We start from the raw sequence: 571,197 nt of genomic DNA on the forward strand, positions 1-571,197 counted from the left end.
ATCTATCGTGGCTCTCTCTCTTCTCCCGGTGCCTGATTACATTCTATAGGTTATCTGAGAAAAGATCCAATCAAGGCTGCAAATGCCCCTGACCTCAGGCCAGTGCCGCTGACATTTCCTGTACGTCTGGAGCTCTGTCTCATGACTGTTCCTATTCTGGTGAAAAGACACAGCAACTTCTGCGGCTGTGCTCTCACACATATTAGCAGTGAATGTGGAGTGTAGTCAAAGAAACACTGCAAAGATTTCGATTCGCTTACATGAGCGACCTGCTCAACTTGGTCTGTTTTATCAGATTCAGAATTCAAAATCACTTTAACCTCTCCGACTCCGCTGTTCCTGTGGTGGGTTTGTCGTTGCTGTGTGCCCAAGCTTTGTACGATCCCAAAGAACTTTATTTCAAATTCCAGTGAAGATCCCAAGGTTTCCAAAGTTACCTAATATGTCCTGCTGAATTACAGGGAAATGTGTGTAAAAGGATGCTTGAGACATCCAGATATATATATTTTTTTAATTGATGTAATGATACAGCCATAAAACAATGGCATCTTGGGTTTAAATACTTCACTCAGTATAAGTGTGATTTAGCTTCACTTCACTTGAAAGCATTGAAACTAGCAGATGCAGAATATGTTTGTGACTTTGTAGTATAATGTGGACAAAATGTAACTTTACTTTTCAAAATGTGAGACACTGTAGTGCCATGCATACAGTTTAACCAACGTGAATAACCAAAAATAAAATAAAATAAAAATGCATACATACATACATACATACATACAATTTAACCAAGAGTTAAAGTAGTTAAATAACTGATCTATATTAATTTAGAAGACATAATGGAATTGGAGGTATTGGATTGGAGAGAAACATCATAGAAATAAATAAATATACAAATAGATGATGTAATAATAATTAAAAGAGTTTACTTTAAGGGGAGATCATACACTATATGGACAGAGCTCACTGAATTTAAGCATGGTACTGTAATAGTAATGTAATAGGATGCCACCGTCGCAACAAGTCAGTTTGTGAAATTTCTTCCCTCCTAGATACTCCATGATCAGCTGTAAGTGGTATTATTGCAGGAAGTGTTTAGGAACCACAGCAACTCAGCCACCAAGTGTTAGACCACGTGAAGTTACAGAGCGGGGTCGCCAAGTGCCGAGGCGCATAGTGCTTAAAAGCGGCCAGCGCTCTGCTGACTCAGTAACTGCAGAGCTCCAAACCTCCTCTGGCATTAACATCAGCACAAAAACTGTGCGCCAGGAGCTTCATGGCATGGATTTCCATAGCCGAGCAGCCGCATGCAAGCCTTACATTACCAAGCACAATGTCAAGCGCCAGATGGAGTGGTGTAGAGCTGAACCGTGTTCTGTGGAGAGACAAATCACTCTCCTCTATCTGGCGGTCTGATGGGCCTGTCTGGGTTTGGGGAAAGCCAGGAGAACGTTCCCTGCCTGACTGCAATGTGCCGAGTGTAAAGTTTGGTGGAGGAGGGATAATGCTGTGGGCTTGTTTTTCTGGGGTTGGCCTCGGCACCTTAGTTCCACTGAAGGGAAATATTAATGTTTCAGCTCATCAAAACATTTTGGACAATTCTCTTCTTCCAACTTTGTGGGAACAGTTTGGGGGAGGCCCTTTTCTGTCCCAGCATGACTGAGCTCCAGTGCACAAAGCAGCTGCATAAAGGCATGGCTGGCTGAGTTTGGTGTGGAAGAACTTGACTGGCCCACACCGAGCCCCGACCTCAACCCCATCCAACACCTTTGGGATGAACTAGAACGGAGATTGTGAGCAAGGCCCTCTAGTGCAACATCCGCAGCCACGTCTCACCTCACAAATGTGAATGTGCAAAAATTCCCACAGACACACTCCAAAATGTTGTAGAAAGTCTTCCCAGAAGAGTGGAAGCTGTTCCAGCTGCAAAGGGGAAACCAACTCCATCTTAATGTCTATGGATTCAGAATTGGAGGTCAGAAAAGCTCCTGTAATGTGTGGGTGGCCCATTGCTTTTATCCATATAGTGCAGTGCAAGACGGTAATCTCCTTGTACAATATACTGTATTTTTCTTGGTGACACAAGTGTGTGAACCTCTCAGTACAAACTAACACAAAGGTCAGCAGGGTCTCACACACAGGAACAATTCAATCTATAGAGAAGCAGCACATTTTTTCCATTTTTCATCCTAATGTGTAAACTACCTTTGGGCAAAGATTTGGAATTTTTTTTAAAAAGTGTGTCCCGCTCCACTTACAGTTATCAAAAGCACTGACCACAGCAGTTATGTCCTACGCTGAATTTCTTTCCTGCCTTGTGGACACACAGGTCTCTGCAGGGTGCCCACTCACTTCACTGCAGCCGTACATCATCCCCCTCCTGTTCAAACAAGTGCTTTACCAGCTCAGCTCACTGTGACCAAAGATCCAAACCATGACCGACCTGTTCCACATTCCTCACGTTCTGTCTTTATGTAGCGCTCTGCTCAGCATATGGACATCGACTGCAGGGCCACTGTAAACTTATTACCTCCTTGTCCTGGGCGACAAGCCAGCCATCTCTCCCTCTCCTTCCAGCCAGTGACCTCTGGGATGAAAAAAAGATCCACCTCACAGACTTTATGCTTCGTCTAAGCAGAACCAACAGGGATGGCACTGACCCAACGACTCAGCCAGCCTGCAGACCTCGACACTGCCATGCTGCTACCTGCCCTTCGTCCTGTCTTACACCTTGATGAGAACAGCCCTCTGGCCTGCAGCGAGATGAAGTAGCCCGCTGCATTAAACTGCTCTCCTAATGTAATAAACATTGTCTTAGTCATCATCATCATTCCAGGTTAACTAAGTCACCGAGGACACAAGATTTCCATGTGTGAAAACCTGCACTGAGCATTTGTTTAGTGAGGATGATTAAAGGTTACAGCAGTTAAACATTTTCTCTTGTAGTTTATATTAGTACTCCTTTTGTGAATATATAACAGGGACTTAAATCTGGCATACCAAGGAAGCATTGCATGTCAAATTCCTATCCGCTTTGTTTTACTATGACACCAAGTCATGAGTTGCACACACCCATTTCACACTGTAGATGAAAATCCATACTTCATTTTGACACACAGCAACAGCGTAGTGTAAAGAACATGTGAAAAATATGAATGTAATGAGGCCATGTGTTGATGTGAAAGACCAGATTCCGCTCTCCGTACAATCCTATGCACCGGGGAAACCTTTATGTGAGTAAAGGAGAGAGTATAAACCGCTGCTTGGATGCTCGCTGTTGTCATTTTAATTGCTTTACACTGGCATTTGAATGAAATGTTTTCTCCACACTGCTTTTTTTGTGTGTGGTTGTTGTTTTGTTTTACTATTCTGTTCCTGTGATTGGCATCTGATCTGCTCTAATTAGCAGCTGATGTTTAGTTAATCTCCGAGGCTCTTCATTGTTAGGGAAAGGATTAGTATCATTCTGTCTCTACACACTGTTTCAGCCGACACACACTCTTTCCATTTATCTGTCTCTGTGCGCTTTCTTGCTCACTCTTTCTGTCAGTCAGTTGCTAAGTCCTTTCTTTTACCTTATGCTAGACTAAAAACAAAGAAGTGTTGTTAAACTAAAATTTATTCTCAAGTCATATTGTTATTACAACATGATTTTAATTGGGATTTATGGTTTTAACTAACATTTAACAAACTATGATGCCAGAGTCTGCTATGTTCATTTCCGAGGCTCCTCGTGGGTGCAGATTGAATTTGTACCTTAGCACTGGCATCACATATCTGTCTCTAACACTATTCCAGCCAACATGCACTCCTTTTTTTCCTTTTTGCAAAATGTCTCTTTCTCTGTGCTCATTTCTGACTCACTCACTAATTCACTAACTCAATAGAGTGTAGGATCTCTCTCTCTCTCTCTCTCTCTCTCTCTCTTTCTCTCTCTCTCTCAGCCTCGCTTCTCTTCTCTTCCTCTGCTAGAACAGAATGATTCAATTACAACACATTTCAATAAAACTGATATCTTAATGACTATCTTATTTCAAATGTGTGCCATCTAAGAATTAATAGTGCCGAGTTCAACTCTTTCTCTCCTCGGTACATCTATTGAAGTACTTTCAATGCAACTTATTATGAGCCCAAGGCCTGCCAGAGAACATGCAGCATACAAAAGCCTGGAGATTTCTGTGCAGGGCCATAGGAGAGTGAGAGAAGAATATTCCTTAGTCTGTGCGAGGAGGAACCAGACAAACAACCTTGACTCATCCTGTCAGTCAGCAAAATGACTCAGTAGCTGACAGGACAAAAAGGTCTGCAGACAATTGCTGCAAAGACAAAGAAAAACCCACTCAATAAAGCACAGAAAATATTGGAGTACTATCATAGTTCTATAGTAACTTTTCCATTATGTGAACTTTGTTGCTGACGGGGACATGGGGGCTCAGCAGTCAGCACCTCACAGTGAAGGAAGCTGTATTCAGTTGCTGGCCCGAACCCTTAGGATGCAGAGCTGACATATGAGCCATTGATACACAATAGGCCGTGGACCCATATTTGATAAGATGTAGTCTCAGGGTCCCCATCTGATAAGATTTAGTTATTCCATAACTGTTTATACAGTTGACTGGCAGATTAACAGTGCAGAGTGTGAAACTTATAAACAAAATAGTTATTTGTATACATTCTCTCATTGGGCTAACTTCTAGTCAATTAAATAATACTGAAATTAAAATATTCCCTTGCCCTGGGGATTCCCTGGAATCCCCTCAAGGACCCCTGGGGGTCCCTAGACCCCAGGTTGAGAGGCACTGCACTGACAGTCCAAAGTCAGGTGGATTCTCTTGCTCACAGGCATAACCTGTCTGGTGTGTTTCCCTGCCTTCTCCTCACTCTGCTGGAAAAGGCTCCAGCTCCTGGTTAGGCTGAAAAGCAGTTAAAGAAAATTAATAAATGTCTCTGTTGGTCGGCAGTTCATGATACTTACAGCCTTCTTATTATGCATTTACTCATGATGATTTCCGCGTGCATGGCCGCTACAGGATCTGAGTATCTCACAATGAACGGAGGAGCCACCTCTGCATGTGTTATCATTAATAATATTGCAATGTGGCCTTTGTTCCTAGTGGGTGTGACCTGGGCGAGGGGCGTGTGCGAGAGGGGGTGGGTGCGCGCTGACGTCACTGGTCAATCCAAACTGTCAATGCCAAAATAAAAGGAGTAAAAGTTTTTTTTTTCCGCACGTTTCAGACTCATAAGTGGGAAGGCTCGGGAATGAAGAAATAAGTCAGGAAGATAAGCTGCTACTCGCCGGGTTTAATGGTTACTCGTACACGGCGTTGTTTGCATGGCAGAGTCTTTTTTTTGTCGGGTCGCACAGGGAGAGCCAGCGGGTTGTTAGCTATCAGGTTAGCCGACTTGCTAGCTAAGTTGTAAGAAAGTGAAGAAGACGGCAGCTGAACGGGAGCTAACTGTTAGATCTACCCACACAGAGACCTATGCGACGGATACCAGGTAACATACTCTCCCTTCACCTCACACCAACTATCGTGCCGACCACCGCATGCCCTATTTAGCTCATAAATTGTGAATACAGTGATACATTTCCTCTTATTTGGTGTCTTATGACTGCAACCGCTCCAACCCGCTCCTGTCGTGTCTGTTGGATACGCCGTGGCAGCAGCAGCAGCAGCAGCAGCATAGCAATGCTTACAACTAAAACGCTAGCTAGCCAACAACTTTGCTCCTGCAATTCATTGTGTTTGAGATTTGGCCGCTGGCTTGGCTGCTTGTTTCAACTCGTTCAGCATCTGCCTGCCCGAAAGTGGAAACCCGTGTTTTAAGCAATGATAACGTGGCCGATATTTAAGGTATTTGACACGTTGCTCACCATTCACAACAACTGTATGACGCACCGAAGAGGAGTCAGTCTGCAGCCAGGCTGGCAACTTATGCATTTGCCTCCATAACAAAGGATATACCACTCAGGAGGAAGAGGTAGCCACAGTTTACTCTTTGATTTGGTGCGCACCATAAACGGGACAGGCTTTTTTTTTTTTTTTTTTTATTCACAGCTAAATTAATATTATTCTGGATGCGATTTATATTCCAACAGCCTGCAGGACGCTAATTAAACTGTTTGGAGTTTTTCTAGTGACTTACTAAATTCTAAATCTGTCTATCAGCTTGCAAACTACAATAGTCGCCATGTATCTATATTCATGTCAGGACCAATCCGCTTGTAGAGACTGGTGAAATTAAGACTGCCCACTGATTTTGTCTTGAGAGCTGCTGAAGCGAGTCACCCCAGTGGACCGGTGTAGCAATGCGGTAACAGGGGCCGTTTTAGATTTCCACTGGAACAGGGGAAATTGAACCGCTATTATTTATGTTTGGTCGATATGCCACGGGGTCATAGTTTGCTGACAGCAGCAGATAGTCCAGAGGAACAAGGTCAAACCGTGGATGGTGGAGCAACTTGCCTGCCTGGCTGTCAGGCGCAGTGAGGAGGCTGTTTATGCCTTTTCCCATGGGTAGTCTAAACCAGTCTGTCAGGTGAAGAATGCCAATGAATTATTCAGGCACATGCAGCATATGATCAACGTGGCCCAGGAATGTGCATAGCTACTGGAGACAATAAGAGGCTCTCTTAGCACCAACAGGAGCAGAATGATGTAGCTCCTTGCAAGCAAAAAACAAAAAAACCTTTGGCTTCCTCAGATTCCATGTTGAGCTTGCCAGTTTCTTGGAAAGTGCTGCATAGAAAGCTGTTTGGAGTAGGAGTTGCATGCCATACAGCTCCCTTGATTTGGTGGGAATACACATTGCATTGCAGATGTACACCTGTTCCAAATGACTAGCGCTTGACTGGAAAATTATTTTGACACCTTTTTTATGATGACTCCACCTATTGCTCTGAGCAAGACCATAATCTTCATATGCATGTCAGTATTTGGTTTGATGGGTTTTGCTTATGACAGTTTGTCATGAGATGCCTTGTCTTGCTTAACAACTTGCTCTTGTGCTTTGTCGCCCTGAACACTATTCCATAGCAAGCAGGCATGACATAGGACTTTTTTAAAGAGTAAAAATAGAGCTTAATATAGGCTGCATGCCTAAAATGTCATGTGCTTGTCAGAGGCTAAACTATTTGAGTTGCTTTGGAAAGAGAATGACTTCAAACTATCTCTGTATTTGTCAAACAACAATGAGCACTGCCTTCACCAATCATAATCGTTAATTGTTTGGGGATATTTGTTGCTCTGTTATTTTGAACAATGTTGCATAATATTAAGCCAACATTTTCTGTGGTTTTATCAGAATTCCTGTGCATTTATTGGTCCAGAGTCCAGCATGGCTTCAGTACAGTACATACTGTAAAGGCACAAGTTGCAGAGGAACCAGTGGAGAGGTCATGATGGGGCACAGGGACACCCGGTGTTTCTTATGCAACATTTTGTAGGTTTAGGAGGGAATGTTGGTTCTGAGATCCAGGTGCACTCCACCATTTCAGAAATAGTTCTAGTAGGTTTTGCTGTATAGGAAGGTTTATATTTTGATATTTTTGACATATCACATTGTGAATATGGTGCTATGATGTAGAACAGTTTATTTGAGTTGGGATTAGGAGGCTGAAGACTGAATTCAGATGATGAGTTTTGTTTTACCAACTGTGGGTGCAATTGTCCAGCTTTGGGAGGCCACCACAGCTAAATTAAAGTAAACAGTGAGGACCACTCACTACTTGCTGTCTTTGTCTACTGCCTGTACAGCTCTGCCTCAGGACTAGAGGCCTGTCTGCTCCTACTCATGTCTCTCTGGGAAAGGAGGCCAGGCAAGCATCATGTTGACACCCCAGCGTGACCCCTGAGATGTCTGAGTGATTTAGAACAGTAGGCCAAGCTAAAATAGGACGAACTTGAAAATGCCACCTATTTTAAGAATTTTTATTATGGTCTAGCAGAGTCTCATTAGTGTTCCTGAACTTGAACAGTTCAAATTTGGAAACCTGAGTAGATTTGCATGTGCGAAGTAATGCCAAACTCATTGATGCTGAACAGGGGGGAAGTGCTTGGTGGACTCAAAGGTTGTTTTTCTGAACTGTTCTCCTTTATCTGTGGTGGGAAAAGACCATTTGAACAGGAGTTGGCTTTGCTGGTTTGGCAAGCGCAGTGCTATTTTAGTCCACCTCCAGTAATTGGCTGTAATGTGAAAAGACAGGCTTCTAGTTTGTTGGGCTGTGTGAGAGTAAACAGAGATCTGATCGGTTAGTGTATATGTGTTTGCATTTGTTGCACATGCAGTATCAAGTGTCTGTCTTTACTCCTCATTTGTTTAAATTTGTTTTGTTCTATCTCTCATATTCCTCTGACTACTACTACTGTGCTGCTACTAACAATAAAACGCCAAGCTTTCTAAGATGAATATAAATATGAGCAATAGACAAAACCATAAACAATAAATAAAATACCAATGCATTGAATAATTAAAACAAGAAGAAGCACAAGAAAGTGCATTGTTCAAGCATAAGTAAGCGTGTGAAAAACCCTGTCCCATTCCCAGAATCTCTTGCTCCATCTTGACAATCCTCTTTTCTCTCTTTGCGCAGCCTTTGTTTTCTTCTCAGGGATTTTTGCTGTGTCCTAAACAATTCAGTGTAATCCCCTTACAAAATATGCACACTAATAGAGACCTTTTCTTTTAATCTAAATTCTGTACTGCTTATTTACACATGAACTTACATTTCCCAATAGTTTTGTTTAATACACAATGCCTTTTTCTGTTTCTGCCACATGTTTTTTTCCTCTGTTTTTCTGCACTCCACTGCTTCTCTTGCACATTTCATCTTCTTCACCCTCTTCTATGAACTGCCCTGCTTGTCTGAAGCTCTCATGTCACTAGATAGTCTGTATCTTGGGCTTTTTTTTCCTTTGTCCCTTTCTCATTCTCTCTTTCTGTGGATTGTGTGAATGATGCAGGGTGCCACTTTACCCTCTCTCACTGCCCCCCACCTATGTTTCTCCTCTGGCGGTGCCCGGGATGACTGACAGTCATCGATTGAACCTGTCCATGTGCATCACCTCTTCTGTATCCTGCTCTCACCTCACCCCCCTTTCGCTTCCTTTCCCCTCCCCTGTTGTGTTTAGGTGAGTGATGGAGATGAGAGAGTTGACCGTGGTAGCTGGCAGCTTTGTGGGGTTCCAGCTACTTTTCTCAGTGGCCAGCCCGCTTCTCTCCTCTGCCATCACACCAGGCTATGGGCGCCTGCCTCCCACCAAGCTCACCGAGTGGAACTCCAGGTTGGTCACAGGAATGGCAATAGCACCATCACCCCCTGCTGCAGACACCCCTGTGTCTGTATTATTGACCCAGTGACTGACTGTCTACCCTCCTGTCTAACTGTCTGACTACTAACAGACCAGATGAATCCAGAACTAGTCACTTTAGTGGAGTAATCATTTGGCAAGGAGAATACCATGTTGTGCCATACAAAACCCTACCACTCCACAACTGTAGCATACCTGTAGTACCACAGGTGTCCCACGGGTCATGGGAAATTTCTGGAGAGTCATGGAATTATGAAAAGTCGACTCCAGACTGGGAAGGTCAGGGAATTCTTGTTACAAGTCATGAAATGTTAAGTCATTGATTTTTTTTTTTTTTTTTTCAGTCCCATTTTGAGAAATCAATGTATTTATTTTCCATTTTGCTCACATTATGTTCACTAACCCCACAGAGTAAAATAGAATGGGGAAAAGTAACCAAATCTTAGCATCTTGGTATTCTCAATGGCGCTGTAATCAGTAAATGTTTGGGATTTTTACTTGATAAATAACTAAAATGATTGCTTGATTTGTCAAAATTATACTAAAGTAATTTCTTGGCATTTAATTGACTGTTTATTTAAGCACAGCAGCTTAGCACTACTTTGCCTGCAGCAGTATTGTAGGGTAAAATTGTGAGGTCAAGACAACCTGACATAGGTGTATGTTGTTAACCAAACGCTAATATTTTTGTTAATGCAGCTCTGTTGAGATAAACCACAATCTGTTTTTAGGAATGTGCCACAGGTCATATAATCATTATTCTACACCATTACAGGTTTGATTTGAATTTATTGGTGGAGCATAGAACAGTTTTAAATTTTGAGCAGAAACTTTAAGGGTGAAGTTCAAAGGGCATTCATTTGTGGTTGCATAACACCTTTCACTGACTCTTAGTAGTTGGCTGATTTTTTTTTCTCCCTCTTTCTCTCTCTGTTTGGTTGTTTGTCTCTTGCTATCAGCCTCTACTCGCTGTTACCCTTTCACCTATGGCACTGCAGTTTACACTGGCCTGTCCATTCACATCTAAGCGCAGCTGGGGTGGTGAAGTGAGTGCGGGGTTGATGAAGGAATAGGCCATAACATGTTAAAGGCCAAAACACTGATGGTTCGATTCAGAGTGTCCCATCGTTGCATAACAGCCAGCTCTCAGTGTGTCAGTGTGTTCTTTATGTAACCATGACTTGAGTGAAAGGAAAGAGGAAAAGAGAAAGCATTCCCAAAGAAACACTAGGGAGCATGCCTGGAGTTGTGAGGAGCTGCAGAGGGCTGACAATTTAACCTACTATTTTCTATTTCTATTTCTGTTGTCTTTGGTTCTTTTCTATTTTGCCTGTATGGTTTTATTTAATTGCGCACCCTTTTTGCTTTTATGAATACTATAATAAAACAATAAAACCCAGCTGAAGGAATTGGCAATATAAGAACCAGGAACAGGAGACAGACATGGATTTGAATTTCATAACATAGCCTACACAGCTGAGGCTACATTTTCTCTCAGCTGACCAACTTCCCTTAGCCAAGTTCCTCCATGGCTGTTCCATTCTTAGACACTCAACTCTGTCTCATGGTGCCTGCAGTTATAATGGGCTCAACCACTCATACAGTAGCTGGTCTGTAGTGCCACTCTTGGCCTGGGCTCAGGCCAGCAGCTGTGGCCTATGGATGGGGGCTGCTGTGCCACAAGGACTGGGTGGACTGTGACAGCGTAGGAACTCTGAGTCGAGCCGAGGAGAGATAAGGGCCATCGGAGCTCTGGAGTATCTCTTCACTGGCCCAGATAACCGCTCCAAAGGTTAGAGGTGATGCTCAACCAGGCCTGATAGGATAGAAGTTACACTTGGCCTGGCCAAAGGCATGCACAGGCAGCATAGATGGAAGTGCAGACACATGTATGAACATGCACAGAAACAAGACGGAGACACATGCAACTTTGCTCCATTTTGTGCCATTGCAGGATAACACTGTACCGCCCCACCTGCTTATTATTCCCATTGTTATGTCATGTTCTGTGGTTATTTTATTCTTAGCACCAAGACTGAAAACACCTATTATTTTGCATCATCATATTTACTTGTGTGTGTGTGTGTGTGTGTGTGTGTGTGTGTGTGTGTGTGTGTGTGTGTGTGTGTGTCTCTTCTTAGGCTGGTGTCGACCGTGCATGCCCTGATTGTGGGGATCTTCTGTTTGTACATCCTGTGGTTTGATGATGCCGTCAATGCCGACCCCGTCTGGTAAGAGAAACAGAAAGAAAAGCACATTAACAAATCAAATATCCAAAAACACTCCCGTGTGAGAAATAAGCAAGCCGGGATATTGATTTGTAAATAAGTAAGAGGTAACGCTCAGCAAGACAGAAGATAAACAATGCAAATGAGCAGCACAAAGGAGAAAAAACACCCACTGCAAAGTAGAGAAAAATGTATTTGAGTAGTAGATTCAAAAAAATAAAAATGCAATGAGAAAGTCAAACATACTGACACATTGTACTGTTGTCACTGTCATTTTGGCAGGTAAAAAGATAAAAAAAAAAAAAAAATCACAGGTTTTTAGTGTGAATGCTTTGGATGTTTGAAGAGAAACCTGTCTTGTCACATCTGCCTTTTCAGACCAGCAGCCATGACTACAGTATCTCACAAGGGAGGGGAGGAAACAGATGAAGGGATGAGGAGACAGGGGAAGGGGTGGGGTGGAGACTGTTGAATTGGCGGGTGGGTGGTTAAATGCCTAGGGAACGATGACGATGCTGTTCCCTTCATCAGAAAGAAAGCAGGAGAGGGAGAGGACAGATCTCATCTGTCAGCGGAGTCTCCAGAGAGGCGTAGTTTCAGTGGATTTACCCTTTCATTATTGTCTTTTCTGTCTTCTCTTTCTGTCTCTCTCTGCTTCTGCTGACTGTGTTATTTGCATCAATGAATCCTGAAAAAGAGGAATGGTAATTTCTCTGCCTCTCTTTCTCTCTCCCTCAATATCTCAATCATCCTTTGTCACGTTTCGCTACAACTCTGTCGCTCTCTCTCTTTGTCACTGCCTCCCTTATATCCATCATCCTGTCCCTCTGTTCTCCCTCTTCTCGTTCACTCCACCTGACTCTCTCTTTTTCCCATTCCCTCTGTTTCTCTTCCTCTCTGGCTCCCTAGCAGACAGTTGAATCTAACCAACAAGGCTCCTTTTCATGGCAAACAACAGCAGCCTAGTCTTCAGCCAGCCCCCCCCTTTCCCCCCTCTCTTCACCCTCTCCATGTGACACCCCCCAGAGTCTGCTGCCTCTAGCTGTCCCTTGTAAGCAGCACCCCACGTCTCCCACTGTCAAATCAATACAGCACACCTCCCTCGCTCTTATTGTCTCTGTGTCGGCCTGGCCAGCATCACTGATGGAGTGAAAAAGGGGAGAAAAGAAAAAGGAGGGGGGCGGGGACCAACCCTCATCTGCAGTGTGTTCAAGTGTTTTGCATATTAACCCCCCTCCCCACACTGCCTGGTCTTTCCTTTTTGACTAGTGCTTACATTTTCTTGGAGCTTATTTAAAATATTTAAAATAATATTAATAATAATATTCATAATATTCATAATAAAATAAAGTTTGGATTTTTCTTTGGCTATCATGTGGATGAGACGACATGGAAAAGCTGATTGTCACTTTTCATGTTAGTGTCATATTGGTGCTATAATTTCATCTTTTCCATTTTGTTATATCTGTCTTCTTTCCTAACTCCTTCCTTTTGTTCAGTCTCTTGCCTCCACCAGCTTAGCTTATCCCCTCTACCCACCAGACATGTAACCTAGCCGTGCTGTCGCCCTAGCAGTACCCTAATGCATTAAAGCTCATCGCGTTGCAACACTAGAGTGGTGTAAGCATTAATTCTCCAGTCAATCTGATTGTATTACAGAATCATTAAGACCTGTCACACAGCAGCGTTGTTCTGCCTGGTGCTCTCAGTATTGCTAGAGTGGCCACAAACTTAAGTTGAACTTGTAGAAAGTTGTGTGTTGCAATTACAAAGGAGAATAGAGGAGCAACTCAACTGAGAACAGAAGACATTTCAGGGGGGTGTTCATTGGGGTGTTCAGTTGAGGTGAGATATTCAAAATGAAGGGTTGCACTTGTTAACTCCTACTTTTTTACTACTTACTTACTTCATCTTTACATACGTAAAACATTGGTGGCTATGCAGTGTTCAACAATGTGTTATTTTGAATAAGCCTGACAGATCACCGGATAATGCACTTGATAGGTTGAATCCAGTGGTCAGCCAACAAAAGAGCAAAGTTTAACACCTTCTAAATCTACATTATAGACCCTAATGTAGTTCCTCTGCAGCATTTTCTGTACGAAACATTGTCCTCCTGTGAAGAGGCCATCACCCACTGTTAGTTTATTGACCTGATTCCAGAGAGTTAGCCTTACATTAGAGATGGGTGCGGTTTTTACAGTTAATAATTCTGTTGCCAGATCACTCTGATATGGTTATCAAGGAGCCTTTGGACTCTTGGAGTGCAGCCGCACCCCTGTTATTTCTCTTTTACTATCACCCTATCACTCAAGCTTGTATTTGCCAGCTGCAGATCTTTGTAAGTGCATTGGTAAAGTGACGTGGCTGATCAGTAAACAGCGTGTAGAGCTGTGCCTTGTGAAACAGATGTTGGATTAGTTGTGTAACCAGGCAGAGAAAAAACAGAATACTTCCTGAATGACTTGACCAAATCAGGAAGAAATTCTGTCATTTCCTGCTATATGAAGTTACCAAGTGATGTAAGAAGAATCACTTCAATGTCACATATACATATGTTTATAAGAAATTAGACTGGGCACATAAACATGATGACATGATGACATCAGTAGATATGAAGGCTAACCAAAAACTGAGTTCAAGGAAGAGGTAGTGTGTTAATGGTACAGACAGTATCATCCAGGGGGTAAAGTGAGTCTCATAAGTGCGTGCGTGTTCGCAAGGGCAGTCAAGTGTGTCTGTTAATGTGTGTGCTTGTGGTGTTCTGTTACACACACAAGTCATCAGGCAGCCGTTTGTTATACGATACTTGTGACTGATACCAGACGTCCATTGAAGCAGAGACAACTTCATTGTTATTATGACTATAGTCGTTTAGCAGATGTTGTTGTCAAGGGCGTCTTAACAGTCAACAGAGCAAATCGAGGGTCTACATATTGAAGCCACTTGTACTATTTTTTCAGAAACTTTCAAACCAAACTAACCGTACAACTCATATACTGTTCATACAGCTCATATCAAAGGCCAGAAAAAGACTATGATACTAGTGTACTGTGTATACACTAAGATAATGCTCAGAAACAATGTTTTTCCTGTTGTGGACACATACGCAGCGGGTAAACAGAAGCTCAGCCTCTGTCAACAACCCCTGCTGCTTTGTCAACATGCATTTTCTTTTAATCAAGACCTAACCACGTCACAAGGGTACCAGTAACTATTGAAGCTCATTGACAGTAGACAATCAATCTTGATTGACTTTACTCAGTGATTCATGATTAGCGTGTTTGTGTTTATACATTAATTAGTTTGCAGCAATGCAGGGTGTGCTCGTAATCGGAGTAGGTTATTGATCAGAAGAACACTGTGTGCAGAGTGCTTTAGATTTTTGCAGAATTGTAAGTAGCTCTCTCCACTCTGTTTTTAAAGTGTCTTAACACTGTTTATTTTGCTGCTGTTCCACAGGGGCGAACCAAGTCTTGTCAAACTAAATGTAGCCATAACCTGTGGTTACCTACTTTATGGTAAGCTGTGTTTCGTGTAATTTAAACCTAAGGTGATCGTTTGTTCTAGTCTAGAATTTAACTTCTTTCACATAGATCTTTTCTTATTGTCCCTATAAAACCAAGCAGCAGCAACTGCTTTTTATGTAACTCCAGAAACTTTTTAAAAGGTAAAATCTCTGTGAGTGAGAGTATGGAGAAAAAGAGCCAAGGCACACATCAAATGAATAACAAACCTTTATTAAGGCATGTTCTTTTTCCACTTATTTTTGTGTGTTTTTGAAGGTCAAGGGTTATATGTATATAGGTTATATTTTTAATATTAAGAAATATTATAGCCCTAAATCCCATTAAATGATGTGCTCTCTAATTCTCTGCCAGCAGTCCTTGTGTACAGTCATTTTTTCTTGGTTTCACTTTTGGTGCAGTTGTATCACTTTTAGGGCACTTCTGTACATAAACATCCTCCCAGCCAAACAGATGTCTGCGGCTTCATGCTTTCTGAGCAACCTTTCACCCTGTTCTCTCCAGATCTTGTGCTGCTAGCCTGTAACTGGAGCACTATGGGGGACAGTTTTTTCGTATGTCACCACTTGGCGGCGCTCTATGCATATGGATATGTACTGGTGAGTTAGGCATTATTCCCAGAGTCCAACAGTATAAACGTGCTTAATTAATTATTTAGAACATTGGATTAAGTGTGTAATTTGAAAATATCTTCCATACAACATACATCTGTTTCATTTTACCTTCCTGTGTCTGTTGTCGCCTGTTTATTTTTAATTTGCAGACCCGTGGTGTGCTTCCCTACTTTGCCAACTTTCGTCTCATCTCAGAGTTATCCACACCTTTTGTGAACCAAAGGTAAGCCAGCTCTGCAAGTGAACACACTCCCCCCGCTCTCACTGTTTATCAACATATGGCTTGCCACTTATATCACCCTGTTTACCACCAGTTTACCATATGGCTGACACATTGTGTTTTCCTGTTGAGTATTTGTTAATCACCTTTTCCCCACAGGTGGTTCTTCGAGGCGTTGAAGTACTCTCGCTCAGACCGGATGGTGGTGTTAAATGGTGTTGCCATGGCAGTGGTGTTCTTCCTGGTGCGCATTGCTGTCATGCCATCATACTGGGCCAGCGTCTTTGCCACCTTTGGCACGCCAGCCTTTGAACGTCTCGGCCTGGGTGCCCAGGTGGCCTGGATCACCTCCTGCATTGCCCTGGATGTCTTGAACACTATTTGGATGTACAAGATCACCCGCGGCTGCTACAAGGTCCTGACCAGGGCTGGAGAACGTAAAGCTAAAGACGGGAGAGAAGCTTTGTCTCCCTCAGATAAGAAGAACCATGTGAACAACCACACAGACTAAACTGATGAAGAGCAGAGGAACACAGGGAGAAAGGATGTGTAAGCAGACACATTAGCAAGGATGGAGGCTGGACATGTAGGATATCTGTCCCCTTTCCCCCTCTTCGTCTTCCCAGCCTCTCTCTTTTGCGACAGATCACAACCTCAGCCCTCTATCCCCTTGAGGTTGGGTAGTGGACAGGAGTACAATTCCTCTATGTCTGACCCTGAGACAGGACAGCGAAACTGCTCTTTCACTCACTTACGCACCAGCCTTTGCAGTCTCAGTGTTTTCATTGACAGACTAGTAACCTGCTGGGTGATGGGCTTTGGTTGGAAATGACAAAGCAGACCCTGATAAGCACACTTTTGACTCCCTCTGTCTCTCCTCTTCTCCGCCATCAATACTCACATTCTCTTTTTCTCTCGCCTTCCCATTCCTCTCCTCATTCTCACCTTCAGCCAAAGCCCAATCATCTGAAGTGCCTGTGAAAGACAGGAAAGCAATAATATTAGAGGAATAAGATCATCAAGTCAAACAGAGTTTAGCCCCCTTCAGAAGACAACCCTCTCTCACCCTGCATTGCTCCTCAGCTGCTGGAGGCCTTTTCTGTTGCCCTTTTTCCTATACCGTCCACCCTTGAGGGATCCTGCAGTAGACAGACCTCTCACCCCAGAGCCATACATTATATGTGAATATAAATAGGGCTCTTGTCTTAAACTGACCAGTTTGCCAGACCTCAATGATGGAAAAGCAGAAAGACACCATAATGCCTCTTATACAGCACATACACGACCTGCTGTGGCCTCCTGTAATAAGTGGCACCTGCCTATATCACCAGCCATGACCCTCTGCTTTAATTCTATCTGTAATGAAACACCACCCGTCCAAACTAGCATGTTGGGATGGGATGGGATGGGATGATGAACTAATGATCCCACCAGCTCTCCAGCATCCTCAGCTTATTTTTGCCTTTCAGTATTCATTATCTGGGCATGTCTGTGCTTTACTGTGCTCTGTTCAAGACCTGCAGTTTGTCTGGGGCACGCTTTTATTTTCTTGTTTTCCCCTCTGTTACTCAGCCTCAAGCTCTTGGCAGCCACAGCAGCACGTCTTATTCACGTCACATTCACCACAACCCTCTGCCTCACTGGATAGAGGTCTGCTATCCAGCTTGATCTTTTGGTTCAGTTCTACCTCTCCCCCTGCCTTATAAAGACTTTGTCAATCCCTCTGTCATGAAAATAATCAACTGATGTTTTTTTTTTCTCATTACTGTAAGAGGGATTGTAGCCTTTGAAAAAAAAATCTGGAGTATCTCTGGTTCATAAGAGGGCCTGAGAGAACTTTCCTCTCTCCCTCTCTGCTAACAGAACAGCACTACTGTTTTCACTAAAATGTGTCTAGTGTCTTTCTAAGAAGACACCCCTGGAGGCTTTTGTATTTCCATTTATCTCTTCTGTTCTCAGTGACTATGTGAGAACCTAAGTGAGAGCAAGACAGGTTCATTGTTTCAGGAGGGGGCGGGAAAGGTTCATCCTTTAACCTTCTCTTAAGTGTGCACATACTGTATGTGCACATGCAAGTGCACCATTTACATGTGCATATGTGACTGTATGTGGTGCCCTTGTGAAACACCCACATGGTGCTTTTCCTTCTGCAGAATGTCAGCCATAAGAATGCTAGCAATACAGTTAATCATATGATCAGTGCATTCAGATGTACCATGGCCAGACATAGGGTCAATATGCTCTCACTGTTGAAAGCAAGTTGGCAACCTGCATGTTTTTTGTGTATAAATTGCTCTGATTGATTGACATCAGCACTATAAATCACAGTAAGATCAACATAAAGTATTTTTGCGATGCCTTAGTGGATAGTCAAGATAGATGAATAATACATCTAAATATTCATTGCATTAATCTAATGTTAAAAGAAGTTTGTCTTCCACAACAATTCATTTAATCCAGTATATTTTGCCTCTCAGAGTATTGTGAATGCATGTACATATTGGTATATTTTTTGATTCCTGTGCTGCCCTTTTCCCCTCCTTCTGCATGGCTGTTTACACAGAGGCCACGCAGGTACATGCGGGATATAGCTATCTCACTTGTGATGCTACCAGTTTCTCTTTGAGCCTGTTGGCATTATTAGTTATTATGAATTTAATAATTACCATTTTACAGTCTATTGATAGCAGCGGCAAGTGTAAAAAGTCAACTTGTATCAACCAATATTACAAACCACCAAAAATGCAGAGTATATGTTCAGAGTTTGCTGCAAAACTAAAAATATGTGGTTTGGATGGGAATCTGCCAGTTTGGGCCCTGCTACAGTGTTTATTCCTGTTTTCCTTTCTGCTTACATCTCTGTGTGTAACTATAGTTGGATGGATAGTTATGGGTCTGGGAGGGTAGGTGTTTTCACTGTGGAACTTTAAAGCACACTCCCTATGGAGCAATAACCCTTGGACCTCCTGTATTTCTGTCTGCCACCACAGAGGAGGGACTAACTATCTTGTTGTGCCTTCACACAAACAGCAGATGTGATTCAGTAAGCAAGACATTTAGATTAGCATGACCTTTTTAATGTAAAATCCACTGACTCTTGTGTTTCTCCTATCCCCTCTATATCCCATATGTATACTGTATATGTATATATATTTTTGTAACCTGCCTGCACAATTATTAATCCGGCCAAGTATTATTATCCAAAGCTGAACCCTGTTGGGGAGCCTGTTTTGTGTTTCTGCTCTCCTGAATACAGGGGCACGTCTCTATGAATGTCAGGATGGGATATTTAGTGGCATTAAGCTGAAAAGTGTCTAAGGTGATGAGACTGGAAAACAGTATGTTTATATTCTGACACGAGCTTGTTCAGCTATATCGATAGCTGCTGACTGTGCTCACATCTCATTTCCCAGGCCTCCTATACTCAAAGCTGTGAATCGTTGCAAAACAACACTTTTAGTCAAGAAAGTATAGTAAGTTAACTGCAGTGCAAGAGATTTTCTGAGACTGGCTGACCAGTAATGCTGAGACATGTTTTGTAATTAGAATCTTGAGTTCCGCTTTTCAATGCCTTTGAGTTAATACTGGGTCTGCAGTTTGATACAGGTCAAGTGAATAAATTAAGCAGTGTCCAGACAGGAATATGTATTGCCTAATTGTCCAAGGACTGGACAGTTGTTGAACTGAGAGTTTTGGTACTTGTCCATGTGAAGTTTTCTACGGAATACATTTCAAGACCTAATATTTGTACTGTATCTTGTACCCTTGGCTGATTTTGAAAATGGACAGGTGGATTAAATGGTGAAATGCATTGATAGTGATTTATTTGATAAGGCTGCTGCTGTAAGGCCATACCTTGTATTGTATCAGGACAGAACAGCTGTTTTACCTTTGTGTCTTTGGGGACGTCAACCTTCATGGTTTATATAGAAAAGGTACAAATCACTTAAACGCCCATCTCCAGGTCAAGCATCGAGACCAGATGTACACTGTAGTAATTAAACCCTTGGTTGGACCATTGCACTTATTCACTTTCACTCATTTCACTGATAGTACATCTCTTGTTTGGAAAGAACATAAAAACAACAAAGGCATCAAAGTCAGTCAGTTGGTACGACATGATACATACAGGTCTTCCCCTTAATGTGGCCACACATTATTTTTAGGCCTTGAAATATTGTGATTATTTGGGCCCATTTTTTAGTTTTTCTGGATGATTTCATTTCCCTGTGGACGTAATAGGAAACACATTTGATCCTAATAGAATGAATTTGAATACATCACATTACAACTTATTGCATAATGGTGAACAGTGTGATTTTGCTCATATTGAGATTGATGGAAAAAATGAACACAAACTGATGATCTAATGTCTTGCCAGTGGAGTTTATTTTTCTTTCCTTTTTTTATTTTGTCTTTTAATGCAATGCAATTTCTTGTTATGATTGTCATGTTCAGGAGATTTTAATGTGAAAACAGCTGACACTACACACAGGCCTTAGGGCCCCTGTCTTAGCATTACCTTGTGACTCAGACTGTTGTCGTCTACAATGACCACTACTAATGATGATGTAATTGTAGCGCTGAAAGCTGAGACTTACTTGAAAGTTTTGTTCTTCAATAAAATTGAAGACAGGGGGAAAAATGTTTGCCTCTTTTATTTATAATGTGTTTGTAATGTTTCTTGTTATTCTGTCAATCTTAGTTTTCCTTTTTGTACCAAGCACTTCAATACAAGACACATTTCCTATCTTTAGTGTCAAAAGAGTGTTAGCGTGAGAATGTCCAGCTGTATTCAGGCTTACGCCCTGTAGGTGTAATATAATCAGACAGTAGCACACTGTAGTTGTCTGGCCATTAGTCTGCTGTGGGGTGATCCTGAGGCATTTTTACCCAGGCAAGCCAAGACCAGCTACTGGTAGTTGGTACCTAAAAGTGGCAGTGGTCAGTTAGTGAGTAAAAGTGTTAAATGAAGACAGCACTGACTAAAGCAAGGTGATGGGAGACACTCAACAGGAAAGACGGGACATGATATACAGGCTGAGACAAATTCAAAGGGGGGATGAAAGGGTAAAATGAGAGGATTGACTGAAATAGGGATAAAAGAGAGAGATGGAGGAGAGGGGGAAGTGAAATCAGGGGAGAGGAGGAGGGCGTCTGAGCCACTGTTGGTCTCTGATTAAAACCAGCTCTGCTCTGTTTGTGTGTGTGTATGTGTGTGCATGTATGTGTGCCTGTGTGCACGGCGGCCGGTCAAGGGGCTTGGTCAGAGTCTGTGCGAGCTTTACCAAACATGGTCACATAACAGAGACTCAATGAAAATTTCCTTGGCTACTACAGTACACATTCATAGTGTAGACTTACATACGAGGCTCGGCTTCACTACGTAAGTATTCACACATGCACAGGCTGACCATCATCACCTACACAGTGCATACAGAGAAACACTTGCACATTATAAAAATATGCTCAATCAGTCACTGCTTGCAAATAGACACACTATACAACACTCATGAAAACAAAATTCATACACACACACCCAAAGAAGGATGTATACGTCAGTATTAGTGTTGCTTTCAAACTCTCGCTGAATCTGCAAATCAGTGTTTTGGCTCTGAGCCACAGCTCTTGTGGGTGTTTACCCTCTGTCAGCTGTGTTTATAAAACATTTTAACTTAATGAATTTATGTCTGGAAATGTAAAATCTCCTCTTTCCCATTTGACAAGGTACAATATCTCTGCTTTCAATTTGTTCCATGTTGGCACCTGCCAGCTATATTGAGTGAGATATTGTTATGTAAAAATAAATAGATTATATGGATATGCCTATTTCAGGAGGAATTCTTATGCAGCAGACTTTTTCCCAGACTTTGGAGAAACAAAAACACATCAAAAATCAACATTCCAGATTTTGGAGAGGCTATAAACGGAACCGATTTTACAAGGTGCTTAAAGTGTAGAGGCTCGGTGTCGATAGGAATCACTTTTAGACCGGACTGTTAACAAGCAGCACCTAGCTGTCACCAGCTGCCTCACAGAAGCATGTCACCAGCCTGTTCCTGTCTGTGGCTAAGGACCAAAAGTTATGTGAATTCCAAAAAAGGGTCACTAAATTATGTAAAGTGTGGACAATTCTAACTTTGTGTGAAGCCAGGGGCTTAACTAGGTGCAAGAGCCTCCCCAAGGTAAACCGAGGTCAAATCAATACTGGGCCACACAGCATTTTACAAATGATCCCAGCATTTGTTTTAACCTTATAAATAAACCTTGCCTGATAAATTGGTTGCCCTTGGAGCTTTTTTAAGCCATTGTTTAAGGACTTAGAGAACAATAACTTTGGCTTGCTTTGCTTCAGCAAGATCCATTTTGTATGTTGGCATATTTTTAGAATTTTGTATGTATTTTACATATTTGTTTGCTTGGATGATTCATTTTTGTCTGAAACGTGTCTTGCAGTTTATCTTGGCCCGGACTCCCTGGAAAAAAAAGCATAGATATTTAATTTCATCTGGGACTATGCTGGTAAAACAAAGATGAGTGGCTGAGTGGGATTTACCAAATCACATCAGGACACTTCAAACAGCATGATCTAGAGGATCTGAGCTGACACTGGTAGAGTTTATTGACTAAATCTGGGTTTGTTTGAAACTTTCTGTCCTATACTGTACACCGGCAGGTTGGAATTACGATGCCGTGAACTCGGGCTGCAGAATTCTTCTCAGTTGCGTTGGATATTGAGGCCTTCTACCATAAATAGCCAGACAGACTGGAGTTAGGGAAAGGGGAGGGGGAGGGAGGAGGAGACGGCTTAGGGAGCTCTGGAAATGCCCTTCTGAGTTTCTGAAACAGCACTCCCTCCCTCTCTCTGTCTCTCATACATCCTTCTTCCTAAACAGTCGCAGCCAATAATGCCCCATCTGCATTTTCTCAAATTTGCATGACTCCCAACTTGCCTTCACCTCATGCCCCCCCTCTCCCTTAAATTACCGGTCTCTATATTACACCCAGAGCTCTCCTGTTGTCCAAAGTGTCCTCCCCAAGGTGTTCTTCTGCTGATTTATCTCCTCACTCTGAAACACTTCTGCTCAAATGCACTGGGTGTATATTTTTTTGACTGCTCTCCAAAACTTAGCTCTTGAAAATATATTGCTAATCAAACCCGGTCTGATGCGATAAAACACTCTCACTGGGAATTATAAGTTCAAACTAACATCATATCATGGTAGAAGTTGCTGATGTACCTGACATTTATCCCAACGATTTACCTTGAATTCGGCCTCTTCACTAGCATCTCTTACCATCTACTGTTTTGTTGTCTTGCAACACAGCGGATGTACATACTACCGGAGTAGCCTATCAGCCTTTGAGTTTGATAGGCTCAAAGCCAGTGTAAACAGTCTGAATCCCACTGCACAGTGAATGTAAGACACCCTAGTTCATTCTTATTAGTGTAAGGGATTCCTCTTTCACAAGACATTACAGCGCAGCTCCTCTCCCAGCCAGCTAAGGCCCTTCCCTTCTCCCATCATGCCCAAATAAAGTGTCCAAATTCCTCATGTGTTGCTTCTTCGCCATGTGAAATGTTTATAAGACCCTCGCTCGGTCCCGTTCGTCACTGCATGTGTGTGTGTGTGTGTGTGCGTGCGAAAGAGTGTGTGAGCAAGAGTGTGCCGGAGTGTGTCTGTTCTTGTGCAAATGTGTGCATGCACAGCTCCTGTTTAAGGTGAAGTGTTGCATAACAGTTTCACATACTATAATTTGGGTTAGTCATCACACCTCAAAAGAACTTTTACATAGTGTGAGGTGTAAGGTTAACCAGTACAGCTATCAGATGTCCTAGTATTCGGTACAATCTCCATTTATAACAAGTCATTTAAACTCATACTTGTGTTAAAACCTGTTTTTTCTTTCCTCAAACAAAGGCATAAATCTGCCAGTTGAATGAAATAATTCCACATGCTTCCAATGATAATCAACCTGTTTCCAGAACTGTCTTGAATTGTCATTTTCTTGATGTACTAGTGCTGATCTGCCTTGTTTCAACATATTTATCCTTGTTCCTATGAAAAATTTTGGAACAGGTGAAACTTTGCGGAATTAAGTGGGATTATCTCATCCCACTGGCAGATATGGGCACTTATTAAGAGAATGACAAGATGATAACACTGAATGTAAGACTAAATGGCTTGTTAAGATGATTTTTTTTTTTTTTTTTTTGCCCTGATCACTGAGGTTATCAAGGTCAGGCTCGTGGCAGCTGCACCACCTTCACAACCACCTTGCTGAGCCATTTTCTCCCAAAATGAACTAGTCCACTTGCTTGGTTAATTATGGGTTAAAATATCAGTACCACTTTACAACAACACCATCCTAATAAAAGGTTCATGAATGGTTAATAATTAGGATATTAACTATGTTGTAAAAGCTTAAAGTAAGTCAAGCAACTAGCAAGATCTGAGATTTAACAAAATAGATGCAGTGCAACAGTAACTTGATCTAGTGAGCCTGCACCAATGTATGAAAAGTGTTATAACTTGTTTGTAATTGTTTATTAATGATTTGTAAAGTATTTACAACCTAATTAATTACCTAACTATTAGCTATTCATAGTCTTATTGTAAGGTGCTACCAGAATATCTCGGGTGGAGAGGCTTTATTGCTGCTCTTGCAGGATAAAACTTTGACATGAGCCAAAATCCTGCTATTTCACCCGCAGAGCTTGCCCTGTACCAAATTTGTCTGCTGCACTGCATTTGTGCACTCTGGCCGCTGTGGAATCAATACCAATCAGTGACTTTTGCTCAACTTCTGCTGCTGAAACCGAATCTGTTTTTCCAGATTCCCTTTCGGAAAAAGGTCATTTACCTCTGTGTATGTTTTTTTGTTTGTTTGTTTGTTTGTTTGTTTTTTAATTCAACACCAAAAATCCACCTCGCATCGTCTTTCCAAGAGCACAATGAAATATCACCAATTGTACTGTGTTATACTGTGGACATAATTACAACTGCTGTGGTCAGTGAAAGTGACTCACACACACCGCTGCTCTGCTATAATTACTTTCAGCCTCTGTGTAAACAAAGCCTCTGCTGATTGATTTAAACCCTTTGCATTGTTGCTGGGTAACAGTGTATGTCCACTAATCTTGCGCTTACACTCTCCTGCAGCTGCCACAGCCACCTATCCCATAACCCACCTCTCTCGCCTTTCCCTCACTTCCTCCATCCCTCTTTGAACCTCCCTCCCTCCCTCTCTCTCTCTCTCTCTCTCTCTCTCTCTCTCTCTCTCTCTCTCTCTCTCTCTCTCTTTCGCTCTGTCGCTCTCTCTGTCTTCCATCCTTGGCCTTTTCCAGAATGTTCTCCTCTGGCTCCATCGGCATGTCTGCCATGTGTCTGGTAGTGACACACACACAAACACAGATACTGACACACACACACACACACACACACACACACACACACACACATGCATGCACACACAGAAAAGAGAGAGGGAGACAGTGAGGGGAGGGTGAATCATGCTCTCCAGGGAGCAGCAGTGCCGCCTCCTCTGTTTCCCTCTGGCTTTCCACTCCACAGATCCCCGAATCCACTGCATTCCTTTCCTTGTCATCTGCCTGCCTATGGGAGAGAAGGGAGGGGGTGGAGGAGGGGTTGGGTGGGGAGGTGTGCGGGGGGTGAGGGGGTTTACACATAGGAGTAAAACAGGAAAACCACCTCATTGTCCTCAGGGTGACGTCAGGCCCCTCACCAGTAGCTTCCACGCAAAGCCACACGTATGTCAGATATGCTGGAATCGGTCTGGCTGCGTAGCATCATATGGGCCTATGTGAGTGTGTGAGGTCACATGTGAAAGCAATGACAAATCGAGGGCAAAGAAAGCTCACCCAGGCTGATGGGGTTATTCCTCACAGTTACTGTAAATACTTTTTTTATCGGCTGAATTTTGTTCCCTGGCAAAAAAAAAAAAAAAATGCAAGAGTTGACAGTAGCAGAAGGTTATAAAAGTTTTTATGAGAAACGGTATCTCTAGAGAAAAAACAATTAATCATTTGAGATGAAGTGTATTATGATGCAGTTCATAGGAGAGTAGGTAATCCAGGTCCTTACTGACTCACTAGCTGATACTGAGCGATGAATTTCAAGGCATTTTAGAAATGAACACTTAATAATTATCATTTTATTATTCAGATGAGGTGGACACTTGCAACACTGAGCATCCTGAAAAATGATTTCTTCTATCCCCAACCTGCCACTCATTAATCCTGACCCATTAGGAATGCTCATATGTGTGAGTGTGTGTGTGTGTGACTGTATATATGTACATATATATACGCACTCACATACATATACATATGTATATATAGACGGATAAATAGATCTATATATAGTTTGGTATGTTAGAGCTAGTGAGTTCCAGTGGATATAGGGAAAAGTTGCAGTCCTATCTGAGTGGGAGAGTGGTGTACAGAAACCACCCTGTAACCCTGTCAGCACTCTTTGAAAGCACACCAATAAAAAATATATATGTGTGTGTCTGGGTACTTTACCAACACTCCTCTGGTGTACCTGTGCTGTTCTGATCGGTGCATTAAAGGCACTGAAAAAATATATTACACCTTACTTGCCAGTTCGGTCATTTGTGTGGTGGAAAAAAACAGATAACCTCCCAAAATGTTAAAATATATTATGTAATAAATAACCAAACCAAGTTAGAGGAAGCTTTGCACTAGCTAGACGTTTGCCAGCTGTGAGTGTTTCGGAAAATGAAGTGAAATCATGAATGATATCTCCCCGCAGTGGGTGCCTTCAGCAAGGCCTAATAGTTAACCATTACATCCTATCCATTAGAAAAATGCCTCCACAAGCAAGATGGAGTGTGGAAATGGAATAAAAACAATCTTCCAATCCAAGTGCACTAAAAATAGCTTCAGATGGATGGGCACGTTTTATTCTCTCCTCTCTGGCAAGAATAAACCATGCCTCCAAAAAATTATAATGATCATGACATCATCAGTAAACATTAAAAAATTGTTAAACATATAAGCACGTCAAAAATATTCTGGAAATACTGAGATGAAGATCAGGACAATGTTCCCATAATAAACACAGGAACATAACTAACCTAACCAACGAGTTACCTTATTATATTATATGTTAGTTTATTTTATTTCCTATGGTATCACCATCACTTGTAAATCCCATATACATAGATGTTCGTCGTTTAGATTACAGCTTTACTTTATTTATTTATACAGAATACTTTTAAGATATTAAAAAAAATAATGTTTTGCTGCTGAGTGCTGACAGTGAGGTGCGTTTTGGCCGATGAGAGAAATTCACTTCAATGTGACAATGACATAACGTCACAGAAGTGCACCACAGCACAAATAAAAAGCATCCCTGAATTGCCTGAAGATGGAAAAAGTGACACCGATCAAATCTAATGCCCTAGTGGTGACATCACCCCCGATGAGGAGGCAGCGTCCGGATTGGACGGCGGCCCTGGCCAATCAGGGAGCGCACACATGGGAAGAGTTTAAAAAAGATTCAGAAAAGTGTCGGAAAGTTGTCCAAAAGCCTCACCAGGTCCGAACACAACCGCGATCTAACTTTAAAAAAAAAAAAACACACACACACACACATACACACACACACACATACACACACAGGCTGTCCGCGGATTTGTCAAGCCCAGAGAAACACGGGATCTTTTCTGTGCCTTTCTCTTGCCAGGACAGAGAGGTGTAACCTGTTGCTCCATTTTTAAAGCTCTCTTCAGCTCCACTGTAAATAGCCAAACAACACAATGTCAACACATTTCAGGAGCGGCCCAGCCTTCGGACTTTCCGCCGAGGTCAAGAGTAAGGTAAGTTTCAGAGATGTTTTTCATCTGCATGAGCAAAGACAAACGCTTTCTTTCTCTCACATCGCACAATAGGTTAGTATAAAGTGTGCGCAGGGAGCATTTGTTCCCAAAAATGCGGCCTGGGGACCTCCAGGGGTCCTGGATGGGGGCCCAGGGTGTCCCAGCAAAATGAAGACTAGTTTAATTCCACTATTCTGTGACTTACTCACATAATGGATGTTTAAACCATATTTTCATCAAATGTTTTCACTTGACACTGCTGTTATCACTCAACCTGGGCAATGGACAAATTAGCAAATGTATTCTAACAATAACAAACTATTAAAATCCTCCCAGAAGGGGTTCCTCTGCGCTTAATCTTATCAAATGTGTGGCAGTGGTTTAATAGGTGTTTATGTCAGGGGTCACTGGCCTGAAAAAGCTCCACTTGCACCTAATACACATAGGCCTCTATTTTTAATTGGATATAGTCACTTTTTGTGATTTCCAAACTCAATTAATAACTTTCATGCTCAACAAGTCAGCCTTCATGGCATTTAGGACATGTAACTAGTGTTATTTTCACTGCCATGAATAGGTTATTTTGATTTTGAGATGGCAGTCCTTGTTGACATGAAGTGACATGAGGTTATTCCCAGCAAAAGGTAAATAACAAATATATAATTTGCTACTTCATTATCCTTAATAAGGCTACTATCCAGTTCTGGTGGATGTTTTCGTGGCTTCGTACAGGATCTTCCAACCATGTAACCTTGTCACCATCATGCCAGCTCCAGCTCTAAGAAAAACAGTGTCCCATAAACTGTTTGTACGCCAGATGTTGGTAAAGCCAGTTTTGGGAAGCCTGGGATGTTTTTGGAGGCTGGTCGATGCTGCATATCCACTAAATAGTACTGTGACAGAAAGGAGTCTGTACTATGGAATGTGATGGGATGAGTCAGAGCTGCTGACGGTCTGTTTTCAGCATGAGAAAGGTCAGCGGCAGAATATTCCAGCACCATTTGTGAGACACTCACATCATCATCATCATCATCATCATCATTGTCAACGAGGGGTGTCGTCTCTCGCCTGAATAGTGCCATCTCACATCAATGCTTTAATCTCACACAGGGGTGCACTGCGCTCGATCAAACTCGCATTCCCTTCATTACTGCCATTCAGCAATCAGTTGGGTCTTACTCAGGAATGGACCACTGAGATTTTGACATTAGTCTAGCAGAGTTATTTCACCGCCATCTCCATACCACTTACATTAGGCCTCATTCACATTCCGGTAAGTCAGGGCAATTATGCACTGAAACAAGCAGAGAAGCACTAGCCACAATCCATTATTAGTGGCAAACAAAGTCAGACCATGCTAGCCTGGGGAATGACACTCTCCTTGTAACAAACAACTCAGGGCTCGGTTAATGGTCTGATGAGGCTGAGGGCCTCGGGGTCGTGCTACCACATCAGAGATGGCAAGTTCCAGTAGCATGACATCAGACAGGAGCAAGGGATGAAGCCGAGAGACTGACAGGTACATCAGTAAATCTGATCTCCTTTTAAGGAGTGACTGTGCTCTGTCTTGGAACTTGAGAAAGTGTCCTTACTCTAAACAGTTTACATCTGCGTCAGGAATGGCAAAACACTCCCCCCGACAGAACGCAGGTGGACAGGGTCTGCTCCGATAGTTGGCAGGGCCAAGGCTGTGCCAGCTGCTCGCAGAATGGATCCAATTCATATCCAATGAAGAACAGATGAGATTAGGCGAAAAGTTGCCAAGAAATTATGTCAATGAAAGCAGGGTATCATTTCAAGCCTGGTTCATTGATTGCTCACGCGGGGAAAAAACATCTACCAATTAGAAACAACTTGACCATTAAAGCATAATATGTTTACAGTGTGTGTTTTGACTCAGCGGGACTGTTTTCCGGGTTCTTGAGGCCAGCCACTTCCCAAATTCTGGATCAGGATCTGAAATGTCTCATGGTAATGTTTCTGTTGGACCCCCTCATGCTGAGACTTTTAATGTCGCCTGCTTCTGGGACATGAGACTAAATATTTTACATGGGTGATGTACTGTTGCTGTGTAGATTATCCATCAAGTAATCCGTTTTCTGAGCCTGTACCTCTCTGGTTACACTCTGTTAGTGGACTGCTGTTGTGCTGGTTGTGGATTCAAAACCTGGCATTCAAAGTTTGGAAAACAACCAGCTCTGATTTGCATTCCTGAGCTCTACAATGAAAAAGAACAACATGGCTAAATCAAACTCTGAGCTGAAATACCTTGGTTGGAATCAAGAGCTGTCGATCTTGGCTTGTCTTTATCAGACGTGGTTGGCCTGAATAGGCGGCTCACTGTAAAAGGGCAGATTCTGGAATACCCAGTGGGAAAGAGGGATGAGGAAAGCAAGAAAAAGGCAGAGAGAGAGAGAGACAAAAACAGAGAGAGAGAGAGAGAGAGATGGGGGATGGGGGGCGGGAGGCATAGTATGAGAAATATGAGCAAGGCCAATTGGAGAGAGAAAGAGAGAGGCCGAGCGTGGCAGAGCAGAGGGAGGAGTGATTGGGAAAGCTGTTTCTCCCAAGTTTGGTGTGATGGACTAGAAGCTACGCAAACCCCACTGCTTTGAAATACCTGTTTGTGTTGGCCACTGATCCCAGACTGCGAGTTATCTGCAGAACATTCAGAAAAGGGGAGAAGTGGGTGGGGGTGGGGGGTGCCTAAAAAATAAATAAATCAAATAAATAAATAAAATATAAATAAAAACCCTCAACAGAATTCAAAGTATTGGGGCAACGTGTTTGTGCCAATAAGGAAATACATGGAGAGAAGCTAGTGTGTTTCTCCATGTAGGAATGTTTCATTTTCATTTTCCATCCTGTTATTTTTATTCCCCTCATCTCAAAGTATTTTTTAATATACAATCAGGCTTTGCAGAGAGTACAGTGGCATGCCAGCCCTTAGGAGGAAAAAGGATGAAGCCAAATTTATTGCAGTTGAAAACCTGAAATTAGGCATGAAATGAACACTGTATGGAGCTGAGAGAGGAAAACGTCTGATGGAGACTTGCCATTAAAACATGTTATGTATATATTTTTTTAACATTCCAATATTGTATGCACTGTAATTTAAGTAACATATTTCTGTCCTGCACTGTTTTGATTTTTTTATGCCACAGATTCTGTGAATCCAGTTTATTTTTCCTACTGATTGGTCCAGTGGTAAATGCAAAACTTAAATAACAATGAATGGAACTTATATTACACTAGATGATATTTAACTGTGGTCCACTGAATGCTATCATGGCTGCAGTGTGAACTCATAGTGCTGGAACATTTTGGTGTGTGTCTTAACTCTGAGATTTTCCTGCCACTTGTAGTAAAGCAATTGCACATCCTTCACTTTTGTTAGCTTTTGCATCCCTCAGCTCCACAGGACAGTAAGGATATTACACCAGTCTTTTTGTGATCGCACAAGCTCTCATTCTCTTATGCACCTCTTGAAATTCACTCAAAGTAAGAGCTTCCTGCTTGAGAGTGATATTTTATCTCTTCTGGGGTTAAACCACCACCACAACACCACAGGAGTCTGTCAAATCGCAAATGTTAGTTTTGAAGAAGACAGCCTCTGCATAACCAGAGGAACAGAATAAAGCCCAAAATGTCGCCCAAATGTGTTTCATCGCACACAGCTATCCCTGCCTTACCTCTGACCTCTGCCCCCTCCTCAGCTGGCTGGGAAGTACGACCCCCAGAAGGAGGAAGAGCTGAGGCTGTGGATCCAGGATGTGACCGGCAAGAGGATCGGGGACAACTTCATGGAGAGTCTCAAGGATGGAGTCCTGCTGTGCGAGTGAGTGGAGGCGGAGGCTTTTCATCCATAGAGAACGAAAGCACGGTTGTAGCTGAACAACAGAGGGAACAGAACATCTAAGAAGTTTCGAAACCATTAATCAGACTCTGTATTACCACACATAATTGCTTGAACAGAAAATGGAAAGTTTGCATCATTACGGTCTACCATATCCGCCTAAACATTTGAAGCAATCTATCTTTTAAATGTTTTTTGTGTGTGTCTCTCCCTCTCTCTTTCTTCACAGGCTCATTAACATTCTTCAGCCAGGTTCGGTGAAAAAGATCAACAACTCCAGTCAAAACTGGCACCAGGTATTTCATCAGCCCTGAGAGACATGTGATTAAAATCTATATTCTCATCTTGCAAGCGCCATGGGAACAGGGTAACAAGAGGACACGATCCTTGAACATACATACGTATAGACTTTTATTTGTTCAGCTATTCTAAAAACTGTGGTTGTTTTGCAGAGCATGTGGAGCCAAATTAGTCTCCCCTTTTCACATGGATTTTTCATACTGCTTATTTACATTCCAGGAGGTAGCTGCCTTATCAAATAAAGTCTGTGTCCACATGTGTTTTAGTTGCTTTACACCAGACAGAAAAAGCAAAAAGCACTTTTAAGGGTTGGCTCTTGCCTCTTTCCAAGGATCCCCTCTGTGATGTTAACATTATTGCAGATGTGCATACATGTGTGACCGCTTTGATTTGCAGAATGAGTAGGATATCAAAGATGCACACTTGCAAAACATATCTATACACTCAGTATCAATATCACTGTATCAGTGTATCAGTCCAACATATTTGCTGTGCCTATTAAAGCTCTGCCCTGGTGAGCACACATGAAAATGAATAAGACTGGGTTTTATATGGAAAATATAAAGTTTACTAATTCCACTCACACTCCGTCTGTTTTATTTTCAGCTGGAAAACATAGGAAATTTCGTCCGTGCAATCACAGAGTACGGTCTCAAGCCACATGACATCTTTGAGGCCAACGATCTGTTTGAGAACGTCAACCACACTCAGGTCCAGAGCACACTCATCGCTCTGGCTGGAATGGTGAGGGCAGCTCTGCACACTTTTTTCCAACCAGCCGCTGTGGTGTTTCACGTTGACTGTATCAATAACATCTATAGTTCATATGAAGCGCAGATCAGCGCATCAGTTGGAAAATCTCAGTGATAACTGGAAACACTTGCATGCTTTCATTAGTATCTGATGAAGACAAGTTGTAAAGCTGCCTTTTTTGGTGATTTGCAGAAAAGAAAAGTTTTACTGTACAATGTAGCAAGAGTAATGCAATAAAACAATATGGGTTCGGAGAAAATAGACTTGTATTACCATTATTTTCTTTTCTGTTCTGTTCTCTTTTCTCACTTCAGGCCAAGTCCAAAGGTTTCCACTCCAAGTACGACATCGGGGTGAAGTATGCTGAGAAACAGCAGCGCCGTTTCGCCCCTGAGAAGCTCAAGGAGGGGCGCAACATAATCGGCCTGCAGGTCAGAACAGCAGAAGATGTACATCTGTAATCTACTGCTTTATGACCGTGGCTGCATGCACTGTAGGCTATAAACAGTGAACTGTGTGCAGAGGTGGTCAAGACCCCTGCCAATGGAGCCTCAGTATGCCCCCTGCTGGACTCCATTGGGTCTTGAATTGAATCTTCATGTATATTCATTTCAGCTACACTACTTTTCAAAAAGAAAAAAAAAAACTATTATGGATTTACAATATGGACAGACCGACAAGTAGATAGATGGATAGAGGATAGCCTAATTACCAAATAAAGAATTAGCTATTATTAATCTCATAATAAATCAGTATCAATACAGCTATAAAAAATGACCTTTTAAAATACATATAAGAAACAGTGTTATGCATTTTGCTGACTTCATTTTCTGTGTCTTTAGATGGGCACCAACAAGCTTGCCAGCCAAAAGGGCATGACATCATATGGCACACGACGTCACCTGTATGACGCCAAGATAGGCATGGATAACCCAATGGACCAGTCCACCATCAGCCTGCAGATGGGCACCAACAAGGGAGCCAACCAGGTGAGGAAGGCGCTCCCTGTCACACTAAATGATGCTTTAAAAGGCATTATGCTTAGTCACTTTTACAGTGTCACGCACATTAAATATGAAACTATGAGATGCATCGCACGTTTTCTGTATATTCATTTTATTTGAATACGGTAGAGCTGATAAGATTGGCAGTCGGAAAAAGTTTTGGAAGATCTAATGACATTATGTGTAGAATATTTGTCCTAAGGAATCTGATTTGAAGGTAATGTTTCTCTGTCTCTCTCAGTCTGGCATGACAGCCCCAGGAACTAGGAGGCACATCTTTGACAAGAAGCTGGACCTGGAGAACTGTGACACCACCACTGTGTCTCTGCAGATGGGCACCAACAAAGTGGCCTCCCAGCAGGGCATGACCACCTACGGCCTGCCGCGCCAGGTTTACGACAACAAGTACTGCACCAACCCCACTGAGGCCTACTATAACAACGGGGAAGGGGCGGAGTTTGACGGCTACCACCACTACTCTGACTAAGAAAGACACGGACAGACTCAGCCGCTCCTTCCCCTTTGCTTAAATTCAGACAATCACCACATCTGTCTTTGTATCGAGCAAGACCACCCAGACCGATGTCATCGTCGATTTTGTTCCCCCGTTTCTCTCTCTAACCATTTTTGCCCATTTTACTTGGAGGGATTTACTGTTTGTCTTTCCATTAGTAAAAGAAAAGAGTGTGTTTACTGTGACCTTAAGTCAAAATTTTCATTTTGTAGCCAACTTCATTCCCCCAACCACGCTGACTTTTCAAGAGATTTTTTTTATAAACTTTCCTCTGAATTTTATCAGTTGCTATCAAGCATAACCTAAGATGGAAAGAAAACCAATGCTCCATAATTTAACATCCTTTGCTATTTATAGATTTTTTTTCTACCACTTTTTATACTTAGTGTAATTAGAGATTTACAGCTCACTTCACCTCCCCATTCTTGCAATCCAGCATGAACAGTGACAAAGCAGAATTTGAAAGTTCCTTGAATGGAAACATGAGACCGATTTGGTGCTGTTGACCTTTGACCCACTTGGAACCAGAGTGCACATCCACATTGGAGTACAGGGGGCTCTAGGATTCCTCTCCTCTGGATGACCCAGAAGCCCCAGGTCACCCGACTGACTGGGGCGTTCAGCAGGACTTGTAGCTTCGTGCGGACTTTGCCTTGTTTTGTTTGCCACTGCACCGGTATGTTGTCATGTTCACACGCCTGCCAAATCGCCATTTTACAGGGCTTTTTTAGATGGCCTGTGTGCAGCATTTCTTAGTCTTTTGTTTTGCTTTCTTACAATAGGATGGATTATTGTGTTAAAGACGGGGTTTGCTGTCAGACACAGTGCAAAGCTTTAATAAAGTGAAAGGCCAAATCTAGGTGGTGTGGCATTCACTAGTGTGTGTTAATGTCCCTCTCACCCTTTCAATTACCATGGTAACTAGTGATAATCAGTATTTCTTATAGCACCATCATCGTGTTTCTTTTTTGGAGTTATGGTTCTCATCCTATGGGAGACTTATTCTACTCGCCTGAGCGAACCTCAGCTTTAATACGCTGTTGCTCCATTTGCACTTTACCTAGCATCACCTTGTCAACTGCAAATGGCTTAGAATCACAATAGGAGAACCAGTGGCTCACTGAAAATTGCTGATGTGAATCGTGGCAAATATGCAGATGAAACTGTTGTTGTGTTATTTGATGTATCATAATATGATACTGTTGACCCACCGAATGCCTTGAATGTAATGTTATTGTAAGACTGTGCTACTAGCTGTAATAGGATTCATGTTCACATTATGGGACAATATCAATTTTATTTACCTGGTAAAACCAGAAACTGAGGCAGCAGTGACCTGTTATTATAAGCCTGCATTCAGCAAATATTCTTATTAATTGGGTTTGAAATATTAAATTGTGTATATCATCATAATTTGCTGTTCACTAAGCCTTATGTTTGCAATGAGTGTTGAACCAGCCAACAGATAGGAGCTCTTTTGAGCTGTCCATGATTATTGAACAACAAAGGTATCATGTCCTCAATGACTCTATTTATGACTTGTTGTATTAGAGCACCATCTAGTGTTTCAAGACCTTTACAGTTAGGGACAGCACTTGTACATTCACTGTATCTTCAGTCCATCTAATGTCCGAAACATTACTTTGATTCAATCAAAGAGTGTAAATTTTATTAGTGTGTTCATTCCAGTCTTTAATGATACTGCCTACCCCTATGATATTCAGAATGAAAACAATGTTGGCAAATGTATAGTAACATTTCACCTTACTGTGTTGGCTTTGTCTCAACATTAACACTATACATCATGTTAACCTCTGAATATCTTTTTTTTGTCCAATATGCCTTTCACTAAACATGACATTTGTGCAATAAAAAACACTTAAAAATATGGTTCCATTTTAATTCTCATTAATAGTATTACCTCCAAGAAAGATCAACCCAACACACAGCATGATGCTAAATACACAGTTTTTTAATTCCTTGAGTTTCTCATACAAAGTGTGATTGTGATTTAAAAAAAAAAAAAAGGCTACAAAAAAAATGTAAAGGAGCAATTCCAAATACATACTATGAGGAACAATTAAGTTGAGATGTGGCCATTCAAAAGAAAACAAGGAAAAGACCCAACAAAAACATAACTGATAGGAATGAGAACTAAAAAAGGCTCCCATAAAAGAACCATTGGAAAGTTGTTAAAATAACCCATGCAACCCTGCGACATGTTGACAAGAGAATCACAGTACTTTCTCCATCCATACACTGCACACATTACCAGATACTGAAGGTTCTGTACAGGTGGTAATATCTGTTATTACAAACTGAAGGATGTCCTCATCTACTTAGATTACAAGGAAAAAACAACAAAAAAGAGAAATACATCATGATTGAATCACTAATATGACAAAATGAATGTCCTTCCATTAAGAACTGCAATGTGAAATTACAAACTGGGATAGTCCTGTCAAACAAAAACCCAAAACTCTGGCCCAGCCAGAAAAATGTGTTGTGCTCAGTGAGCCACAAATCAGCAAAATTAAACAAAGTCATGGTCTACAACAACAACAACAAAATCTACGTTCCACTGTTTCTGAAGGCTTTGCTACATTGTGTTAGCTGGATGGGGACCAAGTCACCTGACCAGTCAGTGGAGTGGAATGTAAATGAGTGAGGTTAGAGAGGAGGTGAAACGCAGGACAACTTGACTACTGATTGGCCGCTTCACAGGCATCGATCCAGTCACTGTAAACATCCACTGGCTCGGACAGATCTGGAAAGAAAAGGTTAAGGGCGTTGCAAATGTGCAGACACAAACCTTTATAAAATTACAATTGACCAAACAAGCCAAACAAGATGTCATGTACATGAAATGGGGCTGCCTTTTCTGGTTTAAAAGGATACAAGTTATGGGAGTCTGGAACTCCTCCAAGCAAACAGTGCACGATATAATTCCCGTGTTACGAGTCCGTTCCCTGGAAACCACAAAAGCAATAAAGCTAATTTATTCATAATGCATTTTACCGGTACCCATAATGCAATTGATTTCATGGAGCATTATGATTTTTCATTGACCTGAACTTACATTTTGACATCACAGGATTTCTCATGGTTACAGAACGGGCATGTGAACTGAGTGTCCAGGTTACCCGTCATTTTTTTCTTAGGGGGCGGCTTTCTCTTTGACTTCCTGCGTCCCATTTTGTGATGTTGTAGCTCTGCAGAGGTAAAACTGAATTTAGCCTTCTTTTTAATCAGCAACCATCATTCCTTCATTGCCATTACCCTTTAAACTCCATCACAAAAAAATGCTACACATCTCCTTCGTGTGTGTATGTGTGTGAATATTACAGATGCAATTGTCAGATGACAGTCACCTTACAAAAACAAAGTAATTCATCACTCTGAATCACAACTTTTCTCACACATTACTTTAGGAATTACTGGCATATTTCAAAGTTAAAATAGCAAAAAACACGAACAAATAAAAGTTGTAAGATTGCATCCCCAATTTTATTTCATACTGAAAAGATGGGCCACTTGAGCATCTCTTGAGTGGGAGGAGTTGGTGGAGGTTAGGAAAGTTGTAACCACCCACCACCAATAAATTGTAATTGTGTCAAGTAGTTTATTCCATTCTATCTGCCAATTTCACATGTACCAACTCAGTGATTAGAGATGCTTTAACCCTGTTTGACTGATTGTTAAAGTGGCTGCCTGGCTGGAAAACGCAGAAAATGTGGCCAGTGGATCAACTAAGAATTAGTTTCTTGGCAGGAGTGAATGTGAATAGTGGGCCTGGTAAAACGTTTCAGTAAATACAATGTTGGCTGGATTAATGATCATTTGAGCTCTACTCTTTTCTGCCACCTCAGAGCTACTGTAGCTAAAAAAGAATGGATGAGCTGCTTTGTTTTTGTCACCCATCCTTTGGAAATACAAGCCAGCACCACACCACTGACAAGCTGTAGGTCATGTTGGTTCACCTCAGCTACTAAAAGCGTTTAGGGGGGGAAAAAAACTGGAAACCATTGTGTCTGACATGCAGTGGGTACGATATCTGCCACTTTATTTCTACATGAGTGCTGTGCAGGAGCTAACCATGCCCTAGTTTATCCTGCCACTGCCATCATTATCTTTAACACAGTTCAGACTAACTTGGGTCGGTAATGAGACAAAGCTGAAAAAACGATGCATGAAACCGTGTTAGACACATCGTTCACCATTATGCCTATCAGTTACCACCAATACGATGAAAGCACAGTCTGTATAGCGTTTTACATCGGGCTCCAATGTTACAGGCTCATTTCCAGCATTACTATCGACCACAGCAGAAATTTCTTGCAGATAACCTTAGTTCAACAGCAATAAGCACCGCACTACGGCTAAGCGCCGGAAGATAACAAAGCTACCGCCAACCTAACTGTTAATTACATGCTAGCTAGCAAGCTAGCTCCCAAACAACTGTTAGCTTGTTAAGTGGGCTGTCTGAAATAAAAGGTTATCTCGGACAGGTTCGAGAAAATCCATAGTTGACATATATATTAATGTATTTCTGGTTGCAGATAATAGCGTCTAAGTGCGGACTAATGTGCTTGTTGTCTTACCAAAAGGACGGTTTGATGTGAAGGATGCTCTCCGAGGTTGCCAGATCTCGCGAGATAAACTAGCAAGGAAGCCCACAAGAAAAAAAAAAAACGTGTTTTGGGTCCCACAGTGTGCGACAGAGGCCACTTGCTGTATTTATGTGCGAACATAATGAATTCGTTTTGCATTTCATAATAAGGAACCGTTTCAAAAATACTGTGACTTGCAATGTTTTGTTTTTCGTTTTAACTTTAAAGTGGCTGAACAAAACCAGCTGGCCAACTAAACATTAAGAGTGAATGAATGAATGAATGAAAATGAAAGATTAAGAACTTGCATATAACTGGCCAGGTATGATCGCAAAACAGAGACATCTTGCTGGGCTTTTTGCCCATGCGCCTTCACCTGTCCTGTTCACCAGTCATGAAACTGATTGATAAAACTCAAAAGCAATTTGGACTGGAAATGTCTCCCTGACTGTTGCATGTGTGTGCAGGACAAGCTACATCAAATTTTGAAATCAAACAACAAACTTTAGTTAAAGACCCACTATTTGAATGTGTTTCCCTTGGAAATGTGCTGCTATAATAATGTATGATATTTGTTCAGCTTATTTTAGAGCATTATTTTTTGCTTCATGGCAATCAAAACGCCACTTCCCAGTTACACCGGTTGTGGGAGAGGTTGGCCTGCAGGGCTGTCTGCCAGAGAGCCTCTCTGTCTCTGCCAGAAGGGTCAGGGTCATGTTGTTGCAGAAAACACTGGAGGAAGACGTCTCTCACGTTCATGCATTTCACACTTCTTCAAGATCAGTTTCCAAATATGTTTCATGAAGGCAAAGGTGTAGAGTTACATCTAAGCTATTAAGGGATTTTTCTTATATAATGTACATTGAATATTATATGTATATATGTATATATAATATAATTTAATTTACTTGGGAAGAGGTTAGGTTTTAATAGTTTAATGTTAGGGAGCAATCCCAAATAAGCAGCACCTCCAGTGATGCTCTCTGTATTGAAGTTGCTCAAAATACAACAGCCTTTCAGACTGCTGCTGATTGGTTGATTGTTGTTTGTTCTATACCTCATGGGCTAAAAAGTAAACTACTCCAGCTTCTTACATGCAATGGTGCCTCCTCCTCCAATGAGAGAGGAGCAGATGCAAAGTCCACACAAAAATCAAATACATAGACAGTTTACAGAGGATCACATTATTATTCATGCAAACAATGCTTAGCACGTTTTTCATGGAACCATTTAGACCTCAGGCAACCTTACTTTAAGTAACTCCGTTTGAATCCAAATTATATGGCTTTACCTTTATGCCTGGTGTCCCAGCTTCAACTAAATGGAAGTAAAACCTCTCTGCTCTGCTCTCAGTTATTGTGATGACTCAGAGCTGGGATGAGATGGGAGGAATGGCTTCAAATAGCATATCTGTTTTTCTGCAGGGCCTGCCTTTGGATATTTTAACAGACTAAAGCTTGCTCTGTATGTTTTAGATCTCCAAACTGGGGAGACAATAAACAGCCCACAGTTGAGGTTTTGTAAACACTTCCACAAGCATAGCACAGAGCTGTGCACCGCCCTGTATGTGGTAATATGCTGACCAGAATAGCCCAGAGAGGCAGGATTGTCACAGCGTTAAATTCACCCCAGAGCTTTCACCACGGCCTGCTCAGATCCTGCAGCTGCTGCTGCTTGAGAGAGAGCGTCCCTGAGCTTGGTAGGTGTTGGTAGTCCTCTCCAAGCACTGGAAACAGATGAAAGATAGAAAATGACTGGAGTAAGATAAAATGATAGTCATAGTACAAAGTGATGGTTTTAAAATGCAAAATCACCCTTATTTAAGCAAACAAATTTGAGCACAGTAGTATCATATCTCTCTGGTTTTTCTGATAACTTGCACTGGATTTCATTCCTCCAATTCCACAAAGAGGGAGGACAGAACCATGTCAGGTTCTTGGCAGTCTTTAAGCTATTCACATCGTGTAAACACTGTTAGTTTGGATTTCAAATAAATAATGTCAAACTTGCCGGGCTGGCTGTGGATGTGATAGATTTCCTTTCTCGGCTCAGTTGCCTTCCCCCACAGTGCATTCTCACCAAAAAGACAAAGGAATACATGCAAAACTAGAGACGGGGCAGAAAGGGGACCAAGGAGACCAAGATTTCTTTATTTTTTTTTTTTTTTTTTTACTTTCTTTTCTTTTCCTTATTCTGGCATGTTCTGTCCTATTGTTTTCTGTCTTGTCCTTTCTTGCCTCATTTGGCCCTGTCCTATTGTGTTGCATTGTGTCCTGTTCTGTCCTATCTGGTACCATTCCTTCACATTTCTGTTTTATCTTGTCCTACCCCAAATTCGAACCTGTCCCATTTTTTCCAGTGCTATATTTTACTACATGATCCAACCCAGTGTGAACCCTCAGGTATCAGTGATACAGCTCCTGGGAGATGCGACTGATGGCTGCATTCCTCTGAATATCAGAGGCGCGAATGCTGGAGCAGGATGCTTTGTGAGCTGAGGCAGTGTGTAGGCAGCAGAGCTCAGCAGAGACCTCAAAGAGTAAAACCTCAAAGCGCTTTTCCAGGTGTTGGGCAACCAGGCCAGTGGCCAAATGTTTCTGCACAGCTCAGCTGGAGGTACAGCGTCATTATAACACACAAGTGGCATTTATTTAAAGCCTCAGCAATTATACTTCATTATATACTTAATTGTACAGCTATTCAAAGTGAACTGCCATCAAACAAACCACATTGCATATAATGGCATGGTTACTCTTTCCAATCCAGTCTCATTTCTTTCTTTTAAGATTATTTTTTGGCATTTCTGTTTTATGTGATAGTTACAGTTGAGAGAGTTAGGAAAGTCAGAGGAGAAACAGGGGCTGACATGCAGCAAATAAGCTTTAAAGGACTCAGCCTTGACAAGTGCTATGCGCTCTACCATCTCTGATCATCAACTTTGAAGAGGTTCTGAATATGAATCCTCCCATAATGTGTGTGGTCATGTGGTCATATGTGGTCAATGGCGATTTTGTATACTGATCTATATTAAGCCCTGATGAAGATGTTAAGATAGTGACCTATTGATTCATAACTTCTTATGTCAGGCTTTACACTATATCCCTGAGAATCTCCTACGATAATTCCGTAAATATTAGGTAAATTAATAAATAAATGGGTAAAAAAAAAAAAAAAAAAAAACTTTGTGAGAGATTAATGGACAGATTGGTTGCGCGCACTGTATTGTATAGCCTTTTCTCACATCTTAATACGACACTGTATAGACACACACTACCTTCACCAGCAGGGGGCAGCGGTGCACCACCTTGTGAGATGAGATCAGACACATTTACAAGTTGAAGGAAGTCAGAGAGGTCTAACTGACTTTTGTAGTTCACAAAGAATCCCAAACATACTTTAACCTAACTGAGCCTGGCCTGTGATGCTGACACATAAGACAGATAATGTAGCAGTAATGCAGACGGTAGTAGGTTAAGTTACATATGTTAAAAAGGGGCGGGGCACTGTGGAGGTAAACATTCGCACAGAGGTAGATGATTGGTTGAAAACATTCGATTTCTTAAAATATTCATTTCAGAGGAATGCCATTCGTCCCTGCGCGTGCCGGGGGGCGTGGCATGTAAACACCACGAGAGCGTGACATAGGAAGTAGCTCGACTGGCTGGACCTTGGATCATAGAGATAGCAACGCTGTTCATTTTTTTATTTTGGCATTTGAAATTGTTTAAAAGAGAGGAGCGAGGGTGAGTGTGGACTCGGGCAATGTGTAGTGTGAATTGTGCTCCCCGAGTGAACGTGAAAGTGCGCCAGCAGGCTCGTCGAGATAAGTGCAACTTGTGTAACTCTCCCTTAGCTTGGTGGCTAATGGCTGGCTAGCTTGTCATGTCGAGATCTGTAAACTGTCTCACCTCGACTATGTTCAAGTGCATCGAGGCTGCCTCGGTTATTTACCTCAAAGTCCCTGTTGTTTGCTGGTTTAGGGATGCTTATAAAAACCATGGGATATTTCAGTGAGTTTTTAAATGCATGAATTACTACAGTCTATTAGATAGAGCACTCTTATCTAATTCTGCCGACTTATCATGTCTGCTGCACATGTGAAGCGCCTGCTGAAAGGATGCAGATGTCAGAGAGACTCTATTTTAACAATGATAATACAATCATTGGCCTTTTTGAGGGAATATTACTTGAGGCCATACAGCGAATGATCCAGATGCTTCATGCTTTGTTATACAAGCCAACATGTCCACATGTCTTTCCTACCAGTTTACAGAGTGGCATCATGGTGACGGAGGGGGAGCCCACAGACCTTGTCAAAGTGTTGCATCTGCTGGTGCTGTCTTTCTCCTGGGGAATGCAGGTGTGGGTCTCCTTCATAGCAGGTATGACAGACACAATGGAAGACGTTAATGGCTGATAAATATGCATGCCTCGTGTGATACCAATTGTGGTATCTGTCCCTCTTTGTCCTTTTGCCATCAGGTTTTGCATTGGTGTGGCAGGTGACTTTGCACACGTTTGGTCTGGTGCAGAGCAAGCTCTTCCCTGTGTACTTCTACTGTCTGCTGGGGAGTAACTTTGTCAGCCTGGCAGTGTATGCAGTGTACCACCCCAGAGAGCTGCTGGACTGGCATGAAAGTGTGCAGGTGAAGCATCACTGTTGCACATAACTATGATGGAACTTTTAACAGTCTGCTGAAGATGCATATGAATTGAAAATCTCAGACATATTTATTCATTTTAATCTCAGTTAGATAAAATGGTCATTGTTGTGTTGTTTGACTATACGGTATCTCTTGTTTTGCAGATGGTTCTGTACTTTGTGGCACTGATCATGGCAGGTCTGAACGCCCAGTGGTTTGGCCCGATGGTCACGGAGGTGATGTTCCAGATGAGGGAGGTGGAAACGGAGCATGGCCTCGGGAACCAGATCGGTCTGGGCAGCCAGAAGGAGGCTTATGCCAAGCTCAAAGAGCAGGACCCCAAGTACAGAGCCTACAAGAGCACATTTGGCCGGTACCATGGAATATCCAACCTCTGCAACCTGATAGGATTCATCTGCACCACCACCAACTTAATCTACACAGCTCTAAATCTATCCACTATTTAGAGAGAATTATACACAGGTTTCAGTTTTTGAAAAATATCTCACTGTCCGTCTCTGTTATGTGAGGGCCGCATAGCAATCATTTCATGTCTTGCACCAGGAACACCCCAGCTCATGTGAAATATCTTTTCCAAAATGTCAGCCCTGATTGGCTAGCAGACATGATTTGTGACTCAGAGGGAAAAGGCCATTTTCCTAGTGTACATTGGGCCGACACAGCCTTGCATACTCAACAAAACTCCTCTGCTTTGCTTATAACTTTCCTCTCTTCGCCAAACGACCTTTCTGGGCCCCATCTAAACAAGACCATAAGTAAAATTATGTAATCACATTCTGCTCTACTGCTCTAGAAATCTGCTTTTCTTTCCCATACCCATTGCTTGACTTTGATGTGATGTGAAAGGGTTAAGAGGGTCATATTGCCAAACATTATCTAAGTGTCCTTATGAGAGAGGGTGCTCTTGGTTTCATGGAGCATCCATAAAACTTGTACCCGGCTGTGAATTTAGTACATTTCATCCCTTCATGTTAATGTGTAATTTATGCTTTGCCATCAAACTATCTTGGTAAATAGTTTTTTTTTATTTATATGTATATAAATACATCTCTACACGTTTTTTGCCTTTGATTTTATCACATGATACCAGTTCCTTCTGTAATTTCTTAAGTATTGTATTTCTTCTCATTCTAATAAGAAGTCATTTTCACTGGTCCATTAATCCTTCCTTTGAGCAGATAGGACACAGTTGAATGTACTTGAAATAACACTATGTACTCTGCATTGTTTAAACAGGCTGTCATTTCATAGTGGGGCCACAGTTTTCTAAAGCATACCACTGTTTGCATTGATATTTTTATACAATTTTTGACAGATTTGATCCTGTAGACAATGAGAATATTATATTACCAAACCCTGGCTCCTGTGTCTGCGTTGTGTTACTTGTGTTCCCACCAGGGGGTGATGTTTGAGCAGAGCTGCAATCTGGTCCATTCTGTAGATATCAACGATCACAGCCTTCATCTGTGTAATGTCATATGCCCAGATGTTATTGTGATGGCTGTAAAGCTCAGAATTGATTGGCAGTATTTTTTTTTTTTAATTAACACTGCAGTATATTAAACAACAGCTATTAATGTTCATACACGTTTTTTTTCTAAATCTGAAATTAAATCTGTCTTTCTCTTTTGATGAGTGTTTATGTCCACTGTTGATGTACACACAACTTTTTCAGTCAGTGCACTCGCTTTATTAGTTTGGAAAGAAACTGTCTGTGAATCTTCATTGATTTGCACTATTGAGCGAACCCAGACTCAATAGACAGTGCCTGGATTTAGAATAGGCAGGTTTTAACTTGATTAGTGACGCACATCAGATTTTGAGAGGACCAGCTTTGAATACAGAGCACAATGGTTTGTTGGCCAGCTACTGCATGAGAGCCACTGTCCCCATTACAGCTACAACAGCAGCACTAATGGAGCCCTGGACAGAAACCAAAACACTAACATCAGTGTAAAAAGCAAGGAATGGACACAGAAAGGGAAGGGTTTTTTCCCTAAACATAATTAATTTTTGCCTCTTTCTTGCCCTTTTCTGTGATAAAGCTGTCACTGATCTATTTTGATTTTCTATATTCTGTGGTTATTAGTTATTAATTATCAAGTATTGTCTTGTAAGAAGATTTTAAAGTGTATAAACAGAATTGCACTGGCTTGAAATCATTTGTTTTATTGATCCTGCTAACAGTGTATGAATGTGTCTTGTTCCTCTGGGGATTGTATGAGGAAGTCTCTTGAAGGAAGGAGACCAACTTCATATTTAGGGCCTCCCTGCAAGTGTAATGGCTCTTCTTTTTCTCACTGGCCTGTTAGGCAAGCAGCATTGGCATCAGGAAATACCCTTCATTTTACCAAAGAACAAGTTTATCCACTTGTCTTCTCTTGAAATTACAGAGCAAAGTAAGATTTTGAGTGAACTGTTCTGTCCATAGGCTCCATATGACTCAAACATCTGTATTAGTAGCCAAAATATACATAAAAACAAGGTGGATTATTGAGAACAGTCAGTTGAGGAGATTAAGATCGTGGAGGAAACCCACCGTGAAGTTTTTTGAATTCCTCTGCCATGGGTGTGCATAGTAAAACACGAGGAAGTAGGGAAACAAAAGGAAGTATATTGGACTTGAAGTAGACCAGTTCCACCATCCTCCTTCATTCCTGACCCACAAAGGAAATGAATTTGATCGTGTGTGTGTGTTTAATATGCCTTATACTGGTAGTGCAACAGTACAACATGCTGAATATGAACTGCTGTAAGAGCAAGACCTATTATTTGAGCTTGCGCATAAGCCCTGCATTTAGATGGTGTGTTAAATTAATTATGAGTCTGGCACACTGCAGATCACTGCTTATAAATGCAACTTCATTAACTCAACTCTGGAAATTTAGACCTAATTTGCAATTGTCTGATCTCAGCATGGATGGGCACCTAAGATTAACAAAAAATATACAGAGATCCAACTAGAATGCATAATTTATCAAAACCTTTTGGTTTGATGTTGAAACAGGGCAATTCCACTTAACTTTTTTTTTTTTTTTTTTTTTTTAATCAGCTATGATTATTCACCTTCCTCACAGTAATCTTTCCACCATCTCTAACAATAATGAAGTGTACCCAAACAACAGTATGTTCCTGTAATGGCCTTTGGGAGGACAGTATCAATAATTTACAAACATTATAGTGATGTTATAGGAGTTAATAAGTGTATAAAATCCCGTTAGAAATGTTATGTGAATACTACAGTAATTTGTCTCGTGTGTGCGCGTGTCTAGGTGCGTCGCCTCAGTGGACGCACGCACGCACAGGTGCACGCGCGTTGGAAACAGCCTCTCCAGTTGGTTGACACAGCCTCGTAGCCCGGGGAGGCTGCTTCACCTTAAAAACCAATGTCTGTCCGTGTTGCTGTACTATCACAGAGGGAGCTGCGGAGACAGTACGAGTGGCAGCAACATTAACAGCTTCTGTACACAGTCGAGATCCGGGAGCTGCTCCATTCCGTGAAAAAAAAAAAAAAAAAAAAAAAACGCCGAGAGGAAAACTGTCTAGGAAAGCAGGTCTGCGGCTGCGGTTTGCTGGCTGCCGGAGCGGAACTGGGGATTTCAGGCGCACTTTTCCTACTTTCACTAGTCGGACCTTGAACAGCCTGTTGTGTCATTGTCGGACACTAAGAAAAGGAAAGCGACTGGGACGTTTCCCAAGGTAAGTGAAGTTGGAGGAAGTCGGGAAGAGTGCAGACAGAGGTTTTCCTGCTTTCTGCCTCCCCTGCCGCCGCACTCATTTTCCCTTCCTGACCGAGTGATAATTCCACCTGACATCTTCGCTCACACAATTCACATTTAACATATGGCTAGTAAGCTTTCTTTTTTGTTTTCTTCGTCTTATCCCCCGCAAAACATGCTCGTCTATTTTTTTTTTTTTTTTAATGTTCCTCAAAAGCTCCTGCCAGGTTCTGTCTACTCAGACTCATAACCTGGAGAAATGTGCTGTATTTCACATCGAAAAGTCTGGTTTTTCAACACTAAACTAATCTCCCAAGCCATTGTAAGTGGTCTTTGTTTGTGGTCAGTCATCCCATTATGAGGGAACAGATGTGACAGCTGCCAACTAATCAATATTGGCCGTTTCCTGTGCGTCTTGTAGCCTGACTCCTGACTGACACATTTTTTTTTTCCAAGGATTGCGAAGTCATTTGATTTGTCGTATTGCCTTATTGGTTTAGGCTACTGTTCAGGTTAAAGTTAATGTTAGGGTTAGGTGTAAGTTGGTTATGGCAAAGATTAGAGAAAGGCTGTAGAGAATGAATACAAGTCAATTAGGTCATGACTTCGCCATCCTTGGAAAAAAAAATGTCTCTTGGCTCAGCAAACAGTGCCAGCTGAAGGACCTGACCGCACCACCATAATGGCCTCTATTTGTTTTACTCAAGATAATGCTGCTCTAGTGTACCATGAAACAGACTCCCATTTTCATCCCTGCTGCTGCTCAGTAAATGGATAGCTTCACTACACCGATTTTTTTTTTTTTTTGTGCATGGGGAAATGGGCATTGCCTGCCCCCTCAGAGATGTGTGTCCTGGTCTAATGGCAGATGGTGGTGTAGTGCACCTTATCAGATTCATCACCAGCTGCCTAGTGTAACCTGATTGTGTGTTTATAAAGTGCCGCTGTTGCTCTACAGTGCCTCTAAACATCACACAACATGGAGCCTATGAGGGAATAACACTTTAGAATAACAACGGCATTGCTTTAAATCACAAATCCATGTCTGAGGAAGAGCCAACACGTCAATCTGTTTGAATAATAGCCTACACACTCAGTAGGAACTTGATGCTGCACCACAGAGGCAGAGTAGCACCACAACAGTAAAACTGAATCCAGTAAATGAGACTTTGCCTTGTATCTTGATTGTATGCCTGTCTAATATGTTTGTGTGCTTATAAAAAGGTGGTAAGCCATTTGAGGAAGTATCAAACAGAAGTCTGTGTTGGGCACTCTTATTTGCCTCCAGGCACCCTGTGCTGCTCTGTAAACTTGGGAGGACATGTGATCGTGTTTATCCCAGTCTTGTTTTGTGAGGGGAGAGAGTGGGAATTTAAATAAAAAAACAACATGGTTTCTCGTGGTTGGATTCATTGTGTGGGGTGTCTAAGTGCTCACATGAATGGCTTTTTTAGACCTCCAGAGACCCTCAAAGTATAGCTGTCATGCGACATGGGATTATACAGCCAATGTTTTGAGATTACAGAGTCGGGAGGTGTGACTTAGTCTGTGTTCTGGCATTTCTTTTGGAATGGGAGTTTATGCAATCAACTTTGAGTCTGCAGGGAATGTGTTCATGAGGCATAGGATTCAGATTCAGCAGTTGAGCTTGACAAGATTATGTGTTGTGCTCTCCTTGGAAGTAAATTGTAATTATAGTGTATTATTACAAAATTAACCAGTACTGAAGGTAATAGATGTCACAGGCTGCTGGATGTTGAACATCTGGCTCATGGCTTAGTGGAAGTTGAGTGTGTTTTTCTGCAATCACATGAAAACTTTTCAACTGCAGTTAAGCTGATTTTAATGATATTGCTTGAACCCAGAGTTAAATGGTCCTTGAAAGGTTGAGAACATTAATTAACTTCATTTAATCTAAGAAGACGCTTTCAAATAATTGGTCTTGATATAGTTTTTGATAAGAAAAGTGCAGGAAAGTATGCACAAAACAACTCTTCATTTATAGCAGACTTCATTATAATCTTGATAGATTTTCAACATTGCACAGCAATCAATATGAAAAATATGGAGTTTTCAACATTACAAAGTGTTCCTCACACAGCATCAGTTTTACAGTATTACATAAAATCAGGAAAGAGAATTACAAACATGATTTATTGCAAAAAATACTTGAAAAAGAAGAAGAATTGAAAAAGAAGATTGCAGTTTGTATTACTCTGGATTTTGTATTTTTTTGTTTTGTTTTGTTTTGTTTTGTTTTTTTTAATTGTGAGCGAGTTTAATCAAAGCATTTCATATCAGTTTAGACCAAAGTCAAAGTCTTATATTATTTATTTCTTTATTACTTTTAGTTCAGTTTAGATCATGATCCTTAATCAGTACACTGATGAACTGAGTTGTTCCATTTCTGTATCTTAACACCTAAAAAATATTAAAATGGCAAATGAGTGAATATCTTTATCATATTATCTGCGCTTGCTACTTAATTTCTTGTTGGACACACACAAATTTATACAAAGTCCACCAGTATGTAATTGATGACCATTTCTGCACCTTCTCACACACTGGCACTGTAATTACTGTGCGAATAAACATGGGCACACACAGTTAAAGATTTTTGCCAGGGCTTCTGTGATTAACACGATAGTGAGACTCCTCCTCTCCTCCTCTCCTCCTCTCCTCCTCTCCTCCTCTCCTCTCTTCTCCTCCTCTCCTCTCCTCTCCTCTCCTCTCCTCTCCTCTCCTCTCCTCTCCTCTCCTCTCTCCATAGCCCTTGGTAGTGTGATAGATATGTCTGTCCTGCTGTGGAGAACTCCATCTGGCCAGTTAAAAGCTGAGTGAAGCGACTGCCTTCACCACTAATGGGTCTGGCTGGCAGCTGAGTTCTAGTCTGGTCTCCACGGAGACAAGTCTCACCAGAGAGAGGCAGGGCCGAGCCACACCGATTTATCAGCTGCAGGGAGAGAAGATGGAGAATAGAAGTGGTTAGGGCTCTGCTCTCCTTTTCACTCTCATAGATGTGCTGCTGCTTGTTCTCCTATTGCTGTTTGGATGACTGACACTAAAAGGCCTAATGGCAAGAAATCTCATACCTGCCGCTGGTAGAGACGATGCTGAGATGAATGGGTATCATTAAGCAGATGGGTTTGCTTCCCTTTATTTAAGAACATAAGAGTAAGCCGCTCTAAACTTACTCTAAGTGCTGTTTTTTTCACTTGAACAAACCATCTACACACACTGAGCAGAGATGAGACTTTCACCAGTGCAAGCTTTGACTCAGTATCAGACAAATGATAACTATATGGCATTAACGATGCCAGTCAGGGGTTTGATTTCTTAAAAACTGAATATAAACATGGCGCTGTAAGGCACCTTGGATAAATGCATCTGCTGAATGCCTTGTGTTGAGTAGGTTTCAAGATTGATTTCATGATTATTTGTACTTTCCCATTCCTCTCTAGATGGCATCAAGTGACTCGCGGCTCCAGCAGCAGCCGTCCCAGAAGGATGCTGCCGACCAGAACTTTGATTACATGTTCAAGTTGCTGATCATTGGCAACAGCAGTGTGGGCAAAACCTCCTTCCTGTTCCGGTACGCAGACGACTCCTTCACCTCTGCCTTCGTCAGCACAGTGGGCATCGACTTCAAGGTCAAGACTGTCTTCCGCAACGACAAGAGGATCAAACTGCAGATCTGGGTGAGTGAATGACAGAGTGGATATATTGTGTTAGTCTGATTGAGGGGCTTCACTATTGATTGACGGTGTCATTCAGTGAGTAATTAGCATTGTGTCTGCTGTGTGCATTACTTTAAAATACAATCTAGCTCGGTATTGAGTCATTCTTGAAGTTTCATCGTCACTGATTTTGTTAATATACCCTTCCTTTAGGTCTTAATCCTGCTGCTGAGTTTTATGTTGACTTTAATTTGTCAAAATGTACCTTCCTTATAATGAAAAGTCCAGGCCCTGTGGTGCAAATCCCACTCCTACACATTGTTTAGGCTGTTTAAACACATGATTCATTTGGACCAACATTCACTGTATTATTCAGTGATCAAGATGAATTAGCAGCAAAGCAGCCCACACCAAAACACACAGTCACGTACCTGACTAACCCAGTTTCTACCATAAGTGACATGTCGTTTTAGTTGCGTGCAGTCTTGTGCTACCAGCTGAGGATGTGGGCATCAATATTCACTATATACCACACCAATGGTTTTGCCTCTTTAGCATAACATCTACAAAATATAAATACAATACTTTCTACTAATTTTCCTGAAGCAAGATATTTTAAACTCCAATATAATTTTCCTACCATTTGTTCAGCCATTTGTTTCCATTCATTCCACTACAATATGAAAATAAACTTTCAGAGACTTTCTTCACACCAGTATTCCATCACCGTCCACATTAGTTTCCCTAAAAGCAACAGCACTGTTGTGTTTTGATGGCTTGAAATTGGACAAAGTGAACGCTCCCTCCACCAGGGAACATAGTCCCTGGGGAAACATTTGCTTCACACAGGAAACAGTTCCATGGGTTACAAATGGTGACAACTTTTTTTTTGCCGTAGAAGCAGAAGATTATTAAGTGGGTGTTTGAACCAAACATTCAAATTTGAAAATGGAGGGATTTTGATTATGTGTTATGAAATCTTTAGTATTCCTATATGACTCATCACTGTCAAAATGGTTTGTTGCAATGTAAAATGTGGATAAATTGTAGTAAAGGGGCCAAACATTCAAAATCACTGGGAGGGTCCTTTAAAAGGAGAGCATACTTTGCATGGTTTTGTATAGCCTACTGGTGATGGAAGCATGTGGCCGCAGTGTAAAGACAAAAGGACCTGGTATTTCCCAAATTCAGGAAGCAGAGGAAGTTCCCTATTTAGTGTTTGACGGAGACACAAAAAAAGATATGCTGTAGTGCTACCATAGCAGTGTATTTAAAGGGTGTGGGACCAGCAGGCATGTCTTACTATGAGCCCTCCCTTGGAAATACAAACGTAGAGGTATGTTGTGTTAATGATCAACTGTTTGATGAGCTTTCCTGGCTGTTAAACTCATGTTAGCCCTGTTGCTTCTGCTGAACACCATCTGTAAGAGATTTCACCAGGCCTTTTAGAAAAAGAATATTGTTGATATCCCACTCTTGCCAGCTGCCAGCTTCCCTTTTGTGCTACATGGAAACAGTTCAGCCTGATAACACACCACATGGTCTTGACACACAATCTAAATTGCATACAGACACAGGCCACAGGCATATGTATTGTGCACACTGACATAAATTGTTGATGTGACATGCGATCTTTTTCATACACAAACTAACACACACATATGAGCTCCCACACACAGACTGTGTGTTGTAGCTTGGGGATTAAAGCCGGTTTGTTCTACCACTTTGAGTGGGCAGCTAATGTAAAAACAGGTGACACATGCGTAAAGATCAGGGTCCCAGTGACGTCAATGTCTCAGACCCTCAGCCTGTTTTAACTCCCTCCTGTCATCATGCATCTGCTTAAAGGACCTGCCTTTGCCTATTGGCTGTAGTTGATTATTGCAACCCTGGAGACTCTCTGTTTGGATACAAGTCCCATTATCCTGACAAATATTTGATCAAGTGTGCATGAACCAGATAAGGATGGACCTGGAATATTTCATAGTTAACTGAAACAAAAACAGCCACTGGCAGGAGGTAGACTCTGAGACTATTGGGTTTGAGAGAATAAAAGAATACAGCTGGGGTAAGCAAGTAAGTCTCCTTATATCTCACTCTCTTCCTGTTGTGTCTGTAGGCAGGCACACCAGGACTCTCAGCAAACCGCTCTGTGTCTTGTCCGTTTTGAAAATTGAGAAGGATCATTTGGGCTGACAATCCAGAGCAGTCCTGGTTGTAATGGAACATTCATAAACCTAAATGGCCCCTGGTTACCTGGGCAACACCCCCTTCCTCCGCACTGTGAGGGGAGGATCAGTGAGGAAAACACACACACACTTACACACACATGCAAATTAAGGACTCACACAGGTTACCAAGTAACCATCAGAGTGGGCTTTGGCTTGGGGAGTTGCCGTGCCAACTCAATCTCTTCACCTGTTTGACCTGTTTGCTCCTTTTCTGTGTGTGTCCATGTGTTTATCAGTGTTTGCTTTTGCGCCCGCTAACCTGCTTCAGGCCGTTGACTGTGACATCACATGCACCCTCCACTTAATTAGAAGATGTTTCCGATAAACAGGCCACCGTGGCTGGGAGGCAACACAGCTCGGAGAGCCACACCTCTTGTGACTCTGCAACACTCCCTCCTCTGTATTTTATCAGCCTGCTGCATTATTGGCGCAAGCAACAAATCCTTGTTGTTTGGTGAGAAATGATGATGAGGGGGGCGCATATCTATATGCCATCTCCTGTGTGATTGTGCAGACAGGAGCCAGTGACATTTTGATGTGGTAATGAACTCAAACACTCTGGAAGGAGAGATATATAAAGGTTTCAGAGAGCACAGTCTTACCCTCACGGTCTTGTTACAGCTATGTGGCTTATCCTTGTATTTGTCAGTACACAAGATCTGAGAAAAACTCATGAGGGTATCTGGTGTAACTGTAAAGTTATAATCATTGTATGAGCATAAAGCAAAAGCAATCATCTTCTAATATCCCAATACACAAGATGTATGTAACTACCTCTTTTACTCGATTAAACTAGATATGTAGCTTGCTCAGATGCTAGAAAATATTGTATTTGAGACAAGGTATGGCTTTGCTGTTATGACCTGGCCTTTCATCATAGATGTTTATAGTTGAGTGTTAATATTTCATGGGCCATTGATGTGCCATGACACTGCAAGTTGCTGTCTTCATTGACTGTCCATCTCCCTTTTGACATCTCCTGGTTTATCTGTGGGGTAAAATGGATAAATCAGTAAAAAAGGTGTTTTAAGGAGTTAGTCCTAGCACTGATTGGAGATAAAGATGTTATGTATCCTCCGTCATGGGACATTTGGTTTTACAGTAGATTAACATGCCACAGTGCATAAAGATGATGTAATGCTCCACACGAAACACATAGACAACACACGCTATAAAAGCAAGTTTGACAGCCTACATATAAGCAGGCCTTAACAAGGGGGATGACATCACTTTGATAGCAAAACCCTCTAAATATATCCCTCTCATTATTAATTTGACAGAGTGGAATTTTGATGGGCTTACCTGCCCACCAGTCACATTGTTAAACCAGGACACTCAATAAATAGCCACTGATGTCACCACGTCAGTCTGAAATAACCACTGTTTCTCTAGTCTCACTGTGTTTTTGTATTGTTTGAGACACTCGTATTGGAGTAGTCTCTTACACAATATGTACTCCTACCGCAGTGTTACATTTGTTCTACGTTTATCAGTGGCAACACATAAGAGACTAGTACCTGATAAGCGTAGCAGTGCACACCAAGGCCATAATTTGGACAATATTGCCCTCCTGTGGTTCAAAACATAAAACATGTTGAGGTTGATCACAGAGGAACAATTAATATAGATGTTTTAAGAAATGTTTTTACAAATTATGTCAAAATTTGATATAAAATGTATTTTTGTATTTTGTGTGTGTGTGTTCTTGAATACAGGACACAGCAGGACAGGAGCGCTACCGCACCATCACCACAGCCTACTACAGAGGAGCCATGGGCTTCTTGCTTATGTATGACATCACCAACCAGGACTCCTTCAATGCAGTTCAGGACTGGTAAGTGAAACAGAGAAGCCCAAATGTAGACTACAACAGCGTATTTTAAATAAACAAAATGTCTGTTCCTTGAAAGTCCTGGAACTGCAAAAGTCCATCTTGTCTCCATCCTACAGGGCGACCCAGATCAAGACGTACTCATGGGACAACGCCCAGGTGATCCTAGTTGGTAACAAGTGTGACCTGGAGGATGACAGGCTTGTGCCCACCGAGGACAGTCAGAGACTGGCAGAGGAGCTAGGTGAGGAAGATTTACAGCTGCAGTCTGCCTTCTCCAGTATTAAAAAAATATTAAAGTATTAAAATATCTAAAATTTTGTTTTACAAATATATTTTTATTCATTGTTCTGTTTCTTTTTGTCAGCATTATTGAAGTTAGTTAGCAGCAGACTCACTGTTTCTGCTGTTATAAAACTCTGAGCCTACCACTGACCTGCTCCAATTACACAACTCACTTTATACTTAACCAGTCATACTTAGTTAAAATCCAAGAAAGTCCTTGTGCTCTGGTTGTCCAAAGTTCTGAGGAAAAAAAACTAATACTAAGATTTCATATAGTACAGCCATGTCACCACAGGAAGCTGTTATAACAGTTCATTGAATCACCAAGTTAATACGTAGCAACTTAGCATGTTCCTTTTAAAACTGACCTCCACACTGAACCACATATCAGCTATAGTACTTACCTTTAACTGCTTATTTGAATATGAAAAAAGTTGATTTGTTCAAAAACAGCAACAACGCTATTCTTGTTAATGCTCCTAAACACTTGTGTCCTCTTGTATGTGCATCTTTTATGCACTTACTCCTCATTTGTTCCTATGTACTATAATACTAGTGTCTAATATGCATTATTTGTCTCACATCAAGAAGTACTGTACATTGGAATAAGAATTTTATTACTTTCAAACATCATCTTGTGGCTAACGTGTTGATGTTTTAAAATATGTTTGGCCCAAAATAAATTAAATCAAATCAAATGTTCTTGTGATCACCATCTCATGTTCTTATGTTGACATAACCATTCCCCTTCAGGTTTCCAGTTCTTCGAGGCCAGCGCTAAGGACAACATCAACGTCAAGCAGGTGTTTGAGCGTCTGGTGGACGTCATCTGTGAGAAGATGAACGAGAGCATGGAGGGAGACATCAACCTCATATCCAACCACAGGAACCAGGGCCTTCAGGACTCGCCTCCAGAGAGCCAGGGTTCCTGCGCTTGCTAAACCATCTGCCTTCGTGCCAAGTCCCCCAACACACATGCACACACACATACACAATTACTCATACACACAAAGGCCAAGTCGTTCACTGTGCCTCAACTGTGGAAAGTGCTGCACCTCCCTCTCGCTCTCCGGCTCTCCTCTCCCACAGCCCAAAGAAAGCCTGAGATAACCCATCAGCACGTCCACACCACTCTCTCTGGCCTTCTCCTTTCCTGTCGTTTCCCCACTCTGTTTCTATCTGTCCTTCTCCCTCTCTCTCTTTCTCTTTCTCTTTCTCTCATGCACACATACACACACACCCTTCTATTCCCTCTTTCATGTTGCACTCCATGGCCTTGACATTTTAGTTCTGCGCGGAGCTGATACCCCAGTAAAGCCCACCCTGTACACCCCACACCCCTACACCAACTGCCTTGACCACATGAAGTCAATCCGGCGCCTCTCCTCTTTAGTTCCTTTGTTTTGGTGGCTTTACTTTTCAAGCAAAATGCTTGTTCTGTCAGCCAGTGATGGAAAATGCTAGTCTCAGTAATTGCAGTGTTCGCAGTTTGTTGTACTTTTGGGGTCATTTTTATGTTTGAGGTTTTTAGCTGTAACCGATGCTCTTGATTTGGGCTTTTATTTACAGTTTAGACACTCCACCTGAAATTTAATACAGTTTTATAATGATGGTAAAAGAAATTGGATTCTCTCAGTCATTGAACGCAATCAGAATTTGTCTTATCTGCACCAGTTATTGTAAAAAATAATTTATAGTCCCTTCATATACACCTGTCAGCACAGCATGGCCAAATGAAATTCAGTGGCGAGAATGAATGTAAGCCTTGTTGTTGTCTTGTTTTTAGGGTTCAGTGTTTTGTATGCTGGTGCTGCCTTTCTTCCACTAAATAATTTCCCTGTTGTATGATTATCAGGTGTTATATACTGTATGTCTCAACATAATAATATGGATTGCGCTTCTTTTCCTGGCTATGGAACAACATGAAAAAGCAAAATCTGATCATTGTGATTATCAAGAAAATCAGCTTCATATGTATTGTCGTAATGACTTATTCAGTCTTATGCTAGTCTTGCACTGGCTTTGCCTCCCTCAGTGCTTCTTCTTAATCATTTAATCCTGATCTTGTACTGTGCACTAAAGTTGAGATTCCCTTTTACCAGAAAGCCAGAGGAAAATGGTTTTAGTAAAATGTGAATTATTCTGGCCTTTTCTCAGCATCAGAGCAATATTGCACAAGACGTGTGCTCTGGGATTTTGCCAGCATAAGGAAGCCATTTAACATTTGTGACACGCGTACAGGTCACATGACCTGCAACATGTCATGTCCTCATGCACCCTTTTGGGCCACAGTTTCCTGAGGACTGTATTCTTTCTTTCACACATGCTCTCGTCATAACACACTGCATGCACACACACTGCTCCCTTACTGCAGCATGGCAAAATAGTTAACCTACTACACTGTTTAACTGAATATTTACAAAAGTGGTAACCTACTGTTTTTGTTTCTGAGTTGATACTTGTTGTGTGCAACTGCAGTGCAGTTCATCAGAAAGGGAGGATCAGGATGAGTTCATGTCCTCAACTACACAATTATCAAATGAAAATGTGCAGAATGAGAGCAATTGGAACTGCTAGCCTATAGGGCCTATGTTTAAATATATATATCACATTACTGTAATAGCTGTTATTACTTTTCATTTCCACTGAAGTAAACAAAAAGGAGGGAAATTTGGTCCACATAATCAATGAGATGAATATGTTTGTAACTGGTGCAACAGTGCACGTTATACAATTTTTTTTGTTGTTCTAGTTCTGTATTGAATGTATAAACTTGCCTTGCTTATAATAATACCCTTATGCGTGAGGTTGAATAAATTCAAAGTCTTTGGGCTGTACAACAGATGGAGAACTTGTCTAAGCCAATGGAAGATCTGTTCATGGAGATATGGATCAACAAATGCATCAGCACTGTTTCTTCTCTGTCTTGTTCTTCCACACATGTAGAGCTATTTCACTATCACAGTCCACGTGCTAACTACTGGTTGTCAGTTAGTGTCAACCACAGCCTCTGCACCATGATAGCAACTTCACCATGCCAAAACCCCTCTCTGCAGCTCAGGGGCTGGGCCATATCCACCAACAACTGGTCACCCCACTCCCTCCTATTGTCTAAGGCTGTGCTCTGTTATCTCTGCTGTCATTGTGTGCTGTTGATTACTGATATGCTGTTAGAGATAGAAGATAGCTAATATCATTTCATCTGCACCTTACATCACTCCATAATGAGCTTTATTTATGGCACACGAGTTTAACCATAAGGGGAACATATACAAGGTTGAGGTCTGAGTGCTGATTCATGACACTAAATCGGTATTACACCATCTGTATAATGCACTGAGCAGTTTTGCAATGTGTTTAAACGGAAAGAAGGGTTATCAGTCATGAAGCGCTGTACTGTTGTGTGGGTGAAGGATATTATAATGTCTGCTGCTGGAATATGAATTGAATATTGTGAAGTTGTTCTTGGCACTATTGCGCTAAACTCTCTACTGATGCTGAAGTAGTAACCACTAATTCATTTAAAAAAAAAAAAAACAACATATTCCCTCTTATACAAATTAGTTTATGGCATCTGGAGATGTGAATTTGGAAGGTTTTCTTGTGTTATTCAGATTGTTTTGTTTTATATTGTGTTGCATTCCAGATTAGTAGCTTTGTGTTTCTAAAATAAAAGAAAAAGGGAGATCCACTTGTTTTGTGTCACATGCAGGTAATCGATCCCCTTTCTTTCAGGCTCTGAACATGGTAGATGCAAACATTGTTAGAAATTGCATTTCTAAGTTTAAATTGAATATGTTGAAATGTGTGTCTGAAAATAAAGACTACATTCATTACAAAAAGGGAAATGGTGAGAATAATCCAAATTGATTGTCTCCTCATAAACTCATAAACTCATAAAACTCATAAAACCTCATGCACACACAAAGTGTTCACAACATGGCTGGTTTGTCTTTGTGGTGATGGCAACATCTATGATTTATGGCCATACATCCTATTCCTGACCTCACCACACTAAGCCAGTGCTTTTGTTATGTTTTATCTGAGGAACCAGAGAAACCACACTCTGCCATTGTCTTCCACAACAATAGGCCTACAGATTTCCTGGTCCCCAATTTCCTGTCACCTACCAGTCAGTAAACCACAGCCACCTTCTCTGTGCAGAGCATCTACTTGCAAGCTAAATTCCAACCAAGATGGCTTATATGTGTCATCATCTAGAGCTGAATGTCACCGAGCTGAAAAGTTTCGTCATCTAATGCAAAGCCGGTTCAAAAGTGTCATCATCCAGAGTTGCAACTCAACAGAGCAGACTCAGAGGCGTCTTCATCTGAAGCTGAATGTAACTCAGAGGTGTCATTATCTGAAGCCTACTTTAACTCAAGTGTCATCATTCAAATCTGAATTCAGCACAAAGGTGTCACTGTCTGAATTTGTTGAAAACATAGACTAGAGGCAGCTTTTCACCCCACCAGCTGCCCTGGTCATTAGTCCTCCTCCCTCAAATGATGTAACCCTTACACAAGAGTCACATGAAAACCTAATCAGTGAACAAATGCAATTTCCTAGTTTGTGTACAAAATGAACAATTTATAGGTTGTTTTTTTGCATATGAAATCGCTGGAGGAAACGGTTTGCGCCTGCAAACCAGCGTCCGTCCAAAACCCCCACGTGCTTTGAACTCACAATCTGGGGTTTCACTTGTGTTTTCGAAAGGGAAAGAGGCGCTGAATATTATTTAAACTGCCGGGAATGGGTCGCTAGCCCCGTGCTTATCACGGGACAAGAAGAAGAGGTGCCTGGTACAGATAACAGGTCCGGCGAAGAAAACATGGGTGTAGCATGCAGATAAGAAACCGTTTAGGTCCACTGCCTCGGTGCGTTAGTGCACTGGCTCCATGTGCGGTTTCCTTTAGCCCGCTTGCGCACACGACCCCTACCTCTGTTGTCTGTGTTTCTATCTATCTATCTATCTATCTATCTATCTATCTATCTATCTATCTATCTATCTATCTATCTATCTATCTATCTACCGACCTGTGTTTCTTTCTTTGTTTCTTTCAAGCACACTCTTGCCGAGCGTCCTTTACGCACAGGACGTCACATTTCCACCGTCTCACTCGCTCTTGTACACACAAGTCGTAAACATCAATGAGCGCCTGGTTCCCGCCCACAAAAAGTGTGTAAAAAGTTTTGTAACGCCGATCTGGCCCCACCTCCTCGCTGACTTAAAAGGCAAAAGTAAACAGTTTGGCCCTCTGCACCTTATCTCCGTGATACAGGCGCGTAACCGCGTTGCGCTCTCCATGGTATCTCCAAAAACAAGCCGACGCACGGTGAGGACCACAGAAGACGCGTTTGTACTCCAGTTATGCGGGCGGACAACAGAAGGCCAAAGTCTTTCTGTTCACAGAGAAGACAAAAGGATGACATATGATCACCTGCGCCAATTGTTGGTGCTCTCTCTGTTATTCTGCATTCAGACAGCTTCCATCGTCCAGGGCGCACAGGATTTAGAAAGGAAAGGTAGGCTGAAATGTTTCCTAGTGTGATAAAAACAAAAACAGATAAGTAGCCTATATGAAAAAAGTGGTAAAATTTGTCAGACTGTATCAACTATTTTCTTAAAAGTGGACCCTAAAACTTCTTGCATATATCACTGTGTTTTAAGCAAATTAACTCATTGAAACTTATTAACTTGTGATTTTTTTCCACATCTTTGTCCTGTAATATGTGATTGATGATGTACTATAGGACTAGATATGATGAATAACTTAAAGAAGCAAGCAAAAAAGCTATTGCCTGCCGGTCCACATGGTCATCATGTCTGCTGTTTCCACCTGCCTGATCCTCCTCTCCTCTCTCCAGCCTCCATGCTGCTGCGTGAGGAGCCAGAAAACCCAAAGTGCTTTGCTGAAGGCAGAAAGGACTTCACCTGCTTCTGGGAAGAGGATGAGGAGACGACGGGCTCTGTGGATCAGTACTCCTTCACATACACCTACCAGTGAGTCATGTAGAGGGAGGTGTACATGGCAGCAAACCATGTGGAGCCAGTGGGTTTGTGTCCACAGCATGGCCATGGTGTGTAGAGGGCTGATTTTGATATTTTTGTATTGAAGCTGTGGATAGTCAATATGTAACAGTGTCTCCCTCCACAGCTTCATTCTTGGCAGGGTAGAAAAGCCTCTGAAACAGTATTTACACCATCATGTGACACAAATACTCTCCCTTGAAAATAATGCTACTTAAATTCTGTCAGGGTTAGTAAATCAGGAATGGAGGGAAACACCGGGACAGATTCTTCAATACAATATATTATGACCAAAAAAAAAAAAAAAGCACCTAACCAACATAATTGAGAATTCCACTTGGCCTCATTCAAGCAGCTGAACACAACACTTGAATTGAACAATGCCACTGCTTAACTGCCACTGCTCCTGTTATGTTCAAATTTACAAACATCTTTTATGTTTGGGGTCAATTTGACTCCAGCAGTTTAAACCTCCACAACATTATTATAACTAAAATTATTACCAAAGTTTATGTGCCAGGTAGTTTATGTTTCTTTGTTGACTACCTAAATAGCCCTTTAAATAAAAAATAACTCTCCCCCACCCCCACTTATACATCCAGTGTTCCTATTACGTGACTTTGGAAAAAATATGCAAATCACCATAAAATCTAACTGACTGACCTAAAATCGGAAAGAAATATTAATTATTGGTGTTTTAATGGCTTTATATTATTTCCAAGTGAAGATTTTTGTTATTTACAACCGATGCGTACAAAGTGTGTACAGGACATTGAAAACATATCATCATGTGAATTTCATGTTTACCCAGTAGTACACATTACATTAGGAAAAGTCATTAAATATGAAGCAAAAAAAATGATGTTAATCATTTATTTAGAGACGTTAAACATTGACTGGGGTCAAATTGACCCCAAACATAATAGGAGGGTTAAACTCTGTCCTCTTCATCTTTGCTAGAAATGAAAACAGCAGCAAGTGTCCGCTGAGGGCCCTGCACACAGCAGACGGTAAGAGGCTGTACGTCTGCCATCTGAACCGAACACAGATGTTTGTCCAAATGGACATCCAAGTTCATCGACAAGGACTACTGATCCACAACCGCAGCCTCCTCATTGAGCTTGTCTGTAAGTGCAAAATAGAGCACTAGCCCCGCAGAGTGACGTGTTCAAAGTTAACAGTGAGGAAGATGGGTTGGGAATATGCTGTGCCCCATTATTTGAGCGAATTGGCCCTGTCACTCCTTCTTTCTGATATGCATCCTTGCCTTATACAAAATATACAGTGGACATTACTGCATGTAGCGCAGCACTATCTCGGTGCACAGCTGATTTGTGAGGAAGATGATTGGGCTCTTTTTTGCATTATTTCCTTGGAAATCCAGTCTAACTGCCCACCTCCTTTGTATCTGTATGTGACAGTTCTGCTCAACCCTCCTGCCAATGTGACAGTGAGCAACAACGGTGAGCAGGGTCAGCTGAGGGTGAGCTGGGTGCCTCCTCCTCTCAAGTACATGGATGACAGCATGATGTACGAGGTCAGCTACGCTCCAGCAGACAGCCAGACGGAGCAGGTATGGCATAGCACTTTCCTCTAATGTACTGCATGATCTCAATACTCTGTTGCAAGCAGCAAGTTTCTCCCTCAGCAAGTCCACACGTAGACACACACCAGAGAGCTGAGGGCTGTTTCTCTGCTTCCTTCAGGTGGAGGTGGTCCGAGCCAGTTCAGAGCTGATCCTGAGGGGCCTGCAGCCGGGCACGCAGTACAGTGTGCGAGTGCGTGTAAAGCTGGATGGGATTAGCTACAACGGCTACTGGAGTGCCTGGAGTGACCCAGTGCTCACCAACACACTGCCTGCAGGTGGGTGTTCATTCATATAGCAAAGTATGGCATACAATAAGAAAATGTGTTCTCTCTTTGCAGAGAAACTCACTTGACTCTATCATGCAATGCCAACAGCACATCACAACTAAACACACCTTAAAGGAGCCAAAATGGAATATGAAGTGCCACTTGTTGATGCTGTGTTTCTAAAGTGTGTGTAAATCCCTTTATATGATGTTTTCATGGTGGAAAATCATTCTCAATTTTGTTTTTTGTTTTTCATAATGATTTGCTTTATAATGCTGTTTTGTCCATCCTGTTCTTTGGTTTAACCATTTTGTGTCTCCTCCAGACCTCGACCCTCTTATTGTGTCTTTGAGCCTCATCATCTCCCTCATCCTCATTGTGCTGTCACTCACTGTGCTTCTGTCCCATCGCAGGTCAGTCAGTCATGGGTGCACACACACACACACACACACACACACACACACAAAAAAAATAAGTATATAAGTAAAAATAAGTATACATTTTTATTGCAATGTTTTATTCTCATATTCTTTGTATTGCGCTTCTTAAGTTAATGTTATTTGTTGTATTAATTTTTCAAAAGATATATATTTCAGTAAAGTATATCTACCTGTCTATCTAACTATGAATTACATTTTGTGATGTATCTTCATCTTGTTTTCAGTTTTCTTATAAAAAAGATTTGGCCTGCCATTCCAAACCCGGAGAGCAAGTTCCAAGGTCTCTTTACTGTTTATGGTGGGGACTTTCAGGTAAGAAAAAATATTTTAAAAACTACAATATGCAATGGATTAAAGTGGTTCTTAAGAAGCCTAGGCAGAATTCCAGCTCCATGGCTTAATTTGAGAGAAAAGACATTTTTATCTAGTATTAATGCCTTTATCCTGTTTGTTTCTAGGAGTGGTTGGGCCAGACCAATGGAGGCCTGTGGCTGACTCCAGTTTTCTTCTACCCTGAGGAGAGTCCTTCCCCTCTGGAGGTCCTCTCAGAGCTCAGCCTGAGCCCCTCACTGCCCTCCCCTGCTCTGCCATCCAAGGCCTCCAGGGTCTTAGCCACAGACAGAGACGAGCAGGAGGAGGAGGGAGGGCTGGACGAGGAGAAGAGGCTGGGGCAGGTCGATTCAGCGTTGATGGGACAGTGGCGAGGCATGCCTCATGACCAGTGGCTGATGGATCAATTACAGACACTCCACCGGCAGCCTGCCCCCTGCTCTCAGTCCTCGCTACTAGAGTCCCAAGATGCCTACGTCACCCTCAATGCCAACAACCACAGTGGGGATGAGCACCTGGATGATATTCTTGAGGAGACTGCACCGCTGGAGGTGCTTTTTGCCTCCATGAGGAACGTATCATCCGAATCGCACTCTGACATGGGCTCTTTACAGCAGAGCTCCGGCTCGGGTCGCCTTTCGTCCGAGTCCAGCTTTGAGTACCCAAACCACACGTGGCCACCCAAAGGCCATGGGTACACTTACATGGTGGTGGCCGACTCTGGGGTCTCTATGGATTACAGCCCCATGAGCTCCAGCCGGGTGGACGACATTGGGAAAGTGGTTATCTATGCGAACGAGTACAAAAATGAGATCCCTGCCCACAGAAGACCCTTACTGACAAGGCAGCGCCCTGTTCATGATGACTGCTGACCGGGAGCTAGGCTGAGCAATGGGCCACACACTGACTAAGGCTTGAAACGGGCTCTGAAACAATGAAGAAAGTTTGCGTCTTCAAAGCTACATAGCCTCTCATTGACGAGTGTAAAAAGGATCGAGTCTGATTGAGGCAGCCTGACACCAAAATGTAAGCTAAAAAGGCCCTGAGACACACAGGAAGGAGAGTCTGCTGGATATGGATTCACCTTTTCTCCACTGGATTACAAAAAATCCCCCATCTGTACTGGACAATATAGTTATATGTAAATGGCAGCTGTGATTTACACTGGAAACACTGATAATGTGACACCAAATGTCTCCATATGAATTCATTTGTATGTTGTTAGTCCTGTAGGTCAATACATGAGTTTTTCTATCTTTGCTGGAATGCAAGTCTTAAGTATTTGAGTAGTGACTCACTGATATCTGAGCTGTGTACTCATTATATTGACAGTGAAATGACACACTGACTGTCAGCAGTGATATGAGGATATTTTAAGTCACTGGATGAGCAGTTAACAAACTTGAGTTTTACACCCAGAAAAGCAGGGCCCTGAACAAAAAGTACTTTAGGTCTTAACTAAATCTTAACATCTGATTTGCCTTAAAATCACCCTCAAATTTAATCTCACAGCCTTTACTTGAACACAGTTGAGTCAGCCATTGTGTCATTTTCCAAATACTAATAAAACTCATTGCATTTGTAAATACTTTGTGATTTTTGTCTATTGTGTATTGCAGTAATTTCAGGGAGTGATCAAATCGCCGAGTTGTGACCATTTCCTCAACATCAACTTCCTGCATAAATGAAAAAAGAGCTACTGTAGGCTGTGCAGGGAAGCATTAAGGCAATGTTCAAATCTGGTGATTTTGGTTGCAGCTCTTTCTTGTCTTGTTTGATCCAAATGAATCCTGAATATTGATTGCAGTATTCGAAGGATTGTTTGCTGCCCTGTGTTTTTAATCATTGCAATCTTCAGAGGACTATAGGTATGTGTAAACCTAACAATGTTCATCCTTGTAAATTAATTTTATTATCAATTGTAAGATAAGTGTTTATGACTTTAAATAACTTAAAGCTGCATTCACCAAGACTGAAATGTGGACTATAAAGAATCAACCGTGATAGTTATGTCAAACATGGATATATTTTGCCAGATCTGCAGACTGAGTGATGAAATATGAACCATGTGGACTCGCCACTAAGTTATGTTGATATTAAACTTAGTTATATTGTGGCTGGTTCCACATTCCAGTCTGAATGTTGCTTTGAAGTTTCTTCCCCCCAGCTACAAGGAGTAGGTATTACTTTGTCACTCAGATGTCTCCTTTTTAAAATGCATACTTTTGATTATCTTCCCTTTAGTTTAGTTAAAAATGTTTTTTTTTTCTATTTCTTTGATTTGCAGCAATAATTGAAATAATCACAGTTCTTCATAATGAGGTCATTATGCAATCATTGTTTTCTCTCTTTTACTGTGATTTTACTGTGATACCGGCAAAAGAAGCTTGGTGTCTCACATAGATAATTGATCCAGTATTCTAAATCAAGGTTGTAAAATTTTGCAGTGTCAACTTTTATATTGTCAGTGTAAATTTTCATTGATATGTTTGTAAAACCTTGTCATATACATTTTTCACTCATTAAACATGAAAGCAGAAGAAGGACACGGTGTCTTTGGGTGAATATCAGGTGTAAGTGATGAGGCAACACTGCTTGGGAGAAGATTGGTTTTTATCACAGCACACAGTTAAACAGATGGAAAGGCACGGCTGGAAATAGTTTTTTGCTCATAACAGAGCTGTCCCTTCATCAAAAAAAAAATAATGCTGTGTTTGAAATACAGTGTAACAGTGGTTGAAGCCTTTTCTGCTCCAAGGTGAGTATAATGCCTCCTAAATTTAAAACAAGGTTATCTCTGAAAAGCAACAGAAGCGATGAATAAAAACATTCCCTGGAAATACATGTGGACTTCAGTTGTTCACATACTAGTAAAGTCACTGATCTGCACATGTTCAAACCAATGTAAACTCCATTAATCCATCAGGAAAAATGACCAACTGCCACTCATGGGCCACACCCACATTTCTGACCTCAGATCCCTTGGCTGGAGAGGCCTCTGTGAGTCCCGTCCCAGAGAGGAAAATGTGCCACAGCTCCTGTAGTCCAGCTGCTGTGGCTTTGCAGCTTCTGTCTCTGTCCAGAGTACAACGCACCTGGAAATAGCGGTCAAGGACAGCAAGGATGGGGTCTGGGGCTGGGAGTTCTCCACTGGCTGACCCGGCCTGCAGCTCAGAGTGGTACGAGGCGATGACGCGGCATGGGGCCGAGCTTGAGCCCCGCTGCTCTAGGATTTGTGTGAGAAATGCAGCCGTGTCGCACAGCAGCGCAGACACATGTGCAGCACAGGACTGCTCACCTTGGTGAAATCCCGTGTGGCTGCTGCTCCCTGCAGAGCCGTGCAGGTAGCCCTCCAGTCTGTCAACTATGACCAGTGAGGGAGGCGTGGGAGCCGTGCTGACCGTCTCATGAAGGGAAGCCACTTGCTGAAGTAGGTCCTCAACAGTCCTGGGATAGGAAAACTTGATTTTCTAGAAAGACAGACAAAACATTGAGTGACGAGATTCTTTGTTAAAGAAAATGCATTTTCTCAAAACAGCTGGGCAATAGATATCAATATTCTGATACAAGGCTAGATATCATCTGGGATTTTGGATATCATAATATTATGATGACATAAGTGTTGTCTTTTCCTGGTTTTGAAGGCTACATTATAGTAAAGGAATGTAATTTTCTGAACTTTTTAGGCTGTTCTAACTGTTCTATTGTTTGTCTCTACCTGCCTGGTCATCATATTCGCATTCACATTACTATGTGTTTATTGTTACTGTTTATCAGAAATCTCCTGTCTATAAATGCCTTATGAATGCACAGTAGTCAGCCCAAAAATGACAAATACTGTGATATTTGAATTGCCCATATCATCCAGCCACAGGACAAAATGATAATTACGCCTATCTCCTACTTATCATAACCCTTCCTATCATAATTAAGCCAGTTATCAAAAGTTTGATGACTGACTTGAAAAGTATGACAGTCAACCGCTATGAACCCATAAAAAATCTCCTTATAGTCTACATGTATGGATTGCTTACTTCCTTATCCTTGCCTTCATCAAACTTATCACCATGAGCAAAACTTTTGGTTTGACAGGCGGCAGTAGATTACAGGGCTGGGAAGATATGCTGATCTCTCAAGACAATGCTATCATGATACTTAGGTACCGATTCAATACGTATTGTGAGTCTTAAGTATTGTGATTGGGTACAAAATTTTACTGCAATTTATGTTTTTTGAATTATCCTCTAGTTTGTGGTTGTACAGATTCATGAAGCTGTGATTATCCTAAAGGTCACAATAGGTCAGCAGTGATGTCAAGTTTTTTAAAATGGTCTCACTACAATGAAATAGCTACTATGGGGACTAACATCATCTCACATGAATCAAATGTGGCTCATTGAATCCACACGAGTCTCAGCTTTCCAGTCAAACCAAATGTATGCAAATCCAACACTGTTTAGGTCCCAGTCTACACAAATTCAACATTTAATAATAGGCCAAATACCACATATATATGCATGAATGCAAAAACCTGCATAGTGTTTGTCCCAAACTGCAAATGATTAGCACCAGGTGGGCATGTCTGCAAAGGGGAGACCCGTGGGTGCCCATGGAAACCATTTGCATTCAGATACCTGGAGGTCAGAGGTCAAGGGACCCCTTAGGTCTTCTAGTTACATATAATACCAATATATTTACTTTAAATCAGTTCAGTGATTTAAAAAAATGTATATAAAAAAAAAGGAATTAAGTGAATCGATTTCTCCCACCCCTAGAGGAAAATGGTTGACTGACGGGAAGAATATGGAAAGACACTGGCTACCTTCAAAGTTTCTGGGCTCAGGTTAGGGATGCAGCTCTGAAGAGACACTGGCAGGCTCTGGATCTGAGTCTGGGTGAAGAAGAACACTTTGCTGTCCATCTCCGAGGCTGCGGTCACGGCCGCCAGCAGCAGCACAGAGCGGCTGACGCTCCGCTCCCCGACCATCAGCGTACTGCAGGCTGTGGACGACGGACTGATGAGTTTAACATCCTTCGTCAGACCCGCCTCTGGAATAAAAGTCCTGAATACATGTGTCAAGATATCGGCCATGATGACTTATGTAGCGGTATGACCCTTTGAGACTGAGACTGACATTGGAAAAGCCTCATTAGGCTCACTGCAACGTTTCCCGCTTCTGTTTACATTTTGGACGCGAGTGTGTGTGCTAATACGGTCCGTGCGGAACCGACTTCCTTTTCTGTATCGTTCCGCCACGGTGTCTGTGAGAGTTCACAGCAGAAATCTCACTCCGCGTGTCCCCCAGCTACATCCACACACGATTCAGTCATTTTAGGATTATACACTGAGGTTGTGAAGGTACGAGGTAAAAAGAAAGGCGGTGAAAGCTTTGCACGGCACACTTCCTGCTCCGTCTGACACAACTTCCGTTAGTCCTGGCTAACCACAACAACAGCTGTTGTTGCCAAGATGGCCGGCCACTTCGCAGAGTTGGAGGTTCCCCTGGACACTAACCAGGCTGGGGACCAAATGAAGGGGGTTTTGAGACGCTGCAGAGGACGGCCGAGGCTCACGGACTCCGACCGGGCACAGAGGCGGCTGGAGTCGCGGAAGAAGTACGACGTGCGGAGAGTTTACCTGGGAGAGGCGCACAGGCTGTGGAGTGAGCTCCGCCGGCGGACCAGCCTGACTGATGCCGGGCTGGCCGAGTACCTGATCCTGCTCAACTCCACCTACGGCGAGAAATACCAGCAAAAATACTGCGGGTAGGCCAGGCGGTTTTATATTCACGTCTATAAAGCCAGCTGGATGGTGGACTGTGATTGTCACATCTCAAACATCTCTCCTTTACCACAGCCACCAAAGTGCCAGTGCCTCACTTTTCCTCTGGCTCTTTCAATGACTTTCTATGACTAAAATGTTACATTTCCATGACCTGCATTGGGCTGAACGATATATCGCCATCCTATCGTTATCTAGATGTGAACATGCACGATATTAGTATCTCAAAAGGTAAAATTTCATACCTTGATATTAATGCTAAATATCTTGATCGCGATATGGTATAGGATATAACCATGGTTTGAGTGTGGCAAGGGTGAAAATTAATCATTCTTCAAAAAACAGTTTGATATCAAATTGAAGAAGAAGATGCAGTTACTTCACAAAGTGTTTTATTGATCAGAACAGACCGATCACCGTCTCAGGATCAAAATAAATTTACTAAAAATTAAAGTCAAACATTTTCCTGCAACCTCTGCTTCAACACAATGTTTCAACAGTAGTTTAAACGTGACAGCAATGAAAATTGAGCATTCTTCAAAAAACAGCATAATAACACCAACTCGATGTAGTAAATGTTTCTTCATAAAGTTTTTTATTGATCGTAACAGACCAATCACTGACTTAGGCTACACCTAAATTTGATATCCTCCATATTGTTGTCTTCTGAGATATTAATATCACACATGTTTATATCTAGGTAGAGATATAATAACAATATAACATTCAGCTCTCTCAGCCAGTGTCTAAATGCTTTCTTACTGTACATTTGATTCTGTCTTTCAGGAAGAAGACTGCCCCTGAAGTGTCAGCAAAACAGAAAAAGGGTGAGTGATGCAATAAATGCTTGTGAATAATTACCTGCAGAGAAAACCAGATCAGTCGCCTGTCATTTCTTTCTGTTTCTGTCTGCGTGTCCGTGTCTCACAGGGAGGAAGGAGCGCGTGTCCAGCCTGCACAGCCTGGTGTCTTGGTACCAGGAGCACTCGCGCTCCTGCCCCCACGAGCCCCAGCTCCGGGCGCTGGAGCCGCAGCCCGGCTTCTCCACTGCTGCTGTGTGGCAGTGTGACTCCAACCACTCGTTTGTGCAGTACCTTTTCTCACCACCGAGGGAGGCCAGCGACTCTGAGCACGACGGGGCCATGAATGATGAGGGCAACGGGGAGAGAGCATCAAAGGCGGACGCGCCGGTGTCGAAAAGCATCGTGACCAGGAAGAGAAGAAAAGAGGCTAATGTTCACAGACGCTTCAGAGGTACAGAGAGGCCTGCGTGATTTCCTTGGTGTACTCATGTTGGTGTTATTGGTTTCCTGGTTCACAAGAGAAAGTTACTTTTGTCCTCATATGCACATTACTCTTAGATTTTAAAAAATCTCTTGTTTGTAAATATCTTATGAGAGCACCTATTGTCATCCCTATAATATTGTACATCACAAAAATGATATCTTGGTATTTAGTCAAGGATATTGTGATATTTGATTTTATTTTTGATTTTCATTTCGCCCTGCCCCACTCCAAGTAATGGCTGGTTATGTGCTGAAGAGTCTTAACCAGACTCTGACAAAAATATCAGCATTTTTAGCTTTATTTCCCTGAAAATCCATTGTCTTCAAATTATTTGTCTGGTCTTCTTCAGATGAGGAGGAAAATATGGATGATGCCGGGATACATGGTACAAGTCTGAGCGCCATGGAGCAAACCACGTCTCTCAACCACCACCCCAGGGTGGAGGCTCCCTCCCGGGACGTTCCGCTGGCAGAGCAGCCTGTCTGGGAGATGGAGATGGTACTGGAGAGACAGCACGGCTCCACCGAAGTAGCATTTCACCCAGTAGGAGAGCCCGCCACCTCAGAGGAGGAGGCTGAGGATCTGAGGAGAGACAAACACGAAGAGGGAGGAGGAGGACGGAGAAGTGAAAGATCGAGAGACGAAGGGATCAGGACGGCGCCAGATGGTTACGAGTGTGTTACAGGAGCTGCATCCTTAGCCGATAAGCTGGAGAAGGCCGACGAGGACTCGGTGCTGTCACAGACTTTGAGTGATTCGGTCGGACTGGGCTCTCAGCCTGACCTGTCGGTGCCGCCGCCCATGCAGGTGCCAGAGCAGGGCGAGCTGTTCGACCCCCAGACCCTGCAGACGGTGGTGACCAGCTGTGAGATCCCAGACCAGAGGACGGCTCTGGAAGGCTCACAGGTAGCTAAATGAGAGGTATTTATTTGTTCTGTAGGGATGTTCAGCGGCGGTTTTATTTTCCTTACTCATGTATCACTCAACGGGACACAAAGGAGTTCATTTTTTTTCCTCTCAGTATTTACAATTAGGGCGTGTGAATCTTTGGATTAACAGTGATTCAGTTAGATTCATGATTCATTTGATTTAAAAAAAAAAAAAAAAATCTTTTTTAAAACAATTCAATTTGAATTGAGTTCGTAAACCACAATTCAAGTCAACAATTCGAATTCAGTACTTTTAGCCAAAACTTGCTACCCATTAAATAAATATATAAAATAATTCAAGGCGTTTTCTTCTGAAATATGGAAAAAACAAACAACAGAAAAACTGTGATGGTCTTGAAAACATTTTTGAGTAAAACGGCTGTTAAATCACAAGGTGTTTATTTATTTTTTATGTATTACGAATGATTTGATTTAAAGCTTTTCATAACATTTCAAGCTGAACTCAGACCAATTAATTCTAGGAATTTCTTTGAGCAGAGACAGAGATCAGAGTACTGTTTTATTCCGCTGAAGACTGTCCAGAGTATCCTTGTCCTGACTGCATATTGTAGCTATTCATATGACATCCTGTCATTCTCAGTTAATAATCATCACGGGCCCCAGCTATGAGGCTCTGGCGTCGGAGGGCATCCAGCTCAACATGGGAGGTGCAGACGTGGAGGAAGTCACCTGCACCGTGATCGAAGGGGTGACGTACAACCAGGTCTGCCAGTCGGACACAGACCTGAGGACAGCGGCAGAGGACTCCATCACAGGTTAGTTACTTCACAAGACAAACCTTGCTTTGCATTACGCATGAAGCCTTTCCAGTTTTACGCACATGTTGATAAAGGATATCTGCATCAGAGTCACATTGTAACAGGACTGAACACTGGTTTCTCCTCAGCTTTGAGTGAAAAACACTTGCTGCAGCCCACAGTCGAGCCTCTGGGGCTAAGCACCGAGAGAGAATTACAGAGGAGCCTGAGCAGGTTAGTGGCCCTCATACTCGGTGAACATCAGTGGAGCTGGCTTTAAAGGAATACTCCAACGTGTTGGGCAAAATACCGTTTTTCATACTAAACCCAGACTGAGACAAGATGTTTGATACCATTTTCACCTCTGTACGTTCCAGTGATTCGGTTCCGATGGATAGCATTTTGTGTTAGCTTAGCAGTAAAGACATAGGGAAGTCGGAGAAAGGGCATTTTGCCTGAAATGTTGGAGTATTCCTTGAAGACAGAAGTGGAAAAGTTTTGATGTCTAGAAGTACAGCAGAGACAATAATCAGCTGACCCTCCATTTACTGTCCTCCTGATGTGAGCGCTGACCGTGCAGTCTCTCGTTTCGTAGTGTCCGGTCAAAGAGAAGCAGGCGAGGCCCGGTCATTGAGGCAGACGGCATGCTCAAGATGTTCCACTGTCCGTATGAGGGCTGCAGTCAAGTCTATGTAGCTATCAGCAGCTTCCAGGTAAAAACACAACTGTGTCGTTCACACCTCACATGTTTAAGCTATTTTTGCTGTTATGAAGTAAGTGTTTGTATAGCTGGTGGTTTCATTGTTTTTCCTCTGCACAGAACCACGTAAACCTAGTTCACAGGAAAGGCAGGACCAAGGTCTGTCCCCATCCAGGCTGCGGGAAAAAGTTCTATCTGTCAAACCACCTGCATCGCCACATGATCATCCACTCAGGTAGGTACACAAGCTCCCACTGGTGAATCTCAGCATGTCACAATCTATGTTCACCAGCTCCGAAGATGTAATAGATTTTTGCTACAGGGGTCCGAGATTTCATCTGTGAGACGTGCGGAAAATCGTTTAAACGCAAGAATCACCTGGAGGTTCACAGACGGACCCACACAGGAGAGACGCCGCTTCAGTAAGTTAATGACGCTGAAATCAAGGCTTAGCATTAAGCATCTCTGCACTGGGAAGGTTTGGCAGACAGGATGGCACACAAAACGGCGTCCAGAATCTAGTATTGATCACTGACTGGCTGCAGGATGTGCGCAGGCTGCTGTCACCTGAAAATACAAAAAAAAAAAAAAAAACACACACATGTTTTTATACTGGAATTACTGGAATTGGTCTCAACACAGCATATTCGCACTTAAAGGTACTGCTGTACAAGAGGATCAGTGTGTATTTTACTTTTATTATAACTAGAATGTTTTAAGCATTACAGTATGATTTCACCTAAGAGTATAGCTGGTTATAGGTACTACTTTATTATATAAGTTGCTACAATTCACTTTTCCAACCACAAGAGTAATCAGTCCTTATGGGTCTGAACGCTGGACTTTGATAGATTAGATTCCAGGGGGGAGCGACATTGACTCAAAATAATGTCATATCATTTCACGGTAATTTGTGGTGGCAATATTCAAGACAAAATATGAAGAAAAATAACAACTATGGTGTTTACCACAGAATGTCACAAGTCAGAGGCCTGTTGTTGTGGAGAGAACGCTGTAGGCTTTGTGGTAGGGTATGCAAATGTCTCAACACGTTATCACGCTGCTAGGTTGTTGATTAGTATGATGTGACACTTTTTTTCATGTACAGGCACAGGTTATTTCCGGCTCATGCTGAGATGGCAGTAAATGAGGATTTTATTTGACCGTGGATACATTTCTGTAAACATAACTCATAATCATGCACATGACCCTCCATGTTCCTTCACTGTTTTCCTGTCGTGTGTTTCGTTCCTCAGATGTGAGATCTGTGGGTACCAGTGTCGCCAGCGCGCGTCCCTCAACTGGCACATGAAGAAGCACACGCCAGAGGCCCACTACAACTTCACGTGCGAGTACTGCGGCAAGAGGTTTGAGAAGTTAGACAGCGTTAAGTTCCACAAGCTAAAGAGCCACCCGGACAAGCTGGCGACCTGAGACGCCGCGGCCCAGCTGGCAGGAGCTAACACTACCAAAACAAGGGAGGACGGCCCTCGCAGGCCAGAGGAAGCTGTGAAGTGGAGTTTCCCTTGCTGTGCTTTTCACTCAAGAGTTTCTCGACTCTTGTGTTCATGGTGACAAAAAACATGTCTTTACAGAGGCTGCTGATTAAGATACGGTTTAGTTCCAAGTGGCGCAAGTCTCAGCCTTGCGGGGCACAAGCTGTTTACGATTCTATGGCCCGAGATGAGGTTTTGAACACATTTGGAAGAGAAAGTACTCCGTCAACTATGATATATTTTCTTTTAGAGTAGTTGTTTACATCATATTTTGTGGTTCTCTAATTAACAGAAATATTTTCATTGCTTATGGAGTATAGGTGATTATTCAGTCAATTGATACACTACCAAGAAAAAAAAAAAAGACTAATTACTGTGCCTGTGTGGCTGGAATATGAAGATGTTGGTACAAACCCTTGTTAAATGTTGTGTTCTCTTAATTCAGTATGTGAAATTTTTGTTAGTGTGTTGCACTATTCTGCTTGTCATGACAGAGATGTTGGGTCTTCCATTCTGAGCAAATTGGACATCTATTACGTGTGTGTGTGTGTGTGTGTGTGTGTGTGTGCACGTGCTGTTTCTGAAACTGTTGGGAGAGTAGTCTTGGTAAAAGATATCCTATTAGTGTGCTGTCTCCATCCAAGTATCCGGCTTATAGGCAGTGATGAGAAATACTGGCCAAATGAGTTTTATGTGATACTTAATTTCTCAGGAAAATTGACTCGTCCTTTTTTTTTTTTTGTCCCTTTCTTCAGTTCTGTCAGTGCGTGAAGACATTTTGTCTCGTCTGATGCAGAAACTTATTTAGTTTGTAAGCAGATGCACTTTGTGTCCCTTCTGGCGGTTACATCAGCTGATGAATCACTGTAAAATCTGTGAAATATACACATACTGTACATTTTTTTTTCTCCGAAAGACATTTGTTTGACACAAATGGCTAATAAAATGCAGTGTGTTCTTGACTCTTGCATAATGTGTTCCAGGGTGTGTATGTGCGTCTGTGTCTAAGTGTGGGTGTGCATAAATAGTAAGGCATACGTGTCATGTCACTTAGTCACAAAGTGACAGTGCTGGACCTTTTCAGTCAGCTTGGACACTTGCGGTGCTCTCAGTTGCAGAAATGGCATTGCGACATTTGACTTGAGGATGGACACGTACAAGCTAAAGAGACTTTGGTTCAGAAATAAATAATACTTAAAGCATATTTTTATTTATGGCTTATTTGATGGGGAAGTCTATAATGTCCATAGACAAACTATAAAATAGCTATCCAATGCCGTCTTTGGAAGGGTTTTTGTAAAAATTAGAGATTAAAAATAGGGGAAAAAAGAGGTTAAACCAATTACAGCAAGATACAGTAAAACACAATTAGCAGGAACATAACTATAGAAAATTAGACAAGGATATAGTTATAAACAAGAAAAAAAAAAAAACTACACGTGAGTACAGATGTGTTGCTGAATAAACTAGGATTTGGTAGCTTTCTTAAAAGTTTGCAGTACTGTACTGTACATATGATGGAGTTAATATGAATTTGGGCTTTTGAATTAAGGGAAAAGATATATTTATACAATAGGCAGTGATGACCACCATTCTAACCTTTAATTATGTAAAAAAAAAAAAAAAAAAGACTGATCTGAAATATTTCTCTATAATATAAATCTCTCAAGCCCATCCCTTCTTTGCAGCTGAATGTATTTCCACCCTTTGGTCTTTCATCTCTTTTCAAAGGCTATCAGATTGTGAAATTCAGACACAGTAAATGTCATGCTACACAATGTGAGAAAAATGGGTTCAAAGTCTGAACAAGCGATGATGCCGAGTGACATTCAACATGCTCACAGCCCAGTTTCTCACCAGTTTGGCCGAAGCTTTGCTGGGCGCCCCAGCCGACACGTCTCGCTTTAATTGTGGCAGGAAGTGAAACGTAGACGTGTTATGGTGAGGTGTTGTATTTGTGTGTATTTGACTGTTATCCACACGGCATCAACAAATTCACACCCTGCAAACAAAGGCATAGCGTGTGTGTGTGTGTGTGCATGTTAAAGATGGCTGTAGGGGCAGACAGGTGCTCCCTCTCTCTCTCTCAGGGGGAGAGGCTTTTGCTCCATGGTGATGTGACTTACTTGGCTGCTTAGTTCACGCCCATCTGCTCCCCTCCCTCTTCTCCCTTACTTAAAATCAACCGGCAGCCCTAAATAAGTCAGAAAGCTAAATGAGTAAACTACTCACTCAGAGGATCCCACACATCTAACAGAGAGAGGGAGGGAGGGAGAGAGTATTGTAGCTCATTTTCTGAGGACAAAGAAAAAAAACAAGACACTCCTCAACTCCTTCAGTTCCTCTGCTTCCACAGCAACAGCCTCCACCAGCGAAGTGAAGGTAGAGACTCGCGCCACCGTTCGTTCTCCTGACCTCAAAGCAACTTCCTGGAACAGCTTCTCTGAAAGGTAGGATTGGATCATTAAGATTTCACCCAATCCATTTGTATGTGATTCAAAGTAACACCATGCGGTGCAGCTTTTTCGTGCTTTTCTGGGTGCTCCATCTACTTATTTCCTAGTAAAACTCAGGTGCCGTGACAATGTCGGAGGGCATCCAACAATGATCCTTTGTCTGTCTCCTGAGACCTGGGCTCTAGCCTGCAATTATCCCTCTCAATGGCATCCTTTGAGATTTGTCTCATGTTTTGATGGAAGTTGTTCAGTCAGAGGTGGTTTCAGAAGCTTTGATTTGTGTCAAAGTGCTTGAAAAATACAGATGCCTCCAAGAATTACTCTGTCATAAGACCAAAAAAATACAGCTCAATCTGTGGGCCTTTACGTAGGCAAGTCCTCTGATCTCCATGCTAGGAAAGACAGGTTCTCATTTTATTAGACATCTCAAATGAGTAATATTACATAAACATTCATTGAGGTACACTTTGTCTTTTGTCAAGCCTTTAAAAATCAATTCCGTGCTGGAGTTCGTCTGACATTATTTGTATAATGCATGCTATGCAAATCACTCATGATGCATTTTAGTATACTATTTGCTACTGTACTATTTACTGTGCTATACTATTGCGTGAAATGGGCTATTGTAGCACAAAATGTAGTTTGTAATGTGGCGTTATGTTAGACCGAAGCTTTGTGAGTCCCTTCTTGCTTGTTGCTGGGACACTTTATTGGTAATTTGCATGTGACTCTTGCCTTTTAATATGTTACCAGGCTGACTACTCAGTGTCAGAGTGGATTTGCTGGAGCTGGGAGACCAGAGAGGAAGTGGGAAAGGCTCAGGGGTTAAAGACGAAGAGGTGGGAGTTGGGGGAGTCCAGGCGTCTCGTTATGTTGCTAAGGACATTTTGGCTGCTGCTCTCTGGCCCCAAATGTATGATTAACTTGATGATGGCCAGCTTTGCTCTGACATTATCTCCAGAGTCACGCTAGATCCACTGATATGCCACTTCCTCTTTTCAGAAATTCATTTGCTTATTTGATATGTATGCTTGAATAGACAGCCTGAGGAAAGTAAGTGTTCGGGAATGAAAACAAGTCCTACACCCGGCATGAGAGATGTCTCTCAACACCGCATGAATGAAATAACAGTGAAAGGCGGCCGTGAAGGACATCCCAGATAGATATTCTCAAAAAGCAGCCTGTTGCAGTACACAATAGGGTGTTTTGCTTGGTCATTGTTGTTTGGGATAACAATTTGTCTGTTTTGTCGCTCAAACACAAAGGGCACTGTTCCCCATCAGGGAGGTCCATACACACACACACACACACACACACAGGCAAGCTCGAACTGACTCGGGAGCAAAGGAAAACCAAACAGGCCGTAAAAATCAAGTGGCATGAGGAGATCCAGAGATAGGACACTGTGTGATGTGTGTGTCGTGTGTGTGTTTGTTGATGGGTGTCATGTATTTGTGTGCGCTTGTAATTGTGTGCATGTGTTATGAGTGAGAATTTGAGCATGTGCCTGTGCAATAACACATTCATATATGTGTGTATCTGTGTGTGTATCTGTGTGTGTGTGTGTGTGTGTGTGTGTGTGTGTGTGTGTGTGTGTGTGTGTGTGTGTCTACAGATATGGCTGTAGTTAATGGCCTGCTAACTGTAATGTGCCCCTGATTGGTGCTGAGTGTTGGGACCATAAAGTTTATAACCACTTCCTTGGCACTGTGTTCCCAGAATAAGATACAATGGATTGGCTGGCTGGCTGGCTGGCTAGAGAGTTTTCTATGCAAATTGAGAGTCCAGATCCCTTTAATACACTCCACCTGTATCCATAAGCAACGGCCATGCCTTCCTGTCCCGTCCCCAATTTCCCCATTTAATGAAATATTGCTCTAAATTGGAATGAAGTAAAAGAAAACCTCTTTTGAGGAATGAGAATATCACGTGGCAGAAAGAGAAATGTACATGCTGGATTTGCCCTGGAGCAACTGAATTTGTTTCCAGTCATTATTTGCATACCACAGGCCCATCCTTTTATTTGCACTGACGTATTTTAACAAGAAAACACTGGCGTGTTTAGCCGTGGCCTCTGCACTTCATTTAACTCCAACGTGAAGAAAGGCCTCGGCCAAATTCCATGTAAGCTGGTGTGCATGTAGCAAATGTCCTTAAGGGAAATGAAAAGCAAGGGCACTCCTGAGTGTTTGAGGAAGATAAGTGTTTCAGGTGAGAAAGGGTAAAAGGTTGAGAGAGGCTGGGAAAGTGGCAGGTGTTTTCCCCCTCAGCCTGCCCTTTCCCACCCCTCACGGTTTGACTAAGTGCTTCGCTTCTGCTAACAATTCTCAAATGGAGGAAACAACATCTTAACTGTATGATCTCATCCTGTTAATTTGTCACCTCAATAGCAGTGCATAGTGACGTGGTGAAACTCAGGACATTACATTAAATCAACAAGGTGACTGATATTGTATGCACAAATCACTAGCCGGCACCTATGTGTTAAAAAAAATTGCTTTTAAATAACAGTGTGAGAATCACAACCGACTGATAACCAGTGGAGTCTGGAGCAGAACCACCCATGATAAACAACGTCTGTCTCACAATTTTCCTGTTTTTTTGCTGTTGTTTTTGTTTTCTTACAGGTAGAACAATCTCCAGCCAGAATGGGTTGCTTTGGATTCCTCAAAGTCATGATGTTTGCCTTTAATGGCATTATTTTTGTAAGTGGAAATAGTTTTATATCTACTAAGAGGTCATTCAAAATACAGTAATCCAGTTTTGTTCGACACAGAAAAGCACTGCGAGTTGTTCATCTTATTGTTGAGCGCATCAGCAGTAAACAAGGAGAAAAAGGAGAATAAAAGTATTACACTATTACACACAAATAAAACTAAATTGCATACAATTTAGTTACAAATCCTTTATCCCACAAACACACAAATAGAATAACACACTCATAAAGCAGAGAACCCGATTATTACAATATTGCACTTCAAACAAGAAACACAAACTAAACTGAACTGCCATCTAAACCCAAATAGTCCTAACATTTACAACTTTATAAATATAACAAATACACACAAAAATAGGATAACTATCAACAAGACGTAACAAAGATATATAGAAACAAATTTTAGTGCATGAACAAAATAAAAGAGAATTGAATGATTACACTATTACACTATATTCTTAATGATTTTACACAAATAAAAAATGCAACAATATGTCTGTGAAACTATGTAGTCGCAAGTAAATAAATAGATAATAAATAGAGAGATAAGCAAATAAATGCCCACGTTGCCGATACTGAAATCCACCTCTGGCAGCTGCATTAGTTTATGACACAGAAATGAAGCAGTGAGGGATAAGTTTACACTTAAAGGTGCACCATAATGCATTTTTAATATTCAAAATGCAAGACAATATAGTGTTTAATAATGGCTTGCTGGATCAGATCTGTGTCCTGTGTGTTTAATTGATATAATTGTCGAGCTGCTATGGGCATATTGTTAGGAGGAGAGTGTGTTTAGTTCACAGTAAAAGAGAAATATCCTTAACATGTTCCTCTTCCTCCCGTTGCCCACTCCTCCTCCTCCAGCTGGCAGGCGCTGCCATCCTGGGTGTTGGGATCTGGGTGAAGGTGGACAGCGGCTCCGTCCTCGGCTTCCTCCAGCAGATCGACAATGCTCCGTCAGAGCTCAGTCAGCTGCTCAACGTGGGCTACCTGCTGATCGCAGTGGGAGCCGTGCTGCTCATCATCGGCTTTCTGGGCTGCTGTGGAGCCGTCAAAGAGAGCAGGTGTATGCTTCTAATGGTAGGTTGTCTGCTGCTCTGTGTTGGTGGTTCAAATTTAATCACCTCAAGTGTGTATCTTTTGGACAAGTGAGTGGAATTGTGCTCACAAGCCAGAATTTGAATGAGGGCAGAATCCACCTCTGCTCCTACAGCTTATTTCTTTCGAAAAATGCTTCAGTTTTGTTCTTTTATGGTTACCTGCAAGACAATAACAATTCTTTATTCAGATCTTTATGAAACATACAATTTCAACTAAAATGACCTTAAATAATGCAGCAAAAACCCTCTCTCCTCTAGTTCTTTGTCATAGTCCTGGTGGTCTTCATAGCAGAGGTTGCTGGAGCGGTGGTGATTTTGGTGTTCAAACCCTTGGTAAGTTATTAGTGAACTTTGTCACAGACAAGACAATGTGTAGCTGCCTTTTGAATGACAGTTCCTGCTTTCTGGTAAATGGATGCAGACTGAGCTCTGTGCTTGTGTTCCAGGCAGAGGAGTTGATCAACAAGCTGGGCACTGAGGCGTCTGCCAGCATCAGGAAGGACTACGGGAAAAATTCTGATGTCACTGGCCTCTGGAATGCCACTATGGATACGGTACATTGATTTTGGCTGAACAAAACATTCAACGTGAGATCAACAGGGTCGTTTTCACTCGGTTTCACCGGTGCTTTATGTGACAAATTCTCTCTTTTTGCCATTGTTAGCTGAAATGCTGCGGATTCAACAACTACACAGACTTCACAGGCTCTCCGTTTTACCAAGAAAACTCAAATCAATACCCGCCACAGTGCTGCCCAAGCCACGACAGCCCCTGCAATTCAACAGCAGCTGCCAGTGCAGCCGGCACGGTAGGGGAATGCAGTGTGAATGAAGAGTGAACAACCATCCATAGTAGTAATTTACTTGCTACACTGTATGCAACCATTTTATATCCAAAATATCTACATATGTTAAATGAGAGAATTAATTCTGTCTCACAAATGCTGACTTTTGGTCCCTGGATGTGGAAAAGACGTGTGGTATAAAACCCTCTCGATTAATAAACTGTCAATCTGTCGTTCTTCCTCCTTTCTCCCAGACAATCAGTGGTTGCTTCCCGAAGTTCCTGAAGCTGATTGATGACAACTCAGTTGTTATTGTGGCAGTGGCTCTGGGAATTGCAGTTCTGGAGGTACAGTAGACCTCAGTTTCCTCTATTGCTGCGCACTGATTAGAGAAATATGGAAAATTCATGAATGTAAATAAACGTTAGTGCCTGATGAGTAACATCTTGAGTCATGTGAAACAACAAAAAAGAATCAGTCAGTACAATCAGATATTATTAACACATTATCAGGTAAATCAATCTTTTAATGAACCCAAGAAGGCAACTGTGTGGATAATGAGAGTGTATCATTTTATTGCATAGCATGGCATATCTATTTTTTATTCGCTTTATGTATTTGTTTGTTTACTGATGTACTTTTTATTTTGATTAATCCCTAATGAGGATATCAATTCTACTTCAGGTATGTGCCATGGTTGTCTCCATGACCCTCTACTGCAAAATAGGATCAAAGACAGACTAACTACCAGAGGAGAGGGCCTGAGAAGGATTGCTTGTCTTTGGAGGAACCTTCCACGTACCCAAACCCACTCCCTGGGAGGAGGGAGGGACCACACCTCATCACTGACCACAGACAGTTGATGTCAGACCTTGTGCAATCAGAATTACTGAATTATGTAACAAATTTCTCAGTTATATACACTCAAGTCTATATAATTGATGGCTTTCATGAATGTACATATTTATTTCCTCAGATCAGAATGCTATGCTCTATCTTGCAGATTAGCCAACTCTCTTTCCATTTCACCATAGCGTTCATTTCAGATGCCAAGCTGCGCCGCTGCGGACTTGTAACGCGTTGCCAGTTAACGAGTTTTTACATTTCAATTGCATTCATTATGATAATGAAGCAGAGGCAGGGATCAATGTTGGACACTATTTGTATGTATGCTGTATGGTGAGTTTTTGAAATAAAGTGAAGAGTATTTCTCTATACATGGTGTGTTTTTGTGATGATTATATGCACGTGTGCTGGTAGCCAAATCAATCAGTTAAGGTGTTTTTACAGAGCATGAAGAACTGAAGGGAAAGGAAAACCAATGCACCAACACTACAGTTGACAATCTGAATTAAAAAAAAAGAAAAAAAATTATATTCTCCTCCCTGTTTTGTCAGATTTTATGCATTTTGAGCTTTGCGATCAGCCATTCAGTCAAAAAATCCAATCATCAGCTGACTCGCCCAGGATATTAGTTCTATTGAGAGCCATGTTTGTATCTGAAACCACAATCTGTGCAGCCGTGACCTGCGGTTTCTCCATCTAGAGCTCCAAGATGTTGTTTGGACAAGATAGCATACACATCCACATTAATCTAAATAAGAAGCAGGCTAATTTGCTGATAAAAAGAAAGTAATAGGTATTAATGTGTTACTTGGAACCATGCAGTATTATCTTGACTCCTTCCTTTTCAGATAAGTAGGGTTTTGCTCCTGCGTCTGGGAGCAGGAATCTGATACAGAGCAGCTCTGAAGCCACAGTGTGTACATTTTGTCAATATGAGCTACTTGTTCATCATCATGGGCTCTGTACTGACCAGCTTCACTGGCTGCTCTGGGCATGGACATAAAAAAAGCCACCTCTTCTTTATGCTGGTGGGAAAGTTGCTGTAGTTTGCTAGTTGGTATCAGAGCATTAGATAATATTTACCCAGATGCTGTCTTATTCTGGGCAGGACTGAAGGTTTGTTCTGTTTTATCACTTTATATGCCATTCATCATTCCCCCCTCTTTACAATGTTGCTAATTGTTTTGTGACATTACTGAGGCTGCCTTCATCTTTGGCACCTGGTGAGCTGGAAGTGCTTTTTACTGAATTTACTGAATTTACTAATCCTCAGGCACACTGCAACTTAGTGCCTTGCAGTGTGACTGAGCTTACTGGTGCCTCAGGCCAGTGAGAGTAACCTGTCTACTGCTCACATGGTCATCAGCACGGCTCACCGCCATGGTCACCGTCCACAATGAACAATGTCAACTTCTGTCCTCACCTCACTTACATTAAGTGCTGTCACTGTGGAGACTACAGTGTTTTCACAGGTCAAATATTTTTGAGGTGGCTGGTGTTATTCTATTTTTATCTCTCTCTTTTGTGAGAGTTAAAACGATGTGGATTTGTAAACACAGATTGCATCTGAACTGGCTGTATGAAGAACAAGAGTGAAGCCATTATTTCAGAAGTGAGAAGGATAGAATGTCCAGGAGTAAGACTTTTAAATATATATATATATATATATATATATATATATATGTATATATATATATATATATATATATATATATACATTAGCAGGTTTGTGTCACTTTTTGCGTGGGTGTGTATATAAAAAACCCTTTGAAACCTGCAAAAATTAACAAAAAAAAAAAAAAAAAAAAAATTGAAATACATATCTAGAAAACTACCCATGAAATTGCCACAAAATTACTGAAAAAAGTTTTTTTTTTTTTTTTTAAATACACACACACACACACACACACACACACACATATACATGTTCTAAAAGAATGACCATAAAATTAGCTAAATTAATTACCAGAACCCTATATTTACAATTAGTATATTTACATATTTAAAATTGGATTGCAATATAATTGCCACCAAATTACCCCCAGAACTTGTACTTCACGGTATTTCTGTATGCCTTCATTTTATTTTATTTTATTCTATTTTATTTTATTTTATTTTATTGTAATTTATTTTTAAATATATATCTATAATGACTATAAATAATTTTCTTGTAATTATTTTTTTTTTTTTTTGACAAATCTTCCAGGTATGTGTCACTAATATTCTGGTGAAAATTTTAGCAATAACTTTTTTGGTAGCTCTTTTCATTTTCTTGGAATTTTTTTTTCACTTTTTTGTTTGTTTGTTTTTTAACTTTTTGGAATAATTTTCAAGTCATTTCTTGCTTGGTTTTCGCATCACCTTTTTACCCATAATGGTGAACAAAATCAAGTGAATTTGCTCAGCTTTCAAAGGGGTAAAAGCTTGTTCACACACATTAAAACTTGAATAATTGTCAGGTGGAATAAAGTGTGTGTGTGTGTGTGTGTGTGTGTGTGTGTGTGTGTGTGTGTGTGTGTGTGTGTGTGTGTGTGTGTGTGTCTGTCTGTCTGTCTGTCTGGTTTAAACACTGTGGTTCAAAAGTCAGAGAAGTGGCTCCTGGCTGATGCTGGCTGCTACACTCACCACCTGACTAGCTGCTCTGCACTGCAGTGACATCCTGCAGGGGGACTTTGCTTCTTTCCTGCTGCCAGTAAACAGCAGATCACACATTTTTCCTTGAGTTGCTTTGGCAAGATAGTGAGAGTGACCTGTGTCACGAGGAGGAAGGCCCGCACAGCCACACAGGAGGCGGGAGCTCCAAGTCACAGCTGCACTCCCCGCTCTTAATGTTCTCAACTCATTTTATATTCATTAGGTGTCTTAGAGTGGTGGTGCATGCACACACACACACACACACACACACACACACACACACACACACACACACACACACACACACACACAATCAGTTTGTTTTGCTGAATTAAATTACATACATTTCTCTCTGTTATAAGAGGCTCTAAAGTCTATAAACACTATCTATGACAGTGATTAAAGATATTTTTCTTGGCAAACATAAGTTTGGTGTTGGCTCTGTATCTATTCTTGTTGCTGTGCCTTTTTTTTTTAAGAATGTCTTTTTAATAAATAATGTATTGATGTTGGATTTGTGCTGATGAAACTGTGGAGCCTAAGCTGGCAAGAGGCAGGCCTTACTGTTGCAGTGCAGTACTCCGTCACTCTGCAGTAACACAGCAATAAAGTTTAGCCATTTGTTTTGTCGCATCATTTCTCTCCTGCATTACAGTCCGAAGTTGTATATGGTCTAGTCAAATTTCTATTAAAAGTTTCACAGGTTCTGTGAGAGAATGGATAGCTTGTTGGGCTATGCCACTACCAGATGTTTCTCTGCCAAAGTCTCATGACTGTATAGGACTTACAGGTGTGGCAACAGCGCCCCCGTGTGGCCTCACTGAGCAGTTAAGTGTGAGCAGACCGTGATGTTGCACTGCTGGCTTCAAAGGTGCATGTGCACTATCCAAGAGTCGATTTAGGTGAGGACACTTAGGCCGAGCTGACAAAAAATAAGTGGAGTAAGAACACAGTTTGATGGCTGAGGCTGTATGATTCACATCACAGGCCCAACTCACTGAGAAATGACATGCCTATCCTGTGTTTTATGTCAGTTGTGTCAAAAGGGTTCTCACTTAAAAGTGCAGTCATGTAGTCATCTAACACAACAGTGCTGCTGCTTTTAGGAAAACTAATGCGGAAGACTTTATCATGGTGCTGAAATACTGGATTGAGGAACGTTTGAAGTGTCTGAAAGGTCGTTTTCATATGGCAGTGGGACGAATGGAAACCAGTGGCTGAATAAAAGGCAGGAAGAATGAAATCCAGTTCTAATATACGACTGCTTGCTTCAGGGAAATGATTTGCAGAAACATGAAGTTCATACATTTTGCAGATGTCATTTTAAACAGGCAACATCACTGAGTCTGGTGGTCCTTTAAAGCACAAGTCTGTTGGTGTCCAGACTGTGTGATAACACCTTCTGTCCACATGATGTCACACCACACCTCAATAACAAAGACCCTTTAGTATGGTTTGGGATCCATTTAAACAATCATCAACTTGATTATGTGACGGATACTGTTTCCCCTCATCTGACTGACATAAGGCTCCATGACATCTTCAACACTGAGGCATATAAACAGAAACAGAAACAGATGAATGAGCTCTGCTGCGCTCAACAAAACGCAACAGTTGTGCTAATTTCACAAAAATCAGCGATTACTTTGTCGGGTAAATGTGTGTGTGTGTTTTTTTTTTTTTTTTTTTTTATTCCAGTCTATGATATGATAAACATGTTTATCAGCTGGTTTCTCATGTCATGTCATCCAGTGTCTTCAAGGTGGACCACAACAGTCTACTGCATCTTTTAATTAAATGTCAGACTTCAAAGTATTACCTACTGTGTGACTGACTCTATTAGGCACCACTGCCTGATCTGTGTACACATATGCAGATATTCAGACATGGCTAATTTTTTGTTGAGCTAATTGGCCTGAAGGCTCTACAGGAAGCTTTGCATGCAGAGGTGGGAGTCATTTTGGCCGGTGTTTATTCTGTGAGTTTTCCTTATTTGCTCTTACACGTTTCACAGTCTACTAAGAGTCGACTGAGAAACCAGTGTGGCCTGTAGTCTACACACCTTATGCTGGTATGACAGCTCTCCATTTATTAGGCCACTACCTGGCATACTTACTGCTACAGTGTCCGACTGAGATTTCTTGGAGAATGTTCAAGTTAAACTGTAATTTGTGGGGGGGGTGAAAGTTAATCAAACTCCCAATCATGACATTAAAGTCCCCATTAAAGTGTCAGGGCTTGTGTGTGCGTGGCAGTGAACCTGTGTGTGCTGCAGAGGAGGAGCCAGGCTGCGCTCTCAGTGCGCACACTCCGACTGGGCACCGCAGATGAACGCGTCTCTTTACCTAGGAGCACCTCAAGTGAATTTCACACACAAGTCCTCAAAGCCCCCGTAACTTAATGCGAACTTGTGATCGGTCCTGTACCATTGGTTTGTCTCTGGAATCGAATCGATCGGTGAATTGGTTTGGCCAGCTCACCGCCGCTCCCACAGTCAGTTGTTAACAGGTGTTTGGGCACGCCGCCCGAGGAGAGAACATGTCCAATGGGAAAGACGCGACAGAAAAGTAAGTTTGGCAACTTTACTGAACCTTTAAATCATCACGACGCTCTTGCGGCTGAGAAATATCGACTTCAGCACTTGGTGATTGCACTCTGGCTTTGTAAATGGTGAAAAGTAGTCTCAATAGGAAAGAAAACAAACACCAAGGATTCACCAACTGAAGAAAACATTAATAAAACATTATTTCCTTATGTCATCTAAATCAATCTTAACTCGCTCTATTGTTGGTGTTGGTCATAATTGCTATTTCTCTTAAAGTAGTCTAATATCACATTTAATTAGGCGTAAGAAAGGAAGAAATGAAAAACACTCTTGATATGTTTATTCAGGAAATAAACACCTACAAAGACTGTGCTGTGACCTCTCATGTGCAGGTAGAGATGTGATAATTGCATCATATCAGTGCTGTATTACAGGAGCTGGGCCCTCTCTGATCTGTGATACTTTGCATAAGTTCAAAGGCAGCTGGATGTATGTAATGTCTGGCAGACTGAGAGGCATCTTGAACATTGCTGCTGACTGCCACCTGTTCCTGCCCGGACAACACATTCATCCTCTGTGTTCCCCAGTGGAATGACACCTGCACATGTTTGTGTGTGTGTGTGTGTGAGTGTGTGTGTTAACTGTGCACTGAGCAGCATTACCTCACCTCTGGGCCCCCCAGAGCACTCAGCACAGTCTTGGTTTGGATCTTAGCCCAGCAAATGGGGACATGAAAAGTTGCGTCAAAGGAGGTTGTGAATGCTCCTGATCTGTGGATGTAAATTAAAAGGCTAATCTTGTATGTTTGTGCGTGCTTTCCCACATGTATCAGCTCCTCACAGATGACCCTGAAAGAGAGTCTGGACGAGTGTATGGAGGCTCTGGACCTCTTCCTTAACAACCACTTCAACGAGAGCCTGGAGAGGCTGCGGCCACGGTAACAGAACAACAGCTATCCTCAGTCAGGTTTTCAACTGGCTGTTCATGTTGTTTAACTTCAGCTCATGTCAGGCTACAGAATTTAGCCTTTTGGGTTTTTTTCACATTAGCGGTATGTTTTAGCATGATGTCAGCAGTGTTGCTCTTCTGGTGTAAGCAAGTTTTGTCGGCGTGAAGTGTTGCACTTCCTGTCAGCCGAGGCATCGGGCCGGCCCTGGTAGGCTGTAGTCCTCCAGGATATGAAGTGTTTGCTGAAGCTGACGCCCAAGTCCTCGCTTGCTGAACACCCAACAGAAGAACAGCCCTGGAAAATAAACACTACAAACAAGGCAGAGTGGGGAGCTAGAGGAGATACAGATAGGGAGAATAAAGAGAATGAGACATTTACTGTTCTCTTATCTTTTTGCACGAGTAAAATGTGTTAGTCACACAGCAGCTATCCCACTGCCCCCCTCTCCCTCTCTCTTTCTCTTTCTCTCTGCATGCTTGCATATTTGTATGACGTTGATCCTGTGACTCCATGTTTCCTATGTAGAGCGAATGAGAGTATGTACCATGCTCTTATCTACGCTACAGTGCTGGAAATGCAGGCCATGATGACTTTCCAGCATGATGACATTAGCAACGCAGGAAACACCATGAAGAGTGCCCAGGAGGTCTGTCAGAGGTCAGCATGTCTCTCAGAGGAGACACACACTAAAGTTTGAAACAGTCTCACATCTCAATTCTAACAGCGTTTGGTAACAGCTTTCATGTAGCAGTGTAATTTTGAAAATGTTGCTATACTGCTGACTCATTTTAGCACTCAATTATGACATGACCTTAGTTCATTCATCTTGACAGCAGATAAACAGACATTTTTAGTCATTTAAAAGTCTCCAAATAATAATACAGTATTCTACAAAAGGACTAAACCACTGTACCAGCCAAAGTGTGTGGCTGGCCATTCGCTACACAATCCACCAGTCATTATAGGAAAATGACTGCATTTGCATGCTAAGTATCCCTGTCTCACCTCATGTTACAATTTGACTGAGTTTGCATAGGTTTGTGCCTAGAGACACTTTTACCGGGATGATCTTTTAAGGAAAAATAAGACCAATAAGACTCTGCCTTCTGTTGATACTGAAATGATGTTATGTGACCGTTTGTTTAATGCCTCAGGTTTCGACGGAAAAACCAAAGTTTGAGTCTCAAGTCCGCTGGGGATTCACTCACTGAAGGTAAAGATGTTATGTGTGCAACTCCTGCAGTGTGAAAGGAGAGAGCCGCACTGAAACCCTGTTATTACTTTAACAAAGTAAAGAGTTGTGATGTGCCCCTCATTTCTTGGTCCGTTGTACTGCTCGGTGCTGTTGTTTTCGTATTCCCACCGATGACTTGGCAAACATACGAGACATGACTTTGCAAGATATTTCCAGCGCAACTACAAGATAATTTGATTGCACAACATTTTTTGCCATCTAAAAAATCAGCAATAACCATCAGGTTCTGTTGTCAATCTCAATCAATCAATCAATCAATCAATGTATACACATATGTATGTATGTTTATATGTATGTATATGCAAGATTTCTGGTTCCCGATTGTAGTTAGAATAGTTTCTGTTTGTACGTTTTTTGTCCAAGAGTTGCAGTCCAAGTGGTTTTCTGCAGGTAAACAGTCAGTGAAATGTTGTGTGGACCTAAAACACCTACAAAAGTATTGATATTTGTATATTGTGTGGAGAAATGTTTGACTCGCGTAATAAAAGAAACAGAAACTGTACCAGAAATGGAAGTGAGCAGCCAGCAGATACACTGGAAACCCCAAAATACTGGCTCTTGCAACTAGAGGCCGAATCAGCGTCTGACGATAGCTGATGGGTCCTGAGGTTACAGTAGACCATAATGCAATGCGACCAGAAGATGTGCATTTTCGTAAGGGGTGCGACTTGGAGGAAGACCTGTCATTCCACTATCGTTATCAGAAGTGCTCTCTCTATAAACTCCAGCTAAAACAACAACAGGTTCAGGCCTATTCTTGAACATGCAGGAAAACTGAAATTAGAAGTAGGTGAGGTTTTAAGGGAAAGTGGGCACAACCAAAACACATAGTCATAAAAAACTTACATAACACACTGACTGAACAGCATAAATTGCTGATATCTAAAATTGTACAAATATTAGATGTTGGATTTTTCCTTTCTGTAATACTTGTTTACCTATGAGTGGTTTGCTTTATTGTTTATGATTTTTTGTGTGTGTGTCTGTGTGTGTCTGTGTCTGTGTCTGTGTGTGTGTGTGTCTGTGTGTTTGCAGAGCAGCTCCATGCTGAAGTGTGTTATGCTGAGTGCCAACTCCAGAGAGCTGCTCTCACTTTCCTACAGGTAGACAAACACACTTCCTCATGCCAGGAAGGAACTCTATATCCTCTCTTTAGCTTCCCTGTAAGCCTTCTGTGAAAATATATTAATTTATTACGTTTTTAACTGACAATGCACCAGACAGTGAGAAAAAGCCACCGCTCATCTGCAAGCTATATGCTTAGAAAAGGTGCTGGAGCTGAACTTAGGGACTAAGGAAAACAACAAAACAGAAGAAAAAAAATACAGGCAAACATTCTGTATGCCTGAAGAAGGTCTATGACCAAAAACTTGCAATAAACTTATATATGCACAGTGTTTTAGTGTGCGGTTGCTGTTTTGTTGTTTTCCAACTGACAATGCACCAAAATTTCCACTCTAGCCAAATTTTCAAGACTGAGTAGATCTGAGAAAAATGCCAAGAATTTTTTTACCTCAGTCATCTTAATCCTAAATCCCAATTTAAGTAACTTAATGTGAAAATGCCTTAAGAGATATTTTGTCCAAAGCTGAATGTGATATATTTAAGGAAAGCTTGTGCTGAAGTATATCTGATCATCAAAAGAACTCATGTGTAATTATAAATATTAAATTATCAGGGGGAGAAAGTGAAAACCCTAGATTTTGTTTGGTGCATTGATTCACACATGTGCCCTCTTTGCACCGAGTGGCCCCGATGGGATAAAATATCTGAGAGGAAGGTTCCTAAAATCTCACAAGAGAAAGGATGTATAATATAAGAGCAGAATTATGTGTACTTATATACATTTATAGACACAGTTATGTATAGTTAATTAAGGTTCTGCTCTAGTTAAGTCTAGCAGAGTCCAGTTTGCCAGCATGAGCAGCACCGGGACCCTGGCTCTGTTTGACCTAAATGGAACGTAACTTCAATTAATATTATTAATAACACCGGTGTTTACCTGCTATTTCATGTCAAAATGGCTGCTGTGAGAAACGTTTATTGCTCAAATTCATTTTGGATAACATCTGTAATGTCTTGTACATTTTTAGTCAGAGAGGTAAGGGAAAGCCAACACAAAATTAAGTTTACCCTCCTTGTAAAATGTGGAATATTTTACTTTATAAATAAAAAAGCAATTACTTTTTCATTTCCTTTTTTAGCAGGATGATAACATGGTGAGTTTTATCAAGGGAGGAATCAAAGTGCGCAACAGTTACCTGATTTACAAGTAAGTCTTCAAAGGAAAGGTAGGGAATACACTTTATGAATATCACATAATTGCCATGTAATGTGTTTATGCACTGATAGAGAGAATACAGTATCTGTCCTGCAGCTACTTGGTACAAGAGACTTTTCACACAGTTTTGAAAGTATTAATAAACATTTTATCATGTGGATGTATGCTGCTGTATGCTCGTCAATTTAGATATGCGTTTTTGCATAGTCAAATGCTGTTATGCTGTTATATAATTATGCTGTAATGTGTTAAATGATTGACGTAACTGCCTTTTATCACCCAGAGAGCTGCATTCATACATACAGTCTCATGACTCCGTCAAAGGACCAAGCCACATTCACTTAGAGGGCGGAATATTATTTGGAATAGGGGCGTTTAACTTGGTACGTCACACAAACATCCTGGAACACCACTGACCGACCAAAAATGTTGTCTGCACTCACGTTTACACCGAGCGGTTTGTCTATGAATTATTCTTTTATTTCCAGACTCTCTCCTTATTTCCTGCACGGATACTTAAAATTCTAGAGTTTGCGGGCTTCTCTGGGGACAAGGTAAGATATGAATTTGAATATCCTTCACACGTATTTAAGGACGTCATTACATCTCCGACGAGCCCAGTGGTTCACTCATGGGTGTGTTTCCTTTACTCTGCGGTCCTGTTCAGGAATACGGTCTGTCCCAGCTGCATGATGGTGCAACAGTGATGAATTTGCGCTCCATGCTGTGTGGCCTGCTGCTGCTCTGCTACTACACCTTCCTCACTTTCATACTAGGTACTCCTCTGCACCGCCTGCACACAATAAAGCTCTGTGAGCATGCAGATTATGTCAAAAACTGTTGAATGTTCCCCATTAGATCCTTTGCTTCCACCCATAATAGCCACATTCACCAACGCCATCCCACTTACACACACACACACCAAACCCTAAATAGTACTCTGAGTGAAAAATTGAAATAAAATGATAATACTAGCTAACTTCCCGACAGGCCAAGCACTCTCACAGGAAGTTAAAAGTTCAAATCTTTAAAGCGATTAAAATAATTGGGAAAACAATTGTATTTTTGAAAAAATACAGTTCAACACAGCAAATCAAATACCATTGTAACACATAAGTAAATAAAATGTATTAGTCATATATTAATATGTACTTTGTTGTCTGTGTGTGTGTAGGCCTGTAGCTATGAATTCAAACACAATCAATATACGTCTTTATATCCTAACTGACGTTTTAACAGATTGTTGCCATAGCAATAAAGCTCTCACCGCAGGCTTAGCCAGGGAGAGCGGTGGCTAACGCTCCCACCTCAAATGACTCCAGGCTTAATATTTATGCAACAGACAGGCTTAATTAGATTAGTCTAACAATCTAAGACTAGTCTCAGGCCAAGACTGGCCTTAAACTAAGTTCATGCAACTTGCCTCAGGACTAATCTGAACTAATAATCATTTGTCTGTGTTAAACTGGAGAAAATGCAGTGCCATCCCAACACTGATTTCAGCTAAACAGTTACAAACAGTTGCTAATCAAATCATTTGGATTTAGAAAAAAAAAGGTAATTGTGGATAGAATCGGCATAAAAGTGAAAAGAAATATCATGTTTACAGATTAAATCTCCCAAAGGTTGCATGTACTAAGAAAATAAAATTGACCCCGGAGTGGAGCCTTGAGGCCCTCCACCTGTTACAGTGGAAGATGGTGAAGGAAAATTTGCACTAAGCATTGAAAATTTCCTGTTATAAGCTTTAAGTAAGAGGAAAACCAGTTTAAAGCATTTCTATACCAACTCACTATCTATTTATTAAAACAACTTGTCATCTGTGTTAGAGACACAACATTAGGATTATCAGTAGTGACCTGAAGATGCAGTTTCTCTAATGAGTTGCTAATGAAGGCCTGACTGAAGCATTTGAAAAATCAGTTTCCTTCACCATGTCCAGTAGCTGTATGGTAACTCCATTATCTCAAAATTATCTTAAAATTTTGGCTTTAAAGGAGATTTAGGTAGATAGGTTGGGGATAGACCGAAGTATCGGGCTGATAGCTGGCATTTTAAGTTAACTGACAGATATCTGCACTCACAAGGCCAGTAATCAAAAAATTAAATAAAAAATCAAACAAAATTAAAAACAAGTTATTTTTCATGTGCTGCAGACACAGTGAATATCTGCTTCAGGAAACAGAGACAAAGCAGACAAAAACATTAGTGTTAAATGTTCATTTAAGTTCAGCAATTTTGAGCCTCATTGGTTACTATCATTAAATTACTGTATTTTACCAGATGCAAAAAAAAACAAAAAACAAAAAACAAACAAAAAAAAACCCAACAGCAACAACAATTAAAGAAAACATGATATCGTCATTATATATTTGCCACCAGCCACCCCGCTGTCTAAATATAGGCATTGGCCACTGAAAAAAACATATCGGTTAAGCCAGGGGTGTCAAACTGGTGCCATGGAGGGCCGAGAGGCTGCAGGTTTTCATTCCAACCAAAATCTCCACCAGGTGATTTCACTGATTTCCTCACCTCCAAGCAGAGAGAAGGAACTAATCAGTGAAATCACCTGATGGAGTTTTCGGTTGGAATGAAAACCTGCAGCCTCTCGGCCCTCCATGGCACCAGTTTGACACCCCTGGGTTAAGCTCTACAAATCAGCCTGTAATTACCCACAACTGAGGTGTCTGGAACATTTTTTTGAGAGGTTTAACTCGGGCATGTTGAAAATAATCAGGGACACAGCCAGAGGAAAGCAAGATGATTATAATAAAATAGGGGAAAGTGCCCTCTAAAATGTCCAAAGCAGGTTTATACTGGAAACGCTGTCCATGATAGAGGTGTTGTTTTATGGGTCATCTGAAGCTCTTGCTCTACTGTCTGATTTTAAGACAGCCGCAAATCTTCCAAATATATTTAATAGACATGCAGTTGTGTTTCCTTCCAATCACATTAATCGTGTGAGTGGATCTGAAAAAGAGAACAGTATCGAGTGATTGGTAAAAAACGTGACAGGGTCATGCATGTATACAGCAGAGCAGACATGTCAGCAGTGAAGTGAGACAACTGTAGACATTTTTCCTTCAAATATGTAAGTAAAGTATGTGACTCTGTTGTGTAACAGCTTGACCAACAGCATCAAAGAAAATACATCTGTGATCTGAGATTAAAAAAAAAAAAAACTCCTCCAACTTGAGAGCGTAAAAATTGGGTTCAGTGTGGCTGTGGTCATGTGTCGGGCTGTAAACATCTTGAAACATCTTGAGGTAACTGTTTGAAAAAAATCTGAAGAAGGCTTCTTAGATAGATCAACAAGAATGTTAAAGGCACCCACAGTAACAACTGTCATGGTTGAGCACACGAGTGAAAAGAAAGCAGCATTTATATGGGGGTTATCAGTTTTTCTGTGACATTCTACTGTTGTGTGTTTGTGAGAGGACATGGGTGGTTGTGTGCATGTCTTTGTGTGTATATATGAACTTTCATCACAGAATATGTGGCAAAAAAAAAAAAAACCTTCAAAGGCAGCTTTTTCACGCAAAAATAAATAAAAAGCCTTTATGTAGCTGGCTACATCATTCTAAAATATTAAAAAGAGCGTATCACAGACCTTCATCTCAGAATGTGTCTCCTCCCTCTCCTCTCAGGGACAGGTGAGGGAGACGTGGCTGACGCCGAGCAGCTGCTGAAACCTTTCCGGCTTCGCTACCCACGGGTGAGTGGCACTAAACATCATCTATTCAGAAGACAGATTACTTAAAAGGATTAAAAAAAAAAAAAAAAAGTCTAGGCAAACCTTGTTTAGCTGGAACCCCACTGCAGTGTGAACTCTGCTATGTCATGTCTCTAGCGTGCATTTTCATGTGTACAGTTGTGCCTGGCAGTTTGTGAACCCTTTAGAATTCTCTCTATTTTTTGTATAAATATGACCCTAAGCATGATCAGATTTTCACACAAGTCCTAAAAATAGATAAAGGGAATGAAATTAAACAAATGAGACAAAAACATTGAACTCATTTATTTATTCATTGGGGAAAAATATCTGATCTTGCATATTTGTGTAAGGCAAAAGTATGTGAATGTTTGTTTGACTTCTCCAAAAGCTGATGGAGTCAGCTGCTTCAGTTAAGGTGATGAGATTGGCGGGTTGTTGTCCTGCCAGCACACAAAGTCTTGTTACTGACCAAGTCTGATTGGTGTAAACAACTCTCCCTGGACCTTAGAAGAAGCATGACAGAGAAACACAAAGCTGGAAAGGGTGAAGGAAAAAATTATGAGAGGGTGAAACTAATGGAGGAAATTCAGGACTGCTGCGAAGTGAGGTTTCTGCAACGATCACACCAAGAGGACAATGTCCTTGATACTGTAACCTATAATAAGGCTGTGGTAAATGTCACAGCTGAAGAAGCTATAAATTGTCTTTCTTAACTGAATACATCCCTACACACCCTACAACTACACCAGACGACACCAAATTGTTGTAGTTCGAAATACAACTTATTATTTCTTACATGTGCACACTACATGCTACATGCATACTTCAGCATTAGGGGTGGGGTCGAGCACTCACTTACTTAGGGAGGACATTTAGTTCTCTTGGCTCTCCCTGCTCAGGCGGTCCAGCAAAAAAGAAAAAAAGGTCTAACGCTCCACTCGACAAAAAGTGTTTGCTGTTCTGCAAATTTCTCAAAAACACATGTACATTTTAGCTCTGCATGTTTTTAATACGTTACAACAGCAAGCATCTTTAATGTTAATGCAAAATTAACGCCTGGACTCTCAGACTCTCTTTTGCCCTTTTTTCTTCCCTCCTGCACCATGCAATGATGATGTTTCCGATAGACTAGACCCTGAAACGGAGTGAGAGTTATCTGCTTCACCCTCCTCTCACCTGGCAGTCTCTCACTCCAACCTGAGTTCAGCCTTATACTCAATATTTCCTTCTCTCCACCTGCCACCTATAATTCCTCACACTATTATTCTTACAGTGTTCCTCCCGTTCAGTGTTTCAACTCAGCTTTCACACCTTTGTGGTCTTATATCAGCACTTTGTCATAAGTTTCTCTGTCCATTCACATTGCTTTTCTTTTTCTCTTGCTCTCTCCACCTTTCAACCACACTTTTTTTCACTGCATTCCTGCTTTTCCTCCTCTGCCTCTTAAATTCTTCCACACCCTGTCTCTTACACGCAGATTTTTATTTTCACCTGGTACATTCTCTCACTCCACCTTCCACACACAATCCCTCCTGTACCTACAATTCTTCCTTCCTCCCATCCTTTCGTCATTTAACTTAGACTCGTGACTCCCGTACCTTCGCGCTATCAGTCCTACCGCTCACATTCTTGCACATTAGCAATCCCTGTTTCCACTCCACCTACTACCTACATGTCTGCCCAGCCCAGAGAGCAAACTCAACACTGTGTGACACAATGTGTACCAGTACAATGTGACAATGTCTTGACCAAACACCATCAAGAATAATTGGTGGACTGAGTGGACGCTGCCTGATAGAGGAATTTTACACTCAGTAAACATGTTAGAGATCACATTGTTGAGCACAGGATAGTATGTTTTTCAACTCTGTTCTGTGCAAAACACTGAGAATGAGATTTTATGAACCATCATTTCTCCCTCCTCTATCCAGGGAGCGATATTCCTGTTCTTTGCAGGCAGGACGGAGGAGATCAAGGGGAACATTGATGAGGTATGCATGGCTTTAAAGAACAACACCAAAGTTGTGTTTCCTGTACATTTAATGTTTTAACATGTGCCAGTTGTGGGATTTTTTGCCTCCATGAGCCTTATATCACAGTATCCCTTAGTGGCATAAGTGGCCCAGGGAAGGATGAGTTCATGTACTTTGGTGGTGTTAGTGCTGTGTCTTACCGCTGAGCTACACAGGACCAATGCCCAAAGTTAATCTTTAACAGACAAAAGTTCCTCAAATGCATTGCCAACTTAATCTTTATTGCCTTTGTGATCCTGTTTTAAAAAAAATGATGTAATGCTGCTACACCAACAGGCGGTGAAACTCTTTGAGGACGGCTGCAAGGCCCAGCATGCCTGGAAGCAGTTTCACCACATGTGCTACTGGGAGCTGATGTGGTGCTTCACCTACAAGCGAGTTTGGAAGATGGCCTATTTCTATGCAGACCTGCTGAGCCAGGAGAGCCGCTGGTCCAAGGTAGGCCACACGGCAGGGCCACAGCTGATCTGAATGTGTGAATCTATCTGTCTATCTGTGTGAGTGTATATTTTAAAGGTGCACTATGTAAAATTGTATTATGACAAAAATGTGAAATAAGCACACACTCTGAAGGGTGAGTCTAAATGGTTGTAAATGCTTGTTCCACATTTTGCCAGTTGAGTCCATGTGGCCTTTACTTCAACCCTCAGATTTGCATGGTCCTCCTTTAATATTGAATTAGCCAGTCGGCTGACCTGTATGTTGACCAGTAGTGGTGTAATAAGTCATTCACTGCATTGATGCTGCAAGTAGAAATTCAGCCGCATTGATCTGCTGAAAGACATGAGCAAAATGAATCACTTTGACTTCGGCTGAATCGATGAAATGCTTTAAATCAAATCATTCAGACATCAAATCAAGACAATCCAATGTTGTAGTGCAGAATAGCAACTTTTTTGTGTTATTTTTATTAGAATAAGAAATGATTAAGTAATTATTTCCTTTATTTTTTATTTTTTCACATTTCCAAAGATATAGAAAAATTTTACCTTAATGCACATTTACTAATAGATATGAAATTTTGGAAAAAAGTATTGCATCAAATCCTTGACTCCAATAGTGGATTACAAATCAAACTGAATCATTCAAAAACAAAACAAAACAAAACAAAACAAAACAAAACAAAAAACCTTCTCAAATCAAATTGACAAACAGTGAATCAAGAATTAAATTGAAGACCTGTTAAGCCAAACACACACACTCTTATTGAGAGTTCGATACGAAACTGTGGGGTTTCTGGTTTCGTCAGTCCATCTGCTCATGTCTGTCTCTTTGAGTTACCAAAGAAGGTGGATTGTGGAACTGGACAAAATGAATGAATCCTCTTTTTTTCTCCCGCAGGCCATGTATGTGTACATGAAGGCTGCTTGCCTCAGCATGCTGCCTGTGGATGAGGCCAGGCCTTTTGGGGAGAACGAGATAGAGCTTTTTAGGTATATAAATTATATATTATATGTATATTAATATTGTCTTATTTACTGCATTGTCAGTCAACTCCTTGTTCCTTTCCAATTTTGTTTTTATTCTTCCCCTGTGCCTTCAGACAGGTGCCCTCCTTCAAGCAGAAGATAGCAGGGAAGTCACCCCCAACAGAGAAGTTTGCCATCCGCAAAGCCAGGCGCTACAAAGCGCAGTGCCCGGCCAGGCTGCCAGTGCCGGTGCTGGTAAGGCTGCTCAAAGGGCCACTGGCGCTGTGTTTGACTGAAATAACTTCGTAATGCATTTTACCTTCCATTATGCTTCATTACAGGAGATGATGTACATGTGGAATGGTTTCACCATGATCCGCAAGCGACCAGAGCTGACTGAGGGCATGATGCAGACACTGGTGGAGGCAGAACGCACCCTACTGGAGAGCCCTGGTAATACAACACATCACACCCCAGGAACCGGGGCAGTCAGAATTACAACGGGCAAAGCACCTCACCTGTAAACATTAATCTGTCTCTGCTGTGTGGATACATTATGATCAGGGTTGTGATGATGGTGGCCATTTCCTCTTCCACAGAGAATGAGTATTCAGTGGATGACCGCTGTGTGATCCACCTGCTGATGGGTCTGTGTCTGAAGAACCAGGGCAAGGCCCAGGCGGCTGAGGACTGCTTCAACAAGGTGTATGCCAGGTGAGCCCTGGGGGATTCATCCCACTTGCTCACACCATAAAACAAGTAGAGAAACCTGCTGCTTGAAAGCCATTCATTTTCTGTGATTAGAGAAACAGGCAGTGCTTTCTGCAGTGATCTGATTTCCTTGGCTGCCTGCATGGAAAGTATGAACATGAATAGAGTGATGTGCCCTGAGAGGATAGTGCAGAGCATGTTCTTGTCTATCCATCACTGTTTTAATTGGAGGCTGAAGTGGGAAAGGAGGCCCAGAGATCAGGGGAGATGGAGACCTAAGACATGCTGTGATGAAATTGTTTATTATTATTTATCATTAGAAGTGGCTAGACTTGGGTTTAAAATTCAAGATTTCACACCATCCACACAAAATCCAAAAAGGTTGTCTGAAACCCTCCCAAAAAGACCTCAGCTTTGTATTGCTTGACTTTAATCGAAATCCTAACTGCAGCGTTTCCTAATGTCTGTCCTTTACTTAAAAGATGTATCAACCGTGTAACATTTGCTTAGAGTTTATAAAGCCCTCTTAACTCACCCATCAAGTTATATTGTTAATATTTACATGGCTCATGAGCATCACAGAGTACACTTTGCTGAAATCACACCTCTCATGACGTTTCCCAAGACTAAAACACATGTGTTGATGTAAACAGAAAGAGTTTGACCTCAAATCTTGTGAGAATTATGTACCTATGTATACCGGGCTGTTTCTCCTCCAATCATTTCAGCAGAAAAATTAATGTTATAGACTCAGCTGATGGCATTATATTTTTTATGCAAGCATTACTGGTGATTTGGAATGCCTTTTTAAAAGCAGATGAATTTATTTGATGTATGATTAAATTTACATTGTGCCGCATCGTCCTCTGTGTCTTCAGTGAAAAGAAGATCAGGTTTGACCACTACTTGGTGCCCAACTCTCTGCTGGAGCTCAGTCTGCTTTACATAGACCAGGGCAGGAGGGACGAGGCGGTCAGAGTACTGCGGAAAGCCAAGTGAGTTTTTCCTTTACAGCAGCTTCATTACTGCATGCAAGGACTACAGCGCAGTCACATCCTGTCACATTTTTCAAGTGAGATGATGATCGATCGTGCATTTTCAAGAGCAGGCATGACTTTTCTGCAGAGTTTGGCTACATGAGAAACTTGAATCCCCAGACACCAAACCTTAGCAAGGCATGCAAAGTCTAAGCCAACCCCCACCCCACCCCAAAAAAATCAAACAGTTTTAGAGCTACCAATGCCTATTTTGTGCCAGTATTCAATATCTTTAAATTTTTGGTTCAAAAATATAGAAGAATTCTGTGTTTTCCAGTGACAGAGTGGAAAAGCCTCTTAAATAGCACGTAAGAGGCTTTTCCGCCTTTAGTCTTTGTTTTGTCTGACTCATTTTTGACTTGTTAATTTTAGGTAGCCCCATTTTTGTTAAGTCCTTTGAGACAGGTTTGTCAAGGGCTATATAAATAAATGAACTTAAACTTGAATATCTAGAATCATGTGACACTAAAACTTGACTGAAACCCAGACAAATGATTTTTTGATTTTTTTTTTTTTTTTTTGTCGGATTAGCAGCCGTTTAAGACAGTGTGGCACCATCACACCGATTCTGGTTGCAGGGAAGTTCTGGGACAGATCAAGAAGTCATTCACAAAAAGCATTATGGAACAATTAAATGAATACATGAAATGTGGAAAGACACGGGCTGTATGTTGCCATGCTCGGGGGACCTCCATCATTTCTGCGGTGGGCAATGCTGACAGATAATTATCCGATACCTAATTAAAGGCTAAGACAGGCCTGATACGTTGCTCTAACACAAATACTTACAAGTGTACAGTATTCCTCAACCCTCTGTGCTGTTTGGCCTTTCAGAAACAACTACAAAGATTACTCCATGGAGTCTCGTACACACTTCAGGGTGCACGCCGCTCTTGCCAAACTCAAGGCCGACCAGGAGGAGATCACTCATCTATAAGTCGACACGTTTCCTCATGGCGGACGACGCTGCCCACACTGGACTCTCTCTCTCTCCACACCCCAGCGCTCAAATGGACTGGTTTTACCTTATACCCATTTTTACTAAGTGAATCATGGGTATTTTATTGCCGTGTTTACTAGGTTGCATACCTTGTCAGTGTCCGATACATCGCTCGGCAAAAGTGCAGCACGTTAGAATTTACAAGATCCTGATGCCTGATTGGTTTCCAAGGGGCTGGTGTCTGATGGAGCTTTAACTTAATTGCAAATCATTAGCTTACACACAGACTTTCATATATACTTTCACACACACACAAATATATTAATGTGTGTGTGTGTGTGTGTTAAAGTAAATATGAAAGTCTGCGTGTAAACATACATATGTGTGCGTTGTTTTTATGGACAATGTTTTAATTTAATGTTTACACTGAAAATTTAGGAACACTAAATCTTAATAACTGATTGAAAGCCACACAAAATGGCCATTATCCCTATGAATGTATATAATGCTTTACTTGAATAGCTTTACATGATTATTACATCCCTGAGTACTTTTACTATACTGTGCTGTAGAAAGGTGTTTTGGAATGAGGAACCTCATAAGGTGTTAAACATTCAGGTATTTCCTGCAGAAATGCACAAAGTACACAAAACTATTAAACTTATTAAAAACAAAAAACACAGTAGTTTCCAGGCTTGAGTAAATTCCACCTGTGGCCCCAGTCTGCAGTCAGTGTTCTTATAGTGCTAATGAGAAGCAGCAACTGTTTACTGTGGCTCTAAACTCACTTTCTGGAGAAGTGTTTGCATTGATCCATATTCAGTTGTTTGTCTAAGCATATCTGAATCGGTGCATGCACTTTCCAAAGTAGTTTTTACTGACTGTACAAAAATTACGTTTACAAAATAAAGTCAGCATTTCACCATCTGCCATAATGCATTGTCTCTCCAATCATGTCAAAAGTACTATCTTTATGATGTTTGTCATCTGATAATATTTACCTATTTAGGAGGCATTTTTGCAGACAAAATGGACCACACAACAAACCCAGTTTAAAACAATGTGGGCGAGCTTTCTGTACAGAGGGTCCTTTATTCCAGTGACAGCTCAGTGGCTGTTTGGTTTGTATAGAAAAACCTGAAGCCAACAGAAGGACGACAGTCTTTACAACCAGCAAACGTATAACAGACATGGGTAGAGCATGTGTGGCCAACTAATATGATATTTGTTTTTTCGTGCATGGTGACTGAGATGAGTAGGGTTCACTGCATCAGGACAACTCAGACAGCGTCAGATAAGTTATTCACATATGAGGATACTAAATTGACTTTCAGATACTGTGCCATAATTGTGTCATTTTTCATGAAGCAAACCCCACCCATCTGGCACCAGAGTAGGCTAAGACAAGCCACAAAAGTATTTACACGGGCTGTTTGATCCAGGTCTAATAGATTTATATCCAGTAAATCAAAATGAGTCAGTCCAAAACTATGGGGAGGCAACAGGAGGAGCAGCAGGGGTTGCTGTTTGCTCCTCTTTCAGTCTGCGTTTCATTAGTTTCCTCTTCTTCTTCTCTTCCTTTTCAATTTCAGCGACCATTTCCAAGAACTTGGGGCTGCGGGGGTCCACTGCATAGCCAAAACGCTCGCGGGCCTCAGCCAGCAGCTTTGTGCGGCGGGCCTTCTCCTCTTTCAACTTCAGCTTAGCCTCCCGCTTTTCTCTCCGCCAGTCAGCAACCATCTTGGGCATCTTGGCCATGTTAGCTGCTATTAGTTTCTCTCTGAAATGGAGATGGAAAAGATTTGGATTGAGGTTTTTAAAGCGTTTGTCATGCATAGTTTAGGTACAACTAAAGCAAAAAGAAGGCCCCAATGTCTGGCTGTGTACTTAATATTCATGTTCTCCGCAGAACATATCTTTATTGATTAGTATTGCTTGTTATTCGCTCTTATGGTTTGCTGTAGTGGTTATACAACATTGGAATTGTACATTATATCTCACCACGGCATTCTAGCATTTTCAAACATGCTGACTGGGACATTGTGGTGGCTCAGCTGGCTAGACACATAACATTTAACTGTGACTAGCGGATACACCAATATCACTTTTACAGTGTCATTACCAAGACTGAAACTGATACTACACCATAAGCTTGGGGTCACTGGACAAAATAACCAATATAAAATGCTTCTTTTTCCCAACATTGGAGAAATACAGTGTCCCGTGTGCCAGAAATGCAGAAACTCAAGCCAGTATAGTCTTATTTCTGATGTGTTACTGAAGACTTTCGGTAGCAGATAATCATACAATCTCAAAACTCAATATTTAATTTTAGCCTGGGATCAGTACACAGATTACAAAGATATTAAAGGGTTTAAATCCAACCTAGGTCCTCTGCTTTCTCCTCTGTAGCTACACAATGTGCACTATCCAATTTATTATCATGACTTTTATTATTATTTTACTGGCTCAAGCGTGATGGATAGCCACTGCTTTTCACCATTTCTAAAATGCCACTACCTGGCATCATCGACTACCACGTGGAAAATATTTTATAAATCATACTTCATGATTATATATCTGTTCCATACAGTCATATTCTATTCTACAGATATTTTGCACATATCTTTCATCATACATGTAGTGTATGCAAAGGTTCAAAAATGAATATATATTTTGTTTTGATATATTTTATGATATATTTTAGTATAACATATTTTTTTACTCTTACATGGTATGCAAAAGCTTCTCTTCTCTTACATCCTTTGTGTTGAGCTACTTTATTTTGCTATAAGATATGTATTTCTCTCTTCTAGTGTTGATGGGTATATTTTGTGTAGCCTTCTGTTTGGACAACCTGCAGCTGGGACAAGAATTTCCCACTTTGGGAGCAATAAAGTATATATGTCTAAACACAAACACACACAGCAACGACGACAGGTTAAAACGCAAGTTGAATATTCATCAAGGAAAGCTGAGTAGCAGTGAAAATGTAAAGCCAGGCGAGTCATATTTGACATCAACAACATGTAAGCAGGTCAGACCGGGGGGAGGACGCGCTCTTGACAGCTTGACGTTAGCCATGTTGAGCTAACTGACCTAGCTGTCCGATAATAGACGCATCACGTTCAGCCGCGTTAGCGCTACTTACTTGGCGAGGCGTTTCGCATTTTCCTCCTTTTCCCTCGCGGCTATGTTCTTCATCGTGACCTCTAGTGGGGGGTGCCATTCCTTTTCCTCTGCTATGAGCTCCTCCAGCTTGTCGTGGCTGGGCCACAGCGTAGCGGGGTCGACCCCCGACGCGGAGCCGTACCGCCCGTACAGCTTGCGGTCATACTCGGCCGTCTTCTGCCACTCCGGCGTTTTCTCGCTCTCCTTGTCTGGGATGTACGGCTTGTTAAGGTTCAGTTTTAATGGTTTCGGATTATAAGTTGCGATCTGTTGCAGCAGTCCACAATGCGAGCTGACGGGAACGACTGTTTTTAATGATGAAATCTCCTTCAGTGTCCAACAAAATGCAGCTACCCTTCTGCACAGCATGGATGCCGCCATCTTTCCTGGCAAGAAGGACCCAGTGCACGTCGTAAGGTGGCCACGGAAGTGCCTGTTCATTACGCTGTTATTCTTGTTGGTGCTTTTATTTTAGTATATCAAATTAAACGTCACTACACAGTGCAACTATTCCAGCTAAACTCTCATATGCCATGTGTCTTCTTATGTTCTTTTTCTTTCCTCATTTTTTTTTAACATATAAAGTACCTAAATGTGTATAATCAGGCTATAATCTTTGAATGTTGTGTAATTTTACTATAACAAGCCATGACCAGTTTCAGACAGTTTAATTTTAACGTTTTCCATAGGAAATTCATTTTTAGAGCCACATGATAAAACTATTCCTGCTATTTCATTTTGAATCGGAGCTCATGTTTGGGATATTGTGTTGGGAAACCATAGGGCCACTGACATCATAGGCCCACAGTAACTGGTAAATTAATCACTTGTAGTTTCAGAGGCAGTCTCAGTGACTTTGACTTTCAGAGGCTAAATTCAATAGGGGGTATTTGTCTCTCAACATCACGCTTGACTTGGAAGCAGTTTTGAGCAGGTGGGCAATAGCCAGAGCACCAGAGCAAGGAGGGAGGCTGAGACTCTTTTAACACCTTTGAACAGTTAGGGACCACTGGGCAGGGGAATAAACCAGAAAACCTACTTTGAAAGAAAGGGTCTTTGTTTTAACCCCTTAACCCCACCTTCTTCCTCTTTTAGCAGCCTCCACCCTCCCTCCAACTTTTATATTTGATTTCTTTTCAAGAAGGGGAGATAGAACAAATGGGGTTGTGCTGGAGTGCAGCACTTACAGAGACAGATGTCACCGCTTTTGTGTTGCGGGAGCGCGCAAAGCTCTCCATCGTCATTAAAGATGTAGGGTTCCCATGGCAGGGGTAGCAGAGGGCTGGAAGTGGAGGTGGGGGTGGGCATGACAGAGGCTTAATTTGGCTTAGGAGCGATCCGGTGCCAAGCCTGGGGCTTTAGGGATCACATCAACGTCAGTCACAGGCAAATAGGCTTGTTAGCAGTCAGACGATAAGGGGATGGTGGCAAGATGACAGGTCTATTTCTGAGTGAGTAAGTAAGAGAGACGGATGGGTGGTGTGGTAATACATATTGAACAAACTTAAGTAGGACATGCTCCCTTCTTAAAGGACAGGACCACCACTGGTCACTTAAACCGAATTCTGGCTCCGTCACCTCTTGAAATATCATTTATGCTCAACTATGCATTTGAGCTGCATTAAAGTGAGCATTTATACTGAATAAATGTGTTGGGACCAGTGGGTCAAAGAGGCTGCCTGCATGAGGAGATGCTACATGACATCTGCTGAGAAGCTTTGGCAAATAAACTGAATGGTAAGCAGCACTAAACCTTGGCCTCCCCTGTAGGCCAGAGGTGCAAGGGCACATTTACATTAGGACTGAATTCCACTGATGCACGAGCCAACCTCTACAGGAGTGCCAACAGTGGCCGTCCATATGGGGCATCCAAATTAAATATTAACATTGTCTTCACATTTTTATAAACACATGTAAAATTCATGCTTAAATTGCGGGACACACTCATTGTAGTCTCATTTCGGTGACCCCTGCCACATTGCACCCATTTAATCCTGTTATCATGGTTCATGGTTTCACAAGTGGGTGCCCCCTTGCAGCTGAGGTTTAGGCACTCAAGCAGGATGCCGTGCACAACTTTCACTTTCACCTACTTTGAACTTGGCAGAGAATTGCACAAAGGCAGAAAAAACATCTTGGGTATTTCATTCTTTTCTTTTTTTTTTTTTTTTTTTACACAAACCACACTGCAGTGTGTTAAATAATTAGTTAATTTTCCAATACTACGGAAGCAACAAATGTTATTGGATTTTTCTTTGTAATAGTGTAAATGGTTTCTACAAATACTCTCTGTGTCTGTGTCTCTCATGCACGCACACAAACAAAGCCGAGGCTTGGCTTTGCCTTTGATATAATGTTATTTGCCAAGCCAGTCTTACTATTTGTTGACACAAAGAAAAAAAATCATAATAAATTGGGTCTAAATGAACCACTCTTTTGTCAGCGTTAAACAATGAAAGGGCTTTACTCAGAATTTGGCACCATGGATTTGACTTGTCAGCATCTTTCAGAACAAGGGATGAGGACAAATTCCAAATAAAATGAGAGCTGAACCCCAAAATATCCCTTTTCCCGGTTGTGACGGCACGCTGTGGCTATACTGCACACAGTAAGAGAAAAAAAAAAAGGACAGAAAACGAAAAAAAAAAAAAAACCCACTGATGATAAATGACATGATCACTGCTGCAGGAGCATCACACTGAAATTAAGAGGCCAAAGGTAACATTTAAGAGCATTACTGTTGTCCTTGCAAACGGGGATATAAATTACCCATAGGCAACTTAAGCCCGCTCGTCAACCATGGGAAATGTGCAAGGTTTACAATGGCAGCGCCAGTTTCTCAATTTGTGGTAAAAAGAAAAAACGGCCGTGATCATCACAATAAAGAAATCTGACTATGGAATACAGAAATTATGTATGTGCAGATTTTGTCGCTGGAGCGCAAGTTGTGGCTGTGATCACTCTTACAGCTCTCCGCAGGCTGCTTTTTAAACACCCCAGCCACCCCCACCCCTCCACTAATGTTAAACTTGGACTTAGCCCAATTCAGAACTGCCGGCGTAAGCGGTCTTATGAAGGGGGCTGGGGATGATGGGACTGGGGGGTTGGGGGGGGGTTGCTGGTGCGCGTGGGAGGGGAGGGAAAGGGGAAGGGGAGGGTGAGCTTTCAGTGGGGAGCAGCAGAGTATTTTACGGTAATGGATGTACCACATGGAGATCCAGTTAGTGATGTGTTTGGAGCACGATGGGAGGTTTGGGGGGCTCCGTGCCCTGCTGCATTCTCCACTGAGTCTGTGGAAAAAGGCAGGGATGGCTGTGGCTTTCTGAAAGATTCATCCACCTGGGCAGAGGGGCAGAGTGATGGCGAGACGAGGGGGATGAGGGGTGTGGAGCGGCGTAACCTACAGGGAGCCTTTATTTCTGCTCACTTTGCAGCAAAGAGTGCTGTAAAAATGGCAGACTGGGACTCCCTGAGCCCCCCCGCTGGATTTCCTGTCTGCTGCCACATAATGGCTGTAACATTTTAACTAAATTAACCTGCATCGCAAATCTTTATATTTCACTCGTGTAAATACCTACAGAGAAAGATGCACGTCCTCATAAACATATCCACACACTGGGTTTACATAAGCATTTGGCATTAGTTCATCTATAATGGCAGTGGATTCCCATGGTAGTAAACAACTGTGCCACTGTCTGCCTCTGATACATTAAGATTTTTTTCTACAAATGATCAAATGGCCAGGGAGACTGAACAGATTGTGGTGTAGAAAAAAAATTAATGTGCCCGATTTGACAGATTTGTAAACAACCTTGATAACATCCCTGAAATGTTAGCTTTGGTGGAGCTCAAAGTCTCTCTTTACCTCACTGGGAGTCCTCAGGCCCGTATCCCTGGCCCAGGGTCCTAATGAGATGATGAATGGGAGCATACGGAGTGATGGAGGCCCTTGATCCACCAGTGACTGCTAATTTAAGGGGAGATTCATCAAATGTGGGCCTGCACTCGGGTGCACCTTCATAACACAGTGCTGGGGTCCAGTGAAGATGAATGGAGGTAATTATCAGCTCTACCTGTTCACAGCCACCCTCCTCTTCTCTGAGGCTTCCTGGGGTTCCAGTGCTAGTCGTCTGTCTGCTGCTGCACCAATGGTCGAATTCTGTTTTCAGCTCATACAGGGCAATAGTGATTCAGTGGATATTTTGCATTACACTGGTGCAACACTACTGCTGCACTCATCTCACACAAAATGACTGAATGCACTATTCCTCTTTGCGGACGCTTCAATCATAAGTGCTACTGCTATCGCTTGGTCAACAGAACTGTTACTGTTAGCACTTCCAGTTGGCATTGTTGTAATTTGTCATTGGTTCCTATGAAATCTGCTGCCAAAGGCACTGAATATGCTTGCTTGCTGCCAAGTTACTAGAATAGTCACTACTGATGGAGTAGTTAGGGATAATGTGGCAGAAACTTTCACACCACTTCAGAGCTTCAGTGTGTGTGTGTGTGTGTTTTAAATACTGGCAACACCTTCAGAGATTTCCACATCGGTTAGTGTGAGAGAGAGACACTCTGGCCACAATGAAAAACAGCATCTTCAAAGCCCCCTCAAGCAAAGAGGTCTGCATGGAAAAGAGATTGACCTCATGAGTTTTTGGTGTCCTCCTTCTGTGAGGAAGTGGTGGAGCTGCTGAAAGACTTGTTCCAGCCGAAGGTTTATCCAGGCTGGGCCACCTGATTCAACCTGGAATATGAAAACCCAGGATGACAACCCCTAGCGCCCTCTGATCTCGGGGCGCTGAGTCATGGCATGTACACACCCTAGATACAGACACACATCGAGGAACATACACACACCCTTGATTTTTGAAATTTTGGGATGGGGGACTGTGATGCAGAGAGGGAATTTGGGAGGGGGTTGCAAGTGGCACCAGGCTGGCGCAGACATCGCTCCCGTCTCTCCCTTAGCTGCGCCGGCACCATCTGTCATCTGCGTGAACATCTGCAAACCCAAGGTGCCCTTGTCACCCAATGTTACAGCAGTATGTTTGGCTTTTCCATTAAGGAAACCTGGAGTGATTTACCAGAACAAAACCTATTAGATAGGATTGTGTAGGGGTGAATCAGCTGGGTTGCTGATGCACATTAAATAGTAGGATTCCTCCTCAGGCAATGCCGCCTGCCTGTCTAGCATGTCTGGCTAGCATGACATCTCATCTACTGACTGACTGACAATTTGGCCTGAGTCTGCCGTTTCTTTATGAGCCTTGGCTCCTCCAGATTTCTTCCCATCTCTCTCCTTGTACCGTAAAACAGATGGCTTCACCCCATCCTTGTTTTTAATCTATCTTCCCTCTGTAAGAGCACTTGGGGTTATGACCAAAGCTGAAATCATGTTCATATTTACAAGATTCTAGGAGGCTTGAACGGCTATACCATGCCACGGTGCTTTTGGAACAAATTTGTATTTGCATGATGTTTTAGGGCTTCATCCCAAGCAAAGGTGAATAAATCTAGAAAAAGAATATCATGTACAAAGCACAGCCATAATTCTTAATGTTTCATGTGGGCTTCAGGCTGAATAGCTATAACCCTGGCAGTAAGTAAAGAAAATCAGAACAAATATTGAGTAATATTTTCCTAAAAAGTAGCCTTATGTAAGCTTACTGTAAAAAAAAAAAAAAAAAGAAAGAAAGAAATAACAAAGCAGCCCAGTGTAGACAGGTATCACAGAAACATACAATGAGTGCTGCTCTCCTGTTAGATGCTAGGGAAGATATTTCCAGACACTGAGAACCGATGGCAGATGGATTGCTGTGCTAAGACTGGACGGTGTATTATTCACTGCTGCAGCTCTCTGGAGAGCGTTGCTGTCTATTGCATATGGTGCTGAGCTGGATTACAGCAACAAGATCAAAACAATATGCTCATTGTCCACCATGCACGGATATAATCTCAAGGATTACTCGCCAATGAAACCGGCCGCAGCCTCTCTGGATGATACAGAGTGATATGGGGGATTTTACGCAAGCCTTGGCAGAGAGCACCCATTCTGAGATTCCCTGATCTTTCAGACTCTAGAGTTTTATTCCATTTTTCCTTCTCTTTGTTACCATCAGCACATGAAGCTGGGCGCAGAGCACATGGGCAAAGCTTTACCTCCCGCAGCTGCCTCTCAAAAGAAATGGGAAAACACACACTCACACAAACAGCGAGCTCCCTACCATCTGCTGCAGCGAGCGAGCAAGCGAGGGAGGATGCGTCTGTCCAGTTAGCTGTGAATTCGAAACAGCAGCTGAGAGGACACACTGTGCCCTGACCACACAGAGTGGCACCACTGCTGCCCGGCTGCCTGGCACAACAGACCCCATCTGACACACTGATGAATTCACACACACGTTGAAAGATTGTGGGCCAAATTCACAGCCGTGGCTTTAAATGTAGTCCTGAACTGAAAAACCTATTTTTAATGGAGATTTCCACAGACAGATGTGTCTGAGCGTAGGGGTCTAAGTTTGACTTTGAAATGTGTGTGTGTGTGTGTGTGTGTGTGTACAAAATGGGCTCACATCATGTGTATTCATGGAGACATCCACAACATTTCCCAATGATGTGGACAAAAAAAAAAGTGAATTGTCCTGGACTTCCTCCATGTGAAGCTGATCCATGTAATGGAAACAGCAACATAAAACAAGATTTATTCTTCTGAATAGTTCACAACCTAACCGTTTTATGACTGCCAATGCACTCAGTAAATGACTAGAATACCTCAAAATGAACATCATGGACAGAGGGCTTGGCTCGCAGACTGATGATTCAATTTTCTACTAGGGTCAGTTTTTCTTTGCTTTTATCTGTGGATGAAAAAAAAACGGTTTACACTCTTTGTAAGCTGGTTATACTCTTTGGATAGCTTGACAAGTATTCTCTTAAAACTGTTGAACAGCAGAAGAAAAGGGGAATAGACATCAAGCGGGCATGGAGGCATACAAAAAAGCACCCAAACAAATACCCATGGGAGCACAACATTCAGCACCGGCCAAAAAGTGGCTGGCGGAGAGGGTTACCTTTGAAAAGAGCACCTGCATGGTGAAGAGTCTCCCAACACACACACACACACACACACACACACACACACACACACACAAAACAAGTCCTCTGCAACTCTTTCTGGTTCTCGCCTGTAGCCTGGGAGAGAGAGAGAGGGAGTCTGTGCCTCTGGACGCACTCCTCATCCAGGCTACTTGATGTTCGCTCATTGCAATTTGTCACCTGGCCTTGTTTACTTTCTTTCCGCTCATTTAGGACTCACCTTTGTCCTAATGGGCTCATTAGCGGCGGCCTCATTCCGGGAAGTAACCACAGGTTAAAGTAATGAGACGCACCGCATGTCTGAACCGAGCGACACGGCTCAGGCGCCGCGCTTTAAATGAGCCTTGGCCTCTCTCTCATCGGGGTAAGAGCGAGCAGAGGAGCCAACAATATGTTTTCACTTTTATGTCAGTGTTTTTTTTTCACAAGTGATCTATAGTGGGCCGGTAAAATTGATATTTATAACAAGAAATGCATGGCCCCGTTTCCGAATAACACTGTGCTCACTCCCTATAATTAGATTAGCCGCTTCTCTTTCTCAGCTAAAGAAAGGGGTTGCGCACCAGATTTTAACCAACATACAGCGCAGGATTTTGCAGGTTTGCATCGTGGAAACATGCAGTAAAACTGATGTCCCAAAAGGTATCTGGCAGCTGCAGCCTCCCGTCGGCCTTGTTAGTGGCGTTTATTGACACCTATTCCTTAACAGAGAGAAGCTTGGCTAGAAGAGGACATGTGGAAACAAAAGCTGCCTGAAGACCACGAGGTGTCGGAGTGCAGGTATAAGGTGACAGATTTGCTTTGGCTTCCTCAAAAACGGTTTGCACCGGACTTAAATACAGTAAAGAGGGCAAGGACACTAAATGCATTATTACTTACCTTTTATGTAGTGTGCAATTGGTGTGTGTGCGTTTGTGTGTGTGTGTGTGTGTGTGTGTGCCTGTGTAAGCATCTTTAGTATCCCCATCTTTTGCAAATATGCAGTACCTGAAGTAAATTAATTTCCTTTTATTTGATTCCCCCCCTCCCACTTTTCATTTCTTCCAGATACCTACAGGGTGTGTGCCAGCCACACAGGAATGGGGAGGTGGAAGGGAAAGAGGAGAGAGAGAGAGCTGGATGAATTGGGATTGTGGGGTAAATTAGGGTGAGAGAGGAGGGATAGGAGGAGAAGAGAGAGAGAGAGAGAGAGAGAGAGGGAGGTAAAACTGAAAGCAGATGGCAATGCTGGCACCTGTCTTGCACTAAAATCTGTTTGGAGCCGTTTTCCACATGTATTAAAAAAAAAAAAAAAAAAAAAAAAGCCAATTCTGCATATTATGCCAAAAAAAGAGCCTCTCAGGTTTTAACCCTTTGTGACCAAACCCTCCCTTAGCTTCCCAGTCATAATAGGATGCCCCCTCTGCACAGGAGGAGATACAAAACCCCTCTCAAATCCCTGCGCTCTCTCACCCGGGCCTTGTAAGCAAACAGAGGGGGCATTCATGTTATGAAGAACAGGAGAGAGTCTCATTTGAAGCGTTAATCTGTGGGCCACATGCTGCACAACGGCAGAGAACCAAACGGGCACCACAGTAACAGACTTGACGACACACACACACACACACACACACACACACTCAGAGCAGCAAGGCTTGCCCAGGGTAAACATGGCATCTATGTATTTGGCAAGTGACGTAGTCTGTTCCAGGTGGTTGCATGTATTAGTTTTGATAAGATCATACCTCTTAGGCTTCTGTCAACTCTCTGTATTCTCCTGCAGTTACAAAACATTTTCTAAAATGTGCAGTAAACGTATCAGTTTTATTGAGAGTTTGTGAGAAATCCAACCAAATGTGAATAGTTTTCCAATCATCCTCCTTTTATGGGAATAATTTTTCCATGTAACGCAGAGAAGTTGAATTTCTTACAGACAGTTTTTAGAAGTAAAATTCAATAACGTCCTTAGCTTTCGCTGGAGACGTTAGAGGAATATTTCTCAGCAAATACCTCACCTAAAATGACAAGGGGGTTGCCTTGGCATCTCTTTTTGTAGTTCTCCAAACGCACCAGCAGAGTGTACCAGAGGACCCGTGTCCTGACTTGAGGTTGTCAAGTACTTATTCCATTGCTTTATCTGTAATGCGCAACACTACACACAGCACATTCAGACTCGACCTAAACTCCAGCACAAAGCCTGCACTGAGCCGGGGAACAGACACCTGTCAAAGGTTGTTGTCACCCACTCGTTTCAACCCCTACCAAACCTTTATAAACTGAAAATAGCTACTTTCCTTCCCTCCTCACTTCTTTTTTTCCAAGGGAACCACAAATTGTTTCCAGGTTTTCACACATAGTAACTTAGTGTTTGGGGCTATTTGGAACTGAAACAATTACAAACAAACCTGTATTATACCCCTTCTCAGCTAATGGATCTGAGTAGAAAAGACAAGAAAATAAAACGTTTCTGTTTTCCCCCTCAGGTTATTTTAGATTGTGGGCTCATTTTCTAATTATGGTGGCCATGCTTTAAGCATGCAGTGCATGTTTCTCAGTAATTTTCTAGCTTTAATGAAAATCTGTGAGCACCGCTGCACAGGAAAAAAAAAAAAAAAAAAAGAAAGAAAGAAAAAAAAAGCCTGATCATTCCTAATTTGCTAACCTTTGACAACCTGTTGCAATTGTGTTTGGAAATGATAAATCATGATTTGAGTAACAATTGTGTAATCTTTTAATTCCTCTCTAATGTGCTGACAGACTTACAGGCTCAGTGGAAAATGGTGTTTGGGTATGTGTGTGTGTGTGTGTGTGTGTGTCTGTGTGTGTGTGTTTGAAAGTGCGTGAGACACACTGGCAAGCAGACAGACAGGTAAAGAAGGAGTGAGAGAAAAAAAAACAGGCTGAAAAGAAAGACAGACAGAAAGAGGAAAGTTGTGTTTATGATTGCATTACAGGCTGGCATTGCCCCATTCAAGATCTGAGTTTCTTGCTAGTGGTGATGCCCAGAGGTTGTTGCCATGCAACTCAATGTGGCACACGCACATACACACACACATGCACGTACACACACCCACAAACACACACAAGCCCCAACAATGGTGTGCTTTATGAGGTGCCCACTGATGCCATGGTAACCTCCTCATTCTGGGCAAGACGGGCAGAGTGGTGTGCCAAAAAAATGCCATGGTTCCTTTTTTTCCCTTTCTCAAACCACGTTGCCCAGAAACCTTTTGAAACTTAATAAGTGAAACCAGTGGGCAGACAAATTACGGCGGGAGTGTGTGAGGGAGAGCGAGGGAGAGCGTAAACTTTGGATTTTTAGTGTATCCATGTCCCTCGGGCATAAATTTAGCCATGAGTGAAAAAAAAAAAAATGATGTTGTACGATTACAGATCAGAAACTACAGCAGGGCTGACCCGGGAAGGCCGCACACGTTCACCACAACAGAGCTTTACACACACTCTGCAGCAGATAACAATGTGTAAGTGCCGTGAATCTCTTTAGCTGCCTCTCTGGAGTGACTGTGGTGCAGTTCAGCTAGACACTTCTATCAGAAACTTCCCTGAGTGGTCCACTTCACTGGAAATTATCAGTGGCTATCCAGTGTGTGCTGTTGACCCGTGGTGTTCAGGAGGGAATCTGGTGCAGTTATATAACACTGGCCTTTCTGCAGAGGTAGAGGGAGCAGAGGACAAAAGCGCTCCAAAGAGGGTAGTGGCTCCAGTCGAGTGTTGTTCTGCTGGCAGAAATATTTCCGAGGTGAACTGGGTTTGATGGAAAATCAAGAGACGAGGGGGCTGTATATGTAATGTAAGCGACTCAACGTGCGAGCGGGTCCGCGAGGGACTTGTGAGTGTGAGTGTTGGAGAGAGGGGCTGCTCCATCCATTTCCATATTACCGGGGGTCATCTAGGCATTGCGCCCAGTCCCTGTGCTCGTAGGCCCCACTGAGGCCTGGCCAGATTAAAAACAGCGTTGAATCATGACTGGAAGCTAGGGAAGGGTGGAAGAAGAGAGGTGGGGTCACACAATAGAGTCCCTTCTAGTGCTTTTAAATTCCCTTAAATTAGGGAGCCGTGCCAAGCGCGGCCCGTCAACCAGGCGATCACGTTATAACCGGCCCTGTAATTGCCACTCATCCTGCAGCCCAGCCCCCTTTTTCCTGTGGACGGCTCCCCTCCTACCCGATCATCCACTCGCTCACACACACACACACATGTAAAACACACAGCACTTAATGCAGGATCGCCACTCGGGAATACATGTGATGTTAATGGCACGCTCCTTCACAATCTGTCAATGCCTGTTAATGAACCCATACATAAACATACAGGTCTGCGTCGCCTTGCACTAACTGCATCAGGACAGACAGAACAAAACAGAGGTGGGGGGGGGGAGCAGATAGACACGGAGGACAGGCAGACAGGTAGATAGACAGAGAGCTTGGCGGACAGGAAAAGTGGACCACGGAGGCAAATGTGGGCAGACAGGGGACTGGCAGCGAGACAAAGTAGACACGGAAGACAGAAACGTAAACAGAGAGACAGATAAATAAAGAGACCATCATAGGCTGGCAAGCAGACAGGCAAAGACAGGAGGATTGATCGCATAGATACAATGCATCAGATAAATCCGCCGTTCCATTGGATTGAGCGTGGAAGTAAAACAAAAGGGCAAACTCAATTTTATTCTCAGACGTTTCTTTTTATTTTCTATAATAGGCATGACTAAATAAAATCCACAATAATGCCGTCCTCATGTGAAATGACTAAATGTTTATACCACAGAAGAAAATGACTTTCGTTTGTTTTTATTATGTTCATCAACAACAGATTTCCCTCTGGTCTGCGTGCGCTGAACGAGGAGGAGAGGCATCATGGCTGGTGAGGTGAGTGGTACTGAAAACTATTCAGTGCAGGGCTTTTATCAAAAGACTCGTTGAGTGCAAACAGCGCATTTTCTTGCACGGGTGGCCCTGGTGGAAGACGAGGCTTCCCATTGATCTGCAGCACACCAACAAACTATTAAAGCGCACATGCTGGTCACTGCTGGCAGAGGACACCATGGAGCAGTTAAAGGCACTGCACCTAAAGATGTAGACGTTAAAATGCAGAGAGCCCCTTTAATCTGCACCTAAAGATGTGGACGTTAAAATGCAGAGAGCCCCTTTAATAAGGTGAATGACTGGAAGTGATAAAACAGATTTTGAAAGATGTCAATAAAATTAAAAGGTAGAGAGTACAACAATAGCTTTCAGTTTGTTTGTTGTTGTTTTTTTGTTTTTTTTTTACCATGTTGGGTGTACAATGGAAGCACTTCAGTAACCTGGCTCAGACATCTGAGCTTGGACCAAGGCCTCCTGGAATATGTATATCAACACAGAACACGGTGCATAGAAATTATTGCTTTCAACAGACATTTTGACTCATAAAAGTGTTACGACTATACATGCTGCAGGAGATATGGCTATATGACACGTGCAGGGCACTACAAACACATGGATCTATGCACACACACACACACACACATACGCGCGCACACACACACACAGGCAAATCTCGGTATTTGGTGCAGAGATGGTGGCTCAGTAAGTCTGCACATGGCAGCAGGAGCAGTTGGACGGGCGAAGCGGGAGGCACAGCTGCTTGGAGAGGGCTCCGTGGCATTTCTGTGTCTGTGTCCCTTCTCCCTCCACACACACACACACACACACACACACACACACTCAGACACACGCATACATACAGTATATACCCACACATACACACACTCACTCTAGCACTCACGCTGCAGAAGCATCCTGGTAACAGACAGCTCCTGATTGGTGACTCCATCCGTGTTTTTCCCTCATTGACAGTGTTTATTTATATATTTACCAGCAGTCCCAGGAAGAGGATTCTGGCGTGGGAGGCAGCGTGGCAGCGCAGGAATGGCGTGGGAGAGGCAGAGTGACCCAGGGCTCAGGTGGCAGCTGTGTTATGACTTCTCTGCCAGGTCATGGTGGATGGTAGGATGGATGCTCCCAGTCTCTCTCCCTCATTCTGTATCTATCAATCCGTCTATCTCTCTCCTTTTTTGCTCTCTTCTGCTCATCCTTTTTTTTTTTTTTTTATTACTATCCATCTTGTCAGTGGCTGTGCATTGAAGTATCCCTTTGCTGCAGAGTGTGACATACAGTGCATGGAGGTGTCCTGCACGTTGCATGTGTTTCCACACAGCACATCTGAAACAGCAGTGGTCATTGTGTTCAGTCAGTTCTGTGGTGAGTGTGCAAGGTGCTTGGTGGCTTCAGGCCAAGGGAAATGCCAACTCACAAAAAGAGGAGCAGTGGTGTGCTTATAGTGTGACATAGGCAGGTTCATAAGGCTTATATACACTTATGGTGATACATGCTGATGCCAAAATGATGGTGAATTTATTTGACATGTGAAGGAGTCATTTAAGTTATTGAAATGTATGCAAATTTGAATGAATTGTGGTGATAGGTAATGTGTTTATCATTCCACTTGGCAAATTTCTACTCCCTCTAATAGGACCAAGGCTACAGTACTTCCCCTAAGCTGCACTTGTTTTTTTTTTTTTTTTTTTTTGCCCCTAAATTCTAGCCACAAGATTATTTGGGTGAATTAATTAAAGATTGAATCCATCAAACATATCTAGGGCTTATCCCAAAGGATAACAGTTTTTAATTACACCCTAGTTTTACCCCGGGGAAAATGATTAAGATTTTTTATTAAGGCCATGCTTCACTTTCGAGGCAATGTAGATGGGCAATTTCTCCAACATCTATGGCCAACAATTTTTTTTTTTTTTTTTGTCTTGATAGTTTTGAACCTTGCAGCTTCACGGTGTTTTCCTCGTCATTTTGTCTCACTTGTCAGTCCCCATCTGTGCAGCAGGGACTATTGCCCACACTTCCCCAAAATGCTGTACCATGACCTTCAGATTCAGAGGTTTTTGGAGAGCAACATTACTTTTGACCTCACTGTACATATTTTTATTACATCATGGGCCTGCTAGATAAGATGATTAAGATGATTATCTCAAAAGGGTTTTAGCATGTCTTAGTCACACACAGATGGGTTCTCGGTTATGTACTGAGAACTTCCTAAGACTGTAGTTCAGTTTTCTACACACTGAGCACATAATTGCAGCAACCAACCGCTGTAATCCTGAGTGCTTCTGACCTTCAGCTTTTTTTTTTTTTCCACACAGACATCCACAGGTTGGATTAAATCAGAGAGCTAATTTATTCCAGATTTCACATATTGACAACATCAATCACAGCGCTCTCTCGGCAGCAGCCACTTTATTATCTCCCCTCATGTGGCGGTTGGTGTTGATCACAGAGGTGTCTTGAGGCCTGACACAGTTTGTAAACCCGAGGGTTCCTCCCAGTGCCAGCCTGCTGCGCTCGCTGCTATGTAGGGCAGGACGAGGCCCTCTGCCTGGGTGGGTGTGGAGGGGGAGGCGGAGGTGGGGGGGTGGAGGAGAGAGAGATGGGGGAGGGAGGGCGGTGGTACAGGAGGGATGCCAGCCAGCTCTGGGGCCCCATGCAGGGATGCAGGAGATGGAGACGGGGAAGGGGAGGGGGGCTGAGGGGTTGCAGGGTGTTACAGGGGGCACAGAGCGGGGCACAGGCTGGGCATCGCTCGCTTATGGCTGTCTAAGAAACATTCCCTCTGTCTGTGGACATTCATCTCTGAGAAGGGGTGTCATTTTTAGTGTGCGAGGATGTGATTTTTTTTTTTTTTTCATCATTATCATCAGGATTTTCATTTTCTAGATATTTCCAGACAATTGGTCATTTCTAATCCGACGTTACTTTTTCCCTGCTATTTTGCGCCTAATGATATCACTCCATAGGTTTTGATGCAAGGATGTAATAGAGGTACTTAAACTGAGTTTACCCAAAGCATCATCACTTAAATTCATTGTACACATCAGAAGTAGCTGATGTCAGAGTATTCAAATGTATAAAAATACAGGATCATTTAAGGGGAAAAAATTAATTAATTCTTTACTGAAAAAAGTTGATATTGGTGGATGTTTTCCTCTTGATGCTCATTGTCTGAAAGCCTTGTTTAGCCATCGTTTTATTGACATCACTGTACATAAGTAAATGCCGCCAGGAATTTTCACATCCTCTTATTCAGCAGTAAATTCAGGTGTTTGCCTTAAGTGTCTGGCAGTGCCTCTTCCTGTGATCTCTGTCCTTTTCCTAACCAAACTGTGCCCCCACATCCCCTCCCTCCTGTTGTCTGACCCTCTATCTATTTACAGGTTTTTGTCTCTTATGTACAAATGCCCCCTCCTGCCTGTCTATCTGTCTCACTCTCTCCCATGTTCTCCCAATCTGTCTCTCTCTCCGTCTCCAGACAGACCCTCCCACCGGCGCCCATTTCCCTCTGTCTGGCTCGTCCCCTTTCTTTTCACCCAGATGACCCTGCCACCGCCCCGTTCCTTCTGTCTGTCTGGCTCTCCTTTACCCAGATGCCCCGACCACTGCCCCTTGCTCACTGCCCTTATCTGTCTCCCTCTCCTTTTCTGTCTGTCTCTCTCCTTCCCTTTCTCTCCCCCTGTCCTCCCTCACCCTATCTTTGTGTCTTGTTTGCTCTCTGTCTCTCTCTCTCTCTCCCTCCCGGTTCCTCTCTTACTCTCCCACTGCACAGATGCCTGGCTTGGTTTGCAACAGCTGTCTCGCCATGTGCCACTACCAAGTGTTGCCTTCGACTGTAGGGCCGAGTGAAGGGGGGGGGGGAGGGAGGAGGAGGGAGGTTTGGGGCGGAGGGTGTGGGGTGGATTAGTCATGAATATTCATTTTCTCTTGGAACCACTCTACCAAACAGAGCCTGGCACCACAGAGGAGACTCCACCCATCGGGAAAAAAGGGTGAGTGAGGAGGAAGGGAAAGGGAGCAAGGGGAGGAAGATAAGGAGATTGCAGGGAGGAGTGAGGGGAGAGTATGGGAGATGTAGGCAGAGAGAGAGAGAGAGAGGGAGAGAGAGATAGGAAAAGAGGGGAGCGGGGAGGGAGGGGGAGACCAGACTGTATGGCAGGGATCCATAAAGCAAGGCTCTCCTCTCAGAGGTGTGAAAGAGCGAACACAGGAAACAGAGGGACGGAGCGAGGGATGGGGAGGAAGGGTGAGGGGGGGGAAAAAGGGGAGAGAGGGTAACACACAATATGTGGGAAGAAAGAAGCTGGAGATTTCAGGAGTGAGATAGGAGCATCGACGGCTTCCTTTGTGCTTTTGGGGCTCAGCTTAAATTCTGACGTTGTATTCGAAACATCTGCAAAAAAAAAAAAAAAGTTGTCTACATTGCCACTGGGAACCCAAGCGAACAATGGGTGTTGCCGATTATGATTCGCAGATATTTAGTCTGCAACTGTTTTAGCATTCAGGTTAACACATAGGCGGGGTAAAGCTCGCGGGCCTTGTTAACAGCAACCCAAAAGCTACATTTTAGGGTGCAGGTGTATTTAGTACAAATGGGATAAATACACTGAAGTGTGAGAAAAGAAGATATAATATGGACAGAAGTAAAAAGGGCAGATAATTCCTGCGAGCAGAGACACAAGGTTATAAGGAGATTCAGGATGAGCAAGCAATGGAAGGACGAAGAGCAAGATTAAGAAAGAGAGGGACAGAAGGAGGAAAGAGGGGTGCGGGGAGATAGCAGATAGAAGATAGACAGTTGGGGTGGGGGGGCAGCAGATCTGAGCGGACCGAGGCTCTAGTGGCTCTTCCTCTCTCTTTCATGGAGAGCCAGGAAAAGAGATTATACCAGCCCTGCTTTCTCCTATCGGGGAGGGTGGAGGGGAGTAGGGGGCGACCATGCTCTTGCTCTTGCAGAACCCTCTTCCTTTTACCCCATCTTCCCCCCCCCTCCCCCTTCACATGGACACCACTCCCTCTGGTACCGGCTGGACCCGAACCAGAGCAAATCACATCACTGAGATCCACTCTGCCACAGGGACGAGGGGCACATACACACATACAAGCGTGTGTGTGTGTGTGTGTGTGTGTGTGTGTGTGTATTCCAGCCGCTGCAGTGACAAATGGTGCAATTTGATATCGATTTTACACAGGAATGGGATTTTGGAAGTTATGAGCTTTTGTAATGGATCGCTATGAGAATCCCTTTGAAGGGTGCCGCTCTGTGTTTTTTAGGATGAGATCTGAGGGTGTATCCTGAGAGACACTCGACCCTGCCCAAGACAAAGCCTTCGTGTTACTTCGCGGGCACCTCTGAGACTTTGAAGGGAGAGAAACACAGAGACAGAGAGAGCGTTTTGTGGCATGGATGGCGCTGTTTGGAAATGTGTGTCATCCTCCGTTTGGTTTTTGCAATGAGCACCAGCAGCATCTCACCAAGCGGCACATGTTTGCTCATGTACACTCAGTACACTTGAATAAACACCTCTCTCACACTCACACCCACTTATCCCCCCCACCATCACACACACACACAGACAAACACACACACACACACAAAATACACGATTGGGTATATACAGTACTCTCAATTATACCCCCCTTACCACACACACACTCGCACACACACACACACATGCTAGCGAGTTAATCGGACCTATAAACCCTCCTTGCCTGTAGAAGATAAGCGGTGTGCTGGTAGCCCTGCCCTCCTGAGAGCAGCACTCCTCTAGCGGTGCCGTGTAGCTGCCTGATAAGGCAGGGGAGTGTGGGATACCCTGAGAGATCCAGGCAGGCACGCACACACACACACACACACACACACACAGACACACACACCACTTCTACATCAGCTAGCCAGATCCTCCGCAGAGCCAATCAGCAGTCACCAGGGCCTGAGGCTCCTCCAATCACCCCTCTCCATCAGGTGTTGTTAATCTCATCGCTCTGCCTGCAGGTGGATGAGTTCTCCACCTGTATTGGCTGCTCGAGCTGGCTGATTATGTGTGCTGCAGTGTGCGGTTTTGTGCGTGCTTGTGTTAGCCACCATTTCGCTATATGCTAATGTAATCAAATGTGGGGGAAAAGTGCACTCTGAGAAAGATTTATCAGAGTGCAAGTGCAGAGTTTCTCTTGTGCAGTTTTATATATACCTATATGTATATATCTATATTTATATTTATATCTATACATAGATAGATAGATAGATTGATACACACACAGATAGAGAAGGGAGGGAGGGTTATAGATCTATCTATCTATCTATCTATCTATCTATCTATCTATCTATCTATATCTATCTATCTATTTATAGATAGATAGATATAGATATATATACATACATACATACATACATATAATGTGTAAGATAAGATATATAAGATTTGGAACCTATGCACCAGGAAATGATTATGCCCCTGTCTCACCCGCTCTCACAGCACAGACATTTCCATCTATTTTTGCTGCCTGACAATAAAAAAGTACATCTGGTTTTCCTATATGGTGCAGTATAGCCTTGGGTAGCCAGCCACATGTTTTTGAACTCTGCACAAGAAGCGATAGCCCAGTAACCCTGCATAACCCAGTCTGAAAATGAAGGCCGTGTAACTGGGGAGACACCGAGGAAGTGACTGGTTCTCCTATATAGTTGAGACTTTAAAAAAATAAAAAAATAAATAAAAAATAAAGTGCCTTTCTTCTGCAGTCAGTAGACACTGGTTGACGTTTGAAGTCTAATCCTGCACACCACCGTTTTCCTACCTTGAATTACAAAGAGGAAAATACTCTTACTCATGGGTCTTTGCTAATTAAGAACTAATTCTAAACTGAAGTATAATTAAGCTATCAACCTGGATTTCAAAGAACCTCTCCTGGATTCAGTTACTTTTATAGATAAATCAAGCTGTGAGGTAGAAATATATGATGTGGCCTTCTTTTTAACATCAAAAGTCCTTTGAAAAGTTACTTTGCTGAGGGGATCTATAGAATGATCCGGAGCTTTAATGTTCTGAAAATCAGCTTCAGAAAGAGGGAGGGAGAAAATAAGCAGTAATCTATTAAATATTTTGCATGTGTGTGTGTGTGTGTGTGTGTGTGTGTGTGTGTGTGTGTGTGTGTGTGTGTCTAGCTCTTGTGTAAGACAGAAATTGTAACTATAACAATCACTCACTTAGTTGTGTAGACATATTTTCATAATTTTATTATTTCATTTTAGTATTTTATTACATTCAAATGGGGCAGTCCGTTACAGTGTTTAACTAAAATAAATGTTTGAGACATTAAAGGGATTTCTAGTGAGCCTAAACCCTATGCCTTTATGAAAAATCACTATAATAGTTCTATAATATTTCTATAGGACATCATAGTGTGTTTGTGGTACTTGATAGTGCTTTTATAATAACCTTAGGATACTTTATTGGATTTTACTCCCTATGGTATCATTATAATACTCCTGTAATAGTCTAGTCATACAGTAAATTACAACATATATATATAGTACTCAATAGTGAGTGTTTACTGACCTTATAGTGGCCACTTCCATTTGCATCTGGTAGCCTAGCCTTAAATGACTCATGTAATATTCCTATAGGGACTTACAGTATCTGATATTTATATTGAGTTAAAATGATGGTATTTTTTTCACCCTGTGTGGTATCATTATAATTCTTTGTAGCTTACAGAATAGGTCTGTGGTACTCAATACAGAATTTATAGTGATTTTATTATACTTTGTGGTATTTTTCCTATGGTATCACTATAATATTCCCAGAGTAGACTATTCCTATAGCAACTTACAATGTGAGTTTATAGTGACCTTATAGTACTTTATGGTATTTTGATTCTTTGTGGTATTATTATAGTCATCCTATAATTTTCCAATTGAGTTATAGTCCGTGAGCTGATGGTGACCTTATTGTAATTTAAGGTATTTTCCAATGACTGTGAGACTTGTAGTTTTGCTGCGATATGTGTATCCCTCTAAACTTGATTGCTGTTGTTTTTTAGGCAGGGCAGACCGGCAGAGGTAGCCTATACATGGCTCCAGTGTGTTTTTTAACCACCGTGGCACCTCTTGGAAGTTGGCACAGGTCAAATGTATCTTAACTCAAACCAAAAGAAATGCGAGAGAATGGCCGTGATTCGGGCCGGTTCCACTGGCCTTGCCAAGGTCAGCATTCCTCGACACTCCGTTGCCTAGTGGAACTTTTGTTTCTCAGTTTGTGTAAACCTCCAGGGAGAGACGGTATGGGACCAGGAGAGGAAAGTCTAAAGAAAGGACCGTGCAAATGAACGGGACTCGGAGTTTGTACAGAGAGGGGTTAGCGCGTCAGCTGCGCATTCAGCTCACAGGGCAAGGTGTGGGCAGTGGCCGCACCTCAGTCCAACACTGCTCTGTCTATTTTAATCGTTTTAATAGAGAGCAAAGAAACCTAAGGAAGCCATATATTTAAAACACAAATCGGGATCAATGATTTCTCAGTGGACATCTGGAGAATTTGGTGACCTACAGTTTATGGAATTGAACAATAATAACACCGTCAGTCATCACTCTAGCCAGAGCGCCTATTTACTCGACATAAGTGGGTTATGAGGTTTTGGAAAAATTTTTAGATGCCATACCTCAGGGCTCAGTGCAGTGAGGCCGCCGGGCTGCAGGCCGGCCTGCAGGCCACTCTTCGTGAGATCCACTGTCATAAAAAAAAGCAAACAAGGTACAGCCTCCTACCTTGTTTTCTGACAATGCAGGACCAAACTATTCTGTGTCCAAACAGTGTTATACTGTACATGCCTATTTGGCTGTTTCTCATAACATAAGTTCAAATACATTTATATTATTTTTGCATAAATGTATTCATTAATATTAGTAATTCCCAAAATGCCTACAGATTTTTCGAAAATCCATGATTGTGTTGAGTCCGTTTCATGCACTAAGTGGGCCTATAATAACTTAACTTATAACTTATATGAGCATGTGTGTTGAACGACAGAGCCAGCGCTTTTAAGGTCAAGCCCTTCAGGTCAAGTCAAAAATAAAATGAGCCAAGCGGAGTTAAGAGTATTTACACGTCTCTGCTTGGATTGTCTATTTTACTAAATGTTCCGCTTGCATTAAATTGCAAGCACTTGCCCTTTACAAGCATAGACTATTTTTTAACAGTAGCTTTCAGTCTCAAAAGACAATGCAGGTTAAGTTTTAAAGAAATGTTTTCAAATGTAAATTACATGATGAGCTAATAAAGGTGAAAAGCACCTCGTCAAATTCTGCTCACAGGTGAAGGTAAACGCAAAGCTCTCATGGAGGCCATTGCCCTGAAAAGGCCACACAGCACTTTACTGCACACAGCATGAACTGCACTGGCAGGGCACTGCCACTGCTTCTGACTACACTGCCAACATTTTAAAGGGTTTGGGCCTTTCATTTGTTGCATATGATTCATGCAACATATAAAATTCGCCATGTTTTTGTTACCTGTTTTACCAATAAATATTTCGGCTATTTGAAGTGTTAAATAACGAGGTAATTTATAAATTGCTTTATTTTCACTCTTGCATAATTAGGCTACTTTCCCTTCATTTGTTTTAATTTTAAGAGAAGCTGGGTTACAAATTAAAAAAAAAAAAGCATAGACCGATTATTTTCCGTCATTGTTTATCTATATTTCATGCTTTATTGTGTAAACGGTGATTAAATACAGCGACTAGGTGTTTGTTTGTAATTTCAATAAAGGTACAATCACCCTAAGAGCCGCAGGAATTAAATATTACAGGTACGATTACAGCCTATAATATCTTTAAACAGGTTGATTTAGTTAATTACATCTAAATGGGCGTCAGTTTGCATGAAACACGGATAAAGTTCACAGCACTGCGACACGAAACATGGTACCTGTTGAAAAGTCCAGGTCTGTAAATAGATATTATGTAGTCTCGTTTATTTATAACTAAACATAAGCAATGAAAAAAAAAATCAAAATGAAAAACGTATCGAAAACAGGTCTTTTTACTTGTAATATTTAGGATAGGCTATTTAAAATTGTATTATGGTCATATTTCTGAGGTATGTTTCATCTCATTTAACCTCATAGAGATCTAAAGGAGACAGCTTTACTTGAGAAATTTTCTCACCTCTGAAAAATCAGATATTGCACTTTTCACATTTGCTCAATTATAAATAGCATTTTGTTTCAAACGATGTCAGTTTTTTTTCAGTGGAATTGAATTTCGCTTCATTAAAGGTAGCTTACAGTCCTAATTTTTTTTTTTTTTTTTTTTTTAAAGTCTTATAATAGCTTAATAAATGGTGAGATACACTAGCTTGATATATAACCGACTCCCAGTCATTGTTAATTTGGCTACCATAACTACGTCTCAGCCATAAGGAATTTAATGGGGCTCATTTTGCGTTATTAATATAACCAACACTAGAATGAAATGACGAAGGTATTACAGTGAAAAATCCAAATAATCCAATTTGCTTCTCTTAAAAAAAGCTGTTATCTCTTTAAAAAACAATTTCGGGGTTGTAAACTTTTTATTTATCTGTTTATAAAGTAATAAAGTTAAATCAGTGGAGGCAAGCACGTTGGCAGGTGGAGTTCAGTTTGACAGCGCTCGTCATTTTGGCTGCGTGACGTCTGCATTTGCGCACTTCCGTAAAAAAACGATTCATTTCCCATAAAAGGTCAAAATGCTACTTGGTTATTTATTCCTGAATAATCTTTTGAAGGCGTGTCTGTTGAAATTCCATCTGAATTTCCGAGGCCAATTTGATATTTGTTGTGCCTAAATAATGTGTTCACAGTGGAGCCAAAAGTCATGCACCTGCTCTTTTTAATCTGTCTGCCCAAACTAATGGCTTTATTCCTGCAAAAATAAATAGACTGGATGCACCTGTATGGACAATGCTCCTCCTTTCAAAACAAAGAGGAGCTCATATCACCCAGTACACTGTTCTTATTCCACTGTCCAGATGATTATGATTTTGATCTCCACTACAAGACTGCAGTCCAAACTATTTAGCTCTCCTCAAAGTGGTGGCTGTGTGTGAAAATCTAGAAATAAGGGCAGCAAAATATGCAAAATATTGACAAGAAACCTTTAAAAAATGCATATCCTACGAGGCTGTGCAGACAGTTTGTATTCATGAATGTTGCAACTTATCACAGGTTATTATTTCTACCCCTCATGACGTAGATCTGTGCAATATTTTGCCTTGACAACTAATTTAACCCACAGGTCCAGCAGTGACTTGGTGGGCTCACCCATAAACTTTCTGTGTTTTCTTTCTTTCTAACTTTCTTTTCTTCCTTTATTACTTTTCTTTTATAAATTTGTAGAATGGGTTTTAGCCACCTTTTGCTGCTCAATTTAGAGTAAATAAATCTTTCGCAGATACATTAATGCATCATATTAAGTGAGTCTTTTTTTTTTTTTTTTAACTAATGGGAGTTACATGAAGGTAGGGACTTTTAAAGAATTAGAAAAAAAACTGAAAAATGTAACTGACTTTTGTTTATGTATTGGTGCTAGTTCACCTTTTGATAATCACTAACCGGGGTGATAATTTACTCCCCTTTTTATTCACCTCTATCCCCAGCATAGATCCAGGCTACCTCCGTGTGCTTAGGCTGGATATAAAGTTTGCGATATGACGTTCATAACTTCTTCTATCGTTGCTTATCCTACACAAAATATTTGGGTTTATGAATTTCTAGCACCACCGCCTCCCCCACAGCTCCCTAACCTCCGCTCCCTCCCTCCCTGTCATGCCGGCCCCGAGCTGCCCCTACACTGTTGCCGGTGAGAGCTACTAATCCCCTGCGTCCATGGTTTACTCTGAGCCCGTATTTAATTCCTCTAAACCCCCAGCTGCCGCCCTGGTTACTCACTGAACACGACAGACTGTGAACCGCTCTGGTTATTAATAATTCACCAACCCTCTGCTCCGCTTCTCCGGCCGCAGGACACTGCTGCTCCTCGCCGGTGCGTGCGTGCAACGCATGCACTCGCCATGTACGTTTACTTCTAGCGTTTGTTTACATGAATTCTGACAGCTGGGTGTTTCACACGGGCGGGAAATTCACCTTCTCGTTATTGGTGTGTAGTCTATAGACTGTTTTGGCTGGTACCAAGTCTCGCCGATAGTCTCACCAACTCTGATGTTTCTGACACTGCGACATCCGTGCTGCCACATGGTGGGTTTTCTCTCAAGCGCCGTTTTCTCCGCAACTTTCTCCGGACGCTGAGGAACAGGTGGAGGAGGACCGAGCGGGACCGACAGAGGGGAGGGGGGGACCCCAGTTTTTCCCGATAAGCAAAGCCGGAGCATGCACTGGGAGAAAACGCACGGAGTCGTCTCTTTTGCAGGAGCAACAGCTGATTTGGTGAGCGCGTAAGCAGAGACTACAGGCTACTTACTGTCGGTGCAAAGCCAGACTCCTGCTCTGTCATTCGGGCTCTGACGGTGACGGTGTCGGTGGCGTAGAGCTCGGCGACTCGGTGGACATTACTGTACCGGGACAGAGTGGAGAGAACCGTGCGCGCTGACAGGCGACCACACGCTCCCCAGCCTCGAAACCGACGGCTTTTCGCGGAAATATCACGAGCTGAAAGTGAACATAAACACCTTGCACAAAGAAGTCGGGAAGCGGACGGCTTGGATTATACGGCACTCTTCTCCCCTTGCCTTGACTGAGAACAATTGACTTAATTTAAAGAAAAAATGTTCACCGGGCAACAGGCCGTCCTGTATTAGGGCTCTTTTGCTTCCGGTATAAGGCCCAACAGAACAGAAGAAACCGAGCAGTTTTCTCTCCCCCACACACTCTCTCTCCCTCTCTCTTTTTTTTTTTTTTTTTTTTTTTTTTTTTTTTGGACGCCGAACTTTTTAGAGTGGAAAATGGGTCTTTGAGAGCGTTGGCACTTTTCCCCGCACCACAATGGTACGTGCTATGTAAACCAATAATTTGCTCATTTATGCAGGCAGCTTTGAGATTGATTGTACTTGTGTCATGGATATGATATATTACGCAGAGAGAATTTTAATGCAAATATCAAAAAGTTTTGAGTTTACCCACTCTTAGCCTAATTATAGTGTCATAGCGTTAACTTTTGTAATGTAATGGCAAGTGACTAAAGAGTGTGTCAGGTCTGTGTGATACCTATATGCTTGCTGTCATCAGTGAGGCTCATTATGGTTAGGCTATAATTAGGGCTTGCATGGCTCAGTTATGTTCTTTCTAATTAAGGTGAGTTTGCCTTGCCGTAGGCTGCACGTACAACTGAAAGATTGTTGTTCTCAGAGTGCCTCACATTAATAGTTAAATAATGTGGTGCCAAAATTTGCCTCCCACCTCCTGGGGCAAACCAGTGTCCAGTCGTCCCAATCCACCGCCTACTGCCTTCTGCCCGTGTATTCATAAAGAGAACATGACTTTTCTCTTTGCGAAGGTCTTTGATATGGGCCTGTCTGTATCCCTATTTATAACTGCGCGTATCGAATGCACTGACTTAGAACCGCGAGCAGCTCAACAAAAGGCACCATGTAGTATTGTAGTTTAGTATTGATATGATAGGAGCTTTTAGAGCCCGAGTGCTACCTACAGGAAAAGTTTACAGAGTTAGCAATCCGTGGAAACTTGGCAAAAAGAGGATGGAACTTGTTTGCGCCAACAATCAATTATGTGCTCTGTTTGATTTGTGCGTAATTGCGCACGGTGGTTTTGACCTATTCCTACATTACCGCGCCTTACGCAGGTGATTGATTTGTCTAATTCTGTCGTATTCTATGACATCATTCAGCGGAAGTTTTGATGTTTGATTTAGACTTTTAGTTTTAGCATATTACTCATTTGTTTCACCTTTATTTTGTGTCGACTGAATTTCAAATGTATATTTACTTTCATAAACAAATGCAATATTTTTCTGTCCCATTTTACTCAGCTCATTTTATCAGGGCTTGATGTAATTTAAGCAGGTACACATTGAGGCAGTAGTTGTATCTCAAAATTGGTCACTGAAAGGAAAAGTGTGTCTTAGCTAATTATAACATCTAGCTGTTACATCCTTGACCTTTAGATGATTTTTTTTTTTTTTTTTTTTTTTTGGCATGAGATGAGTCAAGTCAGGCAGTAGTTAGGGGAACCTCCCACGTACAACCTTGAAGCTGCTTATAGATACCAGTAAGGGATCCTATTTGCACATGAATATGGAAGATTATTAGTATGAATAATTATTTGTTTACTAGCATCCTAGCTGACATGGCAGCTGCCCAAGAAGCTCATCAGTAAAAATGATACAGAATTCAGGACAGGCCTCACATGGGATTATCGTAATTTGTTATTCCCCTACTTAGCAACTCACCTCTTTTTTTTTTTCCTAAGGAAAGGCTAGAGTGGGAATTCATGCCGAGCATTTCAGTAACATGTTGGGTCAGTCAGTATGCAGCGCAGGCAGCTGTCAATCAGTGTCAGCGTTCAGTTAGCTTCCCATGAGCCTGATACTCCATCTATAACATAAATAAACCCTTAAACACTGCTTTCCTTTGAAGATGGTACACATGTATGGTACCACAGGTTATTTATTTTCCTAAGCAGGCTGAGAACAAATAGGAAATGAAACCTCTTGCCCTGTGATCTGTTATCCCAAAAGTATGAACATGACACATATTACAACCTGGATCACAGTTCAGAAATATATTATACTTTCCCTTTTAGACTAAGTAGTGTCAGCTCCATTCTACATGTATAAGATGCATAATGCATAAATATATTGCAAGCCTCAACTCTTCCACTGGCTCCTCCAAGTTCAGCGTGTGTTTGATTTACATTAGGAGGCTGAGAAGTAAATACAGTAATCATGCAGTGTTGTGCAAATTGTTGGGGTAATTGTATCCCACACTGTTTTTGTGTGTGTGTGTGTGTGTGTGTGTGTGTTTGTGTGCAGCCTGCCACATGATGATCAAACAAGCGGTTTTCCAGCCTTGTGTGATCTCTCAGCTCTTGGCTGTTGCTGCCAGTGATGTCATCCCTCACTGTATACAGAATATTATACTATTATGTTTGTCCTGACCTTGACATTTTCCTGGAAAAATAAATAAGGATTCAAGTAGGCTGTGATAGCCTCATCTGTGGCGCGTAAGCATTCACCCTAGTTTAAAGATGGAAAGTTTGATATATGGTCAGCAGCATAAATATTAGAATAACAAGCTTGGATTTGGTTGGTCAACGTTGGCCGGGGTTTGAGCTGTTGTAACTGTTTAAGCATGGTTTAACGTAGATGCGAGCAGGGACTCTTTACAACGTCTGTTCTTTTGACTTGGACTGGTCGTAGTTTCCTCATAGTTAAAGAGCCAGTGGCCTTGAGATGTTTTCATACAGTATGTAACTTTCTCAAAGCTACGCAACTCGTAGAGGCACAAAAACAAAGCTTCATTTTGTGTAGGTTTACGACCGACGTGTTTATCAGAAATTGGGTGAAACAGGGCTTTATTTTATTTCTTTTTATATGGAGACAGGATGAAGAGAAATGCGTGCATGAACTCACTCTAGGAGGGCACTTTGTTGCAGGTCAAAGACACAGGGCTTCAAGTCTCCTTTGTACCCATCTGTCTCATAACCCCTCTACCCCGCACCTACACACACACACACACACACACACACACACACACACACACACACATAACAGGCACGTTATTTGGTCATTTACTATAGCCCCAAATCTTAAAATTCTGCTTTCTTGTACAGATTAGTAAGAAAAATACCAATGAAGTGAGATAATTTAACTTGTTTCCAATGCGGTTTGAGGTTTCTTGTTTAACAAGTGACAGTATATTGAAATAAAACAGATCACTCTGCCGGCATTCAGGAAAATGTCACTGGATTCAATGAACTTCTTAAAACAACTTGATTTGCATTGGGAACGTCACAGCCCATCGGCAGATTTTTATTCACTTGTGTTAAGAAAAATAAGATTCAGAGGCAGAAGGCGTCATTAAGATGGATATATATATTTTTTTTTATTCTTGCAGTGCAGCTGATGTCATCCACAGCACGGGCTTTTTCACAGCAAGTCTTACTTTTCCCCATCAAGCTCAATCTGATCACATAGTACACAGCTCAGAAGTCTTCCATCTGATTTATAACACTGCCTCAATTACTTTATCCAGACTTAACCCTCATATTAATTGGTTTCACGAGACACCACAGACTGCACACCAGCTGTGTAACTGACTCATTTTAATCTACTTAATTTGGTAAGGTGTCGGTATCTTCTGCCTTCCTAGTTTAATTTGGAAGAAAAAAAATCACAACAATACATGTATTTTCTCTCTTCACTCTCCTCTTTAGGGCCTTAATGAGGAATTAGAGCCAATAGCATTATTCATTAAACTGAGCTTGCCGGCTATTTATCACTGTAACAATATTAGCATATTTGTTTAATTTTTCAACACTTTTTTTTCCAGCATTCGCAACCAGGTTTAGCAATTTTAATAATCTGGCATCGAATGCCTCATACCAAATTGAATGCCGGAAAAGAACCAGTGGCAAGCCCCAGAAACAGCCTGAAAATCCCATATAAACACATACACACATGCACAACACACACACAATCCTCTAATTACCACCCCCCACCCTCCCCATGTCTCTTATTCCTCACCTCCTGAGATGCAGGTGTAAAATATCACATTTTTCCAGCATTTCTCCCTGAGGTGGCGCTGGCTTGGACTCACACGACGTAAATTTCCCCCTTTCATATTCCCCCCCACACATTTTTTTCTACAAACAACTTCCCCCTCCCTTCCCTCCCTCTTCTTTGATGTGCTTGCCACATCTGCACAGGTTTGTTAGCTCGTTACCAGGTGAAGAATGAGGATACAATTAAGATCAATGAAGTGGGACTTGGTAGGATGTCAGTCGTGCTCCACGGCAGAGGAGGAGGAGGAAGCTGCGGCGCTCTGGAAAACTGTTGCGCTCCTGTACGCGGATCCTGGAAGTGATTAGGATCCTGCAGCAGAGCGGCGAGCTGCGGTGGTCAGAAGGTCGTGCGGTCTTCATCGCTGGTTGTGAGAGCAGCGCTGATGGCTTGTTGTACATCCTGAAATATAGCTATGGAAATCCAGGTGGTTTTGTTAATGTGTGTCTATGAGAGACAGAGGGGGAGGGGGTATGTATATGTGCTCTGATTAATCCATTTCCATGAAAGACTGCCAACTTGGGCATCCCCCTTCAGATCTGACATACTGTCTAAGAATAAGTGGCTATGAGTGAGAATTCAGCAGTCAGAGTGCAGCTGAGGTAGAAATACAGATTCCGATTGAGATCCACAAAGCTTTATTGTCCCATAATAGGAAATTAAATTGGCCTCTGTGCTGCTTAAGAGTACATCATTGAATCAGCATAATGAAGAACACATGCAATGCCACACGCAAAAAGGAATAAGGAGTTGCCACCAGATATTGAACAAGAATACATGAATACATGTTCCCTTGAATCTATTACGCCGCACTCACTCGGAGACGATGTAATTTCACGTCCGCGATTCCACTTTGTGATTACGCGGACTATAAAGACATCAGTCTCCATCAATTAGATCTGACAAAGATGTGAGTGTTGTATTACAGTCCATCTGGGTCACCAAAAAAGTCAACATGCCAAACATCAAATGATTTTTAGAGCTTTTAAAGTGTTAATTAAGCGAGGCCCTGCATGCGACTATTTTTGCTCAAGGCTGACCATATGGATTGGGCATATGCTGCATATATATAGAAAAAGGCATATATAATTGATACCATGCTCCATAAAAACTTACAGAGAGGGGAAAAGGGGCCAGTGCTACAGGGAGCTACATCAAACAATCAGCACCGCCTCAAACAAGCAATGCCTCTTTCTGAGTGTGTGTGTGTGTGTGTGTGTGTGTGTGTGTGTGTGTGTGTGAGAGAGAGTGAGGCTTCATTTGTCAATTAATGCTTCTATATACTTCTAATTTATCCAGTGTTAACTCCAGCATGATTTGAGTTTTTGCTCCTTTTTTTTTTTTTTTTTTTTTTTTTTTTAAATTTCCCATCCCTTTAGTGTTAATTGTCACTGTTTTTGTCATGCACGTGCCACAAATGAAGACATTTTAAATTGGTTTTTACAAACCTCTCGGGCTCATTCACTCCCGTTCAATTACAAATGGCATAGAAAACAACCCCCGAGACTTCTGATTTGGTCAGTCAAGGTAATCCATCATTGTGAATGAGAAGCCAGGCTATAAACTTTGGCGCGTAGAAAGAAGTTCCAGTCGCTGTCTCACAGTTAATGTCCATGTTTGGAAACACCAGGAGAATCAAGACGAGTCAGGAGACAGCGTCTTACTTTTGCTTTCTGCTTTCGCTGATTTCTGTGTTTTTTCTCCTCCAAAATAAAACTTTTAACCACTTCCTAACATTCTGGGATCCACCTTTGTCAATCACAGCCCCTTTCAAGCCAGCAGACAAACCAAAGCAAGCAAACACGTCTGGCAACTATTGACCAAATCATGAAACACATAATAAAGATTTATTTTACACAATTACGGTTTATATTGGTGCTTTCTTCCTTACTGTGAGTAACTCGGAATGCTGATAGCATTTATTCAGAGTATTTAATTGACGACTAGGACGAAGGAGAAACAGCGCATATCTTTTAGTAGAATAAAAGCACTGGAAAGCGATCTCCAGTGATGTAAATCAGTAAAGGAATGCATAAACATAAGCCAAAAAAAATCACACTGGAGTTGTCCTTTAAGTTACCCCCTTTTGAGCCCGAGCAATAAGCCAATCGTGTTTGCCATGCGAATCATATTTCACATCAGATATGAACTAAAATCTGACAGAGAGAGCCAATCAGGCCAACCAGGATCCTTCAGTCTAGTGATACCCTGTGATTATCAACAAGGCAAAATATATCCTTCAGTTGGACGGGGCAGTTTAAGAGCTTAACAGAAAGCCCAGGGAGCTTGACAAGGGCACCATTTAGTGGGACAAATGGTTTCAAATGGTTTTCCTCCAGTGTTTCCCCACATATTAATGATGACAGGCCAGAACTTGGATGCTGAGGCTGAATGCCATGAATAGTGTTTTCTTAGTCACTTGGATGACTTGAATTCTAACTTTGTTTTACCAAGCGAATGCTTCATTTGGCCCGCACTGAACTTATCATGACCAAGAGGCTATGCTAACAAACCAATGTTAATCTTATGTTAATGTTAATCAATCTGCCTTGAGGACTTTGTGCCGAAGGAATTGATTGAAATCACACATGCGTACACACACACACACACACACACACACATACACGCACACACGCATACACACATACACATAGATGCCCTTCCTGTGTTAAAAGGGAAAGGGAAAAGACCAGAGCGCTAACCTCTCATTCTGAAGGATATGAATAGCCTGTGTCTCCAGCCGCAGTTTGGTTAGCCCGAGTCTGGGACTTATTATAGTGTTGTGTGTTTATGCATGTGTCTCTGCATGTAAGTATTTGTTCGAGTGCAATCCTGTGTCACCGTACGCATTTGTGTGTGTGTGTGTGTGTGTGTGTGTGTCTGTGTGTGTCTGTGTCTGCATATGTAAATGCTTAAGTAAGCTAATGTGTGTTTGAATTCAAAAAATATTTTGTTTACTTCATATGCCAGTTTAAATAGTATAACTTTACATTCAGTTATTGGCTACCAGCTATGTTTGTTCCTGTGTTGGGTCCATGTTTGTTTCTGCTGAAGGTATGTTGACAGATCAAGACGTAAAGTTCTGGAAAATCACATTATTTCCTCTCTTCTCCTCAATCCAGCAGTGAACTTAAGGTTCCTGGTTTGTGAAGTGCTTCCTGTCGCGCTGTATATAAAGCAGGACTTCCTTCCTCTTGCTCAGGGAGGCAGAGTTATTTTCATTTAGCTAGCTTTTTTGTCGTATGCCCTGGCAGGTTTAGTTGATTTCCACAGCAGCCATTCAAATTTAGCCTAGTGAGAGCAAATTTGTACCCGTCAGGACTAAAAAGTAGTAGCCATAGGCTAGCAAGCCAGACATAATTCCCATCCCTGGTCCAGATCCTCAGTCTATGGTCCCCTCCCATCCATGTTGTCTGGCCCGGCTGCCTGAATTGACAGCAGAAGTGCAATGGATGCTCATTCAGAGCCCAAGTCTCAGCTAGTGTGTCCCACAGCATACAAATGAACTGTGCTGAATAGAAACAAACACTTAGAATAAATACTTTAGCTGCATCTATCAGTGAATGCAATGCAGGGCCCTATAGTGTAGCCAAGAGCCTGTGTGTGTATGTGTGTGTGTGTTTGTGTGTGTGTGTGTGTGTGTGTGAGTGTGAGTGAGAGAGAGAAAGAGATAGAGAGAAAGAGAGAGAAAGAGAGAGAAAGAGTGGGCACACACATGCGTATTACCAGTGTATGTGTGAACGTGTGTCTGTGTGTATGTGTGCCTGTGTGTGCATGCATGTGTGACTCTGTGTGTGTGTGTGTGTGTGTGTGTGTGTGTGTGTGTGTGTGTGTGTGTGTGTGTGTGTGTGTGTGTGTGTGTGTGCGTGTGTGTGTGAATGTTTTGTGCTGAATCAGTGCACGCTGTGAGAAAAATGACCATGCAGGTGAAATAGCAGGGACAGGAAATGCCATCGTGTCAGTGTATTGTGTGGTGGTATGGCAGCTAAACACTTTTCCTCTCCATTCAAGTGGTGGTGACTGGCAGGGCTGGGCCTCAGGCCTGCACAGCATATGGGTTCAGGCAGGCAGCACACATCACAAACCCTGTGTGTATGTGTATGTGTGTGTTTATGTGTGTTAAACTTCAAATTTAAAGTATAACAACTCAGTATAACAACTTTCCCGTTAGCTCGTCATTAAATGGCACAATTACAACATATCCAATGTGATGGGATCTAAGAATGACGATGACAATAATGATGATCATGATGGTGATGATGATTATAAAATAGACCATTATGAGGAGCAACAAGGAGTAAAAAAATATTAAATATAAAAAATAAAACATCAAAAAATCAACACTAGCCTTTTACAGCATTACACAACTGTTATATAGCTGTTTTTTCTGTTTTTTTTTTTCTTTCTTTTCAAGTTCCCTGAACTCTGCTGACAACAGTGTCACCTAATGAATGAATGACTGTTGTGTTACATTTCAGGCAACCGAAACCTTTCTGTTGAACGAAGACCCCTCCAGAGGTCCTGGGATGCCTGAATGCTTTGTAGTATCAGATTCATACAGGGTATGCATTATTATTATTATTATTATTATTATTATTATTATTATTATTATTATTATTATTATTATTATTATTTCATATATTTTATTAAATGTGTTATTTGAGTCATTAGTCATTAGTGTGACTGACAGTCTGTTTTCATGCTCTTTGTAATTGCACCACAATCATAATGTCATTCACAGCTCCCTCTACTCAGCTGCAAACCATTACAATCATTATTTCCACACGCACATTTAAGAAAAAGGGGGCCTTTGCAACTTCACCGAAGCGCCCTCGCCTCGTGGGAATGAAAATTATGACGATAATGTGCAGCATGCCTAGTTACATAAAATGAAGAGGGAAAAAAACTCAAGTAAAAAAAACCCACTAGAATACTATACAAAGTTGAAGAACGTATGCAGGTTTACACAAAAAAAAAAAAAAAAAAAATACACATTCCACCCAGCGAGCACACTGGATTTACAATGATCGGCCTGATATAAAATGGTAATAAAAACAGAGAAGTGGGAATGGGGAGGGGATGGGGGGGTCTGTGGATGACTGAAAATGTGATTGTTAATGAGGTGGGAGCCAGTTTTCTATACTCTTTGTTTCCCTGCATACGACTTATGCCAAGTCTCATAGAGAATCTGGGTTGCTACAGTGTATCGTGTGTCTCGGGGTACAGAAATGAACCATTATGGCTGTAATTGAGTAGCATGGTTGGTAGAGGAGAGAGAGTTTTTGGGAGAGGGGAGGAGCGTCGGTGTGACCGGATTGGATTCCAGGGGCAGCGAGTTCAAGAACATCCACAGGAGGGTGTCTACCTCCAGCTTCTCACAAGGAGGTCTGCTGTTTGGACTTTTGTGTGAAGTGCATCACCGCTCTCTCTCTCTCTCTCTCTCTCTCTCTCTCTCTCTCTCTCTCGCTTTCCCTCTGTGTGTGTGTGTGTGTGTGTGTGTGTGTGTGTGTGTGTGTGTGTGTGTGTGTGTGTGTGTGTGTGTGTGTGTGTGTGTGTGTGTGTGTGCGCGCACGGACATACACGCATGCATTGGTGCACTGTATGTTTGCGCCGGGCCTCTGGAGCCACGTCCTCATAGCTGAGGTCTGCCCAGCTGAACAGCACCACCGCGCTCTTCCCCGCTCCTTAACCCCCCGCCTGTCCCTCGCTCCTTCTCCTCTTACGCCGCAGACAGCCAGGTGTGGTGTCATTACAAGCTGCGGTGTCACACTGTGCGTTAGTTTCGGGGAAATTTGTGGTTACTTTGATCCCCGAGCGACCTGCTTTGCAGACTGCTTCCTACGGGTTCAGGTCCAGGTTCTCTTAAGGCCTTAAGTTTCCGCGATGCATCCATCACACCGGCCAAAATAAAAAAAGAAAAAGAAAAAAAACTCAAGACATCCATTTTTATGACGGTAATATGTACAGCAGATCATCGACTCCCCCTTATGAGCGAAAGCTTCCCATCCTATCAGCACCCGCATGCCGAGGACCTATCTAGACAATGCCGATGATGCTGATGAATGAATTAAAAAAGTGATTGTGAAAGAGCATATTCGCTACAGAGCTGACCACACTGGTGTGGTTGTAAATATGTATATATGAGCGTGTGAAAAAGCAGAGCCACAGCAGACCCACCAACCATAGCATATGGCTCTACCATGTGTTACTTAATGAGAGATTTACTCACACAGACCACTAAATGTGTGGCTCATTTAAGGAGCCACGGTAGAGGAGCGTTTGCGTGTGTTGCATCTGACTCGACTCTATAAAGGAGGGGGATTTTTGATCCCCGGGTAACCGCGCTCTGTAACCTTTTACCCTCGCGGTCTTGTGCAGCACTTTTAATGACTTAGCTGAGAAAGTGAGCGCAGAGATTGTGCTCAGCTGCAAACAAAGACGCCGACAGCTTCCCTTAGGAAAGTCTCAGGCAATACAGTTTGGGAATAAATTCGCTCCACCTGCCAATGGGGGAAGCAAAAGGTGCGTGGGTGCATTGTTGTGGGTGTGACAGTGTCCGTGGGTTAGTCTCTGTGTGTTTTCGTGTGTGTGCGTGTGTGTGTTTCGTATTAGTCATGTATCATATTCATGGAAAGGAATGCTGGTATCATAACCCTGTGTGGTGACGAGGACAGGAGGTTACGGTTTTGTGGTCTCCATACACTCCTGACCACACACTTTCTCCCTCCCCTCCCTCCGACTCTGGCTCTCTCTTATTTGGCTGTGCGCAGTAATTGGCCACACAGAGCCCAGATCTCTTTGTTTCGCCCTGCAGAGGCTTGTGGTAGAAATGCACAAGCAGTAGGCCTCATAAATCTGTGGGACTCCAATGTCAGGGCCCAAATTTCAGCTCCGCTCCTCCACAATGACTTCACTCCCACCCAAATTCCCCATCGTACCACACTTAGGACCGGGGCCAACAAACTTTATTTTATGACTTTTTATGTGAAACGTGTATCACTCCACTACTGTTTTGTGTATGAGAGAGAGAGAGAGAGAGAGAGAGAGAGAGAGAGAGAGAGAGAGAGAGTGTGTTCCCTCACATGCCCCAATATAGTGCTGTGATACTGTTCAGTGGCTGTGATTATATGTCTGTCCTCACATTTGGTAGTTTTCTGTTTTCAGCTTAATAGTAAATACTGCAGTCTCCTCTGGTAACGGTTTGGCCGGGGCTGACTTCTTTGGTTTTAAACTCCAGTTGTGGCTTCCAGGCTGGGTCAAACATGGTTCAGTAACAAATAAATAGACCCACTTTACACCCACAATGAAACAATGTATTGACTTGCTTGCCCTCGAATTTAATTACTGTATTATCTGCGAAATTACTCGCAGAGTTTGAAACGACAGCTTGAGTAGGGCACTGCACAAATGCAGGGCTGAAAATGGAATGTGTGCAAATTGTCAGGAGATGGTAATTATTTGACCCAAATGTGTCAAATTGATACAAATGATAAGATTGATGATAGCAACTTTTTCAGCCTCGGTGAAAAAAAAACCAAACGAGATCTTACTTCTGGGCCCACGTCGAGTTTTCTCATATTGCACATTCCACAGGTTATTTCACTAGCCTCAAAATATACAGTGTGTATTTATTTATTTTACACATGTGATGCACCTTTAACCTCATATCTATTGTGATGTTGCCTTTAAGTGCTGCCTTCTAATACAAGTAAGCTTTCTTGAGGGGAAAATACATTTACAGTGCCACATTCTTACACTAATCATACCTGCCTGTACCTGTAAGACTCATTAACCCCGTGGTCATTGTTTGCATTTGCATAACATTAGCAGTTGGGGTCAATAAACACCCATTAGTTTAATATTAGTGTAACATTACCGTTTAAAAAGAAGCAGGGAAGCGCCAATACGCATATACCGGGTTAAATACCCCGCCAGCCATGGGAGACTAAGTACAGGAAAGCGCTGTCACGGCTCAATCGTCAAAGTTGCGATAATAACACGCTGATTAATCTGTAAGTCTAATCAAATGCCGTCTTATGTAGGATAATTCTTTACAAAGAGGAGCGCGGCAGAGTCCCGCACGGAAGAGGGGAGGGAGAGAAACTTTTTTCCCTAAAAGTTTGTGTAAGCTTTCACTTTCTAGGCGGGGTTACTGTAAGCTGCAGCATGGAGTGAGAGAAACAGGACGGCGAGCGATTGCAATGCAGCACCACACCGAGCTTCCACCCAACTTAAATAAGCTCTCCAATTCTCCTTTCTAAAAATAACCATGTACTCCCCGTACTGCTTGACACAGGTAAATGTCTTCTCTTATTTCATTGTTTGACTTATTATAGCCATATCGGAGATGCCGGGTTTCATTGCGCTGCCGCTTTCCTTCTCTCTCTCTCTTTTTTGCAACAGTTTATTTATTGTATTAGATCGTATTTCTACTCTCTGAGCCTCTTCGCAGTTTAACTTCAACGCTGCGAAACTTGTCCCGTCTTAGGGAGTATTTCTTTTGCGCAAAACTTTCTTGTGCGTTTTCATCGCACATGGTTTTGGAGAGAAAATGGCGCTTCTCCCGAAATGTATTTGATATAAAAAAAAAAAAAAAAAGGAGGGGAGCCTAGGAGGAGGAGAAAAAGCAGAGCGGAGGGATAGAGAGAATGTGGACTGGAGTTTAATATTACACGTCTGAGATGGATTCTTCCAAGTGTCGAGCATCGCAGGAGTTTTTTTGCTGGTGGGAGAAGTTGCAGGCAGGAGAGCAGGGCGCGCAGCCTTTTACCGCTTTATCTGAAGTCGAGTGCGGGAGAAGCAAGAGTTTGGAGCTGGTGTGTGTGTGTGTGTGTGTGTGTGTGTGTGTGTGTGTGTGTGTGTGTGTGTGTGTGTGTGTGTGTGTGTGTGTGCGCGCGCGCGCGCGCGCGCGCGCGCGCGCGCATATAGTTGCAAAGTCTATAGAAAAGTATTGAGAAATCAAACTTTCTCTGGAGCTCTTGCGCGCCAGTTGCCTACTTTATAAGTTTTTTTTTTTATTCCTTTTGTCTAAGTGAACATATTACTGTTAGGCCTGTAATGGAGTTCCACTCAACAAGACGCACCACAACTAGGCCTGTATTATATATCAGCCTCTGTTCGTATCACCCTGTTCTGCTTATTCTGGTCATAACTTCATACAAAAAGTATTTGGTGAAGCATAAACCGACTCTAGATGATTGGTGTCCTTGTAGGCACATGTCTGCCTGCTTTCCCTCAAATTATATCAGTGTAAAGTTTGCCCTGACCCTAGCCCTAACCCTCCACTGTCTTTTTTTAAATTATTGAAATCAATGTACAAAACGACTGTCACTCTTTTTAAAAATTAATTTGTTTTGTGGAACTTTTTCTGCCTGTATTCCTCATATTTAACAATAGTCCAACAAGTAGAGTTTTAAACACTTGACTTGGCCATTGCCATTCAGAGGAGCTGTTCATACTTAAAGAATAATAATAACCCACTGGGGTATACATCAGCGAAAACACTGTTCCCTGGAAATGACTATTTTGTGTTTGTATAAAATCCGTAACCGTTTTGGTATTTGTTGTTGTTGTCAAGGAAATAAAACAGGTTCAGGGAATTTCACAATGTGTTGCAACGTAGAAAATTGTGGATCCGCTTGAGAAGTATTTTCTCTGGTTTCGTGTGGTGTAGTCTAGATAAATTAAGTATATGGAATATTACTAGATTGCATTATGGACTTCTGTGACCTTAAAAATATCATTAGTGTCACGCTGCTTTAATTCATGTTTTTATGTCAATGAGGTTACCAATTTTTTAATTATTTTGTTCATATGTTCATTCTAATTGTTGTTTATTAATTCTTAATTATGATGTGTTTAATCTTCTCATGCTCAACATAAACTGAATGTAAAATCACTGTTTTGATTGATTTGCAAAACCTTTTTTTCTTATTAAAATCTTTTGCCTAAAAACTTATTTGTGGAAGGAGCAGGAAAAGTGCAAGCTCTGACAAACGCTGCTTGCAGAAATTTTCCACTAAGCTATCTGCCATATGGGCATAGCTTAATGCAATGCTCCACAGTCACATAAACTGTTAAACTCAAAATCCAAAATCCAACATGCTTAGCAGCTTCCTATAGTCGCACCATTATGGCTGTATCTCTGCTTTAAGGCCAAATTCGAGTGTGTTAACCCGTCATAAGTGCTGACACTCACAGCATGTGCTCTGCAAAGCCAAATAAAATTCCTGCCTTTAGGTTTAAGTGTTTTCTGTCAGTACCTTTCTTTTTTTATTCCCTGCTCCTTTTTTCCAGCTCACTCTGAAAGGTTTCGAAAGTGTTTCCCTCCTTATCAGCCAACGTATTCTAACCGGTGGCACTGACCTGCCTATATTACAGCCACTGGAAGTCTAACTCTTTTAAAGCAAACTTGTTTATCCCTCATTGGATTTGTCTGACAATGGACTGCCAGGGCCTGTTTGAAGTGTAATTCATTCCTGATTTTACAGTGGTTTTATTAAAAGAGTTTTCCTCCCATCATATGCCTCTGATGACTGCTACCAGAGGCTGAGAGGCTGTTCTCAGCTCCTCTCATGCGGGCATAGCTGGGTCTGGTTTCCATTTAAAAACACACTAGCACCATCATAATGCTGTCCTCTCATTGACTTGAGAAAGGCAAAGGAGATTTGAATATTTTCCCCGATTTCTTCATTTTATTGTAGAGAGCTATTAGGCCACTTATGTCAACTGTAGAACCCATGAGTTGAAATTGAACAAGCGTGACTTTGTGAAGGGAAAGAAAATGGGGGGAAAAAAAGGATTGGCCACATCTTGATTATGAACATCACACATATTGTTAGCCTATAGATTAGGATGTGCTATTTCCAGATATATGCACTTTCATATTTTTGAAGAGCTGTGCAAGTTGTTCAGCCTGTCCAAACAGAGATTTAGAGTCCATATCTTTATCTGTAATTCATAAATGTTAGGTTATTTCACAGCACAGGAAAAAGAGATTGCATTTAGCCACAAAGGCTATATTCCCCTTAATTACAAGTAATTGGCAACAGAAGCAAATGCTCACACATTGTAATATAGCACACATGTTACACATATGGTATAGTATGTCATTGCCTGGAATGGAAAACGATGGCAGTGTATGATTTCAGTGTAGTATTGCCCCAAATATTTATGGCTTCCTTGTCATTTTTCATTTTGTACCTTTGTGTGTGTGTCTGTGTGTGTGTGTGTGTGTGTGTGTGTGTGTGTGTGTGTGTGTGCGTGCAGGGAAGGAAGCAACTTCACTCTCCGAGCAAGCAGCACCAGCATGCAGCCCCTCTCTGCACAGCATTCCCTTGCAGCTCCGTCTGCAGACGGAGAAGCACATTTTGTTTATTTAATTGCTGTTAATAATTAAAAAAACGAGCTTGGACCTCAGATATGGCAACAATTGTAAACAATAGAATGAATTATTAACTGTGATAAAAGCCTTGCTGGAGAGAAGCAGCGTGCTGGGATGTGACGGACGGTGCGTAATGGAAGCAAATTACGGAGAGTCCTGAGTGGAGGAGTGTGTGTTTGTGCGTGTGTGTGCGTGTGTGTGTGTGTGGCTTCTAGTGTGTTTTGCAGGGTGAAGTAATTTATGGATGAAAATCACATAGAAATGTAGAGCATTTTCATGTAAAAAGAGCTCTCGTGCAGATTGGCTACACTGGAGACAAGAATAACTGTCCAGAGCAGTGAAATAAAGTTTCACATAGATAAGATGTAATGAAATATAATTATTGTTATCGTGCTGTCTCTTATTTCACTTTTCACTCGTAAATAAAAATGGAGCCTATAGCCTGTCGCGGATAAGTCATGCTGTAGGAAGGCACTGAACCTCTTGCTTGTCCAGACAAGCTTTTGAAATTGATTAAGAGAGGGTATTTATTTAGATATTCAATTTAAAAAAAAACTTTCCCCATTTTAAAAGGTTAAATATCACTTGGACTCTCTAATTTAAATATAGCCTATGTGGTAACACTGATGCTTGGAAATTCTCTCGGCGCTGCTCATGGCCACGGGCCTGTGAGGCCAGAGTGACGCTGCACAATCCATGCCTTTTGAAAAACAGCTTTTTGGGGGGGCAGAAAATTTATCTATGATAAATAAAATCATTGCATTTTGAATATTGTGGATGTGTGTTCAGTACTTCATGCAGCTCGTTATGTTGTCATCTCAGCCTATTTTCACTGGTGCGACATTTTAACATATTCCTTCCCTCTGCTCCTCTGCCCGCCTGGACGCTGACCCCTGCTCTCCTCGCCTCTTAACACCCTCTCAACACTAAAGTATTACCCTACTCACCTTCTAAACAATGCATTAGTGGTAAGTCCTGTCCCTATTTATTCAGCATTAGGTGTATGTGTTTTTTTTTTTTTTTTACATCCCGTCTTGGTAAAAAATGTTTTGTGCTACTTCCATAGGCCATATAAGAGTTTGACCTCCAGAATGAAACCTACAAGTATGAGGAGGGAGAACTTCTGTTGCATTGCATACACTCTGATATCATCATATGAGCTGTATTATCTATCTGCATCTTGTATTATTATCCTTGGCTGCATTTTATCGCCTGACCACACTGCACACTTTTTTTTTTTTTTTTTTCATTTCCAAAGCCATGCATCGATCAGCTCCAGCTCAGACCGAAAACTGGCTCCAACTTCCAGCGACTTTGCTTTTTCAGGCATGCGCTATTTTACTGCGCTCCTGTCGAAATATCCCACCTTAGTTTGAGAGAGGAAAGAGAGGGAAAAGGATAAAACGGTCGAAAATATTCCCAAGGGTGCAACGCCAGTAGGCCCAAACTTTTTTTTTTTTTTTTATCTTAAGGGAAGACTACCTTTTATTTTATTAAAACATGCCATCGCTGCTTATAATCCAGTGCCGCATTCCCTCATATTTCAAGTTACTGTTAATTGCATTGATTTCCTATTCACATAGACCTTACCTGCGCCAGCCGTCAGCAGCAGTTTCTTAATATTTGTAGCGTAGTGGTGTTACAGCGTAATAGTCGGACAGCTCATTGTGATGACAGGCAAATGAAGAATAGCCCGTGACAAATGGCAGTTCGTATTTTCGTCCCAGGCCCGTGGAAGTTAGAATTCACCTTCGCTTTAAGGTCACCGTCTGAGCGCACATGACTTATTGTGTTGTCCTCCCAGTCTGAAGCATGCAATTTTCTTTATCAGGCTATATGTTGCTCCAAGAGGATGTATTATATTTTTTTTACGTCATCACTACTTCTTATCACTTTTTATCAGATAGCTGTGTTTAGAGTGAAAATATTAAAGCAACATTTAGACGGGGGAAAGAATGAGCTAGTTTGTTTTATGTGAAAATCAAATTAAATTAATGTAATTAGTGTGGAGTAGTACTTTTAGACCAAGGTTCCTGTACCATTGCAGTCTTGAAGCCCTTGTCTCCCATGAAACCTCCATTTACACATATTTTGTGAGGTGGCCTTTCAACCCCTCCCCACTTTTCTCTTTCTCTCTCTCTCCCTCTCTCTCTTGCTCTCTTGCTCTCTCTCCCTCTGTCTTCCCAAGGCCTGGAAAATGAGTTGGAACAGCTGTTCAGGGGATTAAAATCTGATGGAATCACAGTCTGAATAAACAGAAATGTTGGATTTTTCAGAATTAAAGACACACACACGCACACACACACACACACACACAAACATACACGCGCGCACACATACACATGCATGCATGTGCACATGCATACACATGCACATGCAAACAAAGAGCCCCTCCCCACAGTAAACATGCACCAGAACCTTTGGTGCATGTCTTCATGCCGATGAGGCCTGTGAGTGGTTATCACTGGATTAGTCAGTGGAGTTGGATGCCATTTTTAAGACAGCAATCACTTTTGCGTCTCATCTGTCTTTTCAAATATAGTTTTCAAACCTCCAAAATGCCAAAATTATAATGTGTGAAGTGAAGAGTAGGCCTTAATGCCTTAAAGCTGCATTTTTCAGATAGACATGTTTGAACTGTGATGTGAGTTTGGGTTCAGTTGTGCATTAAGTGCCATTTCCTTCATTCTTCTTGACAACCTATCAGCATGATGCAGCAATGCCGAATAGTGAGCATAGGTCGGAAAAGTGACTTTTTGACCAGGCAGCCAGTGTGGCACTCTCTGTTCTGGAAACGAGACACTAGAGTGAACTCATAGTGTATTTGATTGACAGGTGGGCCTGATTCATTGTGCGCTCCTGTTTCTTAGTTGTGTGCATGCACACATAAGTGTAAGTGGGGACAGCAGCACGCAGTCCGGGTGAAATCGTAATCCCTGATTGGCTGTGCTGGTGTTTTGTGGCTGTAGGCTGCGCCGGATCTTTTCCCCCGTCGTGTAACGGGGACACCAGGAGGCCACAATGCCAGACGCTGCCTGGGACACTGTGTTCCTTTTACTTATTCATTCCTACCACGCCGCCTGGTCTCAGGCCAATCCACAACCAAAAACACCATCATTACAAGAGATTCTAAAATTTGTAACATTTCACGAAAGTTTAGTTTTACTTTTTAAACAGAGCTGATACATTTTTCTGTGTGTGTGTGTGTGTGTGTATAGATAGATATATAGATAGATATATGTATATATGAAACAGTATAAGACCACCTTCACTGCTGTCTGTGCTGGTCAGATCCCAGCAGCCTCAAACAAGGACATGGCCCTCCTTGGATAACACAGGCCCTCAGATGTGGACTGGCAAAGGTTATTTTTTGTTATCTTTGCATGCTTCAAAATTGCTTTCATATGTGTGAGGCCATAGAAAAGTGGTGGATTATTAGCATTCGAAGAACATATTTCTAAGCCCATGAAAGGGAGACTTTTGAAGGTTCCTGTGATTAATGTCTTTGTTGATAATACCATTTCTCTCCATTTATTGTCAGCCGGTGACTGGGGGCCACCATGTGTCGGCAGAAGAAGTGAATTTACGGCAATTTGGTGTAGAATTTAGAGCTCTGCTTGGTGGCAAAGACAAAGACGGGATGAATTGGATGCATTTTGGCAGGAGGCAATATAGATTTGAATTAAGTAGCATGTAGTTTTTATCTCGAGCTGCATGCAGAAGAGGCAGAACCAACTGTGTCTCATTCAATATCAGCACAGCTGTCCCAGCATCCGTGGAGAATGGATTCCTACTGCTATTGCCATGGGAGGCTCCAGCCAAGAAGAATGGGAGGATATCCAGTGTGTGTGCTCGTATTTTAAAAGGAAGGAGAGGGAAAATGAGAGGAGAGAGTAATATACTAGTGTGCCTGCACGCATACATGTCTGTGTGTGCGTGCGTGTCAGTGTGCGTCCGCGCGCGTGCATGTGTATTTTTTCACATGTGTGTGTCATGTTGTCTCCACCCGCCTCGCTTTTCCTTCACTCATGTCACCTCTGGCATGGATTATTCTTTGGCAGAACCCTGGCAGTGCCCGCGGCCCCAGCGCGGTTCTGCGGTCGCTGATATGTTGTGCTGTTGCCATGGCTACCGAACACACACATGGGTGCTAAATTACATAATTGAGCTAGAATATACATAAGAACACAAAATACTCACTGTATAATATGGGAACAGAGAAAGGGAGAAAGACGGAGAGTGAGAGTGGTACGTCTGTGTGAATTCGTGTGAATTTGTGCGTGTGTGTGTGTGTGTGTGTGTGGTGGTGGTGGTGGGGTCTTTAATTTTAGAAAGGCAAAATGTGTCTTTAACCATACAAATCAGCGGCAGAAGAGAGAAGTGCACAGTTGGATGTTTGAGAGCTTTGTCATAGCTGAGCTTTAGATGGACACGTCAGTACAGCGTGTTCTTTCTTTTGATTTTGAGTCATAAATCTAAATAGTGGTGCCGCCATTATATGGGCACTTGGATCACTGTGACGACCGATTCGACGGGGCAATTAAGGATGAGGTGTTTGTGCTAATGTGTGTGTGTGTGTGTGTGTTAAAGAGAGATATTGACAGAGAGAGAAAGGAAAAGAGAGACAGAGATACAGTGCTAGTATGAGAGAGGGTGTGGCTCTTTGGGTTTACACAGATACACCATGGGGTAGACACACACACACAAACACACATTTCCTCAATATTTCTTACTGAACTTGCACTCCCGCCTCGCTGTCCTCCCCCTGGGCTTGCATGTTTGTTTTGAATAGATCATAACTCTCTGTATCTGTGTGAATATCAGCAGTATGTAAATACCCGGCCACCATCCCCGGAGTGGGCCGTGTCATTTATGATCAATGATTTTGTTGCAGTAGAATGAAACAAAAAACACACTGAGCAAAGGATCAGTAGGTAAAAGTCCGCTTTGTAATTGTGATAATGGCCATTATGCATTGAATTAGGCAGGGAGAGAGATATATTACAGCTCATAACACCAAACCTCATGGCAACAAAGGACACTATCACTATGAAAATCTTGCCATCCATTATTCTCCGCCGAGGCCAGTAACACCGGTAGCGTAAAAATGTCATTATTGCAAAGTATTTTTAGTCAATAAAGTCATGCTCAGGATTGTAAAATGAATAATGGCATCCATCTCGCCGTGTTTGGTTTGTTTTGTTCCATGTCTATAACTGTAGAGGACAAAGTGAGAAATGTTCCCGAGCTCGCTCTGTTTTTTCTTACGTTGAGTAAATTTGAACGAATGCCAATATCAACACATGGAGTGAACGCTGACAGTAATTAATGCTCTGTTTTTTTTTAATCAACAAGTAACCTTTCAGGAAATATATGTTATGAAATAGTTTTGTGCTCCACAAAGGGGGAGCATATGGACTCAAACGTATGACTGGCAAAGCAAGGAGCGTGCAGAGCCATTGTATCGGTCTGTCACAGGTCAACAGAAATAGATAGAGAGAGTTGTTGTTGCGGATCATTGTCGGCCCACTCAAGGTCACTCCAGTGTGGGCAATCTGGGCATGTTGTTTGGCCTGTCCTGCCTGCCTGTCTGACCTACATCTCACTGCATGGGCTAAATATATACAGTAGACCCCTCATTACAAAGCTACCAGATTAATCTGGATGAAATCTGAGAGCCGTTCCATTCGCTATATCGCTCTCTGACTCGTATGACTGCAGCCTTCTCTTTATAGACCTCCCCAGGCCGACTTTCCATTTCATTCAGTGGCGCAAACACAATCATTCAGTATCCAGAAAACAGTGCAGATGCAGGCATTCACACCAACATGGCACACATGTGCACACATTATCTTCCTGTAAATAGGGGAGAAGCTGTAGCCACGTTTGGCCTCACGCAGCCATTCACAAACGTAGCCTCTCTGCATTCGGAGCATACGGTGTCTCAATTGAATAAGAGCCTACATATACAGGCTGTATTCTGCCACGCCACTTGCACAATACCCTGTGGAGGTATAAGGCCCACACACACACACACACACACACAGACCTGGAGACACTTCTCACACCTGCACACACTTGAGCTTGAGGCACAGGTGTGCATTCTTGACTTGTACTCCTCAATCTCGAGCCGTCGGTAGAAATCACGCCCAGTACCACTACATTAGAGCACTGGAGTGTGTGTGTGTGTGTGTGTGTGTGTGTGTGTGTGTGTGTGTGTGTGTGTTTGTGTGTGTGTGATAGGGCAGGTTGGAAGCCAGCAAATGACAGGTGCCAATACCATCAACTGACTCTTAAACCATATGGCACTTCATCCACGGCCCTCCTGCCATCCCTGCACCCATCGAGCCCTCCATCCATCCATCCATCCATCCATCCATTCATTCATCCATCCATCCCTCCATCCATTACCAGGCGAAAGGCTCTGCATTAGCAACATCCCCACACACCTGGTAATAACTGGCGAGGCAATGATTATGATTTGGACACAATGGAAAAATACTTCAGCCGGCCTTAATTAATTGGGGAGCAGGGGTGGTTGTCAAGGGATGACATAACCACGGTGACACCTCCTGATGATGTCATAGACTTCATCACGCTGCCACTGGTGTTCAGCCTCTAAGTGGAGCTGGATAAAGGGGTGTTGATTGGCTCGCTGATTGCACCTCGACGTCCCTGTGGCTTTCTTTCATCATCGTCATTACCTCATGCCTTTAGCGGCGGCGAAGTAGAGCACAAGCCCTGTTAACTTTGCCTAGGAGTTGAACCATAACCATACAGGAAACGCACTCCGCACGGGCCAGGACACAGATAAGATTATGAGCCCTGTAATGATTATCTACATGATTGCAAGTCACCATCAACATTAGAGAGCGGCTTTGATTCGTTGTTTTTTTTTTTTTTTCATGCAGGAACAGGCCTGGGAGGTTGCGATCGGGCTAAATAGGCATTTATTGGGTTAATGTTGGAGGGAAAAACTTTTCCTGTCTTGGGGGTGGGTGGAGGAGCATTGACGTTTGGAGGCTTATGAACCTCACAAGTCAAACAGTAACGAAAACACTTGTGACCTGATTTCAAGAGAGGGGGAAAAAAAAGACAAGGAAGGGAAAGGAGGATTTTAAGTTAGAGAGATGAGGAAAAAAAAAGAAGAATCACTGACAGCAATATCAGTATCTCAGGCTGTTTCTTTTCTTCAGGCTGCTTGCTTTTTTTGTCCTGGATTTCTTGCTTTTTGCTTTCTTTCTTTCAAACCTGTCTCGCTTAATTTCTTTATAACTTGCTTTCCTTCTCGCTTTTCTCCTCCCCCCCCCTTCCCTCTCTGTCTGTCTCTGTCTGTGTTGATCACAGTGTGTCTCTACTCTCTGGCCACCCGGTCTAGCAAGGAATAGCTGTCACCCAAGGGAACAAAGCACTACAGCTTGCTCTTTGGAGCAGGAAGTTGGCACGGGGCCAGGGGTGGAAAATCTATACACCATTGCATAATATAACATATCTTTACCTTAGATGAACTCTGAGGAGGCCCAGCAGCTGTGAGCAAACAGAGCTGGAGGGCGGAGTTTCTGTGTGTGTGTGATTGACTGACTCTGTTTGTGTGCATATATGTGTGTGTATTCATGTGTGTGTGAGTGCCCCGTGCTTCTTGTGAATGTCTGCTAGCTCGGGCTGCCGGCCTCAGGCTGTTTGAGTACAGTAGAGTGAAACGGGCCACTGTTGGAAAGAGTAAATGAGAGTAGAGCGTGGTAGAGCACAGTAGAGTTCAGTGGAGGAGAGCGGGGCCGGGCAGGGCTCAGGGCTGCAGTCAAACACAGCTCTGCGGCTTCTCTTTTTTGGCCCAGCCAGCCAGTAACTGCTATCCTGCCACAGCTGCACCGTCCTCTGCGAGGGAATTCAGATATAAACTTTCTGCTCTGTTTAGGCTCTGAGAAATAGCTGCAGGATTAGTGTGCGTTACATGGAAAGTTGTATATTTGACTGGAAAATTCAATGCAGGATGAGGATTTCATGTCACTGCTAATATATAAAACACAGATGGGCCAGATTTAACTTTACCCCGCGAGTTCACCGGGCGGGAAAATCCCCACTTTTCAAACGCACGTAAGACTTTATGATGGTTTATAAATGCGGTGTAACGCCGCACTCCGCTCTCGACTGTCCTGTTATTAAGACGTCTAGCTGATATTCTCTCGGTTCTCGAGTCTTTTGTCATGTGATTGCCTGCAGCCGTAATGGAGAAACAGTGTGCGCCTCTTTTTGCGGCTGCAGTGGGCTTTTTTTTTTCTTTTTTTTTTTTTTTTTAGAGCTTAGCCGAAAAGGGAATTGGAGGGAAAGAACCGAAAAGTACGGTACGCTGTCTAACATGTCAAGCTGCTGTCAGTCTCCACAGCACGCATGGCGTCTTGAGAGAAGCCCCGTGAAACCCAAACGGGCCTCATTATGGTCATCATCTGGTATAAAGCACAATCATCTCAGCCACCTGTGGCGAGCTATAGCACAGAGCACAGGCCTCTAGGCCGTATGGACATGTCTGCAGCGTCACGTATCACTTCACACACATTTGTTTTTATTCATCATGGGTTTTTCTCCCTCTTGTCTTCCATCTTGTTTTCTCGCTGCGTCCACACACCTGAATGAGAGCGGTTCCAGGCGAGAGTTAGGACTCTTGTGGGGACCACACGGTCTGGATATTGCATTCAGGCAGTAGACATTTATGATGAAAGCGAATAGCGATGGCGTGGGCGGGTATGCAGAGGTGTATATTATGGTGCAGGCTTTTTTTCCCCTCTGTTTTGCTTTTTTTTTTTTCGTCCCCCTTCAAGTCTTGATCAGCCACAAGGAGCTGTAGAGAAGCTCCACAACAGAAATGCTGTTTTTCTTTTAGCTCAAAGGAAGAGATAGAAATAAAGGAAGGAATCCAGCACAAGCTCGAGAAAGAAGGGGAAGGGAAAGAGGACGGAGAAGGGGAGGGAATGAAAGAGGCTGCAGTCTTGTGTTTTGTAAATACAGTAGACTAGTGAGCACTCGGTGTCCTTTTATTTTTCTTTTTTTTCACCAGTGTAATTTGTTTGATTTACTCTCTATCAATCAGCAGAGGACATATTTAAACGAACTTGATGTATATTTGAGAAAGACTCTTTATAGCTGTGGCTGTTTGTATTCTCCTTTTACTTTCCTTGGAAGCGGACCGTGATTAAAACAGACGATATAGGCGTATTGTGTTTCCTAGGGGATTGGAAGGAATGCAAATGCATCATAACCATATTATACTAGTTAGGAGCGGTCGGCATTGCCAAGCCTCTGGATACAGGAGAGAGAAAGTACACGCAGTCATACTAAAGTGTAGTGAGTCCCACAAAGAGCCAAAATCCCACAACTGCAACAACACAGGACGATATCCGACACTTTTGGACTATATTTGACATTTCTTAGGATACACACAGTACCAAAGTCTCTCTGCTGCACAAAAAAAGAGACAGATTTCTCTCTCTGTGAAAAACCGAATAGAGGAAACCCCAAAAAGTTGTGTGTGTGTGCGTGCGTGCAAGCGTCTGTGCATGTGTGTCTGAGTGCTGCAGAATCCGTTTGGCATTTTTGTTGTGAGGGAAGCATGTCGCTGGTGGGACTTTGGCCTGCACAATCCCTCCTCTGTTAAAACAATGCGGCAGTTGTCCTCCCTAACCTAATTACTCCCTCCAGGGGGAGAAAGGCAACAGCACCAAATCCCATAGTTAGGAGCTCTGATCTGGGCCCTGCTGTAAGAAAAGGCCTCATTCATTTCCCTCCCTCCATCCACCACACACGCACAGACTGACAGACACACACATTTCTATTTTTCAGCGATCTGCGTTGGGGTTTAGCTCGATAGAAGCTAATTATCCCATAATACACCCTGATATTGGAGACATAAACATGATATTTTCGTCAATGTTTATTTATTCTTCCTGCCGTAACGTTTTATTATTGTGGTGAATTTATTGGTGTTGAAGACATAATTGTGTGTAATGGCTGGGTAATGTTATCATGACTTTGTGCCCTGTGTTCATTCGCTTGGTATCAACAGTCTATTGATGCAAGTGCATGCTGGTAAGGCAACCAAAGTGAAATTTGTAGTGGTATCTGCATTTCCTATTGTGAATTATGTCTAAAAAAAACATGAGGTGATAATAAAATCGATCAGGAATGCAGTTTGTCTTGTGTCTGTTTTAGAGTTTTTATCCACATAGAATAATTTAGGAGGTAATAAATGCATTTCTAACAAAGCTTTGCCTGCCATCGTGTTCAGAGGCCTCTAATTAGGAGTCTGTGTGGATGATGCTTCTGTAGATCTACGCCTATCCTCTCCTTTCTTTTGTTTTCGCCTCTCTTGCCCTCCCCCCGTCCCCTCCTTGTTTGTCTTTCATCGCCGCCCGCCGTCACTTACTGGCACTGTGTGAAGTTTTTAAAACTTTATTACTGTAACTTCAGACAAGGAAGTCCGTACAGGAAGAGGGGAAAGGGATGTGGGTACGGTGGCGCTCACTTAAGAAAAAAAAAAAAAAAAAAAAAAAAAAAAAGAGGAAAGTGTGCTCAAGTCTTAATTCTCCCTAAATTTCCTCCAACCTGTTTCATTTTGTTTATTTGTCTGTTGTCTCTCAGGCAGATTAGCGCAGCCATTGTGTGAAAAGCTCGGGAAATAAGGCTCGAAGTTTACACTCGGAGCTTGTTGCGGTGCGCTGCTGTTGTTGGTCTAGACTGCTTCAGTTCAGATGTCTCTGTTTGTTTATCCGAAAAACCCAAGGTTTCCCTTTGTTGCCACATTATTTTCAAAATGTGAAACCTAACCTTTTGATTCTGTAACGCATGATATCCACGATTTATGTCCATCTGTGAAGGATATTGTCCTTTGTAGTATTTTCTGCAATAAAGCCTGCGAAATGGTGCGATTGACTTTGCTTTGTGGTCAGAAAACACATAATGCTTCACAGAGTCCATGTCCTTGTATGCACGGGGCATATAAGGATATAAGGAGACAGTGGTGTTTGTGTATGTATATATGTGTGTGTGTGTGGGTGTGTGTGGGTGTGTGTTTGTGGGACAGTGTTTGTATTAGGCCGAGCTCCTTTCCTGTGGTGTGTGGGCTTGAATCCGTCCGGCATGTGTGGACCCTGCGCCCTGGTTGTGCGCCTCAACACTCGCCCTACGGCAGAAGCGGAAGCTCTGCTTTAACCGCATTAGCAGGACTCTTCCGTCAGCCTCTGGCCCACTTTGTTAACCCTCTCACTGTCTCCTTAGTCTCCTTTTACAATTCCCTTCCCCTCCTTTTAAAAGATCTCCCCGCTTTTTACGTGGTGTTTGTCTACTGGACCTGTATAGATTTTTTTTTTTCACCTCATTCAGTTTCCTTTTCCACATTTTTCGCCTCTTCCAGGACACTATTAATTAAAAAATTCCTCCTCCTTTAGCACCTACTTTCGCTAAATTAAGTTAATCTCTCCTGGTTTATCAACTGTTAACTGTTCGCGTCCCTCCAGTCTTCTGTTAACCCTCTTTCTTATCTCCACATACTACAAATTCATTAACCTTTCCTGTTTATTCAGTGCCTGTGCCAACTTGTTAAACTCCTCTCGCCTGTCAGTGGCAGCCATGATTGACCCCTTCTCTTCTGCCTGTCAGCCACATTATTAACCCCTTCTTTCTCACTGAAACTGGCAATGAGTTTATAAACCCCTCATTATGCCGCCGTTCAGCATTTCTTCAACGGAGGGTCAGGACCTGGAATGTGTTACGGGCTTTTTCTTTAGGCCTCACATGACAGTAAATGAATTGTTCGACATCCTCGGTTAATATGTGGCTCTTAATTAACCCTCTATTTTACACTGTAGTATTATTAACCCTGGTTAATCACCCATGTTAGTACCCCTTTTAATTGAGCTACTTTATCTGTCATTTAAGCGATATACAGTTGTAACAACATGTGAAACGCATTTTCTTCTTTCAGCGCCTGAAGGAATTAAAAGAGCCCCAGATATTTTTCTGAAAACCGTCTCACCAAATGAAAATGTAGTGTGAAAAGCGATGACTGACAGCGAGCGGTCTTTATTTTCTCTTCTCTTTTTCATTCTTCCTTTCTCATCCCTTTTCTTTTGCCCCCCATCGTCCCTTCTCTCCTATTCTTTCTCTTTTATTTTACTCTTTTTTTTTTTTTGCCAGGAGATGCCCCTCTTTATCAGGGCTGCTACAGACACACCTACAGCCGCACATCTATCAAACATTTGCCCCTGGTTGGCGCTATTTGCCCTCAGAGGGCATCAAACAAAGTAAAGGCCTACAGGCTGAGCATTAAGTTCTTAGCTTTATTCAAGATCCATACAGGTGGGACCTCAGATCATCAGGGCTTAATAAATAACTCGTGGCTATGGCTTAAGCTCACTTTCTTACCTCGTTTAAGGGGGAAAAGTAGGAGGATAAAAAGAATATATAGACAGGAGGCCATAAGGGGGGTGTGCACAGACATGGAGGGTGAGACAGTGGGGGTTGTGAGTTAGGGGTGGCGGCAAAGCATTTGCATAAAGGGCAGGGCAGCGTGCCCGGTGGTGGAAAAGGTTGGCATCATGCCTCTCAGACTGGCAGAGAGGGAAGACTGGAGAGAGAGAGAGACAGAGAGAGAGAGAGAGAGAGAGAGAGGGGGAGAGGGGGGTAGTCAATAGTGCATCCCTTGTTCAGAAAGAGGAGGTCCCTAGCTGTTGGCAGGAGAGCAGGGTAAATCTCTAGTTTGATTGTGTGCTAGATTGCCCCTTTATTTCTCTGATTGCAAAGCGTTCAACACTGCATGAGTAGTGGGCTTTACTTTTCCTGAGCCTTTATTCAGGAAGTTTTTTTTTTTTTTTTTTCCTGGCCCCGTCTGTGATTGTCCCCGCACATACGTTTTTTTGGGAGTTCATATTGCGCGCAATCAGTCCGCCGAGCAATCTGGAGAACCTTCTGATCTGCCTTATGGATCCACCTGATATCTGTTAATAACAAATTGGTGACGTTTGCTCGATGCCGTAGGCAGATGTGTTTGCGCAAATTTAGCCTCGAACACAACTGATTGCCCTCTCGCTCTCTTTGCTCTCCAATCAATTCTCTCTGTCTCTCTCTCTCTCTCTCCGTCAGAGTCACAATACTGCCGGCCCCCTTCACGCCGCTCGTGGTTCTAGTGATGTCATGCTCGTAGGGAGTGAAAGGGACAATTATTTAGCATGGACCTGTTATTTCTGGCCCTGGGTCCATACAAGCCAGAGAGTCAGAGGGAGTCTGTTGCCTCTGCACTGGATATAGAGTCTTGGCTCTCTCCATCTCCCCGGCCGTCGGTGGTTATTATGACCGCTAAGAGTGAGGTGCTCGCAAACCGACTGTGACCAGAGCCCTTGATAACCCTTTTAATTTAGGGCTCCCTGGGTGTAACTCAGTGGTGGCAGTGTATTATTGCTAAATATTTCCTCAGTCGTGTTTTTTTTTCTTGCATTGAATTATCCTAAAGCATAATTTATGAGCAGTTTTGACCCGGATTGGAATGATTGGAAAATAGAGTCTATGTTGAAAATAGCTGTAGCTGTTCTTCAGGATAAGGTAATGACAAACTGATCTGACACCAACCGAGCGCTTCCATAACGCTCAGCGGTGCTTTCATTCGCTTACAAATCAGTGTGGATTTATACCGGGAGAGTGCAGAGCAGAGATAAGATGGTATTATTACCTGTTATCTTCATCTTGCGCAAACCTTGCAGGAGCAAGTAGGGATTTTCTAAACGTTGCAAACACCAAAATACAGATTCAATTGGGTGTGGGTTCCAGAGGACCAAGCGGGTGCTTCAAATCATATTTAGCGTAACAGCATGCTTTGTAATTGGGTTTACCTTCAAACAAGCAACAAAACAACGGCCCTCTGCTTGAGCGCGCTACTTTTTCTTGGTTTCAAAACACAATCGTGTTGTTTCAGCTCACTTTCTTCTTCCAGCGGTGTGTGAAAGGCTGACTTTGTCATTTCACACTCATCTCTTTGAAAAGAGGAGTAAAGCCCTACAGCTTTGTTAAGCTGCAAGTTAACACATGAACTTGAAGATCCCTTTCTTTTCATGCAGTGTTGAAATTCTAATTCCAATGAGTATGAAGAGGGATCCTTTCGTAACAGGGGTTATGGTGTAAGATCCCTTTGCTGCGAGCCTATTGATGAATCACTGTGCTTGTAAGGCTCTGTGATGTGTGTTAACCAGGTGTGCTGAGCCTTGGAGATGAAAGACAATGCGGTATGCAGCCAAGGCCATCAGGGATTGATTGCTTATGCGGTACATGCTAGTGAAATACCACCTCCTGTAAGATAAAATATTGTTTCATTTGTGTTCATAAAAGATTTACCACCTTGCTTCAAACTAATAGAGCATGCAAGATAACAGAAAACGGATGTCTGGATGCATTGCTTAATTTTCGTGTAAGGGAGACACGGTCACTGATTAAAGAAATCATCTATCAGTGAGATATTTACCCTGGCCATCAGCTGAATGCTGGCTGGGGTTGGTTCATGTCCTCTGCTAGCCACTTTAGCAGGCAGCTAGTCATTATTTGAAAGAATTAAAAAAAAAAAAAAAATCTAGTCAGCTTGGAAAACCGTGGATGTGGGTGCTCCACAAGAAATATCAAATCTTTAATTTCTTGATTTAAAAAAAAAAAAAAATCCAATTTCCCAATACAGTTTCGTTTTTTTCATCTTCTGGGATCAGGAGTAAATATGTTGAAACAAGGCAAATTATCACCTTAGTGTAAGATTCAAGAAAATTAAGGGAAATATGTCGATTAGCATTTGAAAGAAGCTGCATTATCTCTTCTTGGTGGCGGTTTTGGTTTTTTTTTACACTTGTGTAAAGAAAAACAATATTTTAAGACTCAGTATCTAAGTATCAGACTAAATGACTTGATATAATGGAGATTTTTTTTTCGCCGTGCGGTGTATTTACTGGTTTCCTTGCTGCGGTGACTGAGCTTAAATGATCAAATAGAGATAAGGAAAAACAAAAAATAAAGAACACTTTATTGGAGTTTACCTGGACGACAGCGTCGTCCAGGTAAACTCCAGCCGCCGCAGTGTGAGCAGCACAAACCTCCTGGTCGGGACAGCAGAGAAACACTCAGTCATGGCTGTTGTGGTGCTGAGTCGGCCTGCCCTAGCATGGCCAGCCGTCGGCTTGTGCACAGATACACACACACACACACACACACACACTCTCACAGACACACACACACACGTGAGACGCAGGGCGGTTCCTTCATTCAACAGTGCATTCTTTCTAGCCAGCAGCAGCCAGCTCTGGATTGAGGGGCGAGGTGTCAGCGTGTGTGAGTGTGTGTGCTTCTGTCTGTGCACAACATGTATTTTGGAGTGTGTGTGTGTGTGTGTGTGCATGTGCGTGTGCGCAGCGGGGTGCTTGCAGTGTCCTGTTTGTGATGTGTGTCACGTAACTTAAGGCTATACAGTAACCAAGCTTTCTACATTAAAGGTGAGTCCACAGATACACAAGCATGGCATCATCAGTATTGTCGTCCATGTTGATAAATTATCGCATAACTTCATTATGTTGAGGTGGAATATTTTTGAATGTTTCCCTCCACACCCCACCGCCCCCCCTCACTCGTCAATACTATCATCTTCGCCCTGGAACATCGGCCTGCCTCGACATGCAATGTTTCTCCTCAAGCAGGAACAAATATAGTTTTATTAAATCTCTATATCAGTAACATCATCACAAAAAAACAAAATAGCTGGCCCGAGTTTACCTTGATCTCCGCGTTTTGAGAGCACTTACAGATAAGGCAAATGTTTTGTTCTTAAGTTTATTTTTCAGCACGAAAAAAAAATCCCAGAGTTTTTCATGTGAATTCGTGCCCTCGTTGTTTTGCTCAGTGATCCATGATTTGATTTGTCCTTCAAAGCTAAAGATAAATAGAACCAGGCCTCGGTATCTACCGCACCTCTCATGTGTGATATGGATTTCAGTGTTTGTGTTTTTGGAGGTTTGGGGTGGGTGGGAAGAGGTATCGATGGTGCCGCTGGTGGTGCCGGGACGGGTCCGGGGCTCCACATCCAGCCGTCAGAGGCCTCAGACTGCTGTGCGGTGCAGCTGGGCAGCGGAGACCCTCTGTGGGTCTGGAATGTGCCGTGCGTGCCTCTTCCTCGGCTGGTTCCCCCGGCCCACCCCGGGCCCGTTAGCACGCAGCCACCACAAATTGCTTGCAGATTTTTCACACATAGTAACGTGCTGGTTTGTAAACTCAGATAATTACAACCAACGCAGGCACAGACTTTCATAGATCTGTACGCATCACTTACTTGCCACAGTAACAGAGAGTGCGGGGTGGGCTGCTGTACTTTCCCCCCCTACTTAAAATTTAATCATCACCCACCCCACCCCCCTACCCCACTATTTTCAGGACTTAATGATTAACAGGAATGATTACTGTGACAACAATGGAGGGTTATGCGGTAGGCATTGTAGCTTGTTCTGATTACAGTACAAAACCACAGCGAGCCGAAGGAGCATGCAGCCCTATACAATCATAGAAAACAATGTAGCCAACAGCAGTTTGGAAAGTCAAGGTGACACACTACTTTTGGATGAGTGTGTCAGTGACTGTATGAAAAATGGCAGTTGTGATTGAGCAAAAGTGTGTATAGGCGTGTGTGTGTATGTATGTATATATATGTGTGTCAGTGATATCAGTGTGCGTGTGCAAATGTTGGCACATGGCGTCTTTGTCCCTGCCTCACATGCACCCTGGGAGCTGCTGAATGCAGCAGAACACAAACTGCAACCAGAGGAGCGCAGGCCAGTAATGCTATGGGGCTATGGGTGTGTGTTTGTGTGTGTGTGTGTGTGTATGGAAGAGAGAGAGCGAGAGTGAGTAAGAGACTGCAGAATTTACTTGTGACAGAGAGACGGGTTTACACCTGCTACCTTCTGGTGACAAACGAAGCTCCTAAATACCAATTTTACAAAGTGCCATTATCTGCATGCACATTTGCACTGATTGTACAAAATATCAGGCCCCATTTTCAGTTAAATATCCAGACCTGATTCACTAAAACTCACTAAAACTATTACTACATTGCAAAAAAATCTCAATTTTAACAAGTCATTTAGTTTCATAGTGAGTTGTGAAATCTTGTCTTTTGATAAACCAAGTGAAAAAGATCTTTCAGTGGGATGGAATAATTTCTCTTCTCACTCCTACTGCTAGAATTTTCTTGAATCAAGTGTCATTTTCTTGATACAAGTTGATCTGTTTTATTCTGCCTTGTTTCAGTTTGATCTGAAACAAGTGAAACTGCACTGGCAGATTTTCACATTCGTGTTAAAGACTTTTTCCGCTATGTAAAATATTTTCAGTGTGCAAATCAGCACAAAGACTGCAGGATAATGTTCAGAGGTCATGTTATTGGTTTTGCACATGCTAAAAGTTACTTTAGTCCATGGAGGCCGTAGTTTTATGGCAGTAAAAGTGCCTGGGACAATCGTGCCGCCTCCTGCAGCAGCCATGCACATGACTGTCTTCTACAGTCCTCCCCCACCTCCTCCTCTCTCTGTCTGCCAGTCTCTCACTCACGCCTGGAGCCTTTAGCATCATTGCACTCTAAGTGAGTGATGGAGCCTTTTTGCATCCCTCCACCGCCTCCCTCCGCCTATAACCCTGGCTGGTCCGGTCTCCTCTGCCACCTTCCTCTGCTCTCGCTCTGTCTCAGTGGTCGGAGGCGGGTCAGGGGCAGCCGGCGTCAGGTTCTGTCCAGGGTCAGGGACGCTCAGCTGGGCAAGAGAGGACACAGCGGAGCCCCACCAGCGCTGAGCTGCGATAATGAAGGGCCAGGCGGCCGGGAGTCTCTCATTTGATGCAGAGCATGGTCTAATTGGTCTAATGAGATGCAGTGCAGGCTCAATGAGGTCAGGTGCCATAGGACAGACCAGGACAGGACAGGACAAAGCAGGGCAGGAAGGCCTACTGCTGGGCATTATGGGTCAGAAAGAGGAAGGGACTTTTTTCACTTCCTGAGTTCGGTCAGCGTTTTTTAAGATAAAGATTTTTTTTTCTTTTTTTTCTTTTTTTTACCACTGATAAGGAGAAATCACTGAATGAAAGTCATTTGCTCATGACCCGCGGATAACAATGAGCTCAATGATGATTTGTGTCATCACTGGCACGGAGCATTCAAGCTTGATAAGGATTCATCATCCCAATAAAAAAATAATACATTTCAATGTGGCAAAGTTTTGATGACTTGGCATGAGGCTTTTGACTTTGCAATCGGTACCAGAAAGTCATGAAAAGTCACCTGAAAGAGAGAGAGAGAGAGAGAGAGAGAGAGAGAGAGAAAGAAAGAAACATTCTTCTATTTGGTGTCCTTTTGACATCACCCATTCAAGGATGAAGGCTATACAGATTTGCCTCTTATCAAGGTGGACGGGGCGGGCTAGGTGATTTACCAATAAATAGTTTAAAACCATCCATAATTACAGTGTACTCCAAATATAGCTGCAAACAATTTAGTAATTAACAGTGACTAGGCACCTTTCATATAACCAATATCTGATAGGTTTATCTTCTTCTTTGGAACAAAATAGTTTAAATTGTAATTTTGGGAATAAAAAAATGTAGATTTTAGATGTGGTATAATTCTGTTGATCAACACTGCAATTCTTAGATTTATGTTTAAGCAATTTCCAATTCAACGTTTTTCCGCTATATTTTACTGGCCTTTTAAGAGTAACAAATACAGGCTTGAGTGTTAAATGTAAATTATGAAGGTCGGTGCTGAAATAATAATAATAATGATAGAGTAACAGTCGATATCTATATGGCTGTTCACAAGTAAAATAAAATAGCTCAGATTTTTGCCTGAAATATGAACGGAGGACAGTTCGGGGGAAAAGCCCTTCTCTGTTGAAATTCAAATGAAAGCAGAAGAGCAAAGGGCTGTTAAGGCGCAGTAATGAATCTGTAAAACTCTGGGTTAGTTGCCCTGCTTTTCAGTGCCGACCAGGCCCTTTTCTGTTCCCTCTGAAAGAGTTAATCTGAAGTTGGCAGCCAGCTCGACGTCTCGGTCAGACGTGCGGAGAATTGAAAAATAAAGAAAATCATTCCTTTTGTCTGATATAGGCCGTTTAGACGCGGCTCCTAAATTGTCACCTTGTCTGTGTTGGCATCACGATAACAAATAATGCCTAATTTCTTTTTTATGCAACATATTTTGAATTTGAAACAGACGAATTTGCTGTTGAAAAGCAAAGGGGTCTTGGCTGCATTACAGATATGAAATCGCGATTATTGAGTGTAAGGCAGAAAAAAAGAAGAATCAGCAGCCTGTGTCGTCTGTAAAATATCACAACAACGAACCTTTTTTAAACAAAAATATTTCAAGTTGATTTCAATTGTATTAGTGAAAATGTTTGAATGGTTAATAACTTTAATTTTAAAGGTTAAAATCAAAATAAATACTAAACAAAACAGGCTGTATGATGCATTAGCCCTGCCTTTTCCTTCTATTTCACCTCAGAATCCACAATCCAAAAGCCATCTTTGCTCTTTTCAAAGGCTTTTTTCCATCCACTCCATGTAATATCTGGAGTAAGACACGGGGTCATTTAGGCCTCATAGCATGGGCGCAGTTCATTTGCTAATTCTAAATGAAATATAAACTGCCAAAACATTTCAACCGCATGTGTTTTGGGTCTCCTCTCTACCGGTATTAATTGAGCCTGGGTTTTATTGACGGTGTAACACAAATGTCTCGCTTGCGGGAATGCCAGCCCGTCTTTCCAGTTTCTACATTTCCATGTTTCTTCCTGGCAGACTGCAGCGGCGATGTCTTCACTCTTTTTAAGTATTCATATTTTTAAGTGCCCTATGAGAAGAGAGAGAGAGAGAGAGAGAGAGAGAGAGAGAGAGAGAGAGAGAGAGAGAGAGAGAAGTGATGCTGCATTTTTAATTGTTTTGGCTGAAGTCTTCGTCTTATTAACGGGCCTGGCTAATTTGAGGGAATCAGGCAGAGAAATTGCTGCTCATGTTTAGAATATTGGGATCGGGTTTGTCAAAAAAAAAAAAAAAAAAAAAAAATCCATGAGCATAATTCTAACTGGGGTGAGGGTCAGCCTGTTGGTGACTCTGACACTCACGCAGAGGTTTGTCTTTTTTTTTTTTTCCAGGCCTTGTGACCTGTCAGTGCACATGCTGTGTGTGAAGTTGGTGGATTTTTCTTTTCTTTCTTTTCTTTTCTCCTCTCTTCCCTGCGCCACAGTCCGCAGCAGGGTCAGTGAAGTTAAGTCACGGCGACAAATAGTTTGTGTTGGACTGTGGGGTGAATTAAGGCAATCGATAAACATCCCGGAAGCTTGGGCTCCGCCTGTCTTTTTGGTCACCTTAATTATTTAATAGGTGGCTCGCCGGTAAGGCTAAACAAGCCCGACAAACACCGACAGCTCTGACGATAATTGATAATTAGACCCGATTTACAGCTTACGCTTATATCTAATTCAAAGGCCAAGCGTGTTTTGGCTTTCGCCTAATTTAATTTCCAGGTAAGGAGATTACCCTAAAGAAACCTTCCATGGATCACATGTTAGGTGATGCCCTAACAGGCATGCAGCTAAATAAGCGTTTATTCCAATACAGCAGCCCAGGCGCGGTATAGCGATACACATAGTTTATTTATGGCAACATGGAAGTCTAAAGCTCACCCACGGATAGTTTGACTCGATGTTTTCTCCAGCCTGAGCTGCAGAACAGTTGTTTCTGGAAAATGAATACGGGACTTTATAGGGATTTTTTTTTTTTTTTTTTTTTTTTTTTTTGCCAGCAAGGCAAATAGCATAGCTAAGGAAAATGACTTAAACCCCCTTGTAGCCAAATTTCATTTGTGTGACATTTGAATAGCGGTTTATTTGCATTCTGACAGGATATTCTCTCGAGCTTCACCATGAATTCTTCAGCTTTTATTGAAGTGAATTACATTGAACTGCCAGTTAATTCTGTCTCCTAGTGTGGTTTTTGGAGTTTTCTGATTTTTACATTGCAGGTGGTGATGGGGGCAGAAATATCTTTGATGACACACACACACACACACACACACACACACACACACACACTATAGGACTTCCATGAACCCAATTGTGTTCCTCTCTTCTCTATCCCTCTCCTCGTTGTTATTCCTTTTGTTGTAGTATCTAAGCATACATCATAATTTGGCATCAGTGGATGGCAGACAAAGCTGTCGGGAATGATCCTCGAGATGTATTGTCCTACATTGTGTTGACAGTTGATGGGTGAGAGCCAGTGCTTCATGTGTCTAATGGGGTGGTGTTGTCTGCATGACTCTAAGATTAAGTTGAAATATATTACTGCGCTGAAGGAGATTGGTGACCGTGATATTTATTTGTGAGAGAGTATGGCATCTCAACTGTCTGCACACGTGTGTATGTGTTACTGTGTATGTGTTGAATGTGTGTGTGTGTGCACATACACTCCGGCATGTGCATCTTTGCGCATTTGCTCATTCAGTTTTGTTTTGATTAAAAGAGAACGTGCACAGCAAAATACAATTATACAACCTTGGACAGGGTTTTTTTTGTCCGTAATTTTTCCTCTGTCTCTTTCGAAGCTAGGAATAAGAGAGCTAAGAGAGTCTGTTTAGTTTGTCGTAATTATCAGGTGATAATTATGCAAGGAAGGGGAGACTGTCTTTGTGAGTGCTCTGGCAGCACTTAGAGTCATTTTCTAGGAATGCGAGAACCTTTTTTTCCCCGATCCAAACTGTTTCAAATGCTATAACATGAAGCTCATTTGGGTGTAACGGCGGAAGACACATTGTGTGAATGCACAATGTCGATCTGCAGTTGATTGTGAATACAGCTGCTTCAGAAACTGTCTCTTGATGGCTCTGCAGACAGGTTTTGTTTCCTTGGATTCTAACCTTTGGGAGAGTTGAAAATGTAGACACAAAACGGCAACTGAACTATCTAAGGATGCATAACGTCTTTATAGGAGCGGTTTTCCTTTTGTTTGATATTAGCTCAGAGGAATAATTTGTGAAAGCATGTAGTTTTTTTTTTTCCTTTTTCCCTTTTTTAACATACAGACATAATCCTGCATTCCCAGCGTATGATTCAGCAGCAGAGATGCCCACTTGTGCTGAACAGACCCTTCAGACTAGTTGGTTCGACTGCGCGCAGAGCAGGTGCAACCCTGAATGAGATGCTTCACGAAGAGGCAAACATGGCAGCCATCGCCACTCATAGAACCCACGTCGAATCCCCCGGGAATTCAGGAAGAGGAGCAGATAGGGGGATTGTGATTCGTAGGAGACGGCGGTCTGTCTTGGCCGTTTTATCTTCAGCTTCAGCGTGCCGTCTGAGACAGCTGGAGTGCGATCGAATCGCTTGAATGGAAAGTTTTACAGTCAGAAAGCCGCAACGGGCGACTGCTGCCTTTTCCTTTAAAAAAAAAAAAAAAAAAAAACAAATTCTATATCGGTTTTATGTGTGTTAATCTGTATTTTGTGCGTCCCTGCATATCCTGCCTTTGAACCATTTAGTCGTTCGTTTATGTGTCTTGTGTCTGGGTTGCAGTCAGAGGAGTGTGGCTGACCGGGTTTGTTTCTCCCTCTTTGTTTGCTGTGGTAAACCCATGAGCAGCTGCCAGTGGTGGGGTCTGGTGGGATTCTGAAGCTGTGTGTCCTCTCTTTGCCATCCTCTGCCAAGGTGGCATTACGCAAGCAGAGAGGGAGAGAGAGAGAGAGGGGTAGAGAGAAAGAGAGAGAGAGAGAGAGAGAGAGGAGCAGAGAAGGGCGGGGGTTTGCGTGGGTAAGGGAGCCGAGGCGATGGCGGCCATAGTAAAGATGGAGGCAGCAGGCTGAGGGCTGCGGGGATTGGTGCAGGAGAAACCGTGCTCCCCTGAACTTTGCCTCTGTGTCAGAGAGGAACTTGTCGATTTGGCAAATTGTGCACCGTCGGACAGGGCTGCGCGCGCTTTCACTCCCACCCGCGCTCTCTCCTGCTCTCTTTCTCTCTGTCTCACTCACACTCTCTCTCTCTCTTTCTCTCCCTCTCTCTCTCTCGCTCTTGTGCGCGCTCTCGCTCTCTCCTCTCCCTCTCCCTCTCATTGCCACTAACCCCCCCCCTCCTTTCTCTTTTCCCTCCCTTTCAGCTCTTGAAGCTAACGCATTGGCTGGGCTACAGGCATCTTGTTGCCAAATAGGTGGGCCCTACTCGTGTTGGCAAAGGCTCAAGCAATGGTTAGGGAAAGAACGCGGAGAGGACGAGAGACGGAGAGCGAGAAACAGAGAGAGAAAGAGAGAGAGTTGGAGAGAAAAGGGGAAAAAAGAAGCAGCACTCGGCTTTGCCAGCGGTCGTATGCGCTCGTCCAACATTGATTCGGCTCTCTGCTTTTTTTTTTCCTATTCTGTGCTCTGCACTCCCCGGCCCCCCCATCTGTGTGTGTGTGTGCGTGTGTGTGTGTGTGTGTGTGTGTGTGTGTGTTTCTGAGTCTTGCGCCGGGCCCAGGGATCAGAACAGACACCACTACCAATTACACTTTGCCAAGGATTTTTTTTCTAGGTTCATTACTTTTTTTTTTTTTTTTTTTTTTTTTTTTTGGAAAGCACAAAAGAAGGACTGTTTATTTTAAGTGCATCTATACCAGTTGTTGTATCCAAAGTCTTTTTTTTCCCCTTCCAGCAGTGAAATACCGTTAACATTTCTATTCTTAACTTTTTACAATTTTTTTTTTGCTACAAGTTTTTGTCTCTTTTAAACATTTTTATTTTGTTTTTGTCTCATTAAACGCTGGCCGTGGTCCGACTGCAATGAAACGTGCATTTCCTCCTCTTTAAAATCTTGGGGGTATCTTATTTTGCTTTTCAACTTTGTCCCACTGTTTATAGTGAGCTGCATATTCTGCTAATTATTTTTCTACAACCCTCAAGTTTTTTTTTTTTTTTTCATCTGCTAATTTTCCACACCCAGCCAAACCAGCACTCGCTTTACATTGGGGAGCGCGGGAGGAAAAAAAACTGGTGCAGGAGATTTTTTTTTTTTTTTTTTTTTTTTTTTTTTTTTTAAACGCTGTGCCAAATTTATGATGAGAGTGCAAAATGGTAACTACCAGGCCGTCTGTCTTCCTCTAGCAGTGTGGTTTTCTGTGGTGATTTCTGTCCGCTTTCAGTTTGTTGTGGAAATGTGAGTCTGGTTGGAGCTCCCTTGCATGGTAGCAGAGATAGGAAATGGTATGGCTGATCTTTTAGCAGCACATTTCAACAGTGGTCTTGTGGCGGCAAAGCTTGGCGGTGGTGAGCGACCGGTGTGTGGCAGCCCTGGCACAGGAACACTATGGCGAGATCTGGGCATTGTTGCCCAGAGATATGTAGTGAAGGTATTATGGTACAGCAGAATAACTTCTCTTTTACAGCGGAAAACCGGGAGCGCACCTTGGCTCGGCTTTTCACTTGCTTTTGAATTTTAATTTAAATCAATTTCATGCATTTTGTGTATGTTGTTTTGAACATTTTGCTGTATGTTTACGTTAAAAAAAGAGGCAAATGGAATTTATTATTTACATTGCAAATAGGTCTTCAACTTACAGTTAAGCTTGAATTTCCTGTTCTTTTCAAATAATACATTTTAGCAGTGTAATTATAATTTGGGTCTTTTTTGAATAAACATAGAATCACTTTAGAATTTGTCAGTAAATTCTTACTTTTGATTTTGCATTAATATGCAATTGTAGTAATTTATATTGCACTTATAATAGCAATATTGTCATTGTGAATATTTTATTTCTTTTTCAAAATTATCCTGTTGTCTCTTTTTTTAATTTAAAATTGTCTTAAAGTTGAAAAGCGCTTTGTTTTGAAGATTTTCATTTTCTCTCTTGCACATTTAAATGTTTTTTCAGCCTCCTGAGAGTAACCATCAGCACGAGACTAACACTATTCCCTTCCCTCGTCCTCTCTCTGTCTCTCTCTTTCTCTCTCTCTCCCTCCATCAGGATGAATTTCATCCCTTCATCGAGGCCCTCCTCCCCCATGTCCGTGCCTTCTCCTACACCTGGTTCAACCTGCAGGCCCGTAAGCGCAAGTACTTCAAGAAGCATGAGAAGAGGATGACCAAGGACGAGGAGCGCGCAGTGAAGGACGAGCTGCTGGGGGAGAAGCCGGAGATCAAGCAGAAGTGGGCCTCGCGCCTGCTGGCCAAGCTCCGCAAGGACATCCGGCCCGAGTTCCGCGAGGACTTTGTGCTCACCATCACGGGGAAGAAGCCCCCCTGCTGCGTGCTGTCCAACCCCGACCAGAAGGGCAAGATCCGCCGCATCGACTGCCTCCGCCAGGCCGACAAGGTGTGGCGGCTGGACCTGGTGATGGTCATCCTGTTCAAGGGCAGCCCCCTGGAGAGCACGGACGGCGAGCGGCTGGTCAAGTCGCCCCAGTGCTCCAACCACGGCCTGTGTGTCCAGCCGCACCACATTGGAGTGTCGGTCAAGGAGCTGGACCTCTACCTGGCCTACTTCGTCCACACGCCAGGTATGTGGGGAGAGGATTTACTGTAGTCACCTCTATGGGAAACACACACTCACTCATAGACACAGAAGCGGGCAAGCTTCTTTTCCACCCCCCTCCTTCTCTTTTTTAATTATACATATGTGTGTGTGCAAACTCATACACCCAAAACACACTCATACACACCCACAGCCAAACTGGTTAGTGCATGCACACACACTTGCACACAGATACGGGTCAGCATGTGATGTGTCACACTCACTTTGGCATGTGAGTCACAGATTAGAGTGCCAAACCCTGCACCTCACTATGTACCAAGCGGAGCCAATGCCAGCCTTTGATAAACACTACACACACCGTCGAGACTAATATTAAATGCACCTGGACATTTGCAGCCAGCCTAATGTGTAATGATGTATAATCTTGAAAGGTTATGCGTACCGTAAAATGACGTTTTTGAGAGATGCTTTCTTTCTGACTGGGATCCGGAGAATTTGACAGAGCGAGGCTTAAAACCTGTGTTTACCTAGAGATATGTTTGCGTTGGTACATTTGTTCATGTATTTGTGTGCAAATTTGTCTAAATCCAAATGTGCATGTTTTCATGTGCCATCTGTAAACAAAAGCATCTGCAAACCTGTTTATCTGTGCATGCGTGTGTGTGTGTGCGTGCGTGCGTGTGTATGCAGATCACTTTGACATGCGTCTGTGAGCCATGTGTACGTCGTTGTGAAATCGGTGCATGTCAGTAGCACTGTGTCGTGTGTCTGTGGGTTCTATTGTGTGTGTGTGTGTGTGTGTGTGTGTGTGTGGTGGTCTGGAGAGCGTAGTGACAGCTGGCCCAGTCCCAGGTTGTTTAGGAGGCAGGGAGAGTCGGCCTGTCTACAGCCTCAGCCTCCTCCAGCCTTACCACTCTGCTCTGCTTTCCTCCACCAGCACACACACACACACACTCACACATACACACACACACACACACACACACACACACACACTCACACACATACAACACATATACAAGTTCTCCCTCGAACCCACTTGCTCACACTGCCTTGTTCACTGGTCTTCTAACCATTATTACACAGCTCTTACATGGAAAACACACACACACACACACACACACACACACACACACACACACACACACACATGTGGAGACAGCCCAGCTCTGTAGTTTCGTGTGAGTTTATGACAGCATAGCTCTGGCTGTGTTTGTTTATGAGATATTTTATTTTTCCATATTCGACACAGGTGTTTCCTGTGAGCATAAAGTTGAAATAGAGGTGGCTAAAATATTTTAGTGTTATATATACGAAAAATATATTCTCTCATGTGGGCAACAATCCATACTCCCTAGGAGAGTTAACATTTGAAATATTCAGTTTAGTCGATTTTCCAATTCTTAAACACTGGAGCTCAGTGAGACAAATTTTATGTTTTAGATGCTGATTTATATTTTGCTGACGTTGATTTATATTTTAGTAATGTTGACATTTTCAGTGGCTTTTTTGCAAGTTGCATTTATTGACTTAATAGCAATTAATTATGAATAATTAAGATCTTCACATGTCTGTGTAATAATTTAAATTGATTAATGTAATTAATAATTAATTAATTGTTGTTAATTTTACAGATGAAATTGCAAACTGCTCCGCTGATGTGAAAGTTTTTGTTTTTTTTAAACAATCAGAATTTCCAATGTAAATTTCAGTGTGTCAGTCAGTGTTACCACATTGGTCCCTGGTCACGTTGGAGGAGTGGAACTTTTTTCTGATGGAAAATAATCCACATGAAATGCAGCCCAATTTTGCTCCAGTGCTCACAGAAAAGCAAATCCATATAATTTACAGTATCAGAAATTGTTTTCTTGAAAAAGGTGGATGTCTTATGCTGTTGCTCCTTGCATCAGCAGTCAGTGTGAAAACTGGAAAAAAAAATGCCTTTAATCCAATAAACAAGAACAAAGCCATTAATGGGACACCAGTGGTGTCGCAGGTGGCGCTGTGTGCTGATTGTGGCTTTGGTCTGTCATACAGTAAACACCAATGCCAGTACAAACTGCACTACACATATTTTTACATGTGTGAAATTTGCAGTCGCCTATGTGACGACCAGTTTATGCAGTATTTTTGTGTAATTTATTTACACTTGAAACCTCGCTGCACTGTCCGTCCAGAATCCACCAGGTATATTGGTTTACCTTTTCAGCCTCGAGTTAGCTAGCACAGTGCAGCGCTGGGCCAGCTGGCTGTGTTCTGGGTTCAGGTGTTTGCAAGCAGAGTCAGGTTCAGAGTGAAAACACTGACATCGACTCAGGCCCTCACACACATCGCTGTGGACACATGGACTCCTCTCCTGCCCCTTCGTTATCATCCTGGGTCTAAACTGACGGAATCTCTTACCGCGGACTGGCATACAGTTACAGAGAATTCGGCTCCTTGGCAAGGAGGTGCAGCGGTCCTCTGTGACAGAGTACCCCATGCCGGGATCCTTTCAGCCCAGTGTGTAACTCTGCTTGAGTTAGCGGGGCCTCCGCGAGCGCCTCTTCCTGTTCCACAATGTGCCGTGGCGAAGCACGGCTCAGATTAGCTCCCAGCGAAGCCTGGCGCCCCTCGGAGCGAAGCCCTTTTTACCCCGTGCCAGGATTCACCAGCCAGTCATCCACATACACTGGACTACCCTTCATCTTGCTCGTTGTATTTGTGTGTGTGTGTGTTTCCATATGTTTGTGTGTGCAGATGTGTGTGTGTGTTGTCGATGTGAGTGTTTTCTATATAAATCTATTTCCAATATAGCTGTTGTTTTGTCAGTTAAAGGCATGGCACTCCCTTACTTGGCTATCAGCCTTTTTATGCTGCACAGGCCTGTGCTGTATATGTGTTTTGGAAAGGTGGTTAGGTTCCATAATAAAATGTAGGTTATTGTTAACATTTGTTGACATTATTTCTCCCCGCTGCTCTGCTTGTGCTTGCGTGTGAAAAAGCAGAGTGTGTTTGCAGGCTGGTGGGGAGCGAGCTCAGAGCTGCCCCTGCCTGCTGACAAAAGGCACAAGTCCTTTGCTGTGGCAGAGAGGAGAAGGTTTCTTATTTTCTTATTCTCATCCCCCGCTCGGCTTTGCCTCAGCAACCTTTACCAGCCGTCTGTGCAGCACCTTGCATCTCGGACTGGAATAGAACAGAGTGAAAAAATGTCAAGGAAATAAGAATAATTAAAAAACAGGTCCGTCTGTGAGCTTGAGTTCAGCTGTTTTTGAGAGGGCTGGCTGGGGTTAACCAGAGTTTACAGAGGACAGACAGACAGTGGCTCCATTCTAACCTTTGGGGTGGCAGTGTTACAGTTTTATTCTTAGCTCCCCGTTCCAGGGTGTCTGTGTCTTGCGGAAGCTATCAGTTGCCAGGCCTGATGAGTGGATCGCAGCCGTATCACCCTCCTGTCCCCACCGCGGTGTTTCAGTTCTCTCGTCCCACTGATGTCACCGTCACTCGCTGCGGTGGGGGGGTGTGTGGGGGGGGTTGGGGGTCTGCTTTCCAGCAGCGTGATTGACAGGACAGGAGATACCCCCTCCCTCCCTTCCTCCCTTCCTCCCTCCCATCCTTCTCCTCCTCTCTCTGCCTGCCCTACAGTACAGTATGTGTCTCTGCTTTTGTCCAATTATAGACTAAGGCCTTACAGGCGGGGCAGCGAGGCCAGGCTAGCTGGACAGATCAAAGCCGCTTCAGCAGGGCAGAGCTGTTGTCTGGTCTACACTTGTGCTCCGCAGCTGTGAGCCACGGTTCCACTATCAAAAAGAGCCCAATAATTTTCTTTTGACAAATACCTGGCTTCGCACACAACACGCCGCGATCAGCGCTAAAGGCGTCGAGAGTCGACCCCGAAAATGGTCATCGTCTTTGCGTAATGGCCGATTCTGCTGCATCTGATGATGACAAGAATAATGGCTCAGGGATGTGGAGGAAGTGAGGGAGATAGGGAGAGGGGGGGGATCTGATCTCATCTTTGATCACACGTCTGTCGAAACCAAAGTCTGGCTCGCCAGTTGGGCGCTGCCGGCCTTCCTCCACCTAGAGACCCCAGATCGGGTCATGTTTTTCAAGCGACGTGTTCCATATTTGTCAGTCTGACGAATCTCCGCTGTTCCAGCATTAGTCATGTTTGGAGCCGGAGTCTCCTCATACGGCTTTCATTACTTGCGCTGTTATGATAAAAAGATGTTTCTGAGAGTGCGCCCTCCAAATCTCTTCTCAATGCTGGAGACAGACAGACCAGAGAGGTGCCTGGGCCAGGTCCGAAAGCCAACTGTGAGTGTGTGTATGTGTGTGTGTGTGTGTGTGTGTGTGTGTGTGTGTGTGTGTTCATACGCCAGACTACACCATATCTCCAAGCTGCCATGGTGCAACTGTGAACCCAAGTGCTGTTCATTTACCCATCAGTGTGTCCGTGCCTGTGTTCCTGTCAGGACAAATGGCCAAGAGAATATCTTTTAATAGTGATGAACAAAGAGAGGAATCGACACGGAGACAGACGGCCAGACTGCGAGACTTAACGCCTTGTCACGCTTAGCCATCAAACACAATCTTATCTGGTTTGCACAATATCCTGAGCTTCAAAGGGAGGCAGTGTTATCAGACCGGGTTATATAATGAAACACGGCACAATACCCACTATTATTTTTGCAGTTTTAATGCTGTGGGGCTGCATGTGCGTAGTGGTTTACAGAGGCTATGTGTTTTATTTAGCATAGGCGCTGAAATGCTGTTAAGTCTGTTAAATGCCTCTGGCACTGGCTGACCAGCATCGGAGCGAGTAAAGGGCCGCGCTAGCATCGCTGGTCGCGTTCACTCTGGTCGTGTTGTCCCCTTGTCCAACGTGTTTGTTGCTCAGTTACAGGGTGATGATGGCAATGCGGTTGATGTTAACAGAAGAAGAAAAGAGAGGGAATCATAAGGCTTAAAAGAAGGGGGGAAAAAATCGCTCCTCTCCTCTTGCTTGGCTGAGACTGTCGTGCAGAGCAGAGATTTCTGGAAGGAGAACAGAATTGTGCTCCAGTGTTCTGGCACGGATCTGTAACCCGGGCCGACGGAGAAATAGAGAGTGTTGGCGCCGCGGGAGCCACATTCATCTGGTGTGAAAAACACTGCTGGTCCGACACTTTCAACGGAAACTTTCTTTCGCTTTGTTGTCATTTGAAATAATGCACCCAATAAAGTTTGAGCTTCGACAAGCCACTCTCATGACAGGACAGTGTCAGTGACACTGTTGCGTTTTAATATGCACTGAGGCATAGCGGCCTCTAACAGCTCCAGCTTGGCCCATTTTCAGAGCCCCCAGTTTTCCCAGTTGCTTATTGTATGGTGTATGTATGTGTGTGTGCGTGCGTGTGTGTGTGTGTGTGTGTGTGTGTGAGGGAGGGGGAGAGCGAGAGTGGAGTGTGTGGAGTGTAAGGAATCGCTGGTAAACAGATTATTCCAGTATGATAGGGCTTCCAAAGGCATCAATGAAAAGACGCAAAGTGTTCGGCGCTCAGGATTACAGGCACTTGGTCCGATCCTCTGACCTCCTTTAACCGCTTTCTCCCAACTTTCCTCCGCTCTATAGGTCCAACCGCTGAGCAGCTCCATGGACTTGGTAGCAGGCCAACCCGCTTCAGAAATATTCACTGTAATTATCCAGTTTAGTGAATAATACTGGAAAAAGAGAGATACACAAAAGACTGACTATATGATTGAATTATGTTTCATTTGAAACAAAGGTCAGGTTTTAGCTTTGCAAATAGAAAAATTCTGTGTACCAGAAAGTGCCCATTGTGGGCAAAATGGATTAGCTTTATTTCCTAATTTCACTGTACAGTGATTTTTAATTATTTGTATAATTAAGGGTAATAACTAAATGTTATGTTATTAGCAGCCCAACTCAGTTCGGTTTTTCATTTTGCTTCAGGTTTATCTTATTCCATTAATAACTGATATAACACTTACAAAAATAATTTATTTTCTGTAAGTCTCAAAAAATAAATTCTTTCATGATGTGAATAAAAACATGACAACAACGAATGTAGTCAACACAGAATAAAATATATTGGCTGCCCCTTTCAATTGCCTTAGCTTATTTTTAAGCTTTTTTTGTTCTATTAATTTTTACTGTAATTCTAGTCTTAGTCTTTTCTCCCTCTCGAAAAGAATAAAACAAAGGGCACGCACAGAATATGTTTAATTTTTTCTCTCCCTCCCTCCCCTCCAGTTTCTTTTTGTATTATTTTTTTGTCACTAACACTGTCTCGTTTCACTGCGTGAATTTGTATAGCCAGTCCTCTCTTTCTCTGTACAGGCGCCAGGCCTGAAATCTGTCTGTCCCCTAAAAACATATACCCACACAGGAGGGGTGGCTTGGCTTCTCAGCTTCCTGAGCTGAGGGGCGAAGGAGAGGAGGAGAGGAGAGGAGAGAAGAGGAGAGGAGAGCGTCTTTTCTGGGCCGGCTCCCAGCAGCCAGATTCTGATCCGTCCGCCTTGCGCCTCGTTCCCTCGGTCCAGTGGAGCAGAGCTCGGGGAAGACTGCCCTGTAATTGGGACAGCTCTTTCCATAAAGAAAACAGGGCCGGAACGCCGCAACACTCGCGGAATACCGATTCCCCCTCTCTGTGTCAGTGTGTCACTGTTTTTTTCTCTTTATTTTAAAATCATCTCAAACTCTGAAACAGCATTTCAGAGTAATTAAACGCAAAGCAAAATCCTCTTAAATAAAGGAGCCCAGCAAAATCCTTGAAATGAATACTAATAATGAATAGATGAATAACGAATAAATATTTCTCTTTCATTTTTTCCCGCTGCCTTTTTCTCCTCTCATTTAATAGTAATAGATGTCAATCATAGCTGTTATACTGATATTCACCACTGATATAAAGTAAAAGAAAAGCGTAGAATAGAGATGATGCAAAATGCCATGGTGAAAACAAAGAGAGAGGGAGGGCAGATATTCAGGCTAGTGTGGCTGGTTGGCAGCATTTGGCACCCAAAGCTGCAGCTCTGTTTAGAAGGTGCCAGCTTTTCAAACCGACACACAGTCTCTGCCAACCTCTCTCCTTCTGATCCTTTCTTTCTCTCTTTCTCTCATTTTAACATTCTTTTTCCCCCCATATCCTCATTTTCGATGAACACATCTCCCCCTCTCCCACCGTCCCCGGCTCCTGCCGCCATTCCTATGGATTTTTTTTTTTGTTGTTGTTTTTCGGCGGACTGACAGAAAAACAAGCTTGAAAACATTAAAATTTTAGTCTTGTTTTGTATAGACGTCATCGCATAAAGTGTGAAATTGTCACGTTACCAGGCGTCTATTTTTTTTTTTTTTTTTTTTGGTTGGGTTTTTTTTTTTGTTTTTTGTTTTTTTCCAAAATATTTTCCACTGGCTTTTGCGGAGCGAATATTGTTAGTCAGTGTGATGGTGCTGCTGTGGATTCTGGTCCAAAACAAAATGGAGGATAAAGCTCAGCTCCTTTCCAATCACAGGAGAGAATGAGTCCACACAAAGTAAAAAGACGTTTATGGCAAATTAACAATGACGAATCACATGATGGTTAAGGTATTTATGAGAGAGATGATTTTTTTTTTCCAGCTACCTATAATTTAAACCTCTTTTTCTAAATAGTTCAGGCTGGATAGGAAACAAGGAAACAGTTTCCAGTAAAAAAGGACTGATACAGTTATAGAGGAATTTTACAGGCGTAATGTAAAATGAAGAAAATCCAGCATACCTCAGTTTGGACAGGGACCTGAGGCCCTTCGGAGGCGAGAACATGCTGCCATGAGTGATGGGAGAAAGCATTAAATGCTGGGTGTGGGGGTGGGTGGAATTACTCAATAATGATCAGAAAATTAGACCCATTATTGAGGGAGAGTAAACAGGCCTCTCTAAGTGTGAAAGGCCCCTATTCAGCTAGGACCAGGAGCAGGGCTCCTTTCTTCCTTTCATGGATCCACCCATGGCCTCGAGAGCCCCTCTTTTGTTCGCTGAAATAACAGAGTGAATATGGGAGGGGGGTCCTGCTCCCAATGCTAAGCATAGTATAGAATGGAATGAGGCCAGTGACTGTAATGTACAGTGTGTGTAGTGTTCATCCATGACTGTGTGTGTGTGTGTGTGTGTGTGTGTGTGTGTGTGTGTGTGTGTACAGGAAGTAGGAAAAAATAATGTGGAGATGCTGTGAAGGCAGGTGCACCAGGCAGTAGACATCTCCAGTCTTTTCAATGAATGTGAACTCTTTTGTTTGAAGTTTCCATCAACTTATCCCTCTAATGTTAAAATCTGTCAGAGTGCAGAAATTCTCCGCGTGTGTGTTTGTACTTCTGTGTGTGTGCCAGTACACCTGGGTGTCTCTTCCCTTCTGTCCTCTCTCCTCCTTTTTAACGCGCAGAGTCCGTCGCCGTCTTCGTTTCCGCGCGCCGACTGTTGACAGCCAGGGGAAGGTGGGTGTAAACTAGGTGCTAATGCGACCACTTCCCTGTTTGTCAGCACAAACGTTCTAATTAATGGGAATCGGATAAATAAATAAACTCCCCATGTCTCCGAGCAGCTGAACAGCAAATGCTCAGCGCAGACAAGGAGACAAAGAGAAAGGAAGAGAGGGATTTACACTTTGAACAAGCTGTTGAAAAGATTTAAGGAGACTTTTTTTTCTGTTATTCACATCACTTTTAAATGCTGCAATTCACAGCTCTACTCTCAAACGTGAAGTGAAAGATTTTAATTAGTAACAATAAAAAAAAATACTATTTTCCAGAATTTTTTTCATTGCTGTGTTCACCAAACGGATTTTTTTTTTTCACAAAGTTTCATATTTGTCAGTACTAATATTTCCTAACGTGGTTGCCAGTGTGTGAAATGCAATGTTTTGTTGGCCAGCTGTCACCTTCGTATTGGACTTTGTCAAGCACCATGCTTCTCAAAATGCTAATACAGAGTTTACCATTGTTTCTTTGTTGCTCATTACTCTCTCCATCGTAGTGTTCGCCCTCCCCCACACCTCCTCTCTGAAGACACGCTGCACAGGGATCAGCACAACTCTGGGCTCCTGCACAAAAATCACCAAATCACCTGACACATTCACTCCGTTTCTCCGTCTGTTTGCTTTTCATACGGACGGCCAGCTCCGTTTCACAGGCATAATTTTGGACGGTAACATTCTCATTATACCCGTCAACTGTCAACGCTCAACTCTCTCGTCTATAATTTCAGACTCATTTGAATTCTTATTGGCAGCTCCAGTGCATAAATTTCATAAAAGATAGGAAAACAACACTGTTTTTTCTCTCTGGTGAGCAATAAAAATATGGAGGAGATTAGGAGAAAGAAGTTTATGGAATTGTATTGTTTGTTTGGGCATGTCTAACAGAGCAATGCATGTAAGTACCTCTATTTTTACTAGTTTTCCAACATAATGTCTTGCTTTTGTTTCATGGTATTGTGTTTAATGAAGTTCTAGATGCTGACTTAAGCCTCACGCAACAACAAAAAAAAGCATGACAAGCTATCATTCTTCATTACCAATATGCCCTTATTGTACCTGTGCACTGGGTTACTGTCCAGAGGGCCAGTGAATAGGGTTGCCATGGCCACCTAGCTGTTTTTTTTTTTTTTTTTTTTTCTCCTCAGCGTACCTTGCCTGGGTGATATCCAAGGGGTGTCAGCGACTGGCCTGGTTGGCACAGTGAGTTGCCATGCAGTGCTGGGCCGTTACCGTGGCTCTCTGGCCCACTGTGTGGGCAACCAGAGCAAAGAGCTCTGCCAGAGGAATCCACTCAGATCACTTTCACACTATGGAGGGCATCCCCACATTCATTCAAACAGCTAATGGACAGGAAAATGCCTATACAGTTGAGTGAGGCTATGCATAAACAGAGGAAAAAATCATATAGCGGCCACATACAGTACAGTAGTGTGTGATAGTGTGTGAGTGGTACGTGTAGTATGGGAATGTTAAGGTTTTATCCCAAACGGCAGTCATAATGTGATTTTAGGTACAAAGGAGAAACTTTATGTTTCTTTGAGCAAAAGAGGATATTAGATTTCCCTGGGAATATAGTATATTATTTCTGGGTAAATAAAACAATGGGAGGTGGACCAAGTGGGACATATGAAAATATCAAACAGAACTAATTTTAGAGTATATTATTTCTTTAATTTATTGGCCGTAGTCCAACCCACAGCGCCTACACCTGAGCTTTATCCTCTAAGACGCTGTGAAGTATCTTTTGAGATGGCGGCCCAGATATGAGGTAATTTAAAAAGCAGGGGAGTCTGTGATGTGAGGGACTCCTCTGTAGGGAGGCGAAACCGCTTTCACTTCAACAGAGAGAACCACTCTTTGAAAAATATTGTTATCGTTCGTAAACATGAGCCTGCATCCCTTCCCTTTCATTTTTCAAATGCAATCTGCTTTTCCTCTTCAAAGATTAAGCCTACATCCCCAGTGGCTCTGTTTAACTCCATAGGACTGAAGCCACGTGTATGTTTTTATGCGTCGTTTGCGCATGTATGGGAGCGTGTGTGTGTGTGTGTTTCTGTGTGTGTGTGTGTGAGCGTCTGTGCATGCGCGCATGTGTGCCATAGAGGTAGGGCAAGCGACAACAAACGCTGTCTGCAGCAGAGCATATGTGCTTTCTCTCTGGACCCACCCAGTGCCCCTTGCTCACCCAGCACCTGAACCCCACTCACACCTGGTGCCTGTGGGCCTTGTGTACACACACACACACGAGAAACAGCCACAAACACTTTTGCAAGCACACATATATTTACACACACACAGAGTCAGTGCGGTGAGCGGTGCACTGACATGACCCAGCTGTCCTGCGACGGGGCTGGGACCTGGGACTGGCCCGCTAGCTGGGTGCCCCGCTCTGAGGGAGGGTGCGCGGGGCTCTCTGGGGAGATGGACCAGGCCCTGACTGGGTGCCCCTCGCTGGTCCTTGACTGGGTACAATCTGTCATGACAAAATGTGGAAAGTCGCTCGGGGTGTGCAAACATAAACGCCCATAAAAACCATATGGCGTGCTCTCTCGCTATTTAATCTGAATCCAGATCTGCTTAGAAATGATTTGAAAATGATTCGAAATTGGAAAAGTTGTAGGGGCCTGATATTGCAATTACCCGTATTAGTAGGTATTTTCACAGATGTCTCCCTCTGGTATCCCTCTAGCAGCGGCAGTGTGCCCGATCCGCTCTGTTATTTGCTCTTTGTGCGGTAACATTTGATTGGTGTATTATTAGACACAGACCACCCTGCTCCCGAGCCCTACTTGAGTTTCCATTCTTCTGCCGTTCAGCTTTAATGCGAGGCGAGGCTCTCCTCCAGCAGCCCAAACCGACAGGGGAGCACGCCGGCCGAATTAACGTAAAGACAGGCGAGAGAGGAGAGGAGAAGGGGAAGCCGAGTCCCTGCAAGCGCGTTCTGCTTCGGTGGAATGGTGATAGGGAGGGTAATCCAAGCCCCGGTGTTTATTTTAAGAGCTGATGATCTAGAGATGGCCATTAAAAGAAGAGGGCAAACAATTTAAGAGCAGTGAATTTGAATGGAGGAGAGGAGTGGGTGTGGGCAGACAGGGAGGGAAGGAAGGAGGGGAGGATCAGGGCTCTCTCCCTCTCTCTTTCCCTTTCTCCCTCTCTCTCTCTCTGTGTCTCTTCCTCCATGCAAAAAAAAAAAAAAAAAAATGCTTGAGATGACAGTGAATTAGAGCAATCTGGCCTCCATTCTGCGGTTAGATTTTTATCTGCGGTTTTGGCCCGGAGAACATCTCAAATCCCCGCTTTCTTTTTTTTCCTGCCTGCTCTTTTATTGTCGTTTCTGCTCCTTTCATCTGAATTTACTTTTCCTTCTGGCCTGGCTGGAGAATCGGCCCTAACGAGAGACCATTCACACCGAAGGCTTCAGGAACAGCCCCATTATCCTCGCCGCCTCGGCCTGCCCGATATGATTACTCCAAGGCCACATTTTCTGTTATCGATACATGCTTAGAAAACTTTTCCCCTCTTGTGGAGTGGAAGTTCTCATCTTCGGGCCTGGATTCAAACTACACAGTGCTGGCAGCCACGTAGGGAAATCCTTATGATAAGAGACACGATTATCCCACTAAACTAGAGATGGTTTACACAGAGAGCTGCTGTTTTCACAGTCTTACAGACTCTCGGGCCAGTGTGCATAAGAGTTTCTAAGAATATATGCTGAACGTCTTTACCCCGCACCACAGATGTCACATTGAATACATCACTACGGGGCAACACAGCCTTTAGTTGTCAGCGTTTTCTGAGATACTCCATGTGTTAAAGCCCAGTGTCTCATGAACTATTTTTCAGTCGGTCCTCACTCCACTTGCCAAATAGCTTTTTGCTCGCTATAAACTGTGGATTGCATCAAACTGATTGACACTGATTGAGGCCGTGTCTTTGATACTGTAGAATGTTTGGGGCTGGACTTTTTTTTTTTTTTTTTTTTTTTTTCACTTCGCTCCGCCGAATCCATCGCTCCGCGTCCCAGTGAGACATATCCGATACGTTACCCAAAACCCAACTTACAAAAAGTTGCGGTTCCCTTTTTAGACTCGCGCCCGTCTCCTTTTCGCTGGGCTTCAGATGTGCAATATTTTATATCCTAATGCAAAACAAACAGAGCCAAATTACACACATTCTTCCCCCCGCACTGAATCGTGGAAGTCGTTAACCAAATAAAGATCCCTTTTCTCTCTTTCTCCCTCTCTCCCGCTCTCTCTCTCTTCCTCTCTCCATCTCACTTGTGCTCTCAGTGGATCTGTCCTGGCTAGAACTCGAACTGAAATAGCCTCGAGCACAGAGCCTCTTTTGTGGTCAGGCTTTTTTTTTTTTTTTTTTTTTTTTTTTTTCCTACAAGGTGTTTGTGAAAAAGAACAGGATTTTCTCTCCTGGCCTCAGGTCCCTTCGTCGCTCCGCCGCTGACTGCCTGGCTCTCTTTGTCCAGGTCTGGTCTGGTAAACAGCCGTGTCCTGCACACACAGTTTATCACACCGGGGGTAAAGCCTAACTGATTTTATTTTGGAATGGCTCACGTTTTCCTTGGAGTGCTTTTCCTCTGTCCCCTTGGCTTCTTTCTTCCTCTTTAGTTGGAGGCTCCTGTTTCTTTTCTCTGTCTCTGGATATGTAGCTTAGCCGCGTGCTCTGAGCCCTGCGCCGCTCCCCTTGGCCTTGAAGTCCGGGTCCCCTCGCCGGTACACGCAGGCCAGCTGCACCGGACGCGTCTATGACATTTGGCGTGAGGACATCTGCTCGCTGGCCAATCCGTGGCCTGTTTTCACGGCTTGCCTCACTTAGCATGCTAGCCTGACGCTGTATCCACCTCAACATGGGACACCAAGGACAGAGAGACGGCCAGTGTGACATCCATGTAGAATTAAACACACATGCTAATAGTACGTACTTATAGACGGCAGTTTTATCCCATCACTACACCTCGGCTGGTTTGTTTCAGTCCAGGCAAAAAAAAAAAAAAAAAAAGGCCTGAATTTGAATATGTCACAACTGGTTTCAAGAACTGACTTGAATCAAGTGTTATTTTTTTGATACTAATGGGCTGATCTGCCTTATTCCGCCTTGTTTCAACATGTTTCAACTTGTTCCAAGAAAGATGCCTTAAAAACAAGTGAAACTGCATTGGAAACTGGAACTGATCCACTGGTAAATTAAAAAAAAATTAAAAACTAAATTCAAGTAATTTTATTGTTTATTTTCATCACACATGATCATAAACTAGAGGTGTGTTGGTCAGTATGAACAGTATATGTTTACTTGCATTGTTTGAATGAGAGGAGAGCATGTATGGTGTCAAATATAGGCTATATGTGTTCCCTTTTTGTCTGCTGACTGCTGCTTTTTGTGTGTATTATATACTCCGCGTCTGCTTATGTTGAGAATAATGGTATCCAGTAAACCAGGCCATTTTTCAGCCCTGACAGAAGGGCTCACACGTGTCACACACAAACACACACACACACACGCTCCCTCACTCAGACGGACATGTGCTCTGCGCAGCCTGTCATTACAGAAGCCTTGATGTGGTCAGTGGGTGGCACAGAGGCCTCTTATTATTGTCATTTTATGACAACTTTCACTCTCTTGCTCAGCGGTGAACCCTCCCTCCCTCGCGCCCGCCCTCTCCTCCTTCCAGCTCTTTCTCTGCGTCTCCCTTCATGTGCGCGCTGTTCCTCCCTCCAGCCCTCCTCCTTCCCCTCCCTCCTCCCTCCTCCCCTCTCGTCTCCTCATCTCATCCAAACCCACATCCATTTCTCCCGATGTTGCAACGGAACGCCTGTTTGTTTTTGGAGTGTAAACCATCCTGACACACATCCCCAGGGCAAAGGGCGGGTTCAGGAGTGTTTTGGCGAGAAGGGGGCAGGAGGGTGTGTGTGTGTGTGTGTGTGTATGAGTGTGTGTTTGTGTGTGTGTGGGTGTGTGTGTGGGGGGGGTCAGACAGTTTGGTCTCCATTTGCAGAGGTATGAAATGCGAGATGGACGCAAGCCAAACGTTGTTCCCAGCTTTGTCGATGGTGGCTGACAGTTACTGTTTGGGTTTTGAATAATAGGGTTGGTAACTGTAGTGTTAACCCCCCACCACACACACACACACACACACACACACACTCTCCCCCTTCCACCCTGACCCCATGATGAGTGTGTTCTGTGTATGTTCATGTGTGGAGGCCTGTGTCGTAACATGTACATTTACAAAGATTAATTCACCCAGGTCTGGCCTGAGTTTAGTGGTGCGGGGGAGGGAGAGACCCCCCCTCACTCCTGCACCTCTCCCTCCTCTCCACCTGTCACCCCACTGTTTAGCTTTGAGGATTTATGACATTATGATTTGTTTATTATAGGTTGTAATTTATTATTCTACCAACTGAAGTTGGATAAACGGGGCTGATTGAATAGTGAGCTCCTCGCCTCAGGCAAAGGGTTACAGTATAGGGTGACTGGGTTTATGTTGCCGTTACAGAGACCTCTCTGTTAGAATATGAGGGGGGGGCTGGGTCGTCTGTAGAGTCGGGAACATATACATTAGCAAGTGTGTGAAAGATTGTGACTGACACTTTGAGCAAGTTACTGTTTGTGGGAATTCATAAGAGATTGATTTAGGGTGAGAGAGTGTCAGATAACTCAATAAAAGCACCTGGATAGAAAGATTAATGTGCAAGGAGACAAGAGATTGTTAATGGGTGTGTGCCTGCTGTATACACACACACACACACACACACACACACACACAAGTGCAGGTTTGTGTGTACACCTTCACCATGCGCGCTGTGTGCTGTGTTAAGGAGTTTAGGCCCTGCGGTGGCATTGGGTGAGTGAGCGAGTGAACCAGGCTGTTTGTCGGGTCGCCTTGGGACAGCAGCAGGTAAATCCTGTTTAGATCAGCCCCAAGGCCCTGCTTGCTCTTTAATTTGGCTGGGAACAGCCCTCTCCACCGCACTCTACCTCCCCACCTCCTCCCCCCCCCGCAGCACCTCACAGCCTAATCACCTCCCCACCGCCTCCTAATCTTGTGTATCAGCCCTCTCCTGACGTCATCCAGTGTTTTTGTTTACCTTCTAGATTCTCTCTTTCTTTCTGTAGCGGCTTTTCTTTTCCTCATCCCACTGCTCACACACACACACACACACATACACCCACTCACTCACACATGCCTCCTTTCTCTCATGGATTGAGGTAGGCTTTTCTCTGCAAAACAGGTTGCTGACGGGTTAGGCTCGGTCATTCCAGGTGACACGTACAGAGTGATAGGGAGGAAATAAGATGAGGTGACTTTGATACTGTTGTGCCAACACACCAGGGCAGAATCTACTTGTACAGCCAGTGAACTGTAATCTGGAGCTGATCAAGGTATCATGCACCTCTTGCTTGCTTGAAGAGCATTGACCGAACAGATTTTCACTCAGAGATTGGTGAGACTGGAGTAGGTTATGATAGCTCATATCGAACCGTTTCCCTCCCCGTGTCCTGGCCGGATAGTTAGCATGAGTCTCTAATTAGCACCTCTAATTTTGTTAGCTCCTAATTTCATTTTCATTTGAGTTCTCATGACTAGCCCTGCGAACAATGCTTAGAGCCAACAGTACAGCCCACACGGGTCATTACAAACTCGGTGACAAACAGTAGCCGCTGCCCCCGGCGCACTTGGAGCACCAAGAAGTGAAGTTCAAATGCAGTTGTTCCATCCTCTCAGTTTTGCTGTGCAGGCGTGGATACCAGCAGCCACAGACTTTATTTTGAGTCGCAGTCATTCTTGATTCCCACAAAGTGGATCATAACTGTCAAATTGAGTGATTTTTTATCCTGCAATGTCAAGGAAGAACACGTAATATACTACCCCTTGCTGGAAACTGCACTTTAACTACAAGTAGGGATAACACCGTTAAACTAAGTAGCTTATTTCCGATCCTTAATTGGAGGTGGAGGCAGGATGAAATGCTGGCATGAGAGCACCATTTATTCTTCCCTGTGCTTCAAACTATAGGGGAAAGTATGGTAATGCATCCCGAGGTTTTGAGGTCATGCAAATGAAATGCTCCCCTTGAAATATATAGTAGCGTATTGCAAACCACAAGGCTGGTTGGACTGCACAGAGAGCACACAAACCTACAGTTTGTGTGCTCTCGTTTTGAATGACTTGCAGTTTGTTTGCCCTTTCTGTGAATAGTGCTATACAGTAGTTTAATTATTGACCACATGTTCCCCTACTCTCATATAGGCATGGCAAACAGGGAAAATCCCTGGGCCTCACAATGGATTGGGATGTCCTGTTGATAAAAGGGTGAATAAATGGGTCATACACAGGTGACATCAGGACTAGGTGCGCTCAGGTGTGTGGTGGTGGTGGGATTACCTGTTTGGTTGTTTGTTAGGGAAAACATAAAGAGAACACAGAGAAAAGGGAAGAACTCCAGTGTCCTAGAAAGTTTGAAGAGAGAAATTTAGAGAAACCAGCGAATTTTCAAGAACCCCGCTTTGGACAAGAAGGTCTGTGTAATGCATAAGATGTGCTTTTCAAAACCAGTCAAGGACCAGTAGGATTTCAGCATTCCTTCCTGATCCATCTGTGCTCCTGGTGTGAGTGTAACTTACAGTAGTGTGGAGGGTCTCCTGAGGTCAGGGAGCTGAAAATCACAAAGACATGTGGAATGCTGAAACCTGGCCAACACAAACAGGCAGGCCTGGTCTGCAGGGCTCAACAACCACCAACTAGCCTGCAGTGCCACCATGCCCTGGTGAGGCACAGGGGCACTATGTGTTTTCTTCCCAGTCCTTGAAGACTTACCTGTGTGTTTAGACTCATATCAGCTAGGTCGCTGCACTGTGATAAATGAGACATTAACCATTGCAAGCTCACGCCTGGCTGACGATGGACCGTGTGGCACAAGAGTCAAAGATGCGGCCATCACCTGATGTCACAGTGCCTGTGGCCAACATCAGCTGACTTTAAGCTGCTAGTTGTTTGAGTTATGATTGGTTTTAACACATGCATAGAAATATAACATGCAAAGATTTGTTTGTTTAGTTTGCATCCTTTTTTTTTTTTTTTTTTTTTTTTTAGAAATTACAGGGTATACCTTTGCCTTTTCCCATAATTCTCAAGTCAAAAGTTGACATTTCAGAGCAAAACCAGACTTTACAAGGAGCTCACTGGGTTTTCTTCCCCTCGTTTCTAATCAAAACCATTATAGGCTTCACACACAGAGGGCTGATCTCTGAGCTTCAGTTTCTTTCCCCGGCACACATCCATAACAATAGTGGGCATTTTGGTCTAGCAGAACTCAGTTGGCTGCATCAAAATGAAGGGAGCAGTTAGGGTTTCACTTACAGAGTCAGAAAAAGGGAGAGCGAAAGGGAGAGCGAAAAGAGAGAAAACAAACACAGAGGGATTGTTGAATTATGGGTAAAGACAGCTGAGGCTAACCAGGTTTGGTTTCCACGGTGCAGTGGGGGGCTTATTGAAAAACAAAAAGTCTATGACTCAGTCGTGCTCTCAAGGAGACTCTTAGGCTGTAGACTCCCTCTCCCCAGAAATTCAACAAAAACACATGCAGTTGAATAGAAAGGAGAACACCTTCAAAAACATAAAACCCCAGGGTTCAATATGGCCACGAAAATGTTCCACGTATCCTCACTGCTAATGCCAGAAAGGGAGGAGGTGAGGGGGGGAGGAGGGGGGGTTGGAGGGAGGGAAGAGTGAACGAGAGGAGGGATCTGTCCTCACATTTGCTATCAATTTAGGGCACTGAAAATAAGCACCAGGTTCCACTGGAGCCGAGTAGAACACCAGGAATGTTTTTCTATATAAAACCGAGGGAGGGAGGGAGGGAAAAATCGAGAGGGAGAGAGGGGGGCTGAGGAGAGAGTGAGAAAAAGGGAGAGATAGAGAAAGGAAGCCAGAAAAAAGAGAGCAAGAGACAGAGCAAAAAGGCAGGAGATGAGTTGCTGTTTGATAATAGCACCTTGGGTCCAGATGTGAATCCGCCTGTTTGCCTGATAGCAGTTTGACGGGTCAGAGTTGTGATGAAAGCCTGGTGGTTTGTGGGTCACGATGACCCGCATGACCCTTTCGCGAAGCAGAGCGATAGTTGTTAATAATCATAATAATCATAATAGTCATAATAATAACAGCCCTGGAATGGATGTGAGCCTGTTGGTCAGTTTGTGGGTGGGTTGGTTGATGAAGGGTCATTAGTGGTGTGAGCCGTCGGTGACTTTGGGGTTGTCTGCGTTTTAACCTCATAACCAGCATTCATTCATCAAACATCATCCATCAGAAAACACTAACACACACAGAAAAAGACACATCCAAACTCTCGCATCACTCTCCTCATGCACACACTTGCACATAGGCATGCATGCATAAATGTGCATATTTATGCACATGTGCGGACGCGTACATCCTCAAACCCGATCACAGTCACCCACATACAGATGTCGGAGCCTTTTGAGCGTGCTCTGCACACTTGCAGCCCTGGCTCCAGATGCATCAGCGTCTGTGTCTATGACAGTGTCAGTGGGCCTGGCGGAGACCGGAGACTCCCCAAGGGCTCTGACTAGGCACAGCGGATGAAGGAGGTTATCTTTTGAGAAGATAATCAATACCTCCAAATTTGAGCAGCAACATGCCTGCGTTGCTGCTTGTGTGACACAGTTTACACAGATGTAGCCTGTGTAGAAGTTCCACTTTTCACATCGCTTGCTTGGACGGCCGCTGTAGGTGAAGCAAGAGTGTTGCAAGCCCACGATGTTTGGGTGGGAAAATCCTGCAGGATGCGTGGCTGTTGGGATTAACATTTAGTAGATTGGGATTTTGTATTCATGAAGTTGTGGGATACAGTAGCCCTCTTTCACAACAAGTTTGAATACAGTTTTAAGTCAAGTGGTTGACCCTCGAACAAAGCCCCTTCACCACGCTCTTCTCGCCACTGCTGTTATTTTGATAGAAACGGTCAAAAAAAAGACTCAGAGAAGAAAGAAGAAGAAACAAGGAGGGAGTTAAAGAAAGAGAAGGAAAGTGAGAAGGAGCAAAAAAAAAAAAGAAGGGGGGGGGGGGTAAGAGAGAGACCAGATGTGTCTTTTGTTTAGATTTGAACGGGGCGGAAAGGAAGGGTGTAGGAGTTAGGAGGCGAGCAAGCAAGGAAGAGAAAGAGAGAGAGAGAAAGAGGGAAAGAGAGAAAGCAAGTGGGAGTGAACAGGGTTTTTTTTTTTTTTGGGGTGGGGGGGGCTGCGCTGAAACCAAAGCATTCATAGCTGAGCGCCTGTATGTGGGAAGAGGGGGTTGTGCCGTACAGTATGCATGTGATTACCTACCAGCAAAACCACATTCATTATACTAATTGCTACAATGGTCCCGGCGGTTGGGGGCTGAAAAGGGGGCGACGGCGTGAGGGGCTTGGTTGTTAACATTTGTTAGGCTCATTGACTCCAGAATTCATGGTGTCTGTCATTACGGGCCGCTGGGATATTCTCCAGGGCCCGTATTCATGAGGAATCAGAATATGGAGGTCCAGTCTGAGACCTGTTTCCCCCCTGGATCTCACACAAGCGTGAAACCTGACCAGCTCGCCCGGATCCGCGTCGTAATCCTCACCAGCCCGACGTGTACGGGGACGGCTGCACCCCAAAGTGCACCGCGAGTGCACGCTTTCAGCATGGGTTACGCATACTAGGCCCCGAACTGCGGCTTAGACTCCGACCGAAATAGAAGCGGAGCGGCCAAGATTTGAGTTATTTTCAGACGGCGGCCCTTCCTGCATTATACCGTACAAAAAAAAAAAAAAAAAAAAAAAAAAAAAAAAAGTGTTCCCCCCAGAGCAGCTTGAGTCAAAGTTTGACAGTATGTGTACGTGCCGTCGCTTTTTTTCTGTGTGCAGAGAGCTCCGAGCAGCTTGACTGATATGACAGTTCGAACATGTGCGATGGTGAGGCACACAGAGACTCGCCGAGCTCAATCTGTTCAGCGCCGGGCCCCAAATCAAACCAATTGGGACATGTTGCCAGTTGTGATCACCAATATGGCCTGCAGTTGTTTTTGCGAAACGTTTGCAGTACATCGCCGAATTCTTTGGTGCGCGTTCACAGGAAATGAAGGACTAAGTCACTGAGATCTTTCCCTCCACCCCCTCTCCCCCCTCCCGCCCTCCATCCCAATCTTCTGACCACACAATCTCCTTTTACACTGCGTGTGTGTGTGTGAGTCCGCTCACAAACCCCCTCATGCTTGTTTGCTGTGTTTCTGTCCTAAGCTGGACCTGTGTCAGATTCTCAACGTGATAGCATCATTATAATAATACATCTGACATAAACAGCTCTCTTCCTCTCTCCGGCTCGGCTCTTATATCTAACGGTCCGCCTAATGATGTGCTTCGTGTGTTTTTACGCTCGGGCCGGCGGACTTGTGCTTTTCAAATTGCGCAGAGCCACTATTTAAGGGACACCGTCCAGTAGGTGGTTGGCAGGGCTCTCTTTTCTTTCTCTCCCCCTCCTTTTCTCTATCTCCGTCCCATAACTCTATACTCCTCCCTTCTCTCTCTCTCTCTCTCTCTCTGGCTGTCAGTGCTTTGCTACTGCAGCTCGGGCCAGGAGAGACCCAGGAAGACGGGGTCTGTCCAAGGTGGCTGCTGCCTGCTGACACAGCCAAAGTAAATGAGTAAACCTCCCCACGCCCTCGGCCCCTTGGAAGTGTGCGCTACCGTTGGAGGAGGCTGAGCTTGGACGGGAGTTTCCTCCATGCGTGATGGATCAATTTAGGGTGCGCGGCGCTCACCGTTGATGTATATGTTTGTACAAGGCCTGTTAAATGTGTGTGTGAGTGCGAGTGTGTGTGTGTGTGTGCATGCGCAGAAAGCCAAGAAGATTGATGATAGATTCCCGTCAACTGTCGGGCGGTTTTTACATAGGTCAGAAATAGCCGCGGGGCTATGAAAGGAATTGGGGAATCGACGGGGGCGGGACGGGGTTGGCATGACAACACCGCTCTGGATCTCCTTTCGCGCTGGAGGTGGACGGCTCACGGATGATATCGCGTTTCCTCATGCTGGCACATCACTCTCATCAAACTGCACCCCCCTTCCCTCCCCTCGCCGCCCCTCCTGCACCGCATACTCCCTGGGTCACAGCGAAAAAAAAAAAAAAAAAGAAGCCACAAGGTCTGACTAACCAGACCACACACGTGAAGGCGAAACGGGAGGGAAGAGAGGAGAAACAGACAGCGAGACGGGAGTTTGTTGTTCAACGTCCAAACCTGCAGGGTAGCCGAGAGGAGAGGGTGAGCCGGGATGAAGGTTCTGGATGAGAGTTTTTCCTTTTTTTTTTTTTTTTCGTATGGTGTGTGGTGTCTGGAAATGTGTGCCGCATGGTGGGGAGAATCCCATCTGAGAAGGAGGAGGAAGAGAACGGGAGGCACTTCAGGGAGAGCGGGAGAACGAGAGATTAAAAGTAAAACACCGATTAGTGGAAGCGACCTCGCGGGGTCAGAGCGCTCGACAAGGCGGAATGAAACAGAGAGGGAAATTAGCGGACGGATGGATGCAGAGATGAGGAGATGAAAGCGCCGAGGTCAGCCGGATGCTTCTGTGGGTCAGACCGGCGTGAGAGCGTACGGGACGGCCGCTCCTCCCACCGGGACCGGAGCGGGCGCGTCGTTACGGCTAACAGGGGCACACACACAGAGAGCGGCGGAAAAACAAATAGCGTGCGCTTGTTTTGTGTGCGTGTATGAACACTAAGGCCTTCAGCGGACGTGCGGCTCTGTGACAGCGATGACAGCTGAGACTTGCTCTCCCTCTCGCTCTCTGTCTCTTTCTGTGGCATGGGGGGCTCCCAGGCGGGGCGCATTTGAAGTGGCTTCTGGGAGGCCCTGGAGCGTGCCGAAAGGTCAGAGGTTACAACAACTGGGCCTCCCTGGACCCCCCCCCCTTCTAAATCCCTCACACACACACACACACACACGCCTCCTTTTGCCCCCCCCCCCCTCGTTTTCATGTCAGAGCCACAGATCACTTCCAGATCCCCCTGACACATTAGGCAAAAGAAAAACCTCCTTGCTCCTTGTGTTATCCTGCGCTCACGCAGCTGCTCCTCTGAAATGTAGCAACTTAACACTTGGATGCAGTGTGTTGACAGTCCTAACACACACAACTACCCCCCTCACCCGTGCAACACACAAACACACACACACATATACCACATCCTCACTTTTTTTTATTCAGTTAGTTAAAAATGTTTCATGAGCATCTCCACCTCCTCCCCCCCATCCCTTTTCTCTGTCACACACACACATCATTGTATGTACATGCACAGCCACAGACATGGCACACACACACACACACACATAACTTCATGAATGCCCTATTGTTTTTTTTTTTTTCTTAGGGTGTATCCTGCAAGTGTTAAGAACCCAGCCTATTAGTTTCTGTGTGTGTGTGTGTGTGTGTGTGTGTGTGTTGTACGCGTGTGCATCCGTGTGGCTCCTCAGGAGGCTGTTTTGTTCTCCTCCTCGCTAACACAGAAGAATCTGTCGTTCGCTCGGCGAGGTGTGAAATTGCACTGTCATCCGCTTCACCTGTCAGTGAGGGGGGGGGGAGGGGAAATGACTCAGATCGTTTGGAACATTCTTCCTCTCTCGGTTGTTCTGTCACCCTCCTCCTTTCTTTTCCTCTCCTATTCTGGAGATCTGTATCGAGGGTTTCGCTCGGCAGCCTCCCCCCCCGTATCATCCGCCGCCGAATCCTCCCTCCCCCTCTTTCTCCTCTCCTCTCCTCCCCTCACCTCCCTCCCCTCTCCTCTCTGTAACATCTGTTTCGAGTGAGGGGCAGAAAGGGGGATGTAAGACTCTTAAAATTAATTAGTGCGTTACAAAAACGCTCGGGTTAGGGGAGGCCAGGCTCGACCCCCGCCACTCGCCCCGCTCCACCCTTACTTAACTCCTCCCTCCTCCCTCCTCCACCAACCCCTGTCTAGCCGTGTCCCAGGAGGCCAGTTTATCACCCAAGACCAATTAGAGTAGGAAGTGAGGTCACTGACCTTCTGTCAGGCCTCATCAGCTCCCGTGTCACCTGACAGGGGCCACGCTACCACGAGGAGGAAAAGAAGAGGAAGAAGAAGAAAGAGAAAAAGAGGGAGGAGGAGTCACCGGTGTTATGAAGGAGCCTGCTGCCGGGCCATGACGTCCGCGCTGAGACATTTCTTTATACCTGTGGAAAACATGAAGTATCCATTCATTAGTTTCCTCTTATTCGTTTACAGTGTTGTGGGGGCGCTGGAGCCTTTCCCAGCGCGGAGTGGGCGGAAAGCAAGGAGACACCCCGGACAGATTGTCAGTCCATCATAGAGCTAACACGGATCGACAGACACTCGCATTCGTACGTGCGAGCAGTTTGCCTCCAGTTCACTTGACTTGCATGTTGTTGGAACTGACCACCAAAGCGATTCAGAGCCTTGCCAGAAAAATGGGAAAACGCACTGACTGGAGTACAAAAATGACTGTACAAAAAAAGGTCCCAAGATGATGCTGACTGCTTATTGAGCATTTTCGGATTGGCGTGGGTGTCTTTATTTGTTGATGTGGTGCGGTGTGTGCACAAGTTTAAAAAAAAAAACATTCAGCTAGCTTAGCATAGCAGTTGACATTGAATTTAATGTCTCGGGACATGTTTCTGGCCCTAGTTCGATGGCAAATATGTATTTAAAAATAGACCAAGTTGATAACACATGTAACGGAACTCTGTGGTCGTAGTAATCTCGCAGTTTAACATATTTATAGGATGAAATTATTGGCAAATGGGAACCAGAGGCCTCATTAGTTTTAGCCGTAGACAAAAACGTAAAGAAACGGGATGTGCGCTGGAAGGCCTGACCACTTCAGTGGCCCGTGTGGGGAGAGACCGGAGGTGATATTGTGCAAATTCGACCAAAAAAGAGGACTGGGGCTTGAGCCTTGGTCCTTCGTGCTACGAGGTGACAGTGTTAACCGCTGGCAAAGAGGGTTGAAGTGGAGGAAAGAGCTAAAACTGCTCAAAATGAATGAGGAACGTGGTTCAGTACCAGAGTTAGTCGCTGCCCGTAGAAAACCTCAAGTATGAGGCCAACGCTAGCTATTCAGACTGCGGGCAAGCTATGATATTTTGAATAAATTCAATAAAAGCTTGAAGAGTGACGGCTATTGCAGCCCGCAGCTTCAGTTTTCATACATGAAACAAAGACAGTTTTGCACCAACACTTTTATTAACAATTTGTCTGGTTACTGCAGCCTTTTCAACACCATATGTCATCCGATTGCACCAAGAACGCATTAAAGACCGATTTGAACAAGATTTACAAAATGCCATTGTGAATTAAATGCATCAGAACGTCATATAGGTTTCAAATATGTTGCTCAAACAAATAAGCCTCATGTAGTGTTATTAGTAGAAGAAAAAAATGTGTCCAGCCCCGTCCATTTTGAGCGCCGAGGTCTGTTTATTTTTTCCCGGGCTGATGACGGAAGCGGCTAGCGAGCGAGCCGTCCCGCTTCCTTCCCGTCTCTGTCGCGGAGCCGCCGCGCCGCCCAAAACATTGATTAGACCGTTGAAAATTCACATTACACATACTGTCCGTCATGCAGGCGAGTTCAAACGTCAGTGACCTCTCCACCTTTTTTCCTCCCCCTGAAAAAAACCTCCAACCGCATCCCCTCCACCACCACCCTCCCGTCGGCCTCAGGGAGCTTTCCCCGTGCTGTGGCATCATGTAACCTGCCGCCTGTGTCCTAGAAGCACCAGCCCAGCGAGCAGCCTCATGTCATGTGGTATTTAGTCACGCTTCCCTTCGCTGCAAGAGCCCGAGCGCTCACATGGCCACTTACACCTTGGCAAGTCTGCTCTCGCTGGATGAGTGCATTTTTTAAAACTCTTAATCTTCCTAAACGGGCACTTCCTAAACTTCCAGGCCCAGCCATACATATTGCATTTGCACTATTGCGCGCAATTCTCACCGTTTGGTTCCCACACCTCCTAAATCTAGACTACCCAGAGCACGAGGCCAAAACCCATCAGCTCCTGTCATTATTTTACCCCCGTTGAGAACGGGACAACTGCATTTTTTCAGTCACTTCACATGGCAGCAAGTTGTTAAGCAACTGCCGCAACTTGCCAGCGTTTGGCAGATGGCAGGTGTTGTCTCCCACTCCAGATTAGGATCCCAGATTATCCACGATCTGATTGGACAGTTGTCTAAAAGTGGGATGCTAATCAGTGTCTTTTTCTTTCTTCCATGTTGCCGCTGCTGCTGCTGCTGCTGCTGCTGCTGCTGTGCCGTCCTTGGGCCGTCTCCCCTAAAGGTAAGACTCCTCTGTCCTGATGTGCATATGTAAATGTAATTCCTTCAAGACACAGCTCAAATCCCCTGAACTATTTCCCCTCTTCCGTATCGCCTCCTTCATGTGTTCTTATATACTCATTACTCAAAAACAACATCTCTGACAGTGTAATTGGCATAAAGATAGTCACTATTAGACAGTAATACATATCAATTAATCTAGAGCCGCCCTGATGTATAGCTCATTTTTTACGGGGTGTAATTATTCATATTATGGAAATGGAAAAAATGATTGTGAGGTAACTGTGTTCCATCCAAAATGGGTTTATATCTTTTTGGAATGAAGCCCTCCCATTGTCCCGTAGTCTGTTATACTTGAAACCACACAGAAGACTGTTTAAAGCTCCCACTCCTCCTCTCCTTCTGTCAAGACTCCACTACAACGCCTTCATTTATTCCCAGACTACATCTTCTTCACCCTCTCCACCCCCCTTCCCTCCCCATCATCCATCTCTCCACCTCCTCCTCTTCATCCTCCACCTTTCCCCGCTCTTTTATCCTCATTCCCCACTTTTTTCCCCCCGCCGCCGGCTCTTTCTTCCATTCCTCCTCCTTCTCACCCGGTCTTCCCTCTCCTCATCTCTTTCCCCCCTCTCTCTCTCTCTTTCTCTCTCTCTCTTTCTGTCTGCTCCTCCTCCTGCTCTCTCCCTCTCTCCTCCTCTTCTTCCTCCTTCCTCTCCCAGCCCAGTTCTGTTTGCGCCTGTTTACCTCCATCGCTCCACCAGATGGTTTGTGTTAAACCTCTACGTTTGACAGCTCGGCTGATTTAAAAAAAAAAAAAAAAAAAATTCTCCCTGATATTATTTTAACATCAGGGGGATTGCTCAGACCTGGAGGAACAGAGAAGAAGGACAAGCAGGGGGTAAAAGGAAATTAAAATCTGAAAAACCCCAACGCATTAAAAGCAATTATTCCGTCAAGCGAAGGGCAGCAGTCATCACTGGGCCCTTTTTGGTTTGCTTCCCTGTGTTACTTTTTTAAATAAATAAAGGGACATATAATGTAATATTGATTTAAATCACATCTGTTAGGGTGATTTCATCCACCCCCTCTCCCTCTGCTCCACGTCTCTTGGAAGGGAGCAGGGGCGCGGGCTGCCAGAAATAATTGCTTGTTTGCTGGTATTTACTTAAAATCTGTCAAAGACAGAGAGAGAAAATGAGTATGAGTGAGGGTTTGAGAGAGAGAGAGAGAGAGAGAGAGAGAGAGAGACTGATCTGGCAGCTGAGGCCCCTACACAGCACGATCATTATCTCCTGGTCGTGTTCCTGCCGCTGACGGGCTAGTGTGTGTGTGTGCGTTTTGCGCGCGTGTATGCGTCTGACTCCTTGCATGCATATTGGAGTGTGAGTGACAGCCGTATATGATGCTTGTCAATGAGCGTAATCATACTTAGCTGCTGGCCCGAGTGTCAAGAGCATCGATTGGCACGCGCGCGCCATGCACGCCCGAGACGGATTTTTCCGAGTGTTCAGCTTCGCGGGGAGTTCTGTTCACGCGAGGAGTCGCAGGAGAGCGGGGCGCACCGCAGCCCGTGGCGCTTTATCTGAAGGTGAATCTGGGGGAAAGGAGACTTTGGAGCTCGCGCGCGTGTGTGTGTGTAGCCTACGACTGATCAGAGTGTGTGTTGCAGTGCGCTGGCCATCTCCTGGGCAGCGTCAGGCTGATTGTGCTCGTGGTGGATGTTGGGTAGGGAGGCCACAGTCTGCAGGCTGACTGAAGAGGCCAACGCGCCGTGCCAACGCACTGTTCCCACTGTCCCCCCCTCCTCCCCCCACCCACCCCTTCCTCGACTCCCTCCCTCCCTCCCTCCCGTTCTCTCTCTGCTCTCTCTCTGCCTCCTGCTCCCTTTCCCTCCTTCGCCCCCTCCCTCCCTCCCTCCCTCCCCAGAGAATCACAAACAATAAACCCTCTGTTACTTTTAACCTCCTCACGTGTTTCCTTTCTCCCTCGCTCCCTCCCTCCTTCCCTCCCTCTCGTTCTGTCTCTTACTCACTTGTTGCTTTCTTTGTCTCTCCCTCTCTCTCTCTGCTCTCTCTCTCTCCCCCTCCCCTTCTCTCTCTCTCTCTCTCTCTCATAACATTCTGGTTGTTTGGGTTCTGTCTTCGATCTGTTACTCATCTCTCTTGGGTGTTTTGGGTCTCGTTTGTGGGCTTGGACCATACAGTAGAACAAAGCCAACACACACACACGACACGTACTCGCATAACACACACAGACACACACAAACACGCTTTGTCCGGCCACTGCTAACACTCCACCACTCCAAGCCAATGACAGCGGTGATTAGTATCTCATAACAGCTTCGAGTGTGTGGAAAGTGCGTGTGTGCGGCGTTTCAATGGTTTGTGTGCATGTTTGCTACAATACCCTGGCAGTGGCATTACCACTCATCATAGCTCCACAGCAGCAGCAGCGGCGGCAGCAGCAGCAGCAGCAGTAGTGGCATCGGGACAGCAAACAGATGTTGGCCTAATCTTCCCCTAATGAGATTGGTCCCTCATTCCTACGTCTTTATGGGAGCAACAAGCTGGCAGGCGAGCAGGCCGACACTGTGTCGCTCTTTACGGCGAACAACAACGCTAAGCGAGAGAGTAGCCGGGGTCTGGTCGTCAGTCGAACCACGTCAAACAGGCACGCTGCCATGCAGGGTAGAAGGTGGGCAAAGCCGCGTGTTAGCGAAGAAAGACGGGCACATAGACCGTCAGGGTGTCAGGCTGGCAGTGAGACAGGCAGTTAGCCCGCCGGGCAGGTAGGCAGACACACAGGCGAGGCAGGATATCAGTCAGGTGGGCAGGTAGGAAGGTGGGTGGACGAGCAAACACTTGACTGGTGACTAATTCCTCAGGATATGAAGGCAGAGGGCGCGTCAAAGGCAGGATGGGCTTTTTTATCTGATGGCCTTTACTAGTCAATTAGATTACAGCGCACTGCAGGAAAGTATGGTTAATGCTCAGGAAGAACAAGCATCAGTAGTTACCCAGACCACTGAGCCGCTTCACTTTTTCCATTTGGTGAATTTCAGCGCACACCATATCAAGATCATTGCGGGCTCTTTTCCATCACAACAAAGTCGGCTGCAGTTTTAGTATAAAGAAGGTAATTCTCTCGGTGAGTGTGGTCGCCGCAGCATCTGATAAAGTCAAATTATTACTTTTCTGGGATTTATTGATCTGCTCTGGCGCTGTGGAGGCGTAATTTCCTCAAAAATCAGACTTTTCTCGCTAAAACATTTTTCAAAGAGCTCTTCTTTTATTTTTTCAAGCGAATGACAAAAACACCCCGAAAGAACAAGAACTAAAATAAAGGTCTTGGTAGCGAGAGCTGATGACTTAGTGATGAAACAAAAGCATCAGGCAGTGAGTGAAGTTTGTTTTATTTGGTGTCTTTGTTTAATTGTATTTATGCACAAGGAATAACAGTGTGACACTGTCACTGGCCAACTTGGCGTCCCCATTGATTGCAAGGCGCTGTTAGTGGAAGGACTAAAATGAGACGACACTGAGCAGACTTGCACAATCTTCAGCTTTACAGCAACTAATGGTGTGCTTTTTCAGGATTGTATCATTTAGTCTTTTTACGTTGGATGTCTTGTGCTTACTTGTGTTTCTTTGCCCTTTCAACATCCTGGGACCATGTTGGAAATAAGTGTTTTCACTTTGACACGTTATCCCTTGGATTTTAGTGTCCGATAGTCCCTAAATAAAATCTATCCTTCTATTTTTCGAGACTAAGTCAAAATGAACTACTGATTAAAAGACGAAGACCAGACTAAATACAAGACCGTGTGTCAAAATGAGCGCTGACTCTGTGCACACAAAGCAAAGCAAAGAGCTGCAAGGCCTCGCAGAATTTATATGAGGCTTATTAATTAGTTAAGCTGTGCAGGTCTGGTTATCTCTCTACCTTTCTCTCGGCTCCCCTGCAGATGTATGGGGCCACCTGCTGGTCCTGGGAAGCCCCATCTACTTTACTCTATATTTACTCGTCTGCTCGAGCCGGTCACAATCCAAGAAACCCAGTCTATTGTTGCGGAGGAACGCTTCTATGTCATGACATTTTTAGATCTGGGCTGCACACCCCAATCACGCCATACCGTCTCCGCTCGACGGTTTTATGTTCCTCAGATGCCATCTCTTGTTCTCCAGTTTTCCTTCTTCTTGCCTCTTGCTTTCGCTCTCTCTCTCTCTCTCCCTTTCTCTCACTTTGCTTTTCTTGCTCTCTGTCTCTGACACACAATAACACACACACACACACACACACAGATGCTGCAGTCATAATAGCAGGGTTAGAGTGCGGGGCGACCGCTAGGCAGTGTTTGTACAGAATGCTAGCATATGTCTAACCTGGCTTATTGAACTTAGACCGCAGCCTGAAACAGCCCACTGCGCCGCTCAGAGCAGCACAGAGCGGCTCTAGGCCCTCAGCCGAAACACACACACACGCACACGCACGCACATCCACACGCTTTGATACGTGCACAGACATATATATATGTATGCACGCAAACATATGCGCAGAGGCACACACACACACAGGCGCACACATACACACACTGACAGGGGTTACTCGGTACATTCTCCAAAAAGAATTACCTCACTTGAGCCATTAGGAGGCTACAGGCAGAATGAAAAGCAGACATAGAGAGAAAGGGGGGGGTGGATCAAGAGGATAGAGGAAGGAATAGAGAAAGACAAGTCAAAAAGTCACACGAGAGAGACTCTGTGAGATGCGTATTAATTTTCATGTAAGTTGATGGGCCATTGGAGAACAGCTTTCATTAATTGTGCACTAATGACCTTAGCAAAGGCACTTACAGCGCATAACGTATTAATATAACACAGGTTACAAGGCAATGTTTGTGTTGGTAGACATACACACGAAGGAGAGAGAGAGAGAGAGAGAGAGAGACGGGGAGAGAATATGTATGTGTCCTGGCTCGAGTTTAATTGAAGACTGTGAGCAGCAGTCTCTGTGGCCTAATGTACTCTCAGGCCTCCATCCAGACTCTTTTTTGGAATAGAGTTTAGGCTGCACACAGCACACGGCCCAGTTTTCTAAATGCGTCGTAATACAAAAAAATATATATATATATGTCCAAAATACCCGATGGAGTTTGTGCATTTTCCATGTTCAAAGCCTCTGAATGAAGTCCAGTAGTATTTTTGTAGCATAAATGACTCCTTCTTTTTGGACTTCACTTCGCCTAATGTGTGCAGAGGCGAACCCGCGTTATCCGTCGACATGGGGACGACACACAGATGATCATCTTGTTAAGATACTTCAGGGAACCCTCATCTAGTTCTGTATGGTGTCTATAAGGCCCTTATATGGTCCTTAAGGGATACTCATGGCCCCACTGTGGATGAAATTATCCACGAATAATCATCTCCTTCTGGGCTGCAGCCACCTTCAGCACCAGGCCTGTTTTACAGCCCATTTACCAGGAAGAGAGGGGACGTCGCGCCTCAGTTACCCCCCTGTGTGCTAAACCTATGTGGTCTTGCGCTGACAGGAGTGGACAGGGACAAGAGGTTTCCCCCAGCGCGTTTTGTTCCACGGCTCAAAATTAACGCCCAGAGTTGAGCATAAATAAGGGATACAGCGGAAGGGAAGGCTCCTGTTGGCTGGAAAAGACACCGTGCCCTGCTGGAGTCGTGCGGTAATGTCTTTTCCAATTACCAGCGAGCTAGCCGTGCTGTAAAGACAGATGGAGAACGTGGAAAAGGTGCCGTCGGTTCTTGGGAAGTGTCTCTGAGAGATGATAGATCGCTGTAAGGCCCCCCCTTCGCATCCCCCTACCCTCAGCTTCCCCCATCTCTTTCTGTGTTTCCCTTTCCCTATCTGTCTCATCTTATCCCTCTCTCTCCCCCCACCCCGTGTCTCTCAGTCTCTCACACTCCTCTGCCTCTGCCCGTTGTCATTGTGTCTTAAATCTCTCTTTCCGCCTGATTTTGTCTGAGAGGCGATAGAGGAGGTTCTCTATAGATGAAAGGAGGCTCTTTATAGATGAAAGGCGCTCTATAGAATCAACACATTAGACAACCTCGCTGCTACACTCCCCCTTAAAGTAGCAAAATGATGCAACACACACATATACGTGTACCATAAACACACACACACACACACACACAGGGAGAAACAGAGAGAGAGAGAGAGAGAGAGAGAGAGAGAGGGAAAGAGTACTAAGCATTAAGATATCTTACCCGTGGGAGGAGAGGTAAGCCAGCAAGTAAGGAGATGAATAGTGTTAATGCCTGTTAAACCACATATGTTAGAGTCAGATGGGAATAAGCCTAGTTCTTTCCTCCCTCAAAGCCCTATATGAAATATATCTTCCTTACATTCAGCCGAGATGTGTGTTTGCTCAAGTTTGATTTTGTGTGTGTGTGTGTGTGTGTGTGTGAGTGTGCGTGTTCATGCATCCACACATACGTGCGTGCTCTTCGCGATTTTGATAATAACAGAGGGATCTGCGCAGACAACGCAAGTCCACGCTAACCACGAGAGCAGTGAGCACGCATACTGTACATGCATGCATGCAAACACACACACACACACACACACACACACGTTCCTCGCTGTGGTGTCCTGAGCCTGTGTGGCCCAGTGCTGGGATGTGGAGTGAGGCAGGAAATGTGTGAGCCATGAAGGCATGTGTTTATGCTGGCTGCAGTCGCCCATCACCAGCCAGAGGGAAAACAGACACCAGCGCCGCTCTGTTTGCTCTCTTTCTCCATCCCTTCTCTCCTCTCTCCCTCTTCTCCAAGCCCTCTAGTTGATCTTTTCTTGCCTCTGGCTCTCCACGACTCCTAGCACTAGTTTCCTCTTTATTCCCCTCCCCTTCTCATTGTTTTTCTTCAATTACTTTTCCCATTTTGTGTCTGCGATCCGCAAAAGAAGCACGCCTGTCATAAATTAGGAGACGTGATAATAATGCGCAGTTTTCATCGATTTTCAATTCACATGTTCATAAAAGCAGCATATTAACCGCACAAAAAAAAAAAGAATCGTAGAAGCTGGAGAAATATTACAAAAAGGGAAACTCCACAGCAGCAAGAAATGAGCCCCGCTGGCTTCTGACTGACTCTCCCTTGGATAATAAAGATAAGATGTTTAGATAATGACGCTTATAAATAAAAGTGCGAATACACAGTAAAGTCTTAATATGAAGCATGGAGGCAGTGTTAATGAAATGAAAAATTAATAATGGTAATAATAATATGATAATAAATACAGGCAGACTTGCACAAGTTGGCTATATTACTCACTCGGGTTGGCCTGAGCCCTGCATCAACAGTTTGCTTTCATCAAGGCAATTTTTCCACAACGTTTGGACAATAAAGCTTTTGGACAATAAAAAAGTCCCGTCACACAGTTGAATGGGTTTCAGTATTTCTCTGTTTGTTAGACAGCTACATTAGCTTAATCATTGCCTGATGTTTCCTATACTCTGTGTGTGTGCAGTGCAGTGACCCGGCAGCAAAGTTAGATTGGGATCTGCTCTCTGGTTAGGATAGGCGTTGGAGCATGGTGGAACAGGCCGGGTACCAGAAACAATGTCTACAGGATATTGTGAAGAATTAGCCCGGATTCAAATTGGCCAAAGCCGTCTTTTGTTTATCTTTCCACCATATATATATTTTTCAAGATGGAATTGAAGGCTCGAGTGAAACGGGGTTTGTTGGTGGAGAGCAGTTTGGAATGAGAAATCAAAATATAACATTTTTTTGAGAGGGAAGCCACTTTCTAATTAAAAAAAAATGTTTATAACAGCCTGAAGATATGTGTCTTTTGAGTGTTTAGTGGCTTTTAGTGTTTCATATTAAATATTCTGCCAAAATTAAACAAATATTTTATTTTATTTTATTATTATTACCGTATTTCACCAATTAATCGCCCGGCTGCAAATAGCCGCAAGGTTCTTATAAACGCCTGGGTTCTGCACCCATTTTGCGTATTAAACGCCCACCCGAATAACCGCCTGGGCGATTATTTGCATCATAATGAGGTAACCCAAAATAAGGCTACTCACCTTATTTTTGCAGAAGTAAACAGTTATCCGCACAATAACAGTGTGGCACTTTTGTTTTCTGGCAAAATAAGAGCGCTAGCTAACGTTAGAAAAAAAAGGGTGCACCGTAATCTTAAATTGCCCGATTATAAATATGTTGGACTGTAACTGTCATCACGTTAATGGCCTGGTGCAGGTCTGTGCAAAAATAAATAAAGGCCTGCAGCGAATAGCCGCCTGGTTCTTTTAAACGCCCGGGGTCCAAGTTGATTTGGCATATTAAACGCCCGGGCGATTAATTGGTGAAATACGGTATTTGCCTTTTTGTGTTTTTTTTTTTCATCTTTTGCCTGGTGTGCTGCAAGTGGAGAGACATGAGAAATCAGTCAAAAGTCATAGAAATATCTTTTATTTTTTAAAACAAATGGTTGAAGTGCCGTTTAGAGTGAACTGCGGCTATTGTGGTTCTTTGCTTTAAGGCGCAGGGCAGCATTTCGTGTCGGGCGGAGCGTGCTGCTGTGCGGTGTGAGGTAGGTGAGAGGAGCAGGGTTGGGTGGTGTTACGGGTGATGATGGTGATGGTGATGGATTCTGGATGGCAGCTCAGCAGAGTGAAGGAAAAACCCTCTCCTCTTGAACTGGGTTGCGCTCCATCTCCCATTTCTCTCCGCGCCTCCCGTTTAAAAGCACCTCTTGGTTCGTCCATTAAGTCAGCCTGAAAGAAAAATACAGAGAGAAAGAAAAAGAGAGCGAAAAAAGTCGGAGGTGAGGCGGCAAGGAGGTTATTATATTTTTATTTCGTCTTTTTTAATGAAACAAGTGTGTAAGCCTCTGGCAGTACAAAGCGCTCTGAATATGTAGAGGGAGAGGAAAAGGGGGGTACAGGGGCCTATTAGAAGTACAAGACGCTGATTGAGGAGTTTGATGGTCTCTTTAGTAGAAAAGAGAAGGACTGTCAACGCGCTGCACAATTACACTTTGACGGGTCCCAAAAGTCTCTTTCAGTCTGAACAATCTGCAGATTTGGATCAAACACCCTCCCTGTTTTTCTGTTTCGTGCCGGCGGTGGAGACGTAAAAGACTCCTCTTTAAAAAAAAAAAAAAGAAGAAGAAGAAGAAAGAAGTAGTCCGCTAACTGTACGTGGAAACCAAATCAACCTGTAATCCTGTACCTGCCCGCTCTACCTCTCTGTCTCTGTCTCTCCCTCCCCCTGTTTGATATCATCATCCACGGCAAGCTGCTGACAATGGAGGGAAATTGGTCAGTACAGCAATACAGATAGAGATATGGGATCATCGGAGGCCGCGCGGGTCAGCTTGAGAGCAGATAGATTTAGCGGCCCCACCACGGTCAATGTCAGTGGGATCTGCAGGGCTAAGTCGCAGTGAGCGTGTGGATCCCGGTGATTGAGTGATTGAGCGCTTAGTGTTTGAGCCTGTAGACAGCCCAAACAAGTTAATCCCCACCCCCACTTCCACTGCCCGCCTCCCCCCATCCCTTCACTAACTCACACACAGATCTACAGTAGACAAGCCGAGAGGCAGTGAGAGAGAGAGAGGGAGAGAGCGAGAGAATTTAGAGGACAGGGTTTTAGTGGGGCTAGTCAAAAAAGCTCCTTAATGATTTAATCAGCGGAGATACTCATTTGCCGTAATACGAGGGGGGCGCGCTCAGCTCTGCCCTGCCCCGGCGCTGTGTACTCTGCGCAGAGCTCCGAAGGCCAGCGAGGCCGGGGCTGATGTGAGAGGGAGAGTTTGTGATTATAGAGCTGGATTAAAAGACGGGGTTGTGCTTTTCTGATTGGGGACAGGATCTGTGCTGGAGGTCAGGCTAGCTTGTTGGGGAATTTGGCGATCATCTGTGGAGAGAGGGGATCCACAAAGAGCCTGTAGGCGTGCAACCCAATACATTCCCTCCACTTTATGTTGTTTTTTTTATGGCCAAATGGCTGCAAATTGACCCATGCATGCAGCAGAACGGGCCTCGTCGTGTGGCTCTTGACATGAATGTGCTCAAACACACGTATTCACACGAAATGCAAGCACAGTATCCGCCCGGCCGCCCTCTCCCTGTTGGTCTTACTTGTGTTTGGGTTAGCAAATGTATGAACACACACACAGAGCCGTCAGCCTATAGCTGGACAGTAATCCGTCCAATTCAGTGTGTCCTGTCCTCAGAGTGTTGTATAGGTAGGCATTATGAGCCACTAAGTGAGCTGATCTCTGCTTTCAGCTGTAAAGCCACAGGTCTTAAAGGTGCTCATCCCCTGGAGGCCCGCTCAGTCCAGAGTCCACAGGAGGAGGAGGGCAGGCTTTGTGTATGTATGTGTGTGTGTGTGAGTGTGTGCCTATGTGTGTATATGTTGCTGAATCAGTTCAAACTATACTGAACTGTGGCAATTGCTGGTATAGTCCGGTGCCAGCACCATTGTTTTGATGATTGTGCAAACATTGTGTGCTCTACGGTGAGAAATTAACAGGTGCTCTGGGCAGAAACGCCCAATCGCCCCCGATGATTAGGTGCAGCCTATTTCACGTTACACCCTGTTCACATTTTCTTTATTGACTTGTCCACTATGCACGTGTAAGTGTGACTATTGTCCCCTGTGGCCAAAACAGGTGATTTGTGGTAGCTGCTGACCAGGCGGCTCTTTCTATTTTGGAGGAGAAAAAAAAGAGCATGCAGCAGGACGATGGAGAAAATGCTGGTAATACAGTCAGCAGGAGGTGACAATGTCAACCCCATATTAACCATTGTCTAACCCAAACCAAAAAAACAAAATACAACTCATTGGGGTGTCAGGTAAGATTGTTTGGGGACAGAGAGTGGGAAAACCATCTGCTGTTTTCCATTGTGCAGTGCAAATTTATTATTTTGTACTTTAGAAAAATTGCCCCAAAAAGAATTAAGGACAAAAACGGCTCTCTGAAAAAAAAAAAAAAAAAAAAAAAAAATTCTTCTCTGGTGTACTTAGATATAAAATCTGCAGAGATCACATATCAACATTGAAGTTTGCACCTTAAAGAGAGGGGTCTGTGGATCCCAGCCACTGAAAAACAGATAATTTGGTGGCTGCCGGTGTCGGCTTTAGCTGGCTCATCTGCACTCACTGTTGGATATGTAAGCCGTGCAGGATGTTTAAAAGTTGGCCCCGTGTGGAAAATCGCACAAGCAGTGACCACCACCTGCGTTTCTTCACTGACGTTGATCTTGCCCCCCCCCCCCCCCCCCCCCCCCCCCCCGGGCCTGCTGCCCTCATTTAGCGCTGTGCCGAGCTTCACGTTTTGATTGGAATAATCAGGGCCTTCCTTTAAGAGCAAACCTGTTTTGCATTCTCCGTCGGCGTCACAGCGCCTATTCTGTGGTGCCTCCTCGACCGGGGCTTAAACGGAGGAGACGCAGAATTTGAGCGTCGGCTCCAAAACGCTTCCCGGAGATGAAAGGACGAGAAGAAGTGAGAGAAGGGGAACGGAGAAAGAGGAGAAGAAGAGGAGGTAGTCGTAGAGGAAGGAGGAGGATTTGGAGGAGAAGAAGGATGGAGAGAGCTGAAATGGAAAGATCCAGCTTCTCAGATCACAGCAATTACAGGAACATTCAGGAGCCAGGTTCTGCAGAAAGCATTAGCAGCCATCCCCTCATCTTGTTCTCCCTCTCTTTGTCTCTCTCTCTCTCTCTCTCTCTCTCTCTCTCTCTCTTGCTGTGTCCTTTGCTCTCTCTCACTCCCTTCTCCTTTTTTTTCCCCATTTCATCTTATGATCCCAGTGGGGTGACTATTGGTGAGGTATTTCCTGCAGTAAGTTTTCCTTCAGTGAGTGAGTGAGTGCTCTCTCTCTCTCTCTCTCTCTCTCACAAAGCCCGGGGAGTTCCAAAGCTGCACAGACACTTGGAGAGACAGAGGAACAGAAGATAATTTGGCATTCACATCGCTAACTTACTCTACCTAAGTTTGCTTAAGTTTACTGAACCTCAAATGTCTCCTACCTGCTTGTCTCCACTGGCCCGATGAGGGGAAGCAGTTCATTTTCAAACAACAAAAGCAGGGAAACCATTTTAATTGGGCGGGATGTCCACAGGGATGAACAGGCGCAGCGCTTCCTCCTTTAAAAACTGTGCGATGAGGGTCCGTATGGCCAAAACATTACATTTGTAATTGTAAACAGAATAAAGTACCGGTTTTAATGGGTGGTTTGCCAAATTATCATATTGTGCTTCTATTGTCTTCACCATAATCAAGACACCAGTTCAAATTCAAGGAAATGTTCATAACGGTGCATAAACATTGCATACACTGTTGTGCCAGCCTGAAAATATGATGTATTATCTATATTCTATGTATAATTCTTTACCGTGGGGACCTAGGAAATGATTTTGGCTCCACCGACTGGATCTCAGTCTTGCTTGGCTCACTGTCGCTCCACTCTCTCGTGGGAGGAATTATTTCATCCAGAATCATCTTCCCGTGCTGAGAGAGTTCCCTTGACATGAGTGTGTTTGTGGAAAAAAACGTACTTTGTCTAAACACCAGTGTTTTTACATGAAACCTATTGTAACGTGAAATCTCAGGGCCTCCTTTCTCCGTCCGTTGTGCGGAATAGATTGTATTATGTCAATTTACCATATCCCCCGTCTCAGCCCTTCATCCCGCTGGCCGCTCCAAACGTCTTTGAGATCCTTTGACCTCTGACTCCAGGGATGATGGCTGCTGCAGATGCAGGATCGTGTCCCAGTGAAACCCTTACTCCATGGCTCATAAACGAACCAAAGGGATAAACGGAAGGAGATGACAGAGAGCCCGGAGCACAGCGGGATCCTCCCATCACATTGCCTTTGCCTTGAAGACAGTATCAGAACACGAGTGGGACCAATAGAAGGCAAAAGGGGATGTTGTAACGACAAAAATGACTGACATGTTCGTGCTATTTATTGGTGACCTGAATATGCTGGCTCAGCACGCTCCTTTACAGTTTCCACATCTGGGAATATCACCAATCTGTGCAGATTACAGCAGTGAGGTGTGGTAGCTAAAAACTGGCGAACACTTTAGCGACTTGGTTGATCAATTCTGATGAAGTCTCACTTGGAGATTGGAATGGGCCCAAAAATCAAATCCCTGGCCGACGAGTACCTGCACTTGTCCAGCCCAACAGTGGTGTGAGCTTAATGCTTAGTACAGTAGTATGTGACGAAAAAATCTTCCAAGGCAACTTTTCTCACATATAGTTACAAGGCCTTTATTAATCTGGCCATATCATTCTTAAAATGTTCAAAACAGCCAACATGTCTCAGCCACAGCCTTCATCTGGGCTGTCTTAATAGTTTTTTTTTTTTTTTTTTTTTTTTTTAATCCCAAGACCGGCCTGACATGCCGGTCTTCCCACTTAAAAATACTGTCTTATGCTGCATAGCACAACTGAAAGGCTACTGGACTGCAGACACACTAACAGCTGCTTGGTGAATAAAACATATAGGCTTCCCCAACTTTGCTTGACCAAAGCTTTCCTCGACTCTGGCTTTTCCCTTGACCTCATCAGCATGCATTTCACTCCTACACTGACACACAGAGCCAATTCTAATCCGGCCCATTGGAATAATTAAATAGTCTGAGCCTGAAACCCTAGTGACCTGTGACCTCAGCCCAACTGAGGAAGGACACATCCTAAAAATTAAAGGAAAAAGCTTGCAAAGGTGAAGCTGAATGCATTCGAGTTGTGAGTGCTGTGAAAAGTCACAAACCAAGTTGGACTTGAACTTGGCCAACAACCTGGGTGGGTTCATTACCTGACCAGGGGACATGTTAGCACCACTCTCCCTCTACTCACCAACACCAGACACAGTTTATTTTACTGCTTGCCTGTTAGTTTTAAGGCCTTGCCGGCCTGCCCTGCCCTGCATTCCCTCTTGCTCGTCTCCCCAGCAGGAGAGTTCAGGGGAAAAAAAATAATTTAATGCAATAGGCTAGAGCTCATCCTGTGTTTATAAAAAATGGGAAGCAGCCGCAGATCTTTTTTGCTCCTCTCTCTGTGTCTCTCTGGATCTCTTTTCTCTTTCCCTCACATTCTCTCACTCTCTCGCTCCTTTTTTTTTTTCGGCCTAGCATTTTTGTGTAGGTGTGGCGAGCGGCCCACATCTGCAGTTTTTCGGGCAGCGGAATTTGAAACGAAAGCAAAATATACAGGTCCTTTCATCAAGGGCTGCCACGGTGAGGAGAGAGGGGAGGAAAGAGGGAGAGACATGAAGATGACCATTAGTCTGTTCTTCTCCATTCTAATTCCACTGGAAGATAAGTGAAATCACATGTTGGCAGCAGTGCTAGGGGAAAGACAGAGCAGGAAGAGAGAGAAAAGGGGAGGAAGTTTTATGATGATGCACAAAATGAGGAAAAGCAAAAGGAGATGGGTTAGAGGGCAGATAGAGCAGACAGAAAATTAACGTGGAGAAAAAAAACATGAAAATACTCCAGATTATTCCCAATTGTCCATATTTCATTACAGTTTAGCGGCTGTTCTGATCCCAGTATATACAATACATAAAGTACTGGAGTCATAGTTTGTGTAACACATCTGAATCCGTGCATCCATTTTTAGCAAAGGTGGCTGCAGTAGTATGCATACTCTCAACCCCCACAGTAAGTTAGTTTTGCAACAGAGGCAATTTGGTGACAGATCAGCATCTATATTCAAAGTGTTCTGGACCCCCAGGTTGACTTTTATTATGCCACAGACCCCCATTTGAAGTGATGTTGCCCTAGAAACCCTAAGATGAAAGATGTTTTGGTTTGTGTGAAGCGCTAAATTGCTTAGATGTCATACTTGAAAACTGACAAATAGGTTCAAAGTGGTGAGATTAAAGCATAATTGAAATAAGCACTTTTTTGTATCCTAACAGTCAGTTAAATTGCAGTGAAACTAAACAATTCCTCATTTTGCCAAGGACCCCTTGGAAGCCCCTCGGGGACTTGTGGGAGACCCCACTTTGAAAACCACTGCTCAAAGATATGTTAAGTATACAGGCCCAGTATGACCATTGTTTAAAATTACACATTGCATACATGGGTCCGAACTTTTTTAACCTTTAACGAACCAGGGCAGTGTTATGTTGAGCTTTTTTTTCTTTGCACAGCCCTGCATATGACGTCTATACTCGATCTCATGTATGGCAACAAGCAGCATAATTGGAGAAATCGAGGGTTAAAGTGGTTCACTCAGCGCCACTTTGGTCAAAGTTGTTGAAGGAGTGGAGATAGTTACACATTCATTTCAGATTTTCTCAGCCAGCACAGGAAATCAAACTGGCGGTTTTCTGTTCCCAAGTCTTAAATCATCAGTGCTCATAACTTCTCTGCTGGCCATTGCATTGTTGTAGGTTTATCAGTGTCGCACCGCCATCGGCCACAAACTCCGTATATGAAGTGTATCACCAGCCATCCACACTGTAGCAACATAACCCAGCTGCTCGTTTTACCTGGCATCCCCAGCCATTACACAACAAGTGCACCATTACCATCGCTCCTCTTTTCACTCCCTTTGTCGACTGGCTTCCTCTTGGACGGCAGCCAGTGACACAGACAGTGTGAGGTGATCTATGCGAGCGGCATTTAGTCATCCCTCTATCCCTCCTTCACCCCTTTTCCCCTCACTCGATCCCCCCTCTCCCTCCTTGAGTTTGCACTGCAGACGGCCTTCTAATCCAGAGTGAGGTATAATCCAGTCCCTGGTGCCAGTGGTAATGCGGGCTTGATTTCATTATGATGTTTAATGGGCATAGCAACAGACTGGGTTACATGGCTGCAAGGCTGTGTGGGTCTTGCTCTGGGGATAGTTCCCAGAAGCATTCGCAGTCTCAAACAATTATATTCACTATTCCTTTTAGTCTGTGCTCCCATCTCTCCCCGGGCTGGAAAGTGACTCTTACATAATTGTTCTTTATTCAAAACAATGACAAGTTATTCAACATTCATTTTTCTAATCATTAGCTGGCATGGCTGCGCGTGAAAGTTGTACATAGAAACACAGATGGACAGTGCTTAGACTGAAAATTATTTTCAGAAACCTGCTCTCAGTTAAGACCAATTTTTTTAGGAGTGCTCCCTGGCACCGGAGATGTCCATGAAAGTACTTTTTCATAGGCAATTTTGTGAAAATGGAAGGATATTAACATGTGCTTTCACACCAGACTTGCTTCGGACCCTTTTTGGTGTTTAGTTGCTGCCCTCAGGTGTCGCAGAGAGCTCCCCTTTCTCCAGAGGACTCCTGATGTGAGCCACTGTTAAAGCCTGTTTACATCTTCAGACATGGCGTTGCATCATGCACCGTGACCATATTGTTAACCACCTTATCCACCTCCGCACGCATTTCACATTTCAGAATTACGTTTCTATGCACAGAGACAAGCAGGGACGAACACACACACACACACACACATGCACACGCAAAAGCACTTATGCACAAACATGGAAAAAGAAATAAGAATGGGGGATGGGACCTTGTGGGTTTTTTAATGACGGTTCTTTACAGTATGCTCTCAGGCTTGTTTTCGTGTGTTTGTACTTGATGTATAGGCCTGTTTCTGCGCACTAAAGGAAGGTCAGGTTCGGCTTGGGAGACGACAGACAACGTAACGTGGACAGATGATAAATGCAGACTGTGTTTTATTAGATTTCACTTTCAGTCCGTGGCTTTGGCGAACATTTGACTTTCCCTCCAAAAAGAGAGGAAACTAGAAAAAGAGAAAGGGAGAGAGAAAAAGCAAGAGCATACCCCCGGGGACCTGGTGTGTCAAAGATTCACTCCTTTCATTCTTTCCCTTGATCAATTCCTTCCTCCATCTCTCCTCTTTCCACAACTCCATCCATCCTCTCCCAGCTTCCTCCTTTCCTTTCCTTTCCTTTCTCCTATCCTTCCCACCAGCAATTTCCAGAAGTCTCTCTTTTCTCTGCCCCCCACCCCACCCCACCCCACTGTCCACCCCCGCCCTGTACTTTTTTTTTTCCTACTTTTTTTTTATTTGCAATTACAGTAATATGTAACATCAGGCGCGGTGAGATTTAGGGCTTTACCTTACATAACCCAAGGATTTAGCTGCAGGGTTTTAAGGCTTCTCTGAGCCGCTGAGCTGGGGGCAATCGGGCCTCTTTAAAATATTTTCAAATGGTTGAAATCCCCAAAGGGCCCATGAGCATGCAGGGATAGGAAGGCTTTGAGGGCCATGATATAGCGCAACCATCATTATTTTGTATTACCATGGAGCCTGATCCATTTAAAATACAACCCTCTCTATTCTGTTCATCTGACTGGAGAGGTGGTGTGAGCTGTGGCTTAAGAGATGTGGGTCAATAGATACAGGTCCGCACACACACGCACGAACACAAGCAAACACGCAAACAGCCCCGTACAAAATGTGCCACGTGAACCTATATATTGCTCACATGCTGGAAAACTGTTGCATGGCATCTATTTTGAGTTTATAGCGTGAGGGCTCATGCACATTATTTTTATATCCACAAATTTATGCTTTTTCCAGCAGATGAATGATGCTCAATCTCTGTTTCACTTTACCCCCCACACACAGGCTCTGCCATATGCACACACGCGTTTTTTTGTATGTGCACACATGCACAGACACTCTCGCGCGCATACATACACACACACACACACACACACACACATAACCCTCTTCAATGTTTTGCCAAATTGAGTTATTTCCCCTAGAGAGGGCAGAGGGCAGTTTAGTGTAGAGTTGCAAGTGTGTGGACGTGTCTAGACTCTGTGTGTGTGTGTGTGTGTGTGTGTGTGTGTGTTTGTATATTCGGTGGGTGGAAGTGTGTGTACGTGTGCGTGTGCACTATGGTAGTGTATAGCTCTTGGCAAGCAGGACAGCTTTTTTTATTCATTAAATTTAATTTGATATGACTTTATATTCAACTGTAGCAGGGCAGGAGGAGGGGTTTGGGTTTGGCCCCGGATCACCACGCCAACCAAAGCCTGATTTTATTCCTCCGCGAGGCAGGCCAAATCGGACAGGCCGTAAATTTGAAATAATGAACCGCCCGGCCTAACTTGGTGATTTGAGCAGGGAGGGAAGTGAACTGCAGAGAGGAACTGGGTACGATCTGGTGGAGGAGAAAGAGAAAGAAAAAAGGAGTAAGTAAAGGAAAAAGCATCTAAGGATAAAGAGGTAGGGGGAGAAAGAGGAAGGTGGGGAGTGTGTGTCAGATGTGATTTGAAGACAAGGCTTTGCATAGGAAGAGGCAGACGTACATATGTGTGTGTTTGTGCGGGGTTAGTGGTCGCCAGGGCAGAAGGGGGCGGCTTTGCCACTTTGATACTGGGGGATATTCTCAGTGTTTTAGGATGTTATGTATGTAATGTCGGCGAGGTTAATGTTATTTACCGCGCAAAAGCCTGCTTCTTCAGCTTCGTCAGGCAAAATTTTTAATTTCTTCCCGCTGCAAGTCCTGAGCCGTGGGCTGAAAAGTTTTAAGATGTAAAGCCGCGGGGATTAGGCCTGTAAGAGGGGAGGACACGGGACACGGAGATGGGATGAGCCCCCGCGGGGTCGCGGAGCCTGCGGCTGACCGGGTCACTCGTCGCATTCAGAACAGTCAACAAGGAGCTTTGCGGCAGCCCTGAGATGTTTGTGTCCTCTTACTGCACACGCAACGGAGGGATGAGGACGGGATGAGGAGAAGATGAGGGGAAGATGAGTTGGAGATTAGATGTGGAGGATGGTGGCTTTTTGGCCGAGCGCAAAACATCGCGTATGTGCGGAAAGAGTTACATGGAAAGGGCTGAGGAAAGGGGAGTGAGCGGGAGAAGCCAGAGGTCGTGTTTTATGGCAGTTAAGAGTCTGAGTAAGCTAACACGTAGGATCATCAAACTCTTTAGGTTGATGCAGCCCTACGGCGGCTGCCTCAAGTTGTTTGAGGTCATTCAGGTTTATAAAAAGTGATTCATCGCGGTTTGCGTCCAAAGATTTCATTGACTTTTGGGGTTTATCCCTCAGTAAGCTTTGGAGCGAACCCAGTTAATTCACAAGCAGCACACATCTGTAAAGTTTCCACAGGTTTCTTTTTTTTCTTTTTTTTCTTTTTTTTTTGGTAGACTTTCATCTTGCATTTTTCTCTTTCTATCAAAGTTTTTGCTCTCCGTACTTGCTCTGTTCCTTGGCTGAGCCCAATCCCTCCCTCCGCTGCTATTTTTCAATCCATTTTACTGGTCTTCCTGTATTTTAACAGGGTTTTATAACCCGGCTGCAGCTGCAAAAGAGAGCAGGAGAATATGGTAGGGAAAGGGATAGTTAGAGAAGGAGGGAGAGAATGAGAGGGAGGGAAAAAGGGAGGGAGCGGGAATTGAATCATGAAATGAGGACCATATTTCCACACTGTGCTGAAATGCGGACTTTCCATTTTTGTAACTTGGGTGCTCTCACCCTCACTCGCTCTCTCTCTTTCTCTCCCTTCCTCTCTCATTCTCTTTCTCTCTCTCTCTCTCTCTCTCTCTCTCTCTCTCTTCCTCTCCCTGTCAGTGAAGTGCTGTATGCAGCTGTTCGTCAGTAGTTGTCTGTTTGTTTGTCTCTGCCCCTCTCTCCCTGCCCCCTCCTCTCCCTGCCTTTTGCTCATGTAAACTTTGCTTTTCGTCATGCTTTTTCCACTGTGGAGTGTCTCTGCTTTTGATTAAAGTAAAAAAAGAAGCAGATCCCAGTCCGCCCCCCTCCCCTTTATGCCTGTCCCTCTCAACTGTAACTAACAGACGCCATTTCATTTCTCTCTCCTTTCCTCCCTCACCCCTTCTTTCTGTCTTTCTTTCTTTCTCTCTTTCTTTCTGCCCTCTTTCCACGGCAGTTTGTTTAGGCCACGCGGCTCTGTGAAAACTTAACTGCCAGTGTTTGTTGAGCTTTCCGGCAAGAGCATCTTGAATCAATATGGCTTCCCCCTGTGTTATGGCCATTATGACACAGTCTTTCTTTTTGTATGATAATATTGAGACCACAGGGAAGCCAAAGCCCCCGGCCCGGGGCCCAGCACCGAGGTCCCAGCTCCATGCGACAGCAGCACCAATCACAGTTACCGCCTCTAACCCCAACGTAGCTCCAGCTCAGACCCAGTTTCAGTCTTCAACCCACAGTCCCAACCTCAGCCCTTTCCCAGCCCCAGATACATCCCAGCTTCTGCCTGAACCCCAGCCCAGCTCCAGTCTGGCCCTGCTGGTGAGCCTCAACCATAACAATGGAACTGAGCAGAATCGACACTCTACACTTTCCAGTGCGTCAACTAGCATCCATCTTTTTTTGATGCTTTGGCTTTTTCATCCATATTTACAGATCTCTGGCGTACAAAATTCTCTGTAATTGAAGATACCTCGGCTACTGTACGCAGGTGATTTGAACAACGATACAAACCATTTGATTTATTGTGGCTGATGTCACTGTGGCTTATTTACACAGTGAATCATGTGTATTTGAAAGACACATCTTTTGAATTTGAAAAAAAGGAGAAGGAGAAGTTAATTTGTGCTGGATCTTCCTACACCTCTGGCAGTGTGCAGATCACTGCAATAGATGGAAGGATAAATATGTTGAGCTGTTACTGCTCCATCATCACCATCCACCATCTAACTATTCCTAACACGACTCTTGTTTTTTTTTTTTGTTTTGTTTTGTTTTGTTTTTTTTTTTTTTTTTAAATTCCAAGAGAAACAGGGTCTCTATATTGTTTCCAAAGCATGTCTTTTCTACACATGCACATATAAATAATGTAACTTTCAAAATATTCCAAAATAAGGGTTTGCAAATGTTTTTTTGAGTTAGGAAAAGCTTTTGGCATTTGATTTCGCAACATTTTCAGAGATATCAAACATGTCCTGCTGAATTACACGGAAATGTGTGTAAAACAATGCACAGGACATTCAGATATTTTCCATTTGATGCAATGGTGCAGCCATAAAACGATGGCGTTTTGGGCTTGAATGTTTCACTGTGTTGCAACCAGCACAGAATATACACATGCCATTATTGCAAGTGGAAAAGTAATTTTTCTAACTTAAAAGCTGCTTAGGGAAATTTATGGGAAAGTCTGAGTTCAAGGAGTTAAATAAAAATACAAGAGCCATGAGGTTATTTTCAGAATTCTTTTTTATTTATTTATTTATTTTATTTCTTTGAGTACTGTGACAACAGAACATGTTTTCCGTTTGCTGTGGATCAAGCGGCTCAGCCTGGATCTTCAGTGAGCTCATTGCCTTAACTGACATGAACAAAGTCTTCTGTCGACGCGGTGACATCAGCGAATGTGCACAACTGTTGATCTACTGACTTGTCAGGAAGCAAAAGCCCATGTCGGTTCTGCTCAGTAATATTTCTATGGTCTCAACTCCCTGCAGTCCCAGTCCCACAGCCTCAGCCTCAGCCCCTGCCCAACCCAGAGTCCATCCCCATTTTCATGCCTCTAACCTATAAGCAGCCCAGCCCTAAATTGAGCTCTTTTCCACCCCAGCTAGAGTCGCAGCCAGGCACACTACTGCAGCTGAGTGGGCCGTATGCATCTGTTTACGGGGCTCCTTCCGCAGTGTGAGATAATGATGGCCAGATACGGCCCACAGTAAAATAAACACGCTGCCACCTCCCTCTTGCTGGTCTGACTCAGTACACACTCACTGAGGAGGGTCTGACAGTTGATCCAAATCTGAGTGGAATAGGCCCGGCTCATATTACTACTAGAAGTCCTTATAAATACTTTCCCTTGATTGCTTTATTGGATGAACGTGCTTCCACAGCACAATGGAACTAATGGACCACATGGAGAAAGATGGCGGCCTCTGGGGTTGATGTCATTCAGTACTTATGACTTATCCCGCAGTGTAACCCGAAGTGCAAAGTGCTCAGTCAGCAGTTGTTCTGCGTCATCCTCTCTGTCCAAACTGGCAACAGCAGAGGCTTTTTAACTCAAAGCCATGTCAGCATTTGCTGATAAAAAGTATAGATAAACTGCAAATAAAGAGTCGGCGATATAACCTGCATCAGATATCAAATGGGTTGGGATTATTTGACTCAGATAGGGTCAAGTAGGATTTCAGTCACAGGAGGGTAAACTGAATTGAATTTCAAATTTCGCCTGTGATTGTCTGGGGTTTCTGGTATTGTAATGTCCTAGCAGACTCTTCCCATCTGGCACTTGCGTAAGGGTAAAGCAAACCACAAAAAAACACTTGATCTAATTACTTGGCCAGGTCTGCTTTAACTGTACTTGTGAGTCTGAAAAAAAAAATCAATCAGGAGGACATTATCTTAACTGCATCTTGTTTCTCCATTAAAATGTTCCTTATTTAAACTTCCCTTCCTCCAGACGAATGCAAACGTGCTAAATATTTCAAACTACTCGACTTTTACCTAAATCCCAATGCTGGACAACTGTATGGGTGTTAATGGCTTAACATCCTCTTTATGTCCTCTTTCCTTACAATAACCATTCTCTGAATTCACTGCGAAACACAAAGCACCTTCACTGGTGTGCAATATACACAGATGCTTTTTTGTGAGTGTGTGCATGCATATCTGTGCGTACGGTGCACACAAACCGTGAAGAGACGTATGTATGGGTGTGTTTGACGGCCTTCCAAGCATGGCGGCGTGCGTGTGCATACAGTATGTTATGGTTATAAATCGCGGCGTATTTTGTCAGCGAGGCTGACAGGAGACAGACAGTATGGGCGTGGTGACAGCTGAGACAGAGACCAAACCAAAAGATCGGGCTCTGGGGAGGCGGCTCACTGTGGACGATTGGGTTTGACTGAAGGCAGGGCCGCCTGTCCCGTGTTAATCCAGGCAACACAGGCACATGTGCGTGCATATGTAAAATATACACGCACAGCCATTCAGTGCTTGCACGCATGGTTTAAAGTCCTGCCGTGCAGATATGCTTATGCAAACAGTCATATGCACGCAAATATACGTGTACCTAGACATTCAGTATTTGTCCACAGTATGAAAATGTGCATGTTTGTGCATGCACGCGTGTGCTTGTGCGGCGTTTCACTGCACCTGTTGCTCACCTGAATCCACAGGCATATTCCACCAGGGGCCCGCAGGCTCCTCGGGGGCCTCAGGAGAACCCGTGCACACACACACACATCAGGCGGAATGGAAAACATCACATCATCATCTAAACTGGTTCCCTTTCTCATTTCAGCTGTCGACCTCCCTCCTCTCCGCTATCTCTCCTTCTGTCTTCTCATGTCATCCAGCTCATTCCTCTCCTCCTCTCATTCGCTCTCCTTCACGTTCACCCCCTCGCTATTCTCTCCCTCCTTGTTCTCTCTCTCTTTCTCTCTCTCTCTCTCTCGCGCGCGCTTTCACTCTGTTTTTCATAAACTTTTGGCTGAGGCCAGTGATCCCAGAGGCGTAGTGTGAAACGCTAGACATTTCTGAGCGGCTGCCAAACAGATGCAGGCTCCTCTGCTCTGCCCCTCAACTTGAACATCCTCTCCATTTTATACCATAGGGCCATAGGCAACACAGCAATCACAGCAGTGGCATTTCAGCCATTCACCGAGGCAGAAAGGATGGAGAGGAATTCCCATCCAAATTAATATCCTAAATGGTCATTTTGCTGGTATACTTATGATGGCTGCTGCGGTATGTTTGGCAATGAGCTCATGGAAATTAGCATGGATGCAACGCATGAAATCCAGAGCCGATGTGTTACCATGGCAAAGGCCTTATTAAACCGAACATTTTGGTGGCAGATGTGTTAAGCATTTCAACTGCGGGTGTCATGCACGTACGGTCAACATGTGAAATAATTCAAATTTTATGGCAGCCAGCTTTTGAGCTCTGAAGAAGACTATGAAGGTGCACAAGAAAGTGGCCCTTGTATTTTAATTCTGTTATAGTAAAATTAAGTGAGAGCTTGTTTTATGGAGGGAATTTACTGAAGCCTATTATTGGCTGTATACTTATTTGACCTCACTTTTTCCTTATTTTATTACTATTATTTTATTACTGCTTATTTTATTATTTATTTTATTACAAAAAGTCTTTCATCCATTCCTTCGTCCTCTTATGCTGTCATTTTTAGTTTATGTATTTCCAACTATGAACGTTAGTGAGGTACAATTTTGAGGTACTTGGAGTACTTTGTGAGACTTTATATTTTTATTTCACTATGTTTCAGAAGGGAAAATGTTTCTTTGTACCACTACCGTACATTTATTTGAAAACTATGTTATAGTTTCTAATCACTTTGATGAAGGTATTAAATGCAAAACATATGATAACCCTATACAATATGATATTTTGTTAGTTTGAACTACATAACAGTATATGGAGTAGCTACACCTAAAAATGTAAATGAAGCAGTTTTCAGAATGAGGAATTTTACTTTTGGTTCTTCCATATATTTTACTGCTAATATTTCTGTATTTTTATAGAAGTAATTTTAAATGCTAAACCTTTATTTTTAATGGAGCATTTTTCTACTGTAGTATTGCTACCTCTACTTCACTAAAGGATTTGAGCACTTTTTCCACCTCTTCTTCTCACCGTTCTCCGATCAAGGTCAGCCTTTAAAGTGCATCGCGCGTGAGCATTCAGAGGCTGTGTTCCGAGATAATAAGGGTGAGGGTGGTGATGCTTATTGATGATTATGTTTTTATGCATTAGGTGAAACTCACTAAGTGGATTGGCACTGGTGTATAATCTCTTATCGCTGCAGTGTGATTCTGATGAGAGGGAGGCTGGAAGGTATTAAAGCTTTTTATCTGGGTTAATAAGTTAATAGATGGATTGATAGATGGTAAGGATAAATCTCCAATTATCAGCTTGACCGGGGAAGGGAGAGAGGGAGAGAGAGAGAGAGGGGGGAGAGAGAGAGAGTGAGTGTGTGTGTCCCTGAGTGGACCTGTTGTAAGCTGTCTGAACAGGGCTAATCCTATATGTCTGAGATATATGGGGACATGCCTGTTAATACACTTGTGCTGTCAATCTGATTGTGCAAGTGAAAACTATATACATGCCACACACAGAACTACTATCACTCAAGGATTATCAGTTTTGATGGTCACCATCAGGCCTAATGAAGCTCATCGTCGTTCTCAGGCCTGTGGCTGCAGCTGGAGCCTGGGACTCACCTGGCTCTTTTGTCCCGGTGCCACGGGCCTGATACCGGGCAACAGCTGGAGAGGGCAGAAGGCTGGAGCATTTATCTGACTGTGTGCCAGGGCAGGCTAGCTAGTACATTAGAGCCCGCCAGGAAGGCTAGAGCAGTTGTTTACTCACCTTATCAGCCTGATAGATAAAGCCAGCTTTGACACAGATAGCGGATAGCTCGTATGCACGGGCACGTACACAAACACCTAAAACCTTGTTAATGCATGTGCGAACACTCGGCCGCGCACACACCTGCCAGGACGTACACATAATATACATGGATGTGAGCCACGCACAAACACGCGGCTGTGCTCGGAGCCGCTGACCCTTAGGCCGGGTTCATCTGGGGACACAGACTGACAAATGCGGCTGGGCGGTGACTCCCAGACAGCTGGTGGTCAAAGGTTGCCTTTCTATCTCTGCCCTCATTTGGCTGATTGTTTTTTCTCAGGCCTCATCTGCTGCTCTCCATCTCTTTCCCTCTCTGTCTGTCTATCTCTTCCGCTCTCTTTCTGTCAGCTGAAAGAATAAATCTTCGGTTCATGCTGTAGGTATGCAGATCTGGCTGTTCCTTCCCCTGTAACACTGATTTTGGATCACTTTGGGGTTTACTCGGGAGAGCCCCCACCATCTCTGCAGGATGTATTGGGACAACCTCCCGAGTTCACTGGGGCACCGTTCCATGCTGTTTGGCCACTGTTGTTGCTACTGTGTGTGTGTGTGTGTGTGTGTCATACAGGAGTTGGTTCATAAAGGATTTTCAGTCAGTGTCCTGATGCGAAAGCTAGAAGATGAGCAGCATGTCTCATGCACATACAAAGAAAGATCCATGCAGTGACACGTCGCTCATGCGCATAACACGCAGGTACACACACACACATCCTCCACCCCTGCAACACGCGTACAAACACACCCCATTGCGTTCACCAGCACTCATGAAGACACACTGTCACAAATCATGCACATCACACATTATGCCCCCATTGGCATCACCCAGGGAGGATGTGGAGTTTTACACAGCCATTCATCGCTCCCCTAATTCATTAGTCCAAATGAGCATTTATGCAGAGCACACATTATTTTTACAGGCCTGCTTTATGTGTTTGTGTGGAGTTTTACAACCCTCATAAAACACGTCCTCCAAGCCCCAGATAGATTTGGGAGCATTTATTTGCATAGTTCACAAACCCAAAATAAATCGTTAGTGCTTTCTGGCCCAGACTGGATCGGACCGAAGGCCCATTGGTGTAAATAAGGAGTGTGATGCAAACAGCGTTGTCCTGTAATTTGAATAATATTTTGCCGGCATTATGTTCTAATGTGAGAAGAGTGATATAACATTCTCTCATGATGACATCCATTTATAATTTGGATAATGCCCTGGCACTGTTGAATTGACACTTGCTATGTAGCCTGCAATTAAAGTCTGGCTTCTGGTGTCATGCAGACAGAATAGAAATTATACTATGATGCAAGGCATGTACGCTCCATTCAAACTTTACGTTTATCCCAAAATTTATATGGTAACATACCTACCACACCTAGGTCAAACTGTGCATTTTATTGTTTCATTAATGTTTTTATCACCGTGAAGTACCAGATGTTAGCTTCATTGGAGAAGATGATGATTTTTTGAAAAATTTCGAGTTAAGTTCAAAGTTAATTATTTTATTTATTTATTTTTTTTTTAAATAATATTCAAATAAGGACTGGTATCTAAAAGTTGTGTTTAAGTGGTAGTGGGCCAACATGTCATACCTAATCAGTGACTCTGAGGGCCGGATGAGCTGGTCCACTTCCACTTTAGTGCTCAGAAATTGTCCTGTGCCCAAGGCTGGACTGGCACAGTGGAGAATTGTGATGAAACGCCTCGCCAAAAGTTCACAAGTTCATGCTCACAGCTCCTTGTACAGTCCCTACACACACACACACACACACACACACACACACACACGGTCATGGTCATGGTCTGAGTGGCAGGTCGCCATGCTCCCTCTGTCAGTGATAGGCCCACATCACAGCACGCCCCCTTACTTTTCATGGCTCTTTGCGTGTGTGTGTGTGTGTGTGTGTGAGGGAGATTTACCAGGGTGGACAGTGTGAGGATAGTGTGTGTGTCAGGATATTTATCTAGCAGCGTAGTGATCACGCCACCTCTTGGTGGCTGTATTTGAGCAAAATGTGTACATGTGACTGTGCACACCAGAGTGTGTATGTGTGTGTTTGTGTGTGTGTGTGTGTGTGTGTGTGTGTTTGCTTTTCCTCATCTCCCCCTGCAGAGTGGGGTTTGATCATGTCTGTTTCCTCGCTGGTGCCCACTGTACGCTGCTTTCACCCCCACCATACCCTCCTCTCCGCTCTCTCCTCCCCTGCTCTGCCAACAAGTCTCTCTTTCTTTTTCATTCCTTCTTTTATTCTCTCTGCTCTCCTCTTTCTTGGCGAGGCAGAACGTTCCCACAGCTCTCACAATCCCCCCGTCAAGTCCCCCCCTCCCGCTCTCTCTCTCTCCCTTTCTCTCTCTTTCTCTCTCTCCCCCTCTGTCTTCCACACTCCCTCACTGCTACATCATTCTCTCCCCTTTTCGCTTTCTTGCTCTGTTATTCATTTATTCACTCTCTCATTCTCTTTTTCTCTTCTTGCCACTTCTCCCTCTACTTTTTTACTCTCTCTCCCCATCCACTATATGCCTCCGCCTCCTCTTCTCTCGCTTCCCTTCCCTGGCAAAAGCTGGCATCACATGACCCTCATTCCCACTTGTACCCAGACCCTGGCACACCACACACACACACATACACACACACTCACACACACAAACATATACCACAACATGGGAAACCACATGGTACCACAGGGTGGCTCATGTCTTTCACTCAGAGCCGTGAACCTCAGTGCTATACGTTTTATGTTCAGTTCTGTTTGCATGAAACTTAATATACACAAATCATTAGCAGCGTTTAAACAAGCTTGCCAGTATAAAGAATTTGGAACAACTTTGCGTGGTTTTTGATACGTCATGTATTTATTGCTCATGTCATGTCAGGCCAGCTGGGACTGTGTGATATTATTGAGTGTGTTTCAGGGATGTGATCAGGAGGACCAAAAAAGCAACAAAAAAAAGAAAAAGGAGGGGGGAAGAAAACAGTCATCACACATTGGAAATGAACAGGATGTTAAAAATATTGAGAATTTGAGTTTATATTTTTGGAGGCAGACTTTTTTTGTCTGTGTGCTGTTTTGGTTGGAATATTAAGTAAAGTGTCATATGCCTCCCCCCCGCTTTCCTTTCTTGCTAAAGCCATGACAGCCCGCATTGAAATCTTTCCCACTGCTCAGATTTCTTTAGCATGTGTTCCTGTGTTTCGCCCCACTGCCAGCAAGTGACATCTGCTGGCCAAATGGGGTAATTACACCTCTCCATATGCATTTTCAGTTTGATGTGAGCATTTGGACAAGCAATGGCAGCTCGAGGAATCAGCTCGGGGCTTCAAACCAAAAGATGCAGGGACTTCTCAGGGAAGAGGCGCCATTATTCTCTCAGCGGCCAATGACAGCTTAATAGTCGGAGCTCTGTGCACCGGCCTCATATCGCTGGGGAATTTTTATGATCCTGCAGCGTTACATCAGTCGGTCAGTCTCCCCATACAGAATGCGCTTTACTACCCTGAGAACAAGCGAAAATCAGACAGACTTCTCTGTCTATGTGTCGCTCTGTCTTTCACCCTCTCCCTTGTCCTCCCTCCCCATCGCTCCCTGTACATCACAGCTCATCAGCATAGCACAGATAAAAGATAAAAGAAACAGGGCAGAGGGAGAAAAGAGAGGGGGGGGTGTAGAGGGGTATACATGGGCAGCCAGCCAGCCGTCCGCTCCCCCCTCCTCACCTTCAACCCCCCCTCCACCCTTCTACCCCCTGCCCTCCTCTCTCTCCCATGGTTGATTCCCTTTAGGCCCCTCTCGCCCCTTCTCACCCCCCTCTTGCCCCCTGGCTCCCCGGCTCTGTGTGGCGTTGGCACAGAGAGGGCGCAGGCGGCACACAGACGGCCACGCAGATGGGCAACGGGCAATGCAGGGCTGCCTCCCCACACCTGCTCCTTGCTGGCACAGGGCTCGGGCCAGGCCGCCGTGCAGCGCGCAGGCGCGTGCACACGCTCGCACACATACAAAAAGACACACAGATGTGCGCGTAATACAATATTATCTTCCTGTTTTTAGACCTCTCCCGCAAACAGCGCATGCACACGCACACATACTCCCACGTATTGTTATTTCATGCACACGCGAATGCACATGCATGCTTACATGTATGAATACAGAGCACTGTCTCCCTCCTACACTCCGCTGCTCAGCCTGTCAGTCACAGATGCTGCATTCACATGCTTATCTCCAACTGCGCCCCGACATGTGCTATCCAGAAATTTTTACACATATACACTATCATAAACATATACGAGACACAATCTCACATCCATAGCCATATCTGTGCACCAAGTAATGTATTTATAGTCTCGCACCCACACATTCACACTTCAGCACTAGCAGCACAGAAACACATTTCACAATTAATCACATCGCCCCATGCCGAGCTGTCACATGGAGTTACATACCCAATAGTCACTAAACTACCTAGAGATCTTCTATTCTCAGTTTTACGCTCAAAGTAGGAGCAACGATTGATCATCGTATAGGGCACATGATTTACTTAATACTGTATTGTGTTGGAGGAAGGGAACAAGCCTGCAGGTTGTATTTTGTTGACAGTGTGACAGTTCTCATAAAAATGTTCTCACTGCCCAGAATTTGAAACCGGTTAACTTGGTAAGATGCACAGACGGAAATGAAACTTCCCATCCGAGTGCCAAAAATAGTTGAAGGGGAAATCCATCCTAAAACAGAAACCTCATCGTTTTATTCCTATACTATGCGAAAGCTCAGTCTTGATTTGCAAGCACAAGTAAGCTATTTCCATTAACATTAAATGGGCCATCCTCACAATGACAGAACCCAGGGTGGTTTAGTGGGATTGGAGAAATTTTTATTTTATTATTTTAGTTTAGTTTAGTTTAGTTTGTTTTATTTTATTCACCAAACATTTGTAAAACATAGGGCAACAGTGGCTACAGTCATGTGTCCAAAATAGATTTAGGACGATTAGCATTATTCACATGTTTCACTAGGGTCAAGGCTCACTAATAGCTGAAAACTAGCTGCCTTCCTTGTTTCCAGTGAGGAACAGCACCACTTTACAATCAGCTGTAAGCAAACTGAAGGACCAGTGTGTGAACCTTTTCCATTTTTACAGTGTCAGAAAACAAAAATAACCACATGAAATTTCAAATGCCACGCTGGATGTTTTACACCAGTAAATAAATGATCAGTTGACAAAGAGATGACTGTCTGCTGTGTAGTGGCTGTTCAGGATGTCCTCACGGCTCAGCAGGCACACCATCTAACCACAATGTTGACTGTCTGAATGCGGTTCATTATCACGACTCCTGTTATTATCTTGTTATCCTCAACAGCACACCATCTAATGAAACACGTCTCCGTGAAATATTCAGCCCCACGCTCGGAGAAAGCGGTGGCAGCAGCGCACCACTGTCTTCATTTCTCTGAACCCAAAAGGCCACAAAGAGCCGGGGTCAATCATGAGGCACAAACACTGTGTCCGGCAAGACCCCGACCGTGACCCTGACCATTTTAAACTATGACCCTGGCTTTAAAAAAAAAAAACAGTGTTACAGCTATAAAAACATGGAGGCAACAGGAGAGTAATGAGCAGTTTCAGAAAATCAAAACTGAATCAATGCGTGAAAACGGAGGAAGAAGGGAAGGACGTGGAGAAGATGAAGGAGGAGGAGGAGGAGGAGGAGGAGGAGAAGAAGAAAAAGAGGTTGAAATGAAGTCCAATAAAAGAGCCGAGTAAACATCTGTGTGGGATAGCCGCGGGGATTAGGAGGGTTTGGAACATTTTAAGCGCATTAAAGATTAAAAAAAAAGGTCAGAATGTTTAGCAACATACCGATAAACCTCTTAAGCGAAACCCAATTGGGGAGGCTGTTCGAGTTCTTTATCCAGAGGTTGGTGGGTGGGGGGTGGAGGGGGGTTGGCGGTGGAGGGGGGGGTTTAGGGGGTAATAGGGGGTGAGGCTATGTAGCCACGCGCTCCTGCAGCAACAACACACACACACACACACACAAACACACATATGTCAGTCAGTGCACTTTGCCTGTGCTCCCACTTAAAGTAAGAGAGCGTTGCCCCTGGTTATGTTAACATTACTGTATTTATGTGGAATGCACACACATTCAAAGCACAGCACTGTTTGGTCAGATATGGCTTCTGCTTTACATCCATCTTGTCGGCGTGCAAACACGCATACACACCAGATTGCACACTGTAAACCGAGATGCTTAGAAAACATACAGCGGAATAGTGAAGTATTGTAGCATGTGTGTATGTATGCAGTGGACACCGCTGTATGTGGTCATCATTAACAGAGTACATCTGTCGCCCGTGCATCTGTATGTAAACATACACCACCGTTGAAAAGTTCAGAATCACGGACATGTTTGTTTTCGGGAGGAAGTGATACTTTTATTCACCGAGGTAGCATTAAATTAATCCGAAAACACAGCCAAGACACTGATAATGGTGCAGTGTTCTATTAGTGTTTGAAATAGCTTGTTTTTTTAATCAGTGTTTACACATGATTGCAAAGCCTCATTTTCAGCAGCCATTACTCCAGTGTACTAAAAAGCCGCCGTGTTACCTCATCCTTAAGTAATCATGCTAATGTGCTAATTTGGTGCTAGAGAAACCACCACCATTAATATCAAGTGCAAATGAAAACAACTGTGCTGTTTTTAATGAAGGTAGAAAACATTTTTCTTTCACTGGTTACACTATCTAGTCCGTATCTAGTACGCTGGCTTTCTCTGGAAATTAGTCAGACAATTGTTGTTGGTGGCACATCGGTCGAATATTATCTTTGTATAGGCTATTTTGTGTTTGTATGATTTCGAGTATATGGTCAAATGTGTAGCTATCAAAATAAGTTTGTATGCATATATGTGTTTATGTGTTTATGTGTGTAAGTGTCAGTGTGTCTCTGTATGTCTCTGTATGCGTGTGCACTGTGTCCCGGGCAGGGCCACCCCCTGTCATGTCTGGGTTGTGATATATGGACGCGGCACCACAGCTGGGCTCCCGCATTCACTTAGAGCTCAGAGCCTAAGACTGAGCCGCCGCTCCTGGCCACATGCTCCACCAGCAATGACAGGGTTTGGACCTGCATGCCGAAATACCGCAACCCGTGTAGACCGAGGGAGAGAGAGAGAGAGAGAGAGAGGGGGAGAGAGAGGCAGTGAGGTTGAGAAAAAGTAAGTGGAAGGGGTTACAGGGTTACAGCGAGAGTGAAAGGTAGAGGCAGAAGTGGGACAGAGAGAGAGATGCAGAGGGAGAGAACAGTGATATATTTGTGCGCAGACCTTTCTGAGGCAGTCGGAGGAAGAGGCCCCTATCATTTGACTGTGAACTGAACCGTGTCTGGGGAGCTATCCTTAAATGACACAGCACTGAGCAGGGCAGTGAGGGGTGAGAGAGGGTGGGGACAGAGAGAGAGAGAGAGACAGGGTCAAAGAGGTCATATACTGTATAATGTGGCTGCAGCCATACTGACGGTGAACATCAAAACAGATTTGGACACAGTTAGTGCACGTCCTTTCTTTGTATTCACACCTACAAGCCGCTGACGGCAGCCATAGTCTTTTACTGTTGAATATAAATGCCTTGCTCAAGAGCACCTTGATGCACTCCTTTCCAGCCAGTTTTGGGATTCAAACCTCTCATGGTTTTCAAAGTGGGATCCATGGTTCCACAGGGGGTCTATGAGGGGCTTCCTCAGCAAAATGAGGCTTTGTTTTATTTCACCGCAATTAAATTTACAGGAAATTGTTACCATGCAAGTAAAATGTATGAGGAATTATTTTAAGATTTCCCTGATAAACAGTTCATGAATAATTTATAATTAGGTTATTAATTAGGTTTATAAATTATTAACGAACAGTTATAACAGGTTATAACACAGTTTTCATACATCAATGCAGGCTCACAATTTGGCAAGATCAAGTTACTGCTGCACTGCATCTACACTGTTAAATCTCAGCTCTTTCTAGTTGCGTAGCTTCCTTTACATGAGCTTGCCAAATAATGAGCCTGCATCGATGTATGACAACTGTGTTAATTTGGGGTCTGGAGCATTAAAAAGTTGGAAACCACTTCTCTAGGCCACTCCCATTCCTGTTTATTAAACAGATAGTGCTGCCCTTGGCTTTAACTGGCTTTAATCACATTCAAAACTATTGTAAGAATACCTGTTGAATGCACTCTTGGCTTTGTCTAAAAACGACTGTCGAGAGGTTTATTGATTATTTGCGTTAGTTGCTTTAATACACTGCTGGATTACCAATTTTTTTATACCGCTGCCTATCAGCACTTCTTATTCGCTGTAAAATAACAGTAAAGCAGGGCATCTTGTGTTGTATTGCTTAATTACTCACTGCTGTCTGTTGAACTTGTTCCTAGCTGTGGTTTCAGCCAGTCACACTGAACCATAGCAGCTGCTTTGCTTTAAATGCTCTAGTGCTGTTGCTTTACAGTAGGACACACTGTGGTGGAGGCTTACCGTGGCACTTAAGTCCTTTGCACTTTGCATGACTCCCATGCCACTGTCAGCCATTCCTCAGCCACTGTTTGCCATCAGCGCTCACACACACACGCACACACATGCATACATACATACACATATAAAGTGAGGGGCATTTAGCCACATCTGGACAGCTGTTGTGTGTATATTTTACCTGCCTCCTGCCCCGGCTAAAAATATCTGCCCAGTGTGTGTGTCTGTGTTTGTTTGTATTAATCTGGTCAGGGGGAAGTTTTGTATTTTTCATTTGAGCTGAGCCACTGCAGGGCAGCAGGGTGAGCCTCCCAGAGAGCTGCTGCTAATCCTTTTCTGTCCGAGAGAGAGAGGGAGAGAGAGACAGAGAGAAAGAGAGAGAAGAGAACAATATAAAAAAAGAGGAATGGCTCAAGGGACCGGCTTGTAGGCAGGTGAAGTGAGCAAATGCATCTACCTTGCTTTGCAAACAATAGATTTTAGGTAACACCTCAAAACGAAACAACCATTTGCACCGAAAAATGTCCACATTTGAATCTATTCACACTCAAAATCTGTATTTTTTGTTTTTACACAAGTGAAAGATTCTACAGGAGTGAGATAATTTCACATTTCCATGCAGGTATATTTGTGTGAGAAGTTTTCCAGAGCGAGCATTCATATCTTGAAGTCGAATAAGGCAGATAATTCCACTATCACCAACAGAGCAGCAAACTGATCTATTTCATTCCATTGTCACCTTTTTTATTAAAACTAAGATTTACAGACCAAATATGAGACAGGATTTATGTAGACACTCAATTTTTGGAGGTGTGGAAACCATGGTCTAGTGCATCTCACTGAATGAGGTGAGTGTGAGTCGCTTCTTTCCACCAACCATCATCAAGTTTAACAGGCGAAGCATTTTATCTATGATGTTGGACCGGTGATGTTGATTTTACAGTCAGTCATCAGTCTGAAATCCCCTCCAGTTAGTGCACATTAGATTACAGAGGGCCTGTTTGCTCATGTGTGCCTGTGATGCACAAACAAACACTCTAAGCTGCTTGGTAAATGAGCAAAAAAAAAAAAAAAAAAGAAAGAAAGAAAGAAAAAAACGCCTGTTTGTGTGTGCAGAGCGCAGTCGTATATGAATATGCGCATGGAAAATGAGTCCATTAGCCCTGGCAATGGTACCCACCCATGTATTAAGTGAGCAGGAGTGTGTATGCAATTTTGCATTCAAGTGTCTCTTAATGATTGGCGTGTGTGTGTGTGTGTGTGTGTGTGTGTTTGTTTGTCTGGCTGGTTGGCTCTCTGTGAATGTGTATCGGTGTGTTGTTTTTATGTCTGCACGTCTGTATTTGTGTGCTCTGTGTGTGTCTGCGTGTGTGATGAATAGAGTAATCAGTAAGTGTAATTTGAGTGTGTGTGTGCATTAGCCGAGGTGTGAGTTAATAGCCTCTGTCTGCATCTGCGGTGTGATAAATCTACAGCCAGTGTTAACTTGTGTGTGTTTTCACTCCAGGAGTATATCAGCATTGACGGTATTGATCTAACAACATAATGGACTCAGTGTGTGTGATTGGAGTGATAGCACTGTATATTTGATAGAGCATAGTGTGTGTGTGTGTGTGTATGTGTGTGTGTGTGTGTTTGTGTGTGCGCCGGCTCTGTATTATCTCTGGCGGGGTGTGCACAGGGGGCCTTGGGGCGACTGTGTGCAGGAGATAAGGATGAGCATGGTTCATCTGTGTTTAAACGTATGTGTGTGTGCAAGAGGATGTTTGTGTTTTTGCAGGCATGTGTACATGCATACGTGTACAGTATATGTGTATGCATGTATGCACACATGCATGTGCGGGAATAGATGCCTCTGCGTATGCATATGCATGTTTATGTGTGTGGGTGTGCACGTGTATCTATGCACATATGTAGTGTACATGCCGGTAGCGCCTGTGGGATGGCAGGCCTGCTGGCAGTGATTTGTCCCTGCTGGTGGTCTGGAGAGCAGTAAATGGGATGATAATAATAATAATAATAGAATGCCTCTCTATTGTTCTCAATAAGAGCGGAGCATCTCATCTCCTTTGGATTGATTCACCCTTGCTCACACTACCTTTGTTCCTGTGGAGGCACCCTTGGGCACCTAATAAGTGTACACACACATACACACACGTCGTTGGCATGTTTACATCCTATACAATGCATGTAAACATGCCAGCGGATCCACACACGGAAACCCATTCATGCACATGCACACACACGATACGCTGACATGCAAGCACCCGTATCAGCAAATACGTGCACATAGGAGACAAAATTGCTGCTAAATTACCTCACAGCGAGAGTCAAGGTTAATATTCTGTTCCACCGCTGCACCTCCGTCGCCACTGGCCTCCTCCTGCTGTAGTGCGCTGTAGTTTTACCGCAGACAACAATCTGGCTCCCCGTAAAGCAACGGGACACAACTCTGAATGGAATTTGTGACATTTCGAAATTTAGCTGTGCTAGTGTGTTTTCATCTGCACAGTGCAGCGTGCTGTCCAGCTATTCTTCTTTAACCTTTATTGACTTGGGGAAGGTTGAAGGAGCATACATGTCCTTTTTTCAACAATGCTTCAGATTCTCGCAGATGCAAAAATTCACACCTGGCTTTCTAGTCGCAAGCCCCTCGAACATTCACGCTATTTCCATGCCTTTTCTGTTCAACCAATTCCTCCAACCACCAAGTGATTGCGATAAAATGCTGTACAATGTGGGCTCTCAAACGTTCAATGAAGAAACAGCACTTTCTCTCTTCAAGCTCACAATACTCACAATATTTTATTTTCTTTGGAAGCGAACTTCTCTGTTGTCTCAGTTGTTTTGTCTCTGTGTTGTCCCCCACACCAGCAGGTGGCCACACCGAGGCAGATTGTCGGATAAAGTGTTTTTGTACATTTGGACATTTTCCTGAATATATGTTATTCTCTCTTTGGTGTGACTTTCCCTGCCAGCTCACGTCACTTTTCTCAGGCTTCCACGCAATACTAACACATTACTGGCCTCACTGAGATATTGGAGTGTGCTTACGAATACTCCTTTAAAACACATTTTGTGTTAGCTTAGCATAAAGACTTGAAGTCTATGGGAGTCATTAGCCGAGCTCCGTCAAAGTGAAAAAAATAAACCTTACAGCAACTCTGAAGCCGTCTTATTTACACAAGGTGTCATGTGTATTTGAACTATATGTCTTGAGAAAAAAAAATATGAGAGGCGTTTTAGGAAAGGTTAATTTTTGGCAGATTTTCCTATACCCTCCGTGGAGCACGGATCATTGCGATAGGAGGAAGGATAAATGTGTTCAGTGGTTACAGCTCCACCATCTAACTTCTCCTAAAACGACTGGAGTATTCCTCTAGGGCCAACCTCAAGTGACCTCAAAAGTGCATTTAAATTCCTAAGCTTATGTAAAAAGAGCTCATCTCAAATAGTGAAATATTACGACGTCTGTGTGTCACAATTCCATTCTAAATGAGGTAAAGCAGCTGGAAGGGAGTCATTTATGTATGTCCTCAGCTAACAGCGTGTGAAAGATATGTTGGAAAATGTTAGAATTTTTTTTTTGTTAAAACATCCTTGCAGTGGGATTTCCTCCAGTCTAACATGCAGATAGGTCTGACACAGTTGAAATTTGGACTGGTTATTGCATATCACAGAGTCTGTTTGGTAACAACACATGCTTTCACAAAACAACAAACTGAGCCCAAGCCAGTCAACTATATTATTTTCCTTCATCCTAATTGCAAGGCCAAACAGCGGCACGTCCGCGCACACAGACTTCAACAAACCACTCATCATTAGAGACTTAACTGTGGTGCGCCGTCCCTGTTGTCATGACAACCAGGCAATGAATTTTGGCTTTGAAACTGTGACAGAGCAAGACGGAATATTCGCCGGTGCACATCCTTAAAAGCTCTTAACTATTTCTGTTTGTTGTGAAATGCATGATCAGAACGGCAGTAAGTAAGGAAGGCCCCGGGCTTCATTTATTCTCGGTTCACGTTACCACATCACCTTATTTGCCTTTGTGCGTGAATGTGCTTGTGTCAATGATTTCCTCGCGTTTCCCCAATCGCGTCTTCGCTCATAATTTATCAGCACGCCTGACAGCTGTGATCACCTCTCGTGGTGTTTCAGTAAACTCATATACCGTCTATAACGTGCAGTAAGGTTGGGCAACACGACACTCACGGGATTGCTGACAAACATCCCAGTGGTTTTATCTTCACTCCATTAGCATTGCATATCCTCTGTAGGTCTTTTTATCTTTAAGACCAGTGGGTCTGTGTATCAGAGAGAGTGTGCCTTGCTAGTGTGTGTGTGTGTGTGTGAGTGTGTGTGTGTGAGAAAGTGTGTGTGGGTGTGCCGTCAGCTAGCAGGAATGCATTGGTACCGCCAAAGCTAAGATGGCTGCCAAGCGCTAAGATGGCTGCCAGGATTCCACAGTGCGACAGCAAGAGAGAGAAAGAGAAGCAGAGAGAGAGAGGAGAGAGAGACAGAGAGAAAGCGAGGGAGACAGAGATGGCCTCTGAGCCCGCAGAATGAGTGAAGAGGGTTACGAGGAAAAGAAACTCTATCCCTCTGTGTTTTCCCTCTTCTTTTTGACCCAGAGTGATGGGGAGATTTTGTTCGACCCTTTTTGTTTTCTTGTCTTTGGCAACGGGCAGACAGGGGTGAATAGTGCAGCAGTTTGTTGGCACGTTGTGCACTAGTGCCACCCAAGATTAGGATGCTGATTGGGGCTTAGGAGGAGTTGGGGTTGGGGAGCCTAGTGCCGGCAAGGGAGGGAGCTCTCTCTGGCTGCGGAGACTTGGCCCAGGACGGCCTTAAAGCTTCAGTGCTGTGGGGTAATTGGCCTGAATGGTATATATGATACAACCATAAAGTTCCACAAGGTTGCATTACGCAGCGGAAAAAGAATGGCAGCCAGCAGGGCCAAACCAAACTAGCTGGCCTCTTGCTGCCTGCCTGCCCCCGGAGTTGTTAAGGTAAAGAGACGCGTGAGATGCCGTCCAACAATACCCATAACCCAAAGTTATACATTATAGAATTACTCCTCAACTTAGCAGTCAACAGTGGAGAGAGAGAGAGAGAGAGAGAGGGAGAGAGAGAGGAAGAGGCGCTGAGGTTTTTGGGAATCTCAACCGCTTTACCAACCCCGCAGTGTCAGAAGCCTTTACTTAAACAGTGTGTGCATGTGTGTGCCCACCAAGTGACAAAGACATAGAAAGTGAGAATAGGGGTGTTTTTAAAAGAAATAATAAATACAATAGTGAGAAAATACTCAGTTGAAACAATGTAGTTCTTTTCTGATATGTCGGGAAAGCGGTTTCCCTCCCTGCAACAGCCGACGCTGCCGTTCGAGTTGCCATTTTATGAGTTGCGTTCGACCTGAGCGGAAATATTGAGCCTTCTTCAGTGTCAGAGCTGCTCCTTGCATCCCCTTAGTGGAAAGAATGAAAGAAGGGCTTTTTGAACGAGTTTGAGAACAGTTTCTTCTGATGCCGACCTGACTCCTCTCCTTGGGTAGTGTCCAGACATCTGCCTCCTGACTAACCATCTCTCTCTCTCTCTCTCTCTCTCTCTCTCTCTCTCTCTCTCTCTCTCTCTCTCTCTCTCTCTCTCTCTCTCTCTCTCTCTGTCTCTCTGTGTTACAGAACAATCAGGACAATCAGACAACTCAAACCAGCAAGGAGAAACAGACATCAAGCCCCCACCCAATGGTGAGTCCACAGAGGATGCATATATTGCTGCGCACACAAGATGCAAATACATGTCCGTGCAGTCATATGCATGCATAAGTAATAATTCAAATCACCGTCCCTACATGCAGAGCGCACACACACCCCTTTGTCAGTCACACAGGCCGGATCATGCACATGCATACTGCACAGTTAGCAAAACATCTGTGGAAATGCACGCTTTGAAACTTTCAAACAACCGACTGCAGTTGCGAACACACACTCACACTCTCAAGCAGACACACCTACCCACACACAGACACATGCACCGCATAGATTCACTACCCCCAAATACAGGCCTCTCTGTGTGTGTGAGTGTGTCCCAGCAGAGTTGGGTCTAAGTTTATTATAGTAAGGAGAGCTGATGGTGCCGTAGCATGGGGGTTGTGCTGCGATTGTGGCGGGCCACTCATAAATCACACTGACGTTATTGGAAGATGGGAACCACATGGCCGCTGCCGAGCTGAGCACTGACCTCATGTGCTGTCCCCGCTGTGGTTAACCCTAGAGAGGGATGGAGGGAACAAGGGAAGGGAGGGAGAGAGGGAGGTATGGAAAGAGAGAAGGATCAAAATAGAGGGAGAGGGGAAGGGGCAGCTGTCAAGGGGGAGGAAAGGAAGGGAAGCAAGGGAAGGATGAAATAAAGAGGGGAGTGAAGAAGGGGAGCAATCAAGGACCAAGTGAACATGAAAAAAGAGGGGGAAGAAGGGTGTGGATTTGAAACTCCTGCACCCTCAATGCTCAGGACATCTGAACCTGGACATTATAGATGTGGACATTTTTAGAGCAGAAGCACACGCAGTGGTCCACAAGTGCATGCATGGACACACACTCATTCCCTTAAAAAAACAACGTCAGGGGTATAATCATGTTAGATGACATGTCATCCACACTCTGGCACACACACACACACACACACATGTATAGAGGCACATGCTCATACATACATGTATGCACTGAGGCTAGCAATTGGGAAGCCTGACAGACCTTCAGAGTGCAAAAACAGAGCCAAGTGCTGTAGCAGTCTTGAGTTACAGACAAACATGTGCTATCAAAGAAATCTCTGGTACGACGGGTATCCACAGTGTTGCAAATGTCAACAATAGATATGTGTACGCACATGTGTGCATTGTTATGCATTTCTGCTGCGAGAACAAGGTTTCAATAGTTTTGAAACCGTTGGAATGAGGTTGTTCTTATTCGAAGGACAAAGCTATGGTTAGGTCTTGGGTCTAGGATTAAAGAGAAAATTAGGTTTAGATTATGTTATTGGTTCAGGTGAAGGTTATTTTAGGGAATCATATGACTTGGAGAAGAGTTAAAGGAATAGTTCAAAATACAAAAAAAGATCTTTTGCCACTTACCCCTAGTGCTATCCATGAAATTAGTTTGTGTTATTTGGTGAGGTTTCCAGTCTGCTGCAGTCTCCCCTGACTCCCAGCATCCCAACTATGCCTTAGAGAGGCAAATGTATATTGCTTTTATTTGCAGACATGTACATGAGTGTGAGAGTGTGAGAGAATCTCCATTTAGTGTTGGAAAAAAACTATTTTTAACCAGACCACAAAGTTGCTTGATAATCATCTTCATCTTTCCTTGTAGAATAATCCATGCCCACTCAGTTTATACTTTAGAACTACTATTTTCTGGTTCCACCTGAGAGCCAATCTATATTTGGTGGAAATGCAAAGAACGGTTCAAAATTTGGTGCTCAAACCAGAACAGAAGCGATTCTTTGTTGGTGGAGAAGGGGTAAATATGAGTACAGATTAGAGGTGGATAGATGTAATTTAGTGGTGTTCTTTGGCAGGAAATAGTTCAAAGAAAAACTCTTTGACCTGAGGGCTTTGCATTACAGTATGCTGGGTATCCATGTCATTGTTTTTGGAAAGGGCTGTTGCTGGCTGGCTTTCGCATCTAATTTTTTCACGTGTTGAGCTTCTCAAAAGAATACACAACCAGCTCCATTCTGGTGGTGTGAAGGCAGACTGGGAAGATGGGTGGCTTGTGTTTAGGGTTAAGATTAGGTAAAGGACCAGGGTCAGATTAGAGTTAGACATGTGGCTGTTAGGGTTGAAGTCTTGGGTTAAAGTTTGGAAAATGAAGGCACTCGGTGGCAGGTCCCCATAAGGATAGAAGTACAAGGATGTGTGTTTATGCAAGTCCACACATGTGCATCTGTGCATGAATACATGTCATTATATGTCATTATACCCCTACATGTGTTTGGGCTTTGATATGTGCATGCATGAAGTGCACTGTATATAAAGACCACAGCGCACACACCCTGTGCACTCTATATAGTCGTCTGTGTGGAGATTATATTTCCTTGTTGGAGCTGGTTTGGCCGTGTGTGTTGGACTGTCAACAGTCAGGAGAACCTGTCGAGAGTGTTGTGTTGATACGTCCAACGAAAGGCCCGCACTATCTTATAGAAAACACATGGTCCCATAGGATGACACCAGCACTTTATCGGGCTTTTCCATACATGTGGTTCTCAGCTCCCTCTGTGTGTGTGTGTGTGTGTGTGTGCACATAGTGATGTATGTGTGCGCGTGTGTATTCTCTGTACATGTGTGCACACTTAGTATTTATGGATGTGGTGTTGGTGTGCCACGGCTATATGTGTATATGTATGTCTTTATATGTATATATGTGTGTATTTGTATTCTGCGGTCCTCTCACACACTCCCCTCTCTCTGTCAATCTCTCTCTCCCTCTCCCTCTCTCCCTCCCCAGGGCACTTGAGTTTCCAGGACTGCTTTGTGACTTCAGGGGTGTGGAACGTAGCCGAGCTGGTCCGCGTGTCACAGAGTGAGTCACAGCTATAATTTCCCCTGTCAATCTCCTTGCAGACAACACATTCTCCCTGTCATCCTTAATACACTTTCACTCTCGCTCTGACTCACAGTATTCTGATACCATAATAGCAGACTTAACGCACAGCAACATCACTCGCAAACTGGGTGGCAGACTTGTGAAGCACATTTAGCCACTGAATTTACTTTATGGGTTATATTGTTATTAAAACTGCAATCATCAAAATTACCAGAGGTTGATTATAGCGAGGGCTGTTTAGACTCCACTGACAAAAAATGTGGAATAAGTGCAAAATTTGATAGTTGAGTCTACATAATTCTCATTGTCAACCCCACTCGCTGGTGAATTATGTACTTTTGTCTGCTGAGTCTAAGTGGTCCTCATTTTCACTATTCTAAGTGTTGAGGCTTTATGAAAAAAGTGTGAATATTACTGTTCTTGCGCATTTTGTGTTATTTCTCAGAGTGATATTATATTCTCTTTTTTTTTCTGTGTGTGCGTTTGCGTTTGTTCCTCAGCCCCCGTGGCTACAGCGACTGGTCCCAACTTCTCCCTGGCCGACCTGGACAGCCCTGGCTACTACAACATCAACCAGGTGGCCCTGGGACGGCGCTCCATCACCTCCACCCCCTCCACCAGGTACATATACACACACACACACACACACACACACACACACACGCACACAGAGAGAAAGTGCTTGCAAATATACACATGCATGCACACACAAGGACACATTTGGATGATTTATCCATGTCAACATCGATACACAAAATTCACAAACACAGTTAAGATGAGCAATGAAATCCACAAACACACTGCTATAAATACAGTCACATACAAACACAGTTTAGTCAAACTTTACTCTTTCTGTACTAATACTCTTTATTTCTTGATTCTCTAACCTCCAGTGTCTATTCTTTATTTATGCTTAGCTTGCTCTGCTTTTTGATCTTTGTCTTTCTTTCCCCTTCCTTTCCCCCTTTCTTCTTCTTCACCACTAATCCCTCTCATTCCCTCACATTTTTCCCACCAATCTGTCTGTCACACTGTCTGTGTTTGTATCTTTTGTCTCTTTTTTCCCCCTCGCTCTCTGTCTTTTTCTCCCTTTCTCTCTCTCCCTTTTTCCCTCTCGCTCATCTTACGCTGCAGGACTGAAATGGAGCTTTATGCAAGTCTCCCACGGAGGTAGTTACACTCATTACAGAATATCTCCCCTGATACTAATGTAATACAGACCCCCAGATCACACTCGCACAAAGCCACACATGCATAATCTCACGCAGATGCACACAAACACACAAGTGTGCACGCACGCTCGCTCACTCACACACACACACACACACACAGGCACACATAAAACATTTGGATAAGAAATGAAACGCTGTACATTCAAACCCCTCTTATTTTTATTGGCCACAGATGTACCGTATGCGTCTATAAGAATCCACAAACACACACAAGAATGTGTTCCAGCATCACCATGCACAATTTTTTCACTCACTTTCTAGTGTGAGGCTGCTTCAGGCCATTATGAATACAGCATGTTGAATAAATTCTGGCCTCATGTTTGTCTCACTCTCTCAAATTCTGTTACTTTGTCCCTTGTGGCTAAAACATAATACGAAAAAAAATACCGAGGGGAAACCTTGACATTTTGGATTTTAGTCACAGACACTCGCCTGACTCTGGGGAAAAGCACAGAATTTGGCCTCAAATTTTCCTTGAAAGCCTTGTTAGCATTATTAGCACTTCATAGGAACAAATGCAGCCCAAAAGCCCCAAAGTAGCTGCAACAGTTGCGCCCCTTGGTTACAAGGAGGAATGCACGTAAACACACCATTACAGGGAAACTGAGAGTAATCAGCTAAAATTCATAATATCAAGGTATCCGCCTAACCCCTTCCTCTACCCTCTCCAAACAAAAAAAAAGTGAACTCCCCCCTCATTTCCTTTACTCTCCTTTTCTCCAGCTCCAACAAGCGCAAGTCCATTGACGACAGCGAGATGGAGAGCCCGGTGGACGATGTCTTCTACTCGGGCCGTTCCCCAGCGGCCGGCAGCAGCTCTCAGTCCAGTGGTTGGCCTAACGATGTGGATGCAGGTACAGTCCCATCACAGCCTGAACCGTCCCATCAGACCCCAGACACACCCACACTCCTGTCCTGGAGCTGGGCTATGGTTCATATCAATTCAGCAGCTGACTGAAGTCATAAAAATTGAGTTAAAATAAATTAAGAAATCTTTGAAAAGAAAAAAAAGACAATGCTTTGACTGAAGTTACAAAAAAAAAGTGTTTGTTCCACTTGATAGTCAAGGTAGCACAGTTTGGCTGACTTTACGGTGAATTTTAATACCAAGTCTGATTTGAAATGGACCAGAGGCCACAGCCCCCCCTCCTCCATCTCCTCCCTCCTGCCCACCCACCTGCCCCCTTGCTTCTGTGCTGTGCTGTGCTGTACGCTGACCCTGCTCTTAATCTCTTTGCGAACCCCCTCATCATCATCCTCGATCGCGTTTCTGACTCTCTTTCATTCAACTGTCGTTTCACCACTTCCACTTCTACTCGGCACCCCATACCTAATCAGACCCCTCCACCCTCAACCCCCCCCGACACTGAGCAGAGCAGGCCTGTCTGAGGTAGAGGGACCTTCATCAGGACACAACCATGTTTTTTGCATCACGTCTCACATTTAGCCCCAGGGGAGGGACTTACGCTGCATCTCACAGTGTCAGTAAATCAGACGAAGTGAGCGCGTTAAACACTTTATCTTACTCTTCGGTGTCTTAGTCGTCTGTTAGAAAAGTGGTGGAGGTGTGTTGTGCTGTAAATTTTTCTTCTTTAGTTCCCTGGCAGTAGTATTTATCTATTCAGACTCCAGGATTGTCTGTATGTTGTATGAGTGTGAAGTCTGATAACACCAAAGCCACATAGACGCAGTGCAACATATTCTAACAAATAAGGGAACACCTAATAGCTGTTACGCAGTGTTGTTGAACATCACCAGGCTACTGATGTTCATATCTACCACATTTTCACTTCTATATTTAATTTCTTTATCTAACTAGCTTAGTATGGTCATTAAGCAAAGAGAAAATGCATTATGGTGTGATGAATACGTGCACTTCACCATATCATCATAACTTAATTGACTCATCAAATACTTAGGTCCAAAAGCCTTCTGTCTCGAGTATTGCGCTGAAAGAAGCAGATTTACCTCACAAAAATAGATCATCAGATCATCTCCACATTATTAAAAGGTGTTAAATCAGCATAAATATCTAAATTTGTCATAATTGTATAAACATATCTTTGTGCAAGTAACCTTTTATGATTTTATAAACCTGACAACCAAATGTTTCTCTGTTTTTTTTTGTTTTGTTTTTGTTTCTTTCAGTACCACCCATTCACTTTGAACACATCATAACTGCTCACCCTTTTGGCTTATAGCGCTTGTAGCTGTTAGCCGCCATGATGGGTATCATGTCAAATGTAGAGTCCATGTACATCTCCTGAAAATAGTATGTTACTGTGGGGAATCTGTTAAATTGCTAACAGTTGATGTGTGCTCAAATTTAGATTAGTCAGTCCCACACACACGGTGTCATTGTAATATGCTGGCGATGATGATGTAACTACTTTATAGATGTATGCTGCACTCGTAACATTAAAATCCCCTGTTGCCCATGATGTAACCACCCCTGTTTCTCTCTCTCATTCCTTCCATTTCTTTCTCTGTCTCTTTTTTTTCTCTCCTCCCCTCTTCCATTGTTAACTCTTCCCTTCTCCCCTGTTTGGCCTTCCAGTGCAGCACCATTTGGCCAGTGTGCAGGAGAGGAAGATTAAGCATGAGAGCGATGGAGTGCAGTTTCCTTACCATGGTTAGAACATTAAACATTATACTGTGTACATTTATACATACTCTGCCTCGGCTCACACCACCCTCAGCTTGTGTACATCTCTCTCTGTTCTTCTGTGAGTCTGTCTGTGCTTCTTCTCTGAGCTCTCTGAGCCTCTTTGCTTTCTCTCCATTCGTCCCTACCTGCTCTACTGTACAAGATCTCTCTCCTCTAGATCTCTTCCCTTCTTTTTTCTCTCCGTCGAATTCCTCCCTTCTCCATCTCAGTCCTTTCCTCTTGCCACTTCCTCTCTCCTCTCCTCTCCTCTCCTCTCCTCTCCTCTCCTCCTCTCCTCCTCTCCTCTCCTCTCCTCTCCTCTCCTCTTATGCCTTGTTCTCTGGCTATGCTGCCGCTGGGTTGGGTTGTGTTTCTACCAGATGTCTGCTGTTGTCTGTTGTGGTTTCACCAAAGCCTGCAGGTAGCCCAGTAGCTCTATTACATCCACCGCTGTCTGCCCCAACAATATCACCATCACTAATTAACAGAAATCAGTTTTAACTAATATTTAATAAGATATCTCTAGTGATGGAAAAAGTATTCAAATCCTAAAAGTATCAGCGCCATAATGGAAACATACTCCATCAAAAATGAAATTGCGTGCATAATTTCATTCAAGCAAAAGTACTGTTAGTACTGTGAAGTATTTACAGGAAAATGTACTTTTATAGCCATTAAAAAGAATTGTTTTCTTCAAAGTGATTATTGATGCATTAACCTGAATGTAGGTCTGAGGGTCCCCTATACTGTTTGCTAGTTTCAACTCAAACATGGCCTCAAATTTTATGAGGTTGTCATTGCATGAAAAAACGTATTCTGCAAAGTAACTCATAGTGGAGTAAAACGTACAGTTTTTTCCTCTGAAATGTACGCATAATCTTTCACAATATGGAAATACATTGTACCTAGGTACAATACTTAAATGTACTTAGCACCTTTGGGTATGTCTAGTGTATGAAAATGATGTCTGAATTGTATGACACTATATTGTCTCAGACTAAAAATCCCTTTTACTTGAAGTCTGTGATTATTAGTATATTAATATTTTGAGTAATCATATGCAAAAGGCAAGTTGTTGCCGTTAATACAGCGCAAGGATATGAACAAAGAGTTTCAGTGGCTGCATGAATTTGTCAGCAGCGTCCAGCTGAGGGCTCTGGGTCCTGTAATTTTGTCATAGCGCACTGAGAGAGAAGGTGAGAAATGCAAGCTAGAGAGATGGGTGGGTACCAGTGAATGAGGCCCTGTTGAATAGCAGTGGTAGCTGCTTGTTTAGACAGCGCTGTGCGGCGGCGTCCCACCTGCCGTAGGCCTGACTCAGCCGCCGCTGAAAGACAGCACATGACAACAAAAAAAACAACTAAAAAAAAAAAAAAAAAAAACAGCATACGACCCAAACAAACACGACTAAAGGCACTCAGGTGTGTCATCAATGCACAAGGAACCTTCTGTCTCTGAGATGCTCTTACTCAATAACACACACACACACACAAATGGCATGCGGGGCGGGCACACACCCTCACACCCACACCCAGACACACATAACAAAACTTAAGCACATGTACATTCTCTCTCCATCTCCCTCTGTCTCTCTTTCTTTTCTTTACATTCACACACACACACACACACACATACACAGACAGACACAGACACACACACGCACTTCCCCAATCTGGAGTGGAGCAGCGTTCCGGTCCAGATGGCGCCTCCATGTGTCTACAGCGAAGGGAGCTACTGGGTTACAGCAGACATCTGTTCTGGTGATGGTGGTGGTGGTGTTGGGAGTGAGGGATGGGGGGGAGAGGGGAGGGGCAGAGGACGGAGGAGGAGGAGGAGAGAGCCTCCGCCTCTGCCTGCTCCTGAGGTGAGTCTCTACCTGAATGAAAAGCTCTGAGGCATAGCAGGTGATCATGTAATTCATCATTAAGTCCGCCGTCTCCCACTCTTGCTCCGCTCTGCTCTGTTCGCTCCCTCCTGCCTGCTTGCCGCTGCTGCTCTGTGGTGGGAAAAACCCTTTGTATCTCCGAACAAGTCGGCTCGACATAACGGGGGGAAGTTCACACAACTATTTGTGACATTTACAGAGCCTTTTTTTGGACTCAGATTATCTGGTGCTACGGGTGTATAAAACTCTGCTGCATGATGGTTGTGTTGACTGTGGTGGTGGGTAGGTGTAGCTATTCCTGTCTCTTTGTTGGCTGTCATTGCTTTGCCTGAAGCGCAGTACCTTAGTGTTTATGAGTGTTAATGATGTGGGAGGTAGGCAGTCAATTTAAGAGGGAGATAACTCTGTTTTTGTGGATTGGTGTTTCTTGCTTACCTGACCGAAAAGTGTACGTGCTTGTCCCTGCCGTGTCTTTGTGTGTGCGTTTATGTGTGTGTGTGTGTGTGTGTGAGCGCGTGCACATGCTGATGTGGACTAGTCCTATGACAGTTAGGGGTTTGTGTGGCAGCCAGCTTGTTAGCGTGGCAAGACTAGAGGGTCATGGGAGCAATTGGCTGCCAGTCTGCCCATGCAGTGTGCCAGGAGCAGAATAAACAACTGTGTGTGTGTGTGTGTGTGTGTATACACGCACACTCATACACACACACACACACACACACACATACACACACTCAGATTAAGGGAGAGATCAGAGTAACTTCTGTTAGCTTTATCAGACAAAGCTTTCATTGGGCATCTGGGCCTAATTTGCTGTTCCTCACTGAGAAGCCACATAGTACCAGATATTTCAGCAAGATACCGACTAATTACAGAATATCACAGAGACTAAAAAACAATATGTATGCTTGAAGGCTGTTTATGTATAATAAGCTTGTTTTAATTGAAATGCTAATGACATTTTATGCAGTGATCCCTGTTTACAGTGCACGGGAGCAAGTTAAAGGGTTAAATAGGTTGGAGTGTAGGGACGCACCTGTCAGGTTTTCTCAGATCAAACCCTGATTGCTGTTTTTTTGACATCCAATTAAAACTGTGCATTTTACCCCGATTTTCACACTACAATATGAATAAATGCCAACATTAAAATATGACACTGTGGTTCACAGTTTGTTCTAATGGCCAGTCTTTGGATAATTATACAGTAAATCATCAATTTTATTTTTCATTAGGTGTTAGTGTGTGCTTGATGATTGAGGTGTGTACTCATCTTTTGGCACTGATGACACATGAAGAGTTTTTCATTGTGGCAGCACAGACTGCCCAATATAGTAAACAGATCCTAATCTAAGGATATGTTTTTTGGAATTCAAAACTAATATCAGATATAGCTAATCATTGTCAGATGGACAATAATAATTCACTACTAATGTTGCAAAATGGCTCATACTTTTATTTTCTTATGACGTACATTCTCCTGCTTTCCTGAGCCAGCATTTTTTTTTTCAATCAGGCCGTTCAATTTTCCAATCAAAAGACCTATTCAGACTGTTTGCTGGCTGATCACGACCTGCGGTTGATCAGTTGGAGCACCCTGCTTAAATTTTCTCATTTTTGCCAAAATCCAGTTTTACGGACCAAGTACATACTGTATCAAAAACCTGATTGAAAACACATTGTTAGGATTGTACGCAAAATGCGACCCGCCGAAGATGATTCAAACTGGACTTCAGCGAGGAGGGGCTCAGCAGCATGGCTGTTCTGTAAAGTTAGTTAAAAAACAAACAAACAAAAAAAAACGTGTGGCTTTCACACATCCGAGCTGTGACCTCTGCACACTGTGTGCTGTTCCTCACAGCCAATGGGTGCCCTCCCTGGCTGAGACAAATTCTAGGTTTCTGTGAAATTGCTCAAATCCTCTTAATTCAAACCCCTCTAATGGAGCGTGACTTAGTGTGTGTGTGTGCGTGTGAGAGAGTGTGTGTATGTGCATGTGTGTAGGCCTACACTCATTAATGCCACCATTACACAAAATTTATCTCACTCCTCCTATCCACTCCTCCCACGTACATTTGGTGTCACACGATGTGCCTAGCTGAACATAAGTGCCCACACCCACCTGTTTCTATACTTATCAATGCCCACACAAGCCCAGCTGTGCCCGTGTAGCCCGAGAGCATTATGGGTAAATAGTGATAAAATGTCTCTCAATGTAACATTTAAATAAAAAAAAAAAGAAGCTTTTAAGAAATCTGCTCTGTTAGACTTTATACGCTCAGCTCATAAAATCTATTTCCACATCTCTTAGGGCCATGCTGAAATTACCCACGCCTTTATTTGAGTGTGTTTGTTTTATATGTGTGAATATTGTGTCGTTTAGTAGTTTATGAGGCTTTTGCTCGCCAAGGTTGTTTTTCACTGTATTTTCTCGACCAAGTCTGTAGCAAACATGAGTTCAGTGTGTTCCAGGATAAAGTCACTCCGAGGCTCTGTGTCCACGCTGACATGCTTTCATATACTTTGACTTCCTCATTATTCTCTATTTTATGGATTGTTCTTTCCAAAGATTTATTTCAGCATATATTCAACATTGCGGTTCCCTGCAGAGGTCAAATACACCATTTGGCACTGGTCCCCAAACCCTGAAATTCTAAATTGTGCCTTTGGATTACCATACATCAAAATAAATTCCCTCAGCGCCCACCACACAAGGCCTTGATCATAGAAAAGAGTCTCTTTTATCTGTAGCTCTCACACTTTTGGCCATGTTTCTGGTCCACTGGTGAGCTTGGCCTATACTTAGTGTGCCTGTTTTTACCAAACTGGGGGATATTTCATGCAGTCCCTTAGCCTCAGCTGACATTTATAGACGGAGGGGGACACTTTAATATGTTTTTCTATGTGTGTAGGCTGTGCCGTCACCACTCCTCTACCGCTTCACTCCTTCCATCTCTCTACCGCTCTCCCATTGAGCCTTCATTGGCAGTTCGCCGTGTGCTTGCCACCCTGCCTGAACAGCTTGTGTGTACACTTGTGTGTGTCTGCGTGCGTGAGAGAGAGAGAGAAAGAGAGAGAAAGAGAGCGAAAAAGAAAGAAAGTAGAAAAGAAAGAAAGACAGAGAGAAAGTTCATGCATATTCTTTTTTTATGAAATATGTCTTAAGGCAATAACATAAAACACCTGACAGTCAGATATGCAGGAGGGCACTACATCAGAGGATTCATTGATGTATGTTTTGGCACACTCCTCAGCAGCTATATGCGGTTGCATAGCTCACGCTGTCTCCGTGCCTCTAAAAACACAGTCTGCCCTAGTTATGAGGCCATCCAAAATCACATTCACTCTAAAGAGGCTTCTTGACAAGTGCAGTGTGTAGGTTGGTTTGGTGTGTGTGCGTGTGGGTTCACATTGGTCCGTCGCCTCTCCATAGCGACAGGTCCTGGTGTCCTTAAACTGGACGGGCACTGAGATCATTGTGGTCTGGGATCAGTGAGCCAGTTTGGGTTTGGTAGTTTCTTAAAGAGGAAACAGTGTTGTCTGATGGAGGCAGCACTGAGCCCCAGTAGTTTGCACTGTAAAATCGGAGCAAGGCAGCGAGTAGGAAATGGCTGAGGGGATTGTTTGTTGCTCATACACTCCAGTGGTGACTGTAGTTGTAATGCCATTGCATTTCCCAGCTCTCCTCCTCTCCTGACACTGTGCCCCTAGCCTCCCAACCCCCCCTCCTCTCTCCCGTCACCTCCCTTCACTCTGAACCCCTTGCTGCTTCAAAACATCGGCCTCTCACCGGACCCTGACCTCAACCCCCTCAATCTGATGGACACTGGTACAGCCCGCTGGCTGCACACAAACATAGACTAAGGAGAGACAAAAATTGTGAGATTAGTCAGTCCATCTGTATGTTAAGCCAATCAACGAATCAATGAATGAATCAACTGATCAATCCATTGATTTCAGTCAATCATGATCATTCGATTCTTTTTGGATCAAATTAAAAACTTTAAAGTCTGATAAGTTTATTTTCTTTTCTTTTTTTTTCTTTTTTTTTTTTTTTTTGAGTAAAGTCGAAGTAAGACAAGCAGCCATGTTTCATTAAAACCTCGTCTCTGTTCTGCCATTTTGTTGATCCCCTTTTTGCCAGGACTCTCATCGCCTGGTTCTCTTAAGAAGCCGGGGAAATTCGATTTCAGCGCCCTGTCCTCCCAGACGAGGTCCCCCCGCATGGCGTTCACCCACCACCCACTGCCAATGCTGGCGGGAGTGAGACCAGGTGAGACCAACCCAGCTCCCGATCCCCTGATAAGCCCCCACCATCCCCCCTCCTACCCACCCCTCCTTCAGGCTCCGCCCCTCCCCTGTTGCAGAGGTGGGAGCATTGTCTCAGGGAGACAAGCAGGTGGCTGGGAATAAACCTGGCAGGTAGCTCTGTAGGCCTCTACTCACCTCTGCCTCCTCCTCTGCCTCTTCTGACCTTTTAGGGTGCAGGGCAAGCTGGTGACAGAGCTGTAGTGTGTCTGGCTGTGGTCTGTCTGGTTCCTCTTCTCACCCGGTCTGCCTGCTGGCGGACCGCGGTACGCCTTGGTGGTGCATCTCTGTAGCTATCTCCTTTTCTTCTTCTTAGACTGGGGGAACAGATTGGGTGCTCACTGCTGCCTGTCCCATTAGCTGTGAAGACATTTGTCTGTCAGTCATAGAGCATACATTTTGGTTGGTTTGGTTTTTTTTGTTTGTTTGTTTTGACAATATTTGTTCTTGGATTTGTTCTTGAAAATGCAAAGTAAGCTATATCGCTCTGCACTTTGTGTGTGATGTGTCTCTAAGAATTTTCTCAAATCAAATGCATTTCCTTGTGTCCCGATCTGCCTTTTTGTATCTCGGTTCAAGTCATTAATACTTAGACTAGAAATGGCTGAAATGTGACTCTCAGTACATTCAAAGAAAATGAAATTCAGACCATTGTCATTTTTTTTCCAATTTAATTTGTTTAGTTTTGGGACAAATATGATTTTAATACATAATACGAGAGTAAATTAAATTGTGCTTTTTTGCAGGTATTGGTTTCTTATTTCTCCATGGCCTAAACCTCAAACGCCAAATATGCAATCAGAGATTAGCAAGTTAATAAATTTGCTTCATCAGTGGTTTTGTATCATTTTATTCTTTTGCACTACTTTATTGATTTATTTAAGATAATTTGGGGCATTTCTGCTTTATTAGATAGTGCTAGTGGAGAGAGACAGGAAAGACAGGGCAGAGAGAGGGGATGACATGCAGCAAACGCTCTGGGCCGGATTCAGACCCTGGCTGCTGCACATTACGTGGGCCGTGCTCTACACAGTGAGGCACCAGGGCCCCCCTTTACTTTGGATTTTTAATATAAGGACTAGTGGGCGAAAACCAAACAGCAAAATGGCCTCGTATTTTTAGTGAGAGTGAACTCTAAAGGTTGGAAAGAGATCATGATTGTACTGCTGCTTGAATGTACCTAGAACACACATATATAGTAAAAATCTATGGGTCTTAAATGGGTAGTCATATCGGTTTTGAATCAATCCATTTTTGTATTTATTTCCAAATTCCCATCAATTTCTGGGTCTCTTTGGTGTGAGGATCCAGGCAGGGATATAGTGGATGAGGTGTGAGCATGTGTGTGTGTGTGTGTAAGTGCGTATATTCATACTGCCAAGGCAGAAGAGCAGACACAATGTCTGAGTTACCGTGTGAATCAGTGATTCTCCCACTTCCCTAAGGTTAAGACAAGCAGCTCATGATAACATCAGATATTAAACCCAGCCAAAGGGGCTCCGACAATAAAGCATCGGACTCTTAACTCTACCGCTACAGCACAGATAGATTGAGAGACTCCCTCTTCTTTCTCGAAAGTGAATTCACCCAGAGAACAAGCTCGCTGGAGATGATTACCCATGTGCTTCAGTTCCATAGCTACGCTACATCAAAGGCTTCGTAAGCCACTGAGCAGATGTGAAGCAATGAGGTTGACCGCTGTGTCATTAAACCCTCCTCTGTGGTTGTTGACAGAGACCCCATGCCTCTTGAGATGCAGCCACAGCAAATCCCGTCTCCACACGCACACACGTGTACTCACACTAACATGCACACACACATGCATATACAATATCCTACTGTCAAAGTTTTTGCGGCCGGCAGTTGTGATTTGTACGGTTGCGATTTGTCCCTCTCAACACAAACTCCTCCAGTGTGCATGAGCGCGTTTGGGGCCGTTCCCATGCGGGCGTGAAAGTGTTTACCACATCATTGGGGTTGTTGTTGTTCTGTGTGGAAGGCGAGATCTGAAGGGATTTTGGAGCTGGAGAAAGTGAATGGCGGAGCGTGCGAGGGGTGTTCACTTGCAGTGGTGGTGCTGGATGGAGGTTACAGGGGTTCCTCCCTCCAGCTGCACTCACCCGGCCTCCGTCTTGGGTGAGAGGAGAGGAGTGGAGAGTATGTGGGGGGTGAAGGGATTCCCTCTGATCCATCACTCCAAACTTCCCCCTTCACCCCCCTCCGGTCCCCTTACCCCGTCCTCAGCCCACCCCCATACCCCCAGAGCTCTTGGCCTTCACCCAGTCTCTAATGGGATTAGTAGGGGACTATAGGAACAGGGAGACGGCTCCGCTGGGGAACAGGCAGCCTGGCAGGCCTGGCAGGGGAGCAAGGTGTTGCTGGGCCGGGGGGCACAGGGCCCTGTCTGGGGGGTAATGCACTGAAGTTGGCACTCTCATGCAGTACCCTGACTGACACACACGCACACACACACACACAAAGTGTAAGATGCAAGCACCAAAGAGTGTTGGCAACCCAACATGGGCAGCTGGGGGGCCTGGGTGGGGTGGGTGGCAGCCTGGCACAGCTAAGAAGAGAATAGGGAGAACAGGCTTCACCCCACTAATACAAATCAAGGAGATTTAGTAATGGATATAGGTCTGACAGAGGGGGCTTTGTGTTTGGTGGTGGGGCTCAACCGACCGTTCCCCTCTCACACCTCGCACACGGCTCCATATTCAGCTCCTTTGGGTGATGCGAAGCGAGTTGCTTTCTCTCTTTCTTGTCAAAGTACAAAAGGAATGCCTTTGTTTATGCTTACATACAGCAGAACGCTGATATATTTAAATCCCCACACCTGTCTTACGTGCACCCACCGAGCACACATACACACACAAACATACTCACAGATAAGACACAAGTAGCGCCGAAGACCATTAACAGAAACACCTAAACTTACACATACGGTGTGAATGTACAGATTAGTGCTGTCATAGAAAGAATGTGTCAGATTAAAAAAAAAAAAAAAAAAACGGTTTTGCCGTCTGAATGCCAAATTGCAAAGGCGCCAGTGAATCACACCCTCAAAACAGCACACAGGCGCACAGGCATTAAGAACTGCTAATTTAAGACAGTGCTCAATGATCTCTTTGTGCTTTTTCTCTTTACAAGCTCTTTGGATCTGATTTAGAAATGTAGCGCTTGCATCTGTTGAATTTTTGCACATGCAGGTGTGTGTGCCCGCAACGTCTACATGTGAACTTTGTGGCTGTGTATTTGAGTGCAAGCTTGAACTGTATGGACTTTTTTAGTGTTGTTATGTAGTCTCTGTAAGTGTGCACAGATGAATGCAATGTGTGTGTAAATCTCCTCCATAAAGCAGTATAAATTTACTGGAGTGATCATAAAACATTATGACCAATGCCCATAATACCTATTAACGTGAAATCAGCTTTTCAAGGAAAAGCAACAGTGTTTTCATGTACTACGTTTTCACCCTGATTTAACTTCCATTATTTCCAGTCGTGCAGTACTCTTGCTATCATTCTTCAATCACTATCTCTTGGAAAATCTCTCCCATTTCTAAGAACCTGTAAGAATTCATTGGTGTAACTCTCTGCTTCTCGCTGTCTCTACCTCTCTTCACCCTCTCCTCAACCACTCCTCTAACACAAATCTCTTTCCTCCCAGGGAGTCCCCGTGCCTCAGCCTCGGCCCTGCACTTCCCGTCTCCCTCCATCATCCAGCAGTCCAGCCCCTACTTCACCCACCCAACCATCCGATACCACCACCACCCTGGACAGGACCCCCTGAAGGAATTTGTGCAGTTTGTCTGTGCCGATGGCTCAGGACAGGCCGCCGGACAGGTAAGGCTCACAGCCAGAGTGGAGCCTCCAGATAAGTCTTAGAAACTTCTAGCATGTACACCATTCACGCACCCTGCACTGACTTTACATTAGTGCCACACCAAGATTTCTCTTGGTGAAACAGTCTAGGAGGCATATAAAACTGTGACTCGTGATTGCTGCATTTGTAAGGAAGGCAAACACATATGCTAATAACAGATGGCTGAAAGTAGAAGAAAAACGGAAAATATAAATGCGATATGTATTTTGGAAAGGGCAATAATGATGCTCACTCCATAAATTTGAAATTGCATTGAGCGCACATTTCTTAGCAATGCGCTACAGTGCAATATATTTATGTAACTATGAATCTCATTACTTCAAGTGAACTGTGGACACCCAAAGCTTGTTTTATGGTATCGTATATCCATATACATCCAAATAAATTGTGACGTCACCATGTTTACTTAACAACTAGCATTTACAAAGAGAAATTCAAGCAGTAAATCCCAGCAAACTCCTCCACTTTAGACAGCATATGGTTGTTCAGCTGGTGTTCAAATCTTTGTATTGTCTTGTCGATGTCATTTTGCCGTTTGCTGTTTCAGACCTCAACGTACCTCCTCCCCTTTTTTTTTCTTTTGCTCCGCCCACCCCTCAGTAGTTTTAACCATCAGCACGAAAGTCAATCACAGCACACTTCAGTCAAGCATACGTGTTCTGTGTCATCGTGTTTCTGTTCTCATTTATAGCTGTTATGATTTTAGTTGGAGTTTGGTTGTTTGGTGCTGATATTGTTGGTGGTGTTGTGCTTGTGTAGAAGAGTATTTCTCCCATGGTTTTGATTTGCTGCCATGTTATGGACGAACCCAACCAATAATTCGTTCACTCCCTCCTCCTCACCCCCTCCACCCACCACGGACCACCTTTGTTGGAACCCTCACCCCCTTTCCTCAAGCTCCAGCCCACTCCTGTCAAACCCTGTGGTGATTATTATTTTTTACACTTCCATAAAAGATGCAGTGCACATACATCATTCCTTTGATTGTTGTTTCCAACTCCCTCTCCACCACCTCCTCTCCTCCTTCCACCATTGCCACTCCCTCCGTCATGGATATTTTTTTGGACCTGGCCTCCCGAGCTGCGTCCTCTCTCATTCCGTGTCTGCGGATTGTCACATGTCGCCCTCCTGACCCTATTTGTGTTGTCTGCAGCCAAACGGGAGCGGCCAGAGCAAAATGCCAGGCTCCTTCTTGCTGCCTCCACCTCCCCCAGTGGCCCGCCCAGTGCCCCTCCCTATGCCCGACTCTAAACCCAGCAGCACGCCCCCTGACGGCGGACTCACCTCGCCCGCATCTCCGTGTAAGTGACCCCGCTGAGACCGCAATCAGAACCAAACCAAAAAAAAAAAAAAAAAAAAAAACATCCGAGAATCCCACCCCCTCCAGTGAAAAGACCCCTGCCATGTGTCTTCCTCCAACTTCGTGCCATCATTGTTCCTGTGTATCCAACAACTCACCTGCGTTAACCCTTGGAAGGCTGTGGAAGCCACACCTAGAATATGCTGTGGAACCCCTGGTGTTATTAGGCTGAACAGCAAGGCCACCAGAGATTTGGTGAGAAATGTCCTTCAGAATGGACTTCTGTGGGATTCCTCAGGGTTCTGTTTTAGGCCCACTGACTCACACCGCCAGTGTCAGTGGACCCACTTGTTGACGGGCAAGAGCCCATTCTCCAACGCCAGCAGTGTTTTCTGCGTTCTCTGGAGTTGAAGCTGCATCACCTTCTTCTCCTTTTAAATCCTTTTTCCTTCCCTGCTGGATTCATCAGCAACCCTCGTGAGAAGCCTTTTGAAATCTTGCGAAGATTACTTCTTGTTTGTGAAGGGCACAAATTTAGGGCAGTTTATTTAGTGTGGACTCCAAAAGATTTCACCCCAGTTTCTCTACTCAAATTGAGACATCAATGGGATATTTTGATTCATACTATTCGTACTTGACACTTTTTGGTTGAACTGATTTCAGTTTCTTTTGATTTGCGGGCTGCAGGCCTAGATACCGCTGGTTGTTTGTTTGACGGTTGTAAATTAGGTTAGGCAAGTGGGATGTGTGTTTTTAGGTTGAATTGTATCACACGTGGAAGTCTGTCCAGCCATGGGGCTTTTCTTACATTAGATTTGTGTTTCTCACCTATGATAGGAGGGGCACTGGACGGAGCACTTGCTATGTTATTTTTTTGTTTTGTTTTGTTTTGTTTGTTTGTTTCGTTTTGTTTTTTAGCTTACCTTCGATTTTAGTGTTGATTTTTTTCAACCCCCAGTCAGTGTCTCCAAGTCTTTTATGTCTTATGTATGTTACTGATTCTTAAAAATACATGGATGTATACTGTATATGTCCATTGTACTAATTCACGTATAAATGATTTCAATTTCCTTTTCTCTTGCTTTCTCTGTCTCTCTTCCCCTCATTCTTTCTCTCTCTTTCTCACACACAAACACACACACTCACATATGCACGTCTGCACACTGCACCGTCACAATCCTCAATCAGTTTCTGTACCATGTTTGCAGGAATGCCTCTGACCGCCTTAATGCTGGAGTCCGTAGGGAACCTCAAACTGCCCTAAATTTGTCAGAGACTTTGATGCCAATGGGTTTTAAATGTCCCTGACTGATCCTCAGTGTCGGGGTTCTGGTGTGCTCAATCATTTCCAACTGAGTTTATCAGTGGGATTTAATCCTCAATGCTCAGGGAGATCTAAGTTTACATTCCAAATTTTGGCATACTTCTCTTTGGGATTTGAATGGCCTTAATGAGATATAATATATTTTCAGTTGGACTAAATGGATCTAGGCATTGTGTATATATTCACAGGACCAATCCAGAAAGTGAATTTTATGTCATTACGTGCTGAGAATCTACGGGAAGTCTCAGTACTGGATGTTTTTGTGCTGACTGATGTCTATTTCTGCTCTCTTTGTGTTTCTATAGCATACTCCACGCCAGGCGCCACAGCTCCCAACAGGTTTGTCGGCATCGGATCACGGGACAACAACTTTCTGAACATCCCGCAGCAGACACAGGTACGGGTCTGGCTCCTGTTGAAATAACGACTGACTAACAGCTGTTAGCTTATACAATAAATTTTGTGTGTTTGTGTCTGCGTCTTTGTCTCTGTCTGAGTGTGTGAAACTGAGAGCAAGGGAGTACTGTGTATGTGTAGAGGAAACTTGTCTGTTTTCATTGTGATTATTGGTCAAACTCAGGAAACTTACTTAGCTCCATGGACGTGTGCCAAAATATTTCTTATTCCCTTACTCCCTAAAACCTGCTGCTGTGTTTCCTCTACCTCTCCTCTCATTCTGTCCCGCAGTGCACCATGAATGTGTGCATTTGTATATGTGTATTTTACTGTACTTGTGTGGTTTACCATATGTGCTCAGCTGCCCTTTCCCTGTTTATTTGGCACGTATGGAGCCTACCCTTCAGGCAGCAGAGCTTCTTGCTTGCTGCCTTTTTCAAGCTCTCTCCTTGCTTTTTCTCACCCCATTCCTCTTTTCTTATCCCTCTCCTGCCATAACCCCCTCTCGTTTTTACCCTCTCTCATTAGCTTTACCCGACTCTGTTGTCCTCCCTCTCTCTCATTAATTCTCTCTATCTCCCTGACTCTTGCTTTCTCTCTCTCTCACCCTCTCCTTCCTTCCCTTTGCCACACTGCGTCTTGTTCATATGCCTCCTCCATTACCCACGGCACTTTTCTCATTAGTGTCCAACCACACCCGCCTGGAGCCAGCTCAGCTCAGCTCAGCTCAGCTCAGCTCCGCTCCGCTCTGCTCCTCAACACATGGAAACCATCTGAAGCTGCTCTGGCTGATCCCTCCCTTGTTTCTCTGCCCTCCATTCTCGCACTTTTTTCTCCCTTTCCTTCTCCCTGTTTCCCTCTCATTTCTGCCCCTCCACTCACTACAGATTTTTTCCCTTTTTTCTTTCTCTTACTCTAGTCTCTATCTCTTCCTTCATCTCACTTTTGTCAGTTTTTCATATTGTTTTTCTTCATAATAATGCTTTCTTTCTTGCGACTGAAGCTAGTGTAATTTCTCAGGTTTTTCTTCTTTTTCACTCTGTCATATTATAGCTATGCCCTTGATAAAAAAAAAAAAAAGTGAATTGTCTCATTGTTACATAATTTAGTCACTGTCCTCAGATTCACCTGTGTTTGTTTTTATGCATACATTCCCTACGCCTCAGTACTCAGAGGAACATAATGTCTTTACAAGTCAGAACTAAAATATACAGGCCAGCATTAATTGGCTGCATATGTCTCTCAGAAAATGACACTGTAAGCATAATGATCTATAAAAAAGATAGACTAATAGACAAAGGCCTTGTGAGAAGTGTGTAGCCTGGAGAGTGTTTCCTCACACTGACATCAGTGGGCTCCATGTGCCCTCTAGTGGCCAAAGGGAGATGCTGCAGACAGGGGGAAAGGGAAACGAGATAATGACGGGGCAGGAGGGAAAGAGGGAAATAGAGGGAACAGAGCGACAGAGTTTCGGCCCTTAGAGAAGTCACGTCCCGGCCGTCTCGTTACCACGGCAACGAGACATGATGTCATAGCCAGTTGATCTTGAATTTGAGAAGGGGTTGCTCGAAAGGGGGTGAGGGTGGGGGTCAGGAAAGAAAAGAGGGTGGTCACTCTCTGCTGCCAAGGATTTAGTGGGAGTGTTCGTGGGAGATAGATGGATAGTGTGTGTTTGTGTGTAAGAGTATACACAGAAAGAGAGGGAGAGAGAGTAGCTAAGAAGGGAAAAGTTACAAAGCCTAAGGGCTGCTGGGACAGTGCCCAGGGGAGCGGGGTAGCTGAGGAGGGCAGGAGGCAGAAGGGGGGTATTCATGCGACCTGTTAGAGTCAAACACAACAAAAGGCTGCTTCCCTGGAGGCCCAGAGTAGTTTCCAAGGCTTGACTTCCAGAATGTTGGCGCATTAGCCAATAGTGCCAGATCCTGCAGGCCGGGCAGGGCAGCCAACGGCAGCGCCGGTGACCCATTTCTGCTCTCTGCTCACACTGGGCTGGAGAAACCCAATCTGAAGATGGTGCAAGCAACAGGGAGCGCCAGACTGCTATTCCCCTGCTGCTGCTTGGCCATTAGTTGCCATTCACTGCCCAGCCAAATTCATGACATACTGTACATCACCACAGAAACAGGCAGAATGAATAGTAATAGCCGGGCTAGTGGCCCAGATGACTGTTTTTGCACTGTGGCTGGCTGTTGTCGGTCATTGTCCCAGGGACCTACAGGAACCTCTGGTGGTTAAAAGTCAACACAGAGCACATAATATACAGTACCTGCATATTTACACACATATTTCTCATTGTGACAGTAAAATAAGCTCATTCCACACTGCCTTTATTTTTCTTCTCTTCCAGTCTTGGTTCCTCTGACAAGACCTGTGTGCAAACCAGCAACTAGAATTCTTTCTTTACAATCGGAAATAGAAAACAGAGAAACAACACGCAGGATAATTGCCCTCCAACCAACCCACCGGCCAGCCCTTACAGTATGTCTCACCTAGTATAAAATATAACCAAGCAACGCAACCAGGAAATCTCAGCAGCATGACGCTTTTAGAGGAACTCTGGACTCATTTACCCAGTCAGAGGGAAAACGCCCCATTTTAAGGATTGATGGATGGATGGATGGACAAGAGGATGGCAGGATAAAGAGGGGTAGGACGACGAACAGCAGCAAGCGGCAGGCATCTCTCCTGAAACCACCGAACCAGCACAACATAGCAGCCACACGAGAGGAACCCGAGGATGGAAGAAAAAAAAAAAAAAAAGTTAATTTCTTCTACTTCACGAGGATGCATTGTGCAATAAATGGCAACGAAAATCAACTGTCCAACAGTCAGGTTTCCACAACGACACATATACACACACAAGCAGGTCAACACAGGCACGGGCTTAGAAATTCAAATTTAAGCTGCAAAGCCTGACCAGCAATGAATCCAAACCCCAATGCAAAGCAAAGACACAAATTGGTTTCCAAATGAAAGCTGCAGTCCATGCTACTGTGATGTCTGTCATCACCCAAAATGAACGCAAACACCAACTGTCCAATTGACCAATGTTTCTCTCCTTCTGAACAACCATTGACTCTATAAAGCCCCCTTCCCCCTACTACTAACTAGACAGAGACCATGCCAAAACATATCTTGATTAAGGGTTGCACTACAAGCTGAATCAATTAACACTAATCTTATGATGTGCACTATTTACCTACAAGGCATGGGAGGTAAACCAGGCTTGCCTATTATGAGTTTTAAAGAGGAAAAACCATGGTACAAGAAGCCTTCACATGTCCTCAGCCCCATTGTTCAGTTTCGGTTCAACAGCTCGTTGGCCTCCAGTCACTGTTGCAAATCCCAACACAACACACACGCACACACACACACACACACACCCACACCCACACCCACACCCACACCCTGGAAGTCAAATCATATAGATCACACTATCTGTGCCATGACCACAGCAATTACACACGATTTCTCTTAATATGATCTTAAAAGATATATGCACTCGCGCGCACACACACACACACACACACACACACACACACACACACACACACACACACACACACACACACACACACACACACACACTGTGGCTCAGTCTCACTGTTTAGATTCTAGTAGATATAGGTGGTGTTCTTGTATATCATGTTTTCATTTTTTTGCTATGCACACAAGCCTAGTAAACACTCTCCACCCATTTGATTAGATTTCCAAACCAGCATCGCATGCACACACACACACGTGCACACAAACACACAGTCACTGACCGAAAAATTACATTGAGTCATCCTCGTCATTACCGAAAATTTTCACAATAGACAACAGCTATTGGTTCCACCCCCTTTGCCCCCTTTTGTAATGTAGAATAATGATTTTGTTATCTCGCGTGTCTTCTCTTATTTGAATTTATTCCTTTGAATTTGTACTATTTTATAATTGTTTTGTATTTGAATGACAGCACCTTATAGAGAAACACAATGGGAAGAAGTGGGATGTTGAAACAGTATAGACAGGGTGGGACGCTGGCCTGGGTCGAGTAGTATTTGCGAATAATTTGAATGCCTTGTCAGGTGCCAGACGGATGTATTTGCCGCATAGTCCAACGTATTGAAAGGTTTAAACAACGACATAAAAGAATTCGAAAGTCAATTAGGTATGTTTTCCTGCTGAAAAAGCTGAGAATTATGTGCAGTTACTATCTGACCCGGGTTAAGTGGGTGGGTGGTGGTGTTGGCTGGTGGTGGTTGGTGACGTCGGGCCAGGTGTGAGTAGTTGTGATAGAAAAACAGAACCAAGGAGGTAAGGTTGCTGAAGTTGGGACCCAGAGAAAGAGAGAGAGTCACTCTTCCTTCTGTCTCCCTGACGTTTACCCTGTTGTTTACACTCCCAGACGGCTGCTGCTCCAAGAGCAGAGAGAGCCATGCTGCGGAGCAAAATGAATATGTGACATATCTGTCTGTTTTTTGGCGAGGGGAGGAGGGTCCCGAGGCTAGCGATGGAAGGGTCAGACCCGGGTGGCCTCTTTGGCGCACAGGAATCAGGAAGAGGATGCTGGTTGCCACGGTAACCAGTGCTCCACTCCCTCCCCTTCCCCTCCACAACCAGCTAGTTTAAGTATGAGTTAACCATGTGTGAATCAATGAGCCCTCATAGATCAAAACTGCACTAAAGTGATCATGCCAGCCAAACTTGTGAGACTTTATTTTATTTTACTTTATTTTATTATGTTTTTTTAGAATCGACTAGAGTGACCACCACTTTTGTTAGTTAACAGCTCACCACCTGTTCAGATCAACGGATGAAATACTGGGATGGACACTCACTTCTAGAGCACAGAAAGCCACTTCTTAAACACACAATCAATCAACTCACACACTTATTAAGAGCGCTCACAATTACGCATCCAACATTTGCAAACACAGCCCCGTGCCAGATTGAATTTCAAAGGGAAGTCTTAAATATATAGACAATCTGAGGAGGCCTTTATGCTTTTAATCATTTTCTATATCGACCCCCACCATTACCCCGTACGTTTTCAGTTCAATTAAACAATTTCTCAATAAGCATCATACTCCAGCAAATTCAATTAATATCACCCACCCAACCTCACAAAATAACTGGACTGCCTGGCCATGTTCTTCACTGCAGGGAAACAAACATAGTTGGCCAACCCGACTGGCGACCATCTCATCAGCTTCGTAGAGAGAACTAGCTCTGCTGCGTAAGATTTACGATGGCTAAGGTGATTTCTTTTCTAATCTATGGAAGTGCCTCTGTATTCCCATTATGCAATTTGTCAAACATGAATTCAGGTTCTTTTTCTCACATATAAGCTATAGTGAATGGTGAAATTTTATGTCAGGAGAGGAAAACGGTGACAGCTCACTAGATAATTGCAAGCATCTTTATATATAATACACATATATATTTATAGATATATACATTTTTTATTTGCAAGATAAGCTCTGTGGCAGTCTAGTTATTTTTTGAAGCATGGCGTACATCGCACAGTCATAGGATGCATCTCAAAACCGCTGATTTGAGCTTAAGTACCAGTCCCTGAACCCACACTTGCATTAAATAGCAAAAAAAAAAAAATATCCATGGCAAATGCAACAATAGATACATAGATAACAACAGTAAATGATAATGTAGTTGAGGATAAAAAAAAAAGAACAGATTTGATTTTGGTTTCTCTTTCTTGTTTTGATGGGAAGTATTGTTATTGAAACTAAATGATGTATGTTGATTGAGCCATGTGCAATGCCTTGGTAGAGGAATTGTGTTTGTCTGTTAGAGATTGTTTGAGGGTGTCAAGAGAAAGGAGGGAAAACCCTCTAGGTTTTTTTTTTTTGATTTTTGTTTTTTTTCAAGTCCACATGCTCTGGGACTCTAAATACGAGGGCGGAGAGAAAAAAATCCCAGTCTTTGTAAGTTTTGGGGAAATTGTTTTTAATTTCCTTTTTTTCCTTTATCGCTTTTTTAAAGAAAAAAAAATTCATTTGTAATGATTTGTTTTCAAAAATGTGGGAGGGCTGAACGAACAATTTTGCAAAACATAAACTATATATCACTATGAAAACTGGTGCTTTCTACAGAATGAAGTACATTCAAACTCTATTATACATAAATAATAATAAACAAAATTAAGTGTTATCATAAAGCAAATTTTAGGAAAAACATGCATTATTCTATTTCTCTTTTTGTATTTACCAAGGGGGGAGGGGTTCATTGTATGAAAAGGTTGTTGTGACAAAAGGCATTTTTCCCCAACCTTTACACCATAGCAGAGGAAGAGTCCTCGGAGAAACATGAGACAGATCTTCCACAGGAACGGACTGTGGTCACGGGTGCCCGATGTCGGAGGCACCGCTAGCCATTCTTGTAAACTAAAATGTACAATTTTCCAGACTATTTCATCTTGTATCCAGCTTGTGGGGCACATCTTAGACTGTCCAACACAAGTGATCGGAACATTGGACAAAGACAAGATCTTCCCCAGTTTTGGGAGATGCACTAGTATGGATTTCCATTTCAAAAAGTGAGCAGGAACGATGTGTCTGTTGGACGAGACGGGGGTTGCATTGTGAAATTGATTTTTTTTTTCTTTTTTTTTTTATAGTAGGTGTTAATTGACTAGTAGATTCCTGTCTCTCACACCGCGAGACGGAATTCATGGCCTCTGATCAGAGGGGTGCTGTCATCAATTTTCAATAACAGTAAAGTGAACCCCACCCCCCCACACACACCCCTTCCGCCTCCCCTCCCGAACTCCTAATCTCCCACTGTAAATGATTCTAAATATTTGTTTGGTGATGTAGTGTTATAGACTCAGAGCATCTTAAAGGTTGTCCCTAAAAAGTGCCTTTTGTTCACAGATTCCATCTTGTAATCCTGAGTGCCCGTCTCAAAAGAAAAAAAAAAAGTCCCCTCCTTCATACTTCTTCTATATCCACTTCTTCTACTTCTCTTCCTCTTCTTCGAGCTTTTCAAAGCAGTATACATAGTACTAAAGGAAATTGGTGTGATTTAGTTCCTCTTTTTATTGTTGAATAATTAAGAAAAGCAGAAAAAAAGCAAAAAAAAAAAAGATATTTTCTGTCTTGCTTCTCTTCCTCTGTATCTTGTCTTCTGTCTATCTTGGACACTGGAGTAGTCTGTAGCCGCGTAACCTTCTCCTTCCCCCCTTCTCCTTTATCCCTTTCTCTGAACGGAGGGGTTAAAAAAAGAATACGCAAAAATTTTTGTCTGAGCAGAATGCAGTTAGCTCACATGTTATTCTTGTCTGTACGCTTCACATTGTATTACCATACCCATCTCTTCAGCTTCTCCATTCAACAGCTAATGTAAGTGAACAAGTTACACCGCTGGGCTCTGGGCTGTGCTGAGGACAGGGGCTGTCAGAGAGCAAAGAAAAGTGTTTTTTTTTTCTTTTTTTCTTTTTTTTGTTTGTTTGTTTTGTTTTATCCTGGGAGCAGTCAATGACAAATCAATCATTTGCTGTGGTGGGGGAATGAAGCACTCATAGGAACTTCCCTTTGATCGGGGCGAAGGAGATGGCCAGTGGGGCTGCTAGCATAGGCAGGTTTGTTTGTAATTCTTGTTTCTATTTATTTTTTTATAATTGAATTTGGATTTGCTTTTGATTTTTTTTTTTTTTTTCATTGTTATTGCGTATCTTAGGCAGCAGTAAGCTGCTGCATTGAGACCTTCAATTATGCACCTTTCTAGTGGTTGAATGAGACCAGCTATTTAAAAAAAAATGGGGAAAAACGTAACTGAAATGACTCTAAGCACCTTATATTAACGGACTGGTTCCAGAGCAGGGAGACTGAAAGGCTCGTTTTTAGTACAATCATAAAGAACGTTTCGCATTACATCACAATACTGACTCACCGCCATTCTAAATCCACAGTGAATGAAAGACACATTGACCAAAGTGATATGGTTCCAAAAGCTGTACAGCACACTATCTAGTAAACTTTGGTGACTCACATAGTAAGCACCTTGGACTTCCACCAGCAAAATCAAGTGCAAGCTTGATTACAGAGCCTATTCCTTTTTTTCCTGCAAAAAAAAAAAAAAGAAAAAGAGAAAAAAAGACAAATATATGCAACTTAAATTTTTATTTTTCTTCATCAAGCGAGTGAAGCCAGCAGCAGTATTATGATTCAAGTCTTGACAAGTGAAAGCGCCGCAGTTGAGAAGCCATATCAAGAGACAAACAGGTTGCACAGAGCAGAGCATGGTGTGCGTGTGTGTGCTTTGTTTAGGGGAGGGAATGTCGCCCCCCCCCCTCCCTTGTCTACAGTATCTGCCCCTGCACCAATGAGAGAGAGAGTTACAGAGAGCACAGTCCAACCCTGGGCCTGGCCAGCCGTGGTTTTATTTTCCTTTGGGTTTGTTTGTTTTTAACACGTTTTGTAGGGCGCTGGGCCATGTTTAGTGATGTGTAGACTGAGCCCCAGGCTGGCCTAACCCCTCCTCTCTGGCCTGCCCCCCCGCACCACAAACCTAAGAGCGCCCCTGTTGCCCCTCAGAGCAGCACCCCTCCCTCAGAGACGCACCTCCCAGAGCCCATGGTGAAATGCATGTGTTAATTACAGTTTCTTTTCCATAATAAGAAAAAACAGTTTGAAAAGAGCAACACCTTTACTTGATTGAATAAAAGGATGTTCTTGACTGTACCCTGCCTGTCTGTCATGCTTATTACTGTCATCTGTGTCGGTGGTTCCCAAAGCGGGCTTTGCGGAGCCAAAATGTCCTTGGAGAAATTCCACAGGATCCTCAGAAAAAAATGAATAACAGTTGAAGTTCAGTATTTTCTGTCTGTGGACACGAGTACAATGAGAGTGTGTATACACGTAGCTATTTTAGTTATCACTTTAATTTCTTTTAGCTGATATTTTTGAATTAACAAACACACAGGTCAGGGGAGCCTCAGAGGCCCTTGACTTCCCTCAAAATGAGGAAAAGTGAGGAAAAGTCTCATTTCACAATTTCACAAAAAAAAAAAAAAAATGTTCCAATGTGTTTTGTTTTAACCTTGCCATGTTGAATCTACACTCAGTGGCCACTTTCTTAGGTACACATGTGCAGTCTTAATACAATCCAATACATTTGTTCTGCCATAAAGTTTACTTTTCTGATCCCTATAATGCTCAGGTTTTCTTTTTGTCACAGTAATGGAGGTGTTTATTCAATTCTATGTTTGGCTTTGAGCTCATAGTTAGTGGTGCTGTTGTACTGGACTGCATTTTATTGAGGGATGTTTCTAATATTATGTCCCCCTCATGTATATAAATAGGGAGGGCAAAAAATTAGGAACACCTCTCAATATAATGTAGTCCAGTACAAGACCTCTGCAAACTAGAACCTCAATAATAAACAGAATTAAATTTACACATTCTCCACAATGTCAACAATAACTGAACATTATAAACTTTCTTAAAAGGCAGAATTTATGGCAGAGCTGTTGCACTGAGCTGCGTTAGATTGTACAGGTGGAGCTGATAAAGTGGCCACAGAGGGTATTTGTCAGTGTTCAAGTGTGATATCTAAACAATTTCATGCTTCAAATATCTTTTCACAGGGGGGTCGCTATGGGGCAGAATCATTTGAAATGGGGGTCTGTAGCTTAATGAAAGTCAACTTGGGGGTCCAGGCATGAAACCGTTTGAAAGCCCCTGCTCTAATCTACATTATATACATTTAGAACTGTGTACTGCAGTCATATCTTAACAACAAAAATCTTCCAAAGTGTGGGAACGTCTAATCTATGTGGTGCATAAGCAGCTCCTCCATCTGCTTAATCCTTTTCTGGGTCATGAGGCAGGGCAGGGAGACAACCTGGACAGGTTGCTAGACCGTCAGGCACACTTACTGCCATTACCGGCTCCAATCCACCTGGTGGGTACAAGGAAACCCATATGGCCACAGGAAGGGTCAGGGATTGAACTCAGATCCTTCTGGCTGTAATGCAACAGTGCTAAGTACTGAGATACTGCACTCACTTCATGATTCTGTGTTGATGTAATCTGACACTTTAAAGACTCAGTGACATCTGAAAGATAATCTCCATCAGTCATGTGCCCATCAAAATGATCTGTTCAGTGTTCCCTTTTAATTAGATATGTAATTATTTTTCATATCTCAAACTCAGCTTTTACAAGTTATTTCACTTGTATTTATGGTGCTCCCAAAATCTCAAAATTTCAAGTAACTGGATTTTTTTGTGTAGATGCTTTTACATGTCCATCTGTCTCTATGCATCATGAGCAACAACAGGAATAATGATACTGGTCCCAAAAAGGTGCAGACTTTTGCATAAGGTATTTCTACATCTAACCAAATATTACTTTGCTGTATAGTACCCCCTCCTTGAACAGAATAGAAAATTTGCTCAGCTGACTGAAATTAATTTTGGCCCCACTATTCACTGTTAAAACCATCAAATCTGAGCATCCAGATAAACACACACTGCAGGATTCCTGACCAAATGGGACACAGGTCTCAGGGCCGCAGATTGCCAACAGCCCCAATTCAGTGTTGGTTATTTTGTGGTCATGTATAAATTGAATCATAAAACAATGTACAGGCCCAGAGGAATAATGTATGATCTCATGGGGTTCCAGACACAGCTGTCATTTTCTCTTCAATCTCTTAAGAATTTGGAGCATTCTTCCAGTATGTGGAAACTATGTAATGGAGAAAAATACCTGGATAACAGTAGACTATGTATTATTATTTCATTTGTAGTGGATCGAAAGAAGAGGGAACAGAAAGAAATCATTGAGTACATGTTTGCCTTATCATGAACATGGTGAGGGGCTGCCCACATCAAGTTTGTACATGGTCCTATGATCTGGCCCTGTACACACTGGATTTAGACTCTGGTGTGTGATGCAGGTGAGAAAATGGGTGAGTGAGATAATGTGTACAGTGATGATGCAAATAATACACAGAGAAGTCACAGGCCTCAAAGACTGCTGATATTTAATGTAGCACAGCATAGTCTAAGATCATGTTGATGCTGTAGGACACTCAATGTCAGTAAAAACTACCTTCACACATACAGAATGAGACTGGAGACCATCAGTGAAAGCCTTCACATAAGCATTTTGTATCTCCACACTTTATGGCTGTTCATTGACCCACATTAAGCTGAGAAACCCTGTAGTCCAAACCAGAAGCATTTGTCTCTCGTCCCCGCCGCACACCTCACAACCAGACCGGAAACGTCTACATTAATATGCCTCACAAAGATCGTTGGTGGATGTGCTGCCGATAATGAGGAAGGGCTAGATTTATTTTTCCCACAATTTCTTGTCATTTGTGGTTTGGTATCTAATTGAGCATTGATATGCATAGTGTATATCTTGACACAAATTCTTTCCCCTTATCATGTGATGTCATCCACTCAACAAAAAACAACATGCTCCAAGTTAAAGATACAACACGTAGGTTAATAGTATTCTCCGAAATTTAGAATTCAGCCTAATGAAGTGGCATGGTCAGCTACGCCATGGAGGGCAGTACAATGAGCACCAGAAGATTCTGACAAGCAGGAAAGTACTTTTTATGTTTATTTAGTATAATTTTCTGATTCACAGCTTAATGAAATTTGATCTCAAATATTGTAATGTGGGAAACAACTTAACTGGTATAATTCATTTAAAACAATAGGCTTAGTTTTTTTTTTTTTTAGAGCTGTTATTTGACCGAGGTTTGGAAGATAGAGGCGTGTTTGTTCTGTAGTGGGAAAGAAGTTCAAAGTGTGACTCCAGCATTCCAGATGGATTGGTCCCTGCTGATCCAAAGTGGATTCTTGGACTGTGGTAAGAATGTCTACAACAGCTCTTTCCTTTAGCTTTTTTAAAATGTCTGAGAGCAAGGAAGAGCTACAAAGTGAATATTATGTTTTTTTCTTTTTCTTTTTTTTGTCAAGACATTCCAACACAGCCACAGGTTAGGAAATTGTGGCGGTATTAATCAGAGCAGCACCTCATTTTGAAATAGTACTGAAATACCTCCTGCTGACTTAGACCACTTTCCTCAACATGTTAACAACAGTATATGAAACCTAAGTGGCAGGAACGATATAAAAGGTGTTTACTCTAAACTCAACCTTTTGGGACCTGTATAGAACAAGCAATAATAATAAAAAAATGAATATAAAACAGATTAGGAATAAAATGTTGCCTGGTCCTGCTGACTCAATGGTCACTTGTGACACCACGTGCTGATGGCATAAACCGCACCAAGCAGTACCTCCCCTGCACAAAGATTAGTTTGCAAACGCACATTCGCACACCTACAAACACAAGTGTGCACGCAATTAAATTATTTTGGTGACTTTTTTTTTTTTTTTAACTTGCTAAACTTACTTACAAGAAAGAGTAATGCATGTCTTCCCACACACTGTGGGTCAACTTATGGGCAAACTAAGAGACATACAGTCGAGTGTGTAGGCTGCCTTGAATAAAATGGAAAAAAAGGCCTCACTATTGGTAAAGTGGGGAGGAATTTAAAGGTTTCAGTTCATCATTCAGCATATCAACTGCAGAGCTAAAATGTACCTGTTTTCACAGCCTCCAAAGTATTTTTGTCATTGCATCTAGTGATCATAAAAATTGGTCACGTGAATTTTACTGGGCAACATCACAGTTCACTGAGATTTTAATACAGCAACATGTGACAATTGGAGATTGCAATTGTTCTGAAACAATTTATAATATTTGATTCCCCAAAGCAGATGGTCATAACACAAATACATGTAACTGATTTAGAATCCTGGAAAATTATTGGTTTGTATGTTGCACAGTAAGATTATTGATAGTGTTAATGAGCACCACCTCTTAATAGCCTATGTGGACAGGCGCATTTGAGCTCTACTGGTGGTATCTGCAGTGGAACATGCTGCAGTCCGTACAGCTACCATGACAGGACAGGTGAGGGTGGTACAAAGTCAAAAAAAAAAAAAAAAACCTAGAATCGGAATCTTCTTTATCGTCAGTGTAGTTCCCATTTCTTTCCCATGGCCCGAGAAACCCCAGTAATATCATCTCAGACACAACACAAAGCGCATTAGCACGTCCATCTCTGCCCATTTCATTCTTGGACGAACATGAATGATGCATACAGAGGCAGACAGAGGTACACACGAGCGGTTACACACACTGAAAACATTTGTAGAAGTGCAGTGAGGAGAATGTGCTTCCGTGAAATCCAGCTACAGCATTAACAAGCTTAGATATGCAAATCAATTAACTTTTTTTTTTTTCAGCTTAACTGTATCGCATCCACCTGCCACAGGCGCACAGACATGTACTCGCACACTCTCTCACACACACACACACGCGCCGTCACAAACTCTTCAGCCCCATTGCTCCCCTCCCTAATGTTCCCCAAGCGCGTCTAGAATCAAATTATAGATCTTCCCTAAACAAACCCCACACATTCCATTGGAATTCACGTGGATTTCATATTTCCTCCACACTTCTCGCCCCATCCTCTCAATAACCAACCACATATCCCAAACCTGATCTTCCTGCACACAACCTCCACTTTGTGTACTGTAGCTTGTAACCCCACCCCCCACCCCCTGCCCACCCATAACCTAACCTGCCCCGTCCTCCCCTCCCCATCCCATCACTGCCCCTGCTAGCTCTCCCCTCTCCCTCCCCCCTGCTGTTGGGTTGAGCTGAGGCTGGTAGCTGTACAGTATAGTGGGGGGGTGCAGTCCTTGTGCTGAGCTGAAGAGGGGGAGGGGAGGGAGGAAGGAGCAGGAAGGCAGTAATCTCTGCTGTTCAGTCATCGTCCAAACCCTGGTTGAGGAGAAAGTTGGCTGCCAGGTTCTCGTTCTTCTCGCAGGCGAAGTAGGCCTGGATAACCAGGGCCTCGGGGAAACCCAATGCTTTTAACTGTCCAGAGGTGAGCAGAGAGAGATGGGGGGAGGAGAAAGAGAGAGATTTTAAATACTGTGGAAGGCCTGCTAATCTTAACGTTCAGTGTCATATTTCACAGCACCAAGGCCAAAAGCTTTGAATTCAACGTGTAACTCACCCTTTCAATGGCTTCCTTCTCCTGAGGTGTGACCTGGATGTAGTTGACGGGCGCTCCTTCCTCCCCTGCCGCTCCAAGCTCTCCCACCTCTGGTCCCTCTCCCCCCTCACCCACTGGCTCATTCAGCATCTGGATAAACAGCTCCTGGTGCTGGCTGATTTGCTGCAGAAAAGAAACATAATTGAGACATAAAAATACAGGGATTATGGCTATAATTAATAAAGACATCATTTGAGAGGTGGAGGCTATGCTGGGGTCAGTTTCCAGGTGCTAATGGCTCACCAAATACCCACGGTCCAGCCAGGGCTAACAGTGGTCTGAGGCAGTGTTAACGGTCATAGGCAGGGCTTACCTGGCACTGGGGGTGGAGACAGACACAGCTGATAACTACAAATGTCAGTGCAATAGCTCACTTTTGCAGCAGGAAAATAACGGAGAAAAGAAAAACAAAGAACAACCGACAGTCCTCGTCAAACGAGGACATTAGGGCCCTGCTAACTATCAGAGCAGAGGATAATGTCCAACGCCAAATTGATGCTGTTTGCCCAAATGAGGACATTATGCACTACACAGTGAGAGAGCTGGCAGTGGTGGGGATCCAACACACAGCGGGCAAGGCAGTAAAAGTGCACAACTCACAAGGTGGTGTCCAAAAGAATTAAATTCCTGTGATACAACCTGATGGTTTTTTTGTGATGACCACTGCATGTCTCGTCATCTCAGCACTGCGTTGTTTGCCTTTTTGTTTTCTACCTGTTTTTTGGAGAAGAAAGCCATTCTTTCCCAAACCAGTCGGCTACTGCAGTGTTGTATGAGATAGAGCAGCCCCCACTCACAAACCAAGTTCAGCTTTGTGTTTAGGGTGATGGGGATGTAAATAGGTGGATGTAAATGCATGCACATTCTATAGTCTGGTGTGATGGGGATACCACTGCCACTCGCAAAATCAGCATCAGCATACGCACAACCTTGTCAGGCTACATTCTGTTGTTGGTGCCAGGTATGCAGACTTTGACCACTCGCTTCCTACTTCCTACTCGCTTGCATGGGCGGGATGTGTGACGTTAACACTGAGGCATCACTTGTGGGCGGGTTATACAGCAAGACTGCGGGAATATCAGCACGACAATGGAAACACGATTGATTTTTGTTCTTGTAGCTGGAAGCCACAGACCATTAACACCATCTGCCTCAAAGACAGCCCTAGCTGTTAAGTAACAGGTCTGGATAGGGCTTAACTGAAAATTAACTGATTTGTTAGAATCAATACATTCTCATCAACTTCATGCTGCTCATGGAAACATTTAACCCTTTGATGCATGAATTATGAAAGCCTGAGTCAAGATTTTTTTCTTATGTGTTTTTACTCTTCTTAGGGCATGAACACTTTTGTGAGTCTCCATACTTCTTTAAGGATGCAGGACTGGTATTACCATGTCATGATACTAGTATTAATATGTTTTCAGCAACAAGAACTGACAGTCTCTGCATAAACCTCAATGGGGGGGAGCAGCAGAGAGCATTCTAACAGCTGATATGCAATTCCACCATAGAAACCATTACATTTAGGAGAAAATGACTTTTAAACAGCTGTCCACTGTAGTGACCGCCATGCACCAAAGGGTTAAAAACTGTCCTTAGTGGGAACAAATCTTTCCAAGTAAAGCCTGTGTATGGGAAACACTTTCTATCAAGCAACTTTTGATTGGATTGATTGATTTTTAATAATCTAGTCAGACTGCAGTTTCAAATGGGGGGGCACACCACTTTGTTTGCTAATGTTACGGATGTGGTTGAGGAGGGATAAAACCCCTCTGGTTCATTCCATGAGGAATAACCCACAGAATTAATGGAACACTTTTGAATGCCTGTCTTGAATGTAATGTTTTCATGTCTAATGTATACATAAACATGAATAATAGAGCAAAATGCTCTCATATTTGGGGTTATGATGGGGTAAAAGAGTTACACCAGAAGGCGGGCTGTGCTGCCCTTCCAAACTGCATGATCTGTCTTTGTTAGGCCCTCAAGAGAAGCATTTAGTTTGTATTTTGACAAACAGTAATAGTTAATTCATGTTTCTATAAATAATTTATGAGTATATTATGAGGACAAGATACACATTCCTTTATTAGAAAAATTATCCCAGCTTTTTTAGGCATGATCTTTGAGACCATCATGTAGGACAGACCTTTAGTTTTCAGGAAACTCTGGTGGTAGTGTAAAAAAGTGACATAAATATATGCATAAAATAAATTCTCTTTAATGTATTGTTAGAGGCAAATGTTTTAAAAGATCGTGATATTGCTCTTAAGTCATATCGTCAAGGGGTGAGTGCACAAAAATCTGACTTGCTCACATCATTAAAACCAACTCACCAGTTCAATTAAAAAACAGATATGCCAGGTAAGTGGTCAAGCTCACATCGTGGCTGAAGCTCTACATAGTCTAGACACAGTTTAGTCATGATGCATATAACAGCAATGTAGAGAGAGACAGCAGTAAAAAGGAGGAGACAGATTTAAATGAATAAAGGTCCCAGTGAATGTGTAACTGTCATTTTCTGGCCAAGTGTGGACATATAGCAATGTGATCTTATGAAATCCCTTCTGTGGAATTTGATCTCGGTGTAACTGAGATTTTGGAGTTTTGGAGGAGTTGAGGACTGAAGTCAAAAGCCTTGTTCATAAAGATTGAACCAAGCCACTGAATAAAGTTTCAGATGGAAGAATAACTGCTGTCACAAGATTAAAATACTGGATGAGGGTGGGAAATTTCCACTCATCACCAGCCAGGTGCTGGTAAATTCCTGTTATTACTGACAAGTTTGTCCTTTTAACTTCTAACTGACCATTTACTGAGGGTTCGTTTCTCTTTTAAAAATCTAGCTGGCTGGTATAAAGTGAAAGTGACGGCTAAATTATGAGACTTACCAGCTACCGTAAACTGTAGCTGGAGGGAAAAAATGGTTCCGGCATTATGCCTGTTTATTCAGCAATTACATTCACACTGAAATGGCACCTTGAGAGCATCTTGCTTCCATAATCAGATGTTTTAATATTTTTGGCATTTATTGTTAAATAAGTGCATATTATAGTATGGAAAATTAGCTAACAAGGTGACAAAATAGTTTTCCATCCAGTTTTGAGCTTAAACACCTGTGCAGTATGATGAGATGTAATTAAATGTGTCAGTAAGGGTTGTGAGTATGTTACCTGTAGAAGCTGGGGGTTCTCCCTGCCCAGCTGCTGCAGCAGGGCTGGTAGCAGCGCAGGATTCTGCTGGATAGCATGTCTCATACGCACAAACTGGGCCTGGGTCCGCAGGAACGCCAATGGGTTCTCTCCTGCCAACACACAAAATTAACACCCATCAGCGAGAGAGCAAGCAAAATAAAAGCTATTACAGATAGATAGAGAAAACAGTCCAACTGTTTTTGAGGGGGCCAATAACGATACCCGAGAGTAAAAAATACTTCCAATACACTTCCAGAGATATGTAGTGAAGGCTTGCAATAGCCACAAAATGCCTTTCACTCACTGGTGCCTGGCTAACTCAACACGACTGAAAATGCGAAGGCATTGTCGGTTATGAGACAAATACAGTTTTCAAAGAATATGTGTTCTTATAAATTTGCAACCACACTGTGGTAGATATATGGAGACGTGAGCATGGTACAAACTCACATCAGTCAGTCAGATGCACTCAGCCAACTGTTTCCAAAGAGCAGGATGAGTGCACAAACTAATGTGATGACACTGAGGCTGAGATATTCATTTTCAATATTCAATAAGCACTTGAGGCAAGTGAGTTTACCTTTTCTATCCGAAATTATGTCAAAGCTCTTGCCTTCAGGCTACCCATGTACTGGCAATGTTCAGCACCACTTGTTTGTATGAACAGATGTTCTCCATGATGATCACAAATCATCCCTTGGGTGCTAACAGAGAAAATCCCTTTCCCCAGTCCCCAGTGACAGAGGCCACAGGCCAGGACTTTACTGCACACACTGATGAAAAAAAAAGGTGCAAAATGTTTTATGGGACAAAATAGATCACACAACTTATACAGGCCAATGGATAAATACTGGGCAGTGAACTTTTGCTCATATTCAGGCTACTAAGGCAGGGAATACAACTAGTTGTTTGGGTCCTATGGAAACATGGTTTATAAAATCATTACTTTCCTTGACTAAACGCTACAACAAACCAGTGATGTTTCCAGTCTAGGTCTATGAAGCAGCAGCTGACTGCAGGGTATTTGTGATTACCTTTGGTTTTTATCTAAAAGCCTGAATTAATCATTCATTATTAAAGTATTGAGAGCATCAGTTACAAAAAAAAAAAAAAAATTAAAAATTTTTAAATTTTGGTTTGCTAAATACCTTGCCAGCCTCACAGCCATTAGTTTATCATCATGATTAGTTTTGCTTTATTCAATAAAACAATTACATACAAATTTGACGCTTGACTCAATTCTAATTTCTCAATATTAAGCTCACCATTGTGCCACCTGTTACATCTGCATGTTTGTAATGTGTTCTGCATTTTTCTCTGTGGGGTATTCCTTGTTCTTTAATTCTATTTTAATCACAACCTGCTGTGTTCTGATGCCTTTTGCTGGTTGCCAAGCCATCATGGTAAATATTTGCTCTTAACTGGCCAGCCTAAATGTTGCACAATAAGGACTGCCCAATGGTCTAGTGCAAGGAGTTTGTCAGACCAGATGACTGGTCAGTCACTGGCCTGCCTGGGTCTTATCGTGTCTCACCTCATGATAAGGCTGTTTACTTTGCCACTCCCTCCCACTAGCCCACTCTCTTCTCTGATGTGATTTTGCAGACCACTCAAACTGGATGTCACTTTAGAGTTAGTCAGGTATCCAGCAACTCAGAGAGATCTGTGCAAGGTGCACTTACAGCGGAAATTATAAAGTGGAATGAGCAGAATCAGCAGTTTCCTGGGGTTGAAAATGATGAAACAATCCCATAAACTTTGTATTGGTTGTCAGCAATTTCTGAGTAAGGCAGATCGAGCTGGCTTGTTCTTAAAAACAACAATAATTACCAAAACAACAACAGCTGGCAGCACCCAGCCAGTGTGTTGGCAAAGCAGGCTCTTGTAGACATTTTTTTTCCTTTCTCTCTTTTTTTTTTTTTATTAACAGAATTTAACAGAACTGTTAAAATCAAATTTCAAATTTGTTGACTATGAATCTATTATTTACTATGTTTTTTTTTAGTCATTTACTAGAAACAGTTGATTTTATACATTTTATAGTAATAAAGTACTATGTAAAAGAGGAAGGAAAAATTATGTCCCACTACTGAAAAGGGAAAAAGAAAATCTTACAGAATGCAGCATACTGGTAAAATAAGTTAAGGTAAAGTGAATAATTGATCCTGCCTAATATATGGTTAGATATAATCATGTTACTTAAACAAACTTATATTTAAAATGATCTCTAAACATAAAGCTGACTGTATTATATCAGGTTAATGGTAATTCTGTTAACTCGTTTAGCCATTTAATGCTAAATGGGTTAATGAGCTGCATGCCTCACCCTCTGCTAGAGATGGGGCATCTGTGCGTCCAGAGGCAGGAGGCTGCACTGGGGGATTAGTCTCCTGGACTGGGCTACTGGGGATACCCTGGAAACAAAACAATACAGCTGTCAGTCACTCACACACAAAGCACACTTACTGCATGCTGCCAGAGAACACGGACAAACTAAAGGCCTGGAATTGAAATGGGAATTGATTTAATTTAGAGTGCATTTATTTATACAAAAGGAACATTTAATTAAGGAATGCTGCAAACACTATCCATTATAAAGTGCATTTGGAAGAAGCCTGACAACAAGAGTCATTGGACATCATTTATCAAGTTAGTGTAAAATCAAATCTGATCCTAAAGTGGATGTATCCTCGTTTCACCACAAATGGTAGTGCTTATGTTTGTCGTTACCCTAAGATCAATCTCACATCTGTTCAGGAAATATTACAGTCATGCACTGTGCATGCAAAAACTGGAATAACACAATACTCGAGAGTTTTCTTTGTGACAATAACGGCATATTAATTTTTCTTGCCACACATTTTGGAAGTTTTGAAATTTTACATTCTTTACTTATTGGGTTTTTATTTGACATCTAAAGCATGAATGAATAGTCTACTGTAAGTCTCAAATACACACCAGTACATAGTACAGAGTATGACTGGTTGACTTGACACTGTCCACTTCACTGCACATAGACCAATGTCTGTGGTGAAGCCTGGTAACCAGTACAGGTCTCCTGCTCTTCAAGGACCTTAATTCTGCACCAAGGCTTCCTTTATATTGGCCAAGAGTTGCCAAATGTACACAATCATGGGTGTGTCATATTCAAACAGTCATTTGTCTGCACACAGCACTCAATCAATGGCTGCATCTGATTTATGAACCAACAAAGTAATTTTCGCACATTCTGGTGGTGTAGGTAAGTTAAATGAATCATACGTGGCCAGTGCTTCAGACTAATTTCCACAGTAGATTCATGCCACAATGGCAAAAGGAAAAAGTATAATTTGATTTTGTACATGTGCGTGTGCATGTGTGTGTGTGTTAAGTGGCTCTTACAGTGAGGAGGTACTCCACAGCTCTGTGGGGGTTGTTGAAGCTGGCCCGTAGAGCAGCTACCACTCTCTCCCTCTCATAGCCCATAGACATAATCTCTGTCAGCATGGCCTCATACTCTGCTCCAGTCACTGCAAAAACGCGCACAGATGTAGTCATAAACTACACATTTCACCTTTAATAAACAACTTGTATAACTTTTCTGTTAAGCTTGGGCAGCATCAAGGTATTACAGAGTACCAGGGTGTTTAGAAATTCCAAAGGCATAATTTTCAATACCACAGTTACCAGTTTTTGACGCATAATTTTCAATACCACCAAAATACAGACGCTCCACTTTCTATTGAACTGATATGGAGATGCTGTATTGAGGTGATGTACTGTAGTGCACAGCACGCACCGCCAGAGGTCAGTCTTTACTGGTGGAACAGACTGCTGAGCTGAGAAAGATGGCGGCTGCGAGTGGTGGGGATAAGGTTATAGTGAAAAAGAGAAAAATGCCTCTGCCAATGTTTGGGAGTATTTTGGATTTAGTCACAATGATAAAGGTGAGCCAGCCAACATGGACAAAGCTGTGTGCACTATTTCCCTAAAGAAAGAATAGGCATATGATTTTATTCAACTGGCAGTCTGCCGCCACCACCTACACATTGTCTCCGTTCACCCCACTGATGTGTCGGTATCTACCGCGATAACAAGTGTCACCATGTCCTCCAGCAACGTATGCTGAGTCTATGGAAGAAGGGCGCTTATTTCCTATCTATTCATCATTCTATGGAGCTCAAGTATTTAAACCCAGCAAGACTTGTGTAAGTGGGCAACTGCATATTAGATACAAAGCACTGTAAGCTAGACCATGTTGTACATGCTGCAATGACTTCAGTCACTTGCAGCTCAGTTTTTTGTTTGTTTGTTTATTTAAAAAACACAAATAACAAATACAAATACCAAGCCTATCTTCTGTGTCCATATACTTTTATGAAAGTTTTCAGTGTCTGATTGTTATGTCTTAAGTTTTATTTTGGATTGATTATCTTTGGACATATATCAACAGTAAATTTGTTGTGTTGCCAAAGCGTAGTAACAACTGCAACATTCCTGTTTCTTAAACCTGTCTTTATTTTCAAACTTCTAAATGACTTTCCCAAACCATTTGACACGCAACATCTTTCATAAATTTTACAGACTGGGAAAACTGCAAATCTCACATTTCTGTCTTTTTCAGGTTTTGCGCGACTTTGGAAACACCATTAAGCCTTAGGGAACCACTGAAGGATATATTTGTATGCACAGATCAGAAAATGACAAGCAGATATATGCTGGAGAAACAAACACAGCAGAGCTTAATTCAAAATTTGAGTCAAGCACGAACATGTGATATGGGCCAAAATAGCAGCATGCCAACTATTTTAGCAGATGCTTTTATCCCATATGATCTACTGAACATTAAGAGCCTACTCTAAGAATGGGTGGACCGAGTGGGAATCCCCACTGCACACTGTGGCACCGCAATAAGGCAGTGCTCGCTTTTGTCACTGCCTAAATATAGGTGCAATATGTGTTGAACTGCAGCCTGTAAAGTCCCTGGCGCACACCATTACCCTTCTGGCATTGCAAATACTACCAAAAGAATTTAAAGAAGAAATGCACTCCAACGGTACGACTATACTACTCTCTAAGGGCTGGAACAGGCCCACTCTAAAGATCCATTTTCTGAAGCTGTATAATTTTACAACCAAAAAACAGTAGGCATACAGTGAACACAGCAATATACCCAGACCACTGCTCTGAGACATTGGAATTACACAGGCTCTCAGTGCTTTTGCAACTCAAGATCTGAGAGAGCTTGCAAGATCTGGACAGTTTCCCTAAGTCAGGCACAGATCCATCCATCACTTACCCAGTGCTGAAGAGGCATCCACCCCCTGACTCCCGCCACTGGAGCTACAAGGTTGAAACAACAACTCAAGGTTAGCAGATGACGTAATAACATGTACCATCTTTATCATTGGACATAGCATATCAAACAACCTACAGAACACTATGTGATTCCAAGTTTAATAAATTAGGTGAGAAGCAGTAAAGCTGTGACTGAATTCAAAGATAAATCAACCTGCCATCTAGACTATGTAGTTTATTATTAAGCACATTATAGATTATGAATTGGCCGCAATAAAAATATTAAGATAATAAAAGGAAATGGCTGCACTATTACCTGCTTGAACCCTAGCCTTGGATGCTAGATGTCCCATATATATCACACAAAAACTTAATTAATTAACTAATTTCCTTGGATGTTCTACTGTCCCTTTTGGTTTGAAAAGTAAAATGTCAAAATGGAGCACCCTGGTGCCCCAGTTGGCTGAGGTTCATATAACCATAACAGTCTGGGTTTGAATCCATCCACACACACACATACTGTCCATCAAAATGGGATAAACGTGAAAATATCTTAGACATAACACCAGCTTCTACCTGGCTGGTTGTTGTGGTTCTGTGTCTGTAGCACTGGGCTCCTCTTTGGCCTCCTCAGGGGGAGTGGGGGCTGCTGCTGGGGTAGGGGCTGTGGCTGGGGTTGGGGTTGAGGCTGGGGCAGCTGTTGACGTGGAGCCAGAGTCTTGGGTTGAGGGCTTGGGTGTTTCCGAGGGTGGAGGCGAGGCAGCAGCTGCGGACTTAACCTTTGACAAGTTTAAAAGAAGGCATTATTAGACTACCTACTAAACATGGTCTGTAGGGCAATAAAATCAGGAAAAAAAAAATCAAGATTACAGTCAAGAATTATTATACACTAATGGGAAGAATTCAAGTTCATCCACTGTTGTAGGTTAGTTACTCTTGGTGTGAGATGCCCAAAACCAGAACTAAGCCAGTCTATAAAACCCAATGCCAGTTATAAGCACCACAATAAATCTCACCTTGGACACCATCACTACAACAAAATTCTTCTCATCAATTTTATAGTCTTTGATTGGTGTGTCATCTTGCAGGATCTTCCCAGCGTATATCAGCTTCTGCCCAGACACCGGGAAGTTATCTTTTCCTCTTTCTGCTTCTATCTTCTCCTTCAAAGCCTTCACCTGATAAGGAAAAAAGTCACACATTGTAACCACTTGGGAGCACATCATAAACATGAGCATAAACATTCCTGCCCTGTATGAGAGCAGTATTACATTGTACAACACTGTACATTCAGTAACTGACTGAAAAATCGCAAGACCTTGATATCCTGTTAGTAGACAGATTAGAAATGACAGCATGGGTAGAGCATTACCAGTGAAATGTCATATCAGGTAGGGAAATAGATTAACAAGTCTTCATGCACTTACTCAGGGATTATAATGTTGTTTACTGTGAAAAACTAAAAGTTGCACTCAACTGTATAGTACCCAATATGAGAACCAATGAAATATGTCAGAAACAATTTATTCTAGGTAAACTATCTACCTTAACTAAGGTTACGTAGGTAATTACGTTAACACCCACTCGTTTAAATAATACAGTTATAGTTAGCATTATCTAACGGCAGTTTGAAGTGTCACATTAGCATTAGCTATAGTAATCAAGGGCTAATGTAAGGTACTACCTTTAGTTCAAACTGGAAACAGGGAAATCAAGACATTTTCATAAGCAGTTACCTGCAAAGTAATGGCAACATACAGTTGGCATGTTGCATCCGTTAGCTAGCATGCGTGAGCATTTTATTAGCGGGCGGTCGCGCTAACTGGCTAACGCTAGCTAGCTAGCAAGTTAGCGCTGTTAGCAAACCGTTTACATGTGCGTTGTCAAATCAGTAGCTACCATCATTAACTACAACCTCCTGTATCAAAACTACATAAACGGATCTTTACTCGACGATATCAAGTAAAGTTATGGGGCCCAAAAGGTAAGAAAGGGAGCAAAATGCGGTTAACGGTTGGTTACTGTTAGTGTTAGCTAAAGTTAGCAAGTTAGCTAGCAGCCACTCACCGTTTGGTCGGGGTCTATCTCAATTTGAATAGTCTGCTGTTGCAGTGTTTTAAGCGTGATCTGCATGGTAGCGGTGGTTGACGCTATTTCAGATGTGCTTTAAATACAGTACGAGTAGCCCGTAAATTAATTTGTTATTTAAGTTTGAGTTTTAAGTAATATAGTAAGTATCCGCGAAATGTGTGTATCCATGAGCACTCAGCAAATCGCCATCTTTGGTGACAAGTTGGTGGTGCAGTGAAAAGGGCTCCGCTGGAGGGAACGGGACTCCGTGCAGTACGCATTAACAGAGGCTGCAGCTGCTTCTTCTGCTGCTCAACTCCTTAGCAGACCAGACGCAGAACTAGTGTACTGCTGCCCTCTACAGGTCCGGAGGTCGCCATCTTCACTTTCTATCTTGTACTCTGAGATATAGCTAGTGTCACAATAAGTAAAATGAATAAATGAATGAATGAATTAGTTACATAATATTTGGTCCTGTTGTTCTTAGTTGGTGTTAGTCCATAAGTTCAATGTTGTTTCTCCAAGTTCCGAAAGATGCTTTTGCTTTCTTTCTTTCTTAAATGGGGTTAGGAGGTCATGTTTCAAAGCCACTGGCTCCCCAGATCTCCATTTTCAAACTGAATGCTTTTTGATCAGATTCTCCCCCTCATTCTCCCTTTTCCTTATTATTTTCTTTTTTCATGTCCCTATATTAATGTTAGTTATTATTCAATGTATGTTTGTATTATATTCTGCACATAATCTTGTGGGTGAAGGTCTGATGGGTGGAAGGGGTTTGGTGGAGATAGAGATGGGGTTAAGGTTGGGAACAATGTAATGGGAATAGGGAAATGTGGGAAGTGGGTGGCTGGGCAATCAGGGTTAAAATGTACAAACTGTCTTATGTTTGATGAGTTTACTTTTCTGTTTGTACACAAAATTAATAAAAAGATTTTTAAAAAATTCCTGTTCAGATAACATTTCTCTGAACCCTAGGGTGTTATCTTCATCGCAACCCAGGCTCATGAGTCTATCCAGGCTGCACATTAGTTGTAAGCTACAAGATTCCCATTTTTACTGCTTTGTGGGTCAGATGCTCTGATAAAATAGACCATGCTCCCTTTTCCCTAGCAGCTCAGATGTGTGTTTGTATTCTCCTTCAAGTCCAAGGGTGGTGAATAATGAAATCAGCTGCCCGGTTGCCTTGGTGGTAGGATTCAGGACAACAGTGCTGATTACCAGGTAGTTTGTTCAGATTCACCTCCTACTGAACCTGTATTCTAAGACAGATGTATGGCTCTGTAGAGCAGTGATGTTACCTGACAGGATAATTAGATGAGATTACAATTATCATCTGGAATTAGTACATGTTAATACTGACATGTAATATTGGCATAATATCACTCTCTGAGACATAATAGTTGGAACTATGGAGTTATTTTTTTTCCTGTGTCTTGGGCAAGTTGTGTGTATGCACAACTAGTGATTTGACAACTTAAGGTGAAATACCATAACCCAAATTTAGTTTCAGATTGACGTTAGTTGAAAATGTAGCTTATCCAAGTTAGTACTATTTAAAGATACATTTGCTGTCTCTATTGGAATCGTATGGCTTGCTCATTGTTTTTGTTGCTGTTATATTACTCATTGTTTCCAGTTCAGTCTTATTGATCCAGATATTTACTAAAAAAAAAAAAAAAAAAAAAAAAAAAAAAAACATTTTTCTCATATGAACATATATTTTCAGCCATAGCAAAACTCATCTGATGTTTTTTAAGTAGCAGCCCCTTACTACTGGCAAAACCACAACCATGACTCAATAGCTGCAGTACTCAAGCTGAAGCCAGGCAAGTGAAAACTGGCTGAGGCATGTGAACGGTGTAATACACTCATGGAGAGGAAATGTGAAAAGGGTCAATAAATTTGTCTAAATCTGTAGAGCAGAGATCTAGTTTTGGCAAGTTTTGTAAATTGGAAACAAAATTCCACATGTTGCTTTAATTTCAAATGAGGGCTGATGCCAGTGCTTGTGGAGGTTGATAAATTTGAAACCAGCTGACCAACCTGCTGCTGTAAACTGCTAAAAATATTGCCTGAGCCAATGAACAGATCCTCTGTTTTGTCATAGCTGAGTGATGACAAAACTCACCGGGCTAAAATGAGAGATACAGTTGTGTGTCATCTGCATAGCAGTCATAAAAGATATATTTTAAGTGGTGAATTATTTGGCGCAAGGGAGGCACATACAGGGTTTTATGTTTGACAAATATGCTGTAAACTAGGCAGTATATAAATAATCTATTCAGAGTCACAATATATTAAATATTGTGACTCTGAAGTGACTGGTTTTAGCTGAGTTTTGCTGATGAAAACCAGCATCATTTTCCAGCATGTATAGGAGACGCAAAGCAGCCATTTTCTCAAAAATGTATGTGATACTGTTTCTATTGTAGACATATTGTAACACTTAGCTCTAGTTACTGTTGCATGCTGTCACATTTCTCATTCTTTTTTCATATCCATTCATACTCATATACAAAATGGGAAAACTAACATTTGAAAATAGCTGGTACCATCTACACATTTCATTTTTTCCCCAAAATTTCCTAAGTGATTATAATTTGGGAATGGTATTCAAACATAAAAATAATATAATTTGCAGTAGCATGTTGTCACCCTCTGGGTCCATATAAGTTTAAAACACAGAAAAGAGCGTTAATATAGATATTTAAATTATCAGCTATTATTTTAGTATCAATTGTCCCCATTATAGGGGAATGCATTTGAAATCCAAATGTGAGCTACTGCATTATGACTCTTCTGTGAAGGAAAAATTGATTGTTTTCTTTGATTAATCTACTGAACATCTTCTGACTGGTCCACATAGGCTTCCACATTATGCAATCAAGACCACAAGTTATCTCAAAGTTTTTGTTTTCATAAACAATCTTTGGTTAACTGTGAAATGATCAGAGATTGGTAGAAATGTTAACAATAAGAAAACAATAAGAAGCACACTTTCTATATGAATATGTTTATTGGTCTTTTACAAAAAATGTCTAGAAATACAGGAATACAAGAAAATAAAAGGAGATGACGAATAATACCTGGTTGTCAACAGCCAGTAATACGAATAACAACCTTATATGGATGTTAAAGCTTTGAACCCAGTCAAACCCCCATTCTAGAAAGCTTCATAGATAATACAGAATTTATCCTATGATAAAGAATCAGCGTATCCTCAAACTAATCTCCATACAATACAAACACAAGCCAAACCACCAGACCACAGCCCGGGGCAGCTTCAATTTAACACTGATTCATACCAATGAACTGTCCATTAAAATGCTGACAAATGTGAGATGTGCATGTGGTATGATATCATGACACATAGCTAAGGTTAACGAATTGGTTCTCAACATCTCAAAGACTATTGTCGCTTTTCAGTTTCAATCTACACAGGTATTAATGTGTTGTTTCTGTGTCCAACCTCCTATCTGCTGTCTTAAGTAACGGCTAAGGCACTTTCTAGAGACGTTTGCAAAACCTGCTCTTAACTTTTTAATTTTTTTTTTTTTTAATTTTCACTTACATAAAAAGGAAAAGGCCGCAAATATGTGGCACACAATTTACAAAATGGTAACATCATGTTTTGTAATTAACATGTACAGTATAACACATTCACCTCAATGTTCACACTTCAACTGATCCACGTGGATCCGTGTGGACCGCATTAAAAACCATTTTATAGCACTAATTAAAACTTAATAAAATAATGATTAAACATTCATTACCTATCTGTAAATCATGTTCGCTTCATATTATTTCAGGCATTTGATAAGTATGGATACAATATAAAGACACAAATGGCCAAAGAAATTTAGAGTTAAGCATATTGTACATGGTACAGAAAGCATCATTGAATAAGGAGAATTACAGAGAGACATATTCAGATTCTAACAGGATAATCATTACATCATTGAGCTTCCAACAACAGTTAGGGTCACTGCCTCAAAGAAGTCTGAATACTTTGCATTCATACTCTGTGGCACCCATTCTCGCCCTTGCTAAATGAGCTTTGATATGTGGACATAAAATACTGGACATATGTTGAGTATTTTCTGCCAATGAATCGATTTCAGTTCATCAGATAACTAAAACTACCTAAATATAATGAAACTGGGACTCAAGAAAAACCATATTATGGCATGTGATTGACTGAAGTTCGCTGTAAGATTAGGTGCATGGTAATTGTACAAAAAGTAATTACGAGTCAAGACTGACCCAATGTCAAATAAGTTTTAGATAGCGATACTGGTGAAAAGTGGAACGTTCTCTAGCACTGAGGCAACAAGGCAATTTACAGTGTCATTCCCTATACATCTGCAAGCAAACAATCCTAGCACACAACTGAAAAAAAAAAAAAAAAAACGACCTTTTTTCACTTACAATTTAACTAACACAACTAAACTGATTTATATGCTGAGCATTTACTGTGGATTGATGAAGAAAGAAGTCTGAAGGTCGTGCGCCTTCATCATGACCTGCTCCTCTGAAATATTGCTATGCTATCATTTTAGCATTTGAAACTATTTCGAACACCTGAATTCTGGTCCAAATATCTACAATCATCAGAGACACATGCTCATATAGATACATGTGCAATCACTGAACAGGATAGACCAACTTAGTCAAAAAAGGTCTACTTGATGTTAATAGTGCTTGAGGGAACTGGGAGTATTATGCTTATCTGTCCATTTTTGGTGCCCACATTAGCGCATACGCTTTGTTCATGTACAATTTTCTGTGCATATTGTATCTGGGATACAGTTTAAAATGAGTCCCAGGTAGGATACTGAAGCAGCCCATACTCAAAGCATGACGGAAGTTGCTATTACACAGCCCTGCAGCTTGACTAAGAAGGGTAAGGCAGAGTAGTGGTTCTCACAACCTCAACTGGAGTACTAAGGAGGAGTGGGTGGGTAGGGGTGGCGGGGTCATTGCTGGTGTCTGCTAAAGTTTTGAGTTGAGAGGTAAAGCGGGAAACGTTGGGATTAGGGTAGTGGGATCCTTGCTTGGGTCATACTGCATGTTAGGGCAGGAAGGAAACGTCTATCCAGGATGGGGTTGTAGAGGCCTCTAATTGGTTTTTGGAGAAGGGCAGAGGGGCGAGAAGAGGGTCCCTAATCAGGCTTGGAGGGTCTGGGGTTTTCTGATGAGGCAGGAAGAGGGTGGAATAAGCGGTGGGAAGAACAATGAGGGCTTGAGGCGAGGGGCCTTCAGCTGTACTACTCAGGCTGGGGCGCTGGTGTCTCATTGGCATTGTTGTCTGTGATCTTGTTCTCCAGCTCATCATCAGACACAAGGTCCAGGGAAGGTCCCTCCACCTGCAGCTGACGCCTGCCTGAGCGGCTGGAGGAGAAACTGATGGGACCACCACGTCTTCAGGGAGCAGGAGGGGGAAAAGAAAAGACAAGGGAGAGTTTTTACACAAGAGGCAAAATTGCACCAGAGGCTAGCAGCAACAAGCAAACGCTAGAGCAGGAAAAGAAGAATATCCATTCACTGATTTAATGCTCACAAATGTGCACTATATTTAATATACTGATGACAGCAACATTTGTTTGACTAAATGCTATTATCACCCTTGGCATCATAAAATAGCCTTAACTGAGGTGAAAATTAAACCAAATAATGTAATAAAACAATAATGAAAAAATATTTCAAGTAAACTCTCTAAACAACAAGTCCAAAAGCCTAAAGCCTGAGTGTATGAATGATCACATAGACTTGATGCTTGTGTGCAGTCCACCACAACACACCATACCTAAGGCGGCTCTTGAGTGTGTTGACCTCCCGGCTCAGGCCCTCGCTAGCCTCAGTGGCATCGTCCAGCTCTCTCTGCAGTTTTCTGCGTGAGGCGTTGGCCCTGGTGGCCTCCTCCTCTGCCTCCTCCAGCTGACGCTTCAGCTGCTTCATACGAGAGTTGGCCTTTTCCATCTTAAGCACACACGGGAGAAAAAAGACACATCACAAAGCCATACCAGACACATCACAAGGCCAACAACCAAGTCATGAGGTTCAAAGTTTAAATTTGCGTGAAAAATATCAAAGTTTCTTACTCCTGCTTCTTAGGTTTCTTGCTTCTGGCATTACATTGGCACACAAAGTAGCTAATACATTGTGAATCAATTTAATGGGTGGTCTGGAAAGGATTTATATTTCTGATTTAGATTCATTAAGCTCTAGAAAATTGTGCAACATTCAGTACTTTATATGTGTGCACTTTGTAAGAGTGACTAGATTATTAGTGTCATAGTGTTTTCTGAGCAAATACAACTATGTCATCAGCATAACAGTGAGGATTTATGTTTCCAGCAAATACATCCAAGGGTAAGGATATAAGTTGAGAATAAGAGGAGATTCAAAATGTCTGGAACAATTCCAACTACAAGGTCACTGCTCCCACCAATGAGAGTCATCTTTGTGTCATGAAATGCTCTAAATTATTTTGCGTCAGAAAAGATGTCAGTTTCTTTCACAGAAAGGACAAAGTGTTAAGAATCTGTTTTTTAAGAACAGTTAATAGCTGAAAACCAGGGGGCAAATACCGATGGCCAGAAAGCTATTGATAACAGACAACATGCTTGCAGTGAGTGATTAAAAAATGTTGTTAGGACAACAAATGGGAGACAGGTGGAGGACCACAGGTGAGATGCAGTCTCTGCCAGGACCAGGTGAGAAGTGCCAACAGTGGCAAGTAGGTCCCTGTCAGAGGCGAGATCTGGAGTCTTATGTATGTCCTCTACTTTTTAGTTAAGTAATTTAAAAGTTCTTCACAATAATAATATTTATCTTCAGGGAAGTGTCTGAAACTTGACATGCTCTGAAAGGTGTTATTGCTATTCCTTACTTGTTCTTTGAACTGGTCAGCATGGCGGCGCTCATCCTCCACCTGCATGCAGACTTCCTTCAGTTTCTTCTCTGTCCTTCTCACGATCTTATTGGCTGCTGCTCGCTCCCTACAAGGCGGAACGGATGAGGATAGAGAGAGTCAGGAAAGGTGAGTAAGGTGAAATATGAGGAGAACAGGGAGTGACGGAATATGCTGAGGGTGTGGAAAGCAATTTGAAAGTGAAGGAAGTATTAGTACTGTGAGGAAACAGCCATTTACAACATCTTTCATGTATTTTAACTTGACCTATTTGGTTCTTACTGTATTTGTCTCTTTAATTCATGACTTTCCAAACCAGTTCTCTTGAAACATTATTTTAAAAACATTTTAAGTGAAGGAATCAAAGCGAGAATGACGGACAGTGTGTGAAAGAGAAGAAAGGATCTAATTCTCACTTGGCCTCCTGTTCCAGCTGCTCCTCCAGCTGTGCTATCTTGGCCTCCAGGGCAGTGATGGAGGCCTTGAACCTACTCTTCACTGAGCCCTCCAACTCGCCCAGCTTGGCCCGCAGCTCCTTGTTCTGCCGCTCCAGTTGCTGCCGAGCATTCTCACTCTTCTGGGCTGCGCTGCGCTCGCCGCTCAGCTCTGTGGTCAGCGTGTCCACCTGGGAGAATGAGGGTTTAGAGAGAAGAGGGAGACGGGGAAGGGAGAGGAATTAATCGGAGGTGGAATAGGCATGTGCACAATGAATACAGAAGGACACAAACAATTTGTTTACACTTACTGTTACATACTGTATTTTTTTGGTTATGTACACACATGAAAATGTAACATTGTAATGTCAGTATAATCTATTTACATAAATGTATTGTATTTGCAGTGCACGGTGCACTGGATACATCTGTATAAGATTTTACATTCATTCATTTACTGATGTAATAAAGCAAAACAGAAATTGCATCAAAAAAGGATTTAAATCCATCCTCTCTAGGCTCCATTACTGTTTCTATTTTTCATCACCACTGATCTCAGAACTTAGCCCTGGATGCCCCCAGGTCTGATGAGGATGGGATAAAAATCAGTACAGGTGTAATTCTTCAATCTGGCCGTTCTACTCCAGTGTTACAGCATACCTGCATGGTTGTCTTTCTGAAGCGGTCATTGAGCAGCTCCATGTTACCCTGCTCCTCTTCCAGCTCCTCCTCCAGCTGGGCGATACGAGCTTCCAGCCTCCTCTTCTCATCCATCAGAGCAGACCTGACGCACAAAAATAAACAGTGGTCTTCAAGAACAATGTGCGACAGAGAGCTCCATAGCACCCTCTTTTGCTAAAAGGTGCTGCTTAAGAATGATATATCAGAAATATAGCCACAAGTGGTCCAAGGGTCCAAGCGGCAAGTGTGAAGCCCCCCAAATGGCCAAAGTTTAAATGATTTTCCTGAGTTAACAGGTGAAAAATTAGAATTTGAATTTTGGAGAGACTGTCACTCAGAAACAAACAAATTTTAGTTACAGCACATCCTAGTGGTTAATTGGTATGAATGATGATCATCTACAAAATGTCATAAAGACCTAACCCGTTAGGTAGGCACATGTACATAGCTACTTGATAAAAACTGATTGGCTTGTATAATCGAAAACGGTTTAAGGAATCGAAATTTTCTTTAACACCCTAAGATCCGTTAAGTCTGTAGATGATCCTCACTAATGTTTGGGACAGCTGCCCCAGCAGCTTCGGAGGAGACAAGGAAAATAGGATTTTGAAAATTGAGAAAAAGTAGCAAATTCTGACATTTTTAGAGCAGAAGACCAGTGGAGCAAAGGTGCAGATGACTTGAGAGATTAAACTCATGAACATTTTTTAAGCTGTTTGAGATTACTGCGAAAATGTAAAGCTGATTATTACAGTGCCACCTTGAGTTCAATGAGTGTCATTCTATTTGTCTCAGTAGTGGGTGAAATTTGCAACCCACCTGCCAACTGTGGTGTTACTAAGTCTTAAGATTTTTGCTACACAAACACTTTTAGTGGAGAAAAATAATAAGAATAAAGAAAGAAGATTAATAATGACCCCTTGGACCCCAACTAAAGATTTGCAACCAGACTATTTAGCCTGCCTGGAGAACAGTGTTGTGTTTTCCTGAGGCAAAATAATTAGTAAAAGAAAGACCAGATTATCACAAGACTGTATTTAAAACCCCATTTAGTCTACTCTCTCTTGGACTGATCATCTGAATTGCCCCAATACAGTAAACCCTGCCCAGAAAGTAGAAAGTTTAACATGCAAATATATACAATATACAAAGCAGTTGAGGATTCTACTGGCAGAAAATAATGAATGATCAAGTGGGTAAGTGTCACTCACTTTCCAGAGGTGCTGTTGGAGATTTCATCTTGCAGCTCATCCCGCTCCTGTTCTGCATGGCGACGACCCCTCTCAGATGCTGCCAGGTCCTGCAGAGAGATCACACAGAGAGACCAGAGGTGAAACACAGGATATCAACACTTCTTGTGTCATGTCTACTTCCCTGTGGGAACATTAGATTATCATGGGTTTTTATACCAGAAATGCTATCACTCCAAATATAAAGCAACACCCGGCAAACTTATAAACAATGCACACTGTCCATCATCCAACACAACAAACATCAGGAAAATGTCCCAAACAGCAGTAGGCTTTAAAGGACCGCTCTCCTGTCCTGTACCTCATGCAGTTGCAGAATCTCAGCCTCAAGACTCTTGAGTTTCTTCTCGTTCTCCTTAGACTGAGCAAAAATCTCATCTCTGGAGGCTCGGGCATCCTCCAGCTCCCTCTGATAGTCTTTCATTTGGGCCTGAGGGAAACAATACATTGGTGAGAATGGCTACTTATCTTTGTTTACAAAAAACACAGATTTTTTTTATTCTAAGTGCAGTAAAGGAGTGTTAAGTGCACTTTCTAGTAAGACAGTAAAACGCACAAAGCACAACTGATTCAAGGACTACCATTCAAGGACGAGCATGAAATCCTTACTTGTAACTTGCGCAGCTGTTTGATGGCCTCGTCTCTAGCCTTGTTGGCTCCTTCTATCTGACCCTCAATATCCTTCAGATCCATTTCCAGCTTCTTCTTAGCAGCTACTGCCAGAGCTCTCTGCTTCCTCTCATCCTCCAGCTCTGCTTCCATCTCTCGCACCTTTGGGGAGGAGCCAGTACAAGTCATTGAAGGGATGCAGGAATTAAAGAGAAGTAATATTTTTACAAACACGCAAGTGCAATTTTGAGGATCAGCGGCTTGTTCTGCACCTGTTTGACCAGCGCCCTCTTCTTCTCGTCATTCTGGTCGTCACGGCCCTGCAGGTCCCTCTCATACTGGGCCTTCATGGCCTGCATGTTGACCTCCAGGCGCAGCTTGGCATCCTCGGTGGCCTGCAGCTCGTCCTCCAGCTCCTCCAGCTGGGTCCTCATCTCCTCTAGCTGCTGCTCCAGAGTCCGCTTGGACTTCTCCAGCTCATGGACCTGTTGGGAGAGAGAAGATGAATGGAGAATAATAATTTTGACATAGAAGGAATCATGGCTAGAACACATGCCTCATCTCAAAATGTAGCTAAAAATGAGACCTTTCATCTGCCATAATGTTTTTAAACCAGCCACCCATCCCACTTGGTGATATGACCCTTGAAAATTTTCCCCAAATACACTTTTTCCAGTTTTCTCTGATGAATTATCATAAAATATAGGACACATCCAGGATACCAATGCTTGTTTCTATTCCCCTTTGCTATAGACATCCAAAGATACTGATGCTCAAAGTTGGTTAGAGAAAAAATCATGTTGAAGAAAAAACAGATTTTGGCTTAAAATTGGGACACCTTGGATGGATGTAAAATTGACTTGGTTGCAGATTTTAAACACAGCTCAAATGTGTTTTTAGATTTCAGCCTTGAAAATTTCATGTGACTATCTCTATTAGGAATGACGTTATGAGGGCTCAAAAATACTCGAAAAAAATGACGTAAAAAAAAAAAAGTGCTAAACTTTGACCTACCTGTATGTACTTTGAGGACATATAACTCGGAAAAATTAATTTAAGTGAAGGAAAATTTTGCATGGCATCACTCATCACTGTGAAAAGTTATTGAAGAAAAAAATCAGCTGATTCTGAGGGGGTCAGAAGGGAGGCATTTGTTGAATTTCCATGGAATGAACCTTTTACTTATCACTTTTCGATTTGTTAAGACAATTTCTACAGACCTTAGAGTGCTCTGGATAGCACAGCTTTTTGCCTCCAAATTAATTGTTTTTTACTCCTATTGTCTTTTATCAGTTCTGTTCTCAAAAACTTACCATATTTTAATCACTGGCCAGTTACTAATTTGGCTTTGAATAATTACATTTATAGTTTGTGAAACATTTTTTAACAATGTTAAGAATGTTTAAGAATATTATATAAATACAGTTTATTATTCATTAGTCTTCTTCATAAGAAAAACTTTTGTTTTCTTTATTCTCTAAACCTTAATAAGGTCACCATCCATTCATTACACTCACGTTCTTGCCCACGTCGTCCTTGGAGCTCATCAGATCCTCCATTTCAGCACGCAGCTGCTTGTTGATCCTCTCCAGCTCCTCCTTTGCCTCTAGGGCCTCGTCCAGAGCTCTGGTCATGGACAGAGCCTTGGTCTCCTTCTCCCTGGCCTCGGCTTCAGCTCGGTCACGCTCCTCAGCATAACGAGCTGAGATGCTCTTCTCCTCTGCCAGCATCTAAAGAGGCAGAGAGCATGACGTTGGTAGCTGGTAATTTGGGAAAATGTGGCAAGGTTCAATGTGTCCTTGAAGATGTGGCTCAGACACGGAAACAACTATGCAACAAAGCTAGAGGATGCATTCATTTTTACCACCATAATAAGCCAGCACTTAAAAAAATCTATAGGCCAGTTTCTAATGCACAACTAAAGCTGTTCAAACTTTTGGTTTGAACAGCTGGTTAATCCTATAAGGATCAAACCAATCACTCAATCCACTGTTCTCCATCGCCAAGTGTATCTGTTTCTCTAATAAATGTGAGCTCTCACCTGGTCAAACTTCTTCTGCTTCTTCTCCAGGTTGGAGACGATCTGCCTCTGGTGATCCAGGTCCACAGTCAGATCGTCCAGCTCCTGCTGCAGACGTGTCTTGGTCTTCTCCATCTTCTCGAAGGCGATGGTCTTCTCCTCCAGACGCTGGCTGGCCAGCTCCATGTCCTTCTGCAGCTTCTTCTTGGCTTCCTCCAGGCCATCCATCATTCCAACATCATCCTCCAGCTTCTTCTTGCTGTCTGACAGCTACAGACAGAAAACAGGACATACTGATCAGACAACCATGATCATTCAAACTCAGATAACAAAACCTTCAACATTTGTGTGCCATTGTTTCCTACACCATAGGCTATGAGATGTCATGTTGTTCAATAAGGCAATAAATCCAAAGGTTATAGATACTATGTATATAACCTTATGTGAGTTAATTAGTGCTACATCTATTGCAAACTCAGAGCATATAAATATGGGAGTGGCAGCAGGCGAGAGGTTAGAGGTTTCTTTACTGGAAAGTTACCAGCTCAGCTCTCACCAGCTGGGATAAACTGGGTGAATTAACTGAATTTGAAACATCCTCCCTTTCCAACAATGACAATCAAGCTGCCCTTGAGCAAGGCACATAACTCTCTATTGGTTAAAGGGAGCAGCTCAGTGGCCAATAGTAGAAGGCTGTGGTTGTACTGGACATCTCCAAGTTTGAATGTGTATAAAACATGTGAAAAAGGACCGTGAGTGCTCTGTCAGTGTTCCCTGGATTAAAAAAAATCCTCAAATTGTCCTACCTGGGCCTGTAGTGTCAGGATCTGTTTCTCCAGGTTCTTGCGTGCCTCCTCGTCCTCCTCCTGCTGCTCCTGCAGAGCGTTCTTCTCCTCCTCCAGCTGGCGGATACGGCTGCTCAGGTTCAGTTTCTGACGGGTCTCCTCTTGGAGCAGCTCCTACACACACATAAAAACACACAAATGCACAGACCACAGTGCAGTATGTCAGCTCATGACAATACAACATACAAATATCAAATGAATGCATATTTGTCAGGTTTGCTTGACAGAAGGTATCCAAGGAGTTTAGTCTGATTAATACTCAAAGACAAACCATGTGAATGTTGTGTAAGTTACCTGTGTGTCTTGTAGCTGACTCTCCAACCCCGCGGCATCCTTGGCCATCTTGATCCCCTTCCTCTCTGCATCCTCCAGCAGGGCAGACACGTTATCCAACTCAGTCTGTACAGAGAGAGACACGGCGATTAAGACCAGCCTATCATTTTAAGTGAAAAGTCAAATTTATTTCAAGTACTTCAAACAAAATAGGTTTATCAAACATGTTTGACACAACAACACAAAAGCAGCAATTACAAAAGCAGAACAACAAAATCAAAATTAAAGGAGCAATGCAAAAGAATCTGGAGTGTGTGTGTCATCAAACCATGTTTGGGTTTGTACACGCTGTGTATTTGTGTATGTATGACTCAGCCCCCGCAGGAATTTGTTTTAGCGGTTCCAATAATCTATTCAAATTCACCCATCGACACAATATAGTTGCAGGCGGCTGAAATTTTACAACAACACTGCAATTTTTTCAGCATGAAACAGTCAAATTGCAAACGCAAGCCTGTAATTTTGGATAAAAAGGTCCAACAAACCACAAGTCGACATACTGTGGTTAAACTACAACTATCAACTTCAGGGGGTTTGTAAAGACAGGAGATGGAGGATGACTCAGGCAACAATGAGTTGCAGATTTATATGTAAGAAATTGTGTGAATTTTGTTTTTCAATTAACTTGCACCATTATAGGTTCCTATGGTGGTGCATACTGAGAAAAACAGAAAGTCTACCTCAAACATAACTGGACACATTTTGACTGAAATTACAATGTTTTGAACTATAGTTATTATCATACTATAATAATATTATAATACCACTATAACATTATAATATATTTTCCTTTGTTGTACAGTAACTCTGACTCTGAGAAAATAAAGAAAGTATAAAAATCAGGAAATAAAACTACAAAGAAAACAAAAAGAATAAAGACCAGTCTAGTAATTTCTGTGACATGCAGTAAGACAATGTTACAATCACAAAGAAGTGATTCTTGAGGGGAAATGGCTATGAAATCAAATATTTTGTTATCTCTTATATGTCAGTTGGCACCATTATTTAAACGTTGCCAATTCCCTTTTTTCGCGAAAAAAAAAGTAACACTTGGCAACTGCGTCACAATTTTTGAGAAAACCCTTTGCAAAATCAAACAATTCTGATTGCAGTCATCATAAAAAAAAAAAAAGATTGTAATTGTATCAATGAATGAATGAATGCATGTGTGCAGTACAGCATCTTTAACCCTACTCAGACACACCAACCTGCAGTTTGTGTGAACGGTCGGCTAATTCCCCCTTGGTCCTCTCTCCTTCGGTGACTCTGGCCATGAACTCCTGCAGCTGAGCCTCCAGTTTCTTCCTCTTGTGTTCGGACTCGGTCTTCGCCTGCTGCAGACCCTTCACCTCGCTGGCCAGCTCCTTGTTGGCGGTCTCCTGGCTCTGCTTGGTCTTCTCCAGGTTAGCTTTGAACTAGACGTCGTAAAAGAACAGACATTAGACAGTAATTACTTCTGCCATGCCACCATGGTCAACAAATCTGTGGGGTAAATCTGTGAAATTACAGTGCTAATTTGTTTTTATTGAAGTTCCCTCGCATAATTTACTAACATAAATAGTTGGTCTTGTGTACATGAAAGTCGGTGTTCCAACTGTTTGCTCTGCCTGGTTTTTGGGCTCCAACATGCTGGCCTTATTTTCCTGCCATCTCCACGGCATTTCAATCAGATCCACTTAAAATTCTGTCCAGGGAGAGTTTTTTTTTTTTTTCTCATCTGGGCTTCAAAGTTCAAACCAGTGAGCAAATATACCTGTAATATTTCCATTTCTGCTCATGATAATATTCCCTGACTGTTTCAAGTAAGCTTCGAGAAAATGAATCTCAATATTCTTCTTTCTTCTTTCTTTCAAAGTAGTGTGTGGAGAGTGCTGTGGAGAGCAGTGTTACCCTCTTGGCCTGCTCCAGCTGCTCAGACAGCTCCTCCAGCGCGGTGGCGTGCCTCTGTCTCATCTCCTGGATCTGAGCCTCATGGTTCTTTGTCTCCTCATCGATGGCCTTCTTCAGCTCCGCTACCTCCTGCTCACGCTTGGTCCTAAGGACAACAGGCAGCCAGGGGCTTCCTCAATACCTTAATTCAACTCAAATGCAGTATAATTTATATAAACATCAATATATGTGTGGTTTATAGCAGAGATGAGCATGTCTCCGCAGGCCCCAAACATATTTTTGGAGGGAAAGGAGAAAAAACAAACATATATTTTTAAAATATTTTTTTTTCTAATTGAAATAGTTGCACATTATTATTATCAACTATGTGTAATAAACAAAATAAGAGGTTTTTATGATAAACTGATAAATTAATGGTTAATGATAAATTATGACAAATTTATTAGTCCTAGCATTACAAAATATCCATCAGCTGGAAGTAGAATCGTCTGGATGTAAAGGAAAAACCACCGGACTTGTTGCTGCACTGAGAGCTACTGCGATGTTGTGGAATATATAATTTTTTCAAAAAAGATGGAAAGAGCAGTTATTTTCTTCTAGGAGGAAAACAGCAAACCTGTATGCTATATAGTTATTGCGTTTCTCTCTTCTGCTCTATATAATTCTACATTATGTGTAATTTTCATGTGCCAACATGCAATTTCTCATCGTTTGTAGGTTACAAATAGGCTACAATTTGAAGCGATAAATCAGAAAGTAGCCTAAAATATCCATATGTGGACTTGAGTCATATTAATGTTAGTAAAAAATAATCTGGCACCTGTGAGGTCTCATTTGAATGAATGTGGCCCAATATCTAATATGAGTCTGACACCCCTGCTTTATAGGAAGTACTAGAGAATATGGATGATCACAAATTATCAGCAAAAATCAACATAAACAAATATTTCCCACATTGAGTGAGGGGGCTGTTGAAATCCATCCAAGAAGAAAGCAGAGCAGAAACCAAAGCAGAACTACACTAGATCCAATCATATGCATTCATGTTAAGAGTTTCCAGTACACATTATGCTGAAAACAGAAGAAACAAAACAAAACAAAACAAAAAAACTTTCTCTTGGCTGTAGTGCTTCTCTGTTGTTGATGAAACAAAGATATTGGGAATCAGGAATGTTTTTGTTGATTGTAAATGAGTTCATGTTGATTTTACTGCTGTTCTTGTTGTAAGTTGTTTCAAATAAGTCCCACTGTGCATCATTATCAATGACAGGACAGCAAAGTGTCGCGTACCTGAGCTCCTGCTGGGCGGCGGTGGTATCCAGGGTGTCCTCCAGTTCGGTCTTCAGGGCCTCCAGCTCTTCACTCAGGTCCCTTTTGAGTTTCTCGGCCTTGTTCCTGGCCTGTTTCTCCGACTCGAGGTCCTCCTGCAGCTCAGACAGCTGGGCCTGCAGCTCCCTCACCTGCTTCAGAGCGTTGTTCTTCTGGCTCACCTCATCTTCACCCCTGGAGAACACAGGACACGCTGAAGAACGTGCAAAGACATCTCAGTTGGATGCATGCACAGTGTGACGCCGCAATCGCCATGTGTGTTATTGTGTGGTGATTTAAAAAGTAACACATTATTGTGTACGGTGCAAAAAGCCAGGAGGTAATACTAGCTTTGAGTATGTGAGTATGAGAATTTCCTGTGAACATGAATCACACTGAGAGAAAGGCTCCGATTAAGATCACGTCTGCTATGTAAAAACACTCCATTGGATGGCAGTAGAGACACGATTTCAAAGTCACAGTTGTGCCAGTTACATAAAGCAGCTGAGGTCTCCAAATTTCTTTTGGATGGAGAATGACTAGAGGTAATGTTCATGGACCTGTTTTTTTTCCCCAATGAAGCCAGTTATCAGCATGGACGTATGCACTCAACACAACTCACACACACAGAAACACACACACACACACACACACACACACACACACACACACACACACACACACACACACACATTCCAATGCAGTGAGATCCACTGGATAAATACATTTTGTCTTGGTGGTCTGGCCAGCCTGCGCTGCACCATGTCATGAGGAGGCAGCATAGCAATGGTAAACGCTCACAGACTATTTCTCACACCCAGATTATAAGATTACAGCTGCGTGCCTGCCCGGAGTGCAGTCCGACTCTAGTAAAACGTGCCATATAAAACGCCAGGTGTGAAAACATCTTACAGTGCTGCGAGTGCGATGACAACTCTATAGAGCTATGCAGCGCTCACCTCACCACACGCCTCCCAGTCACTATGTGGGGCAGCATTTCAATGAGTCAGTGCTCAAACTCTGTTAAAACCATCGCTATTTCGCACTAACCATTTAATTCTTTGTTGGTTAACAAAACGCACTGATCTCACCATTTCTGCACAGTTTGAGTGGCTAAACCTGGGAGATTAAAGTGTTTGTGTGCTGAGCGCATACAAGGAGGCTCTGTGTCAAGCCAATTAGATCAGCAGTCTCTTTGTAATGATGAGATAAGCAACAAAATATTGTAATTAATTGGGCCACATGCAACAAGGAGCTCTAGTCTATTTTATTCTATGTTTTCCTGTTTTTCATTTTCCTCTGTGGACCATCCAGTATGTCCTACCTAGCCTGTAGTGCCTGTAGCTCCTCTTCCTTCTTGGCCAGCTGAACTTTCAGCTCCTCTATCTGGGCCTGCAGTTCGGCTATCTGGTCCTGGAAGTCCGATGTCTCGCCGTCCAGCTTCCTCTTTGCCTTCTCTAGCTCCTGACGGGTCTTCTCCTCCTTCTTCAGACGTTCTGAATTGGAAAAAGAGAGAGAGAGGAACAAGGAACTTAAATTTCAGAAGAGCAGTCCACATTATCTGAAATTGAAATTCTACGTAACTAGTGTCCTCTTCCGTTTTACTCCCTTACCCTCCAGATCAACCATCATCATCTCCTGCTTGTTCTTGGCTTTGCCCAGGTTCTTGGCTTTCTCTTCTTCCTCGGCCAGCACCGAGGTCATCTCGTTGATGCGGTCCTCCATCAGCTTCTTCTCCTGCAGGGAGACAGGCACAGGAGGGACAGGCATGTTAGTGCAGACTGGGGCTTTAATGCCCATGTAAAAATGTTTCCATGCTCTGAAAAGTGGCCTGTATGCTATCAAAGGCTTTTTCATGAGAAATGCTCATGAGTGATGAGTTCAAGACACTCTCAAATCGCTCCATCTCTTCTGTAAAAATCAAATTACAGCTTTTATGCATGCACTGACCATCGCTGACAGCACACAACACAATGTTCCCTTTTTGTTCCAAAACTTTTGAGATATGTTTTACCTTGAGAATCCTCCATAATTTAATTTAGCCCGCCTGAGAACAGCTTGAAAATAGACTCCAAAACACTTCTCTTTCACCTTGAGGAACTTGGAGTTCTGGTCCTCCAGCAGCAAAATGTCTTCTTCATACTTCTTCATTTTGGCCTCAGCTGTCACTTTCTCCAGCTGCAGCTTCTGCCTGGCAGCCTCCTCCTCATCCAGCTGCTCTTCCAGGTCCTACAACCCAACATAGATATGAAGTATTTAATCAAGAGTTGTGAGAAAATAGAATTTCTTTTTTCTATCAATAGAGACGCATTCCAAATCTAATTGATCTTTTTTTATATAGCAGTGCAAAAATAGTTTCTCAGCAGCAAGTGATGATATGTTGCATGACTAATTTTAGTAAGTAGATATTCCTCTAACTTTGACATTTCACAGCTCAGCATCCAGCTATCTGACTCCCAGGACACACCTGGATGTGGGACTGCATCTTCTTCTTCTCATTCTGCAGGCTCTGGTTCCTCTCCTCCTCTTCCTCCACCCTGGACTCCAGGTCATGGAGGATCTCCTCCAGCTCCTGCTTCTTGGCAGCCAGACGGGCTCTCATCTCCTCAGCCTCGGCAAACAGCTCTGTCTCTGCCTGCAGCTGCTCCGCCAAGATGTTCTTCTCTTCCATTAGCTACAAAAACACACACAAAAGATGTTATTTCCAGCCTGAAATCAGCGATACTCACCACAAACATGACCAATACCCATATTTTGGACCAATCAGTGATCTTTCGTTAAGCAAACAGAATATAACTTATGAATATTTATCCTCTGTATGGTGTTTTCAATCAGAACTGAGCTCTGCAGATGGTATAAAAAATAACAGATAAATTATGACTCAGCAAACTCTACACAAAGGAATTTGACATAAGGTATTGGGACAAGTGAGTTCAGTGCATGTGAACTGTTTGATTTGGCTCCAGAGATGTTGCTGAAGATGGGTTTGGCTATAACTGACCTGCTGGTGTTTCCGCTCCATCTCGACCAGCTCTCCCTCCACTTTGCTCTGCTTCTCTTTCACCTTGATCAGCTCCTCGTCCTTCGCCTGCATCTCCTCCTCCTGCCTGGTCACCTGCAGCAGGGGCTTCACCTGCACGTGCAGAAGAAAAGAGAACTTTGAAGTGATGCAACATCCTTATATGCAGCCATATTGGAGGTCCTGAGCTTTTGGGCAACAGTGACTGTTAACACGTGATTGCATTTAGAAGTGTACAACTTGGCCATCTAAACAGAACTGAAAAGACGTCATTCATTTCTGTGCTGCTTTTGACTCAGTACTGATTATTTTTATAAATCTTTTTGTAACCATCTTGCCATAAGCAGACAGATATATTCACACTACTAAATATCTCTAACTGAAGTTATCTATGCTTCCATGTCAACACAGGACACTTTGTTCAATTAGCCTCCTGCCTAATTAGCAAGCAAACAAATCCAAAATCTAATTGTTTGTTTAGGTAAACTGGGTTGACTCTCAAGCTACAACATGAAGTACTTTTGAATAGGACCCAGGACTAAAATCAAGAGTTCCTATTTTTTAAATTTTATTTTATGTAAAATGTTACTGAACAAACCCACACCACACCATAACAATCTTTTTCAGGTATCTGTCCCACCTTGGTGAAGAGCCTCCACCACTGCCAGTGACGCAGCTTCAGGTAGGCTGCACAGTTCCTCTGCAGAACCTTCAAGGCACTCAGCTGCTGCTGCTTCTTAGCAAAGGCCCTTTACAGAGACAGGAAGAGAGCACAAACAGACTGAGACCAACGGAGTAAAAAAATTCACATTTTTGTTATAACAATGCTTCAGTGTAGCAGACACTTTATTATTCTATGACTGCTGCAAATTGTGGGCCATCAGACAATCAACTGAAGTCAGCAGAGGCAGATCAACATAAGAAATGGTCACTGCTCACTTGCGTGCCAAATATCCTCGACAGACAGCCTGGAAGTAGATTATGATGTCGGTGATCTTCAGGTCTCTCTCCTCCTCCAGGTGGGCCAGGACACCGGCCCTGAAGAAGATCTTACTCTGGCCAATGCGGAACAGGTTGGAATCTAACTCCAGGGCTCGGATCTACCAAGGGATGGAGAAATAGGAGGTAAGGAAGAGATGGCTATAATGCAAAACTGCCTTTTTTGGTGACTACAAGGCAATACTGAAAGGAAAAGTGGTTAGCGTAATGGGAGTAGGGAATTCTCAAAAGCTCTCTATTTAGGAATTACTGCTTCATAGGCAAGGGGGTAATTTATCATCTAACCATCTAACTTTGTTTTGCCTCTTTTAGAAGCTAATTATCCAACAATATCAGACATGACACTTGGAGCACATTTTTTTTCTGTGTGTTATGACAGCCTCTCTATTTTAAACACGCTAATGAGCATGTCACTTCAGAATGGTGAACATCACTAAATATTTGCGATGTTTATGCTTAATGTAAGTGCACAGCTAAATGGCTTTGTGGGTTTTGTTTCATGAAAAAGGGTTACTGAAAGGGTTAGAAATTAAAACAACATTTTGATTTATTTCACAACTTAAAAAAAACATATCAAACATAAATAAAATCAGTAAGATTATCAAAATAAAGTCTGAACCCTATTTGTACGGCAGTCCTTACAACCCATCATGTAACACTTTCATTACTTCTGTTTTATACTGAAACCCAGGTCCCTACCATTCTCTCACAGGCCTGCTTGCCATCCATGAAGCCCTTGGGAATGGCATTGGGAGTGAGGATCTCATACCTGGACAGAGAACAGAGAAAGAGGAGCATTATGAGGACAGGGAGGCAGCATCAAGAGAAATATATATAGAGAGAGAGAGTATTGGCTGAGGCCTCTGTGCTGCATGGGCCTCTGTGTCCTGAATGATGGTTAGAGCTCTGCCGATATCAAACAGCTTCAAAAGGAGGGTAGAGTGTAACAAGACAACACCAGACCCATCATCCATCTTTAATCAAAGGAGTGCAAAATCATAGTGCTAGACTTCAGACAGTCATACATCATGTTCATTAAAGAGAGTATGAGAAGAGGATGAGATTTTCCACCCAATGAAACACTAGTGTAGTGCTTTATGACTTAGTCTTTGAGTATTGTGCTGTAGCATATCATTTGAATTGCAAACCTTTACAGGAGGCGTTATAATCTATAATTTAGTGAGGCAGACGGGGAAAGTTACCTCTGTCTGAACTCCTGGAAGACGATGCGGTTGGGGAAGCCCTGTCTGCAGATACGGATCCCCTCCAAAACACCATTACACCTCAGCTGATCCAAAACCAAATGTGGGTCCAGTTTACCAGCCTGGGAGGGGGGTGAAAAACGAGTGGAGGAGTGGGAAAGGAATGTGGAACAAGAAGAGGGAGATGAATGAGGAGCGCTGGCAAAGTCTAGAACAATGCAGAGAGGGCTTGATTAAAAAATGACTGACTAAAGTTACTAGTGAAATCCTTCCAGTTAATGTCAAGTAAACTTTGTTGATCAAGACTTGATACTTATGGATTTATGTTCCACACATTTGTTCAGTCAATTTAACTGAACAGCCCATTGTACACTAATGTTTGGTCTTAGCAACAGCTGTTTCCATGACAAACCCTACATTATGTTGGCCCTCTTTAGTATACCACTGCTTCTTGCCATCATTTCTGGTCACTGCAGAAACAAGTGCATCTCATCAAAGTCCCCACCCATCAGGCATCACTTAACAATCCCACAGACCCCATAAATCTCCATTCTATTGTTTGACTTCCTGTAATCTTTCCAAGGTCTTGTTTATGAAGGCGGAAAGCCCATGTCTTGCTCTCCCTTTTGTGTCTTGCTCACTCTCTCTCTCTCTCTCTCTGTTCCTGACCCTGTTAGGTGACTGGCTGCAGGGCGTCTGCAGTGGACACTGCGGCTTCTGTCACAGACGTGTTTTTGTTTAGCGGGGTTTGATGACATATGTAGGTCAAATGTACAGTGGATTAGATATGGAGCAGTTCTATGTCCAATCTCACGGCTCACCCTCTTCTCGTGGTTGGGGATGATGCAGCGGACAAAGTTGGGGTTGGTGTTCCTCAGAGTGGCCATCAGCTTCGACAGCTGCTCCTTGTACAGCTGGCCCACTGTGCGGAACATGCCCTTCTTGGTCTTGTAGGCGGCACCGAACGCCGTCTCGTTCATCCCTGCGACCTGGTCCAGACCCACGATTCGGTCAACTGGTATTGGAGGGAGAGATAAACAGAAAGAGAGAAAGACTACCTTTAGTGGAGGGCTACAGGTGATATGGCTGGCAGTGTACCTGAGTTATATATTGAGTACATCAAGGGGAGGTGCCTGGCTGGTTAACCTCTTGAACTCTGATCTATGTTTCCCCTCAATTTCCTGTTAAGTAGCTTGAAAAATGGGGCGAAAAAGTTCCATATTGTATGGCAATGTCACATAGTCTATATTCTGTATCTGCAGGTTGCAACGCTTCACTGAAGTTACATCATATAAATATACTGGCAAACTCAAAGCCAAGATGGGATTTTTATGGCGGCACAATTACATCAAAAGCAAAATATCTATATCTACGTCTTACGCATCATTTTACACACACTTCCCTGTAACTCAGCAGGGCATATTTGGTATCTTTGGAAACCTTGTGGGATTAGGAATTAAAAAATAAAATTCTGTGAGTTTGAATAAAGCCCAGTCACATGGGATCCATTTCTAATGACGAACCCAAAGATGGGACCTGCAGGGTTGAAGAGGTTTTTAAGCCAAGGCAGAAAAAGAGCAAAGTCCTCGCAATGAGCTCCATTCATACGTCTTTAACGGACACTTTAATCCAGTCTAAATATTTGTCAGGAAGCATTGCCAATAAAAAAGCGAGTTCAACTGTGCATGCTTTGCTCTTTTCAAAGTTTCTGATACTAACATGATGACAGACAATGATTGCCCCTGCTGACTTGATGACAGCCGGTTTGGTTATACTGGAAAAACTGGTAATCAGGACACAGGGCTGGTTTCTCTCATCAACAAACATTCAACTTTGTTCAGAAACAAAGGCTGTTTTATAATAATATGCAAGTCTTAAGCAGGAGCTAGAAAAAAAAAAAAAAAGAAAATAACAGCAATGTGCGTGATTTATTTGGTCTCCATGAAGGACCATTTTGGAAATTACTGATTTAATACTTTTAGGTGTTATTTTTAAAAATGTTTACTTCTTTTTAACAAAATTCGATAACATCTAATCAAACATCTAATCAAACATCCTCTTTTGAAGTTTTCATTAGTTTCTTTATCTGAACCCGTCCCAATCGGCACTTCTGTTACCGATCAGAATCAGTTGTCTTTAGTCAGCTTTCATTACAAATACAGCAATAATGATAATCTTCTCCTGGTAATATGGGCAAGCTAATGTCCCAATCCGTCCGTTTCCTCTCTAATACCAGATGGCAGAATGTTATATTTTATGTCCCCTGTGATAACACGTTTTCCTCTAGTCCAACTGTCTCTCCATTTTAGGAGACACACAAAAACTACCCAATGGTCTAAAAAGTAAGTGTGTATATGGCCGGCAAAATGACTCCTTATATAGTTGAAGAACTACTGATGAGAGCATTTACTTTGCCAGCCAGATGTAAATTTTCCAAGTGGTGAAAAATGACACACCAGCATTTATTCATTTACAAAGACACCCTAACATCATCAGACATGCATAAATATTGATGGCAGAGGCTAAGACTCACCGAGCTCTTCAACAAAAACACATGTCATGTAAGGAAAATTAATGACCAATTTTTAAACTCTGCCACTTAAATGGGCCGCCTCATAAAGGCACCATTCCTTCCCTCAGTTAACAAACATTTCCACTGAAATCATCATTTAGGCTGTTGATCCACACGGTGTGAAGTTTTCTATAAAATGTTCCTTTTTTTTCTCTTTCCATTTGTTTTATCAGTTTTGGCACTGGAACGTTCAACATCAAAGAAAATAAAAGAAACCCCTCTGAGATCATCACGCTACATTGCATCAGACTCTGGAAAAATAATAATAATTTCCTATTGCTATCTAGAGCTACAAAATGAAAGAAAAAGTATAATATAATTATGGAAACCATAATGCATTGCAGTTTTGATGACGTCATACACTTGCACTGTATCACTAGAAAGCTGATAACTCAAAACTTGCTATTATTATTAAAATATTTGAGTTATTTTGATAATTCTCTTTTGATAATTTTTATTTTTTTATGGCTGCCTACTTTTGCAGAATAACAACCTAAATGTCAATTTTGGAGCAATTCCCTATTTACAATTGAACTGTAGAACTACCTCTGCTCAAGTCAAGGACACAATCCCATTGAGATTTTTCTCTGGTAAATCTACCTTTGGACCACAGAGCAACCCTGCACCCCTCTGTTTACTTGTATATCCACTCATCTTTTAATAAAAAAGAATACTGACACAAAGTTGGACGAGAAATCTGGCATACAGGTTGCTGAAATATTCTGTCCTGGCCCAGTTCATGTCAAACAGATTATAAATTCCAGCACTTCATGAGCAGGAGTTTATATCAATTCTGGCTCCAGTGATGGTCCTGCAGTATCTACCCGTCTCCCAGCTGTCGGCTCGGCTCAGCGCACCTCTCAGGATTCATGTGTAGGTAAGTCCTTTGAGAGGATACAGTCATTGGAATTTCCTTAAATAGAGGTGTCTCGGTGGATTTACACGAGACCCGCTCATTAGCGCGATGTACTGTATGACTGTAGGTCTATGGTGTAGGTAGTGCGGTATTTTTTGCCCTTGTTAGGTGTGGTGGCATTTTGCTCTGAGCTGGCCCACCCCACCTTGAGGAATTCAGTTTTAATCAGATTCAGTGCAGAAACGTGTCAAAGGTCTCTCCATCCCACTGTTAAAAAGTCTGGGGTATACGCCAGGATAATAGAAATTTACATCAGTTTTATAACTCATTATAAGTTAAAGGTACACTCCAACAATTTGGGCGAAATACTCTTTTTCCAGCTTACCCAGACTGAGATAAGATGTTCAATACCGTTTTCACCTCTGTACGTCCAGTGGTTCAGTTGCAGTGGATAGCTTTTCATGTTAGCTTAGCATAAAGACTTGATGTCTATTGGAGTCGTTAGCCTAGCTCCATCAAAGTGACAAAATAAACCTTACAGCAACTCCAAAGCGGTCTGATTTATACAGTTTATTATGTATATTTGAAATACGCATCTTGTATTAAAAAAAGAGTTGTTTTAGTAGAAGTTAGACAGTGGCACTGTAACCGCTGAACACATTTATCCCTCCATTTATTGCAGTGATCTGCACACCACTGAGGGTCGAAGCAGCTCAAATTAGAAGAACGACTCTTGTTATTATTATTTTGTAATAAGACAGCCTCAGAGTTGCTGTTCACTTTGACAAGGCTAGGCTAATGACTCCCATAGACTTCAAGTCTTTATACTAGGCTAACACAAAATGCTACCCACAGGCACAGGTAACGGTAAGCTGGAAAAAGGCTATTTTGCCCAGAATGTTAATACTTACTTAGTTACTTATTATTTTAATTTCTATTGCATTAATTCACTTTTCACCAGAAAACTAGACCTTGTTCTTTGCGTAATAACAAGAAGCAATGCCTTACCTGGCTTACTACTCAAGCAATAGGAAGTTGGCACATTAACCGTCCAAGAGCAGCATTAAGCCACCAGCATTGATGGAAGAATGAAAACGTTTAGTATCAGAGAGCTGGAATACAATGACAGTGCACAGCCATGCAAAGCCAGAGGGGTGCAGGGTGCAGCCATGACAGTGCAGGGAACCAATGAGCCCTACAGGGCAGCCAGAGGGTGAGGAGAAGCCAGTGTTACATTAAAAAGGAAGTGTTATTATCATTCACCTGGAGCCTCATGAAGCCCAGAGACATTGTCATAGAAAGAGGCTCTCTGAAACGTCTGAATGTCTACAGCCACAGAGACAGAGACACAGAGAGAAGACAGCAAGGTAGGAGAGAAGAGAAGGTTTTTTCCCAGGCATGCAGAAACACACACACACACACACACATCCAGAAACACAGGCCCACTCCCACACACACACATACTAACACAAATATCACACTCCTACATAAAACATAAAATCTTAAACAAGCACTGATTAAATGTGAAAGAGGCAGTTAACAGTAATGTCACTTCATCCAGTGGAATATTCCATGCATATTACCAAAGCACTGGTATTATTTCAGGCTAGTCTTATCATAGCTGATCATTAATCAGAAGAAACATTAGTCCAAAAAGAGTTACATAATGCATTGCCTTTCCATCTGGCCTGCCTATAATTTCATCAAAATAAATAAATGTCAAAGTAAGGGGAAAAAAAAGTACAATTCATTCATTCCATCCCTTCAAAATACAAACTGTGTGCTCACTGGAGGGGAAAGTCATGAGCAATTAATCAGTCATTCAGCGACGAGGGAAAAGTGCTCTGGCTCTGGTTTACCTAAGTTGCATTTGGTGTTTTGACTGGCGATACTCATCCCACATTAGAGAAACCATGAAGCAGGAGACAACACACACAGGAGGTCTGATAGAGGAAAGAAAGAACTTCCCTTTCTTATTAAAATGGAGATTCGCCGAATTATAATGCTCTGCGTGCAAGATAAAACCCAGCAAAAGATAAGGGCAAGAGAATGTTTTTGATACTTTGCACACCGACTTCAGGTTTCATCCCCAGTAGGAACAACAGTGTCAGGATTCCTGCAGCACTGGTGCCAGATAAATGCAGGATAATTAGAAGCCGAGACCTCTGTATGCCATTTTAGTGAATGGCAAAGCAATGTCGCTAGACTCACCATCTTTCCAGAGCTCAGCCACAAACTTGTCGGCTGACTGGTGCAGCAGCGTGGCCACGTTGTCATTCAGGGGGTCCATGTTCTTCATTAGCCACTCGTCAGCTTTGTAGTCCACCTAAGGAGGTGCAAGGTAGCATTTCCTGAGCATCAATGCAGCCTTTGTGCGACAAAATGTTACATTTCCATTTATTTCCCTCAGAAATTCAGTTTTAAAGCTGAAGCCAAGGATTTCCCAAACTCCCCCGCTTTGTCCAGCCCTGTAGCAGCGACAGGCACTTGAAATAATGCTCAGACTGCAACAAAGAGCAGGCTAATAAAAATGGCATTTCTGGATCAGATAAAGTGATTTACATGATGAAATTAGGCAATAACGTGTCAGGTTGGCCAAAACCTATTTTCAGTGTAAGTATTTACCCAGACCGTGTTTGTCCAAAATTTTAATAGTAATTTATACAATCTCAAACCCTTTTACAGATCCACAGTATATGCAAGAAATGACACTGCTGTGGAAAGTGTCTCCAACCAAAGTTGCCATCTGTTATAGTGTAACACGACTCCACGATCCAAACAAATCAAAACAAAAATTACCATACTACCTCTGCAAGAATTTGGTTACCTAGGAAACAGTGCAAGATTTACAGTAAGTTTAAAGAGCATCTTGATGGTCTTCTGGTGGGAGGGGCAAATTGTGAAGTTGGCAGCATCGTATCAAATCTCATTCATGACCTTTGCTATATGTTATCCAATCTCTTTCCCTTCTTTACTGACACTCTCCAGTGCAAACTGTGTGATAGCAGAGAAATGCTTTCAAAATGCAGCTCAGAAAGATTGGCTTTCAGTCTCTGAGGTAAATGGTGCCGGTCTGTTACTGCACCTGTTGGCAGCAATCTATCTGGTATGTCCTACGTGACATTCAGATCTGGGTCTAATAGTATTTCAAAATAACTTTCAGAAGTTGTTAGAACCTACTTGCAGTAGTAGATGAACTGGCCTTCCAATAAAGGACAATTTATCGTGCGCTAGAAAGTGTAGCAATCACAGGAAACAATATCTGAAAGTGAATTTAGCACACTTGATTGACAAATAACGATCTGAATTGTGAGTGAGGTAAACCCCAACCAGCTGGTGCTCCATGAGGGTTAATATAATTACTTCCAAACAGCCAGATCCCAGATCAGTTGATAGCTACACGTCTGAACGAGGCTTGGTCTCTTTACATTGTGGGGCTACTTACTGCTCTGGAGTGTGTTGATGGGATTAGTCTCTGTGACATGATTGTGAATTTCATCTTGTATTTGTCCAACATTGAACACAGTATGAAGAACACTGGATTAGTGCATAAGCCAACAGGTAACTGAAACAGAGTTAACACACTAAACTATTGTTTAAATTTGAGGGCTATAACACTGTATCTCATTATGGGTTCCATCAGAGTCCTGGAGAGGAAAAGTCAGCGTTTGTGGTTATTTTCCACTTCAGTATCACTTAATCATACAAGATTTATTTGATCAAGTTAAAATTTATTGCTGGCTCAGGTGCTGAATACCGAATAAATTTAAATATCTTGAGCGTGAGGTTTTACCCCGTTTGTCACGATAACGTCCAGGTCCAGGTCTGAGGTCAGGTATGGCTGACTGATGCTCTTTAGTCCTCTGCATGTGTTTGTATGTGTGTGTGTGTGTATAGATGTGCAAGAAAGAGAAAGAGATACAGGTAAATCTAATTAAACCACTGAGCGATGGTATTAGCTTTCATGCAGTGGCTGACAGAAAGTTTCCTCTGGAATGTTCTGGACCATTGCCTCCTCTCTACAGATGGCAAAGCACCGCACCAAGGTGAAAGTTGAAAACCTCCGTTATGTAACCGCCACGCAGTGAAAAGTCAATCTCACACCAATGTGAACCAGATGTGGGTTTCCTACAGCAGTAGTAACACAACTGGGCTATTGTGTAGAGGCAGTGACCTGCTTAAATGCACCTTAAGAGGAGCTAAGTCCTCCTCCGAGGAAGGCAACAAAACATAAGCCAAAAACACAGGTATTCCATAAAGATGTCAAGTAGAGAACATGGAGGAATCTGAGGCTATTAAAGCGACATGAATAATAGTAACTTATTTAAAATTTAGTATTTCATATAGCCAGCTGCTACTTGACCTCAGATTGATGTGACCATGTGGTGCAACACGGAACTGGATTCAAATTGGTTGCATATTTTTCTAATAATTCCTTTTGTCTGTTTTCTTGTTGTCATAAAACAACCTCAGTTTTTATTATTCCCGCCCCCGTTTGATAGCCACTTCAGCTTCACCTGTTATCCTCAGCCATGTTCAACAAACAGTAATGAGTAACAGTGCAGCACAGCATGTTTAGGATCATTTTACCAATCAACCATTATATCAGAAGAGGTGAGGGCTAGCAAAGCACTTCAATATGATAATTTGACAGGGTCAGCCACAACATGTTCTATTACAACCCTCCAAACTGGAGGTTTTTTGCAAGTGAGCTCTACAACAATGTTAGTTAAACAGGATTTGTTGCTTGACAGTTGGTTGGCCCTATCAGGGTCCAGATAATAAATCAGTTTTACGGCAGCCATTTTTACATGAAATAGCAGGGTAAACACAAGTGTTTTCTAATGATATTAATTAATTAATTCCATTGCTTTTCAGCGTGCCAGAGCCTTTGCAGTGAGCCAGAATATACAAGAACAGGGCCCTGCCTCTGAAACCTTCACTAATGGCATGAGTAACACCTATGTTTACCCTGCTATTTCACATCAAAATGGCCGCTATCAGTACACTACAAGGAGAATGAAAGCCAACCCAACCCTGCTGGAACAGATTACTGTATAAAAAAAAAATGCAGCCCTTAAAACTCTATTTTATGATAATTCCTGACATTTAGGGACTATCAAATCTTGGCAGATCATGAAGATGGTACACAAGAATAGTAATAAATAAGAAAAGCAGGGTTTACCATCCTTTTAATCAAAGAAATGGGGATAAGCTGGTGAGAAAGACACAGCCTTCTCAGACAAGTAGCATATTTACACATTCAAAACTAGTAGGCTTGCTAATGTTGGGACATCATGGCAACCACAGAGCCAACATGCCCAGGAGGATGAGAATACTCAGAATACAACACTGCTTAATAGGCCAGAAATACATACCCTCCCTGCATAGTGGATGATGCAGAAGTCAGCTTTGTCCTTTAGCTGACGTGGTTTCTGGAACTTGGCGTGCGTTCCTTGCTCCTGCAGCACCTTGTCCACAAACGTCTTGTCTGTGGCCTTGGGGAACCAGCACTCCTCATCCAGCAGAGCCAGAATACCAGGCGGGTTGGTCTGCAGTCACAGGTACAGCGAGGACAGATTGTTTTACACAACACACATGCACACATGTACACACATGCACACACATACAGTAAATGACGCACTGACCGGCCTCTCGATGAGGTCGATGCAGGGCTGCAGGTCGAGGCCGAAATCGATGAAGCTCCACTCGATGCCCTCCCTCTGGTACTCCTCCTGCTCCAGGATGAACATGGTGTGGTTGAACAGCTGCTGCAGCTTCTCGTTGGTGTAGTTGATGCACAGCTGCTCAAACGAGTTCAGCTGGAAGAGGAGGGAGAAACAGAGATCGATGAAACAGAGCAATGATATGTTGTTTTTTTCCATTTACTTATTCTGAAATGATGCAACCTTAATTTATAGTTTTGCAAAAGAGATTTTTTTCATTAAACTGTCTGTTCACAAGCCCTAGGGGGAGGATCTGTGCATGCTGTTTATACTTTAATGTAATTTTGGCGTTTTTATCTGCGCAAATTGATGAAAATAATAAAAAGCTTGACCTTTCAGGTTATGTTATGTGTGAAGGAAACAAAAATACAAAGACTGGAAGATATTTTTGGTGCAAAGATGTGCTTATTAGAGGTTAGGCAGCACAATAAGCACCTCAAAGATCTCAAAGCCAGCTATATCCAGGATGCCGATGAAGGAGGCCCCCTGGCGTTTGGTCCTGTCCAGAGCTTTGTTGATGCGGTGGACCAGCCAGCGGAACAGACGTTCATATGTTGCCTTAGCCAGGGCCTCAATGGCAAAGTCCGCCTGGGGAGAAACAGAGTATGAAGAACGAGAGAGAGTGCCCATGAGAGACAGAATGAGTAACAGAATGCCTGTGAGCCATATGGCCACATGGGCACAAATATGAGAATATAAACAATGCTGCTGCAGTTTTATGTGTGATACAGATTTATCACAGTGTGATATAAAACCATGTGCTGCTGTTAAGACAAACCAGAAGCCTAATAGTTTATACATTTTCCCCTAAATCTGATGTGTTTCTCATTCATTTCAAAAGGCAGTAAAACTGGAATGCAGCTTTAAATGATGTCTTACCTGTTCTTTGGTCTGTGCCTTCTGGACGTAGTCTCGTCCTACTTTGATCCTCGGGGAGAGGATGGCTCTAGTGAACTCCATCACATTCATCCCTAGCAGGTGGCACAACTTCTGGGCCGCTGAGGGAGGGCGGTAACACAGGAGGGGATATAACTCACTGCGTAATATAAATCCAGACTTCACATATGTAACAAAAAATTTATCACAATTCAGGGGTTATGTTTGCACAGATTCTCAGAACAGGAGGGCTGACGATTATCTAAACATTATGATGATGTAGGGGCAAAACCATTCCAAGATCAGCACTCTTTTAAGCACATTTTTATGATTTCTTGGAGAAGCTTTATTAGAAAGTTCTGCAAACACTGCCAAACTCTGTCTCCACATCCCTGGAGAAATTATTACATCCAAATTCTTCAAACCCCCCGTGGGTTGGGACCCCAAAGTGGATCAAGGGCTTCCCTCGGGTGGGTCCTCACAAGAGTGGCAGTATGTTTTCATGAGTCTGTACCCAAGACATGAGACTAAACTTTGCATTTGGGGTCTCATCTCCCATAATACTTCATGGACACACACAAACAGTATATGATTATAGCAGAGATGTAGTAATTCATTCACTGCGTCGATGCACTGATTATATATTCTGCCAGTTCAAGTGCACTGATCAGAATGAATTGCTCTGACTTTGGTCTGAACTGATGCAATCTGCTTTGAATCAAATCATTGATTCCTGAAAATTCTTTGTTTTATTTTTAAGAATAAATACTGTTAAATTCTGCCTTCTTTCAGTATTGAACACTGTATATTAATGTTCATTAAGTGACAGACATAAAATTTTGGCTTAAAATACTTTGTTGATTTGTGATTCACATATTAAATTGCTCCAAAAAGAAACGAAAAAGGAAAACAGTTTTTAAAATGAAATCACCAACAAGTGAATCATAAATCGATCATAAATCAAATCTTTGTTAAGCAAAAGATTCACACCCCCAGATTATGATACGTTCCACAAACATCTGACATCTCAGCAACTGATTGGAAGGATGACACTTTTATTAACATTTTGATACCGAGTGACAAATGAGCCAGCAGTAGTTTAATCATGTTTCTAATGAGGCATGAATTCTTCTACACTGAGTGAGAAGTGTGTGTGTGTGTGTGTGTGTGTGTGTGTGTGTGTGTGTGTGTGCTGGTTTCCTGCACTCATGTCAGAAACTTGTCTCAGGCTCTGGAGGTATGACTCACCACTCACACTGGCAAGGCAAGGGGAGTGTATGCTTTATATTTATTGCTGACTGGGTTGTTTACCTGTGTTCTCGGGCATGGAGGCCTGATCAGTGTTCCTCTCCTTCTTAAAGACGATGTTCCCGAACTGCAACACTGCAGAAACCACCTTCAACATGCCTGCGGTGTCAAGGAGGGCAGAGAGTGAGAGGAAAGGAGGTGTGCAGTGAGTAAGACCAACAAGTGAGTGTTTGTCACTGCCACTCACAGACAATCTCGTCGTGTGAGAAGCTCATGATGTGCATGGCCTCCATGGTCTCCTGGAAATTCTCCTTGTCCTGCTGGCCAGGGATGGGAATGTTACCGTTGGACAGGAAGCGGTAGTTGTTGAAGCCCTCGAGCAGCAGGTCCGCTGGAGAAGGAGAGGGTCAGAGCACAGAGACAAGAGAATGAAAATGATCAAACCCCGAGGTGTGTTATATCTGCATTCATTATGAGCAAACATAATTAAACTAGACACAGTGGGCGACCGAGGGAGACACTGAGCGATTGAATATGTTAGGGCTGGAGGGAGGGAGTGACATTTTTTTTAAATTACCTACTTCATAACATAAGAGAATAATATTTTAAAGGCTATGCTCAGACAGGCAGTGCAAATCCATTTTTTTGGTCTACCTGATTTGAGCAAGGATGACTTTTCTGTAGTCCGAATGACAAAAAAAGCCACATGAAATCTGAATTTTAATTTTCCCATTAGGATTCAAATCACATTTATATGTGGTTTCAAATGCCTTTTAAATTGCATTTCTTGAAATGGGACTCCCTCAATTTGCTGTGCAGTGTTTCACCATATATTAAACTGTAGCAGGTCCCCATGGTATGAACAAGACTGTTTTTTTTGTTTTTTTTTTCATTTTAATTCAATGAAACATAGTCAAACGCAGCCAATTTCTGCTGGGGCGCGCCTGCATGGTCCAAGTCTGATCTGATTAGTTATTAATAGACAGTGCCGCTCACTTCGGAGATGCTCCCCAGCTCCAGCCAGCAGCTGGTAGAAGATGTGGAAGGTCCTCTCATCTTTGGCCTGCCTGATGGCCCTCGACTTCTCCAGAAGGTCTGAGAGTACAGGTTAAGGAATGACTGGGAAACTACAACATGGATATTAAATAACTTTTCAAGTATTACTATCGTTTAGTTGTCAGACCTGCTGATCTAGAGCGCAGGAAAGGGAATGTGATTTTGCCACTCAGAAGCAAGAGTTTTTTTTAGAGCACAAAATTGCTTACCTTACAAACAACGAGAATTCACATAAAGTACGCAGCTCATCAATGTTATTGAAACTCTAAACAAATTTGATGAGAGTCATCGATTCTTTACTATTCAGAAAAGTGCTCCAACAAAAACAATTCATCCCATTATCTATTATTCTGCTCAGCAGGCATAAATAAACATGAATAAATAAAAGCACTGTTCTTTGAGAGTACCGTGCCTTCCAGCTCAGTCTGGGAAGTATGCAGAGCAGGAATCGCATTTCTGTGGTGCAGCGTAAGCCCTGGAGAGCCTCACAGCCTAACCACTGCTCTCCAAGTTCAGCCCTAAACTCAGAGCATCCCTCTGTATTTTAACTTCATCCCTCAGTATTGTTTTTTTTTTTTTTTTTTTTTTTTTTTGGAAAGTAATCCTTTCTCCTTCCACTCCTTCAGGCTGTCCCAGTAATTAAGATACAGGTTTCAATGTTGGCCCCAACGATGTAGCCTGTGACGTCAAAGTTGATTCTGATGAACTTCCCCTGTAGAAAGAAAAAAGATCCATTTTACTGTTATAGTGACATATAAATGGCTTTGGTTCATCCAGAAGATGATTCATGGTGCTTTCGGAACAGATGTCATAGAGTGACCAATGTGAAATTTCACAGGTAGATCCTAGGGTTAGCCTAAAACATGTGTGAGTGGGTGTGTGTGTGTGTGTGTATGTGTGTATGAGCAGGTATCGGTGTGTGTTTCCAGCTGTTAGCTATTTATTTTCACTTCAGGCACCTTTTTAAATGCCTCTTTCTGGATTATTGCAGACAGATATGCAGTGGAGAACAAAATGCCTATATTAGGAAAAGCCAGGTTACAGGTCAGAAGGAATGCCAGGCATGTCTGTGGTTTCCTGAGAACGTGTGTGTGTGTGTGTGTGTGTGTGTGTGTGTGTGTGTGTGTGTGTGTGTGTGTGTGTGCACATTTATCTGTTTACAGCAGGCGTCATTATTCTGCCTCTAGTCTGAGACAGACAGTGATTCATGTGGCCTCTGAACCATGCTGGATGATTTTTGCCACACAATCAAACACCAGTGAAAATGAACGGTTGGTAAGTGAATTATTCTGATTCTTGTTATTCCCCACCCACTAACAGAGAAAAAATAGCATTGCTTTGGCCCGCTTTGTGGCACTTATGCTTCAGGGGGCTAAAGTAGAGGACTAAATGACTTCAGAAATAAATTATCACTTTAAAATTATGTAAAAATATAAAGAGAAAAACATCTGTTAAAAAAATGTGTTAAAGAATTTGGTCAGTAAAATTTGTCAAATCTGCATGGCAAGAAAAAAAAATCACATGATAATTTAAAGGAATTGCAATCTGCTCGTGATAAATTGAAGAAAAGCATGACAGGATAAAAATCTTGGTTTTCACAAGCATAACCAGCTGCTTTAAAAATCTATTTTTTTCAGCCAGTTTTATTCCTGCCATGCTGATTGAATAACAACTTTGAAATATTTTCAAATGATGACCAAATACTTTGGCTGTCTTTTTTTTTTTGGTTTTTTCTTTTTTGGAGGGAGGAGGGGGTGTCTCTTAAATTTACACTTTTGTACTCTTTAACGTGTCTCTGGAGTGTATTATTCCATACAGGAAATCAGTTCTTTATTTGTGTGATGTTTTTTTGGTACACCAGTTGAATTGAATTCCTGAAAAGAGACAGACCCATAGATCTGAACTCACGATGTCACAACTACACAGTATGCATTCTCACTGCTGACTACATATCTCTTGTATTCAGTGGTTTGTGAAGCCTGACATTCCTTCCATACAATGAATCTATGGCAGAACTACACAGGGCCAACTACAGCTGTTCAAGATAAGCAAACACTATTTTGACAAGAAGCAAGTGTTTCATGCTCAAGGTTGGATAAGACACATCTCTGTGTACATGTCATGCATTGCAAATGTAAACGGCGTGGTGCAGGGTTAAGGTGAATCTCATTCCCTCGTCAATATTATCTGTGTCTGTGTAATCATTTAAAGGAATACTCCAAAGTTTTGAGCAAAATACTCCTTTTCCAACTTATCCAGACTGAGACAAGATGTTTGATACCACGTTCACCTCTGTACACCCACTGGTTTGGTTCCAGTGGGTAGTATTTTGTGTTAGCTTAGCATAAAGACTTGAAGTCTATGGGAGTCATTAGCCTAGCTCCATCAAAGTGAAAAAATAAACCATTCAGCAACTCCAAAGCTGTCTTATTTGTACAATGTATCATCTGTATTTGAAATACAAAACTTGAAATTAAAAAACAAAACAAAAAAAAAAAAAACTCAGACGTACAGAAGTGAAAGTGGTATCAAACATCTTGTGGGTAAGTCAGAAAAAAAGGTATTTTCCTTTAAACAGGAAAGTAAACTCACAAAGCGAGACGAGTTGTCATTCTTCACTGTCTTGGCGTTGCCAAAGGACTCGAGGATGGGGTTCGCTTGAAGGAGCTGGCGTTCCAGCTCACCCTGTGGAGGAAGACAGTGAGGTGAGAGACCAGCAATACATCAAACATCACTAACACAACCAGTAATGAATCTTTGCCTGCAAAAGCATACATAAGCTGGAAAGGTAAAATCCAATTCTCCATAGCAGAACTGACTGAGAATAATGTAGCCAGGACAATATGTTAAACCAATCATGCAGACAGACAGAAGTTTACCGTGGTTCTGCTGGCTTTACTTAAGTCAACTGTAGTATAATGTGATTTTTGTCAAGGGCGCTCAACAAGTTATGGGGCCAAGACAACCAAACAGTCTGACAGAGCTCGCAAAACCACAGAGGCAGCACAGCAAGTGTGTTTTGCCATATGCCCGACAGTAAGTGGTGCATATGGGCTGCTGAGTGAAAACCCTCTTCCTCCCTGCACATTCCTATGGTCGCAATGATATACCCTACACTTCCGGAAAACTCTACCGCTGTGACGGTAATGATGGCTGCTTCCCAAATTTCAAAACCTAGGCTGATGGGCGGTTTGGGATGTTCCCTTACACTTCCAACTGCTCTGCACATGCTCACACACACACACACACACACAAAATTCACTCTATCCAGGGCAAAGGCAGAGCAAAAATAGCTGCTGGTGCTGCTGCCCCCACCCACAGTACGATATATCCCGGCTTGATTCGACTCCAGGATACTCCTCTGGCCTCTGAGCGCCCAGAGGGGACAGAGTTAGTTCTCTCCCAGCTGCTGGCTGGCTGAAGCTCTGGGGCAGTCAAGCCTGGCTAGCAGCAAACCAAAAAAAAAAAAAAAAAATGGGACACCCCTCAGCCCTATATAGATGTGCTGGTAAAGAGGTGAAGAGGCTGAGAAGGAGAGATGGCAAGGCAGAAAGAAAAGGAACATTTCGATTTGTAAGGCAAACCAAATTCATGATTTTCACTGCACTTCAGTTGCACCGTGTAATACTCGCCAAAAGAGGTAAAAGAGAGAGACGCTGGTTCCATAACACTACTAACTACATACCATAACTAAGATTTAAAGCATAACTGGCCATTTTTTTTGCAATCATACCAAGGCCAAAATCTTGTCAAATGCTTCACAGTAGAGCAACTTGTGTTTTGCTTGCCAGAGAGAGTGGCCCAAACAACGACCTAAGACCTAAAACATCAAAACTGGACAAGATAGACATGGCCTTAGATTATTTCTATTTACATCTTTTCTACATATGCGTCTTCTCAATGTGTCAAAAAAGACGTGCTTTAGGTGCTTTTGCAATAGATTTTGAGTGTCCATTGTACTGGAACGCCTCTTGAAGCAAATTCTATTTTTGTCAGAATCGATTGGTATGATGGAAGAAGATGGGAAAATGTGGTCCAGGCTGAAAATGGCCAGAGTTTAGCTTTAAAGCCAGTGTTTTAGATGAAGAATGCATCTTTATATCCTGTGCATAACTTACATAATACTGTAGTTTCTGGGCTACAGCCCTACGGCGTTCAACTAGACAAAAGGTCCACCTTCATACTTTTAACTCATGTAGATTGTGAGTACAGATATCACACTCTGATTTGATCAGCTCCAACATCTCCCCACAATAAGAACTCATTTCCAGAGGAATGAGACTGAGGTGAAGTCTTTCTGGCTGACAAGGTTTTAAGTCCATGCAGCTGGAGCACTGTAACATGTTTTCTCTAAGTGACCAGAGATGGAAATACAATCGCATGCATACCTGTCCAACAACAAACCAAAGTATTAAAACAATGTGGGGGAAAAAAAAACATTATATAGGACCTCAAATAACCTGCTGATATGGAGGGAGTGACTTTTTTCTGCTCTCCTTTTCTGTCTGCTTGTGTGAATGTGAGGAGAGCTCCAGTCAAACCCATGTCCCCTAGCAGAGGAAAGGAAATGGGAATCTTCAAGCATCCTTCATCTTGCAAACATACAGTACACTGCACGGTAATGTATCAACCTTATCTTGTTTGGGCTGTTTCTGTCCCTATCCTAACTTTTCCCCCTTATCTATCAAACTCAGAATATATGAGGATAACACAGGAACCAGTGGGCATATATATCTCTGTATAACTGCTGAATAAACACGTGTTTCCGTTTGTCTTTCTCCCCAGGAGAATTATGACTGTCTGGTCCCCTCTGATCTGCTCCTGGCTTTTTCACCTCCCTTCCATCCTCTCCAAACTCCTCTCCTCCTCCACATCTTCCTTCTCCCTCCACCTCTGCTCCTGTATTCCTCTGGCCAGCGCTCACAGGCAGCCGTAAAGCATCGCAGAGGGAAATCAGCACAAAGGAGGTCAGCACGGGCAGTGCAGTCTGGCACAGGAGCACAAACTACAGTCGCTACCGAGCAGGCGTTTCACCTTGCAAAATCTTGGCCTGTGAGTGTGCATGGGTGGTTTGCGCTGTGTAGACTATATGTTTCATCTAAAACTACCTCTGCCTCTGCAGGTATTCCACTGACAAAGGGCACAGAAACATAAGGTATTGGTTAAGCAGGGAGAGAAATACTGCTGTCGGATAAATCGAGCAGAGAGGATGCGGGCCAGAAAATATCAAGTTTTATGGAGAACACAGCAAACAGAGGACTGGAGAAAAGCTGGGGGGGCTGGGAAATATTAGATGGTTGTGTAGGAGAGCAGTGGATCATAAATCAAGATTAGCTGGAATATTCAGCACAGTTCCAGGTTAGATTTCAACCATGTTACCAAAACTCATCTATGTTCTTCATTAATCAATTAAAATCCGAGCCCAGGTGAGGATACAGACTGAGCAAGGCCACAGCATCCACATGTTACATTCCACTGTGTATGGTTATTTGGTTATTGACTGAGCAGCAAAAGGCACACTCAAGGACACAGTTAGAGTTGGTGACTATGACAGTGTAATATTAGTACAGCCAAGCCCAAAGACCAGCCAAGCTATGAATGAACATTAACAGAAAAAGCTCTTGAAACTACACACATGCATGAGCTATCTATCAGCACAGCACAAAAGGAAAGCATGCACAGATGACAGGTTTAATCAACAACTCTCATGTTTCAGTCTTTGACATCTCCATTTCATACCAAGGATACATAAAATAACCATAGGTGATATATTTTAGTGCTCATTTAAATGCTTTATCAGCTGTTATTCATCAGATTTTGACCCCTCTGAAAGGTGAAAAAGATGAAAGTTGGGTGTAAATCTGAGGACAGATATTTTATGTGGCCAGTGTGATTTCCATGCACTCCTACTGAACATGACGAGAATTACAAAGACAGGGAACTGGCAAACAGCAAGACCATGCAGCAACAGTTGCAGCTCTACTAGCACTGCTATCAACAGTTTTAATAACCACATATATCCTATTTGTTTGCAGTTGACTGGTTCTTATGTTTTTGACAAAACACCAGCAAATTCCTGCTCTAATATCAATAAACCTGAACCAACTGGTGAAACAAATTTTTTATTATTATGAGCCTGCTGGTTTATACAGCAGAAACAGTCAGTACCAGATACCCATATGAGAAAACTGAGCCAGCACCAACAAATATCTCATAAAGAGAGCTTAGATTAGTGTGTCAACATCATTATGGCAGCAGCGGAGATTTAGAGAGAGTTGGAGAGAAGGGCATGCACATACACGCAAAAGTCAAAACGGAGCACAGTTTTTTTTTCTTGAGAAAGCGGGAGATGCACTTGCCTGTAGCTTGAATGCTTTGGGAGATTCGGGCTGTTTGTTATGGACAGACAAATGCAAGTGTTAAAAACCAGAAGCGCTGAGACAGTCAGACACAGGCCACACGCTATAGAGGACAAGAATACATTAGGCCTCACAGAATGGCACAGGATGAAATGAAACAGGAGCGCTGACCGCTCAGGTTACACTAACACTGATTAGGTTAGCTCAAATGAGTACATGGCTGCAAGCTGGCAACCCTTGAAAAACAAAAATATATTGCAGTATATTGGAAAATATCATGTGATATATTAGATAATACATTTCCATATATGGGAACTAGTCTTTATATTTTCCAATATATTGCAATATCTGAAATGCACAATTACTTATGTATTATTCCATATATTAAAATATATTGATGCAATACATATATGTTTCACCAATATATTATTCCATGTATTGCTAAGACATTTTCAAATACATAACATATTTAAATATATTGTAATTCCATATATTAAATGTAATATATTGTAATATATTTCATGTAATATATTGGTAAATATATTATAAGGGAATAGTTTATATTTTGTTTTATTTATTTATTTATGTTAGGTGAACAATAAAGCTATGCATTCAAAAGCACAGTTCACTCAAAATACAATATATTTTCCCACTCACCAGCAAACTATCTAGCCACTTCAAATTCATACTCCTTGTCTAGTCTATAGTGGGGGCCACTTTTGCAAAATGACAGGAAGCCAGGGGCCAGTTAATAAAAAAACATTAATAATAATTATCAGATGACATGATTTAGCATTAAAAGGTCCATAAATCATCTTTCTTGGAAATTCTTTATTTGCGAATTAACTGACTTATTAACTTATTAACTAAATTAACTTGGTACAAGGATTGACAGTTAGCCTATATGACAGATAAATCACATATTTTTCTGCATTTAAAAGCTGCAACTGCAATTTAGTTTTAGTTTGACATTTGGAAGAGTTTATACAACATTAAACATATAGCTGTAGCCTCCTTCATAAATCACTCAAATGTTGGAATGATTCATAAACTAAAACCATAAGCATAAACTGCCTCTACCAGGGACAGAATGAAAAGCATATTTAAGCTCTTAGTGTGAAATACACATTTATGGGAAATTAACGTCATTCCTGCATAACATTTGCGGTCCTCACTCATCTTTGCAGAGAGGCAAATTCAGTATCAACTACACGTGAACGTTTTGCAGAAATCAAATGTCACTGCCTCTGCACATCGGACCGATTGCTGATAGGCTAATATACTACCTCCTTACTAATACCCTGGGGACACTGCTGAATATTTACTCACTGATAGAAATTAGAATTGGATTTTCATTTCAAATTTTCCTTGTGAATTTGCAAATGATAAGCAGGTCACTGCTTATGCTTATAGGGGGTCACATTTGGCCCGTGGGCCATAAGTTGAGTATCACTGTGATAAACTCTTTGCTCCCCGTGGATTATGCTGAATACATGTGTCACTGTTTTTGTGAAGACTTGTTGCTGTTTTTTTACACAGCAACAGTAACTCCACAAATGAATGCCCATCTAGCCCCACTGAGTCGGGGAAAACTGCAGCAGGCAGGGGACCTTGTGCCAAAATCAGAAAACTCTCAGATGGGTAGAGAACGCTTAGGCTAAATGGGAAAATATCTTTTTTGTTAGTTTTATGTGAACTGTTCCTTTAAGATATGGAAGGGGCATAGTAGCATTTCTGCCTCAGCACATTTTAGATGGTGCTATAATAAATAATGAAACGATGATGTGCTGAGCTAAGAAACAGCTCTGGTATGCCGAGGCAGACATTCAATTTCTCATTAAAGGCGAGAAGAAATGGATCATTAAACAGAGGTAGGTTGCATGTAATGTCTTTCAGAGGAGAGGAGGGGGGAGGAGGGGAGAGGAGAGAAGGGGAGGGGAGGGAGGGGAGAGGAGAAACAGACTCAGCCATGACGATGCAGGGAAGCATGTAGGCAGCGGGGCACTCACAGGAATGTTGTGGTCTTTGCGTCCTTTGTGTGAGGAGGCAACGTGGGCCAGGTACTGGATGACCTTCTTGGTGTTCTCTGTCTTTCCAGCGCCTGATTCACCTCTGGAAGCCAAGAAGGGGATATAATAGACAGCAACAATATATGCATGAACAGACTGAGGGGGCGATAGATGTAAATGATGATGTGTTAGAAACACACTTTCTAACATATCGTTGTGGCAGTCGCGACTGTTGTGCAGCAGACAAAAGAGAAGTAGAGGAAGGGAGAAAGAGAAAGAGAAAGAGAAAGAGAAAGAGAGAGAATCGGCCTATCTGTTGTTGTTTGCTTTCCAAATCGATCCATTCGCCTGTCATTTGTTTTTTTTTTACTGGAGAACCCTGTGGTTTGGTGGGCAGGTCTCCAAAGTTTCCAGGCTGTGCTTTTAGGCCGCTCTCTAATGATAGCTCTTGCTCAGGCAGGGCCATCCGCAGCTCCCACAGTCAGGTCCCAGAGCCCAGAGAGCCAGGGCCAACCCAGAAATCAGGCCAGCAACACTACAGCCAGATACATACCAGTGGCTTTACTCTAGCTGGCTATTAGCTCTGCTGCACATAGAGCATTGCTGTTTTAGCTGCCACACTAGAGCTCGATGGGCGCGTCCTTGCACATCGGACACGGGCTCGGTGATATAGGTCAAGTCGGATACACTCATCTCACTTTGGCTTGATGTCTTCATAGCTCCTCTGGGGTGGGGGAACCGGACAGTGGAATGTTTCTCGGGGGAAATCACGGTTTGCCAAGTTTCTCACATCTTACTCTTTTTTCCTTTCGGACAAGGTGTGAACATGCGAGGTCGGAGGGTCGGCTTCAGGAGCGTCTGTCGCTTTTTGTTAACAGTCTCAATTTCTCACTGCCTGTCTCGCCCCGGTGGTTGACCGGCCTTTCAACACATGTCTCTCTCTGTCACGTCAGGAGGCCCGCCTTATGATCTTTAACTGCGAAGTGAGAGATTCTACAAGTTTCATGTCTCTCGGGCCACTCCCTTTTCTGTTCTCAGGCTGATGGCACACAGTTGACAGATCAAGGAGGACTGACGGTGCCTTTCATAAGACATCCACATGCAAGAAATGTTATATAATGCATCATTAGTAATGTGGCTATGATGACCAAGCAGGTAGAGGCAAATACTAGAGGAGCTAAAACAGTCTAATATGTTATATAACAGCATCAGTGTACTGTGATTCACCAGGAAAAGACAACACCTATGATTAGAGTGGGGCAATCAATCAAATTTTATTTTCAATTATGATTTTGGTTTGCGACAATTATGAAAACAAGATAATCAAGATAAAATGACTATCGTGCAGCATTCTTTTTCACAATCATGCTCTCGTTTTGTCTTGTGTCGGAAATCCAGATCACCCCTTTCCTTTGCAGCGGTGTGCTTTCGCCTCATCCCTAAAAGCCCAAGTTCACTCTCAGCCAGGCTAAGCAGTGTTTAGCCTTACGAGTTCAAGGAAATCCACTGTTAAAAAGGCATTTTTTAAAGTTCAATAAATGCATGGCTATTTGTGGTAAATAATCGTGACACCAATACTGACCAAAAATATTTGTGATTATGATTTTTGCCATGATTGCACAACGCTACTTATGCCCTATCACAATATTATGACACTCAAAATCCCAGATGATATCGATACTATGTTCGTATGTTGCCACAGTCTCACTCTTTAGGTGAGTATAATGTCATAGGCCAAGATTCACAAGAGTGTTGTCAGGGCACTTGGTCCCTTGCTCTCAGTTACTATTAAGTGCATAATTCATACATGATTACAAAATTTAGAGAGACCAAAATGAGCCCACGCGTGGCTACGTCTCTCCACTGAAACTGATACAAATAAATAAATCATTTATAGTGAGGTGGCAGCTTCTCAACAAGGTGAGTAACCCCATTTAATCAACGCTGCAACAATGGTTTCACTGAGGCCAACAGGGGGCGTAGCTTCCCGAACGCAGGGCAGATTATGCAAGAGATCTATTCACTGGCAATGGGGATGCCAGCCACTGAAAGAAAGTGGCACTTAATTACTCACTGCCATGTCGGACAGGAGGCAGGGCACCAAACCGCACTCATAACTCCCTCAATACAGCTTCCACAAAAAGCTTTTTGAAACCAGTCTTTAAGTAAAGTGAAAAACACAGCAGGATGATGGGAGCTGGCCAACTGACTCAGAGCAGGGGAGAAACATGAGGGGAAAGAGGAAATGACAGGCTACCTTAGAGTAAGAGTTGAGGCTGTGACAAAATAACCGGAAAACCAGCTAATCCAGGGGAGGGTGTTCAAATGAGGGCGAGTGATGCTTAATCCTCATGAAGTGTTCCTAGAGTTTGAAATGAACTCCAAGTGTGTACTAAGTGATAAGAATTCTCATAAACTCAGTTTAATTCTTCTTTACTGTAAGGAACAAGGACAAGAGGGGAAACCCTGCCTCTATATTAGAGAGACCTCGATTAAGGTATGGCCAGAAAACCTTCATCCCCAGACAGTTTCATTTTCCAGCCCATCAAGCTGTTTTATCACCTGAATCGCCTTAAAGCCACCTTAAAGAGGAGAGGGAAAATGGGAAAGGAAAGGAAAGGAAAGGAAAGGAAAGGAAAAGTCTTTTGGTAACATGAAGCACGTTTAAGGTAGAGATAGTATGATCATGAAAAATGATGAAAGATGAGGACAGAGAGCTTAAAGAAGCAGGCATCCAAAAAAAAAACTGTCAAGTGTGTTCTTGATCAGGTGTACTGAGAAGTGTCAACATCTGTAATTCAGTCCAAAATAGATTAAACATTTGATCTGTAAATTATGCTCTGCTGTACCCAGTGTAGTTGTCTATAGTGAGAATTCAGGAGTCTCAGCAAAGGGATAGAGAGAGAAAGGGAGGATGAAAGAGGTGCAGCAAGTTACTCACGTGCAAAGGATGGATTGGTCCTCACGATCTGCAGAGAGAACACAGGAAAACACAGTCAGCATCTTTCCCTCCTCACCGGACTTCACTCTTCATCGTTAGAGAATTACACAGAGGGCTTTCCAAGGTCCAGCTGTTTGACCACAGCCAGAAAGTACAAAGATACAGACATTTACACACATTTCGATACATTCATACCAACATTTACTCAAATACTATACTTTGAGGTACTGGTACTTAACTTGAGTATTTGCATTATGTAAAGCTTTATACTTTTTCTGCGTTACATTCCAGAGGTAAATATTGTTATTGAGCTGAAAATATGCTTTGTCGCATGTTGCATTACAAGCATTGTTAAACTATGCAACAGTGTACGAAGGAGTTAGACCTACACATTATGTCTTACAGGTTACTGCATCAATAATTTAACACACAATCACTACTTTTACTTTTGATATTTCAGTGCATGTTACTGCTACTACTATACTTTTACTTTTACTTTAGTAAAATACTGAATACAAGACTTGTACTTTTAATGGAGCATTTTTCCGTTATGGTATTGATATTTTTTTATTTCTGTAAAGGTTTTGAATATTTTCTCCACCACTAACTATGAGTACATCTTATATCGGTCTGCCTGTCGATAAACCAGATACACTAAAACATTATGCAATAAACGCCACATGTTCATCAATCTACCATGGGGTTGAGAAAACTATTTACAGCCTACAGCGAGTTCCTGAGCCTCCCAATTCCAGGCTGCCTTGCAAAGCCATGCTGTGTTATGGCCATACATATGTACACACACACACACATATATATGTAGAGGAATTTGGAGGTCCAGATCACCACATTAGTTCTGCCCACCGAAGTGAAAGTCCTCTAACCTTTGGAGATCCTGCTGCTGACTACAAAGAACTACAAAGACCAGAACCCCGAGGGACCTGACCTGTTTATCAGCCAGCAGAATCTCCAGGCTACTCTCATTTTATCACAATCAGAGCATGTCCTAATTTTACATCCCCACTGGTAAACAAGTTCTATGCCACATAATTCTTTCATAGTCAGAGAGGATAAGTTGGTGAGGTCTGCACATCTGGCAGGTTTTACTTCCCCGCACAAAGCAGCTCAGAAGAGAAAAGAATGAGGCTCTGCAGGCTATACAGGATATCACCGTGTGTGTGTGTGTGTGAGTGTCTGTGTGTGTGTGTTCATTCTTAGGAACTTTTGCCACATTCTTTCCTTCTGCCAGTTGTAGTAATAAGTCCTCCCCTAACCACATTTGAGGTAAAGTGGAGCAGAGAACACAGCCAAGGACCTCAAGTAAAATCTAATGAAGAGTCTGCTGAACTGAGAGAAATACAGCACAAGACATAAATTAGGTACATGAAGCCCATACAAGTCAAAATCCTTGATGAGATAATCTATTGAAGACAGAGGCTCATAATTATTTTTAGTGACACTTAATCTTTTCATTGGTCAATGCCAATATTTAGAGAGCAGGGTGGCCAATGGCTGGTATATAATGTTGATAAATGTCTACAGGTAATCAAAACTAAACTTTAAAAGAAAAAATGAAAAATAAATAAAATTTGACTACACTTTACAACATCATGTATCAGCAGATAAGGGGGAGCACTAATGCTGACAAGGTCAGGGGAATTGGCCCACCAATGGATTGTTATAGTTATGAATGATTGAAATTATTGGCACTTTAAGGTGGAATTCATGTGTTCACAAACTTTATCTTCATCACAAATGTAGTGTCACTTATTTATTTTTTATGGAATGATGAAGTAAAAGAGAAAAAAAAATAAACAAATCCCATCCCATTCAAACCGCTGCCTCAAAGTCAAAATTATGATCGATTCATTTTCTGTAGATCGACCTGCTGATTAATTGACAAAAAGTTTAATAACTAATTGAATGAAATGAATGAAAGATGAAATTAGAACATCAGTTTGATATAACTGAGAGAGGAAACACTGTAGATTCACAACAAACCCACATCTCACGTCTCCCTGCAGCTCAAAATTCTGCTGAAAACAACTGCTGTCATCCCCTCCATCACCCTGCTGTCCTTCATCCTTCATGCTCATCCAACCGGAGTCGCCAAACCACAAAACTGCTCACCACACTGACTTGTTCCATGACTGGGGGGCGCTTGACGTAATGCACTGCACCTTGTTTAGAGCATTTTTAGGTAATGTAGTTACTGTTTACTGCAGCTGAAGCCCACAGACATGACTTAACGTTGCAAAACCGCTGGCACACGCAAAGTATGAACCATGACATCACATCGCTTGTTACTGGAGAGATGGCATGGTTGAAATTATGTAAATGTAAACAACAAGGGACAGTGCCCTGAAACATCATGGGTAAGCAAGGGGGGAGAGGAGGACAGGGCCGCGGCTGTCTATCAGCACACACACTGAGAAAACGACACATGACCAGACCCTCACTGCCGCAACAGGGTCTAGTGTTCATCTTTCATCACTTCATTAATGGCATGTGACAACTGAGGTTTCATAGTATTTCCAAGTGAAAGCAGGCTTAAGTCTGTTAAAAAGCTGTAAAACACATTTTTTTCTAAATAAAGCGACGTGCCCTTTGCACAGCAAGTCCCCCCATTATCCTTCCATAATTGTGTACATTCCAGTGTTAGGAAGTCAGGAGATGTTTCATTTCCTGAGTAAGACAACATCTAAAAACACCTCCACATTCCTATAACTTAATAAAACTGAAAGGAATGGGCCCACCCGCATCCACAGTGTGCATGCACACACACAGATACACACTGCCTGTACCGTTACAACCTTGCTCCCCCGTCTGCATCGTCTCCAAATGGCTCCGTCTCCCATGTGTTCTGCATCATCCTCACAACCAGAGGCTGAACCAGGGAGGACGATGGGAACAGACACTATAGTTTGACATATTACACTAATGTCTGTCTGGTTTTGGGGACATTGGAGACCAGACTGAGGATTAAACAGGAATCCAAGTGCGGAGGAAGTCAGCGACTCAGCGGCTCTTACGGCCAAAGCAGCAGTGCTCATAATTCTCTTCCAAATTCTCCTCCAAGAAGTTTAATTCTCTTGAGTTTTTCTCTCATTGTACTGTCTTTTGCTGACATTTCAATAAACCAATTCACAACAAAGACGATGGGTTTCAAACTAGTTCATGGAACAAAAACAAAAAATGGAAACAGTATTTTACAATTAAAGCATAACTGAAAACAAAGTCATATTTAACTGTTACAGCAGCATTACAGTATATTTGTTTTATCCCATATAACTTGAAGCTATTTTCTAGACTAATCATTTCTACAAAATCCCAAATATCATCTCAGCCACTGATGCAATACCTCGTTACAGTCATGACACATTTTTCAATGTTGTTTCATTATAAACATTTAATATGAGTGGTTGAATACTAGGCCCAACAACATGACACTTCTGTTTTGTACTCCAACATACAGCTCTTTACAAATCATCAGTAACAATGATTCAATAGCCAATTCCCACCTTTTGAATGGTGAATTAAAAAGCAAAAAGCAAAAAAAAAAAACTGTTTTTATGCCCGATGTCTTCTCAGTTAAATGACACGTTTTCACATAGCATTCTAATAAATAAAAAGAAAACTGAACATATCTTATTTAGTTTTGTCCCTGGCCACTATGACATGGGCCTATATTAGGGCTGTGATGATAACTGCATCACCGCGGTCATGTGACGCCTACCAGGGCTGAGATAAGAATAAGGACTGCACATGCTGTGTGATATGAAAGGTAAAAATAATAATCATTGTTTAGTTATCATCACTGACTGTCTTCCATCCTGTTCGAGGGCTTCTGGAGAAAAAAAAAAAAACGTTTCAGTTGCTCGAGACAGTCCATTAAACATATGACTGTCACATCCCTGGCCTATATCACCTTTATTCCTGTTGATAGCTATAATAATGCAGAAGAATGGTATTAACCTTTTTTTTTGTTCTGCAGCCCATGAAGTCACACCTCGTTCATGTGGGTCAGTTTTCACAGAGGACCCGCTGCTTTAAAGAGCCTTTAAGGTGTTAACTTTCACCGTAAAAATGACCTTTTGTTCCAGCGCTATAGCGTGAACTGCCCTTAAGCATCAAAAGGTTCTGACAATAAAGTGCGTGAGTGTGTGTGTGTGTGTGTGTGTGTGTGTGTGTGCTGATGTAATTGACAAGGTGCTCTTTGTTCTCTTTCTAGCAAACGCCCCGCCCCCGTCAGAAAATGATGAATGCATGTGCAGCAGACATGCCTCTCACGCATAAAGCCATAAACAAACAGACACACGTGCACAAACAAACACATGCACACACCGGCGTCAGATGAGCGTGATGTAACAGTGAGGATGATGGATGAGCCGCTCACTGTAACGGCCCTGGTCTCCCTTGATGATGAGGCAGCCTTTAAAACTCGGGTCAAAGTTTGATTACTCTTCCTCTTTGTGTGTATTTCACTACAGCAACCATCTACATGAACCTGCTGCCTATCCCTTCTGCCTAACGTTGATGTTCACAAGACCGTGTACCTCTGATCCCCGAGGAGTCAGCTCTACATGATTAAAGTAAGAACTAGTTTACATCAGGGAGCGCCTCGTCTCTCTGAAATGAGCAGCTGATTGTAATCTGCAGCCTGGCTGTCACACAGATGACCACAGACACAGGTCGTTGCTATCGCAGCTTGAAAACATTAGTTCCAAAGCGAGAAATTCACCATTTGATCACAGTTTACTTACACAATAATTACCTTACCACAGAGGGGAGCCCTCTCAAAGAGGGTTATGTGATTGACCATGACCATCCACCTGTCAGTCAGCACGACATTTCAAAATGTGCTGGACGGATTGGTATGAAACTTGGTGGCAGGGCTGGGTGATTAATCAAATTCCATTTTCAATTACGATTTTGGTTTCTGACGATTATGAAAAACAAGATATTCGAGACATTGTTTTGTCTTGTGATGTAACTCCAGCTCACCCCTTTTCTTTGCAGCGGTGTGCTTTCACCCCCTCCTTTAGACAAAAGACATTAAAAAAAAAATGCATAAATAAATGCATGTTTCCAAAGTCCATGAGTAATTGTGTTAAATAATCGTGACCTCAATATTGACCAAAATAATCGTGATTGTGATTTTCACCATAATCAAGCAGCCCTACTTGGTGGAAAGGTTTTCCACGGGCCAGCAAATAAGTCAATAAATTTTCTGACAAATTGGCCCCAAGGAGGCATGGCAGTGGGAGGATTTTAGCACAAACAGGATCTCAGTTTCCAAACACATCCAAGTAACATCACGAAACTTGGTGGGACAGTTGGTCACAGGTCAAGTTGGCAGTGAACAGCTTTCAACTCTGATTGGCTGAAAAGGGGCGTGTCCTATCACAACAAAAGTCCCCAAACGGGACAAATATTGGAATGGTTAGAACAGCCTGTTATTTTCATGCCTTTACTGTAATGCAGTCTTTAAAACCAGGAAAAAGGCAACATTTATGCCATATCATGATATTGATGATATCTAAAATCCCAGACAGTCTTAAAGCCTTTTTGAAAATACTAAAATAAGACAAGTAGTGATGGCCAACATGGCTGAGCAGACAAAGAGAGAACTGAAGAAAGAAAAGACAACACAGAACTGGCAACACTGTTTGACTTCAAAGTAATTTATGGGAACTGCGGCGCAAAAAATAACAGTGATGCCTGCTTACCGACAGCAATGTGGCCAAAATTCAAAACAAAAGCAAAATGTAGGATCATGTGGATTATCATGTCAACAGAGACTGCTGTTCAACAATCTCTTAAAGCAGTTTTAAAGAGATTCCTCTGGTCTGTTGTGAAAGAAAACAACCATCTCTGCTGAGTATGTGAGGTAAAGAGGGCCTCAACAGCAGCTGACTGATCCTGGCTGACAGATTCGACTCTTGTGAGGTAGATGAAGTGTGTGTGTGTGTGTGTGTGTGTGTGTGTGTGTGCTTGTTTGTGTTTAAGTGTGACTCATCTGTCTGTAGAGAAGTGACTGACATCTCGGTCAGACGGCAGTCCTGACTGACGGGAAGGGAATGGTTGAAGAATCTCACAAAGTTCATACAAACAAACACAAGGGTCAACACACACACACACACATGCACGCACACATGAACACACACCTCTGCACTTCCACTACACCTATACTGCCACTCAATTTTCTGTTCATTCTGTTCGTCAAACCAATATTTGCCCTACTTAACTCTGCTCCCCAATTTCTACCTTGTCACTCGACCTCGTATTCCTGTCGACATCCATCTCCTCCACTTCTGACCCGCTCAGCCTTTTCCCTGACAGATGATTACTTTTCTTGTCTAGCATCCCATTGGCCTCTATCATTTTTTCAATCTTCTGCAGGGCCAGACAAAATGAGGTGGATATTGACTTCATTTGCCAGAACCCGAGGGCAGTGTTGTAAAAGGCCCCTCTCTGCAATCGGACCGTTTAAGGCGTATCAAAGCCAGGATTCCCTATGGCTCATACAATACAGTCTGCCTTTATTCATATGTTCAGCATGTCTTTTGGAATATCACACTTTTATCTAAAGAGACAGCTCCATGCCTGAAATAGCGTCTTGCAGATATGGTCAAATGTATAAGCTCAGTCAAAGGCACTTAAGCGTCAAAGGAGACCGGGCCATTTATAGCAACAAACATAGCTCCAGCTACAGCCACAGTTATTAGCAGTGGTTACAGTTGTATTTGATGGAATTGGCTCTGTTCTTGAGGACATTCCCCAAGGCAATAAAGTCTATTGCATCGAGTCACAGTATTAATATATATCCTTCAATATTATTAAAACCAACACAGAGCCAGACATAAACATTAGAGACAGCTACAAGCAGTGTTGTGCAAATTAATAGTTACTTCAAAAGTAACTGAATTATTTCACCAATTACTGCATGTAAGGGTAATTAGTTACTAGGGATGGTAACTTTTGCGTTTCTTTTAAATGTCTGCTTCAGTTCGCTTATTAATTTACATATAGGCTATTTGTCACTGGTATTTTGCTAAGTAGTCGTCTGAAAGCTGTTTTGTGCTGCTTACAGACTGAGCAGACGAATTCTTGGGTTTAAAATCAAGCCTTGGCTGTTTTGATGGAGCGGCTCCTCCTTGGTCAGCAGAGCCGGCACTGGGGCCTTTTCCAATTAACGCCGTTGTTTTACTAGGTGCTTTAGAGGATTAGAGTCACTATTCTTTGATGTGGATTAAGTTGTCACACCTGCACATAGACTGTAACTCATCTATATATATATATATATATATATATGTATATATATATATATATATATATATAATATTTCCAGGAGAGAGAGCTCACATTGCCTGAACTGTCGGCCGTTGTGTGCAGTCTAATACAGATTGACAGATTCACTCACTCACTGCGCCGCAATAAGGTCAGGTGACGTTAGATCATAAGTGGAAAATCCCGGGAACAGGCTGCATTTGTCTGCCATCACGACAAAAGTAATGAGTAACAAGCCCATTTAAATTTCAGAAACTGTAATTGCGTTATTTTATTTGAAAAAAGTAATTGGGTTCATTTCCAGTTACCGCCTACAGAAGTGGAATTTGTTGCTTCCAGCACTGGTGGCAAGTGTCCTGTGTATGGATAACAGCAGGAGGAAGCAAAGGAGGGGTGGAGGGAGTTTTTTCCAGTGACTTGGTCAGCAGTAGCAGTGGCATGAAGTGTGAGCTTTAAGATTATAAAGACCATCTCACCGACTTGTATGAATATGATCGGTGATTGTAAGAGTCACATGATGCTGATCAGCTGTTTGGATGGCACAGCTGCTACCATGCATGACCTCAGTGCACCTACTGAGCAGGATACGCCCACTAACCCTAACCCTAGTGATTTTGCAGGTTTCACATAATATCTACAAAAATGTATACCCTCCACATTTCTGCTAATCTTTTCCCAAAGCAAGATGTTTTAGAACTGCTATTATTCTTCCTCCCTTTTATCCAGCCCATTGTCTCCCATTCCTTCCACCTCAATATGAAAATAAACTTTCAGAGACTTCAAACTTTCTTCACACCAGAATTCCATCATCGTAATAAAGTTTTCCATATTAGTTTTCTAAAAGCAGCCACACTGTTGTGTTTAATGACTTGAGCGGAGTTTAAATTGAGCGGAGGTTAAGTTGCTTTACACAGACAATTATCAGTTCCATGGTTTCTGAATAGCTTTTTTGGTGAAAATGAAAATCATAATGCAGAACTTGTCATTCCAACGAAAATAGTGAATCATATTGCAATTACAATGTCTGTAAAATTAACCACAATATGATTTTTTTTTTACCATATCTTTCAGCCCTACTGAGAAACAAATTCTTCAGTTGCTCGATTGCTCACCATGCAGCCAGGAATAAGTAAAAAGGTAAAAACTACCACAAAATTAAAACAGTAATAAAAACAAATGTGCAGTAGGTAGAATAGAAAACTGAAATCCAGTATGTGCAAACAGTGCAAAAATGGAAAAATGTGCAAGGTAGATTAACAGTACTGTGACAGTAAGATTAAGATTATGTGGATGTAGAAACACACACACAGCCTAATATCTTAAATGTGGGATTTGCTTTGGTTTATTTTTTTTGTTCTCTACTGTATTTTGTGTGCCGTTGTTCTGCAAATTTCACTTGATGACTGCTCTGACCTGACTTGCCCTGGCTGAGTGGGTGGGTAGGTGAGTGCATCCATCTGGTCCACTCTGCCACCTTGGCCCTCCACTGTCCTTGGCAGCTGCTGCTTCCTACATCGCCACGGCAACTAACTGCCTGGTCATATTTACCCAGGATGCCATGCTGACTGGGCGTAGGTGGACCAATCAAAGCGAGCACGCTTTCCCCTTCCAGAGGCTCATTACTGCTTCACTAAATCTTCTCTCTGTGTTCCCTCTCTCCCCGTGGCTCTCACTTCCCTTTTTCCCACTTCCACTCTCCATGGACGGCACCGAGCCAGAATATTACTCAGGCCATTAAGGAATCAAGAGCGAGAACTTAGTGGGGGCAAAATCCTTTTTCCACACCTACAGGCGTGCCCCATTGATATATGATCATATGATGACCTCGTCAGAAATTGCTTATTTCCTCGCAATCATCTCACAGCCAGTCATTTGGGTAACGCAAATGTCAGGCATAATAGGTCAAATTTCTCCATTCATGCACTCCCGTTGGAGGCGGGAGCACAGTTCAGCCTCTGTTTGAATACAAGTTGGACACAAATCTGTCCGACAGCACGGGGAGAGGCAGCTTTCAGCACCATCGATATTTGTGTGGTGCTACCCTGCAGTTCACTGAACGGTGAAATGCATTCGACTCCGTGTTCAAGAAGGAGAGCAGGCAGCTTAAAAAAAAAAAAATCATTTTCAGCTGATGTCGTAACACCCACTTCCAGCTATTTCGTGGCAGCAGTGACATGCAGTGACATTTTTCCCCCAGTTCCCCTGACATTACAACTCAGAAATTCAACAGCATGATCTGCCCAAAAAAAAAAACTATCAGCCAAACTTAAAATCTACAGCACCATAAAATTGCTTCTGTGCTTTTTTTTTTCTGCCAGGTAGCATTAATTTATTTTGTGGGAAGACAACATGCAACTACAGCAGTGATACTGGAAACCTGGTAAGCCATTTGGGAATGGAAACTATTGCAACGTGAGCAGGATAATAAAACTTTTCCTCAGTAATATTGATAGGGCAAAAGACTATTAGCATGATTTTATCCAGCACTTCAATATCTCCTTTCCTATTTTATTCTGTTGTTGTACTATGTGTGCACACACGCTCACAAACACCTGGCACTGGCTGTCCTGTAGGAAACAATGAAGGTACGAATTAACAAAAATGAGGTAATCATATGCAACTTGTGCACTAGGCAGGCAGTACCACTACTTCTGTCGCACACTCTTTCTCAATCACTTACACACAAACACACACACACACACCTCCCCGCAGGCCCGTGGTAGGAGACGGGGCCAGTCTTGCACGAGTTCCCATTGCCGCTAATAATTTATCCCCCACAAGGATTAAACAAACCCTCATTCCTCACATTCCAGCGCATTCCCCCTCTCCTTCCCCCTGGACAAAAAGCCCCAATCGTTACCATAACCTCTTATTATCGACCACATTTAACCTTGGACAGCCTCAAACCCCCCTCCCTCCTGACGCACAATAACTCATTCTATCGTCCCCTTTCACACTCATACATATGATCTAAATTTATTCACCGACCCTCCAGGGGGTCTCACACCATCATTCCCCATGCTGTATGAATGCACAAAATCAATCAGCTTAATAGTCTATTGAGTTAGGTGTTCTCTATGCGCTGTACAGAAGGTCCAGCTGTCCTTGCACCAGGTGTGATTTGTCAATATACGATCCCTGTGCATGTTTACTGGCTCTGATTGATACCTTTGCCCGGGGTTCAAGGTGTTTTTTGACAGTCTACTGCATCGATGCTCCAAGTCCCGTCAGGATGTGGATGGCGGCCCACCACACAGCCAATCAAATTCCAAAGGATATGTGCAGTAGGAACTGCAATCCCAGGGTTTTTACCTTTAACCCTCTGAATCCCAGGAGTCCAAGGATAATAGAGCTCTTGTTTTGAAAGGTTTTATTTCGCCATCCAAACAAATTTTGCTTTAGCCCTTTTTATTTTTCATATCTGGGAAGATTTTTTTGTAACTTTCTTGAAATTTGATTTTAAATGCACAATCATAATCATTACAGATGTTTTTCTGGTCTTTTTTTTTTTTCAATTTTACTGTCACTGTCCTGTATTTTGTTTAAGATTTAAACAAATTTTCTGGGAATTTTTCATTTATTTTATTTTATTTTATTTTATTTATTTATTCATTCATTCATTTATTTCGTCATGGTGTGTTTAGCATGTTCGTTACAGCGGAGAAAATGATTGGGATATATACATTACAGCTGTTGACCCCTCCCTATCATTTTCAAAAACTGGCCCCTGACCTGAACTACTGGAGTATCCCTGGTCTACCATAATGCTCCTATTTTCTTAAACTATGGATCAAAATAGGTTACAGCTCAACTTCTGGGAGGTCTCCACGCGACAAGAACAACACTTTTTTTTTCAAGTTTTGAACGAGCCAGAGTCCAAGATCTGAACTAAATTTATGATTTGGGCTCCATGGCTGAACGGGTTTAAGGATCCCAAACCACAATCCCCAATAACATTCCCCGAAGCCCCAAAGCAGCACTGAACCCTTGATTTTTCCGAGAGCATGTTAGCACCAGGAACACTGTTTGGTCCATTTGTCGTCAGTGACCTGCACGCTGATGGCAGCGCTTGAGATACTTTGGCTGAACCAGAACAGATCTGAGCCCATGTCACTGCAATTCAACACCGATTCTGGCACACAGATTTCACTTTTAACCATTACACAATGTTGTTATGTTAGGTTTGTGCTCATGTACCGATCAATCATCCATCATTGATTATATGTTGTTCATACTCAGCACTACATTTCATCCTTAAAGACACGCGATTAGGGGCAGGCTAGTATTCTGATTTCACAACATGGTGAAAAACAATAAAAGCTATGACTCTGTTTGACCTTTACCATTATTTGACAACCACAATTACCTTGGATTTAAGACCACCACGTAAGTGTACACTATTCAGTTCAATTCAAACAAGTTCAAATATGAAAACTTCAGCAGAACAGCTGCTTTATGTTCAGTACAGTTTCAGAACATACTGAATATACTGCCTTATGTTCACTAAGCCAATATACAGTGAAATATTTAGTGTACAACAGTGCTGAGACAATCAGTTGATTAATAAATTAGATGACTGACAATTAATAGGCCTAAATTATCATTTTGATAACTGATTAATTGTTTTAGTCATTTGTCAAGTCAAAACATCAAATATTTTGTGATTCCATCTTATTTAAGGTCACCAAGATGCTAAGATTTGCTCTCTATTCTCTGTTCATATCTTTAGAAAAGTTTTTTTTAGCTGCTCAGACTAAGGAAACAATTTGAGGACATCTCTTTGGGCTCTGGTTACTTCCAATGAGCATAAAAAAATAAGCATTTTCAGCTAATCATTATAATTTGATTGACAATATTGTTTATTATGACATTATTGGGTTTGATAACTAAGATGAAAAATTAGACACCAGCAATGCTTGCCTGACGCCGTCCTCTGCAGATATGAAGTTTTTCCGTGTTTGGAGCGACCCACTTGACCCACACTTCAACACTTTTAATCAATTCGAGGAATGAAGATACTGATTTTACTTGTAGCCCTTCAGGAATCTGCGGCTTGAGACAAAGCCGTGCACAATATGGATGTTGGTTGGAATGAAAACAAAATTTCCAACCTTGTGGGACCCCATGGATCTAGCCTCAACACTTTGCAACTGGATGTAACAAATTTTTTTTCTCGCATTGCTACTCAAGCTCTCACCATTAGCTTCATAAAAGAAGTCGTAAAACTCAAGCAAACACAATGAAAATTCTGCCGCTATGGCAACCACTTCACACACATCAGAAATCCTGAGTGATCGCCAGCGAGCTGCTCTTTCTCTCATAAACTACTGCTGCTTTTGGTGGGAGCTACTCGCGCCTGCGCACACACACACATCCTCGTTATAATAGAGCATGGAGAACATATTAGTGTGGGTTATTAGTGAGGTGATATAAAAAGGTAGCGGCCTGTTTACTCACACAGGCCTAGAGCACAGGCGGGATGGATTCCAGGACTACTTAAAAACCAGCAGAACAAAGCTCCAAGTGTGTGTGTGTGTGTATGAGTGTGTGCACATATGTGTGTGTGTGGGCTCATTCACATTCCCAGACAGTAGAAGCAGTGCACAGTCAGTGTGATCTGGCAGGGGTTTTGGTCTCCGGGTACCTGCAGTGTGTAACTGTCACCTCGGAGCCTCGGAAACAATTATGATAAGATACACAAACAAAGTTAAGTAGAGGGATAAGGCCCGAGACTGAAGGACAGTCATACATCTTCAGAGGTTTTGATAATACTAACAGGCTGGAGGGCTGGATAGGAACTGGGGCAGATGGAGATAAATCGTGATATTAGCAGTCACTTCATCTATGTGGAATAAATGCGATGGCTAAAGACAGGGCATGAAGTAGCCTCGACAGCCTCAAGATGTCACTGCAGTTCATTTGCACTTACTTGCATCTTGGATATGAACTAGTGCCCAACCAATATTGGTCAGCCAATATTATTGACCGATATTGGACTATAACTGATATATTGGTATCAGTATCGGCGGAAATGTTGATTGCTATGCACCAATATGAAAACTCACACCTCTAAGCTGCCACAGTCTTCTACTGTTGGTCACTGAGAAAATTCACTGAGGTGGCCTCTTGCTCAAAGGCACTTTGATAGTGGAATCTTAGTTATCTTAGTTTCCCCCCTCATAATTCTAAAGGCTATGATATGCTTTGAACATTTGAGAGAAGATGACTCTCATTCCTGGAGAAACAGGAATAATCAGAAAATCAAGTGAACTGTTATCAATAAAACAGGCTACTGTCTATAACAAATCAATTTAGAGCGTCCATAGTCCAATCTAACTGCAAAAGGGGCACATGCTCTCTGGCTTTGGTCAAAAATTGTTAAAAAAAAAAAAAAAAAAGAAAGAAAAGAAAAGAAAAGAAAAAGAAAAAGAAAAAGAAAACACTGCTCAGCCCAAACCCCATGCAAATTGAGACATTTAGTTAGAAATTAAGTCCGAACCGAACAAAACTCTTTGGTTCCCATTGAGCTCAGCTGGCATTTCGACTAGAGCAAAGTCACTGACAGTTTCAACAGTAAAACTAAAAGGCAAGAAATATGGGAGCTGTGTGCCCAAAAAACCAACATTCCCAAAGACCTAAAGAGGAAAAACTCTTCTCCCTGATTCCAGCCGTTGTAACAGTGCAGCTCACTGTTTCGAGTAAAGGAAGAAATACGTTCTGGGGTAATTCATTCTGAACTGTTAAATGTCGCTGCTTAATGATGAAGAATGGCCACAAGACAAAGACTCAACACCTTTATGACCTGACTCATTTATATTATCGTCAGAATAAAAATAACTATGAGTGGTTTATATGACTTTGCTGTGTAAATCTAGCTATTCTGATTTACTCACTTCTACAGTTTTGTACATATGGCCATTTGTGACCGCTGAGTGACTAAAGAGCTCAACTGTAACACTCACTGTGGAGCTGCTTGAGCCAGCTGCCAGCATTCATAATAGGCATTCATGAACCAACAGACAGAGATGCAGACGGCTCCACAGCACTGACTGGCCCGCTGTGTACGCCAGTCTGTGTGTGTGTGTGTGTGTGTGTGTGTGACTGTATTTGCTGGAATTCGGATGCCCCTGGGTTCCCCCGCTGCCAACGCTGGGGCCTCTGGGTGTGGGACAGGCGTGGTTTTCAGCAGGCTGGGGTCTGGGTTTAGCAGGGGTGACGGGAAACGGAAACAAGGGGCAGGTGTGTGTGGGTGGGTGGGGATGGGGGGTGGGGGTGGACTGCAGTGCAACAGGGAGGGTGGCATTCCTGTTGTTTAATATTACATGGATTTGTGAAATATACTGTATTTGCCTTCCAAATCCCATTTGTTTTGCATTTTGACCTGATTCTCACTACTCTCAGGCAAGAAGCAGAACATTATAACAAATTAGAATACTTTGCTGCCTATTCATTTGCTTCTCTGCTTTCTTTCTTTCTCTTAACACTAATATAATAACCCTTCCCTAGTTTGACATTTTGTTTTGTTTTTGTCATCTTGTTCTATCCTGATTATGTGATTTTTTTCATGGTTTTGTTATTGTGACTCTGTTACCCCCTCCATTCTACCTCCCAGCTTTGTGTTTTGTATTGTTTTTTCACTTGTATTGTTGTCATTTTATTGCAGAATTAAAAAAAAAAAAAAAGAGAGAACTAGGGGGTTTTGCAGCAGTTTTTTAGCAGATTTCCTTTTATACAGGCTATGGTTTTAATCAAGCTATGGCTTATTTTTATTTTTAAGAAGAATACCATGATAAGGTTACCAGTCAGTCATCAGTACTTGACTCCTTGTATACTGATGACAACTGTTTAAAAAAATTAATGACATCAAAGATTTGGTTTGATTGGATTGTCCTTAAATGGTGCACGTGATGCTGTGATGTTTTTTTTTTTTTCGGTCATCAAGATCATCACTCTCATATCTCTCATCTCTCTATCTCATCAAAGCCAGATTAGTGATGTCCAGTAATGTTGAGTGCATGTGTGATGCCAGAACAAATGAATGACTGAGCAAATGGAGATCAATTCCACTATGAAATATCACTGTCGGTCACATGAAGTTCCTCTGCACAGCTGGCGAGGGTGCAGAGTGTGAGAGCAGGGACCCTTTGGAAGGAAGGAAGGGACCCTGTGGCCCGATAGAGAGAGAGAGAAGGGTGTGATGGGAAGGGACGAGATAGGAGAATGAGTCCTGATGGAAAAATAGAGGAGTGGCAGAAGGAAACATGAGTTTCACAGCTATAAATAATGTCATGTCACCCGCTGTTACACTTGCAGATGAAATCCTACGGGTGTTTCAGTAGCTCTGATTCAGTGTCGGCATAGTGATGACCGTCGTCATCGGAGATCACAGACAGAAATAGAGGCTCAGTACAGGAGCGCGAATGTCCCCCACTGCCTAATATCGGAAATGACAGCAGGGAATGTGAAGTGACCAGAGGAACCACCTGAGTCAGACTGTGACAATACACACAGACACACACACACACACACACACATACAATTTGAGCTGTGACAGTAAGAATTTTAAGGGGATCATTGTCAATTAACCCCCGTCCTTCCCTCCCCTGCTTCACTCTGAATGGGAGGACCAACTGGCTCAGCTCCAGAACCAAACCTCCCAGTGACTCGGAGCCAAGGTCCGTCTGAGGGTGGTCAGGGTCTCTGAACATGCTGGTCCTTGTGCTCTGTCTCCACAACCTTCCCTTCCAGAGATAGAAAATTCTGACACTTCCAACACATCTCAAATTGACATTTGGCCCATAAAAAACTGTGGCGATGACAGTAATAGGCCCAACCCTGCGGTCGGCATCACGTAACTGTGGTTTTGTGGTAATGCGGTTATCGTCACAGCCCCGACACACAATGGCAGAGAGGAAGCTATTCTCAACTTTCACACCTAGAAAGACTTCCTCTCTCCCACACCTCTGCAAGTAAACCACATGAGACTGAGGGCATGAGAAGAGTTGGGGCTCTCTGGGTTAGGAGTCTGCTCTCTTTACTATGTGGAGGGCTTCACACATTAGAAATCAGTTTAATTTTCAAAGAGAGACGTGGGAAGGGAGGCCAAGAGGTTATCAACAGACTAAAATCACAGAGATAAAGCACAGAGTTATTTTGATACAGGCCTGCATCACTAGTGTAGTGTATAATTTGCTCAGAAATCTGTTAGATCATAATTTAGGTTGATCAAAAATAGGTTTCTTGATTCACATAATTATATTCTGTGACCCCTTCAAACTTTATATTTTTCTGTTCACATTTTTTCAGATATACTCTTACACTTATTTTATGTAAAAAAAATGTTGCAACAGGCCAAATTTAAGAGCAAGGCAACTGATCTGTTAAAGCAGTGAGTGTAAAAAGGGTAACAGTCAAAACCATATGGAAGGTAGAGTATGTTGCAAGTTAGATCCTGTGTTGATCCAGGCTGCGTTACACTTTGATCATTTCTCAGCTCTCTGTGCTGGTAATGGGCTTGTGTTATTCTGAGCTGTGCTCTGCAGAGAACATTCAGCCAGGCTTTTGGAGTCTTTCCTTTTTCAAAGTCCCACAAAGCACATTTTTCAAATGCTTTTGACGCAGGGGTGAAATGAGAAAAGTCTGGGAGAGCAAAAAACGAGAACAGAGAGAAACTCAGAGCGTGAGAGAAACAGTGCGATTTGCGGAGAGTTGAGCGGGATTGACTAAACTGAGGTGGAGGGAGCCATGTTTCCTCTCGCACAGGCACTGGACTCTTGTGGTAAACATCCTTAGGTTTATTAAAAGGCTCTTTGAAATATAACATGTCTATTTCAGTGTATTGGCTGCAATTAATATGTGGTGCCATGGAGGTATGTGACAGCTATATGGCAGCACAGCAGACTGTCGACGCTGCAGTGGAAACCCATGGCTCAGTTTCACAGGCGGGAGCCAGTGATTGGGCCATGGGATTTCCCAAATGATTGGGTGGGGGGGGGGGGGGTCTGGGGGAGAGCGTGAGGGTGTTCAAACACAGCAGTGGGCCCGTTCAGTATCTCTACTACCTGTAGCTACACAGATGGAGCGAGGTGTCACCAGTCACTGCTATACAAACCACATGCACACAGGTTACACACAAGCACAAAGATAGAGGGCATACGCAGACAAGACAGCGGCATGACTCGATGCTCCTTTCGGTTCACTGAGCACATTGGTCATGCCAAATGAGCTACCAGCAGCGTTGAAATAGCAGAACACACAAACACACTCATGTTGTCATTTCCCACAACAGAGAACGACAGGGGCTCTATTTTGCCTCTGTCTCTGATACAGCCGCTCCCTATTTAGACCATCAGTCATTCGCACGGTTCAACAGACAAACCTGAAACACACTCATTACCTCATCATCCGCCACCACTGTTGCCACTTCAACAACTGTTCCTTTTTGGATGCAAGGTAAAAAAGGTTGTGGTCAACGTTGACCAGCATCTGCAAATGTGTTGATCACTATCCACCCGTACATGGTCATCATGAGGAAACATTTTTACAGCATCACGCAGGCGCTGAGCATTCCATTGTGGTCCATTTTTTTGTTTGTGTTATTCACATCTTTTATTAATTCCAATCAACTTTTACCAGCATCTAAACTGTGTTGCTGCTAAGATGCATTTTCCCTTTGGGGACTAATAAAGCTCGCCTTATCATCGTATTATGAAATCTGCATAATTTCACTAAGATGATTTATGCCAACGCTAAGTGGAGTTTTAATAAGCAGCCTAATTTAACAGTGCCAGGGTTTGTAACATTTTTCATCTAAAATGAGAAATTCAGGATTTTGTCCTGAGACCAAGGCTAATGAAAACATGTTGCCACTCTTCCCATGTGAGAACCCAGCAGAGCCACAAGGCAGTATTTTACAGCTACCCAGGATGTGATGTAAGTCTCCCTTATGCCACATCAAGGGCCTGTGCACTGTGTGGAAACCAAACCTGAGATGGATGTTGGCGGGTTGAGGATGAGTGCGTCATTGCTTTTAGGAAATGATCACCTCCAATCACAGGGGTTTTGTTTCTCTGTAAACTCCCCAGAAGCAACCACAACAGCTCCTGACTGAAGCAGCTGAAAGTGGCAGGACTCCCCTCTGTTATGTCTGCTTCTCTTTAGCGAGTCTGCCTGACACTCCACGGGCCGACTCCCTGAATGGCCTGCTACTGTCACAACTCATCATGGATGGGGAGGATTACCTGTTAAGGGTTCTGTGGAAATGCTATACGTGTTATTTCCACTGTTGGCTAGACACTGCTGCTCAGTGCAAAACAGCCCTGACAGTTTTTTTTTTTTTTTTTTTTACACATTCCTCTGGTCCACAGTGGGACCCTAAATATGTGTAACTGCTGGTTCAAGATGGCTGATATGTCTGGCTACATATAGCATGTCTGCTATATGCACCAAGCAAACTCACGTACACACACACGTACTCTCTTTCTCCATCATTCTCCCAATCTCTGTCTGTCTCTTACACACACACAGTTTTGTTTACGGCTAAGGGAGTGTTATCGCTGCACGGCAGCATGCTGCCAGGGAGAGTAAAATTAGCCTTGTGTTGCCTTGTGTTGTTGGGTGTTGCCTTTGGCCCAATGAGAGGGGAGAGAAAGCAGAGTGGGAGATATGGCGGAAAGTATTTGGCGATGTAATCGATTGCAGATGGCAGCCGTCGGGTGGCTTGTTTGGCCCACAGTGGCTCTTTGTGATGGCTAGGCCTGCCGTAATCCTGCAGGACGAGGCTGTTTTTGTGTGTGTGTATGTGTGTGTGTTTACGCTGGCACCTCTAATATTGCAGCACTAAGCTCTGCAGCCCCGCAGGAATCCAGACACATGAGGGGAGCGCTGGGAGGTGGCGGGGGAGCCGGGGTTCAGGCCGTGTCAGAGAGACTGGGAGTGGATCACTGAGTCTGATAGGCCCACAGGGAGAACCTTAAGTAACACACTGCCTTGGCTCATCTTTGATTAGGCTCATTTGCAAAGGAAAAGAGTTTAGTTTGTATGAAGATGAACTTTTTGATACCCAAGAGGAAACTGGATTATTGAAGCAGCTTAAAGTACAAGTGTAAGCTGGAAAACAGTGAAAAAAAGAATGAAAATAAAATACAAATACTATAAAAATAAAACTGAGTTATGATTGCAGCTATGATACATTTGAATGGCTGCTCACAAGGGAAATGCATCTGTAACCAGTCCCTTTGAATAAACCGAATATTCAAAACATTTAAACAGCCTTTTTTTTAAATGATATTTTGTATTCATTTTATCGGGTGAATGTGTAAAACTGTTTTTCAAAGTAGAATTAGAAATGTTAAATGAGCAGATTGTGCAAGCCACTTGTTACATAAAAAACAGATCCATTATGCACACCCCTGCTGTTCACATACTGACAGATTCACAGTATTAAATATTTGCAGATGTCTGTAATTTATATATTTATGAATAAATCAAGAAAAAAAGAAAGAAAACACAAAACTCTTTTCCTGCCCAGTTGAATCAACTCAGTGCGACTTCCCTCCAGGTGGGATTAATTGTAATTAATGGCACAGGCTGTCTTACACACTTCACATTTCTCTCAGATTCAATCTTTCATGTTACTCCCCATTTCCTTCGCTCTTTCAAACAGATCCATATCTTTATTACTCCTTGAAACGTTAGAATCTTTTTCCTCCATTAAATTTATCACTTTTGTTTTTTAGCACCCAAAATACACCTTAAACTCTTCCTACTCCTCTAGCAATCACACACAATTTCTTCAGAAAACACACTTGGGATTGAACCGCTCTGCATATTTTAGTATGGGAACACTTCTATACATGTATGATTAGGTGTGCTCCAGCATAGGAACAACCTTCTATGGTAAAATGACACACCAACTAATTAATTTGACAGCGTGACACGGTGGGATAAGGAGCCAGCCAGTTAACCAGAGATGGTCGGCCATGCAGATCCAGCAGCAGCTAGAAAGATTGTGTGTGTGTGTGTCAGTGAGAGGGCAGCATGAGTCAGGAAACCCAATCGGTCCTGCCCAGGCCACTGCTATCTCTGCTATGTGTCACTTATGACAACACTGTCCAAGACGGATGGCGGTACATGACAGTGGCTCTCCCCTAAATCACTCACCTGCACCTCTCTCACATGTCTGTCTGGGCCACTCACACACACCTACTGTACCACAGCGTGTACAGTTCAGGGACTTGGCTGGGGCAGCCCAGAGTGTCGACTAGCACCACTGACACACACACACACACACAGAGCAAAGTTAAAGAGATTAGATTACATGCAGGTGGTCCCAGCTGACCTGGCTAACCTGTTACTTTACGCACCTCTCTAATCCAGACCACTGACACGCGGGATGAGCTGTGAAAAGCTGGCCTGATGAAAGAAGGCGATTAGCAGTTCAAAGGAACAGGCCAACACACTCGCGATTAATCACTTAATAAATCATGCAGTGAATCCGTTCTATTTCAGGAATCTACTGATATTAGCAGACAAACAAATGGTCACCTCAACTTTGTATGATCAGAGGATTCTACAAGTTCACCGTTTTCATAGTTTCATCTTTACCTCGGTTTAACTTTTTAGGACACAGGTTTGTATCGCGGTTTGGCTTGAAAAAAAATGTACGGACTAAGAAATCAATTTCTTTCTTTGTAAATAAACATACACCAAGCATTCTGTGCAAAAAAAAAAAAATACTCAACCGCGCTTTTGCAGGTGTTCTGTTAAGGTTGTGCAACGTCGCAACAGAGACCCTTTATTTGCAGCTTGTGGAAATAGATAGATAGATAGATACTTTATTCATCCCGAAGGAAATTCACAGTTTTCAGCAGTATCCACAGAGTACAAGATTAAGTAAATCAAAAATAAAGAATAAGTAAATCAAAAATAAAGAATACAAGATGACCCTCGAGATCTAAGATCTAAGTACCCAATGTGCAAAAAAACAATGTGCAAAAAACCAATAAAACCAGTGTGCATCAATGTATACAATGTGCATAGATGAGGGCAATGTGCAAATTTACAGTATAATAAATGTCAGGCCTTCCATTAGCATCAGTCAAAAGCAGCGCTCAGTGTTCTACATTGTGAAATTGTTCACTGTAATTTCGCATTGTGCGCAAAACAAAAACACTTAATGTCGACTAAATGGTTACTCCTGTAGCGCTCGGCGTTTGAAGCTACAGTGCTTTTTGAGCTGACGCAAAGTTAGCTCATGCTTTCCTCTAAGAAGCACGAGCATGCACTGTGACGGGCCGATGAGCTACCGAGAATCACAACAAATTTCAACTAAACGTCATCCAAACGTCATCCACTGTGACTTTGAATTGACTTGCCTTCTTTTCAGGGTCAAAGACTCACTCTACTCCAGTCACCCTTATTCCATGATGTTGATCAAATTCGGAAAACTATCCACATTTTTTTTTTATTTTAAATGTCTCAGCTGAGGATACGAGAGCCAAGATTTAGATATCTTTCCATGGAACAGTACTATACATACACACGCTGAGCACATTAGCTGACACATATATAACAAACAGTTCTTCCAGTCGTCACCCCACTGAGATTAAGAATAATACAGGGAAAATGTGTGTGCGTGTGTGTGTAAGTGCGGAGATAGGGTGGGATGAAACCATACATCTGAACTCTGATCTATGAGCCTGTGAACAGAAATATGATTTTATCCCGTATGAACTCCACAGCTGTCTGCCATTAAAGATGCATCTGCCAGTGTGTGTGTGTGTGTGTGTGTGTGAGGCTGTGATTGTGTGTGTGTGTGTGTGTGAAAGATAGTGAATGCACCCATGCAAAGTTCTGTCTGAGCAGGCCTCTGCCATTTGTCGGAAACTCATCTCTTGAACATGCACTGAGTACAGAAAGTCTTTTAGAAGACTGAGGAAAGGTCTCTGACACGCGCACACACACGCGCGCACACACACACACACACCTCTAAGGAGACTCTCCAGCCCTAGTCCCAGTTGACACCACTCACACCTGTCCTGTCACTCAGGCCCTGGGTGTGCCCTCCACCAGCCCCTCTCTCCAGCTCTCTCTGCCCCAACATGAGGCCTCATTTCCCAGGGAAGAGCTCCGTGGCTCCGGGCCTGCCTGCTCTACACCCATATACGCAGCACCCTGGTCCCGCCCCCCCTCGGATCACACAAAGCCCCCATTGTGAGGCACAATGCTGGCCGCCCCCTCTGCCTTTCCCCTCTACTTCCCCCCTTAACCCTGTCCCTTCTTCCTTTTGCCTCAGACTCCCATTCCCCCCTGCGCCCTGCTCCTCTGCTCCTCAATCTACTCTCCCCTCTCTTTCCCCTCGATCATCTCCTCTTCACTCTTTGACCTCCACTACCTACCCTTTCACCGTGCCTCCTTTTCGCCCCTCTCTTCCCCTCGGTCGCCTCAGTTCAGCCCTTTCCCCCTGCTCTCCATTTCACAGCCAAGCCCTCCAACATGCACCCCTTCTCGACCATATATCTAGCTTGGCTCTCCGTCTTGCCTCTGTTTTCCTACACATTTTACATTCCTTTCATTCTGGGGTATTACCTCCTAACAGGGGTGGGTAGCAACGTTTTACAAGTTAAAAAAAAAAAAAGTGCCTGTTTTTTAATAACGAATACTTTGGACACTCTTTTGTTGAATTTGTACTTCTCTTTAGTTAAATATTTCCTGAGCCACTACTCGACTCTGTACTTTGCAACATTTGCCACTGGCTCTAAATGTGACAATTACATAATGAAGTACTCGCAGTGCCTCCCCCAAAAACATGGAGGTCTCTGCTTTTACAAACTCCTCTTCAGCCTCCACAAGCACACTGATGTTCATTTTTCACCCCCCCATTCATTGATCATTCATTATTCATTTCTCGTGCGCTGTGTTAATCTTCAGTTCATCAAAATTTTATGCCAAATGTTATGCCTCCGGTGTTGACTGTTGATTATTTTGTTTTATCGTAAGTTAGTCGTCGCCTCCTGCCAGTGTCCCGTTTAAAAACATGGCATTACATTCAGGTTCGGGTTTCAACAGGTGGCATGTGTTCCACTGTTTTTGCACTGGCTCACACCAAATAAAAGCAAAATGCAAAGTAAATTGTGCTTTGAGTAGTTTAATAAACAAGTATATTTTACTTTTATTTTAGCAGGTTTCTGACCATAATTTTCCCTTTTACAATATGCATTTTTATGGGATTCATTTCACTTTTTATTTTTTCATGAGTATTTTCAGTACTCTGCACATCCCTGCATTTCCTCCCAGCACAGTGCGTTGCCTTACTTTACTTTACCTTATTGGCAGTGGCTATGCTTTGATTTGATTATATTATATTTTATTTTATTTGATAATAATCCCTTGTTTATTTATTAGAATCACCGGTTATTTTCCTACAAAAATGTCTGTGTGGGTATGGAACAGAATATTATGAAGAATATTATCTCCCTCTGTGCAGTGCAGTGAGATTTCACATCTAGTGCTTCACCTCAGCAGAATCCCAGTGTGGGCATGACTCATGATGTTCACCAAAAATAAATCAGGAACTGGGCACTATATTCTGCAGTCTCCCCCTTCCTACAATAACTTGTTGATATTTTGGGAGTCTGTTTTGCCGATTTTATGGAAAACCGCCGCCATTCCACACTATGTTCGCTATGGGTGACACAGTTATCCACACGGGTGATACTCTGGCAACAAATCCCTTCTTTTGTTCGAAAGTGCAATCTAAAAAGCAATTTGGTTGGTAATATGTCACATCACTACTGCACTGCCTCTGTGTCTCCATCAGCTTTAGCCCTACAGAGGAAGTCGAGGGGTCAGACAGAGGGGAGTCCTGTCTCAGGGTTGAATTAACATTACTCTCTGTTCTCCCCTGCAGCTCCAGCCCGAACAGTGAAACACAAACACACTATGTTCCTGGGGTAGAGAGGTGCTTGAATGATGGTAAGGGCTCAGCTTTATTGCTTTCTTTTCTAATGCCTTGTTCATGCTTTCTGTACGGCTCCATGTGTGCAAGCTCTGTAATGGATGCAGACATACCATCCATACACGCTGCCATTCAAGCCTCTTGCACTTCTAATGAGAGCATGCCTGAAAACTATCGCACTTAGGAACTATTGTGCAATAGGTAAATTCTGGTATTCATATAGACCAGTAAGAAAAAAAAAAAAGCCTCACGAGATTTGGCCACTGATGCTTGCTCTTCTTTGAGCCAGTCTTTGGCAGGTTTACATAACTGCGGTGCCGTCCACGTCGTTTCAAATTTCAGGTGGGGCACAAGCTCACAAATGACTCTAAAATGCAGCACACACGCCCACTCGGTTTGCCCACAATCACACCACTGTGACCGCGAGTACTTCATTGTATGCGTTTCCGTATGAAGTATGAACCAGCCATTGACTTGACTATTAGGGGGGAACATTCAAGACTAATGGCAGATCAAAATTTAGAGTGGTATAGTTTACTCCTCATAACTGGTCATCATGTTAAAGGAATACTTGTGGGGCAAAAGACCCTTTTTCCAACTTAACCATCTTTTATCTTTTTTAATCCAAGATGGACAATTCAAATATATGATGATTAATTGTGTAATAAGACAGCCTCAGAGTTGCGCTAAGGTTTATTTTTTGACTTTGACAACGCTTTGCTGATGACTCCCATACACTTCAAGCCTTAATTCTGCCTTTAAACTGCAAGCAAAATTCTGCCAGTTTAATGTTGGTTTGCTTACTGGAAAACATACACACGTACAACACACCTCTTAGAAAATGGCTAAAAGCCTTCTCTGAATTGAGCAGGTCAACTGCTGTGCTATAAATCTATTTAATGTAGATAGGGAACATCGTTTGCTGAGGTGCTTCAAGATGCAATGACGCCAACCAAAGCACCACTTCAACGTGTATTTTTATACCATGTGAGGAGGTAATAAATGGCTGTGTTGACAAGCATTTTGCAAGACAGTTTTTGACCCATCAGCCTTGCACAGTTAAGGCCGTCCTCCTCATGGTGACAGCTGGGCTGCAGTAACGCTGCTGTACAGTGCAGTTGGCACGGCAACCTGAGTGCAAGTTCGCCTAATTTAAGTCTTCCTGAGAAACAGAGGCATGAGCTAGAAACAGTTACTGTAAATGAGGCAATAGGCGAGGAAAATGAATGAGGACTCCTAGACACTGACACAAAAATGCATGCACACACATATTCACACAGGTGGAAATCTGCCAGGGACTCAGCCTTGTGGTTTGACTCGTTAAGGGGCAGGGGAAGAGGGAAGGAGGACATGGCGTTGTCAGTTAAATAGGGGCTTCGCCATGGCAACGCTGGCTGTATCCTGAGATGGTGGAGTGACGAGAAGATAGACATTCCACACACTTGTCCTCCTGTGTTCCCTTCACAAAGGAGGAGAAGGAAGGAACCAAACGGCAAAAGGAGCCACCACAAAGCTGCCAGCGGAGCTGTGGTCGTATTTTTCATGTTTAGTGAAAGGCGACCAAAAAGCCTTCAAAGGATGTGGGGAATTTTCCCCTTCAACTTTGTCCAAGCCAGAGCATTCTGGTTGAGAGAAAGAAAGAAAAAGACTGAACAAACTAGAGGATGAAAAAAGAGAGAGAAAGAGTGGAAATGAGAGATCCCAGCTGCTCCAGTTACTAAGAGAAGAAAGAGAGCAATTATAAAACAGTGGGAGATCCTAAACAGCGTACGATGGCTTTGGGGTATCTGAAAAGGCAGCTTTTCTCACCCTGAATAGAACAGTATCCTTATTAAACACACTGAAGGACATTCAGTTAATAACACTCAGAAAAGTGCCTCTTTGCTGCCAGCTGAACTGCTGTCATCCACCAAGTGTCACTTCTAGTTGAGATCCCAGGGGAAGGTTATTTTGGTCACATGAGCACGGGCACAGATACACACACACAGGTACGCATGTTGATGCATCCCCGTTCATGGGCGCCCACCTCCCTGAGAGGTGGGCTTTTCTCTTCTTCTGACAAACACTACATCTCAAAGATGACTCAGCCTGCAGAATGTAGCATGGCACGGTATGGAAACCTGGGACGATAATGACCTCATTCCACAGGCAGCCTGGCCCTGCCCCCCCCCATGTGGGACCGCCTGCTTCAAGAATGAACACCATCCACAGGGAAAAGGGGGTCAGGGGCAGGAATGGGGGCACAGGAGAGGTGTCCCATATTGAAACAAACACCCCACATAGTGATAATAGCAAAGGAGGAGTGTGTGTGTGAGAGAGAGAGAGAGTGTGTGAGAGAGAGAGCATGTGTGAGAGAAAGAAAGAGAGAGAGAGAGAGAAAGTTAGTGTGTATTTGTGCATGTGGTTCTGAGTAAAGCTATATTTAGAGGGGCGAACATATGGAAAATGATTTGAAAGGGATACAAAATGTGCCCATAATATATATATGCAGTTAGCTGACTGGGCAAAAAGTGGTAGAAACCATTGATGGGACCTTTTTGTAGTTTTGGGAAAGAAATGAAAGGATGCAGAACAATTGCAAGCCAATTAAGTCTCTTTCGGTCGGCTCTATTCTAGGCAAATTTAATAAAATCCACACTCCTTTTAGTGGTCATTTCTGAGCCACCTCAGTGTTCTTAATGTTGTAGTTACATAGGAAAATGTTCTGCAGAATCTGAGGGCCTGCTTTCATCTTCAGATGTTTAGGTCCCGAGCCAGCCTTTGAAAAGTGCTGCATTATGACATGCTGCCCAAACTCCGGTCCTGTCCAGCCCAGGGCTCTGGTCCAGGTCCCAGCTGTGTGCACGGTACATCTGGCCTGCTGAGACCAAGGAGCAGAGACCAGCCCGAGGGCCTGTAATGACAGGGAGCCTCTAGACAAATCAGACACAGAAACCTTGCAGCTGCTGATGCCAACCAGACATCCAGTGACAACACCGATGCTGTATATGTGACGCTGATGTGTGTCGGGGTGAAAGCCTAAAATAAAGGCAAGGGAAACGTGGGCAAACATGTTATTCCAACGGTGAAAAATCTTAGAGGAGAGCGGACATTCAAGAGACAGAAAACAAGAGACTTATTTCCACCGTTTGGCAAAGATGGCAACCACAGCACACAGGCTAAGGGCTGTTTAAACACTGATAGACTTTGATAAAGAATCTGCTTATCACAGCGGTCCTTCTACATCAGGGATTTGAAAACAATGAGTCGGGACCCAAATTAGGTCAGCAGCCTGTTTCTGGTGGGTCCCTACATGGTGAATGTGCTCATACTAATGAGTCCCAAGGTAGGAAAAACACCGGCAATGCCACAAAAAGTACACAAGCAAAAGGCAGGCCTGGAGTCTGCAACAGCCTTAGCTGATGATAAACAGCAGCTTAGCAGTGTGTGTGTGTGTGTGTGTGTGTGTGTGGGTGTGTGTGTGTGTGTGTGTGTGTGTGTGTGTGTGTGTGTGTGTGTGTGTGTGTGTGTGTGTGTGTGTGTGTGATGTGCACACAGCTCTATGGGTTCAGTGCAGCAGGCCCAGTTGATAAAACCTGCAGACTGATCCTGAACTAACACACTCAGGCTCTCTTCTTTTCTCTTTGCCATCTCCTCCGTCTACCCCTCTCTCCATCTGTTTCTCTTCCCTCCCTCCTCCCTGCTTTCTCACCCTCTCGCTCTAAATCCCTCTGTCACAGGGCATGGGCTGTAACAGGCTAGCCTCTCACCACCCACGCTATTAGGAGCTTAGAGATCTCACCATCGCTACTGGCGGCACGTTACTCTTATCTGCAACACAGAGACTGGTCGGAGCGGCCGCCATCCATCTCTGCTACCACTCTGCTGGCATAGAGACCAAACCGATTAGAGCAGGTAGCTAATTAGGTCTTGATGTCATATTAGGTCTTGTATTGATTTCTTATCAGCATCAGCTGACATGTATGGGCATGGACAGCACCTGTAAATATGATCAATTCACAAAGAAAAGCATACCTTAAATTTGTCTGCTGACTAATTCAGAAATACAGATATCTGTTAGCCAACAGGGATAGGTATTGGTGAGGACCTCTCAATACAATAGATATCTCAATACATGGATACAATTTCCATCACTATAAATTGCAAAACACTAAAGAATTGACTGACAATGTACAAAAAGGGTTTAAAAAGAGACTGCCCACGTTCTCTGCACTAATAAAACTCACAATGAGTTTTATGATAAATTTGGAGACAAACTGACTCAGACTATTTTAGTTAAAAGTTCCCATTCCAATTTATTAAAACAGAATTAACACAATATACTCCCATAACATGGTGAATTAAGATGTAGATGGCATAACCTCATTTGGAAATGGAGTGCATAAACAATAAATATCGATGTCAGCTGTAAAATAAAATAATATTCCAATGCATCAGCTGCATTTTGCACAGCAATATGATCCAAATGGGGAAAAAAATGCTATTCAGGTATCATGTCTTAAAAGCTAAATCTGAGCAAGGAGAGGCAATAAAGTGGCAATCCCAAGCCACAAAAAACTACCTTTCCAAAGCAGTGACATCACTATTGGATCTAAAGTGCAAACACCCAGTAAAGAGCTGTGGCTGAGTTTGATTTTGAACTTGTGTGCTTGGAAAAAAAAAAAAAAAAAGTAAAAAAAAGAAAAGAAAAGAAAAGAAAAAACTAATTAGGGCAGTTCATGGTTAAGAGAAATAATGGGTTGTGGAGCCGTGGTGGTTACATGTTAGGCCTCATAAGTATTTTATGACAAGCAAGCACACCACTCACCAATAATACTGAGAACAATTTTAATATTTGTGGTCTGTAAAACAACAAACCACACAATAGAGGACTTCTATATCTCTGTTAAAGCTCTTCACCCACCACCGACAAAGGGGACAGTGTCTCTTTATATTGTGCAAATGTCAGTCAACCGCATGAAACCGCTGACACAGATGAAACGTCTGCCACGAAGGTTCATCACCTACCTAACCATCTCCATCACTGAGCATGCAGCTCCTCAGATAGAATAAATGATGTCACTTCCTCCTTGACCTGGTGACCTTTCACACACTTCACACGCTTCCCTCACACACTAATCTCATGGACTATGCAGCAAAACCCCATGCTGCCTACAAGTGAGCTAAGCTCCCTGCCAGGAGAGACCAGAGGACAAACACACACATAAAACAATGCTCCATAGCTGCCAGTTTAACTGCATTTAACGACACCAGAATCCACAGCGCAGCTTGCCAATCAAAAGCCAAAACAACCTACTACAAGTAATCAATGTCAGAAATGTCACTTTTGCAGTGACTGTTGATTGTATCTCACTGAAAATGCCAAGGGATTACACAGTTCAACAAGAAGTAGCATTTTGAAACACAAAACTCCACATGGGGGACAGTTATCATAAAGTGTCAAGGATAAAACAATAACAAGTATGAAGCTAAGAAGTATTTATGTAATGAAGACAATTTTTCCGTCTTACCTTGGAGCATGCAGCGGTATGCCGACTCAGAGATGGCGTAGATGTGTGGCGGCATCTCGTGCCTCTTCTTCCCTCTGTACATCTCAATGATGTTCTCTGAATAGATGGGCAGGTTCTTGTAGGGATTGATGACCACACAGAACAGGCCAGAGTATGTCTGAAGGGATGTAAAAAAAACAAAACAATCAAAAATAAAACACATATACACTGGGAAATGAATACAAGAATCTGACCAGATTGTGCATCTTATAATCAAAATCACCATATTTTTGAGAAACACACAAAAACATGAGCCTAGTAAATCTACATACAGCAGTGGAAACAGTGTTTGGCTACAAGCCCCTGGTCATTTTACAAATCATAATTTTATTCAAATTTATTCTCATCAGGCAAAATTTGAAGAGGACTGCTAGAGAAGGCTTTGAGAAAAGAGACATGTACCCCATCCCACAGTATTTTCGAATTCACACATATCAGTCCAATGAAGTAGTAATTTGACTAACAGTAATGTTGCAGAGAATGCCTTCTAAGTACTATGCAAAAAAAAGCAAATTTTTTTTTTAGTTCAAGGAGCCTATTGTGTGCATACTACGACAACATTATAATCCATCATTTTTAGGTTGCAGCTACACTGGCCTGCACTATGTCTGTGCAGCATGACCTGTCATTACCAACTATTTCGGACCTTACGTCATCACTGAGGGCACGCAACGCAGCGATAGAGACAGAGGAGAGGACTGAGCGAGAGATTTGAGGGAATGGAGACTAAAAGAAACACTGCACAGCCTCATCTGACGCAGCAAAGGCCCAGAGAGCCTACTAAAATCCTTCAAATCGAAAACAGCATTACACAAAGTGAATGTGAAAAAAAAAAGAGGGCCGATGTTATAAAGACTCATGTTGCAGCAAACAGCTTGCGCTGCAGACGTTTAGCCTACTTTCTGATTTGTGGTGTTGCATTTGGCTGTGTAATTAGCCTGAAGATCTCTCCCTAGAGTGTGTGTGTGGTATGAACTCTTCTCAGCTATGCTGTGGGTTGAATCTATTAGGCTGCAAGGCTGCCAGGAATGAGTGAGAGGCCCTGGTGGGGCGCTGGCTCTCTCCATTCTACTGATGCTATAGGGGTTTTACATTCCCCCTATGGACGACACAGAGAGCGGGCTGATCCCTGCTTACCACCACTATGACTTTCATCACTGGCATGTTACACTAATCCTGTGGGCTTACACACATACATACTGGGACAAACATGCACCTTTATGTGGCCCACTACCTGCCTACCAGCTGAGTGCACATATAAGCTACCATTTTATGCATATGAGCACACATTCACACACACTTCGTACATTCACTATGGAGCTTATACAGGGAAACAGTAAAGATGCAAAAATGAAAGAAAACAAAAATGGAATATAAATATATGTACATAAAGGTGATTTCCTATATATATGAAGTTTATTTGAATTTGGAAGATTTTTATGTGGTCATATATATATGTTGAACAAGTACGGTGGCACATGACCATGTAAGGACAATATTTTGTTTTCATATATTCACATATACATCCATTTAAGTTCGACATATGAGGGCTTCATATTGGATAAAACGGTCACAGACACGCCAACCACGAACAAATACACACCCATAAAGGTATGGGAAAAGATAAGGTCATGCACATACACACGCATGCTAGTGGTTGGATCCCTGGGTAACATGATATATGATACTATCAAGATGTTTTACCAATGGTAACTATGGTATCACGATACAGGCGATTCTGTGATATGCCATGTATTGTAAGGTAATCAGCCGTGATACACCACAACATCTGTGACCAAGGAATAGAAAATACCCCGGAAAAGACCAAATTAGTTTCCAATAAGCAGGAATCAGTCGTGCTTTTCAGTGTTAATATGCTCAGTGACTGCAACATGAGCAGTTCCAGTTCAAACACCTGAAGGCAGGGAACAAATACGCCTATATGAAACCCAAATGTGCTATCTGTGCAAATTAAGTTGAAAACTAAAATACTGATATGGCACAAGTGTATTGATAATGTCTCACAAGGGGAAGTATCACAACGCATTATTGATTTATTGCTCCACCCCTAATGCACGCACACACACACACACACACACACACACACACACACAGTGGATGTTGAGGAGCAATCAGGCCTCTCTGGCAGGAGGCCCAGGGGATCGGAGGCAGCCGGCTCCAAGGTCAGAGTGACAGACATGTTTGTTTGTTCTGTCCCCTCCTCCCGGTGTGAGGTATCGAGTTGTGTCAGAAATACCAAAGCTACAAACACTTGTATTGGTATCGTTTTCACAATTTTGGTAAGGACTTTAAATTAATTCTTGCAGCATCCTTACTTGGGACCAAAAAAGAGGCACAGCAAATAACAAAAGATGTGGCAATCCTTATCCTAAAATGACCTTTTGACATGAATCTGAGTCTTCTAGGTCCAGTGTCATTTACTGTAGATTAGGCTATCGCTTAACTTCTGAACACTCATCGTTCAGCTGTAATCATTCAGTTCGGCTTTGTTTAGCCCTAACTAGCGCTGAACAATATATTGTTCTCATATCGTTATCTAGATAGGAAAAAGCATCATATTAATCTCAAAAGGCAAAGATATGGATGATTGGTCTATTCTGATCAATAAAACACTTTGTGAAGTAACTGCATTTTCTTTATCCGTTTGGGATTATTATACTGTTTTCATGAAGAATGTGAATCTTCACTTGCTACAATTTAAAATAAGTGTGAAACCATAGTTATACCATGTATTATATCGCTATCAAAATATCTGGCATAAATCTTCACTATCATAACTAAAACTACACCCAATTAAGCATTCAGGGCAGCAAGTGGCACCACAATGTGGGTGACTCAGCAGCCACAGGTCAGTGGAGGGGCCCCGGGGAGCATACTGTAGCCATTATGTAACAGCTGAGCTATGAGCTATGGGCCCTCAGTCAGCACTAGGAGAGGCCGATGCTCTATGCTGCTGATACATAGAAAAGGGGAGGGACACAAGGTGCTGGGGGAGAAAAGACACGGAGGGGAAGGAGAGAAAGGTAGACAGAAATAAAGAGCGGGGCGGTAATCCAGCTGACAGGGCTCCCTGAGGTCCAATCCAATTGAGCAGCAGAGGCGTAACAAACACTCTGCTGTGCTCGCAGCCTTCCTGTAAAAGGCTCCCTACCTGAGGGGCGGAGAATACAGCAAGACAGAAACAGAGAGGAGCTGCTGTAACTCAAACTCCACTCTCCTTTTTGAAGCTAATAAAAAATTGATTCGCCGTTATCTGAAAAGTGGAGCTGCTATAAATAGGGAGGTGTGTTATGTTCTGTGACACGCAGCACGGGGGCAGATGGTGAGGCTGCACACAGATACCTGCGCTGATCCTGCAGGGCAGCTCTGCAGAACTGCACTGTACAGCCTCAGCCATATAAACGGGGGAGGTTGCAGTTTGCTGCATCATGCCTCAGCACATTTCAGGACACGACACAGAGAACGTTCTAAACATTTTCTTTTTTTAAATGTGCAGATCTGGGCCAGTATTTACATTGCATTACATTTGGCTACAACTGCACATCACTCTGGACAAAGAGGCAGACACAGAGCCTTCTGCCTTCTGCTTATTCTTTCAGCAGAATCAGTTTCATCGAGTCATCTTCATGTGGTCTTTTACAACCTCTAGATGCACAGATGCCGTCCTGTTGCTGCACTGCTGCAGTCTTGCTCTGTCCCCTGTGCCTCAGGAGGACTTATTGGGAGAATCCCACGCTGTTAAAGCAGTATCGATGCAGTGTGCAGGGACCTTGTCCACCACTGCAGCCCGTAGCTTAGAGCTAGCAGGCCATCGGCCCACTCAACCTCACCAGCCAAACCACCAGTCCTCGCCCAGTCCAGGAAAGAGAAGGTGATATTTCCACTGTGAAATCAGATCCAGGGGAGGGGAAGCCGTGGCCTAGTAACAGCTGAGCAACACACAGGCAACAGCAGACACAACAGCCGACTCCATCTGCCATCTCTGATCAGTCAGTCAGTGTACCCACATGAACAGGCCGTTCCCCACTGCAGGGAAGGGACAGGACGGTCGGGGCAGAGTCTGGGTGCCACTGATCTGTGCAGAGTCTAGGAGACCTTGACCATTCCTTTGACCGTGCCCCTTTCATAACAAAGCTAATGAAAGCCCTCAGACCGGGCCTTGAAATATGATCGATACATGAGAAGCAGCATATCGAATCACTAAGTCGGACGATGAAAAACATGGCAGCAAAACATTTTCTGCTTCTCTCCAGTTTTACTGGGTTGGCGATTCTTGCAAATTACACTGTATTAAAGAGCAGACCGGCCAAGGCCTTTAAAACATCAGAAGCATTTACTGCAGTCCAGTGAGGAAAAAGGAATATAAAACAAGCAGTATGCTAAATTCGGACTTTGGAAGAATGGAGAGTGCATGTCTGTGTTTGCCAAAATCATGGTGACAGTCAAAGCAAACAAAATGTAAAAAAAAAAAAGTGCAATCACAATACCATGGCAACACAGCACTTAAGAGGCTGAATGTCCACAGAAAGACAGGCCAAATGTGTTTTGTTTTTTTTTTTTAAGTCAAAATCTAAAAGAAAGCTACAGTATTTCAACCTCCTACACTGAATATAAATGTCTCATCTACAGAAGTGAAAGAATGTGGATGACTAAGCTCTTTTTCCTCTTGTTTTCACACCATCTAACCTGTTTTCCGGGAAGGGAGAAGTTCAACTGTTAGAGAACAGGAAATCTAGCATTTGGATAACATAAATATTCAAAATGCCCAAAGAGGCGAACATGAAATAAGTTCAGAGAGGGAGAAAAAAAAAAAAAGACAGAAAGAGAGGGGTGAAAAAGAGAGAGAAAGAGAGAAGTCATTATTGTCCAGGACCAGTGAGGAGGAGAGAGGAAGAGGGAGTGTGGGAAAGGGGGTGCAGTCGGTGAGGACAGGACGGACACTGAACAGCAGCAGGGCTGACGTGGGCGGCAAGAGACAGACAGACGGACAGGGGCTTTTTCGCCATGGAGGAATGCTGAGGCTTTCTGACAGCTGAGGCTTATCTAACGATACAAAGGCCCGCTTGTAGCCCCGCTAGTGTAGCGTAGCCTAGCGTGCAGCACCGCGGTTAGCCTGTGACACACTAACTCAGAGATAGCAAGCCGCTACAATGGATGAGCTGGCCCAACTGGCTGGCTGACTTCACATGGATGGAGCCATCAGGTGGGCAACGGGCCACAGACGGAGCCAGCACGGGACAAATGAGCTCAGAGTCCAGAGACCTGAAGGGGCATGGGCAAGGGTTGGTATTGAGGGGCACTCAGCTGTCCTGCCACACTGTGATTGCAATGGGAAGCACCTTAAATCACCTTAATACGTCTGCAAGTGGTTGACAGGGTTACTGATCAATACCACTGACTCAACAATTACTTCAATACGGCTTTGAAAACCCACCCTCTGGCCAGTGCCCTGTTTGGGAGCAAATATTCCCTGCCCACTGGAATTATGAGATACCCTCCACCCACACACACACACATTAACACACAGACACTTTCATTTTCAGCAGCTCAACAATGGAGGACAGTACAACAAGCGAGCAACCGGTGCCATAACATTTCAGCTTTGAAGTTTTAAAAGCCTCATTCCTAAAAAAAAAAAAATATGTAAATAAAAAAGCAAATGACAGCCCACTATTATTACAGTATTTTGCATCATGATATAGTTCCTCTGAGACTTTTCAGTTGGATCTCTGCTCTAATTAGACAGTTAACTCATCTCTCGTCTAAAAATGGGCTTTTACTGTTTGTGTCAATTACAGGCCACCGTCACCCAAGGGGGGAAGGAGAGGTGGGGGCGGCTGCTGTACCACAGACATTCGTAGAAGGCAGTACGCTCAGTGGATGTTCCTGCAATTTCCTCTCACTGAAAGATGCTAATAAAGGTCATAGATAACTCTGTGCCCCTGTAATGTTTGAGTATACTGACTGAAAGTATATTGAATAGACCTATTGCTGGATTAAAGTATTCATACCGAGTGAAACTGTTTTTAAACCTAACAGAAGGAAAATGCACTCTGACCACACTGTCTCATCCTCTAGTGGATATTTTCTGAGCGCCAGATTGTTATATTGAAATGTAGCAGCGGAGACTGGAAGCTCCCCAAGCCCAACTGAGCGTCATCCCGGGGGCCTTAACACGGCCGGGCTACATGTAACTGATCTCCAGGGGGCAGGTCAGATGCATGGGGAAGAGTTCAGACCATAGGGGGTCTCTCCCTTTTAGAGCCAACTGAGAGGGAGAATTCTCCTACTGGTGGAAAACCAACACAGACACATGTTTTCAATTTCTCTGACCTGAGGGGGAAATTAACAAGCTCCAAAGCCAGTTCTGAACCATGGAAAAACAGAAACCATCACACAGTGGTATGAGAAAGAAAAAGAACAAGAAGCTAAGAGGGCTTCGCGGGACTAAGATGGTGCTAAGACATTTACCTTGTCCATTCCTGGAATGTACGGGACATTTCTGAGATGTTTACCTCCATTTCAGCCTGGATAGGCTTAAGAGAAGATCACCTTGACTGAACTGACCTGTCAGCAAGAGGATCTTACTCTACTTACTCTACTGAGACACCCATGGCTCTCCTTTTTAACTCAATCATAAAGGCATATGTGAAGCATGTACACCTTTACAGTGATCCTTCACCATACTAAGCCAGATAAACTTCAGCTGATATTTCATCATGTCTTGTAAGGAGTATAAATCAAACTGTCACGACTCCCCCAGCAGCCCCTGCAAGAGTCTCTCAGGTGATAACCAACCCACATTCTATTCCTGGTAAGCATGTCACTAAATGGGTCAAGATCACAACTAGAACATCACTGAGTGGCCCATCTGTAGTGAAAAAGGGATTGTGGGCAGAGTGGATTATTACAGTGATATAGCCGACTATAACCCTAGACTATCATAAATTCAGATGTGTAACAAAAGCAAAAGATGGTTCCCACTGTAAGAGAGCCAAGAAATTAAGGGCTACACACAAGGTGACAAAGCCAGGCCTCGGTCCCCTAGATCCTGGGCCCCAGATGTGTTTGGTTTCACAGTGGGACTCCCACAGAAGAGTGGGAGGCCCACAGTTGGTCAAGCCATTTCTGGGATCAAACAAGGCCCACCAGTAGGCGAGCGGCGCAGGACAAGCAAACTGAAGCCAGCAGTGTTTATGGAAGAGGCCTGCGTCCAACTGAGGTGAGAGGGAAGACGTGGGGGAAGGTAACAATCTGTAACCCGGAGGCACCAGAGAGAGGGGATCGAGTGGAGGGCAAAGTCTGGCAGTGGTTAAAAGAGCCGTCAGTCATACTGTGTGTATGTGTATGTGAATATGTTTGTGTTCAGTGTGTGTTTGTGTGTGTTCACCATACACTCCAAAAGCTCTGAACCCTGTATCCCCCTTGACAAAGGTCTCAGATTTGATGAAAGAGCGGAAGAGATGAACAAGACAGAGAATGACAGACAGAAGGGAAGACAGGCTGAGAGTCAAACATGCACACAAACACAAGAAGACAGCCAGCGATTTGAAATTTCCTTCCTGTCCTGTCTGTGCAGTGGGGTAGAGTAAAAGGAGGGGTAAACAACCTGTACTTGTGATGCAACTAAAACCACTAGGGCCAAAATTCAACCTACAACTGTGGGAGTCTGGGGATCTTTGAGCTCCTAAAGTTAATCATTTCCCAATGTGGAAAGTATCACCATTAGAATAACATCCTAAAGTCCCTGAAGAGTCCAGGTGTTAAGGCACTCACATATATGAGTCCGGAGTAGTAGCGGTCCTTCAGGTTGTGCAGCACGGACGCCTCGTTCAGGCAGGTGAGCTCGGCCATGTCCTCCACTTTGCTGAACTTGGGCGGGTTCATCTTCTGGATGTCGTCCTTGTTCACCACCGCCTTCTTCCCGTTCTCCGCCAGCTCCACCAGGACCTCCTCGCCCCTCTCCTCCCGGATGCTGGCCGCCTCAAAGCCATGGCGCTCTGAGGGGATCCACACCAGCTTCTTGGCCGTCCAGTCGGCCTGCGAGGCCGGGTTGTAAACCACGGCCCGGTCCACAAACAGGTACCGCTCCGGGTCCTCCTGCCCACTCCGATGAGACATCTTACCTGGGGGTTACCAGAGCAACGTGGCCACCTGGAACACACAAGGGGACATGGATTGGATGCTTATATACTAAATATACAAAACACTCCCTCTCAGATGTTTAGCTGCAAAACCCACACCTCATTTCTATCAAAGTTTAAAAATCCCTCTGTGACTAGAATAGCTTTAATAAGGGAAATCAGGTAATGATGATGGCTTTCACCTGGATTCACCTCACCAGTGCTTCTCCCTAGTATGTGTGCATTCAGCATGTAAGTGCTAAATAACAGTACCTTCAGTCAGATCAATGTGTCCCAAAAAGGGCGATCAACCTATGACAAACCATGACAAACATTTGACATATATCTCCTAAATACATCTTGCATAACAAAATGAACATAAGACAAATTTCTAGTCACAGTTAGGTGGCACACAGTGACGTCAGCAGCCAGAGCAGGACTGGTCCTGAAAGGGGACACAGTTTACTTTGACCCAACTGTAAAAGCGGAAAAAGTATATACCCCAAATTAAACAGCTGGTAATATACAGGAGACTCTACTGCCAGTACAAACAACTTTTCTCCGGATGTGTCTCAGTCATCGTGCGCATACTGCGTTACAGCCCTCCTGCGGAACATCAGACGGGACGTAGCGACGCTGAGAATGGCACACGGTCCCCGGCAGCCCGCTGGCAACCTTGCACAGGAGAAAAAAAAAATATCCGCGTCCTCGTCCAGATCACGTCTATCACTTGCACTGCTCTATATAGAGGAGCCTATATTGAAAATAGCTGCGATGACAGAGCACTGGCAGGTACCCAAAGACGCTGGATGAGCGCAGTCCTCGAGAGAGGGAGAGAGAAAAAACTTGCTGCCCAAGTCGTGTTTACAAATAGCAAATATCCCCTGTGCGGGAACAAACCTGCGCAATTCACATTTTCTGACTCAGCTCGTCCTGAGAATGTGAGGTGAAGCCGTGGAAATCATCGTGATCATCATGAGAATAAACACAATTTGACTTTCAGAATGCATGAATGCGCCTTTCCCCCCCCTCGACAGCCCGCGTCTTCACACACACACCTTGCATCAGTTTGAAAGTACTTACTCTTGATTTTACCTCATTAATGTTTCTGTAAGGATTAAAACGGATGGTCAAGTGAATTTAGGTGGGACAACGACCCTCCGCTATCGCTGACTATAACCCATGTAAGTTTCCAAGTGACCTCCATCCTCCATCCTGGCAGTGGATTCATTCAAGCGGACTGCTGATTTCACCGCCACGCCGCTCATTCATTCCCGTCCTGCGACCCCCTCCTGGATAACTTACCTGCTGTTGTCAGCGAAGACACGATCAGCGACTGTTCACCTACGTAGTCCGATCTCCCCCTAATGTGAACCTCTGTGCAACTAGCTGCGACACACAATTGAAATGCAGGCATGTATTTGGGCTTTGGTATGCACCACAGACACTGCTGCCCCTACAGTGGGGCCCCTCCTAAACCGAGCAGACTTGACCGCTGCTGCTCCCGCCTACGGTGGCCTGTGCAGGCATAGAAACCGATCACGCAGATCGATGGATCACCTCGTGCGGCCGTCCGGGATGACTCAGCTGAGGAGCGGGGCTCGTGGTGTCTGAGCGCGGATGTCACCCAGAAGCACAGTGGACCCGTGGAAACACACACCTTCTCAAAAAGTCGCATTCAAGGGGCTGCGTGTGTAATCTACCTTAAAAATATCTATGCATCGCACACGCCCACTGGATGCAACCGAGAGACAATTGGGTTCCCACTTTGCGGTTTCTCTCTTCCCCCTCGACACCATTGGATGGAATAAATCAACCTCCTAGTTTGCAGCAAGGAATGATTTACTTGAATGAATGAATGTCGATATTACAACTGTTGGTGTATTACATAGCTCGTGCAAAATAATGTGCCATATCATTCTAAGATATAGAAGTTTTGTGTGACTTCATGTAATGCATCAAAGTTCAAATTAAAAATGCATGTAGAATTAGTGTCAGTGTCATCTGTTTATGTGATTAGTCCAACAGGACTGCTGCTGCTGCTGCAAGCTGAAACATCCCCCTCTTCTGTCCGAAAGCAACATGGCATTGATTTTTGTGCTCATGCAATCAGATGTCAAACAACCGCAAACAGCACAACCGCACACGTTTTGGTTTTACGGTGGTATTTTATTACAAATGGAAAATTCTCACAAGTGGGCTAAGAGGCAGTTAAATAGATATTTCCATCCGCCCGTCGGCGCTGGAAAACCCTACAGTCGTCCGAGTTGAGTTTTACATCAAAAAGAGGAGAGGCATTGTGTGTTGTGGTATGTACAGTCTGTGATGCTGGGGGACTTCAGCGGCCCCCCCTCCAAGCTGGTCCACCCTTCTTCTTCTTTCCACCTCCTCCGCCACCTCCTGGTCCTCCTGGTCCTCCTCTGACTTTCTTCCTGACTCCGCTGGCTTGTTCTGTGTCGTCCGCATCTCCGTCTCCTCCTTTGGGCCTTTTCCTCTTCTCGCCTTGCTCCTTCATTTCCTGAGGAAGACAGGACATTTTTTTTTTAAGTTGGGAAGAGGTCACTTGATGAGGCAGTGGATCAAGCTGTATTATTTCTTGTTAAAAATAAAAAAAAAAAAAAGTGGGAGTAACTACTGCTGCCAGATGAAAACTATGTATCTCAAGTAATGACTTCTGTTAGTGGAGAGGCCGATTCTGTCTGAATTTGGAAGGAACAACTTTCACTTTACATTAGAAATGATGTTTTTCTTTGGTTTTATTTATAGCACACATTTTGAATGAGCGCCATAATTTCTAGAATAAACGCTGGGTGTGGAAAAAGTTAAAAGATCTGTACAAACACCAGTAGTATGTGAGGGCTGCAGGCTAACACTCAAGAGTGTTGGGTCAAATTTTGACGTACCAGTCGGGCAAATCTCTGGGCCTCGCTGACCCGCTCCACCAGCATCATCACCTCCTCCTCCTGGGTGGGGAAGGCAGGAAGCTTCTTCCCAATCAGGGTTTCGATTCGCTGGAAAAGCTCCACATCGTACCTGGGATAAGGGCAAGTGTCACTTTATTCTAGAGCAGCAACAGCAAATATATCAATCAACTGAAAACTGATTATAATTTTGACTCTGTTTGATGATGTTATAAAATTAACACTTCGCATTTTTTTTGGACTGGTGGTCAGACAAATTTAAATGATTGCTTTTGACTATGGTACTTGAAATGGGCATTTGTAAATATCTTACAATTTATTTTACAAACAAAATCGTTAATTAGCAAAATAATCAGTTGGTTATGACAACAGTTGTTAGTTTCTGCCCTTAATGACTATGCATAAGCTGTTCTGGTTCAGAAAAAAAGGAAATTAAACAGAAAGGCTTTTCTGCATTCAACAAAACTAGTTAAAAGGAAAAGAAATCTGACAGTGATGGAGGAGTGGTGAAAACCGGATTCAGGTCGATATAATTGTGCACATAAGGCAAAATACTTTGGGATTTTTCGCTTAAAACGTATGCAGGCTTGTGATGTTGCCACAGCATTTACTGATTGTGTATGTTTTTCAATGTTTTGATGTTATGCATATTATGCATTCTAACTTTTAACCTGAAAGTGTGACAATACTGGGAGAGATTTTTGTCTCGTTGCTCACTGTTATTAAATGATTTTCCATCTTATGTTACATTCTATCATTGATTTTATCTTCATTCTGTGTCTGTTTACATGTGAAGCACTTGATGCATGTAACCTCGGTATTGTAAAACACTTTTAGCTGCATTTCTTGTATGAAAGGTGCTATACACATTAAGTTTGTCATTCTTATTATTGGAAGTAGGCATTAGCAGTATTGCTGTGAGGGAGAGTCTGTGCCACTGGTGAAAATGAATAGGCGTCTCTTACTGAGTGACAAAAGTGATGGATTTCCCAGATCGCCCTGCTCTGGCCGTTCGCCCCACTCGGTGGATGTAGTCCTGAGAGGACAGACGGGAAGAGTCATGTTTAAATCAAACAGTTATGCACCATTATGTGATATCACAGCACTAGATATACAGGAGATGTAGGCAAAGTCAGAGACTAAGCTGCCTGCCAGCACCTTGGAGTGGGTGGGGATGTCGTAGTTGATGACACAGTCGACATGCGGGATGTCCAGACCTCTGGAGGCCACGTCAGTCGCCAGCAGCACCGACCGAGACTTGGCCTTGAATTTGTTCAGAGCCCCTAGACGTTTATTCTGACCAACAGAGAGAGAGACGGGAACGGGCCACCGAGTGAATACAGCACAGCAGTACAGTGGACAGGAAAACAACAAAACACTACAACAAAAAAGATTTAGGGCAGTGATGGAAATGTTTTCCCCACGGCAGACAGACCTGGTTGGTTTTTATTGTTAATAATCGTGAGTGCCTGTGCACGAGGGGAGCAATATGATCAAACCAGCTGCCGTTCATAACCCTTGAGGAAAATGATTGTTACAAATAACATTAATAAATCATTACCACGCTGATATTAAGACATTAGTTAAAGTGACGTCACCGAGAAGCCTGGCAGCCTCTGAACTGTGTCTTACAGTGAGCCACCATGTTAGGTTTGGTAGGAAATCTGCTGGATTGTTTCATGGCACAAGCCAGTCTGAGAGCTGCTTGCTTTCAGAATGATGGAATCAGTTTAAGGCTTGTGGAAAAATCCCTTCCAATTTGCTTATCCTCTTCAGTACAGCCAAAAGAAAAAAATATATATTTCAGTGAGGAAGCAAAACTCATTTTTGCAACAGAGTTTATGGGAAATGTGGTCTGGCCCCTGCCTCGCCGCTGTGAGATAGAGGCTGCCGACTGACTTCACTGATACTGGATTTTTGAAAGTTAAACATTTCCGACATCAATATATGAGACGTTTAATAATAAACCTTATTGTTCAAGATGACGTCAGTGCATTGATGTCTAATAAACTTCACAGGGATTTTAATAATCATAAATAAAAATTTAAAACACACACACACACACACACAATTACATTAATACAAAATAAATATACATATATATTAATAAAGTTGAATTAAGAAAAAGGATCACATTAATTTCTGAATTACCCAATGCATTTTTTCTGCATTATGTTCATTAAAAAAAAAAAAAAAAGACGAAAAAATCATATGTGCACATATCAGACATGTACGCAAATACCAATATACCGATATATCAGGCCGATGTATTGATCAGGCTCTACTGACCATGGTCTCATTTACTTGCATACACACACACACACACACACACACACACACACACGCACACAAGAGGGAGCTGTGGAAAAGCTGTTTGTCATTAGAGAACACAGCAACGAATGGATCATGTATGAAAGACAACTCATGCAACAGTTTACCACTGACATATTAGTGTTTAACATATTCAGCATTAGCACTAATTATTACATTATTACTCAAGTCAACCTAATTACTGAAGTGTGTGAATGTGAGAGAAGGTGAGAACAGGAAGTGTGAGTGTGTTTGTGCGGCTCTGGAGCCTCACCTGACTCATCTGGCCGTGCAGCGGGATGGCCGTGATGCCAAGGTTCCTTAACAACAGCGCCACCCGCTGGGCGTTGTTGCACGTGCTGCAGAAAATGATGAAGGAGTTCCCTGCCAACTCGTTCAGGATGGACACCAGGTAGCAGTCCTGTCAAAACACACACGCACATACGCACACACACACACACACACACACACACACAGCTGTTACAAACTCAGTTCTGATATGCTGTTACTAAGACATTACGGTCTTACTGACTGACAGAGAATAAAAGACGTACATGGATGATGACATTCATAAGTGGCATCAAAGTTTATAACATCACATGAGAACATACAGTCGTATCCTTGAGTCCCACCTTGTACTTGGATGGTATGAAGATGTAGTATTGCTGCAGCTTGTCTACTGTAGAATATTTGGTGGAAACTGCACATTTCACAGGATCTCTCAGAGCAGCTCTCTGTAGTTTCTGGACCTGCAGAAACACAGACGAATGAGGGACAATCAGCACAAGTGAATAATATGCATATTAAACTGAGTGCCAGCACATTTTTAAGAATATAAACCCAGTAAACCTGCAGCTTGAGTAATTACTAACACAGAGTGACCATTACTGCATACGCCGGCTCACTGGCTACTTCAGCTAGGCCTGAAAAAATGAGTTATCATTATCACCGTGTGTTTGAGTACCTTTTTCGTCATAGTAGCGGAGAACAGGAAGGTTCGTCTATCTCTGGGAATCACCTTCAAGATTTTATCCACCTGGCAGAGAGGAGACACACATAAAGAGACGGGATATGGCTTTACAATATTGTTGTCATGCACCAGCACATTAAAAGACCAAAGTCATTTTGCATCTATACAAAGTTTGTTTAGTGTGTGTGTTTTATTTGACATGTGTAGCCGTTTATAGAAGTTTTAAACGACCCACCTCTGTCTCAAAGTCCATGTTGAGGATCCTGTCCGCCTCGTCCATGACCAGGAACTTCAGGGCTCGCAGGGAGAAACCCTTTGTGTTCTCCATGTGATCTATCAGCCGCCCAGGAGTGGCTGCCAACACATCTTAATTACTGATTTGCACCTTTATTAGCACCAGCAGTCACAGGATAAAAACACTTCACATTATGGACGGTGCAACACCAGAATTTTGGAAGCTGATCATGATCTTCAATAGGCGTACTTGATTAAATGTTATGTTATGTTATGTTTATTTATAATGCGCCCCCCCATCCAACTATTACATTGGCCCGGGGCACAGCATGGGAACAAAAAGAGACAATAAATGACCAGGACAATAAGAAGATTTACACATTCATCTCGCAACACATAGCATGCTAAATCAGAGATTATCATTGGAGTGAGGGGGCAGAATTGATGTCCAGACATCAAATAGACAAATAGACATCAAATCTATTTACAACAGTAAATACTAAATACTAATAACTTCACGTGTTTCAAACATCTTCAAATATGAAAACATATAGGCTACATTATAATACGAACAGAGTTACAAGGACAACATTGGCCTGTAGCCTTCAAGCAGAAAACAAAGCTCCTCAAAATACTAATTTTAGGTTAGAATATCAGAAAATACAAGCAATACAGTCCTGTAAGCATAACTGCAACTTTTAAATGTCTCACTATTTAAATATCAGGCAATGGCTAAATCAGAATAAGACATGTATCAGTGCTTTGATACTAAAGACAATAATAATTGGTATCGTTTTCAAAATTTTGTTGGTGATTTGGTACTTAAGTATTGATTCTTGTGACATCTCTATTGGGCACAACTTAGCAGGCTCCTGTGTGCACATCAACACAGACACACACTGTTTGAGAAATGTGTTGTGAAAATGTTGGTAATGCTTGCAGCCAGTGTCTTACCGATAACGATGTGTGGCTTTTTAGCCAGAACCAAGGACTGGGACATCATATCAATTCCTCCTACGATGACAGCTGCAACGCAAGCAGGAGAGGTCAGGGCTCTACCTTCAGCGAATCATTCACCGGTATTATTTCAGTGACACAATGCGTTAATGTACACATACCACACTTGACACCGATGCTGGAGCCCAGGGCCTCAAACTGCTCAGAGATCTGAAACGCCAGCTCTCTGGTGGGGGTGAGGACCAGCGTGTGAAGCCTCTGGGCCGAGGACAGCAGCGACTGGAGGATGGGCAGAGCAAAGGCACCCGTCTTCCCCGAGCCGGTCTCTGCCAGGCCGATGACATCCCTCCCTGAGGTTGGAGGAGGAGAAGGGGCAGACAGAGGGAAGGAGACAGCGGGTGAGGGGTGAAGACACTGATGGAAAGCACAGAGAGCCCTGGAGCAGCAGCATCACAGGGAAGGTGAGGGTGCAGCGTCCCACCTTGCAGGGCTACAGGTATGGCTTCTATCTGGATCTTGGTCGGGCTCTTCCATCCCAGCTGCTCACAAGCCTCGCAGAGAACCTCAGTGACACCCTGTCAGTGGTAAACACCATCAACATCACCACCAGCAGATGCAAAATACAAAGAATGTGCTGCTACCAGTTTCATGTAATGATGTAACGAAATGTACTATAAATGTTTTTAAATATGTATTTCAGTGCCCTCCCATCATGTTAACAGCTGATTTCCTTAGTTTGCCGCCGCAGCTAGCTTAACTCCACCTGTTTAATTAGTCTCCTCTTCACTCTGTGTGAAACGACTTACCAGATCCTTGAAGGTTTTCACTGTCTCATCATTCTCGCCGCAATTAGCGTCACTGTTATCATCAAAACTACTCGATCCTTCGACTGTTTCGTCTGTTTTCAGCTCCGCACTTCGCTCCGAGGGCTCCGCCATGCTTTTGCCCCAACGTGTTGTCAACGTCACAGTGCGCAGATGCGGAAGTGGATTGTTTAACTCGCAATGGCTGGTGGGACTTGTAGTTTTGCCCGCAGTATGAAGTTGTGAGCTTCTATTTATGTTTGTCTAAAACGCAATGAAGTAGTGTGCGGTTTGTGCGTTGCCACTAGTGTATCTTAAAATTAGTATGCAAATTAGTATGCAATTCAGACGATGCAAGAAACTGTTTTTAAGTATTTTATTTAGTTGCAGATCAAAGTTTCAGACATGTTTATGACGCTGCCTTCTCTCACTTTTTGACTAACATTCCACATCTTCATTTTGATGTTCAACAAGTTTCAGAGTTCAACAATAAAATAAACATTTTGACAGTCATATAAAAACACTCTGTGAGTCAAGCCAAATTACCTCACACATCATATACAGTTGGCAGGGGGGAAGAACACAGTAGCTAAGTGGGAAGAAACTAAACATTGGAGGACAAAAAGAACTCAGGTGTCACAGGCAAACAATTTTCTCTGTTTCAGAGCATTCTTTATTTGCTGTACGCCAGCTGTTTGATGGAACATCACACAATTTAGAAAGTGATTCATTATCTTCATATGAAATTCACACGTTCTCCCTGGTGTCATATGAAAGTGTTTAGACCATCACTAGTGTGTATAGGTCTGTTCTTGTGTTGACAAAAGATGACATACTGATCTGGACCACTGCCTGAAGGTGAAGAAAATCTACTTCTATGACTCTGTTCAGAAAATATGTAAAACATACCCAATCCTTAATCTGCCTTTTTGTTCAAAAGCCTCCACTGAACATTTCCCCACCACCCTCTTCAGTCTCAGAGGAGTCCCTCCATCTCCCTCATGAAGGCTTCATACACCTGGTCCTTAGTCTTCATGTTGGGCTGCGATACAGCACCCATCTGGGCGGGGTTGGTCATACCCATAGGAGCAGCCGTGGCCTGCTGTTTCTGCCCCTGGCCAACTCCCATGCCATCTTCACCCCTCCTTCCTCCACCTCCACCACCACCACCTCCTGCCTTCTCCAAAGGCCCCGGCGCTGCTCCAGGCACCGCCCCGCTCTTGTCTCTACGCACCCTGAGCGCTGTGGGCACAAAGCGGGTGACCTCCGCCTTGGGATTGATAATTTGGGGTTTGGCAGAGATGGTGGCTCCACCAGATCCAGCACCTGCAGCCAGACCCCCTCCTCCAGCTGCAACAGAGGTGATGTTGGCTCGCTTTTCGATGGTGGCTGCGTGATGGTGGCTGGGTGGATTGGCGCCCGGGTTGGCACCTGTGGAGGAGGCAGCTGTGCCGGGGGGTGGGGGCATCTGCATGACCCCTGGACGCATGGGCATGGGCATGGCAGGAGGAGGCATGTTGCCCTGAGCGCCCTCCTGGCTGGAGCCTGAGCCTTTCTGCCGCTGGACGATGCTGGGGGGAGCGCTGAGCACGTTGGAGTTGAGGGGAGGAGGGAAGATGGAGAGGGGTGGGGCAAGGGGACGAGGGGGCCCACCAGCTCTTGGGGGAGGAGGTGGGATACCTGTAAGCAGAGAAAAAGGCAGATGGGATTTTGGTGAGAATATGTAAACAAAAAAAAAAAAAAAAAAAAAAAAAAAAGAATCCATACACTCTGTTTATTTGAGCTATGGATATCTTCCATAAAGTTTAAATATGAGGTACTCATGAGCTGCAGCTATGCGGCACTGATGTTTAGAATCAGTGCTTTGACTGTGATCTAATGTTTGATAAAGAATGACGTCACACCTTCCTACAATAACACCCCAACATACATGCATCAATGCACACAAAAGAATATATAAACTTACAGCACATAGATAACTTTTTGAGTCACATGCACGCATACTAAAACTGCACAGAGATGTGAGTTTATTAAATAAATGGACACACGCCTACCTGGTGGTGCTGGGGGTGGTAGTCTGGGAGGGGGACCTCGAGGTGGGGGGCCAGGTGGGAGGCCAGGAGGGGGTCCTGGAGGAGGACCAGGGGGCCGACCTGGTGGAGGTCCAGGAGGCAGCAGACGAGGCATGGGACCCCTCAGGCCTCCAGGTATACCGGGAGGCCTCAAAAATGGAGGAGCACCTATAGATGACAGAATATATCTCAATGGAGCTTACATGTGTACACTGTATATGTTAGGACCAGCATGTATTTGAAAAAGTAGGCGCAGAGATGTAGTCTAATATCCAGTTTCAATGCTTAAGCTTCAACATTTAAGCTAAATACACCTTTATAAAAAAGAACCTGTAACTAACCTGGTGGTGGGCCGGGAGGCGGGCCAGAAGGTGGACCAGGTGGCCTCATCGGAGGAGCCGGGGGTGGCCCCAGCGGTGGAGGTCCTGCCATTGGTGGTCCTGGCATGTGAGGAGGCCCTTGCTGTCCTGCCATTGGTGCAGAGGGAGGGGGTAGACGCTGATTGGCCATAATGTGAGTCTGGTTCTCTCCAGGTGGACCCCTGTCCTCAATGTCTGAGGTGTCTGATTCATCTGTGTATTCTTCCTCTACCTCTTCTTCCTCCTCCTCTTCAGGAACAGACTGACCTGAAGACAACCGATAAAAGGGAATCATGTCATGAAAAAGGGAAATCAATGGAGATGTGCCCGCCTTGATACTATCAGCTGCGATCACTGGTGTACTGCTGTACCTGCCATCCTAAGCATCATGGCCTGCAGAGGGGTGATGGCTTTGGTCTTCTTCACCACCCTCTTTTTTTTCCTCTTTCCTTCCCGGGCTTCCACTGGCGGCATATCTGCAAAACGTACACTCCGGCCTATAAAATGATAGAAAAGTATGAGAAGACATGAATCCCTACAGGTATCATTTTATAAAACATTTAATTAAATGTTTAATTGAGAACTGACACTGGATTGAATCAATTGACAGTGACACAATATACTGTGTCTGTGTGTGTGTGTGTGTGTGTATAATAAATCACATAAAATAAAAGCATGACTCATAAAAATTGTATTGAGGTCGTTCTAATCCCGAGGCCTCCTGTCATGTGATTCACTATGTCACTCTATGGCAATAAACGTGCTGAGACATTTCTGAAGTCCTCACCAGCATGTCTGTCACCTCTGTCTCTGTCCTCCTCTCTCGCCCTCTCGTCATCTTGTCTGTCCACGCTCCTCCTCCTGTCGCTGCCAACTCCTTCATCTCTCTCTCCCTCGCTGTCCTCCTCAGAGTCACTCTCGTCTTCCTGGCCCTCCTCCCCTTCTCTGTCGCTCTCGCTGCCGCTGTCTCTGTCTCTCCCAACTTCCATGGCAGACTCTTTTTCTAAACCAGGAATGGAAGGTTCTGTCCAGCAAGAGAGAGAGAAAAAGTTAATTTATTTACAGTAAATCACACCTACACATTCAGTGAATGCATTCACATAAACACTGATGATTTGTTATTAAGCCAATTAAGCCAGCACTATTTGAAATTGCCACGTAAGTGCTTTTATCTGATTATCGTAAACAGAGGCAGATTTCTGCTCAATCTTTCCATTTATAAGGGCATGTAAACAACTGAGTCAGTGATTTTTTTTCAGGCTGGATGTATCAGTTGCCAGACTTAGAAACGCATAGAAAAGATGTTTTATGTACAAAGCAAACAACATGGCAACATAGTATAGTCAAGTGACAAGCCATAGACCAATTTTTAAATAAATGAATTTGTGTAAACTTGGTTATGAGTGAAATGGTGTTCCTTCAAATCATGAAAACACTGTAAACAGGGTATTGGTATGCATGTAAACAAACATGGTATTCATATTTCTTGTTCGCTGAACAGAAATATCACTAATAACACATATAAAAATGAAAGTAAAAAAGTAATATTATAGTTAAAATCCTGAAAAAAGTGATCCATGGTTTACCTGCTTCTGTGCCGTAAGCACGGCGGGCAGGAATACCATACAGTGCCAAAACCTGTGGAGGTGGGGGGCCTGGTGGCGGGCCGGGGGGTTTCTTCCCTGGCGGCAAACGAGGGACGCCTGCCACTGCTGCAGACACTGGCCCAGAGGATGATGACAGAGATCCTTTACTGAAAGATAATGTGAAATAAACAGGAGAGCGAAGCTAGTGGTGAGAGGAAAGTGCAGAAAGGTTAAGATAAGCTGCACTCATGATAATTAAGTAGTTAAGAATTATATAACATAAATAGGATAGCAATTACCATTAAATATCCACCCAGCAGATAAACTAGTAATGTTTGTGGAGTGTGTTAAATTTAACAGATAATTCCAGTTATTTTCAGTCACAACAGTCTATTTGATGCTTTCTGGCAGTGCTTGCACACGTCCATGTTTACTCTGCTGGCTGCCAGTCTTCATGAGTGCTGTAAATAAAGGTCAGCACACCATGTCTTGTGTTCAAATCATATTTACATGCACAGACATTTTGTGGGGAGCCCTTCTTCAGTGTGCTATAAGTCAACCCACAGTAAAACCACACACACACACACACACACACACACACACAGGTGGCTGTAAATTACAGCCAATGATGCCACTGAGATTATACTCCAGCAGGTAGTTAATGAAAGAAAAAACAATTACTGTGTTGTGTTGCAACTAATACAAAAAATTACACACACAAAGGCTACCATACAAGACATAAGTTATATAAATTCACAGACATAAGTTAACAAACAAAACTTTAACATCATCACATTGCGTCAATATGGAGTGTGTGATACCGCAGCCTCACTTCCCATCACTTCATCATCTTGAGTTCAGCAAGTTTATAGACAGTGGAACAAAAGAGTTTTTAAATCTGTTAAGTTTGTTGCATTTGACTCTGTAGCACCTACCTGAAGGTATCAGTTTGAACACTGAGTGTAGGACATGGGAGGGGTCTCATAATTTTCCTTGCTTGCTTAACCAATGACTGCTCAAAAAATGTCTGTATGGAAGTATCGTGCCTCAACCCCAATAACTTTTCATGATGAACAACTCAGAAATATCAATTTCTGTGTCTGTGAGGCCTAAGATTGTAACGTGAGGGAATTTCGCCACAGAGGTGCCTGGGTAGGTACTGGTACAGTCATTAGTGCACAGTATGAACATTAAGGGTGAGCTAAGACATCCTTGGGGAGCTCCTGGGTTAGTAACCTCAGGCCTTGTTTGCAAGCATAAAAATGACCACAACAGGGGATTTGCTGGCATTATTGCAGATAGAGCGCATGTGTTCCCATATCTGTGTTTTTAGCTCCTTTTAGGATTTCTCCACATAGTAAGTGCTGTATTCTTTATGATGTGGGATTTGCAGTCTTCATAAGTGGACATGGCACAGCTGTCTACAGTCAAGTAAACTGTCTCTCTGAGTACTTGAACTTTCTTTACTGGGTTACATTAGTTAATCTGACACATCTAATGCTTAATATAGTTTCAAGCCATGGGTAACTGGACTGGAAAATTGAGTGTACGCAGTCTCATCGCAATGTTAAGTGTTATTGTACTACGAAAGACACGATGAGTGCTTTTGAGTTTGATTGTTTGAGTTTCTACTGGTCTCATTTGATTTTATTGAAGAGCAGCTCTACTTGCGACATGATGGGTTTGTAGTGCTCTACAGTGAAGTCAGTAACAAAGTTTGATCTGAATCAAGTGGCATGATAGTAAAAACTGGGAAAATATGGCCCAGGATGAAAATAACTGATATGATCCCTCAAGTAATATAATAATCCTCCAACAGCACATTAAACCAGGCCCATTAAACCAGAGGAATCCCAATTTAATAAAATGCAGGTCAAGGCCTACCCAAAAGTGGAGCTCTTCTTCAGTATGGAGGGAGGTTGAGCCCCTGGCAATGGGATGTCCTGAATGAGGATACTAGAGGGGGCGTGAGGCATCTCTGGCAGAGGGATACTGTCTACCTCCACTGACTCTGCATTCTGAAAAACAAAGAATAAAGGACATAAGGCACAACATGATTAAATTAACTTCTGAAGAAAGGGTAATCTAAAGTCCAGACCACACCACACTGCATACTAGTTAAAAAGTACCATACCAAAACTTATTTCATGTTTTAATCTATTCCAACAATTCACATACTTTACATTACTATAATCAATTTTTTCAAAGCAAACTATAATATTTAAGATGACTGACTACATTTTCCCTACATCCCAGACAGCCATTAATTTGAGAACAGAACAAATATCAACTTGCAGAGACTTCAAAGACCAGACCAGTGATTTTGCCTGTTTACAGCAATATCTACAAAATGTATACACTTTACTTTTCGGCTAATCTTTTCCCACAGCAAGCAGTCGTATTCTGAACTCTGTAATCATTTTCTCTACCCTGTTATCCAGCCATTGATTACCATTCGCTCCACTACGATGTGAAAATGAACTTTCAGAGTTCCTCCTTTTCCTAAAAGCAACTGGACTGTTGTGTTTGGATGACTTCAAATTGGGTGGAGTGAAATGGTCTCTCAACCAGAAAATAGTCCCCAAGGAAACATTTGCTTTACACAGCCAATTATCAGTTCTGTGTTTTATGAATGGTGACACACAGAAGTAGAGGTGACTGTTTCAACCAAAAAGTCATATTTAAAAAATCAAGAGACTTTGATTAAATGTTGTGAAATCTTAAGTACCCCCACATAATTTGCAAAATGGTTTGCTGCAATGAAAAACTGGGTAAATTTAAGCAAAACAGGACAAACGTTACAAATCATTGGTATAATTCTTTAAAACTTATTAGAGATACAAAGATATCATATCTTTGCATCTGCCCAGGTCTGTTTTTGTAAAGTTACTTTATTGTTGTGTAGTTTAATTTGGTTTAATGTCTGAACTGATTTGAAAAGTGTGAAAGTTTTCTGGTGCATTTACATGCTCAGGCATCCAGGCCACAGTTGGCTGCCAAACAGCACTGCAATCACATGCATTTTGGTTAGACAAACAAACCCAGAGGTGAACAATAACCAAACATGGGTGTAGCTGACGCTGGTAATGCTGTTCATGTTACCATGGCAACAAGGAATGCCGCTTTAGCGATCGTTATTGTGCCTTTCCTTTTTTTTGTATACATATGTATATATTTATTTTGAAATTATTGCACTGCATTTTTGTAACACTACTGCCAGAGTTGTCGGGGAGCTTATTTTGAAATGTTTTGAGTGATTGAAGTTGCGCGGGAGCCACATGAGCCGGAAGTGCTGAGAGGGAGACCACAGAAATGAGAGACACTATACGAGAGCAACACAGAGAACTTTTATGCTCGTCAACTTTATCTACCGCTGGTTTTACAAGGCGTACACGGTAAAATGCATTTTTGGTTATCTCCATTTATAAATGTGTGCATAATGTGGTTATGTGGTTCCTGAAACTTTTTTATTGTTTCTAGTTTTCACGGTGTTCCATGATTCTGAAGAAAGGAAAATAAACGTGATTGTGGACATCAGTACGAAGCGTGAATCTTTGATAACCAGGGCAGATATAGTGAAAACGTGTCCTAATCCATCCGGAGGCTTCACCGCGTATCGTTGCTGCTCACCCTGCCGCAAGCTACAGGCTTCACCGTGCATCGTTGCTACTCATCCCGCCGCAAGCTTCAGGCTTCACCGTGCATCGTTGCTACTCATCCCGCCGCAAGCTTCAGGCTTCACCGTGCATCGTTGCTACTCATCCCGCCGCAAGCTCCAGGCTTCATCGTGCATCGTTGCTACTCATCCCGCCGCAAGCTTCAGGCTTCATCGTGCATCGTTGCTACTCATCCCGCCGCAAGCTCCAGGCTTCACCGTGCATCGTTGCTACTCATCCCGCCGCAAGCTTCAGGCTTCACCGTGCATCGTTGCTTCTCATCCCGCCGCAAGTTTCAGGCTTCACCGTGCATCGTTGCTTCTCATCTTGCTACAAGCTAGAACAACAGGTATCAGCAGACATTGCCTAGAGCAGCTTCAGGCTACAACACATCCTCAGGTGAGACTGTGCAATTCATAATGCTTCGGAAAGTGGATGGATAGAATATAAACGTACACGAAATTAAAGAGACTAAGAATTTTGTGAAGAAAAAAAAAAAAAAAAAAAAACTGTGTAAACAGGAAACTGTTGAATGTTCTGATGATAACAGCTATTGTCTTTGTTTGCAAAAGTTGAAAGTGAATGCAATTCATTTATTACAAAGGCTGACACTGTTAAAAAAAATTGTTGATGTTGATAAATTGAGACTCTAAGCTAACATCAGGTGCTGACTAAGTGCTATGGGGTTATTTATGTTGTCTATTTATGACAAATTACAGTCATCATATGCCTGCTCCCTAAGTTACTTACCTCGACTTCTTCATTGATAATTCCTGAAAACTTAAATGTCTGTAGACGGTGACAAGCAACCTGACCTCACATTAGAGGGACAGGGATTAGAGGGGATAGATGAAGAAAAGAGTGTAATGTCTGAAAAATCAGAAACAAAAATTAGAAAATCCTCTCGTGAAAGAACACTGACACAGAAAATGAAAGAACTGAAGGAGCAAGAATTAAATCAAAAGGAGAAGAAGTTTAAAGCAGCTTATGAAAAATGGAAAAGCAACGTAAGAGATGTCCGAACCAGCTTAAAACAAGTATGCTCTGAGGAAGAAATGTGCAATATGATGGATGAAACTGAGGGGCTGGAATCAGAGATGAAGGAGCTGTATGACAGCATTAGACAACATACGGTACCAAGTCAAGAGATAAGGAGGAAAATTGATGCTTGTGTGGCAGTGACAGCAGACTTAATGAAAGTAATGAAAGTGCGTTTAGCTGAAGACGAAGAGGAATTTGATGCTGTAGCAGAAAAATCCAGGCTGCGCGTACTTCTTGAAAATGATTATGCTAAATCCATATATGGATCCACAGCCTCCAGAGTTACCACACCCAGCTGTCATCATTCTGACCATCTTTCAAAGTCTCCTAGCCTTTCAGCGAAGAGGGCAGAAACGGCTGCTCAGCTGGCAGCAAAGAAAGCCGAAATTGATATGGAAGCTGCCATTGAAGCTCAACGTCAGCAGTTGAAAAAACTTGAAAATCAGAGAGACATTGATATTATTCAGGCAAAGTTAAATGTTTACACTGAAGAAGAGACAAAACAAAAGGATGGGTCATGCAGTCCTGTATGCAGCAAAGTAAATGATACAAGTCCATTCACTTACTACATTCCAAGACAAGAGCAACAGGCTGTGCAAAGTGAGATATCCTTGGTCCAGTCATTACAAGAGTCACTAGCTCTCACTCGCCTTCCAACCCCAGAACCTACCGTATTCTCAGGAGATCCCTTGAAGTTCACAGAATGGAGCACAAGCTTTAAAGCACTTATAGAGAGACGATGCTCAAACCCAGCAGATAGGCTGTTCTACCTACAAAAATATGTAGCAGGGGAGGCAAAGGCTTCTCTTGAAGGCAGCTTCTACAGAAAAGATGAAGAAGCCTATCAACAAGCATGGGATAGGCTGAATACCAGATATGGTCATTCTTTTGTGGTGCAACGTGCTTTCAGAGAGAAACTAAATAAGTGGCCAAAGATTGGTGGAAAAGAGTATGTCAAGCTGAGAGAATTCAGCGATTTCCTCCAAACATGTAGTAACGCCATGCCTCACATAAACGGTTTACAGGTTCTGAATGATTGTGAGGAAAACCAGAAAATGCTGATCAAACTCCCAGAATGGGTGACATCCAGGTGGAACCGCCACGTCACAGAGCAGCTGGACAGAGGTATGGACTATCCAAGCTTTCATGAGTTTGCTTCATTCATCTCTAAAGAGGCACGCATCGCCTGCAATCCGGTGTCATCCTTACATGCTTTACGGTACTCAGCAGAGACGCCTACCAGAGATATAAAGCGCTCAAAGGCAAATACGTTTGCTACAGAGGTAAGGGCCCCAGTTCCATCAAGCTTCACAGCCAAACCAGACCTTGATGAAATCAAGTTGAGAGATACTGGAAAAACAAAGAAATGGAGCACACCATCACAAAACTCAAACACAAGTAAATGTAATTGCTGTGGAGAAAACCACTCCATACACAAATGCAAAAGACTGATGGAAATGTCTATAGATGAAAAGAAAAAATGCATACATGAGAATAATTTGTGTTTTGCATGCTTGAGAAAGGGCCACAATTCTAAGAACTGTAGAAACAGAGCCATGTGTAGCATATGCAGAAAGAGCCACCCAACTCCACTACATGAAGATCGCTCTTCAGCAGAAGCACCATCAACACAAGGTGCAGTTGAAGAAAGCACATCCTCGCTATCATGCTGTGTTAATGGAGGCGAAAGTGGGAGCACATCAATGATCGTGCCAGTGTGGATTTCTGCACCGAATGCTCCTAACATTGAAACCTTAGCATATGCCCTACTGGACACGCAAAGCAGCCACACATTTGTCGATCAAGAGGTGTGTGAAAAGCTCCAGGTAGCGATGGAACCTGTAAAACTCAAACTTTCCACCATGATGGGGAAAGACTCAGTGGTAAGGAGTCAAAGAGTATGCAATCTCAGAGTCAGAAGATTCTCCTCAAACATTTCCATCAACCTACCTTCAGCTTACACGAGAGACTTCATTCCGCTAGACCGCTCACATATCCCCACCTCTCAAACAGCCAGCAAATGGAAACACCTCGCTAAAATAGCACAGGAGGTACCCCCCTTAATGGACTGTGGTGTCGGCTTGCTGATTGGCTACGACTGCTCCAGGGCTCTGATTCCAAGAAATGTCATCATTGGAGGTGACCACGAACCTTACGCTATTGAAACAGACCTCGGTTGGAGTATTGTGGGAAGCGCACCACAGTGTGTGACTGGTAAAGATGTGACTGGCTTCTGTCATCGGACATCTGTCAGAGAGTTACCTCCCATAACACCATCTGCTGTCATTAAGGCTCTTGAGTCGGATTTTGCAGACACAAAACCAAATGACAAAAGCATATCTCAGGAAGATATTTGCTTCCTACAGATCCTAAAAGAAGGAACCCAACAAAACGAGTTTGGCCACCTCGAGATGCCTCTTCCTTTTAAAGCGCGTCCTCACCTCCCAGACAATAAGAAGCTAGCCTTGGCCAGGCTAAAGCACCTTAAAAGGAAGCTGGACAGGGATCCTAAGTTCAAAGGTGACTACATGAGGTTCATGGATGGTGTTCTAAAGGACGGTGATGCAGAGGAAGTACACACCCAACCAGAGCTTGGGAGAGTCTGGTATATCCCACATCAAGGAGTGTACCACCCCAGGAAACCAGACAAGATTAGGGTGGTCTTCGACTGCTCTGCAAAGTACGAAGGCACCTCATTAAATGACCATCTGCTAACAGGACCCGACCTTACAAACGGTCTCACAGCTGTACTGTGCCGCTTCCGTAAATATCCCATAGCAGTCATGTGTGATGTGGAGAAAATGTTCCACAGGTTCCATGTCACCAAAGAAGATAGGGATTATTTACGGTTTCTCTGGTGGGAAAATGGGGACACAGATTCAGAACCCACAGAGTATCGCATGAAGGTGCACCTATTTGGAGCATCATCATCCCCTGGCTGCGCCAATTACGGCATGAAACACCTTGCCAGTCAACATGAGAAAGAGTTCCCTTCTGCAGCTAGCTTCATCAGGAAGCACTTTTACGTTGACGATGGTCTCATGAGCATGGAGTCAGTTGGTGAAGCAATTGAGACGGTGAAGGAAGCACAAGCTCTGTGTGCTCGTGGAAAGCTACACCTTCACAAATTCCTCTCCAACAACCGAGAGGTGCTAGACTCCATCAACGTCACAGAGCGAGCTGCAGAGGTCAAAAATGTGGATCTCAACCGGGATGACTTACCTGTGCAAAGGGTGCTGGGTATAAGATGGAACATTGAAAGCGACAGCTTCTTCTTCAAAGTCTCACTTGAGGAGAAACCGGCGACACGACGAGGGATTCTCTCGACTGTGGCCTCCCTATACGACCCTTTAGGGTTCTTAGCCCCATTCATCCTTAAAGGAAAAGGCGTGCTCCAAGAGATGTGTCACAGAGGCACGGGGTGGGACGAGCCACTAGCCATGGACTTGAGGTTAAGGTGGGAGTCCTGGATGAAGGATTTGGAGAACCTTGAGAAGGTTGAGATTCCTAGATGCTTCATACCTGACAACTTTGGTGAGGTCCAGAGAACCGAACTCCACCACTTCTCTGACGCGAGCAGTCAAGGATATGGACAGTGCTCTTACATTAGGTTGGTGAGCAAAGAGCAAGTGCACTGCTCCCTGATTATGGGCAAGGCGAGAGTTGCACCAACTAAAATTGTCACCATACCAAGGTTGGAGCTAACAGCCGCGGTAATCTCAGCAGCTGTGAGTAGCATGTTAAAAGAGGAGCTAGAGCTCAAGATTGATGAGGAATATTATTGGACAGATTCAAAGGTGGTGCTCGGCTACATCAATAATGAAGCACGACGCTTTCATGTCTTTGTTGCAAATCGCGTCCAGAGGATTCGAGAAACCACCGACACAAAGCAATGGCACTACATTGACACGGCTGAAAACCCTGCTGACCACGCCTCGAGAGGTCTCAATGTGACCGACCTCATCAATTCAAACTGGTTTTGTGGTCCTGAATTTTTATGGAAAAGAGAGATAGCTACAAACCAGGTCTCATCAGAGCTACAGGTCGGAGATCCAGAGGTGAGGACAACTCAAGTGCTGAAAACAGACGCTACAAGGCAGTCTGACATCCAAGTGCACTTGCTGCGATTTTCAAAATGGACCACAGCGGTCAATGTCATAGCTCGAATCCAGAGACTGGCTAAGAGAATTAAGACCTCAGAACCCTTGAATGTAGAAGAGAGAAGGCAAGCTGCACTGACTGTTATCAAACTTGCACAACAGGATGCCTTTCGAGAGGAGTTAAGTACACTCGGCCAGAAATCAGGAAAGCTGCCTTCTAACCATCAACTCTATCAGCTCGACCCATTCCTTCAGGACGGAATAATAAGAGTGAGAGGAAGGCTGAGAAAGGCATTTGAACCTCTTGAGTTGAGACACCCAGTAATCCTCCCTAAAGATGGTGTTGTTACAAACCTCATCATTGCGCATCATCATGACAAAATACAACACCAAGGCAGGGGTCAAACTCTTAATGAACTAAGAGCAAATGGATATTGGATTGTTGGTGGAAGCAAAGCTGTAGCTCAATTCATCAGACAGTGTGTGCGATGCAGGAGAGCTCGTGCGCCACTAGAAGAGCAACAGATGGCCAATTTGCCTAGCGACCGTGTCAATCCCACGCCACCATTCACTCATTGTGGCATGGACTGCTTTGGTCCCTTTCTCACCAAGCAGGGTCGCAAAGAACAAAAACGCTACGGCCTTCTCTTCACATGTCTTTGCTCCAGGGCGGTACACATTGAGATGTTAGAGGATCTTACGACAGATGCCTTCATCAATGCCCTAAGATGTTTTATTGCTATCCGTGGAGCCGTGAGACACATTAAATCGGATCAGGGAACCAACTTTGTTGGAGCAAGAAATGAAATGGCAAAGGCTTTGAAAGAACTCGATAAGGAGAGAGTGGCTGCATACCTGGCAGGTCAACAGTGTGACTTCCAAATGCATACACCGCATTCAAGCCACGCTGGAGGAGTGTGGGAACGTCAAATCAGGACGGTGAGAAGTGTGCTGAGCACTGTCCTTGCCCACAGTGCTGGAAGGTTGGATGATACATCCTTGAGGACATTCCTCTATGAAGCCATGTCCATAGTAAATAACCGTCCCCTCACAGTTGATAATATCAGTGATCCCAAAAGTTTGGAGCCCCTCACACCAAATCACTTGGTCACCATGAAATCCTCTGTGCCACTTCCCCCACCTGGTCAGTTCATTAAGGAAGATCTGTATGCTAAGAAACGGTGGAGAAGAGTCCAATACCTCGCCGAACAGTTCTGGCACAGATGGAGAAAGGAATATCTGGGAAACATTACTCTACGACAGCGATGGCATGCACCTAGACGTAACATTAGTGTGGGTGACGTTGTCATCATCAAGGAGGATGACATCCCTCGGAATGAGTGGAAACTTGCTAGAGTTGTTGAAGCGCATCAGGATGATGATGGACTGGTACGGAAGGTGACAGTGCAGATTGGAGAAAGAAAGTTAGGGAGAGGGGGAGAACGCCTAAACCAACCATCCATTGTTCAAAGACCTATTCAAAAGTTAGTGGTCTTAGTGAAGAGTAGCTAAGAGGGGTGAGAAAAGGTCAGTTATTGATCAAGTATCTCCTTTTGAGTTAAAAGTCATTATACTGTTCATAATTGAGCATTGTTTGTGTGTTGAAATGTGAGTGTTTAAAGGAAAGTGAAACAGTGTTTAGAATTACCTTTAATTGTTTCATGAAGAGTGTGAGTGTAAGTGTATTCAACATCTCCATTGGCACAAATCAAAAGGTAATTGGTGGGAGTGTAGCTGACGCTGGTAATGCTGTTCATGTTACCATGGCAACAAGGAATGCCGCTTTAGCGATCGTTATTGTGCCTTTCCTTTTTTTTGTATACATATGTATATATTTATTTTGAAATTATTGCACTGCATTTTTGTAACACTACTGCCAGAGTTGTCGGGGAGCTTATTTTGAAATGTTTTGAGTGATTGAAGTTGCGCGGGAGCCACATGAGCCGGAAGTGCTGAGAGGGAGACCACAGAAATGAGAGACACTATACGAGAGCAACACAGAGAACTTTTATGCTCGTCAACTTTATCTACCGCTGGTTTTACAAGGCGTACACGGTAAAATGCATTTTTGGTTATCTCCATTTATAAATGTGTGCATAATGTGGTTATGTGGTTCCTGAAACTTTTTTATTGTTTCTAGTTTTCACGGTGTTCCATGATTCTGAAGAAAGGAAAATAAACGTGATTGTGGACATCAGTACGAAGCGTGAATCTTTGATAACCAGGGCAGATATAATGGGCATCATAAGGATTATGTGGATTTGTCTTCCACTTGCTTTGAAAAAGGTATGATAGTCTGACTAACTTGTGAGGAAGAAAATTCATTCATCTGGCTAATTAATAGCACAGAAACAAACTATTCCTCTCCCTCACACTGAAACCAACACAACAGAAATATCTGCAAGAAAACATTCCCCCAGAACTGTCTGTTTATAAACCAACTACCTCACGTACAAATGTTTGCCAGAGCAGCAGAGAATTTTAAGGCTGATTTTTCACCTGAAGTGTTTGAATAAAAAACTGCAGATTACTGCAGAGCATTATTTTGGCGTGCCAATTAATGTTGCTTTTTAGTCTGGCCAATGGTAAGGAAACTTTTATAGAGGTGTGCATGCATCTCATCAGTAAAATATTTCTGCAAACCCCAGACACATAGGTCAGCTGCAATACCACCCGCACACATTCAAATAAATACAGAAGCACGTGACAAGAACACAAATACCCACCTTGACTGAGTCAAAATAAAGAGACAGCTGTCCTCGCTTGGTCTCGTAGTCCAGCTCCAGCTTGCGCAGCTCTTTGTAGGTGTCAGGATTCTCTCGCTCATAGAGTCGGACGATGCGTTCAAACGTTTCACGGAGCTTCTTCCTTTTGTCCCTCAGCACCTTCTCATTTAACAAGGGCTGCTGCACTGGGTTGAACTCTGAATGCATGTATTCAAAGCACAGAACAAATTATGAGATGATTTCAGTCAAAAAAAAAAAACAAATACATAAATAAAATATGATTACACTAAATAAACATGCAGGGATGTGATGAGGACTAAACAAAAAGCAGGGAATTATATCAGATATATAAAGGAATTTCCATTGCATATAATCAGAAATTCAACATATCCAAAGAATCTTAAATCTGTTTTAAAACTTCATCCCTTGTTTAAAGAAGCATGTCCTATATCAACTTCTCAACATGTTTACTAACCAGTTAAACAATCCTGCACCTGTAATATCAAACTGTACAAATCCCAACTGAACGGCCACATAAAAATGCAGACTCCTCACCCATCTCATCCAGCTTCTCCATGTCCTTGATGATCTGTCTGGGATCCTTCATCTTCAGTACAGCAGCCCTCACCATCATCCTCTGCTTCTTGTTCTAGTAGGAGAATTGAAAAAAAAAAAAAAAAAATGAGGACAAGTCCAAAATAACAACAAAAATATCTGACATTGAAGAAGACACAGCAATATAAAAAGATTTGCATGTGATCTCAAGCCCATAAATACCTTTTTCAGCTCCCTCTTCCTGGCCTCCTTCCCTAAGGAGTGGGTGGAATGTAAACATAATTAGCTACAGCCAGAATACAACAACACAGTGAACATTTCTCTGGGTGTAGGGTATCAGGCCACTCATTGTAGAGGAGTGACGGCTGGGCATGAGGACTTACTGGCCTGGTCGGTGGGGTTCATAAACTTCCCACTCTTGGTGGAGGAGGTTGAACGTCGCCCCATGGTGACGGCGCGTCTCCTTCACCCTGCCAAGCATTAAAACCCATGGATTAAACAAACATGCAAGATGCGCTGAATAAACTGCAAAGTCCGTTTAAAAGTTCATCTGACCATTACGAGCTTACGAATGATAAGATGAGGATTATGCACAGTGTCTCGCTGCATCTTTAATAGGATAAATGAATTATATAGACCTTCACATTAGACACTGATAGAAATATCAGGTCCTGGACTGAAGTCAGACAGTTTGATAGATGTCTGTCGGGCTGGAACAGATGAATAAAGTGAATATCACTGCGCTACGCTTTCCGATGTTATTAAGTTGATTTCGTCATGACAACGACTAAACATTACTAACAAGCTAGTAAGCAACACTCATCGTTACGTTACAGCTAAAATCAAATAAACTACAGACATGTGAAACAACCAGCAGACTCTATCAGTCAGTGGCTAAAACACAATTGTTTGAGAAAGAGTTATGTTGGCTTGTGTCGTTAGGCGGCTCTTAGCTAGCACGCTAACCAGGCTAGCCTGCAAACTGGAGCTCAGGCGTTAGCCGCGGCGGCAGCACAGGTGGCAAAACTTGACTTTACCTTTTCCCAAGAGAAACCTGTAAGGAGCGCAGTGCCCGACACACGCGCACAACAGTGTCAAAGCTAAAATAAAAAATATACGGTCAAGACTTTTAAGAAAAAAAAAAAAACATTCAACGTCTTCAACGAGTGGATGCACACAACGGCTCCGCTAGTGGTTCGCCATGTTTACTTTGCCGCGAGCAAGGGCGGAAGCGGCGACTTTAACGTCACCAGAAACAAGTCAAGCAAAAACGTGTCGTCGCCCCCTGTGGCCACCGGCGGTATGTGCAAGCCCGGGTGGGAATAGTGATCAAAACGCAGCCTCTGCAACACGTTCCTTCCACCGGCATGCTCCACCAGGCTGGTGGAACCAGCTGCGCGTCTGAAGTGTGTGTGTGGCTGTTTTGCTGCACTCTGATTTTGCTGTAATGCTCAGACAGCTCATTGCATGCTCTCTGGCCAAGCTGCTCCTGTAGTAGAGAGACACAGCAGCACCACATTGGCTGATGCACATATCCCCACATATACAGGTGCGTCTTACGATGTTGATGGCAGCGTTTCAGTTTTATTATCTTTCTGAAGCCTGCCGCCTGCTCTTTCACCATACATTTCTTATTTCACATTTGATTTGCATTAAACACTAGATGTAACTGGTGTCATAAGTAGATACAATGACAAAGCACAAGACAGTTTCATTTGTCTTTATTTTCTTTTATTTTATTTCATCACACTACACTACAGAATGACAGAAATGATAAAAGGGACAATTCTCTTTGTGCATACAGGGTGGAAAATTACAATTACAATACCAATTTCTCTCTCTCTTTCGCTCTCTCTCTCCGTCTCCTCTCCATCTCCATCTCCATACTGCCACCTCATCTCTTTCTCCTCTTCTCGCTTTCTCGCTTTCTCACTTTTGCATTTGTATATCATCCATTACATATTGGAACATATTCTCATAGTTCTCTCTAATTGAAAAGAAATAGTTGAGTTCAGTTATAAGGAAAAGACATCAGTGTAAAGGTGGTCTGTTGGCATCTAGTAAGGGATTGGTCCATAGTAGGCGGTGTAAGCGGCAATAATTCCATTTGTGTCCATCATCTCATCACAAGCCACGTTGGTCTCACACACCTCTCTCAGGCTGAGAGAGAGAGAGAGAGAGAGAGAGAGAGAGGAGTCCATCACATTGGAAACAGAAGTTATCCCAGATAATATATCCAGGGGTCATGCATGATAAAATTCTAATAAACTAAAGAAATCTTTTGCCAGGAGTGTGTGTGTGTGTGTGTGTGTGTGTGTGTGCCTGCTGCTAGTCTCTGCATGGATACAACACATATAAACACACTATTGCCTTCAATTACAGTATGTGCAGTGTGTATGTGAGTGCTGTGTCACTGCTGCATATGTTAAAGTAGTACAGGTGTAAAGTACCTCTCCAGCTGGGCCAGGGTCAGCTCTCCAGCAGCTCTCTTCTGCCTCACCACTGTTGATGCCTCATCCTTGGCTACAAACATATCTGTGTTTCCTGTACATTTATTTAAAAAAAAAAAAAAAAAGAAAGAAAAGAAAAGAAAAGAAAAGCTTTGTTTAAAAAGCATTTGTGATTATCTGTATGCATAAATGTCAGTGAGCTCATTTTGGAAATTCATCTTTGACCATCAGATCTTGTTTAATAAGAGTTTGTAAATCAGATATGACTGAGTACAGGGTTAGGGAAAATGAAATCACTATAGTATTTCTTAATCATTTTTCATATTCTTCACTATAATTTGGCAAAAAAAAAAAAATAATAATAATAATAAAAAATTTTTTAAAAAATCCATCTCACTGTCGTATTAGGGTCCATGGGATCCCCCACATTGGGAAAGACTGATCTAGTTCAATAATCATATTTGTGTCAAAATGATGCCTGACCTCTAGCAAATGGTTTATTAATTAATTCCACAAATATTAACTGACAATAAAAGAAACACGTTGCTGTTTGTTTATCTTACCCTCCTGTGCAGTGAAAGACAAGGCAGCATCTGCTGGCTGGGAGCCAGTCGAGGCATCTGAAAAACACAGAGGAAACAAAAATGAATGATGAATTATTTTATATTTACATCTGTGAAGCCTCTCACTAAGTTTACTGCAGTAATAACAAGTAATTGGTTACTGCTATAGTTAGTTACAGCTGCTATTCTGTTTTTATATTATATTAACAATAAAATGTAAATTTGAGAATACTTCAAATTGCACTATCCCCTTGTTTTGGGATGTTAAAGCACTTTTTTTCCCTCCTGATGTAAAAACTCTCTTTGCAACATGTGGCCTGCCCACGTTGCTTTGTAAGTCGCTGTGCAGGTCTTACCCGAACACAGACAGACAGCTGCCAGGAGAACCAGGACCAAGGTCTTCATCTTTCTGCTTCTTTCTTCACAAATTGGAGTGTCAGGCAAGAAGTCGGACCGGAGACTTGTGGAGCTCTCTCTTGCTCTCCTCTTACACACATATACATAAATACATAGTCGGTTTATAGATGTGGCCCTGACTATGGCTTGACTATGTGATTGGTTAAGGAATCATGTATCATACACCCACACAGATACAGAGATACACACCTCCACAAAAGAAAAAAAAAATCTTGACAATATCATGGGAGCAGCAGGATCCCACATTTTGTATACGTTTGCAATATGTTATATATGTTTTATGTTTGCATCCCTACACATATAGACACGCAAAACTCACAGCTTCCAAAAGGTGAATATTTTTTAATTATATATTTTAATTATAAGTGGTGATAAAACAGATTTCACAAATTCACAGCCACAAATGCCACCCTGATTTTCAGTGATTCACATTTTGCACCTCGGTTTGGGTTATTTTAAGTGCCACTGAGAAACCACGTGCAGGTTACCCCAGTCTCCCAGAACATGACTCAGCGTTTGAATTTTTATGTTTCCTGCAGCTGCTTTTGTAAGAATTCACCGGCACTTCCACACACCGAGACATCTGACACGTTTTTTGTGTGTCAAATGCACTCTTTCCTTTTCACCACCGTCCCCCTCCTCACTATTTGTGTCACACTCTCATTCGCATCCACTGCTCGTGCAATTTGAGAGAGGAAAAGACTGAAGCAAGTAGAAAAAACAAAGCGTGTCATATGTTAACACACCAAAGCGAGGTTGTGAAGTTACTACTGTCACTAATAAAAAGTTGAATCATATTTTGGATGGATGTGCAATACCTACTGCCACCCTGGAGAGGTCAGAGTTTCACAGCGTGCCCACACACACCTCCATGTAGGCCACAAAGAGCATGCTGCAGGAAAAACCATATGATACTAATTGAACAACAGCAGAAACCACCAATTCCACATTATGTGACATGGTTTTAATCAGAGGGCTTTCTCTTTTATTACAAACCACAGTGATTTCCAACATAAAGAAAGCGAAAGCAACATTTAGAACCAAACCGACTTGATTGAAGATTTGTGGACGATTGCAGTTCATCATGTGCAGGGATATTTTTGACTGAGTATATGGGCATAAGCGCCAATAAAGTAACAGAAGCGTAGCTGGCGCACATTTCAGTGGTGTATGTAATTTAACTTCAGTCAAACTTCAGTCAAATAACTTCAGGCAAAGGATCCCGCTTTCTACACACTTGTAAACTGCTTTTTTTAAAATTTCCTTCTCAGCTTTTTTCTGTTTCCATATTTAGCAGTTTATTTGAAAAAGGACCATCACAGTTAATATTAACATCATACTAAATTGCAGTATCTCATGTGCTGTTTGTGTATGTATGGCCTCAGCCAAGTTTACCAAACCAATCCCCTTCTTCAGCACTAATTTATAAGAAGAAACTACATTGTGCTCCTCTGATTTACTTTTAATGCTGCCTTTTGCTGCTTCTTGTGAAGGCATGTTTAAATGCTGGACCGATCTTGATAGTGTTATATGGGCTGTAATTTCACCGTCTGGGTCAGTGCTGGTGCCTTGTCTCGCTTCATGGACAGACTTGAGGAATCCAGTCCTAAGACAGATTTAGTTGCACACATTCCTGGTCTTGCGGCACCGTAGAAAAACAAAGTCTGATATGACCATCTTTTTGTGACCGTGCCATGCAACAATCCAGTGTCCTGAGCTGCCTTTGTTTATCTGTCTCCTGCGTCCTCCAGCTGACAGGACACTGGCAGACACAGATGTGCGATGCCCTGCATAAATTCCTCCTGACTTTGCACGAAATTTGATCTTGATCATAGCTGTTGCATCCAGTAATACATGTTCTCTATTCAAAATTGCAACTGTGAACATCACTAGTCCTGCAGTTCAAATCAGTTTGAAAATCATTCACTCAAGTGTTTTGCCTCGCTATTTTTTTACAAGCTTTTGTGATTACCTGCTGAAACAAATACGGAAAATGCATTTGTTTAGCATTTATATGTGTTTGCCCAGTTAAACAGATACCTCATGGTGTCTTTTATCATTTATATTACATCTTGGGCAATCTCTAGAAGCCACAGTAGTTGTGCCATCACAGTTTTTATGACTTCTACATCTGCCTTGTGGTGTACAAGCTGGCACTTCCTGACCAAAACATCTCCAACTGGCATGGCAATAGTTTCCTGAGGCAAACACATGACAGAAACAGGATTAAGATTTTAAAAAAAATCCAATTTATTTTTTAACCCAATTTATTTTTTTTTTAAACACATGAAAATAAACATTGACAGCAGTATTGGGTTGGATAGATGTGCATAGTGTAAGAAAGGGTAGAGCAGTGTGCAAAACAGTCATTTTCAGTCAGGCATATCTCATAAAGCTCATAAACGATGGGAAGGTGTGATAATAGTGGATAAAAGTTATCCTGAGATTACACAATAAATGGGCCATGGATTTAAACATGTGTATGGTTAGAGCTGTAAGATATTACAGTACCTACGTGGAGTTGTTAGATTGCATTCGTCTTTATACTGCACATACAGTACAGTCTGAGCCGCACTGGATGCTGCATTATTTATGAAAATGTTTTTCCTCTTGGATTGTCATATCACGTCTAGAAGAGGACAAAAACAGCTACATAAATTATGCAAAAGCCACAGTATGTGGAATGCACAAGCGCACAATCATATCAAGAAGATAATAAACATTTTTGCAGTAGCCAGACTGAGACTTTGCTTAGTATCGACGGGCCGCGGATGGATTCTGGCCTGGATTCTGGGCTGGATTTCTGGCCCCAAAGTATCTCTGGTAGGCCTGCTGATAGCCGTTTTGATAAGCGTAGAAGCGGCAGGGAGAGTAGTCCTCGCAGATCTCTGCACGCCTCTCTGCTGGAGACTTCACCTTCCTGGACAGGGAAGAGAAGACACACAAAAGGCCGGAGTGATTAATAAGCAGATAGAGACAAAGATCTTTAGAGGGGGGTAAAGGGAGAGAGGGAGAAGGAAATTGTAATGAGAAACAGATACACAGCACCCAGTGGTCTATATTTCTGTTTTGTTCAAACGTAATTAATGGATTCAGGCGTTTATATTTAGCCTCAGGCTGTTTGTGTCAAACACATGTAGATGTTTAATAGCCTAATTAGCTTGTGTCTTAATGATCTATAATCTCCACTTTGTAGCTGGTAGAGTGTGCGTGCATGTGTATCTGTGCATGTTTTCTTTGCATAAGTGGCTTATGTGTGTGTTTATGAGCGGGTAAAGTGTATGGGTTTTCTGTGCACATATTCTGTGTTTGTGTGTGTAATTTTACCTCATCAAGTTGTAGTAGTTGAAGGGGTTTCCTCCTTGGCCCCTCGATGGCGTTATGAAAGAGTTGGCTTGGTTTGGGCTCACAAACAAATCTGGAAACAAATAACTTTTTACTACACAGAAACACTGAATTTAATGAGGTTAGGGCATGCATACAGTGCAACACATCTGAGTCAGGCAAAACAAGTGAGTGGCGGAGTTAGTCAGGAGTAATACTTTGGTTTGTATTTGTTAGAATCACATGCATGTTTTTCCAGGAACAAGAGAGTACACTTTAATCACCTTCAAGGGACTCTGTGCTTTCATGAGAGTCTATGGGAAAAACATGGAACCGGGTTAATCATAAATGACCAATAAGTGTTTATAACTGCTTATATTATAGGTTATAAATGGATAATAACTGCTGAATGACAGAAAGGCCTGCATAAGTGCATTTGTACCGTAGCAGATACAGAGAGAGACAACGGCACAGAGCGCCACACACTGCAGAAGATTCTTCATCCTGGGTGCTGTTTGTCTGTCTGCTGGAAAGACAAAGAAGAAAGTTGTTTCAATAAGTCATCTTAACACCAACACAAGAGGGGAGGAGGACAGACTCAGGAGAGACAGAGAGCGCGGGGCAGCCGGCCAGGAAGAAAGAGCGGTTCGGTCAGACTGGGAAGAAGCAAAACCAAGGATGGGCAGAAGTCACATTTCTATATCTGTGTCTGTGGTTTCATGCACATGTAGGGTGGAAGCAGTCAAATAAACAACTCGTGTCAGCTATCCACTGAATATACGTTATGTGTACATCTTAGGGCACACAAAGCCAAAGCTGTATTCAAACACAAAGCTCAAGTTGTGTTCAATAAAACCACACTGAAAATCGTCCCTGCTGGAAACATGTTGTAATGTGTCAAGTCAGTTTAAGGGTTTGGCTGGGTCTTTTTAGCGATGTAAAGCAGGGCCTTTCAATTTCTTTTTTTTTTTTTCACATACAGCACTCCCAAGTTAACTCTCATTTAGAAGCAGTGTGCCATCTGAAGCAATTTTGCCCTGTGGACCCTGATATGAAAGGATTATTCAGTTTGGTTAAGCATCACTCACAAATAGAGCAACACTCACAAATAGATTCAACTCTGTGAAATTAATTCCTAATGTAAAAATATTCATTCATAGACTTTTTGTTTGTGGCGTAATTTGTAGTGAATTAAACTATAATGATTGTGAACTATTCCTCATTTTGCTGAGGACCACCTTGGGGGTCCCCGAACCGCACTTTGAGAACCAGAGGCCTAAAGTTACTGAGAGAAAACACACTGCGCAAGAGCTAAATCCTCTGTTTGTTAGGGTGGAACCTGAGAGAATCGCTGCCAGTATATGGGGTCCAAGTGAACTTAAACTTAATGCAGGGAGATAAGCAGTAATTACAAAGCAGCAGGTATTCTATATGGCCAAACAAACACACACACACACACACACACCCATACACATACATGTATATGCACACACATGCACACACAAGCAGACATGCACACAAGTGACCTCAGTTGTGTAACATCTGTACAAACAGCAGTCCCAGATGTTAAACACCCAAGCTTGAGCATACAAACTCAAATTCTCTCTCTCTCTCTCTCTCTCTCTCTCTCTCTCTCACACACACACACACACACACACACACATATAAACGTGCACACAAATACACATGCACACACATTCGCGTGCCTTCACTGTTGAACAGTTTTCAGCCCTGTCCTGTGTTTGTGGGATTTGGATGGGATTCTGTTTCAGCAGCTCTCCTTTTCACAGTCAATAGCACCTTTCATCGCACAAAGCATGCACACAGACACACACATGCATATGCGCGCACAAACTCAGACACACACACACACACACACACACACACACACACACACACACACAGACACAGACACACACACACACACACACAGTGCTCATAACATCAGCCCCTAAGGCGTATCTGGGCTTCAGTCAAACCCAGACTCAGTGGGCACAGAAACAGCAGGCCCGGGGCCCGAACTTCAAGAAGCATCTTCCAAAGATTGCAAGGACAGCTAGAGGTGTGTGTGTGCGTGCCCGTGTGTGTGTGAGTGTGCATGCCTGTGTGTGTTGGCCAGGTGCTGACAGCAGTGTCTGCAGAGTTTTATACCCATGTGAGTCTCAGTGGGGGTCCCAGCGGGTTTGTAGCCCTCCTCCCCCCAGGCAGAATGTGCCCACCTCACTGGAAAAAGCCCCTGGCTGAATGTGACTCACCAGCACAGCCAATCTGAACCCATGTTAAGTTCTCCTCTTTACCCAGACACACACACAGAAACATACTGTGCTACATTAAACAGGGAGTGAGGACGGCTCATACATCCTGGATTGTGTTAAAAATGTATGATTGCATATAGTTTTGTTAACAGAGGTGAATTTCTAAAGGATATCAACACACAAACAGGTTTCTTTTTGCAGTTTGGCTCAGTTAAAATGTGTAGAGTATTACTTCTTACACCTGAAAGATTATTACAAACCTATAATCGGTTTAATGCACTTACCTTAAAAGCTGATTACGGTGTGAGGAGTCTTGGATATATCTCTGTGTATTTTCACCGGGGGAATATTTCCTAATTCCTCACAGCAAGGGCTTTTATACAGACCTCTTTCTGCCCCCACCCACCCATTTCCCCCCAACTCCCTCACCCTGCCTCCTCCTCCTCCCTGCTTCCTCTACTATCAGCCCTTTCCACCGTTCAATCAGACCAAACTATTAGCTCACTCTCTCCCCGACTCCCACACTTTCCCTAAAAAACACATGATGGTAAGAGCGAAGAGGAATGGAGAAAAACAAGCAGGGGATAAAGGGGGAGAAGGTGTGGTTGGGGGGTGCTGCAGGGAGGGTACCTGCTCCCTAACAGGTACATGATAATATTCACTGTTGTTTGCCAGCATGGCAGCATGGTATGAAAATAACATCTACCATACAAACAGCACATGGAATAACTCTGGTTTTTTGTCACCCGTATGCCTCTGGGAGCATGGGGAAGCGTGTACTGCAATACCTGTGTTTGTGTTTTATTGCCTCAGAGAGAGTTGAGAAATACCCCCGATGCTTTACAGGGGGATTTTGAGGAAAATATCCCTTTAACTTTCATCTGAAAATGTGCTGTGTCATGCTGTGTGGGCGAATGATGCTGTGCTGTATAGGAAGAAGAAGAAATGGGTAATAGCAGGGATATATTTGTTTTATATACATCTTAGTGCTGACATTTTAAACTTTTAATGCTTGGAAGTGTTTTAAAGTTTGTGGTTGACTTATTTTAAATCACCTTTAAGCTGCATTTTATGACTTTGCTTGTTATTGTTTCAAATGGTTTGCCCTTTTTTATTTTATTCTGGTTTTTACTTTTCCTTCTTTTTGTTACATAAAGCACTATGAACCGCCTTTTCATGTATGATAGGTGCTGTATAAATACATTTTTTTTTATTATTGTTATTAATAGTAGAGTTGCAACAACTTTTCCTTGTAGTTGAATCAATCGATTATTCATTCAACTGATCGTTTAGTGGATAGAGCGTCAAAAATAATGCAATGCTTAGTCTGACTGGCAGCCAAAAAAACTCCAGGGTATTATTTTTTTAATGATATGAACAGAGAAAAAACAAAGCATCTTAGTGATCTTAGTGATGTTTGGGATTTTTACTTGGTAAATGTCTAAAACATTGATTCCTCCATGATAAAAAATGATAACGAATTACTTAAAAATATATATATATTCATTTATTTATGTATTTATTCATTTATTAATCATCTGGTCAGTTAACTCAATAATCATTTCATCACAAGCATAAAGTGAAGGGTATGTCATTGTACTGTATATCTACATTTATAGCTGGTATACTCGCTACGTTACACAGCAGCCTTGATACTTTTCCTTTCTAACACTTATTAAAAATAGATACATCCAAGAGCGATTGAACTGCACTGGGTGTTTCATTTCACAACAAACTCAGGAGTTAGTCTAGCAGCTATATAGCACGCTGTGGCACGGCATTTTTCATCCAGAAAATCCACAGTACACTGACTTCAGAGTTAGTGTTCCAGCAAGACACTGGAGCACAACATCTTTATGGTGTGTATCCGGGAGTTACATAATTCAACATCAGATTTCTCTCAACCAGAACACTCTGTGAATAGCTGTGTGAAACCGGGGCTCTAGCCAACTGTAAACAAACCGGAATAGGAGGGCTGGATGTGCCAGGAATCAGCGGGACTCAGACAGACAGATAAACATAAAGACAGACATAAAGATGGTGATAAACCCCGCCGACAGATAAGAAACAAGGAATTCGTGACAGGAGCACAGAGAGAGGGAGTCAAACACAGATGGAGGTGAGGGAGAAAGCACATGTTTGTCAGGGCCTTGGATGTCTGGCACCGCGGCTGCATACATACTCAGTGATGTGGTCGCATTAGACTGCAAACTCTGGAGCCGCTGAGCTGTGGTTTGGTTCTCTAACACAGATAATAAATGTCCTATTTCCAAAGGCTGATACCGACACAAAGACAGAGGGAAGAAAGACAGGATGAAAGACGGAGGGAGGGAAGGAGAGTGGGTGTGTGAGAGTGGATTTATTTCTTCTACATTTTTGAAGTTGTTTATGTTGGAATGGGGGGATTTGGGAGTCAACCGTCTTACTGTAGAGCCAAGAAACGGGTAGACGGATTGAAGTTTTCACTTAAATTGGGGGACAGACAGAGAAAAAGGCAATCAAAGGCTGTCAGTCACCTTTTTTTTTTTTTTTACCTATCTCCACTTGACTTTCCCTTGTCTCCCTTCTCTCCTCATCTCTATAGTTACATTTTTTGCAGCTCTCCTTGTCTGCATCCTCCTCACTTTCTCTCCACTGCACATCAGTATTTTTCCTAATTCATTCCATCGCTCTCCCTGTTATGCAATTCATATCCTGTACAGTCCAGTCACCTTCTCCACCCTCGCACTCTAAACAGTCAAACTAAATATCTAACTTAGGAGAAATGTTCTGGATGTATGTCACAGAGCCAGAACTGTGTTTTTTAAGGGACAAACTGTGCCAGAGGCTTAGATAAATGATAAATGAAAAACAGAATGGAGTGGGAAAACAGGATGGGAGGGAGCCAGCGGGGCTGGAGTCCAGTGCTTGTGAGTAACAAAGTGCACCTGTATGTCTGCGCTGGGACGGAGACTGAAGACACGGAGAGGTCAGAACAGGGAGAAGCTGGGAAGGAAAGACCATATAAAGCCAGTACAGTACGGTAAGGACAGCAGGAAGCTGAGACAGACACAATATGAGCTGTGTGAAGTTACAAAATCAGTCCCTATTGACACCGAACAGAATAGGAAGAGACATCCCTATGGAGGGAGTGGAGGATGTGGATAGAAGAGGGAGAAACGAAAGGAAAGAATGACCATGTGTGTGTGGGATAAAGCCAAAATTAATGCAGGAGACAAGCGAAAAAGTGAAGTAAAGAGAATGAATTCACTAATGCCGACAAAACCACAAAAGTGTAAACTATCTGAATAATGTCTGCAAAAACACTTAGGGCAGATTCCAACCTGTTGAAACAGGCTTGTGTTTCCACCTGTGGTTAACCAGGTATACCTGCGGCTGCTCTGTGGCTCTGACGGTCAGCGTAGAGGACAGAGCGCAGACAAACAACAACACCGCCCAAAACTCTCCGAAAAAGTCGGCCCGAACTGGCAAGACCAGATATTTTTCCTGCTATTTTTACAGCATATTTTCATGATAGTAGTCAACTGTGATTCATTATTTAAGTTCTATTTGAAAACAGTGGACGCATTAAGCTGTGTGACACATTTAGTAAGTGAGTCAGACGGAGTCGGTGAAAACATTCACTGATGTAAGTTCATTCCCTGGCTCCGTCATTCCGTGGGATGATGGGTGATCCGGGCAGACTGGCTGAAGGACAGACATTACTCAGGACTGCCCTCTTTCCTCCTCGGCTCTGATGGCTCTGTTGTGCCGCGGCTGTGAATTTTGCTATTCGAATGTCAACAGGACCTGAATGTCAGCAGTGGCGGATAGAGTACTAAAATGTCCTACTGAGTGGACGCACTGAGGATATTTGAATGAAATAGAAATAAAAGAAACAGTGAAAAAATGTACTTAGGTAAAAGAAAGTAGCTCATTCAAGATGTAATCTCCGTAAAGGAGTTATAGAAAAGTTGTAAATGTGTTTCCCATGCGATTAAAGGGATAACAGGACATCATTTCAGTAAAATTACATCATTAACTGAAACAAATAAAAACTATGAAAACAAAGTGCCCAAGAGTAAAGCCAGATTACTCTTCTCTTCTCTTCTTGTGCAGCCATTTGATTGACTACAAATGGCTGCACAACTGGCCAGTTTATGATGAGCCAGTTTTGGATGCTCATGCAAAGCCTACAAAATTAGTACTCTAATAGTAGAAACTGAACACATGCAAAAAGTGCAAAAGCTACTACCAAAAGATACTTAACCCTTTACCATTCCAGCCCTTTTTTTTTTAGACCCATTTTAGTGAGAAACTCTCCTTTATTGACAATACACCTGGAAAACCATATATCCTCTGAATGCCCCAGGTCTCGAGTTTTTAGTTTTAAAATTTCATGAGGCTGTGATTATCCTAAAGGTGACAATTGGTCAGTTAGTACAGTGACGGAAAAAATGGTCCCAATATGCAGAAGTACACCATTTTAGAATAAGTAAAAATAGCACATTTGTTCTGCATGCAAACACATGCCTGGTTTGTGCCCCAAATTGCAGGGGATTAGCATTAGGTGGGCAAGTCTGCAAAGGGCAGACCCCTGGGTGCCCTTATCTTGATGTCAGAGGTCAAGGGACCCCTTTGGAAAGAGCCATGCTCTAGCTTCTCCCTCGCCAAAATTTAGCCTAACTTTTAGCTTGCTTGCCAATAACCTTGCATGACATAACTGACATCAGTTGTTTCCTCAGGTTGTCTAGTTTCATATGATGCCAGTATCTTCACTGAGACCTCCACAGCCTCTGAAAGGCAGTAAGTAGGCCGCACTGATAAGGGGTTAATGACCTGGGCTGTCCCATTTGGATTAGCCCAGCCAGCAGTCAGGGTGACTCCCTATCCTGCCTCACATCACCATGGGACCCGAGCCCATGTTCCCATTCTTGGGAGCCATTCTGGCCCCCGTCATGTTCACACTGGCATTTGCCATAGCCTGTCAATTACCATGTTCAGTATGTACAGTCCTATTATGTGCCTGTCTATCACTTTAAGAGCCAAGGGTATAGCCATGGCAATGCACCACATGACGGGTGGCATTTGGTGGTGGATATAAGTGCCATGTGGTGTACGTAACAGCACCATTTTCACCATCCAGCAACAGGGGCTGAATAAACAACACACCGGCTGGCTGGTGTCGTCAAAGAAAGAGGTTGTCTGTTCGTCGCGCCTCCCACAACTTCTACAGTAACATGATTAAATGTCGTTAGTTAATTCCATCCTGACATTTGTGTCTGCAGGAAACACTTGTCTTCAAGGCTGCACTTTTTGATCGTAGTAAATCTGCGTAAAATACTGTGACACCACGATGGGATTTCACAAACACATGAGAACATGGTCAGTGGGGAGAGTGCAGCCAAACACTGATTTATTATCTTTCCCTTCTAGGGAGCACATTCAATTTAAATAAATAAATGAATGAATACATAAGAAAGAGGTTTATGTACCATTTTTTTTGGCTTGTACTTTTAGCTCTTGTGGCCTCTGGTTTCTCTCCCAGGCATCTCTTATTAAGAAAAAACCAGGGCATTCTGACGTGGATCAGATGCCACTTGTTGTTTCAGCAGGCTCAATCTCGCTGCTGTCCCCCTCCAAACCGCCTGTAAACCCCGCCGCCTGCTGCCACATACACTAAACACTGTCACTGTCACAAATCCACAGAAAAACCATCAATATTCTATACGATTTTGCTTGAAAGTGTTACTGACATTTTCCAAAATGGTCTTCAATGGAACAGTATTGTAAATAGCAGCAGACGTTATGCCGGGAGGGAAACCAAACCACGAGTAAGACATCGTATTGATGTCGAAATACCGTGACATGACATCAATGGAAAAATCAAAGGAATGAAAAAAAAAAAAAAAAGATCCACTACTCTTCGAAAACATCTAACAAAACATGCTGCAGCTGGAATGTGTTAATGCTAAAATGTTTAATCAATTGTTACCCAATGGTACCCAATTTTCCATTTCATTCCTTCCTTCTCATGCACTTTGGCAGAATTGAAAACCTGGAACAAATGTTATGTCCATCATTATAAAAAAAGAATGTAACTTTTCAATATTTTTTTTTCCATTCCTGAAACGACCATTTGAAGGAACAGGATGTTTGAGGTGAAACAATTCTGGTGATGAACAACAGTGCACTTCTGCAAGTGTTTTGTCATGGATTGTAATTCCTGCTGTTTCATGACTAAATGGGAGCACACTGGGATTACTGATACTGCCATGTGCGGGAAGCACGCTTATGCACTGTTTAGAGATGGATTTCAGATGTGAAACCTCAAATGACTCATGGTATTTATGCAGTCCCTCGACTCCATATCCCTCTCCCCAAACTCCGCCGCGATTCTGTTCCAGTCGTTGTTCCAAGAGAAACCCTGTTTATTTAACACCACATTTTCTCAACAGCAAATCTCCCAGCTGTCAAGCTGAGTGGTGGTAAGAGTAAGAGAGTCAACTGGCTCAACTCTGTCAAAGACAAACACCGCACCTCCTAATCTCCCCCTCTTGCATACTTCTCTCCAGCAGCCAACCTGTCATTACTGTAAGATCACATAAGCACATATAACTCAAATTAGGAAATACTTGATATGAGAGGATAGCATCAGGTTGAATCCTGCATAATTTTTGACTTTAACCTCCAGTGAGGGATAGGCGTAATGAGATTGCTCTACATTCACCTGCAGCCCTTGCAATAATACATAAATAAACTGCTCAGCATCGCAGTGTGTATCTTTGAATTTTCGCTTTTTATCATCATCACTCTCTCATTTTTGTCTTTGTTGAAAGCTTGATTTAATTGTGCATTGACCAAGATTTCGTCTCTCTATCGTGTATGCTCTTTGGCCGTGTGCCTGCTTTAGGAGTTTATGCAAGTTGTTAAAGTTTAAACGCAGAGTAAAGTATGCGCGTGTGTGTTCATTGCATCAATAACCAGGGTCAGTTTAGGATACGTTTCTGAGTGCTCAAAGGTGGGCTGCGGCTGGGCGAGTGCGTGGGTGCACAGGTGCATACACGTGGATGTGTGTGTGTGCTTACCATTCTGTCGCTGCATAGCTCAGAATAATCTGCCACTATTTCTCAAAAGGGCGCTATCCAACTTTTTCGTTTTATGTGCTCCTTACCCGGTGCCTCGCTGCTCTTCTCTGCTGCCAACTCTAACAAACTGACCTGCAGGGCGCACTACCAGCGCTCACCTACCCTGTCAGGAATGTCACACACACACACACACATGCACACAAGCGTAGACACAGACAAACAGGCAATCACAGAGAGCGGCTCCCTTTATGGAAGGGCATTGAGTGCAGCGATCTGAAAGCGCAGCGTAGGCCAGCTCTGTCCTGTACAATCTGTTGTGGGGGGGAATTTCCTCGACCAAGATCCCCACACTGATTGTTATGCATGACCACAAACGCACTAACTGCAACAATCTGCTCATCTATAAATACGAAACAGCCCTACACTCTCAGACGCTCTCCCTCTCCTCTCACCCCGTCTCCTTTTACCCCTCTCTCTCTCTCTCTCACATTCAGTCTGTCTGCCTCTAGCTATGTCTCTGTCTCTCTCTCTTTCTCTTCCTTGCCTTTCTCGTCTACTTTTTCCTTTTTGCACAACAGTGTTATTGTTACTGCCGGTTTACTTCCTTCCCCCTTGGCGATTCATTCCCACTAATTATCCAAAACCCAGTCTTGGACTCGGTATCGTCTCTTTTTAGGAGTCTAAACTTAAACTTTACAGTCGGACTTGGTGCTGAGTGTGTTCGGCCCGTCAGAGTATTTATACTGCACGGCTGTGTGAGCCTGTTTGCAATTCAATTTCTGCACATTTGAGTTACTATACCTGAACCACCTGCAATTTGGCTCTTTTCTGTCACATCTCCAGCACACTTGGTACTTTGTTCTCGCTCTCCTCTGCTGCGGGGATCTCGTTTCATCCATATTTGATGGCCCGTTTCAATTTTCGTCCTCATTCAAATTCTTGCTGCCTGACTCTTCACCTACCATCCCTCATCACATCTTGATTAGCCCAGAATGCCTCTATTCTTCTCTCTCAGCAGTGATGAGCCTGCCTGCCTCTCATCTTGTCTAATCTCTCTCTCTCTCTCTCTCTCTCTCTCTCTCTCTCTCCCTCTCTCTCTCTCTCTCTCTCTCTCTCTCTGTCTTCCTGTCTGTCTCTCCCTCTGTGGTTGTCAGAAGCGGTCAGCGTAAGCACATGTGTTCGGCCGCAAACACAACAGGCCAAGTAAAACACACTGCAGCTGAGCGGTGACACGCAGGCGGCCAGTGGCACAGAGTGACGGGGATCCACACGGCTCTGCAGAGATGCACTCGACAACCTCTGCGACCCCCCCCCCCCTCCTCCTCCTTGCTCCCTCCGCTCACATTCTCCCAGCTGTCATCTTGTATTCAGGCAGTACACGCTCCAAGAAAAACAGGTACAACCTCGCCACAAAGGGCCATAACCTCATGTGACTAGTGGAGGGACATGCGTTGCTATATTAAAATTTGTGTCATCATGAGGAGTGAGCAGCCCAATCCTTACAAATAACTGTCTTTGTAAGGTTAGAGTTGGGATCAGGCTAAAAGAGTTTAAAAAACACACACCCACACACACATATGAAAAGGCCTTTATGTACACTGGAAGGTGCACATGGCACAATCTCACCTTCAATCAAAATGCACGACTGCGATACAATCTTTCAACCCACAGGCTACCCTTATACTGCCAAACATCTTCATGCCGATGCGTCACTCAGTCTCATATTCTGTCTTAAAATCTTGTCTTTCATCAAACGAGTGAAAAAAAATCTACCAGTGGGATGAGATATTCCCACTAGTTTCCACTGCTAATCCACTTGTTTCCTGCCTTGAATCAAGTGTCATTTTGCTGATACTAATGGGCAGATTATCGCCTTATTCTGATTTGTTTGAACATATTGTTTCTTGGTCCCATAAAAAATCAAAATCCTGAAACAAGTGAACCTGCGCTGGAAGTGGGATTATTTCATCCTGGTGGCAGATTTTTTCCGCTTTGTTCTAAAATGGAGATTTTTTTTTTTAATTTTGTAAACGATATAGGTGATGTTGATTTATTTCATTTCACATATAGAGCTATGGTCTCTATCTTTTCCACTACAAAAGGTGCATTTGGCCCATCTCTGCACTTTACACGGAGCACTTCCACTGTATAGAACCAAGAGTACTTAAAGAACAGTTTGCATATGGAAATTATTTTAATTTTATGGGTACAGATGACGCTGGCCAGATATGATAGCGCCAAGTTTTATGCCCATTCATTCATAAATCATTCAAAAGTTCACACGATGGCATGGAACATGTGCTGTGATCAGTACAAAATGTAAATTGGTATCTTACAGAAGTGTAGCAATTCATTCGTTGCATTTCATTGATGCATCAGTTTAAAATGCGGCTGACTCAACCGCACTGATCTGCTCAAAGGAATAAATAGGATGAGTCGCTCTGAGTTTGGCCTGAATCAATATGAAATGCCAAGCAATGTTCAGCAAATTAGGCTTGTTTTTTTCCGCATTTCAGAAGAAACAGCATAGTCTTATTATTGCTTATGCTTATTTAATGGATATAAGAACTGACTAAAAGTGCTGAATCATACTGTTGCTAAAATCTGAATCATTCCAAACAAGAAAAATCATTTTTACACCAAATACCGATCCAGTGAATTATGAATGGAACTGAATCTCTGTTAAGCCACAGATTCACAGCCCTGGCATCTCACAGCTGTAAATAATATGAGGCACGCGAGGGCTCACGCTTTAACACTAGAGCCTCTATCCCTGCATCAGAAGGCCAGCTGATGGTGTGCAGAGGATTGGAGGTCCATCAGCCACAAACCGCTTACTTTATTCATAGCTGACTGCAGCGTGCTGTGTGATGCCGGCTGCATGTGAGCCGTGATCGGATGCTGAGAAGCCGGGGCAATCTCTCCTCTTGCACCCTCTCGGCCACAGTGATTTGCTTTAAGCTTAAGTACAGCTTGTCACATGTACATAGAAGCCAGCCAGCGGCTCCCTGCTCTGCTGAGTGAGACCGCTCTGCCCCCTGCAGGTGGAAAACTGTGATTGCCGGTGTTTTGGACTCTCAATGTCATGATGGAAAGGAGGAGGAGAAAGCTTAAAAAAATCTTCCTTGTTCTCTTCTATTATTTATGTTGCCATAAAGGAGGCGAGACGTTGTTTATGGAAGTAGGCCTTACTCAGCTTGGAGCATTATCTAAGACTGAAATGCATATAATGTAAAGGGTATTGACGAGACAAAATGTGAAAGATTCGCAGGGAGAGGATTCAGTCTGAGTCTATTTAAGTGAATTCATAAGAGGGCCTTTCAGAGCTGTCGTGTGTCTTCCTCCTTGCATTTTCATTTTATATTTTTTCACATTCTGTGCTTCTCACCCTCTCCCACTTGTGGTTTGGGGGGCTCTTGTCGATCTTATATTCCCTCACTTACCGCTTCATTTCCTGGAGGCTTACACCCTCCACCTCTCCTCTCCTCTCATCTCCTCTCTTCTCCTCTCCTCTCCTCTCTCACCTCCCAGCCAAATAACAGTTTGGCAGCACAAGCCGGCTTCACACTCGCTGCCAAAGTGACAGAAATGCCAAACGTTTGCCTCAAAGCAAGACAGACACAACACAGATGAACATGAGAAGACTTCATCTCGGGCCGCCCGACAGAAACAGACACATACTGTAGTTTCCCACAATTAAGAGATGAAGTATGAAAGAAGCTGCTTATGAATCCTCTTTCCTCAGAGCCTTTCCATTTCTCTCCACTTTTATACTATTAAGCTCTATGAGAGGCTCACTGTTATTCAGCCTCCCTGGAGCTTTCCTGACCTCTCCCTGACTGCCTGAGAGCCGCCAGCTAAGACTAGTAATGAGATATTAGCCCTGACAGTGGTTACCAGGGAGAGAGGGAAAGTGCTATTCCCTCATCTTCTCTCTTCTGTCCTCTCATCATCCACAGTGGTCTGAAGATTTACCTCCCTTCATTCCTGCAGGGAGCATCTCTTCCTCTCTTCAAATTCCCCCTGCTTTCTCCCCTCTCTCTTGTTCTCATCCTACTGTTTTCCTTTTTCCTTCTCTCTCTCTGCCTCCTGCCCTCCCGCCCTATCTCTCCCTCTCCCCCTGTTATTCTCTTGCACTTCTCTCTTATAGCTTCTTTGTGTTTCTGCACTGTACAGAAATGTGAGTAGGTGAGGGACTAAAGTGTAACTTCCACCTCAGGTTCCACACAATTTCAAAGCTTGGCTTTGGGAGCAGAGGAGGAAACCTGAGCAGTGTCGGTGCACAGGCTCCACACACTGTATCAGCAGTGGAAGCTATTTTACATACAAAACACTCATTGTGTGGAATGAGATAAGATAAAATGAGCTCTCGTGCTCCATTTATCCTGAACTCCTGCTGCTGCTGAGCCCATGCCTTGATGTACAACGTCCTCACATTTAAAAACTTTACTTTTAAGTTTTTGGAAAGAAAAGACCTGTTTTTTTGTTTTTTTTTTTAGTTTGCCAAGCCAGAGACATTCACAGCAGAGAACAACTAATTAGCAGGAGCTGGTTCAATACACCCCTCAGTGTAAGCTTGGAGATTGTATCTGCCTTTGGCTTTCCAGGCAGAGCCTTGGCTTGAGTTAGAGAGACACCTTCAGGGACTAGACTCTAAAATGTGCGCTCTGGATTCACAATTTGTTTTCTCCTAACCTCTTTCCTTATGCATGTTTACTATTTCACTGACACACAGCCTCGCACCGCAAATATATAGTATGTAATGCATATGGCTCAGTTTCCTGGCCTCTAATGACTGTTTAGAAGTGGTGATCACAGCATTGCATTATGGACTCTCTGTACAGTATTAATGACTGCATTACTACACTGCGGGCCAGATGGAAATGCAATATTTAGCCAGCCAAGGGCAAAGCTGGCCCAGCCTGTACATAGCACTGAATAATGAAGCTGGACACGATGTAACAGCCATTTTAACAGAGGGTTGGTTTATTTGGTTTATGCACGCGGGACTAAGAGGTAAACACACAAACACACATTCATGCCATTTATTAACAGTATAGTACACACGCACAGTCGTGTGGGAGGAAAATGGATTTAATGATTAGCTTGAATACCTAAACAGGTGTCTGTGTGTGTGTATGTGTATATCCATGAGTGTGTGCATGTGACAGAGAGAGGGCAAAGGATAGCATGCACTTAATTGTGTGTTTGCTGTAAATATGTTGAAAAATAATACTATTACCATGAGCAGATGTTCCATTAAATGACTTCAGAATGTGTGTATCAGTACTGTAAAATGACTATTTTATTTAATGGTAATAGTAAACATATGGGAGTACCTGGCAAGTAAGGAAACACAATCAGAAAGTCAGCCTACGCTGTGCATTTGAGCTCTTTTTTCCCAATCTGCATTTTATTTGTTAGCCTGTTAAGTTTTGGCTCTAGGAAATATGAAAGAAAAAATCAAGTCAACAATAAACAATAAACCTAGCTGTTTTTAACATACGCTTCCTCATTTTGATCCAAAGCCAGCATTTATGGGGGTTGCAGGCAAAGGGGGAAAAACAACATGCACATGTACAGTGTGAAATCAAAGAGGTACAGAGAACTGTGGGGACATTGCAGCGAGGCTGTAGTTGCATTGTGTGTGATATAAGAATGAATTAAGACCGCCTGACACTGCAGAATATAAAATCATATCAACTCAACTCAAAGGACTAATTTCGCCTCAGCATGACTGTGTTTTATCACGCTAGTGTACAAAGTCTGCGACAGCCGCTTCCTTGGAGCACTTGCTACACCGAATAACCTTTTTCTTATTTATCTTTTATACAGTTCACTTTAATCTGTATCTCTTTTCCGTGCGTGCTCGCACATCCACACAATATCCACACTCTGTCTGCCTTGCTTTTTTGGTCTTTCCACCTTTTCTCTGGGCTGTCTCGCTGTTTTGGCACCACGGCTAAACTGATTTGCAGGGTTCAGGCAGTGTGAGTGCTGTGTGACATGCAGGCAGCAAGGAAGTGAACTGAAGCAAAGGCACGGACACATCTCGACATACAGAGATGCACAATATTCCCTCAGCATGTTCTTCCTGTGGTTTTCTCTCAGTGGGAGCTGTGTGTGACAGGAATATACACTCGCACTACATAGTGGTGACTATAGTATGTGCATCAAAGAAGAGTGTGTATGCAGGAGCCACGCTGGCCTGCCTATGTCTGTGTGTATTTGCGGGTGGCATTTGGGTCGTTGACCTCACTGTGCTATTACTGTCCATTGTTTTCCAGTTTGCGTGAACGTCATCCACCTCCACTGCCCTGTCCTGTGTCTCCACATCAGACTCCGATTTGCTGATATCCAATTAGTCTCTGCCTCTGAGGAGAAAACGTTCACCGTTCCAATCTAATAAGCGTCTTCCCTTAATACCCATGGACGCCTTAAAGCTCAGATTATAGCTGCAGCTTCCCTGGTTCCCCATGCCTGCCCCTCCCCTCTCCCACCGACTGTACCGCAGTCCGAGTCTCTTCTCTCTCTCAAGTTTCTTCTTGCTTGTTCTCTCTGTTGCTCAGTCTTCCTGGACCTTTCTCTGTTCCCCTGCACTCACTCCCAGCAGCTGGCAACAGTACCATCACTACGTGGGCATCCTGGAGTGGGATGGAGGAGTTCCAACAGTGCAATTTGAGGAGGATGAAAAACTCAACATTCCCCTAGTCAGGTCATTCTCACGCCGCAGCACGGCTCTCACTTCAACAGGATTCAACAGGATCTTCCTCCACTCTCAATTCTCACACCTCATCTGTATGGCTTAAACATAATTCGCAGCATTACTTGCAAGTGGTTATCGTATATAAATGAGTTTTCATGCTGCAGCTAAGCCGCGCCGTGCCTCGTAATGTATTAAATGAAATGTAAACAATGAAGAGAAGAGATGAAATGGAATTCATTCATATGGGATTAAAGCCCTGAAAAACAGATGCGAGCCTGGAAAGCATTTTAGTCTCTGATATAAGATGAGGTGTTCTAGGGGAAACGTAGCTGTGAGGAAAATGAGATCCAAGGCACTTTATGCTATTTGAATATTCTTAATCAAACATTTTAAAAAATGTTTGTGTTTTTGGCCTTCATTGGGCTAATGAAACCTACTTTACTTGTATTACCTTCAAATGGATATCAGATATGAAAAGGTTTTTATGTTGCTTGGTGCAGCGAAATTATGCCGTGCCTTCAGAGAGCGATAAGCCAACTAATTTGTAAGCAACAAAGAGAGCAGATTAAATAGAATTCATTCATATACCATTTAAAGCCTTTTTAAAATTATGTCTTATTATTTTGTACAAGGCCTCATACAAGCAAGCCGTCCTTATATTCCTCCAGCTGCCTCTTTGCCATCTATAATTTGAGATTCTGTCAAAGTCAAGGTTGGCTTATGACTGTTTTTCTCTCCGTCTCTCCAACTTACTGGAACGTTCTAGGATTTTCGGTGCTCAGTCAGTGAAACTTTCTCCTCGGTGAGACTCAATCTCTGGTTCTGGAGCCCCTGTGAGATATCATACACTAGGCCATCAGCTAGGATGCAAGTAAGTTAAAAAAAAAAAAAAAAAGAAAAAAAAAAAAGCATTAATTCAAACATTTGTTTATGTACATTCCTCCTCCAGCTATATCTCGTGCTGGTCTGTCTATCATTTGTGACTCATTTAACATCAAAGTCAGTGCCACATTGAAGCGCTTCCTTACACAGGCTTGCCATCTTGATCATCTGTTGTTATTATTACTCCTACTGCTATTAGTACTACCACTAATAATAATGCAAAATAACACTTCCCCAAGCTAAATTAGAAGCCTCATTTGTTCTGATACACTCCTACAAGCTTCCCTATGAAAAAGATTTAAAAAAACAAAACAAAACAAAACACAATGCTATCTGTCACTTTGCTCTGGCTATAATTTTGTATTTGTCTATAAAAGCCAAGGTCAGGTTTTCTCTCTCATTCCTGCTGCCCAATCCATTTTCTGGCACTTTCTGTGATGCAGTCCTCAGCCAGCGAGCTTCTCAGCCTTCCCACCCCCTCTGGTTATTATCTTCATATCTTCCAAACGGCCATGAATGCAATCTAACCGTGCCTCTGTGATGAAATCCAAATGCATAATGAAACAGAGATGTACTTAACGTTCAATGTGAAATCGATGAATCTGTCGAAACAACTTGCTCAAATGCGTGTTTTTCGGCGAAAACAACTTTTAAAATACACTCTACCTCTCAGCTAAGTCTCACTCTGCTCCATCTATCATTTTCGATTCATCTAACATCAAAGCCATGGTCAGATTAGGAGTCTTTCTCGCCCGTGGTCGCTGTCTCTCCACATCTCTCGAGGTTTCTGTGCTTCTGTGTTCAATTTCAGCCAATAATATTCTCTCCCCCGTCAACGAGATTGAAACCAATCATCCCCTCTGCCAGATCTCCTATCGGCATGGCCGGCACGTAACTCCTGTAACTTTGCAGCTTTGCACAGATTCACCGCATGTGGACGGGGTTTTGATTTGCGTAGTAATGCAGTATGTCCTATATTGTGCATCTTTGTAGTATATAAAACGCTGTAAAATCACTATCAGTGAACTATTTCTCATTCTATCCTATCCATCGCGTCTGATTCATCTAACATCAAAGCCAAGGTCAGGTTTGAGCGGCGGTGGTGGAGGGGGCTCCATATCTCACAGGGTGTTCTGTGCAGCAACATGAATCTCAATGTTCCCTCAGTGTTTTATATTCTGACGTTAGGATGGTGGCTGCAGGGTGGTTATGTTGTCCACTGCTGCCTCACTTCCTCTGCGCAATATTTTCCTTCCTTCCTTCCTCAAATCACATATGGCATGTTAATAATTGCATGCCCACACACTTGCTGCTGGACGCGCGGCTCATGGCCTGCCTCGCTCTCCGAGGCAAAGAATAACAGGATTTTGTGGCTGAGGGGACCTCGCCATGACTCGTCTGTGAAAAGCGCTATATTTGTGCAACCGCAATCCCTTCTCTCACACACTCTCTGAGGCGGCTGAGGGAAGGAGAAGGGAGATAGGGTGCCACAGTGGCAGTGACATCAAGGTCTCTTGATGGATTCTGCAGGTACAGAGTGGCACAAAACAGCCCTCAGCAGAATGTTAAACGGCTTGAAATCTTTTGTCGAGGAACAGTTTAGCCGAAAATGTATTACATGTCCCAACAATGTCTGACTAATCTGTCATGGCAGACAGGGATGATGGCACTGAGAGACAGAGAGGGAAAGAGGGAGCGGAAAGTCATTTCCGTCAGTCTGATTGGTAATGACATCAGTCGAACTCCTGTGACGGCGGATGAAGAGACGAGCTCTGATCACACTGTGACAGCAGCGGCTGCGTTTTCTGGTTCAGAATCATTACTGCCACAAAGGAGAGAGTTCATTACGGTGTGGATGTTCTTTCAAACATTCACAGCATTCCAGTCAACAAAGTTCATTTTCTATTTTAACATAAAAGTTTACTGTATTTGCTGAACATACACACACCAGGGCTGAAACTACCATTTCAGCATTGGGGGGGACAGATATGCCTGAACACTGAATTGCTAATATATTCCAGCAATATTTTTGGGGGGGACATATTTGGAGTGCCTGAACATTGGGGGGGACTTGTACCTCTCAATGTATATGGGCGTTACGGCCTTGACACACAGTGAGGAAGGAAGATTCAAAGTGAGTCAGTTAATTGAGTCAATGTGTCGTCAACAGGGTCACCTTATTAATTCACATATTTTCATCTCCGTTCTTTGGGTTCTCGAATTTCGAGAAGGTTTGTCATTTTCACTCACGTTGATTGAGATGTCCAAGATCACAGGACGCCCATGCTGCATATGAGTTATTATTTTGGAAGTTATTTTTTTCCCCCCTTGTGAATAGCTTTTGCAATGTCGGGTATCACCGAGGTAAATAACTTCACCTGACAGAAACAGTGGAGGATTGTGCCTAAAGAAATGATATGCCAGGCGTGAAATGTCAACCCTTATGAGCCATCTAGACATGACAAAAGAGGCATTGTCCTAACAGAAACAAAGGATTTGAATAGTCCCTGAAAATCTCAGAAGTGCCTCCTGATGAACAGCGGCTGTAATCCTGTAAAATGAGATTCAGGTCAATCTGCCCTTCACAGAAATCTTCCCATCTCCCGAGTGGTTTGGCATGCCGGCTTCTTAAGGCTTTACGTAACCACACACACAACACATTCAACAACACACGACACGACACGACACACAACACATGTAAATTTCACACAATCTTTAGAATAATGCCATTATCAGAATTTCAATTTTTTAAATAATCCTGAAATGCTCACATCAACAAATCAACACTGGAATTAAAAAGGTGTTGAATACAGTTAATGTGATGGACTGAAATGACCACTGCAGGGTCATAAACCCACATTAAAAAGGCTGTGAAAACTATGAAAAACTCCAATTTCCATTAATGTCGGCTATTTAGCAATGCAAACTGCGTGCGTTAATGAAATAAAAAATAATAATGATACATTTCATGGTACATTACCATCTCAGTCAATGCGCTACAAGTCTACACTGCGACATGATGACTTTTCTGAGGAACACACAGCCATTCAACGCTTACTCAGCAGCAGTGAGATTGTCAGAAAATGTAGTTCTTTTGAAATACACTTGAAAAAAAATCCTGTTAATCAAACAGAACGAAAATAAATTACTAGCGGCAAATCCATATTAAAAAAAAAAAAGAAAAAAGAATATAGTAGTTGCAATGAAAGAAAAAGATTTAGGTTAAAACTGAAGGGGATGAGGATTTTGCACTTCAAAGCTCAAAGGAGTGCGGCTGATAGGAAATGGAAATGCATAATGTGTTTGTGAAAATGAGTAAAATCATTAGTTGCATTTGAAATGTACTTCTGTAAGCCATGCCTTGGAATTTCAATCTGGAGGGAGAGCGGCGGAGAGGGGACTATGAATGTAAAAATGACTCGGTATTAAAATGTCGGCAGGTAAAATAAAATGCAGCGGCGCTAGGATGTTATTAATATCCATTTTTCATATACGGTGCACATCCATCTCTTAATGGCTATATGGAAATGTGTGTGCATGTGTGTGTGTGCACTTGTGCTGGTCTGCCTGTTTAGTGCGTCACTCTATCAGTATGCTGAGGTGCTGAGGTCAGAGGTCAGTGTTGCCGTCGATGCTCACTGACAGCGAGCGATTAAATGGGATTAGGAAGTGGTGTGTGTTTGAAGTGGGCTATATGTGATCTGCTCCACTTCTTTCTCTGACCCCGCTCTACAACTGTCAACACCAATCCTGATCCAGCACCGCCATCTGACTCCATACACAGCAGACAGTCTGAGCCCTCCACCTGTATCAATGTGGGCCAGACATGTTATGACACAGTGAAATGGATACATGACACTGTTATCTCCCTTCCTGCTGGCTGGACACTGACATTAAGCCGACGCTGGGCAAGAGTTCATCTCAATATACACCTGTTTTATGAATCAAAATCACAAAGCGAGGCTGGAATAAATGAAAATAGTCCCATCTCCCATGGTATCAAACATCTTATCTCAGTCTGGGTGAGCAGGAAAAATGATATTCTGCCCAAAACGTTGCAGGATTCCTTTAACATCTCAAGCACAAAACTTTAAGCTGTTATGTGCCTTAAAAAAATGAGCTGCTAACAAATTGCGACACTGAAATTATACATCTAATGGAAAAATAACACGGTGTTGTGTTTGGTCATGCTTTTAGCAAACTTTTCCACTGCATATTTAGGAATTTTTGGTTTTCCAGAGCTTGCTGGGGACTGGAATGCAGCAGGGGTCGTTTCTGCATGGGTGCATGGTGTTGGCGTAACACTGGTGGAGTGCAAACATTTTTTTTTTTTATTATTATTGTTCTGATTGATTGAGATCTTTATTTCGAACATAACAGCAGTAACAAACAAAATAGTAATAACCAATGCTAAATAAAGGTCAATGAGAAAACAAAGGTCCAAAAGTAAAGTAAAATAAAGTAAATAAAATAAAATGCATCTATCATCATTAACATGCTCGAAAAGGAGTAGGAAGAAGTAAATCTTATTTAATCCTACCCCCTAATCTCTTATTTGATCTTAATGTCCATTTCCTTCTAATCAGACAGAAAATAATTTGTTCATCTGTAATTTCTGTATATATATATATATATACACTATATTACCAAAAGTATTCGCTCACCTGCCTTTACTCATACTATGAACTGAAGTGCCATCCCATTCCTAACCCATAGAGTTCAATATGATGTCGGTCCACCTTTTGCAGCTATTACAGCTTCAACTCTTCTGGGAAGACTGTCCACAAGGTTGAGGAGAGTGTTTATAGGAATTTTTGACCATTCTTCCAAAAGCGCATTGGTGAGGTCACACACTGATGTTGGTCGAGAAGGCCTGGCTCTCAGTCTCCGCTCTAATTCATCCCAAAGGTGTTCTATCGGGTTCAGGTCAGGACTCTGTGCAGGCCAGTCAAGTTCATCCACACCAGACTCTGTCATCCATGTCTTTATGGACCTTGCTTTGTGCACTGGTGCACAGTCATGTTGGAAGAGGAAGGGGCCCGCTCCAAACTGTTCCCACAAGGTTGGGAGCATGGAATTGTCCAAAATGTTTTGGTATCCTGAAGCATTCAAAGTTCCTTTCACTGGAACTAAGGGGCCAAGCCCAGCTCCTGAAAAACAACCCCACACCATAATTCCTCCTCCACCAAATTTCACAGTCGGCACAATGCAGTCTGAAATGTACCGTTCTCCTGGCAACCTCCAAACCCAGACTCGTCCATCAGATTGCCAGATGGAAAAGCGTGATTCATCACTCCAGAGAACGCGTCTCCACTGCTCTAGAGGCCAGTGGCGGCGTGCTTTACACCATTGCATCCGACGCTTTGCATTGCACTTGGTGATGTGTGGCTTGGCTGCAGCTGCTCGGCCATGGAAACCCATTCCATGAAGCTCTCTGCGTACTGTACTTGGGCTAATCTGAAGGTCACATGAAGTTTGTAGCTCTGTAGCAACTGACTGTGCAGAAAGTCGGCGACCTCTTTGCACTATGCGCTTCAGCATCCGCTGACCCCTCTCCGTCACTTTACGTGGCCTACCACTTCGTGGCTGAGTTGCTGTTGTTCCCAAACGCTTCCATTTGTTATAATAGAGCTGACAGTTGACTGTGGAATATTTAGGAGCGAGGAAATTTCACGACTGGATTTGTTGCACAGGTGGCATCCTATGACAGTTCCACGCTGGAATTCACTGAGCTCCTGAGAGCGGCCCATTCTTTCACAAATGTCTTGTTTCACAGTCTGCATGCCTGAGTGCTTGATTTTATACACCTGTGGCCAGGCCAAGTGATTAGGACACCTGATTCTGATCATTTGAATGGGTGAGCGAATACTTTTGGTAATATAGTGTATATATATATATATATATATACAGAGTTTTAGCCGTTAACGTTAGCTTTCTATTTTTATTTTTTTATTTTATTTATTTATTTAGAGAGGACAATGCACATTGATTAACATTACTGTAAATGCGCCAGTGTTAGCCAGAGGCTAGTTTACAACCGCAGTCCTCCGGCATGATGTTAAAGAACCATTAAAATATACAAAAACGGGACACAAGGGTCATAATACATAAAAACAAGGACACAGGAGACATAAAATTTAGAGTAAGAATACAACATATCCATTCTGCCTATATGAACTGCACATGGAGTCAAAAAAAAAGCAAAAAAATGTTAAAGTATCATAGGCTTTTATTTGCAGCAGACCTTATTCACTGAAATGTTCAAAATTCCAGCATCAAGTATAACCACATCTCTGCCGGTAGGAAGTGATGCTTAAAAATATTTATCCAAATTCATACAAAATGCTTTCTAAGCCCTTCATCCAGGGAAAGCAGGACTCACCACCATATCTTCTGGTAGGTGGTGGATAAAAAAAGGAAAGATCATGTCCTCGATTGTGAGAGTGTGAGAACATCTGAGCTGATGTCACTGTCCGACCCACCCGACCTGCTCGTCTGCTTGCCTTGACATGATCCTTCACTTTTTACAAGGCAGCATGAACTGTACTGTTTTTATTAGCATTAGCGTCATGTAACCAGCTAGTCATCGCTCATACTAAATCCCACGACGAGACCGTTACCATAGCAACAGATCTGCACAGCCTTCAGTGACAGTTTTTCCTCAATAACTATTTAGCACTGGCTAACAGAATGTCTGCACTTGTATGGCATTTTTTTCCCCCAATACATTTATAATCCATTTATATACAATCCAGGACAATATACAGTCAGAGTCTACAATTAGTCTACTCTACGGCTTTCCCACCTGATGAATGCTACGATGTAATGGTGTCACGAAACTGGCACAGAGTCCTCTATCTTGATATTTTATTATCTTTGGCATAAATGGGTGTGCTGTACGCAGTTTAATGACATCACATGATTTCTGGGCATTAAGGCTCCCATTTGTCAAACAGTTTCCTCTCACTGCCACTAACATGCAAAGTTGCGTAGCTTTGATGATTTCATTAATTCATAAACACTAACCCCATCGACACCATATATCTCCTGTCTGGCTTCCACCACAGAGGCAGCATTTGCATCTATTTGTTTTACTGGGACTGTTTTGGAGGCGAGCGAGTGCTCAGGACGTGCTCATTCCACACACTGGGTGATGAAGAGGCATATGGCCTATAATGCTGCTGGAGCACAGCTTTCATTTTGCTCTCAGGGAGCCGAAGCTGAATGGTGGAATAGATCAGAGCAGAGCAGAGTAGACAGGGGAGGCACAGTGCAGAATTAAGTTGAGATGTAGCCGGGTGAACTTGAATTTAAGAATATTTGCTTCCACTCTTTTTACCTCCCCGGCCTGTCTATTTAAACAAAACAGTCAAAAGTGTCTGCACCTTTGGTCATATTTGTCTATTTTTGGGGCGGAGAGGATCAGGAATGTTTTCTTGAAGGTTTGGAAGTTAAACATATAAAGTTAATCTTGAACACAAACTCTGACTTCAGCATCTGGGCCACAGTGATACTAGAGACTGTGGTTTGGTCCCGTCTGGACTCTGACTCTTTTTTTTTATTTTTTTTTTTTTTTTTAAACTACCAGACGTGTGTTCATATGTGCAGAGGAGTTGCTTTGGTCTCTTTGAGCTCTTTAAGGGGTGCCTGTACACATTCCACAGGTGAAGTGTATGTACGCACTGTATCCTGCTGCTCACGGCTGTTACATAAAAGTTTAGTGTATCCTGTGAAGCACACTCAAACACATCGCCTCTTCAAGGACTGTTTCCAGTGATTCACAGGAATTTCAGGCAGGAAATAACAGAAAATTGGCTCTGATGCCTTTTACATATAGTTACATATCCTTTTATGGTTTTTGTGTTTTCATCATTTTATCCTTTGCCTGCCTGATTTCTCTGCAGCTGTCTTTTCCTTGTTTTAATGTGAGCCACATCAAAGACAAACTTCTGTCATGCACTAATGGACAATTTTTTTTTTTCTGAATCTGGATTTGAACAAATTTTTCTCCTGAAGTCATACTTGGCAGACACACACACACACAGAGACACACACACACACACACACACCCAGAGGCATACAGCGTCATTCTAGGATAACAGGTCATATGTCATATTACCATCCCAGCGCTGTTCTTCAGTACTGAGATCCTTCTCTAATCCCATTAGGAAGCATTAGCCTGTTTATATGCAGACGGAGAGGGGCTGGGCTGTGGACATGAAAAGATTGACCCATTGACCTCCAATCTAGAGATGTAAACATTGCACAGGGTTGTGGTACGGTTCAGACCAATTTACTTTTAATATCTTTCAATGAGGAATTTGCCTTAAGTAGCTGCCAGAGCTAATGATAGTACATGGAGACCCTGTGGCTTTGTAACCTCACAACTGGTTTCATTTTCATGATTTTGCAATGTAAAAAAAATTAAACAGTGGGGGGAAAATAGGATTTTTTTACACATTTCGGTCAATGTCAATTGAGAAAATGTAAGAAAATTCAGAAAATTCCTAATCCATGGATTCAATGCTTTTTACATGGACCTCGGTGGTTGAACACTGTCTACGTGACCTACATTCTTAGAATCAAGATGTTTTATGGGTCAAATGTTCTTTTAGGTTTAACTGTAATCTTAAAGATGCCATGGAAAAAGAAGCTTCGGTGAGGTAACTTAACATGGCAGTGGCATTTCTGGCAACAAATTCCTGTCATACACCGTGTATTTTGTCAACATTCATCAGTGCTGGTGGACTTTGAAGAAACTGGAGCCTGTAGAATTGACTTGGCTTTGATTTTGCTCTCAGTGCCACGGGGAAAGACATGTGTCACCGCAGTGGAGCCACACTGTCAAAAACTGCATTACCCAACACATGTGAAGGCTTATTTGAAGACTTGGGACAGACATGCAACATATGTCTTGAATACTCTCCACTTATAAAGCACAAATTGGGCAAATGTAGCCCCCATCCGGCATCTACATGTGTTTCATCATACCTGTGATGAAGGCATGGTGGCATATCAGGGCAGCAGAATTAAGGTCTGCATTATTAAAGGGGTCAGGATTTTACAACGCATCTCCAACCTAAATACAGTGAGAGAGGCTTAGCCATTGTCCTGTCCTCCTTTAGGGAGAGACGGCTGCTCTGCCCTGCTTTCAAAAACTGACCTCAAAGCCTGATCAATATGTAGGATACAGCCGACCCCGACGTCCAAATGAGACTTTACTCTGTTAAATGCACGACTAATAAATCAGTTAGAGCAGAAAAATAATGTCATTAAATAAATAATAATAATTTTAGAATAAATGTCATTCTAAAATATTGTCCATTTTGGAAAGAATGTACAACCTGAATTTCATTGCTGTTTTAGAAATCAATTGAGTCTATTAACCTGTAAAAGCAAAGGTGTTTTGTGAACAAATGTCTTTAGAGGACAACTGTAATAGTGCCCATGAAGATGTTTAGTTTCACTTTGGTTGAATTAACTGCAATGAGAGGATATATGTCTTTAAAAGATATTCAGATACAAAATAACATGATCTGTAATAGCTGTAATGACTAGCAAGGTGAGTAATAAAATGGTTTAAAGCCCTCTGTGGGGCCATCAGAGTTTTACTCTGTGTTTGTTGGACTGCATTTGAACAACTTAATATGTATTGTAATTGCATTTAATATACTAAACACAACATGCTGGGTCTCTCCTGTAGTGGAATTAACATATTATTATGCCTACTATTATTGTGATGGGCCAGTGGCAGATGCAGACATAAAATATAGAGCTTTTTAAAATGAACACATTCACTGGGATAAATAAAAAAACAAACAAAAAAACAAAAAACAAAAAACAAAGGTTAGGTTATGTAAAACCTGACATATTTATTATTATTTTTTAAATAATAACAACCAATACTGATGACATGCCAATATTATTGTGCATCTGTAACATAATGTGATGCTCATTAGTGTGCCTTCCTTGAAAAGATATAAAATATGCAAAAGATACAAGATACAACTGAAAGAAAGAAAGAAAGAAAGAAAGAAAGAAAGAAAGAAAGAAAGAAAGAAAGAACAAAGGAAAACAGACAATTAATTCCGAGAATGAAGAAAAATGCCTTCTTACATAACTTCCCAACGATTCTCTCTATTTATGGCATCGCTGCTTGGTTAATGTTGTCCGGTCTTCCTTCACAAACAAGCACTGGTGTGTGTCAGTTTAATTAGTGATGCCAGGCCCAAACACCACGGCCCTCCCACGTTGGCCACTGTATACACTCACAACAAAGGTGCCAAAATCATGCTGTGAAGCAAAGACCAAAATAGGGAATCCAATTAACCCTAATTTGGAAAACATGAATGGACGATAAGGTGTATTTAGAACTTTAGTTAAACTATGGAGTAAAAAAAAAGTCTAAAATCAAGTCAAACTTCAAGTGAATTAGGGTGTCTTTAAACTGATAGACAGACAAGTGTTTTTTTTTCCTCCTTTCTAATACATATAGAGTATACATTATGAAACTTGACATTTTATGAGAAATCACTAAAAACCCTGATGACAGTTAATTCTCAAGGTGGCTCTTGGGAAAACAAAAACACAAAAGCCAATAACAAAAACAAAAAAGTCAATAATCTGTCTATTGTAAAATACAAGGGGAGGATAACAACGGCATTCTTTCTTAATTCTGAAATCCATTGTACCTTTTCTTGTGTGAAGTCAACAGTACGACAGTGCAATGTTTTGCCAGCACTATTTGTAACAACAGGAAATTAGGCAAAAGGTTTTTCCACTGAATTCGTATCTCCTGTGCCAGAAACCTCCAACAGCTTGGCCGCTGGGCTCGGAGCCAGGACTGCTCAGAATCACTCTTTCTACACCTCAAACAAAATTAACTCTTCTTTGAAATCTGGAAAAAGAAAAACTTTTCTAAGTATCTGAAGTATTCCAGTCATCGATATTTGATACAGACTCCTAAAACTGACTATCCAAACAATCAAAATACTGTATTGCATGTGGGGAATCATGACCTTTTTATCAAGTTTATTTATCATATTCACACAGGTGCAGAAAATTTTAGGGGGGAATTTGGATTGCATATTAGAGATTATATATTGTTTGCTGTCAGACATTTGCCAATATGGTGATATTCAAGTTCTGAACCGCAGCTGATTGAGGCCAAAACAAACAGCACACAACATCCACCACTTGAGAAACCCATCTCACATGGACCTGAAACGCGACCAGCAGGTGGACGTCAATCGGCGGCCGTCTTCTCACGCCAAGCTAAATGCAGGCGTGCTGAGGCTTAAAAGGATAAACCCATTAAAATCTTCCATGGTGACCTCTGACACTGGTCACTTACAAGGCTGGGCCCCTTCCTTCCACAAAGATCGAGACATGGGAAGGGAGGGGGGAGGGGAGGATGCCGGCGTGTTCGAGAAGTTTGGCTGACCTTCTCTGATGACCATGTGACTGGAAAGAGGAGGATGTAGGGATTAGAGATTGAGGTATAAAAGTGCTGGACAAAGACACCTGCCATCAGAAACTTAACGAGAAGGGAGAGGCACCTCTGAGCGGAGACCAGGCACAACTTCTTGACACATCTGTGACAACAGGTGAGTAGAAACTGCAGCTTCTGCTAATAGCCGACTACTTTATCTGCTATTGAAATTACTACTATTGAAACTATTAGAACTGGTGCATCAACTACTACAACTTTTACGGGATTGTACTACATTACTGATAGTGACTATTTGTTGACTGGTTATAGATAAAATGACTTGACAGGAAATGCTAAAGGATGCTGAGACTCTGGTGAGGATGACTGTGTTTGAGAGTTTGATAGTGACTTCTCTCTTCTTTGGCTGCCTGAGCCGTTCAGCTGGGAGTGTATCGACAGCTAAACCTCGGTGGTGGAGTTGGTAATGTGATAGAGGGAACAGTGTGCAAGGATGAATGAAATGGGTTTAAGCTTCCTGCATGGACTCGCCTCATGCCAAGGAAGTTTGAGTGAAAGAGAAAGGGATGACAGGAAACTATGAAATTCACTCGTCTTGTGCGCGCAGAATTGAGAGATTTGGTAGTTTCATGTTACCTTGATGGATCTGAAACTGCAATGCAAACTGGATAAACGGATAAAGGTCAGGTAAACTGTCAGCTAAGGTGCAGGTTCTGGGCTATTGTAAAGTAAGAAAAAAATAAATAAGGCATCATAAAAGACGTGCATAGAAGTGGAACAGGTGTTGGTATTTCCTAATGCCCAGTGAAAAGCGGATTGACACTGGGGGCAAAAATTCACAGCGACAGATGGCTAATAACGTGTTGGACGACAGCTTCTCTGGTAGCGCGGCGCTTGCGCAGCTTCACAGATCTCCACATGAGACCAGACAGATAGACCGCTCAGGTGAGCGACTGTAAGCCTGTCCACACGACTGGTGGATCTCCAGTTGCAGATGCAGGCGGTGCATGTGCTTGAAGTTACATAACGTACCCTGCCAGAGTGTTTTCTACCTCTGTCAAATTCCCTTAACAGGATTACCAGTGTCAGCAGTCAGAGGGAAGCGGGCAACAAACCAGAGCTTAGGCAGGATGGGATGAGGAGGGGACAGGGAGGACAGACAGTGATCTTTTGTTCAGGCAGCTGTCTGAGTCACTAAAGAGATTGGCACCAACTACCGCTCTCAATACCATGACATATGTTGTGATCTGCTTACTGGGGTTGGCCTTGAAGCAACCTCACCAGTCTTAACAGCTCCCAGAGGCTTGGAATCAAACTTAACAACTAGAGTCAGCATACTTTTAAATGAATGCAATGAGAGCAATCTATCAACAATGACTTGGGCGGCTGTAATAATTAACAATTCAACATCATGAGCATATCAGCTTTAAAAAGTTTGACATTTAATTTAAACTAATTAAAGGCTGTGGCTGGAAATAGTTCTCAAAGAGAGTCTGAGCTGGAAAGGGAATCGGAAAGTTTCTTGATGTTAAGAATAAACATCAGAGGTTGATTTTTCATTGCGCAGGGCATCCCCTTTGTTTAAGAAGGGCAATTAGTCTACTGGGTATTTGAGTGGGATTAGAGCTAATCTGGATTGTTTATCCTAATCTGCATAATCGCTGCTAATTAGCATTGAGAGGCTGGGGGGAAACAGGCAGGGATTAACAGAGGGCAGTTGAGAAAGAGTTGTAGAGGACAGGGAGGAAGACAGAAGCATCTAGAAGTGGATAACTGAGGAGACTGGCCTCACATGGAGATAATGGAGTAAGAGATGACCTGTTTCATCTTTGGCCAGCTCTAAAACGTCCTCTCTCCCCTCCCCTTTCTTTTAGAGACCTTCAGCAGAGATGAACGCCTCACCCCCTGCAGGAAGCGCCCTGACCACTGGTGCCGTGTCCGGCCCCACTACACCCAAGAAGGGACCACCCAAGTTCAAGCAGAGGCAGACCCGCACATTCAAGAGCAAGGCCCCCAAACCAGGCCAGAAGGGGTAAACCATCTAAAGACTTCACCACTGTCATATTCATACCTCAAACCAGTTCCTACCCTGGGCTAATTCTCATGACTTTCACCACTGACCTCTTTATTTTGTCTTTCCCTGTTCCAGCTTCGGTGACGATATTCCTGGAATGGAGGGTCTTGGCACAGACATCACAGTGGTGTGCCCATGGGAAGCCTTTGGCGACATGGAGCTCAGCGACTTGGCCAAATACGGCATCATCTAAACCTGCTGCCTCCTGCCTGCCTTGCCTGCCTGTACCACTCCTCTCTCTAATCCTCCCCGCCCGGCCTTCCCTCTATCTCAGCCTGGCACGCCACGATAAGGCTGCCAGCAAACCCCCTAATGCCCTCTCGTCTATCTACCTCAGGCTTTACTCCACTAAGTGGAGCAAATGCATGACAATGCTCTTATTTTTATATTATTATTATATGATACTGTATATAACAGTATATAATATATACTTGAAATGATATGACGAGAAAAAAAGAAATCCAAATACCTTATTCCCTTTTCCTTCATTCCACTACAATAGTCTACCTCTGACTTTACCTCTCTTCTCCTCTTTTTGTCTTTCCTTTATACCTCTGCCACTCCTGTCGCACGGCAATGGACGCAAGCAAAACACTAGTCACTACTAGCTTGTATTTGCTCCTAGCTGTCTGTTAAAATGTAAATATTTTTTGTTTTCAGTGTTGAACCTTTTTACCTTGTCTTCCTGCTTACCTTTTTTACTCCCCTCCTTGTTACAGTCTTCTCTCCTGTTTGCATTGTATTTGCTACTCCTTGTGTGCAAAGCTGTTGTAAACACCAAGGGAAAAAGGGGGCGCAAGGCGGGTGTGCAATATATTGAGATGATCAAAACTACAATGCACTTTTGTATTATTATGATGGAGTAACAACCTCTTATCCCACTCTCTCTCTCTCCTTGCCACTATCCCAACCCACATCCCTCCTTGCAGAAAATACAGACATTTATTTTGTGTAACAAAACACAATACCACAGAAAATGTACTGTAAGCTGGTGTGTCCTGATAGCTGAAGTAAAAAAAAAAAAAGTGTTTATTTTCCTCAGTTGTCTTGTGTCTTTTTTTTCTTCTGAAACCGAAAAAAACAAAACAGAAAACACATAAAACGTCAAAGAAATGTGCAGAGAACCAGCAGCTTCACAACAAGAAGAAAACAAACGAGATTCACAAAACCACCTCATCATCGAATGACATGACTTGATATCACCTATGGTCCACTGCAAAATAATTTAATCAGTCCTATATGGGAAACACCACATATTAATCTCTTCTTTGCTTTACTGATACCGTGCAGTATGAAGCTCATTCAAAAAGAAACATATTTAAATGAATAGCCCAACAGTAGTTCACAACTCTATTTTTTCCAAGGAATGTCTTCACTTTCCCAGTGCCCATATTTACTATTATGTTTTTGCCTCTAAAAATAATTACCTCCGATTCTGAGGCCTCAGTCCCTCCTGAAATCATCACTGTCCCCCAAGACTCTCTTTTCCACTTTGAAAATTACCAGCCTATGAAATATTCACATCAGAAATGCTCCTCTACTGGTCAATTAACGCACAATTTGTTGGAAAAGAAAAACAAATCACAGTACTGACTACTGCAATCTTCATATCACAAGAGGCTGCATTTTTTTTCCATCTCAGGGAAAAAATGTTGGCGATGACATGGCAAACAAAGCATTCTTGATACTGTGCGTAAACTCTGGCTTGCAAATCAATCAGCCTGAGTATCAAAGAAAATTCTTCACATTAAAAACAGAGCAAATACTCAGCAGTGACATTTTACTTCCTCCCTACAACTGAGTGGGAAAAGAAACTACACTGAAGATGAAGATATCACATAGAAAATATATACAGTAAATCCATCATACAAAGAGCTTGTAGAACGGGGATAAAGAAAAGTTATATATAAAAATATTCATAACTGAAAAATTCAGCACAAAACGCTGCATTATGTCTTTTTCCATGACCCTGCAATGCTGTAGTCAGTCAACAAGTTTGATCCCACCAGGCCACCTGAGAAAACTGGTTGCTATGGCTTCTCTCTCAAAATAATGATCTACTGACAACACCAAGTGACTCATCATAGAAAACGTATCTTCTTATTTTCCATCTCAGACTCCTCAATAAATATTGCACAAGAGCAGAAAAACAATATGTAATTGCTCGGAGATGTTTTAAAATCCTGATGTCATGCTTCCATACTGAATAAGATCAGGAGGGGGAAAAAAAAGGCATGCGATTGCTCTGGGATGTTTGAAATCATGATGTCACGCTCGAATTCCCCCAGATTATTGGTGTTAAGCATCAGATACACTTTTGGTTGTAGTGTGTTTGAAATATTAAGCAGCCCTGCAGGATCTGACGCGACATACGCTACTTTTCTACATAAATTACAATGCCCTCTTGCAACCAACAAGCCTGCTACACAGATAGAGGGCCAAGATAATCCAGATAAAGCCGTTTGTGTGTATCTGTAAAGCCACAGTGACTTTCCTCTTATGTTTCAAGCTGAACACACCCTATAAACGCCACACTTGTACAGGCATGACTTGAGGTGTTATGAACGGGCTTGCACAAGGCAACAGTGGAAAGGAGTTTCTTTTCATGATGCAACTAACGGCCCCTACAGCTAACTCCACAGTGCCAATATTTTGGGGCTGTGGCTTCCCAGTATCTATGAGACTATGGCTCATTAGGACTCGACTGTAATCTTGATGACACGGGGCTGAGTCAGGTGGACTTTTTTAGTTGCACTCCCTCCTCTCCTCACCTCCTCCTCTGTGCTGCAAGCAAGTCAACTTGTTGCACACATTTCTGAGTGTGATTTACATTCCATATCTCACATTTAAAATTAGCATGAAGCTTATGTGATACTCCAGATAAAGCGTGCACTGATTATAAGGTTATAGGAAATGGGATTCAAATCTTTGGAGGTGTGGAATTTTGTCTCTCACTCCCTCCCTGTGAGTGTGTGTGTGTGTGTGTGTTGCATTGCCTCCAGGTGTTTGAGCCCCACCTATAGTCTGATAGGGAGGGCCACAGAGAGTCAGACAGGAGGGGTCTGAGGGGAAAGTATGAGCAGAGTTGCACGTTTCTCTGTTCTTACTAAACCTGTTGATGTAAATCTGCAAGAAGTTAAAAACCAATCCGCTCTCCTCTCGCTTCAGAACTCATAGGCTCAATCCCTTTGCTCTCTTCCTCATCTCGCGTGCTTCCTGGTACCTCGGGCTGTCAGAGATACGGGCACATCCCCAAGATAGGAGGCGCATGGCTACACGACATTAGGGTTAGTGGCCGGGGAAGCGCCAACGGAGAGAGTCAAACTCCAGTCAAACTTCAAGTTGGGAGTTGTGGAAAGAGAGAGCAAGAGGTGGAATCCGGCTGCTGCGTTGACTTACATCCCTCAGGATAAAAGGTAAGCCAGCCTCTCACAAAAGCTTGTTCAAGCTTGGGGGATGGCCACTCAAGGTTGGCTTGATTAGTTTTAGTTGCAGCTCTAATTATGACTAGAGACTTAAAATGGAAATCACAGAGGCTTCACAACTAGCAGGCTTATAAAAAGTTTGCAGGGTTAATCCTTTTCTATATCACTCGCTGTCTAATGTTATTGAGTAACTATTACAGCTTGAGCAGTGGTATCTACAATTACTATGATCATTATTATTATTGGGTAATAATCATTTCACTGAAACGTACCAACGAATCAAGGTCATAAAATAATGACGAGTGCCTCAGTGTAGCACTGCGTATCCGATATTAAAATTAGATTCACATCAATGGACCTGAATCCCCATGCTCTTACATGAAGATGTAAATAATCTAGCTCTCAGCCAGACATTTTTTTTCATAAATCTTTGACCCACTGTATGATCTCCTGACCAGCTATACAAACGAATGACAGCGTTGGGGCTCAGTTCATGGTCTAGGCCGTATTTATCCAGTGATAAGCCTGGTAAAGGTCATGTTTGAGTCTTTTACATTGAAACAAGGGCTCTGTTATGGGCTGGAGGAAGTAGCAATCAGCTATCAGGAGTGTATATCTCTGCCTCCTCTCTCTCTCTCTGTGTCTCTCGCCTCCAATCTCTGTATTAACCACAACCCCCCCCCCACACACACACATACACACAGTGTGTGGCTGCCACACTCAATCCCTATCTGTGCATCTCCCTCTGCTCTCTTGTTTTACCACAGCTTTACGAGCTGATGTAGCAGAAAGAGCAAAGTTACCTTTCGTGCCTATTACGCCGCCCCTGTCCTACCTTCACCTTGATGTTGCATTTGTTTTTCCTCCGCTGTTAGCCTTTGCTCATTCCCTTCTCTACCTTGTTCTGGCATGTTGATGCACTCCCTCCTCGCTGCTTGCTCTCTCTCGCTCTCGCTGTCAAACCTTTCTCCCGTCATGTCTTTGCCTCTCTTGCCCTGCTTTTTCTCTTCCTCCCTGTGACCTTCATGTGATCTTGTTTTCCCTTTCACCCTGCTGGTCTTGCACTGTCAGTCGGTGTGACATGTTAACATATTTTGGGAAGCGTGTACTTGCCATAACGCACAGCCCTGTTTGAAGCTCTCTCATGGCAATGCAGTAAAAAATACATGTGAAATATGTTATGCTGCTTGTTTCAGGAGGTCTGCTGCATCAAACGATTCCATATTAAAGGACACTTAACAGGAAGGACTTTATCCTCACGTGGATTACCAGAACGAGGATGGCCTTTTCATCCCAGGAGCACAAATCCCTTTTCTTCCTCCTTCTTCTATTCTACATCCCTCTCCTCTGTTTATGCCAGATAACACAGACTGACAACAGCACCTCTCCCACTCCCAGCACCTCTGCCACTTCTGCTCCCCTGCCCAGCAACTCTTCAAACTCCTCTTCCCAGGATGCTGTGCCAGGCTGTGGGGTGGGGCTGGACTATGCCTACACTTACCTGTGTGACCGTGAGTCGATATGGGGCATCGTTTTGGAGAGCCTGGCCTCTCTAGGCTTCGTGGTCAGCGCTGGTCTGCTGGTAGGCCTCTTCTTCTGGACTCTGTGGGTCTGTGTGTCATCGCGGCGGCAGCGAGGCGGCTTCGGAGGCACAGTGGCCAACGTGGCCTTGTTCCTTCTCGCCACTGCTGGGATCTTTGCCATCACCTTTGCCTTCATCATCCGTCTTACGCCCCAGACCTGCCCCACCAGGCTCTTCCTGTTCGGGGTGCTCTTCTCCCTGGCTTTCTCTTGCCTTGTGGCTCGCTGCCTGGGTCTGCTGGGTTTTGCGGTGGCCCGAGGCTGGGGAGAGCCCTCCGTTGCCCTGGGGCTCTTCGTTGTGCAGGTGGTCATCGCTACCGAGTTCCTGATCATCGTGCTGGTCCGTGACGACAAACCCTGCGAGTACAGCCAGAGTGAGTTTGCCATGCTGCTGATCTATGTGCTCTGCCTCCTGGCTGTTGGCCTGGTCCTCTCCCTGCGTCTCCTGTGCCGCTCCTGCTTCACCTACAGCTACAGCTACACAGGCAGCACCCACCGGCAGAGTCAGGTGCAGGCCACCCTGCTCTGCCTCACCCTGCTGCTCTCCGCTGCCATCTGGGTGGTGTGGATCGCTCTGCTGACCAGGGGAAACATGGAGATGGGCCGCCGGCCAAAATGGGACGACCCGGTAATTAGTGTGGCCTTAGTGGCCAACGGCTGGGTGTTACTGCTGGGATACGGCCTGGCTCAGGTTATCTTCCTCTGCAGGGGTGAGGCCAAGTCCAAGGAGGGCCCTCTTAGCTTTGCCGGCTGGACCAGCCCAAGTGCTGATATTCCAGGACTGGGCAGCCAGAAACAAGGAACGGAAAACGGCAGCTTTGAGAACGATGGTGAGGACAAGAGAGGTGAGAACTGGAGGAAAAACAGAGAAACATGGATGGGGGTTTTATAGTCTTTTAGCTGTGCAAACTTGAAGGCAGGCATGTGGAGAGGTAATACACTATACTTGGCAAAAAAACATAATACAGCAAAAATTTGTAGGTCCCTATTGAAAAGACATAATATTTCTGGTTGAAAATGGCCAACAAAGGACACCAGGAGCCAAACTGACAGATATTCATTGGCTGGCCTTGGGCCACTCTTTATGTTGAATCATAACGCCACTGGCAAAAATGAATAAGCAGCCTCTCTCCAACATTTGGAACTGAATTCCACTATCGGTCAGCTGAGCTCTCACTGTGGGCTTTTGTGATGAACAGTATGTAATGAACCAATAATTAGCTAACTGTATCATGTGTCTCCCTCCAGGCAGGAGAATGGAGCCAGCGCTCCGATCACCGTACGAGTCTGGATTCTCCATGACAGTGAGTAATAAGCCATTAGGATTAACAATCTAACTTCATATTCTCAGTAATTAAGGACAGTGACCTTTTACTACAGAAGGCAATTATGGCCAAGTCATATTGAAAGGTTAATGAAAGCGCAGTTTATCATAGGTATTAAGTGTACCATCATGATGAATGTGTGATTTTATGTGTATCTGTGTGTGTTTCAGGAAATCGACCCTGAAAAAGACTACACCATTCCTCGCCCTCAGACCACCAACATCAGGGAACCTTATGATGAATATTACAGACAAGGTCTCTCAGATTGAAGTCATGCTGATTTGCCTATCTGCTCTCCGTTGTTCAAACACACATACATGCATGCACAGGTCAAGCCTACACACACACACACACACACGCACACACACACACACAAACACACACCTACGACAAAATTCGAGGCTGACCCAACTCATGCACTATCATGTGCTTGATGTACTTGGCACAAAAAGATGTTTTTGAAGCTCTGCTGTGTATTATTTTCGTGTGCTGGTGTAAATAGTTTTGATAAAGGTATAGGAAATGCTATTTCAAGTCTGACAAGACGACATAGGCCTAAAAATACACTATCTGAAAAAAAAAGTCTCCAGTATGACTCATCTACTTGAGTCTCATCAAAGAGGACAGATGGATTCAGATAGTCCAGCTTTCTTCTGTACGGAGAGCAACATCACAACGCTTAGTGGATGTGAGTGCCTATGATGTGCGTGTGTGTGCACGCATTGTGTTCTGCTCTGTGATGGTATATAGCAGCCCCCATGCAGGTGATGGGGAAGGCGTGAAGCTGTCACTCTGATGGTGCCAAACTGCTGAGAGGAGAAGAGGCATGTGTGAATGAAAGAGAGAGAGGAGAGGAGAGGAGAGGAAACGAGATGAGACAGGACAAGGGGAGGAGAGGACAGGAGAGCTGTCAGCTCTCAGAGATTTGCAGCATCACTGATTAATATCTGAATATTCAAAGCAGCTGCTGGCCTCTTTGGGTACAGTATAGTACTCATAATGGATGTCTTTTTTTACATGTATAAAAATAAGGAATACAAGATTTACCTCTGTCTTTTCAGTAATACATTTTGGAGTGATTTTTTTATACTATGCTCGTGACAAGCTTTATCAATAAAACGTTCATGGATAAAAGCAGTTCCACTTATTTGTTTGCTTTCTTTTCAAAGCTAAACCTTAGCTTCTCCCACACACAAGAGGCACAGATGGCACACCAAAGGCCAATTACTCGCTCAACCAGAATCCGTGCTCTGCCTCCGGGCGCCTGCTGCAAATTGTGGGCCGAGGTGAGCAGTGGGAGCTGAACGGTAGTGCGACACTACAGCCGCTAGGTGGCAATGTTGAGGCGTGGCACACCCGGCGCCAGTGTTTCTGTGGCGGAGCGAAGCGGAACTGATCAGAGAGGATGAGAGAGGGTGATACAACTTCTCAGGAGATTGTGTGTCTGAAAGGGAGTAAAACTATTGATAAAATCTTGTAGTTATTCGGTCCTCAGCTCTGATAAGTTGAGTCACCTTTACAGCCGGTGTCAGACGCTCGATAAATGCGCGCACACCTGCGACCGCACAACAGTCATTATAATTTAGTATTGATGCGCAGCCACTCGTACCGGTGCAACTAGCATAACTCAATAACTATCATTAGTTTCTGTAACTATCAGTTTGCTGTAACAAAACTGCAAATCACGTCCTGCTACACCTTAATTTCTGTACCGTTAACACCACAGTGGAAAACACACCTTACCATGTAAACTTTGTCAAAGTGCAGTCAACAGAGACGACTGAATTTGTGACGGAACGGGTCACTCCACACTTCAGCGCTACTTGTTTGTTTGCGGTTTCTTCCCCCTCTTCAACAGTGAGTGCCTCAGTCAGCCAATGAGGTCAATTCTTCACTCCAGTGGATGCAATCTTCACACTTCCCCACTTATCGGCTGGTCCTCAATCTATTCTTTCAATTAGTCCGACTTCCAATTACTCCGCGAGAGCATGCCATCAAATTGCCAATTGGCCTCTTGTGCAATAGAACAATTAGCAGGGATATGAGGTTTCCGCCACATCCAACCCATTTACGGCCATTAACTCCAGATGCAATTAAAGATTGTTCCAGATTTTTCCCTCAGTAACAATGAGAGAGTTGGAGGAGGCTCGTATAAGCGGCGGAGAAGATGGTATCGTGCGGTAGATTTAGTTCAGAGGAACAAAAGTCACATTAAAACCAAAGCTACACTCGGCCAAGCAGCATTAATCGTGTGCAATAGTCGCCGCCATCAATCATCTTCCTCACACGGGCTGCCACAGCCTGCTGCACACTCTGAAAAGTTCCTGGAGAGCCTCAGCGCTTGACTCCTTCTCACGGGGGACCCTATTCATCTTATTTTACATTAAAATACTTTATATAATAGAACCATTTTTCATCTTCAGAATTACCACAAAATGATTGCACTGTTACTGAACTACTTTTTTTGGGGTACTTTATAAAGCATGTTCTCTCTTGATTGGATAGCCTCCCACCATATAAAACTGAGACAATCACGGGAATGAAATCATACATGGTTGCCAGCTCCAAAATCAAGACACATTATCTGGGAACCTGCTCCATCACCACCTGATAATCACAGGCTGAGGGTGCTTTCCTACAGTGTATAACACTCAATCGGCACTCAATCTGGTAATAACTAACCCCAAACCAGTATAAAAACCAAACAGTTTATTTATTATATACATTCAATAATAACAATGAAGGGAATAAACAGAAGGCAGACACGAGGATGACAAAATAAATCATGGTGAGAAAATACACAAGTCACTTATTGAAAAGAAACAAAACAAAAAAAAATCACTTGGATAAATGAGCTTTTTTATAGCATTGATGTGCATGTGAAATACAAAATAAAAATCCACATGCAATTGAAACCCATTTATTCAATCCCTGTTCCAAAACTCCCACTGGGTTGACTTGAGCACAGTGCAAGGAGCAGGGGTCAGAGTGGAGGGGCTGGTACTCGGGACAGGCTGAGGATAGCCTTTTTTTTTAATTTTTTATTTTTAAATCACCTCTGCAGCTCTTCTGTATCCTTCCAAGGTAAACACTGCTTCACCTCAGGGGCACAAAACAGCTCGAACAAAAGGAACCCATAGGCGTCTATACCCCTGCCCCCAAAACGCACTACTCGATAATGATTTATGCCACCTGAACACGAGCCTTTGCAAACAGGAAGAGTGGCGTGCAATCGTTCCTAAATGAGCCTCAGCGTGGGCAGGTTTGTAACACTCTGCATCAGCGTTGAAGGAGGCTCCTCCTGCCAGAGTGGTCTTGTGCTTCCCACGGCGCAGACCTACACTCCACAAAGGCCTCGTTCCTGCATAGGACCAACTCAGCTTTTTGATAGAAAAGCTTAGGGCCAAACTGTCACCGGGTGGGCCGCTGCCATCATCATCAGTTACTTTGATTTTTATTTTCATTATGAGAGAAAACCGCAGGGGGTCCGACATCCCAAATTAAACTTTATGAATTTGATATGACTGGTGATTACCACGACGACCACAGAGGCACAGAGGAGAGATAACCCAGATTATTAAAGCGAACTGAATAGGCTGTGGCTTTTACATAAAGCAACTGCGGGCCACTTGCTCCCCCTGCGCCCCCTCGCCCCTCCACCACCCCAGACACTCTCTGCTAGACCATTACTGAGCTCCCTGTCACTCCTGTCACCTCACATCACATGAACTCCTCAGCCAAATTCTTTTTCCCTCCTGCCCCTTCTCCTCAAACGCCCTGTCGTCCTTCTCCAGCACTATGATTTGAATTCATGCAGAAACAAAAGGTCTCAATGACACCCTGCCTTTCTCACAAAAGCATGCATAGCGACACTTCTGGTAACACTTGTAAGGAAAAGGAAAAGGACAATATAAAAAAGGTGATGATTCCCCCATGATCGCGTCATAAATACTCATTGGAATACCTACTGCAAACTGCATCATGTGCATACATAAGAGCTTTACTTCTTTACTGTATGCCCCACCCTGCCTGGGCTCTGCTGCCTGCTGAGTGTACTGTACCCCTGAAAAAAAAAAAAAAAAAAAAAAAAAACAGAATAAAACGGTGGGGAGCGTTGTTATCCTGTCAGCTAATGATTAATGGCTCAGCTTCTCACCTTCACCACCAGCGCAACAACGTCCCTTGACTAACCACCCACACACTGCTCCATTGTTAAAAAGGTGGCCACCGCTGGGTTGCAGGGCCCTTTTGACATTGTGTGGAGGTTTTCTGAATTTGCTTTGCCTTTGATATATTCAAGCTCTGATTTGGCCCTATTGGCAGATCCTCTGTGTGTACCTCCGACTCTCCGCTCCACATCCCTCATGGTTCTATGCAGTACACGCTCCTGCATTCTGCTTCTGTCCATCCACTTAGATTTCCCTCGTCTGCAGCAAACACCTCGGCACTTCCATCGTGTTCATTTGTTAAATGAGGAAAAAAAAAAAAGGCCATAAATCTGTTTTGCAGGCTTCAGAAGATCAAAATTGTTTCCAGTTCGGGACTCCCAATTTGTTTAGTTTGCTGCTACATACTTAAAAAGTCTTCTCAGTCCTCTTTAGATCATTCTTCAATGACATTTCCCAGCTTGCTGAGGCGAACTAGAAAAATACAGCTTTAACCCACAAGTAAAAAAAAGAACTTAAGTAAAGGCAAAAAAATCAAGCATGAAGAGATAACAAAGTAACAAGTCTTGACCAAAAATGTGCTTTCTTCAGAGAATCTTTGGAACCAAAAAGACAAACAATAGTAATAATAACATAGTGAGAGTATATGGAGATATAATACATAGGACAGAGACTTGGTTGGTCTATACATGGTTTGCTTGCCAGTCCTGTTACCACACCTTCAAGAAGGACTTTGAAACAATTTGGACTGCCTGGAAGAATCAGGAGGGGCTGCAACATAATGTGGACAACAGCGTCCAGCGATAGTGCAGGGAATTTAGTGTACTGCTCGCACTGAATATAATGAACATGAACAGAAAGTTGTGTTCATTTGGACTAAGAATCTTCTAACAAATTCTCATTACTTGACAGCGATATATGGATGCAGCCTCCTGGTTTTATTGGACTCATTTGTTTTCTAATCCAGGTTGCTCTACTGGGATCTGTTGTTCTGCTGAGTTGAGATCAGACACCATTTCCACGCACAGAGCCGAAGAACAGAGCAGAACAGCTCTGCTCGAAGTCTGTAGGCATAAATATCTCAATTGGCCAGGAGGGATTCCCATTTGGCTGACTGGTGGATGATTAGTTTCCCATGTGGGTGTTCCCGGTTCAAATTTGGGCTTGCTAAATCTAGTTCACTCACGCATTCTTATTCCTTGTCCATCTGACCTGTTCGATCACTGCCTCGCTGCTACAGTTGGAATGTCTTGACAGTCTAGTGGATAGAAGGAAAGGTACTTTGAAAAAGCGCTACGCGTAGATAAGGAGCATGAGCTGACCTCGAGGATCAGCCTGTGAGGTGAGGTGAGGCGCGCTGCATTCTAAAGAGGGAGATAGAAAGTCAATTCGTAGCTGAAATGCATCCAGACACACCCAACACTCTGTCTTAGTGTTGTCAATGCAGTTACAATAACAGTAATAAATGTAATACTTAGACCAGCAATAAGAGGACAATGTGAAAATAATGACTATATCACTGATAATCATGGACAATTTCATTGTGCCCACATTATATATAATAATGACATTTCTAAGCAAATTCTTTTCAATGGCAGCAAAATAAAATAGAAAAAAACTGAGGTAATGCAGAAAAACAAGTCACTTGTTTCTTTTTTTCCTTGTCATTTTCACACTTTTTGTATATATATTTTTTTCCCAACAATAGTTTTTGTTTTCTTTTTGTTTTTCCTTTTACACTTGGGAAAGTTGTGAGATGTTGGAAAAGGACAAAAAAAAAAAAAAAAAAAGATTTCCCCATGCCAGGTTGTTGATGGTCTGTTGTTACCAGGGCAACAGTGGTTTCTGTCAGTCAGGCATGTTCCCCAAGCGCCGGCTCAATGTTCGGTACTCCAACGTTCCAAGGAGAAAGAGAAAAAAAAAAAATCATTCCTCCATCTCTTCCATGTTAAGCAGCCCCAAGCTCGACTCGCTTTCTCGTCATTATTATGCCATGATACTGAACCACAGAGAGGTCTCTGCGGTAGACGGGGCAGCTTTTCAATGTAGTGTGTACAGACGAAATTAAAGTACCTTATTATTCAGGCTAGTAACATGGTGTCGTGGCAATTCTATCAGTCTGTACAGGCCAACAGTATGAGGGAAGATGCAGAGAAAACGGGAGCTGAATGTAACTGTGCAATACAGTTCTGATTAGGTAACACAGGGCAGTGGGTGTAACTGCACAGACTTTTTAGGAAGAAAGGTTTGTAGTGTGCAGGATCACGTAGGTGAACAGCAGTCTCTCTCCATCCATATCCGATAGTGTTTTGAAATGTAACCGTCCTAAATTGTGCCCATCCTCCAGCTTTATATGTGGGCAGTTTTTCATTGTATCCATGTCGCTGACAGACAGAACAGTACAAAAACTTCGACTCTGAGCTGATGATGTGGCAATGACCTCGCCAGAGGAAGAAAGAAAGAAAAAAAAAAAAAAAGAAAGAAAATACATGAGTTGTCACTATCGTCCGCCCGCAGAAAAATGGAAGGGAGCTCCTGCCAAACAAAGAGCTTGAAAAAGGGTTTGGAGCGATGTGGAATTCCTGGGGTGTGATTTGTGGTTTTAGTAAGGAGCAAACCTACTGTATCCCGCCCGGTATAAACTAGCCTGAAAGAACACAGAAAGGAGAGAGTCATATATTTGAAAAGCACAGTTATAGCCATATATTGCAGTTGTCGGGTGAAAATATTGTTGAAGAAAAAAGTGTTTTGTGTGTGTGTGTGTTTTTCTTTGAAATGGAGGATAGAGCCTTTGTGGACTGAGCAAACCTAAAAACCCTAAGGCTCATGAAATCTCTCTTAAGTCAAAAATGCATTGATGCTGATTCCCACAAGATTAAGGTACGAGTTCGGCTGTACTAAGGCTATGATTAGGGTTAGGAAAAATATGTTGATATCATATGAGGGACTAATGCTGCAGCCAATAATGAAAGCACATCTCTAACAAGTAGTGTTCAGGCGGTTACATAGATAATACTTTTATTGACAGCTGAGCGCACAGTAATTGCACCATTCCCAGTGGTGGAATTTTGTACATTTCCTTGTAACCCAGATTCAGTATAATATATTGAAAAAATGAGGCCTGGAACTCATTCCAGATGCCAAACTGTGCTCAGAAATTGTGCATCAGATCAGACTTCCACCTCTGGAGCCACAAACCACCTGCTGATCTTGCATCAAAATCCTGCAAAAGCCTTCCCTCCTGTGTCTTCCTCTCAATAAACAATGAGTGCTTCTGAAACTGGACCTCTAACACTCCTTAAAAAAACACTGTGGACGTGTGTTTCAAGCTGGTAGTTGTGTGGAGAGGCTGTGTGTTTTCTCACCATGGCTCCCACTCCGTAAGCAGCGGCGGCTGGGGCTAAAGCGTGGTAGGGATCTGTGGTGTACACCCGGCCGTAACTGCCGACCCAAGAACAGAGAGAAAACGATTTGGATTTTGTGGAAAATGTAGCACCCTTCACTTGCTGCCAATTAAAATGTACACTGTTTGCACACTGTTGTAAGGTTTCTATGCAAATTCATTCATTTTCTAATTTCCTACAGCCAAACATCCTGAGGCAGAAAATGTGTCAGAGGCAACATTGCTGGTGTGTGTCTCCTCCCACTGGAAGTCACAAACCCCTCCATACACCAAAGACAGATTAGTCGCAGTTTAAAGAAGTTACTGTTTGCTGCAGCTGTGGGTTTCCCTGTTTGTCTCAATTAACTATTTCCTATAGTTCTGTGATTTCATTTACATTTTGTATGTGACAATTTCCATGTTTTTTTTTTTTTTTTTTAGATATAGGTTTATTATTGAGGCTTAGTTATTTCCACATAATTATGCATGGTATTCAATTCCATTAATTTGGCTCCCTGAACATGTTGCCATTCAGCTACAGCTTATGCATCGCTTTATGTTTCCCGATGACACGGGATCATATTTTTGTGGTTAAATTTAAGACCAGGCCACTTCTGCTTGTTAATACTGGCCTACTGAACATTAATATTCTCACCTACCATTGCAACAAAATGATTGATTATTGCAATTCCTGATGACACCCTCATGTCCTCATTGTTCTTTACTCTATTAGCTGTTTTCTCTTATCATGGAGCCACAGCAGACTGCTCTCATCCTTCGGTCCCTGGATTCCTCCTTGGATTACCTTCAACCAATCAATCAACTGTGTGCTACAGCTCTGTCAGCATGCCTGCTGTAAACTGTGATTCAATTTTATAAACAACTAGAGAAAACAAAGCGCTGAATCTCCTGCCTCGACTGAGACCCAGAGCGGGGATGTGAGTGTTTACGATACACAAGAGGACAAATTTAACACTTTGTATGGAGGCTTTGAGACACTGAAGACCATCTGTATCCCAGCAACTCTGCGGTGCAGCAAAGTGTGTATGTATGCTCTTCCAGCAGTTCCTTTTGCTTGTTTGTTTCTGTGTGTGTGTGTGTGAGTGTGTGTGTGTGCACACGTCTGTCTCTCCTGGGTTGACCTCACCTGTCACTGTACGCGGCAGCTGCAGCGGTTGCTCCGGTTACGGCCGCAGGCTGGGCATAGCGATAGGCGGCGGCGGCAGCGGCAGCAGCAGGGTAGCCTCCCTGTGGACAGACATGCACACACACACACACACACACAGACACACGCACACATTATATAGAGCTAACTCACTGTGCCACATGGTTAACACACACCCGGACTAGGGGGCATGACTGAAAATGGGGCCCGTACAGAAATACAACACACTGACTTTTTTTTTTTCACAAAAATATCATACATATAGATACATTTTCAACTGTCCTCCAAAAATTTAATTTTAAGATTCAATTTGGGTATTTTTTTTTTTAAAAAAGACACAATATTTTGTATATATTAACACTACAATTACGAAATATTATATGTCAGTACACAATTCAATTTTTTAAATTATGTCAGGATGTGCATTATGTATTTTATTATGTAATTTGTATATACATTTACACGCTTTAGTTCCTTGTATTGGGGAAAATTTTTAAAACCTTTAAATATATTCAAAACCTGAATGTAATAATATTCACATATGAGATATATGCCAGTACACTGCATTTCTGTATGGGGAGGAATAGGCTGAGGCAGGAGGGAGAGGATGTGGGACAAGTATGCTTCATCAGAGAGACAGAAAGAGAAAATTGGACTGTCGAGGTTGAGTTAGATTGCATTATTACCACTATGGGAGAGGGGAGGAAAAAAGAGTGGAAGACAAAGTGTTCACTGAGTTGAGGAAATATAGAAGCCTCGCTGTCTTATCAAAACAGAGGCCTCAGAAGTATTCGAGTGATGGATGGAAATGACAAAGAGAACATCTACGATGGATACTAGAGGACATTAGGGACAGAAATTCCAGTGGAGGCATTTTTTAATGCTAAAAACATTATTTGTTACTATCATTTCTGTTGTTTCACATGGATTTAGAAGAACAGACAAAAGGAAGTGGTGAGGGGGAGGGAAAAAAAGGATCACACACACAAACACACCCACACAGACCTATACTGACACTAAAAATCACCTCCTCGCATTGAGACTGCATGCATGCCCCAATTTATAATGCAAACCTATTTAAAATGAAAACACAACACCACTGCATTTGGACCTGATCAGAACAGAGCAGAGCAAAACAGAAAAGGACACCCAAACATTCCCCTCGACGCCTGTGGGACATGGAGAGGTGGAGGGATGAAGAGGAAAACAGGAGGAAGTGGAGAGCAGGATGGACAAAATGGGGGAAATCGGGGAAGGAGCAAGGCTTTTTGGGTAAGTGGAGGGCTTGGGGGTGAAGGGGGGAAAAGTGATAGACAGCAGGAATATGTCTGCATGCAGCAGTTGATCAGCACATGCTTCAATAATCATCCTGGGACGGAGTTGGGGGGCTGTAATTCAGGAAGAGACCGTGTTCTCCATTTCAGCAACAGCCCCTCAGGGCAGATGTAGTTCAGAGCATCTCTCACCCCAGACTAACATGGATAACATAAACCGCCATTACCATGGTAGTGCCCAATTTTAATGAATAATACTAAGAATTATTACTATTATTGTTTTTTGGCATGTCATTCTTTCCAAGATGAGAATGAAATACAGATATATTTTTTTTTGTAATAAATAGCTACCCAGACAAATTTGAGAGACCAGGTTCTCTTTTGAACAAACTGGCAAAAACAGAATACAAAACACTCAATTTAGTAGTTTAGTAAACAAACAAACAAAGCCCTTCCCCACAACTGAAAGGTGCACATTTCAGTGAGTTAGTAGAAAAAAAAATTCAAAGCAGTGGTCATTTTTCAACAACTAAAAGACAACATGTTCCAGATCAGATCAGAAGATGATTCATAAGACCAAAGGAGGTAGTAGAGTAAAACAAGGCACACTGTGGGTTTGGTGTTGAGTTGACCCTACCTGAGGCAATCTGGGACTAAGGACTGAGTCCTGAAACACTAGTCTATAGAGAGAACAGAAACAACCGTTGTCAACCTGGATACACACACACACACGCGCACACTTATTCATACACACACGCTGGTACAGTGACGCACGCTGTCGCATCCGCCCACAGAGCAGCCTTTGTAGTGATGTTTGAAACCCTCTGTCTGTTAATCACCATGATTTCCCCAAAACATTTTTTGAGAACCTCTTTTGATCCTTGTGGGATGAGACCATACAATCAGTGAAATTATCAGCACACACACACACAAAAAAGGCTGGTCACATCCTTGTATTGTAAAGATCTTTCATTAAGTGGCGAGTTGTGCTTTTTGAACAGTTGGTTCATCGTGAGCTCATTCACCTGCGGTGTCGGCAGCTCTGTGCAGCGCATGGCTGGACGCACATGCAGAATCAACCCCACAAGGAAAAGAGAGGAGAAGAAAGCCGTGACGGGACTGACAGAGACAGGGAGATAGAGCGAGAGAGTGTTGCTGGGAGGTGAGTTTACTTACGTATAAGTCTGCAGCTCCGTAAAACCCATCCTGATACACCACACTGAGAGAGGAGGTCACACAGAAACAGAGGGAGGAGGAGGGGGTGGAGATAAAAGAGGAGACCAGAGAGGTAGGGGAAGGTGAAAGAGAAAGGGGATAGAGATGGATGGAGAAGTATGGGGGGAGCATGTGTGTGTGTGTAGGTGTGTGGGGTGTGTGTAGGGGGGTGGGGTGGAGGTGGGGGGTGCAGATGGAGAGGTGCACAGTCCCAAACCAGTGGATGAAGGTCACCACACAGCAAAAAGAGAGGAAGTGAGAGAAAGACAGAGAAAAAGAGAGAGAAAGAGAGATAGAAGTTATTTCACACCCATGCAGCATGCAGAGGAAATACAACTTCCATTTATGCTCCACAACTGCAACCAAAACCATCCAACACAATTACGCACGGCAACAATGGACTCATGGGGCTAATAGATAAAGTTCATTGACCAGTGCTCAACTGAACCGAAACCATAAACTGCTATTGTTCCCCTGCTACAGGAAAATCAAGGCAGTAAAGGCCACTTCAAATAGATTTCGTTTTATGAGGAAATGATCCTTGAGGAACGAAGTCGTTTTTATTGGGCTTTTAAAGCCAACGGTGGAGCAGATATGGAAAGGGTAATTCCTGCAGCACCCAATTTCATCCTGTTTAGCTTAATTTGAATTTCATAACAGTAAGCAGACACAAGGCCATTAACCAATCAACATCTGCTGTCATTTGAATATCACAGCAGACACAATCCCATTAGCCAATCAGCACAGCCCAGCAACAACTGCATGCACAGTACACACACTGAGGGAAAAAAAAAACAGATCACAGTAAACATGAATAATTTGTAGCAAATCTGTGCACGCGGTGACTGCTTATGCATAATGACTGAATGTGGTTTGTGTGTGTTTATGCAAATCTATTGATGGTGGTGGTATCTGTGTGTTTATGCAGATGAACCTTCAATGGTGCAATCCTGTCACTGTGTTATAGCCTACTGAAAAGCTTGTGAACCCACTGACGGTGCCAGTTTGGACGGCTGAGGAGAGTGAAGTGTGAATAATGTTTGAACATGAGAAATGTATGAGCACAGCTGTTTTACATGGAGACCTGGTCAAATATAAAATGGAAATAGGTTTTGAAAATGGCATTATGAGGTGTGCCTTGCTGCATTTGAAAAAAAAAAAAACAGACTGAAAATCTATTGGCAAAATAAAAACAACTCAAGTACTGCTTTGTGTGTGTTTTTTCAGCAACTCACTGTCTATCACTTTTTTCATCGCAAAAATGTTTTCATATACGGATAAATCTCACTTAATTACTCCTGTGTGTGTACATGTGGTGTAGCTACAAAGCACGAGAGATGAGTGATTCCTGTTTACAGAAAGCTGTGTTTCTTACCCGGGGTAGGCGGGGATGGCCGGCTGAGGCACGGCGGCCCGCACAGCGCTGTAGACGGGCCGACCTCGTCCCCTGAGGTGGGCGCCGCGAAACGCCGCTGCTGCTGTGGTGGCTGCTGCTGCTGCCGAAGGGTAAGGAAACCCTGGCACTGGAGGAGAATGAGAGGAAAAATGGGGGCCAGCAAGGGGAGGGCGAGGAGAAAGAGGGTGAGGAAAGCAAGCAGCAGCAAAAAGGAAATAAGGAAGGAAAAAGGAAAAGAAGTAGCAAGGTAGAGGACGGAAACAAGAGAAGGATAGAGGCAAGGTGGGGAGATGAGGAGAAAATCAAGAATGCCGATTGGAGGTAAGAAAAAGAAAGTGAGGGGAGGCAAAAAAAAATGGGGAGAGAGAGAAAGGCCGAGGATGAATTAAAGCAAAACAAGAGAGAGCAAGGAGGCGAAGAAATAATGTGACTATGGCCTTGAGGGCTTGATCTCAATAAAACGTGCCAGTGAAAGGAAATGCTAGGCAAGCAGCACATTAATATAAATTAAAGATTTGAACGTGACTGTAATTTAAAATAGGCCTATTTAATGTGAATTCATGGGCAGCTCTTAGTGTAGGTGGAGGAGATAGGGCCTGGCTTTACCTGCATAGAGCTCTGGTCCGTACATGGCCCCCACCATAGGGCTCAACTTCCACCCCGCTAGCAGCCAGACAGAGACAGGAGGAAGGGAGAAACTGTTAGTGGATGCGGGTTACAGGGAGTAATAGACTTCTCCATGCTCCACTGTACTCGGGCACTGCCTGGTGTTAATAAATACAGCTACTTCACATGACATTACTGTTGTCATTTAGTAATAGAGCGCAAGTTCAGATCGGCCCCACAGGAGAGGAAAGCTCTCATGGCTCTCAGTTGACTTTATACTGTATGACTGTGTCCAATTGTGATTTGGGGTTATTTACAATCTAGGAAAAAAGATTCCATCAGAAAAATGGTGCCTTAAAGACAAAAGTGCATACACGACCTAAGACACAAAATGCCATGGAGACCCCAAAAGTCAATATGTTTATGTGTGCAGCAAGCACTTTGCCACTAGTAAGTCCGATATCCAATTGTCCGATTGATAAATCAAAACTCCCAAACAAGCTTGCTTACATATTGCCTAACATTAGCTTGTGACACCTAACTAAATCTAAACTTGCCTCAGGACATCAGTTAATTAACAATATCAACAGGATGCTGGCTGTATGTGGTTCTACTGTAGCTCCACTGTGGCTGTAAATATACTGCAAAGTGGACGGCGTCAGGTTTCCAGTGACTTTACAGGGAGCGTTCACTCTGTGGATGACACCTGATAGCGAAGGCTGGTACTCGACAGCTCTTGTGCAAATTGGTTGTTAGGCTACTTTCAGACACTTAACACTCGAGCACCCCAGGCCTGTGTTTCTTAAATTCTAGACCGTAAGCCAAAAATGGGCAGCGCTACCCATTTCTGTTAGGGCTCGACATGATACAGAGTGCAAGCTCGCTTTAATAAGAGCCTCAATAAGACTAAATCTACCCAATCTGGGCCCAGACTTACTTCATTGTGTTTCTCACTTATATCACTTCATGGTCATGGGAAAACCATCATTTGTGGCTGTTGTGCTCCTTACGACTTATTTGCAATTTTGATACCCGAGGGATTTTGTGCTTGCTTTTCTGCATTCATTGTTAGTTGCTCTGGATGACAGTTGTCAGACTAAAATGTGAAATGCATGAATGTAAAAGTCAGCTGACACGGTGATAGGGTAGTCAAAAAAATATACAAATACATTAAAATGGAGCTTGCTGACAATCTAAAAATATACAGACTGTAAGGGAATTTACAAGCAGGAAGCAGTGCGGTGAAACTGTGTGTTACGATGTTTTTTGTTTGTTTGTTTGTTTGTTTTTTAACCCTTCCTACCACTTTTTTCTTCTCCCTGTGTATCTATGCTGTCTAGATTTGGGCAGAGCCACTGCTGGTTGTTAGAGAGTGTCAGTGTGGTTGTTACCATAAGGCAGTGTGCTGAGGGCCTCTCCGTTAGGGTAGGGGCTGACCATTTTCTTGTTAGTCATCACCCTGGCAGTAGCGTTATTCACCTGGGGACAGAGGGGGAGACGGTCAAAGGCGCAGACACAAAAGACGACTCAACAGAGGAAACAGAAGTAGCACACACACACACACACACACACACACACACACACTCACACACATGTAAACAGTTCATCATCACAAATCCAAAGAAATGTTTCTCACTGAATCTACATCCAACAAGCTTGACATTGTTAGCCAGTGGGATGGCGGATGTGTGCTTGCCTCCATTTCTATGTGCTGTGTATCTCTGAGGCGTGTTTATACAAGGTGCGACAGCGTTTGTGTCTGTGTTCATCTACTGTCGCTGGATCGTTAAAGGAGAATACCGGTGTCGTTTAGAGTTATGGCCCATTTACTTTTGCCAATGTGTTGTTTACATTTCCCTCAATCACTTTGCAATGCATGCCACACACAACTAGATTTTAAAGTATTTATTTGTTTTTAAAATACAAACTTTATGGTGTCCAACCTAGCTTGAAATTAACTGCTGTCACAGCTAAGTAAGAAAGCCTGAATAAAAAGGCACAGTTATTTCAAAAATATTACAAGCATAACAAAAACGCATTATAAAAAGCAGCATGATTTGATGAATCATTTCATGTTGAAGAATTCCATTTCTACCATGGGGTGTTAGGTGATTGACAGTGAGCAGAGTTTAATGTAATGGGTGCTCTGATATGAAGTCTCACAAATCGGGCACAATAAAATACCAACAAAACAGAAATAGTAACAAAACCAAATTAACGCTTCATGTTTACTGTGATGGATTATCCAGCTCAGGCAATTTCGAGTCTGTGGATGTTGTTGTTGTTTTTGGCTATACAAGAATGAATGGCAGCAAATGGCTTCTTCTGAAGGCAGGAAAACAAGCCCTGGTGCCTTGGACTAAGCCAACGGTGTGCAGACACCACTGGGAATAATTGAAAGAAGATGGGCAACCTAGACAAGTGGCACAAACTTAAAAACAAAAACACCGGTGTTATCCTTTAACAGCGCAATCAATGTGGCTCAGGCTTTCAACAGCTTTCTGCCCCTGACATGACCGCTAACACCTTCAATGGTGATGTGACGGTGTGTGTCCACGTACGTCTGTGTTTGCGCGTCGGGGTGTGTGAGTGTCTGTGTTTGTGCACAGGAGTGGGTGGATGTTGTTAAGGGGATTCTTAGTCATCATGCAATTAAAAAACAGAGTTGCCCAGCAGAGATTTGATGATTCATTCTAGAGAGATATGAAAGCTGTCATGGGTGACACTGTTTATGCCCCTACTGTGACTGAGAGAGAGAGAGAGAGAGAGAGAGAGAGAGAGAGAGAGAGAGAGAGAGAGAGAGAGATGTGGTAAGCAGAGGCACACAGGCATGCCACAGCAGGGGGAACTGAGCTGTATAATTTTTTTTTTTGCATGCATGCACAGGTGGAGGTATTGTGCATTTGTTAGGTGTGTGTGTTTTGTGCACACTGGCTGACATTTCATTCTAATGTGTGGGCTTTTCAATCCAAGATGGCAGATAATCTCCCCTCTGAGCTTCAAAGGCTCATACTCCTGTCCCTTGATCCATCCCCCTCTTCCTTTGATGGGCTTTAAGAGAAGGAGATTGTAGCTCTCGGTAATAACCCACACTGTCTAAGTGTGCTGTTGAAGCTCTACATCTAACTGTGTGGCAAGCTAAAGATTAATGACCTTTTGGCTAGCCTGAGGAGAGCTAGGAGAGTGGCTGCATGTGTGTGACGGAAAGAGAGAGAGACAGAGAGAGAGAGAGAGAGAGAGAGAGAGAGAGAGAGAGAGAAAGAGGGGACAGTCAGTAAGGAATGAGCATGTTTGTGTGTGGAGCACACTGTGGTCCAAATTAGAAGACCATTATGGTCTGGACTGCGATACATATTGTCCCTCTCAGTGAGTCATGTTCTTTATCGGCTGGGGCTTCATTCAAATGGAAATACGATTTAACTCATTTTTCCCTCTTTGCAAATGAGAAGGTCAGTAGCGAGTGATTCAATTAGCTTAGGTTGGCTAGCTATCTGACGCAGCTGTCCGCGAGTGTCTGAGTGACATTTTGAAATACCAATCAAGTTAACGAATCAAATTAATGCCAACATGTTTTTTTTTTCTACATCACAGCAGAACTCAGTCGATTCCTTTGAAGAGTTCTATCTGCAGTGTTAACAGTGGGTGATAATAAATTTACTTTATGTGAACAGTGGGCAATCACATATATGTGTGTGTCTACATGTGATGTGTGTGTCGAAGGCAATTAATGAAACTGGATAAATCTGACAGGAATACATGCAAATCAACAGAGACCAATATGGAAGGCAAATCTGAAAGTGTTGATTAATAAAACATTCAACCCTTCTCATCCCACATTTGCCCTCCCAGTCCAGCCTGACCAATAGAACTGGACAAAATGAAATCACATTTCCATATGAAACCAAACTTGTGGGGTTTACATACCTTAAAAGAAATATTCAAAAACAAAAACAAAAACACAAGGGAGAGAGAGACAAAGAGGGGGTGCAAAAACATTTGTTTGACAAAATTAATAATTGTATAACAGAAATTATACGCAGCCAAATATGGGCGCATCACATGAACAAGAGTGAGAGTAACGAACCAAAAAAGAAAAAGGAAAAAAAAAAAAAAAAAAAATTCAGCCAATCAGCAAGCGTCGGATGCAGCATAGAGACCAATCAAAATAACTGCAGCACTCCCACAACAAACACGTAAGAGACGGAGATGGGACGAGTAAGTTGGGAGAGAGGGATGCAGGTGAGAAGTACAGAGACAGAGCCAGTCCATATACAAAAACAGGGGAACATAAAGATGGAGTGAGAAGAGAGAGAAAAAGGGAGAGAGAGTTTCTCTACGTAAGCAACACCAAATAAACAACTGATGAACAATTACTGTTCAGAACAAAACAAAACAAACAAATAAATAAATAAATACCAAGGTGCGTCATTCAAATAAAGCAATTAGATTTGGTGACCATTCTGAAAATCTCATTATATGTGGGGGGTTGAGAGACAGAGCACCAAAGGATGAACGGAGGAAAAGAGAGACAAGTGACAGACAGAAAGAGAGAAGAGAGAGAGTGAGGGAGTGAGAGAGAGAATGAGAGAGTGAGAGAGAGAGAGAGAGAATGAGAGAGAGCGAGAGAGAGAGAGAGAAGAGCAATCCTCATTCCCAAAAAAGGAGAGAAATAAAATAAACACGAGACACTCTGCCAGGCATTAGAACAGTGTGTCACAAACTAAGACCAGTACACTACTACTTCTACTACTACTACTACTACTACACAGACAGTCCACTACAGGAAAACCAAACCAAAAAAGAAAAAGAAAAAACAAAAAAAACAACAAAAAAACAAAATGGCAGCATCAGAGAAAGACCCAAAGAACAGCAAAGTAAACCCCATATCGGTTTAGAGATGCATATGGTTACACAACAGTGGCTGATTTGATTTCTGAACAGATTTGGGGTCGAATATTTTTTGTGAAACGGTCTATACTCGTGCTAAATACATGAAGAAAATAGCACCCAATGAATAGCACAGTTACAGTATTGTATGTCAAAGCAAAAGAAGAAAAAAAACAGTATCGCTAGTCTGTATTTTTTTTTTTTTTTTGTAAAGGAGAAGCTCTCAAGGAATGTACATTTGGAAATTCTTTGAGTGTCTTGGCATCCTTCAACTGTCTGTATTATGGCGCGCCAGGATGCTGGCCAGCCACATGTTAAACATTTTAACATCAGCTCACAGCCTAGACTCATTCCTTCCCAGAATTTGAGACACACCAGCCTAACGTTTTCTCAAATGCACATTGTATGTAATGTTTGTCCAATGCACGCTATGCTAAATGCAGACAGATCGGTGAAACAAAGGAACTCAAAATCAGAGCGGCGTTATTTGCCTGCAGCTTGGGGCCCACATTCGCTCAAAGCAACTACAGGCAGTGACAGAGCCCAAAGCTTCGTATCATTCCTGTTGATTATCATTAATCAAGAAAATGAATACTGTATATTGAGTCCAATGGAGAATTAATTAAATGGATTGTGGACAGCCGTGCCATTGCAGAGAGGAGGGTGATTACATTCGGACATTCCCAGTGAGGTGTTAATGAGATGGTGGGGAGGTGGGCATAGGGAGAAAATACTATTACTAAGGGATCCAGTCTATTGAGGATACTGTGTCCATCTGTCTGTGTGCCTGTGTGAGACTACATCATGTGCCTTAAAATTACATGATATATAGGTTTCTGGGGCGTAGAGTTAGGGCATTGTACACTGTGGCGCTGTGCTTGTAACTCTAAGATCAACGTGTAAATATAACACCACAAAGATTACCACGTTGCCTTCACAATAGAGTGGATATTACTTTGTATCTAATGCCCATTTCAGGGGTCGGGTGGGGAGGGGATCAGTTCAGTGATAGATGTTGTTTGTACACAACTTACCGTTGCCGTAGAAACAGCGTGTGGTTACCGTGGAGACTGACAACAACACACAGAAGTCGTCAGGGAAACAGAAAAAATATAATAAATAAAGGAACAAATAATCCTAGAAACAAAAGAAAGCTAAACACCCCCCACCCCTCCCCATGTAAAATAAAAAAATTTGATAGCAGCAGTGTTACAGTACAGAACAGAATATAAGAGAAAGAAGAAAAAAGAGAGAAAGGAAGAGAGTATGCGAATTTTTGAGCATCATATCAACAATCGGGCCAGTGACAAGAAATAATCTGGTGCTCTTTAAAACCAAAGCTCTGCAGAACGGGAATGGAGGCAAGGGGCAACCTTGCCTTAACCCACACATTAGCCCACTGCATGTAAGGGACAAAAAAAGCAGCTAATTGGAAGACCTCAGAGAGAAGTCAGAGGAGCGGGATGCACATCATCCTCTATCATAAGAGCAGAACAGTAGCAAAGAGAGGTTTAACTGTCTGGAAATGGGTCTGCCACAAACGGACAAGCAGAGGTATTTTGATCAAATGTTGTGAGAAAAGATTCACTCCTCAGTGGTTAAGTTAGGCCACAAGAGAACAGTGTTTATTTGGTAAATGGTCATGATAGAAAAGCTACAATTTTCCACTGGTTTTACCAGTCACCACAAAATAATATACTCCAGGTTGTGCAATAAAATTAAACAAAACAAAAACCAAAACAAAACAAAAAATAAAAGCAAACAGAGGCATTTAGAGATAATGGCTAAGAAGGGTGTTGAAAATGCACAATGATAGCTACAACATTTTAACAGAGGTGCACACAGACAGAAGACAAGGCAAGGGACTATTTTAGTCAGAAAGAAGAAAGTGTGGTAAAGGTTTGGACAGAGGTGGAGCAAAAAAGACAATCTCGACTGGCAAAGAGAATGGAGGGACAAGAAAGAGAAAGAGTGGAATTGTCAAGAAAAGAGAGACAGAGGGTTGGAAAGGGCAAAGTGCAAACTCTCTTTCCCCTTTTCTTTCAACCTCTTCCACAGCTTCACGCATGTACGGTGCACACACACATGGATACTCACACGCTGTCACAACATTTCATTCATGGATCAACCTTTTTTTTCAGTGGCATGTCATGCAGCCTAGAACAGAACAAGACTCAGGCCAAATCCAAAGCTAGACCCAGCACATGACACACAGCCCTTTCTGGGGAGCCGTCATCTACAAAACTGGGACACAAAGTACTGGCAAGCCTTCACCTCAGTCCACCTCAAATATTTTAATTCAGAGTCACGTTCTTATCGTTTCAAACAATGGGAATGTGACTATTACATAAAAATAAGAATAAAGGCTGATAGGGATTATTTGTGAAAGTGACTGACATAAGGTCTAAGCAGAGGTAATATGCCGAGGTGAAGGCCCTGAGCCCAGCAAACTGTGTCAAATTGAGGAGTGTCTGACTGCAGTGTTGGAGGGTGAGAACGTGCATGGTCAGCCATGCAGGAGCACGGGACAACTTCTTCTCACCCCTTTCATCACACACACACACACATCCATGCAGTGGTGATAACACATGGTTCATAACAAGAACTTTTCTGTCTACTAGCCCCCCACTGATGAGACAAACGCATGCAGAGCTGCATCACTCGTGACACACACACACACACACACACACACACACGCACACACATCACACACCTCTGCTAATCTAAACTATTGCATTCAAATGTCTGACTAAAACTCTGCGCTGCGGAGGAGCCATCACTTCCTATAACACTCCAACCACACATACCAACCACAAACACGCCATCTTAAAGCAGGAGTTAGTGAATGCTAGCCTATCGCACTTTCAGTGCAGCCAGTCAGTGTCACTTAAGAATGAAATATGTGACTGTAGAAGACATAAATGGGTTGAAGGTATTTTCCATAATTCCCTTTTTGGGGTATCCTACAGTTTAAGTGCCATAAGTAAATGAGAGACAAAATGTTAATGCCGATGACAGACAAATGTTACGACCAAGGTCCTCTTGGCCACATAACCCTAATTCTGCAACATTTCTACAGCAGTTGATGTTAGGACATACACACAAACACAGACAGCCATGAATGGGTAGAGATGCATGGAGGTGTGCATGTTTGTGAATGCATACTAAGATACACACCAAAGACCACTGTCACACCTATATATAGGTCTATAGGACTCTATAGTCTATATATAGAGCTACTAGAGATGAGATGAGATCACAGAAAGCAGGTAGACACAAAGTGAATTGTAGTTGGGCCACTTACATGGATACATTGGAAGCACACAGGAAACTGACTTCTTCAAAGCGCAGAGTTTTATTCCAGACAAAGAGAAGTACAGTGTAACTTTAAGAACAACAATTCCGTTTTTCTATTTCATATTGGCTATATACATGCATACTATAGGTAGCTAAAGAGAAAAACTACCAATCTCCCATTGGCATGCACCAAGTATAAGAAATGTCAGCACTAAAGTGCAGCCTACATCTTTTAAGATGGACAAGGTTGAAATAAAAACATTTTGAGAACTAAAAATGCAACTATTCAACCCTACTTCCATGAGTGTAGCAAGGCTAAAAGACACCCAGGTGCAACTGATTTCATGCCAACTGAACAACGGAAATTGAACAGTCCCATCGTCAAAACTAATTCAACAAAACATCTGATGTAAAAATAGACATGCAAGAAGAAACATCCAACTGTCTGAAGTATTGCCTCAGGCCACATGAGAAAACCATACTACAATACCAACCATGCACACTTAGGCTGCATCAATATAAACCCCATGCCAGTGGATAGCAATAACACGCACACTCAATACTGGTTAAAGTGTTTCAGTAAAACCATAGCATACAGCAGGCCTATATTTCAGAGTTTCTGCATTATAATAAATATGACCTCTCTTTTTTTCCCCCATCTTCATCTCTCTGGAAAACATAGTTCAACAAACTCTGAAATGATATGACCAATTAAAGCAAGAGTTACCGCAGCAACATCTACAAGAAAGGAGAATCGCCAGATAGCATTGCCTCAAAAAGAAATGTCTGGCCCTTTCTCCTCAGTTCAAAGAATGTATGTATAAACACAAGACCACCATTTGGCCTACATCAGCCCTTTGTCTCGTCAAGCCCATGCACTATAAACAGAGAGAAAGAGACGGGCCTTGCAGACTCCGCTGCTGGCCCACCATGCAGTTGATACATGAGTTGCCACAGCCTAACACCATTACTGAAGTACAACAGAACACATGCAGAAGTGACAACTGAAAGAAAGGCAAACTGCCTGCTGGTTAATAAAAAGGTGGCTGATATCATGCAAAACATGGGATCAAAATCAACTTCAGACACTCACACACACAGAGTCAGAGGTTATAGCAACGCCAGGGACAACACAGGTTGTTGACTGTATAAAAAGGCACGACTGATGCAGGTTAAGTTGGCTCCATCAGTATCCATTCAGCTTGCTGATTGACTGAAAGTGGAGGTGGCAGAGGGGGGATATGTTGTACCGGTGGATGCAGGTGGCTGTCATTCATTCACGACCACACTGGGGTAAGATTAAGAGTACAGAACTAAACAAGGGTCTGGCCAGCCTTAACCATCATGCAGGGACTGACTCGCACACGCCCACACACCCACATACACGACAAGAAAGTCACCACAGTAAGCCCATGCAGAAATCCTGGCTTAAAATGGCTTGGCTCTAGAGATCCAATATGGACGTTTGGCAGATTGACACCCCGCACTAAATAAATCAGTAAATAAATACATAAATAAAGAAATAACCAAAACAAAAATGATTAAAAAGAAATATCATGCACTTTCCCAACTTTAAAAACAACACATGCTTTCATTTCTTAAAACAATCTGAATGGACAAACACTTTACATAAGAAATACAGTGTACAGTTCTTTGGTAAGAATCCAGACTTTAATAAAGAGGACATGCGTTGGTGTTGCTGCGATTCCCAGCATGCTGCTGTTGCACCAGAAGCCATAAGCTTGTCACAACCACTTAGCCACAGCACTGGGAGAGGGGAACAGAGAAGGGTTTCTAAGCTAGGGAAGAAAATAAGAGCATCTGACAGCAATCTGCCATGCATCATCCTTTCACTGCGTTCCTCTCATGCCCTCCGGTGCCAACTACACAAACATCATTTCAATTGGCGCGGAAAAAGTTGTAATATCGGTGTGGCTACAAGCTGCACATCAGTGGCAGAAAAAGGTATAGAGAAACAGAGCTTAGTGTAAGAAAAAAAAAAAAACACAAATAATGCAGAAAGTATGCAGGAAAAGTACCCAGCATGCTGTATATGGTGTTCTTGCACCCCCAACCTTTCCCACCACAAAAGAAAAAAAAAAGGGAGGCGGACTAAAAATAAGTCAGTCTTTCTCATTTAAAAAAATTAAAAGCATACTGCAAAAGACCAGGGAGTGGGATACCAGCGGGCTGCATCAGAGCATGTCACTGAAGGGAGCATGGGAGCTAGCTAGCAGAGTCAGTGACCAGGCAGAATTCTGATGGGAGCACAGAGAGAAGACAGAGAAAGAGAGAGAGAGAGAGAGAAAGAGAGAGAGAGGGAGAATGGAAAATTACCTCAATCTTACGACCTTCCACCAATGTACCGTGGAGCCGTTCCCTGGCTTTCTCTGCATCTGCGCTGGTCTCAAATGTCACAAAGCCAAAGCCCTGTGGTACACGGCAGAGGTTAGAGAGGTCAGTGGAGAGAGTGGGGCACGGCGGAAGGGGATTGTGGGGAGGGAAAGTGGGAGAAACTATAACACAGAGGACATGCGCTTTTAACTTGTACTGTACCGCACTGTAAATTGTAAACATTGGGCTACATGCTGACTTAATTCTAAAACCAAATCATTACATCCAATTATTTGCTTTCCATCTCTTAAAGGCAGAGTAGCGTTGCAAAATGACAGGCGTTGATAGAAACAGGACAACCATGCAGCCTGGAAATACATTCAATATTTAGAGAGGATTGTGGTCTTGTTGGGAAATTGGTTTAAGTCAGTCAAATAGCCTTAGAGCACTTACCTTGGAACCCCTTTCATTGAATATGATCTCTACATCTAGGATCTTCCCAAATTGCTGCAAATAAATTTGATAAAAGAAATTAGCCAACAGACATAAGCAAAAAAAAAAAAAAAACAGCTTATTTTAAACACTGAGTCCTCTTTAACTGTTTAGTTTGGATCGCAGTCTGAGAAGATAAACCTCGCTACACATTCACAAGCTTCTGACATCAAAGTGTGAGTTACAACTACTTTGCACCAGGGGTCACTATTACACAAAAGTAAACTTTCTACTTCATGGATTTTTAGTGTATTCATTACTGGTTTTCTCACTCTCCTCTTGCGGTAAACTTTGTTCTGTCCACTTTTCTCTCAGATGGTCAGTCTTGCTAACACACTAGCTGAATCCTTGAAGCACCAAAACAATGTCGGTCTTTTTTGTCAGTCTTTTGTCTTTCCCTATCACCCCGGGCTCTTTAGTGCAAAGGAGTCTAGACTGATTTTTGATCCTGTTTAAAATGAGGCCCAAGAACATTCCTAGCTCCTTACCCCAAACATCTGCCTGAGATCAGGGTCCCGGAAGCGGAAGGGGATGTTGGACACATGAAGGCGTTTGGGGGTTCCTTTGGCCTCTGTGGAGTCTCCCCCAGACCCTCCTCCTCCTGCCCCTGTGCCCCCTGTCCCGCACTGTCCGCCCGCCTCACCCTGGGATGCGTCCTCTGTCTTTCCCTGTGGGGAGAAAGAAAGAGAGAGACCTTAGGGATTGAGGATGGCGACAGAGATTGAGGTGAGATAATGGGCAAAATGAAGAGACAGGAAAAATAGCAGTAAAACAGCATGGCAATTTATTCATACTTGTTAGCCGGACTGCTTCTCTTTTAGCAACACAGAGGGTTTGAGGTGGAAAGATGTTGCCATCATTTAGTTACAGTCTTGGATATTATAGGGCTGGGTGATATATTGTTATTATTGTCTGGGATTATGGATATTGGAATGTCACAATATGATAAGTGTTGAAATAAAGTGATGCCGTTTTGTAAACCTATTAGACTGCTAGCTGCTCTGTGGTCTCTACCTGCTTGGTCATCATATCCACATTACTAATGACTGTTGATCAAAAATCCCTTGTGTTTAAATATCTTATGAAAGCATCGCTAGTGTACACTGATGTAAACATTTCAATATCAAGGTATGTGGTCAAAAATACTGTGATATTTGTTTTTTTTTTTTTTTTCCCCCATCACACAGCCCTACTGGACAATATGACTATTGAGTGAAAGTTTGATAGGATGGGCATTGAAAAAAAAAATTATAAAATTTATAATCTCAGTAAGTAAGTGTCATTAACTGCAATTGAGATGTAATGGTTATGGTAAATAACTTCAACTAAAACTCTATGGATGTTCAATAATGTAGCAGGCTTGAGTAATAAAGTACTTTAATAAATGTTCATATTATGTGAACAAGTTTCGGGAGCTGGTAACCGTAAATGGACTCGTATTTAATTCTGACGTTTTTTTATGTTGTAGTTGTCAGATTTACTGAAATTTAGGCATGGCAGATAAAACTAACAAAGATGTTAATTTGGTTTGGTCATTTTGCGCTGAGTCATCATTTTGAGTCATTATTAGGCACCCTGATCATTAGTATGTTATGTGTGTTACAGCTGTGTTTGTCACACAATGTTTAGTCTCTCTCTTTTTTTAAAAAATTCAGCTGGCCTAGAGTCATTTAGCCTCTTCAGCAGATCTAAATTAGGTGCTTGCCTTACTGTTGAGCAGAAAAATCTGAAGGAGAGAGAAAAGGGAGAGAATGAGAAGGGATGTTTTTTCTTGTTGAATACCTCCATTATTTTTTTTAAACAAGGAGGAATGAGAAAATGATGAACACAACAAACTCAATATCCCATAAACTCATAAATTACAACAACTAAATTCATTCAGCAGTCAAACGACTCAGCAAACGCTTTATGAACACTCAGTGTTGTGCTTACGTTGTTGTTCGTGGTGGTGGTAGTGGAGGTGGATCCATTAGTGCCAGCCCCTACCTCTGCTGCACCTTGGCCCCCAGCACCAAAGATTGCCCCGGGGCCAAACTCTGTCCCTGACAACCCATTTTGAGGAGGGGGCGGCGGAGGGAACGCTGTGAAGGGCGGGGCAACCAAACCCTCCTGTCCTCCTGTCGAATCTTGAGAGCCCTGCAAGGAGGGGAGGGAGAGGGAGGAAGAGAAGGAGAAGGCTTAATATACACATTTGGTAGCTCTTTTACGGTGGTGTAGCACCCTGATAAAGGTAGAACAAGGGGGTTAAAAGCATGCCTATTAAATTTCACACTCTCTCTCCCTCCGTCGTTGCTCAGTCACTCCTTCACTCCCTCACTGCTGTACTCTCTCCCCTCCTTTCCCCCTTCCTCCATATCTCTGACAGGCATGTGTTTTCAGTCAGCCAACCATGAAATATTTACAGCAAACACATCTATTATTGAACATCAGAAAATTTGATACACAGTTTGAGACACAACGATGCTTGCTGGATGGATGGACGTAAAGACAGAAGGATAAATACTTATCCTGACACATTTACAGCTGCCAGGAAGCGCACTGCGAGAGCACGTGTTGCTGTTTTTTTGGGCTTCCTTTAGGTGGCATCTATAATTCAGACCAAGTTGTGTATCAGCTGGGCTCTTGCAGAGGTGCTGCAGGCCATTTCCTCCATTCTGTTACAACTGTATCAGTTGCAGCAGTATCATCCACAGAATCTTAAGCGTGACACCGCTACACTGCGCACACCTTGTCCTGTGTGTCATGACGCTGCAATATTGCATGCTTCCATCATTCCACACACACTCAAGGGCATCTTAGAAGTTCCACAAAATCCCTTTATAGCAGAGTGAATGCGAGAGATCGGATGGATGGCCAGGGAGATATAGCAAGAATGACAAAGTGTAAGCAGAGAGAGAAAAGAGGTTTAAAAAAAATATGAAGCCCTTTGGTTTGGGGGTTGGGAAGTGCTGGTCCACAGGGTTACACCAGGCCAGGCAGCATCCAACACCATTAACCACTGGTCTGGACTTGACTGCTCCGCCGTGAGCTGCATCTAGGCTGGGTGAGGCCTGCAGACACAGTGTCTCCAGACAGCCTTTTTAATTAGGCAGAGTAACTAAGATGTGTTGCCGCAAAGCAAATGAGCTCACTCTCCCTCTCTTTTTCTCGATTTAATCCTATAGCCTGACTGCTCACTGTTCTCCTTCTGTAGTAACAGCCATGCCGACTACAAACGGCCAGCTCACGCTAAAGCCCATACGCAAGCCCGAGCAGACACACAGCTTCTGGGACCTGCTCCCTAACGATAGAGAGAGCATCAGAGAAGGCAGGGAAGGATGCCTAATCCAAAAACAGGTTGGGAAGAATCTAGGAAACTCATCCTCTCCCACAATCTTATTGTGACAAAGCTGAATGTATGCTAGGAAAGAATGTGTGAAAGCTGATCGTGTTCTGCATGATCTGCAACAGTTTCTGTGGCCTTGTGATAAAAGTAGAGCAATCAAAATCCTGTATAAAAAGAGGCGACAAGCCATTAAAATTCATTGGCTAGGCCGTAGCACACACTAGCTAGGTTAAATCAAAGTCTGCTTGTTAGGGCATGTGAGCCCATAAACATGCAGTAGCCTGCAGTCAGCCATTAAAGGGTGTGTACTATATGCATATCCCAGCCCAAAGCTGAGCCACACTAACCAAAACTGCTGGGGGGAGGGAGAGAGAGGGAGGGAGCAAGAGACAGAGACAGACAGAGAGAGAAGGAGAGAGAAGGAGGGGGGGCAGATAGAAAGGAGAGTGAGAGAGTAGAGGAGCTAGATTAGAGCGAAAAGAGCAAAAACATAAGGGTCAAAGCTTGTGATTAGCCAGAGCTGGTATTAGCTCTAATCATGTCATTCTAACAGAAGTGCTCATTTAGACTCAGCAGGGGTTTTGCCTTTTAAGTGAATCACTGAATGAGAATGTCAAGGAGAGCTGGTCAGTGACCCCCCGTTAGCATTCCAACTCTGAGACACATCATCAGCATGGATGACAGAGCTGGGTCACCTTGGAGTTTTTGAATTGCCTAAATTGGACAGTAATAGGATAAACATGGACCCCAATTTGTTTTTGAGACGCAGCTCATGGTCTTGACATAGGAACATCACCAATTTGTATGAGGCATTTATACTGCCGCAGCACAGCTCCGAGCTGAATTAAATACCATAAAGACTTCTGTATGTCTTGGCAATTATTTACCTCAGATGATATTGCATAACACTCCACAATAACCCAGATAATCAGCAAAACGAAAAAAATTTGATGTTATATTTAGCTCTCTGCAGAATATGCTTAAAAGAACAATGGCTTACCCTTAGCCATTGTTACAAAAATGTAATGCATCAGATATTTTGCCCAGAATAACACCAAAATCCATGAGTAACTTTTATCCAGAAATAAAAGCAAACTGTCTTAATTTTCTCCATGTTTTGCATGCAGAAGCCAGCATTTCTCATATGCAAAATAAGGGAAAAATAAGCTGCTATATAAATGATTCTGTCCAGTGAATGACGCCAAAGCCAATGGTCCGAGCCTACACTATTCAGTGAAAGCGAAGCAGTATCGCTGCATCCCTGTTTGCTGTTTGTGGCCATCTACTGTATGTATTTGACTTGTGCAGCATCATTTGAATACTGCTCATAATCGAGCTGTCCAGCGGACGGCGTGCAGAATAGACTGAAAAATAAACGGATGAGCAGATCAATGGATGAATGAAAGCAAGGAAGGATTGCTGGTAATGGATGGATGAGTTTAATTTGGTTACTACTGAGCGCAGGCAGGAGAGTACACCATTAGTCTACACAGGAATTCCTGGCACACTGACTAAGGAGCAGGACTGCCCTAGATGGTAGCATCATATAGTCATAAAGAGAGAGAGAGAGAAAGGAAAAAAAGAATGGAAAAAGAAAGGGAGGGCTCAAGGGGAGAGGGGAGGGGATTATGGAAAATAATGACACGCTCTATTAGAGTTATGTTTGGTCTCATCTTATCACAAACTTTCCAGACCCAATTTCGACATTGTGTGATAAGACAGAGACTTGGCTTAATCTGTGGTACATTTAATTAGCCTAGGCTTTGCATTAAAGTGAAAATATAGCAGATCAAGTATCATCTGACAGCATTTTTTTTTAAATCAACAGTCTGATATTACCAAGTAAAAGCACCATCTGGTGTAGGACCTATTCATCCATTCTGTTTCATTCTCACTTTATGCATGCACACACACGCACATACACACACGCACACACACACACGCACACACACACACGCACACACACACACAGAGGAAGCACAGTTCTGTTACCTGAGACACCATATGTTTTTCCATACACCGAGAATGATAGGGGGAGGGAGAAGCCTTTTCACAGCAAACCTTTCAAGCGTGCGTCTTTGTCTGTCTGCCAACAGTCCACTTTGGCCAAGCCAACCAGGTGAAGCACGCATCAGCAACACAAAACACACAATGGGATGGCCGAGTTGGTGATGCTACTGTAACTAAACAGAGACGAGTTACTTCACTTATCAATCATATGAATTCACATCAGTACGTGGTGAGCTATCTATTGTCTGAGCAGCAGCTTGGCTCGGGATAGAAAATATTGCATTCAGCTTCTCCCTCTGCAATTCGTCTCTTTTCCTTTTCTGTGGTTGGAGAAGTAAGTATGCCTCCCTTCATTTCTCCCCCTCCTTTTTCCCCTCCCCTCTTCGCTCTGGCCTGCCACGCTTGATGAAAGCCAGAAGGAGTTTTTTTCCCCCCTTCTAAACCATTGACACCCGCCCCTCCAGTTGCTCCAAAGCCTCTGCTGCATGGCTATGTCCATCAAAAGCAGAAGCCGCAGCCCATCTCCTTATAAGGCTGCCTCTGTGCAGAAACTCCTGTCACTACTTCCTGACTCTCAACCAATCAGATTAGACAAAGGTCGCTTCCTTAGAGGTGCATCAACAGATAACTGAACCAGACCCTGAGGGCACAGCACAAAGAAAAACACTTAGGAATTTATTTTAAAAGGAAAAAAGTGCCGTACTGAGAGCTTTTAGCTAAGTCTTGAATGTAGTTTTGTTAAGAAGGGGTCAATAGAAAAAAACAACACAGAATTTCAGTCACACATATCAATAAAAATACAGTTCAAGAATTTAAAAACAGTAAAAGATGGGGACATTTTTTTAATGGCTTCCCAAAAACTACGGAGACATGTGTCATTATTAGTGCTAACGCCAGGGATCCCATCTGCTTTAATCCATTGTCAAAATGTCACAGCCTAAGTCAGCGGCTCGGTAGCTCTGCTGAGACATGTGACATTAAGCTTTTCTGTTTTTGACAGTTCTGATCATTATCATTTTCATCATTATCATATTCACTCTGACAGACCTCAGCAACTATCCAGAGATGGAAGTTTAACAAGTTCTCCAGCTACAGCAAAATTGCCCTCACTGGCCAGACTGTGAATGGAGGGCATTGGAAAGACTTGAGGTGGTGAAAAATGTTCTAAAATCTTTAGTTCCCTTCATCATCAGAAGTAAATCCTTATCATTTAGTTAAGTTATAGCAACCTCGTTCTTATAAGTAGTTTCTAGTTTCTTCCAATCACTGAATATTAGCCACACCTTCTCAATATTGAGTTACAACTCAATTTGTTTCAACTGTCTGGAGGCTCAAAAAATCAACCCAATTTAACCTGCCTCTTCCCCTTTGTCTACATTTTCCATTCCTAAATTAATTTAAGATGTGAATTCAATAAAGGGAAATCATAGCTATCAGCTGGATTCACGGACAATCTTATTTCAGTGAGAAAGCAAGTGGTCCCAATCAGGCCTGGGTCAAATGATATTTGCATTTTGAAATTACTTTTTGGTGTATTTTAGCCAGATGAAGGGCGAAGACGGCAGGGTCTGACACACATGAAAATACAATAATTGCCAGAAAGTTTGAAAGTCAATTTAGTATACATAACTATGATCGACAGCCCATGTGTCACCATCTGCTGCAGTAAAGCCCACCCATCTGGCACTCCACTCAGGTTAAAACAAACGCAAATAATTATTTGCATCTGCTATTCAACTCTGGTCATTGTAAAATTTTACTCACATTACGTGCATTATATCGCAGTGAGGGTAAAGGCAGGTAGAGACTCACAACTTGACGTCGACAACAGTGTTCCTGATAAATGATGAGGAGGGTGAACTCAGTCCAAACGCCTTTAACTTCCATCTGCCAGCTGTAAGTCTGGCTTCATCCCGGGGCATGGTGCCTTATATGTGAAGGGTGCAACTGCGTTTGTAATACTGTTATTCTTTCGGTCCTGTCATTTGAATCTTGATTACAATCTCTTCTTTATTAGACCTTTAATCCTAATCCCAACACTGACTGACATTTACATTTAAGGGATTTACATATCCGTTTATCCAGGCTGATTTACTGAGTGCAACAGTACAATGAGCTTAAATCATGAAGAGGTCACAAATGATCCATACAACCAACGCTGAGGAGGGCAAGAATCAAAGGGAATAGTAAATTTGCAAATGTTGCCACTGCAGAATTCGCCCTGTAAGGTTTACTGCAGTGCTGCAGCAGGAATTTTAAAATGACTTAAAATAAATTGCATTTTTCGCAAGACAGTATGAATTGCTCACTCCATCCACAAGAAGAACTGTATGGAAAATCCTGCACTGTTAAGTTTGAACAGGTGCAAAAGGATACGCAGATTGATTCATTGGTGACTGGAACAAAACAATTCTTGAAAAAATTAAAGTGATAAGTGACCATCGATTTTTACTCCTTTTTTTCCCTAAACAAGTACTTTGTAAAAGGTCCAAAAGTGAAAAGAAAAGGTTCAGGCCTGTAACATGACAAACGTCACATATTGTTATTTATTTATCAGGGCTGTCAGATATTTTTAATGTGAATATTGTCAAGAGTTTACAATGTATTTAGAATATATATATATATATATATATATATAAATATACACACATACACACACACACACACACACACATTTTAATGTGAAACAGATTTTAAGTGCAAGGACATCAAAATCCATTAGTCTGTAAATGTGGAAACATTACAGTTACAAAATCTATGTTAAAGGGTTGGAAAATGATTACATGTTGTTAATTATTTTAGGCATCTGTATGAGGCTTTTAACAGCAATTGAGATATGGCAAAAATAACAAAAATGCAAATGGGGAATTTGCACATCTTTGTACATGGTTACACTTTCACCATAATTTTAGAAAAGCAAATTTACATTTGTAACCCACTGGTAGTTTGAACCCAGTGACTTGCTGCTGCAGTGTGGGCTCGGGTACAGTGTGTGCAGAGGCGTAGCGATGCCACCAATGCTGTTACCATACCATAGCAGAAACAGGGCGCTGATGAGGCATCGCATACATTTAAGACTGCCCTGCACCAGAACTGTGCATCGTGTCGTGTGGAATCTGTGTTTGTATGCATGTGTGTTGTGTTGTTATTGTGTTATTTTCACACCTTCACACCCTGTATAGCCTCCCGGGCAGAGGCAGTTTGAGCAGCATTCAGTTAGCGCTGCATGAAGCTTTAGTGGCTGGATGGCCAGTGGGAAAACAGTTAATCCTGAGGTGGACCAGTGTTGCAAAGTGCATTAGGCCGCCAAAACTGCCAGCACTGCAGTCTGTGTTAGTGCTAAATGTGCAATGCTAAATGCACAGGTAAAGCTAGGTGTGTGTGTGGGTTTTGCTGTAGTCGTACTTGTCACTTTCCTTATGCGAGTGCAGCAGCTACACACACAAACACCCAGAATCCTGCCAAGTTAGCTACTGCTAAATGTGCAGCAACAGAGAAGATGGTGTGTGCTTGTGTACTTTGTGTGTTTGTGTGTCCCCTTCTCATAATCATGCAGCCACACACACACTCACACAGACTTACACACATAACCCGAGGGTAAAAGGCTTGGGTGGGGTTCCCTTGCAAATTCCTTGAAGCCCTGTCCTCTTTTCATGGCTAGCCAAGCAGAGGCGTGTGGAGATAATATGAGAGGTGGAACAGCCAAGGAGCCTAAATACACAGGTGCCACTCACTGCCTCACAACCTTGCCACTCAGGCTAACAGTGGCTTGGTTTGACACCTTTCCTCAGTGGCTTAGCATTAAGCAGGTGTGTCAGAGGGATGACGCAACATTTCTGGACACCTGCAGAAACACACAGAGTCATGGGGCTAAAGGATGGGAGAAAATGGACTAGAAACCTATGTAAACCAAGTATTTTAGACTACTGGTGAGCCCAATTTTGCTTTTTTGTGGGACTTTACAACAACAATAATGACAAGAACAGAACAGGCTGCCCGTGCACTGTGCAGCCCTGCTGCGATGATGTTAGTTGTGTCAACTTTGACATATTTGGCTGTCTGTAGTGTCAGCAGACTGTAAAATAGTGAGAGTGACAACTTTTCAATGCAGAAAGTGAGACTGGCAGCAGCAATGCAAAGATTTACCCTTACCCATAGCCTATTCTGTGGAGACGTGTCACCCAAAATAGAGAGCAGTGACTTTAACTTAATAGAGGACAGGGTGACAGCCTAGCAGTGTCACCTTTAAAATGCATTCCCACATGGAGCTGCTGTCCCCCCTGTTCCTAGTTACTACCCCCATCCACCATTTGGTGTCATTCTGTTTGAAGAGGAATAACGTGTTTAGCTAACAGCTGCTGCAGCCTGCGGGGAAAGGAAAATAGAGGAGTGAGGAAAGGAAAGGAAGCTCATAAGGGAACGGGAGAAATGCGAGGGCAGGAGTTTTAAGAGGTCTTGAGGGAGATTCCACCCATGGCTGACGGACCAATCAACTCCGAGACCACAGAAGCTCAGAACCTTGACCTGAGCCTTTGAGAATGTGTGTGGTTTTGTTGTCCTATATGACAAGACCGTTGTGATGTGCTCATTAGTAGCAACAACATGTGCATGTGTGTAGTTTTGTTGTGGCATAAGAGCAGTACAACGCTGAATCTTGTGTGTGTGTGTGTGTGTGTGTGTGTGTGTGTGTGTAGCAACAACTGTGCCTTGGCACCTGTCTCTCTCAATCCAACAAGAGATGATGACTTAAACTGCCCCGACAGCTGGGACGACAACAGAGAATCGCTTAACAAAATCATATCCCTACCCCCCACGCTGGCACAGCATGACACACACACACACACACACACACGCATGCATGCATGCATACAAATGCATACATACAAAATGTAACATGACGTTCTGTGCAGTCAGCATGGCAGCGGCATGCCCGCCCTACATACACATACACAGAACAACACAGACAATCTAAGATGACATGAGCAGTGGTTGCTCTCTAGTGTCTGAATGTAACGCCCCCTCATCCACATACACACACATAAATACGCTCACATACACACATGCCAATCCCACAAGGCCCTTAGGAGCCCAGGACCAGAGAGCAGGACATGCCAGAACAGAGCCAGAAAGCAGCTCTCATCCTCAGGCTGTCTCTCAGCTCAAGCAGCAGACACACCCACCATATGCTAAGTGTAGCTTAACATGGGACGCCTACTGTATAAACACTATATGTTACAGCATTATACTCATAGCAACACATGCTCTTTTCCGCTGAAGGTGCTGTGACCCTCTGTATGTCGCCTCTGCACCAGTGACACAACGACAATCTCATGGTGATTTCTAAAACTGCGCCACTGAAGTGATTTTGATTGTTAAAAACGCGCAGGGAGTTACAAGTCAAAGAGCTGAGCGGCAGGGACAAGTCCTGCTGTTAGCCTGATGGCCTGCCAACTATCTGACAAAGGCCTCACCTGGGCCAAGACAATAAATCTACCCAAACAAGCTGCACAATAAACAGCACACTAATCATATTTATGATATCATGCAGCACAAATAGAGGATGGGAAAAAAAATCATTATTCACCTCCCTTGTTTTTGTAGTTGTGCTCTCGCAATTCTGGACTTGCGCAGAAAGTTGTTTACAGAAACAAGCTCTGTTTAAGAAGTTAGCTTACCGGTAGCACTGCAGGGTAGTACAGCCCCATCATTGTCTGTCCTAGAGGAACAACTGGTGACGAGCTCTCCCCTTTCCCTTTTCTCCTCCTCCTCCTCTCCCCCTCTGTCTGTCTCTCCTCCTACTCCTCCTCTCCTCTCTGCTCTAGGACCATGAGCTGTCGACCACTTCAGTCCACGTATCTCGCACACATTCAAATTCTCCCTCGTTCACTCCCTCTTCCTACTCCTCCCTTTCACCGGCGTCCCTCCTTCTACTTCTCCACCACGCGAGCCTTGTTGTTTCTGTCACTGTCTGCCTCTCTTTCTTTCCTCTCCTCTCCTCTCCTCTCCTCTAGCCCTGCTCCACTGATCCCCCCTGGGCCTTTCTATCTCTCCTCTCCTGACAGCCTGAGCTTCTTCTCCTTTCCTCCTCCTCTCTCTCTCTTCTCTTGCTCTGCGTCTGTCATTCACATGCTCGTGTTACCCGTCCTGCTGCTCCCCCTGCTTCCTCATGTTCCCTCCCCTCTTTCAAACTTTCCCTCCCTCTCAGTCTCGGTCCCTCCTATCCGTCAAAGCATCCCTCTTTCCATCCATCCGCCTTGTGTCTGGATGGAGCCAGAAAGCTGCCGTTGTTGTCGTCTCAAAGCCCTGGAGAAACAGAGGGAAGAAGATGCTGTCTTCTATCCACGCGCTGGCTGCCTGGAAGTACAGAACACTAACGCTGCCCCCACTGCATTGCAGCGTTTTTTGATCATTTATTTATTGCGTGGCAGCTTGTCAACTCCAGGAAGCAGTAGTAGGTAGGCCAGCCGGTAGACAGCTAGCTAGCTAGCTGCGTAGGTAGGCTCCTCGATCACCATCTCCCTGCTGCAGCTGCCTTCATCGCACAGATGGGAGCCTCACAAAACAGAGGGAGAACAAGCCCCGATTATAGCATCCAAACCCCAACCTGCACATGAATCTGTATCACGCTGCATTGCGCCTTTTTTCTCTGGCTCGGGCCCAGTTCCCATATTTCCCACCGCTGTATTGTTAGGGCGCGTTTAATTGGCCGAGATGAGAGTGCAGTTCCTTGTGCCGCATTTTCATATGGGAGGGATTGAACTTGGTGGAAAAAAAGCCCTGATGCCAAGCTTTCAGACATCTGCTGAGTCTGGCGAGAACTGGGTCCAGAGGGATGGAGGGATAGAGGGAGGGCAAGATAGGTGATGGGAGTTGGTGGGAAAGGGGGTAAATAAGGGGAGTCAGGGGTGTGGGGGCAGTGGATGCGAGCACGAGATAACGGGAAAGAGAGATAAAAGGATAAAGGGCCCTGTGGAAAAAAAAGAGCGTGGGGATGACAGGATTAGGGTGTAAGTGAGGAGGATGAGAGGATGAATAGGGGATGATCTGGGGATTAAGCACACAGACTGAACACGCCGATAAACACACACAGATACACAGACAAACACACGCACATATGTACACACAGATGTGCCATGACCATATTCATGCTGCTGCAACATGACTGGCATACACACGCGCACACACACACACACACACACACACACACACACACACACACACACACACTCACTCAAACAAAGGGATACATCTATCCCACGCTCATCGGCTAATTCAAACAAAGACCTTCTCCTTCCCAAACAAATACAGAGGCTAAAGACAATCAATAGCCAAGGCTTGCCTATTATGTAGTAATGATCCAGGAGAATTTGCAGAAGAACTGCAATTATTCATGAGAAGGTTATGGGCCTTCTATTGGATTTAAATCCAATATTGCTAAATGACAAAAAAGCACCTAGACATGTAGCCTTGATGACTTGTCTGTGTGTTTGTTGCTGACCCTGATGTTCTCTGTGGACTAAACAGCACGGAGTTGACATGCCCTTCCCACAGGTAAGAAAGGTCTGTGTGGAAATGGCCATACGCTTATGCACACACACACACACACACACACACACACTCACACACACACAAAACCCCTTGCAGTGAGCTTGAGCACACCGCCACTTATTAGCATGCTCGTATTGACATAGGCAGACCTGGAGGCAGCTCAAACATGCATGCATAACATAAGGCATAAGCATTACCAAGACAAATGTACTGCAGCGATGAGCGAGCCAACACAGTTAGGCTAGACTTGGCTAGCCCCATTTGCATGATAACCAGCAGCTAGTGTGCTGGAGACTCCTAATGTGTGCTCAAGGGCGGAATACATTAGCGGGGACGAATGTTAAATCATTTATAAAACAAATGCAGTGGTGTGCATTCGGCTGGCATGGAAAATGTTCAGATGACAAGGGAAGCTCACAGGTACAGAGGATCATCAGTATTCTCTGCCCAGGTGTTTGTCTTACAAGCAGATGAGGCCAGGTCGGCCAGGGCCAGGATACACACCGATCTGTTCTGTGTGTGATCGACTTTTGTATGATTATGCGCCCCGCAGGCTAGTTATATTAAATAACTTGCTTCCATTTCTGTTTCACCTCTGCTCCACTTCTCTGCCTCCTACTTTCATTCTTTCCCTGCTCTCAATCCCCCCCCCCCCTCTCTCTCTCTCTCTCTTTCTTGTCAGAAGGTCAATACTCGCTCACAAAATAATAGTATTAATAATCAAAGAGCAGTGGCCAGGGGAGCAGGGAAACTGAAATCTCCCATTAAAGTGACGTGTGCTGTCCCTCCAATAAAACCTGAAAAATCACATTCCTGCGGCACCAATCTCAAGTCTCTCACTCCCTCTCTCTAAGTGATCCGTATTCCCAAGAAAGGAGATGCCAGGGGTAGAGCAGGATTGGAGGATGAGGCAGAGCAGGGGAAAGAGAGAGAGAGAGAGAGAGAGAGAGAGAGAGAGAGAGAGAGAGAGAGAGAGAGAGAGAGAGAGAGAGAGAGAGAGAAGATGAGAGCAGACAGAATACAAGACAGGGGGATGAGGGCTGGGAGAATCTCTCATGTTGTGATGTAGAGAAGAAGACTGGGGGAGAACAGGCACACAGACCAACACTCCCCTCCTGTGGCACTGCCAGAGAGCTGCACATTCCTGATGCAGACAGAGGAAGCACGTACATGTACACACACACACACACACACACACACACACACACAGACAAAGCTATATGCACGCAAGCATATATAAGGTCTTAAACGCCGAGGTAGACCGCTCACCTATTCTCTCTTTCTCCCTCATTCACTCACAAGCACACACAAATGGGTATACACAGATACAAATGCGCGCGCACACACACACACACACACACCAAGTGCTGAGCTGGTCTGAGCCACTCTCTGTGCTCTGCTGCTTGGAGGTAGATAAGAGAATAGTCAGCCACCCTGCCGCTGCACTGCACACATAAGGCACTCATTACTGAGAGCAATACGCAGGGAGAGGCACTTAGAATGAGAAAGAGAGAGTGAAAGACCGAAAAAGGGGGGAGGTGGGGGGGGCTCGAGACATATAGGGAGAGAGTGAGATAGAGGTGGGGGGAGACGACGGTATTATGAAATGCTAGGCATGCAGAGTGTGCAAAAGCTCTGATTGGAGAAGGTGATCACATAATTTCTCCCTCCTTTCTGAGGGTCAAGCCTTTGAAAGGGAGGATCAATCACGACCAGTTCCTCTTTTATCAACTCCTCTAACAGCCTTCATTTATCAGCCACTGCAAGCTGTAGCAGAGGGGGAAAAAAAGGAGACCTCACAGTACTTAATAATTGTCTTGAATAATTGCCTCAGTAATGATGCGTAGTGCAACAGAGTCGACTCCGCAACAGGGCCAGATCTGGACCACAATACTAGGTCCAGACAGCTAAACTAGGTGTGAAATTAAGAGTTGATTCTAAAATGTTATATATCTGGTTTGGGAGACAGTTATTTCCTTAAGTCCGCCCCTCAGTTTATTCTGAACTGCGGAGGATCCAGACTATAAAGGGTGCAACAACAGAAATGAGTTACCAATTATCCTTTAACAAATATACTTTGTTTGGCTGTTGGGCTATTAATCAGGCAGCCTGAGAAGTTTCATATCTTTTGTAACAAAGCCCACTTATTTTGCAAGGACCGAATGAGCAACTGAATGAGCAACATTTGATTTACTTGACTCGGTGAAGGCTGTTCTTGATTTCAAAGCTGTCCAGGGGGCTGGGGGGCTAAAATCCATGAGGTTTCAACTGATTCAGGGGGTTTGGACTACATTATTTTTGCATTTATTTTTACAGAGCTTTGCAAGGAGTCACTAATCTCTTACCTGACTGTGAGGTGGGTATCCATGGAAACCGGGGTTTAAAGGCTCATTGTTCTGCAAGAGACAACGGGAGGGGAAGAGAGGAGTGTAAACGGTTTGGCTTTAGAAAATGACTGGATGCAGCATGACAGTCCAAAACTTTTTGCGGCTCAGTTGAAATGCGCTCTCAGCTAATATTCGACCAAACTTTGCCACCAACTATTCACGAAAGAGCAACTTTTGCCTTCTTGAATGGCAAAAAAAATGACAGCTGAGACTCAAATCTGAGAAAAACACCTCAGCTTCTTTTCAGCCTCTCCACAGAATCCTGAGGGGGGGAGAGAACATCTCACAAAGCCAGAGGTGGGCATCGCTGGAAAATGCACACCCGATTATAACGCTTAAAAGGATAATTTTCTCTATCATTCTTTTTACCCATATGGTGGTATTTGTTGGTCTATGCAAGAGTAATACATCTACAAAGACTGGTCCATTCACTCCTACCCTGTTGCATGATGAGAGCTTCCCTTTACCTTACAGAAAGCCCGAGATCTCATTGCAGGGGATAAATATTTCCAAGCTTTTAGATACCTCTTGATATCATAGAGATACCAAAAAATGAGTATGGCGCTACTGTTTATCAACACCCAGCATTATACAAAATCAACAACAATGCCAACCAATGGAAAAAAAAAGTTCTTACCAGGACAAGGGGCATTTTCCCAAAGGGGGAGGATGAGTGAAGTTAACTATGAACATGTGTTTCAGTCTGTGGTGACTGCACCATGACTGACTAGTTAGTGAATCACTGCTGCAGCTCGCCTCTCCTCTATATACAGCCATACTAAACCAATTGTGTTGCATTGGTAGTGTGAACCCCCCATCCCCCCTCGACCCTGCCCCAGAAACCAGTGTTGTGGTTAATTGCTCCATAATTACTTTTAATTAGATTATTTCTGTCTCTCTCCTTCTCTTTTCTCTCTGTCTTTTATTGTGCAGCAGAGCTAGGTGAGGAGGAGGCAAAAGAAAAGAGAGGAAGACAAAGAAAGCTTTGGGGAGGGAGGGGGGGCAGAGGAGGACTGGAACAATGGGAAAAGTTAACCAAACGATGATATTTTGACAGCAGTGAGCGAGATGACACCGGCGCAGTCTAGCCTGCTGGCACGCTACGCAGAGAAAACACGACCGCCTAGTGAGACTCGGGCCTCTGCTCGCCTGCAGGAGAAGGTGGGGGATCTGAGGAGGAGAAAGACAGATGTGTGCTGGGGGTCTTTAGAAGCGCAGACGGGTTTCCATTACATTTGATCTGTGAGACTGGGGAGTCGACAAAATGTTTCAAATTCATGCGCAGCCCCTTGGCTTGGATACACTCCCCCACTCAACAAGCAGCTCGAGTGTGGGCCGTGTTATGCTGCAGCGAGGAGGAAGGCAGTCGTGGCTTCTGAAGAGTGTCAACAGAGTTAACCTCTTGGCCCTGACCTCCAGCTGCCTGCTGCGGGAATCACTGCCTGATTTCATTCACTCGGCCAATCAACGGCACGCATTTGATTCGGGATGCCACGGCAAAAGCGAAAGAAAACACCCTGACCGCTGGCAAAGGTGATCTTAAGGAGCTAGCTGTTACAGAGCCTTTCTTCAGGCTCTATAGACTAATAGCAAAAACAGATGTGGTTATAATGGATGGATAGATAGCCAGACAGAGGGGTGGCTAGACAGAGAGAACGTGAAGCAAGCCAAGGGAGAATGATGTAACTAACAAGGAAAAAAGAGGGAAAACACCACAAATTTAAAGAAAAAAGGAATAAGACAGACGATTTCCTTCTGAAAACACAGCTTGTGTCTGACATTTGATGCATAGGCAATAAACATTCTCTGTCTTATGTGTGTGTGTGTGTGTGTGTGTGTGTCCTGAGTTGAGCCCCGTTCTCCCGCTCCCCTGTCTGAAACAGCTCTCTCTTTGTCTCCCCCACTCCACTTCCTGTTTCATCTGGAACCAATTTCCCCCTCGTGCCTCGTCCCCAGGGGGAACGCTCTCCTTGGTGCGCCACTTTTTTACAGGGGGAATGGACAGGCTTATATTCAGCAACACACTCACTGGTTAATAAAAAAAAAAAAAAACAACTGGTACTCATGAGGGCTCAGATGGAAATGCAATATAATGAAGTGTTATGAGAAGAATCTCAATCCACAACGCCTTTGGCAATGTCAGTGGGAATGAGAAAAACTCTCCGCGTTTTAGAAATTAAGCAGACGCAGGTTAGGAGACACTAACCAAGACTGCACTGCATTTCAAATCGGACTGTGCCGTCTTTCTGATTTCAACACACCAAGCACTAGAAGTGTAAAATGTATTTGCTCGCTGTATCCGCAGTATTCATTCAGCAGGGGCGGGCCACCGCAACCAAGAAATCAAATACCCGTGCTGTGGAATTTAGCCATGTACAGATGCAAAATACAAACAACTGCAGGTGTTTGCACATGGTAAGCATTTTAATACCAAAATGAAGACAGAATTAGTGCTGGAAGCTGCACTAGCACCAAAACTGGGAGGGAAAACAGGCATGGAGATGAAATCTAAACCAAAATTATCCCTAACCAACACTGGTATGAGAAATTACAGGGTGAAACAGTGTTGTTCTACAGTAGAAAGACCAGAGTGGAAAGAAGAAAGAGAGGGGAGGAGGAGGAGGAGGAGTTTCGGGGAACGGGAGGAGGGAGGGAGGGTAGAATTTAGCAACATCTGGAATCAATCTGTCTGGAAGAAGGAGGGAGGGAGCGAATGGACGGATGGGGGATGGACAGAGGGGAAGAAAGAAAGAAAGAAAACAACAGAATGGGATGAAATTAAGGACAGAGCGGGAGAGAAAGAGAGACACGGGAGGAGGAATGTGGTGGATTAGGAAAGACAAAAGGCAAGAAAGACGAGAGAAAATATATGGCAGCGAAAGAGCGAGAACGTCGTCGAAACGGAGACAATGAGTCATAAGTCAAGAATGCCATGTGACTTATATTTTCTTAAGGGGTGGGGGAAGGGAGCGAGGGTCTGAACTTGATACCTACTACTTTTCAGACACTCTCGTTTACTTGCATTCCCTCAGCACACACACACATGCGCTCAACTCCCTTGCCATATGGCGCTGCTGCCATGTCGTGTAAGTTTACATGCCTGTCTGGCTTAAAAGTGCCCGAAAGTGTGCTTCAGCCGGCAATGATTTTCAAATAAATGTATGGAGAGATGGAAAAAATGAGTGCTGCATGCTACACCGGGCCCGTCCCAAGCTGGGCGTCCATACTGCAATTCCCCATGTTTCCATTTAGTTAATTCTATACAGTTAGCGAGCGAGGTGTGGCCGAGTCTGGGCAGCCTTTGAGGGCGCCGGCTGGCTGACTGCGAGGGCTTCAGGCTGCGCTGGCAGGGATCAGACAACCAGTTACACACAGAAACACACACAAACACACTCTCCTCTCTCTGTCCCCCTCACACCAACCCCCCCGCCACCCCCCCCCCCCCTCTCTCCGTGGAGGGCAAAAGTAAAGGGCGTCTCTCTTGTTTATTTTCTCTCCCTCTCCAACTTGCTATTTTAGGAGAAGTAAAGAAGTTGGGGAGTTGGTGGAGCAAACGGGTAGAAGAAAGAGGGAGGAGGAGGAGGAGGGGCAGCGGTGGAGAGGGAAGGCAAAATGACATGAGGTCAACAGATGGTGAGAGGGAGAGGGAGAGGGAGGGGCAGAAGTGGAGAGGGGTAATTTGGGAAGGGGGGGGCTGCTGGGGGGGACAGTCTATATGGTGGAGATAGAGGGAGGGGCAAAGGGGACCAAAAGGAGGGGTGGAAAGCCAGGATGAATTGACATTTCACTCTGTGTTTGTGTGTGTGGGCAGAGACGGGAGTACATATGACAGTTTGGGGGCAGCCTTGGGGAGGAGCCGGCATTGGGTTGGGGGGTGGGGGGGTGGCCGAGTGACATAACGACAACACCGTGCAGGGAGAGTTAACATATCACTGTCGTAATACAGAGGTGAGACCTTTATGTGCTTAACGAGGACAGATAGATAGACAGACAGACACACACACACACACACACACAAAAATTATCATTGAGCCACTTTGTCTCTCGGGAGAATTCTGAGCTTATCGCTGCTGGTTCAAAAGTCAAGGGTGACTCCGCCGCGCTCCAGCTCAAAGTTTAATGGCAATCATTAAACAGGAGGAGGAAACATGATGCGAGGCCGGTGGGAAGGTGCACGACCACTGTAAAACACACGAACGCACGGCACTGCACTCCGAAATGTCTCCTTTGCCTCTGTGCAATGCCGCTCGCCTTTATTCAGACATTTCTTCTTTTCTGTGAATTATTTAGACTTCTGACTTGTTAGGAACACTGACACTAATAGGCTACAGTTACACACAGACCATATGGGCACTTGCAGGGCTTAGAGGCTAACCTATGCTAGCAATGCTACTGCTCTGCATTTAGATCTGTCGTCAGTGTAGTTGTACTATTAGTGCAAATGGCAGCAGTGTGTTATGTTATTTTACATTCTGTTAATATCAGTCAAGACAGTCAAATACACAGCCTGAAATGGCCAATTCTAAGTATTTCCTTCACTAAGGGTTTAAAATGTGTAGAATTTGGCCCCATCTGTCTATGAAAATTGGACTTCTATACATTTCTAAAAACTCTTCTGAATGCTGGGTGAGATTTAACCCAACAACATAGGAAAAACCAGCTCAGACACTGGTTTTCAATTACTTTTCCAGCATTTCAACATAGATTTTGGCTTATTTTCCATGGACATTAACTATTTTGGCAAAGAAAAGGTTAAGACTTGGCCTAGACTCCATGTTGTGAAAGTCAGTCTACATTTTAAATATGATGTATGAGCCGTTCTAGAACAAATGACTAACAGATATACACCAAGATACATTTTTTAATTCCAGTCCAAGCTGTAACAAAACAGCTTGCACTGGGCTCCACCCTGTGTGTGTGTGTGTGTGTTTTAATTGGTCTAATCAATCTTTAACAGATCCGATGCTTGCTTTTGTCAAATTTCAACAACTTTTAAAAAACTTTAATAGTTTCCCTAACTTTTCCAGGCGATGAAAATCGTATTTTCAAATTTGCTGTTTTCTCCAGGTTTTTTTCATGACCATATGAACCCCACAGAAGGATCACCCTAGCATCCCCTGATGCCTTATTTCTTAGACTAATGGTCAGGAGCTAACTTTTGGTGGCAATATGTTTTCATTAGCCTCACTACTGGTGTAAGGGCCTATGTTTCTAATTTGGCTGCTGGATCGAAAAAGTTTAAGTGCCCTTGTTTTGCAGTAACAAGAAAAGCTTGATGAAATGAGTACCGCTTGTAGTGACCATTCCAAAACCAAAACTGTTCTCTTCTGGTAATAACCTATCTGGGCAATCTGTCCATTCATATCGTGGCCCGTTCATCTGGCCCCCCTCCCTTTGCTCTGGACCGTTAAAGCGATCAGTCTGGTTAATGCCCTCTCCTAAATGAGCTTTGATCTCGTTAGCGCAACACAAAGCCTCTTTACTGCCAACGATAGGACAAATCGGCTCTCCGAAAAGAGAGAACGAGCAAGGGAGAGAAAGAGAGAGAGTGAGTGAGGGAGAGTGAGAGAACTGTACTCCCACTGCATCTGAGTGGACCACAGCACTGCCTCGAGGGGAGGCATCAATACTGCCAACAGAGAGTGGAAAAAAAATTAAAAAGAGATGGAAGAGGGATGAGAGATGAAGGGGATGACGAAAAAAACAAACATGAGAGAGCTTGAGAGGAAAGAGGAGACAAGATGGATGTGGACGGGGGAAAGTGATAGATGTTACAGAGGTTTGAGTGATGGGAGAGGGACTGGAGAGAGGGAGCGATAATGAAAGATGGCAGAGGGAGACAGGACGAAAGAGAGGGAGAGAGTGTGTGTGAGGGGAGGGGAGGGGAGCGGGACGGTTTGACTCCCCTGCACACTGTGAGCCTGTGAACCAGGAGTCAATTAGCAATCTGGAAATATGCCTTGAAGGGTGGCAGTGGGGTGTGTGTGTGTGTGTGTGTGTGTGTGTGTGTGTGTGTGTGTGTGTGTGTGCATTGTGGGGTCAGAGGACAGCTAGAGGGGAGCAAGGGAATAAGAGGGGATATGATGGGGTTTGCAGTTTATATGAGTGGGGGAGGAGGGCAGAAGCAACAAAAGGCTGGGGAGCACTCTCATTTATTATTACAATCCTGATTTACAGTCAACTGGGAAGGTCAGCAATCTACTACCACTGGCTTTCACTGGGAATACTATGGTAATTATGTGGAGCATTCAGCTATAGGAGCATCCACTGACCTCATCTTCTCCAACCTGAGCCTCTCGTACCCCAAGTGACTTGTCTGCACATCCCCTCAATGTCATTTTCCTTTTATTTATCCTGTGCATAAAGTGAGCTGCTTTATTCATTTACTCATCTTCATTCATGACCCATCCTCCCCCCCTTCTCTCTATCCTCAACTGATCACATTATTCCCTCCATCCACCACTTTCCTCTCCTTCCCTCTCATGGTCTCCGATGGGACCACTGGTTTCCTTTCTGTCCCCTCTCTCTCCTTGCCTCCAGCCCTATTCCCCTTTCTGTATACCTTTACCATCCATCCAAAAAAAAAAAAATTCAATCCATCCAAACCCGCTTCTCTTTATTCTCCCATCCAACTGCCTGTTTTGTGTCTCTATCTTTATCCATCCATCCCCTCTCTCTACATCAATTCACCCTATTTTCTGCGCATTCAACCCCCATTCTGTCTCTCCCTTTGTCCTCAATCCCCTTATCTCTCCTTCCCTTTCTCTCTATCTATACATCCCCATCTCTTTCCCTCCTGCCTTCCATCCATCCACTCGCCCTTCCCTCTCCCGAACTCCATCCATCCCGCGGGCATATTTCCACCCTGACCCCCAGTGCTCGGTGATCAATAAAACTGATGAGCAGCAAGAATCCTCCCAATGCCACGCCGCTCATTGTCACATCATCTGTGCCGGCAGCGTATAACCTTTCCTCATCATCAGCATCCATTCTCTGTGAGGCTGGCAGAGCATCATGGCATTACACAGGCCCTATTTGTCATTGCAGTAGGTCAGCTGCACAGCCAACCGAAGTATTTTACCCGTTCCCCAGGATTCAATTACCTGCAGATGACCCAGAACTATGTCTGCCTGCCCCTCTGCCTACTGTTACTGCTGTTGCCTTGGATGAAAACACTGAACGTCAGCTAAAATTTTCCTTTGCGCTATTGGATTATAGGTACTTCAAAGTGTGTGTGTGGGTGGAAGAATGATGTGTAGTGTGTGTATATGAGAAAGAGAGACAGAGAGAGAAATAGTAAGTGATCCGGGAAGAGCAGGCGAGAGGAGTGCAGGCTGCGTTTCTGTAGTAGCCTGATTTACTGTAATACACACAGATTTGCGCTGCAAAGCAAAGAGAGGGACGGCTGTCGTCGCTTTGCTGCCTCAGCAGTCGAGTCATGAAAGAGGGGGAGACCCAAATAAGGAGGGCCCCCTGATTCCCCCTTTCTCCTTCAGTGTACACCAAAAGGCTCTGTTCTTTGTCTTTCACTGTGGTGACCCCTCCCCCAATCCCTGTCTGCCTCCCTCCTCTTTAACACCTAGCGACAATCAGGGGGTGCATGGAGAGATTAATGGCACATGCGGTGTGTAGTAGGATTTGATATGGTGCCTCACTGCAAATTATCCTCACAGGTTTGACTGATTTCATCCATGTACATAGTGAAAAAACAACATTGTGGCGTGCAATGTGCGATAAACCACTGGTGTATCTTCCATGAGACAGGCATGAGGAATTGGTCTGATCTTTGCTGTGCTGCTGTCTGTCATTGCAATGGAGCCTGTATCATATTACCTTTGTCTGGCTTGGTATGGTCATGCTCCCTCACCAAGCAGCACCACGACCCGCAGCTACGGGCTTTCAACAGTGCACATTTACTACCTGCACACTTCTTTTGCGACGTATTTGGCGTACGCTGTGCTTTAATTAAATGTTTTCCGATTTGCTGCAATGATGCATGATTATGTTGTTGATGAGAAAAGGGGGCCTGTCAAAACATCAGCATCATTCCCTGTTGATGCTCGTGGAACAAAAGCTTTTACTGAAGGAGTAGCGGGGGTGAAATGGGAGTTTGTTACAATGTTGCAAACATGAAGCGCTTACAAGAACACCAATATCAAACAGCGGCTGAGAGCGGATACTACATTTGTTTACAGTCTCTTCCTTACCTGTCCAATGTCACCGACAACAGCCCCGGTCCCGTCTATCCTTGGTCGTTTGCACTCCGCCCCGGCTAAGTCGGTCAGAGCAGCGGCTGTCTGAGCGTCGGGCTCCGGGTCTCCTCGTTTCATCCCCCGGACAGCCGCCGGACCCCCGGTCGCGTTGGCATGGGGTCCGGCAGCTGTTTCAATGTCTCTTTCCCGGTCCATTATTCCCCGAGTAACGGGTAGCATTATGGATGCAACGTCGGTCGACATTAACATTGGACGGCAGACAGTCACCACTCGAAAGTCTCTGTTTCCACCTTTGCCTTTTCCCCTTTGAATCGTCCACAGGTCGAGATTAACAATGGATTTGGCTTTTCCCAGTCCGCGCAGACGGCTACTAATGCTCAACTGATCTTTAGCAATTCATCAATGCTGAGAGCCTGTAATGTTTATTGTCTAACTTAGCGTTAGCTATTCAACACAGAGCATTATGGCCGTGAGAGGCTTTTGCACAAAGCACATGAAGTATGGCTTTTTCCGAAAAAACGAATAAAAATAAACGACGTTAAAGCGTAGCCTATTTCAATAAAGAACACAAGTCCAGATATTGGATACCTGACAAGCTAATTAGCTAGCTAACGATAGCTAGCTCGCTAGCAACACATTCCGCTAGCTCTCTTTATAAATGTGGCTCGGTGAGCACACTCGCTGCCAATAATAGAAAATGTTGGAAATTAGCTACGGGTGTTAGTTCTCCTTGCGCGGGGCAAGCCAATCCGCTCTCCTCTCTCCGCTAAAGGTTTTTTTTTTTTTTGGTGTGAACCCTGTCCGGTGCTCTTACCACCCTTCTTGATTTTAGCCCCTCTTATCACAGCGTCCTCTCCCTCGCCGTGGTCTGCTCTGGATGTGTCTTGGCTTGCGGACCGCTGGCTGCCGACGAACACGATTTCCTCTGGTCTGAGTCCCAGTTGGTGTAACTAGTAGTGTGGTAGGAGCCCGAGTACACTGATCCACAGTCAGATTTGTTTACAGTCGCACCCCGCACACAGACGGAGCTGTGGTGTGAAATGGGCTGACCTGAGGTCTGCTGTTCCTCCGTCTCCCTCTCTCCCCATTCCCCCTCCCACCTCCACAGCTCCCTGCTCTCTCCGCTGTCCTCACTTCTTCTGATGTGAGCCCAACGAAATCAATTATATCACCATTTTGTTATTCACAGCAGCGTCAAAAGATGAGCACAGTGCTTTTAAAAGTGCCGTCATTATGGGATGCATGCGGACTGTAACCCGTTAGTCCAGCTATTTCAATGAAACGGACTCTCTGACCCGGAGGAATTTCCATTTTCCAATCGGGGATCTAAAAAGTATTTCTGATTCTGATGCTGATGCTGAAAAAAGCAAACATTTGGTTCACGATTTGTTTATACAAATCTTTCAAAATGCAAAGAAATGAAAAACAAAGAAAACGAAACAAACAAAAAAGGCATTCTTCTTTTTTCATTTTAGTTTATTTGTTGGAAATGCTTTGCATGATATTAACGAAAATCAGTTTTGAATTGCCAAAATATATTTTGCTTTACCTACATAGGTAGAATGTAAAAAAAAAAAAAAAAAGATAATATTAGATAAAATTAAATCTGTGCGGATCACAAATCGAAAGATTTATACCGACAAAACAGACCAGTTACAGAGACATTTTAAGCTTTGAGACATCTGAGATGTGGATTGTGCAGGAACGTTTGCAAATCACTTATCAGCAAGACATCGCTTATATTTTATACAATGTATGCACAGCGTGGCACGAGTTGAGGTCATGTGTATATACTACAACAATTCTGGATAATTGTGATACATATCACTAAAATGCCCTATTCGTATTTTTTATTTTTATTTCTTTTATTTATTATGATTATGATTATGATTATGATTATGATTATGATTATGATTATGATTTTGTTTTCAAGTACATGTAATGTATTTTGGGCAAGCATGTCGCCAAATCCAAAGAACTGTGAAAAGTCCAAAGTGTCTAGTACGAAAATCATATGCAGCTGATAAAAACAAAGCCAAAGCCCGACTGCCTCTGAAGTGGCTCGTTTTGAGGGAATGGTATGCCGTATAGTCATGTTTTTAATGATATTGCTCCCCCTAGTGGGTATAAAACAACATGGCATCTGAGGGAAAACACTCAACCTGAGAGGAAAAACATTAATAAAGTTTAATATGAATTGATTGTCATATAATCCAGACAAAAGTAACACATATCAAATATGATTGCTGTTGTGTAGAAAGTTTTAGAGTTGCAAAGGTGCAATAACACAGGGAAGAGGGAATATGTCAAAGAAAGAAATGTGTCTTTTATTTGCATATACACAGACATACAAGCACGCGCGCGCACACACACACACACACACACACACCTATGTGATAACACCTCCACTGACTCTTCACCTGACTGCCTCACAACAGATGATTGCTGTCACTTTAGGCTGACTGCCAATCTGTGTGTATGTGTGAGAGGAGAGGCAGGCTGTGAGAGATACAGTGTGTGAGTGTTTGTGTTTGTGTGTGTGTGTGTGTGTGTGTGTGTGTGTGTGTGTGTGTGTGTGTATGTGTGTGCACGCACACGCCCTCTCTCCCTCAGTGTGACTCACTCTATCAGCCCCTGTCCCTCTCCTGCTACCTGTCCCTCTGCCACCCAGTGAACCTGCAATGACAGACAGCAGGGAGGTCACATCACTCCACACGGCCGCCTGTTTCACTGACAGAAGCTTCAGCAGCAGAAGCTATTACTCTGCTGCCTCTTGATACAGCCATCACCCTCATAAAAGGTCATACAGAGGTATTGATTACCTTGGTAGAGAAAATACACAAGTTATATCTGCTGTCTGTAGGGAAGACGGTTGAGATGTGGGGTTTGGAAAAACATGTCACACAACAATTGTTCTGCTCCCTCATGCGTTATTCAGTGACAGGGGGGTTGAATTTATAATGTGGAGTACTAAACATTTTTACTTGTCATCAGGTTGAATGAGATTCCATCAGAGCAGATAAAGTGTATTTTCTGTATCCCCAATGTCATACAACCTTAAGAGAAGGAGAGCAAAACAAGGGAATGTTCATTGGATGAAAAATATTTATATATTCTGTGTCAAATGTACATTGATGTGCATCATCCTGGGGTGAATTAATATGCAAAACAAGGAGGCTACATGCTCTGTGTTGAGTTTTCACCAAAGCCCAAGTCCAAAAGAGACTGGTTCACAATGAATAACCGATCCTCTTGTTTGCAGCTGAATGCTTTCGAGTTTGCATGTGTGCTTCCTGCTGAATTGTGAAGTTATGGATTGTTTAAGTAGTGTGTGTGTATGCGTGTGCGCGCGTGTGTGTGTGCCCAGATTGCAGAGGAGAAAAAATCTAAGGTAAAAAAGCTAAGCTTGTGTATAAAAAAAAAAATCAGTGCTGTATGGAAAAATATTCTAGTAAAAATCCTGCAATCATAATTGTCCATGTAAGAAGTATGAGCAGTAAAATGTACAGTACTCATTATGAAGAAGGGCTCTTTTCTGAGGGTTAAAGTACTGCATTAACCTGCAAGAAGTATTAAGTACTAACTGCACAGTATATCGCTGACTAGTTTACACTCTAACAATGCATTATGTTTTAGCTTCAGTCTCCACAATGTGAATACACCTCGATATGTATCAATATATGACAGTGTCACAGCATACAGTTACACAAGTGTATTCACACCAAGCTGCTATTACAAGCTATGTAGTTATAAAGAGTTATAAAAAGCGCCACTACACTTAAACAAAGCCAATAATGCAGTAACTACAAAGCACGGTTCTGTTCACTACAACAAATAAGGGAGCCTTGTGCAGGTGGGCTACTCTTCAGGACAAAACATGGTGTGATGGGGCCTGTTCATGACTAAATGGCACAGTTGCCCTGTGATAAATCACTGTTTCAGCTGCTTCTTTGTTGGTCTGAGGCCTGGACTATCTCTCCTTGTGAGGCTTACTTGGTAATACATCTGTGTGTGTGTGTGTGTGTGTGTGTGTGTGTGTGTGAGAGAGAGAGAGAGAGAGAGAGAGAGAGAGAGAGAGAGCACTGCATCATTTCCTGGCGCTCCTGTTTCCCTTCTTTGTTTTGCGCAACACAAGAAATCCAAAAATTGCCCCTGTTCATTTCATCCTGAATCTGCATGAAAAACCGCCACTGCTTACAGTTCATCTTCTCTTCTCAGGGTGCTTTCCAGAACAAACAATGAAAGCAAAGCAAACAATAAAAACATGAGAATACAACAGGAAAGCAATAAAAAGACAATAAAGTGGGAAAGGAGAAACAGCACTGTAAATAATAACATACACATGAACATAAAAATATAAATAAAGCAAGTGAGGATGAAGCAGGCTTGCAGCAGTACGGTACAATCAATGGGGCTGCGTGTGTTCGTGTGGATCGTTTCACAGCAGCCATTTTGACATGAAAAAGCAGGGTATACACAGGTGTTACCAATGACATTAATTAAGGGTCTGTTCAGTTAAAGTTAAGCAGAGCCCTCTTCTGAACCAGAGTGAACACCACGAGAAGCCTTTACTAATGTCCTAAGTAACACCTGTGTTTACCTGCAATTCATGTCATGACATGGATAGTGTGAAAAAAAATTGTAAAAAACCCAAAAAACAATGCGGTTATTCAAGTCGGATTTACTTTCGTATTCCTTCCTTTCTGAAGTTTCATTTCTCCAATAATACCTCCACCCCCGCATACACCAAGCCCCCCCATCTTCTTATTGGTGTCACCTAGTGTCAATCAAACTCCTAAGCCAATGAAATTACTCATCGGGATAAAAAGGGGTTGGTCATGACGTAAACCTTGACTATCGGGGCTTTTCGGCTGCAACTCATTGTGTTGTCTGTACCGTGTGCCGGAGCTTTGTAGCTGTCGCCGTCTGGGGAAAATTAAAAGAAGACAGTCGTATCTATTTGCCAGTACAGGTAGGAGGTGGGTTTTTATTTCAACTACATTTAGTTTTGTGCAACGCATTGCCGCCGTATCCAAGACAAGGCTGTTGTGTTATTTCTGCTCGACTGACTCAACACTGTAATATGAGGTTGAAATGGCCAGTTTTTCTTTAGGTAATGAACGTTTTCTTCAAAGCCAGTCGTCGGCAATGTGTTAGTTAAACGTGTACATGCCAGAATAATTAGGTACCTTCCTGTGTGCAGCAGATCAAACCGCTGGTCATCATGGGCTTGGACGGATGTGGCCTGGTGTGCAAATATGTCCTGGTCGTTTTCAACATCATCTTTGCGGTGAGTGTTTTTAACAAACACTGTATCATAAAATGTGCATTTAGATGTGGATATTTGGTTTGCCTGAGGTATTTGAAGACCATTCAGTCATGCGGTGGCATCACATCACCCCTCTTCTTGTGACGGTGTAATTTAATAACTTATGTCTGTGGAAGATCACATGTAAAAGAAAAAAAAATTGTCCCAGTAAATCCAAGAAAAAGGTGTTTCAGTGTAGTTCATTTGGCTCTCTAAAACGTCAGGGATGTCACATTGGTGAACTTTGCTGTGCGCAACACATGTGCCGAGGGCCCTAGGCGATGCTCTGATTACAGTTTACACTCGTAGGTTTCGTTTCAGCTCCTGTTACTTGTGTTTCACCCTGATGAGGGCTGGATGCCGATATTGTTTTGCACCTACCGAAACCGGTTTCCTGGTATCAAGACAGATTGTAGTTAACCTTCAGTTTCCTGTCATCATGACTCTTATTTGTGAAAAACAATGATATGGGGCCCTTATATGAAAAGATATTTTGTTTTGTGTCATTACACTGTTTAAATGTCATATTTAATTGAACTTATAAATACATTAAAACACTCTTTTCATGTAATCATTTTTTGGTATCATATCAATTTCTAGTGATTTGTATTAAATTAAAGGGAAATTAAACTTTTACTCATTTTGCGGAGGACCTCATGGAAGCCCCTTGAAGGCCCCTGGAGGTCCCTGGACCGCACTTTGAAAACCACTGGGCTAATACATTCAACAAGATCGAAAATCAGTAATCTCTTATCTGGGTATAATATCCATTGCTTATTGTAGATTTACTAGGTTTTAACCCATTCAATATTTCCCAGTGTTTGTTGTCTTGTTTAGTGTTGCATCTCCTTGGGGTTTTTGCTCTTTGAAAGGAATTCCTCTTGCTAGACATTCAGGGTCTTGTTTCTTATTTACATAGCTGTCTGCCGGTCTATTTACTGCACTTTGTCCTCATATGTAAAATGTTGGCATGCGACGTGTCTGTTCAACTGCATGCCAAGTGGCACGATCTACATCGCATTTTTCTCAGTTCATCTTCAGATTTCACTGCAAACTAGAGTGTCTGCAGGTCGAGTAGAAAGCTTTAAAATGTCTGAAATTCAGTTCTACAAATATTAGGCCATAGAAATCATTAAATAGGCATAAAACTTTAGTTTATTAGGTCTTAATTCCAGCATAACATGGTATGCAATTTCAGTTGTCCATCTGTCTTTTAGTCAGAATTAATCAAGTTCTTTCACAGCAGAGCCAGCAAATCCCACAAATCCTAGAAAATCCTTGTACTTAAATGTTCTATACAAAAAAGTAATGGGTAGGTTAACTGCAGTACCATCAAAGGGGCACTTGTAATACTGAGAAAATCCATAGTTCATCTAGTCAGTAATCTACAATAATCCTACTAATATTTACCTCTGCACTAAACTACATATTTATTACCTACCTATAATACCTTTTTGAACAAGAAGAGGATGATTTGTCCCAAAGTCTTAAAAATCCTTAAAATCAGTCTTAAGAAGGTCGTCTGACTCTGAAATGTGTATACACTCCAGAAACACCACATCTTTGGCTGTGTTACCAAGTACAGAAACAGTGTGGTTTTATTTCCTGTTGTTCAGGTGGTGGGGTTGGCCTTTCTGGGACTTGGCCTGTGGCTGAGATTCAGCAATGATACAAGAGGCATCTTTGAAATTGAGGCCCTCAACTCAAGTGCATTTGTTATTGGTGAGTCCCTCTTTTATACAACATTATCAATCAATACTCTCCAGAGAAAAGATTTCTGTGCTTTCAATATAGACTCAAGACTATTAACACAAGATTCTTCTCTCTCTCTTTCGCTCTCTCCCTCTTTGTGTGTGTGTGTGTGTGTGTGTGTGTGTGTGTGTGTGTGTGTGTGTGTGTGTGTGTGTGTGTGTGTGTGCGTGCGTGCCTCTCCCTCCATCAGGTGTGACAGTGCTGATCACTCTCGGTTCAGTGATGCTACTTGTGGTTGCCTTTGGGGACTACGGCGCCTGCAATGAGAACAGATGTGCTCTTCAAGTGGTGAGAGAAGTTGTTCCTGTAGCACGCTGCAAGAAATCATACACGAGCCATTTAGTCTCATATTACATGTTAAAAAAAAATCTTGTTTTTCTGAAAACATGTGAGAGATTCTCTGACAAAGGGATGAAATGATCCCACTTGTTTTTAGTGTAAAAACAAGTGGGATTAATAAGAATAAATATGTTGAAACCCAATTGGGATTATCCCATCCCGCTGTAAGATTTTTTCACTTGTTTTGAGATAAACACGATCTGAATAAGAGCCTAAATACATACAACCCGTCTTCACCTGCACTTACCAGAGGTATTGCCTACTTGATGATCCTGCTGTGCTCCCATCAGCATCCACATATAACAGATCAGTCAGAGGCTCAAGCATCAATGAGTTGAAAAGATATACTGGTATGTTTGTAAGGCTACGCGATATGTAGCTGTGACTGAAAGGTGCGAGTGGAGCAAGGATAGGGACATAGGTGAATTCAACGCTCCTGGAATGCGGAAACTCAAAAGACTGAAACATGAAACCTGACTGCAAGCAGACAGAGCAAAACACAACTTAGGCACCACTCAAATGATTCAACAATGAAACTATCAAAAATCCTGTCAAAGACAACTCAGGAAATAAGAATTTGCTTAATCCTACATAATCCTGTAATGGTAATGCAACAAATACATAAAAGATGCCGTTACTCTAATGTTCAGCTCTTAATGTGTCAGACATATGGGTACAGATCAGAAGTTGAGATTACACTGCAAAAATGCAAAATCTTACCAAGATTATTTGTCTTATTTCAAGTCAAAAATGTCTTATTTCTAGTCAAAATATCTCATTACACTTAAAATAAGACATGATCACCTCAGAAGTAAATTGTTTTTAGACAATTGTCTCTTGTTTCAAGTGAAAATTCACTTGAAACAAGTGAAAATTTTGCTTGTTTCATTGGCAAAATTTGCCAGTGGAAAAAGTCAAAATTCACTTGAAATAAGTGAAAATTAGCTTGAAACAAGAAACAAATTTTGCCAATGAAACAAGCTAATTTTCACTTGTTTCAAGCAAATTTTCACTTGAAACAAGAGACATTTGTCTAAAAACAAGTTACTTCTGAGGTGATCATGTCTTATTTTAAGTGTAATGAGATATTTTGACTAGTAATAAGACATTTTTGACTTGAAATAAGACAAATAATCTTGGTAAGATCTTGAGTTTTTGCAGTGTACTGTTTCAGTATGACACAGTTATATCAAATCTGACCATGTTGGATGGCTGTGCATATTGTGTCTTGGTAATTTTCCAATGCATTTCTTCTTCCTCACTTGAAAAGCTTTCATACTTTTTTTTTAAAATACTTTTTTCTTTTTAGGTGCCACCACCGAGTGTCTTAAGTCCTTAAAAGGGTGAATGCCTTAGTTCGAAATTATACAAATTCAAGGTCTTAAAAGGTCTTAAATGTTGCATTTAAACAATGCAGATTAAGGATTTTTAGTAGGAATTGAACAGTGTTGCATCATTAAAATGAATCCCTCTGAGTCATACTTCTCTTCTGAGAAATCAAACCAGATTTCCTGTGTATTTTTTTTTTTTTTTACTAATTGGTATTCAGTTGGTGTTTAACTCAATTCAACACAGTAGAAATGCCAGTAATGAGGTTTAAATGCTACTTTGGAAAACCTGCAGACACCAAACTCTTACTTTGTATCCACAAAAATTCGGTCTGCTCAGCAGTATCCACAATCCACTGGTAGAAAAATAATGGCTGTGAGGAGAGGTTGTGGAACGCACAGTGATCATTTTTACTCATAACTGTACCTCTAGTCAGCTGTTTAGATCCACAGCAGTCTGTACCTTTGACTTTATTTGGCACTCAACACACACTTATGCCAATTTTGCATCTCTGCTAGGGAACAAGCTCTATGCTCTCATGTGCACCAAGGAAAAGTCTAGTATGTGATGAGAAACAATCAGTGGGCATAGGAATCTTAAGAAATGGGCTTAAAATTGTTGCACAATGAAATGACTAATGTTGTTAGATTGCCTGTGGATGTTCTCAGCACCCATTTAAAATATATCCTTTATATATATATATATCCTTCATTCTTTCCTTCCTGTTTCTTAGTTTAATTGTAATTTCCTGCTACAACTCTAAACCCTCAAGGGGCTGGAGATAGTTTCGGCTCAGTTGTTGTGTGGTAAGGTCCAGAGTCATTACTTTAGAGTTACGTAGCATGGAGACCCAAGGTGGAGAAAGCGAGTAACAGGATATGACACTGCTGTGGTGAAAGATTTTTGTGAAGTGTAATAACTGTAGTTGGCCTCAACTTTCAGAATCCCTTTCACCACCCATCCTGTGCCACACACCATGCAGGTGAATTCAAGTTAGCGCGCTGAATTGTCCCGTTCAAAATCATGGACTAAAACAGCACTTGATCTGCAGAAATCTAACGTCGTCCAAAGCATTTTGCTCAGTAACACATAGCAACTCCTGCACACCTCATTCCACCTGACTGTGGAGGTGGAACTGCATAGAAAAAGGAAAAATGATCAACACACACTATAAACAGCCACTCATATGCTAACAACTCTTGTGTTATACTGGAATAATAATTTTAGCTTTTGACCTGTCCGTATGTACCTGACACACTAAGAGCATAACTTAAGATTAATTGCATCTTCTGCAGATCTCTTGCATTATAGGGTTAGTGTTGCTGGGAGTGCTTCATATTTAGTTGACTTATTTACAAGCACCACAGTAACCTTGCGTATACTCTCTGAGAACTGTGGGCCAACACGTGCAGTTGTCCTTGTCTTCTAGATAGCACTGACCTGCTAGCCTCGAAGAAATAATTGATTCCGGGCTCATATTTTTCTTAGTGTCCACAGTATACACCTCTTTTCACTTCCTTTTCTTGGCTCCCAACCTGCAGAAGGAATAAACTGTGAAACTGCCATTTGCCTCTCCTTAGTTTTCCTCCACATGACTGAGCTTAGAGATGACCTCAAAACATCCATCACCTGCCCATTAGCAAATCCCATTATTTTTTTTTGCACAACTAGACAGCCAGGTGAATATGAGATGGTTTCAGGCAGCCCCAGGCACTAACAAAGGGAATAAAATCTTAGCCATTATGACCCATAGTCATGTTCCAAGAAACAGCCTTCACCCACTCCCCCAATTCATGATTTATGAGGTGTATCATCCTGAGCATGTCAGAAAATTTCTCTCTGTGTGCCGTTAATTATTGCACTATGAGTCAAAGGTAGTTTTAGCCGTTAAATGCTTCAGTGGACTGTGAAGTGAATAGATTACATTTCCCCGGTAACTGCATTTCAGAATGAACTTTGCCTCCAACATTTCTCAGAGCTAAATGCTCAAGGCTTTAAAATCTAAAATGTCACAATGTGTGGAATGTTTTTTATCAAGTGAATTGAATATTTAAGATGTCATCCTACAGGATAAAGAAAACAGCACAAATTGTTGCATCATCAGAGGTTTAGATGGTGTTTGTGCGAAACGGCGCTCGAGTGTTAAATGTTAACTTGTTGCTGTGAGTTGTTCAGATGTTTTACCTATTTGATTTGTATGTCTTTCTTGGTATGCCTACCTTTTCTTTACAGTTCTCTGGTCTCCTGGCGTTTCTGGCTTCAGCTGAAATTGTAGTTGGAGTGCTGGCCTACTCCAACAGTGATGAGGTAAGATAACATGGAAAAGAGGAAGGTGGGAAGCCTCAGAGCAAATCGGAAGAATTATTAAAAAAAAACAAAAAAACACAGAAGCATCAGAAGACTGTACTCCAGTCATTTATGAAAAGTTGTTATATGAAATGGACAAAAAAAAAAAATCAGATTTGTCTATCTAATCTAATCTAATTTCACTGTTTAGGTCGGGCAACACTTTGCAGAGTTCTACACCAGTATGTACGCTCTGTACATCAAAAATGGAGACCCAGTCATCGCCATCACTCTCACGTTCATCCACGATAGGGTAAACACAACCTCTGATCATCACCTTCTACTTTCATGAAATGCACAATTTTACTTTAAACAGTTACAATTATACTGAATAGAGAATATTGTCTATTCATAAAATGGTAAGAGGTGGGAACATTATCAACAAATAGCAATGTGAAATGAACAGGAAAAAATACTGCTTATTATTGTGATATTTGTATCAAGTGAACTCTGCTTCTAGACTATTTACATACAGTTTATTATTGTCATAATGTGACATTTCAAATTCAATTATTGATTATCAATTATTAATCCCTATTCTTTCTGTTCTATAGCTCCACTGCTGTGGAGTGACTGGTGTGGTGGTGTTGGAGATTGCTAAGAAGACTTGCCCCAAGCCAGATGGCATCCTGGAGCACATTGCCATGCCTGTAAGTAGTCATGCTGATGGTACAATGTAGAAGGTAGGGATGTCCCGATCACGTTTTTTTGCCCCCGAGTCCGAGTCCGAGTCATTTGATTTTGAGTATCTGCCGATACCGAGTCCCGATCCGATACTTCTATAAAACCAGGAAATGATATGTTATTAATGATTGCCAAGAAACAACCGCGGTTCCAGATAGGTCAATATGGAAATGAAATGCACTCTTTGAGACAAATGAAGAAGCTAGTATAACAATTTAAGTGTTTAACAAACTGCATTTTGATAAAAGGCAGTTAATTGGCAAACGCAGATATTGATTAACCGATTTATTTGGACATTAGATTAACATTTTATAATTTAATTATTTTTAATTATTTTCTCAAATGTCTCCACACACAAACATAAATGGCAAGATCTAAGATACTGACAAAATATGTACAAACACAAACAGTAGCAGGAAATAAAATAAAGTACAGAAATTAATACAAAAACCAAGCGGTTGGAAACTAGTATACAGCTGATAGCTTACTGCGCGGGGGGGCTGGGTGCTTGTGTGTGAAAAGCGAAGCGAACAGCAAGTGGAACGAAGGAGAGATGGGAAGGCAGCCAGCGCACGGCATAGCAGCATAAAAACGAACACAATAATTACACAAATCCGTCTCTGATTAACGTTAGGGGGTTTAGTCACTTGGGGGAGTTTGGAAAGTCGCTAAGTTGTCATTGTATCAGCAAGTAGAACGAGGGAGAGATGGGCGGCCAGCGCACGGCATATCGGCACAAAAACAAACACAACAAACGTTACATAATTAAGTTTCTGACTAACGTTAGGTTATTAAGTCACTTGGGGATATTTTGGAAAGTCGCTATGTTGTCATTGTATCACTGGTATTTGCGAGCGCTTGTGTTTTTCGCGCTAGGCGATTCATACATTCCCCCTCTAGTGATGGGTCGGTCGCGAACGAACTGGCTCTAAGAGCCGGCTCTTTGAAGTGAACGACGGGAGCCGGCTCCTGATTGGGAGCCGTTTTTTTTTTTTTTGGGAGCCGATTGGTTATTTTTTCTGCGAAAGCCGCATGTGATTGGTCAAGATGTGGGTGCCATCTGTCTGCGCTGAGCAGCTTCACCCCGGACCGGCAGTTACACACACACACAGCACACACACACAGCACACACGAACAGGAGGGAGGGAGACGAAAGAGAAAGAGCAAGGGGCCACAAGGAGAGACAACACGAACGCGCTGGAAAGGTGGAGTTAAGAAAATGAGTGACAGCAGGAAAAGGAGTATAATCTGGACCCATTTCAATTTTATTGACAATAGAAAGGCAGAGTGTAGAGTCTGCAAGAAAAAATCTCTTATCGAGCCGGCTCTACAAACAACCTGCACAAGCACATGGCAACTGTCCACCCCCACCCTAAAAACACAAGCAGTTGATCCTGATATTAATGAAGATGCCAGTGTGTCTACTGCAACTGTTGTTGCTGCTGCTGCAGTGTGTACAGCAATTCAATTCAACTGTAAATAGCCTAGTTAAAAGTTTGTTTTTGTATTTTATAATATATTTTTTGTAGCACTATGTAGAGTGAATAAATAAAGGCATATTTATATAATAAACATATATAAATAAATAAATAAATAAAAACATAACACATGTTTTTTTTTTTTTTTTTTTTTTTTTTTTTTTACATTAGTAATTCATTTTGTGCATAATTTTACATTATTGTTGGTAATAAATTAATTTAAGCGACAAAAAAATCTGAAGAGCCGCTTGGGAGCCAAAAGAACCGGCTCTTTTTAGTGAGCCGAGCCAAAAGAGCCGGTTCTCTAAAAAGAGCCGGAATTCCCATCACTATCCCCCTCCGCCTAGCCTACAGCGGATATGTCGCGGCTGAAAGCCATCCTCTCAGCATGCACGCACAAACTATTCGCTGCAGTGATTGGTTAATTCCGTTGTCAGTATTTCATGACGTATGGCCCAGTGCCCGCCTAACTCCCTCCGGACAATCCAAGCTAGCATCAACAACAGATTCCTAAAGGAGCCGCAGATTGAATATGTCGATGTGCGTTTTTTCCCCTTTCCGCGTTCATTTGATCTAGGCGGTCGGTGAAAACGTCTAGGCGGTGCGCCTAAGAAATTATAAGGCAGGGAAAACCCTGACAATAAATATACATATGTATATATATTATTTATCCGATACCTGATCGGGACATAACGTCCGAGTCCCGATCGAGTCTTCAGTCATGTGATCGGCCCCGATTTCCGATCACACGATCGGATCGGGACAACCCTAGTAGAAGGTTTAAGTATATTTAAAATAACTGATATTACCTGTATTCAGTGAGTCAGGGTATGGTCCTGATTCAAGCCAGAACAACCTATGTTTCAAACTAAGAATAAATCAAGACATGAAAGCCCGTTGAGTGCTGCTAGATCAATGATCCTACATGTTGCCGCTTTGTGAATGCAGGCCAAGATGAAATGGAGCTTCTATATCTTGTAGACATTTGGTTAGCTACATAATGGAGCTGTCCTATATTTCCCTGTGTCCCTGGGCCCTTACAATTTCTCTTCCTGTCTTGGCCTCCTTATAGAATTGCCCCGGAGTCATTGCAAATGTCTTTGACAGAAAAGCACCACTGGTGATGGGCGTCTTCATTGGAACCGGAGCTCTTTTGGTAGGCAAATGTATTGCACACTACAGTAGACTATTGTACACACACAAGCAGTGTCTGAAATCGCCAATGGCCGGTAAACAAATTACCCTGCATTATTTTTCATTGGACAAAATAATTGATATATATTTTTTATACAGAAATATGTCAATCACTTGTACCCGTTTCCAGCGCTATCAGGGTCTGTGCATTAATTCAAAGTTTGCTCACATAAACTCCTACAATGGATCAAGATTATAAAGTGCAACAAAATTCAAATAGTCAAATAATGAGGAGCCTGTTTGATACAGAGCCTTTGTTGTGCTCTGCTTTGACTCGCTCAAAGTCACGCAGGATGCACAGTGTCCAGCAGGGAGAGAGTCTGTGAACAGGCAAAGACCAAAGGCTGCACAAGACTGAGGCATTCAGCTGTTGGTGCTCATTTCAGGCCCTGCTGTACTGCACATACTCATTACACCGCATCCAACACAACATGCAACTGCTTCATTAACACCTTATTACAGCCTAAACATGACTCAGGATGCAAATTGATGATGATCGCGGGAAGCAGAACTGGCTTGGGGGTGGGAAAAGTGAGACTGCAATCTTGTAGCAAACAAGACAAACAAATGATAAAATTAATTCCTTTTGTCTTTTCTTTATTCATGTACTGTTGTCGACTGTTTCATGTACTGAGTCATAATGATATGCTCTACCTCCCCCTGTCTCTTTTAATCCTACACTCTTCTTCCCCTTGCGTTTGAAACTCCTTATTTACTCCTCCCTTCTTTTGTCTGTGTTTCCACCTGTAATGTTTCTCTACAGTTAATAGCTCTGATTTGCAGTGCAACCCTCAGTAAAAAGATTCGTCTTGCTGCCGCTTCACCTGCTCAGTACATCATCCTGGCTTCCTCCCCTTCTTCCAACCTGTACCCTCAGCATGGCCTGGTCTCCCCCTCCCAGCTGCCCCCTGACCAAGACCCAGTGGTGTTCACTCCCCTCACCGCAGCTAATATCCCCGTGGCTGTGGCTTAGTCTGCTCCCACACTTCATTTTTCACAATCACTGTCATGCTGTCATGATTCCATTCCACAATCTCCTGGCATTTAAGGAATCATCTTTTTTTTTTTAATTCTTTCTCTTCACTGATTAACATATTCATGTCAATGCAGAGTGTCCTCTGCTCCATTTAAAGTAAAAATCCACCCTTAACTGCTTATCTACTGTTAATTAGCAGCTACCATGGACTTTATCATTCTATAATTATTTTTCGGTGATGTATTCTCTCATTCCCGTTGGCCAAATATAAATGACATGTCACATGACAAGATTTTTGCAGCACAGCTACAATGAAATCTGATCAACTTATTTTTTTTTTTTAATTTATCTGAAATATCAACAGTAAATGTCGATTTCTCAGAATTGTGATTCTGATTCCAAAACAAAATGTCCTCCTCTCATCATCGGTAGCAGACATCCATGTTTTAAGATGGAGTTGTAAATGAATTGTACCAAATGGCCTCCACTTTCCCTCACTCCCATCTCCCCTCTACTCTCCCCTGAGCTACTTCAGGTAGGAGATGAGCGGTAAAGAGGGAAGCGAGAGAAGGAAAGTAGGAGTAATAAAACGCTTTGGGATGCAGCCAGGGAGAATATCATAGTACCTCCTTGGAGAAATTTGCTGGCAGTTGTAATAGACCATAATGCATAGCAGCCACAAGCTTGCATCTTTACGGATCTGACGTTGGCGTGTGAAATACAACACCCTACATTTTTTCTGTAATTGGAGCTGCCTGGTTCACTACAGAATTCTGACTCATTTTTTCTTAACTAGAAGAATTCACTCTACACATCTATATTTATTTCACAATTCTGACACTCTATAGACCAAACAACTTATTGATTAATCGAAAAAATAATCAACAAATTAATCCATAATGAACATAATCGTTAGTTGCAGCTCTAGAACTAATTCTAGGAAACAAAGGATATCATTATCGAAGCAGGTTAAGGGGAAGTGACTACACCATAAAAGGAAACTTGAGCATTTCATCACAAAATATACCAAACTACAGAAACAGAGCATGCAAAGGTGGATTTTTTTCTTTTAATGTCCGATTCCTCACAGAATATTCTTGTTCACTCTCATGTGGCTGTGTGTGGTAGCATTGACAGTAGCAGCAGGGGAGTGCACCTTCACCTTCACCTTCCATTTCTTTTTCTTCTCTCTCACATCACACTTTGTGGCTGGTTTAATCCCGTAGGTGATAGAAGGTGGTGCACTTGGATCACATCATGGCTCTTTGTCCCATCCCTATTTTCTGCTTAACTCTTGCTTTGCTTGCCTTCCTCCCTCTGTGTCTGCATGATAGATTACTGCCCTGGTATGCACGGTGATCCTCCTGAAACAGCTCAAGAAAGTGCAGCAGGCCATCACTGCATACTACACCACAGTGTACTAAGAAGGGAATCCTGTTTTCGTCCCTGCTCCCCCTGTTCTCCATCAACAGTGACCATCGCTGGAATTCTAGTTAAGCCAGCATGAGTGTTTACAGGTGTTCTTCTGTATGCAAACTACTGATTGTGCTTGTTTTTAAAAGGTATTATTTGATCCTAAAAGCCTTATGTTTTGTAAAAAAAAAAAAAAAAAAAAAGTATATCTATTGTGAAAAAGTTGTTCTTGTTTCTTCCATTGAGGTCCAAATATTTGTCTCTTTCAGAGATGTCCGTGTCCCCCCCAATTATGCTGCTCATAATTAGCTGTTATTCATCTTGCTACGAAACTGCCACAACCAGGCAGCATTTGGGTACTGGCTTGACAAACCGTTATATCATTACGGACATGCTATTAGTGCTGCGAGGGTGACAGCAGCTCCATCCATTTCATGACAAATCTCACAAGGGAAGAAAATGGCAGACTTCCTCTTAATGAGGCCTCCATCACGGCGAGTGTGGATATTGTCGATTTTCCAGTTATCTTAGTATCTTAATGTATTGTCATCATTACAGCATCTTAAGCTTAAGTTTAGTGCTTAGTCTGTTGAATGCTATTTGCACGCACACATGCAAAGGGACCCTTTCTCTAATCACATGATTGATGTCTACTGTTTACAGTCATTCATAAACTTTGCGATTAGGTCAAATTAGTTTTTACAGGCTGAAATGGGGGACATCTCACATTATTAGTGGTTTCATCCCAAATTACCATGTACACACCTCCTATCTCACCAGTTATTATCTTGTCAGCATTAACAATGCCATGCTGTTACTCATGTTCCTGTTCAGAAGACCATGTTCTATCATATTAGCTTGTTTTTATTCATTGATTTATAAAAACTCCTTTCCTTACTACATATGTTTGACAGTTTGATGGTACATGATTAAGTTATATATACCATGTCTTGCACTCGTATCTACCAGTATTTGGAAACACTGAGTTTTGGTGTTATTTACATTTACTGTAAACTGGCTGTTTATTGGAATTGCATGTCCAGTGTAAGTGAGTCACAGCTAGGCCACATATACTCACCACAAAATAAAGTCGAGAGCCTCTTATTCTTAAAATAATACTCTGCAAAGTGAAGGAGTTAGGATTGAGGCTTTTGAACACTGATTGTGTAAACACTTGACCTGAAGTGCTTTACAGCTGTGAGGCATGAGTACTGCTCTCCTGTGAAAGCCAGTTTAATACTGAGAGAACTGCTAGCCATTAATGTACACTATAGTATAGTTCAACCTCTTTCCTCAGGTTCTTGTTTTGTAGCCTAAGAAAGAAAGCTTCAGCAGTGACCAAATAAGAGAACCTAACAAGTGTCTTGTTGGGTGGGAAGTGCCTGAGAGATCCTTTTTATTTTGCCTTTTATTGATTGCTTGTCCTGATTTGATGCCTACTAACTCTGTACTACTGACTGTAGCATTCCGCTGATTTGAACTTTATTGTTAAAGAAATAAATATCACGAAGCTTTTTGCGTTCTTCACCAAGATCTGTGTCTTTATTTTCACAAAATGAACAAGGTCAGTTGTGTAAGAATGTGTATTTAATTTCTCATACATCACTCTTGGGGACCTAGAAGGGAAAAAAGAAGTAAATATAATGAATAAAATATAAGATTAAGAACCTCCGTGTACCATGTTGAAATGATCAGGCCTTTGATACTCATTCAAGATTTAGGACTGATTTGTCTCAAAGATCCAAACTGACAAATTAGTTCATTTCTTACAGCTACATTTTTCCACCCATTTGATCCTCCTGTAGTGTAATATCTTTCATACTTGTGTTAAAAGCTTTAAAGATGTTGCTTGAACACAATCAGTTTGAGATATCCTTAACCTTTTTGCCCACATTGAACTTTTCAAAAAAAAAATTCTCAAATTCTGCTTTTACTGTTGGCACCTTTTTTTTCCGTGACTTTCGACTTTTACATTAATGCCCGAGTACAAACACTAACACTCCTCAGTTTATATGAAGTGTTTCTACAGTGTTGAACTTACTGCTGATGCAGCCCACAGTGCAGTCGCCGTCTGCTGCAGAGCACACCTCTGTCGAGCACATGAAGTACATCTGAGGGGAGACAGGTGACAAAAGGAGAAACAGGTTTGGATGGCTACCATAATCCTATTGGAACTTGGCCTCTGCCTCTAGGATTAATGCTTTTATGCTTCAGAGTTGACTTTACACCAGCCTAAACTTGAAAGCCCTGCATTAGAAGTCACTTCAAAGACATAAGCAGTCCTTCATTTGAATGAGCTTGTTTGCTGAGTGGGAGGTACCTCTGGGTCCTCCAGGTGAGAATATCCACCATGTGACTGGCGGGAGGGACTTTGTGTGGGTAGAGACAGGAAGCTGGTGATGGCGAGCCTCCGTATGTGGTGGGGGTGGGAGGGTGATGGGGGCGGGGGGAGAAGCAGCTGGGAGTCACCGTGTTTAGGACAGCTGCAAAACACACAGATCAAATTTAGGAATATTACAATTGAGGGTTTCTCAAAAGGACTTTGAGGATAACAAAAAGCCTTTGTGTACCTCTCCAATAGCTGCTAAGACATGATTTAAACACAGCGAGAATAAAAGATAATACATAAGTAAAAAAATAAGTGAAATAAGTGCTAATATCCCACCGCATCCTGAAGATCACTGAAGCTGCGTGTAAATACAATGTGCCATGGTAAGATAAGAGTTAATAGTCAATAGCCTGATATAATGCAATAAAAATGAACAATGCAAAATACAAATTTCTCAAACAGGCATAAGGCACTCTCTTCCCGTTGATCCATCAATTAGCAATCTAATTGGGGATAAATGAGTCCCGGTTCTTATAAAAAATAAATGAGTCAAAGCTTTCAGTTCTTTATAGTGACACCCAGAGCGAATGAGCACAACGTCACCAAGAAACCAAGAATGTCACTGTACTGTACTCAGCCCAGATTTTAGTTAATCCAGTCTGGCTCATCCCAACGCCTTTACTGCTTGTTTGTGCCAACCTCTGGAGGCTGTGTGTAACCCGTAAAGTCAATGAAACTTTTTGAGAGTCTCCTGCCTTCTTCATTTTTTGCATTCCCTGTTGAAATGGATTGTTGGGGTGGGACACACTGCAGTGAGGCATCTTTTAAAAATGTAAAACAATGGGAGAGCAGTTAGGGAGAGAGTGGCAGTTTTATTTGATTTGACTGATCAAAATATGGTAGTGCTATTGACTGAAATTTTTATTCACACCTACTGGTCCAGCATGAAGTCACCATTAAAAATATACTGTCTAGGATATAGAGATAACAGGTTTCAGATATTAAAAAACAGCATTTAAAATGTTTAATGTTTTTACATGTAAGATTAATCAACAACTTAATAAACACTTTACCACAAACATATGCCATTACTTTCACCTCTCTGGTATGACTCACCCATCATATATGAGCATCCAGCTGGCGTAAGGAGTGTAAGTGTAGACCAGGCAGTAGTGGACCAGCAGCACCAGGTCAGGCTCTGGGTGGTTCAGCAGGCCCACCTCCAGGTACACCGGTCTGCCTTTTACAAGACTGAGGGGCAGGTGAGCCTCAGGGTGGTAGCTGGTGAAGGACTCATCTGTAGGAGAACAGGGTGGCATCTTAACATTAAGAAGATGTTGAACCAGGTCAGAAACAATTTACACTGCAAAAGTTCAACAGACAGTCATAAAGATGGACTTATTCCAAGGTTTTGTTTAAATTCAGTCGAGAGTTATGAGAAATCTTTAGTAATAGACTTAAAAATGTTCCACCACACATTCAGTTACATCATCCAAGTAACTATGCAAATAGGGACAGGGACAGGGCTGTCAAACTCCAGATGAGTTTTTTCTCCCTCCTCTTTAAAAAAATGATCAATTTGCAGAGGTTAAAAAAATGACGAGGTAAATCATTCAACTATGATCAAACAAATTTTAAGATCATGTCACTCAAGATCTGACTGGATTACTTCTAAAGTGATTCTCTAATTTAGCAGGCACTGGTAAGCCCACATAAATAGGACTAGTGGTTAAGTATCTGAATGGAAAATCCAATAAAGTAGAATGAATCATCGGGGCACTGAATGTGATAGCGTCAGGTTTACAAAAACAAATTTTATAGCCTGATATTCTTGTTTGGTGCATTGTTTACTATGCTCTGATGACAGCCTGAGGCTAAAGGCTCAGGAGTTATTAAAGTGCAGTGTATTGCATAGCAGGGTTTGCGGAGTTTCTCTTCTATATTTAGGTTAGGTCTATTTCCTCCTTTTTCACAGGAGTGCAGACATACTTACCAATTGCCTGAAATCCTAAGATTTGGATTATTTAATTGCTGGCACTGATGACCGAGGAGATGATGATTTCTCACCTGTAGCGATTCTCAGCTGGACAGTAACAGTGGCTGGTGTAGACTGAACCGGCGGAGACGGAGATGGATCCATCACCTGTAACTTCACTTTACCTGGAGAACCTGGGGAAGTCTTGCATTCCACCAGTAATCTAAGGGTAGACACAGTCAACTAGCTCAATAGTGATCATTCTATCGTCACATGGGATCATTGTCGCTGATGGCTGAAAACCTCAACTCCGATTTTGGTTGTTTTCATGTTTTAACTTTAAGCTGAACGATGGGTTGAAACAAATCCCCAGATTTATGAATACTCAATGCCAATTCAGCAAACTCAAAAATGTATGGTCAAGTTAATTTGCGAGATAATGAAATAAAGCTGTTTTTCTTTCATTCTGAGAAAACTGATATTTGAATGACAAAACAGTAGTGATCTTACGGAGTCGGTGACATTGTTTCAACACACAGTTTGCAGCCAAGAGAAAAAAAATGCAAAAGACTTCATTGCCCCAAACTGCACTGAGCATGTCTGACAGCATTAACAGCTGCAAACATGGATAGAGAATGAAGGTAAGCAAAAGAAATATACTAGAATCTGTTGTAATGCATTTACAAGATAAAGGATAACATTATACCTGACAGGAAAGCCCTCCTGCATGGAACTGTGTTCTTGCTGAAGAGGCTGGCTACCATGGATGTCCAACAGGTGAACCACTGTCTGCCCAGCCATCTAACAATGACAAGATTAGACAACATCTTCACTACTGCAAGAGTTTTAATAAACAATGTTCAACTGCATCTCAAGAGTGTGGAATTCAGCCAAGTTCAAACTAAAGCTGCAGCGACGTCATCATTCCTTCCAGCCATGTTACACTCTAATGGCCCTCACAAGCTGCACTATATTGTAGTACACACGTGATAAAACGATGCAACAAACTTAGATGGAATTGCATGGAGGAGCATGCCTTACATGTGTGTGTACTCCACAGCCTTCCAGGGGCACAGTGTAAAGGTCAGGGTTGGAGGTCAGCCTCTGTGGTGTACAGGACACATTACTGACCTCAGAGAGCAGGGCTGGGGGGCCTACTGTGGGCTCCACCACAGAGTCAGGGACCGCAAAGACAAAGTGTTGCCCCGCTGTACACTCTGTAGGTTCACAAGCACACACACAGACACACAACTGTCATTCCTTCGCAATGTGGCTTTGACCTTGGACACAGTGGAACAGATACCCTGATATCTCTGCCCTCCCCTGAGAAATGCCACTCTGTTTCAAAACACAGCAGCTGCATGGAGAATGCCATTTTTTCCTTCTTTTTTTCACTTGAACAAATGCACTCTTAACCAACACCATAACACTTAATAGTAAGCAAAGGTTATCTCCACAGCATGTTTGTGAAAACTGTGGCTTAGGCGGAGCCTCTAAGCCTGAGGGCTCATCAATCACCTAATTTTCTTTATATTAAACTCACTGTTGCAAACACGTGTTGACAAGATTGGTTTGGGAGAGTCTCACCATTCACCGGGTAAGAACAGCAGCTCAATAAGCTGCTGCAGTCAACATTTGACACAGGACCAAGACCACAGGGTGAGGCAGAGGGTGTGTGTGATATGGCCTGGAGGTGATCTGGGGAATGTAGAAAAAGAAAATGGGACAGAGAGAACAGAGCTCAATATACTTGATATAGTTGTATCCAGTACAATGCAACATAACTGAAAACTAAACACACACTAACACACACAGTAAAGGCAACTGAGTACAACCAATAATACCAGACCCTCATCCTGGCTATAAAACAACATTCTGCCCTCTTGTGGTGATTTGTCATGTAGACAGCAACACTGCAGCCAAAAACAGTCAGTGTTTTGTCACAATATTGTTAACTCACTCAGAGTGGCGAAACTGACAAGAACCAGAGTTCAAACATGCAAATAAAATAATGATAGACTGAACAAGTTCGATGTCAAAAGCTAAAAGAAAAGAAGTTCTACAGTTGCTGTGTACCTCTCATTTCATTATCTGGCCTCTCTTCTGCTTCTTCACCGTTTGTCAGTTGAACTTGATCATATGGATGTTGCTGAGAGATGTGGTGGGATGAGGGCATCTGAACAGGGTTGTGATGTAGCTGAGGCATGCTGGGATATGCCTCCTCTGCTGCATGTTCAAAGGAATCGGTTCTTATGTAAGTAGACTCCGAAGACAGCCGAGATTCTGATTTTGATCCCTTCTCAGACTGCATGCTACCTGCAGACGGTGGTTCCTGGTTGTCAATGGACGCTGCAGGCTGGAAGTAGTATTGGTAATAATTGTAGTAAGGATGGAAAGGGCCATTTTGGAGATTATATAGTGATTCTGTGGGTGACGTAGTGGTTTGAGGTCTGTGACTGGGAATAGGGGTAGGGTGTGAGAAATAGGCCGGATGCTGTGGTGATTCTACAGTTGGAGAGGCAGAAGCTTGAAGAGAAGGTTCCAGAGCTTTTCTGGATGAAGAAGCATCATCATCAGTGCTAGGTAATCTCTCAAGTCCATAGTACATATAATAGTATGGGTGGTAGTAGTGTGGATAAAGAGGACGATTATAGATGGCTGATGGTGTAGGGGAGGAGGGTTGTTTTGGAGGAGGAAGTGTAATTGGGTTTGGTTCATGTTGCTGGTTGCTCTGTGGTTTTTGGGAAAGGTAGTGAAAGGAGCCAAAATTCAGTGGGAGGGGAGGTTGGGCTCCATGAACTACAGGTGCAGAGAGTTTCTTATCCTCTACCAATGTTTTCACATTTTCATCCTTAGTCAAAAGTACATTTGGTTGTAGCTGTGGTTTACCTGGACCGTCAGGTGCAGATGGTCCAAATGTGTCTTTGTACATATGTTTAGGCAGATCTTGCAATCCAGGATGATTTGGGTTTGGCTGACCTGGATAAGGATGGAAGCTATATCTATAGTGGAATGGAAGTTGCGGTAAACCAGGAAGGGGGTGAGCAGAAGTGCCAGGCTCCATGGTTTGAGGACCACTGGGCAAACTTGTAGTGGTAGCAGTGGTATGATCGTGAAGGGACAACCTTTTGGCCTCCTCAGCAAAGATTTGTGGGAGGTGGTAGAAGTAGTGGTACGGATAGGGCTGTGGATTATAGGGTACATGAGGTGCAGGGTCTCTGTGGTGCAATTCAGGACTTGTGACTGGAAGGGTGGAAGGATGAGAGGTAGCCTGGGCCAAGTTAGCATTTCCAGAAACCTTTGGCTGGTGGATATAGTATGGCTGGAAATCTGGAAATCCAGGTTTACGAGAAGCAGGGTCCGGCTGTTCTGCAGGATAGCTTTCAGAGGTTACAACCTTGGGACCTGGATCTGGGTCTTGAGATGGGTCAGGCAAAGGGATTTTGGGATGATGGTAGTAGTGGTAAAATGGATTAAAGGCGTGACTTGGGGGCTGAGAAGGCGATTTGGTTTGAGCTGGAAAGTCTGTAGCAGATGAGGGAGAACGGGAAGCGATGCGGCTTACTAAATGACTTGAAATAGAAGATGTTTGCTTTTGTCGCAGATCTGGATATGATGTGTAGGACTCTTCCATTTTATCCATGGATGGCAGAGAGGGACTGTGGACACTGAGGCCCTCGTATGACTCACTAGGAGGCAGGATTTGGTAGGATTGGTAGTCCTGGTAGACTCGCTGAGAGTCAAAGCTGGAACCAACGGACGGAAGGGGCTGACGGCGAGTTGTAGGACTTGGAGGCAAAGATGGAGGAGGAGAAGGGTTATATGCATCATGCGCACCAGGACTAGGATACCTCTGAGGAAATGTAGGATGGGGGTAGTCAAGTGGGGCGAGGTAGAAAGGTGGAGCCCATGGAAAAGGCTGCACAGTTTCTGGAATGGCCTCCCCCCGGCCTCTGGTTGGATGATGGGAACCACTGACCACAGACTGATGGGTTTGTGGCAACTCTTCAAGGGGAGAGACAGGACAGGCCAGTGTGACTACCTTCTTTCCTATCTGAAGAGAAAGTGTGTATTTCTCATTCTGGAAAAGAACAGAGGTTTCTTTGTGAAGCTGGATAAAAAAAAAATGCATAATGTATTATTTAGCTATTGAGTGCCTCTGCAGTACCAGTAGGACACGCAACATCAGAAAACCTGCTACACCTCCATGACTTGAGCTACAGAGTCCTCTGTTTCACAAAAACAGTGAGGCTGCCATAACACCAAAAGGTCTAATTGAAACATCTAGTGAGAAGTCGCCATGCAAAATAATGCAGGAACAAATGTTCCCAAGTTATTTACTTTTTTGGGTTTGAGAGTGAGACTTTTCAGCCTTTGTAGCCTTTTGTGATGCTGTTTGCACCATTTGTGACCAGTTGAAATGGAGGATGGCAGGAGGACTGGGAGTGTCCTAAAACTGTAGCATACTGTCAGTTTTTTAAAATTTCCAATCAGAGTATGGGCTGGACGGTAAGTTTCAAAAGCCAGCATTTTCAGTAGTGTGTGAAGTTCACTGCTAAGTCACTGACACTAATCAAAACCCCTTTCAACATCCCACAGATATATTATGGTAATTTTGTGCTACAGGGCAGTAAAGGCCTTATTTATTTCACCTTTTCCTTCCTGAGAATGCAATTTTAATGATTTATAACAGCATGTAGTGCTTAGACTGGTCTCATCTACAGTAACTTGTATGAAACGCACCTTCACTGTGATGCCACACGTGATGAATGGAGCAGCTATCAGCAGCTCTCCAGCTTGTTTTTGTAAAGTGTAGCCACACTGCTCAGCCAGCAATACCAGGGGGGTCCATTCTCCTCTCACTGCAGCATATCAGAAAAAATTACCACTATATATAAGTCAGAAAAACCATAGAGATAAAGTAACTTATTTTCATGCAACAGACTTAGACTGGTGTTTTCTTATTCTAGAGGACTAGAAGGACCACTGACTTTGAGTGTAGATGTTTACCTTTCACCTTCAGCTCCTCTGAGGCTGACTGTCCCTGCAGTGAGACAGTCAGACCATACGGGGAGCAGCAGAGAGAGGACAGGCCCAAGGTCTGAGGCTGAAACTGGGAGACTGGGCAGGACATCTTCACTGGTGTCCCTCCCCACAGTAGAGGCAACATGTAACTGCCACCCTGAAAAACAAGATGTTTGGACCAAACATTGACATCCATAAAAATCAACTTTTCAAGGACTGAGAAATACAGCTTTATTTGCTCATTGGGTAACCACATACTCAATGTGGCTGGCACTGTTAAAGTAAAATAAAGAGAAAAGCTACAGTTATGAAACTGATATGAAAGAGCTTCTTTGTGTAGCTAACTATTAAAAATACCAATTTGTATAAAATAAAATTAGAAAGGGCTTTTCATAATATACAAGAATAAATAAAGGACTTTCGGATTCAGTGGCTACTCTGTCACATTGAATAGCAGAGCACTGAGTAATTCTTTCCAGAAGTGTGTGACTCATTTGTGACTCAGTTTACTCCAATGAAGCATTGTGCTTAGTGTATTGTACAGTTATCAGTGTATAGATACAGATCTGCAAGAATGCTTGAGTAGGGCTGGAGTAAAAGATACATAAACACTGGTATCCGATACGGAGCCAATACCAAGCTCAACTAGGGCATTTTATCAGACTTTCCACAAATAACAAAATCCAACACCAAGAGTGAGGTTTAGCATGTCAGAAATGAGAAATGTGACCCGGTTTTCCACTGATTAAAGCTGATTGTAGGCTACAACAAAACATTTCCTTCTATTGATCCAAAGTCAGTAATCTTGGGTGTAGCAGATTGGTTCACCATTGGTCTTGGCAAATAAAGCATACATCTTGGAATCAGCAGTAAAAAAAAAAAAAAAAAAATTGTAATCAGCACTGTGGTCTCACTGACTGGAATATCCTCTGTGGTTCCCATACCTCTTGCGTGACATGGCAGGCATCATATGGGGCCACAAGACGCAGGTCTCTCCACGTTGTCTTGACAGAGTAGCCGCACTCAGACGGCAGCTGGGACAGGGGCAGGGATGACGTGTTCACTGAGATACAGAGAGGGACAACAGTACAAAGTCTTTATTTTTCACTCATGGAAAAAAAAAAAACTACTTAAAAAAAAAAATCAATAAAAAATTTACAGAATAAATTATCTGACTCCACATAAATATATCCAGCCTTCATGTCATCCTGGAAACTGGGTTTTGCCATTTCACCACCATCTCCCTTACCTCCTCAAATTCTGAGGATTATTCCTCTATCCGAGACATTAAGTGCACAATGGGGGCTTTGCAAATCACCGACTAAATCTGCAAGCAGGAAGCGTAAAAACCCTCACCTCGGTCCAGCAGGAGCTGTGCAGCTCGTCTCCTCCTGACAGTGAGGGTCATGGCGTCGTCTCCACACTCCACCTCAGGCTCCAGCCTCTGCCAGCTCTCCTCTGGGCTGTGACCTGGCTGACCTTTGACCCTCACCTGGCCACCCTGGGACTGGCCTGGCAAACAAAGCCAAAAAGCCTCAGAATTCACAATGGAGAGGATTTTTTGTGCAGACGTGGTGTTTGAAGGATGGACACTGAGGCACAGAGAGCTAGGGCAAGTGTATAAAAGACTTGAGCAATATATCAATATTATAATGATATTGTGATCTGAGACAAGATATCGTCTGGGATTTTAGATATCACAATATTGGCATATGTTTATATGCCATAAGTTTTGTCTTTTCCTGGTTTAAAAGGCTGCATGACAGTAAAGGGATGCAGTTTTCTGAACTTTTTCAAAACTCTTGTATGGAAATACCTTATGAAAGCACCAGTAGTCATCCCTGTGGTGTCAATATTGAGGTATCCGTCAAAAAATATTGTGATATTTGATTTTGTCCATATGGCCCAGCCCTAGTTTATAACTATTGTATCATGGCAAAATACTGTCAGCTGTAATTCTTGAAGCACATTTGTATTATGTCTGCATCACCTCAAAATATTGCATCATGCTTTGAATGCCCAATAATGAGCTTTGTGTCATTCACCCCATTTATGCCAAAATATAATCCTATATTGTCAGTCATTTCCACCTGCAAACATAATTTATGGAGGGAATTCTGCAACTTGCCATCAGTGTGAGCTGGCTTACCTGAGACAGCTGAATCTGACTGGTAGCCCCCACTGGAGGCGCTCGCCGCCAGTTGGCCTGCGATGTAGAACTTGCCACTGATGACATTTTTAATTTCCCCCTCACTGCAGAATTCATTTCGAAGCTTGAAGGAAGGGTGAGCCCCCTCTTCCTCTTGGGGTTTGTCTCTGCCCCGGGTTGTGAAGCTTTTGTCGCTGGAGGGCTTCATTCTCGGTGTGAATCTGTGCGGATTAGGTCGACCACCAAAACTTTTTGGCTGGGATCCGTCACTGCTGTCCTGATTCTGGAGGTTTTGGGCTTTTCTCGCCACGTCTTGCTTCAGTTCGAGGTGATGCCGTCTCCTGGCTGTCCGGTGGGAAGGATGAATGAGCGGTTTTGTAGTCAAAGCGACCCGGCCCTTGCTATCATTATGGAGATCTGCGGCGTTTGAGGTTGAGTTTGGTTGTGAGGAATTAACAGCAGGTTCACACCAGCCTACTGAAATCAGGGTTATTGTTGTGATGGTGTAAATGAGAAGGACACCGTAACAGTATACTTTTTGTTTCAAATGCATCTCCAGTACGAGTTTCTCTTTGTGCACCAAAACACTGGGACAAAGTGACTAACGGCAGGTAATTTTGTAGACTTCCTGGCAACACACCTGTTCCCGCCCATAAATTAATCTTAATTGACACACTGATCCCAAGATGACACTATTATGTTGCAGTGACCATAACATATGACTGGCAATATAGTGTTGTATTTTGCATATAACATTACACACCTACACAGACACACACATCAAAAGTCGAAGGTGCTCAATATAACATGCACCACGATGATGCAGGGAAAAAAAAATTTTCTCTACTGCCTTGCTGTAATTTGACCCAAAATTACCTCTTTCTGTCCGCTAGAGGGCAGCATTGCATCACAGCAAGCGAGGAATGTGAGGAAACTAAAATCTATCATCACATCTAAAGCAAGCAAATTCATATAGGCTTACACGTACACTGGATGAACAAAATATTACCACTTGCTGTTTACAGTAAGTACACTGATGGGGTGAGTCAGGGTCAAAGCCATTATCCTTTAATTTTCCTTATTAAATCTATACCAATCACAAAGGAGGGGATGTGGACCTAGATAATGAGAAGCAGATGAGTTAGAGAATGATCGCTTTGAGACAATTGACATGTGGTTTGTGGATAAGGGACACAGCTCAGTGTTCGGGAAGATGCCCCTGATATTTCGTACAGTCCGTGTACACACACTGTATTTGTCTTTTTCTCATGTACACAACACACAATGTTGCTGTACTAACCTATGATTAATTTCCTCAGTCTGCTACTACTACTACTTATTATTTATATGTAAGTAAGTTTATTTTACTCCAGTGCTTCGCTGGTTCTGCCCTCATGACCGAGCTGACGCAGGCCTACCTCTGTCACACTGACTGACAGGGCCAAGCCATTCATGTTTGAACTTTATCCTCGTTTAAAAAAAAAAAAAAAAAAAAAAAAAAAAAGAGAGAAGAAAAAACTCCTCTGCTCTGTCTGAATGTTAGGGTTGAGTCAAGCATCCTCAGGGTGGAAATACATTTTATACATTTTCCTGTAATCGCTGAAATGAGAATTCTGCTTTCAGTGTTCTACCCAAATGTGTGCCATCTGGCCAGATCACACAATATGAATATTTATATTGTTTGAAGTTTAATAACCTCTCGATTCTGCATCTGTTAGCTAAATGAATCATTAAGATTGTAGTGTGATATTGTCTGTTGCATTCAGCGTGAAGTGAAATAACTCTAACAAACAGCCAAGTGAGGGGATCACTGTTAGTTTCTATCCAACTCCACCATCTGACAGTCAGTGGCTGAGCTCTGCCAGCAGCTCTGATCAGTCATCATGTTGCGGTTATGATGTTATCAACCAAACCCAGCCTGATTATTTTCTCACTGTTTCACACTAGAAAAGGCAGTCTGTCCACCTGATTTTTTTTTCCCTTTTGAATAATGTTTCCTGTGTAAGGCTGGAGGAGAGTAGTAGGAGATAAGGTCGACACAGTCTGAATAATTTTTGAATGATGACAACTATACTTCTGCATTTCTGTGTGCCTATGTGTGTGTGTGTGTGTGTGTGTGTGTAGGGGTGGGGGCGTGGGTGAGAAGGGGATCAGTTGGTGATGGGCGCGGCCGTGTGATGACTCATATGGAGTTGCCTAGTTACAGCCAGGAGTTGTTTTCTTTTCAGCAGCGAGCGGCTCAAAGCGAGAGAGTACAGTGTGGTGCTGCATGTCTGGATTTCATTGAGAGAGCAAGGCTTTGTGGGGGTGGCATAAATGCAGGGGTGGCACTGAGCAGGAAACAGGAGGAGCACAAACATTCCCAAAAAGAAGAAGCGATCACGTGCAGAGAAACTGGAGTTAAATGTAGCAACACCAGGGGAGGAAAAGAAAAATCAAGTCTAAAAAAAAAAAAAACACAGTGGCTCAGGGTGAGGGAGTGGATCAAGAATAAAAACCCCTGGCCAGTAACCATGGAAACGGGCAGCTCAGCTAAATATGAGGAATTCTTTTTTTATTGAATGTAAACAGTGGCTAGGACACCACAACAACAGACGCACACGCAATATTTGGCCCATTGGAGGCTGTAATGCAGCACTCAAAAGTGCATTCACACATCTGCCACACAGTATCTATAGCATTTCTGGTTGCAACCACATGATATAGACTAGTCAGACTGCTCATTTCATAACACTTTGACATTCAAACCACAGGCAGAGTGCCAAAAGAACACAAGCAAATACTTAGAGAGACACACAATCTTCTTAGCTACATGTTTAGTCTATTTTCTGATGTCTTAATTTGATTTTGACGACCGATTCACTGACAGTTTACTTCTGACCCTGTGAGGAGGACATTTTCCTGAGGTCTGCTGGAATTTCCTTTTGACAGAGTATTGACGAGCTGCTGAAACCATGCTCTGATACTGTATTTCTGCCATTACATGGCTTAACACACGGTGCCACATTCTGTAGCATTAGCTCTTCTCTTCTCTTCTCTTCTCTTCTCTTCTCTTCTCTTCTCTTCTCTTCTCTTCTCTTCTCTTCTCTTCTCTATGTGTATCCAGACGTCATGCTACCTAAGGTACAAACTGAATAAAATTCAGATACTGTTGTACTGTGTTCCCCAACAGATTCCAATATTTTAGCCTGCGGAGGAACAGACAAATCCAAAAAGTCAGCACAACTGCACGCACCACCTGATGGAAACCACAGTAACCGAGCAAATATTCTTTTTTTTTTGTCTAAACCTGCACACCAAAAGGGTGGTACCTACCATGATATCTCTATACATCCAACCTAATTATATGTAATTTAATTTCAGCTGCACAAACAAGTAGAACTGCACATTGTTGTGAGTCATAAATAATCCTAAATTGAACCCACACTCATACTAAGCGGTGGGGCTTTTGCCATGCTGACCACACAAACCCTGGGCCCCTTTTTCTCCTACGTCTTAATACTTCCACTTCTCCCTTTAAAATTTGCATGTCAAAAGAAATGCCCTTCAGTGTCGGCTAACTTCTTACTGATGGAGTGAGGAAACTCATTAATCAAAAACTATATTTGACAGACTCGGCTGCCTTTGGATGGGTGGTAGCTATTGTGGCTGCGCCCAAGGAGTTTGTGGAATTTCCATGCAGAGGAGAAATGAGTTATCACGGAGCAGTAGGCCACAACATGGAAAAACATTGGCAGAGTGACCTTCAGTAGGTGGAAACTAAAACAGAGCTCACTCAGCTCACTCCTGAGGGAGAGAGAGGAAGGAAGAGAAGCTGTGTGTGTGCAGTGTGTGTGTATATAAGTGTGTGTCTTGTGTGTGTCTGTGTTCCCTCGCGCCTGTGGCTGTGTGTAATTCCCATGGAGACCGTTGAGGATGTGTATGTATGTATGAATGTGTGTGTCACTCCTACAGTGACACACTCATGCATTTGTGTAACTTAAAATCCTTCTTCAAAACCAGCCCGGTGACACTGGGAGCGGGGCTGAGGGCGATAGGAGACTTTTCCAATTAGTCAACAGCCCGGGGTGAGGTGAGAGTTTCAACACAAAGCTACTGACACACAGCATTGTGTTTGTCCTGCCTCATTCAAAAAGTACACTAAGATCCAAAGTATTTGAAATTACCCGTGCAAATCCTGTAAATACACACTAGGGTTGTTTTTCTGAAAGGAATTTCAAAATCTCAGAGCAGGGAGTGACACTGTGTGAGGCAGAGAAAGAATGGGCAGAGTGAGACAGCGGACCACAGACAGAGAGCTTTACTATTGTGTAAAGCAGCAGTGACTTGGCTGCGGTCAGCCTCACTCCTCTGGCATGTAGGCACTGCTCTGCTGGCTTTGTTTCACACAGTTGTGTGGAAATACTCTCTCAGTGAGGCTCCTCTCCAACAGCTTAATTAAGGGCTTTTGACACCGCTCAAGCAGAGTAAAGCAAAGTGACCTATGCTGTTTTAGACCTCATTTATTCAGGTATATCATATTTTACGTTTACAGCTGAGATCCTCATGCAGAGTAATCAAAATGGGCCTTTTCCAACGTATGGCACCGACTTGACTCGACTTGATTCTGCTGGCTTTTATTTATTTTTTTTTTTTTTGGTTTTCCATTAGGCAAAAGTCAGGGATAGTACGTGACACCCGGTACTTTTTATGGCACCACCTCTATTGAAGTTTCCAGTGAGCTAAACTGATACTACAAGGCGAGATGAAGACACTTCAGACGATTTATTGGTCAGAGAGAAAGAACAGTTCTCAACCAGGAAATACCAAAGTGACACTTGTGAAACTTGTGACATAATTGATAATTTATCCACATAAAAAAAAAAAAAAAAAAAAAAAAAAATCAGTGAATCTCATATTGTATTAATATTGTTCATGTGAGGAAGTCATCTTGAATTGATCTTGTTTACTTTTTTTTTTTTTTTTTGAATAAAACACTCATGGGGTGCTGGTAGACATTATAAAATCTGGTGGGGAGGCTGGTCCTGGGCCACTGATAAAATTTTTGGGTAAAGGGTGTGAGTCATTGCTGAAAGGGGTGTGACTTCACTTTACTGAGAACTGTCTTGATCAGTGTTGGGGATGTTACTCAAAAAAGTAATCTATTATACATTACTCGTTATTATTATTTATTTATTTATTTATTTATTTATTTATTTTATTTTAAAGTAATGCATGCTTTGCTGTGGAAAGCAATTTGTTACATTACTTTAGCATTACTCCGCAATATTGCCTGAGATGCCTTGTTGCATAATTGCCAGGGGGTAACACATAACGCGTTACTTGCTCGTCTTCATGTACCTGTTCCCCTCAAAAAATTCCTGAAACAAGTGAAACTGCATAGCAAACAACAACAAATTTCTCATCCTACTGGCAGATTTTTTTCCACTTCTTTTATGACAAACAATATTTTAAGGCTGAATATAAGACTAAATGACTTGCCAACTTGGACATTTTTTTTAAGCGCTTATGTAGGCAACAATTGAAATGCCACAGGCGATGACATTGCTCCAAGACAGACGATGTTCTAAATAGTGCTGTAGAAAGGTCATATATAATAGAGAAGTGATTGTTGAAGTAGTTGCTGGATTTGTTCAGTGCAACAAGGAAATGTCCTCTTGAGTCAGAGCAGGCCAACTAACTCTATCCAACCCTAAGATCTGTTAGAAAAAAGTAAAAAAAAAAAAAAAAAAAAAAAAAAAAAAATGGCATAACAGTAGTGCCACATTGTGTACACCACAAGTGTGTGGTTCACTCTTAACTATTATTATAGTCATTTGCAGAAGCAAATTAGCCCTCGGCTCTTTGATGATCCCACAATGTATAGAAAACCAGCACTGGATCTCTCAGAGCCGGCCTGCACCCGCCAACCCTGAGAAAGTACTTAAAAGAATCATCAATAATTCTTGTGCACACAACATTTGGCATTTTAGACAATATCACAACTGTTCCAAGTGATCCTTTATGACTCTGGTTTTTCCAGTACTGATCAGCAAAGGGAGTATGACAATGAGCTGATTGTTGAGCAAGCCATGCCATTGGTCCTCTTCAGAAAGTACTCAGGCATGTGATTTGTTGAATTGCGTTGGGAGATTTAAAAAAAAAAAAAACAAGTTTTGGCTAAGCCCCTGCTCCGCCCCTGATGCCTACAGCGGTAGGCAGCAGTTCTGTATGTTAAATGTGGCCAAACACCCATAAGTTTCACAGGCTGATGCATGATTCATGGCATTTCTTCTCTCAAAATATACCAAGAGCTGAAAGAGGAAAAAAAAGTCTTGCATAATAGATGGCAGAAAGTATATTTTCTTCTCCACAGGCATGTGTGCTGGTTTCACTCAACACCTCTGGGTCTCAGTGTGTTCTGTGAAGTTATGAGGTGCTGAGCAGGCTTGAGGCAGCGCCCTGCCACACTGTACGGTGCGGTGTAAAGCCTGGTTTACCTCACCTGTGGGGTGGAGCTGATACACCCAAGACACAATCAGGTCTGACCGCATTCTGTGTTTTCATCTCTCTCTCTCTCTCTCCGCCTCTATCTCATCTGCAGGGTGTGTCTAAGCAGTGGTACTTGCAGCTGTGCCGGCATAAAATATTTATCTCAACTAAAATTTTATATCATCTTCTGTCCAAAAATAAACAGCATGTACCCCATGTGCACATGGGAGGTGTTGTGTGTCTCCTCAGGGTCTACAGTGTGGGTGGAGCTTGCTGCACGGGTAATAGTCAGAGATATTTGCTGGGAGTGAAGCTCCTCAGCAGATTTAGATGAGATTATTCCCTTCTTGTTAGAGATCTGAAATTCAAACCATGGAATTTGAATGGATGGAAATTCTTGTTCAAACAGTATTTTGGGAGGTACGCTTAGGAGGTATTGCAATATGCTCAACATGTGGCGCCTTGATTCTGCTACACTTCTCCATTGCTGCGGCGGGGAAACACCCTGGAAAGGTTGCCAGTATATTCATTCCTGCGCACGTTCACACCTAGAGGCAATTTGGTATCTCCGATCCACCTGACTATGGTTGGGAGAAAATGGGAGCACGTGGCGGAAACCCACGCAGAGACGGGAGAGCACATGTGAACCCCACACAGAGAGGACTTTGGGAATCGAACCCATCTGTGACACGGCAGCGCTCACCACTGAGCCACCGGGCAAGCCCATCAACCTGCTGGAAAGGGACATGGCTGCCACAGTGCTTGGTGATGTTGTCATGGAAATAGGCAGTGGTTTCATGCATAATGCTGAGAAACCTGATTTGTTCCCAAGGTAGAGAAATCTTTTGGTTTGACACTCCAGAGCTAACTCTATTTGACATTCCAGCTGTCTGAGTCTCTGCAGTATATATATATATATATATATATATATATATATATATATATATATATATATATATATATATATATATATATATATATATATATTTATATAGATATAAAACTAATTTCCATGACAACCGTATTACAGTACCATGGTGTCCATCTTAGCTGTGCGAAAGGAGTAATAGTGGAGATTTGTGAGTGTGTGTGTGTGTGTGTGAGTGTGTGGGTGTGTGTGTGTCTGTGTGTGTATGAGTGCTATGACCCCACCAGAATGTAGCCTTTCTAGTAGCCTTGCTTTGAGCATTGCATACCCAGGAAGCCTCTCCTGCCTCTGAGGTCATCATACTGGCAGGTAAATTATGTCTGTGGCCTGTTATTATCCTGCTGGCTCATTCCTGAGGCTAAGGCAGCCCACATGATGCTGACCAGGTGCCTTTGACTCAGCCGTCCACTGGGGTGTCATGATATTTTCACACTCAGCAGAAGCAAACAGGTGACACCAGTCTCTAACTCCACTCACCAAATGTTTATCTTGATCTGACAGTAGGAAGTTGAGACCATCTATTTGCCAATCTGCCCATCATTCATTTTACTATCATCTGCACATCTGCATTCAGTAATTAAAATGTGACCATACTGGTAGCTTTATTTAAAACTTCCTCATCATCAGTATCTGTGCACCGTGCAGAATCCCTACAGCACACATACAGCCTACAGAGACACTAAACACATGAGAGGCCGCTCTAACAGACATAACATGACACAACATGACATGACATAAAATAACTTGACATGACATAAAATAACAACATAACACAGCATAACACAACATAACACAAAGACAACATAACATACCAAATAACAACGAAATAACAAAATAACATATAATAACATAACATGACCTGACATACCATGACATAACAACAGAATAATAAAATAGTATAACAACAAAATAACAACAGTATAAGACAACATAACATAAACATTAAAATAACCTTAAAATGTTTACATAATGTAAACATTAGCACAATAATTAACAGCAAACATAACCAAATAATGACATGATGTAACAACGTAACATGACATAACACTATAACAATAGTATAACAGCAAAATAAAATCACATAACAAAATAACATATAATGACATGACATGACATAACAACATAAAAAAATAACATTACATGACAACAAAATAACAATAACAATGCACAATAACATTAAAATAACATAACAAAATAGCATAACATATCATGACATAACATAACACAATGACATGACATAACAACATCACAAAATAACCTAGCAAAACAGCAAAATATCAACACATGGTAACATAACATAACAAAAAATAACATAGCATACCATTAAAATAACATAACAGCATAACATGACATAACATGACACCCTAACCCTAACCCAAACATATAAAAATAACATAACAACAATATAAGACAACATAAACATTAAAAATAACCTTAAAATAATGTTTACATAATGTAAACATAAATAAAATCACATAACAAAATAAAATATCATGACATGACATGACAACATAACAAAATAACAATAACAATGCACGATAACATTAAAATAACATAACAAAGTAGCATAACATATCATGACATAACATAACATAATGACATGACATAACATGACACCCTAACCCAAACATAACAAAATAACATAACAACAATATAAGACAACATAAACATTAAAATAACCTTAAAATAATGTTTACATAATGTAAACATAAATAAAATCACATAACAATTCACGATAACATTAAAATAACATAACAAAGTAGCATAACATATCATGACATAACATAACATAACACAAAATAAAATAGCATACCATTAAAATAACATAACAGCATAACATGACATAACATGACACCCTAACCCTAACCCAAACATAATAAAATAACATAATGGAACAACAAAAAACAACATAACAACAAGTGTTAGCATAACATGACAACAAAATAACATAGCAAGATAAGATAAGAAAACATGACATGACAAGACATACCTTCTCAGGTCTCGTCTTTTTTTTACTGAATATTTAATATGATTATTCCAGGAATGTTTGACACAGTCAGGGCTGAAACTCTGTCTGGTTGCTTCATGTCCCACAGGAACTGAGCTTAATTCTACGATGTGAAAAATGCTCTATTCAAATGAATTGTTTCAAGCGCACTGAAAAACAAATGTTACATGACAGTAGCAGACAAACAGGCCCGCTATCAGCCTCTGTCTCAGACTAACTCATTTGGCTACGCTGCATGGGCTCAGTTGAGCTGGTGTGCTGTGCAGATGACTGGGACTCAGGCAGCCGTTGTCATGGGATCATTAAAGACCGTTTCAATCACCATCACAGATGAAATGAAGATGGTGTCTAATGATTAATGAACTTAAACCCCATCCCTCGCACATTCTTTCTCCCCCCCCCTCTTTCTCTGACTTCCTTCGCCGCTCTCTTTCCCTCTCTCTCCTTCTCTCTCTTACTTTGTCTGTCCTCCCCTCTCACTCAAGCTATGACTTGTGCTTGTTTACCCCCACCTCGTCCTCCTTCGCAACCAACTACATTCCTTTATCCTGAAAATCCTTCCTGAGCAACGGAGCGGGGAAAAAAAGAGAGGGTGGGGATCAGGAGGAAACTCTACACCCTTGTCTGTTTGTTAGTGACTCTGTGTTTATGTATGTACAGCAGGAACAATGTGATGCAGTCTGTCTCCATGGTAGCGTGCGTAGCATTACTGTCAATGTCCAGTGTTATGGGAGTTCCCCACTCAAACATCAGTGAGTCACGGGCTGTAGTCCCAGAGAAAAAATCAGCAACATCAGCTGAGTGACAAAAGACACGAGACACCGAGCACGGAGGAAAAACTATTCGCCTGCGCACTTGGTTGTTGAAATAGCGTCTGCTTTGAGTGTGAGGGTTTCAGTGTGTGTGAGGGAGGTGGGAGGGAGTGGGGGGCAGGGAGAGAGAGACAGAGAGAGAGAGAGAGAGAGAGAGCAAGAGGTTTGTCTGGGGTGTGTACTTAAAAGAGGGCTGGGTAAAAGTGGGCGGATGAGAAGTTACGAGTGTTTGTACATTTAGGCTGAGTCTCAAATTTGTAACCCTGAGAGCAGGAGGAATAAGACTTCAAGAGACAGACAGACAGACAGACAGAAAGACAGGAAAAAGTAAGTGAACGGTTCTTCATATTCTTCAAACTTTCAGATTGTCCTTGCATGATTCAGTTGCCTGAATCAAGATTGTTTCATGGTATTTAAAGTGTTTACCAAAAGAGGAGCGGCCCCGCAGTTTTGATTTAATCAGTTATGGGGTTAAGATTTACAATGAAGAGGTGTTAATGAGGGATGAGGCTACGACAGGTGTGTGTGTGTGTGTGTGTGTGTGTACACCAAATATCTGTTCATCTTCTCAGGCAATTTTACTTCTAATTAGCTCCCTACTATGAGGATTTCAATACTTGTCAGGTGAGGTTGCTATGCAGATGAGGCCTTCAGTTGTTGGTGTGTTAAAATAAATACTTCAGAATTAAAATTTTGAAAAGGCACAAGACTGCTACTACTTGCTGCTTGAATTTGTAAAAAAAATTCCTTTTGCAGCCTCAGCCATATGTATTCTATTTTGTGTAATGGAGTTATGCCACATCCGGGCTAGACCTGAAGGCAATGGAGGGAACGGCGCAACATGCCGTGTTTTTGGCAGTGGCATGCGTTTGGAGGAAATTACGTTTTGATCAAAGAATTCCACAATTATGTTTTCAATTAAAGCGCACCTACGGCAGACGATCTAACCTCGCCGAGCATTTCGCCCAGCCCCAGTTTAAGTTTGGTTGCTCTGTCTGAATTTCTAGGTTCCATCTTAACTTGTGCTCTAAACCCTTTGAGCAGAAATTATGCAGAACAAATATTTAAGTTGCTCCCCACTATGGCAAGCAGATGTAAGGTGTGTGATACCTGGGGATGTATCGGGCGTGATCACATGCGCATCAGCGAGCCCCTGGCATGCTATTTGGGTATAACTATGTAGTTGCGTGTGTGAGTACGTGAGTCAGAGACGGAGAGCGCATGCATGTACGAGTGAGCCCAGCCCTTGACCACTCCTTTACCGTAGAGAGAACCAGCAAATTCCACATTCGCTTCCTCCTCTGCTTAAAATTATGACGTCTTTCCTGGACTCCTGGACGCCAAAGAGGAATAAAATCACAGTGACTGACGTACAAATCGGAATATAAAAGAAAACACTGAACAAATATTAGGGTTGAACCACCTGTGGAAGGGTCAGGAACCACTGAAGTAGAATGATTGTAAATATAGTTAATTAGATATTTGCTTTAGCCAGGAGCATCCGTGAAAAACTGGGTGTTGAGCTTTGTGTGAATGAGAACACAGGGGGAATCGGGTGTGGGCCAGCCAGGCGGGAGAATAGCAGGTACTCTGTACAGTTATTTTAAGGAGTGGTGGTTTTTGGAGCCTGAGACAAGCCCCAACTCATCTGCCTGCCAACAGCTTCCCTCTGTGGTGCTCTTTTCCTCTGTGCTTCCCCAAAGACAAACGAATAATCATCGCTGATTGCTATTTGCCCCCCCCCCCCACCATTGATCCTTGATATTGTGTGTTTCTTTATATTCCATTTGCATTTCACAGAGAACGCGCTGCCTGTAGTTTGAAGTTATAACTCAAAGTAATTAGAAGTTGTGAAGCCACACCCTGAGTGGGTGCCAGATTCTGGCCTTGTTGCTCTGTGAGAGAGAGCGAGCGAGAGAGAGAGAGCGAGAGGGTGTGTGTTTATGTGGATGAATGTGTGTGTGTGTCCTGGTGCTGTCATTAATGGCGGCTTTTCTGACACCAGACTGAAACTGACTGGAGTCTTTGTCGATGGCCACATTTGACTCTCTCTAGTCATATTAGCTGTGGCTGAGACACTGTGGTGTGTGTGTGTGTGTGCTTTTTCAGTCTGAAAGTGGCCTCAAGTTATGTTCACCCTGCATAATAAAGGCGTGGAAAGTGGATTAACAAGTTTTCAATTTTGTCTCTGTGCCTCTTTCGCTCTCTCTGCCTCACTCCCCCTCTCTCTCTGCAGCTCAGTCATCATGTTGATTCTCCTAGCTGCCATCTTTGCCATTCACATCATCGGCATCATCCTCCTCCTGGTGGCAACCATTGACAATGTAAGTAAATTTACGGCCCTTTAATCACTTTAGAGTTTGCTTTTCAAGTTCCCACCCAAAACACACACACACACTCACACACACACACACACAAGCATGCACAGTTACAGCCCCCCTCACCTGGAACCCCTGGAGGCCTAATTGGCCCGTCATAATCTCTCACTTCCACCCTACTTTGAGTGCTACAATAACGCAGTGCTGAGGCGTTATGTGCATGTGTGGTCACATGTTTAGCATGCCAGCAGGACCAGGACAAAGAGAAAAGAGTCCAGACAGAGAAATGCTGGACTGCCGGTCTCCCTTTCATCAGCAGACGTCCTACCTCCCTCTCTGTCAATGGTCCACTTTTCTCTCCAGGGCCACATATTTGAAATCACTGGGTGAAAAATGACACAGTGTCATCACCCAGTGTGTGTGTGTGTGTGTGTGTGTATCTGTGAATGAGGTTTAAACTGCAAGGCCAAGGTGTCAGAGAGTGTGCCTGCACATACATGCAAACATACATATGTGAGATTCCGACATGCGTTGTAGTCAGCGTCGCATACCTGAGCGAGATGTTAGGAATGCCACAGTAATTTGCGGATGTGCATTCCATCCTCTGACTGCCGTCCTGTTGCTTGCAGCACAGCCAGATGCATGTCACAACACAGGGCTCTGAGGACACTCACACACACACACACACACACACACACACACACACACACACAAACTATTTTCTTTACATCTCACCATGCATTTGAATTCTCCACATTCTGGCCTAAGCTGATCGTTTTATATTATCGTCCTGTTTACACAATTTCACCCTCCGATGCATAAAACACCCTTTCCCGTAGCTGCTTTATGTAAATAAAGTTCTGTCTTGGTTTGTTGTTGTTTGAAATGAAGCTGAATGAGTGATCTTCGCTGTGATATGTTTTTGGGAAATTATAAAATCGTTGGTGGGTCTTTCAACTCGCTGAACGTCAAGTTGTCAAGAATAGACATGAATATGTGAAGGATGTATTTTATCACAGTAAAGCCGTCAAGTACAATATCTGAGTACGTTTTTTTTCTGTCTGTTCCCTTCAGGCCTGGTGGATGAGTGAGACTGTATCCACTGATATCTGGGCCCGGTGGATATATGCAAAGGGAGTGTGGAACTACACCGATCTCCCCGAAATCAGCTCCTACCCTCAGGGTGAGTTAGAAACACTGCACTGCAGCTACCATGCAAATAACAGTTGTACCCACTTAAAGTCTTATTTACTTAAAAAAAAAAAAAAACCCTGAATGGAAGGAATAAAAGGACTTTCCCCAAGTGTTTAAAATGGTTTGCAGAAAATGGTCATTCAAAGAGATCAATTCATCCCAACACTGACAAAAAAAAACTTCTGCATGCATGTAGCAAACAAAGGAAGCTTGCCTTCAGTGTAGATTTTGCCGTTATTTCAGACCTAATGTTGTGTCAAACCTGTCATCAGACAGGTTTGTGTGAGTCTATCCTCTCTTTAATCAGTTAAAGAGCTTTCTAGAAAACTCTGTATTTGTCAGTCATCATAGTGGAACAATAACTTTTTGATAGTCAGCAGAGGAGGAGTGGCTAGATCTGACAATTGTTAGGACCTCAGGTGTGTGCCTGTATGATCAAAATATAAATAAAGTGTATGACTTGTACACATATTCCGCATATAGTGCAATTATTGTAACTCATTCTGGTGGTGATTTTTGCATCATAAATCATTTAACAAAAAAAAAAGTGCAAAAATGATACAAACACACACGTTAGCATTTGAAGTGATCATTGTAACCACAAAACTGCACCTTGCATGTCGGAAAAAAAATCCCAGAACATTTGGCATGCTTGAACACCGGAGACATTCCTGCCATTCTGCATTGCATTTGTCTGACAAGACTGTTGAAAGGCACATATTGTGTCACTGAGTCCTGGGTGTGTCTGTTTCATGTTTAGCACATATTCAGCAACTCACTCTCTCTCTGGCTCCACCTGCAGATTACCTCCAAGCAGTGCAGGCCAGCTCGGTGCTAGCTTGTATATTCTCCATCCTGGGCATCTTTGTGTTCGTGGCTCAGCTCTTCACCCTGGCCAAAGGACAGCGGTTCACCCTCTCCGGCATCTTCCAGCTCCTTGCCTGTGAGTATGCACGCTGGTCTCCCCACACTATCTGTTTGTAGTTTGTATTGCCACCCATGTCTTGTCCTCTTGCTTATTTTCTCTCTGCTTCCTGGCCCTCTTCCCACTCTCTATCAATCTCTCTCTTTGTCTCCGATTCTCCTACTTCTTCCTGCAACTCCATCTCTGTTGTTCTCTCCGCCCTATTTCTGGGTCTGCCACTCTTGTCACTATCGTTGCCTGTATTGTCTCTGTAATCACTCAACTTGTAACTGTTTCACTGACGTGCATCCTTCCCACGCTCCAGGCCTCTGCATCATGATCGCTGCCTCCATCTACACAGACCGCTTCCACTTAAATGAGAAAGACGGCTGGTACGGCCACTCCTTCATCCTGGCATGGATCTCCTTCGCTCTCACGTTCATCTCCTCCATCACCTACTTTGTCCTACGCAAGAAGACCGCCGACTAGAAGCGGCTCCAATCAGCCCAAACCAGAACCCCCCCCAAAAAACCCAAAATCAAATAAAAATCACTGGCTGGATCTGCTCTTTCAGCTGAAATCTGGTTTTGTTTACCTGGTGAACACGGCAAGCTCTGAATGGCATTTTTTTTTTTTTTTAAATATTTGCCTATTTTGGATAGCCTGCCACATTGTTGAGGAAAAATCTGATTTAAGCTGCAGGTGCAAATTCAGCCATAGATATAGCAGCCATGGGTTTAAGTCTCAAATACTCGGGGTGTTTGTTTGAGCCTGCTGCCAGCTAGTCGGGGCTTCACACTGTTTGATTATCTCTGTAGTGAAAAAGGCAAGCCCAATCAATCACAGGTGTATTTGAGCTGTATAACCCAGAGTTTGGGCTGGATTTCTTGAAGGCATCACAGCACTGAGAGTATTTTTGTTATTCACGGAACGAAGATAAACTTAGTGCTTGCGCGGTGCTCGGTTAAATTAAGACCTAGAAAGGTCTCTGGCTTAAACCTAAAGCAGGTTCAACAAGGCTGTGGTCTTTTTTGTTGTTGTTGTTGTTGTTTTCTTGTATATTGTTTTGTTGTGCACATTTAGGTATGGATATGAGTGTCGGGTAAAAAGGGGGAGAGTTTATTGTGTTTGTATTTGTTATTTTTCATTATTTTATTGTTATTCCATGACTTTTATTTCATATATCTGCCCTGGTCTTATAAATGTAAATGTCACTAATTAAACAGAGTGTACGTTGTGATCGCATAGGGTGATAAAGTACTGACCTGTGAACAGTCCTCAAATACAAACGCTGCGTGTAGATGTGTGTGTTAACTAAAGATAAGCTTATGTAATGATATAGTGTGAAATCAACAGTATAAAATGACTGAGACTGTTTTGTTAACTAATTGGCTTTAGGTGAGATACCAAATGGGTTACACTTCACAAATACAATGACAAATTATGCTGAATATTGAACACTGTAATGACTCCCAACCACCTGTTGAAGTGACACCTGATATAAAGTGGAACCTCATTTTCTTAAGAGAACTTTTATTTTTTTGAGGTTAGTGGAATTTTGAAAGACTTTCATAGCCTCTTTATGTTTTTAAGGGGACATAAGAGGGCGTTGAGCCTGTAATTCATTTGATTCCATGGATTAATCACTGCACCCTCTTAACATTGAAAATGTTCAGAAATTATTTAACAGAGGAATGAGCTCTAAAGCAGTAAGAATAAGACTAATTAGAGTCCAGCTCTGCCTATGCACAGAAAATGATTTCAGAGACAATCATTACTGGCTCTGAATCACACCCAGCTATATATAAAACTTCACATTTTTGTCATCGGCACAATAAGAACTAATGCAACTAATCAAATGTCTTGTAAAACTGTAAATCCAGCTATAATATACATCACACCTTCACACCTCTTTCAATTAACACTATCTGTTCACAAAATCAAGATGAAACTTTCACGCAAAGTGACAGAAAGACAAGTGCCTCGACTCTCAAAGCGTGAACCATGATGTGTAAATATATTTTGTTTCCAATAATGCTCTGTATGTCTAATGCTGTTTTATTTTTGTTACTGTTATTTCTCATTACAGATGCCAACGATGATGATTTGTATTATATTAAAACTTGATTTAAATTCAATTATTCTGAGCTTTTTTTTTTTTGTTCACCTTCATTTGTCACGATTAAGAAGAGGAGGACAGGTTTGGAGAAACATAATTGGTTATTAGCAGATGACACCATGCTGAAAATTATATTCTGTGCCGAGGTGCAAATCCCTCAGCAGCGGAGTGATATGTTTCCCAATAATACAGTCAACTACGTCGATGAGAGCAGGTCCTGATATTGACAAGATCAAACAAAGCTGTTACCAAAGATCTGACTTCAGAGTAACATGACAATTGTTGGATACAAATAAACTGGAATACTGAAATAAAAAGAGGCTGCGACTACGTTAATACAAATCATTCTGCACTAAACACATAATTGTCATAATTGTCTTCAAATAGAGAGTCAGACAGACATGTTTGTGAAATCTCTCTCCGAGGACAATGCAGGGCAGATCAAACAGTCTGTAATATCTGAGGGGTTTTATTCAGATATAAGATGTATTGAATGGCTCAAAGATACATACATGCAGAGGCAGAGACAAAGACAATCTGAGCGAGGACAGTCGGCGTGAAGTCAGCAGCACAACCAGATCAGATCATTTCAAAGTGGCGCAGTAGTAATGTTGTTATTGTTCTATACCAACACACCACATGTCAATTTGCAGAAATATTTTTTTCAACTGTTCATCTCTCACACAGAGGGTTGGCTCTGTAAAAGTTTGTTCAGCCAAAAGCTTAATTTACAAGCAATGCTTTAAAAAAAAAAAAAAAAAAAAAAAACACTCCATCATTTTAATCTTCTGCTATTGATCTGTTTGTTTGACTTGCTTAACCTCTGAAAGTATAAGATATTATCTGGAGGGTTATGAGCTGTTTCTGAGCCGTGCTATGCGGTGTGCCCGACATTTAGGAAAACTAGCTTTTTTCACAATTTCACGATGCTTTGATCGTCTTATGTCTTGAAAATGCTTTAATCTGACTCCTCCTTTACACCTACATGTCCCCTTCGTAATTACGTGGAATGAATAAGACATAATATCTTTTACCTGAATTCACTGGCATGGTTTATCTCAGGAGAGAAGGGGTGTTGCTAATGTTTTGGGTAGCCTGCAAGCTGCTGATCCTGCAAATCCAGAGGACAAAGATGATGACTAAACTGCATTGCCACGGTGACTTTGGGACACCGGGCACAGGTCCTCTCGTCATTGAGAGATTTCCTCGGACTGCCCGGAGGCGGTAGCTGTTGTTGCGTATCCTCGGTCAAAGCGGGCTGTTGTCGTCCTCTGGCTCGTAATGGGGGCTGAGGTTCTCTTGGTGTCCTGGCACGGGCAGGTGGACCGAGATGGAGGGAGAGGAAGTGGCAGAGGGGAGGGACAGGCGGTGGAAGGGGGACGCAGGCGCAGGGTGGGAGGGGGGAGGAGGAAAAGAGTGAGAGTGCGGCAGAGAGAGGCAGTGGGAGTGCGCGAGCCTCTGTGATGATGAGGGTGGCACGGGCAACACCGGGGGCTCGTAGTAGGGGGACAAGTGGGAGATGCATGGAGGAGAGGGGGGAGAGGCCAGGGTGATGGCTGGGTTTGGAGGGGTGTAGTAGGGGGCCGGGGGCGGAAGCTCCACAAAGTTAAACCTGCAGGGGTTCAGGCTGGAGTTGCATCTGGGTCCCACCATCAGGACGTTCTTGGTGTAGTTGTTGAGAGTGGAGACGCCGGCTGCCATGCAGATAGTGAAGGCCAACCAGGCGACGCTGATGGAAAACACACAGGACATCAGTGTGCTTTTGTGTTGAAATAATTCTTTTTAGAGATTTCATTTTAACTGCTTACATGGACACTAAATAAAGTGATCTGATAAGATCTGCGTTTACCCCAAAGCGTTGGATCAAAATACAACTTTTTTGACATGTGAAAAGAGGTTCCACCTCCTCTATCTGCTGGAAATATGAATATAATACAGGCTAAGACATATTCTTCAGTGGTTGCTCTTCCATCAAGTCGTCCATAAGACTGTAAAAATGAAAACCGGCTGGATCAGAGCCACTTGTCCCTTTTTGACTTTTAGCCTTGTAACAGACAGCCTTCAAACTTTTCTGCAAGTTTTTGATTTGGTTGATGAACGGGTGGATTCAGGCTTCACTCATGTAACCAAACACTTTGAACAACTCATGGGTTCCAGCCTTTTGACCATGGAGGTGTTCAACAATCCTTTAAAGATTTACTCTTTACAACAAAAAGTTGTATCAGCCAAAGGCCCGTTGTCTTCTGCTACCGCCATGTTTCTGTCCCTCCTGGACATTTGTCATGTCACCTGATGTCGCCCCCACATGTGGCAAACATGTGCAGAAAGAATAGATTTATTCTTACCAGAGAGAAAAGGTCAGATTAAGCTTTTACATGGTTATTAGGTGCTATTTTCATTTTGAACAGATTCTGATTGGGTGATCATTCCAATTATTAGTGGAATATTTGGGTCCATCTAAGCGCTGCTACTGCCTTTACGGAAAAATCCAACAGTGCATTCCAGAAGCTGCGATGTGAAGTGTTGCAGTTTTCTTTTTTGGTGTACCCTCTTTCCCTCAACCTCCTCTGTCTGTTTCTACTTCAGCTAGTGACGCCTGTTTTCCCAAGAAAGACTAGCAACAGCTCCCAGCGCAGGAACTTGAATTCAGCAGCGTGAAAGGCTTGTCAATCAGCTGTGGACCGCACAAGTCGGAGCAGAGAGCAGCAGTGACAGTGATCAGACCTCTTACACTATAGTATGTCTCATGGCAACAGTGCGTTTTGATATACAGAGGCTATTGCTGGTAGAAAAATAGGTGTCTCTGCTGCTACTGTAATGGATTTCTCTCTGTGTGATTGTTGAGCATTGACACAAAATGGTGGGTCTAGAAAAAAGCACCTGCACTGAGGCACTGACACTAAAACATGGCATTTACTGCTGATGTTTTAGATTTAAAAAAAAAAAAATCTCTGTTTGGCCAGTTATCTGCAGAGAAAAACCACACCATTAAGCAACAAAATGGGCCTAGAAATGCAAAGTACTGTTTTTTAAAATGTTAAAGTATTTTAGGGTGGATTGGCCTGACATGGTTCACAATGACAGTGAATATGTACATTGACTGGCCGCTGATGCACAACATGTACAATCGAGGATGTGTGTTTGTGGCTTTCCAAGTGTTGCAGGAGCCACTGCTTGTGACATTCAGTGCACAGCAGGCACAACAGCTTTATTAGGAAAAGACAATATTCTTTAAACTTACATGTGTGACAGACATACAAAGTGTTTTAGGGACATTTTAACTGAACGAGGAATGTAGGAGCTGCTCTCCTTGAAATGATAGTTTGGATTTTTACACCTGTAGTGGTATTTATCTGTCTGTCCATGTGAGTGAAACCAGAACAAAGTTGGGCTGTTGTGTATCCTTCACAAAAAAAAGAGGTCAAAATCGTGCTGTTTTCCAGACTATATCTACTTCATTCCTTTTGGAGAAGTAAACTCTCTCTCTTGTGTCAAGGAAGGAGTTACTGGACCGAATGCCACTATGTGGGTAAAAATCCAACAGTCATTAACTTGAGAATCTGAATTGATGTGACTAGAAGGACTGGTCTCTTTATTTGAACCTGAGAAGTGGATTGTTGATTTCTGTGTTTGTGATGGATTTTCCATCGCAAACACTGTTTGAAGACAACAAGAGTCTTAAGTGTATGTGGCACGAGAGCACCTTAGAGCAAAGTTTGATCATTAGCTTTGTAATTGTTTCGTTGGACCTGAGGCCATTAAATTCTGGGCATATGACAGATGACGGAGGCTGAGCTGTCAGCTGTGAGACGGAGGCCTTCAGGACTCCTGATTCAGCAGAGAGGGTACTGGCGAGCTGTAAAAGCCGCAGCTTCAGGGGGATAAAGAAGCAAAATCTCAGACGTTGGCAGAGCTCAAAGAGGCTATAAGGAACAACTTCCAGGCGGCCTCAAAGAGCTACTAGTGAGCCATTCAGAGGCTCAGGAGAGGAAAGCAGAACATCGCTCAAGCTGTTCTCATTACTTTAACGTAGTCAGAGTGCTTTGATTTGCTACTCCACCTGACCTCCTCCCCCTGGTGCAGTTTGCAGCAGGACCAGCGTGCATGTGTTTGAGTGTATGTGCTTGTGAACTCACTAGAAGGCCCAGGAGTAGCCGTAGCTGTGGGGTTTGAAGTCCTCTGGTCCCATAGTGGCCGTGGTCTGAAACACCTGCATAAACATCATGTGAGCCACCATCCCGATCAGACCTGTGTAGACACAAACAGGGCAGACATTTGCTCTGGGACAGTGATCAAAGATAGGGTCTAGGTGCAAAACTGAGTCATGTGAAAATTGATATAACAACCCTAATAATTTGAAGGAAAATTGCATCTAAAACTATTGGTCAGGGTTGTTTTGTTGCCAAGGTTCTTGCAATGTTAAATAGACTGAATAAACTATGTAAGGTTAGAAGCTTATGTAGTTTAATATCTAAGGCTCTGTTGGGTTGTCATTGCCACAATAACACACAATTTGCAGCAACAACAACTATAATGGTTTTACAATAATTCATCGACACAATACAAAATGGGAACGCAACAGAAAGCCGATGATGGAGCCTCGGTGTTGTTCCCGTGCTGTACCTCCCAGGACAGTGAAGACGGCGGCGAAGGCATTGAGCAGCTGGCCGCAGCGCTGTGTGGAGGGGAACCAGGCGCTCATACACAACTGCACTGACAGCAACGCGCAGCTGAGGAGCAGCAGACCGACGTACATGATCTCCATCGACAGTGACAGCCACATCATCGCTGGGAAGAAGGGAGCAGAGTCAGAGTGCACAGAAAGTTCAGGAGTGTGTGGTTCATACAACACAGGCCCAGCAGGCAGGCAGGCAGGCATGGGAATCAATCAGCGAAAACAACCAGCAAACTCATTCAATCAGTTAATCAGTCAGTTAACAGTCACACAATCAACAGCACAGTGTGTACAAAAATGAAAGCCACTGGGAAGAATCCATTTACCTTTTTCAGATCCTGGAGTCAAAGTATGAAACCCCCGACATTTTTCCTCTGGCAATAACAAAACAAGTTTAATTATCAATCCACTGGCAATCTTGTCACTTGGTACAAGAGGAAATTTGGGTAGTTATATTCTACTAAGAGTCAGAAACACCCGAAGGCTTGATGACACATCTAAAAAGTAATCATTTTGGATGCTCTTTGTACGTCTCCAAGATAAAATGCATTAAAAAAAAAATTATAGTGTTAATGCATTTTATCTCCAAGATAAAATGCATTAACACTATAATGCATTAAAATGCATTATAGTGTTAGCTTCTCCGGTCAGAATGACCGGAGAAGCTAACACTATAGTGCTATATAAATGACTTAAGTGTTACAACTCAGTCTGGTTGACCTCCAACACACACACAACGCCATAGTATAATGTTCCAGAGAAATATATTAATAGAGCTCATATTTTCATAGGAGTAAGAGAAACCTACTCCTATCATAAACAGGAGTGGCCCTGTAAGAAAATCAATTCATGTTACATTGATGACATGTATCAGAGGTATGTGTGAGGTTAAAAATGCCCCGACAAGTTATGGTCTGTTTTGTCAATATATGACACACTGCACTGAAAAGACTTTCATTAATCCATCAACAAGAGAAATCACAGCTCTTTTAGCTCTTTGGCAGGGGCAGATTTAAGGTGCCAAGTCCAGACAAGTCAGGGGCTGTTAATTACATATGCTGGTCAATTTATGTAATTACCCCAAATTAAAGGCAGAGGTAGCAAACTATGAAATTACCTGACTCAACTCCAAAAAAAAAAAAAAAAAAAAAAAAAGTCTGGTGAAAACAGTTGGCTGGAACTTCGGTATTATTCAGGCGAACCTGAAAATCAGTTGCAAATCAGCTGCAAACGGGATAGTGAAAAACCCGGTCCAACGTCTTTGAATCCTATTAACCTTTCTCTCTCTGGGTTTCTAATCCATAATTGAGTCATGCTGTTGAAGTCTAAATCTCCGTGAGCAGAACACACACCGATGATAATCCTCTTTGGGCTTGAGCATACACACGCACACGAACGCATGCACGTACACATAGACACATAGTGCACGGATGCGCGCGCGCGCGCACACACACACACACACACACACACACACACACACACACACACACACACACACACACCTGAGACCTCAATTTACAGCCTCACCTTGGATTTCCTCTACTCTTATAACCCAATTCATTGTCTATCTAACTAGTCGCTTTGTTATGATACAGTGTTTCTGTTGCTGTTTGTGTGTGGATCATCACCTCACCTTGGGAATATCCTCCACCGTGCACAACCAGTCATCAGCACATATGGTCGGGGACGGGGGCTTAGGCAGTTTATGAAATCCCATAAATTAAGTAGTTGTGCATGAGTGTGTATTGTACCCAAAGGAATGCATAGCGCTGAGTTTTGAAACACTTGTCTCAGTACCTGTTTAAAATTCTCTGTATGAATCAAATGTTCTTTCATTTATCTTTTCTTCTACTCCCTTAATCCTTTTCAGGGTGTTGGGGCGTTGAGGGGAGACACTCCAAACATGCGGGCAGTCGAGTGCAGCCTACCTCAGGTTGAATACTGTGTCAGCCTACTCTGCATTTTCCCTAACACTTGAATACTGACGACAGAAGACAAAAACGTGAGGGGGGAAATAGTTTACCGGACCACGAAGTGCAGGTATTAAAACTCATCTTGGTCAGTGAGATAAGATGTTGCTCGGTTTCATTCTAAAGAGCAAATAAAAATAATATAAATATAAAATAATAAATAATAAATAATAAATAAATTAAAAAAATAATAAAAAATCTTCTATCCTCCATTAGCTGGGGTTCACGTCTGTGTGTCAGGATGCCTGTTCTGTCACTGGGCAAAACTGATCAGCCCTATAGATTCAAACATAAAATCAAGAATACAGATCCTCTGCCTCCGATATGCATATCGGAGGCAGAGGATCATATGGAAAAGGAAGCCTAACGATGATAATATATAATTGACTTATGGACGAGGGGTGGGACTAGATAAGTTTTACTTCTTCCCACTCCTTTCCGGATAGGTAAAATTAACTCATTATGCGTTGATTTTATTTTATGTTTATTTATTTTGTCTGTCCATTACTGTGTGATTACTTTTCTTTTCTTTTTCTTTTATTTTTTGTTTGTTTGTTTTTACTTACTCAGAATAAAGAACTACTACTACTACTACTAAACATCTGCTCATAATGTGTGCCCAACAGACTGCCATGCCCTCTCACCCCTCTCAATCTCCTGTTTATCTCATATGTGTTTTTCCTCCGTCTCACCCCAGGTGTCTGAGTAGATGTTCTCCTCGCAGCTGACGAACAGGCCCGTGTGGAAGGACGGGAAGACAAAGCGGTCGTCCCCGGTCTCCCAGGAGAACTGGATGCTGGATGAGTTGGACACGCCGGGAACAGGGATGCAGTTGCTGTGCTTGGTGGGCGAGCAGAGCGGCTTGGGCACCTTCTGCTTACCCACACACCAATAGGAGGACATGAGGGCCAAGCCGCCCAGGAAGAGAGACGTCACTGTCTGGATGAAGGAGAGACGCGGGGAGCGCATCTGCTGCAGGAACGTCATGATGTTGGAAGACGGGGGCTCCTGAGGGAAACGGAGAGGGAATTTAAAGACAGAAGAGAAAAATGTGTAGAGAGACAAGTGGTCAAAAAATTCAAAATTTTTCAGGACAGTAGGATGAATGAATGAATGAATGAATGAATGAATGAAGGCTTTATTTCAAACACGTGAATGATATAAATCACACTTGAAGCACTTTAGTTGATACTTTGTATGTTTGAAAAGGAGTAGGAACAAGCATCAGCTTATTAATTCCTACCCCTTCTCCACTTAGTACCTTAGTACTATACTAGGATTTACTTCCTGTGTGTCTTTTTTTTTTTTTTTTTTTTTTTTTACATCCTCCCAACACAAACAGGCAAACAATCATTAACAAACAACAACACCATAGCTGCTCGTGTCAAAAGGATCACCTCACTCCAGACATTTTAAATAGAAACGCAAAGAAATAAGTAGATAAAAGGTGTTACGCTGACTTCTCCATTTGTGGTTACGGTTCTTGCATGTCACTAAAAATATACTTGGAAAAACAAGGATGGATTACAGTTTCCAGGTTTAAGCAGATCTGCCCAATTTCCTGAGATGATTAGTGAGTTTCTTCCTTGAAATAGAGAAAAGGTACGGGGAGGAGGCAGTGATTTTTACATAGCTAATCACATTTAAAAGACTAACGGGACCGTGACAGGAAATCAGCACAGCAGTGGCAGCCGGGTGGAAGACAGAGGGGAGTAAATCAGGGGAAATGGGTCACAACTGCCATCGCTGTGGAAGCTGTCCAGGAAACTGATCTCAAACCAAGAACTTCACATCAAGAGGTGATTTAATCATTTTAAAAAAAACTCACCTCTTTCACCCTCTTATTGCTTCCTTGTCCTCAGTTCTTCATTGAGAAAGAGTGGAAGGTGACGGTGAGTGTATCCAGCCTCTGTTCTCTCTTCATCAGTGTGAGAGTGACAGAGCACCTTGGCCGCCACAGTGACCTCTGTGAGGAGTGCGACTGTCACTCTTTATGATCCGGGCCACTGGTCAGTGAGACATTAAAGTGTGCAGATCTCATACACACCCCCCCCCCCCACACACACACACACACAAGCCTTCCTCTTCTTTAATCCAGCCATACAACACTAAATCCAAAACAGACAACTCTATTCCATCTGTTCTCATTTTGATCCTGGACTCATTTTGATCTGTTTCATTCATCTCCGCTCCTTTTATCTCCCCACCTCCTCTAATGCTTCCCGGCTTTTGAGCACACAGCCGTCTATCTCTTGAGTCTGAAAACCAACTTGACCTTGAAGCGATGAAAAAAAAAAAAAAAGAGAAGAAAAATACAGCTACACTGTACCGCGTGGAGCGACTGCATGTGGAATCCATCAAATCAACCCTTTTAGGGGCCCAGTTTTGTTTAAACTGATTTTTTATGTGATAGGAACTTCGATCCTCCACAAGAGGGGGCTCTTCTTTGGTGTATAAGGTCACGCAACAGGCAAGTTATTTAACACACAACAGTAAGCTGTAATCTGATTGCCCGCAAATACCTCACTGCAAAGGTTTGGGGCTGCTGCCAAATTGAGATAATGAGTTCTTTTAGGCAAGGCATCATGTTGTAAACCAAAACAGCACGACACATTAAATCTAGGGTGATACCACGATGCTGACAGCAATTACACCGAACACTGCTTCAATTGCTGCGGAAAAAGAAAATTTAATAATACCCAAAGGTAGAACTACCTCAAGTATGTTTCCAAGGAGCACAGCATAACTGAATCACTATGAATGTACACCCTAACATGTGAAATACCACTACGATGATGTAAATCTGGAGAATTTAACCTGCACTAACTTGATTACATTAAATCTGACGTTTAGGTACACCCTGCACTTCCCTCTTGAAGCAAACTCGCTCAGAGTTGGAACATTTTTTCAGACGCAGACTGACAGAAAACACAGCTTGGCCTGGTACAGTGATTTTTAGACTCAAGAGGATGTGTTGCTGAATACAATCGATCTTCATAACTCGTGTTTGACAGACAGCTGGAGTAAAAATGGCATTATGCACTCCCTAAGACTGAGAAGACAAAGAGGAAAGAGGGGAGAAAGTGTGTGTGTGTGCAAGTGTGTGTGGGTGGGTGACAGAAATAGAAAGACAGAGCTTGCATGTGTGTGTATGTATGAGGGAAACAGGGCTGAGAATGAAAGTCTGTGTGCAGAAGAAAGACAGAGGCTATACAGGTAGCAAATAAAAGCAAAAAATAAACTGTGAGAGATGAAAATAATGTCTCAGAAGTAAGAAGAGGAGCATTCTTGAAGCATTTTTAAAGTGTATTCATAATTCATATACATATTGACAGGTTTCTAGTACAGCATGGTTCTGATAGTGTAACTGTCTTCTTTCAGCTTGACTTTTTTTTTTTTTTTTACAAGAATAACAATAAAAAATGATAAAGACAACACCACGTACGACTCACTTTTAAATTTTATGGCAATGCTTCTTTTGAATGGATTTTGTATCTCCCGGTCAAACCGCCGTCGTGTCACTGAAGAATAAAACCATTCAAAAGTACTTGGTTGCGCTTGCTCCCCACTGGACAGTATGACTGGCCAATCACAGCCACTCTTACGCCATCCTTTCGCAAAATCTTTCAACTCCAAAAGCGTCGGAGGGAGCGACGCCCGTCAGTCAAACGTAACCTCCTGTGCAGAACATACCAGAGGAAGGGTTTGCTAGTGCACCAAGTACACAGTTCCATCCTAATGCAAACTTAATGCGTCCTGTCCTCAGTCTTTCTCCAGTCAGCATGGTCAAAGATGGCAGACATGCATTAGTCCATAGTGTTATCTCCTCCTTTTAAGGGTTCTGTCCTTCTCTTTGCACATTACGAACAATTTTTACTTGAAAAATAAGATTGCGTCCATCTGGTTTTTCATGAATACTATCTGTACCGTAAAAACCCCGGGATGAAAAATAAGAACACTTTTCAAAAGGACCAAAATGGACTCAAGGACTCAAATATCCACTTCTTTTTTTTTTTTCTCAGTTTCGCACACACTCACTCATCATTCATACACGTGACTTTTGAAAGGCAACATTTGTCCGTTCTCCAAGGCAATAATGTCTTTGTGGCAACTCGACCCTGACATTCCATACACAACGTCAGTCTGGCTCCTCCCTCTCCAGGAATGGAAAAAAAAAAAAAAAAAAAAATTAAAATTAAAAAAAAAAAAAAATGTAATTGTAAAATCCAATTCATGATATGTTGACTGAATATAAAGTGAGATACATCCATTTCATTTCTATGAGTAAATATTGACGAGGAAGATACAAAATAATAATGATGACTAAAAATAATAATAGTAATCATCATAAAAATTATATGATAAAATACTACTAGTAAGAAGATACTCAAAATTCTCTCCTTTCCTTTTCTGGGATAGACCCCCAACTTGTTCCCAATACTCCGATTCAAAACAACCAAAGGAAAAACCCGAAACAAATGAAAACAAAACAATAACAAAAAAAGAAGGTAACAGATAAAATGATAATACAGATGATTTTAACAAGAGCTGTCTGAGAAAATTCAAGGTACGCCTAGAGAGGAAGATTGTTTCTTTTCTTCTTTCCAGAAAAAAAGTTCCTTTCAGCTCCTCTGTCACTCCTGATGTCTCATTTTATTCCACTTAGGTCTTCGTAGTATTTTTTCATTTAGTCTTTTATTGTAGCTCCGTTCCCGTGTTGCTTTGTCCATGTTTTTTTTTTCTTTTGTTTTAAAGTAAAGAGCAATAATTCTCTTAGAAAAAAAAATGTCTTCTCTCTATTGTCTTAAATGTAAATTATGTTGATTCCTGTTGAGAAATTGTACATTCCCCTTTGTTGTTCTCTGTAACAGATGTCAGTCTTTCCATCAGTCAGCCGATGCCAGTCCTCTCCTGTCGTGTTTGGGGCGGCTTCACAAACAATTCTCAATCTTCTGTCGTCCCACCTCGCCTAAAATAGGAAACAAAAGGATTTGGGGTTAGCAAGCACTTCACCAGAGTCCACACGCTGTTGACACACAAATCAGATAGCACCACTGTTTTCCACACAGAGGGCCTTTGTGGGGAGTGGAGCAACACTGAAATGAGGTTTGAGGTAATATCATCCCCACATCAAAACACATTCAATCTCTCAAAATGTAATCACAAATGTTTTTTTTTCTCTTCTCTTTGTGTCCTCTTGTGATTTGAAGTGGACCAATAGCCAAAAGATCACTGTTTTTTTGGTTGTCTTACAATAAGAGTGCACAGTCTACAATTTCTTCAGGCAGGCTGAGAGAGGCAGAGCACCGAACGGCTCGCCTCTCTCCCAGACAAAGACAGGCGCTCAACATCCCTATCTGATGGAGAATCGCTAAGAGCTAATCTGTGGTCACCGCCGGCACCGGCAAACTGCCCTTGAGCAGGCAACTTAACTACCCGCTGGAGAAATGTTGATGTGCAGCCTGTGTGTGTCGGGCTACTGCGCGCATTTGTGTCGAGGAGCTCTGTTGTGTTGCATTTTGTGCTCCACTTGGAACAACAAAACCACGACGAGGCCGGTCAACAGGCGCGTGCAGCATGAGATGTTAGTGTTTATTATAGTGATTACAAACACACCAACCCCTGCAGTTTTTACAGCCAGACTCAAAACACACCCTGTTTTCAGTGTGTTTTGACAACTCAAGAAATTTGTATATTTTATTTAAATGTTTTGATTGAATTTAATGTTTTCTAAAGATTAATAATTGTCTTGTTACTACTTCCAGGAGACAGATTTCAAACGACCAGCAGCCAATAACTGACATGTAATGTTGCCAATAAACAAACAAACAACAAAATACACAGTAAATATATTTTAAAAAGTACAGCAAAATAAAATAAAATAAAATTTCCACATCACTTGATGGTGTGTGTGTGTGTGTGTGTGTGTGCTGAGGGTGGGGGCACATTACTACAGGACCAATTAAGTGAATCCTACTGTTCTTATTGTTGAAATTAAATTGCAGCTTGCAATGTGTGAACAGACAAACAATAAACAGCCTTGGGCCAAAGAATAATTGTCCATTTACTCAACGCCTATTTATGCGAAATGGATCTCCCATCACATAATGAACAAATTAACTGTTTACAAGAGCATCCTTAATGTTGTGTATGTGATCCCTACTGACCTCATAAATCATTAAAAACCTCAATGTTCTTTCACTCTTTCTCTCTCACGTGCACAAATCACAGAGACACACCGAAGGAGTCTGAACTTACAGTTCCTAGACTCCTGTGTCTCTTCTTCCTCACTGTTTCTTTCAGCCTCTCTCTGACTGCTCCAGGTACAATGGCTTGGCTGGCCGGCTACTCTGGGGAAACTGAGTAAAGAAGAAAGAGGGAGAGAGAGGGAGACAGACGAAAGAGATAGAGAAAGAGACAAAGGGAGAGAAAAACAGAGAAGGGTACAGGAGGAGGCTCAGTCAGTGATTGGGTGGTGACGGATAAACGTGGCAAATGAGAAAAGAGAAGGGAGACCCACTGAGTCACACAAAATGAAATTTCCCTAGAAACAACAAGCACACCAACCTCTCCTTCTTTACCTTGTGCTTCGGACACCGAAGTGAGAAGTTATCTTCATTCAGAGAGCAATCTGGGTAGGGGAGAGTAAATATTAATACAGAAACTCAGAGCTCAGCTACACAGCTCTCTCGCTGTTAAAACAGCTTCAGAATAAAACGGACATGTTTTACAGTTGGCTGGCCTACTGTTTCTGCTTTTTAAAGCCACAATATGTCTCTAATTGTGATGGAGAAATGCAAGGCTTTACACCAGTTCATTTTTCATTGTACCTCCGCTTAATGCATCCACTCACCTGCTTCAATAGCACACAGGTAGTGGTACCGGAGTGTGCAGCCTTTACTGTAGCAGCCCAGGGTTGAGCCAACCATCTCACAATACGAGCAGCACTGAGGAGAGACAGACAGAGTGCGGAGGGATGAGGAGTGCAGAAAAAGTGAGAAGAAAAAAATCAATACATCTCAAAACTGAACTAGACAGTGAAGAACTGCTAAGGGCGTAGCAAGAAGATAAAAATCAATAAACACGTTCTCTATTAATATCATACTGTGAGGCCTTATATAGTAAAATATGTCTGCTGTAGGCATGGTAAAAAGACTTCATGATGTATACCATGAAACACCTACTCCCAATTTAATAGTGCTCCTCAGTAAAAAACAGAATTGACTTTTAAAATCGTAGAGTCAACACTGTGTACACCAAAAGCACAATAACAATAGACTAAGTGTCGTGTGATGACCCAGAAAATTGAACTGTCACCAAACAAAGCAGGTCAAATGCATAAAAAGGCCACTCACTGTGTCTCTGGCGCCATCTAGTGCCTCCTGCAAGCCATACAGTCTCCCATTGACAAGGTATATTCCACTGGTCCACACTATGCAGCCTTCGTGGACCCACAACTCCTCTGGGTCCATGGGCATCTGAGGCAGCTGGGCCAGCTGAGCCAAGGGCCCCAGGGAGTCCAGGGCTGGGGGAGGGGGCTGGAAGGGCAAAGAGGCCTTACTGTTGGATGGCACCATTCTGGGGGATTCCTCGCTTGATTTGTGCCTCCTTTTAAAGCGAGGATGTGAAGTCAGCTTTCTGTGCTGGGGTCGTTGCTGAGTTTCATCTGTTGGCTGCTGCGGCTGTTTTTGTTTCTGTTGCTGGTCACTCTCAAGGTCTGGTTCTCTCTTCAGCTCTGGGATAGGTCTAATATCCAGATTCATATCCCAGGTTAGAGATGTTGGTTTACTGGTGGTGGTAGGAGAGGAGGGGGTGGGAGTGGGGGTGGGTGTGGGGGTGGTGGTGGTGGTAGAGGAGGTGGTGGTGGTGGAGGAGGAGGTGGTGTTACCAAGCTTGCCAGCCATGTACATAATCATTTCCCCTCCACCAGCTGGAGAGGCAGTTCCCACTGTAGTGGTAGGAGATGCAGGGTTTTTATCAAGGCTGATAGTGTAGTCGCTCTCAGTTGTCAACTTGCTAAACTGAACATCTTGTGTTTGTGTCTCTTGGATAGTGCTCAATACATTTGAGTTACTGTCTAAATTTGGTCCCGTTTTATTTGTTCCGGTGGTTACTTGACACTGTCTGACCTGGGGCTGGTTCTTGGGAAGCTTTGCAGCGTATTCAGCTGGATAGTAAGGCCCATAGAGGTCTCCAAGATGTTTATAATTTGCCCATTTCTGACACAGGCAGCAGAGCAGGCGGCCAGAGTGATTGGTCTCTGTAATCACAGGGCCTGAAACAACATAGCCAGATGATGGAAGTGCTTTTCCTGACTGAAGGGCGGTTTCCACCTCGTCTGAGTCTCTTTTCTCTGTTTCTCTGTCTCTTCTAGATAACTGAGAGGAAAGAGCTGAGGTCAGGAGAGAATCGATTCCACTGCCGCCTGCTTTCCCTCCGACTGCACTACGCTCTCCTTTCATCTTCTCCTCCTCAGCATTCACTATGGTGCACACTGCCCCAATCTCTGGTATTTTTTTCTCCACATGAATATGTGGAACAAACAGGCCCTTTCTATTTGGGTCTAGGAATCCCCCGCTTCCTCCTGCCCCTGAAGGTGTATCTGGGTCATCTTTGGCCACTGATGGCGCCGCTGCTGCTCCTCCTCTCCTTCTCCTCCTCTGTCTTCCTCTCCCTCCCGCTGGCTCATTCTCATCTTTCACACCTCTGCGTCTCCGTCGCAGAGGCTTGACCTCAGCGTCTGGCTGTGTGTCCTCACTCTCAGCATCCACTTTCACCACCTGGGTTAAAATGGGCGGGGCCAGAGGAGGAGTGTCTTTGAGCTCTGGCAAGGGAGGAGCTGTGGGGGTTGGTGTGCTGCTGGTATTCTGCACTGGCTGTGGGGTTGTGGCAGCAGCTGGCGATACAGCAGGCTGGACCGGAGGAGTACTCACAGTTGTGTTCTGAGCCTGGACTTGGGTCTGTGCCTGGGTTTGGGGTTGGTTCTGGGTACGTTTTTGTTTATTAACACTCCCGACAGGCCTGCCCTTTTTTTTGCCAGATGGGAAATAGCCTTTAGGCACAACACTTTCGGGTGGTTTGGAATCTTGTGGTGACAAAGCGGACCTTCCAGAGGCCATTTGATGTTGTCTGTTCAACATGTGTCCCTGGGCCTGGCTATGGTGGGGTGGGGTGGTTCCATAGTAGTCACTGCCAGGATAATCATCAAATCCCATGCCAGTTTCTTGAAGTTTCTGTCTGAGAAGGGTAGCGGCAGATTGCTCTCCTCTTCGTGTCTCAAGCTGCTGGTAAGTGTTAGTGAAATGCTGGATATCAGATAGGGCAGATGAGGATGGAGGTGGGGAGCCCTGGACTGGGCGAGGGAGAGGTGGAGGAGGGGGTAGAGGTCCTAGCAAAGTGAAGTCCTCCTTGTCACCAGCACCTGACACCACAGCAGCCCCTAATCCAAAGTCAAAGTCTTGCTGTTTGAGGACTTGGGATGTCTGATGAGGATCACAGGGGTAGGCAGAGGGAGGTAAAGGCCCAGTCTCGTCAACCCCTCTGAAGGGAATCATATCATTTAAAGAGTGACTTTCATCCATGTATCCATCATCCCCTCCTGCAACTCTGGGGAAATGTGTTATGTCTTGGTCTTGTGAATCACTAAACTGTGTCATTTCTGAGTGAGAGAAGCTCGAGTAATGATTTGACTCAGCATCAGTGTGGTCTGTTGGCTTTTTAATATTTGGAGTGATTTTCTGAACTATTGCTTCCAGTTTCAAACCCCGACCTTTCCTGGGAGGCAAAAGTTTGGTTTTCCCACTCGAAGGAGACAGAGATTGTGAATAAGTATTCTCTCCAGGTAAAGGGGAAGAAAGCCTGGGACATGGGATATCAGAACTAGATGAGTCATCTTCATTGTGATGGCTAGACTCAGACTGGGCCCCAGGGGAGTGATGTGAATTTGTGGCACCCCTCTGCTGAGAACCATCCTGAAGCTGTCTCTTGGCAGGGATAGGGGAGATAAAAGAACGAACTCTCCTTCTTAATATCAGTGGATTTGTGTCTCCGGAACCCCCTGCTTTAGTCTGACGCTGCCCCTGTGGTACAGTGGCGTTAATGTCAGCAGGGGGCTTAGCAGAGTTGGATGCAGGAGTTGGACGGGGGTGTTTAGCTTCCTCTACAGCTGCTCTGGAGACATCAGCTTCCCCAGCATTTGGACCAACTGCTAGACCAATATGTGGAGGAACAGAGCCATGTGAAGTTACAGGGGCGGGAGGGACAGGAGGGGGAGGAGGCGGCAGCGGCGGTGGCTGTGCTCTGTAATACGGGTCTCCCTCCATTACTCCTGCACCTTCTCTTCCAGGGTGTGTTGACTCCCACACTTTCATATCATAGTAAGCACTTTGATGGGGAAGTGGAGTTTTAGCTATATGTTGTTCATTGGGCAAGTCAGTTTGGGGGAGCATCCTCTGCCTCTGCTCTGACTGGCTGAGTTTATGTCTTCCTGGAGAGGAACCAGGCTGCATCATAATCTCCTTGGATGGCCTGTTCATTGCTGTCACCCAGTCATTCATGTCATGTGGGTGGTGAGGAGGGCCACGACTGTGAGGAAACATTTGAAGCTTATTTGTGGATGGAGCCTGGGGTGATAAATTGTGGAAAGGATGATGGGAGGGGAAATGGGGGTTGCTACGGGCCATCATATTGCCCTCTCTTGTATCACCATATCGATAACCAGGAAAGCTGCTGGCATGGCCAGTTGACAAATCAACACCATGAAGATAGGTCTGATGTCTTGATGGTGGAGATAAAGGATTAGTGCTTGGAGGATGATGAGGCAAGGGGGTAATATCAACACTACCTCGCCTATAGGGGTCAGTATTCATAACAACAGATGAATGAGCAGACTTGGAATGAAACTCTGTATCAGCCTCATTAGTTACACTACTTCCATGGTGACTAGCTTGTAGTGCAGTGTCTGGGCCAGCCTCTTTTGATGCTGTTTCCATTTTCACAACTTCTTTCTCTCCAGGATCCTTTTTACTCAGATCATTGGCTGCTGTTGGAGAGGAAAATGGCTGTTGAATCACAGAGGCTCCACTCTGACTTTTCTCCCTCTCCCTCTCTCTGTCACTTTCCCTGTCCCTCTCTGGTGTACTGCGCCGGTTTGGCGACACATCACAGATGACAGAGCGCCGCTCTGATGATGGGGCTAATAGGGAGCCTGATGATTTCTGAGACTCACTTTGACCAATGCTGCCTGTTAGTGGCTCTGTCTCTTGCAAAAGGAGCTCTTGTACGGCAGAGGACGGAGTGGACAGATTAGATGAGGGTTTCCTCTGTGGTAAAGAATAGTCTGCCAAGTTAATGTGTTTTGGTGGAGGTTGCAGAGACTCTGTAGACTGTGGTAAGTGACTATGGGATACACCCACTTTAGTTTTTTCAGCATTTTGCAATGCCTTAGTAATGGTCACTTCTGACTTCACCGAAGGCTGAGGCTCTGGGGCAAATTCCGGCACAGTTCCCTGCCTCTGATTTGGATGTGGGGGTTTTCCAGAGTTAGCCAAATGGGAGGAAAGAGCAGCGGCGTCAGCCACTCCAGTTTGCATCCTCATACTTTCAGCCATGCCATACGGCTGTCTGGTTTGAAACTGTTGCTGAGCTTGGAGATGAGCGGGAAATGCTTGTTCAGGCCGGCCATAACGTCTGTCTAAATTATAACCTTGAAGAACCTCTTGTAAAAGGCTTGGAAACTGCTGCACTTGGGAATTATCCTCATGACCTTTTAACCCTGCTCCATCCCCTCTCTTTCCCAATGCCTCTGCTACAGTACCACCAACATCTTTTGGATGCACAGAGCCATAGCTCGTCTGTGATTGATGGAACCCTAGGTATCTGGAATTTGATTCCATAACACTTGCCTGGCCAGGCCTCCCTTTGTTCTTCATTGACATGTCTGAGCCATAGGGGGATTCTGGGAAGCCATATTTGTGTGGTCCAGATAGTGGAGGATTTTGAGGCCGTCCAAAATTAGATTTTTGGTGGAGCTGGTGATGGGCAGAATATACACTCAGGTCTACACCTTCGCCCCCATTATGACTGCTTGACTCTCTAAAGTAAGAGTGTGAATGTTTCTCTTCTAAAAAGTCTTGAGGATGCTTGCCTTTTTCAGTGTGATTTCCCTCAGACCGGGTTGAAACAATCACACCCACACTACTGATGTTTTGCTGTTCCTCAGATGTCGTTTTTATTTCTTCCTTGTCATTATTGTGTAATCTGGATATGCTGTGCAATCTATTTTCTTTATCCTGACTATCTTGTGTATTTACTTCTCCATCTCCCTGCAACTGACTGTTGTCTTTCTCCCTTCTTTCAGTCACAACTTCAGTTTCACTTTTAATTCCTTCATTTTTCAATTCTGTTGTCTTCTTAGGACCGTATCTATTATCATTATCAGCTGAATCAGGTTCTGAGAGACAGTTTGGCTGGAGAACAGGAGCACTGGAGGAAGTGGATGAGGAGGTTGTGGAAACGGGAGGTGTTGAATGTGAATTTGGGCCAGCCTCTGATGGCTGGCTTCCAAAGGATGGAGATGATGATGATGATGAAGGAATGTGAGCTTCACTCACTTGTATTTCAGAAACACTTGGTTGTTTTGTTGTTGAATCAGAGGTGATTGTTTTAACATGTGATGCCTGTCCACTCTGGGGCTGGTTTTGATTCTGAGATGGAGCGAAGTGGCCAGCTGGTTCAGATCCACTGCTTGCACCACTCATCTGCCTCATTCTTCCATGCTCCCCCTCAGAAAACTGATCCTCTCGCTCCACCTTGGTCCCTGATGGTCCTCTCTCTGACACCACAGAAGAAACTTCATCAGCTCCAGTCTCTAGGCCGGCACCATCACCAGTGCCCACTGCACTTCCTTCTTTAACTGTGCTAGTGCTTGAGGCTGCACTGGCATTTCGACTCCGTGGTTGTGACAGGGGCATGGCATGCATTGCCTGCTGCATTTGTCCATCTTTCCCCTTCTTCTGTGAAAGCACAGTGTCAGTGAGAAGCATGTGCTGCACTGTGTTTGGTAAATTGGCTACTTGTGAGGTCAAGGCATTTAGACTGTTCAGGCCGGCATCCTGCATTTTGTCAAGTGGAGAAGATGGATAAACAGAGGAGCCTTCCTCTCGGGATCCAATCCCTGTGCTGGGACCCACTCTGTTGCGGTTTGCTGAAGAGAGACCAGTGCCCGGGACTGCACTGATGCCTTGAGCTTTATGACTGCCACTGCTACCACAACTACTGATGCTGCTGTTTGAGTTGGGCGTGGGACTCAACTGAGGCATAGTCTGCAGTAATCTACCATGACTATGGCTGCTACGAGGGGTTGGTGGTGGAGGATGTGAAGGAGCATGTCCTGAAGGATTTCCATGTGCCTCTGAGACACCCATCAAAGGGGAAGGAGAAGAGCTACAGCTGGGAGACTGCACTGCAGAGGCAGCTGGAGAAGGGTTCGATATTGGGCTGAAGTTTTGGTTAATTTGGGTTTGCTGAGCATTGGCGTGCATTGGGGATTTGGCTATTTCTTGAGATGCTGCATGAGGTATATTGGGATTGGAGGCTTGGTGATGTTTAGCATATACAGAGCCTGGAGATGGGCCTTGATGCTGCATCTTGAGAGAGTTGTCATAACCTACACCTAAATTGTGCTGTGAGTTGCGGTGTTGTAGTGTGGCTTGCTTGTGGAGTGAATGTGTCTGTGGGGAGTATGCAGGGTAAGTTGAAGCATGGTAACTCTGTTGAACATTCTCCATTGGCCCCACATTGTTAGCAGCAGCTGAACTAGAGACTGAGTTTGAATTGGAGTTAACACTGGGAGAGCTGTTGACTTTGGGATCAAACCCAGTGCTACCGGTCCCGTCGTGATATCTCTGTGGAGGGGGGCTGTACATTCCTGATGACCCTGTCGGTGCTCCACCCTGTGGAGAGTAGTGTGTGTACTGAGGGGTCATTCTGTGCCCAGAGTGTGGATAGCTCCTATGTTGCTGTCCATGGGTGAGAGCTTGGAAGTTTTGCCCATGCTGGCGGTGCTGCATCTGAGAACCTGGCACTGACTGCATTGCAGGGTTCTGACTCATATTGTACTGATGAGAAGGAGAGAACGCTCCAGCACCACCACCACTTCCACCGCCTGAACCAGCAGTGGAACCATAGTCCACTGGATACGGTGACATCATGCCAGATGATGATGCAGAGCCAGATCCAGCATGCCTGTACTGGTGAGGTATATGTCCATCAATGTTGGGGTACCCAAAACCTGCCCCATATCCTATACCCCCCCTTCTGTGTCTGTCCTTCCCACCCATTGAAAAATAATAATCCATGGCCTCCTTCCGGTAAGGGTTGCTACTGTTGCCACTGTGAATGTTACCCTGTGTTGGTGGTGGCTCCCCAGCCACTCTGTTTCTAGCACCATAAGCAAGCATATGGCTGGCTTGACTGGGGAGGTGATGGCCTCTGTGGAGGCTTTGCTGTTGCATCCCTGCATAATCATCTGTCATCCTGGGGGAGATCTGGGGGTCTGCTGGCTGAGGGGGGTAAGGAGGACCTCCTCCACCCCTCCCACTGAACCCGGGGGGCAGAGAGGGGGGAGCTGGACTGTTAGAAAAATTCTGCATTTTTCTGGAGTTCGGAATAAAAGCACAAATGTCTGTAAATGTCTATATCAGGGAATGCTTCCGATTAGAAATTGAAAGGTTTATGGCAGTAACCATATATGAAAAAAGTGTGAGTCTATGGCCTGGCAGTCAAACAAGGAAATGCTTCTAAAAATCCAAAACTTGTAGCAGAAGAATATATCGCAGATGTTAAAATCACAATTGTGGCAGAAAAAAGTGAAAAACAAGCTTTAAGCAGATGATGGTTATATCAATATATGAAATGGTCAAATGGCCAAAAAAAAAAAAAAAAAAAAAAAAAAAAAAAAATTGCAATCTGCTGATGTTACGGTTGTCTCCACTTTTCACAAAAGGATCACTTATGTAACAGCTGGATCTTCAAAACAGAAATAAAAAAACAAAACAAAACAAAAAAAAAGCAAAACAGATATGTGCTGGAGTGAGTGTAGCAGGGTTCCACTGCTAAAAAATACAAGATGCAGACGGTGCAATCATTCCCATGAAGCTGAAGCAGTTTGGCACTGAGTAGGCGAGGATATCAAGCACGACTGACACACCAGCACTTGAGATGTTCAACCCTAAATGTCTTTACATGTATACTCTCCACCGTAATAACAGCACAAGCAAACAGAGCTATGCTACGATTAAACTGTGGAGGGATTCACTTGCAGCTTGTGCAAAAACACATCAATGTAACCACTTAGACTGCTTTCTGTTGCAGCAATTCTTCAGTTCATCAACGTGTAGGTTTGTTCGAAACTGACTCACACCTGTGTGAGAGGGAAACTGCAGTAACACTAATCAAGGGGTCTAGATATAGACCTCCGCTAAACGCTCCCAGAGGCAAACACTCCATTGATATTTTCATCTGCTCTTTGATGCAGAGTCTAATACTTTTTGAGATGTTCTTTTCCTTTGTCATTCCCTTTCAAATACTGTTTTCTTGTTTTGCTATTGTACATATTCAGTTGGATTGTAAAAGTCTTTGGTCCCTATTCTGTAATTGTTCTCTGCTTGATTCTGTATTAAAATTCCTCTTGGTGTTCCTCCGCGTCTTCAACATTTAGCTGTCTTACCTTTGTTTTTTCTGTCAACCGTCATTTAATTTTACCTAATTCCATGACAATAGTTTCCCAAAAGGAGGGCAGTCCATTAATTCCTCTTCAAGTTTAGTCAATTTAGGTTCCTGCTTTTCTGTTTCTCCCCGGCATCTCCATGTAGTTAAGTTCATTCTCCAACAACTGCTGACCAGACGCCTTCGCAACTCTGAAAATACAAAAGAAGACCCCGAAAAGTTAGCATGCATACAAGGAATGACATTTCTTTACCATACCATATCTTGAAGTATGGCTTAGTTGGCATCATCTGATAACTGTAAAATTGAGAAATTGTGTAATTATTTAATTTATCCATACAACTGTGAAATGTAGTGTTGTAACAAAAAAATAACAACACTAAAATACCATTTTGGGCTGATTAGAGACATTGTTTGTAGCAATATGAAATCCCCACATACTGGTCAATGTTATGGCTGAAATCATGTTCAACGTTTGAGCTTTTGTTTAGGACTTACCAAGCTTACTGTACACTTTTTTTCCCAAATTGTTGAGGCTGCATTCATCAAAAAAGAAAGAAAAAAAAAAAAAAGAAAAAAAATTCCAGAAACTCAGTACTGATGTAAGATTACATCAGCATTTCCCATAAATAGACTTTTTTTTGTAGTGGCCCCTCACAATATCACATAAGCCCATCATAAATAGATTTGCCAGATTGACAATAACATTAACAATACTTCCTTGTTGCACACACTGGCCTTTCCACTGCTTATTTCGCTACTTAAAAGGCTTACTGGTCTCATATCAGCACTCTTATTTTAATATGCGTTGTGAATACAGCCCTTACTGTGGCCGAAGCTTTAACAATGCAGGCCTAAGCGGTCTCTACTGACTGATAACAAAAGGGGGTGGTGTGGAAGAAAGTGGGTTAGCGGCAGCATGCAATTAAGGCAACAAAATAACACAGTCAAGGTCACAAATTCTACTTCCCATGTAAACAAACAACCTCGTGGAACCGAGGCAAGCTAGGAGGTCCCTCTCTCACCTCTCGACGACGAGGGGACAAAAGACAATTAACTTTAGTGTATTTAACATCTTTCAATGGGGTTTAATTGGCTGGGGCAGTAATTAAAGGGATGACACTACCTTTATGGGGTCAGTATCCATCATGGCCACGTGTGACACAAGCCTCTATTGTGTGTTTCAGAAACAACACTTAATGGCCCCGAAACAACTTCGGCTGACTTTTGTGGCAGGGCAGCCAATTATTAGATTTCACTGCTTCCAATGGTAAGTGTAAGTCTAATTACTGACACATAGTATTCAATCATGTTATTAATGTCAACCTATTCCTACCAGTTTTGTTTGGGTTTGTTCAGGCTGCTTCAACACAGAAAATAACTACTTTTCACAGATAATAATAAGAAAATAACTCGCCATCATCAAAATAAATTTCATCAACACACTGAGATCAGACGTGTGTCATTTCGTTATTCAGTGTCACTATCCTGGTGTGTAGCTGAATAAAGGAGCTTAATATATCACTAACACAGATGGGCTACAAAACAAATTGAACATACTTTGTAAATGAAATGGAGACAAGTAAACTGGCATCGTCCAGCACCACTGAGTGCAGGTGACACATTTGAGGGTCACACCAGGTTTAACAGGGTGATAAAGTGAAAGGTGGCAGGATGGTTAAGATCCTTTATCACCTGGGCTACAATGTTCATCAGTAATTAAACCTCATTAAACCTCGATGTCCTCATTAACCATTCAACCTGTGTCATATGTGCATCCACAACACACATGTCCCACACTGCAGCATTAAGTAAAAAGTGACTAACACTACTTGAATGCAGTCAGCTAGTCAGCAAGTCAGTCATTTGTACGGCTGCCCTGATAATTGGGACACACGCAGCATTTCTGCATTCGAGAAACCAATGCAGGGCGAAAGCTTTATTTTTGTTGATTTGTGCTCTTAGCTTGTCATCACCACAACACTGGCTTCTGTAACTTAGCTGTGCTAGTTAGCCAACAGCAAGGCTTACGCCTTGCCATTAGCTGGTGTTGGAGCTTTTTTTCTAGCTTGGTAAGGTTAGCGTTAGCTAAAATGCCTCATCATATGCTGCAAATTAAATACGCGAGTTAGCTGCATATGTTGCTAGCTAGCTAACTAGCCGCTAACGTTACCACTAGCTAGCGGTTCATCAAGCAAGATAATTTATAATTTACGCTTATTACATTTTTATAAACATTTGTGAGCAATGCACGAAATGGCAATTATAGCAAGCTACGAGGACGGGGCAACCAAGCAGCCTTTAGCCATAAAAGAGGAATGATTAGGTACAGATGTTTCCCCCTTTACAAATTTAGTGGGGCTATGGGTATATGGGTTAGCATAAATGACGTACACTAGCCAGAGAACTGGTGTGGATGCTGCATCAGACAATAATCACCTCACAGCCTGTAATTTTCCAAGAATAAACAAAGCTAATGTTAGCCTGGAAGAGGCAGGTCAGTCAGAGACAGGCTAGCTAACCTACTCTTGAATGCATACCTGAGAACGTAGCAATACAAGGCCCCTCGAAGACTGAAAGGCTGTTTTGTGACAATCCCGCTGCTGTGGCAGGAAACCCCAGTCTAAAGTCGACTGCTCCGCCGCTTTTCCCTCACCCGTTTGAGTCCAGACAACCCCGACCAGCGGCGGCGAAGTCGGGGGGCCCGTCACGACACTCGGATCCCGGGCCTTTCTCCCGATTTCCCCTTTTCTTTTGTCCTCACCTCCAAAAATGATGAGAGCAGCGCACAATCGGGGTGCCTGTAGGTCCCGTAACCAGTGAGGTCCATACACCCCCGCCCCCTCCCCTCTTCTTCCCTCGCCTCTCTCTCCCTCTTTCACACACCGTTTAGGTGATTCCACCTATCTCGAACTAAAATTGAACACATTGCCATCGCAAAGGCGTTCACTGACACATGACGATCCCAAATGTCAGTTTCTGTCACTAGACTGCATTTCCATGCCTTCATCAGTTGCTCGACCTATTCGTTTTCCTGTTAGGCTACTGTTTTTTTTTTCTTGCAACAGAAAGACCGCCTTGAAAATGCATACACACTCATATTCCTGCACCCCCTCCCTCATCTCTCTCCATCACATCCCTTCATCTCCCCTCCCTTTCTCAGGCTTTTGCTATTTCATTGATTTCCATCTATTTCTACCACAAAATGTAAGATTATGAGCATGTTTCAAATGCAGTTTATGCTCTTTCTCTATCTGGGCTGAGCCTTGCAGAACAGCTCCTTTGTTCTTATTTCATCTCAAGTGAAAGTGAATTAATGAAGGCACCAGGATACAAAGGCAATATGGAGAGGAGACATGGGATTGAATGGATTGAGGTGTTCTGTCTGAGATGAGCAGCAAAGTCAATAACAGATTAAAGACCATTTATGAGAAAAACTAGTTAGCCTGCATTAGGGGCAGATCGTGGTGCAATGGATGGGGCTTGTAGAGTTCATTGTGGTCTCTGCCTGCTGAAATGTAAACCGACTGACACAGTGAGGCTGTTATGGTGTTTTCACAAAGAAAAGCTCACTTAAATCATTAACATAGCATCTACCCAATGGGTTAATGTTTGACACGATGTGCTCAGAGCATAATGTTATCGTGTACAAGAACAACAACAGAGGTGCTACAAACAGAATCCTTTTCCCATTAAATTTATTGTGTTGTCTGCCTGAGCTTATCTGCCCTCACGCAGGGCTACTGAGTGCAGTGCAGACCCACTCACACTCTCCCACCATCATAATAGTGTGCCCTATGCCCCCCATCCATGGTGCTGCACTTTTAATGTACTGCAGTGTCATACATACACACACACACACACAGACACACACACTGCACATACACACACACACATATGCAGTCATTCACTTAACCCATCAGTCACAAGAATAAAATCTCTCAGTTTCTAAACAACAATTCAATATATTTCATTCCCTTGCAGATACACGTCTATTTCTATCATAGTTGCCATAGCAACTGCATCACAGAGCTCTCTAACTGTGGATAATTTGTAGGCTACGTATCTACATTGGGTTTTTACATGTGCACTTTCATGCAGACGTGCTCACTTACCAATAAAAATTTTCTCACAGAGCTAACCATGAATTGCTTGCAAACAGCCATATACTTCTATGGCCACTAAGCCACACTGACAGAGCTGAGAGGCAAAATAAGGGCATTGATACTCTGTGCCAGCCAGCCTGCCTGCCAGGCCTATCCAATCAAGAGGAACGCCTGCTGGGATACACACACTCTGACTCGCTCCATCATGGACAAGGTCACCAAATCTTCTACAGGGGTGGCTTGAGCACACAGTGGTGAAAAAAAGGACCCAGTTTTGAACACACTTAATTCCACCCTCACAACACATACGCACAAGCACATAGACCCTAACAAACACGTTTACACACACAGTCATACAGGGACTGTATGACACCCCTCCCACCCCCTCCCCCACCTGATCAGCAAAATTACCTCAGTTCAGGTTCAGTTTGTGTCTGTGGCATGTGAATTCAATACTATCATTTAGCCATTTTCTTTTTTGAATTTCCTTGCTATACTAAATACATTGATACAGCTTTGTTAAATGGACCTTTACTCTGAAAAATAAATTGGAAACTTAAAAACTAAGTGAGCCTCTATTGACATGACAATATTCCTATGACCCATTTGAACCATGAAAATCACATGTTCACGTGTATTGATGTTTTCTGTTTAGAGTGCAGAAGCAATGCTTCATTCCTCAAGGGGACAGGAGTCAAGCTGCCTTTGTGAACTGATCGACTGTGAGCGGGCAGGCTGCCTGGCTTCCACAGTGGGTTTCGGTACAGTCCTCAAGCCAGCGGCAATCGTTTTTCATTTCTTAATATGATAAAGTATGACACCTGGAATGTTAATAGCATTGTGATTTTTCTTAGCAACAAGGGAGCATCGCAAGGCTGAAACATAATGGATCGTCATGATTTCATTTCCCTGCAGCACAGCATCTCCTCTCATGCTGATGTGTTGTAAATGCTTGAATCGGAGACAAATGATGCACAAATTTAGGTGTGAGACCTTCTAATCTACAAAACTCAGATGTATATATCAAGTTAATTCGAGTGTGACGTCATTACTCACAGTAGGACATTTATTTGGTCAGGGTGCAAAACATACATCCAAACAGCAATGCAAAACAAGCCTGAACAAACAATGGCAGAAGTTCTGTAGCTGTTCCTCTCCCTGTTACTGCTGCCTCTCTTTCACACATCCGCATACATTTAACAAGAACAAATGGTGTAAATTAAACATAAAATAAGAAATAAAAGTATAAAACACATAATAGAGAGAGCGAGAGAGAGATTTATACTTTACATATACATAATAGTCATATCTGTATACATATTACGTATTTGTAACAAGTATTTTCCACAGTTTGAATCATTAATCCTCAACTTCTGCCTGCTTGAAAACTTGAAAAAAAAATCCCATGTGTATCAGGAAAGGAATAAAAATGTGTATCATTAACTAAAAAAGTCATATTAGAATGTCACTGTGTCGGGGGAAGAGTGCGAGCACCGCCATTTCATTTCATTTATGCGTACACATCCAGTGCTAAGTGTGTGATTTAAATTCATGTCATTTCTAATGTCATTTCATTTGTCTTTAACAAACATATTATCACATGAAGAAAATATGTCCAATACAGCTTATTGAATTGAAATGAACTGAAATTTAAATAGGAGGAATGAGAGAGAGAGGGAGAGAAAGAGAAAGAGGGAGGGAGAGAGAGTGAGACCCAAGGCTGTTGCTATGAATTTTGGGCCCCCTGAGAATATACTTTTGTGGGGCCCACTGGCCCCAGGTGACGACCCACCCGCACCACTTTCATAGACCATATATTATCATTGTTGTAATTATTTTTCTGTTCTTCTATGGTCTAGACATTGCCTACAATACACCTATTTTTTTCAGTTAATCATTCAACAAAGAGTCACTTTTATTATGGAAAAACCCAGCACCCATACACATTAGCACAGTCTCAGTATAGCCCGTAGGGTGGAGCCATCAGTGAATCTAAATTGAATAAATCTAAATTCTAATCTGAATTGAATGAATAAATCTGCATCATCGCAAAATCAAAAGAGCTGAGACTAATGTGTAAGTTCGCTAACGAGTCAAAATAGCCAACCGGCGTCATCCTCACTCCCTCATCATCACAAGCATCTTTGGAGTGCTGGGAGTGGGAGTCACAGGAGGCCACAGATGACCTGTACTTGTACTTAAATGCAGTGTTAAGAAAGCTGCTTTAAAACTTAACTGCAACAACAACTGAAACAATCATTCATTAAAAAAAAGTAAATCTCAAGACTTCTTTTTTTTTTTTTTTTTTTTTTTTTTTTTTAAATTTGGACAACAATATTAGGCCACCCTAAATTAACGAGGGTGTCACAGTGATGAATGAGGCTGGTTGCAATGAAGTGTTCAGTGGCAGTGTAATTTGTAATATTGCAGGTTTTCATGGACGTTGAGTTCTGATGCACAGACTTATTGTCACAGGGTTTATGTTTAAATTCTAGTTTGATTCAACGAATAAAGCAGTAAGCTGTTACCTTAAGTGCACAGGGGTGTGGGTAGCTACAGGTACCATCCTGAGAGCTGTGTGTGTGTAATAGTGATGTCCATTTGAACTGGGATGTTCGAATTTCCAAGTTCCTAGTTGGAAATTTCAGCTGAAGCACCCCCTTAAATTGCATTTCTGATTCAGAAAGTCAGAAGGACCTCACCAGCCCTGACCTGAAAATCCAAGCTCCGTGCATCGCCAGTAATGAAAGCTGTAGCAATATACTGTTTATTAACACTTCTGAGTTATTTTTGCCTCATTAAATCAGTCTTACACACAATACTGACCGACTTCTGACTAACAATGGCTAGAACTGGTTTTCTGACGTGTTGTACGGGAATGTGAATTCGGGTGTGACGTCATTCCTAGCTCTGACTTCTGACTGCCGAGGTAAATGAAGCGCAGCATAACTCTGGGGCAGATGAGGTGCGTGTCGGCAGCAGAGTGGGCCGTGCAAAAGCAGAGCAGTTAATGGGTAACGGTGTGATTGTTCACTGCAATAAACAGAGCAGCTACAAAGAAGTTATCGTCAGTCTCATTTAAGCATGAAGAAAATCATAACTTTGTCCAGGCCCTAAACAACAGCTTTGGGGAAAACCATTGTACATTTTACTGTATTCTGTAAATGCACTTTATACATTTCCACTTCAGTAACACTGATATTCATAGATACTTGCACAAATGTTCACACTTAATAGCTAGAGCCAATAAATAAGCTCCCACTCACCTAAAGCCTAAAGAAACCGTGCCCTTGACATGCCAGCACCAAATGGGGACATTTTGTATCAGAGCAAACATTTGCATACAATTCCTTGCTGTATTTTCAGAGACTGTGCTCGGCCTGTCTGAACAGGTTTTATACAAAGGGTACAAAATGTCAAAAGACTTCTGTAAGTAAGTTTGATGTCTGTCAAGCCACTGAATGGGCAATTAATGCTCAGCTGGAACACTGCTCCACAACCTGAATGCATGGAGAGAGGAACAGTGGATAAGTACTTGCACTGTGTGTTCACCCTGAATACAGTCAACTTTAAGTGCCACCTTTTTATGATAACTCTGCACGTGATTGTAAGGTTCTTTTTGCAACTGATTATGCTTGCGGATATAATGGGAATTAATGTCTCCATTTTGAGCGCTAAGACTTTTTTTTGTCATATATTGAACAGCCACTTTTCTTCTGAGTGAGAGGTTCAAGAGGTACTTCCTACTTACACATACCATACACACGTCATACACTGCCATTATGCAAACAGGGGTGAAGGTATCGACAGAGATAATTACTACCCTAAGCGAACCTGATTTATTTTTACTTTATTATATTTCTTCTAATATGAAAACTAGACTTGTTCCTAAGCTTAAAAATCCCCCCCATCCCCACCGCCCAACACACACACACACACACACACACACACACACACATTTTGGTATAGAAACATCTTTCTTTATAGATACACCTACTCTTTAAGACAACGTCCTTAAAATTTAATTAGTGCAAAAACTTTGCTGAAAGTTGATTTTGTAAGACAGCCGAGAGAAGAGTGGCCAAAAGAAATAGGAAACATCTGACACCACAGATGCTACAGTTTGCTCAAAACCAGACACCAGCCTCCTCAGCAGCGGCATCCAGTAGCATCCAATTCATTTTGCACAAACGGATGACCTGCCCTGCAGCAGCAGCGATTTGCAATTTCCTTGCTGACCACATGGAGTCAGAGTCACACCAGAAACATGCAGCTGTGATCCTGTGCTCAGCAGCAGGATATGCATCACAGCAGTAGGAGGAACTAGCAAAAAAATGGCCTTAAATCATTTCTCTGAAATCCTAGTGCAACTATCCCTTTGAAGTGTACGCTTGTAAGTTATGCTTTGCTACAATTTTCCGGTCTTTGATCTTTTTGCAGCTTGAGTGTCCTAGAATATCACAATTAGCGTCCCACGGACAGTAGATGTTATATCAGTAGAATGGGCATAGCTTTGATAATACATAGTTGAAAACATGATTCTCAGGAAACAGAAAAATTTGATCTTGAAACTTTGATTACCAGCTGCAGTACCTCTCTCACAATTTCACCCCAACTCTTGTGGATCAAAGAACATGATGCAGCCCTGTTGAAATACACTTGCAAGAAATCAGAACTCTAAATCTGTGACCTTAAAAGAGCGTGATTGCGCAACATGTATTTTCCACAAGGACTCCTCAGTACTCTCCCAGTATTCACCATTACAGTGACTATTATGTCTTACTGGTGATATTTACCAAAGCTGGTGCTCAAACAGCACAAAAATCCACATTGCAAGACCTATAATCCCAGTCCCTGCTCAAACACACACATACACGCACACACACTCACTCTGCCCTCTAGCCTTGTGCCCTCTATTTAAATGCAATCTTCGCTCATTTACCAAAGATGAGAGGTGGCATAAGGCATCTAATTCAGCCACAGTGTTGTAGTTATTAGCGACCAGCTGCGGCCAGCAGGGAGCGCTCTCTCCTAATGTCCCTCACAGTTCGAACATAACTCTCCCTCACACTGAGGCCTGCTGCCACACTCTCGCCGTCTCCTAGCAACCTCAGAACCCTGCCTCCAATCACTAAGGATACCGGGAGGGGAGGGAAGAGAGAGTGAAAGAGGCAGAGGGGGAGGAGGTGGAGGAGGTGGAGGAGGAGGAGGAGGAGGAAGAGGAGGAGGAAGAGGAGAGGCTGGCTTGGCTTTGGCATCAGCATCCCAGGCAGCAAAACCTGCCTGACTTACATACTGAGAGAGAGAGAGAGAGAGAGAGAGAGAGAGAGAGAGAGAGAGAGAGAGAGAGAGAGAGAGAGAGAGCTTGTTAATGGGTAGATGTAAGGGTTAAGGAGGTGGATGGTGTTGGGTGGAGGATCCAGGTGGGAGAAGTGAATCACGGAGTCGAGGTTCTCAGGGAGTCAGGGACATATTGAGATCATAATTCAAATCAGCCACATTACAGAATGTGAGGCAAAAGAGAGTGATTGCCCCAATTAAGCAGGTTTGTCTTGAGGGTACCCTTTGCTTAGCCTCCTCAGCTCATCATCTTCTTCTCCCCCAACCCCCCTACTGGCTCCTCCTGCCCTCTCTCCTTCTTCTGCTCCCCACTTTCTCCTCCCCATTAAATTTGATGGTGCCATCATCATCGCCGTACTGTCCTTGTGACTTGTGGCGAGCCTCCATGCTTTATTACTCTGCTCTTCCTGGGGGTCTCAGCTGTCCTCTCCAATGATGTATGTTGCACTTGCACACAGGGCCGTGTACGCATGCACGGGCCCACACAAACACTAACATGCAAATTCATAGCGATGCATGTGTGTGTGTGTGTGTGTGTGTGTGTGTGTGTGGTTATGTCCATACATCACATCCCCACATCCAGTTCACCTATGTCTTGGATATGTCACACACATCACATATACCAGCATTCTGCATATGTCACATACAAATACTAAAAAACGCACACAATGCATGTCCCTCTCATAACACCTACACACATGCATTCACACACTCCCTGTGTGACATGACAGTGACCTTAGACACTGAATCCTAGCTCCCCTGCGGCAGCTGTCATGTGGGGAAGCGCCACGGAGATGCACGCATGACGGGGTTTTAGTCAGGAGAAGAGAGCTGTGTTCGTCAAGTTGATAAGCAACAGGAGTCACTGGACTGGAAGAAGACAGGCTCCGTGCAGCTCAGCCTGGAAAGGGACAAGGTATTAGCACCTAGGTCGTCTTAATCTGGACAGACATGCAAGTTATGATACAGTTTGCAATTTAAAAACAACAGGATAGAGAAAACTTCATTACATGTATGATAAAATACAATACACATGATTTAAAAAAATATATAGACAATGCAGTATTATACCATACCATACCAGAAAAGCATGGTTAGAGATAACTGAACATATAGTATGAGTGATTTCCTATATTCTGTGCCCGAGCATGTGTTGTGTCTGTGCTTGCAGAAATGCAGTATGTAGAGCACGGGTATGTCCTGCTGGCACAGATATGAACAGTAGGAAGAGTAGAGGATGATAAGGGCAGATACAGGTTTACTCTAGGGTGGTATGTAAACAAGGAAAGAGACAGACAGAGAGAGAGGGAGAGAAATGCACAAATATAACTTAAATGTCAACTCTCAATTACTGAGATTTTACTGTATAAAAATTCACATATGAGCGTATGAGCAAATAAAACAAAAATTTGTGTTTGGGGAAATATGTAACAGTCAATCACAGGATTCCACATCATGTCTTGTCCGGTATCAAGCCCCCCCACTTGTACTGCAGCAACCTTTTAAAGCTTGTATGTATATATTTTTTATTCTTCAAACGCCATATTGCAGAACTGAGTCAGCATATTGCAACACGAAGCCCTATCAATAAACTGTTTGTCTGATTATTCCTGGTGCCTTGTGATGACTGGAGGAAGAACAAAAGCGTGTTTGATTTTCTCTCAGGAGTGCAGCAACAGTGCAGCAGTCATTCGTTGCTGCATATGTTGCAAGCGGTGAAAAATGGGACTTTGGTGAGGATTACATCTGGAAATCTTGCTGGCAAAAACTGACCTGCCAACAGTGATAGAGCCTGGTGATATATCAACATACTGATAATGTGATATGAGATTAGATATCGACTGGGATTTTGGATATTGTGATGTGATATGGCATGGCAAGTATTGTCTTTTCTGGTTATAAAGACCGTGTTACGGTTAAGGGATGCATTTTTCTGAATTTAATAGGCTGTTCTAGCTGCTCTATTACGTGTATCTTCCTACTTGGTCATCATATCCACAATACTATTGATTGTTTATCTGAAATCTTGTGTGTAAATTTCTTATGACAGCACCAACTGCCACCCTTACTCTATTATCACAATATCAATACTGAGATATACAGCTACCAGTAACAATAATAATAGTAGTAATAATAATGGTGATAATGCATGATATGGTATTATGGTAAGCTCTGTGTCATTTTCATGCAATACCATTTATTTCAAAGTATATTCTGTGCTTCCACAGCATCAGACCATCTACCACAACACGTGATCCTGTGAAGAAATCTCTTCCAGGAGGGCTGGCGCTTTAATGTATGCCTCCAAAACTTTAACGCTCCACCACAGAGGAGATGAGGAAGCGGGAGGAGCAGGAGCAAGGAGGGAAAGGGAGAATGTGTGCGCGCACGTCTGTGTGCAAAAGAGAGAGAGTGATAAAAAAAAGAGAAAAACGCTGGCTGCTGTTGCCGAGGCAACCATATCTCTCCCCTCTCCTCTTTAACCCTTTCTCGCCAGCACTTCCTTTTCACCTTCTGTCTTTAACCGTCGCAGTGATCTCTCACTCGTTTCTGTTCTATCGCTCCATCTGTCCTTTCCTTTCTCCCTCTTCATCCCTCCGCAATGTATCTCTCCACTCCTCTGCTCCTGTTTCTCTCTCTCTCTCTCTCTCTCTCTCTATGCATTACAGTATATTTGAGTGCTGTTCATTCTCATCTTCACCTTGATTCTTCATCTTTATGTCTGCACACCTGCTATTTTGTCTGCACACATGTCCCTTGTTAACTCTGAGTCATATTCTGGGCAGCAGAAATGTAACAATTTGTGCTACTCTGTGCAAGTATGCGGGAGTGCTTGTTTCACTTGAAGTGTCACTTTCTCTGACAAGTCGACTGCTGGCATGCAAGTAAAAGTTACCAGGGAAGATATTACCCATCCTTTAGAAATGTCTGTGAATATTGTTTGGACATTTTGGAGGATGCCATTGTCTGTAGTTTTGAAATGCTGAGCGCCGAACAAAAGCTGCTCTTTTTTTTTCTGTTTGTCATGCAAGGATTTTGGAAAACTAGCTCACTCGTTATTTGTCATTTCTGAATCAAATCAATGGATCATTACATCTTGTTATCTCCTCTTCATGTGCCCTCAGATACAAGCTAAAGTATACACTTCATTTTGTGTTTGCCAGCAGGGAAATCATTTGCATTTAGACCCCTCTAGACGCTGAACTCCCTAAGTGACTGAAGGATTTTTATTAGAATTGCACACGCTGTAACCTTTCTGGACAGCTGATGGGTCCTTATGTAAGATCCCTCTTCAGATACTTCATGGCAGGCAGGACAGATTGACAGGATTTCAGTGACGGGGGAGGGACATTCTTCTCTGCTTGAAGTATTAATTTAGATAAAGCGACTTTGTTTTTAAATAGAAAATTTCCCCTCTCCACTCCTTACTTAATTTCAGTTACCATGCTTAAATGCCAGTAACACCTACAACTGTGATATAACCTGCCATTCAACTGTAATCTTGTATGTTTCTCAAGCTTCAAAAGCCTGCTCAAACCCGCCAATAATTGCATGAGCTGACTCCTATATAATTAATTGATGTGACTGACATCTGCTAATGCAAGATGGGACATCTAGAGGTGAACATAAAAACTTGCGCCTTGAAACTTTTACTTACTAAAACATTTAAATAACCGTCCTCCACAACCTCACCAGAGTATAGACCTTAATTCAAGGCCTCGTCAAATTAAATATGGCATCATGAAAAGGCCACTGGTGTGTGAGCCACCACAGTATGATTCTTACTTGTATAGATCCTGTATAGATATTGGTATGCTGTCCATCAGCGTGTTGCTGTGCCAGTGTGTATGCCAGTGCCTGGGTTCCTTTCACACACCGCTCAGCCAAGCTGCTCAGTGCCTTTGCTGCTGTCCTCACTCAACCCGGTCGTCTGCCTCCCTGCCCTGACAGTTGGAACACACACACGCACACACTCGCAAACACACGTAGTTTGCAGTGTGTGTAATCAGCCTGTGTAGAGTTAAACCCAACGCAGTTGTCTTCCATTATGCAAAGTGTGGGAATTGTGTCAAATTAAGCGATCCATCTAAATAAATAAACTTATTTCCTCAGCCTGTTAGTCTCTCGGTCCGTGGTATCTTTTGATCTTTTAATATGAAAAATGTGTAATTATTACATTTAATGAAAGATGAGCTTGAAACGCATCAGTGGTTTATTAATCGTATAATGTGCTATACTTCATCGCCGCCTGACACCCGTCTCCTCTGTGTTTTTCTGACATAATATATCCTGTTGCTAGGTAACTGTTAATTGTTAAAATGTAGGTACTTGATGTAGTGGAGATAGAGCAGGGACAGGCATTGACAGAGATGGAAAAAGAGAGGGAGAGAGAGGGAGAGAGAGAGAGAGAGAGAGAGAGAGAGAGCAACAGAAAGACAGTAGATTTTGGCGTGACACAAAAAAGCTGAGCCATATTCTGCAATCAAATGAGCCTTCTGAGGACACAAGTTTCAAGGATAAAGTGAATTTTAATGCTGAAAAGGAAGCTTGCTTCACTGGACCTGGAGAACGAGCACCTCCACTATTGTCATCTGTCCTTTTTAACCCTCTTCCCATTTGCCTCCCTCTCTCCCCCTCCCTCTCTCCCTCCTGCCATCCTGTGCTCCCTCTCATTCTCCATAATCCAGTGAACTCTCATCCATAACTCACTGGCCTCTCTTTCTTTTATTACAGCAACGCTCCCCCCTCTCTCCCTCCATCCCAATAATTCAAGCTGACACACAATATAAGGGGGCCTTGGAGAGCGAGGGAGGGAGGTACAGAGAAAGAGAGGGAGAAAGAGAGGGAGAGAGAGAGAGCAAGAGAAAAAAGAGAAATGGAAGGGGGAAGAAAGTGATGGAGAGAGTGTGAAAAAGGGTTAGATGATGGACAGGAGAGAGGGAGAGTCAGGGCAAAAGAGGGAAGGAGAGAGGGAGGAGGTGGATATAAAGGGGAGGGACAAGGAGAGGAGGAGAGCAAGGTTTTGCCCTGGAGTGGCTTTTGAATTACAGTTACTGAGGGTTTTGGCCTTCAAATGTGACCCGCACTGGGATTTGGCCTCACCTGATTGGTGGTCACATGACCAGACGTGCTTTCATGACAACCATGTGCCAGAAAACTCCAGCGCTTCAGCGGCGATGAGGTGGAAAGCAGCTCTCCGACTTCACAAGAGTAAAAAAACACACAGCAGATTTAGTCTCATCACCGGTTTGAAAAATCTTATTTTGCTTAAAACAAGTGAAAGAAATCTTCCAGTGGGACGAGGCGATCACATTTGTTTCTGATGCAGTTTCACTTGTTTCAGGATTTTTTAAAATAAATATATGGAGCATAAATACGTTGAAACAAGGCAGCTTGAGGCAGATCCGCCCACCAGGATTAAGAAAATGACACCTGATTCAAGAAAATTTGGAAAAGAAGTTGATTAACATCAACAAGTGGGATTATCTCATCCCACTGGCAGATTTATTTCTACTTGCTTTAAGAAAAAAGTTTTTAACACAGAATATCTATCTATCTATCTATCTATCTATCTATGTAATTTATTTATCTCATCCTTTTTTCCTCACCCCCTCTATCACCTCACCCCCCCATCAATAATTTAATAACTCTTGCTTGCCAGTGTGACTGAAAAATTAATGTGAGCCAGGAGAGAGGGGTGTGCCATTCGAGGGATGATGGATGGGGAGGTGGGTGTCATCATAGACGGGTGGGGGAAGCCAGGGCCACTGTATGCAGATATGGTTAAAAGACACCAGAGCGAGGAGAGTCTGTCACGTACTTGGCTTACAGAACAAGTGGGATTATCAAGGCCCACGAAACAGATGTCTCGTATCACAGTAAGGCTGAAGAGATCTTGAAAAATTGCCGGTTTTGTCCAGCAGGTAGACTCACTCTGCAGCTCTTTCACATTTCAGCCACGCAGCACCCAAAGCGGGTTTTCCTGGTTTGCTTTGCTCGGCCAGTTCGCCGCCATGTCTCCAAACGTCACGGCTCCTTCCTGGATGTGTTTTGGTGGGGGCGCAGCACAGGTGAGAGGCACTCCTGAGCGGTACTGCTTTGGGAGCGAGGGACAATGATGGCTTGATGATGGCACATTCGCCACAACTGCACTACCCAAACCATTTGCATTCAACTGCTTTTACTTATGTACAACATTAACTTTATCAGTCAACCTCATGACCGCCTAACTAGCAAGGAAACCAGGTATTTTTGGAGATGTTCATGTAGTTACCACAGGAAATTGAAGTAATTAAGCACTGCTCTATGCCTGGAATGGACTGAAGGAGACTTTAGACTCGGCTGACAAAGTGGAAACATGGAAGACGCACATTTAACAGATGGATGGAGTCTGCCTGGCTCTCACCGTTGAGCTCAAAGATCATCATCACGTGCTCATTCCACGTTTTTCCTCACTTGAGTCAAAAGGGTCCTTGCTGCGTAGCGCCTCTTTAAAATTGTCCTTGTGGCTGTATGAACCGTACTGCGCTCCAAGGAACTTTGACAGCCAGTAGGCAAGTGGTTGTAGCCGTGTAATTGGCATGTGGGTAGACGATTCTTGTCGACTTTGTGAGGACAGTTTCCAGATGCAGCTGATTCTATAGCAGCATCTACCGCTAACCTCTTTAGGAGCCGCCATTGCTGACGTTGCTTGTTGGTTAAAGTGGAAGTATGGACTTCCAAACCATCGGATGAGGATGAAAAAACAAACAGTTGCATCACATGTCGGGCAATTTGTGCTGGAACTTGGATCCCAGATATAGGAGAGCGTTCAGGTGATACTGGTGGGAAACTCGTTTACCCAATAAAAACGACAGCATGTGAACTCTCTGTCCATCTCTTCCATATTTCCAAATTCATGCAGAAATATGAACTTGTATGTTTTCACTCTGTTTTCATTACTGTCGGCGCTCACGGCGACTTACTCATCTTAAAAAGGGTTTAAAAAGTAACTTAGGACTTTTACTTTCGACTTTTCTCTTGCACAGCTTACAGTGGTCTGAAATTGACAGATACCGTGGTGGCATTTTCACTCGAGAATGAGTAAGTTGGATAATTAGAGCTGAGGTCCAACAGACACGCAGAGAGACGAGGTAATGTATCATGATGCAAAATAATACCACTTTGTTTCTTAGGCTTGAGCGCTGTGATGCCGTTCGCTCACTCGCAGCTTCATCCCTTCGAAAATGAGAGGGATGGGTGAGGGGACGGAGTGGGACTTCTGAAAGCCAGAAATCTCAGTACCTGGCGTGGTATTGATCAACCTATCAACCCCCTGCAGATATATTAAGGCCGTTTTGTGCTATGGGGCAGTAAAAATCTTTCTTAATGCATCTTTAAGTCAGTCACTCAGGATAAGATCTGCTTGTTAAAGTGCCAAAATTTAAAATTTAAAGCCAAGACAACCTGGCTCAGCATAACGGGAGGAAGAACTGTGTAGTTATGTGAAGATGTTAGCTTGGGTTTTTTTTTCTTGTTTTTTTTTTTGTTTTTTTTTTAAAGGTCTGGAAGCTGAAAGGTCAGCAGAAGGTAATGGGCCTCATTCACCAGCAGTTCTTAAGAACAATTTTATTATTAATTTATTTATCATTTATTATTTTATTTTATTTTATATTTTAACCATTTTATTCTTAAAATTTATTCATGCAGATTCTGGCATTCACCAACATTTTCTTATTCGGGATTTGTTCTTAGGTAGGAACAGAATCAACACACACTCCAGAGCACTGTTACACACATTTGAGCACTGACATGCTTGTGCAAAATAATTAATTATTCTGTTTTCTTCAATTATACAGTTGTACAATTATATTTATGTAATTTCTAATATTTTAAATATTAAATAGTCATTATTGTACCAAGCATCGTGGTATTTTATACTATATTATATTCTGCGTTACACCATAAGTTCTGGGAAATTACACAGTAAATGTCAGGAACTTACACTCAACCCAGTTGTTTCTCCTTTGTTTTCCTCCGCTAGACCGATATTTAAGTACCAGTAGAGATTCACATGAGGAAGTTACACCATAAGTTCTGGGAAAAATTACATGGTAAATACCAGGAAGTTACACTCTAAAACATCGCCTGTATTATGAAGTGCCGAAAAAAACTGGTGAATGAGGCCCAGTGAGGATACACTCAGGATTACATTCAGTTTATTGGTTTCCATATCCCGGGACATTTTCAGTGTTTTGGCTTTGTAAACTTTTTTTACCCAGGAAAGAGTTGGTGGGCGCTGATGCTCTCTGTGGACGATATGCTGCTTTTCTGCCTTGTGCCCAATGCATGCTGGGATAGGCTGCAGCCTCCTCGCCGCCCTGATCAGGAATAAGTGAGAATAGAAAATGGATGGATGAATATGTTCCCTGACAGCAGTGCCTTGCTTCACATTTACATATTTCCACACATCCACACCTGGGAGCTGCCCAGTACAACAACAATCTCATACTATTGGCAACTGAGCAGCTCCAGTGGGGCGGCCGGAAGACAGATGACTTGTTCAATGTCAGTCAGATGGCTGAGGCAGAGGAGTTCTCCTCATTTGCCTCCATCATTCAAATTTTCTCAGCCAGTCCTGCTTCCCTGACCTCAGACAATTATTATGCATTGTCTCTTGCCAGCTCTCCCTTGCGAAAGACAACCTTGATCTCAATGTCGATCTGTCTTGGATAAAGAAAGGTTAAAAAAAAAAAAAAAAACTTATTAAGGAGTGCTTCAGGCCGCGCTCTGTTGTCACAAATGAACTGAACTTCAGTTTCTACTTCATTTTGAATTTCAGAAAATTAGCTGCGCTTTTGCGGAACAGAGGAGAAGCACAATGACACATTTAACCTCACGAGGTCTCGGGCAGCTCTGCTCTGCTGAAGCTGCAGCTAGTCACAGCCCAGCAGGAGGACTGGGTCTGATGGTGCGGAGGAGAGCGGAGAACAGCCTGAGAGCACCCTGAGGGGGCTGGACTGCATCAGACAAGGCTTTGTGGAGCGCCAGCAGCAGTGTGGGTCGAAGAGGAGACAGACCCGGGCCCAACCACTCCACCATACAGCCACCATATGGTCCATGTTTCTCAGGCAGCCACCTCTCCCCTCCCTTTCGCTCACCTCCTCTCCTTGCTGTATGTTTTCCTCTTCCTGCTTCCCCTTTCATAATCTCCTCATTCCAACCTCTCCTCTCCTTTCCTTTCATCTCCCCTCCTCTCCTCTATTTTTCCTCCCTGGGATTCCTGTCACCCCTCAGCCCAAACACTCGTGCGCACCAGCTGAGAAAAGCTCCTCTTCAAAGCCAGTCAGAGAGGGTGAGAGAGAGAGAGAGAGAGAGAGACAGAGAGAGAGAGAGAGAGCATAACAATGAATGAGTGTATGTCACAATACAAACAAAAATGTAAAAGTCAGAGATAGAGAAAGAGAGATTATGAAGGCTTTGACACTGTACGTGTGCGTGTTTGCAGAAAGAGAGAGAGAAAGGAACAGGGAAAGAAGTGTATGTGTGCATGTATGTGTGTGTGTGTGTGTGTGTGTGGAGGGGTTAGCAAGGCAGGCAGACTGCTTGTGTGTCCACTACAGTGGGCCACCAGTCTCAGTCAAAGCCGGTGGGACGTGAGAGTCATACACAAGCAGCGAGCCAGGGGAACTTCACTGGCACGTAAATACAGCAGCCAAATGGAAAATCAAGGAATGAGGTGATACAGAGGTGTGTGTGTGTGTGTCTGTACGTGTGTGTTTGGGGGAGGATGGCAAATCTTCAAAGTGACAGGCATAAGAGGAGGAGGAGGAGGAGGAGGGGAACACACACACACACACACACACAGTCACTGAAAAAGACTCGGTACCATATTCGTGAAACTTATAGTTTTTTATTATTAATACTCAACACTTCATTTTGTTCATCATGTACAAAGAGAAAGAATAGTCTTATCTGAGCACTTATAATTGTAGATATCAGTATTATCCTTATTAGAAGTACCTTAATGATGTTTTTTTTGCAATTTCGCCATGACATGGTTAATTTCGTTATTGAGATTACTTTGATCGTTTCCATACAAAAAAAGAAGGTAAATGTTTCCCCAATATTCAGTATTTACACAACCTGTACAGTTATTTGTTTTTGTGTCATTTTCTGTTTGTATGGTGTAAAAATTTTGGTAATATTTCAAAGAAAAGGGCCACAAAAAGAGAAAAGAATGGCCAAGAATAATATTATGTATATCATTATGTATACAATTGATAATATTCATATCTTACATTTTGTCAACCCACAGTAAATTCAATCAGGCTATGTAGTTTCAGTGAAGATGAGTGTATTCATAAACCTCGCCCTGAAATGCAGGCACTCTGCTCGCCTCGTGAAATACATTTAGTAGCAACCCCTTATGCCGTATTTTCTCCTGTAATGCATTCACTTCTCAAGTTATCAAAATGAATTGTGTGGATGGAAAACAGCACGATTAACAAACAAATCAAATCGTATATTATTTAATAGAAAATTGTATGCATCAGTGTAAAACAGTATCAATACACGCACACACACACACACACACGCACGCACACTGTACAGTTTAAAGATAAACTGGTGAATTAGGGTGAAGCAGAAAACTGTAAGCTGCAAAATCACTCTGACCTTCATGCAAAATCTGTCACATTCATGATATAATTCTTCTCATCTGGATGAGATGGAGCAACACAAGCGACTCATTAATCCGAACCAAAGTTAGTGCTGTGAGCTCGCCAACTCCACCGCCGTAAATGTTAGGAATACTGATGCGAAACAAGCGGGGCAAATACCTTTACTCACACCGACACTAAATGCAATGGCACAAATGCACTTACACAAGATAATCAGGTGTATTGATCCTTGCAGCTGAGCATGTAATGCGGCTATTTAGTCCTGCGTGTCCGTATTTCTAGCAGAAAAACGGCCGTCAGCTGAGGTGATATTTACATCCACCACCTCCACCTGAAGCGGGCTTATGCTTCCGGCTCGCCCGTTTCTTTTTACTGTAAAAATGTGGCACCGAGTTTTGCCGTGCACGCACCGTTCAAACAGATGTGTTGTGGCATGCCTGTGTGCAGAGAAGGGAGAGCGGGATCAAAACGGCCTCCGGGGAAATAAAGACCTGCGACTTGCCTGCTTATTCTGCACCATCGCCGGGCCTGGACACACTGACTGTGGAGCAGAGCAGCTGGAGGTGGTAAAAGGCCTGATGGTGGCATGTTTACCACAGCGTCAGGCGTTCCTCGACTTCCCAAACAGCGACTGTAAGTGTAAACTGGGCTAAACAGGGTGTTTGCCCCCCCACCCCTCCTCAAAGTCCCTGGCCAGCCTTACGATGCGACTCTGACATGGATTGTTCACTTCTAAAGAAACAACACGAATTGATATATTGGCACATATAAAAGCAATTTGTGTTTAGTCATGCTGTTTATTGCAAATGAGGAATATCAGCGTGGTGGGTTATGTGAAAAATATGCAAACCTAACAGAGTTTATGCGCACACTGATACATTTTTCACTTTTCAATCAACCCCCTAGACATGGGACCAGTTGAAGAGGAAAACAGAGGAGAGATGAATCCCTTCTCTCAGTTCTGGGGAGAAGATTATGAAGACTTATTGGAATCAGCGCCGTACAGAAAAAAAAAAAAAAAAAGAGCAAGGAAATCATTTCTGACTGCATGGGGACAAAATTGCATATGTACACAATAAATTACAAGTCATATTTCCTCTCTCATACAGTACAAGCACCAAAAAAAAAAAAAAAAAAAAAAAAAAAAAGTCTCACACACAAGCAGTGCACAAAGTTGCATAAAATGAACAGATATCCAAAACATTTGAGTGTCTCAAGCTGTCAAATAACACACTCCAATAAAATTGAGGCTAAAACAGACAGTAGTAGCAGTTGATTGTCCTAGAGCAACAATTTTGCATGTGACAACAACTGTACCCGACGTGAGACGTGACAAAAGAAATGTTTCACCTTTTGATAAGGGGTTGCACAAATGCATTTCAGCTTCAGATGGATGAAACTACACTCATTCTTGGTTTTTCCACTGTTTTGTGCTGAAATCCTCAGCAATATTAACAACATCAACACTGGGAAATGTCCAGTGTGCGTGTTTGTGTGTGTGCAAATGCACGTATGTGTGTGTGTGTGTGTGAGTGTGTCTTCCTTTACCACAGTGATGTATATCCCAAACATAGAAAGGGAAAAGGATAGGCCGGGCCAATGATGGCTCTAAAAAATCTGTGTGCGATCACCATTAGAGCCCAGGACAAAAAAAAAAGGGCAACGAAACACAAATATCTTGTAAGTTCTTAACAAGGATTGCTGCTTAAAAATGAAGGATCACAATATACTGCCTCTATATGCAAATATCATCTATGTATACATGTAATATTGTATTACATAAATGTGTAGATAATTTCATTTATCTCGAAAAGCATGAAGAATAGCTTACCTTAAAAAGAGAGAATCTAACACAATTCAAGGGAAACTTAGCAGACTTCTAAAACTAAACTTTCCCCTTTATCACCAAACGTCTACACCTACAGTAAATTATCCTGTTTCCAACACTTTAGTGAAAATAAGCAAAAGCATAATTCTTAAAGTAATCAGTATATTAATTGGTAAACTATCATAATTAAGTAAACATGAGATCGAAAGAAAAAAGAGGTTCAATTATATCACTTATCATGATTAGTAATAGTTGTGTCTTAACTATATTTTGCATATTTTTATCGATGTGTTTTTTGTTTTTATGAGTTTTTATTTATTGTTTTGTTTATTTCTTAAATTGCTGTAAAACATATTGAAAGTTACATCCTGTCTGTCTGTTGACTGTACAAAGTGAAAAGAGTTTTAAATATTTTATTTACAAGGAAAAGGTTTAACATACTAATGCTGACACTGATTGATGCTAACTCCATATTTCAGTCTTTTCCTCGTTCTTATTTCCTCCTTGTTTCCCGTTCTCGTGTGTCCCGCTTGCACCATCGGACTGATAATGTTTGACCTGACCCTTCGAAGCGCGTGTGGATAAAAAATTCCAACGATCCCCATCTATTTCTAAGGAGGGTCATGGGGGCGATGGATGGATGAATCTGTTTAATTTTAAGGCTAACTCGATGGGTCTCACTGTGACAGTGTTATCTATGAAACGAGGGAAGAGAGAGAGGAGGAGGAGATGATGCTGAACTTATGAATAGTTATCAGCAGGTTAGTGGAAATATCATTCAATCACAATTTGCTCCCCTCCACACACACATGCACCAACCTATTACATCGGTGCATTTAGATCAGGGTATAAGATAGGAGTCAGCAATGACAAAGAACACGCTCTACACACTCGAGCAGCTCCAATCTCAGGCCAGCGCTCCGGCACAATCTCCTGCAGCCCTTGAACTTCTGACGCCGCCAGCTAATCGAAGATCAAACCTTTAAAATAACTAATAGAAGCTTCTTTAGTCTGTACAGTAATATGATGAGTCATCACGAGACAGCTAAAGGGGGAGGGGGTGTGGGATGATAAGGCATGTCCACTGAGAGCCTGAACCTATACCGAGTAAAGGTCCTGTGCAATAAATGAGGTCTCTCCAGCTAAGAGGACTATCAGCATCAGTCAAAGTGAACAGCCGGAAAGCTTTCTCAAGATGGCTGCCTTCGCGCCGCCTCGGTCAGCACAAGAGACGCCTCTCTCTCAGGTAGACATCCTCCTCGACTCAAGCGTTTGTCAATATCATTGTCATCGGGCAACGACGGTTACCAGCACATGTTCTAGTATGTCACCTACATAAACGACGACAGAGCATATAGTAATCATACACAGTGTCCAAACAAAGTGTTACACCACAGCGCTTTCTGAGTGTGCCTCGTAGGCCTGCATAGCCCGGCGTACGTGAGCGAAAAGTAATGCCTTGTACAAGATACTCGTGATAGGTAGCAAAAAGTGAGCCATAACCGGCTGGTGACTGTCATCGTGTAACCTGAATAAATCAAGTGGTCTAAAGCTTGTTGCGTTGTGACGTGAGACACACCGGGGGAATATGCTCAAAGGTTACTCAGTATTTGTCATGTGAAACGATGCTGTTCAGTTAGAAAACATCCCCGCAACCCACATTGTATCTTGCGGCTAAACCGTCACCGGCAGTCTCTCGAGCTCTCAGTAAATTTTAACTGCAGCTTTGGCTCGTAAAAGGTTGCCCCTCCAGGTGGAGAGAATACCAAGCAGGCTCGGAGCATGCAGGTCCTTTCCCGGCGCCGTACGAGGAGCGCATCCGATCTGGACGACACACCGACTGGAGACCGCTAAGGCACGTCCTTCCTCTCAGCATCTTCAGCCATCAGCCTCCGACGAGACATGTCTTTCACAGGAGTCGACCAGCACGACTTCAGACAAACAAGCCTGTGTGTGTGTGTGAGTGTAAGTGTGTAAGAGTGTGTGTGGGCATGTGTGTTCACTTGCATTTAGAACCTCTTGAAACATCAAACAAGGACCTGTCAGCCCTCTTCAAAACATGTCTTGCAACGTTTTTTTTTTTTTTTTCCCATTAAGAGCAAATAAATGTTTGAGCATGGAGTAAAATATCCTACAGAAAACAGAAAAACAGGAGCTAAGGACTCAGTCTCTCTGGCTTGTTGGTTGAATTAGGAACAACCTTCCTGCTGCCACCAGGGGCAGACAAAGAATACGACTACAGATACTAAAACAGCAGTG

At 42.9% G+C, this 571,197-nt stretch overlaps 26 protein-coding genes across 52 annotated transcripts; 13 read left to right on the forward strand and 13 right to left on the reverse strand.

Annotated features, from left to right (window-relative positions):
* The first annotated feature begins 5,207 nt into the window (after nucleotides 1–5,207).
* Nucleotides 5,208–17,661, forward strand: tlcd4b (TLC domain containing 4b). Its single transcript, XM_030058337.1, has 7 exons — nucleotides 5,208–5,502; nucleotides 9,135–9,287; nucleotides 11,456–11,545; nucleotides 15,005–15,063; nucleotides 15,574–15,668; nucleotides 15,833–15,906; nucleotides 16,063–17,661. Exons 2-7 carry the CDS (start codon nucleotides 9,142–9,144, stop codon nucleotides 16,412–16,414), a joined length of 816 nt encoding a protein of 271 aa, XP_029914197.1. The 5' UTR covers nucleotides 5,208–5,502; nucleotides 9,135–9,141; the 3' UTR covers nucleotides 16,415–17,661.
* Nucleotides 17,662–27,458: 9,797 nt separating this feature from the next.
* Nucleotides 27,459–36,083, forward strand: cnn1b (calponin 1, basic, smooth muscle, b). Its single transcript, XM_030058478.1, has 7 exons — nucleotides 27,459–27,768; nucleotides 31,485–31,606; nucleotides 31,854–31,920; nucleotides 32,531–32,668; nucleotides 32,992–33,108; nucleotides 33,520–33,666; nucleotides 33,923–36,083. Exons 1-7 carry the CDS (start codon nucleotides 27,709–27,711, stop codon nucleotides 34,166–34,168), a joined length of 897 nt encoding a protein of 298 aa, XP_029914338.1. The 5' UTR covers nucleotides 27,459–27,708; the 3' UTR covers nucleotides 34,169–36,083.
* A 63-nt stretch (nucleotides 36,084–36,146) lies between these two features.
* elof1 (elongation factor 1) lies at nucleotides 36,147–38,816 on the reverse strand. The gene is made up of 4 exons (XM_030058479.1): nucleotides 38,797–38,816; nucleotides 37,275–37,405; nucleotides 37,094–37,164; nucleotides 36,147–36,962 (listed from the first exon to the last, which is right to left on the reverse strand). The coding sequence occupies exons 2-4, from the start codon at nucleotides 37,388–37,390 to the stop codon at nucleotides 36,898–36,900; spliced, it is 252 nt and encodes an 83-aa protein (XP_029914339.1). The 5' UTR covers nucleotides 37,391–37,405; nucleotides 38,797–38,816; the 3' UTR covers nucleotides 36,147–36,897.
* Nucleotides 38,817–42,422: 3,606 nt separating this feature from the next.
* tmem205 (transmembrane protein 205) lies at nucleotides 42,423–45,099 on the forward strand. The gene is made up of 4 exons (XM_030058930.1): nucleotides 42,423–42,548; nucleotides 43,072–43,187; nucleotides 43,288–43,451; nucleotides 43,613–45,099. The coding sequence occupies exons 2-4, from the start codon at nucleotides 43,088–43,090 to the stop codon at nucleotides 43,913–43,915; spliced, it is 567 nt and encodes a 188-aa protein (XP_029914790.1). The 5' UTR covers nucleotides 42,423–42,548; nucleotides 43,072–43,087; the 3' UTR covers nucleotides 43,916–45,099.
* A 1,723-nt stretch (nucleotides 45,100–46,822) lies between these two features.
* Nucleotides 46,823–58,789, forward strand: rab3db (RAB3D, member RAS oncogene family, b). The gene is made up of 5 exons (XM_030058653.1): nucleotides 46,823–47,168; nucleotides 50,650–50,886; nucleotides 54,812–54,930; nucleotides 55,047–55,171; nucleotides 55,966–58,789. Exons 2-5 carry the CDS (start codon nucleotides 50,650–50,652, stop codon nucleotides 56,151–56,153), a joined length of 669 nt encoding a protein of 222 aa, XP_029914513.1. The 5' UTR covers nucleotides 46,823–47,168; the 3' UTR covers nucleotides 56,154–58,789.
* A 1,673-nt stretch (nucleotides 58,790–60,462) lies between these two features.
* On the forward strand, nucleotides 60,463–66,395 carry epor (erythropoietin receptor). Its single transcript, XM_030058353.1, has 8 exons — nucleotides 60,463–60,738; nucleotides 61,081–61,216; nucleotides 62,204–62,370; nucleotides 62,665–62,816; nucleotides 62,950–63,106; nucleotides 63,423–63,510; nucleotides 63,762–63,849; nucleotides 63,996–66,395. Exons 1-8 carry the CDS (start codon nucleotides 60,519–60,521, stop codon nucleotides 64,737–64,739), a joined length of 1,752 nt encoding a protein of 583 aa, XP_029914213.1. The 5' UTR covers nucleotides 60,463–60,518; the 3' UTR covers nucleotides 64,740–66,395.
* A 48-nt stretch (nucleotides 66,396–66,443) lies between these two features.
* swsap1 (SWIM-type zinc finger 7 associated protein 1) lies at nucleotides 66,444–69,238 on the reverse strand. Its single transcript, XM_030058354.1, has 2 exons — nucleotides 68,690–69,238; nucleotides 66,444–67,337 (listed from the first exon to the last, which is right to left on the reverse strand). The coding sequence occupies exons 1-2, from the start codon at nucleotides 68,957–68,959 to the stop codon at nucleotides 66,762–66,764; spliced, it is 846 nt and encodes a 281-aa protein (XP_029914214.1). The 5' UTR covers nucleotides 68,960–69,238; the 3' UTR covers nucleotides 66,444–66,761.
* A 58-nt stretch (nucleotides 69,239–69,296) lies between these two features.
* znf653 (zinc finger protein 653) lies at nucleotides 69,297–75,789 on the forward strand. Its single transcript, XM_030058352.1, has 10 exons — nucleotides 69,297–69,633; nucleotides 70,436–70,476; nucleotides 70,580–70,903; nucleotides 71,286–71,842; nucleotides 72,467–72,641; nucleotides 72,773–72,857; nucleotides 73,219–73,336; nucleotides 73,444–73,558; nucleotides 73,646–73,745; nucleotides 74,580–75,789. The coding sequence occupies exons 1-10, from the start codon at nucleotides 69,338–69,340 to the stop codon at nucleotides 74,755–74,757; spliced, it is 1,989 nt and encodes a 662-aa protein (XP_029914212.1). The 5' UTR covers nucleotides 69,297–69,337; the 3' UTR covers nucleotides 74,758–75,789.
* A 1,260-nt stretch (nucleotides 75,790–77,049) lies between these two features.
* Nucleotides 77,050–83,017, forward strand: tspan34b (tetraspanin 34b). The gene is made up of 8 exons (XM_030058411.1): nucleotides 77,050–77,269; nucleotides 79,903–79,980; nucleotides 80,859–81,074; nucleotides 81,353–81,427; nucleotides 81,541–81,648; nucleotides 81,759–81,902; nucleotides 82,133–82,225; nucleotides 82,563–83,017. The coding sequence occupies exons 2-8, from the start codon at nucleotides 79,924–79,926 to the stop codon at nucleotides 82,620–82,622; spliced, it is 753 nt and encodes a 250-aa protein (XP_029914271.1). The 5' UTR covers nucleotides 77,050–77,269; nucleotides 79,903–79,923; the 3' UTR covers nucleotides 82,623–83,017.
* A 4,622-nt stretch (nucleotides 83,018–87,639) lies between these two features.
* On the forward strand, nucleotides 87,640–103,165 carry LOC115364016 (tetratricopeptide repeat protein 39A). Of its 3 annotated transcripts, none has more exons than XM_030058418.1 (18): nucleotides 87,640–87,925; nucleotides 88,736–88,840; nucleotides 89,378–89,509; nucleotides 90,007–90,065; nucleotides 91,143–91,210; nucleotides 92,312–92,379; nucleotides 92,672–92,771; nucleotides 92,877–92,942; nucleotides 93,056–93,164; nucleotides 96,036–96,103; nucleotides 98,035–98,094; nucleotides 98,413–98,574; nucleotides 99,478–99,569; nucleotides 99,680–99,800; nucleotides 99,887–99,998; nucleotides 100,145–100,259; nucleotides 101,135–101,251; nucleotides 102,128–103,165. In XM_030058418.1, the coding sequence occupies exons 1-18, from the start codon at nucleotides 87,897–87,899 to the stop codon at nucleotides 102,228–102,230; spliced, it is 1,686 nt and encodes a 561-aa protein (XP_029914278.1). In that variant the 5' UTR covers nucleotides 87,640–87,896; the 3' UTR covers nucleotides 102,231–103,165. The 3 variants fall into 3 exon arrangements, with proteins under 3 accessions (XP_029914278.1, XP_029914279.1, XP_029914280.1); XM_030058419.1 differs by having other exon boundaries at nucleotides 92,315–92,379; XM_030058420.1 differs by having other exon boundaries at nucleotides 87,910–87,925; nucleotides 89,419–89,509.
* Nucleotides 103,166–103,305: 140 nt separating this feature from the next.
* On the reverse strand, nucleotides 103,306–105,832 carry gadd45gip1 (growth arrest and DNA-damage-inducible, gamma interacting protein 1). Its single transcript, XM_030058421.1, has 2 exons — nucleotides 105,385–105,832; nucleotides 103,306–104,013 (listed from the first exon to the last, which is right to left on the reverse strand). The coding sequence occupies exons 1-2, from the start codon at nucleotides 105,783–105,785 to the stop codon at nucleotides 103,722–103,724; spliced, it is 693 nt and encodes a 230-aa protein (XP_029914281.1). The 5' UTR covers nucleotides 105,786–105,832; the 3' UTR covers nucleotides 103,306–103,721.
* A 12,634-nt stretch (nucleotides 105,833–118,466) lies between these two features.
* Nucleotides 118,467–263,439, forward strand: nfixb (nuclear factor I/Xb). Of its 14 annotated transcripts, XM_030057585.1 has the most exons (14): nucleotides 130,278–130,359; nucleotides 138,589–138,672; nucleotides 146,426–146,461; nucleotides 170,532–171,063; nucleotides 236,451–236,516; nucleotides 239,274–239,348; nucleotides 239,873–239,993; nucleotides 240,507–240,542; nucleotides 241,328–241,458; nucleotides 243,162–243,236; nucleotides 249,275–249,403; nucleotides 253,108–253,283; nucleotides 256,253–256,344; nucleotides 258,691–263,439. In XM_030057585.1, the coding sequence occupies exons 1-13, from the start codon at nucleotides 130,357–130,359 to the stop codon at nucleotides 256,322–256,324; spliced, it is 1,536 nt and encodes a 511-aa protein (XP_029913445.1). In that variant the 5' UTR covers nucleotides 130,278–130,356; the 3' UTR covers nucleotides 256,325–256,344; nucleotides 258,691–263,439. The 14 variants fall into 14 exon arrangements, with proteins under 14 accessions (XP_029913443.1, XP_029913444.1, XP_029913445.1 ...); XM_030057583.1 differs by lacking the exons at nucleotides 130,278–130,359; nucleotides 146,426–146,461 and adding an exon at nucleotides 118,467–118,486; XM_030057589.1 differs by lacking the exons at nucleotides 130,278–130,359; nucleotides 138,589–138,672 and adding an exon at nucleotides 141,986–142,406.
* A 3,882-nt stretch (nucleotides 263,440–267,321) lies between these two features.
* rad23aa (RAD23 homolog A, nucleotide excision repair protein a) lies at nucleotides 267,322–281,268 on the reverse strand. The gene is made up of 9 exons (XM_030057596.1): nucleotides 280,988–281,268; nucleotides 279,937–280,098; nucleotides 279,497–279,699; nucleotides 278,922–278,965; nucleotides 277,025–277,152; nucleotides 275,970–276,057; nucleotides 273,623–273,753; nucleotides 270,408–270,569; nucleotides 267,322–270,265 (listed from the first exon to the last, which is right to left on the reverse strand). The coding sequence occupies exons 1-9, from the start codon at nucleotides 281,051–281,053 to the stop codon at nucleotides 270,152–270,154; spliced, it is 1,098 nt and encodes a 365-aa protein (XP_029913456.1). The 5' UTR covers nucleotides 281,054–281,268; the 3' UTR covers nucleotides 267,322–270,151.
* Nucleotides 281,269–283,987: 2,719 nt separating this feature from the next.
* On the reverse strand, nucleotides 283,988–365,507 carry LOC115363396 (myosin-10-like). Its single transcript, XM_030057581.1, has 41 exons — nucleotides 365,382–365,507; nucleotides 363,730–364,107; nucleotides 355,894–356,050; nucleotides 326,137–326,164; nucleotides 323,196–323,298; nucleotides 317,420–317,512; nucleotides 315,476–315,539; nucleotides 314,768–314,866; nucleotides 314,019–314,162; nucleotides 313,835–313,930; nucleotides 312,527–312,645; nucleotides 312,083–312,235; nucleotides 311,570–311,743; nucleotides 311,300–311,473; nucleotides 308,133–308,247; nucleotides 303,315–303,508; nucleotides 302,494–302,615; nucleotides 301,991–302,060; nucleotides 301,232–301,392; nucleotides 300,933–301,041; nucleotides 300,275–300,406; nucleotides 299,741–299,947; nucleotides 299,365–299,502; nucleotides 298,887–299,010; nucleotides 298,598–298,769; nucleotides 297,256–297,468; nucleotides 295,966–296,110; nucleotides 295,284–295,490; nucleotides 294,037–294,141; nucleotides 293,704–293,856; nucleotides 292,919–293,167; nucleotides 292,395–292,607; nucleotides 291,150–291,362; nucleotides 290,878–291,039; nucleotides 290,570–290,698; nucleotides 290,230–290,318; nucleotides 288,998–289,121; nucleotides 288,320–288,528; nucleotides 287,883–287,991; nucleotides 286,797–286,969; nucleotides 283,988–286,411 (listed from the first exon to the last, which is right to left on the reverse strand). Exons 2-41 carry the CDS (start codon nucleotides 364,072–364,074, stop codon nucleotides 286,258–286,260), a joined length of 5,940 nt encoding a protein of 1,979 aa, XP_029913441.1. The 5' UTR covers nucleotides 364,075–364,107; nucleotides 365,382–365,507; the 3' UTR covers nucleotides 283,988–286,257.
* Nucleotides 365,508–366,226: 719 nt separating this feature from the next.
* Nucleotides 366,227–372,440, reverse strand: ddx47 (DEAD (Asp-Glu-Ala-Asp) box polypeptide 47). The gene is made up of 12 exons (XM_030059063.1): nucleotides 372,275–372,440; nucleotides 371,950–372,043; nucleotides 371,630–371,818; nucleotides 371,466–371,537; nucleotides 370,513–370,631; nucleotides 370,272–370,343; nucleotides 369,940–370,056; nucleotides 369,582–369,728; nucleotides 368,156–368,293; nucleotides 367,963–368,033; nucleotides 366,980–367,109; nucleotides 366,227–366,594 (listed from the first exon to the last, which is right to left on the reverse strand). The coding sequence occupies exons 1-12, from the start codon at nucleotides 372,404–372,406 to the stop codon at nucleotides 366,415–366,417; spliced, it is 1,461 nt and encodes a 486-aa protein (XP_029914923.1). The 5' UTR covers nucleotides 372,407–372,440; the 3' UTR covers nucleotides 366,227–366,414.
* Nucleotides 372,441–372,630: 190 nt separating this feature from the next.
* wbp11 (WW domain binding protein 11) lies at nucleotides 372,631–389,579 on the reverse strand. 2 transcript variants are annotated; one of them, XM_030058597.1, is made up of 12 exons: nucleotides 389,404–389,579; nucleotides 388,750–388,836; nucleotides 388,589–388,620; nucleotides 388,367–388,460; nucleotides 387,812–388,008; nucleotides 378,173–378,306; nucleotides 376,289–376,455; nucleotides 375,505–375,726; nucleotides 375,074–375,199; nucleotides 374,685–374,969; nucleotides 374,326–374,511; nucleotides 372,631–373,951 (listed from the first exon to the last, which is right to left on the reverse strand). In XM_030058597.1, the coding sequence occupies exons 2-12, from the start codon at nucleotides 388,811–388,813 to the stop codon at nucleotides 373,248–373,250; spliced, it is 2,211 nt and encodes a 736-aa protein (XP_029914457.1). In that variant the 5' UTR covers nucleotides 388,814–388,836; nucleotides 389,404–389,579; the 3' UTR covers nucleotides 372,631–373,247. The 2 variants fall into 2 exon arrangements, with proteins under 2 accessions (XP_029914457.1, XP_029914456.1); XM_030058596.1 differs by having other exon boundaries at nucleotides 375,490–375,726.
* An 834-nt stretch (nucleotides 389,580–390,413) lies between these two features.
* bglap (bone gamma-carboxyglutamate (gla) protein) lies at nucleotides 390,414–391,784 on the reverse strand. Its single transcript, XM_030057174.1, has 4 exons — nucleotides 391,736–391,784; nucleotides 391,380–391,436; nucleotides 390,817–390,910; nucleotides 390,414–390,526 (listed from the first exon to the last, which is right to left on the reverse strand). Exons 1-4 carry the CDS (start codon nucleotides 391,782–391,784, stop codon nucleotides 390,424–390,426), a joined length of 303 nt encoding a protein of 100 aa, XP_029913034.1. The 3' UTR covers nucleotides 390,414–390,423.
* A 2,734-nt stretch (nucleotides 391,785–394,518) lies between these two features.
* Nucleotides 394,519–397,748, reverse strand: mgp (matrix Gla protein). Its single transcript, XM_030059016.1, has 5 exons — nucleotides 397,660–397,748; nucleotides 395,563–395,647; nucleotides 395,405–395,434; nucleotides 395,124–395,214; nucleotides 394,519–394,716 (listed from the first exon to the last, which is right to left on the reverse strand). The coding sequence occupies exons 2-5, from the start codon at nucleotides 395,621–395,623 to the stop codon at nucleotides 394,548–394,550; spliced, it is 351 nt and encodes a 116-aa protein (XP_029914876.1). The 5' UTR covers nucleotides 395,624–395,647; nucleotides 397,660–397,748; the 3' UTR covers nucleotides 394,519–394,547.
* A 25,811-nt stretch (nucleotides 397,749–423,559) lies between these two features.
* pde6hb (phosphodiesterase 6H, cGMP-specific, cone, gamma, paralog b) lies at nucleotides 423,560–426,590 on the forward strand. Its single transcript, XM_030058529.1, has 3 exons — nucleotides 423,560–423,636; nucleotides 425,354–425,511; nucleotides 425,629–426,590. The coding sequence occupies exons 2-3, from the start codon at nucleotides 425,369–425,371 to the stop codon at nucleotides 425,744–425,746; spliced, it is 261 nt and encodes an 86-aa protein (XP_029914389.1). The 5' UTR covers nucleotides 423,560–423,636; nucleotides 425,354–425,368; the 3' UTR covers nucleotides 425,747–426,590.
* A 2,099-nt stretch (nucleotides 426,591–428,689) lies between these two features.
* Nucleotides 428,690–432,317, forward strand: LOC115364102 (G-protein coupled receptor family C group 5 member D). The gene is made up of 4 exons (XM_030058528.1): nucleotides 428,690–428,969; nucleotides 430,175–431,404; nucleotides 431,808–431,863; nucleotides 432,055–432,317. The coding sequence occupies exons 2-4, from the start codon at nucleotides 430,258–430,260 to the stop codon at nucleotides 432,151–432,153; spliced, it is 1,302 nt and encodes a 433-aa protein (XP_029914388.1). The 5' UTR covers nucleotides 428,690–428,969; nucleotides 430,175–430,257; the 3' UTR covers nucleotides 432,154–432,317.
* A 2,261-nt stretch (nucleotides 432,318–434,578) lies between these two features.
* Nucleotides 434,579–480,485, reverse strand: LOC115363913 (RNA binding protein fox-1 homolog 2-like). Of its 4 annotated transcripts, none has more exons than XM_030058259.1 (13): nucleotides 479,576–480,485; nucleotides 471,327–471,377; nucleotides 458,085–458,234; nucleotides 456,587–456,766; nucleotides 456,060–456,113; nucleotides 455,610–455,702; nucleotides 446,480–446,567; nucleotides 445,089–445,145; nucleotides 444,462–444,609; nucleotides 443,048–443,090; nucleotides 440,580–440,680; nucleotides 439,416–439,491; nucleotides 434,579–438,697 (listed from the first exon to the last, which is right to left on the reverse strand). In XM_030058259.1, the coding sequence occupies exons 1-13, from the start codon at nucleotides 479,828–479,830 to the stop codon at nucleotides 438,653–438,655; spliced, it is 1,341 nt and encodes a 446-aa protein (XP_029914119.1). In that variant the 5' UTR covers nucleotides 479,831–480,485; the 3' UTR covers nucleotides 434,579–438,652. The 4 variants fall into 4 exon arrangements, with proteins under 4 accessions (XP_029914119.1, XP_029914118.1, XP_029914116.1 ...); XM_030058258.1 differs by lacking the exon at nucleotides 443,048–443,090 and adding an exon at nucleotides 442,509–442,551 and having other exon boundaries at nucleotides 458,031–458,234; XM_030058256.1 differs by having other exon boundaries at nucleotides 458,031–458,234.
* Nucleotides 480,486–484,432: 3,947 nt separating this feature from the next.
* On the forward strand, nucleotides 484,433–497,931 carry cd9r (CD9 molecule related). 5 transcript variants are annotated; one of them, XM_030058238.1, is made up of 9 exons: nucleotides 484,433–484,560; nucleotides 484,785–484,871; nucleotides 486,506–486,611; nucleotides 486,832–486,929; nucleotides 490,542–490,616; nucleotides 490,807–490,908; nucleotides 491,210–491,305; nucleotides 493,890–493,973; nucleotides 494,775–497,931. In XM_030058238.1, exons 2-9 carry the CDS (start codon nucleotides 484,806–484,808, stop codon nucleotides 494,982–494,984), a joined length of 837 nt encoding a protein of 278 aa, XP_029914098.1. In that variant the 5' UTR covers nucleotides 484,433–484,560; nucleotides 484,785–484,805; the 3' UTR covers nucleotides 494,985–497,931. The 5 variants fall into 5 exon arrangements, with proteins under 5 accessions (XP_029914098.1, XP_029914097.1, XP_029914096.1 ...); XM_030058237.1 differs by having other exon boundaries at nucleotides 484,437–484,553; nucleotides 484,788–484,871; XM_030058236.1 differs by having other exon boundaries at nucleotides 484,447–484,553.
* LOC115363898 (uncharacterized) lies at nucleotides 497,905–508,481 on the reverse strand. The gene is made up of 14 exons (XM_030058235.1): nucleotides 507,879–508,481; nucleotides 507,086–507,241; nucleotides 506,674–506,792; nucleotides 505,715–505,886; nucleotides 505,448–505,566; nucleotides 502,781–504,785; nucleotides 502,292–502,402; nucleotides 501,746–501,921; nucleotides 501,411–501,505; nucleotides 500,797–500,927; nucleotides 499,846–500,026; nucleotides 498,721–498,883; nucleotides 498,442–498,511; nucleotides 497,905–498,016 (listed from the first exon to the last, which is right to left on the reverse strand). Exons 1-14 carry the CDS (start codon nucleotides 508,429–508,431, stop codon nucleotides 498,003–498,005), a joined length of 4,065 nt encoding a protein of 1,354 aa, XP_029914095.1. The 5' UTR covers nucleotides 508,432–508,481; the 3' UTR covers nucleotides 497,905–498,002.
* A 9,841-nt stretch (nucleotides 508,482–518,322) lies between these two features.
* emp1 (epithelial membrane protein 1) lies at nucleotides 518,323–524,654 on the forward strand. The gene is made up of 5 exons (XM_030058793.1): nucleotides 518,323–518,424; nucleotides 520,334–520,421; nucleotides 521,490–521,598; nucleotides 522,412–522,552; nucleotides 522,839–524,654. Exons 2-5 carry the CDS (start codon nucleotides 520,344–520,346, stop codon nucleotides 523,000–523,002), a joined length of 492 nt encoding a protein of 163 aa, XP_029914653.1. The 5' UTR covers nucleotides 518,323–518,424; nucleotides 520,334–520,343; the 3' UTR covers nucleotides 523,003–524,654.
* A 431-nt stretch (nucleotides 524,655–525,085) lies between these two features.
* On the reverse strand, nucleotides 525,086–533,235 carry gsg1 (germ cell associated 1). Its single transcript, XM_030058792.1, has 6 exons — nucleotides 533,106–533,235; nucleotides 531,970–532,285; nucleotides 529,634–529,681; nucleotides 529,256–529,420; nucleotides 528,769–528,880; nucleotides 525,086–526,361 (listed from the first exon to the last, which is right to left on the reverse strand). The coding sequence occupies exons 2-6, from the start codon at nucleotides 532,262–532,264 to the stop codon at nucleotides 525,881–525,883; spliced, it is 1,101 nt and encodes a 366-aa protein (XP_029914652.1). The 5' UTR covers nucleotides 532,265–532,285; nucleotides 533,106–533,235; the 3' UTR covers nucleotides 525,086–525,880.
* A 1,325-nt stretch (nucleotides 533,236–534,560) lies between these two features.
* Nucleotides 534,561–550,099, reverse strand: tcf20 (transcription factor 20). 4 transcript variants are annotated; one of them, XM_030057617.1, is made up of 7 exons: nucleotides 549,544–550,099; nucleotides 547,502–547,539; nucleotides 538,633–547,194; nucleotides 538,131–538,224; nucleotides 537,845–537,908; nucleotides 537,536–537,636; nucleotides 534,561–536,246 (listed from the first exon to the last, which is right to left on the reverse strand). In XM_030057617.1, exons 3-7 carry the CDS (start codon nucleotides 545,926–545,928, stop codon nucleotides 536,209–536,211), a joined length of 7,593 nt encoding a protein of 2,530 aa, XP_029913477.1. In that variant the 5' UTR covers nucleotides 545,929–547,194; nucleotides 547,502–547,539; nucleotides 549,544–550,099; the 3' UTR covers nucleotides 534,561–536,208. The 4 variants fall into 4 exon arrangements, with proteins under 4 accessions (XP_029913477.1, XP_029913478.1, XP_029913479.1 ...); XM_030057618.1 differs by lacking the exon at nucleotides 547,502–547,539 and having other exon boundaries at nucleotides 549,660–550,099; XM_030057619.1 differs by lacking the exon at nucleotides 547,502–547,539 and having other exon boundaries at nucleotides 537,859–537,908.
* Between the last annotated feature and the right edge of the window lie 21,098 nt (nucleotides 550,100–571,197).

The sequence above is a fragment of the Myripristis murdjan genome, chromosome 8, assembly GCF_902150065.1.
Source record: "Myripristis murdjan chromosome 8, fMyrMur1.1, whole genome shotgun sequence".
NCBI lineage: Eukaryota > Metazoa > Chordata > Actinopteri > Holocentriformes > Holocentridae > Myripristis > Myripristis murdjan.

Excerpts from the sequence above, each read along its gene's own strand:
- pde6hb (XM_030058529.1), top strand. The coding sequence starts at position 425,369 with ATGAACGCCTCACCCCCTGCAGGAAGCGCCCTGACCACTGGTGCCGTG. Across the intron at positions 425,512-425,628 it reads CCCAAACCAGGCCAGAAGGG|CTTCGGTGACGATATTCCTG; the intron begins GTAAACCATCTA and ends TCCCTGTTCCAG.
- cd9r (XM_030058238.1), top strand. The coding sequence starts at position 484,806 with ATGGGCTTGGACGGATGTGGCCTGGTGTGCAAATATGTCCTGGTCGTT. Across the intron at positions 486,612-486,831 it reads CTCAAGTGCATTTGTTATTG|GTGTGACAGTGCTGATCACT; the intron begins GTGAGTCCCTCT and ends TCCCTCCATCAG. Across the intron at positions 491,306-493,889 it reads TGGAGCACATTGCCATGCCT|AATTGCCCCGGAGTCATTGC; the intron begins GTAAGTAGTCAT and ends GCCTCCTTATAG.
- ddx47 (XM_030059063.1), bottom strand. The coding sequence starts at position 372,406 with ATGGCGGAGCCCTCGGAGCGAAGTGCGGAGCTGAAAACAGACGAAACA. Across the intron at positions 370,632-371,465 it reads AAAGCCACACATCGTTATCG|CCACTCCTGGGCGGCTGATA; the intron begins GTAAGACACTGG and ends ATGTGTTGGCAG. Across the intron at positions 366,595-366,979 it reads CCCAGAGATTTGCCCGACTG|GAAATGAAGGAGCAAGGCGA; the intron begins GTACGTCAAAAT and ends TGTCTTCCTCAG.
- mgp (XM_030059016.1), bottom strand. The coding sequence starts at position 395,623 with ATGAAGAATCTTCTGCAGTGTGTGGCGCTCTGTGCCGTTGTCTCTCTC. Across the intron at positions 395,435-395,562 it reads CTCTCTCTGTATCTGCTACG|ACTCTCATGAAAGCACAGAG; the intron begins GTACAAATGCAC and ends TTTTTCCCATAG. Across the intron at positions 394,717-395,123 it reads AACTACTACAACTTGATGAG|GAAGGTGAAGTCTCCAGCAG; the intron begins GTAAAATTACAC and ends TTCCCTGTCCAG.
- gadd45gip1 (XM_030058421.1), bottom strand. The coding sequence starts at position 105,785 with ATGGCGGCATCCATGCTGTGCAGAAGGGTAGCTGCATTTTGTTGGACA. Across the intron at positions 104,014-105,384 it reads AATGCGAAACGCCTCGCCAA|AGAGAAACTAATAGCAGCTA; the intron begins GTAAGTAGCGCT and ends TCTCCATTTCAG.
- LOC115364102 (XM_030058528.1), top strand. The coding sequence starts at position 430,258 with ATGGCCTTTTCATCCCAGGAGCACAAATCCCTTTTCTTCCTCCTTCTT. Across the intron at positions 431,405-431,807 it reads CGATGGTGAGGACAAGAGAG|GCAGGAGAATGGAGCCAGCG; the intron begins GTGAGAACTGGA and ends GTCTCCCTCCAG. Across the intron at positions 431,864-432,054 it reads AGTCTGGATTCTCCATGACA|GAAATCGACCCTGAAAAAGA; the intron begins GTGAGTAATAAG and ends TGTGTGTTTCAG.
- tspan34b (XM_030058411.1), top strand. The coding sequence starts at position 79,924 with ATGGGTTGCTTTGGATTCCTCAAAGTCATGATGTTTGCCTTTAATGGC. Across the intron at positions 81,075-81,352 it reads GCAGGTGTATGCTTCTAATG|TTCTTTGTCATAGTCCTGGT; the intron begins GTAGGTTGTCTG and ends TCTCTCCTCTAG. Across the intron at positions 82,226-82,562 it reads TGGGAATTGCAGTTCTGGAG|GTATGTGCCATGGTTGTCTC; the intron begins GTACAGTAGACC and ends ATTCTACTTCAG.
- epor (XM_030058353.1), top strand. The coding sequence starts at position 60,519 with ATGGTATCTCCAAAAACAAGCCGACGCACGGTGAGGACCACAGAAGAC. Across the intron at positions 60,739-61,080 it reads ACAGGATTTAGAAAGGAAAG|CCTCCATGCTGCTGCGTGAG; the intron begins GTAGGCTGAAAT and ends TCCTCTCTCCAG. Across the intron at positions 63,107-63,422 it reads CACCAACACACTGCCTGCAG|ACCTCGACCCTCTTATTGTG; the intron begins GTGGGTGTTCAT and ends TGTCTCCTCCAG.
- emp1 (XM_030058793.1), top strand. The coding sequence starts at position 520,344 with ATGTTGATTCTCCTAGCTGCCATCTTTGCCATTCACATCATCGGCATC. Across the intron at positions 520,422-521,489 it reads TGGTGGCAACCATTGACAAT|GCCTGGTGGATGAGTGAGAC; the intron begins GTAAGTAAATTT and ends TGTTCCCTTCAG. Across the intron at positions 521,599-522,411 it reads AATCAGCTCCTACCCTCAGG|ATTACCTCCAAGCAGTGCAG; the intron begins GTGAGTTAGAAA and ends CTCCACCTGCAG.
- bglap (XM_030057174.1), bottom strand. The coding sequence starts at position 391,784 with ATGAAGACCTTGGTCCTGGTTCTCCTGGCAGCTGTCTGTCTGTGTTCG. Across the intron at positions 390,911-391,379 it reads GTCTTTCACTGCACAGGAGG|GAAACACAGATATGTTTGTA; the intron begins GTAAGATAAACA and ends ATAAATGTACAG. Across the intron at positions 390,527-390,816 it reads ACCCTGGCCCAGCTGGAGAG|CCTGAGAGAGGTGTGTGAGA; the intron begins GTACTTTACACC and ends TCTCTCTCTCAG.
- LOC115363913 (XM_030058258.1), bottom strand. The coding sequence starts at position 479,830 with ATGTTAATGTCGACCGACGTTGCATCCATAATGCTACCCGTTACTCGG. Across the intron at positions 439,492-440,579 it reads GCTGCCGCGTACAGTGACAG|TTACGGCCGGGTGTACACCA; the intron begins GTGAGGTCAACC and ends TTGGGTCGGCAG. Across the intron at positions 438,698-439,415 it reads CTTACGGAGTGGGAGCCATG|GCTAGTTTATACCGGGCGGG; the intron begins GTGAGAAAACAC and ends GTGTTCTTTCAG.
- rad23aa (XM_030057596.1), bottom strand. The coding sequence starts at position 281,053 with ATGCAGATCACGCTTAAAACACTGCAACAGCAGACTATTCAAATTGAG. Across the intron at positions 278,966-279,496 it reads GAACCACAACAACCAGCCAG|CTCCAGTGGCGGGAGTCAGG; the intron begins GTAGAAGCTGGT and ends TCAACCTTGTAG. Across the intron at positions 277,153-278,921 it reads GGATGCCTCTTCAGCACTGG|TGACTGGAGCAGAGTATGAG; the intron begins GTAAGTGATGGA and ends GCGTTTTTGCAG.
- rab3db (XM_030058653.1), top strand. The coding sequence starts at position 50,650 with ATGGCATCAAGTGACTCGCGGCTCCAGCAGCAGCCGTCCCAGAAGGAT. Across the intron at positions 50,887-54,811 it reads GGATCAAACTGCAGATCTGG|GACACAGCAGGACAGGAGCG; the intron begins GTGAGTGAATGA and ends TCTTGAATACAG. Across the intron at positions 55,172-55,965 it reads GAGACTGGCAGAGGAGCTAG|GTTTCCAGTTCTTCGAGGCC; the intron begins GTGAGGAAGATT and ends ATTCCCCTTCAG.
- elof1 (XM_030058479.1), bottom strand. The coding sequence starts at position 37,390 with ATGGGACGCAGGAAGTCAAAGAGAAAGCCGCCCCCTAAGAAAAAAATG. Across the intron at positions 37,165-37,274 it reads AAATCCTGTGATGTCAAAAT|GGAACGGACTCGTAACACGG; the intron begins GTAAGTTCAGGT and ends TGTGGTTTCCAG. Across the intron at positions 36,963-37,093 it reads GTTCCAGACTCCCATAACTT|ATCTGTCCGAGCCAGTGGAT; the intron begins GTATCCTTTTAA and ends TTTTCTTTCCAG.
- LOC115363898 (XM_030058235.1), bottom strand. The coding sequence starts at position 508,431 with ATGCATTTGAAACAAAAAGTATACTGTTACGGTGTCCTTCTCATTTAC. Across the intron at positions 506,793-507,085 it reads ACAGCTCCTGCTGGACCGAG|TGAACACGTCATCCCTGCCC; the intron begins GTGAGGGTTTTT and ends TCTGTATCTCAG. Across the intron at positions 498,512-498,720 it reads CTCACCTGGAGGACCCAGAG|ATGTACTTCATGTGCTCGAC; the intron begins GTACCTCCCACT and ends GTCTCCCCTCAG.
- znf653 (XM_030058352.1), top strand. The coding sequence starts at position 69,338 with ATGGCCGGCCACTTCGCAGAGTTGGAGGTTCCCCTGGACACTAACCAG. Across the intron at positions 73,337-73,443 it reads TAGCTATCAGCAGCTTCCAG|AACCACGTAAACCTAGTTCA; the intron begins GTAAAAACACAA and ends TCCTCTGCACAG. Across the intron at positions 73,746-74,579 it reads ACAGGAGAGACGCCGCTTCA|ATGTGAGATCTGTGGGTACC; the intron begins GTAAGTTAATGA and ends TTCGTTCCTCAG.
- LOC115364016 (XM_030058418.1), top strand. The coding sequence starts at position 87,897 with ATGTCCAATGGGAAAGACGCGACAGAAAA. Across the intron at positions 90,066-91,142 it reads TGGGGATTCACTCACTGAAG|AGCAGCTCCATGCTGAAGTG; the intron begins GTAAAGATGTTA and ends GTGTGTTTGCAG. Across the intron at positions 101,252-102,127 it reads AGAGTACTGCGGAAAGCCAA|AAACAACTACAAAGATTACT; the intron begins GTGAGTTTTTCC and ends TTGGCCTTTCAG.
- gsg1 (XM_030058792.1), bottom strand. The coding sequence starts at position 532,264 with ATGACGTTCCTGCAGCAGATGCGCTCCCCGCGTCTCTCCTTCATCCAG. Across the intron at positions 529,682-531,969 it reads CATCTACTCAGACACCTGGG|AGGAAAAATGTCGGGGGTTT; the intron begins GTGAGACGGAGG and ends TGTTATTGCCAG. Across the intron at positions 526,362-528,768 it reads GGCTACTCCTGGGCCTTCTA|CGTCGCCTGGTTGGCCTTCA; the intron begins GTGAGTTCACAA and ends GTTTTCCATCAG.
- swsap1 (XM_030058354.1), bottom strand. The coding sequence starts at position 68,959 with ATGGCCGATATCTTGACACATGTATTCAGGACTTTTATTCCAGAGGCG. Across the intron at positions 67,338-68,689 it reads TGAGCCCAGAAACTTTGAAG|AAAATCAAGTTTTCCTATCC; the intron begins GTAGCCAGTGTC and ends CTGTCTTTCTAG.
- LOC115363396 (XM_030057581.1), bottom strand. The coding sequence starts at position 364,074 with ATGTCTCATCGGAGTGGGCAGGAGGACCCGGAGCGGTACCTGTTTGTG. Across the intron at positions 312,236-312,526 it reads AGGCACAGACCAAAGAACAG|GCGGACTTTGCCATTGAGGC; the intron begins GTAAGACATCAT and ends GTTTCTCCCCAG. Across the intron at positions 299,948-300,274 it reads TGGAGCGGAAACACCAGCAG|CTAATGGAAGAGAAGAACAT; the intron begins GTCAGTTATAGC and ends GTGTTTTTGTAG.
- cnn1b (XM_030058478.1), top strand. The coding sequence starts at position 27,709 with ATGTCAACACATTTCAGGAGCGGCCCAGCCTTCGGACTTTCCGCCGAG. Across the intron at positions 27,769-31,484 it reads CCGCCGAGGTCAAGAGTAAG|CTGGCTGGGAAGTACGACCC; the intron begins GTAAGTTTCAGA and ends CCCCCTCCTCAG. Across the intron at positions 31,607-31,853 it reads GATGGAGTCCTGCTGTGCGA|GCTCATTAACATTCTTCAGC; the intron begins GTGAGTGGAGGC and ends CTTTCTTCACAG.
- nfixb (XM_030057585.1), top strand. Across the intron at positions 138,673-146,425 it reads TAGTATCAGATTCATACAGG|TATTACCCTACTCACCTTCT; the intron begins GTATGCATTATT and ends TCAACACTAAAG. Across the intron at positions 146,462-170,531 it reads TTCTAAACAATGCATTAGTG|GATGAATTTCATCCCTTCAT; the intron begins GTAAGTCCTGTC and ends TCCCTCCATCAG.
- tcf20 (XM_030057618.1), bottom strand. The coding sequence starts at position 545,928 with ATGCAGAATTTTTCTAACAGTCCAGCTCCCCCCTCTCTGCCCCCCGGG. Across the intron at positions 537,637-537,844 it reads CACAAGGTAAAGAAGGAGAG|TTTCCCCAGAGTAGCCGGCC; the intron begins GTTGGTGTGCTT and ends TTCTTTACTCAG. Across the intron at positions 536,247-537,535 it reads GACACAGGAGTCTAGGAACT|GCGAGGTGGGACGACAGAAG; the intron begins GTAAGTTCAGAC and ends TTCCTATTTTAG.
- tlcd4b (XM_030058337.1), top strand. The coding sequence starts at position 9,142 with ATGGAGATGAGAGAGTTGACCGTGGTAGCTGGCAGCTTTGTGGGGTTC. Across the intron at positions 11,546-15,004 it reads GTCAATGCCGACCCCGTCTG|GGGCGAACCAAGTCTTGTCA; the intron begins GTAAGAGAAACA and ends GCTGTTCCACAG. Across the intron at positions 15,064-15,573 it reads CTGTGGTTACCTACTTTATG|ATCTTGTGCTGCTAGCCTGT; the intron begins GTAAGCTGTGTT and ends TGTTCTCTCCAG.
- tmem205 (XM_030058930.1), top strand. The coding sequence starts at position 43,088 with ATGGTGACGGAGGGGGAGCCCACAGACCTTGTCAAAGTGTTGCATCTG. Across the intron at positions 43,188-43,287 it reads GTGGGTCTCCTTCATAGCAG|GTTTTGCATTGGTGTGGCAG; the intron begins GTATGACAGACA and ends TTTTGCCATCAG. Across the intron at positions 43,452-43,612 it reads ACTGGCATGAAAGTGTGCAG|ATGGTTCTGTACTTTGTGGC; the intron begins GTGAAGCATCAC and ends CTTGTTTTGCAG.
- wbp11 (XM_030058596.1), bottom strand. The coding sequence starts at position 388,813 with ATGGGGCGACGTTCAACCTCCTCCACCAAGAGTGGGAAGTTTATGAAC. Across the intron at positions 376,456-378,172 it reads AAGAAGAGCTCCACTTTTGG|TAAAGGATCTCTGTCATCAT; the intron begins GTAGGCCTTGAC and ends ATTATCTTTCAG. Across the intron at positions 375,200-375,489 it reads CAGAGGTGACAGACATGCTG|GCCGGAGTGTACGTTTTGCA; the intron begins GTGAGGACTTCA and ends ATCATTTTATAG.